The following is a 576,716-nucleotide window of genomic DNA, read 5'->3' as shown; positions in this document are numbered from 1 at the left end:
CACCTGTGGACAATTTAGAGTTATCAATTAATCGCAGCATGTTTTTGGACTGTGGGAGGAAGCCGGAAAACCTGGAGAAAACCCACGCATGCACAGAAAGAACATGCTAACTCCATGCAGAAAGATTCCAGGCCCAAGCCGGGACATGAACCATGAACCTTCTAGCTGTGAGGCGACAGTGCTAACCACCGATCCACTGTGCAATGCTTTAATTAACAGAATTATTTAATTACTTCTCATTCTTTCTGTTTCACGTCAGACTACAGAGATGTGGAGATTTTCTCTTTCATGTGAGCTGAAATATCAAAATGTTTACATTAAAAACATCAGCAGATAAAGTGAAAAACTCCAGTTTTCCAGTACCTGGAGTTTGGCTTCACAACCAGCAGGTTCCCAGAAGAAAACTCCTCCTGAGATAAAAAAATAAAAAAATCCTCGTCCTCTCCGACGATCTCAGTCAACTCACTGATCTGAAGGCAGACCTTCAGGGTGAGAAGGCATCAAACCTCAGCCTCTGCAAGGCTGAAATAACAAGTAGATAAAGTCAACATCACCAGACCCACAGAGGACCCAAAGATCCACATTTACTTCACATCATCACCCGGTTAAATGCAAATCTGTCGAGATTTTGCATCTATAAAGTGGAACATTAACTCTATTTTACCCTCCATCTTTACTGTTTGAGTTCTAAATTGTGTTTTACCAAGTTGCTTCTTTTTTTTATTGATGTTTAAAGTAAGTTAACAGACGCAAAACTTTAGTAAAAGTCATATTAATCCATCATAGAAGAGCTGTAAGGTGACAACCAACAATTATGTCCATTATTCAGGCAGTTTTCTTAAGAACACTTTGAACAAAGATGCCAAAATTCCTGCCAGCAGCATCTCACATCTGAAAATTTGGTTATTCTCTATGACAGAAAACTCATTATTGGAGGTTTTTGATTGTTGTTCAAATAAAAAATACATCAGAGTATGTTCACTTTGGCTTCAGGGGAGAATGACGAGCGCTTTATAGACTGACAATCTATTATTACAGGAAACACAAAAAAAATCAGATGTGTTGGTGATAAAAGTATCGGTTGGTTGCAGCCTCCCAGTTCCTCCACACAGTAAAAACAAAATTTAAAATTAACAGTATTTCTTTTAAAACTATTTACTATTAAATTTCAGATTTTCTCTGTTAATTAAATTACAGATAACAACTAGCAGAAGCATAAAGAAATAGCATTAACTTGAAAAAAACAACAACATGTAAATAATATCCATATCAAAAATTGTGCATTTTTACAAATTGGAAATTGATCTTTTACATTACAACAGTAAAATTTTAAATGTTATTATTTTACAGATATTTGCTTTTGTTTGGAAGAAAATATGTGCATAATAAGGATTAAAAATAGCATTTCTTTCTTAAATTACAGATAATTAAATTATAGTAAATAAAGCCGACATCAGAAATCAGTATTTTTATAAATGGTAATTTGTTCTTTATATCATTTGCCTGTAGAATTACTGTATTTTAACCAGCAAAATGTATTATTATTTTACACACTGTTATTTCAAAGAATAATTATGTATACTGAAGACTGAAAAAAGGTAAACACTTTTTAACAGTAATTTTACACATTTTCCATAATAAATAGTAAAATCACAGTTAAAAAGTATTAGTTAACATGTGAATTGTAATTTCTTTTTCTTTTACATAATCATGTCCACATCAAAAAGCAGTAAACTGTTTTGGTTCTGTGTTTGTTGCAATGTGTGACTTTAAAATGACAGTCTTTCTGCATTTAAATCTATTAATATGTAATTATTTGACAGATATTTACTGTTGTTTTCACAGTTTTTGAACACTACAGTAATCCATTATTTTCTGACATCCTTTCTGACAGATTTCTAATTCTTTTTTTCAGTGTGCAACATCGAGTTCATGTTCTGTTTTAGTTGTACAAATTTCCAACTAATTTACGATCAATTAAAGCACGTAGACCTAAATGATGTCTGGTGATTTAGTTCTTGTTCAGGCTCAGATCGGGTCTTTATGTCCGTCAGCCTTGCAGACGTTCAGCTCGTTGTATTTTGTCGACCATCTGTCAGCCTTCATGTGAGCTGACTCACATGCAGATTATGGAAATGCAGCTAATATTAGCTCTCCATATGAGCGTCCTCACAGCCACGATGCGACTCTTTAAAGGATTCTCCAGCATCTTTACGCTGTTTGTTCTGCAGCACGAAGGAAGATGAAACTGAATCCAACCGAGACCCTGAAGGATGAAACCAGAACCAGTCGGTCTGCAGCTCATCAGTCTGAGGAAGAAGTGAAAGTGGAGAAAAGACCAGAGGGCCGACTAATGTGCTGACAGTAAATCACCCACAAAAAACAAGAAACACAACAAAAAGTAAAACAAGACAATAAAGAAAGAAGAAACTAAATAATTGACAAAAACAAGACAAACTCGAAACAATACAAAATATAACAAAGAGCAGAACTAAAAATTAAACAAAAGCAGTAAAACCGAAACACAAAATCAAAAGACAAGATAAAAACAACAAACAAAAAAACAAAAAAAAAACAAAATAAAAAGACAACGGATAAAAAAAAATAAATACAGAAAAACAAAGCAATTAAATATTCAAGCAATAAACAAGACAGAATGAAGCAAAAAACAAACAAAAAACAAGAAAAACAGAAAAAAATAAAAACTACACACAGCAAGACAAACAAGTTGGAAAAAATACCAAAAACTAACACCTCTGAGAAATTAAAACAACACAATAAATACCCCCCACCAAAAAAACAAACAACCAAGAAAAACAGAATACAACAAAAAATATAACAACAAATAAACCAAAGAATAAAACAAAAACAATAAAACTCAAACATAAAACAAAAAACAACAAATAATAAAACACACCCAATACCAAACAAAAAACTCAACAAAAAACAGGTAAATTGGCAAAAAAATGCAACAAATAAAAAATAAAGACAGGAACACAAAACAAATAAATCTCCATGCAATAAACCAAGAAGACAAAATGAAGCAAAAAAAAAAAAACAAACAAAAAAAACAGGAAAAAACAAACAATAATAAGGAAAAACAGACAAAAAAACTACACACAGCAAGACAAAAAAGTTGAAAAAAAATACAAAAAATAACATTTCTAAGAAATTACAACAACACAATAAACACCCCCTTCAAAAAACAATCAAGAAAAACAGAACAATACAAAAATACAACAAAAAGTAAATCATAGAATAAAATAAAAACAATAAAACTCAAACACAAAATCAAAAGGCAAGAAAGAAAACAAATAATAAAAACAAACATCAAAACAAGTAAATTCGCAGAAAATACAACATAACAAATAAAAAAAAGATACAAAACAAAACATTACATCTCCAAGCAAGAAACAAACAAGATCAAATGAAGCAAAAAGTAAAGAAAAACTAACTAAAATTAAAAAAAAAATACATAAAGCAAGACAAAATTTAGGAAAAAAATAAAAAAATAACACCTCTAAGAAATTAAAATGACACAATCAACGCCCCTCGTAACCAAGAAAAACAGAACAAAAATATATATATAAACGGTAACATTAAAATACAAAGCAATAAAAAGCAAAAAAAATTTTTCAAAAAATCAACAAAAAGCAAAAAAAAATTTTTCAAAAAGACAAAAAAACTATAAATAATACAATGAATCTGAAATAATAAGCAAGAAAAAAACATCAATAAAAAATTGAAACAATAAAAACTACAAAAAAATTATAAAAACAAAAAACCCCCCAAACATCAAAACATGTAACAAAAAGCAAAACAAAAGCAATAAAATTCAAATATAAAATCAAAAAACAAAAGAGAAAACAACATTTAAAATAAAACCCAAAAAAAAGACAAACAAAAACAAAGACTACCACCTGTAACAATAGAAAAGTGAGGAAAACAACAACAAAATGAGAAAACCAGCAGAGAGAGACTCCGTTTTGGTCCAACAGTGAGTTTTATTTCTTTACAAAACAAGAGCACGGACTCGCAAAGGAGCTCAGACAGAAGGCAGCAAGAAAAATCTACACTTCAGTTTGGACACGACAACTTTCAACCACTAAGAAAATATAGAGGAGCTCTGATCACACAACAAACACACAACCTGCACGTCACCTGCACTGAGAAAAAACTGCAGATAAGAGCACAAAAATAAAAAAAAAAATCATTAAAAAAGAGTCACTGCGTTCCACAGCTTTGAGATAAAACATTTCAAAACCACTGAAATAATTTTTAGCCATTTCACGTTTTGAAATCACTTGCATTTTATTTCCAGTCTTGTTTTGAAATTAAATTTGCATTTCATTGTGCTGCAATGATGTGAAATTTTAGCTTTTGCTATTTATTTAGTTAGTTATTTTAACCCTTAGATGTATAAGTGGGTTGAAAAATGAGCCGGTGAGGTCATTTTCTTGCAATATCTTCGTAACGAAAAGATTTTATCATTTCACATTCCAGCTATTCCTAAAAAAACATGTTTTCAAAGCACAACATTAAAATGTTTAAGTTACCTTTACACTTAGAAAGAAATCGTAATTTTTATATCACTACTCCAAGTTCCTTATCACTGATAATATCCTACAAGAGGTGATGCACAAAATTAGAGAGACAGAGAGCAGCAACAGCTGGAGGAAAAGAGTGGAAAAATGTCAACAAAATGGATGCTGACATCCTTCTATTGCTGCTCTTTTCAATCATCAGAATGTTCAAAATCTGTTAGTGAAGTGAAAAATAAACATATTTCAAACATGAAATCATTTTTGTGTGGACAAAAATATAACACAAACAATGATGTAAATTATTATTCTTAACCAAAATGACAAAAATGACATAAAAACACATTGATTCTTATACAGGTCACTTAAGGAAGAGTGTAGGGTCCAATCACTTGTGCATCTAAGGGTTAAATAACTGTTTAATCAATAATGCTGAAGTTATTTATCTTTTGCCTACTTTTTCTGAATTCTAGCAGGTAATAATGTAACTTTTATCTTTTAAAAATTCATTTTAAAACATGCAAATAGTCTTTAGTGTTTGGAAATTAGATTTTTTTTGGTGCCAATATTTCTTCTTTTCTTTCTGTTTTGACTTCAGCTGTGTTTAAATTTCATTTGATTTTGAATTTATTTTCATTCTAGTTTTGTTTCTCTGGTTTGTTTTTGCAGGGAAAAGATGAAACAGTTCACGTGTCCACAAAGCGCCGACTCAGATTCTTTATCAAAACTAAAAACTTTGCATCGATAAAGTACAACATTAACATACAGACTGAGAAACACCACAGACCTCGTTTCCATCGTCTGCTTTGCATTTTTTACGTTTTTTTGTTGTTGTGTTGCGACTTGCAAAAGAATGTCACCAGATAAATGAAACACTGCAGAGAGAAAGACGCGCGATCCGTACGAAACTTGGAAAAAGCGCAGATTTACACCAGTTAATTTGTTTCTGTGACACTTTTTCAAAACGGCTCATTAATAAAAGAAAATGCTTTTAAAACAGGAGACTTCACAGTTTCATCTGGAGACACACAACTCCAACGCAACCCTGTCCTTAAAGGGAAAATCCACCTTAAAAAGGGGCAACAAGTCTCTCTGTTGTGTCTCACTCTAGTGATTTTGTGTTGCTTTGTGGTCATTTTGCGTCTGTTTGTTGTCAGTTTGTTTCTGTGATCGGTTTGTGTCTGTATTTGTAGTTTCTTTTGTCTATATGTAGCTCTTTTGTATCACACTATAGTTGTTGAGTGTCTCTGTAGTTCTGTTGCATCATACTAGAGTGACTGTGATAAAATTGTGTTTCTTTGTGGTCATTCTGTGTCCATTTGTGGTAGTTTTGTGTTTATTTGTGGTGGTATTGCGTCTTTTTGCAGTTGTTTTATGTGTCTTTATAGTCATTTTGTGTCTCTCTGTGGTCATTTTGTGATCATTTTGTGTCTCTTTGTGGTCATTTTTGGTCACTTTGTCGTCTTTTTGTGTCTCTTTGTGGTCATTTTGTGTCTCTTTGTGGTTTTGTGTCTTTTTGTAATCGTTTTTAGTCATTTTGTGATCATTTTTTGCCTATTTGTGGTCATTTTGTGTCTCTGTAGTCATTTTGAGTCACTTTGTGGTCATTTTTGGTCACTTTGTGGTCACTTTATTCTCTGTTGTTGTTTTGCATCACACTATAGTAGCTTAGTGTCTCTGTAGTAATTTGTGGTCATTTTATGTCTCCTTACGAACATTTTTAAAATCTCTTTGTAGTTAGAGTCTTTGTAGCAGCTTTGCATTAGACCAGAGTTGCTTTTGTGGTCATTTTGTGTCTTTTCAGCCTTTTTAGTCTCTTTGCTGTTGCTTTGCACTGCACTGTAGTTGTGTCTATAGTAATTCTGTGGGACTTTTGGGTCATTTGTGTCTCTTTGTGGTCATTTTCTGTCTCTTTATGGTATTTTGTTGTCTCTTTGTAGCCAGTTTGTCTCTTTTTGTTGCCGTGACACTACCATATAGCTGTTTTGAGTCTTTTTGTAATGCTTTTCTGTGTCTTTGTGGTTTGTTGCGTCTCTTTGTAGTCATTTAGTGTTTTGTCATTTTGTGTCTCCTTATGGCCATTTGTCTCTTAGTAGTTGGTCTCTTTGTAGTTGCTTTGAATCACAGTCTCTCTGTAGTGGTTTTGTGTCTCTTTACCGTCACTGTATTCTCTTTGTTGTGTTGCATCCCACTGTAGTTACGTTGTGTGTCTGTGTGGTATTTTTGGCCCCGGGGTCTCCTGGTGTCCGTTATTCTGACTGTGACTCAGGGTGGATTTTCCCTTTAAGTACAGAGCTTAGAAACAAAAAGTTTGTTGAAGCAGTAGCTGCAGGGCAGAGTTTGGCTCAGCGGCTGCAGCTACACAAACACACACACACACACACACACACACACACACACACACACACACACACACACACACACACACACACACACACACACACACACACACACACACACACACACACACACACACACACAACAGAAAAGAAAACACACACCAGAAAACACAAATCCAGTCCGACTCCCTTAAAGGGTAAAAACAGCAGCGTCGGAGCTGCTGGAGTTTCTAATCCTATGTAAACAGGCTTAGTATAAGGCAAGGAGGAAGAGGAGGACAAGCAGGGAGGGATGAAGGTGTGGGAGGAACACTGGGTGAGGAAGAGGAGGAAGAGGAGCAGGATGCACATGGCTGAAAGGCAGACTGCAGAATTAAAGGGCTCAGACACACTAACTTGTGCTGCACGCTGGAAACGTGAAGAAGAATATTATTTCCCTACCAGCTGCTGTTCCGTTCTGCAAACATCTCTGGGATCAGATCAGACCAAGAAATCAACCGAGGAGAAAAGTACGGAGGCCCAGAGACGACTTTATTTCTGTTGAAAAAAAAAAAGAAAGAAAAATCCTACATGGCCTTCTTTAATTCTGTTCCTCACCAGTTAATGATCTTTTAATGCTGCTTCACTCTGTCAGTTCTTTCTTTACCAGTTTTATTCATTTAAAACCCAGAGGTCACTTTGATATATTTGGTTGTTTTAATTGTATCTTGGTGAGTTTTACTCTCCATATTTATCATCCCGTTTATATCCGATTTTAAAGAAAGGTTCTGTATAAAAAAAGTTCTGCTGATTGTGTCTCTTTGTAGTTGTTTTGCTTCTTTCTAGTCACTTTTAGTCTCTTTGTTGTGATTTTGAGCCTATTTCTTGTCATTTGCTGTCACTGTAGTTTCTTTGTTGTGTCTTTTTGGTCATTTTGTGTTTCTTTGCATTCATTTAGAGTCTCTTTTGGTTATTTGTGTGTCTTTGTGGTCATTTCGTGTCTTTTTCTGGATTTTTTTTGTCTCTTTGTGGTCATTTTGCATTTCTGTAGTTCTTTTGTATGTCTTTATGCTGATTCTGTGCCTCTGTGTGGTCCTTTTTAGTGTCTTTGTTGTCATTTTGTTTTTCTTTGTGGTTGTTTTGCTTCTCTTAGTGGTTGTCTCATGATCATTTGCACTTCCATAATTATTTTATGTCTTTTTGTGCTCATACTGTAGTTATTTTCTGTGTCTTTGCAGCCATTTTGCATCTGTCTCTGGTCATTTTGTGTCTGTTTGTGGTCATTTTACATCCCTTTGTGGTCACTCTGTGTCTCTTTGTGGTTATTTTGTGTTATTTTGTTGTTGTTTTTTGTGTCTTTGTGTTTATTTGGCCTCTCCAAGTGGTGGTCTAGTGATAATTTGCATTTATATTAAGTCATATTGTGTGTCTTTGTATGAATTTTGTGTCTTTTTCTAGTTGATTTATGTCTCTGTGTTCATTTTGTTGCCATATTTTTGTCATTTTGTGTCGCTCTGCTGCCATTTTCTTCTTTTTGCAGTTGTTTTATGTGTCTTTATAGTCATTCTGTGTCTCTCTGTGCTCATTTTGTGATCATTTTGTGTCACTTTATGGTCATTTTATACCTCTTTCTGGTCATTTTCAGTCTCTGTGTGGTCATTTTGTTTCTCTTAGTGGTTGTTTTTTGTGTCTTTTGTAGTACCTTTGTGGTCATTTTGAGTCTCTGTGGTCATTTAACATCTCTTTGTAGTAATGCTGTGTTACTTTGTGTCAGTTTTTTTGTTTATTTAAGGTCAATTTATGTGTCTTTATGGTCATTTCAAAATAAAAGCCTCCATCTCATCACACAACTGTTTTCTCACATTCGATTAAGGCATCGTGTGCCACGTTTGTGTCTCTGCTTTGTCTGATTTGACAGCATTTGTATTGCTGTTTTGTCTCCAAACTGTGTTTTTCTTCCCTCTCAGGTGGGATAAATGAAAATGTCTCTGCGAGCTCTTTTGATATTGCTGCTGGATGCAGTTGGCCTGCAGCTCTGCCTGCTGTGTTTAGCCATGGAGGCTTAATTGATGTCTCGCCTTCTCTTTCCTCTCGCTGCTCTCTCATTCTTGTCTTGATGGGTTCGGCTAAATTCGCCGTCACATTTCCAAACAAAAGCAGACAAAGTGGGAAGTGGAAGGAGATGGATTCTCTCAGATTCTCTCTCCCCTGTTTGCTGTTTAAGCGGATAATAATTCAAGCCGTCACTGTCATCGTGCTCCATTAACACGCAGCTCAGTCATTTAGCTGAAGGGCTAATGGAGCCGTTAGAGCTACGCTGACTCATCTCCACCTGTTGATGAAAAGCTGCAGCCGAACATTCAGGAGACAAACGTTCATCAGGCCACAACTTCATCTGTCCAACAGCCAACACATTAAGTCCTTTAGACCGGCCCCGTGGTCTCTGTGTGTTTCCTTGTAGTTCTTTCATGCTTACATGTTGTTGTTTTGTGTCTCATTATGGCTGTTTTGTGTCTTATTTTTGTTGCTTTGTGTCAATTTTTGATTGTTTCGTGTTTCTTTGTTGTTGTTTTGTGTCTGTGTAATTATTTAGTGTTTCTGTGGTCATTTTGCAGCTATTAGTGTCTCTTTGTGGCTAGTTTGTGTCTTTGTGGTCATATTGTACCTCTTTGTAGTCATTTTGTGTCTTTAGTGGTCATTTAGCATCTTTCCTGGCTATTTTGTGTCTGTGGACATTTTATGTCTCATTGTGGCTATTTTGTGTCTTATTGTTCCTCTGATTCAATTTTTGGTTGTTTCATGTTTCTTTGTCATTGTTTTGTGTTGCTGTAATTATTTTGAGTGTTTCTGTGGTTTTCATGTTGCATCTTTGTGGCTGACTGTGTCTCTTTGGAGCTATTTTGTGTCTTTCTGTAGAAATTGTGTGGCTAGTTTGTGTGTCTTTGTGGTCATGTTGTTCCCCTTTGAAATCATTTTGTATCTTTGTGTCTTTCTGTAGTCATTTAGCATCTTTCCTGGCCATTTTGTGTCTCTTTGCGGATATTTTGTGTCTTGTAGTTACTATTTTGTGTCTTATCGTTGCTGCTCTGAATCAATTTTTGGTCATTTTGTTCTTTCTTATTGTTTTGTGTCTCTTTGTAATGATTTTGTGTGTTTCTGTGGTTTCCATTTTGCATCTTTGTGACTGATTGTGTCAGTCTTTCTGCTTTATCGTGTCTTTTTGCAGTCAATTTGCATTTTGTAGCTACTTTGTGTGTCTGTGTACTCATCTGGGTCTGCATCTTTTTAGCTATTTTGTGCTTCTTTGTGGATATTTTGTGTTTTTTGTGCATCTTTGGGGGTATTGTGTGTCTTTTTGTGGTCATTTAGCATCTTTCCTGGTCTTTTAGTATCTCTTTGTGCATATTTTGTCTTTTTGTAGTTATTTTGTGTCTTGTGTCTCATTTTTGTCGCTTTGTGTCAAATTTTTTGGTTGTTTCATGTTTCTTTGTCATTGTTTTGTGTTGCTGTAATTATTTTGAGTGTTTCTGTGGTTTTCATGTTGCATTTTTGTGGCTGACTGTGTCTCTTTGGAGCGATTTTGCGTCTTTTTGTAAACATTTTGTGGCTAGTTTGTGTGTCTTTGTGGTCATGTTGTTCCCCTTTGAAGTCATTTTGTGTCTTTCTGTGGTCATTTAGCATCTTTCCTGGCCATTTTGTGTCTCTGCGGATATTTTATGTCTTGTTGTGACTATTTTGTGTCTTATCATTGTCGTTCTGTTAAATGTTTTCTTGTTGTTTTGTGTCTCTGTAATTATTTTGAGTGTTTCTATGGTTTTCATTTTGCATCTTTGTGGTTAATTGTCTCTCTTTGGAGCAATTTTGTGTCTTTTTGCAGTCAATTTGCATTTTGTAGCTACTGTGTGTGTCTGTGTACTCATCTGGTGCATCTTTGTCGCAGTTTTGTGCCCCTTCGTGGGTTTTTTGTGTTTTTCTGTGTGTTCTTTTGTGCATCTTTGTGGCTATTTTGTGTCTTTTCGTAGTAATTGTGTGGCTATTAGTGTCTCTTTGTGCCTAGTGTGTGTCTTTGTGGTCATTTTGTTCCTCTTTGTAGTCATTTTGTGTCTCTGTGTACACATTTTGTGTCCCTGTGGTTATTTTGGGTCTTTTTGTAGTCATTTTGTGGCTATATGTGTCTTTGTACTCATTTAGTCTCTCTTAGTGGTTATTTTGTGCCTCTTCTTGTTTATTTTGAGCCTTTGTGGCTATTTAGTGCATTTTTGTAGTTATTTAGTGCATCTTTGTCACTATTTTCTGTCTCTTGTGGTTAATTTGTATATTTTTCCAGTCATTTTGTTTGTGGTTATTTGTGTCTCTCTGAAGTCATTTTCTGTCTATTTTTGGCTCTTTTATGTCATATTTGGTTGCTTTATGTCTGTTTAAGCTCAGACTGACTGATCTCCACCCATTTAAATCTCAGTGAAACTAAGCTTCGTCAGTTGATCCGTTTTTCATCCAGACTTTCGTTTAAGCCTCCAACACAAAGAATCCTTCAGACTGTCTCGGTCGTATGACTTTAAGAACAGATAAACAACCTGAAAACAAACATTTAACCCAAAAGACGGACCACAGAGGCAGGTATATTCACCTGTGTGTCCTCACAGTGCGACACCAAATATAAACACCTTTCCAAAGTGCTGCTAAAGTTCCCAGGACTTAAATAAAAGCCTGCACACAGATTGTCCCTCCTGCAGCAGCTGACAGCAGAGTAATGAGAGTTTTAGCTATTTCAGGGGGAGACGAGAGGGGGTGAGGAGATAAGACAGAGTGAGACGTCTTACTCACAGAGAGAGGTATTTTCTGCCTTTATCACTATTTTACTTCTTTATAAGCCTTAGCAACTGAAATGTATTTCACCTGTCGAGCCGAGATTAAAAACTGAACGAGAGGGAGGAGAGCGAGATGAAGTGGGCAAAGGGGGATGAGAGTCTGAGAGACAAACGGGGATGAAGGAGGGGAAAAGGAGGGTTTAGTTTGGCAGTGAGTCGCTGTGAGAGTGTTGGTGTGCAGATGAACAGGCAGCTGATCACTGCATCAGTACATGTGGTGTTCATAAGCGTGTGTGTGCTTTAAAGACGTGCACGTGAGGCGGAATCGACTGCATATCATACTGTATGTGTATGACTAACATCAAGTGTGTGTTTGCACTTGTGTCTTTGTGAGGACGAATCAGAGCGTCGCACATCTGCAGCGACGACGTTTTCTGATGTCAGAGCGTTTCTGTAAAGGATGGAAATGTTTGGACATTATGTTAAAGTAGAACAGAAACATAATTTAGAAATCAGTCATATTTGGCTAAAATTAAGACTTAAAGAATAGTGAAGACATTTTCTGTTTCAAAAAAGGAAAGCTAGAAAGTCTAAATCTAGTTTTAAAGTAGGACATTTTTTTGTATACGACACAAATCAGTACATCCCTGTGCAATATCACTAAACAGCCAAATAATTCATAACTTTATCACTTCACAATAGTTGAACAGGACAGTTTGCAATATCAGTCTCTATAAGTGACTTCTAACAAAAAACTTTTGATGCTCGTCAGCACCAAACTACAAAAACACCTTAACTAAAGAATGTAGAATGAAGCCTGACGAATGCTGGGAGCACATTCTTTGGTCAGATGAAGATAAATTTGTTCGGCTCAGTGAATGCATAGCTCTGACAGTGAAGCATGGAGGTGGGAGTGTGATGCTAATGGGCTACATGAATGCAAGAGAAGTTTGAGGAGATGATAGTTATAGATGTAACCATGAATATCTGTGGATAAACTAACATACTGGCTGACAAGATGAAATCCAGCCTGCAGAAACTTGGCAGAAGAAGAATATTGTAGCACGATTACGATCCAAACTATATTGCCAAAATCACAGAAGCATGTTGCTTGACTTGAATCCGATAGAACAACTTTGTGGTATTTTAAAGAGAACGGCAGAATTTTGTTGCACTGAGTTTAAACTATCCGTCATGTATTTTTAACTCAATAAAGCTAAACAGTTTTTAATTTGGCATCAGAGCAAACACCTCCTGTTCAACTTGAAATGTAGTTAGTGAGAGTCATAAAATGCTGAATTGTTTTCCATTTAAGTGATACTACACAGGGATGTACTCACTTCTGTAATGTGTTGTGTATCTGTCATGTCTTTGGGTTAAGACTAGTATTTTTTAAGTTTTAGGAAATGAAATATGCCCATAGTGAACCTCACAAGTACAGAAGTACAGAAGTGTGTCAGTGTTGACTTTACATTCTCAGTAAAAGATCGAAGGGTTTTCACTTCACCTCAGACATGCTGATGTGTGAGGAGGACTGAAGAGCTGCGTTCAAGAGCATGAAAATCCAGCTTCTGGAGAAAAAACCTGATGGCGTCTCATCAGCTCCATCCAGCCAATCTGAAAGGAGCTTTTATCCTCCTATGGAACACATCTTCATCTAGATTCAGAGCAAATAAAACCCTGCAAAAAAAGGACACAAATTCTGACAAATTAAAACAGTTTGGATGAAGCTGAAATGGAAAAACAAGTTGTGGGGTTTTCAGCGATTTAAACTTAAGACAAAAGAGAGAAAACATCAACTGCAGATTTTAAAGTAAATCAAAGCTGCTGTTGGGAAGATTTTATCATTTAAACTTGGACAAAAAAGAAAAAAAGCAGAACTTTTGTCCAAATTTAGATAAAAAACAAACAGTTTGGACAGAGCTGTGGTGAAAAGGAAATCGTTGACTGTTTTTTATTAAAAAATTACAGCAAAATATGCTGTAACTGGTTGAACCGCCGTAAAAATTTAGACATTACTTTTTTCATAACATCATGGTAAAATTTGGCTGCTATGTGGGAAAGGTTTGTGTCAGTCTATTTTTTTATCCAAATATTGACAAATTAAAATAAAGTTGAACCTATTTTGAGCTGTAATCAGCTGCTTTTGGGCAAATGTCAATATCCAAAGATAAAAATAACAGGTGTCAGATGAACATTTGGCTAATTTTTAAAATGTTTTTAGTGTTTGTTTTTTTGCTGACATTTTGATTTTGAAAGCAGCTGCTTTTGGGACAAAAGCAGCTGCTTTCAAAAACAAAAATAAGAATAAGCCCTGTTTTTTCCATTTAAAAAAACAAAACAAAACACAATTTAGTGATGTCTGAGGGGAGCCAGAGTGTTTATTTTCAACCACCGTTTTAGTAATTCTTATCAATTTTTATTTTTTTTCATTGAAAAAAGGAGAAATCAGAGCTGCAGGACGTCAAACTGCAAAATTTTAGTCCAACATTTAGGGCAGAAATTTGACTGAAGTTGAATTTAAGTTGGAGTTTGGGTAAAGAGGCTCCACTCAGACTGTAGCTACTGGACAAAGATGACAGCAGTTGTAAATGTGAGGTGAGTGTGACATGTGGCAGCATTTTAAATATGCTTTAGAGGGAAAACTAAACTAAACAAATCTAAAGCCATCTTTTACAAAGTCTATACAGAAATCATGAGCGTCTCTGAAGCGCAGCGGGTGACATAGAAATGACGGAAAGCCTCAAAGAAAGTCTGCAATTAGAGGCATTTGGAGGACGAGCGCGAAACCGGGCTGATTCTTCTCCTAAATGGATGGAACATCTTGGAAAGGAAACTCTTCAGTGATCTTCAGTTGTGTGCCGACGGTGTCCTACTGGGCAAAAAATCCAAACTGCTTTTTTATATTCCACCTGTGATGTCTGGGAGAGCCTCGCCTGGGATCAGACGGAGCCCCACATCTCATATAAGTTCCCAAAAAAATGAGGAAAGAAAAACTTTTAACAAAAATTTTTAAAAAATCCATCCAGAGTTTCAGTGGTGGAGGTTTCAGATCCACCTTCCACCTGATCCTGCTGCGATCAATCAACAGAGGATCAACGAGCAGGACGACAGTCGGCTTCAGAAAAACACAGAAATCCTCACTTCCTGTCGGTGTTTTCCCTTCAGGCAGAGGCTCGGTCGCCCTCCCGGCAGGAAGGACCCCTCCAGAGAGAAACTTTTACAGATTGAACAGGTTTGTAGAAGGGAGGAATGTCATTGGCTCAATCTGAGGGTTGGGATCCCTAGCAGAGCCGCTGTGTGACTCCAGAGCGGTCACGATTGGATTGTTGTCACCGGCTGTTTGTGGCGTCTCCATCCGCACAGGACGTGAGGCGTTCAAACCTCCCAACGGGAAGAAGCCCGGAGGGGAGCGGCCTTTCATCTCCACTGACTTCAAACCGCCGCTCGGCTCGGAGGTTTGACGGCAGCCCTCCGACCACGATGAAGCCCATCACAGCGGAGTCAGAGCAGGTCGCCTGAGGGGCTTCGCTGCTGCTGCTGCAGGAAAACACAACAAAAATACATCACTGCAGCTGCACTGTTCTTTAAACTCCCCTGAAACTGAAGGAAAAGGCTGCTCTGAAATATGTACCACTAAAGGTGAATTCACCACAAACTATTCACTTCCCTGGAAAACAGATAATCCAGAAAATGTTTTCTTCCAAGACGATTACATTTTAATTTTTGTTATGAAAGATAATGTTGTTGAGCATCAAGATCTGATTTGTCTCTGTGAGGATTTTAATCAATTCCTGAGCTCCAGCTGATGATAAATACTCAGATTGTGTGGCAATCCGATCTTTAACTCAAAATTCAGTTTATTCCTTATACGACGCTCTAATGACTTTTTAATGGTTTCAAGGTTGGATAATATTTTTGTAATGGATAGATTTTACACTACTCCCATGAAAAATAACATCAGTGGCAGATTTTGTTGCTTGAAGTCAGAGTTTTTCCTGCATAAAGGAATTCTGGTGCTCTCCCAAGCAGGTTTTATTTTGCCCACTGGCAAAATGACAAAATCTGAGAGTAAAAAAATTGATTTTTAACCAGTTTTTGTTCACTTTCCTTTAATAACATCACCAAGATGACACCATTTATCAGAGCCAGAAACTGTCAAGTCAGATCTTGCAATTTCTTACTGTCCTTATATGTATCATGTGTGATGTCCGCTTCCATCAAGAATATCAACCAAATCTAAGATTAAATTTGTGTTAATTACTACAAAAAATTGCTTAAAAGTGCAATAAGCCTAAAAACAAAAAAAAAAGGAAAATCGTTTTGGTTTGTTTCACATATATTTTAAAATACAGAAATTACATAGATGCATCCCTCAAGTTTGCAAAAATATGGCACAATATCCCTTGGTCTCGTTTATAAAGATTTTTTTATGTGTGCTATATTGTGTAACCCATCGCTGCAATGAAAAAGCGCTCTGAGACCTGGTGAATGTGTGAAATGTTAGTGTAACTCTCCAGATTTTATATGCAAAAAGAATGATTGATCCATCTTATCTGGTTTCAAATCTACCACCAATCAAAAATGAATATGCAATCGTAGCCTCCACGCTATGCTGGGCTCTATAGGGTTAAAAAATCCCCCAAAATTAGGCACTAGCAGTAGTAAGATTCCATAAAAAATCTAAAGTTCTAACTCTCCAGTGAATATGTGATTGACTCGGCTGCAGCCAACAGTCACAGGAAAAAAAAAATCTGACTTCTCGGCTGAACTGCAGGGTGTGTTTACACATAGAAGAGAGGAGACAAGCATGAAGAAATTTAAAATGAAAGTAGTGAAATATCTATAGTGTATAGAGCCACCCTGTGTTTCCAGTGCCAGTAACACCTGTGGGCACTTGTACATATATTCAGTTCAGGTTTTTAAATTTTTGTAAAACAAATAAAGTCATACTGCAAAAAAAGATATCCCAGAGTTCTCTCCTTCTAGCCATGTTTCCTCAGAGCTGCAGGGTTTTATATCACAGTGAAAAATGAGCCCACAGTGACTAAAAATATGACCAAAACAAACAAAACTGCTTGTTCTGAGGGTTCAAATCCTGCTCTGTGGTTTTAAGGAGGCTCAGATAAACTGGTGTTGTGATGACAAACCCACCTGTGGATGAGTAAACCAGTGTGACTCTCAGTTGCAGTCGCTTTTCAGCCCAACAAACAGCTGAAGCACAAATGTGGCGTTTGTGGTGGCTAATTGTTTAGCGTCTTCTGATCTGCTGGCTGCAGGCAGAGCTGAGCGCCCATCGGCTGTGTGGTGAGACGCCCGGCGATTCAGACATCAGCTGGCACTAAAAACACCAGTTACTAAGCAACGGCCAGGCTGGCAGGACAACGGAGAGTCGCTGGGAACCGACTCGTCTCGATTCAGCACAGCCTTCAGCTCTCCTGGGTCTCCTCCTCCTCCTCCTCCTCCTCCACAGAAATAACGCAGCATCTCCTCCATGAGCTTCACAAGCTGTCTGAACAAGTTCTTGAAGTCTCTTAACAAAAGTTTGCGTTGTCAGAAAAGGGAACGAAAAGTTTAAAAAAATAAATTAAAAAATCTTCTCCCGTGAGAGACAGCAACCCTAACGTGCTGCCCAGCAAGCAGTTTGACGAACATGGAAGTCGTAGAAATGCATCATGTTCTCGCTGCAGCGCTGCAGCTTCCTGCGGCGCTGCTGTCGGACAGCTGCAGAGCGCAGGGATTTCTACAACCTTCATGATCTGAGCAGAAACCACAGCTGCAGTATGGAGCTCAAACATTTCACAGTAGTGTGCTGCGTTCAGGTGCTCTCACTAAATGCTGCACTGATCAAAATTCTAAATACAAGAAGAGAATTTATCTGCAGCGTATGAAACACGCTGGCCAGTAACAGTAGGCTTTTCTTTGGGTGTTTTGTCATTTTTAACCAGCAAACGCTTGAAATTTCTTCATTAATTTGACACTTTTTCATTTAGACTGATTGTGTTTATGCAGCTGTTGTTTTTTGCCCAGATGTTCTCCCTGCCAGGCAGACTGAGGCGACATTCGGACTGGAAGCAGCAACACACCAAACGCACTTTTCCCTTATTTAGTTCTGAGGGGTTTGAAAACTTCACAAGCCACAATAATCTTAATAATATATATATAACATCAGGTTAAAGTGGCTGTGAAGGAATTCCAAACAACTTTCAATATGTTTCTTGTCTATTTTACAAGTTTTCTACAGATATTCTGATTTATGATCCCAAACTAAAGAGCAACTTTCACTTTCAGTATCTTCTAAGTCTCTTAGCTGTTACTTAGGTAGTCATGCTTGACAATTCCTAACATTTGCCCTTTAATTTTGTCAGATATGATCATATTTCTGGCTTTAACTAAGAATCAGTTCTTTCGTGTCACACATTGCAATGTCTGTGCTGTAACTTTCTCAGTAATTTACTAATTAAACCGTCCTGTGACCCATTATGGGACCTTGATACCAAGTTTGGGAAACACTGTGGCTAATTAACTCTCTGAACCCCAAAATTCACCAGTGTGTTTGAAAGGTGTGGTATCTTTTTTTTTTTTTTTTTTTTTTAAATCCACAAAATAGTGCCATTGCTCAGAAACTTTACAAACAGAAAGAATTTCTGGATTTTCATCTTTCCGACGGCCCTTGAACTAATCATATGTGAAGTTCCGTCAGCAAATTTTTGCTTATAATGGTGACATTTTATCAAAATCACTCAATTCTACATGTCTCATTAACAATTTGCCTAAAATAAATGGTTTGCTTAAACCATATTCTGTAAAAAAAAAAAGCAAAAAAAACTCTGCTCTTTGATGTAACCATCAAGACATTTAAAACAGTCAAAAATTCAGGAACTACTCGGCTGAACTGCAGTCAGTGTTTACACAGAGCAAAGAGTAGATACGTGTTAAAACTAATTAAAAATGTAAGCAGTAAAATATTTATAGCATGTAGAGTCACATTTATACCACTGCTGGACATCTGGAAAAATGTTGTACATGTTGATTCCAGGTTTTTCCACTTTTTGTAAATTAAATAATCCAAAAATCGTATCCTTTTGTTTTCACTTTTCTATGACTTATGGCAAATAACTTTGGTCTCCTGCACAAAAGATATTTCTGAGTTCTTTGTACTTCTATTCACGGCTGTTGTGTTTCAATAGAGGTTTAGGACTTTACATTACAGTGAAAAATGAGTCCACAGTGAGTAAAAATGGGAGTAAAAAACACCCAGAAACTACTTAGGGTTCAGAAGGTTAATGGGCAACTGTCTCGCTGCCTCCTAAAGGTGGAGGATGTTCTGTAAATATGAATTTTATTTGGCTGTTTTGGCCCAAAGCAGCCGGAGCTGACCAGCAATGCTTATCACTACTAGTAAATAAGATTACTGGAGCTTAAATCAGCAGCTGATACTCTGGGAGACAAACTTTAGGGGGATTTAGCAGGACCGCAGGGCTCAAATTATATTCAGAATTGAAAGCATTTCCTTGGTAAAGACTCCCCGTCCTGCTATCTGCTGTCTGCTTGATCTCAGAGGAAAACTTTAGGAGGGAAAGTGTGCGTTGGTGTTGCTGCTTTACTTTCTCAGCGCGATCGTCGCCTCAGTTTCACTTTTGGTTCGTCAGGGTTGCTGCCTCTCAGGCTGCCTGTCAGGAAATCCGGTAGTCGAAGGTGTCCTTCTCCATGTAGTCTGTCCAGGTGGAGGACGGCATGCTGCGGTACGGATCTAGCAGGATCCGGAAACAGCGAACGATCAGCAGGCCCAGGAAGATGAAGAGGATGAGGACGAAGACGAAGGCGGCCCTCTGCTCGAGCGTGAGGAAGGTGGCGGACGCCGAGGAGGAGGAGGACGAGGGGAAGTCCGATTCAGAGGCAGAGAAGGTGCTGCTGTATAGGTCGTCGGCCATGTTGGGATGAAGAATGATGGAGTGGTTCAGACGATGGTCTTCCTCCGTTTAGAGGAAAACATCATAGAAGAAGAAGGTCGGAGTCAGAGAGGAGACGCCTGCAGAGGAAAACAAAGACACTGTTAAAGCCACATATTTATAGATTAACTAATCAGGAGTAAATGATCCTGTGAAGCTTCGCACAGGGAGCAGCAAGTTTATCACAACAAAAAATGATAAATTATAGGACAGGCTGCAACTTTATTACTCTCATTATCACTTTATCTGCAGAATATTGTTTACAAATCTCTAAAATGTATGAAGACAACAAAAAACACCTAGAAAGGGAAGGAAAGCATGAAATTCTCAAATAAAGAGACTACAAACAGAAAATCTTTGGCTCTTTGTGATTGGAAAATTGTTCAAATAGATGTTTCTGTTGACTGAGTAACTAATTAATCAATTAATCACTGCAGCTGTTAAGTTCAATAAAATGATATAAATGTAATGTGTCAAAGAAGAGACGTATATTAAATTATAAATACTGAAATAAACATATATCTGCTTGTTTTTGTAAAACCTCCTGAAATCCAGACTTTTTCCTTGCATAAAAAACATCAATTTAACAAAGTATGAAGCTGCCAAGAGGCCAAAATATATGAAAAACAATACAGATGACTAAAAATCTTCACTCATAACTGTGCAAAATATTATGACGGAACAGAAAAAAATATTGTTTAGAAATTTATATTACAAATGCAATTGTAATTTACATGTAAAGTGATTTTATCCTGAATTGTTTTTGGGATTTCTCTTTTAAAGTGTATTTAATTGACATATAATTAAAAATGTATTTCTTCTGATCTACAGAATGTAAAATAATAAGTTTCTGTAAAAAAATAATGTTGTCTGACATATTCTACCTAGATTTGGTTTACATGTCGAAAGACTTACTTCACAACACAAACATTTATTTTTTTCTTTTTACATTTTTAGAGACTTTCTGAGTAAGACATATCAAAATTTTAAGCTTAGATTTGGTTAAATTTATGTCTTTGAACATATCATGTATGGTACATGGTATGCTCAAGGACAGTCTTAAAGTTGGAAATTTGACTATTCTTTCCAATTTTGTGGCTGATAAATGGTGTTATTTTGGTGATTTTTGTTTTGGAAATAAGATGCCTTTCCAACTTGCTGTCAGGTTATAGGATTCAGATGATTAAAGACAAACTTGAAGGGTTCATCCTCTGGAGACCAAGTGTGGTACCTGGATATTTCAAACCAATGTATGCTTTTTTTTTTTTTTTTTTTGCAACTATCTACTTTATTCCCACCCCCTCATCCCCACTCTTACCCAACCAGTCGAGGCAGAGCCTGGTTCTGTCGGAGGTTTTTTTCACCTCCCTATTCTAGGTTTTTCCTTCCCACCGTCACTCACAGGCCATCCAAAGGCAGCTTTGGATTGTGTGGTTTTCTTTTCTCTGTTTGTAATTCGTACTGTACCTTACTATACAAAGTGTTTTCAGATGACATATGTTGTGAATCTGCGCTAGATGAATAAAACTGAATTGAACTGAACTAGAACATGTTGGCTCCATGGTGGTTGCAGCCAAAAACCAACACTCTGCACATCCACGAATCCATCCATTTCTTTATTTTATCCAGAGTCAGGTCTTGGTGGCAGCAGGTCAATCCAAATGTCCCTCTATCCAGGAATGTTTTCCAGTTTCTTCCGGGGATTTAGAGGCGTTCCTAGGTCAGATGAGATATGCAATACCACCAGTGAGTTCTGGATCTACCTCAAGTCTCCTTCCAGCTGCTCTAAAAGCCTCCAAAGGACGGTGCCCTAATGAAATGCTCAAACCGACTCAACCTCAAAGCTCCTTTTCTGCCGTCATCTTTTATCGTCAGTGATGGACAGAAGTGTTTTGAAGAGTCCATTTTCCTCGTAAAGCCGAGCTGTTTCATAAGTAAATGTCTCTCCAACTTCAGAGTCTGCTGTCGTTCTCCTGCCAGCAGGCTGTGGGCGGCACTGTGGGTGTCGTTTGTTTTAAGCTCATCGTTCTGGAGAGAAGCTCTTCATTTGCTTCCCACATGTAGATTAAAGCCAAACTCAACTGTCTTCAAATGTTCTCTTCCCATGTCCAAAGGCTGAAGGTGAAAAACTGCAAGTTAAACTGTTCACATCCAGAAGAACCAAAGCTTGCGTCTTTCCGAAACTGCAGCAGAGGTTTCTGACTGCTGACTAGCAGCGAAGAAAGTCGTCCTCCAAACATCTGTTGCACTAGGAGGATATTCTGAGGTCTGACTCACCAACGAACCAAAATAACTATGACGAAATTAAAATTGCATGTACAATTAAGCCCAAAATATTCATACCCAAGCCAAAATTAGAATTTACAGTGATTTTTATTTGACTTAGAGGTTTTTATTTTAGCTGGAAATGGCACAGAGAAGTGACAAAACAGTAAGACATTGTATTAGAGATGATAATGTTGAACTTCCACTTGTTTTTTTTTTTTTTTTTTTAAAACATTTTTACAAAAAAAAAAGCAAAAAGTCCTAAATTATTCACACTATAGATGTCGGAATCTAAGCAATTTCTAACTGATTGGTATTGACATGAATCTAAGCCCAGTCCATTTTTTATGTCTGCTGTCACTCAGGTGTCGTAATTTTAAGCATTTTCTTAACAAATGCTGTATTATCATTCAATAATTCAGTAATTTATATTACAAACTGAACACACGGGACATTAGTGCTGATGCTGCTTTTTAAGCCACAGACACATGATATGGACCTCAAATGTGGCCGTCGCGTCTGCAAATTGGATATAAAAATGCAATTCTAATTGATTCCAGCTTGATTTAACACGTCTGCTGGTCGGAGGTCATAAAGCAACACAAAAGACTTCGTCATGGTGCCCGTTTACGAGCTAAATCCCACAATGTTCTCTGCAGGCCAACCCAAAACTGTCCACCTCCTCTGGTATCAAACAGAAAGAGGCACCACCTGGTGAGACAACCAGGTACTACAGCTAATCTACAATACTTGAACAACAAATACAGTTTAAGTGATGAATGTGAATGAAGCGTTATTTAACATTAAAAACAGATTGAATGCTATAAGTTGGCCAGGAAAGTAGTTTTAGCTTGCCGAAAGTGTGAGAAACAATCTATAATAGTCTGGTCTAGAGCATAGTAGGCACTACACACAATTAGTTTTTAGCTAATATTAGCTAGCTGAAAAAGACACTTATAAATTGTGTATTCCTTTAATGGAGCCATAGGGCAATTTTACCGAGCCTAATTCAGTGCTGACGATAATAAATGTTTGCCAGCACATAAAGTAACATCAAGACGATGATGAAACCTTGTTGAAATGATTAGTGCCTGTTAAACTAGCAGTAATCTTCAGCATGAATGCTTCTTGAATACTCACTGTTTGACTATTTTTACCATTATATAAATTTGCTGAATAAAGATGCTGGTCTGCTACTGCATAAATGCTGCATAAACACTGTTTTTCATTATTAACATGCTGCTGGTGCTTCATTTAATTCGCTGTCTGGATCCAGACGTGTATCAACACCTATAAAGCTGCTTAAACTACTTTATCTGCATTAGTTAACTCATTTACCTTTTCAAATATCTATTAAGTTCTACTGATTATAAAGACCACAGCATATCGATTCCATTGTTATTTGCTAATGACCTAATTATGCTAGTAACACAAATTGCCCAAAATGAAACTCTCAGCAACCAAGTTAAATTACAGAACAGAAAGCTGGATTCTGGGTGGAATAAACCCATTAAATCATAATTTCTGAGCCATAAAGTACTATTTTGGTGACATACATTACCACTCAAAAGTTTGGGGTTACTTAGAAATGTCCTTATTTTTGAAAGAAAAGCAATTTTTTCAATGGAGATGGCATTAAATGAATCAGAAATACAGTCTGGACACTGTTAATGTGGTAGTTGACTATTCTGTGATTTTAATGGAATATCTCCATAGGGGTACAGAGGAACATTTCCAGCAACCATCACTCCTGTGTTCTAATGCTACATTGTGTTAGCTAATGGTGTTGAAAGGCTAATTGATGATAAGAAAACCCTTGTGCAATTATGTTAGCACATGGATAAAAGTGTGAGTTTTCATGGAAAACATGAAATTGTCTGGGTGACCCCAAACTTTTGAAAGGAGTGTAAACCTTAAAAAAACAAAACTCATCAGTGAGAATGTCCTATTTGGGCGAAGAAAACCTTTAAAATTATAAGTTGCACACTTTAGCAATCTTCCTTTATGGTATGAATGTGTTCTCGGAGTGCGGTCATGAAACTGCAGCCTCCTCAGCTGCAGAAAGATAATATCGATCTCTGATGTCTTCCTACCAGCCCTTTGAGGTTTTTCACGGTGTGGAACTTCTTGTACTCTTTTTATTCTGCTTTGCACTGTTGCCTTGAAAACTCTCAGCCACGATACAATACGACTTCCAACTGATTCACTACCGACTACAGAACCATGTAGTGGGTTAGAATGCTCTATAACATGGTAGACATTTAGAATAGTGCATTTTCTCAGTCATTTGCAACAACTTCAAGGTTTATGATGTGAAAAGCGCAAACAGAAATATATATAAACAGTTGAAATTCATCATTAAAATCTCTTCTGTCTTATTTCCAGCCAGAAATTGGCCAAATAAAATGTGTATGAATAATCTGGGGCTTAACTGTACACTCTGTCCTGCTTTAATTTAGTTTTCCTTTAAGTAGGCTCCTCTCCCCAGGACTCCATGTGAAACCTTTCCACGACTGTGATCAGCTTTAATGAGACGAATGCAGGACGTCCGCTGGTGATTCGCTGAGTCTGCACTGTTAAAAGTCTCTCCTCCCACCGTCGTTAATATTTCACCTCTTCATTCTTATTCAGTTCAGATTCTGAACTTCTGCAGGAGACAAAAAACGGAAAAGAGTGTATAAAAGCAGCTCTATCACCTGGGGGAGGAACTGATCCCTTAAAGCTGATGTTTATCATGTGTGCGGTTGTTATTTACAGATTAATTTGCAGCCATTTTGAGTCGATTCACTGCTGCAGAGGTTGAACGCTGCAGCCTGATCTTCGTCTTTGTAATGCAGGAAATAAAGGCCCAGAGTCCCCGCGGGCTTCGGCTGCTGCCTCTGAAAAAACGCGTGAAAACCTAAAGAAAAGTAATGAGATTTGAAGGAACAAATCACGCTGACCTCGGAGGTGTCACTCCCACTATGAGCGGCCGACACAGCGAGCCTTTGAACAGACCATCTCCGGAAAATCAAAGAAATGTAAAAAGTTCTGGGAGAAGTTTTGAGCCCGGTGAAGGTCGGAGCTCCACTCTCCGACCGTGTAATGACGAGCCAGTCACGCTCGCAGCCATTTAAAGGGTCAATCTGCCCGACTTCACACTTCAAGGTCAGTTCATGCTCAGTTAGATTCAGAAAATCCTCTGAATCTTTAACAAATAAAATTATTTCAAGTGATAGACATTTAAAAGAGCAATTACAAACAGGTTATTTGACGAAAACCGAGAAAAACTGTCCTTACAAATTGTTTATAATCTTGAAGCTAGACGGTAAACGTACCATCTGAGTGTTTTAAATGGACACGAGTCTCAGTTCCAGTCACAACAAAATTAACTTGAATAATTCAAGACTGAATCGCCTCACAGTAATTGCATTACTTCTACAGCATTTAAGGTTTTGTCATTTGGTTTCGAGGACGGTGAAGTTTAAAGAAAGTCCGGACAATTTTGAGTTATTTTGGAAAAGTTTTGTTATTTGGACAGGTTTTAAGTCACTGTAGGCATTTTGAGTCATTTTTAGATCATTTTTCAGTCATTTTGGTCATGTTTTGAGTCTTTTTGGATAATTCTTTAGTCATATCTGAATAATTTTCAAGTTATTTAGACAATTATCAAATTATTTGGACAGGTTTGAAGTCATGCTGGACAGCATAAAGTCACTGTAGACAGACTGAGTCATTTTTGGAGCATTTGAAAGTCATTTTGGACACATTTTGAGTATTTTTGAATGCTTTTTTGACAAATTTTGAGTTATTTTTGGACAATTTTCAAGTTATTCTGACAAGTTCTAAGTCATGCTGCATAGTTTTGTCACTGTAGACACTGAGTCATTTTTAGACAATTTTTCACTTATTTTGGACAAGTTTTGAGCCTTTTTGGTGTTGTTGGACAGTTTTCCATTTTTTGGACAAATGTTGAATCCTTTTGGACAATTTTCAAGTTATTTCAGACTTTTGAGTTATTTTGGACCAGTCATGCTGGACAATATAAACTTCAACTTTCAAGGTATTTGGACGATTTTTGCAGTTATGTTTGTCAGTTTTAGACTCCTTTCTAAGTGATTTTGGATAAATTCTGAGTCTTTTTGGAGAATTTTTAGTGTTTTTGGACAAATGTTGAATCATTTTTGACAATTTCCAAGTTATTTTGGACTTTTGAGTTATTTTGCACAATATCCAAGTTATGTGGACACGTTTTAAGTCATGCTGGACAGTATGAAGTCATTGTAGACAGACTGAGTCATTTTTAGACCCATTTTAAGTTATTTTGGACAAATTCTGAGATTTTCTGGAAAATTTTCAGGGTTTTTTGGACAAATGTTGAGTCATTTTGGTCAATTTTCAAGTTATTTTGGATAGTTTTCAAATTATGTGCACAAGTTTTAGGTTATTGTAGACATTTTGAGTCACTTTTAGACATATTTTCTTTTTTTTTTGGACATGTTTTAAGTCATCCTGGACAGTTTTAAGTCACTTTGAATAGTTTTACACAATTGTTAAAAGTTGTTTTGGACACATTTTGCCGTAGTTTTAAGTAATTTTGGACAAACTTTAAACAATCCAGACAAGTTTAAATTCTCTTTGGACAATTAAAAATAATTTGACACATTTTGAGTCATTTTTGGTCATTTTAAGTGATTTTGGACACATTTTGAGTAATGTTGGACAAGTTTCAAGTCGTTTTGAAGAAATTTTGATTAATTCTAGTGGAATTTCAAATCACGTTGGAGAAGTTTCAAGAAATTTTGGACAATTTTTAATTCATTTTTAAGACATGCTGGACAAATCCTGAGTCCCACGTTGATGACAGCATCCCCTGGTGGCGGGAGGAGGAATTGCAGGAAGTGTTCACTGTCTCCTCAGTTATTTGGATTTTGTTGTCTTTCCCTTCTTAGTTCCTTTTTTATTTTATATCTGGACAGTTGTTTTGAGAGATGCTGCGAGTGGATGAGGTGCGGTGTCGCCATGGTGACGGCCACTAACTTCCATCGCCTAATCAGCGGCTGGGCCTCTGTAACCATGGCAACACAGCACGCACCGCGGTCACTCTGGTGTCAACGAGCACAGATGTTGGAGGGATGACGTTCGTCGGTTCGACTCCACATTAACACGACATGTTTCTGCCTGAACCCTGAACGCTGCTTTCTGTTGCGTAAGACGTTTGCTGCTGCTGCTGGAGGTGGAAACAAAGCGAAGCGTCCTGCTGTAAAATGTGAAATGTGTCGGTGTGGAGGCAGAGCGGAGGAGTGAGAGTGGGCGAGAGAGGAGGACGTCAATCTGTGTGGGAGAGAGAGAAGCTTCTGCAGAGCTCAGAGTTGATATTTAACACGTTTGTTGTTTTATTGATCAACTCTCGCAGGTGAAACCAAACTCGTGTTTAAACGAATATTCCACGTCTCCTTTAAAAATTTGCTAAAAATGGACAGTTTGCTCCGAACACATTTGGACAGATTTTTATTCATTCTGGGCAAGTTTCAAGTTATTTTGGATAAGTTTGAATTCATTTTGTACACATTTTGAGTAATTTTGATCAAATTTCAAGTTAATTTGCACAAAATTTAAATCTTTTTTGACAATTTTCCAGATTTTCGAACGAATCTAAATCAAATCTTACACATTTTTAAATGAATAAAATGGTATTTCAGTTGTAATGAAACATGATGTCCGTTACCTGAATCTGCACACTTTTTCACAAGCAGAGGGCTGAGGCAGCAGGAAGATGAAAACAACAGCCGTGAGCTCACAGGGATAACAACAATAATGTCAAAACTAAACTTTTTTCATTCAAATCAACAGATTTTTAACCCCCTGAACCCCAAAACCTGCTACTGGCATGGAAAGGCATGTTATCATTAAAGGAAAATCCAAAAATTTACCCCGTTTATCAGCCGGAAACTGTAAAAACAGAAAGAAGCGTCAAATTTTCAACTGTCCTTGAATGCATCTTTTAAGGGCCCACTGGGGAAAACCAACCAAAGTTAAATTTGAAATTGCGATTTCTCTTATTTAAAAAAAATAAAGAAGCCAAAATGACACCATTAATCAGAACCAGAACACTGTAAGAATGGAAGTAATCGTCCCATGGTCCTTGAACTAATCATTTGTGATGCATTTTCTTCATGAAACTAAATCTGAAGTTAACATCATATTTCATTAAAGTCACTTTTTTCCACTCGTCTGTTTTAAATATTTGCTCTGAATGGATTTGGACAGATTTTTATTCATTCTGGGCAAGTTTTAAGTTATTTTGGACAAGTTAAAATTCACTTTGTACACATTCAGAATGATTTTTTAACATCACATAAGTTATTTTAATAAATGTTGAGTAGTTTTGGATGATTTTCAAGTTATTTTGTACAAAGTTTAAGTCTTTTTGGACAATTTTCCAGATTCTTGGACAAATTTGGAGCAACAGCTAATAGCAACCAACAATCAACAGATATTTCTCGTTATTTTATTTGAAAGAAAAATTATGTATTTTAGGTTGAAAGAATGGTACATCAAGTTTTAAAATGTTATTTTAAAATTTTTCCCATTTTGTTGAATCATACCAAAAGTATTTTAGAAAAAAATCTACCAAACCCGTACCTACATTTTTACAAAAAAAATTGGTTCTTTTACAATGTATGAACACAAATTTACAGTTTTACTGTGTTTGTATCAGCTAAAAATTAAGCTACTTTATAGATATTTGCCGTTATTTACAAAGTTTTTACAGGTTTTTAGTGTTGCTGTTCTGGATCTGGATCAGCGACTTTTATTTTTTTTATTAACCCCTTTTCTGCTAGATTTTCACCATTTTCCTTTTCTTTTTTTAACGGAACTGTTTATTTACAGTGTAGGATTTAATTTAGGAAGCTGTATGCCAAGTTTCAGTGACCTAGCACTCATAGATTTTTGAGGTATTTATCATTTTTCATGATGTTTTCCTCCTCTAAGTGAATTTAAGGATAAGCTTTTAACATCGTTGCAGATAAATCCAAAGGTTGCTATTCCTTTGGATAGAACACAGCTGGGTTGTTGGTCTTCATCCGTCAGAAAGCAGCCGAGCAAAGTGAAACTGAGCGACGCATGTGAAGGAAATGAAAGCTGCAGACGATCAACAGTAACTGAACATAAAACCACCTCAGTAAAAACAGATGTCAGAGTCACGTCTCGTCTCCCACAACAACTGTTCATCACGTTTATCGTCTCTCTGCAGCTTCACACGTTTCACACGAAGCGTTTCTGTGAGAATCCAGAAAAAACTGATCACGGAGGAAAGTTTGGAGATAAACATGTTGCATCTGTTCTACAACCTTCAGCTTCCCTCACAGGGGGATTTTCACCCACAACCTCTGACAGCGTGGACGCCTGAATCGAAGCTCGACTCCATCCGCGGAGTTAAGAAACGTGGCGAGGCAGTTTAGCCTGAAGCGCTACTGGAGGCCGGTTTGGTTTGAGGATGTGAACCTGAGAAGCTGCTGTTTGCATGCGAATCAGGCAAAGCTCAGGAGACACAACAAAGCCGCTTTTTCGCCCAAAGACCTGAAAACTGGTCGATTCTGCTTTGCGTCGCCTCTGAAATTTACGCACTTGGAAGGACGAGATGAACGTCAATTTGGTAGCAGATGCTGCTCCCAGGACATAAATATTCAGCCATGTGAACATTCACTCTGCTGGGAGTGAATGTGTGAGTTTGTCTCATTTCATCCACTGACGGCAGGAGATAAACATCTACATGTTTCCTGTAAACTGAGAAAATTAATGGTGTTGTAGTGAAAAGAGACTCGACACAACACCGACCTGCAGCGAAGCATTAGCTGACATTAATATTTCATCTGGAGCATCCAGAGCAGCAGCAGCAGCTTAATGAAGAGCTTGTTCACATCTTTTATTTATCTAATAAATCACTTCTGACTGACTACAGCTTTATTTACTTGTCGATGCGATATCTTCTTCATTCTTCATAGGAACCACACTTGCGTTGCCTGGAGTCTCTTCTGCATATTGTTTGATATTGTCCATATTTCGCATCCATATCGCAAGACTGACCAGATGTAGCATCTGAGGATTCTTAGTTTTGTTGGCACACTGACGTGTGTAGTCATGAAGAAGGTGTTTTTCTTGTTAAAAGCATCTCTGGCTATAGCAATATGTCTCTTGATCTCCTGGTCTGATCTGCCATCTGATGTTAGCTTGCTGCTGAGGTAGTTGAAATACTCAGTCTGTTTGATATTGCCTCCTTTTGCTGTTATCTTACATTCGGGTGGCTCTGCTTTCTTACATACTGTCATAGTGAACGTTTTCTTTGTGTTCAGGGATAAACCCAGTCACCACCATCCTTCAGGTTTTAATAATACGTTTGATGGTTCTTAACCTGATTTTAGTAGTTTCAGAAATCTCCTTAGTTGTTTTCTTTGCTTGATGCAGGCCAATAATTGGACCCTTCTGAGACAGATTAACATCCTTTCCATGACCACAGGATATGTCTTCCAACATGGTTGTTTAAGAAATGAGAAACTCCTCACTGCACCAGCTAGAGTTAAATAAGTTGTTGCAGCTGAAACGTATTCATCACTGCACTAATTATCCAATGGAAGACTCTTCCCTACTTGCTTAGCTAAATCCAGGTGGCGCCTCTTTTTTGGTTAAGCAGTGTATTTCACTGTGCTGATTGTATCTTCCAACAGCTGCCGTGTCACTTGGCTCTACTTGCAGCTCTGTGGCAGTTTGGAAAACAGTTTAAAATCTGTTTTAAAAATCTCACTTCATTAGTTTTCGGTTCCATTTGGCAGGTTTCCACAAGAGACGTAAAGAAAACAATCGAATGTCATGTTTAGCTGATGGACTGAACCTGTGTGTGTGAGTGTGTGTGTGTGTGTGTGTGTGTGTGTGTGTGTGTGTGTGTGTGTGTGTGTGTGTGATGAGCTGATTGCATGAATAAAACACAGTCATCCGTCTGCTGTTAAATCCAAACTGGAGACTCTGTGAAACTACATCATCTCCTAATTGAATTCTGTCTTGCATGAAGGCAGGACACACACACACACACACACACACACACACACACACACACACACACACACACACACACACACACACACACACACACACACACACACACACACAGTGAAAACAGCAGAGCAGCAAATTGAAGCCATGAATAATCCAGCATTTTGTTCGTTGTTCTTCATCCTGCTGAGTTACGTCTCAGTTTCCCAAAATGAAAACAAACGAAGACAAAATCCTGACGGAAGGTTTGTTTAGATCCTAAAGTTAAGAAGATATTAAGTAAATATACAACTAAGGCTGAAACTAACAATTATCTCCATTGTTGATGGATCTGTCGGGTATTTTCTGGACTAACTGATTAGTTATCTCATCTATAAAAAGAAAACGGTGAAAAACATCGATTAGTGTTTTCCACAACCCAAAGTTATTCATTTTCCTGGAGCAAAGAAATGAGCAAATAATCCAGAAAATATCTCAGAATTTAGTCATTTTCTAAATATCGTTGTAAATTTATTTAAGGATTGACAACTCATCGATCAACTGTTGGCAGAAAATGGCAAAAAAAAAATGCCAATCAGTGTTTTCAGAATGCAAAGATATTCAGTTTACTGTCACAAAGGAGGAAAGAAACTGGAAATTATTCATGTTAGGAAGCTGCAATCTAAGAATTTTGATATTTTCTATTTTAAAAAATCACTCAAACCAATTAATCTTCTATCAAAATAGTTGGTGATTAATTTAATAACTAAATAATCAATTAATTATAGCAACTCTTGCAGAAAACATGAAACCTTGAAGGTACGTGAACTTTGTGGAGATTATTTACTAAAATCTAAGTACAGCTGAGGAACACAGGAGAAGCTGGTTATCAGCTAATAATCATCAACATGAACACTCAGGTTCTGTGTGAAACCTTGGCTTTTGGAATAACACTTTATTATCAACTAGCGAATTCAACTTTACCATGTTGGGAAAATTTTGAAAGAAAAATTTCAGCTTCAGAAAATGTGTGCAGCTTTGATACTTTCAGAATAAAAGCCCGCTGTGAAGAAGCCGCCGCAGTAAAAGCTCTGCAGGAATATTCAGACGATGGCTTGAGAGTTATAAAACAAGATTCTGTGTTAATATCGAGGACACACACTGTTCCTGGATCTGTCTGTGTGTGTACAATGTGTGTAAATGTGTGTGTCTGTGCCGCCTCTCTCAACACATCTGGATTTAGAAATATGTACATACATCCTGTCAGTGTGATGCTGCAGCTCTGAATGACAACAAGCCTCCGACTGTTGCTGCTGGAGGCTGAAACAAGAAAACCACTGCAACATCAGACACGCAACACACACACACACACACACACACACACACACACACACACACACACACACACACACACACACACACACACACACACACACTGCAGTCAGAGCTTGTGTGCTGTAGGACTGAAGGTGAACCTCCACAGAGTCTCAAAATACTAAACTGACTGAACACAAACAGACGAGATTCTACATCTGGATCGGAACCAGAACCATCCGTCTGTCAGAACCAGCTGTGTCTGTTTGTTAGAACCAGCTGTCTGTCTGTCTGTCGGAACCATCTGTCCATCTGTCAGAACCAGCTGTATGTCTGTCAACAGATTCTCCAAACAAATAGATTTTTTACAGAGTCCACAGTCACCCTCAATCATTACAGATAAATTAATGGGATCAGCCTGTATTGACGATAGACACTTTATCAGCAACAATTAGACAAATCATTCAATACTTTCACCTGTTTACTTTTTGTCATTCCTTGCTGTCTTTTGTTTTCCCTATCTATATTTCTCTAAAGCCCAATTGTTCTACAGGTCTCATATAAAAATCTGCCAAAAATTAACTGTTTGCTTGAACTAGATTCTGAAAAAAGTAAAAATTCTGCACATCTCCATGTAACCGTGACACCATTAGTTACTCAGCTGTTTCCAACAAGAAGATGAGAAAAATTCAGGGACTTTTTGGCAGAACGGCAGGCTGTGTTTACACAGAGCAGAGACGAAACAGGAATGGAAATCAATAAAATGTAAGTAGTAAAATATCTATAGTAGGTAGAGTTACCATTTTCCTCTATATTGCTAAAAGGTGGGAATTTTGAAAAATACTGCACATAATAATTCTGTTTTTTCATGTTTTAAACATAAGAAATCAATGAAAATCAATTTTATTTGTTTTCTTTTTCAATGAATTATTGGATTGTAACTATTTTTGCCACCCAGAAAACATTTTTGACTTCTTTCTGTATGTCGTCATGGTTGTTCTGTTTCCACAGAGGTGCAGGACTTTGTATTGCAGTGAAAAATGAGTCCACGATGACTTAAAATGTGACAGGAGCAAAGAAAAAGTCCAGAAAGTGCTTGGAATTCACAGAGTTAACAGACATACGTCCCCACAACATAAGTAAAATAGTACACACACATACACACACACACACACACACACACACACACACACACACACACTACAGATGCATGTGTGTAGTCACACTTTGTGCTAACACATACCCACATATTCACACTTTTTTCCAGTCAAACAGTATTATTGGCTGCTCACTGCTTCAAGACAAGCGATGATGTCACAGGTTAATTAGCATATCACACACAGAGATGTGCAGCATGTGTACATGTGTGTGTCTGTGTGTGTTTGTGTGTAACAATCACAGCTCTGTGGATTAGCTCTGATTTGTCTGCAGACTCTGTGGAAGTTGCCGCGTGAACTTTGTTCGTCTCCGTCGGGAAAAGTCGGATTTATCGCCGGCTGCTTCTGACAAACGAGCTGTAAACGCCATCGAGGTGTGTGTGCGTGTGTGTGTGTGTGTGTGCGTGTGTGTGTGTGTGTGTGTGTGTGTGTGTGAGTGTGCGTGTGTGTGTGTGTGTGTGTGTGTGTGTGTGTGAGAGTGTGAGTGTGTGTGAGTGAGTGAGTGTTGCTGACGTATTACTGCACCGAGTGGAGCTTCTTCGAGAAAAACATCACTTCTGTCGCGTCAGTCTGCCAAGTTAATTAAAGCTTGAGCTAATACTAATTACAATAATAATGTGGGGCTTTGTATGGAATTTACTGCAGTTTTCACCACCAGCAACTGCTGGCTTATTCAAAATATTTGCGTGAAACTGACTGATTCTTGAATTGAGTTTGGTGCGCATTCATATATCATTGGTGAGCAGAAAATGCATCAGTATTCATTATTATTGCTCCCATAGATGAAATCTAATGCTAAATTAAAGGATTTTTTAAGCGACTTTGCTGTGCATTCAGATTTGACTTGAATCAGGACATAAATCAGGGTTTGTCATCATTTTGCAACAACGTGAAATTTGTATTAAATGAGCAGATATCTGAATGGAGTCTGGTGTGAACTGAAATGAATTTATGATCAGAAAATACATCAATATTCAAATGCATTATTCATCATCATGGTTCAAATACATGCACACATAAAACAAGCAGGTATCTGAACAGAGTTTGGTGTGCATTCACTTTTCATTTGTGACCAAGAAAAGAATCAGAATTTGGTCATTTTTAATATGCAAACTTGTATTAAATTAGCAGATATCTGAATGGAGTTTGGTGTACATTCAGATTTGATTTGTCAACAGTAAATACATTAATATTCATCGCCACTGTTCACCTACATGCAAACCGCTATTGAACTGACTGACATTTAAATGGAGTTTGATGTGGATTCATATTTGATGAGGAAATACCTCAATATTCATCATCACTCTTCCTCCACATGCAAGTTAATATTAAATCATCAGATATTTGAGCGGTTTTTGGATTTTCGTGCCTTCTTATCTGATTTGTGACCAGGAAATACATCAGTACTGGTCCTCACTTATCTTCTCATGCAAACTGATCTCAAAATAGCAACTGTTTGAATGGAGTCTGGTGCAGACTGAATTTCGCGACTCTAATTTGAGATCCAAAAATACATTGATGGAAATCCATCGTTATTAATGATCATCGCTTGCCAATATGCAGATTTATTTATAATTAGCAGATGTCTGAATGGAGTTACCGTATTATTCCTTATCAATTTTAAAATATATGCAAACTGCTATTAAATTAGCAGATATTTGAATGGAGTTTGGTGTGACCTGAATTTAGTTACTCGGATTTAAGAAAAAAAAATACATTGAGAAAGGTAGCTAAAAATTAATTAGTACTGTTTGCCAATGGCCAAACTCATATATAATTAGCAGATATTTACTTGGAGTATGGTGTGCATTCATGTTTAATTTTTGATCAGGAAAACATCAAAATTCAATCATATTTGATATGCAAACTGCTAATAAATTAGCAGATATTTCATCTTTGAAACGTACATTCATATTTGATTTGTGACTAGCTAATACTCATATTCATCATCATTGTTTATCTACATGCAAACTGCCATTAAATTAACAGATATCGGAATGGAGTTTGGTGTGAAATGAAATTAGCTACTTTGACTTAAAATACATTTAAATCTTCATCAATGTTCAAATAAAGGCAACCCGCTATTAAATTAGATAATATGTGACAGGATTTTGGTGGGGACTGAATTTAGTGACTGGCTCATGATTAAAAAACAAACTGGAGCAAAGATTTCGACATTGATTATCGTTATTCATATTAAATTAGCAAATATTTGAAGTCATTTTTAACATGCAAACTGATCTCAGATGAGCAGATATGTGAATGGAGCTTGTTGTGCATTCAAATTAGCTGCTATAACTAATGAGAAAATACATCAGCATTAATCATCACTGTTCAAATACATGCAAACTGATATTAAATTTGCAGATATTTGAATGGAGTTTGGTGTAGAGTGAATTTAGCAAATCTGGTTTATGATCAGAAATTTCATCAATATTCATCACCACTGTGTTCCCACAGTACATGCAAACTGGTTTTAAATTAGCAGATATATGAATGGAGTTTGGTGTGCCTTAATATTTGATTTGTGATCAGGAAATACACATTATCACCAATGTGAATTTCCCTTGGCATGGGGAGAAATAAAGGACTATCTTATTATCAATAATCTAGAAATAATATTGAAACAACTGATATCTGAATGGAGTTTGGTGACAAGGAAGGAAATGCTTTAGATCCAGTATAAAAACTGTGCACAGGTTCTTCTTTGTTGGTATTTCAATAAAGAAAACAAATTACACACGCACACACACACGCACACACACACACACACACACACACACACACACACACACACACACACACACACACACACACACACACACACACAACACACACACACACACACACACACACACACACACACACCCAAAGGCAGTAATGGTTATTGATCTGTGGTCGTCTCTTCTGATCTCTGGTTGTAATTGATCAGCTACTGTCAGCCCGATGTGAGTCACCGGGCGCCAACTGGACGCCAACACACACACACAGAAACACACAAAGACACGCATACACAAAAACACAAAGACACACACACACAAAGACACGCACTGACTCTCTCTCACACACACACACACACACACACAGCTCCTCCCTCTCTGTAGGGAGGTGGATTAGCAGTGCTGAGCTACAATCTGTGTGACAGATGACTGTGTGTGTGTGTGTGTGTGTGTGTGTGCGTGTGTGTGTGTGTTAAAACGATGCTCCATCACCATCATCAGTGTCCACATTACACAACTATGGCTATTGACTGCCATTATCCGCCTGTTACTGTCAGACATAACTGTGTGTGTGTGTGTGTGTGTGTGTGTGTGGTGTGTGTGTGTGTGTGTGTGTGTGTGTGTGTGTGTCTGAGTGTGTCCTATTACAGATGTTGTGGGGACAAACAGCTGTCCGTGGTCACATTGTGGAGACCGTTTGTAGACAAAAACAGTCCTTGTAAGGTTGGTTTCAGGTACAGATAAGCTGAACTCTGTACAGTGAGTTCAGTGTCCGTTATTACTGTATTTAGTACTGCGACGCCTCGTATTTCTGTACTGTTCATGCTTGTACACATACTACATGCTGAACACACAGCACTGTGTACCGATACTGAATTCACATGTAGTTATAACATGACACAAAGAATAGCCTGTCAGAATTTTGTACTTTTTCTCACCTCCAATAATGACTTCAACAATGTGTCCGTGACTTTGACTAACAGGAGCACGGAGGCTGCAACCATGGCGACAGTAAAGACAGACCGACCTCTCAGTTTCACCCACGGAGAGGTCACCATTTTAAGATGCTTTAGACACATTTAAGATGACATGAGGCTCCAGACTGCAGCTTATTAGTGATTCTTTTTCAACACTTGAACTGTGTAATCTACTAAACAAACAGGTGTTTATGCATAATTTTAACAAGTGGCTTATTCCTCTTTTAACCCTCTGTACTCCAAAACCCAAGGAGAGTTTGAAAGGCATGTTTCCTTTAAAGAAATCTCTAAAATTACACCATTTATTGAGGCTATGAAATGTAAAAACAGAAAGGGTCAGAATACTTTTCTGCTGTTCTGTCAGGAAAATTAACCTAGTCTAAGCTGAAAATTTGTGACAATTAATCAAAATCACTACATTCCTTATTTAAAAATCTGCCCAAAATTAACCATTTACTCTGAACAGATTGTGCAAAAAAGAAAAAATTCTGCACTCCTTGGTACAACCACAAAGCCATTAGTGACTCAGTTGTGACCAACAGTCACGTCACAAAAATTCTGTGACTTTTGGGCTGAACTGCAAGCAGTCTTTATGTAGAGCAGAGAGGAGACAAGTATGGAAACAAATGAAAAATGTAAATAAAAATTTATAGTATATACAGCCTCAATCTATTTTTCAGTATTGATGACACCTGTGGACACTCGGAAAAAAGTTCCAAATGACGATTCCAGGATTTTTCACTTTTTGTAAAATAATGAAATAAAATCAACTTTCTTTCTTTTCTTATTATTATAATTTGTGGCATTATAACTGTGTAATGCTGCACAAAAGACAGTTCTAAGTTCTCTCTCCTTCCATGGAGGTGCAGGACTTTATATTGCAATGAAAAATTAGCCCACAGTAAGTAAAAATGTGACAGGAGCAAAGAAACACCCGGAAATTGTTTGGAGTTAAGAGGATTAATAAACTCAATGTCTATGTTTTCTTTTGCTTACAGTAACACTGGGTGGGTTAATTTTATTAGAAACAAAACATATTTTTACAAATTTTGAGTGTTTCTTATGTAAAAGAATCTGTTTTTTTTAAGTATTTTTAGATAAATGTGCTGCAATAAGTGAGTATAATATAGTGCAGGACTTTATATTGCAGTGGAAAATAAGCCTAAACTGAGTAAAAATTTAACAGGAGCAATAAAACACCCAGAAACTGCATGGAGTTAACAGGGTTAATAAACTCAGCCTCTAAGTTTTCTTGTGTTTACAGTAACATTTGGTAGATTATTTCATTACAACCAGCACATATTTAAAAGTATTTTGACCATTTCATATGTGAAAATCTGTTTTTTTTAAGTATTTTCAGAAAAATGTGCTGCAGTAAGTAAGTATAATATGGTGCAAGACTGTATTTTGCAGTAGAAAATGATCCCACAGTGAATAAAAATTTAACAGGAGCAATGAAACACCCAGAAACTGCTTGGAGTTAACAAGGTTAATAAACTCAATGTCTAAGTGATCTTGTTTTTACAGTAACACTGGGTGGGCTATTCTATTAGAAACGGAAAATATTTTTACTTATTTTGAGTGTTTCATATGTGAAAATCTGTATTTTTAAAGTGTTTTAAGATAAATATGCTGCAGGAAAATACTATGTTTGCCTTTGAATTGAAGTATAAAATGGTGCAGGACTTTATATTGCAGTGGAAAATGAACCCACAGAGAATAAAAATTTAACAGGAGCAAGAAAACACCCAGAAACTGCTGGGAGTTAACAGGGTTAATAAACTCAACGTGTGTTTACAGTAACATTTGGTGGGGTATTTTATTCCAAACAGAAGATATTTTTACGTATTTTGAGTGTTACATATGTGAAACCTGTATTTTTAGATAAATATACAGCAGTAAACTATGGATAAAATGGTGCAGGACTTTATATTGCAGTGGAAAATGGTCCACCGTGAGTAAAAATTTAACAGGAGCAAAGAAAACGCCCAGAAACTGCTTGGATCTGACAGAGTTTTTGGACATTTAAAGCAGGAGGAGAGTCTCAGTCCAGTGGACGTCTGGTGTGCCATTAACATCAGGTTAATCGCATGACAGTGAACACTGCGTCCTGACAGCGAGCTCATCGATCTCTGCGGCAGCCGACTGTCTGAGCAGCAGCAGCTTGACCGCTGGACGCGCTTCCTAACGAGGGAAAGTGATTGTTGCCACGGCGATGCCTGACAGCTCGTCAATAAGTCATCTCAGCAGGTAGACCAACGGGCGAGAGACTACCGCTGCCCATAGGGCTCGGTGAGAGAGAGAGAGAGAGAGAGACGGGAGGACATCAGGCTGAACATTCAAACACAATAAATAAAATAAAAACTCTCAATGTACTGACTTTAAGCTGCAGTGCTTGGACTCTGCTCCAGGATTTTCTTTCTATTTTATACTTTACTGCTCAGAGGACCACATTTATCTGACTTTAAAAATGAAGATTTTCATAATTAACACATGCGAAAGGCTTAAAAAAATGTGCCATTTGTAAGAAATTATCTGACTTTACTACACAGGCGAGAAGAGCTTTAGCAGTTCATCCACATATTTCTTCTCACGTGACGTTTCACTGCTTTTCCTTTGAATGAATCAAGTCCTATATGTGGTTCCGACTCAAAAATGAACCCAGTCCAAGCTTTCAACTGCAATAGTTCACCAAAATCACTTCATTCTACATGTATCATTTCAAAATTGTCCCAAAAACTGGATCAGATTCTGTAAATATCGAAAGAAAGGCTCAACTGTAACTGACACTCACAAGACAAAAAATCTTCAGTTGAACTGCAGGTAGTGTTTTCACAGAGCAGCGAGGAGAAGATAAAGGACACTGAGAGGAAAATAAAACATATCAATAAAATAAATGCAGCATGGCTCAAAAATGGTAAACCGAGGAGCAAATTGTCGGCAAGGATACATTCAGCATGGTCTTTATAGAGTTGATGTGTAGAGAGATGTGAAAATGTCATAAAATTCCAAGTACTCAAATATTTATTGTTTATTTTTTTCCCCCAGCACTTATAAGTCCCGAGGGCACTTGAGAAAATACTGCCCATGTTAATCCCAGGATTTGTCCATTTTTGTAAAAGAAATTATCAAAGAAATTCAGTTTTTTGGGGCATAACTGTGATTCTGCAGAGAAAAGTTGAAGTTTGGACAAGTTTCAATCCATTTTGTACACATTTTGGGTCATTTTAAAACAATATTTAAGTTAGTTAAGAGTCTTTTAGGATAATTTTCAAGACAATGACAATTTTATAGCAATTTTGTACAATTTATGAACTATTTTGTACAAAATGTGAGCCTTTCTGGACAATTTTCAAGATTTTTGAACATATTTTGAGTAATTTTGGACAATTTTCAAATTAGTTGGGACAAACATTAATTCTTCAGGTTTGAAGACAATTGAATAGAATAAATAAATAGTTGTAATAAGATTTGTAAAAAATAAAAAATATCTCCTCTCATTGGCACAACTGTGAAGCAATTAATGATTTGGCTACAACCCACAGTGGTGTCCTAATAAACAATTGATTAAATAAGAAATTCAACTTTTTAAAAATGATTTATGGTATTATAACTGTGTCATACTGCACAGTGGACATTGTTGTGGCCCAATGTGCTTGTTTTGTGGTCCTTTGCGGTTGTTTTGTGGTGCTTAGTACTTTTTTGTGGTCATTTGTACTTGTTTTGTGGTCCTTTGTGGTTGTTTTGTGGTTCTTTGTACATGATTTGTTGTGCTTTCTGGTTGTTTTGTGGTTCTTTGTACATGTTTTATGGTCCTTTGTGGTTGTTTTGTGGTTGTTTAGAGGTCCTTTGTAGTTGTTTTGGGTCTTCATGTATCTCTTTGTTGTTTTGTGTCTCTGTGGCCATTTTGCATCTATTGGTTGTCGTTTTGTGTCTCTTTGTGGTTGTTTATCACCTACTTTTATCTTGTCTTTATGGTCATTTTGTGTCTCTCGTGGCTGTTTTCTGTGTTGTTTTATGTCTCGGTGTACATCTCTGTGATGGTGTTGTGTCTCTTTGTGGTCATATTGTGTCTCTCCAGTACATCACTGGATTACTGTGGTACTAAAGAAAAGTTGGGGGTGAGGTTTCTCAGGCAGATTGCCTTTTTGGTTTAATGAAACAGTGTCCATCTGCAAAATTTGGACAGCTTCTCACATGTGACCATCTGATTCTATTGCTTTCAGTTACTTTAACACTTTAATACGTTTAATACATTTTTTGTCATGTTAGCGCACTTGTCACTATTTTCTGAAAATTAATTAAGAAAAGAAGAAGAAATAATCAGCAGATTGAGCCATAATTACAGTGGTATTGTAATTAGTAGACAGTATGCAGTGTTTGAGTACCTTATTATCTTATTTTATGTGTTTCTTTTGTTTTCTCTGCCTAAATGAAAACATTAATTGTTAAAGTTCAGTGGATCTGTGTATGTCACTAATAAGTTGATATAAATCTGGTCTTAAACTGGGTCTTTACAAAGTCCCGGCCTTCATGAATAAACCTTTAAACCTGCAGTTTGAAGCAGTTCTCTGTGGCTGATGTGTTTCTAATGACTGTGTTTGACTCGGCCTGATGTTTTCTCTCCCTCCACACTTGGTCTCACTTTATTTCAGCGCTGTAATTACTTTGTGTGCGTCTCATCTCCCTGTTGATGAAATGTGTCTCTCTGATAACACAAAGTGTTGCGCTGTCACTGCCTCTCCTTCCTCCTGCTTTGTGTCTTCCTCTCTTCTTCCTTTTGTTCTTTTTTCAGCTTGGTTGTGGTTCTTTGGGATTAAAATGTGTTTTTGGCTCCTGAACTGGTTCCATCTGTCGCCCAGTCTGCAGCTTCACCTTCGTCTATCTACACCCGCCTACACCCATCACCCCGTTTACACTCCGTCACCCCTTCAAACCTTTCAGCTCTGCATCCTAACACCTAAAACAATCTGCACCTTTAATGCTGTAGTCATTTTCTGTCTCTTTGTTGTCATTTTTGTGGTTGATTTTTTATCTATTTGTGTCTCTCTGAAGCTTTTTTTTTTGGCCTTTTGAGGTAATTTTATTCTTAATTCCTGCTTTGTTGTTATTTTATGTTATTTTGTTTTTCTCACCTATTTTTATCTCTTTGAGATCATTTCGCATGTATACGTTTCATTGTGGTTATTTCTGTCTCTTCTGGTTGTTTTGTCTCTGTGGTTCTTTTTATCATGTTTGTGGTGGTTGTTTTATGTCTCTGTGGTTGTGTATCATCCATTTATGTATCTTAGTGGCCGTGTTGTGTCTCTTTGAGGTCATTTTTAATCTGATTGTGTATCTTTACAGATGTTCTGTGTCACTTTGTGGTCATAATTGTGTGTCTTTGTGGTAAATTTTTATCTGTGTATCTTTGTAGTTCTGGTGTGTCTCTGTAGTCATTTTTGTCTGCAGTAGTTTTGCATCTATTTGCGTATCTCTGGTGTCATTTTGTGTCTCTTTATGGCCACACTTGCTGTAGCTGTTTTAATCTAGTTGTGTATCTTTGTGGTGTTGTTGTGTGTTGTCTGCGGTTGTTTTGTGGCTCTTATGGTTGTTTTGGCTTCTGTTGTATGTTTGTTTCTGTGGCTCTGTGGTCATTTTGTATCAATTTGTTGCCTTTTTATGTCTCTTTGTGGTTGGTAATCACCAATTTGTGTATCTTTGTGGTCATATTGTGTCCCTGTTTCAGTCTTTGACTATTTGTGGCAAATTGTCATTAATTTGTGTATTTTCATAGTTGTGCTGCATCTCTTCGTGGCCATTTTATACCTTGTGGTTGTTTTCCATCTCAATGTGTCTCTTTGTGGTCATTTTATATTCCTTTGTCGTTCTTTCGTGAGTCTTTGTGGTTATTTTGCATCTCTTTTTGTTTGTTTTTCTCATCTAATTCAGTCTCTTTGTGGTCATTTTGCATTGCTACTTTTTTTGTGGCTGTTTTTGTCGCCTTGTGGTTATATTGTGTCTCTTTTTGTTGGTGCTTTGTGGCTCTTTGTTGTGGTTATGGGTTGGGTTGTTGTGTGTGTGTTTTTGTTTAATATCTCTGTCGTCACTTTGTTTCTCTTTGTGGCCATTTTGCGTGTCTTTGCTGTTCTTCATCTTACCTAATTCTATCTCTTTGTGGACGTTTTTCATTTTTTTGTGGTTGTTTTGTGTCTCTTTGTACTTGCTTTGTGACTCTTTGTTTTTGTTGTGTCTGTCTTTGGTCATTTTACATATCCTTGTTATTTTGCGTCTTTTCTGGCCAGTATATGTCTATTTACAGTTGTTTATCATCTCTTTGTGTATCGTTGAGGTCATGTTGTGTCTCTGTCATTGTTCTCTGTCTTTGTAGGGGTTTTGTGTCTCTTTGTGGTTGGTTTTGTAATCCACTTGTATATATTTGTATTGGCATGTTTTGTCTTTTTGTAGTAATGCTTCATCTATTGGCAAATTTTGTGGTTGTGTTTTTTCTCTTTGTGTTTTATGTCTCATTATGGTTGTTTTTGTCTCAGTGGAAAATTTGCATTTCTTTATGTCTCTTTTTGATCATTATTTGTCTCTTTGTGATTGTTTTGGTTGTCTTTGTAGTCATTTTGTGTGTCTTTATGGTAATTTTGAGTCTCTTTGTGGTATTTTTGTATGTCTCTTTCTCTCTCTTTCTCTACTTGTACTTCAGTTACTTCTCTCTCTCACTGTCTGTCCCTGTCTTGTCCTCTTCTTCTTCTTCTCTCTATTTTAAGTGTCTGCTGCTCTGAGTCTATTTGTGTCTTTTTGTTCTTTCCCACCTGTCTGTCTCATCCTCTGTAATTAAATGTGGACACATTCTCAGATCATCACAAATCTAAATATAAATGCCGTTAAAACAGGTCTGTGTGGATATAAATACTCTGACAGCTCCTCTGTCTTTTCTTTTCTGTTCTTTCCTTCCTCTGCCGTCGCTCGGCAGCTCAGTCTCAGGTGCGTACTGAGCGTGTGCAGTCCGCCCTGGGACTGTTTTTTTGGATGTCGACAGATTTAGCGTCACGCCGGCTCGCCGCCTGTTTACACTCGGCAGGTTTTAACACAGTGGTTGGTGTGAAAACCTTTTCCATGCTGCCGTCTCTACAAACGTGTGACTGCAGAGGCTTCGCGAGCATCACATACACTCTGATCGTGTGAAGCTAATTTGACATGTTGACCATTAACCAGCCTCAGCTTCAGGATTTACAATCAAGACGATAAAAACAGCGAGCAGCTGGATCATCTGTTCTGTCTCAGCAAACACAGAGAAGAAACAGGATCTGCTGATGTGTTCTGAGTTTAAAGTAAAAAAAATTAAAAAAGCAGACGAAAAACATCTTGTCTTCTCCGTGTCATCACTGATGTTGTTTTACTTATTACAAAGTCTGGAGCTGCTGCTGTGTTGTTGGTATCATAACTGTGTTTACAGTCTTTAAAGCTGTATAATCAGACCAATATTCAAAATATGCAGAGAGGAGAGTTTTGAGTTATGGGGGTCAAGTTTAGGCCAAAACTAGCGTATAAACTAAAATAAAAAATGCTAATCGTTCCCCTCCTTTCCCATCGAAAACAAACTCTGTTTCTTTGCAGTCATTTTTTGTGTCTCTGTGTCTCTTTTTGGCTGTCTTTTCGTTACTTCTTTCTCATTCTAATTTTTTGGTTTTGTTGTGTCTCATTATGGTCATTTTTTAGTTTCTTTCTGTCTCTTTTTTGGTTATTTTTTGTGTCTCTTTTTGGTTACTTTTTTGTCTCTGTTTCTCATTGTCATTTAGTGTTACTTAGTGTCTCTGTTTATTTTTTCTTTGTTACTCATTGTCATATTTCTTTTTGACGTTTTTCTTTTGCTTCTTAGTATCTCTTTGTGGTCATTTTTTGTGTTGTTTCTTTGTGTCTTTTGTGGTTGTTTTTTTTTTTTGTTTTTTTACCTCTTCTTGGTCGTTTTGTGTCCTTGTGGTCAGTCTCCATCTCTAAAGTCATTTTTAATTTCTTTGTGTCTCTTTGTGATTGTTTTCCTTTTGTTTCTTTGTGTCTGGCCATTTTGTTGTTTGTTTGTGTCTTTTGTGGTTATTTTTTTTAATCTCTTTCTAGTTATTTTTGTGTCTTTGTGGTCAGTTTACATCTCTTTATAGCTGGCTTTTGGGTTCTTTGTGTATCTTTGTGGTCGTTTTTGTTTCTTTGTGTCTCTGTGCGGATGCTTTTTCTCTTTTTGGTAATTTTTTGCTTCTTTGTTTCTCATTGTCATTTTTTGTTTCTTATTATCTATTTGTGGCATTTTTGTGTGTTTGTGTATCTCTTTGTGGTCATTTTGTCTCTTTGTGGTCATTTTGCATCTCTTTGAAGTCATACTTCACTCTCTTAGTTTAGTTTGTTTTCTTTGTCTCTCTGGGGTTGTGTTTTAGTTTTTCTTTGTTCATCTTTGTGGGCATATTTTGTTTCTTGGTGTCTCTTTGAAGTAATTTTGTTTTTCATTGTTTGTTTTTGTTCTGATCGTTCTCTTCTATTTGTGTTTATTGTCTATACCCGTGTCTTCGTGGACTTTTTTGTGTCTTTGTGTCTCTTGACAGTCGTTTAGCATCTTTCCGTGTGTATTCATGGCTTTGTAGCTGTTGTTTTTTGTCCTTTTGTGGTCATTTTGCATCTTTGTAGTCATTTTGAGCCTTGAACAGGGCTTGGAATTCCATGAAGAAAAACTGACAAAAAATGTTGGTCTTTCTTCCACAACGCAAATAAGTAATATTTTTCTTTGTGTCTGTCTATGGTTGTTTGTGTCTCTTAGACCAAAATAAAATAAAAAGCATAATTTTAAAAAAATGAAGTGTGAAATCTATATTTTATATTAAAGTACAAAAAACAAATCACAATGTGATGAACGGACAAGTATATTTAGTTTTATTTTCTGTTGCTTCATCATAACGAAGGTTTTACACAAAGCATCACTCATACAGCATATATCATCATTATTAGCTGCGTGTTTAGCTCCATGTTTACTGTGTTCATTTGCAGGAAACGCTGTAGTGACTTTTCTTTTGTATCCAGAAAACAGTGTTCGTTGTTGGTACATTAACATTAAAGCGCAAACATGAGCTGCTCACTGAGAATTCAGCTGCTTTTGCTAAATTGCTTTGACTAAATTGAGGATAAAATGAGAGCCAACAGCAACCTGTAGCTGCATCACAACAGACATTAATGAGCTCAGTGGGTGCAGCTCTGCTCACAGTTGTAACAGCTCAGTGTGAAACGTCAGCCAGACTACTTGTTTTTGTATATTTTGTCTCTTTCTACAGTCAGTTTGTGGTCATTTTGGCTCTCTGTGTTTATTGTGGTCTGTTTTGTGTCTCTGTGGTAATTTGGGGTCATTTTGTGTCTATTTGTGTCCATCCGAGTCTCTTAGTTGTCATTTGTGGTCCTTTTATGTTTCTTTGTTGTCAATTTGTCCCTCTTTGTTGTCTTTTTGCATCCCTTTGTGGCCATCTGAGTCTCTTTGTTGTCATTTGTGGTCGTTTTGTGTCTCTTTGTGATCAGTTATAGTCATTTTCTGTCTCTTTCTGGTCATCATGTGTATCTTTGCGGCCCTTTTCTATCTTTTAGTGGTCATTTGTAGTTTTATACATCTTCATGATCGTTTTGCGTCTCTTTATGGTCACCGCACATCTCTTTGTGGTCATTTTTTGCCTCTTTGTGTCATTTGTGGTTGTTTTGTGTCTCTTGGTGGTTGTTTAGTGTGCCTTTCTAGTGATTTGTGGTTGTGGTGCATCTCTTTGTGGTAATTTGTGTATCTTTTAAATCATTTTGTGTCTCTGTGGTCTCTTTGTGTGTCTCTATGATTGTTTTGTATGTCTTTTTGGTCATTATTAGTCAAACTGCATCTCTTTATGGTCAATTTTGTGTCACTCTATGGTGACTGGACATTTCTTGTCGTCAATTGTGGTGACTATGCGTCTCCCTGTCATCATTTTTGGTCATTTTGTGTGCCTTCGTGGTTGTTTTGTTTTCTTTCTTGTGATTTGTGGTTGGTTTGTGTCTCTTTGTAGCCATTTTGTGGTAATTTGTGGTTGTTCTGCTTCTTTTGTGGTAATTTTATGTCTCTCTGTGGTTACTTTGTGTCTCTTTGGGGTCCTTTTGGGCCTCTTTGTGATCATTTGTTTTCATTTGGTGTCTCTTTTGCATAATTTTGTGGTTGTTTTGCGTCTCTGTGGGTTTTCTTTGTTTCTTTGCAGAGGAATGAATACAAATTAAATTTACGATGCGAGGACGAGGCTCCAGACAGGATTTAAATTGCAGGCTGTACTTTAAGAAGAAATTATCATTATTATTATTATTGTGGAGTGGATTAAAATGAAATGAGTGAACAGGGCAGGTTGTCTTCTTATTGATCAGATTTATATTTCAGGATCCTTCAGGGGGGGTTCCTGACCCTACAGCTCTGCTTCATCTATTGATTTAAATACTGCTTGCTGAATCTCTGCATTAATTTTAGTTTTAATGATACTAAATATAAAACCTATTGATTCACACACTAAAAAGCCAACATGTTGCATTCAGGTATTGCAGGGAAACGACACCTTCTGACATGAAATTTAACCAACATTAAAATGTGTTTCCGTGCAGAGATCAGAGCGACGTGAAACGGCCACAGTTTTCTCCATGTTTACCGGCTGGAGACGCCATCACACGCACGCCGAGGTCTCCGACACCGCTAGCCCTGCTGCACCGCCCTGAACCCTGCCGGACCCACCGGACGCCTGACAGGCAGAATTCAGGTAAAATCACAAATTAAAGGGAAGTTGAGACTCACCCTGCAGCGGCAGCGGCGACGGTCTCGGGGCTCGTTGGTCTCGGTCGTGGCGTCGGGGTCACCGCCTGCACTCCAACGCAGCCGAGCACTGAAGCAACACTTTCCTGGATGAACAAGTTGTCAGCATCCTCTCGCTGCCTCTCCGGAGGAGCCGGGGGGAGCAGGAATGAGGTGAATCCAGCCGTCTGATTGGATGTTTTCTTTTCTTCCTTTTTCTTCTTCTTTTTTTCTTTCTTTCTTACATGTTGGTTTTATTTTGGCGAGAGAAAAAGCATCTCCCTCCCTCTCTCTCTGCTGCTCTGCTCGCGCCGCGCCTTCTCTCTCCTCTGCCTGCCTTCGACAACAACTGCGAGGAGGATGTTGGCTGGCGCTGGCTGTGTCTCGTCGCCCGTGGCAACCAGTTGCTATAGCGATGGACCCGAGCTCATTGGGAGACGGAGGTGATGATGGAGACACCGGGAGACCTATGGAGGGACGGAGAGACGCCGGGTTTGTTTACATGAAGTTCACTGAAGAACAGATCAGAAGGAGGAAGTCAAAAGAAAAAGAGGAGGAGAAAAGGATAGAAGGAGGAGGTTAGAGGAGGAGGAAGTTTATGTGTCTTTGTAGTCATTATGTGTCTCTTTATGGTTGGCTTGTGACTCTTTGAGGTCGTTTTGTTTCCCTTTGTGGTCGTTTTGCATCTCTTTTTGGTAATTTCTGTCCCTTTTTAGTTGCTTTCTCCCTCTTTATAGTCATTTTGTGTCTCTTTGTGATCATCGTGGTTGTTTTGTCTCTCTTTGTGGTCATTTTACATCTGTTTGAGGTTGTTTTGTGGCTCTTTGTTGTCAATTGTTGTCCCTTTTTAATTGCTTTCTGTGTCTTTATACACTTTCCAGGTGTCTTTACAGTCGTTTTGTGGTCAATGTGTATCTCCTTATAGTCATCTTCTGTTTTTTTGTGGTTATTTTGTGTCTCAATGTGGTCATTTTGCATCTCTCTTTGGTAATTACTGTCCCTTTTTAGTTGCTTTCCGCGTCTGTATAATGTTTTTGCATTTCTTTGTGGTCATTTTGTGTCTCTTGTGGTCATTGTGGTTGTTTTGCTTCTCATTGTGGTCAATGTGTTAGCGGTTCTTTTTGTCTTTTTGTGGTCATTGTACATCTGTTTGTGGTTGTTTTGTGATTCTTTGTGGTTAATTTCTGTCTCTTTGTGGTAGCTTTGTGTCTCCGTATAGTCATTATCTGTCTCTTTGTGGTTGGTTTGTGATACTTTGTAGTTATTTTGTTTCCCTTTGTGATCAATGTGGATCTCCTAGTCTTGATTTTTTTTCTCTTTGTGGTCATTTTACATCTGTGGTTGTTTTGTGTCTCTTTGTGGTCGTTTTGTGTCACTTTTTGGCTGTTTTAGGGCTCTTTGTCATCAATTTTTGTCTGTGTCTTGTTATTGTCATTCTATGTCTCTTTATAGTTGTTTTGTGTCACTTTGTTGTCATTCTGGGTACATCCTGATAGTCTTCTGCTGTTTCTTTGTGGTTGTTTTACGTCTTTGGTCATTTCTCTTTGTTAACAGTACAGTAGTAATTTCATAGAGGTTCTGATTCCTTCTTCCCCACTAATACGTCTTACTAAAGCAAACGTTGGTTACAACAATCCAGTCAGATTTAATTTTAAATCCTAAAAATGTATAGAAACAAAGTTCTGCTAAGTTCTAGTAAAGAGATTTTTCAGTTCAGTGTGATTCCCTAACATTCTTAAAACATTTTCCTCTAAATATTGCAGTGAAAATGCAACTTTTAACCTTGTCTTAACATTATTAGACACAATAAACATCCTTAAAACATTCTTCCAACATTACATTAAAACTTTAAAACCTCATTAGAACTTGTAGGTAATGTAAGCCAATGTTGTGAGAACGTTCCCTGCTGGGGGTGAAGACTGTTCTACTGTAAATCAGTGCTGTAAATAAGTTGACTGCGGCTGGAATTTTTCACCTTTAACAGTTTAAAAGTGAGATCAGGACACGGTTGGTGTTGATTTTTTTTTCTTTTTCATCAAATCCTGTTCATGCTCCTCAGCTTCTCTGAGTCCATTGGTTCCTCCTGAAGACATAAATATTTAAAGACGCCTCACGAAGATATCGTTTGGTTCATAAAAGGTCAAGTAAGGTCCTGAAACAGCTGCTCACTGCCGACTTAATCACAACAATGGGAGGAGGGTGAACCTACTTTTTTAGCGAGTACAGATTAATGGCTAACTAATGAATCAGTCACCAGTGATTCTGATAACTGACTAATCAGTTAGATAGATAGATAGATTAAACCTTTATTGATCCCACAGCGGGGAAATTTACAAGTTAAAATCATTTTTTAAGAATGAAGTTTAAATATACTGACTGCAGTATATTATTATTATATTATTATCTTAAATGTGAATATTTTGCTATGTTTTACTCCTCTATGACAGTGAATATATCTTTGGATTGAGGACAAAACAAGACATTTATCATTTTGGGTTTTGGGAAACACTGATCGATATTTTTCACCAAACAACAAATCAATTTAATAAGACAATAATTTATGACACAAATAATTATTAGTGCTAGTAGTGAGTATATGGGGAAGCAGATACTCCGTATGGAACTCAGCAGAAGAAGATCTATCAGACACTCAAAATTAGATTGAGTTGAAACATGAGATTTGTTACAAGATTTATCCTAGAACTACAAGACGAAGCCTAACTGATATTGGATTTTGGGGAAGTATTAAAGAACACTTTAGTATCGATATATTGGTTAATACTCTTTGTACATATTTATCCATACGGTATGTCAGAGTTATTCTAACAAGGGAACCGATGAGGTCATTGTTTAGAAACTTTCCAGTGATGTATTTCAGAAAGAGTTAGCAACTTCCTGTGAAGACACCACTTGACTCTCTCCCACCATCTGCCCATCTGTGCTCTGCTACATGTGCTGCAGACAAAGCTGAGAGGACTGTAAACAATAGAGTCTGAGAGTGCCCCTTGCAGGACAAACTATGTAATGACAACATTTCTAAATTATCCCTAGTCTTTATTACTCTACCAAGGAATGCGGTGGAGCTATGTAACGATCTCTGTCTGTCTGTCTGTTAGCAACATTACTCAAAAACAGATTTGGATGAAATTTTCAGGGAAGGTCAGAAATGACACAAGGACAGAGTGATTAGACTTTGGCAGTGATGCAGCTTATAGTCTGGATCCATGGATTTACGATTTCTGCGATGTCGTGCCGCTATCATGCAAGATAGCAGCACGACATCACTGTAACTATGACAACAAGTGAACACTACGTCAGCTGCCTGCTGATGACTGCATGATTGCGATCCTACTACAAATCGACCACCATGGGCTGTTCGGGACTTATAGGTTGGAAATGATACAAGGAACAATTGATTAAATTGTGGGGGTGTTTCTGAGTCCCATCAATCCCTGACACCCGCTACATATTTAGGTTTCTGTATCCGTACATAACGTACACATGCATAACATGACTATGCTCACCACAAAGTAATTTTTTATTAAAGATTTCATCTGTCGGAACTGATACAATGACTGAACAGCCTCGGTGGAGTACTGTGCTTGGAGTGTTTTTCATGTTTACGTTATTTATTTATTTTTTTAATTCAACATTATTGCATATTGGGTAATATAGTCACCGATATATTCGCAATAAGTCTATTCTAGCTGTACTTAGAATAAAGTATTTTTGTCAATGAATGCCAATTAATGTTCTGGTTTGGGGATTCTTTCAACTTGAAATTACACTTTGTTTCTTTATTGGTATCATAGTTTCAGCAAAATGCAAAAAATGTTGTTTATTCCTTTAGCACTGTGTGAAATTCTAATCTCTTTTTGGATTAGGATTAGAGGGTACAGAAAAGGACAGAACAGTGGAAGTGTTATGACAAAATCCTGTTTTTTACATTTTAAATGTGGATAAAGCAAATACTTAAGTTGGAACAACTGCAAACTTTAAGACGACATTCCCTAAAATTAAGTTGCAGTAAATTAAACTGTCCATTTAAGAGGAATCAAAATTTGAGTACATCTAGCTTAAACCTGTGGCATTAATGCTCGTGTATTTAATTCATGTATGTACCTTAATCTAGATCAACTTGATTCAATTGTGTGTAACTAATTTAAGTAACAAATTTCAGTTAGTTCAACAACGCTGTTTGTGTTTTTGAGTGTCAGCTGTCGATACACAAAAAGATTAAAGATAAAATGCAGTTCTGGGATGTTTTAAAGTGAACTTGTGAGCGCTCTCTAGTGGACAAACTCTGCTTCTTACCAATAAACCTGACTGTATATCATAAGCGTCTGATCTTTGAACAACTGTTTGTGTTCTGATTGTGTTTCTTCTAAATACAAAGAGGCGACATGTGACTGTAATCAGCACAAACCTAAAATTATCACAAACACTGTTGTGTGTGTGTCGGCAGCTGCACTGACACACAGCTGTGTTATCGCAGGAAGTTAATGTAAATGCCTGCAGTGGTGTTTGATGGAGGCGTCAGCGCAGCAGCGCCAAGGAAAATCACAGCTCAGTGTGTGTTTGTTGTGTGTCTGTGTGTGTGTGTCTGTATGGTGTGTGTGTGTGCAGTAATTATCACCTCCGCTGGTGTGTGAACTTCAGGTTTACAGAAAACAAAGAGTAGCTCAAGGTTTGATGCTCCTGAGAGAAGCTTTTTTTTTTTTTTTTTTTTTAACAGTAAATTGAAAATAGTAAGTAAATAATAGGAAACCTTGAATGAGTCGGTTAACTCAGACTCCCAACTGGCTCCACATTCTGCCGATGAGCCGATCAATAACAGTAAGTATGAGCAGAAAAACATGACAGATGTGTAATTCTGAGGCAGTTTGTCCATCAGAGTTCATCTCTGCACTATAAAACACCTCCAACTTCACAGACTGACTCTCCATTCTTTAAAAAAAACACATGTATTAGGTCAGATTTCTACAAATATAAGTGCAGTTATTGTTACAGGATTAGTATCGATCAGTGAGATCCATCGGCTGGAACGAGCAGCGAGGCTCTCAGAGAACACACAAGACTGTGCAACAATAATTATTACAGAAGACAGAAGGTTAATGAACGCTCCCTTAATGCACCAATCACAGCTGAGCATCTTTAAAGGGCTTCTCACAGCAGCTGCCAAGAGCTGATACTTCACTGCAGACTCAGTCCAACAGAACAGCTGAGATTATAACCAGTCATGTTTTACTGGTTTTAGAGCTACACCTGGGGCTTGTTCTCCATGTTAACACTCTGAACCCCAACACAGCCAGCAGGTTTGGAAAACCATGTTATAAAAATCATCAAAATGACATAATTTATCAGAGCAAGAGGCTGTAACAAAGCTAGAAAAACAGAACGAGTCATCAGATTTTTAACTTTCCAATCGTCCTTGAAGTAATCCTGTGTGACGTGCAGTTCGGTCAGTAAAGTTTGCCCAAATCTGAGCATAAAATTGAGATATTTCATCAAAATAACTTTATCCTGCATGTCTCATTTGAAAAACTGCCAAAAATGAAACCAAATGCATGAACTAAATTCTGTTAAAAACCAAAATTGTGTATTCCGAAGTGCAACTGATAAGCCATTGGCGACTGAGCTGTGACCAACAACAATGTGACTACACACACAAAGCCGAGAGGAGGAGAGTTTAGAAACAAATTTAAAAAAAGCAAATAGTAAAAAATATCTAGGGGTGGTCTGAATAGCAATTTCTGGGCTCCCGTCATTCGGGCCCAATTAATGACGAATAGCCGAATATTCGGCTCGTCTTGAAAATGCCACGATGATCACATGATTGTGATCCTACTACAAATCCACCGTTGTGGACTTAATGGGACTTATCGGTCGGAAATCATACAAGGAACAATTGATTAAATTGTGGGGGTGTTTCTGAGTCCCATCAATTCCCGCCGCCCGCCACATATTTAGGTCCCACGATTCTGTATCCGTACATAATGTGCACATGAATAACACACACCTGTGCTCAGAGCAAGGTCATTTTGCTTGTGGGTACATCTATATTAAATGTCCACATTCTATGGTGCTGTGATTTCTGCCACGACTTTTTTCAATATTTCAGCCATCAGAAATCGTACACAGACTGCACGGCCTTGGTGGAGTACTGCGCTCTCTTAGTGCTTTTCTTGTTTGAGAGCGTGCGAGTTAAAATTTCAAGTGGTCGCATTGTGCTAGTGCACGATGATCACTAAGCTGTATTTGTGTTGCTGTACCCGACACAGACAGCTACTGCATTAACAACAGTGGTGGAAAGTAGTGCTTTTATAACTTTGGTGTACTGCAGTATTTATGCTTTAAAATGTGGTCTTCTGTGAAGCGTAGCTAAATGTGCTGTTTTTTCCGCTCATAGAAAAGAGCTCAAGTAGAAAAAAAATCACCGCGTCATCTGGGACTGACATTAGAACACCCTAGTTTAACTCTTTCAAAAATAATTTTTGGCTACCAAGCTGCAGCTACTGCAGACTGCAATGTGGGGCGTTTAGGGTACATCGGTAAATTGTAGTGTCTATCGATAAGAAAATGTTCAGCAAGTGATGCGTTTTGCTGTGACAAGGTGTGAGGTGCTACCAATGAAAAAGTTAGTACGAAGTCCTGCTATAGTATGTAGAACCAATATGTTTTGTGCTCTATAGGCAACACCTGCAGGCACAAATGTTGGACATATTGATTCCCTGTTATTTTATTCCAGTTTGTGTAAAATAAAAGATTTTTTTAAATGTTTTTTGGCATTACAACTGTGTCAAAATGCTCAGATGACATGTCTGAGTTCTCTCTCCTTAGTGGTTGTGCTGTTTCCATAGAGGTGCAAGACTTTATATTATAAACAATCATAATAATAATAAATAAAAATGAGCCTACAGATGCCTAAAAGCTGCTTGTGGTTCTGAGGGTTAAGATTCAGAGCAAGCAGCAGGACAATGAGAACCTGGAAAGAGGATAAAGAACAAAATTTTCTTCAGTTTTTTTCTACTAACCTGTTGTTTGATAGGCCACAGAGCAGCTAATGTGTCCTGTCCTTTCAAAGCAAATATGAAGAGGGCAAGGTGGAAAAACAGTGCAGGAAGACCAGCTGGGACAGACTTGACCTCCGCTGAAGAGCTGCCGTCCACCAACATGTTCATCTCCTGATTCTAGAGGGGAGAGGAGGGAGGAAATTTTCCTCAGCTGAATTCTGCTTTGTGTGTTGCATAACACAGGTGTAATTTCAGTATTTTGTTCATGACTGCTTGAAGGCGGTGACTAGAAAATAGTTCTGCCAGTGCCTGAGGAACACGACCACTTCAATGGCCTTCTGATCAATAGTGCACTGATCCCAACCGGCCAATCCCAAACCCAGAGACAATCAAGCAAGACATAAGGAGACGAGGCAGAGCAGTCAAATAAAACAATTAGTAAAAATGATAAGTTAAATGAATAATCAGCTAGATTAGCATGCATATCAAACAAAGGAACAAGGCCATTTAAAAAATGAAAAATAAGACTGAACATTAATGTTAGAAATTAAAAATAAAAAAAAATTAGAGATTATTTTAAGTCCATCATCTATGCATGTTTGCATTGAATAAACCTGCTCCAGAGTAGTTTTAATCTTACAGATGTGGTGTTGTGATGCTTTGACAGCCACTTCAACACTCCAAATCATCAACGACTTAATACAACTGAAATGTTAATGCACATACAGAGAACCGACTCCTGAGGGCTCCACTGCGAAGCCAGATTAGTGGGTTAGCAGGTATGTTGAGCTGAGTTTTTAGCATCACGAAGGTGGTTCTCTTTAAACCTGCTAGATCTCCATGGTAACATACGCTGCAAAGCTAACCTGGTTCAGGTTATATTCAGAGTTTCGGGTTTAAATCGGATATAAGAAGTGTCTCCCTTTAAACAATGCGTTTCCTCACGTTTATTTATGAGCGAAACAGATTCTCAGCTGAAGGAAAACGTTTTATCTGGAAACCTGTTGAGCTGTACGTTACTAAAACCACTGAAAGAAGCCACTACAGTATTGTACACTGTATGCATCCCGTTGCCATGGGAACCTATATGTATTTAGTTGGTGATGTGGAAATCGTATAAATATGTTTTAAGTTTAGTCCCTATTTGCTGTCGAGTCCGTTTCCATGCTGGTACAGCAGCTGACAGAACACAGATTAGAACATTGATTAGTTTATTATTACTTAGTACAGAGAATATTTAATCAGCAACATTAATTTGACATTGAATTGTCCAAAAATTACAGTAATTTCCTGCATTATGTGACAGTGTCAGCCCTAAATCCACTTCAATACAATATCGTGTTTACATAAATGAAGTCTGAAGTTGTCAATAATCGGCTGCACTAATATAAAACACACATTTGACAGTTTTCTAACAACATTTCTGTCTTGCATAATATCCAGTCACAGCTTTTTACCATCACATGTTACTATATTCCTCATAGTTCTTTAATAAAACAACCTGTTGACTGAAGTAGCTGCACACGATCATTTCATTTTGTGTGGAAGAAGAATCAAGTGACGCGTTTAACACCCACTTTCATGTGAACACACCCAGAGTTTGAAGCAGAAAGTCTGAGTTGACAAAGAAAGTTGATAACCACCTTTGTGATTCCGGTTAACTCTGACGGAGGTTTTAGTTTTTGTTGAGTCAACTTATGCAAAGAAAGCCTGGATTTGTTGAACTTGCTTCGTAGTTCAGCTCTGGTCACTGAGGTCTGGGTGGTAAAACACACAAACCAAAACAACAACAATAAAATAGTGAATTTTTTTTATTGCATTCACATATCTGAGACTGAGAGACTGATCCTGACCTGATCTAGAATAATCTTACCCAGATTCTTAGCCTTCAAGGTTTACTGGTTCTTGATGTGGAACTTTTTGTTGCTTTCATAAATAAAATATAAATCATTCTTTGTCTTTTGTTCTTTACTCGAAGGATGCACGTATCTGCTATTTTTTGCTACTCAACGTCTGAACCCCAAAATCAGCTGGCAGGTCTTTGAAAAGAAAATCTACAAAATGACACCATTTATCACAGACAGAAACTGCAAAACAGAGTCTCCTCATCTGTGACACGCCATTCTGTCAGGAAACTGGAGCAAATCTGAGCTCAAATATATGACAGATATTTCTTTAAAATCACTTTATTCTATTTATTTTCTCTAACAAGATTCAGTAAACAACTAAAAAATTCTGGACTCCTTGACCAAACTGGAAAGTCATGAGTGACATAAATATGACCAACAGTCATGTAATAAAAATTCAGGGACTATTCAACTGAACTGCAGGCAGTGTTTGCACAGAGCGAGACAAGCATGGAGTAGAGTTGTGGTTATTTTTTTTTTTTTGTGAAAAAATGTTGTACATATTGATTCTATGTTTTTCTTCATTTTTTGCAAAACAACTAATAATTCATTAGTTTTTTTTCTTTTGTTTTATGGTATTCTGTGTCAAATTCCACATAAGACATTTCTGAGTTTTCTCTACTTCTATTCATGGTTGTTTTATTCCCATAGAGGTGCTGGACTTGGTATTATCATGAAAAATTTGTGCAATGAATGAGGAAAAATGTGAAAGGAGGCAGAATTGCTGGGGGTTCAGAGTTAAAACAGGAATGAGTACATTTGTCCATTCAACACAGTGACCTTTAGCTCGTATTGGTCATAATTTTCTGCTTTTTATTTAGTTTTTTTTGTCATAGCTGTTGTTACTGAAGTTTCCACTAGTCCACCACTTTATCAGCTGATTATTGTGGTACTGATTAAAAGCAAGTTGTGAGGCTTCTCAGGCAGGTTTATGGAGGGTTACTTGTGTTTACTGCAGTGAAAAATGAGCCCACTATGAGTTAAAATGTGACAGGAGTCACAAACACCTAGAAACTTCCTGGAGTTATGAGGGTTACATCAACAAATGAAGTACATTTTCTGTTGAAGTGACCTTCGCAGCTGCAGAGTTAATTTTAATACATAGACACCGTGACGTTATATATTCCAGGTCAGCCAGCACCGGTTCGTAGAGCGTCTCTCGGCCGGATTTGTCTCTCCAAAATTAATTACTACCTGAATTTACCGTTTTTTAATCATGTGCTCAGCAGAGTGAGGATGAAGTCCAGCAGAGTGTGACTGAGAGCCACGGGACAGGATTAAAGTGCTGCAGTGGAGCAGCTCAGAGCCTTAAAGCTGAGGGACAGTCTGCACTTCATCCAACCTGACATTATTATTATTATCATTATTATTTATACTGTGTCTGTTGTTTGTTGCATGATGCTATACTCAACTCCACTCAAACTGCAAACTTCAGAATTTAAAGGGAAACTGTCTTTCATGACTGTGAGGAGTTGACTTTACTGTAGACTTCGACCTGCAGGTGGCGGTACAGAGGAAATAAGGGAAACACCAAAGTCAGTAGGAGTCATTCAAACATCTCAAATCATCTAATAATATAATAATAATAATAATAATGATAGTAACAATAATAATAATAGAATCACTTTGTTGTTGTCATGCATTAAATAAAGGTTTAACATGCCTGAAAGTGAAATTTGAAAGTATATTTAGCTTCTTGCTTCATGTAGCACTTTTATAACAAGGTTTATGTGAGCTGGTTTTGGATCTGGACCTGGTCTGATATGGTCTAGACCAAATCTGCTGGTTTTTGATGACAATTGGTCTGATGTGGTCTGGATTAAGAGAAAAGCAGTGAAATTGCCCTTTTTTTGTGTTTTTACACCAAGAATAAATAAATAAATAAATAAATTTTGCAGATCTGAAACTGTGTTTTACACAAAGTACAGGTTCTCTTTTCTGATTAAGCCCAGATTTCACTGGATTTTGGCCTGGACCTGGTCTGATGTGGTCTGGATGAATCAAAGAGCTGTGAAACCATCATTTTTAGTGGTGACAGATAACTGATAGTCAAAGTCCAAGTAAACTGCTTTTGGATATAGACCTGATCTGATGTGGTCTGGATTTGCTAATAATGAGTTAAATTGCCTTTTTGTTTGTCAAATAAACTTTTAATATGTATAATACTTTACTTTAAACAGACTTTAGCTTCTCACAGTAAACCCAGACCAAAGTGTTCCAGTCTGGTTCCAGTGGTCTGGGATTTAGACCTGGTCTGGAGTGGCCTAGGTGTGATATAAACAGTTTAGCTAACATTTAATTTGAATATCTAACAGGCTTTCACAACAACAGTAGATGAAAAATGTTCATCTGTGTTTAAACTTTCTTGAGTTTCTCTGTAAATGAAGCTACTTTAGGACTGTGACCTTTAAATAATTACTGTTTGCACTTTTATTAGCTTGATGCTACATGCTAATTACTTATGCTAATTGCTAACACACATTAAGTGTTTCCAGCACATACACGGATCCCAGACTCACCTGTGAATAGGGTTGCCACCTTTCAGAAATGAAAATAAAGGACGCCCACCACGGCTCCTCTGGGCCACAGTTCAGTAAAGTTGGAAAGATATTCACAGTTTCAGAATTCCAGCATCAATAACTCATTAGATATATGTTGTGAAAACATAAACGATGCCTCTTTTCCATCATTATAAGGTACACAATGTGCTACTTGATAAAACTGGGCTTGTAGCATATTGTGTACCTACAGAGAACAAGATTTAGGTTATTGAATATTTGTGTCTCTCTTTGCTGTTGCAGTGGTTTTGCAGACAGTTCCTGTTCATTCGTCACACAGCCGGCTGCATATAGACATCAATGTTATTTCTGCAGATTGAAAGACAGCTACTGTTGATTAAACTGGGCTTGTACCACATTGTCTACCTTACAAAGATGGGAAAGAGACATCAGTTATGTTTTGTGAACCTATATCTAATGACTTATTGATGCTGGAAGTCTGAATCTGTGAATATCTTTCCAACTTTACCGAACTCAGGGCCACTACCACCTAAGGAGTGATATATTTAATTTTGAAAAAAGCATTTAGTCATACCTAAAGCTTTAAGTGCTTTATTAACATGAAACTAAGAGTTTTGTATTGTTTTATGATCACAGGTTCTGCCTGAACAGAAGTGGCATCATTTTAAACAGTGAAATCAAACTAATAAAATGTAATGAGCAACCAGTGAGCAATACTGGATTCTGTAAAAACATAAACAACTGAATGCAGAATACTGGACAAAGAAATTCTCTACAGACATTTTTTTAACCTAAATGTAAATCTTATCTTAACACAGTTAATGTATTAACTTATTTATGTGTGTATGCATGTATTTGTTGTTTTATTTAGTGCTGTTAGCATATCAGAGTTCTGAGTTGTTCTTTAGATAGGCAAAGGCCATTTATTGATTACATATTGGCTATTATATAAATGTTTATTAAAAACTAAAAGGCATTAAAAAATACTAAACAACTTAAGCATTTATTGAGTCACTAAAATACTGTAGAGTCTAGGACCACATCAGCATGATTCTAAGCATCCTCTGGTAAATTCACAGCCATATACTGATGTTCCTTACCGTATGGACTTCAGGAGATGATTAGATGATGATAAACTGTGTCCTGCTGGTTGGGTTCTCTCTGTTCTCATGTTTCATACATGTTGATGCTGCTTTACTTCAGCCAGTCCATGAGCAACAAAAAACACAGTTTGCCTTGTTCTCATTGCCAGGGGTTCCACTCTTCCCACTCACGTCTGTACATTTGCAAACGTTTTTGCTTCTGTGGACGTGGTGGAGTTTCGGGTGTAAACATTTTTAAACACGCGGGAGCAGCGTGATCTGCTGGACCTGGCATCAGGTCCTCGCTACATGGGTCCTACGAAGTTTAAATTGGCTGCCCTTAATATTTCCTGTGTTTTATTTTGTTCATTATACAGTTTTGATGAGTGTGTGACAGACGTGTACGGGACATTTATGAAAATACTGAACAATTTCCGTCCCGTATTGATTCAACACGGGACGCAACAATTAATTGTCAAATAAAGGACGATTCCGTATTTTAAGGGACGGGTGGCAACCCTACCTGTGAACCCGGCTAACACCGTTAATGAGAGTCGAACAGACATTTTACGGGTGTTTATATCGTATTTTATCTTAATTTAACACTTTTCTTACCTGCATGAAACATATTTAGGGCCACAGCCAGCAGAGTGTCAGACATCAGCCCCGTCAGCCTCCACTGTGAGGCGGACATGTGTAATGTGTGAACGCCCTCTGCTGAGCCCTGGACCGTAAAACAGACACACACATCACATGAAGACAGAATAGCATTTTAATGTTTGTTTTTTTTTTTTTTAAGTATCATAGCAATCCAGTGATTTTTATCTGTAAAATAACAAACAATTTACATACAATTAGGCGTAGCTGTAATGGTTAGATTTAGCAAAAATACACAGTTTTAAGCTAAACAAAACAAAACATGCAAATATGGAAGTAATTTAGTCGTAGTTTTCTGTAAACCCAATGCTTTATTACAAACAGGAATTGCAATAGATAATTCGGCCTTTTATACAATGCATGAAATTCACCAGAAACACATCTATTGGTGAACAAAGTTGTTGAAGAACTTAACCCCAGAAAAAAAAATCCCTTTTTAGTGTATTTTTTTAGTACCATAGCAATCCAGTTATCTGTATTTGCAAATTAATGAACAATTTACATACAGAAAATATTAGTAGATATTTTTGGTGTGGTTTTAATGGTTAGAAATAGGAAAAATGTACAATCTTGAGCTAAAAACGGGATAAGAATAAAGAAAACTGTCATTTGAGTGGTCGCATTTTAAATTTTCTATAATTTGAAGGTAATTTAGGGATAGATTTCTGTAAATAAAATGCTTTATTAAAAAACAGAAATTGGCAATAGATAATTTGGCCTACTTATAAGTGGTTGAAATTCACCAGATAAACATCTATAGGCGCACAAAGTTGCTGTAGAGCCTCACTGTGAAAATCTAATTTTAGTGTATTTTTTAGCATCACAGCAATCCAGTTACCGATATCTGTATAATAATGGACACTTTACATACAGCAACTGCTAGCAGATAATTCGGCTTACTTTTAATAGTTAAAATTGGTCAAAATACCCAAATAGCAGCTCAAAACTTCACTAAAAAATGTCACATTTTAAATTTTCATCAGTTTAAAAGTAGTCCATTGATAGTTTTCTGTTAATTAAAGGCTCCAATATTAATAAAAATTGGCAGTAGACAATTCCGCATAGTTTAAAATGTTTAAAATTCAAAGGATAAACATTTATAAGCTAACAAACACGATGCAAAATTTGCTTTAGAATAGTCAGAATTTGGTTTTAAGTATCACTAGTCTGTATGTTTCACCGACTTGAAATGAATCAGATTATTTATTTTCTTCCGTTTTAACAACTGCAAGTATATTTCATATATTTTCTCGAATATTAAGACTAAAAGATGTTTTTTGTTTCTCCTGTAATGCTGGTCAGGTCGTTCTGAACATGGAGTGTAGTTTTGTCTTTATTCCAGCAGATGACAGTGTTGGATCAATGATTCTTCCAACAGAAACATACAATCTGCATTAAAGTGAATAAAACACATAATATACTGATTAAAGGAGCTTCTGTTCTGTTTCACACACTATCCTCCTGAAATGATGGCACAAAATGAGAAGTATAGACACTGAAAAGGTCTGAAGTTAATAGTTTAAACAAGGTTCCGTTTAGAATTAGCTCTAATTCAATATTTGCACAGAAGGAGCTGGAGATAGATGTGAACAAAATGCTGTTGTTAATAATATAATATAATATAATATAATATAATATAATATAATATAATATAATATAATATAATATAATATAATATAATAACATATATATATATATATATATATATATATATATATATATATATATATATATATATATATATATATATATATATATATATATATATATATATATATATATGTATATATATATATAACATATATATTATATATATATATAATATTGCCCCTGCCTTCGCCCGAGTCAGCTGGGATAGGCTCCAGCCCCCCCCCGCGACCCTAGTGAGGATTAAGCGGTGTATAGATAATGGATGGATGGATGGATATATAATATTGCCTGTAGGTGTGAATGTGAGAGTGATTGTTTGTCTGTATATGTAGCCCTGCAACAGACTGGTGACCTGTCTAGGGTGTCCCCTGCCTTCACCTGAGTCAGCTGGAATAGACTCCAGCCTCCAGCCCCCCCTGCAACCCTAATGAGGATTAAGCCTGTATAGATAATGGATGGATAATATAAGGTATATTTTCTATGCAAATAGCATGATATTGATAATATAGCAATGTAGAAATTTAAGTCTGAATATACCAAGATGACGCATTACAACAAGCAAATTAATCTATCTATCTATCTATCTATCTATCTATCTATCTATCTATCTATCTATCTATCTATCTATCTATCTATCTATCTATCTATCTATATATCTATCTATCTATCTATCTATCTATCTATCTATCTATCTATCTATCTATAGATATATATATATATATATATATATATATATATATATATATATATATATATATATATATATATATATATATATATATATATATATACACCTTATAAAACGAACATGAACCTGATCCGAATAACAGATTTCAGCATGTTTTGATCATGTGGAGGGATTTATTTGGCTCCTTTATTCATTTATTTGATCAGGACAGATACAATCTACACATAAAAACTGAACACTTCTATCCAGTGCAGGTGAATTAACAAACTAAGGGGTTAATTGGTGACATAAAGTGAAGTAAGTTGAATAAAACTGAGCAGGATACAAAAGGCCACACATGAAAATAGGTTTGTTGCTGATAACCAGGATTTAGTTAAAGCGCTGAAGTTTGTGGTTCAGAATGTCTTTGAATAGAAACTGAATAGTGGAAATGTCATGAATCTCTCACCTGTTCACTTGTGTTTTAAATGTCAGTGCTGCTGTTCACACTGCATTACAGGACTATTTCTGTAAGAGAAAGTATCAGCAGGGGGCGCTGTTCACCTTCCACAAAATAACTCCCAGGTCAGCAGCACTTTTTTACTCCGCCAAGGAACGGCGGAGTTATGTGACATCGGCGTACGTTCGTCTGTAAATCTGTGAATCTGTCTGTCTGTCTGTGTGAAACATAACTCAAAAACGGACCAACACATTTGGATGAAATTTTCAGAGAAGGTCAGAAATGACACAAGGACCAAGTGATTAGATTTTGGCAGTGATCCGGCTTATAGTCTGGATCTACAGCTTTGTTAAAGATTTCCATTGGGAGATATAGCAGCTGGTACAGCCTCGTTGTAACCACGATGTTAACACTGTGTCAGTTACCTGCTGACGATCACATGATTGCGATCCTACTACAAATTGACTGTGATTTATCAGTTGGAAATCATACAAGGAACAAATGATTAAACTGTGGGGAGTTTCTGAGTCCCATCAATTCCTGCTGCCCGCTACATATTTAGGTCACACAATGTAGCAAACCCCAGCCAGACATGTTAAGTTCAGCCGTCAGCCTTATTTTGAACACAAATTCACCTTTCTGTCCTTCACTCATTCCTTCACAGTAAGAGCTTGTCCCCATCCCAGCTAGGTGCTTCTAAGTTTACACACATCCTTTCCTAGACAGCAACAGCGTGTAACTGTTGTCTTTCATCTTTATTTGAATTTTCTGACTTTTCGGCAGCGCCTGATTTTCGCATATTTCCCAATTGGGGGGAGTCAGAGCGACGGGTCAGCCACGGTACAGCGTCCCTGGAGCAGGAAGGGTTAAGGGCCTTGCTCAAGGGCCCAACAGTGGCCACATGGGGGTTTCAACCTCTGACCTTCTGATCAGTAGTCCAGAGACTTAACCGTTGCTCCACCACTGCCCCAGAAAAGGGTCTGGTCTTGAACCAGCGACCTGCAGCTCCACAGGTAAACCCGAAGAACTGTAATTAAATAAGTCAGAATCTTAAGAAAATTTGTACTGACATTTTCATTTATTAATACATTAGTGTAGCATATGTGTTCTAAAATATTATAAAATGTTGCTATATATGAAAATATATAAGCAAGAAATTACAGTAATATGTAATCTAATAAGAATATATCATTTTACCAGAATAGAATAGAATAGAATAGAGTAGAATAGAATAGAATAGAATAGAATAGAATAAAGTGTGATCACTTATGTGGAAATAGACACTCAAAGACCGGAGTGGTCACGTGTGGAAACAGACACACAAAAAGTGGAGTGGTCACACGTGGATTATAAGAGAAACAGCTAAACATTGGACTGCTCTTTTGCTTTTTTAAATGTGCTGTGGATGTCACTGTCATTGTATTTATAAGCTCGGGAAGGACCAACAATTCGATGGGAGGGATTCACATGCACTTACAATACATTAATATGTACTAGCATGTAGGAACATGCATGCACAAAATCTTAGAACAGAGAAACCTGGATCTCAACACACAGGACGCCATGACTCCTCTAAGTCTGTACATAGCAGATATTGTCTGAGTCTTTATTAATGCTATATCTATGTTCGGAAACATAGTTGCACTAAATCTGAGGGGTTCATCCTCTGAGCAATGATATTAATCATACACAACTGTTCAATAGTTTGGGGTCACTTAGAAATGTCCTTATTTTTGAAAGAAAAGCAATTATTTTCAACGAAGACAACATTAAATGAATCAGAAATACAATCTATACATTATTAATGTGGTAAATGACTATTCTAGCTGGAAACAGCTGATTTTTAATGGAATATGTACATAGAGGTACAGAGGAACATTTCCAGCAACCATCACTCCTGTGTTCTAATGCTACATTGTGTTAGCTAATGGTGTTGAAAGGCTAACTGATGATTAGAAAACCCTTGTGAAATTATGTTAGCACATGGATAAAAGTGTGAGTTTTCATGGAGAACATGAAATTTCCTGGGTGACCCCAAACTTTTGAACGGTAGTGTATATATATATATATATATATATTTATAGATCTGTCCAGTTCGTACGTGCATCAGTTGTTCCATCAGGTTTAATCGGAGCAGATATTTCTGATCAGATCAGTGAGAATGTGAAAGCAGCAGCAGCAGGAGCCTCTGAGGCTTCACAGCTTTATTAGAAATCCTTCACACTGCCAAAAAAAACCCGATATAAAGTTGGTGAGAGGAGTTTCCAGACGTCACACACTGAAAATCATCTTCCCCCCTCGAGGACGACTGACAGCCGAGCGACGCCTCATACACAAACATATCCCTCCACTTCCTGTTTATTTACTGTCTCTCTCCATCTCCGCCAGCCTCAGTCTGTCAGTCAGAAGAACAACAACACCGAAACCATGTCTCATTCTGCAGAAAATACTCTCTCAGCAGGAAACTATAGGTCAGATTTAATCTGCTGTCTACAACCAGCGTCACTGCGGGACGCTGTGGACTCCTGGAAAGCAATCTGTGATCTGTTGATTAGCCAATAACTATCTTGATCATTTATTTAACCCTCCAACAAGAGTATCTGGGAGTTTGCTTTTTCCCAGTAACATTTTCACTGGCATCATTTTTCACTCCAAAATAAAGTCCCGGAACTCTGTGAAAACAGCACAGTGACGAAGAAGTAGAGAGAACTCAAATGTCTTCTGTACAGGGCGACACAGCATCAATGCCAAAAATCGATAAAAAATTAGAAAAAAAAGAAAAACAAGGCTTGACTTTGTTGTGTATAAATCAAACAAAAATTCAAGAACCTGCAATCAGCATGTACAGCATTTTTCCAAGCGACTGCAAAAAAGCTCAAATGACCGCAATTAGACCTAAGCTGATCAAAATGGGGCACAAAAATGAGCACAAATAGATAAAAATTACCACAAACAGACAAAAAAATCACCACAAATGTGCATAAAATAACTACAAAGAGATACAAAATGACCACAAGTAGACACAAAATGACCACAAGTAGACACAAAATGATCACAAATAGACACAAAATGACAACAAACATTTAAAAAATTATCACAAAGAGACACAAAAAGACCTCACATAGATAAAAATGACCACAAAGAGACTCAAAACGACCACAAACACAAAAAAGTTATCTCAAATAGACACAAAATGACCACAAATACATAAAAATGACAACAGAGAGACACAAAATGACCACAGATAGATAAAAATCACCACAAAGGTACATAAAAATAACTACGGAGCCACAAAATGACCACAAATGAATAAACAATGACAACAAACAAATACAAAATGACCACAAATAGACACAAAAAGCCACAAACAGGTAAAAATGACCACAAATAGATAAAAATGACCACAAAGACAGACAAAATGACCACAAATAGACATAAAATGACCACAAATAGATAAAAATGAACCACAAATAGACATTAAGAGACCACAAATACATAAATATTACCACAAAGACATTCGAAATGACCACTAACACAAAAAGTTATCTCAAATAGACACAAAATGACCACAAATACATAAAAATGACCACAAAGAGACACAAAATAGCCACAAATAGATTAAAACGACCTCAAAGAGACACAAAATGACCATAAACAGATAAAAATAACCACAGAGACAGAAAATGACCACAAAGAGATACAAAATAACAACAGAGACACAAAATGACTACAAAGAGACACAAAATGATCACAAATAGATAAAAATGACCACAAAAGGACACAAGATTACCACAAAGAGACACAAGATTACCACAAAAAGACACAAAATGACCACAAAGAGACACAAAGCTACTTTCTTTTAACTCTCCATTCCGTCAGTTTTACAGCTGGTATTTGTTTGATCAGAAGACATTCAAATTTCCATTTTTCTATTTAACTTCCCAGTAATTCAGTCATAAAAGCAAAAATTAAACAAAAACAGAACAAAAAAACTTTGCGGTCACTTTGCATTTCTTTGTAACTGTTTTGTGTCTTTTTGTGGTCATTTTGTGTTGTTTTGTGGTTCCTATTGCATCTCTTTGTAGTTGTTTTGGATCTTTCTGTGTTTTTTTTGTGCTTTTTGTGGTTATTTTATCTCTCTTTGTGGTCATTTTGGACCTTACTATGGTTGCTTTGTGATTTTAATCATGGGTTTGTGTCTGTTTGTAGTCACTTTGCATTTTGTTGTAGTTGTTTTGTATCTTCTTGTGGTTGTTCTTGATGAGTTTGTGTCGTTATGTCTCTGCATCATTTTGTGGTTGTTTTGTGTTTTTGTGGTTCGGTTGGGTTGTTTTATAGCATTTTTGTGTCTTAGTGTCGTTGTTCTGTGCCTTTTTGTGGTTGTTTTCTGTCTCTTTATCATCATTTTGTTTGTTTCCTGTCTGTATATTGTTGTTTTGCCACTCTGTAGTTATTTTGGATCTCTTTGTGGTCATTTTGCGGCTCTTTGTGGCTGTTTCTCTGGTTGCTTTGTGTCTGTGGTAATTTTGTGGCTCTTTATGATTGTTTAGGGTCTTTTTCTGATTGTTTTGTGTCTTTTTGTAGATTTTGTGGTTAACTCACATCTCTTTGTGGTCATTTTGCATTACTCTGTGGTCATATATTGGGCTTTTGTGGTTGTTTTGTTTCTCTGTGGTCACTTTGTGTCTCTTTGAAGTTGATTTGAGGTTCATTCCAGTCATTTTGTGTTGCTTTGTTTTCGTTTTGTGTCACTCCAAGTTAGCCAGTGTCCAAAAAGGCCAAGTCAAGTCAAAGTGCTCAATAACAGAACAAAAAAATTCCACTGAAAACGAAACAAATCATTTTTGTTTTTGTACAAATGGAAGAATTGAACTGTCTACGAGATAAATGTTGTTTTGATGTCAAACAGATCTAGTGTTACAGAAACTGGTGATTTGACAGAAAAATGTCTCACAAAGGTCTCTGAAGCTTCACGTTTTAAATTTTCAAGCTTCACAAAACGCAAACTTTGGCTTTAATGGAGCCAAATTAAATGTCCAAAGGTTTAAACAGGAGTTTTGTGCGTGAAGGTTTCTGTTTACGGCTGCTCATGAAAGCTGCTGTCAGAAGACAAACAGGAGGAGAAGTGATGTTTAAGCCCATAATTATAGCTATCGGAGCGAACAAACGAGGAGAAAAAGGTCAGAATGGAGAAAATGTCACTGATTGTGTCTTCAGCTGGTGTTTGTGTGGACGTCGAACCGTTTCACCAGCGGCTCTAAGGAGACGTTTGAGGACAAAAAGACGTCGGAGCTTCATTTGCGAGACGAGAGTCACTCAGACTTCAGAGTCCTTCTGTCCATCTGCACAAATAATCACCTTTAAATGGCAGCACACAGTCTGGGTGGTCGGGCTAATTGTGACATTTTGCCGTATTGACAGCAAACATTTATCCAGCATACAAATTATCTTTGAGGAAAAGAAATCGTTGGTCATTAGATGTTTACTGTCTCTTTGTGGTGGTTTTGTATCATTTTGCGGCTGTTTTATATCATTTTGTGGTTGTTTTGTATCATTTTGTGGCTGTTTTGTATCATTTAGTGGCTGTTTTGTATTATTTTGTGGTTGTTTTCTGTCTTTCTGTGGTTGTTTTCTCTCTGGTTGTTTAGGGACTTTTTGTGATGTTTATTGTCTTTTCGGGTCATTTTGTGTGTCTTTGCAGTTTTCCATGTCTCTTTGTGGTTTTGGTTAATTTCTGTGGCTGTTTCATGTTTTTTGATGGGTTTGTCTCTTTTTGTGATTGTTTTCTGCCTTTTTGTGGTCATTTTGTGTCTTTTTGTGGTTGCTTCGTGTTTTGTGATGGGTTTGTCTCTTTTTGTGGTTGTTTTGTATCATTTTGTGGTTGTTTTCTGGCTTTTTGTGGTTTTCTGTTTCTGTCGCTGTTTAAGGACTTTTTGTGATTTTTTTTGTCCTTCGGGGTCATTTTGTGTCTCTTGTTTTGGGCATTTCTGTGGCTGTTTCATGTTTTTTTGATGGGCTTGTCTCTTTTTGTGGTTTTCTGCCTTTTTGTGGGCATTTTGTGTCTCTGATTATTTTGTGATTGTTTTTGTCTCTTTATGGTTATTTTGGGCATTTCTGTGGTTGTTTCTTGTTTTGTTTTGATGGGTTTGCATCTTTTTGTGGTCACTTTGCATTTCTTTGTAGTTGTTTGGTGTCTCTTTACAGCTGTTGTGGATATTTTTGTGGTTGTTTTCTGCCTTTCTGTGGTCATTTTGTGTCTGTGGCCACTTTGTGCCTTTCTGTGGTTGCTTTGCGGTTGTAATCATGGGTTTGAATCTTTTTGTAGTTGTTTTGCATCTCTTAGTGGTCCTTTTGTGTCTTTTTGTGGTCATTTTGTGTTGTTTTGTGGTTCCTATTGCATCTCTTTGTAGTTTTGGATCTTTCTGTTTTTTTTGTGCTTTGTGGTTATTTTATCTCTCTTTGTGGTCATTTTGGACCTTACTATGGTTGCTTTGTGATTTTAATCATGGGTTTGTGTCTGTCGTCACTTTGCATTTCGTTGTAGTTGTTTTGTGTCTTCTTGTGGTTGTTTGTGTCTCTTGATGAGTTTATGTCGTTATGTCTCTGCATCATTTTGTGGTTGTTTTGTCTTTTTGTGGTTCCCTGTTTGGTTGTTTTATAGTGTTTTTCTGTTTTATTGTAGTTGTTCTGTGCCTTTTTGTAGTTGTTTGGTGTCTCTTTATCATCATTTTGTTTGTTTCTTGTCTGTATATTGTTGTTTTGCAACTCTCTGTAGTTATTTTGGATCTCTTTGTGGTCATTTTGCAACTCTTTGTGGACATTTCTCTGGTTGCTTTGTGTCTGTGGTAATTTTGTGGCTCTTTGTGGTTGTTTAGGGTCTTTTTCTGATTGTTTCTGATTGTTTTGTGTCTCTTTGTGGTCATTTTGCATCACTCTATGGTCATATATTGGGTTTTGTGGTTGTTTTGTTTCTCTGCGGTCACTTTGTGTCTCTATGAAGCTGATTTGTGGTTCATTCCAGTCATTTTGTGTTGCTTTGTTGTCGTTTTGTGTCACCCCAAGTTAGCCAGTGTCCAAAAAGGCCAAGTCAAGTCAAAGTGCTCAATATTTTTTTGTGTTTTTATTTTTTGTTGGAACCTCTTTTGTGAAAGTAATTAACATTGAGTTCATATGTGTGTTTTGGCACGTATGTACAAAGCAATAATAACACTTAGACTCAGTTATAGACCACGTTCTGTTGCTGTGGAGAAAAGTTAACTGTCTGTATCAGTCTAAATATTATTTACAGCTTCAGATCGTGTTGAACATTAAGAGTCATGATGAAAATAATGGGTCAATTTAATCTCCGGCTGCTTTTAAAGGAGAATATTAAAACCATAAATTGTAGCTGCCGTGAATTTATTGGGTTTAATATCAACAGAGTGAAACGATAAAACGAGCAGCAGCAAATTACTGCATCATAAAACAACAATCAGAGGGGTCACATTATTTTATGTTTGTGGGTTTAATCAGTTTGAACCTCTGACTGAGAGACTTTGGGCTCCTGGACACAGATGTGTGAAAGACTTCAGAGTGTTTTTGGCAGTTTAGAGCAGTAGTTTTTTTGTATTTGGTTGCTGTTTTCTGTCGCCGGATTCATTTTCTGTCCTTTTGTGGTATTTTGTGTGTCTTTGTATTGTTTTTGCCTCACTTAATTGGAGATTTTGTGTTTTTTTTGCTTTGCTTTAGGATCGTTTTGAGTCTCTGTGGCTGTTTTCAGACATTAAATGGCAGTTTTGCATCTTTGTAGTTGAGTGGTGAATGTTTTGTATTTGTGTGGTAGATTGAAGTCGCTTTGTGGTTGTTTTGTGTCTTTTCGTGATGATTGTGTATCTTTGCGGTCATTCTGTATCACTCTGGAGTCGTTTTATGTCTCTTTATGGTTGTTTTGCATCTGTTTGTGCTAATTTTCTGTCTCCTTGGGTTCATTTTGTGTCTCTTTGTGGTTGTTTTGCAACTACTGGTGGCCATTTTCGGTCTCTCTGTGGTTGTTTACTGTCTTTTTGCATCTCTTTGTGACCATGTTGTGTCTCTTTACAGTCATTCTGAGTTGCTTTGGGATCATTTTGTGTCTCATTGTGGTTGTTTTGCATCTATTTGGGGTACTTTTGAGTAGCTTTGTGGCTATTTTCTGTCTCTTTGTGGTCATTTTACATGTTTTGGTGAGAATTTTGTGTCTATTTGTGGTAGTTTTGCATCTCCTTGTGGTCATTTTGTGTCTCTTTTTTGTCAATTTCTGCTGCTGTGTATTTGTTTCGTGTCTCTTTGTGGTTGTTTTGCATCTATTTGTGGTAACTTTGTCTCTCTTAGTGTTAATTTTGTGTCTCTGTAGTTGTTTTACGTGTCTTGAGAATTTTGTGTCTGTCTGTGGTACTTTTATTTCACTTTGTGCTCATTTTGTGTCTCTTTGAGGTTGTTTTGTATCTACTTGTGGACAATTTGCATCTCTTTCTGGTAGTTTTGTGTGTCTGTGATCATTGTTGCTCTTCATGGTCAATTTGTGTTGCTATGTGGTCATTTAGTTGCTATTTATGGTCATTCTGTGTCTCTTTGTGATTGTTTTGTGGTGTCCTAGTGGTCACACTGAGTAGCTTTGGAGTCATTTTGCGTCCCTTTGTGGTTCTTTAGTCTTTAGTCTCTATTGTTGCAGGATTGACTCTCCAAGCTGAAATCTTAACAATCAGTTGGAGGTTGTGTTTACAAGACCTTTTCAGTGATGCATTCATGACATCAGCACACTAACTATGAAGAAGAAGGAACAATAAAACCATCAAAGCACAAACTATAAAGAGACAAAAAAGAAACTTCTTGAAAAACTAATTAGCAACATGTATTACATCTGAATATACCAGAAAATACATAATTATACTCACCATACACAGAAATGTAACTTTTTCCTCCACAATTTCTCTTTTTGTATAATTTAACATAAAAGAAATTTCATAAAAGTAATTGCGTCCTTAATATATTCTCAATATTTTTGTTTTCATGTGTTATTTCTGCATTATTGTCACTTCCTCACAGTTTTCCCCAAAGCTCAGACTGTTCTTTTCATATGCTTCTCTGTTTTCTCACTGTCCTGTCTTCTCACACTCTGCTATGGAAGTTTAAAGTGCTGCAACTTCATTGTAATTTTGTGTGTGTGCATGTGTGTGTGTGTGTGTGTTGTTGTGCTGCAGCGTTAATGAAGTCTGAATGTAATAAAGCTGTTTTTCCTTCGGGAGTGGACTGATATCACAGTAAATAATCTCCCCGTCCCCACAACAATAACACACAGGTCTGGTATATTACACTGAGCCTGAGCTGGGACCCTCCATGTTCCTGTGTGATGATAACAATAAAGTCTGATGTGGAGAATAGTTGTGGTTTCGCATATCACCAACATAGGAAGCTGAACAATCAGAGAGGCTTAAAATTAACATACAAAATCTTATTTAACACACGTTTCGTGATCATATCAGTACAATATCTATGTTTTTGCTCTCTTAGTGATTGATGATTTACTGATGATGTGAAATATTTGCTTCCTCAATGTGTAATTATGTTTTTTCTTGTCTCACGTAACAGTAAATTGAATCTTTGAGGATGTTCAGACAGTAAAACATGTACATGCAACCCAGATCAATAATCTGTAATCAGAAGCCTGAGCAAAAGCAGTTCTAGGCTTGAAATGACTTGTCAATAAATCAGTTTGTCGACTGACAGAAACATAATCTGCAGTCTTTTTAAGCTGATTAATGGAGTTCGTTTAAAAGCAAAAGTACTGAAGAAAAAAAAGGTTTACAAACATTCTTAGGTTCTAGCAGTGAAGCTGTTTGTGTCTGTTTATTTACGCCATGTTGGATCCAAGTTCTGCTGGTATTTTTTCACTATTTTCTGACATTTCATGAACAAAATGATTTATAGCTGCAGTCCTAACAACAGTGACTCCTAATAATTCCAATAATCAATCATTAAACATCACTTGGACCTGAATAAGTCACAGCAAATGGATGGTTGGATTAATCCATGAACACATTAAGGTTCAGAAATTATTACAATACATTTTTGTTAAAATAACAAAAATAAAAAATTTTAAACTAATGACCTCAAAACAAATCAAGATAACTTTGTGTATAAGAGGTGTTTTTCCTTTTTTTTGTGCTGTAATACCCATTAATGCCTCAAATGTATGTCTCTCTATGGCTAATTTCTTCACCTTTATTGTAGAGATTTAAGAAATCTTACCAGCTGACCTCATTAACAATATATTAATCTATGCACGTCATTTAAAATTAACCTGAATTATTCTTTAATCATCAGATGACACTCAGATTTATTTGGTGACCCTTTGAAGGGGCCTGACCCCTATTATGGGAGTCCGATAGTAAAGACATTAAAGAATCAGGATTATAGTCAAATCTCAATCACATGATAAGTTTTAATGTAGAGTGAAGAATTTTTAATTGGATGGTTTAAGTACATTTTGCTGATAAAAATCCAACACTTTGAATGCAGCTGGACCTTAATTTCTGAGGCAATTTAACCTCCTCTATATTGGTAGTTTTACTTAAATAGGGCAGCAATTCCCAACCTGAAGGTCAGGTACTCCTGGAGTATAATTGCAGTACACCTGGGGTACATGGAAACATTAACTCATCTGAAAAAACAGAAATTACAGTTTAATTGAAGAATTGAGAATATTTGAACAGATCTAAGCAGAAAAAATAACAGTTAACTTACATTAAATAGTAGAACAGACCACCAAAACAAATTCATAATAGATTCAAACATAGGTAAAGGTATAAATTAAGTGAATGGTTGAAACGGCCACCTAAATGTAGGATAAACAATAGAGAAGTATTAGCAAGCATTGTGGATAAACAATTGGAGACTAGTGCTAAAAGTATGACTAACAAGTACACTACGAGTCAAAAATTTGGACACACCTTCTCATTCAATGTTTATTTGTATTATTTTCTAGATTGTAAATTAATACTGAAGATTAACACTTTTTTGTTTACAACATAATTCCATATGACAAAATAATTAAATAAAAACCATTAAATGAGAAGGTGTGTCCAAACTTTTGACTGGTATGAGTAATAGTTGAGAATTACAGCATCTAAGCAAATAAAAAGATGTTAGCTAAACCGTTTGGACAAACATTTAAAAATTATTAGGTGTGGCTATTGGAATTGTTTCTCATTAGCTAAATACGAAAGCAGCCTACCTAAAACTACAGATAGACAATTAGAAACTGTTTGCAAAATGTGTGGCTAACAGTTAAAATTGTTAGTTAATGGCATGCAAAAACAAATGATTAAATTGTTATAGACATAAATGACAATTAGCTGATATAGCTAGCTAAGACTGGGAATAAACAGCTGAAAACTTTTTGCAAAAAGCATGGCTATTAAACTGGTTTGCTAATTGCTAAGAGTAGATAAACAGCTAAAATAACTAGCTAAAACTATGAATGAAGAATTAGAAAGTGTTAGCTAAAAGTGCAGCAAATATTTGAAATTGTTAATTGCTTAAAGTAGGACTGAAGAGATAAAACTCTTAGCAAAAGTTTTTGCTAACACATAGCTAATGGTATGCATGATCACATATTGAAACAGTTAACTGAATAGAATGGACAAACAGTTAAAATCCTTGACTAAATTTGGGGACGAACAATATTAAATTATTAGCTAAGAGTATGGCTATCAGTTGAAATTGTTTTGAAATTGCTAGCTAAACAGTGTAGACAAATAGCTAGCTAGAATTGAGAATAAACATTTGGAAATTAGTAGCTTAAAGTATAGCTGTCGTTAAAATTGTTTGCTAATGGTTGAAAGTGTTAGTTAAAAGTTTTGCGAACAGTTAGAAATGTTAACTAATGGTATACACAATCACATAACAACATAGTTAACTAAACAGAATGCACATAAAGTTTTTTATAGGCTGGCTGTAATTGGGACAAACAGGTGGAAATTATTAGCTAAGTCAATGTCTATTAAAATTGTTTGCCAATAGCTAAAAGTAAAAGCTAATAAAACAGTCTAAACCATGGATAACTATTAACAGCTAAAAGTGTGGTTAATAGTTAAAAGTGTTAGGTTAAATTATGACAAAACAGTTGAAACAGTTGACTAAAAGTAATGGTAACAGTTCCACATGTTAGCTAATGGTATGCATAATTAAATGAAACTGTTAACTAAACATAATGTACAAATAGTTGATATATGCCTAGCTAAAATTTGGAAGAAACAAAGTTAATAGCTGAAGGTATGGCTGTCGAAATCATTTAAAGTGGCTGATGAACAGCTAATATAGCTCATGAAAACTATGGCTAAACAATTAGAAATTATTACCCAACAGTGTAGAGAAAGAAAAAATGAAGTTCTTAGCTAAACATTATGGACAAATAGTCAAAATAATTAGCTAAAATTGGGAATAAGCAGATGTTTTTCGCTAAAAGCATAGCTATCTGTTGAAATTGTTTGCTAACAGTATGGATTAACAGTTCAAACTGTATGCTTAAAGTGGATAAACTGATCAAATATCTTGCTCAATCTATGGTTGAACAACTGAATATGGCTATCTTCTCAGATGAACACGTTTGATTATGAGAGGTGGTGTTGATGAAGGGTTTCTTGTCCACCTGACAGGCCTGTAGGGGGAACGTCAGATCAAACAGGTCAGGATCTGAGGGCTTCTTCGGCACTTTGGGGGAAAGTGTTGCATCTGAAGCAGTGAGCGTTTCATCATGGCCGATCCATGTCAGTGTGCTGGACGTGTTCTGTGGGAGCAGCAGAGTCTGGGGCTGCAGGTGTGTTTCTGTGTGCTGATGATGGAGGTCAGGTGAGGCGTTATGGCAGCAGATCTCAGCCCGAACGCTTCCTCTCTCCTCAGGATGGAGAGCTGCCACCTGATGACAGGTTGCCAGGTAACAGCCTCATCCTGGACCATTAAAGTTGTGTTGTGTGTGAAAGCCCTTCAGTCGATGCGTCTCTGTTGGTTTGTTTTAATGTGATTCCAGTTTTATACTTCAGCTCTTACTTTATGGGCTTAATTTAGCCTTTACTCTCCTTTTTATGTTTTAATCTCCTTTATTGCAAAGCACTTTTTATTGACTTTGTTCACCCAATTTAAGAAAAGTGCCAAATACAGTAAAAATGAAGCTGACCCAGACTGGACCAGAGCATTCCTCAACAACTGGTCAACTATATTTTTGTGATTGTGCTGTTGGCATAATGTTCAAACATATTCAGCAGCTGTATCTTTGTTGTGTATGGCTAACAATTGAAATTGTTAGCTAATAGTGTAAATAAACAGTTGAATTATTTGGTAAAAATGTTGATAAGTAGTTGGAAATTGTCAGCCAAAATACCTAATGGGATTAACAGCTCAAATAGCTAGCTAAAACTATATGGATGACCAACTTGAAATTATTAGCTAACAGCGTGAATAAACACTTGGGGTTAAAAGTATAACTTCCAATAAAACTGTTATCTTAAAGCATGACTAATACTTGAAACTGTTAGCTAACAGTATGGTGAAGACAAAAAGTTGATAAATGACTAAAATACCTAGCTAAAATGGTAGATAAAAAGAAATTCTTGGTTTAAACTATGGATAAAGAAATAATGAAATTGATAGCTAAAAACTTTTCACAAATAGTTAGCCAAAGTTGGGAATAAACTGAAAATATTATCGAAAAGCATAGCTATTGTGTAATTGCTAACAGTATGAATTAACAGTTGAACTATTAAAGTTGCTAAACAGCTAAAATACCTGTTTTTAGCTGTTTATCAAAAGCTAAAGGGTGGATAAACAAGTTACTAGTTAACACTACGGACAAAGAAATAATATAATATTTAGCTAAAATTGGGAATAAACAGAAAATATTATCTAAAAGTGTAGCTATTTTAAAATTGTTTGCTAACGGTATGAATTAACAACTGAGACTATTAGCTTGAAGCTGATAAACAGCTAAAATGCCTAGCTACAAGGATGGATAAACAGAAATTATTAGTTAACACTGGATAAAGAAATAATGAAGTAGTTCACTAAACATTGTAGACAAATAGTTCACTAGAATTGGGAGTAAACAGAAAATATTAGCTAAAAGTATACATATTATTAAATTGTTTGCTAAAACAGTGGATAAACAGAAATTCTTAGTTAAAACTATGGATAAAGAAATAATGAAGTGGTTAACTAAACAGTTAGCTAGGAATGGGAACAAACTGAAAATATGATCTAAAAGTATAGCTATTGTGAAATTGTTTGCTTAATTGTTTGATAAACAACTAAAATACCTGTTTTTAGCTGTTTATTAACAGCTAAAATGGTAAATAAACAAATTATTAGTTAACACTATGAATAAAGAAACAATACAGTATTTAACTAAACTTTGCAGACAAATAGTTTGCTAGATTTGGGAGTAAACAGAAAATATTATCTAAAAGTATAGCTATTGTAAAATTGGTTGCTAACAATATGAATTAACAGTTGAAACTATTAGCTTAAAATGGATAAATGGCTAAAATACCTAGCTTAAAAGGATGAAAAAATAATTAGAAATGACTAGGTAACAGTAGAATTACAATTACAGTTACCATTCTTAAACCGTTTAATCCCAAATTTTTCTCCGCAAAATGAGTGCATGTATTTTACTCCTTAGACCTCTCTAACCCATATTATGTCTACATTTTTTTTGTTTCATGTTGGTTTTGCTAGGGAAAATGTAGGTTTTATACTCGGCAACAATTGTTGCTGGTGGGAAACCGCATAGTCTAAATTTACACAAATCTTCAGTTTGACCTATTTACATATTTTTTAAAAAGTAAGAAAAATTAAAAGAAAAATGAGCAGCAACAATTGTTGTCAGTGGGATTAAACAGGTTAAGCTTTGGCTTCATTGGCTTAATTCAGCCTTTACTCTCCATTGTATGTTTTATTGTCCTTTACTGCAACGCAGCTTTTATTGACTGTGTTCACTCAATTTGAGAAAAGTGCCAAATACAATCAGTCATATCCAGCAGATCTATCTTTGGTGTCTTGACACCATTATTAATTTAATTTGAAGCTAAAACCCCACCCCTTTTTACATTTCTACAGCTGACCAATCAGTGTAGGCTACAGTTGTTGGGTTTTATCTTGGAAGCTGCAGGAGGATTATTAATGAAATATAAAACACAAAGAGGTAAAAATCAGGTAAAAGAAATGAGCCTATTGTAATTGGACTTCAATGAATTAGACTGAACATTGTTCACTAATGATGTATGAGGAACACACACTGACACACACACACACTGCCCAGTCTGATCAATACACACATATTAAGGAAGTATTGATCGAGGAAATTAAAGGTATAATTAATCAGTGAGCAGCTGCTCTGGGGTCTTTCGATTCTGAACCAGATTAATGCTCCTGATCAATACCACAGTGTTGCTGCTGCTAAATATTACAGCGGCTTTATGCTGCCGATCAATAACACAGTGATGCTGCTGTCTGCCAGTGTTCTGTGATCACAGTTAAACATAACACTAATAAGTGTAATATATTATAACTAGGAATGGTTATAAGTGTGTTCAAAATGTTATAAGATACATAAAGTTACCATGGCAACGCATCCTGAAGAGAACTAAAATTGACAACAATGCAATTACTGCAATTCACAGTCTCATAAAACAGTGAAATAACCATAGAGCTAAGAGTATTTGATCTTACAAAATAAGAACTGACCATAGTTTACTAAAATAAAATAAATTCACATTGTGGCGGGAGTTTAGATTGACTATTTACTGACCACTAACATAATGGCCAGGAGATGAGTGTACATAATGCTTTCATGCAATTAACAGCTGTTTTGTGTATGGAATCATCATCATCAGCCTTTACTCTCCATTGTATGTTTTATTGTCCTTTACTGCAACGCAGCTTTTATGACTGTGTTCACTCAATTTGAGAAAAGTGCCAAATACAATCAGTCATATCCAGCAGATCTATCTTTGGTGTCTTGACGCCATTATTAATATAATTTTAAGCTAAAACCCCACCCTTTTTTACATTTCTACAGCTGACCAATCAGTGTAGGCTACAGTTGTTGGGTTTTATCTTGGAAGCTGCGGGAGGATTATTAATGAAATATAAAACACAAAGAGGTGAAAATCAGGTAAAAGAAATGAGCCTATTGTAATTGGACTTCAATGAATTAGACTGAACATTGTTCACTAATGATGTATGAGGAACACACACTGACACACACACACACTGCCCAGTCTGATCAATACACACATATTAAGGAAGTATTGATCGAGGAAATTAAAGGTATAATTAATCAGTGAGCAGCTGCTCTGGGGTCTTTCGATTCTGAACCAGATTAATGCTCCTGATCAATACCACAGTGTTGCTGCTGCTAAATATACAGCGGCTTTATGCTGCCGATCAATAACACAGTGATGCTGCTGTCTGCCAGTGTTCTGTGATCACAGTTAAACACAAGAAGACTGCAAAGCTTTCACGTTAAATTACATCCAATAATACAACAATGACAGCCAAACATTAACGTCCCATTAATCAAATAATTACAATAAATGAAGTGTGAATATGCAGTGAATATAATATTAATGGGAGAAAGTTACACACAACAGTTCATTTGCATTTAATTAACTAAAAAATACAATAAACACATGAGCTCTTGGAATAATTACAATTAAATAATCCACTAGAATAAGCAAATGAGTCATGATTTAATACGGCTTATTTAATATTTCATTAAACTAATTAATTTATAAGAATTGTTACAAACAGCAGCAGCACTACTTTATTAAGTATAGCAATAGTTATTACACAGTTTAGCACACTAATGCACACAAAGCAGCAGGTTAAATATTTTCAGTGAACACACTTCATCGTAATTTATTTAAAATAAAAGATAAAGCCTATCCTAAAATATTTTTTAAATTGAATTTTTACTATGCTTTTGAAAAAAAATCCTAATTATTTGATCTGATTAATTTTACTGTTTTCCAATCCTCATGTCTTTTGGCTTTATTTTTTCTTTTACTGTATCTGCCTTTAAAAAATAAAATAAAAACAATTAAGCACTTAGTAATGTAACAAAGAAAAATGCTATTTACTTTACTTGTAAAAAAAAATAGAAAAAAATAGTAATTATTATTGTTATTATTACTATTGTTGCTGTTATCATTATCATTGTTCTTGTTATAATATGAACTTTTACTCATGTTAAAAGCTGAAATCACTTAATACATATATTTTCATGAAAATGTGCGACAATAAATACATACATTATTTTGAAAAGCATTTTTTTCATGTTATAGTGATCTTGTTGAAATAAAACTGAAATAAAATGAATCATAATGCTTTAACCCTTTGCATTCCAAACATTTTTTGCTCCCGTCAGATTTTTTGCTCACTGTGGGCTCATTTTTAGTCCTCTATGAAGCAGCACTACATCCTAGAGATATTTTATTTCAACACAACCCGCAGTTAAGCTGAAAAGTAGGTGAATTTTTTTCACGTCTGTTTGCTGCAGTTCAGTCACTAATGGCTTCATAGTAGCACCGAGGAGTGCAGAATTTTTTGTGCTTTTACAAACTCTGGTACGAGCGAAGAGTTTATTTTTGGCAAATTTTTAGATGAGGTATGTAGAATAAAAATGGTTTTGATTACATATTACAATTTTAAGATGAGATTTAATTCACTGTAACAACCGAACTGCACCCCAGACATAATTAGTTCAAAGACTGTTGGAAAATTGAACATCTCAGAGAATTCATGTCCTCACTGATACACTTAGCTGTGAGAAAAACTGCAGGGGAATTGAGAGATAATCTAATAATTCCAAGAGCTTCATATGCATGATACACATCACAGTTTGGGTTAATGAGCAACTTGTATACATTGAAACAATCTGTGGGGGACATCATCCTCACTGCAGGGGTTAAATTCTGACGGAACAACTGACCAAAAAACTCAAGTTGGTCCAACTGCCGATGAAACAAGAACTTACTTCAACTTTTATAAAATACCATCTACAATAAAGGGAACAGCTGCCTGCGTCTCTTCCACTGTTAGTTTTTATTGCCTTGCTGATCTTAGTCAGTTTTCATTATAATTCTGCCTGTTTAAAAACAATATCCAATATGCTTTACCTTGGTCATCCGGTTTATTTGGGTGTCTTAAATGCTGCTTATAAAGAATCTTTGGATTTGCTGAGCTTTCCGTGTATAATATTGTAGGTTCCTAATCTTAACATTTAAATTAGTCAGGTTGATTAAAAATCCTGTACAGTTTTAACTGTAATATTTAAATACCACCACAGCTGTTGAGATATGTTGCCAAAAGTGTGATTTGTTTACTTAAGTCACGTAAAGTGTATTCCCAGAACTACACTGCTGTTCAAAAGTTTGGGGTCATCCAGACAAATTCATGTTTTCCATGAAAACTCACACTTTTATTCATGTGCTAACAAAATTGCACAAGGGTTTTCTAATCATCAATGAGCCTTTCAACACCATTAGCTAACACAATGTAGCATTAGAACACAGGAGTGATGGTTGCTGGAAATGTTCCTCTGTACCTCTATGGAGATATTCCATTAAAAATCAGCTGTTTCCAGCTACAATAGTCATTTACCACATTAACAGTGTTGAGACTTGATTAATTTAATGTTATCTTCATTGAAAAAAACTACTTCTCTTTCAAAAATAAGGACATTTCTCAAGTGAAGTGAGTTGCATCTGATGGAATCAATGACGTGAATAAAGTTCTTCCTCCAGCTCCCTCTGTCCAACATTGCACTCTTTGCCTTCTAGACTAGTGGCTTCTAGCACCTTCCTTAATGTTGTGCTAGGCCTGCCAGCCCTTCTGATAGTATCAGGTTTTCATAACAGTGCTTGACCAGCTGCTTCGTTGTGTCTCACCACATGTCCAGCAAGGGCTAGTCTACGCTGCCTAATGATGGCTGACAAGCGTGGACATTTCTAAGTGACCCCAAACTTTTGAACAACAGTGTATATATTCATATACATAAATATATAATTCCTATAATAATTAAGATAACAACATAGAAAACTAGGCTACGCTATGTTTTGAAAAGTACAATTAATGCCCATATGAAGTTAAAGGACAGGCCCAAAGAAAACATGCAGGTGGACGCTCGCTTCAGGCCGTCCTACTAAAAATCACCTGCTGGTCCGGTCTCAGAGTTCTGCCGGTCCAGTCAGGAGGTCGGTGTTCTCGGCAGGAGCGTCTCCTGTCTCCAGAGCTCTCCGGACGTTATGCCAGAAGACTCCTGGGTGTTGTCCAGCCTGAGGCCAGCTCAGGTAAGTTCGTCTCTTCACCAGCTTCCTCATTCGGTAGTACGGAGACAGCTGCCAGGCCGGGATGTCCTCCAGAAACAGCAGAATCAACACGTCCTTCTTCTCGTCAAACAGCCGGAAGCTGCAGCAGGACAAAGAGACAGAAACACAAGGACAGAAAGGCAAAAAAAATCAGGACAGAAAGATGGAAACATCAGGACAGAAAGACAGTGTTTGTCACAGAGCTTAATGAAGGTTCAAATTTAAAAATAATGTCCTTAACTGACAGTCGGCCATGTTGACAATCAGTAATGCATTAATCATTGAAATAGGTGAAAGTCAGCTGCATTAATTCAGTGAAAACTAGAAGCTTCTCTTTACACAGCCTCTGATGTGAGGCGTTCAGGGAACATTGCTGAATTCTAGTGTCTATTGATGCATGTGAGACATTTCGAGAACATCGGTGTATTGTACAGTCTACTGGTGCGTGTGAAGTGCTTCGGGAACACTGGTAAATCCACTGAAGCATGTGAGGCATTTAGGGAACATCAGTGAATTCTACAGTCTACTGAAGTTGGCGTGCTCACAGTTTAGGGAACATTGGTAAAGTGCAAGGTCTACAGATGTATGTCAGGTCTTTAGAGAACATTGGGGAATTGCAGTGTCAATGGATATTATTATTATTGGTAAATTGTGAGGCGTTCATGGAACATCTCTGAATTGTACAATCAACTCACGTATGTAAGGTGATTAGGTGACATTAGTAAATTGTGAGGCGTTGAATGCATGTGAGGTGTTTAGGGACCATTTGTAAATTGCTGCTACTTCTACCAAAGTCTGCACGTGAATCATTTATGCAATGATATACTATAACGTCTTTTAATGCAAGTGAGGCAGTTTAGGTAACATCTGTAAATTGCAGGGTCGATCGATGCATGCGAATCATTCAGGGAATATTTGTAAATTTTGGTGTCAACAGATGTACATGAGGCATTTAGGGAACATCACAGAATTGCAGTTTCATCTGGTGCATGTGAGAAGTTCAGGGAACATCGGTAAACTGTAGAGTATGTGAGGCATTTAGGGAGCGACAGTGAATTCTACTGTCTACTGAAGTTGGCATGCAAACCATTTAGGGAACATTGGTAAATTGCAGCATCTACAGATGCATGCAAGATGTTTAGGGAGCATCGTGGAATTGTAGCTCTGATGGATGTATGCAAAGATTTTAAGAAACGCTGGGAAATTCTGGTGTCCACTGATGCATGTGAGCATTCAGGAACATCTGTAAATTGCAGTATTGACTAGTGCATGTGAAGTGTTTCGTGAATATTGCTAAATTGTAGGGTCTACCAATGCTTCTAAAGCCTTTAGGGCAGTGGTTCTCAACTGGTCTGGGCCTGGGACCCACCATAAAACTGAAATGACAAGTCGTGACCCAAACAATATTTCTCCAAAAATCAATAATTTATTGATTGAGCGTTCGAAGACAAAACTTTTGAACCTGAACTCAAGTACTTCACAACAACTCAAAATCAAGCAGCAATACTAATTCAAGTACTGAGGACTTTGAAACAAGTAGAACAATAGCCTCAAGTAGTTCTCAGGATATATAAAAGTGCATTTTTTTCTACAAAAAAAGTGCAATTCAACAAAACCAGTAGCTTCTCATAATACTGCACAAGTCTGCAACATTGCTGTTGTAGCTGGAGAAACTATGTATAGAAATATGTGCAAAAGAGTCCAAAACATGAAAACTGATGAAGTGCATTCAACAAATTATTAAAGTGAAGAAATGCTTAATGTTCTGATCAATCTCAAAATGTAAACACAATAAAACATTTTTCAAAGGGCTTAACTATATTTGAAAGCCAATATTTGGGGAAAAAATAGTGTGCAATATTGAAAGAAAAGTGTGTTTTTAAGCACTTACAAATAAACAAAAGTCACAAGTCACAATAAAAGTACTGCAGAACTACATGAAGTTCTAATGGCTTAGCTGAGGATGCTTTTTGGCCTTTACAAGAGTCTCAAAATCTGGCTGTATGCATGATAAAGCAACTCTGAGGTCATGCTCAATGTTCAGTTTATTTGGGTATTTTGTTTTCAGCTGAACAAGAGCTGAGAAGCCACATTCACAGAGGTATGTGGTGCTGAATGGTAGGAGGATTTTTACAGCTCGACTAGCAATGGAGGGATACTCTCTCATCACATCGTTGCACCAGAACTGGGAAAGGCTTACCTCTGTGAATTTCTTTCTGAGAGTGCGGTCACATGATAGCTCCACCAGCTGACATTCATCGCTGCTAGGCAACGTGATGCTTTCCATGTTTATTCCAAACGGGTCGCGCACCCAGTCGTCCTCGGGTTGTTTATCGGGAAAGTAGTCGCTAAACCGCTCGAAAAGTTTATTCAGATGCGTGCTTATTGTTTTCGTCATTGTCTTTTCCCCCGCCGCGTCCAGCTGTTGTTGCTCGTTTAGCCATGCTGCTGTTGCTATGAAAACATGCAGTTTCTTCTACAGTAATACGAGTGTCCTCACCGGTCGCTGCTGACACGACGACCCCCTGCGGGTGCGGAGGGGAACTACAATGACTCGCCACTAAATTGGATTATCTTTATTTTTCTCTCTTTTTAGAAAAAGGCTCGCGACCCACCAAAAACGGCCCCGCGACCCACTTTTGGGTCGCGACCCACCAGTTTGAGAAACACTGCTTTAGGGAACATTGGTAAATTCCAACGTCTGCCACAGCCAGTACAGGAAGCATTGAGGGAACATCAGTAAATCGTAGCATCACAATAGCTCACAATTCATGTGAGATGCACCTAAAAACACTGATTGCGCGTGGAAGAGTTTTGGTTGCACCTAAATGAAAACGTTAAACACTTAGTACAACCACTTTAAAAATGAGTCTGAGTTGGTGGAAGAGAGCGCCCCCACCTGGCCATCTGGATCTCTCTGGAGCACCATTCACTCTGCAGGTAGCGGCGGCTAATCACACAGATGGTCTTCCTGCTGCCGTAGATGGCGTCTGTGATGTTCTCAATGATGGGTTTACCTGTGGACGGACGGAATCGTTAGCTTTCTGACAATCCATGAAATAATCTCATACGATATGCTGTTTGGTTGGAAAAACTAAATTATTTATATTTATTCTACATGTCTAATCTAAATTAATAATTAAAACCATTTGCAGTACCGAAATTTTGTAAAAAAAAAACAAAAAAAACCATAAAAATCTGCACTCTGCAGTGCAACCATGAAACCATTAGTGACTCAGCTGTGACCAAAAGTCACATGACATAAATCCAGAGACTTTTCAGTTGAACTGCAGGACGTGTTAACACAGCAACAAATTAAAAATGTAAATAGTCAATTTGTATATATAATATGTGAAATCACCTTTTATTTTCCAGTATTGGTAACACCTCTGACACTTAGAAAATCTTGGACATGTTGATTCCCCATTTTTTAAATTTTTTGACAAGTAAATAACCAGAGTAATTAAATTTTTCATTTACTTTTACGATTTATGGCATTATAAGCATGTTATTTTGCACAGAAGACATATGAGCTCTGTGTGTAGGTGACATTTCTGAAGATTTTTCGATCCACTACCTCGCCCACATCAACTTTAAAAAAAAAAAAAAAAACAACTTTGTTCTTTCTTTCAAACAAAGAATGCCTCCTGTAGTAAACTGTTAACTCTGTCTGACTCTGCTGTCCACAGAAGCACCGGAAAGAGAAGTGCATCGATAGTTCATCACATTCTGCTTTGACACCACAGACCCATAACAGAACCAGAGCAGCGGGTTTGATGACGCGAACATCAGCAGATCTGAAACTGACGCCGGAGGCTCGGAGAGGAGAGGGGATGTGACACCCACCAGAAAATAAACCGACTGTCTGACAGGAAACAGATAACAATAAGAGGAACAGACACCATATCTGGTGAAACAATGAACCCAAGTACAGTTTAAAACCATCACAAAAAAGTGACCCTAAATCATCAGATCATTTCCAAAATGCTGCATTAACAGAATCAACATAAACAAAGAAAACCATCAACCATCAGCCCAAACCAACAACTTTAAGTCGACTTTGTGACTTTTTTACTTGGGTAAAAGTTACCGTGCGTCTATTTTAACAGGGGATTTCTGTCTGCAAGGAAAGGTTGATAGTTTTAATATCTGCTGTCCTTGTTGGAGATTTTAATGTGGTCATTTTTGATCCCCTCCTCAGGAATAATTACAGCTGAAATGACCTCCTGTAATTTAAACTACGTCTGCAGCCTCATTCTGGTACTCTAAACTGAATTTCTGGGTGTTTTCCCTCTCCTGCATTTAATCAGCTTGGGTTGAAATTCAATTTTTTTGTGAAAACTGAGGGAAATCTGAAGGAAACAACAACTTATAGGCTTGTTTGGTCTGATTTTCGTCTGCATTTGTTCATATTTAATCAAACTGACATCAAAAAAAGCAGCTGAGAGCAGCTAATCTTTGCAGGTTATTAAGGATGTACAGACAACTTTCACTGGGTTACTGTGATACTGAAGAATCTTAGAAACTTATTGATTTTCAGGCAAGTTTTGAACTATCTTTTCATTATTTCTAAGAAGATTTATTGCCATTTGCTGGAAAGACGGGATATTTTAAGCTTCACCTCCTCCTCGTTTGTGGATCCTGTTTCAATGTGGCAACAATCTTGTGCAAAAAAAATGCCAACAATGCCAATAATTGTCAACAATCTCAATCAAGTCCTTAAATGAAATGAAAGGCACATTATCTTTTTTTTAAATCACCAAAATCACACCATATATCTGAGCCAGAAACTGTAAAAACTGAAAAAAATCATCAAAAATCAACTGTGATGTATTACACCGTCACATACAGTTTATCAGAATTTAAATTAAAATTTCACTTTGCTTTTTTGAGGAAATTAATTTTGTACATTATTCAACTAATCAGTAAAATAGCTGTTAGATCAATCAATAGAAATATATTCAATATTGGCAGACCTAATGTCAATGGGATTATTTCTGTATGTACAAATATGTGACAAGCATCCTTGCAAAGCTATCGTTCCATTATTTTTATGATATGATACTAAAACATCTATGGATAGATACGTTCATGAGTGATTCAAACCAGAGTGTCTCAAATGCCTCGCTGACACTTTATTGCACATACCAACAACTACCATTGCTGAAAAGGTAAAGCACTGCACTTTCATTTGATATGTGTTAAACATCACTGCAATAAATACTTCGAAGCAGTTCAACTAAAAAGAAGTGCAATTTGTATGTTGGACTCTAAGGGTTAAAACAAGATGCCTGCATTTTGCACCTTTTTGTGTTTTTATAATCTAAAATGGTTACAAAGTTAAATACACGCACTGTTATTCTAATGTGTGGACTTCAAAGTGAGATGCCACCATAGAAATAATGGTTAGGTGTTTTTTTTAACCCCCTCTGTCAGTCCAATGCTTTGGATGATGTGATAAATGGAAGCAGGTAGAGGTAAAGACAGACAGAGTTTACCTGGTTGGAAGTCCCTGTGGTGCAGACAGAGTCTCCAGCCTTGCTCTCCTTCTAGCACTGGAAGCATCTCCTGGAAAACCCAGTCCTCGTTGTGGATGTTATAGGACACAAAAGCATCGTAGTGATGAGCAGCTCCCTTCTTCCTCTTCCTGTTGTCATACAGGAAGGCCAGGAAGAGGTGGACGGTGTAGACCAGCTGCCACCTCAAAAAGTGGTAGATGAAGGACATGAGGAGAGTCAGAAGAACCAGACAAGTGCTGGAGATAAAGCAGAGAAAGTTGATGTCCGTCCTGCAGGTCTGGATGTCAAAGTCCAGCAGCATGTTTCCTTGTTCGGCTACTGGGAAGGAGCACCTGTACTGATAGGCGTTCACCACCTGAGTTTGGTTGTTGCTCTTCACCCATTGGATGAAGCCAGCATTGGAGCAGTCACAGGTGAAAGGGTTGTCGTTCAGGTCCAAGTATGTGAGCGCAGGGAGGGACTGGAAGACCATCTCATTGATCACCATGATCTTGTTACCTCTCAGTTTCAGAGATCTGAGGGCGGGAAGGTTGGCCTGTGCCAGAAAGTCCAAAGATTTAAGGTTACTCTCAGAGAAATCCAGAGCCTGCAGTTTCGTGATTGGGTCAAACATTCCAGGGTCCAGATTGGACAAATCTGTCATACCCAACTTTAAACTCTTGAGTCGGGGGTTGTACCAGAAGGTTTCTGGATCTGGAGCAGAAATATAGACGTTGATAGCTGTAAAGTCCTCTAAGTGTCTCATCGTTTCAAGCATGTCGGTTGGTACGTCGAAGGGTAAGCCATAGTGGTCACCGCTGCAGACTACTTTGAAAACCTTCATAGATGTTAAATGGAAGAGGGTCTCATTATTCCAGGCTGGAGGGGGATTTTGGAAAGTGTCTCTAATTTTAAAGTAGATTGTAAGATTTTCCAAATGCCGCAATCCTTTGAAATTACTTTCATAGTAGAGTGGTAGAGACAGAAGAAGAGTTTCGAGGTTGTTCAGTCCATCAAATGTGTTATGCTTCACCCTTGAAATATAATCCGATGTCACATTCAGACGTTTTAGGGATCGTAAATCTTGAAAATCTCCTCTTTGGAGATTGGTTAGAAAATTTTTGCTCAAATCCAAGAACTCAAGCTTCTGAAGGCCTGTTTTGAAGGTTCCCCCAAATGTCCACAGCAAGTTATGGCTCAGGTCTAAAACCTTCAGATCACTGAGATGTTCAAAGACACACCCCTGCAGTTTGGCAATGCGATTGTCAATGAGGCAAAGGTTCATGAGGCGTGTTGTGTTGAGGAAGTCTTCGCAGCTTAAATCGGAGATAAGATTGCCTCTCAGATCCAGGATCTCCAGGGAGTAAAGGCTCCTAATGTCATCTGGCACCTTGGTGAGCCAGTTGGTCCCAACAATCAGGGAGGTCAGCCGCTTCATGGATTCAACTGAGCCTTTTGGTAGTTCAGTCAGGTAAGTGTTGGTCAGGTCTAGCTCAGAGAGCTGCGAACAAGCAATGAGGTTCACAGTAAAGTTGTGGAGATGGTTGTAACTCAGATCCAGCTTCCTGAGTTTTGGTATTTTGCAGATCATAGCTAACAGACCTTTCCGAATCCACCTGCTCACGTAATTCAGTTTGAGGTGCATCAGCGAGTCGAGACTCTGCAGGACTTTCTGGATCTCTACAAAGGACATCCCAGGAGAATTGAAATACAACTGAGTTATGCTCCTCACTAAAGTTTTGTCCGGTATGTCCCATTTCAAGTTGTTAGCACAACGGAAAAAATTTATAACCTGAATCTGAGGGAAGATTGGAGTAGTGATGCTGAACTTTTGCAAGTGTTTGGAGGAAACATCCAACATCTTCAGGCCAGAGGACATGTTCAACGGCAGGTCTTTGGTTTGAAAAGAGGAAAACAGGTTGTCGCCGATTGTTAGATTATGTAGGTGTGGCAGCAGCAGGACAGGGTGAATGTCAATGATCTGTCGGAGACTGTTGGAGTCTAGCAGCAGAGTCTGTAAGCTGCTCAGGAACCTGAAGGCCGAGGGATGCATAAACTCGATCTTGTTGCTTGTGAGTGAGAGAATAGTGAGGTTGGACAGTCCCTGGAAGATGCTAGCTGACAAGTTGGTGAGTTTGTTTTGGTCCATGTAAAGCTTTCTCAACACCACCAAATCGATAAAGGATCCATCATCCACGTGAGCAATGTGATTATCCGTCAAGTGTAAAACTCTCAGCTTTGACATGCGATTAAAATCTCCTCTGCTGATCTTCTCCAGGTGGTTGTTTGAGAGCAGCACTGAGACGGCAGCTCTGGGGATGTCAGCAGGAACTGTCACGAATTTACGGCTCAAACAGCTCACAAAAACATCAGCCAAGGGGTCATCAGAATAATCAATGCTGCAGTTCTTCAGAGAATAAGCCAGCGAAGGGTTAATAAGCTGCAGCAAAGACACAAGGAACACAATAAGACCTCCCATAGTGGGCATGCTTGTTGAGTCACTGTGAGGTTGTTGATCTGTAGAGGATACACAAACACAAAAACAAGTTTTTAGCCATTAAAAGAGAAGTTTTACAGACTTGACAACGTTGATGCCTCTCTTATGTCTGTACAGAAAATATAATGCTGTGAGGGCAGGGCCAGTGATTGGTAGTTCAATAACTGCAATATCTGGTTAAACAAATACAAAGAGAGACAAAGGACCACAGAAGGACACAAAAAGAACACAAAGACACAAAATGACTTCAAATGTCTACATTAGATCTAACAGTGAGTGTAATCAAGGTGATCTCCCAAAATGTTCTAATATCAAATAAAACTATGGACAGAATAACCAAAGACAGAAAGAAAAACACATAAAGACACAAAACACACATAAGGAGACATAAAATCACCACATACAAACTCAAAACCACAATAACACCACACAACACAAAGCAACCACAAAGAAATATAAAACAACTACATACACAAATGACCACAAAGGGACACGAAACAGTTACACAAAACAAAGAGACACAAAATGACTACAGACACAAAATGACTACAAAAGAGAAAGAAAACAACCATACAGCGTGCAAAACAACTAAAAAAGAGGCAACATGACCACAACAAAACACAGAAAACCTCCAGAGACAACATCACCACAAAGAGACACAAAATAACCACAAAAAGACAGGAAAAGAACACAGATACAAAAAACTATTACAGACACAAAACAATCACCAAAAGACACAAAACTACAAACTCAAATCACCACAGAGATACAAAATGGCAACAAAGGGACAAAACAACTACAAAGAGACAAAATTACCACAGAGAACACAACAAAGAGACACCAGACAATTATAAAGAGACATGAAATGACCAGAGACATAAAATAAAACTGTAGAAAGACAAAAAGTGACTGCAAAGAGACACAAAATCCCCACAAAAAGTAATAAAACAAAGAGACACAAAATAACCTCCAAAAGACTCTACAAAGAGAAATAACCACAGAGACACAGAACAACCAGAAAGAGACACAAAACAACTACAAAGAGGCAAAACGACCACAAATAGACAGAAAAAGCTATGAAGTGACACAAAGTGACCACAAAGACACAGAACAACCACCAAAGACAAAACTACAAACATGAATCACCACAAAGACAGGAGACAACAACCAAAGACACAGAAGTACAAACAAAAATCACCACAAGAGACACAAAACAACTACAAAGGAACACAAAGCAACTACAACTAGACACAAAACAACTACAAAGACACAAAACTACAAACATAAATCACCACAGAGACACAAAACAACCAAAGAGACATGAAACAATCACAAAGAGGCACAAAACAATCACAAAGAAACACAGAACAACTACAAAGGGACACAAAACAACTACAAAGACAACATATCTACAAGGAGAAACAAAACATCCACAGACACAAAACAACCACAGAGACACAAAACAACCATGAAGAGACGCAAAACAACCACAAAGAGACACAAAAAACTACAACGACACAAAACTACAAACATAAATCACCACAGAGATACAAAACAATGACCATAAAAAGAAATAAAACAAACAGAGAGACACAAAAACAGCCACATTTCTTCTCAAACATTCAGATGTGATATTTGGTTGCGTGTTAATGCAGGAATGACAGTTAAAAAGGACAGAAGAATAAAAGTTTGCAGTACTTACAGTCCATCATCAGACCTCAGCAGTGAACCTGAGAGGCATCGTTTCACTTCTCTAACATTTCCACGAAAGAGAACGTCTGACTGCATCGCCTGTTTTAATCTGCATAATTTCCTTAATTTTACAAAACGCATTGATGTGAAAATGTCACGCTTTTGCTTCTTCCTCTCAGACATGAAGAGAGTTGAATAAAACAATGTTTGAGTTCTTTTAAATACACATACATGTGGACAAAATTGTTGGTACCCCTCAGTTAATGAAAGAAAAACCCACAATGGTCACAGAAATCATTTGAATCTGACAAAAGTAATAATAAATAAAAATTCTATGAAAATTAACCAATGAAAATCAGACATTGCTTTCGAACCGTGGTTTAACTGAATTATTTTTAAAAATAAACTCATGAAACAGGCATGGACAAAAATGATGGTACCCCTAGAAAAGACTGAAAATAATGTGACCACAAGGTCATGTTCAATCAAGGTGTGTCCTCTAATTAGCATCACAGGTGTCTACAAACTTGTAATCAGTCAGTCGGCCTATTTATAGGGTTACAAGTAGTTACTGTGCTGTTTGGTGACATGGTGTGTATCACACTAAACATGGACCAGAGGAAGCCAAGGAGAGAGTTGTCTCAGGAGATTAGAAAGAAAATTATAGACAAGCATGTTAAAGGTAAAGGCTATAAGACCATCTCCAAGCAGCTTGATGTTCCTGTGACTACAGTTGCACATATTAATCAGAAATTTAAGATCCATGGGACTGTAGCCAACCTCCCTGGATGTGACCACAGGAGGAAAACTGATGACAAATGGAAGAGACGGATAATATGAATGGTAACAAAAGAGCCCAGAACAACCTGTAAAGACATTAAAGGTGAACTCCAAGGTCAAGGTACATCAGTGTCAGATCACACCATCCGTCGTTGTTTGAGCCAAAGTGGACTTCATGGGAGACGACCAAGGAGGACACCATTGTTGAAAACAAATCATAAAAAAGCCAGACTGGAATTTGCCAAACTGCATGTTGACAAGCCACAAAGCTTCTGGGAGAATGTCCTATGGACAGACGAGATAAAACTGGAACTTTTTGGCAAGACACATCAGCTCTATGTTCACAGACGCAACAATGAAGCATATGAAGAAAAGAACACTGTCCCTACTGTGAAACATTGAGGAGGTTCTGTTATGTTCTGGGGCTGCTTTGCTGCATCTGGTACAGGGTGTCTTGAATCTGTGCAGGTACAATGAAATGTCATGACTATCAAGGTATTCTAGAGAGAAATGTGCTGCCCAGTGTCAGAAAGCTTGGTCTCAGTCGCAGGTCATGGGTCTTGCAACAGGATAATGAGCCAAAACACACAACTAAAAACAGTCAAGAATGGGTAAGAGGAAAACATTGGACTATTCTGAAGTGGCCTCTATGAGCCCTGATCTAAATCCTATTGAACATCTGTGGAAGGAGCTGAAACATGCCGTCTGGAGAAGGAACCCTTCAAACCTGAGACAACTGGAGCAGTCTGCTCATGAGGAGTGGACCAGAATACCTGCTAAGAGGTGCAGAAGTCTCACTGACAGTTACAGAAATGGTTTGATTGCAGTGATTGCCTCAAAAGGTTGTGCAAGAAAATATTAAGTTGAGGGTACCATCATTTTTGTCCAGGTCTGTTTCATGAGTTTATTTTTAAAAATAATTCTGTTGAACCATGGTTCAAAAGCAATGTCTGATTTTCATTGGTTAATTTTCATAGAATTTTTATTTATTATTACTTTTGTCAGATTCAAATTATTTCTGTGACCATTGTGGGTTTTTTCTGTCATTAACAGAGAGGTACCAACAATTTTGTCCACATGTGTACTTTCTGAATATCAGTATAATATGGTACGAAGTGAATGGAGGTTAATTAAATCCTAACAGATTACAACTAGTTATGTCACCAACATGTCTGCCAACACACACAGAAAGTCATGTTTTCACAGCTTTTTAATTGTTGAAGGTTAACTTTGAATTGATGGGCTGAGGATGAATCAGTTTATTATCCTTATTTAAATTAAAGATCTAAAAATAATATAATGATACTACGGGAATAATTTTAATTCCCCCATAGTCATTTTGAGTCTTTTTAAGGTCTTTTTGTGTTAATTGTGTCTCTCTTTGAAATCATTTTGTGTCTATTTTCTGTCATTTTGTTGTTTACTTTTGTTCTCTGATTATTTTGAGTTTCTGTGCTTGATTTTTTTGTTAATGTTGTCTCTTTTGGTCATTTTGTGTCTCAATGTTTTCATTTTCTGTTGCTTTGTTTTATCGTTGAGACTTTTTTGTCAGTTGTGTCTCTCTTTGGAATCAGTTTGTCTCGTGGTGGTTTTGTGTCTCTTTGGGGTTATTTTGTGCTGTTTTGTTGCCTTTTTGTGTCTCTATGGTCATTTTGTGCCTGTATGTGGTTATTTTTTGTTAACCGTTTGTTGTCATTTCGTGATTCTTTTTGGCCATTTTCTGTCTGTTTTCTGTTTGTGTCTGTTTGATATCTTCTGGAGTCATTTTGTGTATCTTTTTGATGGTTTTGTGTCTCTTTTGGGTTATATTGTGTTGTGTTACCTTTTTGTGTCTCTGTGGTCATTTTGCATCTCTTTGTAATGGTTTTGTGTCTCTTTGGGGCTATTTTTTTGTCTCTTTAGGGTAATTTTTGTGTCTCATTGAGCTGTACTGTATTTCTTTGTTGCCATTTTGTCTTTCTTTGCAATTGTTTTTGTGCCTCTTGGATCTTTTTGCGTCTCAATATTTTCATTTTCTGTTGCCTTGTTTTTTGTCTCTTTGTGTTATCTTTGAGTCTTTTTGAGTTAGTTGTGTCTCTCTTTGAAATCCTTTGTGTATCGTTGTGGTAGTTTTGTATCTCTTTGTGGTTATTTTGTGTTGTTTTGTTACCTTTTTGTGTCTCTGTAGTCATTTTGTGCCTCTTTCCGGTTGTTTTTTGTGAAGTTGTGTTGTCATTTTGTGATTCTTTATTTGCCATTTTCTGTCTGTCTTTGTGTCTCTTTATTTTCGGTCACTTGTCCATTTTTCTTCTCTTTGTCAACTTTTGTGTTAATGTTGTCTCTTTTTTGAGTCATTTTGTGTATCTTTTCAATGGTTTTGTATCTCTTTGGGGTTATTTTGTGTTGTTTAGTTACCTTTTTGTGTCTCTGTGGTCATTTTGTGCCTCTTTGTGGTGTTTTTTGTCCCTTTGTGGTGGTTTTGTGTCTCGTTGGGGTATATTGTATTTCTCTGTGGTCATTTTGTCTGTCTGCAATCATTTTTGTCACTGCAATCATTTTGTGTCTTTTTGTGTTTTTTTGTGTCTCTCTCCAGAATTTTTGTGTCCTTTTGTAGTTGTTTTGTTCATTTCTGAGGTCATTTTGAGTCTTTTTGCATCTCTTTTGGGGAAATTTAATTTCACTTAGTTGTTGTTTTTGTGTCTGTATTGTGGTTTTGTGTCTCTTTTTTGGTTATTTTTAACATAGTGTATTTGAATGTAATATTTCTTTGAATTTTGGTCCATCATCATGACTACAGTCACTGTCGGTTGTAATTTTGACCAGAAGTCTCCAGTTTGCAATGACAAATAAAGTTGCGTTCATCTGTTTTCTTCAGATTACAGACTTGTCTAATGATGAATAATGATGTCAAAACACACACACACACACACACACACACACACACACACACACACACACACACACACACACACACACACACACACACACACACACACACACACACACACACACACACAGTCTCTGAGCTAAAGTCCACAACCCTCTTCTCCTCTTTGAGTCATTTCTTCTTCTTCATCTCCTTGTGAGCGCGGACACCACTGGCAGGTGATAATTACCACTTCCTGTCAGCCTTTCTTCTTCTGTGTCTCCGCCATTAAAGTGAGAGCTGATAATTAGCCCTCAGTCCTCCCACAGCTTTCATCCTCTTTGCTTCGTCTGAGTCGCTGAAGCCGCCGCTGCTGCTTGAGTCTAAGTTTGGACGTGTAAATGAGGCTTCCTGTCACGGCCACCCACGGGGGGCTTCTGGGTAACGCAGTTCAAAGAGACGAGGAGGTGACAGGAGTCGGAGCCGCCTGGGTGATGTCAAACACACAAATAAATAAACAAGTCAGCCATCAGTTTGACTTCAGTTTCATCTTCGTGAAGTTTCCTGAGTCGACTGCATCGTGACAAATATCCTGCAAATCACAACAGGAGGCAACTGTTACCATGGTGATGTGACACTTTATTAACCTAGCATGATTTGAAATTATATTGCTGAAAAATTTACTTTTGGCAGCACAAATTTTTTTTCGTTACAGTGATGAAATCATTATGTTGTAACCATGGTGACAAAAACCACAGTTACATAAAACTGCTAATTGCTTTGTAACTATGGTAATAAACGAAGAGACATTAAACAATATATTTTTGCTATATGGTGACATCACAACACATTATTTTTGATATGGTGATATCATAATGACAGTCAGCTGTTGCTATGGTATGTTACTGCACTGACTGAGCAGTTGCCATGGTGACACTACAATGGGAATTGTTTTATTACCATGGCAGTAAGTAAAGCAGAAATCTCATTTGTCTAGTAACTGTGACAACATAAATATGTTTTGTTACCGTGACAACATAAAAAATAAACTAACCGCTTAACCGATAAGAAATTGTTGATTGCACTGTTACCATGGTTACACCACAATACCAGTTGTGCTGTTACTGTGGTCACATAAAAATGCCTAATTCTTTATTTTTCGCTATTATGATGACATTACAGATTACTTGCATTGTTGCCATAATAATCTTGTGTTGTTAACTGCATTGTTACCATGGTAACATCACATTGTCATTCTAATGCCCACTGATGTGCTTACAGCCAAACACCGAGATGTGTGGTTGACTAAACCGACCATGAGTGAGAAGAATCGTCAGCTGTTTAATCACCTGACATCATCACTCACATGTTTATGGAAACAACAACAAAACAATCAGTTTGTTGCCATGACAACAGAATAACTTGTACATTTTGATGATGATGTGAAATAGATTGTTTTGTTGCCATGAAAACAGCATTTTGGCTGATGCGTTTTTTTTTTTTTTAAGATCCTCTCAGACCCAAGCTGACAGAAAGTCTGAGGAGGCCCCTCATTAATTATGTGCATATTCATGAGGTTCATATGCTAATGAGGTGCAGGCCGCCCACTCAGCAGGAGGTCACACTCTTGTTAAGATAACCGACTTCCCACAATCCTCCTGGGGGCCCATCTGCCCGTTAAACACACACTTCAGAGTGTGTATGTGTGTCTGCATATTACACAGGAAATGCAGAGAAGTCAGTGATGCCTCATCATCACTTCCACTAATGTAGCGGTTAGCAACATGCTAGTGGAAACCAATGAAAACTCTTGAGGGAAGCCAAACTCAGCTGCATCTGTGTGGACATATTTATGAAAACTTAACTTAATGAAAACTTACTTCAATTTCAGTCTATTCTATGTGACACAGTTTGTGTCACAGTATTATATGTGTTTTCTAATAGATTTTTGACTTACAAATTCATGAGATTATGGTAGAAAAATATAATTTAAAAAAGTTTGAAATTATATAATTTAACAGATTATAATCAGATATAATGTTTTTAATCTTTTAATGTCTGAATATTTACTTTTAAGTTACTGGTGCACTTATATATATATATATATATATATATATATATATATATATATATATATATATATGTATATATATATATATATATATATATATATATATATATAAATAAATATTTAATCTCTTAATAAAATGTGTCAGATCCTTTACTCTGTATTTAAACTGTTATTAATTAACAAGAGTTAATTATTTTAATTAATATGAAAACCTGCTAACTCGTTAGCCTTAAAACTTGTGGATATGTTAATAATATACACTGTTAGGTGATAACTTTCACCTGAAGCATACTGAAGAGCCTGCAGTTGAAGAGAATGTTTTGCTAGTATACATCTCTAAATAAAAATGTTTTACAGTAATTTATTTCTATTTATTGTCTATGAAAATGGGTGCATAGAATACAATTTCTGGTTGAACAGTGAAATTAGATCCTATTTGATTAACAGGGAAACACTTAATATTATTCTTCTTCTTAAAATTTTATTTAGAATTATAAAAATTCTTTGTTTTTCATGTCTGATTATGTTGGAAATTGCTGGTTTCATCTGGCTTTTTCACAAAGATTGCACCAAAAGAGTAAAGATGCACACATGAAATCAAAAGTTACACGAATTTAAAGACAAAAAACAGTCCTTCGAGAGGTCTTTATCCAAATAACATCATGTTGCCGTGGTTACCCAGTGATGCACGTGCAAACAAACAGCGTAAACAGATCTGACGTGGGGTTAATCTATGCACAGCTGACATCTACAAGCTGCTCGACATCATCCAAACCTCAAAGGAGTCACGGTGCGTTCAGGGCTTCCAGTCCCAGTGGGGAAAATGGACACCGCTATTATTCTCCAGATGTCGGTTCAGCGTCTCCTGAGAATAACCGACTAAACGTCACTCAACAATAACACAAATCAGAACAAATAACAAGATGCAGTGAGAAATAAGTTCTGCAATGAAACTGAATTTAAACTTTTAGTTTTATATCATGATTTAGGTAAAAATTTGAAAATCATAAGTTTGTAGAATCTAAGGTGTGTTCAGTTGTTTTACGTCACTTTTTTTAGTCATTTTACATCCTAATTTTAGTGATTTTGAGTCTTTGTTTCCTGTTTCTGTCATCATTTTCTTGCACTTTTTGTTTTACATCTTTTCAGCTAGTAAATTTTTAGTCATTCTGAGCACTTTTGTTTCTTGTTTTTTTGTCATTTTATGTATTTTTGTTGTCTTTAGACCTCATTAGTTGTTTTTTGTGGTTTTGAGCAACTTTCTAGTTTCTTAATGTATTTTATGTGGTCTTAGTTGCTCTATGTATATTTCTAGTAATTTTACCAATATTTTTTAATGATTTTGAGAGTCTCTGTTTTGTTTTGTTTTGTTTTGTTTTGTTTTGTTTTGTTAGTCATTTTATGCATATTTATTGTTTTTACACCTGTCTGGTAGCTTTAGTTATGTTTAGTGGTTTTGACTCTTTGTTTCTTCTAGTTTGAGTCATTTTATGTAGTTTTTTAAAAATTTATTTAAACATTTTTTAAGCCTTTGTCTCTTGTGAATTCAGTCATTCCATGCATTTTTAGTTGTATTATGTCTATTTTTAGTCATTTTATCTCTTCTTTTCAATGATTTTGACTTTGTTTCTAGTTTCTTTGGTTATTTTATATTTATTTTACTTGCTCTGTGTCTATTTCTAGTAAATTTACCCATATTTTTTGTGATTTTGGGAGTCTTTTTGTTTTGTCAGTCATAATAGTCATTTAGATTTTTTTTTTTTTTAGATTTTTAACATCTCTTTAGTTAAGATTTAAGTGATTTTGAGTATCTTTTTAGCTAGTTTCTTTGGCTATTTTATGTATTTTTAGTTGCTCTACATCTCTAGCACTTTACTTACATGAGTAAAATATGATTTTGAGGGTATTTGTTTCTTGTTTCTTTGTGTTACTTTGTGTATTTTTATTTGTTTTTCACCTCTTAAGTTACTGCATTTTTCTGAAATTTTATTTTAAGAGCCTTTGATTCTTGTTTGTTTTTAGTCATTTTGTTTTACATGTCTTTACTTGGTTTATGCACATTTTTTTTTAGTGATTTTGAGAGTTTTTGTTTCTAGTTTTATTAGTTTTTTGTTATTTTATGTATTTTTAGTTGCTCTGTGTCTCTTTTTAATTATTTTGCTCATTTTAGTATTTTATTTTGAGAGTTCTTATTTCTTTTTTGTTTAATCATTTAATGCATTGTGTCTCTTTTTAGTTAGTTTACCTATATTTTTATATTATGAGTCTGTTTCTTCTTTTTTTTAAGTCATTCTATGTTTTTTTTAAAATTTTTTTTAGTCATTTACTATTGTTGTGTGATTATGGGAGTCTATATTTCTTGTCATTTAGTTTTTTAGTTGTTTTAAGTGTCTTTGGAGTCATTTACGTAATTTTTTTGTGATTTTGTGATTTGTTGTCGTCTTTCAAAATATGCAATTTTTTGTCAATCCATGTTTTTCGTCAGTTGACTTACATTTTTTGTCATTTTGCGTTTTGCTCCATGTTTCTTTCATTATTTTATGTATTTTTAGTGGTTTTCCTGCCCTTTATAGATCAGCTTACCTTCATTTATATAGATTTATTGTTTTATTTTAGGTCTTTTTGTCTTTTTGGTTGTTTTACCTCTCATTGTAACTGATTTCCTTAAATGTTTTAGTGATTTTGTGTTTTGCATTTTACAAATTTTTATTTGCTTTACAGCTCACTTCACATTTAATTTTAGATTTGTTTAGGGGTCTCTCAATTGTGTTTCTTAATCACAAATTTGCAGTAATCACAAGCATCATCTTTAAGAGGTTTTTTAAACCCAAATTTTAACACCTAAAGTGACAATGACAAACATCAGAGAAGCTGCAACCCGAAAAGCTCAGAATTTTTGACTTTTTTGTTTGAAAACTGATTGAAATTATCATTTTTCTGTCAGCTGACTAATCACAGAGGGAAAAAACACTCTTCCTGTAATTGAGGAAAAGCTTTTAATGTGTCACCAACTTCTAAATGCCACATTTGTCCAAGAATATTCACAGTTATCAGCTCTGAGTTTATTTAAAGACTTGAACATGCTTTTTGCTATCTAATAATCCTTCATCTGGAAATGAAACCTTACGGAACACAAAAGAGGAGGAAATGAAACCTTACAGAACACAAAAGAGGATCTAAAGCAGACATTATTCAGCCCTGAAGCTGTTAACATGAAGCTTTTCACTTTGAATAAATAAAACGGTGGACTGTTTTTACACCGCTGAGGTCTCCATCAAGTGTCCTTGACTTGCTCATTTGTTATTAACTGCTCAAAAAAATGCTTGAAATGCAAAAATTCAGAGTCTCTGGAAGGCTTTTCTGATGTCTGGGTTTGTTTTCAGAAAATGCATTGAGGTCTGAAATGTGTCTGAATGACTCTTCATCGCATCACTTCAGACGTTTAAGTGCTGCTTGAAAACCAACAAAAGCTCTTTAGCTGGGCGAGGAAGTTTGCAGCGATGCTAAACGCTCCTGAAAGAGCAGCGAGAGGCCGTTTGTACTGTTTTAGATGCAGACGAGAAGCCAAAGCTGCTGACATCAAAACACACAGTCAGACTTGGAGATTTAAATTGCTTCAGTGTGGAATAAAAAAACAAATCTAAAAGATAGAAAGGAGAGGGTGGTTTTACTTCTCATCACTGGCCTCAAAACTTCAGGTGCTCTTTTGTTAGTTTTCTACATTTGTTGTTTTGAGCTGCATTTCTTGATTTTGTTGATGGGCAGTTCTGACTCTGAATAAACTTTGTTGATGCATTTATATGTGGATGGGGGACAGTGGTGACTTGTGGTATTGTAACTCGAGTTGTCACGAAATCACATTACTGCAACTAAGCATCTCATCATCAAGTCATTTTTTTTTTTTTACCCTGATCTAATCAGAGTTATTTCATATTTAGTACCTGCCTATTCTGACACCATTTTCCTAGTTAATACAGGCTTCAAACACATTAAAGCTATTAAAATCAGTTTAGTGTATCTTCTTGACAACTGAACAGAAAAAAATTGAAAGTGAAATCCCCATGAGCATCAAAAGACGGTACAAACCTGAATGTTCTACATGAATGTATTGTACATTAGTCGTAGTACCTGGTTGTTCCGCCAGGTGGTTTCCTACTGTAAAATGCTGTACAGGAAAAAGGAGACGTTAATTCGGACTACGGACAATTTATATTGGTAAGCAGAGAGTGTTGTAGGAAACTATCTAGCTTGGGTACCATGATAAAGTACTCTGTGGTGCTTAATGACTTCTGGCAAGATCTTCTATGTGTTAAATGACATTTAGGCTGTATTCCAGTATCCCCTGTACCATAATATAAAGGCAGGAACTAGTACGTGTTAAACAAAGTGCCCCAGTGCAACTTCTATTCTGTCATTCTGACATTGGTGACAGGATTTGTGATGCTAAAGAATCATGCTTAGATGAGAGATGATACAGATTTCTGCAGAAACTTTGTAAAAAAACAATAATTCTATAAATTGGTAATCTTTAACTTTTATTCTGTTCTTTGTTCTCTTTTTTCCACCAGATTTAGATGTTATCCATTATCCATTATTTATACACTGGGGGGGGGGCATATTTTTGGACTCCGACTGGAAGCCGGAGTACCCGGAGAAAACCCACACATGCACAGGGAGAACATGCAAACTCCATGCAGAAAGATCCTGGGAAAGCCGGGACGCGAACCAGGGATCTTCTCGCTGCAAGGTGAAAGTGCTAACCACTACACCACTGTGCAGCCCGATTTAGATGTTAACAACCCAAAAATGTCCGTTATAAACACACATCACCCCCTTACATACACCCACTCAGCCTTTTAGTGGTTCAACAGGTGTGTTATTAAACATTTCTGATCACTGATAAACAGAAACTAACAGCTACGACCTCTTGCAGTCATGTGAATGATAATTACATGTAGAGTCATCATCTAAAATGGAGTTCTGTCGCATAGAGGGTGTATTTTAACCCAAACTATGATCTTTTTCTAAACTCATCCAAGATTTGCTGATGTGTTACTTAAAAAAAAACATCAACAAACTAAAGATGAGACCTAAATTAAAACATAAAACCATCATTTTGATCTGAGACAAGACTCAAACTCAAGTCTACTGGCTGACAGTCTAAAGATTTACACTTCAAACCTGCAAATGTGCCCTTTAGTACCTCTTTGTGAGCGTAAAATCACAGCTGCACCTCTGTTAATTGAGGTGATAATGGAGCTTCATAGATGTATGATAATTAACATTTAATGGGCTAAAAACATCAGAAACAGTGCTCCCTGCTGTGTAAACAATAGCATCTACAGTTTGTTTCCATGTGAATGACTCCTAATAATGCAGCTCTGTGAAGTATCAGCTATTTAGAAGCTACAAATGTGAAAGTAGATGTTTTATAACAGCTGCCGTTGGTTTGTCAGTTATTAAAAGACAACGATCAGGCATAACATTATAACCAATGACAAAAATGATGAAGTGTAAATGTAGGTACAAATCCAGGCCAGAGTCTATGACTTGACCATGTTCAAATGTCTAAAAACTTTCTTTAAAGATCTTCAAAAATCACCAAGAGAAGTCAGCATTCGGAGGGCAGAAGGATTCATTTGTCGACAAAAAATCCAGGAATCATTCTTAGCAGTGATAACACCCCAAGAAGAACTGAAGATACGGAGCTGTGCACTGTTTTTTATGCTGTGAGCGTTGGTCATTTTTCCATGCCTACAGAGAGTATGATAGGAGTGGCAGTTTTGACACCGTTATACCTTTCTTAATCTGTTATCATATTTCACCCCTAGATCTCACTTTACAGAAGACATACATATTCAGTTATATTAAGCATACGGATTTTAGCAAATTGATAAGGGCTAAACTGTGATGGAGACAACTGGGTCAGAGTATCTCCAAAACTGCAGCTCTTGTGGGGTGTTCCTGGTCTCTAGTAGTCAGTATCTATCAAAAGTGGTCCAAGGAAGGAACAGTGGTGAACCAGTGACAGGGTCATGAGCGGCCAAGGCTCACTGATGTATGTGGGGACCAAGGCTGACCCATGTGGTCTGACCCAACAGACGAACTACTGTTGCTCAGATCGCTGAAGAAGTTAATTCTGGTTCTGATAGGAAGGTGTCAGAATACACAGTGCATCACAGTTTGTTGCCTATGGGGCTGCATAGCTGCAGACCAGTCAGAGCACCCATGCTGACCTCTGTGCACCACTGAAAGTTCCAACAATGGGAACGTGAGCATCAGAACTGGACCACAGAGCAATGGAAGAAGGTGGCCTGTTTTGATGAATCATGCTTTCTTTCACACCACATGGATGGGCAGGTGTGTGTGCGTCACTTACCTGGGGAACACATGGCACCAGGATGCAAGCTGGCGGAGGCAGTGTGATGCTTTTGGCAACATTCTGATGGGAAACCTTGGGTCCTGCCATCCATGTGGATGTTACTTTGACACGTAACACCTACCCAAGCTTTGTTACAGACCATGTACACCCTTTCATGGAAACGGTATTCCCTGATGGCTGTGGTCTCTTTCAGCAGGATAATGTGTCGTGCCACAAAGCAACAATGGTTCAGGAATGGTTTGAGGAGCACAACAACCAGAACAAAGTGTTGACTTGACCACCAAATTCCCCAGATCTCAATGCTATCCAGCATCTGTGGGATGTGCTGGATGAAATAGTCTGATCCATGGAGGCCCCACCTCACAACTTCCATGTCACAGCCAGCGTTTTTGACTCCTTTTGACCCACATCACTCCGCGGCCAGATCGCGCATGAGCAAATGTTTCTTCACTGTCATACTAAAATAAATCACTACATTCAGCCTCTAGTTAAAAAAAACTTATTTTGTGTGTTTTATACTCACTTTTTGTCTCTTCCACAACATTATTCCTCTTTCCTACAATGTTGATTACAATTACATGCAAACTGGAAATTATGCAAATTAAGCGATGATGTCATTCAGCGACTTCTAGCAACTTTCAGGACAGCCAGTAGCTACTTTCCTTACTGAGGAGTTGGCAACACTGACACAGACCAAGGTGCGACAATGAAGATGCCGGAGCAGCCTGCCTTTCCCCCCAGATGATCCTCCCAATAGAGGACCTGGGACCCCTCAAGAAAGCCTCCCGAGACAGGTCTTATAAGCCGTCCTCCAGACAGGGGACGTGGACCCCCGACTACTCAGGCTGACCTGGTCCCGCTCCCTAGGAGGACTCGACGTCTCCCCTGGCCGCCGCCGCTGTGCTCTCCACTGGATGCCGTGAGCACCGGCATGAGCCTCATCCGACTGCTGCCCCCCTTGAGCCTGACTTCCCCCCTCCCTCACATGTAGTGAGTTTTTGGCCTGAGGGGCATTATTCTTTTGTTAATAAACCAGTTTAATTGTGATCTGCTTGCCGACTGTGCTGTATGCTCTCACCTTGGGTTCAAATCCTCCCTGCACCGTGACATTACATTGAAGGATCTGCTGCTAACATTTTGGTTCCAGATACCACAGCACACCTTCAGGGGTCTAGAGGAGTCCATGCCTGGATGGGTCAGGGCTGTTTTGGCAGCATAATGGGGACCAACAAGATGTTAGGCTGGTAGTCATAATGTTATGCCTGATCGGTGTATAATCTTTCTGTTTTTACGGCTAATTTGTGCTTTATTTTGCATTTATTCACCCTGTATTTTCTGTATTTTCATGCAGATAAATGAATTAATTGACGTGTTTTAGAGTGTTTTCTTCAGTTGGAGTCAGTAATTCGTGGAGCTAAAAGAAATAAAGTTACTCTCTGCACCAGCTTCAAGACGTTGATTTTTCCTGATAAAACCACCTCAGCGATGTTTGTCTTTTAACTCTGTGCCTCGAGGCCTTCATCTGTCCTCTCCTCTCTGCAGCCTAACGACTAATAAATATTGGAAAACTCCAGAGTTGGCTTCAGCAACTTTGGTTTTTCACACTGCTGCAGCAAAACGTGCAGAAGAATGGAGGGATTACTGACGATTCAGAAGCCGGAGCGTAATCCACCGACGGGCCGCGACTCCATCGCTCCACTCGCACCGACAAAAGCCTCGGAAATCCCCCCGAAAAAAGAAAGAAGAAAACAAGTCGACTTCAAATAGCTGCTGTGAATGGCAGCGCAGAGCCTCCTTCTCCTGCAGCGGTGCTTCAAAACCGCTTAGAAATAAACTGGGACATCCTCTTCGGGTCTGCCGCCTCCGTTCGCTCGCAGATTTAATCGAGATGGAATATTAATGCAGATCTTTCAGGGCGAAGGCAGATAAAAACCTTCAGAGGCAGGTGAGCAGCGAACACTGACGACGGAGGTCCTCGCATCCCAGAAAAGATGATCTGAAAGGGAATAAAGGAGGCAGATTTCTTTTTATGTGCACACAGGTTTTTTTTTACTGTTTTGCCAGTTGCAGGAGGCTGATCACCCATTTTTATAGAAATGTGCAAAAACTGGGCGTCGTCGGTGTTTCTTCAGTCCTCTGAGGTCAAAACCAAACCAACGTTTGGATAAATAAGTTATTAGGTCAAATAGTAATGATCCTGGATGGATATATGATGGATTTAAGTGTTTAACTGTCTGAAAACAAAAAAATTATTCATGTAAAAAATCAGATTTTTGTCCCAATATGCACTGCAAAAAAGGCCAAAACATGAAAATTTAAAAATGCGAAGTCCATACTGTATGCATGAAATACCACTATTTTACAAATATTTGGTGAAATTTGAAAGAAGAACTATATATATTAAGGATTGAAAAATTTTTTTTTTTCCAAACATACTTTACAGATTTTCCCCATTTTATCAGATTGCTAGTAAAATGACAGAAAAAAAAAGCAGTCACAAATTCCCCCCAAATTTAAAAACGAACAAAAAAATACAACAAACAGGTTAAAAATGAAAAATCTGCTGTTTTTTTTGTTACAAATATTTGTCACAATGTTTCACTGTAAAATGATGAGTGCAAAATGTTTTTTTAAATTTATTTTACATATTTTCCCTGTTTTGTCAAATTACTAATAAAATCACAGAAAGAAGACATAGTTTACAAACAAAAACAGGCTAAAACTGTAAAATCTTTAGCTTTTTTGAAAACAAATATTTACACAATGTTTGACTGTAAAAAGACAGTTTTAAAAACTTTATTTAAATCAGCAAGAAAATAATTATTTTACAGACATTTGCTGTTATATAAGAGAAAAATGTATGCATATCAGCAGGCCGCTAACGCATCTTGCAACTTGGCAAATTTTCCTCTAAGTTTGTCTGAAAACGACAAAATGGTTCATGTAAAAATCTGATTTTTACCCCAACATACACTGCAAAGATTACATAATCTAAAATCTGTAATTTCATAAATGCTAATTCCATCATTTATGCATGAAATACTGTTTAATCTGACTTAAATACAATAAAAGTAATGTAATTTTAGTCACACATTGTTAAAGAACAAAAAATTTTAAATAAATAAATAAATACAAATAAGTGTGCATTATTTACAGTTTTGGACAGTCATTTTGGTTTTGTCTGTTAGTTTTTTCTGTGATTTTACAAGATAACTTACAAAAAAAAAGATAAATGCAATATAAAAATAATAAAAATTAATAATAAATTAATATAAATTTTTTGTTCAAATATTGGCAGATAACTGTAAAATACCTTTTTGTGGATTTAAATACAGTTTAAGCAGTGTAATTTTACTGCAAAACGTGAAAAAAAACAAATTACCACTTATGAAAATACAGTTTTTTGAATTGGACGTTCTTTAGAAAAGCATGTTGGATTAAAAACTACGAAGTGTCCAGATATCGTCGGACATCTTAGTATTTTTGACCCACCACAGTCAACATTATGTATTTTTTACATAGTAAGTCTTTTTAAGGCATATTATAATACTGTGACGTTGTGGATTTTGTAGTTTAACCTGAGTTTTCTCCTGCAGAACTTCTCCCAAAACACACCTAAATCTTCAAACGTAGAAAATATTTGATGCACTGCTGTTTATTTCAGTATTTTTCCTGGTTTGGCCACCAGATGTCACCAAATTAAAAAACCCGTCCGCAGAGTGACTTAAAGTTAAACACCAGATGAAGTATTTGTTTAAAAATGCAGCTCGGCTTCAACCGGCTTCCTCCAGTGTCTCATTTGTTTGAGTGGAGTTTCCATCAGAGGGCGGCCGAGCCAATCGGCTTAGTGCAAACAGAGAGATGAGATAAAACAGGAGCAGGAGGAGGTGAATTTAATTTACTCCTCTGATGCTCTGAGCACAGACCAATGAAAAGCTGCTGAGGTTTTTCACATTAAGATTACAGTGAGAATGAAGAGCTGCTGTCAGGAGAGTTCAGCTGCAGCTCCTTCATGAATCCAAACATCTGGTGAAAGGTCAGGCAGGAAATCACTTGTTTTTAGGGATTTAGACGACAACGGAACAATTTGTTGTAATTGGGACACAAACAAAAAGACGTAATCAGAAAAATCAGAAAAGAACTGTCACGTCTGTGTATTCTGTTGATGTTTTCTTTATTATATTTTAGATATTTTTTTAATTTCATTTCACTTTTATTTAGTCTAATCTAATTTAATCTAATCTATTTTACCTTCACTTTATACCATAATATTCTGTGTTGTTTTATTGTTTACCCCTTTATTGAATATCCACGCTGCAGTCACAACTTCATTTCCCTCTGGGGATTAATAGTCATCTAAGCCGAAGATTATCAGTACATTTATTTAAAATTAGGACGATTAAGATTATAATTTTAAAATCTATTTTAAAAGACACTTTAAAAAATTTATAATTTTCACTTTAACTGTAGATTTTTCAACAGTTTTGTATTATTTTGCAGATTTTTCTTGTTTGTGAAATTACAGATAACTTATGAAAATATAGGAGAAAATATGTTAATGGTGAGAAAAAGGACAAAACATTAACTAATCAAAAATCTGTATTATTAATTTAATCTTTTACAAATTACAGTTTGTGTTTAAAAAAAGAAATCAGCAAAAAAAAGTTATTTTACAGATATTTGACATTTTTTGAATTTTTTTTTTTTTTACATTAAGGATTGAAATATAGTAATTTTTTAAAAAAAATTCCTAACTCTTTTTTTTTTTTTTTTTTTACAGCTTTTGGCAGTGAAATTGTACTCTGAACTGCATTAAAATCAGCAGTTACTGTTATTTTACATATTTATTAATGAGAAATTACAATTATTGTTAAATTTTACCTGTTTTGTCAGATTACTGAAAAAAATCCAAATATAAATTCACAAATATTTCTTTTACTGTTGGACTGTAAAATTACACAGTTTCTATTGTGTTATATATATTATACTATCTGCTAAAAATATGATTGTTTTAGAGATATTTGCAGTGGCAGAGGACAAAATGATGTATGTCAAATATTGGAAAATTCTGAAGCATTTTAAAAACTTTTATTTCACAGATTTTACTTGTTTTGTTACATTAGAAGCAACATCTAGTAAAACCACAGAAAAAGTATTAATTTACATGTTGACTGTATGAAAATAAGCAAAAAAGTGCATTTTAAAAATCAGTATTTTAACAGAAAGTAATTCACTGTCAATTAGTGACCATAAGGTTACACGGTTTTACTGTCAATAAATCAGAAAAAAAATCATTATTTTACAGATATGTACTGTTATTTTTACTTTTTGTTATTTTTTAAAACAGTTTTTGGACATTACAGTATTCCATTACCCTTTTGATGTATTTTTTCCTGGTATTTTTGCTGCCAAGCTTTCAGTTTTCAAGGGTCATTTTTTGCAGTGTATACACAGAATACAGCAGTAAAGGTAACTAAAGGATGATGTAAGAGGCAGCAGAGCCTCGAGGCGCCGTCACCTGGACAGTTTAGGATCTAAACGGGGGCTCTAATGGTCAGATGGAGACTGCAGGGAACGATCAGCCTCCTTAGCCGGCTGGTGTTGGGCTGGTTCAGGTGTAGGTCAGCTGGTCGCTCAGGACCAGCAGCTCCGTCTGATGACTAATGCAGCTGAAAGCCTCCCTGCTGCTCCTCACGATGAGGAGGAGGTGAACTGAGTGCTCAGGTGGAGGAAACAGCAGCTCAGACTGACCTCCAGGACGCCGTCAGAGCTGCTGCTACAGATAGACGGATGTGAGGCTAAATTAGTATCACCAAGTCTCCTGAGCTCTGAGTGAAGAGACAAAAACACCAGATGCATCAGGATGTGAACCACCACATGATAAACAGACACAGTAAACAACATGAGTACAGCCTGTCAACATCACCTGTCATTAAATGCATCATTTCTAAAGTGACTGGATATATTTTTCTCTTATGAACAATCAAAAACAAACTATACTACAAACAGACAATATTGGATGCTGCCACCACCATGCTCCATACAGTGATAATGCCACCACCATGCTCCACATCATGATGCTGCCACCACCATGCTCTACCTTGTGATGCTGTCACCACTGTGCTCCACATCATGATGCCACCACCTAAATGCTTCACATCGTGATACTGCCCCCACCATGCTTTACACAATGATGCTGCCGACACCATGCTCCATACAGTGATAATGCCACCACCATGCTCCACATCATGATGCTGCCACCACCATGCTCTACCTTGTGATGCTGTCACCACTGTGCTCCACATCATGATGCCACCACCTAAATGCTTCACATCGTGATACTGCCCCCACCATGCTTTACACAATGATGCTGCCGACACCATGCTCCATATCATGATGCTGCCACCACCATGCCCCACATCGTGATGTTGCCACCACCATGCTCCACATCATGATGCTGCTACCACTATGCCGCACATCGTGATGTTGCCACCACCATGCTCCACATTGTGATGCTGTCACCACTCCGTGCTCCATATCATGATGCTGCCACCACCATGCTTCACATCATGATGCTGCCACCACCATGCTTCACATCATGATGCTGCCACCACCATGCTCTACCTTGTGATGCTGTCACCACTGTGCTCCACATCATGATGCCACCACCTAAATGCTTCACATCGTGATACTGCCTCCACCATGCTTTACACAATGATGCTGCCGACACCATGCTCCACATCATGATGCTACCACCACCATGTTTCACAGTGGGCATGGTGCATTTGTGATGATGAATAGCAAACATACCATCTATTCTGATGACCAAAAACCTAAATTTTGGTCTCATCCGACAAAGAAACCTGCTTCCAGTTGAATTTAAAGTCTCATACATGCCTTCTGGTGAACTCTAGTCAACGTTTAATGTGAGTTTTTTCAACAATATATTTCTCTTTACCACTTTCCCATATCCCATAAAGTTTTGACTGGTGAAGAACAGGCAACAGTTGTTGTACAAACAGTCTCTCCTGTATCAGCCTTTGAAGCTTGTAACTCATTTAGAGGAAGTCATAGTGTCTTGGTGGCCTCCCTCACTAATCTCTTTCTTGCTCGGTCATTCTGTGTTTGAGGATGACCTGTTTTAGGCAGATTTACACATTCCTTCTATTTCTTAATGACAGATTTCACTGTACTCCATGGGATATTTGGTAACTTGAAATGTTCTTGTATTCATCCCTGACTGATTCTTTGTAACAACCTTTTCACATAGTTGCTTGGAGTGATCTTCTATCTTCATGGTGTAGTTGTAACCAACACAACTGATTCACCAGTGATTTCCAGCTACAGGAGTTTTTATACTACAGTCACTCAGATTATCTCCATTTCACTAATTGCATTTCTTCTAGCACCAACTGACTGTAAATGTGTTGAATTGCCTGAGTCACTTAAAGCTGAGTGAATAGGGTGAATATTTTTCAAAGAAAATAGTCTTATCTAATCACCTTACTAGTCGAATGCTAAAGTAAGATTATGCAATAATTCAGTGTAATAATTTTTCACTGCATTTGAGCATATTTTCCCTCCATCGTGCAGAGCCAACAGTCTGAAAGTGTTGTCCTTGTCCGTGTATTTCTGGCCCTAACCGTACATGAACAGAAACAGCTGGTGCAGACGCCCACACTTTACACTCATCCTGCAGCCTAAAATCTGTCTTCACCGCAGACTGAATTTAATTGAACCTCCGGTGTATCAGTCCACCCAGCCAGACGGATATTCACTTCCATTTCAGTCCCCTTTGGCCTTAATCCCTCTCTGCTGCCCACTTTCTCTTGGCCTCAAACAGAAATGCACTCTGCTCTCTCTCTCCAGCTCTTTGTCATACAGTTGCGTGGTCTCTCGCCCCCTGTGTGCTCCTGGTTATCAGCTCCCATTGAGGAGCACATTTCAGCCTCCTCGTCCTGTCAGCAGTCTGCTGTTGGCCTGCTGACACTAATAAAATCATTTCTGTTAAATCCGTCTCACACTGTGAGCCCGTCAGGCTGCAGGAGAAAGCAGGAAGGAGACGTTTTCTGCTGCTGCTGCTGCTGCTGCTGCTGCTTCTGTGGGTTAAAGGTTTTTACTGAAGCATCCTTCACCTGCAGGAGGAGCTGTTATCATTCACATGCATGTCTCAGCTTAAATATCTTTGGGTGATCTGTCTAGGAACTTCTAATGAAATATTTCTACCATATACAATATTAGTTTATAATTTCTTTGTGATATTTTTGGAGGGAGACTGGACTAAAATGTCACCAATGATAACTGGGAAACAAGGCTAAACTTGGTCCCTATTTTTGTCCTTTTTGTCAAATTTAATGTAACTGAGGAAAATCAGGCTGAGAAAAAACTGGGCTAAAAAGTGACTGAAGTAACACTGAGGAAAACTAGAATATAATTTCTCAAAAGAAAACTGGACTACAACTTGACAGAAAAGGTAAAATGAAAACTGGACTAAAATTTCAGGAAAACTGAGATAAAACAAGATGAAACAAAACCTAAATCAAATCGCCCAGAAAAAACCTGGACTACAGCATGACACAAAGAGTAAAACATGATTGAAGAAAACTGGAATAAAATGTCTAAGGGGAAGCTGGACTAAAATATGACAACAAAATGGACTAAAATATGTCAGGAAAACCAATAGTAGTTTATGCTTTTTGGTGATATTTTTGTCATTTTTGTCAAATTTAAATGTGACTGAAGAAAACGGGGCTAAAACATCCCCGAGAAAAACTGGACTAAAATGTCACCAAGGAAAACATTGTTAAAAAGTGACTGAGGAAAGCTAGAATATAATTTCTCACAGGAAATTGGATGAAAATGAGATCAAGGAAACTACGCAAAAATGTCTGAGGGGAAATTCAGCTAAAAAATGACAACAAACTAGACTAAAATGGGATTGGAAAACTGAAATATTTTTGTCAAATAAATGTGACTGAGGAAAATTGGGCTAAAACATCTGTGAGAAAAACTGGACTAAAATGTCACGAAGGAATACTGGTCTACGAAGTGATTAGTATATGATTTCTCAGAGGAAAACTGGCCTACAACCTGACAGAAAAAGCATAATGTGACTGAAGAAAATTGGACTAAAATGGGACTGAAGAAAACTGCATAAAAATGTCTGAGGAACAACTGGGCTAAAATATGTCAACAAACTGAATAGGAGTAGGGAAAAACTGTGAAACAAGGCTAAACTGTGGCAGGAAAAGCAATATTAGTTGATATTTTCTTGATCATACTTTTGTCACATTTAAATATCCCTGAGGAAAATCAAGTTAAAAAATTCCTGAGGAAAAAATTAACTAAAATGTCACCAAAGAATACTAAACAAAAAATTACAACAAACTGGACTAAAATGTGAAATCTGCACCAAAATGTCACCAGAAATACTCGGCTTAAAAGTGACTGAAATAATACCAAAGAAAACTAGAACATAATTTCTCAGAAGGAAACTGGACAGGAACCCGACTGAAAAAGCAAAATGAGGCTGCAGAAAAATGGATAAAAATGTCCCAGGAAAACTGGGATGAGAAAAACCAGACTGAAATGTGTCAGAGGAAAACTGGACTACAACATGACGGAGAAAGTAAACTGTGACTGAAGAAAACTGGAATAAAATGGGACAGAGGAAAACTACACAAAAATGTGTAAGGGGAAACTTGGCTAAAATATGACAAAAAAGAAAAAAAAAACCTGCACCATAACCAAAAGTAGGTTCTACTTTCTTGGTCATATTTTTGTCGAGTTTAAATGTCATTGAGGAAAACTGGACAAAACATTCCTGAGAAAAACTAAGGAATCAGGACTAAAACCGGACTAAAAATGAAAACAAACTGGACTAAAAAGTGACAGGAAATCTGCAGCAAAATGTCCCGAAGGAAAACTGGGCTTAAAAGTGACTGAAATTATAATGAGGAAAACTAGAATATAATTTCTCAGAGGGAAACTGGACTGGAACCTGACAGAAAAAGCAAAATGTGACTGAACAAAACTGGATTAAAATGGGACTGAGGGTAAACTGGGCTAAAATGTGACAGAATAAGTGCACCAAACTATCTCTGATCAAAACTATAAAACAAGTGAAACAAGTGGCAGGAACACTAATACTAATTTATACTTTCTTGGTGATATTTTTGTCATTTACAGCTCATTTCAACTACATTATGAGGAAAGTTTCCACAAAATTATGTGACCTGCCACTGCCAGAACTTTCCCAGTCTGTTCCAGGTTTGTGTATTTGATCAGAAACTGCTGACTCCCTTTCTCCCTGTGTTTTCATGTGCTGACCGATTCATCTCTCGGCCTCTCCTTTTATTTCTTATTCATCCAGTTTCTGCCTTTGATTCTGGTCCTGTTTGGCTGCAGCCGTCTGCCAGCCGACCGGATGGAGGGGAAGATCAGAGAGACGGCGAGAGGAGAACGCTGGGCTTTAAAAAGAGACGAAAGAGTAAAAAACAAGAGTTTACTGTGGCACACTTGAAATCCATCAGAAGTAAAGGGTGATAAAAAAAGTCTCAGAGGAAAACTGAACTAACAAGTCATTGAGAAAAATTACAACTAAACTGGAATGTCACTAATAAAACTGGACTAAATTAAGACTAAGACAACTAGACCAAAATGTCAGTTATGAAAACTAGACTAAAATGACAGTTAGGAAAATCATTTAAAAATGTAGCACAAAAATTAAAATGTGACTAAGGAAAACTTGACTAAACTGTGGCAGCAATACTGGACTAAAGTGTCATTGATGAAAACGTAAGCAAAAATGCTATTGAGGAAACCTGGACTAAGATATGAGAGAGTAAAACTGGACTAAAAAGTCACTCCGGTAAACTAAACTAGAATGTTATTGTGTAAACTGGAGTAAAATGTGAGTGAGGAAAACTGCACTAAATGTGATAGAAAAATGTAAAAATAACAGAAAACTATACAAAAATGTCCCTGAGTAAATTTTTTTGACTACAATGTGACTAAAAAAATGGACTAAAATCTGTCTGACTAACATGGATTGTAATGTCCCTGAGAAAACCTAGAATAAAATGCCACTGAGGAAAACTAAACTAGAATGTTATTGTGTAAACAGGAAATAAATGTCACTGGTAAAATGGGATTAAAATGTCACTGAGGAAGACTACACAAAAACATGACTAGGAAAACTGGACTAAATTGTGAGATGAAACTGGACTAAATTAAAACTTAGAAAACCATAGACCAAAATGTCAATTAGGAAACCTGGACTAAAATGTCAGTAAGGAAAATAAATTAAAAATGTGGCACAAAAATTAAAACATGGCCAAGGAAAAGAGACCTAAAATGTTCCTGGGAAAAAAAACAAACTGGACTAAAATGTCACCGATGAAAACTTGACTAAACTGTGCCAGCAATACTGGACTAAAGTGTTGTTGATGAAAATGTAGGCAAAAATGGCACTGAATAAAATGTGAGTGAGTAAATCTAGACAAAAAAATCTGAGGAAAACTGTATTAAATGTGACAGAAAATGTAAAAATGACAGGAAAACTGTACAAAATGTCCCTGAGTACATTTTTTGACTACACTGCTACTGAAAAATGGACTAACATGGATCGCAATGTCTATGAGAAAAAAATGGAAGAACTATGGAAAACTGGGATAAAGTCTCAATGATGTAAACCGAACTAAAATGTTATAGCGGAATACTGAACAAACTGGACTAAACCGTGACACTAAAACTGGACTACAACTAGACAGAATATCTTGACTGAAATGTCACTGAAAAAAATGGACTACAGCATTATTGAGGAAAACCGAACTAAAATGTGAATAGGAAAATCTGGACTAAAACACCAAAATAAAATTGGGCTAAAATAAGAATAAGAAAAACTAGATTAAGTTCCATATTATTTATTCAGAGACTATCAGAAAGTCAAAAATCTGATGATTCTTCATGTGTTTCTGCCACTTGGACAATTTAAACAAAAAGAGCAGCATGTCTTTCAAACCCATGGATTATTTTTGGACTGAGAGCTTTAAGTAGGACTGCCCTTTGTGCTTCTTCTCTTTTTCTTAATCATCTGTAGACAGCCTTAGTCACATTAGCATGAAGTTTATTCTAAAGACTCATATTAACAAAGACAGACTTAACAGTTTGGGTCAGGTTTATTAGAGATCGATTAGTGCCACCAGCTCTGGTTTCATATGTTTACATTCCTTTTTGATGAATTTGTTGCTTTGTGTCCCTTCAGTCCACCTCCGCATTTTACTGCATTTTGTGTCTTTTTGAGTTTCCGACCTAATTTGTTTCATTTATCATCATAAATTCTGTGCACTGAGTTTTGGATTATTTCTTGTGTTTGAGCTACAGTAGATGTAAATGAGAGTAAATGGGAGTACTCGCTGCATTTTTCTCCTTAATGTTAGTGTGTATATTTGTCGTGCACATGTTTTCGTGTGTGCGTGTGCCCGGGAGCTCTGAATTCAAAAAACGCTTCCATTAGGAAGAGTCAGTCAGGCGGGATGCAGAGGAGAGATGGCTGCAGGGAGGAGGAGGAGGTGAAAGACAAACATCCTGCCAGGAGGAAAAAGAAACGCTCGAGAGGAGTGTAAGGAGACGAGTGGAGGGGAATAGTGATATCTTGCTTTTATCTGGGCCAGAAGACCCTCTTCTGTGTCTGCAGGCTGAAAGGCTACATCCCACAGATCTGCTGCTGCTGCTTCATATTCACTAGAAAACATGTCCCAAGGCCTGAAACATTTCCCTGTTTGCTTGACAATTATAGCTTATAATTAATGTAGAGTTCCCTGTCTGGTTTCTGATAATCAATGGCATATCGATTTCAGAAATCCGGATAAAGTTGTATCTGGGCTTTGAGACACCCAAATATGGCAGCAAGTGATGCTAGTACTGTGAAAGACAGCAGACTACTGCAAGGACTAATACACTCAACTAATCTACTTGTTTCTGTCATAACAATACATTAGTGAAGTTCAACATAAAGTTGTAAGCTGAGTTAGCTAGCTAACTTAGAGTTAACATCAGGGCCACTTAACCTCGGAGTAATATCTATACCCAGTGAGCTTACAAGTAGTTTTGAAGTTAGCTTGGAATTAGCTTCAGATTCACTTTGCTTAGTTTAGTAAATTGTTAGCTTCCATATCCTGTTAGCTTATAGTTAGTGTAGTTAGCTAAAGGTTAGCTTAAAGTTAGGTTCTAGGCCCAGTTAGCTTAGATCTGGCCTCTAGGTCCAGTTTCGATTTAGCTTCCAGATATAGTTAGCTTAGTGCTAGGTTTTCCAGCCAATGAACTCTGAGTTAGCCTCTACTTGTGGTTAACTTGGAGTCACTTTTTAAAAAATACAGTTATCTTCTCCTGTCTAGCTTCTATCTAGCTTGTTGGTCCAGTTTCAAGTTATCTTCTGTGTCTTATTAGCATAGGGATACCTTTTAGGTCTGATTATCCTAGACTTAGTTTCTAGGTGTAGCTGGCTTAGAGTTAGCTTCTTAATTCAGTTAGCTCAGATTTACTTTTTTAGTGCAGTTAGCAAGAGTTACTTTACAGTTGTTTTCTAAGTCCTGGTAATTTAGAACTAAGTTGAGTTAAATCTAAACTCACTGAAGTAAATTTTCTTGTCCAACAAACATAAAATAGCTCCCAGTGTGTTTAGCTTAGCCTCTATCACCGGCTACTAGAACTAGCTTCTAGTAGTAGTTAGCTTTGAACTGAGCTTCAGATCCACTTAACTGACTTAGTTTTACATCTAGTTACCTGGGAGGTAGTTTATTGCTTAGCTTAGAGTTATGCAAGCTATCTCAAGGTTAAATTGTTTTACCTTCTAAGTTTACATAATGTTACATTTAAATTCACTAGCTACAATTGAGTGAGCTTCTAGATCCAGAGTTACCTAAACTAACTTAAAGCTAACTGGACTTAGCTTTTATATCTAGCTCCAGCTAACTTAGAAATAGCTTCAAGTCTGATTAGCTTCAAGGTCAAGTTAGCTGTGACACTGCTGCAGGTCCAGTTAGCTTAAATTGTGGCATAGACACAAAATAATGCAAAATGACAATAAATAAACAAAAATTACTATAAAAAGCGGACACAGCAAACAGACAACAACAACTAGGCAGACTCACAAAACAGCAATAAAGACAAACCTGTGCAGTTTGTGTTGTTGTGTGTCTGCCTCAGGGTTTCCCACTCTGGTGGTCTGTTGGTTCATAATGAGAGTGCAGTTCAGATTTGAAGAATTGAGCTTCAAATCTGATCAAAATCATTTAGAACGAGTGTGCAGAATAAAACACATTACACCTGATTTTTAAAGTAATTTAAACGCAGTTAATCTTCCAGGATCCACATATTAAACAGAAAAGTAAATGACCCTGGAGGATGAAGCGAATGCCTGGAGCATGAACTGAGTGTTTTAGCCTGAGGTAATTGAGGACCGACGCTTCTGTTGTCTTGGATTTTACCTTTTAAAATGTCCCCGTCGACTCTGTGCTCACATTAACTCTGAGCTGCTATGACTTTAGCTGGTTTTCTGGTGGGAAACTTAATAAAAAATCTTTACTAACATCCCAAGCTCCTGTGTGGAGGATCGTCATGTTTAAATGTCAAATGTCTGTCAGAGGAGGAACGACAAAACAGAGCAGAGTGAATTTTAAATCCCTCAAATGCGTGGGTCATTTAGATTTTTCTGACAATATTACCAACTGTAAATGAACTCTAAGTCAGATGAAGCCACATTGTAAACAAATTTTTGTTATAACCTCTTCGGAGGGCAAAATAAACATTAACTCTGTTCTTTTATGTAACTGGATGAATATTTCTTAGTGCAGACTGATACATTTCATATCTGTCTCAACCTGAGATAATAATAATAAAACATAACATGTTTATATGAAGGAGTTTGCATCTCTATCAGCTAAAATGACATTTGGAATTCCTCAGGGATCAATTTTGAGGGCCCTTTAGTTTTTGTTTTACTGTTTGTACAGAAACATTTAAACACTATGTCATCTCTGTAACATAATGCAATAGTGTGAAATTAGATTAGATTTTTAACAAAAAGTTAGTGCAGTTGTTAGAATTGGTAACAATGATAAATGTTTAATAAATCATTTTTGGTATATTTGTAGCATCATGGTTGAGGTAGCCAAGGGAATTACATGAGATTCATCGCTATCCTGACTTCTCTTGCTACACTGAGAAGGTATATTTGTAATTTTAACTATCTTGTTCTGCATTTAAAGGAGAAATTGTGGTTTTAAAAGGCTAAAAAGTGAGTAAACAAACAAATGAGGGGAGTAACAAATGTACAGAAAACCGGGAAAAGAGGCAGGAGAACTGATCGTGTTGCAGACAAATTATTTACTTTACAAAAAGGAAACAAAAACCAAGACTCAATACAAGGCGAGCTTATTAACCCACAGCTGCTCCAAAATCAAAGTATCACCCTTTGATTCTAGCAGAACGCGAGACACCAACACATCTCATTATCCACTGATCTGTCCCGCTGGCAACGATGAGATCAGGTTGGCTTGGCTTTTAACCGTCTCTGATTGTGAGGTAGCTGCAGGTGTACCTGGCCGCTCCCACCAGGCGTAACCTGAGAAATAAAATATAAAAAAGAGGGGAGCGAAAAGGAACAAAAACACACCCGACCCCACCTGCACACAAACACACCAAGGAACGTAACAACCACTAATAATCACACATTAAACCAGTGGTTTTCAACCTTGCAGTCTTTTTACGAAAGCTGTGTGCAGTCAGCTCACATTTCAGATGTCTGGGAGTTGTTAATACCTCCACCAAATAGGGATTTTTCCCTCTAAACTTCTATATAAATGATAGAATGTTTAAATATTTCAGCAAAAATCACAGATTAGAATGTCAGTTTGTACAAAACTGAATATAAAGTAGTTGAAACTGGCTCCACCTGCAGCAGCTACATATAATAAAAACATGTCACATATGATAATTTATCAGTGACAGGGACCAAACCAAGACTTTACTTCAATGCTTTAACTACATTTTGCTGCTAGTGCTTTCACTGAAGTTGGATTTTTCATGCATGGCTTCTGCTCGTAATGTAGTATTTCTGCTTTCCTATATTTTCCTGAAGCAAAGCATTTGAATACTTTGTCCACTGCTGTTCTTTATATTAATATAGTAGAAAAACTTTGCTTTAATATTTTTTTACTGCAGAACATCCTTCACAGTTTGAGGAAAATTGAGGATATGAGTGTTTTACTGAGTGATTTATGGAGCTCTTTGCAGCCCTGCGTCACTAATGACCTGAAACTTGTATTTAAGGATTAATGAATCCTTTATGTTGAGTAATTAGTTGCCGTTTGAAGCTCCATACCCGTCTGTCCTGGACTCAGGTCGAAGGTCTTCTGCGGTCTGATTGAAGGCTGAACTTGAAGGTTTCTGGAAGGTTAAACGGAGTTAAAGTCTCGCTGAAGTCGGCATATTCAGTCTTTGATGTCCCTTCAATCATCCCAAATGATGCAGTCTGACATGCATCGTGTGCAGTCCTTCTAAAATATGAATCCTGGGAGGACAGGAGGAGAAAACAGTGCAAAGTGTTTTATTTAAGAACAAATCCACCAGCAGGGTGCTCACTGCTGCATGTGTCATGGTCTAACAAAGAACATAGAGAAGGTGTCACGTATAAATACACTGGTCCTGACTGGAAGATTGGAAACAGGTGTGTAGGTCAGGTGACAGGAAGCAGGAAGTGGGAATGTGGTGGATGGACGGGGTGAAAACAATCTCCAGAGACCTGCTGAGAGCTCTGTAGAAGTTTGGCTCATCTTCTGCACAATATTGACTAATTGCCCGCTGCCTACACTGTAAAAAATGAGTTTTTAAACCGTTTTTAATTGTAATTTCTTGAATAATTTGCTGTCATTTCTCAGATTTACCCTGCATGTCAAATTATAATAACCAGTAAAATTAAAGAATCTTTAAAAAAAAAAAAAAAAAAAACATTACCTAATAAAAACATACCAAAACTGTCAACTAATAATAATTCACTGTTTTATATTTGACCATAAAATTATACTATTTTATTTTACTTTTCACAGATATTTGCTGTTATTTGAAATGGAAAAAAAATCTTATTACAGGCTGAAAAATGCTACTACTATCATTTTAAAGAATTTCCCCGCTTCATTAAATTACAGCTAATAATTAATAAAATTACAGAACAAAATCTGAATTCAAATATTTACTGTTTAAAAAGCCAAAACTTTACTTAATGTCCACATAAAAATTTGTAATTTGTAATTTCACAATGTATGACTAAAATTATCCAATTTTACTGTATTCGTCATCTACAAAATAATATTATTTTACAAATATTTACTGTTATTTTCACTTTTTATGTTTTTTTTAAATTATTTTGCATCCTTTTTTATTAGATTTTTGGATTTTTTAAATCTTATTTTGAACATTTCAACGTGAAAAAAGGACAACAACAACAAAAGACACTGAATAACTCAAAAAGGAGAGAGAAGCTGAAACGTATCTAGTCCCACCACTTCTTCTTACACAAAATTCTTATTATTATTCAAAATGCTCTCAATAATAATAATAGTGAACATGACTGATAATAAATATACACCAATATGTCCATCTACATTTATACAAAAGGATAAAGACAAAAGGGCCTAACAATACTTTAGCAAAACACAGCAGAAAAAAGACCCAACTGATAACATACATAAATGAATCTAGAAAACGAATCAATAAAGAAATAAATGACTAATAACAGTAACCTGTGCATACCCAGTGACTGTCATACCCCTACTTCATCCCTGTATCATGTGAAAACATTACCTTTATTTTTGTTTTAAACTGTTTCATGTTTGGATAATGCCTGATCTCCTCACCCAAACTGTTCCAGTCTTATTTTATTTTAAGTTTGATGTCACAGTATTCTTCTTTTTTTAACATATTTTTCCAGCACTTTTACTGCCACTTTTTCCCTTTTTTCTTTTTAACAGGAACAAGTTCTTCTAATGGTGATCTCTGAGGAATATAAATAAGTACAAAGCGCTGTTATTACAAATAATACTGAGGAGGACTGCTGTTAGAAAACTGGTAATGATGTACCCTACCAGTCAAAAGTTTGGACACATCTTCTCATTCAGTGCTTTTTGTTTATTTGTATTATTTTCTACATTGTAGATTAATGCTGAAGATTAGCACGTTTTTGTTTACAACACAATTCCATATGTATTCTGTTAGTTTTGATGTCTTCAGTATTAACCTAAAATGTACACAATAATTAAACAAAAACCATTAAATGAGAAGGTGTGTCTAAACTTTTGACTGGTAGTGTACATTAATGTAAATTTATTTTTCCTTTCAGTCAACTGCATGTAGCTTCTTATTTCTAATATTCTCAACTTGAATCATTTACACTGAATACTGAAGAAGTGTATTCAAGTCTGACACTCTCATCTTGTGATGAGGGATTCTTGGAAAAAGCTTTAGTTTTTGTTCAAATCACCAGGCGACTCCAGCACGGACTTTTGCTCATCTACTAGACCTGATCAGGGAAAACACCTCAATACCTCTCCAACCTCCTCCACCCTTCCATAACAACTACCACCTGAGGTCCAGTGATCTCATAACACTCTCTATCCCCAAGGTTCACACTGTCTTTGGCTGGAATTCCTTTTGCTTTGCTGCAGCAATCGATTGGAATTCCCTCCAAAAATCTCTGAAACTGTCATCTCTTCCATCACTTTACATGTTTAAGAAGAAGCTGCAGCAGACCCTCGCTGGCCGCTGCACATGCTGACTTTTTCTCACTGAACTGCTAACATTAATCCAGGCTGTTTTTAATCTCTGTTTAAATGCCTGTGTGTCCTTTGTTGTACATGTATTGTTTATTTGCTATCTTTCTTCCTGCTGAGGCCTCTTGCCAGGTCATCATTGTAAATGAGAAATTGTTCTCAACTGATCTTACCTGGTAAAATAAAGAATTAAAAAAAAAGAAAAAAATCAAAGTGAAGCTAATGTTACTGAGCACTCTGATCAGTTCTCTGATCTGCATTTTATTAGCTGCAGCACCAGCAACGTAAAACAGACCAGAACCAAACATAAACATATACTTCTGCATTTTCTGCATGTATGTTCCCATGGCAACAAGAAGCATACGGTTTGCACTGCTGCACTTTTTATTTATCTTGAGCTTGTTTATTTTATCTTATCTTTTAACTTCCTTGCTGCTATATTGATGAATGACGGAACACTGAGCACTTTTTTGTCTTGTCACTCGATCGAGCACCTGTCTGTCAGGTTCAATGTGTGCTTTGTTATTGAATGCCAAATGCTATCATTTGTTTCTGCAAATCAGGTCTATCCACGGGTATTAATAAAATAACCTTGAACCATCTGGGCGTCGTCCTGCTGATCATCCACCACAACAACAACGACGTCTCCAACTGAGACACTGATGACGCTCCAGCTCACCTCTGCTGCAGTGAACAGGGATCTGTGAGGGTTAATCCAGAGGACAGAGTAGATCTGTGACGAAAATTAGTTTTAAGGTGTAAATGTCTGAATAATGGTTGAATATTTGCCAATGTGAGAACAAGAGAAGTCTAAAATTAGCAGCCTCAGTAAAGATGAAAGCCAAATCAGAAGCAACCTGCATACAGTTACACACAAACTACACACTGTGAGTTTGACGAAACAAAAGGTTCTGTCTTAAAGGAATAACTGGGAGAGTTGATTATATGTGCTTTTGCAGAGACTTGGATGAAAAGATCAATAACTAGCGAGAAATAACATATTAATTAAAGATCTTTAGAGAATCAGAATCACCTTTAATGGCCAAGAACGTACACAACATACAAGGAATTTGGTTTCGGCTGTTGGTGTCACCCTAGAAATAAGGAAAGAGAATAACAAGATAAAAATGAACTAAAAAAAATAACAGTAGTAATAAAAATAAATAAGAAAAAAATATAGATATTTGCACACCTAGAAAAGAATATATAAACACAGTAGTGCATAAATGATAATTGCTAGAGTGATAATACAGTGCAAAAAGCAGAGAATACTGTTCTTAGTGCAAAACTAATATACATATAAATTGGTATGTTGTACAGGTATGGAGGAATGGCTCAGCTGTTTATTAGGGTGATGTCAGTGGGGAAGAAGCTGTTCTTGTGTCTGATGGTTTTAGTGTACATGGCTCTGTAGCGCCTGCCGGAGGGGAAGTGGGAGGACAGAGGTGCAAGTGGATGGATTTTGTCCCAGTTAAAGTAAACCAGTCATCCAGCTGTTTGCCCTGTGTTTCCTGTCTATATGGCCTCCAAGCTAACCAGCTGCTGGCTGTAGCTTTATATTTACTGTACAGGCGTGATAGTGGCTCATGGATCAGTTTGAATATGTCTCACCACACTCTCTGTCTCCTGCCTGTTTCACTGCTTTGGACAGTTGAGGGATCTAGAGGCAGGAGTTAGTGCTCAGTGTGGCCCCTGAACGTGGCAGTGGTGGACAAAGTATTCAGATACTTGAGGAAAATACAGCAAAGTACTACTACATTATGAGCAGAAGCCAGGCATGAAAAATCCAACTTAAGTGAAAGCACTAGCAGGAAAACGTAGTTAAAGTATTGAATTAAAAGTCTTGGTTTGGTCCCTCTAGCTGATATATTATTATATGTGACATGATTTTATTATCTGTAGCTGCTGCAGGTGGAGCCAGTTTTAACTACTTTATACTCAGTTTTATACAAACTGACAGTGTAATCTTTGATTTTTGCTGAGATATTAAAACATTTGAACATATATATAGAAGTTTAGAGGGAAAAATCAGTATTTGGTGGAGGTATTAACAATTCCCAGACATCTGAAATGTGAGCTGACTGCACACAGCTTTTGTAAGAAGACTAAAAGGTTGGAAACCACTGGCGTAATGTGTGATTATTAGTGGTATTTTTAAGCTTCTTTTGTTATGCATTGTGTAAAATCTGCATCTGAACTAAAGCTGTCAGATAAGGAGAAACATCTTGAGATTTAGTGGAGTCTGAGGAGAAAGTAGCAGAACATGGGAACTAGAAATATGGGACAAAACCAGTTCAGCTGCAGCTCAGATGAAGCACTTTGTGTGTAGATTTATTGCTGATCTTTTGTCCAGGAAACCAAAAATACTGTCACTTTTGAGATGTGATTTGTGTCAAAAATTAGAATTTTGTCTTTCATCTCTTCCACTGTAACCAGTCAGTTAATTCGTCCATCTAATTAAATGATACTGATTTTGAAGATAAGTTAAATGTTTATCTTATTTTAAAAGATATCTTGCACTCTCACACACTGTTTGCACTACACATAAAACACATTGTACATCCTTTACATAGGACATTTTATTTTCTATGTTGTTCTTATTGCTTATTTTTGACCGACTGCACATTTTTACTTTTCTGTCTGTATTTCTGGTGATGGGAACTGTACTCTTTCTACTGTAGCAAACAAATTTTCCCTTCGGGATTAAAAAAATATTTCTGTTTTATTCTATAATGATTTAAATCCAAAATTCTGAACAGAAAATCTTCCAGAGCAGGTCAGCTGTGCAGCATCAGTTACCATGGTGATGTAGCAGGTTAGCTAGCTTTAGGCTCAATGTACCTACTAACCCATTAATCCTGACATTTTGTGTCTCTTCGTGGTCATTTTGTGGTTGTCTTGTCTGTTTGTGGTGATTTTGTGTCTCTGTGTTGTCATGTTATGTCTCCTTGTGGTTATTTTGTGTCCTTGTACTCATACTTTGCCTCTTTGCAGTCATTGTCCCATTGTGAATGTTTTGTGTCACTTCACACTTGTTCTGTGTCTGCTAATGGTTATTTTGTGTTTCTTTGTGGTCATTTTGTGTCTTTTTGTGGTCATGTTTGGTCTTCTTGTTGTCATTTTGTGCTTCTTTGTGGCCATTTTGTGTCAGTTTAAGGTCATGTTCTGTCTCTTTGTGGTGGTTTTGTGTCCATTTGTGGTTATTTTGTGTCTCTTTGTGGTCATTTTGTTTCTCTTGGTTGTTTTGTGTCTCTAGGCTTGACATACCTACTGACATGTTAATCCTGGTTTGTAGCACAGACCCCAGGAATTTAACTCAGACTTTAGGATGTCTACGGAGGGAGTAAGTGAGAAAATCATCTGCAGAAGGTGTTTTCGGATGTTTTCAGGAGGAAGACTGATGTTTCCAGCTTGTTTTAACACCTCATGTTGTTATTTTGTGCTGCGATTTATCTCAGTTCAGCCGACAGACTACAGGCTGGAAGAAAAATCTAAATAATTACTGGGCTAAAGCTGCTTTCTGTTTGAGCGTCTGAATTTTCCAGAGTTTCCAGTTAAATATTAAAGTGTCGCAGCGAAGCAGCTTGTTTCCGAATTCTGCCGCCGCTGGAATCAGTCAGAAACAATCTGTTCTAACCAGTGTGTCACACTAAATAAAGGCCTTTCATGCACCATGTTCCTCACACACTGCAGATTTAAAGCCATCAGTGCAGCGGGAGGTTCTCTGACAGTATAATTTGGCGGAATCAGCACAGACCCTGGTTTGCAGGTCTTCCTCCCAGCGTGAGCTCTGTCATGAATGGGCTGTGCCTGTGTTGGAGGTGACTGCTGCAGGGTTTGGCAGTGCAGCGTGGACTCAGTGCCAGTCTTCTGCAGAGCATTCACACACTAAATATGCTGCGTTTAGTGGGTTTGAGGGTTCAGCAGGAGAGAGTGGGTGAGCTGCTGCCAGAGCTGTTAGTCTGACAGGCCGACAGGAAGCAGCAGCAGGACGCGGCGCTGCTTTCTTTGCAGAGGAGAAAGGAAGAAACGGCGATAAACTTCCAGTCAAGACCCCCACAGCTGAATTATTGTGAACCGAAGGGAGACCCTGGACACGATAAAGCACCCCGAGCCTCCTACACTGGGGTTAAACTGGAATCTGTGAGGCCACAGACTGCACACAGCAGAAATACAGTATTTATAGAAAGTAGTTGTGTTCAGTAGATGTGGATCGTTCAGAGCAACAGCAGCTCTGTTTTAGGATAAATATGTTGCAGGTGGATTTTTTAAATGTCATTTTTTAAAAACTGAAATAATAAATTCCATTTATTTCTACTGTCAGAGTCACATGTCTACATTTAATCTTATCCTCCAAAGAAGTTTCAGGGAAGAGGTAATTTTTCTTTGTGGTTGTTTTGTGTCTTTTTGAACTTGTTACACGTCTCTTTGCAGTCATTTTATGTCTCTATGATCATTGTTTGTCTCTTTGTGTCAGTTTGTTGTTATTTTGTGACTATTTGTGGTTGTTTTGTGTCTCTTTGTGGTCATTTTGTGTCTGATTTTTGTGTGTTTTGTTGTGGTCATTTGTGTGTCTCTGTGTTCATTTTGTATGTGTTAGTAGTCATTTTTGTGTCTCTTTGTGGTTTTGTGTTTCTTTGTTGTCACTTTTGTGTATTTTTGTTGTTTTGTGTCTGTTGTTATTTTGTGTCTCCTTTTGTTCTTTTCAGGTTTCTTTGTTGTTACGTTGTGTGTTTTTGTGGTATTTTTATGTCTCTATGTGTTAATTTTGCATTTGCTTGTTATTTCTGTCTCTTTGTGTCATTTTGTTGTTGTTTTGTGTCTCTTTGTGTCATTTTGTTGTTGTTTTGTGTCTCTTTGTGGTTGTTTTGTGTCTCTTGGCGCTTGTTTTGTGTCTCTTTGTGTCATTTTGTTGTTGTTTTGTGTCTCTTTGTGGTTGTTTTGTGTCTCTTGGCGCTTGTTTTGTTTCTCTTGTTGGTCATTTTGTGCGTCTGTCTGGGATATTTTACAGGTGAAGATCAGGTGCTCCTAATCCTCACGTAATCTAATGAAACATAACCAACATCCATTTGTTTTTCTGTTTCCTGTCCAGCTTTTCTTGTTCTGTTGTGTTTGTAATAAATTTAGATAAAGAATATAATTTAGATATAGAGAAGAACACACTGAGCCTGGATGTGACTCCAATAGGAGCAGCAACAACAATCATTTGTGTCGCTTTGTTGTTATTTTGTGTCTTTGTGGTTTTTATATCTTGTTGTGGTTGTATCGTCTGTTTGCAGTCATTTTATGCCTCACTGTGAATGTTTTGTGTCCCTTCACACTCGTCTATTAATGGTAATATTGTGTCTGTTTGTGGCCACTTTGTGTGTCTTTCTGGGATATTTTACAGGTGAAGACCAGGTGCCCCTATTCTCGTATACTTGTTTACTGTCCAGCTTTTCTTGTTACACTGGTCTCTGTGGAAAATAGACCTGAATAAAGTGTTTGCAATAAATTCAGATAACGAATAAAAGTAAATATAATAAAGAGAAGAACACACTGAGCCTGGATGTGACTCCAGCAGGAGCAGCAGGAACAATCTTCCATATCTGACTGCTACCAAAGTGATTCTCACCAATTTGTCTCGATCTAAATGTCACCTGTTCTGTCTCTGCGGAGCCTCGAGGCCGACGGACACAAACTACCAGACTGACACTTCTCTCTGGCTAATTGCATCCTTACACTCAGGCGGAACAAAAGGAAAGTTTCAGAAAAATCTGTCATGAGGAGCTGCAGAGGCTAAATTTAAAACAGGTTTTACATTTTCAGTATAATATTCTAATAGGCACTTCATGTCCTGGCAAGGGCTGGTTACCTAGCAACAGCAGGACGCCCCGTACGCTTTTTAAATGTTTATTTACGACGGGTGTTAGTTCAGGTGTGTCAGGCTGCACCTTTTCATAGCAAACGCTGTTCCGCACACAGACGCAGGAGCTCTCATGAATAACGGTGACTCATGTTTTGTTCCCCGAGGCCGATCAATTTAATTCCGCTCTCCCGGTGGCTGCAGCAACATCCGTCTTTCTGAGGACATTCGAGTCTCTTCCTGGCTTTGGGACGGAGCTCCAGAGGACGTGGTTTTTAATGATCGGGTTGGATCCGGGTTTCGGTTCAGGGTCAGCAAACATCACGTCCTCGCAAACCCAGCAGCAGAACCGTGTGCGAGTGTGATTTGGTGGCCGTGGAAAAGCAGCTGTGAATCACTGCTGCTGGGATGTCGCTGCTCTGAAACTACAGCTGTAAAGAGACGACATAATTGAAGCCACAAAGCGGCCATAGCAGCAGCAGATCTCTGACTTTTACCCTCTGAAAGCTTTTCCGCAACAAGAAAAAAAAAAGTCCCATCATGAATTTTGGAAACGACACAAAAACCTTTCTTCCTCCAGACTCTTGAATTATTGATAAAAACATGAGTTTTCCAGCTGGGGGATTTTACAGTGTTTTCTGCTGCAACCGAAGCTCATTGCGCTTTTGTGGGATTTTTCCTCGTGTTGGTTCCAGTTATATAAAGTAACACTTGAGTGTGAAAATCCACTTTACTGCAGCAGTATCGACACATTTCCACAGCAGAGACTTCCTGCTGATTTGTCATCAGCTCTGCAGAAAATAGAAACATGTGAGATGAGATGAGAGAAAGGAAAAATCACAGAAAAGAAATGTATTCATTTACATGTTGACTGTACACAAACAAAATAAAACAAAAAAATAACTTGGAATGTTCTTTGGTGGGTATAAAACATTCCACAAAGCTGTATTTTTAGGAAAAGTAAGTCATTCTTTTACAATTTGTAACCACAACATTATGCTGTTTTACTGTATAAATCAGCTAAAAACACAATTATTTTCCAGATATTTTTGTGTTGTAAAGACTGAAGAATTGTTGTTTAAAAAGTACTCATTATTTGCCAGACTTTCACTGCTTAGTTGATTACATGAGATAACCAGTACATCACAGAAAAGAGGTACTAAATGGTATGTATGTAAAAGAAAAAGACAAAAATAAAATAAAATAAAACCACAAAGAGGTCAAGACTGTACACGTTTACGAATAATTAACTTGTTAATTTGTCACAATCAAATAACACTGTTTTACTGTATTTAAATCAACTAAAAACATAATATTTTGCAGATTACATTGTTATTTGGAATAGATATTTGCAACTGCTATTTTACAGTTCCCCCTGTTTTGTTAAATACATATAATAACTAATAAAATCACAGAAAAAAAACATTAATTTACAACTAGAATGTAGGTTTTTTTAAAAAAACAAGTTCTTTTGTGTGCATAGAACTGGCAATGTTCCATTATGACTTGGTGACATTGTGACATCATCAGTGATTCCTCTATAAGTAAATGTTTAGACCTGAGTCTGTCATACTTTTGACTGAGCATCTTTCTGTCAGCATTACAACTGAGACACAAGGCAACTTTGTTTTTTCACTCAGCACAGAAGACTTTCAACATATTTGACAAAGACAACTGACTTCTCCTGCATCATGGAGCATAAAGACAAGTTGAAAGCCTACCTTGTAGCTTCTTGGACTCCAAGACAAAGGGGTGATAAGAAGACTCTGCTGTCCAAGATCGACCAGAGGACAGATCAAAACCTTAATGAGAGCAGCTTCTGGTCCATAATGGATGATGAGGTCATGCATATGCACCTCAAGCAGGAAGCACACAACGTTGCTGATCTGATTACCAGAGAATGGAGCAATCAGAAGAAGCTCTACAACAAGGTTGACCAGCAGAAGCACAAATTGTTTGAAGAGAAAAGCTTCTGGTCAATTATGGATAATGAGGCCATGCATTTGCACCTCCAGCAGGAAGCCTGGAAAGCAGCTGATCTGATTACCAGAGAACAGAGCAATCAGAAGAAGCGCTACAGCAAGGTTGACCAGCAGAGGTGCAAATTATTTGATGAGAAGAACTTCTGGTCCATCGTGGATGATGAGGTCATGCATTTACATCTCAGGCAGGAAGCATACAAAGTGTCTGATCTGATTGCCAGAGAATGGGGCAATCAGAAGAAGCAAGAGTGCAAAGTTGACCAGCAGAGGTGCAAATTATTTGATGAGAAGAACTTCTGGTCCATCATGGATGATGAGGTCATGCATGCCCATCTCAAGGAGGAAGGCTGTAAAGTGGCTGATCTGATTACTAGAGAATTAGGTGGTAAAAGGACTTCTAAATACAAGAAGGATCACAAGATTCCTGAAGAAATTGTTTTGCAAAAATTCTGGAACTTGATGAATAAGGCCAGACAGGCCAGTCTGAGACAGGAGACCTCGAAGGTCTCTGAGATGATTGTCGGAGACTGTAGATCCATGTCGACCAGCTCTCACGACTCTCTCAGCAGTGTAGAAGCTGAAAGTCCACCATCTTTCCACTCCAGTCTTTCTACTTCTCCTGCCAAGTCCAAACCTTCTCAACCTTCCCAGGAAGCCTTAAAGGAGTCTGAGATGATGGTGCAACACTGTGGATCCACATCGACCAACTCAAAGGACTCCTACAGCAGAGCAGAGGCTGAAAGTCCACCATCTTTCCACTCCAGTCTTTCTACTTCTCCTGCCAAGTCCAAACCTTCTCAACCTTCCCAGGAAGCCTTAAAGGAGTCTGAGATGATGGTGCAATGCTGTGGGTCCACATCGACCAACTCAAAGGACTCCTACAGCAGAGCAGAGGCTGAAAGTCCACCATCTCCTACCACATCCAAAACTTCACAGCCCTCCCGAGTAAGACAACCTTCTCCAAAGACTGACGAAGACAAGAAGAAACTCCAGCCATCTTCCAGTCCAAAAAAAACCCTAGACCAAATCTTCAAACTCCTCAGCTCCAACGACTGGGAGAAAAAAATCCAGGGTTTGACATCTGTCCAGAAGCTGGCCAGAGATCATCCTGAGACACTGAAGCCGATACTTCGTAAGATCTGCCTGAGTGTCAGTGAGGAGGTAAAAAACCTGCGCTCCAAGGTGTCGTGCAGTGCTATGGTGACTCTCAGTGAGATGTATACGTACCTTCAAAGGTCCATGGACGTCATGGTGGAAGAAACAGGCCGTGCTCTGCTGCTCAAGGTGTCCGAGTCCAACATCTTCATCCAGCAGCAGGCAAATCTGGCCCTGAATGCCATGATGCAACACTGCAGTCCGGATCGCAGCGTGAACCTCCTGGTGAACGTTGGACTGAGTCACCGCAGCGCTGCAGTTAGAACCAGCGCCGCCCAGAACTTCAAACTGTTATCGGACATCCTCGGAGCACAACGGATCCTCACCGGCAGCAGATCGTTCACAAAGAGCTTCTTGGTGGCTGTTAGTAAAATATGTACGGACGCCGCCGCAGACGTGAGGCGCCACGGACACGACATTGTCAAAGACATCTCCAACCATGTTGGCTTCCAGAAACAGTGGACAGAAGCGATCTCAGAGAAGGGTCGACGCTCAGTGGACGCCATCATGAAGAAGATGAAAACAGTTAAACAGACCTGCAGCAAAAGTCTGTAAAATACTGTGTACACATACCTGTCTATAGATGTAGACATGTATAGATATAGATACAGTATATATGTATCTATATATATGAATAAAAGCATCGGCAAAACAAACAGGCAGGACTTTAGGTGATATCTTTAAGAAATTAAGGAGTTTGTATGTCTAGAATGTCACACATCAAATACATCAAAGTTAAACCTACATCTTGTATAAAAAGATGGAAATAGCTACAGTGACATTTTCAAGGCCTTGAGTTTGGAATTTGGCCAAAACCATCTTGATTCTAGTCTTAGTCAATAAAAACCAACAACAAATTTTGAGTCATTTCGGGCAACGACAAGTGATTCAGAGTAAGTTATTGTCATTTTGGATGAGTTTTAAAACATTTTTGGCAAGTTTTTGTTAGTTTTGACCCCTATTTTTTTTTATTTATGTAGACATGTCTTTGTCGTTTTGTACAGGTTTCAAGACATTTTTGACAATTTTTGAGTTATTCTGAATGACTTTCAAGTGATTTTGAACTTGCGTCAAGTAATTTTTTATAATTTTTAAAGGTTATGTACAAGTCATTTTGGACAATTTGAGTCATTTTGGACAATTTGAGTCATTTTAACAAGTTTTTTGTCATTATGGAACTCTTGTTATTCATTTTAGAATGGTTTTGTGTCATTTTGGACTATTTTTTGTAACTTTGGACAAGTTCCAAGTCATATGGACAATGTTCAGGAATCTTTTTATCATTTTCGAGTGACTTTTTTTGTTGAAATCGTTTTGAACAATTTAAGTCATTCTTATTTAATTAATTTTAAACATGTTTTTATCTTTTAGGCCATTTCATGAGCAATTTTAGAAAATTTTAGATTTTTTTTGCCTTTTAAAATAATATAGGGCAAGATTGAAGTCATTTTGGACATTCTTAAGTAATTTGAAAAAGTTTTTGCCATTCTAATTTTCAGATCACAAATATGCACAGTTCCTGCTTTTACCCAAAACTCGTTATTATTCTGATGGGACATACGGCGTATGTACTCGTGGTGCGTTCAGGGACACTCTGACACCTGAGCGGCTGAGCAGCAGCATGTAGAAATGTTTCTGTCGCGTGTTTTTGCTGTGTTTGTATGTTTTCTGTCAGCAAGGTGAGCGCTTGTCGCTTTGATAAGACACAGTTCACAGAAAACATCCAGACGGCTGCTTGTGAGCGAACACAGCCGCCGTTTGATGCTGCTGGAAACTCGACTCTTCGGCAGCTCTTAGGATGAAAAAGAAGAAACTCAGAAAGAGTCTGAGGATGATCAGAGAAAGCTGCTGCAGCTCCGACAGGACGAGGAAACAAAGGGCGTTGATGCAACTCCAGCTTTTTTGTTTTAATAACTGTGAAGCTGTGGAAGAATTGAGACAATTTCAAGTCAATTCTCAAGTCTTTAAAGACAAATATGAGTCATGTAGAATGACCCAGTAAAGTTCTTGAACACGTTTAACTCATTTTGGAAAAATTTTAAGTTATTTGAAACAAGTTTCAAATCATTTTAGGCAATTGTTGAGCCATTTTGGACAATTTGCTGCTCAATTTTAAAATCACTTTGAACAATTAATAACTAATTCTGGACAATATTTAAGTGAATCTGGACAATTATCAACTCCATGTACCACTTTTGAGAGAAGCTGGACACATTTCTGAGCCTTATTGGCCCATTTCAAATAACTGAATAAGATATTGTCATTATGGATACATTTTGAGTCATTCTCAAGTTTTGAAACATTTCTGGATAGGTTTTTGTCATTTTGGACTTCTTTCTATTACTTTTGGCCAGGTTTTGTCATTGAGAACAATTTTTGAGTCATTCTGGACATTTTTTTAGTTATTTTGGACAGTTTACTAGTAATTTTAGTATGAGGTTATTCTGTTTAATTTGAGACATTTTAGACGATTTAAAAACTCAATTTAGACATTTAGATGAAGTCTTTGGACAATGTTTAATTCATTTTGGACAATATTTGACTCATTTGGAACAAATTCTGAGTCATTTTGGACCTATTTTGAATGTTTTTTGACAATTCTCAAGTGTTTTTTGACATTTCAGGGCAGGTTTTTGTCATTTTTGGCAAATTTAGAGTTATTGTGGAAAGTTTCATATAATTTTAGTAAATTTTTTGTCATTTTGGACATTTTCTAAATATATTTAAACAGGCTGGTGCCATTTTTTGGTAGTTTGAATAAATTAGGACAAATTTCACTTCATTTCAGTCATTTCATGATTATCTTAAACATTTCTAATAATTTTGGACACATTCATTTCATTTTGGACATTTTTGAACATATTCTGAACAAGTTTTTTCCATCTTGGACGATTACCAAGTCATTTATGACACCTTTTGAGTCATTTTGGACAGCATTTGTGTTAGTTAGAGGGAGTTTTAGTGTTTGGACGTATTTAATGACGCAGTAAATCATGTTATAAAGAGTCACTGAGGCTTGTCTGGATCCTCTGAGGATGATCCACCTGCAGTGTTTCTACAGTTCGTCTGTCTGGCAGCAGCAGCTTCATCCCTCCGTCCTGCACAAATCAAACTGAAAGCTGACTCATCTTTGTTTGCAGAGAAACAATGAGTCGTGAAGGTCGTCTGAGCTCGTTACTAACAGACTCTCAGCTCATGCATGATTTATGTCTGATTCCTGCTTCTGTCTGTGCTGAAGGACGAAGCAGCTCCTCAGGTCTGATCATGAACACACTTCATCCTGATTATTCAGATTCAGTTTGGTGTTTGGTCAAAGAGTTTTGTTGGATGTTGGACTCAGAGAAAACCTTGAAGTGAAACTGGCTCAGCAGGATTCGAAACTCTGGAGCAGGAAGTCACTTTTCTTCTCCGAGTGTCTCCACCCAGACCGAATCGATGGACACGCCGGAGCAGAGGATGCTGGGAAAAACATGAGGAGGTACAGCAGGTTCCAGTCAGCTGATATTTCAATCAGAGCTGCAGGAGGTGAGACATGGAAACACATTAAATCCTGAAAATGGAATCAGAGAGGACTCATCTGGACTCTAACAGCCGAGTTACAGCTGTGAAATGTTCCATCCTGACCTTCCAAATGACTTTTTCGCTGTTGGGGCAGCTGAGAACACGAAGAGCTGAGCTGGTCGCTGGTTTTATTCCAGATGATGTTGGAGGTGAAACATCTTCAGAGCTGCAGAGTCATCAGTTGGAGATCCACAGCAGAGATTCTTCTTCTGCATCAACATGTGAAAGTTTTCTCAGTCTGACATCAACAGATTCCACTTTTAACAGCAGTTTTCCTCCTCAGTCAGCAGCAAGCACCAATGAATCACCTCTCATTTTATTCATTTGGGCTTATTTTGAGCAACGGTTGTTTTTGAACAAGTTTCTGTCATTTTAGATTAGTTTCAAGTTATTCTGTTCAAATTTGGTATTTTGAAAAATTCTTTACTCTTTTTAAACAAGTTAAAATTATTTTGGAAATGAGTGATTACTGACATGTTTTGTCATTTTGGACAATTTTGGAATTTATTTTGAACTTGTTAATTGGCAATTGTTTTATTTTTATTTTTTTGTAATTTTATAAAGGTTATAGCCATTTTGTACAATCTCTGTATCGCTTTGGGCAAATTTTGGGCCATTTTGGACCAATTTGAAGTAATTTTGTGTTAATTTTTAACAAAATTGTCAAAATGAAAGTGTAACTGGAACACAAAGGAGGATGAAGACGTTCAGTCCAGTAAGATGTGAAGGAATCTGTTTGGAAAAAAACTGTGAGTCGGTAAATGAAGTAAATATTGATTTTATGGGTGAAGATGTGAGTGGAGACCCTCAGCAGCTCCAGTGCTTCTTCATATCTCCTCTAAAGGTCTCAGCTCCTCCCTGCTACATACTAATCCTCCTCTTCCAGTCTCATCGCTCACGCTGGATTTTCAGAAGACGAATCGCTTCCTCGTCGTCACGCCGGTGACCTTTCAGTGATGTATGGGGTCATCAGATCTGCTGCTGCAGCGTCTCCCAGATTTATGAGGCTGTGAAGCGTCGTGACCTATGCAAGAAGCAGAGATACAACTTTGAGCCAACAGGTGGAATTCTGGACGAAAGCAGAAAGACAAAGACGAGTTTGAGGGAGGATTTAAACTGTGTTGATTCTGTTTCCTGTTTCGACAGAAATGTAAAGAGGTGGGGGGAAGGAAAGAGTTTCTGCATGTAATCAGGGACACAGGAAATCAAATGCAGCCAAAAGTAAGAATATTTGTCAAAACAACACATTGAAATGAAGAAAAATTTGCGTTTTAACAGCTAAAACACACCTCAGCTTCACTTTACCGTCTGTTTCTTGTTCACTGATTAATGCTTTGGACCATTTATGATTCATTTCAAAATATTTTTGAATCATTTTGAACAAATATGAGTCATTTTTGGATGACTTCACTTTATTTTTAATATATTTTAATTCATTTTGTACAAGATTCAGGTCATTTTGGATGATAAAAGTCGTTTTGGACAATTTTTAACCCATTTTTTGAAAATTTTTGACTAATTTCAAACTTTGGAGTCATTTTGAATTACCTTTGAGTCATTTTGAAATCATTTAAGTCACTTTTTCGAAACAAATTTGAGATAAATTTATGTCATTTTATACAATTTGAGTGATTTTTGACATGTTTCAAGTAATTTTGCCCAATTTTCAAACCATTTGATATATTTAGACTGTTTGTGGCAATTTTTGAGTATATACGGAACATTTTTGACCTTTTTGTTTGGAACCATATTAATTTTTCAACTATTTTTGAGTCATTTTGCACAATTTGATTGATTTTAAACATGTTTCAAATAATTTTGTAAAATTAAAGTTGCAAGTCACTGAGCAATGAGTCATTTTCAACAGTTTGAAACAAATTTTTTATAAGTTTTAAGTAATTTTGGACAATATCTAAATTAATTTTGAATTTTTTTTAATCATAAAAGACATTTTTTTAAAGCAATTTCAAAAAATGTTCAAGTTGTTTTGGACATTTGGGGATCCTTTTGGACAATCTTTGCGCTCTTTTGGACGGTTCTTGAGTGACTCTGGATAACCGTTGACTGATTTTAAACATGTTTAAACTCATTTTGAAATACGAGTCATTTTGGGAAATTTTAAACTCATTTTAGACAGTTTCTTTGTCATGTTGTACAATTTATGGAACATTTTGAACGATTATTTTGTCATTTTTAACAATTGATGATAAATTTTGCACTTTTTTCTTTTTTTTTTAGCAATTCTAGACAATTAGAATGATTTTGAACATGTTTTGAATCATTTTGCATAAGTTTCAATGAGATATATTGGATAGTCCTTAACTAATTTCTGACAAGTTTTAAGTCATTTTGGGCAACACTGAAATTAATTTTGAAGATGTTATTAGCATTTAAAACACTTTTTAAAGAAATTTTTGATCAGTCTGGAGTCATTTTGGTCAGATCAACAGGACAAGTCTTAATTAATTTAACTAATATAAAAGGTATGAATGAGAAAAGACTTTCTGTCAGTGAACAGAGAAGGACAAGAAGTAAAAATGCTGCCAAAAGTAGGAATCTTTAAGAAACCTACAGCCGTCAGTGTCCTCGATCCGGATTCCTGCAGGTTCATGAAAGCTGCAGATTGAAGGCTTAAGGCTGTTTTCTGCTCATCTGAACTCATCACAGGAGGAAATGTAATGACTGAAGCTGAAGTCACATGAGCAGAGAAACTGTCAAGAAAACTGCAGCAACATCTGTCAGTTCAGTTTACAGCTAAACATGTGTAAAGCTTAAGACATCTGCAGCGAATATTAATATGTTCTGATAAAATTTCAGGGAAATTAAATCATTTTTAGAAAAATTACGTTGTTTTTTTAATCTCAGTCTCACTTCCTACTTGTCACCTCTTTGTCAGGATCCTCAGCATCACATTGTAACATACTGGACTGTTTACTGTCTTTTATGATTGATCTATGAAGAGCTGTGAAAAAAAAGACGCAAAACAACCACAAAGTGGTATAAAACAGCCACAGAATATCACAAAAAGACAGAAAATAATCGTGAAGAGACAAAAAAAAGATTAAAAAAAAAACTCAAATCAGGCACAAGACAATTACAAGCAACCAAAACAACTCTAAAATGAACAACTGCAGACACACACGAAACAGCTACAGGGACACAAAACGACAACAAAGACGCATAAAACATAAAATGACCCAGAAGAGACACAAAATGACCACAAAAGACACAAAACAAACACAAAGAGACAAAAATGATCACAAAGAGATATAAAACAACTACAAATAGACACAAAATCATCACAAATAAAGAAAACTCATTCCTAAAGAGACACACAACAGCTACAGGGACACAACTGACCACAAAGACACACAAAACAAGTCCAAAGAGACACAAAAGGATCACTAAAAGATACAATGTAGCTCGAAAGAGACGCAAAACAAGCACAAAAAGAAAGTAAGTCTAAAGAGACATAAAACAACCACAAAAAGCCACAAAATGGCCACAAAGACACGCAAACGCATATAAAGAGACACAAAGCTACCACACTGAGAAGCAGAACGACCACTAAAAGACAGAAAGTAACTAAAGAGACACAAAATGGCCACAGAGACACACAAAACAAAACTCCAAGCAGACAGAAAACAAGCAGAAAGGTAAAAAATTACCACACAGAGATGCAAAACGACCACAAAGAAATGCAAAATAACTACAGACACAAAATGACAACAAAGAGACACAAAACAACCACAAAATGACACGAAACAACTGCAAAGACACACAAAATAGATCACAAATATAGAAAAAACATTCTAAGTAATCACAAAGCAACCACAAGGACAAAATATGAGCACAAAGACCCACAAAACAATACCAAAGAGACACGCAATGACAATAACAGGAAGCAAAACAACCTCTAAAAGACACATAACAACTCTAAAGAGACACAAAACAAGCACAAAAGGACAGAAAACGACTTGAAAGAGGCACAAAACAACTGACAATAGACACAAAATAACCACAACAGGAAGCAAAACAACCACTAACAGACACAAAATAACTTTAAAGATACATGAAACAACCACAGAGATGCAAAATGTCCACAAAGACACACAAAACAAAACTCCAAACAGACACAAAACAAACAGAAAGGTAAAAAATCACCACACAGAGATGCAAAACGACCACAAAGAAATGCAAAATAACTCTAAAGAGACATGAAACAACCATAGAGACACAAAATGTCCACAAGGACACACAAAACAACTCTAGACACAAAATAAGCAGAAAGGTAAAAAAAAAAATTCCCACACAAAGGCACAAAATGGCAACAAAGACTCACAAAACAACTTCAAACAGATACAAAATAAGCAGAAGGGTAAAGAAAAAAATCACCACACAGAGATAGAAAACGACCACAAAGAGACACAAAACAACCACAAAATGGCACAAACAACTTCAAAGAGACACAAAATGATCACAAATATAGAAAAAATAATTCTAAATAGGCACAAAACAACCACAGGAACACAATATGAGCACAAAGACACACAAAACAAGTCCAAAGAAACACACAATGACAATAACAGGAAGAAAAACGACCACGAGACGACAAAAAATAACTAAAGGGACGTGAAACAACCACAGAGACACAAAATGTCCACAAGGACAAACAAAACAACTCCAGACACAAAATAAGGAGAAAGGTAAAAAAAAAAAATCCCACACAAAGGCACAAAATGGCAACAAAAACACACAAAACAACTTCAAACAGACACAAAATAAGCAGAAGGGTAAAGAAAAAAATCACCACACAGAGATAGAAAACGACCACAAAGAGACACAAAACAACCACAAAATGGCACAAACAACTTCAAAGAGACACAAAATGATCACAAATATAGAAAAAATAATTCTAAATAGGCACAAAACAACCACAGGAACACAATATGAGCACAAAGACACACAAAACAAGTCCAAAGAAACACACAATGACAATAACAGGAAGAAAAACGACCACGAGACGACAAAAAATAACTAAAGGGACGTGAAACAACCACAGAGACACAAAATGTCCACAAGGACAAACAAAACAACTCCAGACACAAAATAAGGAGAAAGGTAAAAAAAAAAATCCCACACAAAGGCACAAAATGGCAACAAAAACACACAAAACAACTTCAAACAGACACAAAATAAGCAGAAGGGTAAAGAAAAAAAATCACCACACAGAGATAGAAAACGACCACAAAGAGACACAAAACAAGTCCAAAGAAACACACAATGACCGTAACAGAAAGAAAAACAACCACTAGACGACAAAAAATAACTCTAAAGAGGCCTGAAACAACCACGGAGACACAAAATGCCCACAAAGACACACAAAACAAAACTCCAAGCAGAAATTAATTACATTAAACAAGCAGAAAGGTTAAAAAAAAAAAAAAAAACACCACATGGAGATACAAAACGAGCACAAAGAAATGAAAAACAACAACAAACACACAACAAATGTTCAATGAGTTCAGATCAGCTGCTGATCTTCACCTACAGCTTCATCAGCATGAAGCAGCCGCTTTCTTCCTGTTCAGCTCATTTCCAGAGTTTTTCGGATTATTTGTTGCTGAGTAAAGTGAAAGGCTGCGAGAGTCTCAGCGTGACGGCGGCTGACAGCAGCAGCTCACCGGGTTTTTACTCAAAGACGAGCCTGAACCTGCTGCTGCTGAATAATCCAATAAAATCCACCAAAGAGGCTGAGAGCTGAAGGAGGAGCAAACTGGACTTTATTGATCTGCTGCAGCACAAAGGAGACGAGCAGCGAAGTGAAACTGAGCCTCCTTCAACTCTCATCAAAACAATAAACAGAAAAGAAAGAGGAAAGTCACCAACACAACACGGACAAAATGACTTCCTCTTATTGATCTGAAGGCTTCTGAAAAAGGGACAATGGAATTAAATGAAAGAAGAAGAAATAAACGAAGTCACACACACTGATGGAACACTTTAACATGTCAATTATTAAAGTCGTCTTTGTGGTTAAAACTGGCAAAAATGTTGTTTTAGTTTGTCAGATGTTAATATTTGTCAGAAGTAGATGCCAGTAAATGCAAAGAGACAAAAAAAAAAGGATCACAAGGAGACACGAAAAGACAGCAATCAAACAAAAGGTTAACACAAAGATACAAAACGACGACAAAGAGACAAATCATGACCATAAAAAGACTTAAAATAATGATAAGGTCACAAAATGAGCACAAAGAGATACAAAATTATGACAGAGACACAAAACGACCACGTAGAGACACAAAATGATCACAAAGAAACACAAGATGACCACAAAGAGACACAAAATGATCACAAAGAAACACAAGATGACCACAAAGAGACACAAAATGATCACAAAGATACAAAATGAACACGAAGAGACACAAAATGACCCCGAAGAGAGACACAAAATGACCACAAAGACACAAATTGAGCCAAAAAAATGCATAAAATGACAATAAAGAGACACAAAATGACCACGAAGAGACACAAAATGAACACAAAGAAATATAAAATGACTACAGAGAGACAGAAAATAACAACAGAGACACAAAATGACCACAAAGATACACAAAATGACGACAAAGAGACAAAGTGAACACAAAGAGATGGAAAATGACCCCAAAGAGACACAAGATCATCTAAAGAGAAACAAAATGACCACAAAGAGACACAAAATGATCGTAAAGAGACAAAATGACCAGACAAAGAGAAAAAAGAACCACAGACACAAAACGACGATAAAATGACCCCAACGAGACACAAAATGAACACAAAGAAACACAAAATGACCATATAGACACAAATTGAGCATAAAAATGCGTAAAATGATGTTGAATGTGTTCGTTTTTGAGACAGAAGACAAGCAACTTCTCTCAGTTAAAGCTGTTTATTCCACACTTCCAAGTAGATTGATATCAAGGACCATTACTGTTCAGAGGACTATAGTCAACAAAGGTGTTAATCTGTAGCCGTGTCCCCAGGAATGGATGATGTTTACAGGATACAGAGTCTTTTTATGGAATGTGCAACAATCTCATTGGTCAAAAACTGAGCAATGAGTTGGTGTGTTTGAGTGTAAGCTGCTTGCATGTTGCCCTCAGTTCTTTCCATCTTTGTATTTTCCTAATTCACATAGTGTGGGATAATGTTCGAGAGCCTCCCGTCTTACACAGGTTTACACAACTCTTCTTATGAGCACTTAAGCAAGGTGTAAATTGGTATTAAGCCAGCAGTATGTTTAATAGAAATAATAAAAAGAATAAATCCTAACAATGATGATTAAGAGACACAAAATTGCCGCAAGGAGACCCAATAAAACCAAAGGCACAAAATATTTGTAAAGAAACACAAACTTAACTGCAAAGAGGCAGAAAAACACAAAAACCATGCAAAAGGTGAACACAACGACACAAAACAACCACAAGAGACAACAAGGTGGCCTAAAAAAAGACATAAATTGAGCAAAAGTGGACAAAAGATGTAAATATTAATGATTTTTTTTCAAATTTTGTGTGACACTAAAGTTTTTGACTGTTGTTTTGACAAAAACGTCAATTTCAAATACCATTTTTAAAGGCACATGGCAGGGGGTACCTAAATAAAACAATATCCAGAATGGTGACAGTCACCCGGAACAAACTGAAGCAAGAAGTTAGAAATTCTCCAGGTATCTTGTGCTGTGTCCGAAACCAGAAGATGACAGCGAACACTAAGATCAAACAATGAACACTAAGATCAAACAATGGAAAGGTTGTGATTTTACACTCTTCAGAGGATACAGCAGCTGGTTACAGATTAAACTGTAGCACCAAATGTGATAATCCAGTGTTCACACATAGCACGGGATATCTGGAGAATTTAGAACGTGTTGCTCTGTTTGGGCTCGATGGACGGCATGTGCCAAAGTAATTTAAAACTCTTTTAAGGATGAGTTATAAAGGTGTGGATGATGGAGGATCCTCTTGTAGAAACCCTCCCCACACAATTACAGTCGGTGACAGAGGAAAGTGAACGCAGCCTTTATGTTTCTCATTGTCAGATGCAATAAATGCTCTGCTAGCTGTCAGCGGAGGTGTTGTGGATCTGATTGAATCTTCTATCAGCGAAGAAACAGACTGAGAACGGAGGTCAAACCTGCTCCGAAGGATTCATTCAGCCGTCTGCGATGTGAAGAGCAGCTCGTTCTCTGCTGTGTTCACGTCGAGGAGCGACTGCTATCAAAGAGTTCACGACGTGACCAAACCTTCAGCAAGAAGAATGAATAAATCCGGCTTCATTCAGGAGTCTGTGATGAATGCAGAGCTGGAGAAGAATGGATGGATGCATGGAAAAGAGCAGCACAGATGAAGGAATAGTCTTCTTGACCTCGATGGCTGCAGGGATTCCTCCTTTAACACCTGCAGGTTTGGTTGCCGGTGTGTTAACTTTGGGCGGTTTGTGGGTTTAATTGCCTTGATCGTTTACACCTGAATAGAAGTCTTGAATTTACATCAAACTGTTGCAGCTGCAGCTCACCCTTTTCTTAAGGCTGTTCATAACTTTGCACTTTATCCTCTACATCAGAGGAGTCAACCATGAGGCCTGCCAGAGGGTCCAATCCGTGTAAACATTACAGAGGAGACATTAACTGCAAATTATAAATTTGTAAAATTATAAATTTAAATAATTTTTAGACCATGACAAGTTGTTTTGATCATAAAGTAAAATACTAGATTGCTCATTGTTCTGTGATCATTCTGTGTCTCATTTTTCTAATACTTTGCCTTGTTTTTGCTCCTTTTTTGTCTTTTTATGTATGACTTTTGTCATTTTGTGTTTCCGTCTTGTCTTGCTTGTTTTTTTGTCTCATTGTTGTAATTTTGTGTTTTGTTTTATTTGCCGTTTTGTGCATCGTTTTTGTTGTTCTGTGTTTTTTTTGTCTTGCTTGCGTTGTCTATTTTTTTGCCATTTTGTTTCTCGCTTTTGTATTTTTTTGTCTCGTTTGAGTCATTTGTGTAAGTTTTTGCCTTGTTTTTGTCGTTTGCCCATTTTTTTGTCGCTTTGTAACTTTTTTTGTCAAAATTTTTTTAAGCTCTTTTGTTTTGTTTCATCTCATTTGTCTCATTTTTTGTCATTTTGTCTCTCATTTTTCCCAATTTTTGTCTTGTTTTTGCTGTTTTTTGTCTTTTTTTGTCTGACTTTAGTCGTTCAGTTCCAGATACATGTGACTAAATGTTTTGTGCTTTTGTGCATAAACTGTGATCTATAAATTGTAATGTGTAAATAAACTGAGGCATAATATTGTTGAAATTTAACTTGTTTTTCTTAGGAAATTTCAAGCTATTCATAATGTTTTGTAAAAACATATTCCATTAAATGTGAACTATTTTTGCACTAAAAGAAAAAAAATTGAAGTTGTAGTTATTTTTTGGTTAATATGCTCTGATTCTACTGTAGCGGCCCACTTGAGATCAAATCAGGCTGAATGCAGCCCCTGAACTAAAATGAGTTTGACTCTAAATATCTGCTCTAAATATTAAAGGTTCCATATGATGAAAATCCATTTTTATTGTGTTGTGTTGTTATAAACTTGGAGGTGTAATGCTAAAGTCGTTAGCCTCCCAGCTTTAAAAGCCAGTAAGAATTTAACTCAAGTGCTACTTAAATACTGTATATTCCCATTTAGTATCTCTATAGATATTAAAATCTGATTTTTTTTTTTGTTTTTAGCATTGTAGACCATGTCATTTAGAGTATATACTAACCTTTAATATTAATCTTGTTACTAAATTGCCTTTTTTGTTGTATGTAAGCTGATGAATACTTGAATTTCCGTTGGGATTAATTATCTATCAATCTATCTATCTATCTATCTATCTATCTATCTATCTATCTATCTATCTATCTATCTATCTATCTATCTATCTATCTATCTATCTATCTATCTAATCTCACACCTTAAATCAATATATGCAATGATAATGCCCCCTCCATGCTTTCAGGTGAGCCGTTCATAATTAGCAGCAGCCTGTCAGTCCACCAACTTTATCTACTTCCTACATCTGCTTCTGCTAGCTATAAAATATCTCAGCTATGAGCAAAACTCACCAAATGTTCTTCTGTTGGCTGTAAGAGTGAACACAGCAGTCTTCATGCACTCCCAGCATTTGAAGAACTGAAGTTCTAATGGATTAGTTTTATTTTGATGGCAAAGTCACCAAAACAATAGAAAAATCCTTAGTGTTGGCATGTTTTTTGTTGTTGTTGTTGTTGTTGTTGTTGTTGTTGTTTAGCTATTTCAGAACTTTAATCTGACACCAGTAAACCAGAACTGGGTGAGTTATTGTGTTTTAAAGTCACCTGCTGTGCTTCAGGTCAGCTTAAACACAGTCATTTTTACAATTGTTTTTCTTCTAATTTCACATTTCTGTAGCTAATAAGTAGAGCTGTGAAGGCTAATCAAGTAATTGTCGACTTTTAAATGAATCGGCAATTACTTTGATATTCAATTTGAGTCATTTTGTAAAGAAAAAAAAGCTAATTTCTCTGATTCCAGCCTCTTAAATGTGAATAGTTTCTAGTTTCTTTCCTTCTGTACAACACTAAACTGACTGTCTGCGGTTTGTTGGCAAAATGCGACATTTTTAGACCAAACAAGGAATCAAATAATCTAGAAAATAATCAACAGGTTAATCAGTAATGGGAGTAATTGTTATTTGTTGCCCCACAGTTTAACAGTTGTGCTTTAGATTGAGGTTAGATTTAATTATCACACACAAATAGAGAAACAGTGTGAATAAAAGCTGATGTAGAAATGTGTCATAATTTATTTATGTCCTTTTAAAATGACTAAAATGTAATATTACTTATTCATGTCTGCATTTCTTCACATATTTACTCATACTGAAGTTGTGTTTTTGATCCACAGATTGGTGGAACAAATGCAAATCAATTAAAACAACCAGTCAGAATAGTATTTATGTATTTACTCGTCAATTTATTTCTATAAACATAAGTCTTTTTCCCCTACATGCCCATCATGTATAGCTGAATGGAGGCCAGACGGTGCCGCTTTAATTAAGGCTCATTAAACAAATTAAGACCGTTAGGCAAAGCTGCAATTAATCAGTTGGCTGCCAACTATTAAACTAATCACCTTCTATTTCACTAAAAGATCCATCATTTTGACCAGTTTTTTAAGATAAAGACATCTAAATTCTCATCTCATTCTCTTAAATGTGAATATTTTCTGGTTATTTTCCTCTACTGTGACATAGTTTTTGGGTTTTGGGAAACATTGATGGATATTTTTCACCATTTTCTGACATTTTACAGCCCAAAAAACTAATGAACTACTCAAGAAAACAATCAACACATTAATCAACATTTAAAATAATCATTAGTTACAGCCCGAAACCTAATTAAAATTTAAAAACACAAATCCATGCATTTTATTTTACTTCTGTTTCATTTTCATCTGTGTTTTTTCTTCTTGATTTTGATTTTTTCCTAATTTTCCCTCCTTGTGGACTCTTTATTGTTATGTTTTCTCCTTTAGATATTCGTCTTTGCCTCTTTTCAGTGCTTAACTGGTTCTTTCTGAAACACAAATGTTTCTCCTTCATCACTTTATCTTTGCTTTCTTTTGCTTTGTTCATCGTTCTGTCTTTATTTCCTCTCCGTCCTCCTCTTCTCTGCAGTCGGGCAGCGTTTTCACATTCAAAGTCAAGGTCATGAAGCGACGGGGAGGCCGGAGACGAGCTGGAGGTTTGAACCTCCCAGAGAGAGGAGGAGGAGGAAGAAGAGGAGAAGGAGGAAGAGGAGAGATTCTGGAAAATCACATGTTGTGTCTGCGTCCTGTAGTTTATAGAGGAGGATGTTTAATGGCTTCGTTCAGCTTAGTCTGAGGTTTCCATCAGACTTTTGACCCTCCATCTTCACACAAAAGTCTATTTTCAGCTGCAATTATTTCTGGGGAGGTTCTGGACGATTACTGGATTTATAATATCAAACCTCCTCCCACCTCCACTACAGATTTAATCCAGTCTGAAAGGAGCTGTGGAGGTTTTAGCTTTAGAATATAAGATCTGTCCTGACATAGCTGCCTCAACTCTCTGAACCCTCAGCAGTATCCGAGTGTTTTTAGCTTCTGTCATGTTTTTCCTCATTGTGGCCTTATTTTTCACAGCAACCTGCACCTAAATGACTTAAATATTGTCCAAAAAAAGACAGAAAAAAAACTCACAGAGATCGTTCAAAATTATTCATTTTTTCACTATAATATAAAATCCTGTACCACTATTGAAACAGAACAGCAGTGGATAGAAGGAGAGAAAACTTTTCCAACATGATTCAAAATGTGTCAAAAAAATATCCAAATTACTTAAAACTTCATGTAGTGACTCATAAATTCTCTAAAATGACACAGAACTTCTAAAAAATATAGAAAAAAATGTACAAATATCCCAGAATGAATCCAAAATGACTCCAAACCTGTAACGTTTCACTACATTAGAAAGTCCTGCATGTCTATGGAACAGAGCAGCCATGACTAGAAGGAGAGAGAACTGTGAAAAAGAAAACCTGAGAAAGAAAACACAAAGATCACAAAGATGTCCACAGGTGATACCAACACCTGAAGAAGTAGTGACTCTACATGCTATAGATACTTTACTACACTTGAAACTTTCATATATGAAGCTTGTACATTTTCAGTTTTTGACACATTTTCCAAAAGATGACAAAAAAACCCTCTAATTGTTATTGAGGTGGTATAGGGCAGCGACGGTCTGCTTTATATTCATGCATATTAAAGACAAAATGTCAGGAACACTTTGAAATGCGGTCCAGTAGTGCATTACCACCAACCAACATGACCTCAGTAATAATTATAAAGAACAATTATCACTTTTATAGCAAGTCAACAAAAGATGAAAATGCAGAATCTCATAAAAGTAGAATTTATATCAGAGCTGTTGCATTACATTGCATTAGGATTTGAAAGTGTACTTAATGAAATTTTTGATTTGCTTCCTTACTTTCCATACACTCTGAGTAAACACAGACTGCAGTTCATATAAAAAGTCTGAATTTTTGTAGCAGGATTGTTGGTCACAGAAGAATCATTAATGGTTTTTCAGTTGTTTTTTTTTTTTTTTTTTACAGACTCTAGATAAAGCAAATGATTATTTTGGGGGGAATTTTTAAGCATAATGAAGGTATTGTGATGAAATGTCACATTTTTAAGCTTAGATTTGGTCAAACACCTCACAAATGAGTAGTTCAAAGACCATCAGAAACTTGAAAACTGGGCGATTCTGTCTGTTTAACATTTCCTGACTTTATTAAAGGGTGTAAATTTATAGATTTTATAATAAATCATGGCTTCTAAACCCGGCAGTGTTTTTTGGGGAGGGGTTCGGAGAGCTAAAGGTGATTGTGGTCAGTCCTGAGTCTGTTTCTATGAGCTGCTCTGAATCTAAGAGGCAGATGGAGGATGATGAAACCTCACAGCGTGGACGAAAACAAGAAATCTGCTCACTACAGTGGAATCGCAGCAATCTGTGATGACCCCTGGGAATCCGGAAGGTTTGCTGCAGAATGACGGAGGCTGAGGAGGACCAGAGCAGCTGGAGGTGAAGGAAACGTGGCTGAGCGATGATGGAGAAACAGGAGTTAAGAAGTGAAACTGATGAAGAGGAGCTGAAGAAGCTGCAGGCAGGAGGAGGAGAACATGAAGCACCAGGTTACTGAACTAACCTCATGTTGAGTTCAAACTATGAGAGCAAAGTTACCAAACAGGCATGTTCAGGTGATGCTCAAGCACTGATTTATGTTGTTAATGTCACTGAAAGATAAAGTTTGGGGTTAAACTGCTGTAAAATATGTCCACCGGTTTGCTAAATTACAGAAAATGTGCAGTAAAATCACAGAAGAAAAGGATTCCAGTTGTGAACAAAAGTTTACATACACCTGTAAAGACCAGGTATATCATGGCAGTCTTGGGTTTCCATTGACTCCTAGAACCCTTTTTTTTTCTGATATGCTCACTGAAACACATGCGCCTTGTCACAAAAAACAAACATGTTCTGTAATTCTTTCATAGATTCATTATAGGGCTTCTGGAAATATGACAAAATCTGCTGGGTCATGGATATATATACAGCAATGCTAATATTTGTTAAAGTTTTGGTTATTTTCACCTCAACTAGACACTTTAGGTTACAAGCTTCTGGTTAAATCTTTGATAAAATAGGTACAGTTGAACTAAATTTGTTGTCTTTTCTTCATCACAGACCACAGATTCTTGATGGTTTAAGTCAGGACTTTCAGAAGGCCATTCTAAAACCTAATTCTAGCCTGATTTAGTCACTTATTTCGCATTTTTGATGGCTTTCTTTTTTTTGGAGCCATTGTCTTGGTAGAACACTGCATCCAAGATCCAACATTCTCACTGATGGTTTCCAATTGTGGAGGTAATCCTCCGTCTTCATTGTTACTGTCAGGGCCGCCACCTCTGGCTCCAGCTAGTGGCAGGTTTCTCCCTTCTGCCTCCCTAATCTCTCTCCCCATAAGTGGGTTTGTGTGCGTGGACCTGGCAGGCAGGTGTTACCCATCCAATCATCTGGAACTAGTGAGTGAGCAGGTGGGAGCAATCAAGACAACTACCTCCTCTCCCATAAAGACAGACTCTGCACACTACTCAGTTCTGTGTTAACTCTGTATTATTTGCCTTTCGGCCTGGACTCCCTGCCTGCTCCGAACCTTTGTCTGTACTCTGGATCCACATGCACCCGAATACCTCGTCCGTCTGGATTCCCTTCCCCGTTGATTGAGATCCCATCCCCAGCACCTGCCTCCACCGCTAAGCCACCATTCCCCTGCCATGTCCTCACATACCCCCCTCTCTGCTCCTGTCACAGCTAAGTTACTTGCTTAATCTCTGAACAAGCCTTAGTGTTACTCGTCTGTTTCTGGTAAACGCTAGTCTTGCTAAATTCTTTAACCTTTTCGCTGTTCTGATCTATTTCACTAGTTTTCCCTGCCTAGGTCTTATCTTACTTTGGTGCGTTTATTTTCCATACATTTTGTATTCACTCTGGTTGCAGTTACTCCACTAACCCTCTAGAGATCTCTATTCCCTAGTCTGGTCTGTGCACTTAGGGCATTTCCTGTTGTAGTCTTTAGACTTCAGTTGTAGTTCTTGTGTATTCCTGCCTTTGTGTTGTCAATAAACATTGTATTTTGCCATACACCTGTTGCGTCTCTTACCTTTCATGTGAGTCTGTCAGTGGATTCGTAACAATTCCATTGATTTTGTATAATGCACCAGAGCATAATACTGCCACCACCATGCCTAATGGTAGGTCTGATGTTGCTGCAGTTAAAGGCCTCACCTTCTCTCCTCCAGATATATTTCTGCTCAGTTGTTCCATCTAACCACAGAACTTTCCTCCTGAAGGTCTTTTCTTTGTCCATGTGATCAACAGCAAACTTCAGTTTAGTTAAGGTTCTGCTTCTAGAGGAAGAAGGAAGTTCTTCCTCCTTCATGGAGCCTCTCAGCTCATGTTTATGTAAAACATTGGACACTGACAGTTCTTTTTTTTTTTTTTTTTTTTTTTCTTACCAGTTTCTAATTCACTGCAGATCTGCTTTTTGGTGATTGGAAGTTGACTATTGACCATTTTGACTTATCTCTCAGCAGCAGGTGACTGTTTCCTTCTTGATGGCGACAGTAACGCAACTGGACTATTTACTTTATACTTCAAACAGATTATTTTGGATCTAAAGCTGCTTTGAAATGGCTCCAAGTGACTTTCCTGACGTATGGAAGTCGATGATTTGCTTCTTCATATCATTGCTGAGCTCCTCAGACTTTTCCACTGTAGCATTTGTGTCTGAGTTTGAGTATATCAAATTGACCCTTTTTAAATTGGCTCAGGAGTCAGCAGCTGTAGTCAATCATAATCACTCATGATACGTTAAGAAACCATGAAACTAAGACAATTGGATTAACACAATTTTCTACATCCCCATGACTGATAAATCAAGTTGCTGTATATGTGTATATATATATTTTTTTACCCAGCAGGTTTCATCTTATTTCCAGATGACCTGTAATAAATCTACATTGCAGGATTGTTTTTTGTGTGTGTGTGACAAAAATGTGTGTCTCAGTGATTCAGTTGATAAAAAATTAATAGTTCCGGAAGTCATTGCAAACTCACGACTGCCATTATATACATTATCATTCAAAAGTTTGGGGTCACCCAGACAATCTCATGTTTTCCATGAAAACTCACACTTTTATCCATGTGCTAACATAACTGCACAAAGGTTTTCTAATCATCAGTGAGCCTTTCAACACCATTAGCTAACACAATGTAGCATTAGAACACAGGAGTGATGGTTGCTGGAAATGTTCCTCTGTACCCCTATGGAGATATTCCATTAAAAATCAGCTGTTTCCAGCTAGAATAGTCATTTACCACATTAACAATGTCTAGACTGTATTTCTGATTCATTTAATGTTATCTTCATTGGAAAAAAAACTGCTTTTCTTTCAAAAATAAGGACATTTCTAAGTGACCCCAAATTTCTGAATGGTAGTGTATGTGGTCTTACAAGTGTATATAAGCTTTAGGTTACAAATGTAATTTACATGCTGACCATTCTTAAACCTTTGTGATTATAATTAGAATAATGTTAATTTCTGATCATATTGAATGTAATGCATTTTTATCATAAAATTTTACATAAAAATCTTGATATATGTGAATGATTTTAATATTCAAAAAATAAGTCTATTAAATTAACATACTTTTCCTTGAAAAAATATAAAATCACTATCATTAAACTCTGATAATCATAAGAACACCATCATTTCTTCTGTAATATGACTTTTTACATGTCAGTTTTACAAAAACATTTTTGTATATTTAATGGATATTGTATTTGTTAATTTACAGCAAACATGTAATCTCAGTCTATTTTTGTAATTTTCTAGATGTTTTTTTGTATTTGATGAAAAAGATCAGTGAAACAAAAGCATAAAAATGGGTAAAATGTCAGATTTTTTCTTTTATTCTTTTCTTTTTTTGCTGTGTACACAATCAAATAAAGCATATTTCTAATATGAAATAAAATCCATGTCTTGTTGATGTGCAGCTGTTTCCTGTCCTGGGAATCAGCTCCTGTTTCTGTTTGTTCATCTGTCTACTCAAGCCCACTCAGGATGTTTACTTTCATATTTATAACTTGTTGTTTACTCTCCCGTCTCTGTCAGGGGTCGCCATGGAAACATCTAAAGCATTTCAGAGGTCGGAGGTGAGGTCCAGCAGAGACGTGGGAACCGAGACGCTGGTGTTCAGCTGCAGGAAATGAAAACTCATCTGTGTAACAAAAATCTGAAAAAAAAAAAAAAAAAACAGACTGAAAGCATCCAGATCAGAGGAACCTGAAGAAAATAAGAAGGACACAAACTGACCTGAAACAACCAACCAGAGCAACATTTAATAAACAACTTCATCTCCTTTTCTGAATCACTGAGCAGCACAGAAACTGTCCTTTAACACGTAGCAGCTTTGATTACACACCAGAATAAAAAATATATAATATATTTAAAAAAGAGAGACTGAAGCTTTAACCAGCAGCTCTGAACACACAAACAAAAGACCCTCGACTGGAACAAGTAGCGTCTGTTGTGTTTGTTGTTGTTGTTGCTGTCACACACACAAACACACAGAGCTGATATTCACAGAAACAGCAGCAATATCTGGAGGTGTCAACATAATTACAAAAACACATTTGTTTTCTATCCGTGTGATGAATCCTCGCTGACATTAACCACTGTAAAAAAAAGACAGAGAAATAAAAGAAAAAAGAAGTGATTTTATGGATTTTTTCTGTTTATTTTAAATATTTCCTTCCATATTTAAAGAAAACATGGAAATATCAAAAAAATTACAAAAATGACAGAATGTACACATCCACAGTAAATTCCATTAAAAACATTCAACTGTGTATAAATAATAAATACTAAAATTTTCATTTAATTTTAAAGGAAATAGTCTTGTAATATAAATAAACCTGAAAAAAATACATTTGCAAATGTATCCCAATTTTAAAAACATTTCCTTTTTAAGTCAATGACTTAAAAATCTGTTAAATTTAGGATTAAAGCTCTAAAGATATTCTGAAAATTAAAAAGGAAGTTTGATATTATTAAATCTTACCAAAAAAAAGAAGAAAGAAAAAGAAATGCTGGTTTTGTAATGTTAAAGATTTGTTTGTTAAATGAGAAATAGCTTGTATTACAGTTTTTCTCAATTGATACGACACTGTTCCTGAAAAATAGCACACATTTACCAACACACTGCACAGTTGGTGGCTGAGTGCAGTGAATGGAATTTAGTGTCTTATCAATTGAGAAAAACTGTAACAAACTTTTGTAACCATCTCATAATAATACAATAACTGTCTGCACAGTTAAAATGCACTAGTATTAATTTTACATTATGGTACATGTATAAATTTTTTATACAGTATTTATTGAAAAAACGTCTGTCATTTAAAAAAAAAAAAGTGAACATTAGGAAGCAGAACTGGGACACTGTTCCAACACTGCTGTCACTATTAAGACACAACAGGTCAAAACTGAAAACACTTTTGCCAATGAACTGCACACTATAAAACCTGCTGGGAAACTGCATTAGCTGTTCAGAATGTAATCTGTTGTTAAGGTCAGCAGATGGTAAGGATGGTGCATAAAGTAAATGGTTTCAGGTTTTTTGTGTTTTACTTTACATGTGTGTAAATGTTGTTTGTCACTTCAGTGACATGTTTATACTGGAACAATACAAGCAGTCAGAAATGTTCTGAGAATACTGTAAAAAATCTAATGTATAATTCTGGTTCACAAGTGCTGGTAAAATTACAGAAAGTGTTCATGACTGACTTTTTCTGTGTTTTGTGTGCATTTGTTCCAGAGAGTTTTTCAGTTGGATTCTAATGATACACATGAATACATCTGGGACAATGTTAGTTTCATAGAGGACTATTGATTAGGTAATAGTTCAATATGAACCTCAAGTTATTGTGGTTTTTCTGCCACCATATTCTCCCTTTCTGAATCCTATAGAAGAATTCTTGTCTACATGGAGGTGGAAGGTATATGAGCAGCAGCCATACTTTGGGAAAATCTCTATCAATCAGTGGTCTTGGCATGTGGTGATGTTTCTGTTGATGCATGTCAGGGTTGGATCAGACACACTAGGTCCTTCTTTCCAGAGAAAACATAGCTTGAGATGTTGATGAGGTCCTGTGGTCTGACCATGCTGAAAGAATTGATGCAGACATGGTGTAAATATCTGCAGACTGTACTGTGTACAATGCAGTGCTGTATTTATTGTCTAGCATTATTTTTATTTTATAATGTACAGTCAGGCACTGCAATGGCCTCTGATTCATTTATAGGATGCATTTGTGTTTAAGTTGTCATTTTTGAGGACTGTATCATTTTTTACACTTCATGTGAAAACACAGTGATAGAAGAGTGTTTTGTATTTAGCAGTGCAGTGTCCTACTTTTGCTTTGTGTGTCTTAAATTTGAAAACAAAGTTCAGATTTTGACAATAAAGTGCGCTTTTGACACAAGTGTGCAGTGCTTTGTGAATTGTGTTCAAATAAAAAAAATAGTGTGCAGTGTGTTGTTAAATGTGTGCTATTTTTCAGGAACAGTGTCTTATCGATTGAGAAAAACTGTAAATGAAAGATATCTGCAATAATTACAGAAGTTTTCACAACAGAAATGTTGAATCAATGAGTTTTTTTTCCATCTATAAGTGCTCGTAATTTGTCAAAGTACAGTTTTGTCACATATATTTATAATAGTTAATCTATTCAGTAAACAATAAAAATCTAATAAATACACATGATCTTGAGCTACAAAATTTAGAATCATTTTGTGTAAGTTTTAAGTTTTATGAGCGTTATTTGCCATTCTTTTACTATTTAGTCAGTTTTTTGGGTGCCTCACTTGCTGGAATATTACATATATTATAAAATGGACTGAATTTACCTGGGAAAAATAACGTTGAAAACTTGCAACTATGAATAAACCTTTTATTAAACTCTGAATTCCTTTTCAAATAAAATACATTTACAAATTGAACTGCAATTTCATAAATATTTTATTTAATTCATTAAGTTCAACACCCTAAATGTGTTTTTAAAACTAAATACAACTGATGATAGTTAACAGGAAAAGAGGTACTTTATTCAAAGAAAAGTGTTGTATTTTTTTTAAAGATAGATATCAAAGTTAGTGAAAAAATAATTACTCCAAACAATTACACAACAGAACTGTTTATTATGTGAAATATGAAAGCCAAGTGAAAACAAATTGCACAAACATTAAGGCTGGAAAATCTTTTTTAAATTATAGAAATGATTGTATTTTTATGAAATTACAGTCTTCATTAATTTTTTCATTTGTTGAGACTGATAAGAACAAACAAACAAACCCATAATTACATTGTATTGCTAAAAAAAATACAGTTTTTTCAGTAAAAGCTCCTTAAACACATGTAATATGTTCAGGCTATAACACCTACTAGTGGCTGAAGTGTTTATAACGTGCGGAAAGTAAAGAAATCAGGCGATAAACATTGGAAACTGAGATTAAAACAAGCAGCTCTTTACCCAGACTAACATCTGTATTTTCCTGTTATCAGCTCAATTCCCTGTCGAAGCTTAAATGTGACTCTTTGACAAACAAAAATCTCCAGTTATCCTTCACGAGAAACTGTGAGATCTTCTGGCTTCACAAACTGCACATTTGTCTCAGAAAACTCCTCGATATCACCTCGATTAAAGCTGTGTAAATCCTGCAAAATACCAACAGCAGCAGATTTGCAGAAAAAGAAAAGGTTATAAAAAGTGTCTGAGTTTCTTTTCTGGGTCACATTTAAACTCTAAACGCTGCTGCGACTTCCTGGATAGAAGTTTGTTAGTTTGGAGCCTCTGGTCGAGCGTCTCTCCGGGTTTTTCCTCCCACTGCTGCCTCAAAGCAGATTATAGCTGCTGTACGAACCCAGCGAGTGTGTGCGAATTCATTTGTCGCGCTGAATAAATTCTAATAATACGACGTGTACCTCTGCTCATCCCTGCAGGGCGTTTAATTCTCTTTTCAGAGCAGCGTTTCCCCGCGGATCTCGCCGCCAGCTCATCTGCAGGAAAAGAACTAAATTAGAGAAAAGAGTTGACACAGAAAAAAAAAACCAGCTCCGAACTGTACGAGAGCTGGTTGTCGACGAGCATTTCAGGAAATTCACTTTCCTTCATTGTTTCTATGAGCTATGAGAAGGTCAAAGGTCACGAAGCAGCGATGGTCAGAGAGGTGGTTTGATGATGGTGTGATGAAGGGTTAAAGACATTTTAAACTTCAAAATATAAAATGATTCTGTGTTTAGTTGTGGTTGCTACAGACGGACACACAGATTCACAGGAGGACACTGACAGGAGCTCCAGAGCACTCAGGGGGTCTTGCTCTGCTTTGAGCCCACTGAGCTGCTCCCTCCCTCGGGCAGAGCTCGGCAGGAGGCCCCCCTCTTCCACCCTGGAGCTCCAGAGCTGCTGGTTCCCAGGACCTGAGCAGCAGCTGGTGTGTGATCTATGGTTTCTATCATATCATTGTGAAAGCCGTGTTTAATGTTGGAAACATTCTGGGGAAGTAGGGACATTTTTCATTGGTGGAGACGTTTATAGAGAGAATATTTGACAATATAAGTGGGAAAATAAATGAAGAAAAAAAAAGGAAAGAGTTAAATATCTGGGAGCAAAAGTTCTCACACAGTTCCCATAAATTTATAGTAATTTACTTAATTCAACAATGAAACAGTAAAATTACATTTTCCTTTTAGTTTTTCTCTGTAACTTCATGGCTGTAATAAATATATTCAGAGTACACAATATAAATGTTGCTGTCTTTTAAATACAATTATAGTTATATTATTTCATACAGTATTTGATCAATCTAAAGTATAGCCCTGCTAATGTGCAGATTTGTATAAGAAACATGAAAGATAATTAAAATTAATGCTCACTTTACTGTCTTTTAAAGCTTCTATAGGTGAAGTTTTTATGCTTTGGTTGAAACTATTACCAACAACTGACTAGAGAAGATCTTCAGAAGATCTGGTACATACAGTATTGAGGCACATACAGGAAGTGGCTTTTTTAGTTGTTAAATGTTACTTTATTCTACCGTGGTAAGAGAAGCACAAGGCAACACAATACAACCATAGAAGGACAGAAAACAAATGCAAACCTCCTCCCCCCAAAAAACAAAACACCAAAGTCGAATGAGACAAATAAGAGACACAAAATGATCACGAGTCACAAAAAAGTGTAAAAAGAAAGTTAAAATAAAACCAAAAAACTCCCACAAAATCAGAAAGAGACACAAATTGACAGACATGAAAAAACCCACAAAATGACCACAAAGAGACACAAAAAAGGAAAAAAATTTACAAAATAATCACAAAGAAGACATAATAGGATCACAAAGAGGCAAAAAGTGACGACAAACATCCACAAAAGAACCACAAAGAAAAAAATGGCAAATAAACACAAAATAATTACAAAGAGACACAAAGTTATAACAAATCAACACAAAACCACAGCGACATGAAAAAACCTTCAAAACCCACAAAAATTATCACCAAGCGACACAAAATAACAAGTGGCCAAAAATAAACCCTAAGAAATATATAAAAACCCCATAAAGTCACAAAGAGACACAAAAAACCCCAACAAAAAAACAAAATGACCACAAAGAGACACAAAATAGCCAAAACTAAGTGGGAAACAATCACAAAGAGACACAAAAAAGAAAAAAAAAAAGCATACAGAATAATCACAGAGACAAAAAATGACAGCAAAGAGACAGAAAATCAGAACAGACACAAAATAACCACAATAACCACAAGGTGAAAAGCAACCACAAAAAGACACAAAATGACCACCGAGAGACAAACATCCAGAAAAGAATCACAGAGAAAAAACACAAAAAAGAAAACACAAAACAATCACAGAGACTCAAAGTTACAACAAACTGATGCAAAAGAACCAAAACAAGGTTAAAAATAATCACAAAAAGACATAAAATGACCACAAAGAGACATAAAATGACCACAAAGAGACAAAAAGTGACAACAAACAACCACAAAAGAACCGCTAAATAAAAACTGCAAATAAACACAAAATAGGCAATAGTCAGTCTCAAAGGTATAACAGACAGACACAAAACCACAGAGACACAAAAAAACCCTCAAAATACCAAGATTATTGCAAAGAGATTCAAAATAATAACAAAGACACAAAACAGCCAAAAAGAGACACAAAAAACTTATAAAAACCCCACAAAATCACAGACACGAAAAAACAGCAAAAACACAAAACAACCACAATGAGACACAAAAAAACCCTACAAAATAATCATAGAGACATGAAGTTACAACAGACACAAAATAACTACAACAAGATGAAAAAAAACACAAAAAACCACAAAACAACCACAAAGAGACACAAAAAGCACCACAAACAGACCAAAAAGGACCAAACAGCATCTCTTCCTGAGTTTCACTGTTTTCTCATAAAAGAGTTCAAACTGTCAGCGTTGAAACTTTTCAGACCTTCTGACGGTTAAATTTCTCCTCTGAGAGAAAACAAACAAGCAAAAGAGAAACGAGGCTTCGGCCGAATGCCAACAAACACATCAGCTTCCTGAGGAACAGTCCAGCAGCTGGATTCTTGGAGATTCTTGGAGATTCTTGGAGATTCATGGAGGTTGAAGGTCGCAGGGAGACGATGGAGGCAAACAGGAAACAGAAGAAAAACTCATGTAAGGGAAAAAAACACCATTCAGGCTGTTTCTGATCTTAAAACGAAAATAAACAAACGTTAGACTTCATTATTATTCTGTGTTTATTTGACAGGAGATGTTTTTCTGAAATAATTTACCTTCTTTTCTCTATTTAAAGCTAAACAATTCTTCATGGTAACACCACAGACTCATGATTTACATTTAAAATTAATTTATCTCCATTGAAATATAGGAAAATATGCATCACGTGTTGCTTTTTGAACTTTTTGTTGCTTCTGGAAGATTAAAGAAAATGTAATTAAATGATTAATCATTTTTCTTTAACATTTGATGTTTTTATATTTTATATTTGCACGTTTTTGACTAAACATCATCTGAATGTATACTGTGTCATAACAAAAAAGAAATTCCATTCAATTCTACTTTATTTTGTTTAAAAATTCTGTACAATTGCAGCTATTTCAATGAAACCATACAGGAAATCTGTGACTTTAAATGGACCAGCAGGGGAGCAGCTTTCATCTGTTTGTTTTTTTAAAAGAAAGTTTAATGATGCATTTTATGTGAAACTAAAAAAAAAAAAATCTCTGTTAAATATGTACAAATTCCTATATCCTAGATAAAATCACAAATGAAATACTGAGTTTTCTTTGAAATTAATAATTTGCAAGTATCTTTAAGGTTTTTACTAAAATGTCAATTATAAAACAATTTAAATTTCACAATTTGTGGTTCCCATTGGTTCCCAAAAATGGAAGGGAGATTGGAAAATATTTTCAATACAAAAAACAACAACACTATAAGTAATAAACCTCTGATTTTATATATTTGTAGCTTCAAATCTGGTATTAATTTGTTTACATGGAAACAAATTGCAGACTTTTCGGATATTATTTCTTTTAATTTGATTAAGACGTCTGTAAACGCAGGAGTTTTACTTGTAACAGTGGATTTTGCAGTGTGTTGTTACTTTAAACATTTGTTCCTATTCTGCTGAATCAGTTTGCTCAGAGATGAAAGCTAAAATATGAAAACGCTGAGACAGACAGATTTGAGGAAGTGAACGTTTGTCCTTCAGTGTCGATGTCTAAATGTCCCAGAATGCACCAGGAGGAAGGACGGAGAAATCCACCAGGGCGAAACACAAACATTTCAGTTTAACTGAGAGCAGCTGAATAATGTTCTGGATGCAACAACTTTCAGGGACGTGTGACGCACAAAATGACTGAAGAGACACAAAATGGTCCCAGACACAATGACATGCAGAATGATTGCGAGTAATTTCAGATAAACCCAAAATAACTGCAAAGAGACACAAAAGTATCACATACTGACACAAAATGGCTGCAGAGACACAAAATTAAAACCAAATGACAAACATTTAAAATAATTAAATAAGTTGGTTAAATCTGCACAATTCCTTGCACTGCTGGCATTTTCTGCACTTCCACATTCATTCCACAAGCCACTTTTTGCTGATGTCACTTGTTTGTAGTTAGTAATACTCTATTTATTCATTTCTCATCCTTCATTTTTGTATATATTGTATATATTATTGTTATTTTAATTATTATCTTTACTGTATATTGCTGCTGTAACATGGAAAATTTCCCCTGACATGGGGAGTAATAAAGGATTATCTTATCTTATCTTAATTACAAATAGACATAAAACAAGAGACACCAAGCAACCATGTAGATTCATAAAATGGTGACCAAGAGACACAAAAGCTGCATTTCCATAAGCACCTACTCGGCACGACACGGCTCGACTCGTCTCGGTTTGTGAGGTTTTCCATTAGGCCTAGCACCTGGTACCAGGTATTATTTTTAGTACCTACTCGGCTGAGGTTCCAAGCGAAACCAAACCCGGCCTTTTTAAACCTGGCAACAGCGACGGTACGTGGTAAACTCTCTGCTCTTTAGCCACTCGTTTTTATTTTTAGAGGTTGAATATGGCAACCAAACCCGTACCATGGTCTAACGAGGAGGTCCAGATGTTTCTGTCTTTGGTGGCAGACCAGAGCATTCAGAGGGACCTGGATGGTGCGACTCGGAATCAGAAGGTCTCCGAGTGGATGACCACCCTTGGATACAATAGGTCGATGAAACAGTGTCGGGAAAAATTGAAAAAGCTGAAAAGCGACTGTCGGTCCATCAAGGACCACAACGGCTGGAGTGGCTCAAACCGCCGGTGTTGGAAGTGGTTCGACTAAATGGATGCCATTTACGGACACCGACCGGCGAGCAGCGGGAGGGAGAGTGACCTAGACTCCACCGCTGGATTATTGGAGGAGGGAGAGTGCTTGGTGACTTCAAGAAACTTTTACATTATTTATCCCATCGGTGGTAAGCTCACTTTAAACAAACAAGTATATTTAGAAAGTAACGTCGCTGTCTCCTGTAGCAGACAATAAGCTAGCTAGTTAGCCATCAGCTAGCTAGTTAGCCATCAGCGCTAACTCCGTGCTCTACTGGTATTTTGTGCTTGCTGTGTCTTACGTTTAGCTCTCAGAAGCGAATACATCAGTCAGCATGTCAACATCGTAAGCTAGTGGTCTTACTGGTTTATTTTTTCACATGTTAAGATTTTGTGCTTTTTGTGTTTAAGGTGAGTGTTTCTTTCTGTTCAAGAATCTTTTTCCACGTGTGGGGTCTGCTCTGCCTCCACGGAGCCCCCAAGCTCCCCTCCCTCCTCTCCGGCATCAGCTCGGACACCGATACCATCTACATCAACCTCCAGCACGTCACAGCAACGTCCTGTCGCTGCTAAGAAACAGTAAACACAGACCATAGTCGATTTTCACATTATTATATTGCAGGTGTAAATGCCTGCAAGCGTGATCAGAACAGCGAGACCAATGACCAAGAATTCAGGTAGGTGTAAATGCAAACTGTGCTGCATGCCAGCTCAAGAATCAGCATCTGACAGCCGTTATTGCCAAGTGAGTACACACAAGGAATTTGACTTGGTGTATAGAGAGCAATGCCTAGCAACAACAACAGACAGTAAAAGAACAAATAAGCGGATCTAAATCTGTGTGCTACTACAGGGTTTCTGCGGGGCATTAATAAGTAATAATAGTCATTTAATTGATTTTGTGAAAATTAAGGCCTTAAATGGCATTAAAAATCATTAAATTTGATTCTCAGCGGCATTAAAAATTCTTTCTGCAGTTTTAAAAAAAAAAAAGATAACGATATAATATGTAATTATGGACTGTGATTCGTCAGATATGTGCAAGCATTGCAACAATTGTTCCGGCTGGTTGGGCACAATTGCCAAAAACTGCATGTTTGGAAAGTGGCCATCAGGCTGGACCAGGTGGAGGAGAGCTGGGAAATGGGGAAACACAAATTCCAGCAAAAATGGCTAAAAAACGTGGAATTCAGAGAATGACTGCAGCCCGTGGGCTTTTACAAAAAAGAAACCTGTGTAATTTGTTGAGTTCACGGCCGTGGCATTAAAATTTTTACAGTCTAGCATTAAAATAGCTTTAAAAAGCATTAAATTTGACTGGCTGGGAAAGGCGTACGGGAAAATCGCATCTAGTGGACACGCACCTTCAGTTTTATTCCCTCCTGGGTTTGTGAGTACGTTGTTTGTTGTCTTAGTTTAGAGTTTCTGTCAGCATTTTCCTAGTGTTCCTGTAGAGTGTAGTTAGTTTTTGTTGTCTTGCATATTTTTGTATTAGGTGTGGTTTAGTTTTTTCCCCTCCAGTTTTGTTTCCTGCTCTTCCTTGAGTTTAGTTTGTTTTTGTATTTGAATAAATTTCTTGGAAGTATCCGTTTGTCTCTGGTCAGTGTCTGCACCTGGGTTCTCCGATTCCCCCACCGTAACATAGAGCCACAAAGCGAACCGCAAAGCCACATAAACTTCTACAGAGATACACAAAGCAACCACAAAGACACACAAAGCAACCACAAGCAGCCATAAATTGACAACAGAGACACACAAATGTACCGCAAAGCAACATTAAAAAAATACAAGGTGACACAAAAAGAACCACAAATAGACCAAAAAGGACCATAAAGACACATTAAAGGACCACAGAGAGACAAAACAACCATGATGTGATGTTAAACAACCACAAAAGACCAAAAAATGACCACATGGAGACACAAAACAACCACAAAGCAACACCAAACAAATACAAAGACACACAAAACAACCACAAAGAGACATTTAACCACAAAAACACACAAAACAAACATAGAGACACAAAATGGCCACAGAGAGAAACAAAACAACCACAAAGACCCATGAAACAAATTAGAAGTTAATAAATGGCCACAAAGAGACCAAAAAGGATTACAAAGACACACAAAAGAAACACAAACAGACACTAAAAAAACCACACAAGACACACAGGGCATGAAACAACCACAAAGTGACATAAAACAACCACAAACAGACCAAAAGGAAACACAAAGAGGCATTGAAGAACTACAAAGAGACACAAAACCACCACAAAGACACATAAAACTGCTACAGAGATACACAAAACAAACACAAAGACAAAAAGAACCACAAAAAGATACAAAACACCCTCAAAGACACACAAAGGAACCACAAAGAGCCATAAATTGACAACAAAGGGACACAAAACAAACGCAAAGAGACACAAAACAAACCCTGAGTGATTTCCATCTGAATGAAGCCCTGTTAATGAGGACGACATTTTGGTCCTTTCACAATAAGAGCTCACAATCTGTTTTCCTCAGTACTCTTTTGTTTTCAGTTCAGAGATCAAACCAGAGACAAAAGGAAGAAGAAAGAACAGAAACAGCAGAAATGAGGCTTCAGTTTTAATTGAAATGATCATGTGGGTATTAATTTGTGTTCAGCTGTGCGAGTTGAAGGTTGTTTAATTCCCTCCTGCTGCCTTTTATTCTCTTTTCCGCAGAACAAAATAAAAACATCTCCATATCAAAGAGGTTCCTGCTGACCTGATTCTCTGATGAACAACGGAAACATCAAACTGTCCTTCAGTCGACGCAGCAGAGTTCAGGCCTCGTCTCAGGAGATCTGCAGCCTGAACCGCACAATATCTCAGCCGAGCATCCCAGCGGTGCTTTGGTGAACTTCCTGATGTAAAAAATCCAAACTGCAACCAAAATGATGCACAGCCAAAGAAAATAAACACCGGCAGGGACCCGTCTAACACCTGGAACACTGACTAGGTGACAGTTTAAGCACTGCTTCTACCACAAAAAGATGAACTTTCATTCACAAAATCACAATGACGAAGAAGAACCGGTTAAATTTACATTAAATATGCCAACAACAGCATGTGTCCGACGGTCCTAGAACGACTCATCTGTGATGGGATGTTTCATCAGAAAATATCACCAAACTTCAGCTAAAAATCATTGAATTTCATCAAAATCACGTTGTTCTATTTGTCTCATTCAAAAATTGGCCAAAAATAGTTTGTATTAACCATATACTATAAAAAGTAAAAAATTCTGTGTTCCTTGGTGCAACTGATTAGATATTAGTGACTCAGATGTGATTAACAATTTTGTCACAAAAATTCAGGGAGTTTTCCGCTGAACTGCAGGCAGTGTTAATACAAAGCAGACAGGAGACAAATATGGAAATAAATTAAAAAACAAAGTAGTAGTATAAATGAAAAAAAGAAATAATGAAAATAAAAATGTGACGGCAGCAAAAAATGATTAGAAAGAGGATTAAAGTCCGGCATTTAAAATCTTACTTGGATAAAAGTAAAGAAGTATATTGATTGAAATGTACTTGATTTACATAAAGTAAACCCAGCTAGAATTTATTTTGTTTTTAAAATGTTTTGGGAAACTTCTGTAAAGATTAGAGATTTTTTTTTTTTGTTGTCTTAGTTCCTAGAACGCTGTTCTCTAAAGACGTTCTGAAGACTGTTTACAAAATGTTTCCTTCTTTAACCTGCAACGTTGTGGAGGATATTTTCCATAAAAACATTCTTCTACTATAATATCCTCCCTCAGTAACATGTAAATGTTCTACCTTTGATAATAAATTAAACTACAGGATCTTCTAATAAAACAATGCTCCTTTGTCTTTTGAGGCCTCAATAACATGTTGAAAACATTTTTTGAATGTTGGTTTAGGAATGTTCTTCCTTTGTTCTCATGTATCATAAAGCGTCCTCTCAATGTTGCAGCGAGAACTTTATGTCTTTGTAACCACACAGGAACTTTATTTGACATGAAAAACATCCTTACAAAAGGTTCTTTTTCAGTATCATGTGTAATATTCAAATTTTAATGTACAATATGTCAATATAATGTTGAATATGTCAATTTTTAAGCACAATATTTAAACCTCATGTGCATAATTTATCATGTCTCATGTTATTTTACCACCTCAGAATCATTTCCAATATTACTTCTTACTTTTTCATTTTATTCTTATTATCGCTTCTTTTTTTCAGTAATATTTGTTTTGAGTATTGCTTTCCTATTAGGCTCTGCATTTACTGTCATGTTTTATAATATTTTTCTTTGCAATATCTGGCATAACTATTTCCTTTGAGATTAATAAAGGCTTATCTTATCGTGTTGTGGGAACATTCCCTACTAAGTGGAACAGCAATAAATGGAGTGAAATTTTCCTGGTTTGTGCATCAGTGTGGAAGAAGTACTTCACTGCTGCAGATAATAATCATTTTCTTGATTGACTGTTTGATTGCTGTTGTAATTGATTGCACAAATACCCCATCATATTCTAATTGTACCCTCAAAATGAATAACCGCACTTTAGCCTAGAAAATGTCCTCATTTTAATCACAAAATAACTTCACTTTAATGGTAAAATATTCTTATTTTACCTGCAAAATATCCCCACTTTAACACTGAAACAACTTTACTGTGCTCCTAAAATATCCTCACTTTACCCCCAAAAATGTCTTAATTTTCCCCCTCAGAATAGGAAAAAAGACCCCCCAATAAACTCATTTAACCCAGCAAAAATCCTAATCTTACTCCATTGTCTTGATTAATTGATTGATTGCTCTATTTTGTCTTCAAAAACTGCCAATCTCACTGCTCGCATAATTTTATTTGGACATTTTTCTGCACACAATTTTATAGTTCTCCTGCAGAAAGTGTTGTACTGTTCTTGAACCGCAGTTATTTTGACTATTTCGGATTTTTTCTGACCACGTGTTGCGGTTCTCCAGCGAATTCTGGCCTAAATCACGCAGTAATATTCCTGACCTTTGACCTCCTCTAGTGTAAACAGTCAGATTAGCATAATTCATCACATCTCCTCCTGTAAAAGTTGGGCGCCTGATTCTGTCAGTTCCCTCTTGTTGTTCTCCGGTTCTCCCTGCAGAGCGGCTCGCAGCGTTCTCCTCAGGGGGAAAAAAGCTCCACAGCCGAGGTGAAACTCCGCCGCTCGGAGCCTCCGAAAACGAGTTTGGGGGTAAAATAGATTAACTTTGATATTCTAATGAGGGGTTTTCACCGGGATCTAAAGCAGGTCAGGGCACTGGAGGATCAAAGACAAACAGTGCTGTATGCTAAACAGGGTTCTGGATCCACAGTCGCTGAGTTGTTTGTGCAGAATTAACTGTTGCCAGGCAGATTTGACAGCGCAGAATTCATTAGGAGAAAGTTTTACTTCCCAAACTGTTTCATGACCAGCTTGTAAACATGCTAAAACCCGTGCTAAAACGCTTCATTAGTGCTGTTTCTAGTGTTCAGACGTGCTGCCTGCAGGCTGTTTGCAGAAACATGCTAATGCTGCACAGAAACATGCTAATGCTGCACAGAAACATGCTAATGTCGCCTACTTTCTGTTACCACGGAAAACCGTGAATACATTCAAGCAGGAAGTGTTGAAGTTTGTGCCCTGTGACCCAGTTTTGTTATATGGATGTAAATTTTTTGCCCTAAAGGCCTGTGGTTTAAAAACATGCTAATAAAAAATGTATTTCATTGAGATTTTCCCTTCTACTTTTCACTCCTGCATTCTAGAAAAGTGAGTTGTTCCTGATTTTGTTAAAGCGGGAACCATACATGCTAACCACATAGCATGTATCGAAGCTAGGATGTTTTCTTTGTTAGTTTGAGTAAATTAAGACATTTTTTTGGTAAAGTGAAGACATTTTCAAGGCACAATTGGAGGAAAATATGGACATTTTATGATAGCAATGATGTTTTGTGGGAATTTTAAAGAGAAACTGCGCTGAAAGCTAAACACTGTGGGGAAAAGTTAAAAAAAAAAGATTGATATTGGAAGGTAAAATTAGAATATTTTACTTTAAAACAAATCTCAAATATCTTCATTTTACCTCCAAAATATATTAATTTTCCCCTCAAATTATTGTTACTTTACTTCCAAAATATCCTTACTTTAAACCTGAAAATGTCTTAATTTTACCCTCAAAAAAACTCACTTTACCACCAAGATGTTCTCATATTATCCTCTAAACATCCTCACTTAGCCTAAAAAAAACCCCTCATTTTACTCTTCACAAATTTTCATTTTACCCCCCTAAATAACCTCATTACAGTATCTCAAATATTGTCACTTTCCATCTACAATATCTTCAATTTACCCTTAAAACATCCTTACATTATCTTTTGTCTACCCTAAAATGGACTGCTCTGAATATGTCCCCACTTTAACCCCAATATATCCACTTTACGCCCCCAATACATCCTCATTTTAACCCCCAAATATCCTCATTTTACTCCCAAAACTTTGTCACTTTACCCCCCTTGAATAGCTTTATTTACCCCTCAAACATTCTTACTTTACGCTCAAGACATCTCACTGCTTTGGGGTAAACTGAAGTTGATTTTTAAAAGCCTTTAATTTGAAACATGAGGACTTTCCCTTCAGAGACCGATAAGCTTCTTTGGAAAGCAGCTACATTTCATTTTGTAACTAACAGAAGCAGCTAATTATTCTTCAGCTGACATCTTGGTGAATTGAGAAAATGTTGCCTTTTAGAGAGTTTCAAGGAGACACACCTGGTCAGCTCAAACATGTTAACCATGTTTGACTAATTACACTTTTTTGTCTTGAGGCTTCCTGGACATTAACTCAAACTGAGCAGAAAAAGCTCCTTTCTATCCATAATTACTGTCGTTATAGTGAGTTTTGTTTTGGAGTTGGACCAAATCCGTGTGTTAAAATTTAACATCCTTTAAGTTGCATTTACTTCCTCAAATCCTTTAAGACAACAGACTGAGGGCCAGTTTTGGTTCTGTGCGTTTCCTATAAAGAAATTGATTTAAAACTGTAAATTCATCAGAAGATTTGGGGAAAATACTCGTTGAGAAGTAAAATATCAGGATGCAAAAGTTGAAACTCAAAGGTAATTTAAGAAGCCTTTAAGGGTTTTTCAAGCAGCAGAAACACAGGATCTTTGAAGAAGTTGTTCACTGGAGGTTAATGAAGCTTTAAAATCCTTCAAAGGAATTTTAAATCTAGTGTTTTCCTGGCAGGCAGGCCTCAGGTGGCTTACTGTGGATCAGAGAAGGTGATTTCTACTGTTCCTGTTTGAAGATTCTCACACAAAATACTTTAATTAAAATAAGATGAAATTATTGTCTGATTATAGCCATTTAACTGATGCTTTGCTAAGCCCCGCCCCTCAACCACTCTGACCAATCGTGAGATAGTAACTGTCAATCATTCAGAAGGAGGTAAACTTAATGGAAGCTACAGTAGATTCTCTGAAGTTCAGAGGAAGTTTTTGTGTTTTTTTTAGTTTTCAGAAGCACGAAACCTCCAGAGGAGAGATGAAGGATGTTTATATAACCGTGTGGAAGAGCTCAGTCGCAAATGAATCCATCAGAAAGCAACAAAAACTCCTTCATCTGCTCTGAGGTAAGGTGCTAGCTAGCCTGCTTAGCACTCAGCTGTTAGCAAACACATGCAGCTGAATATTGATCAATAGTCATGAAGTGTGATATGAGATAAAATATTTGGATCAAACTCTTGATGTGGAGCAAGATGGTTAGGTTTAAGCTAATTTAATTTTGCTAGAGCCAGGGCAGATCTACTGGGGTGGCAGAACGTGGCAACTGCCACCCCTAAAAGATGCTTTGCTACCTCAGCTGCCACTCCAGTTCTGAACGATCTAATTCAAAAATGTGTATATAAAAATTTGTGGCCGGCCGTAAAGAGCGAAGGTCCAGGAAAGATGAATAACGAGTGAAACTCCGATGTCCGAGTGCTTTCGAATGCACCATGTAGACGTAACATCCTGTACAGTCTATGCTGCTACATATACGAGGCGACACGCCCCCCTGAGGGGGCTGCTCTTAGACCTCACTCATGGGGATGACAGCTGGACTTCGGTGTGGCAGTAAGACACTAGTTAGACTGGGTTAGACTACATGCTAATATAACTGTTCACAATGTATTGAACGCTAATAGTGTCTAAATTCACATAAAGTGTTTGCTTGCGAGACGAGTCACGGTTTCCAGTGAGCCTGGGCCTTGCTAGTTTTTACTTCTGTAGCTAGCTAATGTTAGAGAACAGCCACAGAAGGATGTGGGGGATCGTCTGTGGAAGTTTTTTTTCTTTTGGTAATTTCAACCTGTGGTTCTGAAAACAGACTGTAAGTCATAAAATTACACATTCACTCAGACTTCACATGACATTAAAGTGTAACCAAACCCCCAGTCACACCAGGTTTTCATGCACTGTTTGAAAACTACATCCTGCTTGTTCAGTGCTAGTTTTTATAAATTTGGTGTCAAGGTCATAACAACACCAACATTGATGTGTTTCATCATAGTACAGTCATATCATTTAGTTTACAGCTCCAAAAACGTTTGCATGTTAAATACCTCTATAAGCGTTAAGTTGTCCACATAAGGTTGTATCACAGTTAATAATAAAGACTATCAAAGGAAAAACATAGTTCAGTCAGTGTGATTCTTGTAGGAAACGGTAAAGAATGAAGAGGAAGGGAACCACCAGCAGCTTTTCCCAGCCTGAAAGAAGAGAGGAGGAAGAGCATTCCAGAGAGGAGATGGAGGAGGAAGAGTTCAGAGAGAGAGAAATAAATGACGGCATGCAGAGCTCAGACAGCGAAAGGTAAATCAGAGACTATCTCTGGTCCAGCTGGTCCACATGCTGTGAATATTGCTTCAGTATAATATATCTGAGTAAGAGGTACACCTGTCACAATAATTACCTTTTTGGACAAATTATTATCTGATGTAGTTCATCTTTTAATTTTAAGCTGATAAGTAGATCCTTAATTCTTAAAAATATCCAAATATTGGAATTATAGAATTATTGTAAGAAATGTCTCAAATAATGAGCATCACAGTATAAAACCACAAATCTAAGACAATAAATAAAATGATCTGGACTCTGACTCTGTTCTAGATGAACTGATAATGTAATCATTGTGGCAGGCTGAACATAAGCATAGATCTCACAAATACATGTTTCACAAAACTGCATAAGAGAGACATTGTCCAGTCTCAATCTAATTCGTTGCTAAATTTAAGTAACATTTTTTACATATCTAGCATTTGGTTTCTTCAAAGTGTATAAGGTTGACTTTAGTTCAGTTTAAATCTTTTCCTCTTTCAACTTGACATATCAAATCACATATTGTGAGAACAGCTCATGTTTAGGATTGCCTGACAAATACAAATGATATTTACTTATTTAACATAGTTATCTCAGCAGTATTTGCGTCAATTTATATTTATACATATATATATATATATATATATATATATATATATATATATATATATATATATATATATATATATATATATATATATATATATATATATATATATATATATATATATATATATATATATATATATATATATATATATATATATATATATATATATATATCAAATAAAACTGGTCCACCCCTTGAAATGGCAGCACTTTGTATGGTCTGATTGGCAGATCTGGTATAAAAGCCTGGTGCTTCCCTGGTTCCATCTTTTGCCTTGAAGCCACCCAGATAAACCGATCTGCAGAAGACTGGATACCCCAGCACTGGTAAAACAAAAGATTAGTACAACTTAAGCAATGCTGAACACACAACAGCTAACTAAATGCGCTCGCTACCAATCGAAGTTAAATACTTCAGACGAGCCTGAATAAATTATTAATGTGTTGCTTGAAATCAAATGGGGAATAAAATTAAACTCAATTTTTTTTTCTCATTATTTGGGAAGCAGAAACTATTAGAAGGTACTAGATAAATTAATAACCAGGCTAATTTCAAGGTTTTAGTTTTCTGTAGCTGCTCATGGATCAAATCTGAACACCTTGTACGTCTAAATTGCAGAAAGCAGATATTTTAATTTCTCTGACAGTTTATCGACTTGTGAGATGGTGAGAATGTAAAACACGGGACAGAACAATGAAGGCAAATCTGTTTGTGATTCTCCATCAGCCTCAGGATGAGTTCATGCATCGGACTGATCTGCAGGAATATTATGAATTCACAGATTCTGCTCACTGAGGTAGGAAACGGTTTTATTTCTCATTTCACATGATGAATAAAATATAAAGCTCACACAAATCCAATATCAGAACATGAACATGAGGCAGAATACAGAGGATTGGTTGGTTGAATCAGACGAGTGTCCTGATGCTCTTTCATGAACACAGTTTAACCCAAATAACTATTTTTACAAAACACTAAATCTCATGCAAATCTTTACAAATGAACAGCTGAATTTTAAATTCCTGTCTGCAGCAGCAGCAGCAGCTATTTCTGGCCTTTTTTTTGTTGCCTTATTTGCTTGTAAACATCAAACAACCATCACTGCGCTGCAGAATTTACTAAATCCATGCATCTACATGTACTGTAGGACATTAAATACACAATCTTCACTTGGTTTGATGGAATAATGATCAAGTAGTAAAATATCTGCAGTATGTAGAGCCACAAATTTTTTTTCAGCATTGCTTACGCCTGTGGGCAAAACTTGTACTTGTGATTCCTGTTTTTTTTTTTTTTTTTTCAATTTTTGCCAAAATAAAGAAATGCATCTTTCATTTTTTTTATAAATTACAACATGTTAAAGTGTCATACAGCACAGAAGACATTTCTGAGTTCTCTGTACTTCTGGCTATGGTTGTTGTGTTTCCATAGAAGGACTTTATATTGCAGGAAAAAAATGAGCTCACAGTGAGTAAAAATGTGACAGGAGCAAAAAACACCCAGAAGCCTCTTAGGGTTTAGAGGATTAAAAGTTTTTCAGGAGTTGTAAGAGCAGGTGTGTCGTACTGGATGCAGCTGAACTTTATGCCAACATGGAACAGCCAGCATAACCCTGCTGACCTTGGAGTAGCATTAGCATTAACCACAGATAGCTGCTGTCTCCACTGCAGCACGGTTGATCTGTCAGAAGCTAAAACCATGTTGACTGTGTTTATGCTGAGAGAAGCTACATGATTTGAGAACATGGCTTAGTCATATTGTTTTAGAAACTGATCCTAAACGGAACAATTTCTTGTGACAGCAACATTAAAGATGTCTGACTAAAAGTGAGGCTAATGAAGCTACATTGGCTTGTCTTTGTATGAACGTGAGCTGCTGCCTGAAGGTTTTCAGTTTGTCTCCATGTGCTGCTGTGAATATAAAATACTGTGAAAACAAAATGATATTAGCTCCCATTTCCTTGGTTGGGAGACAAGACACAGGTGAAACACAGGGCAATCAGAAGGAAGGAAGTAAAGACAACTGGAGACACACAAGGGCAGGGAATGTCAAAATAAAACAGGAAATAAACACAAGATAAACCCAAAACATTTAAGATAATATTTTATTGAAAGGTTTAGTATTAATTACAACTTCCTGAGAGATTAATCTGGTGGCTGTTCATTCCCTTTTTAAAATTATTGTTGCTGCAGATTAATTTCTTATAATCGTGACTTTCTAAAGAAACTGAACAGATGATATGTCTCCTTGCTGTGAACATGTCTTTAGTCTTAGTTGTTGACGTGTTTATTATCCCACCACTAACCTAAACCTGGTTCTAAACTAAACCTGGTTCTAACCGGAACCTTGACGACAACTGAAACATCCCTTTAAAAGGTTTATATCAAGTGAGGACCACACACTGACAGACTGACAGATATCCAGGATGAAGGGTGATTGGAGGTCAGGTGCTCTGCTGCCGTGGTTACCGTCTCTCAGGTAACCACATAATTGCACCGCCCTCCTCCCTCTTTCATCTTGTCCTCCTCTTTTGTCCTCATATTTCCTCTTTCTGCATTTCTTCTCATCCTCTTTCTGTATTTTCTTTCTTTTCCTTTAATCTCTTCTTTTTTGTCTTTGTCATTTTGCTCTTCTCTCCTGTTGTTCCTTTCTTTGTCCTGTTTACTCTTCATCTTTTCTCCTCCCTCCTTTGTTTCTTCCCCTGCTCATATTTTTCCATCTCTTTATGTCCTTGTCTTCTCTTTTTGTTTCCACCTTTCCTCTATGGTTTCCTTCTTTCCTCTCCTCCTTTCTGTTTTCTTGTTTTGTTTCCTTCTCGCCTGTCCTTTAGTCTTAATTCCTTCTCTTTTTCTTTTTCCTCCTCTTCTCTTTTTTCCTCTTCCTTTCACACTCCTTTGACTTTTTCCTCTCCTCCTCTCCTTTCCTACTTTGTTTGCTCTCCTCCTTTCCTTTTAATCACTGTTTACTTTTCTCATCTTTTGTTTACTTCTCACGTGACCTTTTCACCTCTCCTCTCTCATTTCCTCTCCTCCATCCTCTTTTGCTTCCGCCTTCCCTCTGCTTTTTCCTCTTTGTTTTTCATCCCTCATCTTTATTTCTTTCATTTCCTGTTTCCTCATCTCCCTTTTGTCTTCCTTTTCTTTCCTTTTCCACTCTGTTTATTTCTCTCCTCAGCTTTCTCCTCTGTTTCTTTCTTTCCTCTCCTCATATGGTTCTTTCTCATCTCCTCTTCCCTTTCCATTTCCTTGTTTTGTTTCCTTCTCACTCGTCCTGTACTCTTTTAATTCCTCCTTTTATTCATTGTTTACTTCTCTCCTCATTTGTTTCCTACACTTTTGTTGTTTTTCCTTCCCTTTCCTGTTTCCTCATCTTCCTCTCACTCTCCTTTCCTTCTACTTTTTCTCTCCTCTCCTTTCCTACTTTGTTACCTCTTCTCCTCTTTTGTTCTTTTTAACCATTGTTTACTTCACATTTTCTGTTTCCTCTGCTTCCTCTTCCTCTCATTTTCATTTTTTAATTGCTCTCGTCTCCTGTTTCCTCATCTCCTTTTCCCTCTCCACCTCCTTTTTTCCTGCTTGTTTACTTCTCACCTCAGTTTCCTCCTCTTTTGTTTCCTCCTTTGTTTTTGTTTCCTTTATTCCTCTGCTCACGTGGTTCCTACATCTCATCTCCTGTTTTCTCTTCTCCTTTTTTGTTTCTCTCATTGTCTCTTCTGCTCTCCTGTTTCCTCCTCCCTTCTCCATCCATCTCCTGTTTTCTCATCTCCTTTTCCCTCCTCTCCTAGTTTGTCACCTCTTTCCTTTTTCATTTTTTTGATTCTCAGCTCTTTTTCTTATTTTCCCATCTTTCCTCATCCATTTCCTCCCTATTTCCCCTTTTTGCTCTTTGTTTGCTTCTCTCCTGTTTTGTTTACTCCTCCTATTTCTTGTTTCCTCAATCCCTCCTTTGTTTTCTCCTCTAATTTTCCCTCCCCTCCCTTCCATGTTTGCCTCCTCTTCTTCTCTCGCCTGTTTTGTTACCTGTTTTGTGTTCCTTGTTCCTCTTTGTTTACTTCTGTCCTCTTTTGATTGCTTCTTTAATTTATTTTTTCCTCCCATCTTCTCTTGTCTCCCTCTTTTTGTTTATTTTTTATCTCTTACCCTCCTCTTTTGTTTCCTTTTCTCTTCTCATTTCATACTCCAGTTTTCTCTTCTCCCTTTTTCCCTCAGTCGTCTCTCCTATCTTGTTACCTTTCCTCCTGTCTTCCTTCCCCCTCCTCCATCCCGCTCCTCCCCTCATTTATTGCCTCCTTGTCTCTTCTGTCCTAATTCCTTTTTCCTTTCCTCCTTTCTTCGCCATCCCTCTCCTGTTTCCTCTTATACATTTACCTTTCCTTGCCACCTTGTCTCCTCTTTTATCATTTCTTTCCTTTTCATTCTCTGTATACTTCTTTCCTTACTTCCCCTTTCTTCTCCCTCCTTACCTCATCTCTCTTTCTTTTTCCTCCTCCCTCTATGTTAACGTTTCGATGACAGAAGGGGGGAGTTTGTGGGAGGAATCCAACATGGCGTCTGATTAGAATCAGTTAATTAGCAGAGATTGCAGCAGCAGCTGAGTGGAGGTTCATTAATTATCAGAGCTGATCTACATGCTGATACAAGTGTGAATCATTTCAGATGGATTATTATCTCTGTAATATGGAGATCATCTGTCTGTTGTTTCCATCAGCGTCACACAGACAACTCTCAAATGTACATTTAAACCAGCAAAAACCTCCCATCGGGCCTTTGTTTGCACTGACTTATTCTCAATATCAGATCCATAAAAGCTCCTTAAACCTCTCAATTATTTTTATATTGCAAAACAAAACACCTGCATGAACCATATTGAATGAACGTGAATCCATCAGTTCAGTTAGATTTGTATAAAATAACCAGATTTTAACAAAAATGGTACAAAAAATAAAAAAATAAAAAAATCAGTGATCCTAAAATGATGAATTCCTTCAAAAACATTTTGGTTCATATGAGACATAGAATAAAGGGATTTTGATGACACTTTAAATTTTCAAGCTTATAGTTGGTTAATTTTCCCAATGGAATGGCAGATGAGTAGTTCAAGAACCCTCAGAAAGTTGAAAACCCACAGATTGTTTCAATTTTTCACGTTTCTCGCTCTGGAAAATTGGGTCATTTTGTCAATTTTGTAAAGACAAAAAGTCTCAAATCCATCAGTGGGTTTCAGGGTTCAGAGGATTAACACATTGCCACATTTTAGAGAATGTAATTAACATTTTCCTTAATAATTAGACATTATTTAAGCCACCCACAGCCCTTCTGCTGTTGGGTAGAATGTTAATTCAACCCGGCTGATCCAAGGATTAACTGTGCAAATATCCCACCATAGTAAGATAGAAGTGTGTTCAAGTTCCAGTCTGCAGAGACTCGCTTATCAAGTCTGCAGCTTGAAATTATTAAAATACTCCAGGAAGTCTCATCGAGGCACCATCTTTCACTTGTAGTCGTTTGTCAGCAACCAGCAAAACTAGTTTCTGGTTCGTTTTTGGGTTAATCTCAAAGATGGAGTCTTGTTGTCATTGCAAACATAGAAATATATTTCTTGCAGATGCTGTGAACAAAACTGCAGTCCATTTTGTAATGGTAACGTATCTCCTCGCATCTCTTTCTCGCATCTTAACTTAAATGGAGAAACACAAGATGGCAAAATGAGGAGGAAAGAGTAGAAGCTGCAAAATGAGGAATTCTTTGCGCAGCTGTATCACCTGTCAAATCAAACTTACATCCATCCAAGTTCAGTGTTTATACCATTTGCCTCCTCAAAATTATGTTTCTATACAAATAAACCACTTTCCTAATTATGATTAGAGGACAAGCGTAGTTTTTGTTTCGAAATAAATAAATAATTAATTTGTGACCTTTCATGTTGAAAAAAAGAGCCAAAAAGTCTGTTTGGAGGCAAGTTGTATTTTCTGTTTACTTTCGCTTTTCATTTGCTTTCTGTTTTAGGTTTGGTTTTGCTTTGGTTTAGGAAAATATCACGCTTCGTTAGACACTTTACATGTTAGAAGCTTTAAGGTTGGACACCAAAATCAGTCGGTGAGGATTTGGTAAAATATCATGGGTTGTGTTAAAATATGACCTTTTTCGCTACATGTTTGAGGCTTCTCCATGTTTTGAGGTCACCAAGGGGAACAGTGGTGTTTGGTTTTGGTTGCTGGTTTAGCTTTGTTTTTGATTTTGTGTGTTTTTCTTTTCCATTTCTGCATTTCCTGGGCCTCTCTGTTTGTGTCTGTCTGTAAGCTGGTTTTACTTTTGGATTTTCATTGGATTGGTATTTTCATATCCACCTGGGCCTGAATTTGGAATTCAAAAATCTTGTTTGCTCCCCACTATTTACTTTACTAGAAATTTTTGTCAGGTTTTTTTGTTTTTGCCAACTTGCCTGCCATTTAGTGAAGCATCTGCACATGAGTCCTTACCAGAACAACAACTGACAATATGATTAGTTGGCTGAAAAGGAGTCACAGTAAAGCGACTAAATAAATGGCAAAGATATGTGATTAGAGAACGTGCTTGTAATACATTACAAACAAGTGCAATCCAGCAGAAAACACATTTTTCTCAAAACATTATTGAGAATACAGTTTAGTTGTATAGGAACATCATTTTGTTGACACTGTGTTGTCATTTGATGATGGCATTAGTGTAGGATACAGCTGTTTCCTCATTATGAGCTTCTCCTGATGCCTCCTCTCTCCTCGTTGAGATGCATTTAAACAGGAAGATCCTCCGTGATGCCAAACAAATTGAGATTAGAGAGGATGTGAGGGAGCATACAGCAACTTAATTTAAAGTAATGACAGGATGAAGTAGGATTGAACTGCATTCAGATCAGTTGATCGATTGATCCAATGATTGAACATTTTGGCTTAAAATTCAGATGATTGATGCTCCACGAACTGAGGAAGACTGTTATCTGTCATGTTCAAATGAAATGAAACTACTTAGTCTTAGGTTATATGAATCCTGATGCTAGTATGTGCTCAGAACACTGTTAGCAGCAGGTTTGGTTGTTTACATTATAGTAGACGCATTAGAAGCTGTAGTTTTGATATACTGTAGAAACATTACTGAAATAAATGGTATCTGTAAATGGTGCTTTTGTCGTCTCAGCTCATGAAGAGAAAGTGAGGCTGAGGATGTTGCATCCAAAAATAATGAAAAGCATTGATTTCTATCTAGAAATGTATAGCATTTCCATTCCATTTCATTAATGGCCTCGCAGTAACTAATAATTATTTCCGCTGCACTGGCTTCAATTTATTGAACACTTTATATACTTGTTCTTTCTGATCGCAGCTTCCTAAATGTTATTTGTAGTCCCTTATCAGATGTGTTGAATCCAGGGTTCATCCGTTTTTGCTCTGTGCTATTGGAAGCATATCAAATTTGCGTTATTCTTTCTTGATGCTTTTTTTTCACTTTTTACTTTGCTGTTTGTGCCAAACACGGTGGTTCAATAATCAAAAATAATGCATGGGTTGGAAATATATAAAACATTCTAAATTTGTCCTGTGGTCATTTTTAAGAGTTTGTTTTATTTGGTTTGACATAATGCATGACTAAAAAAATGTAGTAAAAGTAGGGCTGTGACTTTAATGCGTTAATTGTGATTAATTAATGACAGAAAAAATAACGTGTTAAAAAAATAACACATTTAATCACACCTTTCTCACCTTTCTGGCACACCGGTAACACTGATGAACACGCCAGCCCAGTGGGTGGCGGTAATGAACCTAAAGTCTGTTTGCAAGCCGTGAAAAAGATACACACTATCTGGCCACATGACAGCGCTTTAGCTTTAGCTCAGACCAACATGGCAGCTCGGCCGCAAACTTTCTGTTTTATCACACAAACACTTCATCAAAAAGTATTTCTGAAAGCATGTGAGGCAAGAAATGAGCTGTGCAGTTGCTGAATCTGTCCTTGTTTTACAGGGTTCCTGCAGGGCAGTAAAAAGCATTAATAGCCATTACATAGATTTTGCGAAAATTAAGGCCTTAAATGGCATTAAAAATTGTTAATTTTAATTCTCAGTGCCATTAAAAAATCTTTCTGTAGTTTTAAAGAAAAATATTGAATAATAATAATAATAATAATAATAATAATAATAATAATAATAATAATAATAATAATAATAATAATAATAATAAAATATGTAATTATAGACTGCGATTTGCCAGATATGTACATCCACATAAACATGCCAAACCATTGCAATAACTGTTTTGGTCGGGTACAATTGTCAAAAACTGGATGTTTGGGAAGTGGGTGGAGGACAGCTGGGAAATGGGAAAATGCAAATTCCAGCAAAAATGGCTAAAAAACGTGAAATTCAGAGAATGACTACAGCCTGTTGGTGGTCAAGACAGAGAAGGATTTTGCAGTGCTTGTAAAAAAAAAAAAAAAAGTAGCCTGGTACAATGGGTGTCAACACCATGAAATCTCACATGCAGTCCGACAGCCACAAATAGGCTGAGAGACAGACAACAATTAACTGTGGCTAGTTACTTTCCTGTGACCAACAGTGTAACTTCTTCAGCATCTTCGGGCATCTTTTGGGTCGAATGCGACGCTGCAGGCAGATGTGCTCTGGTGTCTGAACGCTGCTGTGCAGCACCACTCATATGCATCCAATGAAAGCATTTCTGAACTGTTCCAGGCAATGTTTCTGGATTCACAAATAGTAAAATGTAGGAACAGTTTTTGTATAAAAATCATCTTTTACGAAAAATAAACCTGTGTAATTTTTCTTGAGTTCACGGCCATTAAAATTTTTACAATATAGCATTAAAATGGCATTAAAAAGCATTAAATTTGACTGGCAGATTTCTGCAGAAACCCTGTTTTAGTTCAACAAGGGCTAGTTTAGATGTTTAACGGATATTTAACGACATGTCCACTGCACACACCAAATTTGCATAAAGTAGAAGTCATGTGATGTCTACTTTATGCAAATGAGCTCTGGGGCAATGTACCACAATGCAACCAGCATGCAACACGGTGCGTTAAACATAGACAATGAATGGGATGCGAGAAATCGACGATCTTGTGGACACATTAGCTATGACAGTCTTGGTACTGGCAAACCGTGTAGTCATCCCATAATAGATCACTTTTCAAGACACTGAAAGTGCTTGAGTTTACAAAAAGTCTTAAAGTGTTGAATAGAATCACTGTAATTGCACTTTGAGTTTGCAGTAATCTGTGAATGCATTAGACAGATGAAAAATGCAGATAAATATAAAGGAAAGAAACATTTTGTTGTTCACGTATATGTCTATTCATCAATTCAGTCGTCAGTCAAAATTTATTTGAATTGAAAAACTTTGCTTATTGTGTCAAAGATTGCTGTTTGGCAACAATACAATTAATCTGGATTAATTAACTACAACGCCTATAATTAATTCGATTTTTTTTTTAATCGTGTCGCACCACTAATTAAAATAGTATATATTTGCCCCTGTAGACAATTTTTAAATGCAGCTTCAACTTTTTTGTTGAAGTCAGTAAGAAAAAACAATACATGACAAAAAACAATATGAAAACCTCCTGTTAGACCCTGCAGAAAGTTTCTAAATACGGGTTCAAGTTTTGACTGGTCTAATTAAAGCAACTTTTGGCTTCAAAATGTATACAAACATTATAAACATGTTGCTGCAGACACTTTTAGATAAAGATTCTACTTTTAGTGGTTTTATTTCAATAATCAAAATAATTCCTGACTTAAACATGTATAAAAACGTGATACACTTGTCTCTGCAGACAATTTTCTGAGTCCCTCTGAGGTGTTTGTAGTATTTTTCCTCAGCAGCTCTTCCTCCTGAAACTTTTCCTTCCTGCCTGAGCAAAGCGACTGCAGCTCCATAAAGTGAAAATGAAAGACTGAGTAAACTCCACTTCTTCTCTTTAGCGCTCAGCAGCTCCACCATGGAGTGGAATATTTCCTCCCTCCCGTCAAACTGCTGCTTTTCCTGCCATTTTGAAGCGAAGCTGCGTCTCCAGCTTTCCCACTTCGTCCTGACAGTTGGGAGACCGACTGTCATCCCGCCTGTCAGCATCACAAACAAAGAAACGTGACAAACTGAGGCGGACACACAAACTCCCTCTGCTGCTCTGGGTTTGTGTTTCCTGATCACAACATATTGCAGCCATTTAGTCTCCATTGTGATACAAAACTAGATTGCAAACCTGCTTCTGCTGGGTTCATCTCTCAGCCCTGAGACACAGTGTGGGTCAAATCTGACTGTTGTTCCTGTTGTAGAAATACTTAAACTGCCTGAAAGCCGATAAACAGTGAAAAAGATGCAAAAAGAGTGAATTGTTTTATGTACACCAAGTGATTCTAAAGGCAGTCAGCAGGGACCAGTCAGGACAAAGATGCTGACATTTCTGAAACCTGTTTAATGTTCATGCTGATATTTATGATTTAACTACTTTATATCTGCTGGGTAGCTTGTAAATGTACCCTTATTTTTTATGTAAATGTACAATATCTAGGACTATTCCAATCAACCCCCAATCCTATCCGAGTTGTTTAATGTTTACAATCTGCTGATAGCTTATGGCATCTTCCTTGGTACAATTTTTCACAATTGCTGAAATACATTTCTTGAAACCTTCCACCTTTATTTTCAACACTGTAAACTCAGTTTTCATGCTACATTCAGGAAACCCGTGGCTCTAATTGTAAAATCACCTAGAAACAGGTTTATCCATGCTCATGACCAAATAATGCTTTCAGATTAAACATACAATCATTCAAAAATAAAATCACCTCTGACCATTTATCACACACTACATCAGAAAATGGAAAACACATCGTTCAGGGAGTATAGCTACAAAAAAAGTTTATATGTAATGCAGTAAATACAAAGAAACTATTCATAACTCAGTGGATTCAGCACTTACAGTGGAAATATACAAAACAATTAACATAGCAAAATGTGTAGTGAAAAGTACATTTATTTAGTATTCATTTAGCCAAAGTGGAAACTTGCATTATACCAAATTATTACATAACTGAGATCTACCTGCTCATAATCCTGCTGCTCACATCCAAACAAGACATCTTGAAAACCACCCAGAAATGTGAGAAGATGTTGGGTAGCCCTCTGCCTACATTGTATCTATTGTCAACCTTCAGCAACATATGCAATCTGAAGATGAAACCAATCTTCTATTGGTTTCATCATGCCATTAGACACCTGAGCTTTCATTGCGTTTAACCTGTAGTTACCAATATGCATCACAACTGCATCCCAGTGCATTTTATTTTATTTTTTGGAATTTAGTGAGTGTGGATGTGTTTAGCGTTATGATAAAACAATTTCATGAGATCTGTAAATCATGTCTGTTTTGGTGAAAATTGTTTATGGTTTTTTCCAAGAGAGATAGATTCAATAAAAGAGTTCAGGTTACCAGGAGTTTGAATGGGCTGAATATTCTCAAGTACTGCTGACTAACTGTAGTAGTAAACATTGTGGGGGTTTAGCTAGTAAATGGGCACCATGACAAAGTCTTCTGCCAGGCTTAATGACCTCCGACTAACACGTGTCACTTAGGAAATTGTTCTCTTATTCCAGTAGTAAATATAACCGCTGCCTTGGCTGCCATTTTTCCAACAATATTGCCAATTTCCCAATTTAAAATGTGCTGAATCTATATCAAATAATCATTTATTGATTGATATTACTGCACATATGAAGTAGGTTGTTAAAATCCTCAACAATTGTGTGACAGTGAATCAGGTTTATATTCTTGTTGATCAGTTAAAAATTGCCTTAATTGGCCATCACAGTGAATCATAATTTATTTGTTGATTATATGTGCAGAATAACTAAACTTGTCAAATGAATGCAGAGGAGTAAAAGCACAATATTTATTGAGCCTATAGGTTAGTGGAGACACTGCAGTGTGTTTTGAGTGTGGGTCATTAGGGGTGTTGCAGTATTTTTTTTAAGTTAATTTAAAATGCTGCTCCATCCAGATTACAAAAAGATCCAACAGAAAGTACAATAAGACAAACTGGGGAATCTTAGTGGCATCCCGCTATGAAGATTGATTTAATTTGACATCCATCCATCCATCCATCCGTCCATTATCTATACTCCGCTTAATCCTCATTGCGGTTGCAGGGGACTGGAGCCTATCCCAGCTGACTTAGAGTTTAGGCAGGGGACACCATTCTATCGCAGGGCTACATATACAGATAAACAATCACTCTTGCATTCACACCTACAGACAATTTAGAGTTACCAATTAACTGAAGGAGGAAGCTGAAGAACCCAGAGAAAACCCACGCATGCACAAGGAGAACATGCAAACTCCATGCAGATGCAAATCGGGGATCTTCTAGCTGCAAAGTGAAAGTGCTAACCACCAAGCCACTGTACAGCCCCTTTAATTTGGCATGTGGCTCAGAAATTTTACTAAAACTGTCGAGGTAAATGGAATTCGGTGCTTAGGCTTAAAAATTGAAATGTAGAAATTTTAACTGCAGAATCTACTGAGCACGATGTCTGGTTTTCTCCCACTACTACTAGAAGTAGTGTTTTTACCCTTTGTTGTCTGAAACCTTGACCTCACTGGAAAAGGACTCTCTTCTTCACAAATCACCATAAATCACCATTTAACACCTACAAACGTCATATATAATAGATATAACTTACGTAAAATAAATGTAAATATACACATGAAATTTTTTGCCTCTAAACGTGCTGCTGTATAACATTCCCATCATGTTTTATTGATGAGGTGATTTCTGTCACTGTTTCTTTCAACCACACATCATTATTAGTGTCTTTTTTAATTGTAATTCATGTGTAATTGGTTTTCGAGGCTAGGAGGTCTCGCATGTGTCTGATATCACCTGTTTCTGTTGATAGCGAGCCTGTCCCGGTGCATGCTGGGTGTATTTTACACAGACATTAAACTGCGCTCAGGTCTGCTGCCCGCCTGATAAACACATCAATCTCCGGTGTGGTAAATGAGTCGCTTCGGCCCCGCGAGGACGTTGACACCAACGGGAGTTTATCTCGGCGACACCGGAGCAAGATTTAATGTAATGCGGCCGACACGTAAATGCACCTGAGCCAGACGGCAGGAGCTCGTCGGATCGGTTAGATTGCAGCCGTCTGGGAGTCGGGTCGGAAACAAACCGGATTAAAATGGTTCACACCCGCAAACGCCCCAGAAAACCCAATCGAGAGGCAACCTTTCTGTTCTCAGAGCAGCTGTGGAAAATACTGAAGCATTTCCATTTCATGCCACTTTGGACTTTTTACTCCACCACTACTCAGAAGGAAGTATTTAAACTGACACCATGTTTATTTTGAAGTCCAGTTTAGTTGTATTAACAGAAGATATCATGATAACAGATTGAGATACTCTGCTGGACTGGACTCTGGGCTGGATTCGGGATTATGAGATCAGGACTACGTTCCAGTTTTCTGCAGATGATATGGTCACCAAGCTGCGACCTTCAGCGTGTTCTGTAGAGGTTTACAGCCAAGTATGAAGCACCTACAAACCTGTCAAAGGTGCCTCTTGCTTTTGGGGAGGTCAGATGTCTGGGAGTGTTGTTGAAGAAATTGACAGTTCGATTGGAGCTGCTTTTGTTTTGGCCTGTCATGGTGAAGAAGTAGAGAGATACAGGCGGTCTAAATGAGTTTCCAGTTGCTTCAGATGCCTCAGGATGCTACAGTAGAGCTTCACCTTCACAGTACAAGTCTCGGGGGTGAATTCATGCTGCACAGCCACATGAATGTTGAAGAAAACACCTAGCATGTTCCTGGTGTTCCTCGCCTGGACCAGCCAGAGGGTAAAACTGCCATGTCTCACAACAGTCTAATCCCAGCTCATCCCTGTTAGTGGGCGAACAATCCAATGCTTGGTGAATTCTGCTTCACAATGATGGGCAGACTCAACATCGATGGATCAAAAAGTGATGTCGCTATGAACATTTGGGTGCCACAAACCAGTTATCCTTGTGATAAACTTTCGGACACCTCCTGCTTGAAATCCAAAACGTCAAAGGGATCATGAGGCCCTGCTTTCAGTCTGTATTCAAATTGAAAATTAAGATCAAGCAAGCTTTTTGCCCTTCCGCTCCACGGGAGGTTTCTGTCCTCTCTGAGCTCTCCTTAGAACACCTGCTTTACAGTTTTATAGGTATACCGCCCCAGCTTTCTCCTGTTTTGAAAACTGCAGCTCTTCTACTGAGAAAATTGCTGTTTCTTCTCCTGATGGTAGCTGCAGACTCTCCTCTGGTCATCAATAATGATCCTCCACATGAAGGTTTCGTCATCCAGCTGCTGTCTGATGCAGAATATAATCTTTGTTCTCTGCTCCAGTTTGAGTTTCATGGAGAAATCGCAAATGGGCACCAACTAGTGGTCATAAAAACACCTGTAACACAGATATTGAAGTTGATAGTGAGGTGTCACATGACATCCTGACTCGAGACAGTTACTGCTGCCCACCACGGAGAGCATCAGACCTGTGAGATCATCCATTGTGACCTGGGAATGCCTCGGAATTACTCGAGGAATAACTCTGTCACATTTTAACCTCATTTTGGCCTCATGTTTCACTGCAATATAAAGTCCTGCAACCTCTATGGAAACAGTACAACTATGTGGAAGTAGCGACAATTCAGAAATGTTTTCTATGTATCAGGACACAGTTAGACTGATGGAAATCATAAAAAAATAAAAAACAAAAGTCCATTTTCTTTAATTTTTCAAAATTGAAAAAAACTGAAAGCAACACACATTTTTCCAAAGTACCTGTATGTGCTACCCACACTGGAAAAAATGGTGACTCTACATACTGTAAATATTTCACTGCTTACATTTTTCATTTGTTTCCATATTTGTCTCCTCTCTTCTGTGTAAACACTGTCTGCAATTCAGCCAAGAAGTCTCAGAATTTTTGTCTTGTGACTGTTGGTTGTTGGTAAGTTGTTCATAGCTTCACAGTTGCTCAGACAAGTACATAATTTTTTGTTTTTTTACGGAATCTAGTTTGAGCAAAATGTTTGGTTGTTTTTTGGCATTTTTAAAAATGAGACATGTAGAACAAAATGGTTTTGATGAAACATCTTGTGAATGATTGCTACCTGACTAAACGGCACATCACAGATGCGCATTTCACGTACTGCTGGGAATCTCAAAACCCTATGATTCTTTCTGCTACTGCAGTTTATGGCTCTGTAAAGATAAAATGCTTTTCAAGAACATGGACAGGTTTTGGGGTTTCAAGCCGTAAATCATGGAAACATATTCTACTACACCTCAGAAATAGCATTATGAACCTGTAAATGTGGGGAATATGGGCTCTTAAATGATTCTCATTGGTGTCATTGTCATTTTTCATGGAGATCTTTCTGAACGTTTGACATCCAAAACGGCCGCTTTTGTGAAAATGAATCCCTCAGAAAAACACTTTGTAAATCCTTGGTTTGGTAAACGTGTGCGTGTTGTGAATGCAGGATGTTTTTCTTAAAGCGAGTCTTCTTACTCTGCGGATCAGAGTGTTGGCTTAATATTTTAAATGTAAATGTAATTTGTGGCATTAAATTTTCATGCAGTCTATTTGCGTGTGGAGGGCTCATCCCCTCTTCCTCCTCCTCCTCCTCCTGCAGCTGCTCTCAGCTCTATCTTAATCTTGTTCGGCAGAGATGCCTTGAAAAGCGTCTTTAAAAACCCATTCTGACAGTGTTTACCCCCATTAGCGGAGCCAGTTGACAAACTTCATGCCTCCACCAAGAGTTTTCTTTTCAGAGAAACCCACCGCCCGCCCTCCCAAAACCAATTACCTCCCGCAGCTTTACACCCCGGCTCATAATCCCAGAGCTTCTCTCTCAGCTGCTCAGTGTTATTCAGGGAGGAAGAAGAAGATGAAGAAGACGAAGAAGAAGAAGAGGAAGAGCAGTGTCTGGGGGCGAGCGTGTCCAATGAGACTGGAGGACGAGGAAATGCAGCGATTCGATTAGAGAAGCGAAGACTCGGTCGGGGGTCAACGAGGCGGTGTGAGTCGGACACCGCAGACAAATCTGCGAGCTCACCGTTAATGGGTTTTCTATTTTGGAGCCGAATTATGCCATCTGTCTGCTTGGCCTCGTTCTGCCATTTTCTGAAGGGTTTAGACTCCCAAAATGCTTTGTGGGCTCTGATGAGTTTTTTTTTTTCCCACAGACAACACAAAAAAGGGGTTTTGTGTGACTCTTTTGCCCCCAAAACGTAAGATTAGAGCAGATTCATTATGAGACAGGAGGCAGTTCGTCGTGACCTTGCGGAGGACGAGTCGAAGTTCAAGACGCTCAAAGAGAAACCTGACAGACCCGTCATCCTGCTGTTAATTGGTTTGCAGTTTAAAATATCTACTCTATTATGTCCAAAGAAATTACGAAGAGGCAGAGCTGGAAAAGTTCAGGCTGTAAGCAGAAAACTGTCAATTAGAAGTAGAGTTACTTGGCAGAATTTAATCAAAATAATCATCAAATAATTACTGGAGAAGAAGAATAAAAGAATCTGAAGGGCCTTAAAATAACAAAAAAGCTTGTATAGCTTGTATAGGTGTAACTCAACTATGTGTGTGTGTGTGTGTACATATATATATATATATATATATATATATATATATATATATATATATATACTACCGTTCACAAGTTTGGGGTCATCCAGACAAATCCATATTTTCCATGAAAACTCACACTTTAACTCATGTGCTAACATAACTGCACAAGAGTTCTCTAATCATCAGTGAGCCTTTCAACACCATTAGCTAACACAATGTAGCATTAGAACACAGGAGTGATGATTGCTGGAAATGTTCCTCTGTACCCCTATGGAGATATTCCATTAAAAAATCAGCCGTTTCCAGCTAGAATAGTCATTTACAACAATAACAATGTCTTGATTGTATTTCTGATTCATTTACTCTTATCTTCATTGAAAAAATGCTTTTCTTTCAGGAATAAGGACATTTTTAAGTGACCCCAAACTTTTGAACAGCATATACTATATAAAGCTATTTGTAGCTTGTTAGCTGCTAATGATTCTGACACCTGGGGATGAATGATAGAGACTTGAATTTAGTGAGCAAGTTGTTTCATTTGAAAAAACTATAAATGGTTCACACCAGGAGAGATGAGGTAAATTTGACTCCAGAACACTACTTTAACCCTATGATCCCTAAAACCTGAGCCAGCAGTTTTCAAAAGCTTTTAGAAAAATCACCAAAATTACAAGATTTATCTGAAGAAGAAACAGTAAAAATAGGATAAATCATTGGAAGTTCATTGTTTGGACAATCCTTGTAAGGTGCTCTTCCATTGGAAAACTTAATCAACTGAAACTTCAAAAATAAATGGTTTGCATGTGAAGTAATGGCTGATTTTGAGTTTTTAGCTGAACTGCAGGCTGTGTATCCAGAGATAAGTCAAGCGCACAAACAAATGGAAACTCTTAGTAGTAAAATAGCTATAATTTGTTGAGTCAGTATTTTTGGAGCTTAGATGATTGTTTGGTTTAAAGAAATTGAAACAATCCAGCGGTTTATTTTTCCCTCCTACAGCAGAACGATAATGAGGTGCAGTCAGATCATTCCCCAGCACTGTCTGGATATGCAAAACTAGTAAAAGTCAATTTTCTGACCTGTTAAAGATGCTGTCTCCCGCTGGAGGCTGCAGCTTGCGTTAAGTGGTACACTGCTGATTAGTGTTAGTGCAACTAAACATGTGAACGTTGTCCTGAGGCTGGCGGAACGGTGGCGGTAATGTGGGCAAGAGAAACCATTACAGAAACAAGCGTAATTACCTTCATCCTCTGCAGTCAAATGAGTCTGGACAAAAACAGATGGGCTCCCCATGTTAAAAAACAAAAACTGAACTGGACCGAGGCCCTCTATTAAAACTACATTAGCAGACTCATGCAGTGATCCAGAGGAAGCTTCTGTTCCATGTTACAACTGCATCTCGACACGGCTGTGATGGTAAATATCACACAGGTCATGGAGACCCAGGCTCCGGCCTGTCGCCATGGTAACACTGCGAGCTGTCACCGGGAGCTGGGTCAATGTGTATCCTGCAACAACGCCGCCATGTAGTGCAAGAGACTTATTCTGATGAGATAATAAAGACTTTACCGAGTGTCATCTTGATCCTGTGAGGCTACAAACCTGAAAAAAGAAAACAACCTGTACTCAAACACCTCACAGGTCAAACTGGTAATTTAATGCTCAGAACACTTTCTAAAAGCCAAAATGAAGATATCATCTGTTCTTACTTCCATTCGGAGAAAAAACAGCTTAAACCTACAAGTTCCGCAGGTCACATTAGAGTCACGCTTATTGAGACCAAATAAAAATATGCATACAACATATTGTTTTGTCTATGCTCATTGCATTTATATAGTTGCCTTTGTTCTTCCTAGTCATATATAGTTTCCCTGTTCCCCACCCCTACTTCACTCATTTACTCTTTACATAGAATGAAACAAAAAGAGAAGCTTCTTTGTGCTGGGTGTGATATGAATCTGTTCTTTATCCTTATACCACTGATGACTTGCCATTTCCTCAAGAATAAGCTTTAAATTACAGTATTACATGTAAATCACCATATTTTACATGTCTCATTAAAAAAAAAAAAAAAAACACCAAAAATAGTCCATTTGCACCAGATTTTGGAAAGGAAAACATTTCTGAGCTGTTCAGCAAAACTTTGAAGCCACGTTCGAATCAACTGTGACGAACAGTGATGTGATAAAAAAGCTTTCAAATGAACTGCAGGCAGTGTTAACACGGAGTAAAGATGAGACGATGAGAAGCTGGGAGGAAAATAAAACTCACTGGATCAATAAAATAAATGCAACACGGCACAAAAAGAGTACACAGAGGAGTAAGTTGTTGGAAGATACATTCAGCATGGTGAAACATCTTTCTAGAGTCCTCAGAGAACATCTTTGAGGTACAGAGTAGTGTGAAAAACATTGAGTTTGTGGTTGGAAAAAATGTAAATAGTTAAATATCTATAGAATGTGGAGCCACCATGTTGCTTCCACTATTTGTAACACCTGTGTACACTTAGAAAAACGTTGTACACCATGTTTTTTCAGTTGCTTGCAACATAAATAATAAAGAAATTCCATTTCTGGCATTATAACTTTGTCATACTGTACAAATTTCAGAGTTCTCTCTACTTCTATTCATGGTTGTGCTGTTTCTATAGAGGTGCAGGACTTTGTATTGCTGTGAAAAATGTCCCACAGTGGCAGAAACTGCTTGGGGTAATATATATTTCATCCTTTTCAAATTTAACATACTAGTTAGATGTCCATTTTTTGGAGACGGAACCATTGTTCCTTCCATGGCCATGAGCAGCATTTGTTTTTGCTGTGATGAGGCAGAAAGAGAGGAAGTCTTCTGGATGCTTCACATACTCCGAGAATAATTAATAAAGCTTCTGGTTGTAGGGAAGTATTAATAATTTCTGAGGTGTTGCAGATGATGATAAACCAAACTTTGGGGGCAGCAGACAAAGCTATGAAAAAGAGTCGCCTATGAGGAACTTTATTACATATGAGCGATGTGTTTGGATAAACTGTGTATTAATGCCTTGGAGTAATGGAGTCTTGGTAGTATTTTAAATCGGATGACGTAAACAGCACTACTTCATGATAACAGGCTCCAGTAATTTCTTGTAAACATCTCAGAACCACAGGAGAGTGCTTCAGTTGAAGGAGATACTTGTAGAAGAAAATGTAGAAGCATAAATGATGAAAACAGAACTCTTGAGTTAAAAAAAATATTTTTTTTGGTTTTACAGAGAAACTGCTACATCTTGTTGGTTAGATCATGATGGAAAAATGTTCATGTAGTTTTTCTTTCACAAGATGCATTCAGCTGTAACAGAAACAGGAGGAGGTTTGGCAGGTGCAACAACAGATTATTTTCATTGTCTATTTTTTGGTCAGAAAATGCAGAAAAATGTCGATCAGTGTTTCCCAAAGCCCAAGTGACAAATGTCTAGTTTCACCCAAAAATATTCATTTTACTGTCACAAAGAAAGTAACCAGAGAATATTCACATTGAAGAAGCTTAATCGGAGAAATTATACTATTTTTTAAAATAAAATTACTCCAAAAATTAGTCAGAGATCAAAATAAATCTCGATGATTTGTTGCAGCTTTACAGGATGGTGTCTGGCAGTATTAAAACATCTGTATATGTGTTTGTTGCATATATCATCTGGTGTTTTCAATTTCTTTTTACCAGCTGGTTTTTCTTAGAAGACGGAGAAGTTATTGATAGTTGGGTGTCAAATAGGCAGAGGTGAAATTATCTTGATATGATAAAATTTTAAGACAATTGTCTCTTGTTGATTGTGTTTTAAATATAGATCCTATTACAGTGTTTCCTCTAGGATTTTTTTCAGCAGTGGCGGCAGGTTGTCCGGGGAACCGTGACGCATAAACAAATGACACTTGACTGCAGATTTTACTTGTATAACCTATTTATTGAATGGTCAGTTGAAAATGGCCTTTTAAAGGCTGAATGTAAAAAAAAAAAAAAAAAGAAAAAATCAAATCATTTGAACAAGCTCATCTGAAAACGCAGTCAGCAGTTACATCATGGAGTGTCAATATTAGCTTCATGCTATCAATAGTTTACTCATGTTAGAGACACTGAGTTGGTACCAGGCCCAATTAACCGAAGCTACTGATATTTTACCTAACATTAGCTGGCCATCAGTATATTGTGAATGTCTATTTAACTTGTAAGATCTATTATGAGTTATCTTAAGCTAATAACTTTTCTCCGGTAAGTCGCTGCACTATTTTCCAAGACGACACTCGTCTGACTTATTGTCTTGTTGCTTGACGTGACGTCACTTTCAAGGCCGCGCTCTCACGACATCAATGTCGTATTAACCTGACATATCAAAGAGTAGATACTGAGCAAGATAGTTATGTGTAGTTTACCTTAATACTCGAGTACCCGACCCAGTGCAGGACTCTGCTGTGAAGGTGGACACATGGCGGTGGTGTATTTGCGACAATAACAAAAAAAAAACCTAATTTGAAGGAGCGGCGGCTAGAATTTAGGACTGGCAGGCCACCGCTGCTTAATGAATGTAGAGGAAACATTTATTTTTATGTACTCTTTCAAAAATGGTATACAGAGGAACAAGTAGTAAGTTGTTGGAAGATACATTCAGCATGGTGAAACATCTTCCCCTTTTTTTTAAATATCTAAAAAAAAAAAAAAAAAAGTTACTGTTTGGGAGAGTTTTAAAAAAAAAAATTTTGCAGCTGTGCAAATTTGGCAAATGTAGCCAAATATATTGTTGCGGGGTGATCTGGAGAACCCAGGCCCAGACAGAGAAACTGCAGACAGGCGAGTAAAGAAAAGGATTTTATTTAACAAGACGAAATCTACAACACAAAAAGGGAAACTGGATTGTGGGGGAAACCAAGACCAAACTTTTTACAAAATTAACAACCAACAAAAAGGGGGAAACTAAACCAAAACCTACTCAGAACTGACTTAACAAACTGTCAGCTAAACAAACCACAAAACCCAATAGTGAACACTACAACTAACTAAGGCAAGACAAACAACTGGGCTGGCTAAACTGAGGTACTCACAAAAATGAGGAGAAAGGTTTGGGGAACAGAGTCTGAAAGTAACCGAGGAGACAGAAGACAGAGAACATGAACTGGCAAGGCTGGGTCCATGGGCAAAACAGAATCCAGGACGGGCTCAGAGTCTATGAAGGCATGTAAGTCAATGGTCTGGCAGAGAGTGAATGAAAGCACAGAGCTTAAATAGCTGGAGGTGAGGTAGAGAACAGGTGAATGGAGTGAACTAATTACTGCAGCTGATGTGCATTACTGCAGTCAGCAAAGTGCAGGCAGGTGAGTGAGACAAGGGAGACAGACAGACAGACAGACAGACAGACAGACGCAGAGACCAACAGACAACAGAGGGAGCTGGAGAGAGACAACAGGGAGAGAGATGACAGGATGAGTGAGAGAAGCAAGAGAGGCAGATGACAAAGACAGGAAGAAGGAGAGAAGGAGGAAGGTGGAAGGAGAAGAATAGGGCTAGAGCAGGGATCATAACATATATTGAGCTTTGGTGATTATTTAGAGCTGAAAATGTGTTCACATCATCAGGATCCTTCTTGAGTCTGGGCACCAGAGCCTGAAACTCTAAATACCAAGGCGAATCTTTGGATTTTCAACTTTTCAGCAGTCTTTTAACACATGCTGTTGCTTCCTGAAGAATAACAAAAAAATAGGCCTAAAATTGTGACATTTCATTTATTCTACATGTCTTATTTAATATTTATCTAAAATAAACAGTTTTGATATCGTATAAACCAAAAAAATTCTTAGCTCAGTGAAACTGAAAAGACATGGTAGACTGAGATGTGACCAACAATCCATGTGATGAAAATTTAGTTTTTGTCTGAATTGCATTCAGTGTTTCCTCAGAGCAGAGAGGAGACGACAAGAGAGTCTGAGAGGAATATAAAATATACTAGACCAATAAAATAAATGTGCCATGGCTTAAAAATGTTATACAGATGAGCAAGTGGTTGGAAGAAGCATTCAGCATGGTGAAACATCGTTGCTTGATGTGCACAATAATGTAAAAAAAATGTGAGTTTGTAAACTCTATGTTTCATGGTTTTTAAGACCTGAAAGTGTGTTCACCTCATTAGGATCCACCTCCATTTTGGGGGCCAAAACCCTAAAGCTATATACCAAGAAGAATCATTGGATTTTTAATTTTCCGTCGGTCCTTGAATGTATCTTGTATGACAAGCCATCCCATCCAAAAAATATTAACTAATTGACTTAAAATAAGCTCAAAATTGTGATATTTTGTCAAAACTGCTAAAATTTCTAACTGAAAATATGTCAGAAATAAACCGACTCTTTAAAAACATGTGACATGGCTCAGAGGGGGAAGTTGTCAGCTAGTTGTTCAAAGATACATTCATCATGGTGAAATATCCTTCATAAGCAATGTGAAAAATGCAGAGTTCATAATCTCCATTTCGCAAATATCTGAAAAAATTACTGTTTGAGAGACTAAATTTGTGTTTGTAGTTGTGCAAATGTGGCAAATGTAGCCACAATATGTTAATGTTTCATGATTATTTAGAGCTGAAGTGCTTTCACCTCATCAGGATTCACTTCTGTTGTGGTCACCAGAGCTCCACTAGTGTATAATTGTTACAAAAAGGCAAGTTCAGTTGTTCTGGTTCAAGTCAGGTTTAAGTGGAGGCTGGAGAATCGTCGCTGAAGAGTCCCCTCTAGGATAGAGAGAGACACATGCGTGTTGGTGCTCAGCCAAAATGACAGAAACGTCCCAGAAATGTCAAAAATAAACAGAGTTAAAACTTTCCAAAGCGCTCCCCGGCCTCTGCTGCCTCTCTGGAGGCTCCGACGCTGCAGCTGTGCGAGGCTTCATGTGTTGCGTTTGATTTCTACGTGGTTGTGAATATAAATCTGCCTGCGAGCGTCACTTCTTCCTCTGTCAGCGGGATGATCTCGTCTCGAGGCGTCGGCCGCACGCTCCCAGAATAAAAACCCACCTTCTGTGATTGGCAGCCCGGCGTACAGCTGAATCCCCACTCCCAGCATGCTCTGCTCCTCCCCGCTCCGCCGCCTCACACTGTGCAGGACTTTATGTTGGCTTGTGGTGTATGATGATCATGCCTTCTGCCTCCACGTGGGTTTGAGTCACAGCCGATCAGTGGCATCAACTCCACAATAAACAGCTGAAACATATTCATGAGATTTATTTGTAGCCATAAATAGACACATGTAATGAATATTTGTTAATCGATGAATTGCTGCTAATAGTTTGACCCCTTAAAACCTGCCAGGTGGTTAAAAATGCATTTTATCATTAAACTTACAGAATTCATCAGAGCCAAAAAGTGCAAACAAAAAGAAGAATTTTCAGCTTTCCTACAGTCCTTGAACTCACCACCCATGATGTGATGTGTACCATTGAGAAAATGATTCAAATCTTGGTATTTCATCAAAAAAAATTAGTGGTGAGACAAATAATTCATCGAATTAATTAGAGGCTTTGTAATGGATTAATTGCACTTTTGCCAGATAGTGATACAATAAGACACAATAAGCAAAGTTTTTCAATTCAAATAAATTTTGGTTAACGACTGATTCGATGAATAGACGTATAAGTGAACTTAAACAACAAAATCATTCTTCATTCATATTTATCTGCATTTTTCATCTGTCTACTACATTCACAGACTACTGCAAACTCAGAGTGGAATTATAGCGATTATACTCAACATTTTAAGTCTTTTTGTAAACTCAAGCACTATCAATGTCTTGAAAAGTGGTCTATTATGGGATGGCTACACCTTTGCCGGTACCAGAAGTGTCGTAGCTAATGTGGGATCGTCAATTTCTTGCATCCCATTCATTGTCTATGGGAAACTCATCACATTGCATGCTGGTTGCGTTGTAGCACGTTTCCAGCTGTGTTTCCGGTGCGTCTCTCTGGAACTCGTTTGCATAAAGTCGACTTGACTTCCTTTCTGCAAATTTGGTGCAGGCAGTGGAGGTCCAACGCATTATGAAATATTCGTTAAATGTATAAACTAGCCGTCGCCGTCAGAACTCCAGCGAAAATGTAAACAAAGCTGTTACATGAATCACGATATCGATCAGTTATTCGGAAAAGTCATGAATACCAATGACTTTCATGCATGTATGAGTCATTTTACAAGAAGATAACAGAATATGTTGCACTGTTTTTACAACTTGATCTTCTTAATCACACTTGGCAGCCATAATGAAGTACAAAAAGTGAGGGAATGTAGAACAATGCAGGGTGACGTACAACCGGAGAATGTAAACAAAGCCGTCTTATAGCGCCATGTGACAACGTATTCATTCGCTCCGCTCATTATCTAATTCCATGTAACCAGTTCCAACATAAGGACGAAATGTCGTAGGTCGAGGACGTGGTAAACCGAGGACCCTCTGTATTGGTAACACCTGGGTGCACTTGGAAAAATGTTGCACATTTTCATTCCTTTTTTTTTCTAAAATAGATAAAAAAAAAAGTTCAGCCTTCCCCTGTTCTGTGAGTCAGCATGAGTAGCAGTATAACTGAGTCAGACTACACCGAAGAAATCTCTGAGTTCTCTCTCCTCTTTATTGATTGGTTTGTTTGCATTGAGGTGCAGGACTTTACATTCCAGTGAAATATGAACCCACAGTGACTAAAAAAAAAAGCGAGTTCAGAAGGTTCATTGATTAAAAACACACTAACATTTAAGAGGAAAAAGGAAGAGGAGGAGAAATAAAGACTTACTTTAGAGTTAGTTTTTACTTTACACTCTGGAAGATCAGAACAAGTTTTTCTTTCATGTATTAAGCGGATTATTACAGGAGTTTGAGCTTTAAATGATCAGTTTTGCTGCTTTAATGCAACAATATTTGCAGAAGTAGTATTACTGGAAGCATAAACTGATCTGATTACTGAAGTAAGTGATTTTCTAAGTGTTTTTATCATTTAAAGTCTTCATTGTAACATTTTTTCAAAAAAATGAGAAAAAAGATATATTTAAGAAGAAGAAATGAGTCTCTAAGGAACCTCTGATCACAGCCATCACTACAGTCTACGACTAATAATCTTTATTATCAGTAATTAGTGTCAGCCTGCAGTGTGTGTGTGTGTGTGTGTGTTTGTGTGTGTGTTTGTGACTGTCCGTGGTGTGTGTGTGCAAATTTGTGTGTGTGTGTGTGTGTGTGTCTGATACTGCGTTATGTTTGCATGTGTGTCTGTCTGTCTCGTGTGTGCATTTGTCAGTCCCGTGTGTGTGTTTTGTGCGTTTTGTGTGCAGCTGTCAGTCTGAAGATGTGAGTTCATCCACAGATGAGTAAAAAAAATCCTGCGTTCCTTCTTCTTCTGTCAAAATCTGCTCCGTGTCACAGCTCCTGCATGTGTGAATATGCAGTGTGTATGTGTGTCTGTGTGTTTGTGTGGGTGTGTGTCTGAGGATGACGGTACATGCATAATGTGTGTGAGTGTGAGACGGTCCTGAGAAGGCAGCCAGGGGTTTCCAGGCATCAGGCTGTCAGAGCTCAGACGTGTTTGTACTCCTATTCTTGTGAGGACCGTTAATGCACTCTGAGCTTTGTCTGAAAGCCGACGTCCTCTTAAACCAGCCCTCGACCCTCACAGAGATGGCGATGCACGCCGACACACACACACACACACACACACACACAGAGTTGGTGTAGTGGAAGAACAATATGCAGAATGACAGAAAACACATCTGCTGGGAGACAGGCTTGTGTTTACACCTGCTCTCTGGAGAGTGTGTGTGAGTTGAAGCTGACATATGGTCCTGCAGATGGTGTTCGACTGTGTGCAGATCGGCGCCGCGTTTGTGTTATTCTTTCTATCTGCGTGTGCGTGGCTTGTGTCCGTTGGTGCATGTGGTGGAGGTTGGCAGGATCTGCAGCAGCTGAAGCCATCTCCCAATCTGTAAACTTCTTAGTTACTGCAGGCAACTTCCACACTGGAACAAGTGTTGGTGTGTGTCTGCAGGGGTACAAACACACACAGGTGGCTTTAGGTGGACACACCGCAGTGCTGTTACGGTCTTTAATGTCATCACACTTGTTTCCTTTAAATCCTTTGAACGTAAAGCAGTTTCTGAGTGTTTTTCTGCTCCTGTCACGTTTTTGCTCACTGTGGGTTCATTTTTCACTACAGTAAGAAGTCCAGCACCTCTATGGAAACAGCACAACCATGACTAGACCACAGTCAGAAGTAGAGTGAAATCAGAAATTTTTCAAAATGACTCAAATTATCCACAATGACAAAAACAAATATTGAAATGGCCAAAAAAAAGGATCCAATATGACTTTAAAAATTGTCCAGTATACTAATCCCAAATGAGTCAAAACCTGACAGTTTTCACTACAAGATAAAATCCTGTACCTTCAATGCCTATATAAAGTATTCACCCCCTTGGAGGTTTCACCCCTTTCTTGCTTTTTTTTTTAACATGAAATCATGGTCAATGTATTAAAAAAAAAGAAAAAATAAGCTCTTAATATGATAGTCAAAACAGTAGTTTATAAAATCATGTCAATTAATGAAAACTATATAAGGTATAAGGTAAAGTAACTGATTGCATAAACATTCTTCCCTTGTCTGTCATTTTGAAGAATTTGTGAGTCATTTTGTAAGGTTTTGAGTAATTTGGGGTCATTTTGGACAAGTTTTGAGTTGTTTTGAAAACTTTTTGAGTTCTCTCTACTTCTAGTCATAGTTATGCTCTTTCCATAGATATGCAGGACTTTATATTGCAGTAATTTATAATTGCTTTATAAGTAATAGTAATTTTGTCAGGTTTTGCCATATTGGATTGGATTATTGGATTAATTCTGTGACATTTTGGACAATTTGTAAAGGCATTTTGTTCTGAGTCACATGATCACATTGTGAGTCATCTTGGACAAGCTAAAAATAATTTGGACCAATTCTTGTCTTTTTTTAAAAAAAGAAAAATGTCATTTTGAAGAATTTGTGAGTCTTTTTGTAGAGTTTAATGTAATTTGTGCTAATTTTGGACACATTTTGGACAAGCTTTAAAGTCATTTTCGAACATTTCTGAGTTCTCTCTACTTCTAGTCATGGTTGTGCTGTTTCCATAGAGATGTAGGACTTTATATTGCAGTGAAAAGTGACAGGTTTTGAGTAATTTTGCAATGCTTCTGGGAGATTTTGGACAACATTTGAGTCAGTTTGGACACAATTTTGTCAGTTATACATTTTTTTTCCAGTCATTTTGGATAATTTGTGAGTTTTTTTTATATAGTTGTAGGTAATTTGGGGCAATTTTTGAGACATCTTGAATAATCTTAAAATCATTTCGACCAGTTCTTGTCTTTTTTAAAAAAAAAAAAAAATTTTGTCATTTTGGAGAATTTTTGAGTCATTTTGTAAAGTTTTAAAGTAATTTTAGACACATTTTGGACAATTTCTCTCTACTTCTAGTAATGGTTGTGCTGTTTCCACTGAGATGCAAGGCTTTATATTGCAGTGAACAATGAGCCCACAGTGAACACAAATGTAACAGGAGAATAAAGAAAAAAAATGCCCAGAAACTGCTTTAAAGAACCCACCAAAGCATCATTACACATCAGCGTCAACTTAAACTGATGTTAAATTCAGGCTGATAAATGAATCAGCTGAAGGAAAATTGATGTTTTAAAGTTTCTCAAGTTTGTTCCACTTCTCTCCTCCCTTCCCTTCGACATTTCCTTCCTTCCTTGCCTCTCAATCTGCTCCTCCCAGCATGCACCTCTCCCACAGATGGCTCTCCTCCTGGTCCTCCTCGGCTCTACGGGCGGACGAGGATGAGAGGAAATAGACCTCTGTTGGTGAGAACGAGGAGCAGGTTGAGGCCTGCTGTCTGACTTAGAGACCCGCTGATCTGCACAACATGTGGAGGAATCCTACATTTTCTGACAGTACAGGAGCTGTTACCTCAGACAGTGAACTAACCACAGACGTCTACACTTTAAATGGTCTCAGAACCTGTGCACATGAAAATTAGCTGAATGCAAAAGATTTGAGCACAGAATATCTTCATAAATATAACTATCTATGAATCCATATTTCCTACTTTCCTACTCCATCTTAAAATTTTGTGACAAACACTTTAATGCATTAGCAGTTATATGGGGTATACAGACTTGTGGACAGTTTTTTTTTTTTTTTTTTTTAAATCCATTCGGAGCAATTTTCTATCATTTTGGATGGTATTGGAGCAACTTGGAGTAATTTTTGAATAATTGTGGGCAAAATGTAAATAATTTTGAAAAATGTCCAGGTCATTTTAGACATTTTTTTTGCAATATTGGAGAATATTCTGTCAATTTTACCTTTACCAGCTGCAACACATTAATAACGATATGGAGCATTTGGGTGTATAGACAGTTTTTCTTTAATAAAAAAAAAATTGGAAAAGTACATGACTAATTTTAATAAATTTGTATTAATTTTAGAAAGTGTAAGTCATTTAGAAAATGTTTTAATTTATTCTTAATAATTTTGAGTAATTTTAGACAATTTTCTGTAATTTCAGACAAATTTTGAATAATTTTGGACATCATTTTTTCATTATTTTTGATAATATTTAGATGTTTAAATATTTCAGAATAATGTCCAAGTCTACTTAGACATTTTTTTTTGATAATATTGGAGAATATTCTGTCAGCTTCATCTTTATCGGCTGTAACCCATGTTAATAACTATGCACAGAATTTGGGCTTCTGGACAGTTTTTTGACCCATTCAGAAAAATATTCTGTTATTCTGAACAAAATCCTTCTTTTATTTTGGACAAATTGGTGACAATTTTGAGTAAATCTTTTGAGTCATTTTGGACAAAATTTTGTAATTTTTTAATAAAGTCCAACTCATTTTAGACTTTTCTTTTTTAGATCTAGGAAAGAATGAGTATTTTTTTTTTAAATTCATTTTGGAAAATTTAAGTAATTTTGAAAACGTTTTAATCTATTCTTAATCATTTTTAGCCTTTCTGGACAATTTTCTCTCACTTCGGACAAATGTTGTATATTTTTTGACATCATTTTGTCATTATTTTGGATAATATTATATGTTTAAATGTTTCAGAATAATGTCCAAGTCAGTTTAGACTTGTTCCTGTCAATCTGGACAAATCATTTTAAGTCATTTTGCACAAATTGTGGGTCTTTTTTATTTATTTATTTTTGACAATCTGTGTGTCTTTTTGAAGAGAGGATTGTGTCATTTTGGACAAGTTCAAAATAATGTTTGGAAGGTTTCTGTTATTTTTTGAATAATGTTGATTAAGTTTTGACTCATTTTGGACGAATTTAAAATAATTTGGACCCATTTTTTTTGTCATTTGGCACAAATTTTAAGAAAATTTGAATAACGTCTGAGTCATTGTAGACTATTTTTATATCATTCTTCTGTCATTTTGAAAAAAAAAACCTTAAGTAATTTTGAGACATTTGAATGGTTTGGGGTAAGTTCTTGTCATTTTGGATCATGTTTCAAGTCATTTTGGTCAGTTTTTGAGTCATTTTGGACACTTTTTTGCCAGACCAACCGTAACATTAAAGTGACGAACACATTAATAATTATAGTTTATATGAATCTGCAAAGTGAGAAATGTAACTTTTGGGACTGTATTCATTTTGAGACGCTTTTGTGCTTTTACCTGAAAACTTTTGGTTGTAACAGTATTTCTTTTACTTAAACTTGCTGCTGTCACCGAGGATCTTTTTTGCATTCATAAATCCTGTTTTCTGCTCCTGTATCGCATGTACGTGCTTCGTTTTTATGTGAAACTAGTTAAACTCCACACAGACTGTTATTATAATTAGTCCACTCGTTGTGCATATTGAATTCTACTAAACTACATGCATGTATTGATAAGTACAGATCGATGAACCAGTCAAGTCTGTCCTCGTCTGCTCTGCTTCTTGGCCTTTCTGGTTCTGGTGTTGGAGATGTTCCCTCCATATGTCTACGAATCTCTGCTTCTGTTTCCATCCTCTCGCCATCCTGCCGAAGCAGCACACGATCAGGGAGAAACCAGCTCACTGAGGAAGAGCAAACATGCTTTAGTTTAGGGCAGGGGTGTCAAACATGCGGCCTGTGGGCCAAAATCGGTCCACCACAGGGTCCAATCTGGCCCATGGGACGACTTTGGAAAAATTACAGAGAAGACTTTAACCGCAAATTGTAAAGTAGTCGAACTACAAATTTAAAATAATTTCATGACCATGACAAATTGTTTTGATCATAAAATAAAATATTATATTGTTCATTGTTCTTCTGTCATTTTGTGTCTCATTTTTGTAATATTTTGTCTTGTTTTTTGTCTGACTTTTGTCATTTGTCTTATGTTTTTGTCATTTTGTGTGTCCTTTTTGTCTTGCTTGTGTTTTTTGTCTTATTTTTGTCATTTTATGATTTGTTTTATTCATTGTTTTCTGTACCATTTTTGTCAATTTGCTTCATGTTTTGTCATTATTTGTCTCGTTTGTCATTCGTCAAATTTTTTGTCTCTTTTTTTTGTTTTGTTTTGTGTCGTTCGTGTCATTCATTGGTCATTTTGTTTCTCGCTTGTCGTTTTGTCTCATTTTTATCATTTTGTGTCTCATTTTTGTAATATTTTTCTTGATTTTGTTGTTTTTGTCTATCTTATAGTGTAATACTAAATCATTCAGCTCCAGATACCTGTGACTAAAGGTTTTGTGCCTTTATAGACACTCTGTGATGATCTCTAAGTTGTAATGTGGAAATCATAAACTGAGGCATAATATTGCTAAAATTGAAGTTATTTTTCTCAAGAAATTTGAGGTTGTTCTTCATAATGTTTTGTAAAAAGATAATTCCTTAAATGTGAACATTTTCAGAATGTACTTTTTGTTGCACTAGAACAAAGGGAAAAATTGGAGTTGTGGTTATTTATATCCCTGCTTTCGGGTAAAACATTCGTCCACAGCTGGATTCTTTCTGCCAGAGTTTTACATCCTCTCTGTTCCACTCGAAGGCGTCCAGATGGTTGAAGCTTCCTCTCTGACTCCGTCCCTCCATCTCTGTCTCCGTCTGACGGATGATACTAGTGGCTGATCGCGACAACTTGGTGCGCAGAGGCTCCAAAAATCAGCTGCAGCAAAGACACCTGCTTTATAATTCACTCATTCTGAGGCTGAAATAATCCAACAAACGTCCTCTGCACGGTTAAACAGAGCAGCGTCCCACAACATAAGAAAAACACCTTTCAGAGTGTCGCTGAACCTGACACCAGTAAGAGTGAGGTTCATTACATCCACAGAAACACTAGTTCCATTAACATGTTAACACTTTGCACTTTCCACCTCTGTTGGAAACAAAGAGTGACACAAAACAGTGAAACATCCTCAGATGGAGATCAGTAATACAGTTCACTAAATGATCCGTTCTATTCGGCTCGTTTCTGCGTTTTCTTTCACTCAGATTGAAATTAGTTTTACACGCGTCAAGAAATTCTGGAGAGATTTTGAGTCATTTTGTACTCATTTTGATAAATTTTGAAATATGTTGAAGCCATTTTGGACAAAGTTATATCATTTTGTGACTTATTTTAAATCGTTTTCTTTATTATTTTATTTAAAAAGTTAGTCATTTTGGACAACTGTTTCATCATTTTGCATAATGTGTCACGTGGACGATTTTCTGTCATTTTGGATGTTTTAATAATTTTTTAAATAAAAACTTATTTTCAGATTTTTTTTTAACCATTTTAGACTAAATTTAAGTGGTAGGTGGTTATGACTGATGTTCAGATCAATTTAGATCTTTCTTTTTTTGTCACTTTGCTAATTCATTCTGAACAATTCTTGAGTCATTCTGGACGGGCTCTGGTCATGTTGAACTAATTAGAAATAATTTTTAATCACATTTGAGATGTTTTGGACACATTTTGAGTAATTTGAGACGAATTTTTGACTAATTTGAATAATGAGTCATTTTGGACAGGTTTGTGTTATTTTTGACAACTTGTTTGTTATATTGGACAATTTTCTAATTATCTAAATCATTTTGACAGATTTTTGACTCATTTTGGATAAGATTTAAATAATTATTAACATGTTTCTGTGATATTTAACAAATGAGTAATTTTGAACACATTTTGTTTTGGACAAAATTTAAGTCATTTTTCATAATGTCCCACTCATTTTAGATATATTTTTTAGTCATTTTAGATAATAGTCTGTCATTTTTGACAAGTGCTGAACAATTTCAGTGTGATTTTGCATCATTTGATACATTTTTGTCATTTTAGAGAAATTGTAAGTCATTTCTTTTTAAATGTAGTCATTACTGACATTATTTTTCATTATGGACAGATTTTTCATGATTTTTGAGTAATTTTAAATCCTCCAAATAATTATGGGCAATTTTTCTGGAAGTAATTTTGGACACATTTTTTGATATTTTGGACAAAATATGTTGAATTTTGAATATTTGAGTCATTTTGGACAGTAGATAAATCCTGATATTCATTGTTTTGCACAACTCTTGTGTTTCTCTAAATGTTGACGACAGAGAGACAAAGTTAGCATTACTCATAAAGATGCAATTGAGTAATTTATTGGAATTAAAGCGGAATTATCCTTTAAGCTTTTCCTGCTGTAAAACAAGAACCAGCTTCAGGACTCAGAATGTGATGTGAATCAGTTTCATTTCTTTATACCTGATTCTGCAAATGAACTCTTCACCCGAAGCCTCACATATGTTAAAGTTCGGCTTTGATGTCATGTGACCAGGAAGTCCTTCCGCAGATCACAGAGTGGAACGGCATCAGCTGTTCGGAGCTAATTAACCACCTCCAACATGGCCGCCGAGGGAGGATCACACCACACAAAGACCCTCGTCCGTCCGTCTGTCCGTCCATCCGTCCGTCCATATATTCGTGCGTGTGTGTGATTAATGCTAGCAGGACGCGCTAACTGTTGGTGAAGATCTGCCAAATCCATCCATCTCCACCTCTCTGTGGTTTTATGTCTTTCTCGTCCATATGGCTGGGTCACAGGCTCCCTTTCCTCCATCCCTCCCTCCATCCGTCCGTCTGCAGAGAGGTTGGGTTTGTTAATAGCCCATATGGCCTCATCATATGCTGCCAGTGAATTCTAATGACAGGAGATTGGCAGTCGCTCCCTCGCCGGCCGCCAACCTGCCTTTAATAAAACCCCAACCTGCTGAAAGTCATCAGGCCGAGCTGCTCCCAGCTCGACGGCGAAAAGATAAAGTTATATCTAAAATAAACGTTTGATTAATTATTCAACCCCAAATTAGACTGTGGAAATCAAACATGGTTGAAACGAGGAGACACACGGAACAGAAAAGAATCCTACAATACAGAATACTAAATTAGTTGAGTCATTGTTTTTGTAATTTTGAACAGATTTTGAGTAATTTAAATCTTTTCAAATTAATTTTCAACACGTTCTAATTCATTTTGAATAATTTTTTGAAAGATTTTTGTCAATTCAGACACATTTTAATAAATTTTGAAAATTTTTTACTGACATTTTGAACAATTCTTAAGTAATTTTGACAAGTTTGAAGAGTTGTGGGTACATTTTTGTCATTTTGGACATGTTTCAAGTAATATGGGAAAGAATTTTTATTCATTTTGGAAAGGGTAAGTCATTTTGAAAACGGTTTAATCCATTCTTAATATTTTTGAGTCATTTTGGACAATTTTCTGCCATTTCAGGTATGTTTTGAATCGTTTTGAACCTATTTTCCATTATTTTTGGATAATATTAAGGTGTTTAAATGTGTCTGAATAATGTCCAAGTCAATTTAGACATGTTCTTGTCATTCTGGGCAAATTTAAGGTAATTTTAATTCTAAGTCATTTTGGTCAAATTCTAAGTCATTTTAAAATATTTTGAATTAGTTTTCGTCTTTTTGAATAATTTGGTGTCATGTTTGGACAGGATTCTGTCATTTTGGACAAGTTTAAAATAATATTGGGGAGGTTTTTGTTATTTTGGACATTTTTTTGAATAAATTTGATGAAGTTTTGTCTCCTTTTGGATCATTTTGGAGAAGTTTAAAATAATTTGGTCACATTTTTCTGTGATTGTGGACAAATTTTAAGAAAATTTAAATAATGTCTGTGTCATTGTAGACTATTTTTGAGTAATTTTGAAAAATTCTTAAGTAATTTTACAATTTGAAGAAGTTTGAATGATTCGGGGTAAGTCTTTGTCATGTTGGACACGATGCAAGTAATTTTGGGCAACTTTTGAATCATTTTGGATGCATTGTTTTTGACAGATTGTGAGATATTTTAAATATTTTCTTATTCATATCAAACAGTGTAAGTCATTATGGACACTTTCTAAATAATTTTTTTTTTACAAGTTTTGAATAATTTTGCACCTGGAGTATCTAAAAAAAAAAACTTTTGCATCACCAGCTGAGATTATTCAACCCTACCTATGCTGTAAACTGTAGATATGTAAAAGTGTAGGTGAGGTGTTGGCTGCTTTTGACCCCAGTTAACCTCAGTCAGAGTGCAGTGAACGTTCTCCACACCTTTCCTCTCGGTGTAAATGATCGCCTGCAGCGTCTGATGGCAGTGTTCTGCTTCTCTGAGGATCTCACTCTTTATTTATGAGCCCATTTCTGTAGCCGGCAGCTGTTTGTGCTGCAGCTCTCAGCTTCACTGTGTTGAGTTTAGCAGCTCTCCTCTGTGTTTGCTTTACACTCCTTTCATTATGTTTTCACATTTAATACAGTTTACGGTACATTGTTTGGATTCTGGCTCATCGCTGCCATTACCTGTGACATTCAGAAGGTCAGTGCCGCTGAAACAGGAGGTGAGATTGTGTTCATTTACACTTTTTTCTTTTTATTCATGGTCTTGCAGGATTCCTGAGAGGCGACAGCTGAGGTGTTTTCAACAGCTGTGCTAGTGAGTCTTTATTTCACATATTAAAATAAATGTAGTCTGGATTCACAATAACACAACTGCCTGAAGGAAAGTTAACACAGTAAATCCGATGTTACACACGGAAAGTACTCAGAGTAAAACACAGCAAACTCTTCTCAACTTTCACAGTGAACATAATATTTAGAATAATATACTAAATATATCATTGTCATAATGATATTCATCAACACCAACTTCATCAAACCATAAATATTAGCATTAAGCAACAAAGCTATTGTGCTAATCTAGGTTAAGTTAGAAATCCTAATCAGTTGGTTTATTTAGTTTAGCTGCCTCTTCCTTTAGCTGGTTTAGCTGATATAGTTACCATGTTTATTTTGTTTACTTCAATTAGCTCTTAGCTAATTTAGTTATCTCATGAAATTGGTTTAAGTAAATGTTGCTACACTGTTAGTTGAGTTAGCTTAACAGAGCTACTTCATTAAATTAGGTCAGCTAGCCTAATTTGGTTGCCTCATTTAGTTCTCTAGCCATTGCTAGCTTGTTAAGTTAGCTTAATTAGCTATCTAGTATTTAGTCGACTTTTAGCTACCTAATTCAGTTTGTTGGACAGCTTGTTAGCTACCTATTTCCGTGAATAATTTAGCTTTCACCCTAAGTCATTTAGCAGCAGTTAGCCCATTAACTGAGCTTAGCTTATTAGCTTCACATAGCTAAACCTAGTAAACTCATTAACTCAATCAATATCTGGCCAAAATATTCTATAACACTATATTATTTTGCTGCTGAAGCTTAAGTTCTACAATCTAAAAATCAAAATAAAATAATATTTAAAACTTCTCAGAGTAATTTTATTTGGGCGATCTGATCATTTAAATAGGCAATTGAAGAGATGCTGCGGTCTATTGGAAAGGTAAAGGTTCGCCCATAAAGTCACAAAATGCATAATATTATATATATAACTAACATTAATCAGCACGTCTGCTTGCTGTAGATGACATCTTTTTATCAGTTTATTTATTGTTTCGTAAATATTAAAAATTCATGTGTGATAATTTATCCAACTACAGCAACTTAACCCCTTGACGCCTATTGTCGTGAATTTGCAACATACTACTTTCATTCAGACTGCAGCCGAGATATCGTATCCATTCCCCCAATGCCAGTTTGTGCATATTCAATACGTACCTTGGAACCTTTTGCAAGCATTGGTTTCTTGTAGGACCGGTTGGAGTGGGACCTAATTATTATACATCTGTTATTATTTTTATTATATATCTGTGTATCTGTGTTCTATCTATAATAGATAAATTAACAATCTCCACTTATTTTGACATCAGCTGGAAAGCAAAAACACAAAAAAATGTTTTTTATTTAATTGTAAATAAATTCAGGCGTCAGGGGGTGAAGGTGCAGTCAAGTTTCATTGACCCTCGACTACACGTTGCCATATTTCGGTGGCAAATAACTAAACTTCAGCTCCAAATGGTCAACAAAAGATAAAAAGCTAAAAAGTTTAAACATGCATAAGAAAACAGTGTTCGATTTTGTGCTGATATAAAGCTTCAGCAGCAGATCCAGCCTGTCCCTGAACTCTGAAGTTTTTGTACTTTATCTCCGACTGTCTTTTTTATTTCTTTCTGTTTTCTGCTTTCAGATGTTTTTTTCTGCCCAGTTGATCTTAACCGGCTTTTGTTAAAGTGGCGATAAATCCAGTGCTTTCAGCCTCATTGACCAAACTGGCAGAGATACTGTAGATCTGCAGGGTCACCGGATCGATACCGTGACTCAGCGAATTACTGAGTCAGCTGCTAAGACTTGTCTTTCAAAAGTCACCTTCAGTCGTCATGTCAGAATCACGCCTAATTCACACAGCTGGGACTTGAACGCATCTTCATGTTGAGACTGAAATGTGTCACGTCTGAGCTGTGGATGATTCCCGTCTGAGATTTGCTGCAGCTCACAAATCCCCGATGGTTTTTCTTTAGACTGCAGCTCCTGCTTTTGGGAGGCAGAAACTCACATTCTCCATTATTTATGATCTACTGTGTGCTTTCTTAAAAAATGAGCTCCCAGCAGGCTCATGAATCCCTGAAAGTGCATCTCGCCGGCATTTAATCGCTCCAAACAGCAGCGCAGTGTGTTTGTAAGCGGAGAGTCTTCATCATGTTTCTATTGTTCCTCGTGGATTTATCGCTCAGCAGTAGAAGTTTTCAGACGGCGGCTGTTAATGAATGTGTAAAATACAGCTGAACTGCAGGGACTGAGGATGCATCAATGAAATTAAACAGGAAGAAAGCACTTAATGTTTATTACAAGGTCACTAGCACCTGCAGGAACATTTTAATGGATATTTTATTCTGGAAAAATAAACATAATGCATTTCATCAAGCTGCGCACACACACGCCGAAGGCCTCCAACATCAGAGCAACTATCCCAAACCGATGACTAATTTTATTTATAGTCTATTATTGTTATTCATTTAGAAAAATAAATTTAGAAATGGTAGCAGATTTGTAGTCATAACCAAGCAGGTAAATGTTTCCAGACAACATTTACATCATTTTTAAGGGTTTGGATCACGTCCTTGCTTATCATTTAGTAATTAAGTTTGTTGAAATGATTTTTGTTTTAGTTGTTATGAGGTTTGGTAGCTTGAAATCATAGGAGAAACCCATGCCATGGATCAGCAGTGGAAATATATGGGAGTAAAGGGCAAAAATGCTCCAAAAAACCATGACAGAGAGGCAAAGAATGGTCCCCAGTGTTTTGAAACAACTATCTATACAGTATAGGTAGGTATATATAGTCTATAGCCATAGGACATTTGGCTAAACTGTTAGCTTCAGCTCCTTCTCCAATATTAAGCTATCATTTATTGTAGTCTTTCATAGCCAGACCTCCTCATCTCCACACTCCTGGAGAAATACGAAAGATCCCAGAAAATCTGTTTTTATTGTGTTTTGTGGTTATAAATTGAGACATGTAAACTGAAAGCTGTTAAGATATGAAGATGTTTACTCCTGCCATTCCTCAATCCTCCATAAGCTAGATATCCTCCCAGCTTTACAAGCCAGTCAGAATTTTAGTGAACTGCTATGTACGTACTAGGTAACCAAAAATCACTGTGATCGAATTTGTAACTCAAATTTGTAAATCCTTACCCCCTGCTTTCTGCTTTCAAGTGAGGGAAAAAGAATTTGCAGCTTCCTCACTGTCCACCATGTTTATTTCCTAGAGCTAGAGTTAGCTTTAACCACCAGCAAAGCTCATCAAATGTTCAGCCGTTGGCTTCAAAAGTGAACAGAAGAGTCTTCATGCACTCCCAGCATCTGAAGAACTGAAGTTCCAGTGGATTATGTTGATTTTTGATGAGAACTACCCCATGACTATAGGAACATTCTTGGTGTTAGCATGTTGTGCAGCTCATGCCTAATGTTAGCATTAGCTTAGATCGTATGTCCACAGGTCAGTGCTCTCTGGAAACTGTAACAGTGACAGACATTCAAAGATGGTGGAAGCCTATTTAAAAAAAAACAAAAAAAAACAAGAATCAAGTGGGTTTCTGTGTTTTTAATATTGTCTGTTGTACTTCAGAGCAACTTAAACTCAGCCAGAATTTATATCTGTTAGCTTCTCTCCTGCTCTCTATGCTCACATATACTGTGTTTTATTACAGCTGAATTCACAATAAAGTTGTTCTCATTCACGTAGTTTTCTGAAACAAGTATGAAATAGTGACTGAAACATAATCTATTTCCAAGCTGCAGCTCCACAGAGATAAAATATGGGTTTTCTAACCACGATGTTGTCCGACAAACATGAGGTTTAAAAAACAGCAATGCAATAAATTTTGTGATATTTCCATGTAAAGGGAACGTTTAAAGTTAGACACTTATTCACATCTGTCAGCTGCTGTGGTCAATGTTCAGTTCTGCGCTGTCAATCACAAATGCAGAGAGAGTCTTCTTCCTGAATGGGGTGTGGTCAGCAGCAGTTCAGCTGCAACTAAAGCTACAGACACTGAAGCAGCCCATTTGAACAGAACTAGAACCAGGAGTTATACAGGCATGGTGAAATTAACCGTCTTGGTGCTTTTTGAGCTGAAAAATTGAAAGACATTCAGGGGACACGTGACACTTTCATTAATTTGCTGAAAAGAGACACAATGTGGGACTTTTACATTGTAAAATAAATGTTTAGCTGGGTCATTTAAATTTATTCCATCTCTCAAAAATATAGACAAGCGTGTCAGCTTATCTATAGTATGACCGTAAACACAAAACTGCTGTCCATTGGTTTGTTATAGTTCCAAATGGTTCAATGAGTTTAACCTAACGTTGGTTTATCATCTCATGTAAGAAACTCTGAGTCTACAACCCCTAAGGAGGGAGATGAGCTTCATCATTATGTAACTTCATTCCTCACAAAGCCTCATGTCTCTATTTCTGACCCTCGTTATGTAACAGACACATGATCCATCAGTGGTCGGCTTCACCTGACAACACCTCAGCATTTAGTTTCTCTGACAACAAGTAAATGTGTCAGTATCCAATCATGAACAGATCACTGATGTATAAATAAATGATAAACTAAGAGCTTACAATTGTTTTCGCAAGACGGGTATCGGCGTGTCGATCGGCTCAGATCGGACGCTAATTATTAATGACTCCTCCACGCTGCTAATGAGCAGATCGGAATCAGCCGCCATCTTGGATTCGTCAGCGGAGGGTTGAATCGTCGAGGTGACGAGGAGGAGGAGGGAAAGAAGAGGAAGATGAAGAGGAATGTCAGCAGAAGGGAAGAGTGATAAAAATTAATGAGACAAGAGAGAAGAGATGCAACTTGAAGAAATGACAAAAAAAGTAGAAATACAGTGAAAAAGAAGAGTGATGGAAGCAAGAAAGTAGGAAATGAACTTGTGGGGAGAAGAAGAGAAGGAAGACAGAAAGAGGAAGAGACAGTGATGCTGTTACCTGGGAGACGGTAACCACGGCAGCAAAGCTTTTGACCTCCAATCATCCTCCTCAGATGGTTTCCATCTGTTCTCATTACAGAGGAGGGAGACGGAGAGAGAGAGGAGGGGAGAGAGGAGGATCACTTCCACTAATCAACACTGTGCTTAAAATCACAACGTAATTAATGAGTAAAATGCTAATGCTAAGCTAACATGCAGGATAGGGATGTCAGCCATTAATCAATTATCCATTAATTGCTGTTCACTATTTAAAGATCCCCTCCAGGCGAGTTTGAAGATATAAAAGTGGCTCGGCTGATGAATGTGAAACTGCCGAGTCAAAGTCTGAACAGTAAAACATCTGAAGCCCTTTTCAGACACAAAATTACTGCTTCATCGGGTGACAGTGTCCTGTCACACAGCAAAGGTCACTTAAACATCAACCTTCTGAACCCCGAAACCTGCCAGCAAGGCATGTTATCTTTTGTAAAAATCACCAAAATTACACCATTTATTATCTAAAAACTGTAAAGAGAGAAAGAATTGTAGAATTTCTAAGTTTCTGATGATTCTTGCACTAGTTCCACTTGGATTTAGTTCTGGAAATTTAACCAAATCCATCCATCCATCCATTGTCTTCCGCTTATCCAGGTCGCGGAGGCAGCAGGCGAAGCAGGTCGTTCCTGACATCCCTCCGCCCAGCGACGCTTTCCAGCTCTTCCTGGGGGATCCCGAGACATTCCCAGGCCAGACGAGATAAATAATCCCTCAGTTCTGGGTCTGCCCCGGGGTCTGGCAAAAATTAATCAAATGTCAGCTTAAAATAGTGACATTACATCAAAGTAACGTAATTTTACATGAGAAAAAGCATTGCCAAAAATTGACCATTTGCACCAGATTCTGTAAAAACAAAAAAAGAAAAAAAAAACTAAGATTAAGACACATGATGTACAGAGTCATATGATACAAAGGCTGAGACAACTTAACCAGATCTAAGCAGAAATTAGTGATATTTCATCAAAATCACTTTATTCTACACACAATTACAAAATAAAAGCCAAAAATTTAACATTTGCACTGGGTCCTGTAAAAAAAAAAGTAACAAACAAAAAACAAAAAATTAAGTCACATGACAAGAACTCTAAGAAAACTTAACCAAATCTAATCTTAAAATAGTGATATTTCATCAAAAATCACTTTATTCTATATGAAAAAAAAATTGCCAATAATTCACCTTTGCACCAGATTCTGTAACAAAACCAAAAGATTAAGAAACATGACACATACGGTCACATGATAAAAACTCTAAGAAAACTGAAGCAAATCTTAGCTCAAAATACTGATACTTCATCAAAATCGTTTTATTCTACATAAAATTACAAAAAACTGTAAAAATTGAGCATTTGCCCTGGATCCTTTGAGAAAAAACTTTAAAAACCTGAAAAATTAAGTCACATGACAAAACTCTTAGAACACCCAATAAAATCGAGCTGAAAATAGTGATATTAAATCAAGATCACTTGATTCTACATGAAAAACAGCATCACCAAAAATTGACCATTTGCCCCAGATTCTGTAAAAAAACAACCAAAGATTAAGATGCATGATGTACACAGTCACATGATAAAAACATTAACCCGATCTTAGCTTAAAATAGTGATATTTCATCAAAACCACTTTATTCTACGTAAAAAAAAATTAAAATTGCCAAAAATTTTACATTTGCACCAGATCCCGTTAAAAAAAAAAAAAAAAAAAAGTCTAATTTACAAAAACTCTAAGACTTTTTGGTTGAACTGCAGGCAGTGTTTTCAAAGAGCAGATAGTAGACAAGTATGTAAACAAGTTAAAAATAAGTAGTATAGTATGTAGTCACCTTTTCCCCCCAGTATTGCTAACACATTTAGGCATAAAATTGTTGTCCGTGTTGATTCCAGGTTTTGTCAAATAAATAATCACAGAAATTCAACTTCTGTTTTTTCTTTTCTTTATGATTAATGGCATTATTACTTTGTCATATTTCACAGAAGACATTTCTGAGTTTTCTCTACTTCTAGTCATGGTTGTTCTGTTTCCATGGACGTACAGGACTTTATATTGCAGTGAAAAATGACTCCACAGTGAGTAAAAATATGACGGGAGCAAAATCACCCAGGAATTGCTTTGGATTCTGAGGGTTAACTCAATGAGAACTGAAGTTTATTCCACTCACTGACTGTGAAAAGCGCTCAGAAGCTATGCTTGTGTTATTTCTTCACAAAGCCAAAGTTTGGGCCCATTTCATCTGAGTGTTTTTCCACCGAATAACATTTAAAGTGAGATGAAAAGTTTGACCCCGTGATTTGTGTGATAAAATCCAGTTTTGAAGCAGAATCAGTGGAGTGTGCAGCGAAATTAATGACGTCTTCACAGTGAGAGCGTCCCGCCTGTCGGCCCCGAGCCGTTTATCCTCCTCGTCCTTCCTAACGACCTCATTAGTTCGTTTGGAGCTAATTAGTCTGAAACGAGCTGAATGTTTGTCTGGCTGGACGCCTGCTGGCCCGCTGAGTCGGCGTTTTGCACACAAAAAAACCCACCATTAAAACAAGAACACACTGACGGAGAACGTGCAGAAAACTCGGCCCGTTAACAACATGAATGAACACTCTGGAGCCCCGGCAGCGCCCCCTTCAGGCTGCACAGTTCACCACAGCCTCGGCTTCAGTCTAATTAGTTCATCCCTCCAAAACGCAACAGCTTTGCATTTGATCAAAGTTAAGACCAGAATCTGACTCTTTCACACCTCAGTTTCCCACAGAAATGATCTCAACAACAAAAGTTCCTTCGCTAAAGCTTCATTTTAAATGGGAAAAAAAACATGATGATGCTTGAAAACTTCAAGAATACCACAGGGCTCTAGACTAACTTTTTTTCCTGGGAGGACAGTGGCCCCTAACTTAAAATTTTAGGAGCGCGAGCAGAAAATTTAGGGGCGCACACCAAAATTGACTTGCAACATAAATATTCACATTTCCTCTCATATTCATTGTATTACTGGTAAATACTTGAAATATAAATGCAGAAACTATAATTTTTTCAATTCACATTTTATTGTGCAGCAGTTGACACAACCCAACTAGAAAGGCACTCAGAGAGTGCAGTCCTCCACCAAGGCTGCTCAGTTGATGTATAATTTCCAACGGATGAAATCTTGCGCTGAGCACAGGCGTGTGTTATGCATGTGCATGTTATGTATGGTTATAGAATTGCGTGTAAATTACTCTTATAACGGTCTGTTGATCAGTTCATCACTTTTGGAAAGCCTTTGTTTCGCTAGTGTTAAAATAACCATTCCCTCCATGCTTTTATTTTGAAGGCATATATTTTTTTTAATGGTACGGGCTTTTATTTTGTCACCATTCCAACTGCACAGGAAGTGTTTATCTAAGAAGCGGTTTCTTGACGTGACGAAGACGGTGCCGAAAAGTCCAAAAATTCACGTAAACATGAAAGAAAACGGTTCCATCTGTTGCTGTCTATCAAAGGATGTGTCTAAAGTTAGAAGCAGCTGGAATGGGAACAAGCTCTGAAGGTGTTTCCTGAAGAAAGGACGGAAGGACAGAAAGGTGAATTTGTGTTCAAAATAAGGCTGAGGCTGAATGTAAATTAAGGCTTTGTGAGACATCAGGAGCTTCACCGTCGTTCGCCCCCCGCTCTCACACACATTGGCCCGCCTTCTTCTTCTTTGGTGTTCATCTCCTGCTTCTTTTGGAGTCGGTTGGCAAACCAGCTCATTTGCGCATTACTGTCAACTGCTGGGCTGAAGTGTGGAGCAGAGTTTGTCAGCAACAAAAAAATATTCAATAATAATTTTTAAAAATCGACAAATTTACTGGTCGCACATGCACGAGTAAATGAAAAATTTACTCACACTGTCTCAAATTTTAGTCGCAAAGTGCGACCATTTAGTTGCAGTCTGGAGCCCTGTACCAAGTAAATAATGTATTAGCCAAATATTCAGGCATATTTGAGGGAAAAAGGAGCACCAGATTAAACATACAACTCCCAGCATTCATTGCTTTATGGTTGAAATTAACCTAAAATCAGCTTTTCTCATTTGGAAAAAGCAACCAGATGGAGGCTGTTATGTGTCTTTCTAACTGAACCAATAGAAACTCTTCACATATTTTGATTAAATGCAACTTTATTCGGGAGTCTGAACCACATATACACAATATTTGCTAATTAAATAATAATAAAATTGCTTATTTATTATGACATTGTGACTTTTTTCAGATTTTTTTCTAATTTTTGTAATGTGTTATTGTTGTTATACAGCTTCGACAACAGTCACTGCATTTCACTGGACATCTTGTATGAGCATGTGACAAATAAAAACTTATTTTTAAGCCACATGGACACATAATTGAGTAAAACTACACCTTTACTAATGTTGAAAACAATGTCACAAAGTTGTGAAAATCAATCAGCAAGGGTGCCATGTGGGAACTGTACATAAAAAACTATTAAAACACAGTTACTGCATGTGCCTCAAATACAGCATATACATGTTGTATATGTGGGACTTTCTGGAGCGGTCCTAAATTGGTTCAGGTCCTATTTAGAAGGCCAGAGTTATTTTGTTACGAATGGCAGCTATGAATCTGAGCGAGTGGCCATGACCTGTGGTGTCCCCCAGGGGTCACTTATTGGACCTCTTCTGTTCAACTTAAATATGCTCGCTTTGGGTCAAACAATACAGAAATTTAACATTAATTATCACAGTTATGCAGACGATACACAACTCTATGTGTCTCTGTTACCAGACGACTGCAGCCCAACAGACTTACTGTGCCAGTGTCTGGAGCAAATAAACACCTGGATGAGAGAGAATTTTCTACAATTAAATGAAGATAAAACTGAGATTATTCTGTTTGGGAGCAAAGAGAAGAGGGTCAGCATTCATAAACATCTTGAGACTCGGGCTCTTAAAAACCACCGACCAAATTCGTAACCTTGGAGTGTTAATAGACTCAGATTGGACTTTTAACAGCCGTATCAAAGCTGTCACCAAAACAGCTTTTTACCAACTCAAAAACATCAACAGAATTCAAAGTTTTGTTTCCCAGAAAGACCAAGAAAAACTCATCCATGCATTTAGCTCTAGTAGACTGGATTACTGTAATGGTATTTCAGCAGAACTTCCCAAAAAGAGCATTGAACAGCTTCAGCTCATCCAGAATGCTGCTGCTAGAGTTTTAAGCAGGACTAAGAGATCTGAACACGTCACACCACTTCTGAAATCTCTACACTGGCTTCCATTCAGTCACAGAATAGATTTTAAAACCCTACTGATCGTTTACAAATCCCAGAACGATTTAGGCCCAGAATACATCTGTGAAATGTTCTTATGTTTATAAGAAAAATATATTTTTTTAAAAAACAAAACAGCTAATTTTAAAAAATTACAGTTAAACGCGTTCTAAAACATTTCACAGTGCTACAAATGTTTAAACACATTTATTACTAAACAAGGCTTGCCAAAACAAGTGAATATGAAGAAAAATCTTAATTTTAAAATGAAAAGTGAAATAAAAATAAAGTTTTTTTTTATAACTTTCATAACCGATTGAACAGCTATGACGAGTTGGACCAGAAAAACAAAAATACTGGTAGATCGTCCAATTCAAGTAGTTCTTATGACTGTCTTCATATTAAAAAGTATATGCTTTATTTTGTATTAGTATGACATGCAAGGTGGGACTTTCCATGAAGTCTTACTTTTTTTTCATATTTTAACTTAACCATAATCAGATAGTTTGATCTATGTGTTCAATATTGCAGATTCTGAATCAGTGACATAATGAAAAACAAGAAAAGCACTCAGAGAGCGCAGTACTCCACCAAGACTGTTCATTCCCTGACCTTGTGCTGAACACAGGCGTGTGTTATGCATGTGTACATTTATGTACGGATACCGAATCATGTGACCTAAATATGTAGCAGCCTCCATTAATTGATGGGACTCGGAAACACCCCCACAATTTAATCAATTGTTCCTTGTATCATTTCCGATCGGAAGTTGGCAGTGGTCGATTTGTAGTAGGATCGTAGTCATGTGATTGTCAGCAAGCAACTGACAAAGCGTTCGCTTGTTGTCATAGTTACGGTGACGTCATGCCGGCCGCTATATCTCGCAATGGGAAATCTTTAACAAATCCGGGGATCCAGACTATAAGCCACATCACTGCCAGAATCTGATGAGGTGATCCTTGTGTCGTTTCTGACCTTTCTTGAAAATTTAAACCAAATCTGTTGGTCCGTTTTTGAGTAATGTTGCACACAGACAGATAGATTAACAGACAAACGTACACCGATCATCACATAACTCCGCCGCGTTCCTTGGCGGAGTAATAAGTGAAAAGTTCAGGCTTTTATCTTTAATAGTTCCTCAGATATTGTTGTTAAAATGGCCACAACTTTGTGTGAAAAAATCTACTAAAAAGTGGGGTTTTTAAAAATCTTTCTCTCAAGTAAAATTTTATATATCAATCTAAAATTTCACAGATATCTTTACAAATATTCATTTTTTTATGCTGGAAAATTTTCAGGAAGATCAGAGATATCCACAGAAATTGTTGTAAAAAGAAGTAAAATATCTGGATATTTGTTGAGGAAATTTATCTTAAAAACAGTGAAATCACATCAGTCAGTGCTTTGCAACTTGCTAGGCAGATATTTGAATTTCCTTCACCATAAAATTGTCTAGTGAAGCTTCAGATCCACATATATGTATAGGTGTAATAGTTAAAATAAAATGAAAATGTGATGCAGCTTTAAGACATGAAAAGCCATCAGAAGTGTGTTTGTCACACAAGCAAGACGACATGAATTTGTAAGACAACTGACACTCGGTTGCAAAATGTTTATCCTTGACTGCGACCTTTGTAATCTGCTAATTGCACAGTTTAGAATGATTTGTTCAGCTCTAGTTTTTTTTCCAGTGCATCTTTATAATCACCGTAATTCAGCAGCGTGTCCTCAAAGTGTAACATGGTGACAATAATAAAGAACCCGACACTGTAGCGTGACAACAAAAACAAAAGGCTGCTCTACGCTCGCTTTGTGTAACCTGATGGTGTCGCGTGTGAAGGTGAAGCTGGTTTTCTGCTGCACCTTAAACAACATCGTTCAAAGAGCTCTGCAGAAAACATGAAAACAGGTCGATTCACACAGAGGAGGAACCGAGAAGCTGCAGAAACAACCAGTATACATTAAAAAAAAACATTTTTTCCACTATAAATCCTGCAAGATTCAACACTAGAGCCTCTGAATAAAAGAATAACAATCTAGTCTAGTTTATTTCAGACTGAGCTGATGTAAATAAGGAGTTTTTTCAACTATAAATCATGCAAAGATTGAATAAAAGAATAAAAATGTAGTCCAGTTTCAGACTTCTGTGTCACAGGTTGGGCGACTGAGCTGATTGGAAGCTTTTGTTTCAACAAACTGCAGTTGGTTTAATATGAAGGATGAACTGAGATGCTGCTGAAAGAACCAGTATGACACAGAAAAAGGAGTTTTTTCAACCATAAATCATGCAAAGATTGAAAAAAAGATTTAAAATCGAATCTAGTTTAATTCAGACCATTAAAATGCAGGAAGCTTTTGTTTTGTTCTGTCACATCTCTTTTTTTTTGAGTTTCTAAAGTTATATCCTGCAGCTTTACCATGAGAACCCCCAAACAAGGGAATAAAAATCAAATTCTGTATAATTCAGACCATTAAAAGCAGGTTGTAGGACTCTTTTTCAACTATAAATCCTGCAATCATTCACCAGTAGAGGTACAAAATAGAGTTATTAAAATGTAGTCCAGTTTAATTCAGATCCCTTAAATGCAGGTCGGATGACTGAGCTTGTCTGAAGCTGCAGACATAAAAAAGGATTTTTTTCAATGATAAATCTTGCAATGATTGGGGAAAAAAAAAATCAATTAATTCAGACTATTAAAATGCAGCTACAGGGAAGTCTGAAGCTTTTATCTTGTCCTGTCACATCTTTTTTTTGAGTTTCTAAAGTTATATTCTGCATAGATTCACCATTGGAGTCTGCAAATAAAGGAATAAAAATCCACTTCAGTTTAATTCAAAGTTACTTTAAACTTGAAGTCAAGCAAACTTCAGCTTATTTTGAACAGAAGATGACCTGAGAAGCTGCAGAAAGAACCTGTATAATAGAAATCAGTTGTTTTTTCAACTATAAATCATGCAAAGATTCAAAGTTCCTGAATGAAAAGATAAAAATCTAATTAAGTTAAACCCTCATGTGCCCCTGAGGACATTTCACAATATTTAAAAAATGTTATATTGCATAAAAAAGTAATGATGCATCAGGATAAGTTGGTGTAAATCATTGGCATTTTCCAGACTGTAATTATCATAAAAAAGAAAAGAAACTTTGCTCCAACTAGATAGAAAATATTCATTTTTCCAGTTTTTTTCTTCATGAAAAACGACATAATATAAACAAACTGGCAGTGAAAGGGTTAAAATCCTGAAAATGAATGAATGTTTGGTAATTATGATCAGGACTGATTTAGATCAGAAGAGATAAGTTATTAAAAGTGAAAAATAAATGTTAATGTATCATGTATTTCTGGCATTGTTGTTGATGTGGACATTTCCGTCCTTAAGGAGCTCAGTGTAACTGATGCCTGACGGTTAAGTTTCCTTGAAAGCAGGTTGGGTTTTTGTTTTTTTGTTTTTTGTTTTCCAAGTTTCTAAGGTCTAAACTTGATTCAAACACACTGCATCTCGTTTTAGACAGAAGATGAACTAAGAAGCTGCAGAGGGATGTGTATAATATAAACAAGTTGTTTTTTCAACTAGGAAACATGCAAAGATTTGCCAGGAGAACCCCCAAATACAGGTATAAAAATCTAACTCCGTTTAAATCAGACTCCTTAAATGCAGGTTAGAGGACTGAGCTTGTTTGAAGCTTTGGTTTTGGCATTTTTTAAAGTTTCTGAAGTTACTTTGAACTTGATTCAGACAAACTGCAGCTTGTTTCTACAGAGAATGAACTGAGAAGTTGCAGAGAGAACCAGTATGACAGAAATAAGTTGTTTTTTCAACTGTAAATCATGCAGAGATTCACCAAAAAAAACCTAATCCAGTTCTATTCAGGCTCTGAAAATGTAGCTTGAGGGGCGTCTGAAGCTTTTACTTGTCCTTTCACATCTTTTTTGAGTTTCTAAAGTTACTTTAAACTTGATTCAAACAAACTGCAGCTTGTTTATACAGATAATGAACTGAGAAGCTGCAGAGAGATCCAGTATGACAAATGTTTTTTCAACTCAACTGTACAAAATGCTGTCTCATTTGTTTCTTTTCTATTTTTTGTGTCTTGCTGCCATTTTGTGACTGTGTTTTTGGGAGGGTTGTCTTGTGTGTCCTTTTGTTTCTCTTTAGTCATTTTCTGTCTCGTTTCCCTTGTCACTTATTGCTTCTTACCTGTGTGGTTGTTTTTGTGGTCATTTTGTGTCTCTGGTTGTTTTGTCTATTTTTGTTTGTTCTGCTTGTCTTGGTTATTTTGTCATTTTTGTGGCCATTTGTGGTCATTGTGACTCTGCAGTTTTGTTTCTTTTGCAATTATTTTGTGTCTTTTTGTGACCATTTCATACTTGTGGTTATTTTTGTGGTCATTTTGTGTCCTTGTGGTTGTTTTGCTTCTCTTTGTGGTCATTTTGTGTCTTTTTGGGTGTCCATTTGGTTGTTTTGTGTTACAGTGGGTGTCAGGCTCAGATGCAGGAAGCAGAGATCATAGGCAAAATGGTTTTATTACACTTTTATTTACAACAGTATAATACAGGTTACAACAGGAAACTGGAACTAAACTACAACAGGAAACAGGAACTCCTTTTCCCGACTACAACAGGAAACTAAAGTATACAGGAACCGGAACCAACTCCACTCGACTACAACTAAAACCCAGAACCACTTAGCCACTCACCACGGCCAGAACTAGATTCCCTCTGCGGGATAGAAGAACTAATTACACCAACAATCCAATATCAAAAGGTAACCCCAGCTTGGTAACACCAAGAGAGGAATACAACAAAATCCCCAAACAGAAACTAACCCCGAATTAAACCCAAACAAACAGAATCCCCAAATCCCAGTGGTGCACAAAAACACAGCTAAAGACGTAGCGCCCGTATGAAACCTTAGATGGAATTAGCAACTGACCGTAAATAGTAATAAACGATGAAAGAACATTAGTTCAGCGAACACAACTATCATCTGGTAGTGGTTAAGTGCCGGGGACTTGGCTTACTGAGCGACGGGAACAGAGTTCATGATGGGGACTGGCTCAAACCATTCCAGTGTAGTGGCCACCCAACAGGTGTAGGCTGTGGGGCTGCAGTGGAGAGGCAGGTGTAGGACTGGGAGGGTTAGGTGAGCTGGGGGTCTAACGGCTCCTGGTGTGAGGAGGCTAGAGGCAGGTGCTGGCTTCGGAGGCAGGAATGGAGAGCAGACTGGCAGAAGCATGGAACCCAGAAATCCAGCAGGTGAGTTTCTCTCCAACGAACAGGACAAAGCAAACAGCAGATCCAGGAGGCACAGATAGGTGAAGAACTACATAAAGAAACACAGAATTACTGAAAGCAGATGGCAAGAACTGAACAGTGCACAGCTCTAACAGATGTAGGTTCACAGTCCCGCTCAAAGTGAAGAATGACGTCTGGTTTTATGGAGAAGTTGTGAAGATGATGATCAGGAACACCTGGCCACGCTCTGTCTCTGCTGATTACTAAGCACCTGCACCTGTCAGAGCCTCTGTGTCAGAACACACCTAGGAGAAAGACAAACCTGGACTGGAGGAGGGAAGGCACTGTCAGTTTTGTGTCTCTTTGTGCTCATTTTGTTTCTTTTTATAGAAAAGATGAACTAGGAAGCTGCAAAAACAAACCCAGCATGAATAAAAATGTGTTTTTTCAACTATAAATAAACTGAGAAGAATAGAAATCTAATTCAGTTGAACCAGTGTGACATAAATAAGGAGTTTTTTTCAACTATAAATCATGCTGAGATTCACCAGAAGATCTTATCCAGATAATTCAGGCTCTAAAATGCAGCTACTAGACGTCGAGGCTTTCATTTTGACACGTCACGTCTTTTTTGAAGTTTGCAAACTTTCTTTAAACTTGAGAGAAACTAATGGCGGCTTGTTTTTCGTGCCATGACAGCAGGAAACACACATGTACACACACCCAGCGGTCTGAGGCAGCTGCTCCACTGCAGACCGACAATACGCTGCTGAATTATTGAGTGTTTTGTGAAGGTGGAAAACATCAGGACTCGCCAGGACCTGCCCAACACGAAGGACTGAAGAGCTGCAGCAGCAACAGGTGAATTTATTAATAGAGCAGCTTCTCAAACAACACATCCTGAGCGACTGTTCAGACACGTTAAAGCAGAATAAGTAGAAACAAAAGATTGAACATTACACAGAAAATACAGACGGGCCGGTGGAGAAACTGGAGAAATATGGAGGAGAAGCAGAAATAACTGAAAATATGTCAGATTTTAAGACCATTTTTCACCCAGAATCGAACTTAAATGAAATTATTGACGTGCAGTGTAGAGATGGGTTGTTGTGTAGCAGCCCAGTGCATGACATTTAATAGAATGTTATGGTCTGGCTGCAGCTCGCTATCGTTCTGCTATACTGACAAATAAAGCTCTGCCTTGTTTTCTGTTACTTTAAACCAATCAATAACTCTGTGACTGTTTCTCTGTAGAATAGTGGCAATGGAAACTTGTTATGGAACAATTTAATGTCCAGAGATGTAAATTTTATCACTATAAAGATTGATTCCCTGCAAAGAAAACACCACAAATACCGATAAAAGATCACGGTCAACTTTGTAATAAGATTTTCACTCAATAAAGAGACAAAATATTGATAATGACGCATTTTTAGCATAATAAATTGCAACATTACTTCATATTTCATTTCTTCGGTGCAATATTTTAGTTTTGGGTGAAATATTTCTTCATCATGTGCAACATTTTGATTACAGTATTTCACTTTCATGCTCTCTGGCCATTTTGGGACTCTTTGCAGCTACTGTTTATGTCTTATTTCTTGTTTCGCGTCTTTTTGTGTTCATTTTGTGTCTCTTTGTTTTGCGTCCTTTTGTGATTTCTTTTTGTATCTCATTGTCATTGTTTTCTACCTGTGTGGTTGTTTGTCATTTTATGTCTCTTGGGGTCACCTTTTGTCTCTTTGTGGTTGCTTTGTGTCTATTTTTGCTTGTTTTGCTCCTCTTTGTGGTTATTCTCTGTCTCATCTTTTGCTTCTTTTATGTTTTTTGTGGCTGTTTTGTGTGTTTTTGTCTGCATTTTTTGCTGCCATTTTGTGTCTCTTTGTGGTCATTTTGTGGCTCTTTGCAGTTTCTGTACGTGTCTTATTTTTTGTTCTACGTCTTTTTGTGTCCAGGTGAGGTAAAACGTATTTCCTGAATGGGACATGTTTAATTAAACCTTAACATTCTGCTAGAATTTGCCCTATAGCTTGTTCTTATTGACAGAACTGTGTCATTTCCCCAACAAAACATAATCAGATACAGCAATAATCTGCTATTTCTGCTCTGTAATGCTCTCAGGTTCATGAGAGGATTATAATTCAGTTATTTCTATTTCATCTTTGTGTTTTTTGGTCCCTTAGCAATCGTTTCATTGTCTGCTGATAACAAGCTGCTGCAGTTTGAGGGCTGATGCTCCTCTCAGATGTTTACGTTCAGATGTAAAATGTAGGACAACTAAATTATTCATTCAGTCTAAAGATAAATAAGAAACAACAACAGCAGCTTTATGACGCCGATTTGGAGAACACATCTGATTTTTTCTTCTTCTCCCTCACGCTGCAGGAATCTTTAATAAGCTACTTCAAACATCGGTGCAGACCCTCGGCAGCAGAGGTGTGTTTTTTATTTTTCCCAGGATGCACTGGAAATGCTATTTGCGTTCCAGGACGAGCGCGGCGCTGCTCACCGGCAAACACCTCGATCACCGTGAATCATACATGAGTCACTTTTCATTGTGTCTCGGCGGAGAGACGGAAATAGAACCGGGGAAAAAGCAGAGTTTGGTTCTGAGTCACTGCAGGAACAGAATGAGATTCGGGGTCTTTTTCTCTTTCAGCAGAAAAAAGTTGCTGACAGTGAAGCGACAGAATGCAGAAGAGAGACGATGAACAAGGGACACTGTGGAGAACAGGTGGGACGCGGGAATGTAAAAAAAAAGGCAACTTAAATCTGCACAGAAAAATGTAATTCATAAATTCAGGAGGCAAAAAACGACTAAAATGCAAGATGAAAAAGCACAAGTAGTTTCTGACTGTCAGAATGAAAGAAAAACCAAATCGCAATTTAATCTAATTTTAAGTTTTACAAATCTGGACAAAAACACAAAGAAATAAATTTTACAAAGTCAAAACTGACGGGAAAAAGAAGGGCACAGTTGTGTTGTGTCTGTTTTGTTTGCCTTTGGGGTTGTTTTGATAGTGTGTGAGTTGTTTTGCATCTTCTTGTGGTCATTTTGTGTCTCTTTTTGTTCATTTTGTGTCTCTTTTGTACCATTTTGTGTATCTTTGTGATTGTTTTGTGTCCCCGTGTTTGTAGCAGTTTTGTGTCTATTTTTGTCTGTATTTTTTGCTGCCATTCTGTGTCTATGTTTTTTGGGGTCTCTTTGTGTTCGTTTTTTGCTCATTTTGTGTGTCTTTGTGATTGTTTTGTCTCTTTATACTCCTTTTATTCTTCTTTGGGATTATTTTGATCGTGTTTCTGTTTGGCCTATTTTCATAGTCAGTTTGAGTCTCGTTTAGGACTTTTGTGTCTATTTGCTTTGTGTATCTGTGGTCAGTCTGTGTCTCTTTGTGGTTGCTCTGTGTAGGTGTGTGTCCACTAGATCCACTTTTCCTGCATGTAAACGCGCCACATCTGAAAACTGCAATGCATGGTGGGCGGTCAGAACGTTCCACAACATTGTCACATGACAGCGCTCGAGCTTCAGCGGTTTGGCCTCAAACTTTCCCTTTTATTTCGAAAACAGTTCAGTGAAAAGTATTTCTGAAAGCCTTTGAGGGGAGAAATACGCTGTGCAGCAGCTGAATCTGTCCTGGTTTAGACGTTTGAGGAAAGTTTCATGATGCATCGGATCTCCGCATCGAATTTGCACAAAGTAGAAGTCGAGTCTACTTTATGCAAATGAGCGGCGGCCTGCTCCAGGTAAACACACCAGATCACAGCTGGAAACGCACCACAGCCAGACCAGCATGTAGCATACGGTGCATTTCCAGCTGTGATTCGATGTGTTTACCCGGAGCGGGCCGCAGCTCAATGTTAACATGAGTTAAAGGGCAAATCGCCAACACTATTCTTTACAACATCAGAATGTCCTTTTTTGCAATATCAAATATCAAGCAAATCAGTGTTCACCAGACAAAGTTTCCCAATTATGTGGCATCGCATCATACTATTATTTAAATTATACAACGTTATGTTATATGCCACAATGCCACACAATTCATTGACTTGATAATTAACTTGAACGGTGGTTTGCAAAGTTCAACATCTTGCCGTACCTGTTTCATCGTCCTCATTTGTCGTTTCAAACCGCGAGCTTGGTTTAGTGAAAAAGTTGCCAGTTTCAGCACCTTTGTCTGCATCTATTTCCAGAGCTTTCCTCTTGTTAATTCTTGTCTTCTCTGCGCCACCGTTGCTCTTCCTATTTTCCATCTTTCAAACACCACTGACCATGTGCACAGATGTGTTATGTCAGGATGCGTCTACAAAAAAAAAGAAAAAAAGAGCTGCCAGTGGAGGTGGAGGCGGCCCAGGGACAGCAGTAGCAGCATCTGTGCCATGACTGAACACCAGCTCAAAAAAAAAAAAAAAAAGAAAAAGTGAACACTGTCCCTCACGGCCCAAACATCAGACCAGCCCACCAGGAACTGTCCTCCCGATTAGCCACTCCGGGCCTGACTGTAACTATGGCAAGCAGTGAACACTACACCTGCTGGCTGCCTACTACAGATCCACCACTGAGGACTTATCAGGACTTATCCATCCAAAAGATACGAGGAACAATTGATTAAATTGTGGGGGTGTTTCTGAGTCCCATCAATTCCTGCCGCCTGTTACATATTTAGGTCACGTGATTCGGTATCCGTACATAACGTCCACATGCATAGCAAAGGCCTGTGCTCAGTGCAAGGTCATTTTGTTTGTGGCTACATCTATAATAAATGACCACATTCTATGGTGCTTCTGATTTCTGCCATGGATTTTTTTTAAAGATTTCATCTGCCGGAAATGATACAACTGAGCAGCCTTGGCGGAGTACTGCGCTCTCCGAGTGCTTTCTTGTTTGTTTTCCATCTATTTTGGTCATTCTGTGTGTCTGTGTTTTGCTTGTTTTCTGTCTCTTTGTGGTCATTTTGTGTCTCTCTTTGTTTGTTTTAGGTCATCTTGTGTCTCCTTTGTTTTGTGGTTTACTTGAACACATTTTAGCTCTAAATTCATTTCTTGCATTGAAACATTTTAATCATTTGTAGTGTCTTGAACTCCGACCTGCATCGTGTGCTACTGTGATATAAAATCCTTCCCTTCAGTGCACTTCAGCTCCTTTTAGTGCTGATTTTAAACGACTGAACACACAGAAGAACATCTGGCTCAGAGGAAACTGCAGAAACATCTGCTGCGGCTGCGATCAATGTGTTTCTATACAGCCCTACAGTCAGCAGCTGCAGTGTGTTTCTGCTCTGCTGAGACTCTTCAGGGCTTCATTTTTACACAAACGTCCCACCAAACGATCACTGCAGCAGCTTTAAAACCCGACGGCCACCTGCTCTGTTCAGGACGATCCTTAATCCAGCCAGAGTCGTAGGGAAAGCTCACCAAAGGAGTTTTAAACTTTAAAAACTTATTTTTCTTGTGCCCCTTTGTAGTCATTTTGTGTCTTTTGTTTGTTTAGTGTCTCTTTGTGGTCATTTTGTGTCTCTAGGGGTCATCTTTTGTCTGGTTTTTGGGTCTGTTTGTGTCTCTTTGGTTGTTTTGTTTCTGTTTTTGGTCATTCGTGTGTCTTTGTTTTGCATCTCTTTTTCATTTTTTTTCTTGTGTCTTGTCGTTTTGTTTGTTTTGCCTCTCCTTGTTATCATTTGGCATCTCTTTGTGGTCATTTTATGTCGTTATGGTTGTTTTGTGTCTATTTCTGTTTATTTTGCATCCCTTTCTGATCATTTGTGTATCTTTGTTTTGCATCTCTGTGGTCATTTTGTGTCTCTTTCTCATCATGTTGTGCTCCTTTGTAGTTTTGATTTTTCTCTTTTGTTTGTTTTGTGTTTCTTGTTGGTCATTTTGCACATTTCGCTGTTTGTCTACTTGATATATTGTCATTGTGTTGTGCCTCTGGGCTAATTTTGTGCGTATTTGTGATTGTTTTGTAGGTCTTTTTGTTTGTTTTGCATTTCCTTGTGGTCATTTTTGTCTCTTTTTTGTGTCTTTGTTGTTGTTTTGTGGTTGTGTTGTGTTTCTGTAGGTCTTTTTGTTTTTCATTGTTTTGGGTCATTTTGTATCTATCTGGTCATTTTGCATCTCTTTGCCTCTTTGTGTCTCTTTGTTTTGTGTCTTTGTTGCTATGCATCACTCAGTGTTCATTTTGCATCTGTTTATAGTCTTTGTCTCTGTGGTCCTTTTGAGCCTCTTTGTTTTGTCTCTTTGTTGCTTTGCGTTTCTTTGTGGCCATTTTTGTCTCTACTGTTTGCCTTTTTGTGGTCATTTTGCATCTCTGTGTGTTTGTGATAATTTTCTGTCTCTTTGTGGCCAGTTTGCATACCTATCTGGTCATTTCGCCTCTCTTTTTGTTTCATTTTGTGTCTCTTTGTAGTTTAACATCATTTTCTGGTCATTTTGTGTCTCTTTGTGGTCATTTTGTGTCTCTTTGTGGTTATTTTGTATCTCTGGTCATTTAGCATTTCTTGGTTTTGTCTCTGCTTCACTTTCTGATCATTTTGCATCTCTTTATGGTCTTTTTATGGTCTCTTTCAGGTCATTTTGCATCTCTGTTTTTGTCTCTGGTCATTTTGCGTCTCTTTGTTTGTCTCTGCTGCTTTGCTTCGCTTTCTGGTCATTTTGCATCTCTTTATGGTGTTTTTTGATCTCTTTCAGGTCATTTTGCATCTGTCTCTTTGTGGTCATTTTTCATCTTTTTGTGCTCATTTTGCATCTCTTTGTCTCTTTGTGCTCATTTTGCATCTCTTTGTGGTCATTTTGCGTCTCTCTGTGGTCTGTTGTGTCTCTTTGTTTTGTCTCTTTGTTGCTTTGCTTCACTTTCTGATCATTTTGCCCCTCTTCATGGTCTTTTTTTGGTCTCTTTCAGGTCATTTCTCTTTGTCTCTTGATGGTCATTTTGCATCTCATTGCGTTTTTTTTGCTTCTCTTTGTGATCATTTTGCGTCCCTTGGTTTTGTCTCTGTTGCTTTGCTTCACTTTCTGGTCATTTTGCAGCTCTTTATGGTCTTTTTTTGGTCTCTTTCAGGTCATTTTGCATCTCTTGCTTTTTCTCTGTGATCATTTTGCATCTCTTTGTCTCTTTGTGCTCATTTTGCATCTGTTTGTCTCTTTGTGCTCATTTTGTATCTCTTTGTCTCTTTATGGTCATTTTGCATCTCTTTGTCTCTTTGTGGTCATGTTGCATCTCTTTGTGGTCATTTTGCGTCTCTTTGTGGTCATGTTGCATCTCTTTGTGGTCATTTTGCATCTCTTTGTGGTCATGTTGCATCTCTTTGTGGTGATGTTGCATCTCTTTGTGGTCATTTTGCGTCTCTTTGTAGTCATGTTGCATCTCTTTGTGGTGATGTTGCATCTCTTTGTGGTCATTTTGCATCTCTTTGTGGTCATGTTGCATCTCTTTGTGGTCATTTTGCATCTCTTTGTGGTCATGTTGCATCTCTTTGTGGTCATTTTGCATCTCTTTGTGGTCATGTTGCATCTCTTTGTGGTCATTTTGCATCTCTTTGTGGTTATTTTGCATCTTTTCGTGGTCATGTTGCATCTCTTCGTGGTCATGTTGCATCTCTTTGTGGTCATTTTGCATCTCTTTGTGGTTATTTTGCATCTTTTCGTGGTCATTTTGCGTCTCTGTGCTCATTTTGTATCTCTTTGTCTCTTTATGGTCATTTTGCATCTCTTTGTCTCTTTATGGTCATTTTGCATCTCTTTGTCTCTTTGTGGTCATGTTGCATCTCTTTGTGGTCATGTTGCATCTCTTTGTGGTCATGTTGCATCTCTTTGTGGTCATGTTGCATCTCTTTGTGGTCATTTTGCATCTCTTTGTGGTTATTTTGCATCTTTTCGTGGTCATTTTGCCTCTCTTTGTGCTCATTTTGTATCTCTTTGTCTCTTTATGGTCATTTTGCATCTCTTTGTCTCTTTATGGTCATTTTGCATCTCTTTGTCTCTTTGTGGTCATGTTGCATCTCTTTGTGGTCATGTTGCATCTCTTTGTGGTCATGTTGCGTCTCTTTGTGGTCATGTTGGATCTCTTTGTGCTCATTTTGTATCTCTTTGTCTCTTTATGGTCATTTTGCATCTCTTTGTCTCTTTATGGTCATTTTGCATCTCTTTGTCTCTTTGTGGACATGTTGCATCTCTTTGTGGTCATTTTGCGTCTCTTTGTGCTCATTTTGTATCTCTTTGTCTCTTTATGGTCATTTTGCATCTCTTTGTCTCTTTATGGTCATTTTGCATCTCTTTGTCTCTTTGTGGTCATGTTGCATCTCTTTGTGGTCATGTTGCATCTCTTTGTGGTCATGTTGCGTCTCTTTGTGGTCATGTTGCATCTCTTTGTGCTCATTTTGTATCTCTTTGTCTCTTTATGGTCATTTTGCATCTCTTTGTCTCTTTATGGTCATTTTGCATCTCTTTGTCTCTTTGTGGTCATGTTGCATCTCTTTGTGGTCATTTTGCGTCTCTTTGTGGTCATGTTGCATCTCTTTGCTTAGTTGGACCGTCAGAGCAGCAGTAGTAGGTAGAAACAGTTAAAAGGTGAGGTGCAGCAGGAGGTGAATGAAATAATACAGTTTGATGTGACGGCGGAGACGAAGCGACGCCGGGGGAGTCGTGTTAACCAGAATGCCAATTAGCAGCGTGAGTCAGGCTGAAAAGAGCTCCGACAATCAGCGCTTTGATTTGAATATTCATCGTCAGGAAGCCGACGCAGATTAAACGCAGGTCAGAGAGGAAACAGCAGGAATGTCGCTGCTGCTGAGCTTCACTGTGTGTCTGGAAACAGCACAAAGAGGAAACGTTGTCCTCCCTGAAGGCACTGGAGACTTTAGGTGATGTTTCATTAACACACAGAGAATAATCCCACTGTCAGTGATGAGACAACAAACTGCTGGAGCTGACAGGGAAAAGACAGTCACAGTTGTTTTGTGTTGCTTTACCTTCACTTTGTGGTCATTTTGTGTCTCTTTGGGGTTTTGAGTGTCATTTTTAGTTGTTTCTATGGTTGTGTTGTGTCTCTGTGGTCTTTTTGTGTGTCTTTGGGGTTGTCTTGAGTGTCATTTTAGTTTTTTTGTGGTTGTGTCATGTGTCCATGATCATTTTGTGTCTTTTTGAGGTTGTTTTGTGTGTCATTCTTAATTGTTTTGTGGTCATGTTGTGTCTTCATAGTTGTTTTGTGTCTCTATAGGGCTGTTTTGAGTGTCATTTTTAGTTGTTTTGTGTCTCCATGGTCATTTTGTGTCTCTTTGGGGTGGTTTTGAATGTTTTTTGTTTATGTTTTTATGGTTGTTTACTGTATTTAGGTCTCATTTTGTTTTTTTGCCTTTTGTTTTTTGTGTGTTTTTGTGGTTCTTTTGTGTCTGCTTATGGTCCTTTTGTGTTTCTTTGAGGTCATTTTTTGTCTTGTTCTTATTGTTTTGTATTCTCCTCCTCATTGTTTTGTATGTTTCTTTGTTTTGTGTCACTTTGTTTTGCGTATTTGGGGTCATTTTGTGCCTCTTTGTGATTATGATTTGTTTCTGTGGTTGTTTTGTGTCTGTAGTAATATTTAAAATCTTTTTGTGTTTGTTTTGTGTCTTTTGTGGTTGTCTTTGGTGTCTGTTTTTGTGTCCCTTTTTGTGACAGTTTTTGTTTGATTTGCTTCTTTTTGTAGTCAATTAATGTCTCTTTTCATGTGTTTTCTGTCTTTTTCCCATGATTTTGTGTCTAATTACAAATGTTTTGTGTCTCTTTGTGGTAATTTTCTCCCTCTTGCGGTCATCTTTTCCCTCTGATTGTATTGTCATCATCTTTTTGGTTGTGTCATGTACCTCTCGTAATTTTGTGATTCTTTTTGGTCATTTTGTGTTTCTTTGCAGTTGTTTCGTGCGTCATTTTGTTTGATTTGTGTCTTTTTATGGCTCATTTGTGTCCCAGTGGGGTAGTTTGGTGTCTTTGTGGTCGTTTTGTGTCGCTTTTGCATCATATTGTGTGATTTTTTTTGTGCCTTGTTGTTGTCTCTTTCTCTGTCTTTTTGATCGTTCTGTTTCTTTGTGGTCATTTTGCATCTTTGCGTCACGTTGTTGAGATGAATCCCCGACCAGCGGAATGCAGAATACTTTCTTTTACCTGCTGGTTGTTTGAATCCTTGCTGTATAAACCGGACAAAGAATAAAATATGACTTTGTTTTCCGGCAGCTGACGAACAAAGACCAAGTGTGTTTGTATTATTCATCAGAGGGGTTAATAATTAACTTGTTTACTTCACACATCAGCCTCTGTGGACCAATCACACGGTGACAGACACACAATTGTCACGTCGCAGGTTTCCTGGAAAACTCACCTCATTAGATTTTCTTTTTCACAGCATGATTCAGGTGTTTCTCTTTCACTGAGAAAAGGCAGCGAGGTGACATTTGTTTGTTGGTAATTTTAAGTCGGTGTTACATTTGTGTGGAAAACTGCTTCATGCGTGTAGTGAAGTGTTGCATGCACACACAGTAAAAGCCTTCTGCGGTGCATTCAAGTGTGCATTCCTTCTTCCTTTATTGATTCAGGCTGTAGCCCACAGTTAGCGTGTAATGAGTGATATAACCGAGGCAGAGCGGAGCACAAACACACTCGCTGTGGATCCTCCGACGGTTTCAAACAGCGGGGTCAGGGCCGAGACACGCACAAATACAAACACACTCGCGTTTATTTTTATTCACAGAAGTGGAATGAAGAAGCTACGCGAGTCGAACCGCTGTGGTTTCTTCATTTTAAATGCAGCAGCAGCATGAGGAAGATCAGAAAAAAACACAAAGCACAAGACAAAAAGAAAATGACAATCAAGTGAAACCATGAGATTTCCATCTGCCAGCTGCTGTGAGCTCAATAACGGTTTGAAGTGCGGAGATATGAGAGAGTGGAGACGTCGGGAGATATCTGAGCGTCCTCATCAGCTCTGGTACAAACTTACAGAGAGATGTTTTCAGTTCGGCCATCAGGACGAAGCTCTTATCTGCCTTTATTGAAACATCTCAGAGTGTGCAGCAGCTTCTCACAGATTCATTTAACCCGACAGATTTATCAGATCTGGACACTTTTAGGTTTATTTATGCTGGAATAAGTCACTGTCCTCTGATCAGTGTGACTGAGACTGATGGCTTTACTAAAGTGCGCTGTTAAAAAAAAAGAGACACATAACAAACAAAACAAAAAGAGACAAAATTACCGCAAAGAGACAAAAAAAAAAAACATTAAGAGAAGTAAAACAAATAGGGATGCAACGATACCGGTATCAATCCGATACGAGGCATAAGTACTCGTACTGGTACTCATAAAATGGTCACTGATACCACGACACCGACACACTGGGCTGCAAGGCGGGCAGCGACTATCTTTATATACAGTCTATGGCAGCGACGAGTCATGTCAGCAGTGTGGAACTATTTTCAGGTGAATGACAGCGACAAAAACAAAGCAGAATGCAAATTATGTCCAGCAAAAGTCTCCAGAGGAGGAACTAAATCTACCACTTACAACACAAGCAACTTAATTAAACATTTGAAATCCAAACACGACGCAGAATATAAGGAGTTCATTCGCGACACCAACAAGAGACAACCAACTTTGCAGCAGACGCTGGCTAAGCGGGAGAAAACGTCCAGAGACAAGCCACGTGTGGTCAAAATCACAGATGCTCTTGCCGAGTATATTGCCCTGGATGACCAGCCACTGTCTGTGGTTGATAATTTGGGATTCTGGCGTCTTCTCTGCATACTGGAGCCGAGGTATGAGGTTCCTAGCTGTACCCATATCACAGACATGGTGATACCGAAGCTGCACGACTTCGTGAAAAAACACATCCACAACCTGTTGCCTGATGTTAAAACTTTAAGCTTCACCACAGACATTTGGAGCAGCAGCGTCAGCCCAATGTCTCTCATCAGCCTGACTGCACAGTGGATCGACTATGATTTTAAGCTGCAGAAGGCCAGACTGCATGCAAAACAGTTCAGAGGTTCGCACACTGGCCAAGCCATTGCAGATGAGTTTGATGTTATGCTTCAGACGTGGGGCCTTAATAGAAGTGCAGTCCATGTTGTGCTATGAGATAATGCGAAGAACATGGTGAAAGCTATGAGTGATGCGGAGCTTCCGAGCCTCCCGTGTGTCGCACACACCCTTCAGCTGGCTGTAAACGAGGGGCTGCTGGCTCAGAGAAGTGTAGCTGACGCAGTGGCAGTGGGACGAAACATCGTGGGACATTTTAAACACTCCGCTTTAGCCTACTCTCAACTGGAGGACATACAAGTGCAACTCAACCAGCCCGTTAAAAGACTCCAGCAGGATGTCCCGACCCACTGGAACAGCACTTATTACACGCTTCAGTCTCTCATTGAGCAGAAGAGGACCCTCAGAATATTCGGATCAGAGTACGAGCTTCCTGCTCATCAGTGGTCACTTTTTAAGAAAACTTTGTCTGCGCTTCTCCGTTTGAGGAACTAACCCGAAAAATGAGCTCAGGTGATGCACTTGCATCCGATGTCATTCCTACTGTGACCGTGCTTATGAGGCTTCTGACCACTGAAACGGACGAGGACCATGGCATTAAAGCCATGAAGAAGACTTTGGCTGCAGCTGTCAAGAGGCGCCTCAGTGACGGGGAAACAAACCCAATGTACTGCATCGCAACTCTTCTCGATCCAAGGTAAAGTGTGTGTGTGTGTGTGTGTCTGTCTGTCTGTGTCTGTCTGTCTGCCTGCCTGTCTTTGTGTGTCTCTTTTAACCAGCTAAAATATTATTACTGCTTTTTTAGGTACGAAGATCGCTTTTTCTCAAACACTGACACTGCTACAGAGGCCAAGGAGATGCTGATGCTGGAGCTGTGGAGGATGTCCACAGGAGAGGCAGACAAGCAGGAGGATCTTGGGGAGCCACCTGTCAGGAAGCTTCGTAAGGTGCAAGCCAGCAGCAGTCTGGACTGTTTGTTTGATGAGATAGCAGGTGAGCGGGAATCAACATCACCAGGCTTTGCACCAGTGGGAGGTGCCATTCAGTTAGAGACATATCTTGGAGAGACCACAACTGCTCAAGAGGAAAACCCTCTACAATACTGAGGGGCTCACAGAGTGCGATTTCCAATTCTGGCTCAAATGTCAAAGAGATACCTATCAGCCCCATGCAGCAGCGTGACAGTGAACAGCTGTTCAACTCAGTGTCCCACATTGTTGATGAAAAACGCAACAGACTCACAGCTGAAAATGCAGAGAAGCTTCTTTTTATCAAAAAGAACCTGCCCCTCACTTACACAAAATAAGTTTAATCATCACAGACAGATGTTTTGATGACATGTTGATCACTTGAGATACTCAGCCACAGTTTTATGTTGGTTCTTGAATAAATATTTTGAGTAAGTTTTCAAGTTAAATATGTGGCAAAGCTGTTAAAAACACAGACACAGAAAGTGACAATTTTGTACTCAGGTTTTTTGGTGATATGTGTGGCAGTGCCATGTTTCTAAAAGCACTAATGTTCAATGTCAGTATATGACAATTTTGTTTAATTTTGTTCGTACTGCAGTGAAACTTGTGACAGTCACCCATGTACAAGAAAAACGTGCTGAGGAATGTTGTTCAAATAACAGACGATATCTGTGGAAACATAAAAAAATCCAAGTAACTTTATGTGTGTAATGGCGTAAGTACTCAGTATCGGTGAGTACTCAAATGCAAGTACTTGTACACTACTTGTTTTGGAAAATAGTGGTATCGGTGCATCCCTAAAAACAAACAAACAAAAAAAACACAAAATGACCATCAAGAGCAACAAAATAGCCAAACAGAAGTCGAGTGATAGTTAAAAGGTTTAGAAGCATAGGCTGAAATGCAAGAAAGCAACATACACTAAAGAAAAGGATGTTCTCCAAACAGTCTTTATTGTAATGTTATTTTACATGTTTTCACTCTTTTGTTAAATTACAGATAATTAGTAAAATGACACAAACTATTAATTTGACATGTTATTCCCCAAAAAATACAGACCCAAACTGTCAAAAGGCCCACATCAAAAATCTGTGTTTTGACACACAATTTGTTCTTGTACAACATTTGACTTTACACAGAGCAGAGAGGATAAGTATAGAAACACATTTAAAATATTAATAGTGAAATATCTATAGTATATAGAGACAGTTTTTTGTTGTATTGTTGACACCTGTGGGAACTTAAAAATACATTACATACAGGGGGTACGGAAAGTATTCAGACCCCTTTAAATTTTTCACTCTTTGTTTCATTGCAGCCATTTGCTAAAATCAAAAAAGTTCATTTTATTTCTCATTAATGTACACTCAGCACCCTATCTTGACAGAAAAAAACAGAAATGTAGAAATTTTTGCAAATTTATTAAAAAAGAAAAACTGAAATATCACACGGTCATAAGTATTCAGACCCTTTACTGTGACACTCATATTTAACTCACCTGCGGTCCATTTCTTCTGATCCTCCTTGAGATGGTTCTACATCTTCATTGGAGTCCAGCTGTGTTTAATTAAACTGATTGGACTTGATTAGGAAAGGCACACACCTGTCTATATAAGACCTTACAGCTCACAGTGCATGTCAGAGCAAATGAGAATCATGAGGTGGAAGGAACTGCCCAAGGAGCTCAGAGACAGAATTGTGGCAAGGCACAGATCTGGCCAAGGTTACAAAAGAATTTCTGCAGCACTCAAGGTTCCTAAGAGCACATTGGCCTCCATAATCCTTAAATGGAAGAAGTTTGGGACGACCAGAACTCTTCCTAGACCTGGCCGTCCAGCCAAACTGAGCAATCGTGGGAGAAGAGCCTTGGTGAGAGAGGTAAAGAAGAACCCAAAGATCACCGTGGCTGAGCTCCAGAGATGCAGCAGGGAGATGGGAGAAAGTTCCACAAAGTCAACTATCACTGCAGCCCTCCACCAGTCGGGCCTTTATGGCAGAGTGGCCTGACGGAAGCCTCTCCTCAGTGCAAGACATATGAAAGCCTGCATAGAGTTTGCCAAAAAACACATGAAGGACTGCCAGACTATGAGAAATAAGATTCTCTGGTGTGATGAGACCAAGATTGAACTTTTTGGCATTAATTCTAAGCGGTATGTGTGGAGAAAACCAGGCACTGCTCATCACCTGCCCAATACCATCCCAACAGTGAAACATGGTGGTGGCAGCATCATGCTATGGGGGTGTTTTTCAGCTGCAGGGACAGGATGACTGGTTGCAACTGAAGGAAAGATGAATGCGGTCAAGTACAGAGATATCCTGGAAGAAAACCTCTTCCAGAGTGCTCTGGACCTCAGACTGGGCCGAAGGTTCACCTTCCAACAAGACAATGACCCTAAGCACACAGCTAAAATAACAAAGGAGTGGCTTCGGAACAACTCTGTGACCATTCTTGACTGGCCCAGCCAGAGCCCTGACCTAAACCCAATTGAGCATCTTTGGAGAGATCTGAAAATTGCTGTCCACCAACGTTCACCATCCAACCTGACAGAACTGGAGAGGATCTCCAAGGAAGAATGGCAGAGGATCCCCAAATCCAGGTATGAAAAACTTGTTGCATCATTCCCAAGAAGACTCATGGCTGTACTAGCTCAAAAGGGTGCTTCTACTCAATACTGAGCAAAAGGTCTGAATACTTATGACCGTGTGATATTTCAGTTTTTCTTTTTTAATAAATATGCAAAAATTTCTACATTTCTGTTTCTTTCTGTCAAGATAGGGTGCTGAGTGTACATTAATGAGAAATAAAATGAACCTTTTTGATTTTAGCAAATGGCTGCAATGAAACAGAGAGTGAAAAATTTAAAGGGGTCTGAATACTTTCCGTACCCACTGTATGTTTTTAATAATTTCTGTAAAAATAATTTTAAAAATTCAGCTTTCACTTCTTCTTTTTAGTGTCATACTGCATAGAAGATATTCCTGAGTTCTCTCTACTTTTAGTCATGTTTAGTTAGTTTCCATAGAGGTGCAGGAATTTATATTGCAGTGAAAAATTACCCACAGTGAGGAAAAAATTGTCAGGAGTGAAGAAGCATCCCTAAATGAAATCTGGTGCAAATTTGAAAGGAGCCATGCAGAATAAAATTTCTTTTGATAAAATTTCATGATTTTAAGCTTTGATTTGGTTAAAGATTTTGATGGAACAGCACATCACAGATGAGTAGTTCAAGAACCATTGAAAAGTTGAAAGTCCAATGATTCTTTATGTTTTTACAGCTTCTGACTGATAAATGGTGTCATTTTAGGGATTTAATATAACCCCTTAATGCCAGTCATCGCAAATTCTCATCATACCACTTGCATTCAGACTGCAGTGGATGCATTCCCATATGCCAGTTTGTGCATATTCAGTACGTACCTAGGAAGCTTTTGCATGCACTGGTTTCTCGTAGGACTGGTCAGAGTGGGACCTATTTTATATCTGCATTATATTATCATATATCTGTATATAATTTTATATTATAATCTTTTCGATGTGCTATAGGCAAATTAACAATCCCCACTTAATTTAGCATCAGCTTCAAAGCAAAAACACAAGTCATTCTTTTGTATAATTGTAAATAAATTCAGGCATCAACGGGATAAAGACAAAATGCCTTTCAAGCCCGCTGATGGGTTTTGGGGTTCAGAGGGTTAAATCCAGTCAGGATGTTTCCACTCGTCACTCACTGAGGCCTGCTGGGAGTCAGAGCTGCCATCATAAAAAGAGCTGCTGTCTCTGCAGAAGAAGATTCTCCGATGGTCTTAATGACTGGAGGAATCTTGAAGGTCGCAACCTTTAGCTGCTCTCTTTCTGTTCCACCGTCAGTCATGCAGGATGACTTTGACTACACAAAAAGGCAGCAGAGTGTGTTGCTGCGCGTTGCATACAGTAGAGTGACGTGTTGAGCAGAGCTGCAGTCGGTAGCAGAGCTGATTAAATGCCACTCACATGACTGGAGCTTTGCAACCAAACTTGTGTTTCTGTGCTCTTGTTGTGTTCTTGAGCCGTGCGACATAATTACAGTTCATAATTCCTGATACTGCAGGGAGTTCAGGCTGAACGTGATTAGCACATTTGGAAATCCAAATGAGAAACAACCGTGTGCAGGGCTTTAAACATCCCTTTAATCAATGCTGCGAAAGAACCTGAAGTGATCCAGTGTCTGTAATCGATCACAGCACCATCAAACAACAAAGCGCAGATTGTGTCTTCTTCATCTGTCGCTTTTAGTTCCATCGCAACTTTTTATAAAAGAGCCAGCGCTGAAATGCAGTTTATTGTTTGTGTCGTCAGATGCTTGTTTTGATGGGAGAGACGCTCCCCTTCGGCACGTTAATGACAAACGTAATTGAAGCTTTTCATTGTGAGTCTGCAGCTCCAGAACAAACTGCAGTAATTAGATTTCTGTCAGCAACTCTCCTCAAGGCTTTCGGCTTTCTTTTCTGCCTCCTACTGTTCTTCCATCTGCTTATGTTTGTCATCACGTCCCTCTATGAAAGCCTATATCTATCCATCCATCTATTTACAGTGCCTAAAAAAATATTCACACCCCTTTGGAAGTTTCACCTTATTTTTTGCCTTTAAACATCAAATCGTGGTCTATTTAATTTAGCTTTTTTTTGACAAGAAATTGCAAAAAGTCTTTCATGTCAAAGTGAAAATAGATTTTTACAAATCAATGCCAATTAACTGTAAATATGCTGAGTTGTGCTGGAGGTCACACACTTGGTGAAATGGAGATAATCTGAGTGCAGCAAATGTGTCACAGTAGTTGTTGTATAAAGGCACGTATCTGGAAGGTCTGGTCATTGGTGAATCTGCTACAACATGAAGACAAAAGAACACTCCAAGCAACTCTGTGAAAAGTTTACTGAAAAGCATAAATCGGGATGATACACGAAAATTTCCAAATCACTGAGTATCCCAAGAAGTTCAGTTAAATCCATTGTACAGAAAAAATACTTTACGTTTAAATCTGCCTCAAGCATGATGGAGAGTGACTGTGCAAGAAAGAGACTAGTGAGGGAGGCCACCAAGACACCCATGACTCTACTGAAGGAGTTAAAAGAAAGAGACGATTAAGCGAGGACACCCAGATGTCTATGACTCCCCTAAAGAAGGTACAGGAATGAGACTAGTGAGGCAGACCACCAAAACACCAATGACTCTTTTGAAGGAGTTAAAAGAAAGAGACTAGTGTGAGAGGCCTCCAAGATTCCTATGACTCCACTGAAAGAGTTAAAAGAAAGAGACTAATGAGGGAGGCCACCAAAACATCTATGACTCCTCTGAAGAAATAGCAACAAAGAGACTAGTGAGGGAGGCCACCAAGACTCCTATGACTCCTCTGAAGAAGTTACATAAAAGAAGACACCTATGACCCCTCTGAAAGAGTAGCAAGAAAGAGATAAGTGAGGGAGGCCACCAAGACACCTGTGACTCTTCTGAAGGAATCAAAAGAAAGAGATGAGTGAGGGAGGCCACCAAGACAGCCATGACTCCTCTGAAGTACTTACAAGCTTCAGCGGCTGACATGGGAGAGACTGTGCAGAAAAGAACTGTTGCCTTCACAAGTGATCCCTTCACTTGTTCAGTAAAATCCTGTTGTTACCATGGAGAACATGAAGACGTTCATAATGACTAATCTGTGAGCTGAGTTTGGAGGTAGGAAGGAGTGGATGAAGGTATAAACCAGAGACTAGACTTTTACCCAAAAAAACAAGATTTGTGTTTTGTGATGGACAAGACATCAGTTTCCTAGGTTTTGGTTCATTGTCTGCTTCGGTTTAGGTACCAAAAGTAAGAAGTTAGGTCTACAAAAATATTACACTTTGTAATCTAATATATGATTGGTTTCTGGAAAAGAAGTGACAGTAAAATAGCTTAAAAAATAATGGCAAAGATAGGTTGGTATGTGGCACACAATGTAATGTAATGTAACTGAGAATGTTGTTTAGTTGTATAGATAGTACACAACTGGTAGTTTATACTGTCTGTATACTTTTCAGTGAGAGTAATATGAAATGTTGGAGTTGCTACTAAAACTGTTTGGTTGCATGTGGTTGAATTTGGGGGTGGTTGTGCTGTTAAAACACATCCAAGTGGGAACTGAGGCTGTAGAGAAATGGTTCTTCAGAAAGGTTCTGCCAGTAAAACAGTAGCTGCTGGATGCTTTAACATAGCGGTGCCCAACCACCGGGCCATGGACTGGTACCGGGCCGTGGTTCCTTTGGTACCGGGCCACACAGAAAGAATAAAAACGTCCTTTTTTAAAATTTCAGTTCCTGTGGAGTCCACAGTGTTTTATTTTGAAAAATAACTAGATCGTCTTACCATCATTTCTGTCTGTACTTGTTTCCTGCACTTGACTGTCAGTTTTCATGCCTGGCAGTTAAATGAAGCCATCAGTCTAAGCTCTGCAAAATTTAATAAAAAACAAACATCTCTGGAGAGCTTCTTTGAAAAGAAGAGACTAAGACAGAAGTTAGTAAGAAGTAAATACATATTTATCATTACTTTTTTTTTGGATTAGGACTCTTTTAAAAATTTAAAACAAACAAAAACAATTATTGTTTGTTTTGTGCACAATGACCGGTCCACAGAAAATTGTTTTGCTTGAAATTGGTCCATGGTGTAAAACGGTTGCAGACCGCTGCTTTAACCAGCTGCACTTTCAGCTCTAAGTGACCAGACTTTACTCAATATCGGCCATGTTTCTCCCTTGGCTCCGCCCCCGTAGGTTCATGAACTTAGTGTTTCTTCGATGGTGGAAATGCCTGAAGAACGGGTTCATAACACACTGGTGTGATTCCCGCAGCAGAATATGGGCCACAGCTGGTGTCCACATGTGTCAAGTGTTGGCCCACAAACGCTAATTAGCCCTGTTGGCCAAGTGTGGCTCATTTAGACAAACAATGGTTTGTTAAATCATATTTGACAGCAGAGTGTTGTTAAAGACAAACAGTCTGAGGAGCACCAGAAGCTCAGTGCTTCATTAGAACTGTAACAAATTACACTTGGTGTTATTGACCTGAGATGTTTACTGAAGTTTTCTCATGAGGGTGAAGAAGAAGCAGCATCTTAAGTTAAAAGCAGCCATAACTGGATGAAAAATTCAACAAAGACAGCAGAGAGAATGAGCACAGGGGGCATCTGGGTCGGACCGTCTGTAATGAAACACCAGTCGAGCTCCGAGCTGCTTCAGATCTGTTCGTCAGATATTGATCAAACCGTCTGAGACCAAACACCGAAGCACTGCCCATAAATGTCACCGTGTTGTTTAGTGCAGTTTGTCCCTTTCAGAGGAGGCTGAGGGAAGCCCTGCAGTATCGATCAGACACCTGAGCTCCCGCCAGGGTTAAAGGGAGAGTCCACCTTCATGCAGCCATCGTGTAATTCAAGACTCGACCTCCACGAAGGACGTCTGCCTCCTCCACTCTGACTTTTAGAGGGTTTTTGTTGAGAATCTTAAAGGAGAAACTGTGAACAGATTCAAACAGTTCTGTGGTTCACTGGAACACTTCATCATCTAAAACTAACAGAAGAGAAGAATCCAAACAGATGTGCTGCATCTGTCCAAAGACTAATCTGTCTAAAAATGTATACATACCAACAACGATCCATATGTTAAACATGTGACGCTCTAATAGCTGTAATTTCAGTCTCTCATTCCAGTCTTTCCACCACATGTTGAAGCCACTAAAGGATTTATTTTTGAACGATTTTGCAAACCCTGAACTGTGTTTCATTGTTTTAACATCTAGTTGCAACATGTTTTACTGATTTTTGTCCAAAGCGTCTTCCACATCAAGCATCTGTGATAGAGGAAAGACTGTAGCTATGGCAAATAAATTAAGGTTATAATCTGGAAACGCCTAGTTACAGTTTGGATTCTAGTCTTGAAGCATTTGAATCAACTGCATTTTTACTTGTGGATTTTATTTTAATACTCAAAATGCAAGACATCCCTAAACTGCAGTGTCTGATTTATCATTTTAGATGTAAAACTTCCGTCTTCGAATGCAACCAATGACTTTAAACATGTATAATTGGAAATTTGTAGACTGTTGACAGACTCTAAGAAAGTGAAAGTAGATTAAAGCAGAAGAAGAATGTTGTGACTGTCTGGGAGAAGATGCATCCAAACGCATTGTAGTAAAAATTTTACTACCTAAACCGCAAAGAATTCCTCACTAAACAGCATCCAACAGAAAACCGACACCAAATTCTGCAGTGCAACGCTTTCTGAGACGACTGCAATCAGGCCATACTGTTAAGCTAATTGTAAGCAGCACTTGCAAAGCTGAGTAGGTAATGCTAACTCTTAGAAAACTCTTTAAGTACTCTTTAGAACTTATATACGGTACCTTTAAAAAGCATCCACCCTCCTTGGACAACATTGAATTATGATCCATTTAAATTTTGCTTTTTTGACAAGAATTTACCAAAAAAAAAAGACTCTTTCATGTGAAAGTGACAACAGATTCAAACAAGGAAATGCCAAATAATTAAAGATATTACAGGTAAAATATTGATTTTAAGTCATTATTTAGTAGAAATGCCTTTGGCTTCAGTTACAGCATTGATTCTGTGTTGATATCTCTTTTAAAAAATGTCAAAAAACCTACACAAACAAGGAAATTGAGGAGTTTTTTAAAATAATGTTGCTTCTGTTTAACATATTCCGATGTGATACTTTGACATACACATAAAAATATGTTGAAGAAATACAGCTAATGAGGTTTTTGGTCTGTTTTTCAGCTTCAGCTAAAGTTTTACGTCCAAAAAATGATGTAAATAAATCAGGTTTAATGACATTTAACAGGTGTGGCCTTGAGATAAAGTCCTTGTCGATTGGAGTGCTCTAAGACTAGCTCCAGCTAAAAAACATGTTGACTGTGTGAGAATCCAGTTTTAAATGTCTTTAACTCGAATCTCTGTCAGTTCATTACTTATATGAAGCTCCACAGGATGAAATCTGAGACTTTTTATTCGTTTTAAGGTTTATAAGGGTGCGATTTTTTATGTTTAAAGGAAAATTATAAAGTAAATTTAATTCCTGCAGTGACAGATTGAAATTTGCAGCGTCAGGACTTTTTGGTTTTGCTTCTAGCAATAATCAGAAGTTTTTGCAGTGTAATATCTTCATTTGAAAAATGACCAGTGTCTCCAGCTGTCAGATAAATGTGAGGCAGTAAAAAGTTCTATCTTCGATGAGCTGGAGTAGAAGCAGGAAAGGACATAAAATGGAAATACTGGGCTGTTTGAGTTCTTCTGCAAACTGGAAAAATCATTTCTTTATGGACAGAAACAGTGAAGGTTTTAAAATAGAACCAAACATTAGAATTAAAACCCATCTCACTGTGACTAAAGGTCCAAACCAGAAGAAAAGTGGCGTCTGCAGACTTTAGCTTAAACTCTGCAGACTTTATTTTCAGAGTAAATGTAGCGTTTACTTGCTAATGCGGGGAGAAAAGACTCAGTAGGATGGAGATGAACTGACAGTGAGGAGGAAATGCAGAAAAAAAAACTAAAAGGAGACGCAGGGGTTTTACGGCCAGCCGTAAATCTCTCCATTACATCGCCCTTTAACGGCTGATAAAATTTATAGGAGACGAATGCAGGAGGCGAAGAGCTGCAGGCGACTGAGAGATGCCTGGAACAATAAATATTGGCCTAATCGTTACTCAATATTTATTTATTTTAATGTCTTTTGTGCTTCAATATAACTCATTGGTTTGCTTCGTTGCTATGCAAGAGGAGACAATAACGGCACATTAAGGGCTCATTTCCACCATCCACGTTTAGTTTTAGATGCCTTTACGTCACATTTTAATGCTCTGAGTAGCTTTAGTGTCATTTTCCGATGAGCAGGGTAGTTTCATAGACTAGTAAAACTTCCTGAATGTCAGAAATAGACACTATGAGTCTAAATGTTCTCCACTGGTGTCGTTACTGTTGCAGCTTTTCAGGACAAACAAAAAGTTTGCCCTGTTGTAAAAGGGTGTGTTTTAACCAAACAGTGAGTACAAATAAGGCTTAAGTCTCAAAATAAAACAAAGCTATGTGAAAAAATAAAACAACCTGACTGAAGCTTCTTTCACTTATGCTGCCTTCACCCCAGCAGCCTGCTTGAAAGATTGTTTTAAACCTGAAAAAATCCTCATCCAGCTACTGGTGTGAAGCAGAAAACCATATTAGAGACCCTGGAAATGCTTTGGTTGTTTCATATTTGCATCTTCTCTTCAGTTTCTGTCCAAATATGAGTTTTAACTTTGTAATCTCCAAGAAGTTTCTGGATGTTTTTGCCTTCTGTCACATTTTTACTCACTGTGGGCTCATTTTTCATAGCAATATAAAATCCTGCACCTCTGTGGAAACAGAACAACTATGGATAGAAGTGGAGGGAAGTCTGCAATAAATGTCATGAATCATAGAGAAACGAAAAATTTAAAGTTGAATTTGTTCGATTAATCAATAAGTAGAACTTCCCAAATGCCCACTGGTGTTGGCAATCTTGGAAAAAAAGAACTGGTGACTCCACTAGGAAGAGATATTTTACTGTTTAATTTGTTTTTTGTTTGTTTCCATACTTGTCTGCTGCATGCTTTGTGTTAACACTGTCTGCAGTTTAGCTGAAAAATCTCAAAATTTTCATTATCTGACTGTTGGTCACAGCTGAAATACAAATTCAGTTTTTTGTTACAGGATCTGTTTTATTTTTTGAAATTATAATTGAAACATGCAGAATGAAGTGATTTTGGTAAAATGTCACCATAGTATGTTTTTTGATGGGTAATGTGATGACATGTCACGCAACGGTATTCCAAGAAGTGATGTGTTAGGATTAGGGATGTCCGATAATATCGACCCACAGATATTATTGGCTCGATATTGGCATAAAAATGCATTATCGGTCAATATCGCTACCGTTTTTTGGGTTTTTTTGCCTATCATGAAAACTGATAAAACGATGCCTGGATTTCACCGGCATTTACCAGCACACGAATGATTACATCATCAAACTGCGTCTTGAAGCCGTGTCAGATTTCCGGTGTGCTGCGCTGGCGTTTGGCTCAAAAAAAAAAAAAAAAGATAGGACTACATTGTCAGTCGAGTTCGTCTACCAATGGAATGAGGGGAACGTAGCTTTTGCTCTCAACCAAACTAATATCACTAGCCAATGGGAAGTAGAGTGGGGGCGGGTCTTAGAAAGACGTTGAGATCCAGCTGCAGATGAGTCCATTGTTGTCATGGTTATAATGACGCAGTGATACAGAAATCTTCAACAAATCCATGGATCCAGACTATAAGCTGCATCACTGCCAAAATCTAATCACTTGGTCCTTGTGTCATTTCTGACCTTCCCTCAAAATTTCATCCAAATCTGTTATTCCGCTTTTTTGAGTAATGTTGTGCACAGACAAATAGATGGAAAGTAAAATGTACACGGATCGTCACATAACTCTGTCGCGTTCCTTGGCAGAGTAAATAAAAATAAATGGTTGGAAGAGTTAAACAGAGATGCCAAACCCTTTGGTTGCTGGTGCAAAAAAAAATGAAGGAGTCTGGTGCTTGCTTCTGTACCGTGTCCTCAAAAAACTCATGTATGCAACTAGCGGCAAAAAATGCAGCCACGTGAAGAGTCAGACCCACAGAGCTGCTGTCCTCTGAAACTCACAACTCATTTACCAGGAGCAACATCCACCGCTGAGGTACAGACATCGGACTAACCGGGTTTGTGATTTAAAAACACGCGTGTGCTCGTTCATTGCAGAACACAGCTTGTTGTTCACCAGATCTCAGCCACTCGTTAATCTGCGTAAAAAAACTGAAGATAAAAATGCTTTGTCAAAACTGTCAGATCAGCATGTTGGTTCCATAAATACACGACATAGCACCAGCTTTTAAGAAATGAGCACTTTAATGTTTTTGTTATTATTTGAACTGAAGTATAGGTTGCTGTTATAAACTATATTTTTATTCATTTATTTTTTGCACTGTAACTGTTTGCATAGTTGTATTTCAGAATAAGTAGTGCACATATTGTTAAAAGGTGAATCAATGTCCTTTTCCATGTCTTTTACTGATTAGTTGCTAAATAATATATTTGCACCATGTTGTAGTCAGATGGAATACCTACGACCACCTACTGATCTTTTTAGTATCACTATAATCTGCATTCTGAATTTGTGAAGGCAGATTTCTTAATTTCTTACTAATCTAGATTGCAACCCAACCCCCACCCAAAAGGAAAAAAAGTTCAGGTTTAGGAATATTCTTTAGTTTAAGCCCTGCAAGTGTGGCTGCAGTAACAAGCTTGCTGTGCCTGACTAACAATATGTCTGTGGTTTAGAAGTAATTCCAAGCCCACATATATCGGTATTGGTAACGGTTGATACCGGAATCGGAAATTGAGAGTTGGACAATATCCACATACCGGTTTTTGGCAAAAAAGCCAATATCAGACATCTCTAGTTGGGATTTATTTCCTTAACGTACTTCTAGCTGAACACTGAAATTGATATTACATATGGATGTTATAATATTGATAATAATAACCATTTAATGTGCAATGAATGCATGAGTTGTGCTTGACCTTTAAAAGGGAAGAGATGGAACTAGGCACTAATTCCAAACTCTGATGGATACAGACAGGTCAAGCTGGAAAGTTACAGACGCTTAGAAAAATTGTTTCTTCTTCTATACATGCACACAGTAACAAAGATAGAAAGTTTAGCTTTAATACACAGCACATTCCTATTTCCTTATAATGTAACAACTAATTTTACTGAAACTGCTAAGTCAAGGTTGTTTTAGGGAGAAAACCATAATAATCCTCAGTAAGGGGCACCTGTATCCTCCCTATGAAATACCACTGATGGTGCATCACATCTCAGCTAACAATGGAATAATACTAACTGATAGAAAGCGGGAAGAAGTTTGCAGGAGGTTCTTTTCACAGAGTGAGGCTCCTGGGGATTGGATGAATCGTGTGCTAAAAGATATGAACATATCTGTGCACCAACTAATGGAAGAACTAAGTCTAAACCACGGTTTATCCTCACCTTTAGCCAGTCACATTTCAATATCTTAATTATATGTTTGTGTTTTATAACCAACCACATTTCACCATATTGTATAAAACGTTCTGTTCATATCAGACTTCATCCTTTTCTAGGAGGCTGTTTCAAACAGAAAAGGTCCTTGTACAAGATTGTTTTGAGACACTGATATTTACAAAATAAACAGCTTAATTGGAGAGAAGAAGTTTGTCTTCTGTCTCAAAAAATGGACACGCTCAACAGATGTAAAGTCGAATATCTGACAGTTCCTTGCTCAGATAAATGGTATCAGTTTGGTGATTTAAAAAACGTTTCTTTGAAACCCACAGTAAGTTTTGCAATTCAAAGGTTTATAGCTGCAGACATTGTGTGATTCTGGTACAATATATTTGTACCAGAATCACACAATGTCTGCATTTAATCAACCTTTCTGCAGCTCAAATTTGTAGCTTCTGCTCACACAGTTTGACTCAATCAGCACTGATTGGCTACTCAATATAATTCCTTCATCAATTATAATGACCAAGAAACTGTTAAAAGTAAAGGGACACTTTTTTTTGATTAGCAATTCTTTTTATCTGACAAAGTTAGTAAGGGTGATCGTTTTAGCTTGCTGACATGTTTCGACTACGTCTGCAGTCTTCCTCAGAGTGTCATCCGACATGTGATGATCCGACCTTTTATATCAGGTGATGGATCTGTCAGACCAGCCATGCCCCCCACTGTCCAATGATCTCTGGAGGATGGAGTCCCAGGTGTGTGAGAGGGTGTTGGCCCCTTCATCCTGTTTCATGGAATTGTTGCTCTGATTTCTATGGCCTCTTTTATCCACCTCTTGTGCTTGTTAGCCTCCGATGTTAAAACCCTCCCCTTGTCCCAGTCCATAATGTGGTTATTTCTTTTGCAGCGATCCACGATGGCTGATTTGTTTTCTTCATTGGCTTTTCTTTTTGTGATCTTGTGAGTCGTCCTGCGGTCTCTTTTTCACATTCCGTCTGGTGTTCCTTTTTTCCTGCACTGAAAGCTCTTCCTGTTTCTCCTATGTATGTCTTCTTGCATGATTTACACGGACTTTCAAAAAATGATGTTACATTTGTTGTCTTGTTCTATTTTGTCTCTTGGGTGAACTAATAACTGTCAGAGTTTTACTGCTGTGTTTATGTTGTGTTTTTCATTGTCCGTTGAATGGGTTCTGTTATTCCTGGGATATATGGACAACCATGCTAGAAGACAGGAACACATACAAAATACTGAAAACACTGAATGACAATAAAAAAAACAACATTAACACAGCAGTAAAACCACACACCAAACTCTGACAGTTACAAGATGCACCACATAAGGCTAAAGAAGCTGTTAAATGTAAAGGCAGGGCTCATGGGGTTAATATACTCCCTTTATTTTTCTCCACAGTCCTCATGATTTTCTTTCTTGGCTATTTCTGCCTTTCATCTTCATCATCTTTCCTTCCTTCTCTCTTCCTCCACTCGTCTTTCTGTCTCTCCGTCCGGCACTTAATTGACATTCAGGTTGTGTTCCGGCTAAATTGAATGTCTCTGTCCATTACACTGAGTGTCAAGCAGCGACTTGACGAGGCGACAAACCAATTACAGGCTGCAGACGAGCCGCGAGACGTCCGTCCGTCTGTCCCGCTGTCTGTCTCTTTATTTACACTTTCCACAAAATGATCCCCGTTCAGTTTTAATTTGAAACACCAAGGCGACAAAGGACAAGCTCTGATGATAAAAAAAAAAAAAGTCTTCATCTGAAGTTTGTCTCAGAAACCAGGCGGGAGTTTGAGGGTTAAACCGTGTTTGTTCCCGACAGACAACTTGGGATTTGTTGACAAGAAGAGCAACAGAGAGCAGAACAGAGATCTCACTGTTTTTTCTTTCCTTTTCTCAGTTTTCAGCCAAACAAAGAAGCAGACGTGTCGCGGCAGCAGACTCAGTAGAAACAAAATAAATCAGAGCGACAGAGGATGAAAAGATAAAGAGGGAGAGAGAGTCAGGGAGGGAAATAAAAATAATAACAGTGAAACAACAAAGAGCGAAGGCAATAAAAGAGAGAAGATTTTACAGAGTGACAACAGAAGCAATCAGAGAAATGGAGAGAACACAGGAGGAGGGAAATAAATAAATGAGGAGAAAGAAGAAGAGACAAGAAGGAGGAGGTCAAAGGAAAAAGAGCAGAAGAAGAGGATCAATCACTCGTCCTCATTTATCATTACATCATTAACATGGCCGACCTCGACGGTGGCATTTAACCAGCCTGACTTTCACTTGACTTTCTGACTCCTTGAATCCATCCTCACTCTCTGACAATATTTCATTGTGTAAAATCAGCAGATGCAGACATTTAAAAATTAGAATTTCCAAACATGAGAATATTGTAAAAGAACGTTTCAGGGAAACACATTTAAAAGGTTATTTGATCATTTTTAGACATGCTTTAGTTGAACGCAGTATTCAGAACACATAACCTTCATTTAACTTGAATGTGAATGAAACTTTTCCAATAGAACATAATTGCACAAGGGTTTTCTAATCATCAATGAGCTTTTCAACACCATTAGCTAACACAATGTAGCATTAGAACACAGGAGTGATGGTTGCTGGAAATGTTCCTCTGTACCTCTATGGAGATATTCCATTAAAAATCAGCCGTTTCCAGCTAGAACAGTCATTTACCACATTAACAATGTCTACACTGGATTTTTTGTATGTTATCTTCATTAAAAAAAAAGCTTTTCTTTAAGTGAACCCAAACTTTTGTAGAGTAAATATAATTTACACATTTTTCTGGCAGTACATTTAGAATTGATAAGACAAATATTTAAATATGTTCATAAATCGGATTTCAATGAACACATCAAGAAAAGTTTCTGTCATAACGTGAAAAGTTTACAAACTTGTTTATAACGTGAAACTGATCCCTTTTTTTCTAGTACACTTCCATACATGTTTCATCACTATTCTCAGAATTTAGTTAGATTTTCACTCTTTGGTTTGATTAAGACGAAGCAGCTGAAAAAATTATTGAAGAAGCAGAAACTGCAGTTCCTCGCATGTCCACTAGAGGCTGTTTCTAAAAGCAGGTCAAACCTTATGTTAAAATGTGCAACTTTACAGCAGAAATAAACATGTTTACAGCCTTGTACAGAAGACCGTTCTGGTCTCTACAGCTGCTTTCCTATGTCATGACATCTGTACAAGGGGTTAATTTTAATTAAGCACAATTAACAGTGTGGCCACTTAAATGATGATTTTGCTTTTGTTTTAAGGAAAATTACTCATTTACATCAGAGGTGTCAAACTCATCTTAGTTCAGGGGCCACACACAGCCCAAGTTAATCTCAAGTGGGTCGGACCAGTTAAATCATAGCATAATAACCTATAAATAATAACAATTCCAAATATTTCCCTTTGTTTTACTGTAAAAAAGTACAAGAAAAATAAGTGCAATTTCAACAATATTATGACCCTCAGTTTATCATTTACACATTGCAACATGTGGATCAAAGTGTATCTACAAAGGCACAAAGCATTTAGTTGCATCTGGAACTGAACAAGAATATAGTATTATACTTTATGATCGAAACAACTTGTCAAGGTCTAGAAATTATTCTAAATTTACATTCATTTCCACGTCTGTGTAGTAATCCTGACCACCTGAACTGACACAACATACAAACTAAATGGGAACTATTAAGAAAGAAGCTAAATTTATCCCCCTGGCTTGTAAATGTGTAAAATTTATACATAAAAAATACATAAAAGTTGTGACAGGATTCCACCAAACCAAACTCTGATATACTGAAGCTGCTGACTGACATTATATTGCACAACGGTCAGTGTCTAACTATTTTCACAGGAAGTGTTCATTTCCACCTTTGTAATTTTTACACTTTGCAAAGTTATCATGCGGGTCGTATGTTTGACACCCCTGGTTCATCTCTGAGGTGAGGACATGGGGGTGTCTGACGTTGGGACATTGACTGTTGATTGAGATCTGAGGAGTTTGAAGGCTAATTAAAACCTCTTAGCTCTTGATCTTGTTCCTCGAATCGCTTCTGAGCAGTTTTTGTTTTGTGCTTTTCTTTGGCGGTTGTGCAGTTTTTCTCTCTCTGATGTTGAATCCCACCTCAGTTGATCTGAAACCGCTCATTGTGCTGACACATTGTGCATTAGCCTCACACAGATCAGTCTATTATCAGTACATGTTCCCTCTTTTGTGTCTTTTTGTGCGATACAACATCTTCTTCAGCCTTGTTAACAAAGTGATGCCTGCAGCTCAGTCGTCCTTTATGTTCAGAACAACCTAAAACTTGGATTCTCTGTTGAGTTTTGTGCTAAAAGCTTCAGATTTAATGAAGCTCATCAGATAAAATGTGGGTGGATTTATACTTTTATGGAGGTGACATCGACCCCCAAATAAGGAGTAGTAATGAAAGTTATTACTAAATACATTTCGCTGATAGTGACCTCGGCCTCCGCTGACACAATGAGGAATCTTCCACACAGTCCACGCTGTCTGATAAATGTGCTAATGGTGTAATTTTTTCTGAAATATTCTTAATCGTCCTTCAGCTACAAAGCTGACATTGCTCCGTCTTTTTTTTCTCCTCCCATCCTCCTGAGCCCTGACACCACTCGGCAGTCTTTCATGTCCTCAATAATATCTCTTTTTCATCGCTCTTTTATATTTGATGGGGGAGTGAAAAGGCAGCGCTGACTGTGAATGAGGAGCTCCGTTTTCAATCTTCTTCAGCTCACTCTGAAGTGCTCTTTAGCCTTTTCAAAAGAAGGCAAAGTGAGAATGAAAGCAGGGTGTTTTTCATAAAAAAATATATATATGGAGGTGAAATGAACAAAGTGCCTGACAGATGATAAAGGCGGATTTTGGGAGGTTTATTGACAAGATGAAGGGGGTCTAAACGATTTTATTTGCGCATGAAGTGATGATGAGACGTAGACAGAATGGAGCAAAAAGCTAAAATATTTAGTGACATTTTTACATTTATGGCTCCTTTAAATACAGATGTGACTTCTTCAGGGTGCTCAATAAAACAGGTGCAACTAACGGCTATTTTGACAGTTAAATAATCAATTGATTATTGAATTTGACTGTTTGGATTACAAGTCGCACAATCACTAAAGAGCTCTTCAGATTTAGCTTGAGGTTGTTTTATGCACATGCTAATCAACAATAAAGACAAGTGAGAAGCTTGTTGTGTACATTTGTAAAATAGCTGAGATGTATTTCTGTGATTTATGTGAATTGTTGCAACAGCAGCGCAGTTTCTGATATTTAGGTTGATTACATAATGTCGAGGCAGCGTTAAGGTGTGCCCACCCTGAAAAACCTAAAGGAACAAGAATGAATGGAACCCATTTCCAAGATTTGATCCAATAGAGTCTGATTAGTTTGGAGGCAGTCCTGCACATCGTTCTGTACAATTAAGGAAAGATGTTCACAACATGCTGTTATAGTACATATTTTAGTTCACCTCACATTTTTATTTTGTAGCCATACTTGTTTCCTCTCTGGTTACAGTTTGGATTCTAGTCTTGGAGCATTTGAATCAACCACATTTTTACATGTAGATTTTATTTTAAGACCCCAAATGCAAGATATCCCTAAATTGCTATGTCTGATTAATTTGCTCGCATAGTTTTAGATGTAAAATGTCTGTTTTTGAATACAACAAGTAACTTAAAACATGTCTAATTTGAAATTATTTGAAGAGTGTAAACACTGCTTGCATTTCAACCCAATTCAGCTGAAAAGTCCCTGAAGTTTTTGTCATGTGACTGCTGGTCATGAAGAGTGTCTTGGTTGAAGCAAGGAGCATAGAATTAATGCAAATGGGTCATTTTTAAACAAGACATGTAGAATAACGTGATTTTGATGAAGAATCATCAAAATTTTAGGTTCAAATTTAGGTCACTTTTCTTATTTAAATGTCTCTCACACAACGAATAGAATAGAATAGAATAGAATAGATATACTTTATTAATCCCTGAGGGGAAATGTGTTTGCTACAGTAGAAAGAGTGCAGTTCCCACCACCATAAGAACAGATAAATAGGTAAAAATGTGCAGTAAATAAAAATTAACAACTAGAAAAGCATTTAGAGAGCGCAGTACTCCACCAAGGCTGCTCAGTTGTGTCATTTCAGACAGTTGAAATCTTGACTTAAAAAATGACCTCATAGCGAGCACAGGCGTGTGTAATGCATAAGTATGTTCTGTACGGATACCGAATCACGTGACCTAAATATGTAGTGGGCAGCAGGAATTGATGGGACTCAGAAACACCCCCAACCACAATTTAGTCCCATGAGTAATTTCCGACAGATAAGTCCTGATAAGTCCGTAGCGGTGAATTTGTAATAGGATCACAATAATGTGATCGTCAGCAGGCAGCTGGTTCCCTTGTTGCCATAGTTACAGTGACACCGTGCCGCTATCTCGCAATGATACAGAAATCTTTAACAGATCCGTGGATCCAGATTATAACCCACATCACTGTCAAAATCTAATGAGGTCATCCTTGTGTCTTTTCCGACCTCCCCTGAAAATTTCATCCAAATTTGTTAATCCGTTTTAGAGTAATGTTGCACACAGACAGACAAACAGACGGACAAATGTACGCCAATGGTCACATCACTCCGCTGTGTTCCGTGGCGGAGTAAATATACACAAATCAATCCCATACAGACATAAAATGACCACAGAGACACAGAAAAAGCAGAAGATACACAATAAAACCACGAAGAGATGTAAAATGATGATAAGGAGAAGCAAAACAAACAAAAAAAGACACAACATGACCACAAAAAGACACAAAACAAACCAAAGGACACACACAAACCACAAAAGAAAGACACAATATGTTCTCAAAAAGACATAACCACAAAAACACACAGACACGGATACACAAAACAATCACAATGAAACAAAATACCCAGAAAGAGACATGAGCTGACAATAGAGACACAAAAACTAGACACAAAATGAAAAAAAGACACAAAACCAAGAAATACACACAGAATCACCAAGACACAAAACAAATGAAATGAAACAAAATGACCACAAAAGACACAATGTTAACAAAATCTCAATCAAAACAACCCCAAAGAAAAATAAAATAATTACAGACACAAAACAATCACAAAGATACACAAAACGACACAAAAGAGACACAAAAAAAAATCCCAAAACTCCAAGAAATTTTTAAGTAATGTTGCACACAGAGATACAAACAGACAGACAAACGTACGCCAGTCGTCACATTATTCCACCAGGTTCCTTGGCGGCGTAATAACAATAATATAAAAAGCAAAGTGTCCCATGTTTAAGATGTACAAATATTAAAGTGTTTTTTAGTGCAAATACTGTCCAAGAGTATAAAAACCAATATCGAAAATATGTTGATTTCTGTTGGTAGGATTTGTGTTTTTACAGTTTCTGGCTGATAAATGGTGGAATTTTGTTGTTTTTTTTTTTCTCGAGACAACATGGCTGTTAAACCCACTGGTAGCTTTTGAGGCCAAAGGGTTAAACAAATCTTCGAACACACATCTTCTGTTTCCAGAATGATCTCTGTGCTGCGAACCCCATCACCCTCGAGGTCGAAACTTCTGTCTGGTCCCCACAGAGATAGAAAGCTACATGCTCTGCTAACAAGATGTTTTTTTGTGTGCATCTCAGCACCAGTTTCACTCGCTTTGTGCTGATGCTGCACACATCACTAACGTTTCATATCTAACAGCTGCCTCCCATGTGTCACATTCTCCTTCAGATTCTGTGCATGTGGTACATAGTTTGCGTGTTTTTTCTGTGCATGTGTGTTCATGAGTAATTAACAGTGGGAAAGTGTTGATTTTTCACACATCTGACGGCCGTGTGCGCACACACACAGCCGGGTTTCCATCACTTCTGAGGACATCTCATTGACTTCCATTCACTCCCTGCATATTAGCATTCAACCCTTCCAGCTACTGACTGAACTTGTGCGGATTTTTTTTGTTGTTGCCCAAAGGAAAGTCAAGTCTGCACAATAACTGTGAGTGTGTGAACAGATTTACACACACACATATATTCAGTATGTTGAGTTCGGCACTTCGCTGGTCCACAGTGGATTCACACTCTCAGAACTTCATGTTCCAACAGAAGAGAATCATGAGCTGTAACGTGAATCAGAAAAAACACAGAAATTACACGGAATAAAGATCGCACACTTGAAACATATTTTTGATGGATTTAATTTGTGTTATTTAATTGAGTGGAAATGTGCATGAATATTTTAACCCTCGGAACAGCATTTTACGATCATTATTTCCTTTAATTTTACAGAATAACACCATTTATTAGAGTGCAAAACTGGGAAGGATCATCAGATTTTCAGCCTTCCTCTTTTGTCGTGGCATTCTGTTGCCCAAAATGTATTTGTTTCACATTTATCATTTAAAAAATTGCCAAAACTAAGCCTTTTAAGAAAACCACATTCCATAAAAAAGAAGAAATTCTGCGCTCCTCTGTGCAACTGTGAAGCCTGTAATGACTCAGCTGAGATCAACAGTCGCATGACAAAAATTCATAGATTTTTCAGCTGAACTGCATTCAGTGTTTAACCAGAGCAGAGAGGAGACAAACATAGAAATTAATTTAAAGTGTAAATAGTAAAATATGTATAGTGTGTGGAGCCCCCATTTCCCCCCCAGTATTGGTAACTGTGCTAGCTGTGGACATTTGAAAATATCATGTACTTTAATTATAATTTTGAGTTTCCTCTACTTCTAGTCATATTTCTGCTGTTTCCATAGAGGTGCAGTGAAAAATGAGCCCAGAGTCAGTAGAAAACGTGACATGAGCAAATAAATGCCCAGAAACAGTTCAGAGTTTAGAAGTTAAACCAACTCACGCTCAGTTAAAATTGATCCTGATATCCTGATATTTGTTCATATATGACCCACAGCAGAATATGCTGGCTCTAACAGGGAGTCTAATAAAGAACTAAAGATTATCTTTGTACAACTGAAGTTTATTGGAATAAGAAGATTATTAGAGCTGCAGGAGCTTTGAAATCAATAATCCTCCAAAATTTGCCTTTTATTTGTTTTATAACATCACATGGACAATAATGATATGCAGCCAAAAACCAGCCAACAGTTTTAAAAGACATGTTGCTTTCTAAAAAGTTTCTAAAATAGCACCATTTATCAGAGCCAAAAATGATAAAAACAGAAAGACTACTCATTCATGACATGCTGTTCCATCAGGAAACATATCCAAATCTTAGCTTAAAATTGTGATATTTTAGCAGAATCACTTCAACATGCCTCATTTGGAAATTTGCCATAAATAAACCTGCACTAGATCCTTTAAAGAACAAAAAAAATCTGTGCTTCTCAGGCAACCAGGAAGCCATTAGTGGCTCAACCTCCGTAAGTTTTTGCAATTTTGTAGAATAAATAATCAATGAAAACTAGATTCAGCTGAACTGCAGGCAGTGTTTCACAGAGCAAAGAGAAGATGAGTATGGAACCAAAATAAAAATGCAAGGCGTAAAATGTAGAGAATGTAGAGTGATGATTCTTTTACAGAACTGTTTGTGAAGTCAAAATTACTCTTTCCCCTTTCTAAGTTATTTGCTCACAGCTGTTAGCTTACATCATCCTAAATTATCTTCAGACAGGCAGACGGTGTAGGAGGAAGATATGCCAGGACTCTCTGCACTGGTCGAGGTTAGAGTTTGTCTATTCTGACGTGACTAAACATACTAGTTGTCTCCATTTTGGTCTGTAAAGTAAATCTGACCTTCTCCCAGCTAGAAGACATACCCAAAGATCAGAGAGGATCCTCAGAGCTGATGCTGGCTTTGCTTGACTTTTTCTACCTCTTTCCCGGTTGAATTATGGGGGCTGCGTTGGAAATTATTGATGGCATTTTATGAGCAAATGCAGGAGTAGACCAAGACACAACAGACCTATGGACCATTCGCAGAAACAGCAACATGAAATCAACAAGAAGAAGGAAATTTTGGAGGATACTGAGATGGATGACATGCGTAGCAGCATGCGATAAGTACATCTTTCAACAGGCTTAATACAAACGCCCTGACGGCCCGTTATCCCGACAACGCTGCCCGCTGTTCTCAAGCCACGTTCCTGCTTTGACATATTTACTGTTGCCATGACGACTACATACCATGATAAAAGTGATCATTTTAACCCAAACCACAAGCTTTCCATAAACCTAACCAAGTGGTTTTTGTGCCCAAACCTAGCGAGACCCTAACAATAGCGTTGTTACAACATAGGCTTTTAATGTGTTTAATGTTTATTCGTGCGACCAGCATCTGGTTTTGTTGCGTGTAGCTGCAGGCTACTTTGCACATGGACATGACAACAGCAGATGTTGTGACGTGCACAGATTTGACATCATATCCAGGCTGTAATGTCAGTAAATTCGAGTACAATGCAGACTTTGCTCATCCCATGTGAAGGCACTGCAAGAAACACAGATGTGGGGGGGGTCATTCACAAATTACCAGAGATCCTCAGGTAATACTAATCCCATGCGAATAGTATATTTGTCTGCCTCCTCATACATTCTCGACCTCAGTGAACTTCCACAACATTGTTAACACCTGTGGGCACTTGGAAAAATGTTGTACGTAATAATCCTGTTAAAAAATAATAATAATTTAACAAATAATCAAAGAAATGAAAATTTTTTTAAGGTGTATGGCATTGTAAAAAGACGTTACATTGGAGTAAAAAAATAGACAAAGTGTAATATGTGCCAAAAAAAGCTCTAGAAACTGAGTTTACAGGGATAAAAACATCCAAAAATTGAAGATGTAGCAGGACTGTAAGTACATTTCATATGTAACACTGTGTTTCACCTGTCCAAGTGTGTGTTGGTGTGTGTTTGTAAAAAGACCCTGAGTGACCTCTGACGGACAGTTATAGATGAACGCTATCAGCGCTGTAGAAAGTTGGTGATTTACTTCTTTGTTTATCTGCTCGGCTTAACCTGCTCTGACAAATGACATCATTAGATTTCAGCGCACACCTGCAGTGATTTTTCTTTGTGCGTCCGCTTCGTCCACATCCTTCAACTCAGCATCGATTGAAAGATTACAATTTGCACGTCCTGCAGGTTTCCGCTCCTAAAAACACGACAATATGTGGTTTGTTATCTGCACAAATAACCGAGTTTGGGCCGTCGGCGCGGTATTTCATGTCTCCCTTTCATTTAAATGTAAAGCAGGCAGATTGAAAAACAAAGGAGTGAGCAAATGAATAAAAGACGCTGCATCATCATCATCATCATCTTTATCTTTCAAAAAATAAAGCAAAATGGAATCGCTGGTGGCATGTCGAGGCAGATTTGTGCTAATGTGTTAAAAACCAACAAGAAAAAGCTTGAAGGACAGAAAAAACATGAATAACTACAGAAGTTTGGAATGAGCTGAGAGACGATAAGAGGCAGGAAGATTTATCTTCCATTTTTCAAATTCCACAGGGAAGCTTTAACTGTCCAAAGCTGCATTTTTTCATATCTGCACAAGTTATGAAGATTTGTTGATTTATTGAGGAAGCAGAGGCTGGATTTTTGGCTCACTGTTCCTTCGAGCTCTCATTGATCGACCCTCGAAATTCAGTGGATTTTGCTGGAGTCTATCTTACTTTTATGTCTCAGGTTGATGTGTGACGATGATGAAGAGGCCTGACCCTGTAACTGCAGCTTCACCGTGAGATTAGCTGATGTCAGAGAGATATTGACTCGTCCGAAGTCAGTTTTAAAGCCGCCTGCTGGTGATGAATTCCTGCAGCCAGATGGAGGACAGAGATCTTCAGACAGACCGACTCCTGCAGCTTTCAGTTAAATAATACACAGCAGATGAATCACAAAGTGAATGCAGGATGACACCATGGGTAAAACGACTATGAAGTAATCCAGGAGGACCTCCCAGGATGCACTGCAGCGCCATATGAAGCGCCGCCACGCTCCGATGGGCATCCATATTAGATCCAAGCTACGGCGGCGGCGGGGGCTCAATAAAACATGCAGCATGTTGAAGATAATCCAGCTGAGTGAGATCTGAATAACCTGCAGGAAGGCAGGCAGAGTGGAGGGTTCAATTCCCCGCTCAGCTGCACAGAGGAGTTGAAAGTTAAAGGAACCATATTGTGCCTTTTTTTCAGCAAATTAATGAAAATCCCACATGTTCCTAGAATGTGTCTTTCAAATTTTCTGCTTAAAATACTACAAAGGCGGTTAATTTCGCCAGTTCTTCAGTTCTGTTCGAAAATGGCTTTCGGTGTCTGTAGCTTTAAATGCAGATGAGCTGTTGCTGACCACGCCCCCTTCAGGAAGGAAACTCTCTCTGTATGACAGAAACATGACTAAATGTGTGAGACATGCCTTTCTATCAATTCTGTTTTTCTCTGAGTGATCATTTCACATGGAAATATTCAAAGCACAGCTGTTCTTTTTAGCTCAGGTGTTTGGTGAGTTTGTCAGATGATGCTGTGGTTATAAAATCAGTAGTTTAGTGGTGAAGAGCAGCACAACGGAAACAGCTATGACATGACCACTGGTTAACCTGTGGTGTTAATGGGGGGGGCAGTAATGGAATAGAAATATAAAAATGTGTAAATGAAAACAGCTTTGTTGAGAATTCAGCTGTTTTAAAATGCAGTATGTGTGAGCACAGAGAGCAGGAGAGAAGCTAACAGATGTAAACAGGCTGAGTTTAGTTTGAACTGAAGCACAACAGGCCACATGAAAACAACAGTAACCCACACAGCCCTTGTTTATTGGTTTCAAATGAAAGTTTCCACCATCTCTGAATGTCCCTTAGCGTTATAGATTCCACAGAGCTCTGACCTGTGGGCATATGATCTAGGCTAATGCTAGCATTTACTACATTAGCTGCGCAACATGCTAACACTGAAACTTTTCCTATTGTTGTAAGACATTGGCATCAAAATTAAAAGTAACTCACTGGATCTCCAGTTCCTCAGAAGCTGGGAGTGCATGAAGACTCTTGTGTTCACTCTTGCGGTCAACATGCAAAACATTTGGTGAGTTTTTCTCATGACTGAGACATTTTAGAGTTAACTGTAGAAGCTATAGAACATAATTAAACCTGGCTTGCACCTGTTAGTTCCTCATTTTCTACGTAGAAACTGAATAAAATTCTGAAAAGCTGAATCTATCTAGTTGAGATGGCCAAGAGGAGCATTAGACATAAACATTTTATTTCTCTCACAGCAAAGTTTGTTTTGTTTTTTGTTTTTTTTGCTTGTTTTGTCATATGACTGTTGGTGCAGCTGAATCCCTAATGGCAGCCTGGTTGTGCTGAAGAGCTCAGATGTTTTAGTTTTCCACAGAATTGGGCTGGACCAGATGGTTTTGGAGAAGTTTTAAACGATACATGACACATTAACAGATTGTTGGAAAGATTTTTTTCAGTTTTGACAGATTGTGGCTCTGATAAATAGAATAATTTTGGCATTTTTTTTTTGAAGAAAACATGTCTTTCAAACTTTCCAGCAGATTTTAGGGTTCAGATGGTTAAATCACTGTTAAACGAGTATTAGACAAGTACTTTGTGAAGAAATCTGCTGTAAAAGTAAAAGCAACATTCATTTACAATATTTTTTAACAGATTTATTATTATTATTAATAATAATAATAATAATAATAATAATAATAATAATAATAATAATAATAATAATAATAATAATAACAATACATTTCATTTATAGGCACCTTTCAGAACACTCAAGGTCACAGTAGAGAGGAAACACAGATAAAACATTCAAATATACAGTATAAAACGTAGGAATTTTTTTAAAATTTTATTTGACATGTAATTATTTTTCAGATAACTACTTACTGATAAAATTTTTGGCCTTTTTTTTTAAACAGTTTTGGAACCATTTTAATTATTTTTCTGAGATTTTTGGCTATCTTGACATTTATTGTTTTGCTGTGGTTTTAGTATTTATTACATAGCAGCGAGTGATCTATGATCACATCAATCTTTGAATTTAAAACCGCAACATGCAAATAATGAAAGTTTTTCATTTAAATCACAAGAATAAAAAAGTCACAAACCAAATTCTAAATAAATGTAATGAGTGCATGAAAAAATTGCTAAAATCTGAATCGAACCGTTGTTGAAACATAAGGACAAAACAACACAATACAAAAATGGACAAATTTACAGATTTTAAAGCCTAGAAGAGAAGACTTGTTGCTTTTCTTCATCATGTAAATTTGTAAATTGAATATTGGTGACTTTTTGGACTTGTGATTGAACAAAACACCTTCAGTTCAGCAAATATCTGAGAATTTTTGTCATTTTAAGAGTCATTATAAGTAAGCATCTAAAATAAATATGAAGCAAATGATTTGTTAATTAAAAGCTACAGTTAATTAAATTTTACAGTTGAATAAGCAGCAAACAGCAGAGTTTTAGCTTCAAGTACAATTTATCACAGCTTTCAGATAAATTTAACCATCTCTGTCATAATTATGACTTGGATGTTGACTTCAATATCACCTGAAAGTGGGAAACTACAATATTTCAAATGTGTCTTGAACGCTGCATTAACACTGAGGTTGTGAAAAAGCATGCTGGGAAATGGAGGACACCTCCCGCAGAGACTGCTTAAGACCAAATGTTTATTCGTATAATTAAAAAGTTGCAGTCGCAGCACCTCATCTCTTCATGTAGTGTCACAGATTAATGAGAACCAAGAGGAAGAAGAGCTGAGGAGAAAAATCTCGTCACAGCTGACAGAGCACAATAGATTTTATTCACATTTATGTGAACGCTGCAGATAAATAAAGCGAGTCTCACATCGCCGGCATTTGGAAGGACGATAAATCTGCCTTGTTAATACTCAGTAATTTGTGACATTCATCCTGCTTGTTAAATGCAGATTTGTGAAACCAAGAAATTAATCAGCGCTGACCACAGTCCCCTTTAAAATCTGGACAAATTGTCTGTGGAGTACAAGCAGCTTACCCAGCGCTGTTAGCTGCACAGGAAGGAGTGTGTGTTAGTGTCATCATGATAAAAAAAATACACACTGATCCTGTGTCTGTTACAGCAGCTGTAATTTAAATAATGTGTTTACTTGTGTGTTGTCCAGCCTCTTACAGACTGGAGAGTAATTAAGAAGGATGGAAACAGGGTCACCTCCACCTCTTTATCCCTCTTATTCTTTCTCTTCTTCAACAAAAGGAACACTGCAGACAAACAAGAAAAAGAATCAATATTTTAACATTAACATTGTGAACAGAGCCATGATTAGCAGACTGACGGAATACAAGCCAGAAGCAATTTTGAAAATCTAATAATTGTAGTCACTTTCTAAGCAAAAACAAACAAACAAAAAAAAAAAAAAAAAAAAAAGTTGCTAGTTGGGTCAGTTTGACTCTTGTTTATTTTAGAGTTCAGGACTGTTGGTTGGACAAAACAGTTTGAGCCACAAGAATTTTTATTATTCGACATTTTTTTCACATCTTATCGAAAAACACGTAATTGATCAGTTAATAAATAATTGGCAGAGGGAAAGAAAATTAAAGTAATTGATATTTGGGAAATGTGATAAAGACACTGCACTGATTTTGAATCAAAATCAAGATGGCAGGCCATTGGTTTACATCAGCTAACTTTAGCTAGCTTGAGCTAGTGTCAGCTAACATAAGGTAAAAGCAGCTAATGTCAGCTAATGTCTACTAATGCCCTCATGTCCTCTAATATCAGCCTATGTTAGCTAATGAGCTAATCAGCTAACACCAGAAAAGCCTCAGTTAATGACAGCAGCTAATATCAGTTAATAGTCCACTAATATCAGCTAACATCCACTAACACCAGCTAATGTTGGCTTACATCAGTTAAGGTCAGTTTACATCAGCTATCTTCAGCTAATGTCAAGTAGACAGCTTATCAATCAATCAATCAATCAATCAATCAATCAATCAATCAATCAATCAATCAATCAATCAAGATTTATTTATAGAGCACTTTACAACACTCAAAGGTGACCAAAGTGCTTTCCAGTTAAAATCAAACAATAAAATTAGAATAAAAGCAAATTAAAAGAAAGGAACAACAGAACACGTCAACAAATAAAATCCAATAAAATAATACCACATTACTTAGTATTAAAAGCCAGTCTGAAAAGATATGTTTTGAACCGGGCTTTGAAATGGCCAAAGTCGGTGATGGTGCGCATGTCAAGGGGCAGTTTGTTCCAAAGTCTGGGCCCAGTATGGAAGCAAATCAGACTCATCAGATTCTGAATTTTAAAAGCTGCTGAATTTCTTACTTTGATTTTTTTTGCATCAAAATTTCGTATGTGAGTTTTTTATGCCTGAATTTAGCTCATCAAAATTCTAAAAACCAGTTAAAAATTCAACGTCTTCAAAATTCACCATCAAAAAATTCAATGTTCGAAATTCGCCATCAAAAAATTCAATGTTCAAAATTCGCTGTCAAAAAATTCGCTGTTCACATCCGGGGGACTCAGGCGTAAACAATCGATCCTGGCCAAAATCGAACCAACGCCCAGCCAATCACGTGGCGCTCCTCCGGTCATGTGACGCAGACGGTTCACCTCACAAGACCGGGGTCAACCACAGCGACCAGCATGAACGACTGCGCTTCAGTGAGTGTATTAATCCTTTTTGTCCTGTATGTGGTTTGTTTTTGTGAGAGTCAGTAAGCTGTAATGCATGCCGTTAGCTGCGCTAGCACAGCGTTAGCAGCGCTAATACAGCGCTAGCGACGCTAATACAGCGCTAGCACAGCGTTAGCCGCGCTAATACAGCGCTAGCCACGCTAGCACAGTAATAAGGTCATACAGACAGCACGTTCTGCAGCTGGGTAGTTGAGTAACAATTTTATAAACGCACAAATGGGTGGAAGTGTGATTTATGCACCCAAAAATGCAGGTCACAGAGCAGTGTAAAGAAACTGGTCACCTAGCAAACTGAATTAGTCTTGGTAACCCTTTGTTTATTATGTGTGTTTTCTGCTCAAGTTAATGTCCTGGTTTGATTCATTTTAAATTACTCCTGATCTTGAAAGGTTTTAAACTGTGCAGTCAAAGTAGTTACAACTGTGAGCAAATAGCTTGAAATGAACTGCCCTAGACTCCTCTGTTCATAGCCCACCATTCTTTCACAGCTGTATCAAGAGTTATTGTGCAATGATAGATAAATGCAGCCCATTTTTTCAACAGTTTCCTGTTTAGTATGCGTACCCTAGATTGTTTTTGATCATTTGTTGTAGCCATTTATTTAATCAATTTTAATCCACTCCATAGCAACACCGTCTGAACTGACCAGTCTGGTGAAATTCTGGACTGGATGGGAGACTCTACCAAGAACTCTCTCCTCAGAAGTAGTGAATGGCAGATACCTGACAGCCTCCACCTGCTATGAGACCTTACATTCCCAGGACATTACAAGGACCACACATCATTTAAGACTGACATCCTGGCCTGTATTTGCACTTGCCAGTCAAGATATGTTAGGTGTTGTTCTCTAGTTAGTTTTACTTGACTGACAAAACTAAGTGCACTTTTGGATTCCCTCCCCTACCTGTTCTCCCAACTCACCTGACAGGTTATCTGGCTCAAGTATGCGTGTTTCTGCCATACATTTAAAGTATCTGAAGTTAAGAATATTTCTGGTGAACAATACATGCAATCACAGCATTAAAGCAGGAGTTAAAAATGAACTGGACTGTACTGACTTTATTTTCTCACTGGTGAATGGGATGAAAATCCGTTGCAATATTACAAAACAGCAGCCTATATATATATATATATATATATATATATATATATATATATATATATATATATATATATATTTATTATAGGCTTTATTTATAGGCTGACAGTATATATATATATATATATATATATATATATATATATATATATATATATATATATATATATATATATATATATATATGTATGCCAAATACTGTCAGAGCAAAAAATATTTTTAAATTGCTGTCACTGTCAACCTACTTCAACAGGCATTTTTTTGCACATTGAAATTTGAGGTTGTTTGAATTACACTATCTCAGAACAATGATGAAGAATCTATAATACTGAACAAGTAGATCAATAATCTCAGATTATGGGTGAGTTGAAATATGAAAAAAATGAAGTGGTCTATGAAAAGTCCAGTCTTCGAAACCTGACATGTTGTTTTGTGTAATTTCTTTGTAAATTAGCCCTGCATCCAGTCATTACCATGACATTGGCATAATGGAACCATGACCACATATATCGTTCTGGAGATAGTGGCATTTTTCCAATGGCAAATTTTCATGCTTTGACAGATACAGTGGTGGAAAAAAGTTTTCAGGCACCTTGAAAATTTTCCACAATCTCAAATATTATCGTGAAATATTTGTTGGAAAGTCTTTTGTGTTTCAAAAGGTGTGACTGCATTAGACAGACACAAATGATGCTTTTTTTGTTTATTGTTTACATGACTAACAAAACTAAATTCTACCAAAATGACCCAATACTCAAAATTTCTTATTTTTAAGGAACCAATGAATTTCAAGTTTTTATTGACTTTTTTAGGATTTGTTTCGTATTATGGCTGTGACTGAACTAATAGAAATTGCATTTGAAGACCTCAGAGGGATTCTTAATGCAATATTTCACAAATGTATGAGGTGTCCAAAAACTTTTTTCCACCGCTGTATTTAATAGCAATCTGATATGCTTATGTTAGCAAGACAAATAAATGAAAATTTCAGGCTTTTATCTTGAATTATTCTTGAGATATTATATATAATATATATAGCCTCAAATTTGAATGTGAGAAAAAAAAATACTGAAACTAGGTCTACGGTCCACTTAAAAAAATCTAAAAGTATTTGACATACTCAGCTAATATTTCACAGATACCATTATCTATACATGGGACAGACATATTAAGTTCCAGTAAGTTGTACAAGGTGCTCTGGGGATGTGACCATTCTTTGTCGCCCAGCTGCTCCTCTCTCTGAGTGCACAGTTGCAATGTACTGATTCCTGTTTTCTTTTTCTGAGCTGATAAGATGGTGTAGCTGTGTCAGTGCATTTAAAATAGCTGGGCAAACTTCTACTTGGTTGGATAAAGCATTTAAAAACACAAGTTCTTGTGTGCAAGTGAACTCTAAGAAGTCCAGATCCAGAGGCATGCGTCCGAGAATATGCTCCAAACGAGAACAAAGTCTCACATAAAGATGATTTAACAATAGTTCCTAGAACAGAGAAAAACAAAGCTTATAATGCAAACCACCAATGGGAAAAATGACTTAACCTGACTGAAAGACTAGACTGCCTCATTAGACATTTCTTTTAGAACAAATTAAGAGGAGGTTACACATACTAAACAGGAAACGGTTGAAAAATGGGCTGCATTTATCTATCATTGCACAATAACTCTTGATATAGCTGTGAAAGAATGGTGGCTATGAACAGAGCAGTCTAGGGCAGTTCATTTCAAGCTATTCGCTCACAGTTGTAACTACTTTGACTGCACAGTTTAAAACCTTTCAAGATCAGGAGTAATTTAAAATGAATCAAACCAGGACATTAACTTGAGCAGAAAACACACATAATAAACAAAGTGTTACCTAGACTAATTCAGTTTGCTAGGTGACCAGTTTCTTTACACTGCTCTGTAGGGTTGCCACCCGTCCCTTAAAATACGGAAACGTCCTTTATTTGACAATTAATTGTTGCGTCCCGTATTGAATCAATACGGGACGCAAGTTGTTCCGTATTTTCATAAATGCCCCGTACACGTCTGTCACACACTCATCAAAACTGCATAATGAATAAAATAAAACACAGGAAATATTAAGGGCAGCCAATTTCATCTTCGTAGGACCTTTGTAGCGAGGACCCGATGCCAGGTCCAGTGGACAGACTTCAGACGTCTCTGTGTGTCCGGTCCTGTCTCTGGTTGCCAGGTTACAGACGCTGCTGCACCCGCACGTTTAAAAATGTCTACACCTGAAACTCCACCACGTCTAAAGAAGCAAAAACGTTTGCAAATGTACAGACTGGAGTGGGAAGAGTGGAACCCCTGGCAATGGATACAAGGCAAACTGTGTTTTCTGTTGCTCATGGACTGGCTGAAGTAAGGCAGCATCAGGAGACAAACATGGAGGAAATATGAGAACAGAGAGAACCCAACCAGCAGGTCACAGTTTATCATCATCTAATCATCTCCTGAAGTCCATATGGTAAGTGGACATCATGATGAGATCAGCTAGATTTCCTACAGTATATGGCTGTGAATTTACCAGAGGATGCTTATAATAATGCTGATGTGGCCGTAGACTCTACACTATTTTAGTGACTCAGTAAATGCCTAAGTTGGTTATTATTTTTTAATGCTTTTTAGTTTTTAATAAACATTTATTTAATAGCCTATATGTAATCAAACATGGCCTTTGCCTAAAAAGAATAATATTTCATTGCACAAGTAAAAGTATAGTAATTTTTAAAACTGTTCAAATTATATGTTGCTAAAAAACAAAAAAACACATCATAGTAATATGTCAATTAAAAAAGCCTATAGTATAGCATGTTGCCCAACAAATGTCATAGTATTGCCTTTGGTCCAGAAAATGTCCATAGTATAGCATGTCATCCAACAAACGTCATAGTATAGCATGTCGCTCTAAAATTGTCATAGTTTAGCATGTTGCTCTTAAAACGTCATAGTATAGCATGTCGTCCAACAAACGTCATAGTATAAAATGTCACTCAAAAAATGTCAGAGTGTAGCCTTTGGTCTAAAAACCTCATAGTATAGCATGTCGCTCTAAAAACGTCATAGAAAAGCCTTTAGTCCACAAAACGTTATGTCCCGGCTGTCTGAAGTAGGGGAGGATTAACACAAAAACAGTACAAATGCTGGTTTCCAGAGGGTTTGACAAGTATTTATTTGAAAGAGGAAGTTTACAACAACACAACATGTGAGGGGGATAAAAACAAATGGGTGTTAGTAAAATAAAAATAAATAAACAGAACTAAAAGTGAACTTCATGTTGACATTGTTGGGCATTCCAACCAGGAACAAAGTAAAAGATAATCAATATGAAAAAAAACCTCTTCCTGTTCACCTCTTAAAACCCAAAAACACACCACAGTAGCACCCTAAACTAAAACTACCAATGGGTTCCCTGTTTTCCTTTCTGAACAATTCAAAGGTCCCTCTCTATCTCCCCACACATCCACCAACCACTGGAACACATCTCCAAAGTTCTGCTGGACCAGCTCAGCTTCCCCTCAGAAGAAGTGCTGCCACCTGCCAGATGAAGGAGCCTTTTGAGAGGCAGCTGGCATCGTGATTGGACTGTACTTTGGTCTGTTCCAATCCAGCTTCAGCTCCAGAGACGGCAGGCGGGACGAGTCAACGGAGGCCTGGTGGACGAAGGCATGCAGCTGAGTACAATCCAGAAAACAACAGAGGAGGAGTGCAGCAGCCCAGAGCCAGAACAAACAGAGTAGCATCGTATGTCTCTTAGAAAACATCATAGTATAGCCTTTGGTATGAAAAAACGCCATCATATACATCGTATATTGTACAAATAACAAGTCAAAGGAAAGAGACATACATTGTAGAATTGTAGTAATTGTGGGCTGACTGATTTACTGATTATCAGTATTTTATTTTTTACTGATTTACGGTAATAAATACATTTAAAAATGGCTACTTTGGCTCTGAACCTTTATCTACCTGTGGTCGCTCTGTCTTCTGGAGTGATTTGATTGGTTATACTCACGAATAAAACTCCTTTAACTTAACATCTGTAAACAAAACAAAAACGTATCAACAAAGTTTTCTGTTAGAGTTTGTGTTCTTCTAAGTTTAACTCCAAGATTTTAAATACTTTCATTTACTGCAAATGAATATCTACTCCAAATGTCTCACTAATAATCATTATCAGCCTTAAAAACCCACAAAACACCCCTCTATACTCGACCACACTTAGTACAGTCCGGTTCCCCCTTCTATAAATCTGCTTGGAATCTTCCACTTCCTGTTTGTCAAAGTGGCCTTCTACCTGGACAGGTTTTGTTGGAGCTCATGCAACAAACATTTTGGGTAACTGCACTTTAATATGGATGGATGACACTGAATTAGAGTCTGTTTTAATGAGACTGAGTTAAGATGTGTAGCTCTGTCATTAAATAGGAAATTATTTCTCAGAATTCACAGAGAAAAGTCTGAAATGTTTGCTAGGTTAGCGTCCCACATGTTCTTTGGCTCAGCTAAAGCTAACTCTCTCCAACTTCTGGATCTCTTGAGTTGCTTGTTGTTAAAATATCTTGCTAGAGGTGCTGAAGCTCAGAAAGTCTGAGATGTTTGTTCAAAATAAGCTCATTCTCAAGTCTTATCTGAACTGTCCTCTTTTGTTTGAACTTTCCCTAAACTTAGGAGTTAATGACAGAGCAGCACATCCAGACTCAGTCTCATTTATGTAGAGATTAAACTTCAGTGTCATTCATTGATGTTAAAGTGCAGTTTTTCAAATGTTTGTTGCACATGCTCCCGACCAAACCAGTCCAGGTGGAAGACGATGTGAAGAGAAAGCTCCAGAGGATGAATATCACACATTTACGTTGGAAATAAATGTCCTTTAATTAGACATTGTCATGCAAAAGTTGGATTTCCCTTTAATGATGTTCAAATCTTTGTTGAGTGTTTTGTTGATGTTGGTTTCTAAATGTTTTTTGACACTCGGCCCCAAAGATTAAAACCTTCTACGGCTCACAAGCTGCAACAATTCACACATTATCAACTATCTTTCTGACTAAACTAAGATAAAAAGTGAAAAACTGCCTGATTCCTGCATCATGAATGTAAATCTTTTTGGTTTTTATGACAGTAAACTGAATATATTTGGGTTTGACATTTTATAAACCAAAACAAGAAATGAATTACTGGAGAAAACAATCAACAGATTAATGGACAAAGAAAATGTGTTTTCCAACATATATGGCTGAATTACTCCAACATTACAAGATACATACAATTTTAATTTTTTTTTTATTTTATATCCCAATTACAGGTAAATTGTCTCAAGACACTTTATTTTTCCATTTTCTGTCACATTTAAAATATGACAAAGTAAGAAATTTAAGCCGCTTGACTAATCCAATTTATTATTTGGTTTTTAAGAGACTAATCGACAACTAAAATAACTTTCTCCACTAAAACTAATAAACATGAGGTCAAATAGAAGGAACAGTTTTAAATACTGCAGTCCCACGATGACAAGAATAAAGTTTCTCAACAAAAACTAAATCTGCTGGTGGATTCCATTAAAGTCCTAATAAATGATAAAGTGTGATACTAAAGGTTTGTGGTGCTAAAAATGTCAAAGTAAAGATATGAAGTTGAACATCTGGATGGAGGTTGATAAAAAATTGACCTCCCTTCATTTCTCTGGAGCGACTCCATGGATTTTCTGGATGGTGGTTAAAGACCTGCTCTTCTCGTGGTCTTCCTTCTAGTCGCTGTAAAAAGTCAGTCCATCCTGGCCGACATCAACACCTCTTCATGACAACTTGTTCTGCCTCCGACCTGGTGGAAACTCCAGAAACTCGGGAAAACCCATGGAGACTCGAAGAACTCGTGGAGACTCGAAGAACTCGTGGAGACTCGAAGAACTCGTCGGGCGGGGGAAGGTGTGGTGGGTGGTGGGGGGAGGTGGGGGAGTAGAGGGGGGAGGCCGCCACCCACCTCCCCGCCTACTCTCCACCCAGACTCCACCCAGACTCCGCCTTGGCTCCACCCATGTGGTCACTTCGGAAACTACGATGCCAAAGGGACGACGAATTTATTTCTTTTCATCTGATCTGTAGCTCAGTGAGTTAAGGATTTGCCTATGGAGCTGCAGGTCGCTGGTTCAAGACCAGACACTTCTTAAATTTTTATCAAATCCTGACAAAGACAAACAAAGAAAATTGCCAGTGGTGGGTCTCGAACCTGCGACCTTCCACTTGGTAGTCCTCTTCTTATCCCCCTGAGCTACTCGCTCAGATACTAATTCTTCTTTTTTTTGCGCATTTATCATCTATTTTTTGTCGTGTTCGAGTTTTTTTTTAACTCGTGTCTCGACTCGACCGTTTTTCTCAGGAGGTTGGACTTCAACCTTTGTGCTGGAGGGTGGAACCCTCAGTTCCAAGACTTTCCAAAGCCTCCACACCTCCCGAGTCCTCAGGACCTGAGCTTTCACACAGTCTGAGGGCTGAAATTTTCTAAGTCCCACAGTAGTTCTCTGTTAGATTTGACTTTCAGACAGTCCAAGGACTGATATCTTCTAAGTCCCACAGTAGTTCTGTTAGATTTGATTTCAGACAGTCCAAGGACTGATATCTTCTAAGTTCCTGAGTAGTTCTCTGTTAGTTTGAACCTTTAGACAGTCTGAGGGCTGAAATTTTAAAAGTTTCTCAGTACTTCTCTGTGAGTTTGAACTTTATGGTTAACAGAAGCCTTAAAACTTGTGACCATGAGTCTTGATTTCACATTTAGATCATCCATCTGAGTTCTTCTCAGACCTTCACCTGTGGGTTTTTTTTAGAAATCCTCAACAAACTTTGATTCTCTTCACTGAACAGTAAAGTTTGTGGAGATCAGAAGGTAACATTAGTTTGATAAATGCCTTCAACTACTAGTAGACTTTATCTGGAAAGCAGTTTTCTGAAATGAGTTCTTAGTAAATCTGTCCACAATCAAACCAAGAACATAGAAAGAGGAAATGTTTGAAGAAACAACTTGATGTTTTCATTTCAGACTAGAAAACACTTTAAGATCTTTATCTGTTTTTGCTCTTTTTGATCGTTTTATTGTCTCTTCTGTTTAATTTGATCTTCTAAAGTTTAACTGGTGTCTTTTCAAATGTTTTGTCTTTAGTTTGATTCTTCTTAAATGTTTAGTTTTGCTCTTTTCTCACCTTTTATTCTTTTCTAATGTCTGTTTTGATTTCCAAATGTTTTGTCTTTTTAATGTTTAATTGTTTTTTCAAATGTTTTATCGGCTTGTTTGAAAAATTTCCTTTTCTTTCCCCGTGTTTAATTTTTCGATTAAATCTTTAAGGTTTTTCTTTTTAAATGTTTTACCACCTTTTAATGTTTAATTTTATTTTTAAATGCTTCATTGTATTTTCAGTTTAATTCCTATTTAAAGTTTTATTGTCTTTAAGATTTAATTTTCCAATTAAACATTCAATTTTTAATTCAATGTTTTGATTTTTAAAGGTTTAATAATCTAATTTAATGTTTTGTATTTTTAAAAAATGTGTAATATTCTTGTTTGATTTTATTTTTTAAATGTTTAATTATCTAAAATATTTAATCTTCAATGTTTCATATTTTTGTTTAATAAATTTTGTTTAATTTCATAATTACGTTTTGTATCTTCTGTTTATTTAATCTGTTTAATATAATTTAATTGTATTTAATGTTTAACTTTCTTTTTAAAAGTTTTGTTGTATTAAATGTTTTTTCCTTTAATTGCTTTTTTAAAATGTAGTTTATTTCTTTAATCTTTTTTTTCTGTCAAGATTTTAACCTCAACCTTAGAAATGAAACAAACCCTTAAATCACAATGAAAATACTTCTGTTGTCACAATCATGAGTTAGTCAATTATTCAGTTTATCAATTGAGCTTTATTTGTTCAGCACCTTTTACACAGATGACAAAACTGTGAAAAAAGAGAAAAACTATGCTAAAACTATGATTAAAACAAAAAACATATTTAAAAAAAAAAGATTTCACATCGTAATAAAATCTGTTGTGTCCAGGGGATGGAGGGACTTTATTAAAGTCTTCTTGGGCTCACATGGCAAATCATTTAAAATATAAACTTTATATTCAGTCTAAGGAAACTGCAGAGTGACAGAAGAACCAACAATATCTCCTGTTTTCTCCTTTAATGAGTCAATTCTTGTGCTTTCAGACTAAAGAACTACACACTCTTCACAACCTGCTCAAACTCTTGGTACAGGACCTCACCACACGGGTCAAGAAGGTTTCCATCTCATTTCTACTCTGAAGCTCACCTTCTCCTGCTCAAACTGCTGACAAATGTTTCTGCTGCTCTAAAGTCTGCTCTCCAGAACTTCCTAAAAACTCTCAAAGTCTCTTCTGCTGCAGGTTGCTTTTTAGAACTGTTGCAGAAAACCTCACTAAACCACATGGAGGGGCCTCAAGACAGTCGTCCAAATGAAACCGTACAAAAACCAAACTAACACAACTCAAATGCTAAAGTCTCCTGCAGCCTACCAGAGAACCTCTGAGAACAGAGAATCAGGACAGGAACTCTTACCTTCTGGACAACCAACGTTGGTTCTCAAACAAGAATACAGAATGTGTCTGACCAAAAACCTCTAAAGAATCACTACAGCCAAGATAAAGACACAACTCAGCTGCATCAAATCCACTAATCACTGCACACATTAGCACCATGTGCTAACTGTGGCTAAAGAACCACATTTACCAAGACAACTATCCAGTACAAAGCCCTAAAACACACCAAGAAACACATTAAAGATGATTTTACTGCTGGAAGCTGCAAGTCAACACCTAAAGAACAGACTAAAGCAACGGAGCCAAACCAGGTTCAGTGGTGGAGAGGAACAGAAGAAATGTTTGTCTGCAGCCACATAAAGCAGGAAGACACTGAGCTGCTCAGGTGTTCCTGATAACACCAAGCAGCCACCTGGACAGCCAATAGGAACACAGCTTCCTGGAAGTCCAGAGGGTTGGGTTAGTGAAGGAAATTTAATTTAAAGTTGAGGCAGAAAGTTAACAAAGAAAGTTGAAAACCACCTTCTGATAAGTTTTCACACAAAGAACGCCTGAACATGTCAAACCGGTTCCATAGTAGAACCATCATTGTAAAAACGTCATAGTATGGTGTGTTGCTCAAAAAACATTACGACCCGGCTGTCTAGGGTCGCCGAGGAGCAACACAAAAACAGGTGGTATATTCCACCCAACATCCTTGAACATGAACTTAAAAAGTTCATTCAAAGGAATATTCCACCCAAAATCCTTCAATGTAGACCAAAAAATCTTGGTGTAAAGGAGTATTCCACATTAAATGTAGAGCTAAAGGATGGTTTGGAGTAATATTCTACTCTAAAATCTTCCAATGTAGACCTAAAAGGTTTATCTGATGGTATATTCTACCCAACATCCTGGAACATTTACCTAAAAGGTTGGTTTAATGGTATATTCCCAGAAGAACCCTTGAACATTGGGCTTAATGGTATATTCCACCCAAAATACTTGTACATATACCAAGAAGTCAGTGTAAAGGAAATGTAGACCTAAAAGGATTGTTGAAAGGAATTGTAAATTGTAAATAAAATAAACACGTAACAATTCATTCTGTGCTATTTTTCAGTGTGAGTCAGTGAGTGACCGGTGACTGGCTGCTGCAGCCAATGATGCGATTCACATACATATTTACCATAGACTGTATATAATAATAATAATAATAAATAAACTCCAGAAACTCGGGAAAACCTGTCGAGACTCGAGGAACTCACCGAGACTCGAAGAACTCGTCGGGCGGGGGAAGGTGTGGTGGGTGGTGGGGGGAGGTGGGGGAGTAGAGGGGGGAGGTCGCCACCCACCTCCCCGCCTACTCTCCGCCCTGACTCCACCCAGACTCCGCCTTGGCTCCACCCATGTGGTCACTTGAGGAACTACGATGCCAAAGGGACGACGAATTTATTTCTTTTCATCTGATCTGTAGCTCAGTGAGTTAAGGATTTGCCTATGGAGCTGCAGGTCGCTGGTTCAAGACCAGACCCTTCTTAAGTTTTATCAAAATCCTGACAAAGACAAACAAAGAAAAAGGCCGGTGGTGGGTCTCGAACCTGCGACCCTCCGCTTGGGAGTCTCTCTTCTTATCCCCTGAGCTATCTGCTCAGATACTAATTCTTCTTTTTTTTGCGCATTTATCATCTATTTTTTGTCGTTTTCGAGTTTTTTTTTTGACTTGGGTCTCGACTCGACCGTTTTTCTCAGGAGGCTGGACTTCAGCCTTTGTGCTGGAGGGTGGAACCCTCAGTTCCAAGACTTTCCAAGCCTCCACACCTCCCGAGTCCTCAGGACCTGAGCTTTCACACAGTCTGAGGGCTGAAATTTTCTAAGTCCCACAGTAGTTCTCTGTTAGATTTAACTTTCAGACAGTCCAAGGACTGATATCTTCTAAGTCCCACAGTAGTTCTCTGTTAGATTTAACTTTCAGACAGTCCAAGGACTGATATCTTCTCAGTTCCTGAGTAGTTCTCTGTTAGTTTGAACCTTCAGACAGTCTGAGGACTGAAATCTTAAAGGTTTCTCAGTACTTCTCTGTTAGTTTGAACCTTCAGACAGTCTGAGGGCTGAAATTTTAAAAGTTTCTCAGTACTTCTCTGTTAGTTTGAACTTTCTGGTTAACAGAAGCCTTAAAACTTGTGACCATGAGTCTTGATTTCACATTTAGAGCATCAATCTGAGTTCTTCTTAGACCTTCACCTGCGGGTTTTTTAGAAATCCTCAACAAACTTTGATTCTCTTCACTGAACAGTAAAGTTTGTGGAGATTAGAAGGTAACATTAGTTTGATAAATGCCTTCAACTACTAGCAGACTTTATCTGGAAAGCAGTTTTCTGAAAAAAGTTCTGAGTAAATCTGTCCACAATCAAACCAAGAACATAGAAAGAGGAAATGTTTGAAGAAACAACTTGATGTTTTCATTTCAGACTAGAAAACGCTTTAAGACCTTTACGTTTTTGCTCTTTTTGATCGTTTTATTGTCTTTTCTGTTTAATTTGATCTTCTAAAGTCTAACTGGTGTCTTTTGAAATGTTTCGTCTTTAGTTTGATTCTTCTTAAACGTTTAGTTTTGCTCTTTTCTCACCTTTTATTCTTTTCTAATGTCTGATTTGATTTCCAAATGTTTTGTCTTTTTAATGTTTAATTGTTTTTTTAAATGCTTTATCGGCTTGTTTGAGTTGCTTTTTCTTTCCCAATATTTAATGTTTCGATTAAATCTTTAAGGTTTTTCTTTTTAAATGTTTTACCACCTTTTCTTTTTAAATGCTTCATTGTATTTTCTGTGTAATTCCTATTTGAAGTTTTATTGTCTTTAAGATGTAATTTTCTAATTAAACATTTAATTTTTTAATTAAATGTTTTGTCTTTTTTTGAGGGGGGGGGCTTTTTTTTTTAGCTTTTTATTGGATAGGCGTAGTGAGAGACAAACAGGAAACAGAGCCAGGGGGAAGACATGCAGCAAAAGGTCGAGAGCAGGATTCGAACCCGAGCCGCTGCATCAGAGATCAGTCCCCTGTACACGAGTCACCTGCTTAACTCGTTGAGCTATACAAGTACCCATGTCATGTCTTTTTAAAGGTTTAATGATCCGATTAAATGTTTTGCATTTTTTAAAATGTTTAACATTCTTCTTGTTTAATTGTATTTTTTAAATGTTTAATTCTGGAAAATATTTTATCTGTAATTTTGAATATTTGTATTTTTAACATTTTGTTTCATTTCATAATGACATGTATTGTATATTGCTGAATTATCTCATTCAATATTTTGTCTGTTTAATAGAGTTAAACATTAATTACATTAAATGATATTAAACAGACAAAATATTGAATGAGATAATTCAGCAATATACAATACATGTCATTATGAAATGAAACAAAATTTTTAAAATACAAATATTCAAAATTACAGATAAAATATTTTCCAGAATTAAACATTTAAAAAATTCAATTAAACAAGAAGAATATTAAACATTTTAAAAAATGCAAAACATTTAATTGGATCATTAAACCTTTAAAAAGACAAAACATTTAATTAGATTATTAAACCTTTAAAAAGACAAAATATTTAATTACAAAAGTAAATGTTTAATTAGAAAATTACATCTTAAAGACAATAAAACTTCAAATAGGAATTAAACAGAAAATACAATGAAGCATTTAAAAAGAAAACTAAACATTAAAAGGTGGTATATGTATATATAATTCAATTGTATTTAATGTTTAACTCGATTAAACAGACAAAATATTGAATTAGATAATTCAACAAGATACAATACATGTCATTATGAAATTAAACAAAATTTTTAAAATACAAATATTCAAAATTACAGATAAAATATTTTCCAGAATTAAACATTTAAAAAATTCAATTAAACAAGAAGAATGTTAAACATTTTAAAAAATGCAAAACATTTAACTGGATCATTAAACCTTTAAAAAGACAAAACATTTAATTAGATTATTAAACCTTTAAAAAGACAAAATATTTAATTACAAAAGTAAATGTTTAATTAGAAAATTACATCTTAAAGACAATAAAACTTCAAATAGGAATTAAACAGAAAATACAATGAAGCATTTAAAAAGAAAACTAAACATTAAAAGGTGGTATATGTATATATAATTCAATTGTATTTAATGTTTAACTCGATTAAACAGACAAAATATTGAATTAGATAATTCAACAAGATACAATACATGTCATTATGAAATTAAACAAAATTTTTAAAATACAAATATTCAAAATTACAGATAAAATATTTTCCAGAATTAAACATTTAAAAAATTCAATTAAACAAGAAGAATGTTAAACATTTTAAAAAATGCAAAACATTTAATTGGATCATTAAACCTTTAAAAAGACAAAACATTTAATTAGATTATTAAACCTTTAAAAAGACAAAATATTTAATTACAAAAGTAAATGTTTAATTAGAAAATTACATCTTAAAGACAATAAAACTTCAAATAGGAATTAAACAGAAAATACAATGAAGCATTTAAAAAGAAAACTAAACATTAAAAGGTGGTATATGTATATATAATTCAATTGTATTTAATGTTTAACTCGATTAAACAGACAAAATATTGAATTAGATAATTCAACAAGATACAATACATGTCATTATGAAATTAAACAAAATTTTTAAAATACAAATATTCAAAATTACAGATAAAATATTTTCCAGAATTAAACATTTAAAAAATTCAATTAAACAAGAAGAATGTTAAACATTTTAAAAAATGCAAAACATTTAATTGGATCATTAAACCTTTAAAAAGACAAAACATTTAATTAGATTATTAAACCTTTAAAAAGACAAAATATTTAATTACAAAAGTAAATGTTTAATTAGAAAATTACATCTTAAAGACAATAAAACTTCAAATAGGAATTAAACAGAAAATACAATGAAGCATTTAAAAAGAAAACTAAACATTAAAAGGTGGTATATGTATATATAATTCAATTGTATTTAATGTTTAACTCGATTAAACAGACAAAATATTGAATTAGATAATTCAACAAGATACAATACATGTCATTATGAAATTAAACAAAATTTTTAAAATACAAATATTCAAAATTACAGATAAAATATTTTCCAGAATTAAACATTTAAAAAATTCAATTAAACAAGAAGAATGTTAAACATTTTAAAAAATGCAAAACATTTAATTGGATCATTAAACCTTTAAAAAGACAAAACATTTAATTAGATTATTAAACCTTTAAAAAGACAAAATATTTAATTACAAAAGTAAATGTTTAATTAGAAAATTACATCTTAAAGACAATAAAACTTCAAATAGGAATTAAACAGAAAATACAATGAAGCATTTAAAAAGAAAACTAAACATTAAAAGGTGGTATATGTATATATAATTCAATTGTATTTAATGTTTAACTCGATTAAACAGACAAAATATTGAATTAGATAATTCAACAAGATACAATACATGTCATTATGAAATTAAACAAAATTTTTAAAATACAAATATTCAAAATTACAGATAAAATATTTTCCAGAATTAAACATTTAAAAAATTCAATTAAACAAGAAGAATATTAAACATTTTTAAAAATGCAAAACATTTAATTGGATCATGAAACCTTTAAAAAGACAAAACATTTAATTAAAAAATTAAATGTTTAATTAGAAATTACATCTTAAATTTCTTAAATCTTTTTAATAATAAAACTTTTTAAAAGTTCTACTGTATTAATTTTTTTCCTTTGATTTAATTGCTTTTTGTTATGAAGTTTATTTTTTTAATCTTCTTTTTCTGTCAAGATTTTAACCCCAACCTTAAAAATGAAATAAACCCTTAAATCACAATGAAAATACTTCTGTTGTCACAATCATGAGTTAGTCAGTTATTCAGTTTATCAATTCAACTTTATTTGTTTAGCACCTTTTACACAGATGACAAAACTAAACAAGCAAAGAGAAAAAACTATGATTAAAACTCAAAAACATTTCAGAAAAAAGATTTAACATGGTAATAAAATATGTTGTGTCCAGGGGATGGAGGGAGTTTATTGAAGTCTTCTTGGGCTCACATGGGAAATCATTTAATATATAAACTTGATATTCAGTCTAAGGAAACTGCAGAGAGACAGAAGAACCAACAATATCTCCTGTTTTCTCCTTTAATGAGTCGACTCTTCTTGTGCTTTCAGACCAAAGAACTACAGACTCTTCACAACCTGCTCAAACTCTTGGTACAGGACCTCACCACACGGGTCAAGAAGGTTTCTGTCTCATTTCTACTCTGAAGCTCACCTTCTCCTGCTCAAACTGCTGACAAATGTTTCTGCTGCTCTAAAGTCTGGTCTCCAGAACTTCCTAAAAACTCTCAAAGTCTCTTCTGCTGCAGGTTGCTTTTTAGAACTGTTGCAGAAAACCTCACTAAACCACATGGAGGAGCCTCAAGATATTCGTCCAAATGAAACCATACAAAAACCAAACTAGCACAACCCAAACGCTAAAGTCTCCTGCAGCCTACCAGAGAATCTCTGAGAACAGAGAATCAGGACAGGAACTCTTACCTTCTGGACAACCAACCTTGGTTCACAAACAAGAATACACAATGTGTCTGACCAAAAACCTCTACAGACTCACTACAGCCAAGACAAAGACACAACTCAGCTGCATCAAATCCACTAATCACTGCACACATTAGCACCATGTGCTAACTGTGGCTAAAGAACCACATTTACCAAGACAACTATCCAGTACAAAGCCCTCAAACACACCAAGAAACACATTAAAGATGATTTTACTGCTGGAAGCTGCAAGTCAACACCTAAAGAACAGACTAAAGCAACGGAGCCAAACCAGGTTCAGTGGTGGAGAGGAACAGAGGAAATGTTTGTCTGCAGCTAAATAAAGCAGGAAGACACTGAGCTGCTCAGGTGTTCCTGATAACACCAAGCTGCTCAGGTGTTCCTGATAACACCAAGCAGCCACCTGGACAGCCAATAGGAACACAGCTTCCTGGACAGCCAATAGGAACACAGCTTACTGGAAGTCCAGAGGGCTGGGTTAGTCAAGGAAATTTAGTTTAAAGTTGAAGCAGAAAGTTAACAAAGAAAGTTGAAAACCACCTTCTGATCCCTGAAATCTCTGAGTTTTCACACAAAGAACACCTGAACATGTCAAACTGGTTTCATAGTAGAACCATCATTGTAAAAACATCATAGTATGGTGTGTTGCTCAAAAAACATTAGGACCCGGCTGTCAGGGGACAAACATGTAAGAAACATGAGAACAGAGAGAACCCAACCAGTAGGTCACAGTTTATCATCCCCCAGTCATCTCCTGAAGTCCATATGGTGAGAGACATCAGTATCTGGTTGTTCATTTACCAGAGGATGCTTATAATCATGCTGATGTGGTCCGTACTCTACAGTATTTTAGTGACTCAATAAATGCCTAAGTTGTTTTTTTTTTTTTTTTTTTAAATGCTTTTTAGTTTTTAATCAACATTTAACAGCCTATATGTAATCAATAAATGGCCTTTGCCTATCTTAAGAAAAATTCACTCAGAACTCTGATATGTTAACAGTACTAAATAAATCAATAAATACATGCATACACACAAAAATAAGTTAATACATTAACTGTGTTAAGATAAGATTTAGATTTTTAAAAAAGTTGTTTATGTTTTTGCAGAATCCAGTATTGCTCACTGGTTGGTCATTACATTTTGTTAGTTTGATTTCACTGTTTAAAATGATGCCACCTCTTTTCAGACAGAACCTGTGATAATAAAACAATACAAAATTTTTAGTTCTGTGTTAATAAAGCACTTAAAGCTTTAAGTATGGCTAAATGCTTTTTTCAAAATTAAATATATCACTCCTTAGGTGGTAGTGGCCCCAAGTTCAGTAAAGTTGGAAAGATATTCACAGATTCGGGCTTCCAGCATCAATAACTCATTAGATATAGGTTGTCAAAACATAAACGGTGCCTCTTTCCCATTGTTGCAAGGCAGACAATGTGCTACAAGCCCAGTTTTATCAAAAGTAGCTGTCTTTCAAGCTACAGGAATAACATTGGTGTCTATGGAGTGAACAGGGTCCGTCTGCAATTTGCAAAACCGCTGCAACAGTAAAGAGAGACAAATATTCAATAACTTCACTCTTATACATCGTAGTGTCACTAAAATCACTGCAGCCTTCAACTGGCTCCTGTTGACAAAGTGTTTTAACAGAAATGTAAATGCTGTAATTTGATTCTTTTAATAAACCATGTAACTTGAATGGATGTGATGCTGGTGTGACCACAGTGCACACGTCTGATGTTGCTCACAGTGGTCCAAGGAACGCTCAGGGAGTTTGTGTGTTTGCTCAGACTCAGGAAGAATTACAGGGAACATTGCTCTCCAGCATTGAGAGTGTTTTAGGAATTCATTCATTGTGTTGTGAACCTTGAAGGAGCAGAAACTTTACAGCTGCCAAAGATATGAGCTCCAATTCTGGATGTTTTAGGAAATGAAGTTCATCAAATGAACACTTGATTATTGCTGATAACTCTCATTAAATTACTGAAGAAATCTCACATAAAAACCTGTAAACTCTCAGGCAGCTTTTGTTAAAGTTTGTCTATAATTCTCTCATCATGTTCTGGAACCAGGACTCTGCAGAAGTTCCTTCAATCAGATACTGGAGTGTTTCTATTTAAGGCCTCAGGTTTGAACGTACAGCAGAGGATTAGAAAGGAGTGATTTGAATGTTTAAATCAGTCCAGTCAATGTTTGGAATAAAAATGATTAAAATTTTGATTTAGATAGATTTGTGTCAAAGAATATTGTAGAGTCTCACTTAAATATATCCAAATGAGTTCAGTGTATTTACATTTTATAGAATATTTGACTTCTTAATCTTAATTCTGTAGAGTCTGACCCTAAATATTATAATAATGATGTAAATCTAAATAATAAATAATATTGTAGTGCAGTCATAAACTTTAATCAGTTAAACTTACATAATAAATATCACTGTACAATCTTAACCTGAACATTCATATTAGTGAGGTAAATTTACATAAATCATGATATTCTAGTCTTAACTGGAATATGTCTAACATGAATCTTTTTGTATTGTGCTGATAAAAAACAATAACCCGACTTTCAGATAATATTTATTCACTGTGTATTGGGTAGTACAGAAGTATTAGTACAGAATATTATTTCTTGTTTTATGTGTGATAACTGGCAGTAAACATTCTAAGAAGTGGAAATTGTCAGGGTTGTAATAGTGCTGTTCTTGCACAATATTTGTCACTTAATTGCCCTCAGGATGCTGTCGTTGAGCTACCAGTTTTACAGAACAGGCAGATGTTGCAGCTAATGATGTTGTAATTCACATAAACAAGGAAACAAGTCCATCATAATTTGAATGTTAACAGTCCAAAATGAAAAGGTCATATACAGCTTTCCTATTGGGTTAAAGAGCCAAAAAAAAAAACATGAAAAAAAACTTTGTAAAAGCGAGAGGTCGGTAGCAGCTTTAAAACTTACAACCCCCCCCCAAAATATCTGTTGTACCCCCCTGTGCCCCCCGCCCCCCACTAAAATTAATCTGGATCCGCCCCTGTCTGACATGAAAGCTGGGATCGTTCTGCAGTTACTGTCCTCAACAAGCAGCAGGTGGCGCTGTGAGCTCCTCCCCTTCCCAAAGCACAGGCGGTCAGTCTAGTGACCTGCAGCATCCCACTGTCTGATTAGAGGAGACCCACATCACTCCATGTCCAGACGGCAGATGAATCAAAGTCTCTGCAGATCTCGTCCTGCTTACAGGGCGGGATGGAAATGAAAATGTTTCTTCACTGTCACACTAAAATAAATCACTGCATTTAGCCTCTAGTTCAGAAACATATTTTGGGTATTTTAAACTCACTTTTTGTCTCTCCCACAATGTTGATTACAATTACATGCAAACGGAAATTATGCAAATTAGGCGATGACATCATTTAGCGACTTCTAGTGACTTTTAGGACAGCCAATAGCTACTTTCCTTACTGAGGAGTTAGCAACACTGGTCAAAACATAAACGATGCCTCTTTCCCACCGTTGTAAAGTAGACAATGTGCTACAAGCCCAGTTTTATCAACAGTAGCTGTCTTTCAAGCTGCATGAATAACATTGATGTCTATGGAGTAAACAGGGACCGTGTGCAAATTGCAAAACTGCTGCAACAGCAAAAAGAGACACAACTATTCAATAGCTTCTCTCTGATACACTGTAGTGTCACCAAAATCACTGCAGCCTTCAACTGGCTCCTGTTGACACCAATGTTATTTCTGCAGCTTGAAAGACAGCTACTGTTGATAAAACTAGGCTTGTAGCATATTGTATACCTTACAACGATGGAAAAGAGGCATCGTTTATAATGAGTTATTGATGGTGGAATTCTGAATCTGTGAATATCTTTCCGATTTTACTGAACTGTGGCCCCAAGGAGCTGTGGTGGGCGTCCTTTATTTTCATTTCTGAAAGGTGGCAACCCTACTGCTCTGTGACTTAACTGCATTTTTGGGCGCATAAATCACACTTCCACCCATTTGTGCGTTTATAAAATTGTTACTCAACTACCCAGCTGCAGAACGTGCTGTCTGTATGACCTCATTACTGTGCTAGCGCGGCTAACACTGTATTAGCGCGGCTAGCGCTGTATTAGCGCGGCTAGCGCGGCTAGCGCTGTGATAGCGCTGTGCTAGCGTTGTATTAGCGCGGCTAACGCTGTGCTAGCGCTGTATTAGCGCGGCTAACGTTGTGCTAGCGCAGCTAACGGCATGCATTACAGCTAACTGACTCCCACAAAAACAAACCACATACAGGACAAAAAAGGATTAATACACTCACTGAAGCGCCGTCGTTCATGCTGGTAGCCGTGGTTGACCCCGGTCTTGTGAGGTGAACCGTCTACGTCACATGACCAGAGGAGCGCCACGTGATTGGCTGGGCGTTGGTTCGATTTTGGCCAGGATCGATTGTTTACGCCTGAGTCCCCCAGATGTGAACAGCGAATTTTTTGACAGCGAATTTTTTAACATTGAATTTTTTGATGGCGAATTTTGAACATTTAATTTTTTGATGGTGAATTTTGAACACATCGAATTTTTTGATGGCGAATTTTGAAGACATTGAATTTTTAACTGGTTTTTAGAATTTTGATGAGCTAAATTCAGGCATAAAAAATTCACATACGAAATTTTGATGCAAAAAAATTCAAAGTAAGAAATTCAGCAGCTTTTAAAATTCAGAATCTGATGAGTCTGATTTGCTTCCATAGCCCAGCGACTGAAAAGGCTCGATCACCCCAGTGTTTGTACCTGGCCCTAGGGACTTCCAGAAACAGCTGTTTAGAGGACCTTAACGCCCTGTTAGGGTTATGTCTTATGTGCTTATATCTACTCATATCAGCTAACAGTCGCTATTGTCAGCAAACGTTAGCTAACATAAGTCAAAAGGTTCAAAATCTTGAAGTCTTTGAGGATTGTGTGATTTCCTTCAGGACATCTGACTTTCAGAAAGATCTCTTATGATATGTTAAGTAGCTGAAGCTAGCTACTGGCATGCTAGCTGTTGGCCTTGGAATGGAGCTACTGTAAACAACAGCAGCTATGAAAAGAGTTTCTTTACACAGCTGCTCTTCTAGTTTTGGCATTAAAAACAACAAAACCTTCCAGACTTTGTACAGCAGATACACAGAATGAAGCTTTAATGTTACTGCTGAGAATTAGAAACAGCAGCTGATGATTACAGGATAATAGTGAGTCTTTAAAGATGCAGTTTCTGTGGCTCTTTAATGCAGTGGTTGTTGTTTTACAGTAGTTGTTTGGTTCTGGTCCTGGAGGACACACTGATCTGCTTCTGATTTCCCTTCTGTCTCAGATGCGAACCTCAGCAGGGATTCATTTCATCGTGTGCACATTAAAAATCTGCATCCTGCTAATTATTATCACTCTGCTGCTCACATTGAATGAATCGCTGTGAGGAGTCAGAGGGATGTTCCCATCTTCACTGAGGCATCAACACTGCCAGCTTTATCCTGTGAACATCACATATCACCATATTTTTGTGAGTTCATAAGGAGTTTGTGTTTTGTCCACCAATATTAAAACATTTACCGGCTGAAATGTGAATTATCAGCTCACGCAAGCACTGTATCTGTTGTGGAAAATGTAATTAAGTCCATATATTCCATTATATTTTGAATTATGTCTTTTCCTTTACATAAACAAGACATATCAGCCATAAATTCCTGCCTAGAAATGACCCAAAATGCAGGAAATCAAGCGTTTGATGCTCAATATTCAAGTGTAACCTGCACCCATTATTGCAGGAGCGACCAGGAAGTGGGTTTTGAATACTTTTGCAGACGTTCATATGTCTGCTTGTCTGTCTGTGGACACATTTTGTCATTTCTGATAGAGTCGCAATGGCTCAAAAAGCAGACACAAAACCTTACAGATGTGTAGTTGAGATCAAAATGAAGGCTGAGTTCTAATATGATTATGGTCCAAGAACCCACTGAGTACTTTGGGATTGGAAGGTCACCATAGTGACAGGTGATACAGATGGTGGACCACAAGATTAACCTTCAGAACCCCGAACACACAGTGGGCTTGAAAGGCAGGACATCTTTTTAAAAATGCTAAAATTACATTGTATATCAGAGCCAGAAACTGTGAAAACAGAATGAATCATCAGGCTTTCAACTTTTTAACGGTCTGTTATGTACGATTCAATTGGATAATGAACCAAGTCTATGCTTAACATTGTAATTTTTCATCAAAATCATTTTATTCTACATATCTTGTTTAAAACTTTGCCAAATACAAACAATTTGCTCTAATCAGTTTCTGCATTAAAGAAAAAATGAAGTGCACCTGGATGCAAGGATGAAATTATTTGTGACTCAGCCTCGGCCAACAGCTACATGATGTAAAATTCTAGGACTTTTTGGCGAAACTGCATGCTGCTTTAAGTCAGAAAATACCTATTTTGTGTAGAGTTGCCTTTTTTCCCAGTATTGGTAACACATGTTGGCACTTTAAAAACATTTTTTACATGATGATTCAATTTTTTAAAGTTTTGTAATCAATGAAAACTCATTTCGGCTGAACTGCAGGCAGTGTTCCCAACAAACAGAGAGGAGAAAAGTATAGAAACACATACAAATTTAAGCAACAAAAAATGTGTAGTGTGTATCTTTTTTCCAGGATTGGTAACATATATCTCCAAATACCTGATCTGGGTTTTTTAAAAAATGTATTTGCAGCTCAGCAGGTTAAATGGCTTAAATACATGGAGCAATAGTTCTATTACTCTATTACCTTTGGCACATTAATTTGCTTTTCCACCAAATTTAAACCTGCAGTGTGGAACTTTTGTCACCAATTATACAAACATTATTGATCTTTGTCACTACACTACCAGTACACTATTCCTACACTCCTACACTTTAAATCATGAGCCGCTTAACGTGAAGGAAAAATGTCTGACGTTTCATATCACAAACGACATTATGCTGTGATTCTTGGTACCATAATAGTGAATGGATTTTTGGAGATGAACCAAAAATGTTTAATGAGTTTCTAAATGGCTATAAATGTTCTTTAATGTCCACATGATGCACTCAGCTGTAATTACAATAGTAACAGGGGGTTGGAAGATAGTGTGATTAATTACAAAACAACAGCAGCTCTTACAAACTTCTCGTTTCACATATTTTTAGCTCATACGCTGCCAATAATTCTGAGAGCTGCATTTGTATGTATGCTGCACAGAGGCATTAATTACTACTTTTTATAACATTTTGGTTGCGCTTTTCTTTTATTAAAAATACAAAACCGCACTGCTCTAAAATGCAGATAACAGCAGATAATGTGTAAGTCAGTCCTCTTTAATTATGTTTCCCAAATTGTTGCACTAAGCTAAAATCTACTCGTCCTTTCATAAGGCTGTCAATGTTTTCAGGGTTATTTAGAACCTAATGTGGCTTATTTAGCTGCTGCAGATGGTTGTTTTTATTAATTTATTTCATCTAGATAGTTATTTAGGGATCTTAAGCCAACTTAAAGCAGTAATATTTTATGTAACAGTGAAAATTTCACTTCCAAGAACAGTGAAAGATACTAAAAGAGCATCAGAAAACACAGATTGAAACTCCCGTCAGTCTGTTGTCAGACAGACTCCAGAGAAGAGAACATGTTCTGCTTTCTCAGAAACATCTGATTATCACATGTGCTAACACTCACGCTTTCTCTTTCAGTAGCTGCGTGTTATAAAATTATTAGTCCAACTTTCAAGGTCTCTTCCTGTCATCTTTGCTGCTTCTGTCCACCATCATCATGTAAAATTATGTGAAAAAATACACCAGCCGGAGCTCATTAAAAGACTCTGTCCCCTGTCACTGTAATGAAAGCTGTCTGAAAGTTTATTATATGCCATCTCAGGCATTAATGCATGTAAATGTCATCACGCCTCCAGTCTCACGCCGTGGTGTGATTGGAGCTCAGAGCCTCGTTACATTCAGGTCTGCAGTCATTAAGCCAGGCATCATTTTCTCACCGGGAGGAGGAAGCGAATCACACGCGCTCATCTTGATTGTTGGTTTTAAGCAGTTTTTTAATGATCTCAGAATCAGGCTCATCAGAACGCTTTGTTCTGAACCCCTGCAGTAGCTGTGGCTGCTTGGTTTTACTGCCTCTGTTTACAGGCTTTAGGGCAACAGGCCGCAACCCGACATGACTTCACGCTGCATAACTTTCTTCAGGTTTATAGCTCACATCGAACAATGTGAAAATAGCTGAGAACACATTTCTTTGAAAGGAGTGATACTGCGAAACGTGACATGACATGACTGTATGCGACAATATGATGCTATGAAAATGCTGTGTGGCTTGTAAGAGTACTCGTGATGCTACATGACGCCACGTGACACGACATGATGCTATGTGAAGCTACATGACACTATGTGACCCAATGTAATGCTACTATTCACTATGGGATGGTAAATCAAATCAAATCAAAATTTATTTCTATAGCCCTTTACAACAGCCCAAAGGGTGACCAAAGTGCTTCACAGTGAAAAAAAGACAATAACTTAATACAGTAACTTAAAACAGCACAAACAATTACACTCGCACACAAACCTATGGGCAAATTTAGAATAATCAATTAACTTCAGTGACTCTACATAGCCCATTGTTATGTGATGCTACATGAAACTACGTCATGATGAATGACACTATGATGCAACCCGATGCTACATGATTCTACATATCCCTTTTTTAATGCGATAATACATGGCATTGTGTGTTCCTGCATATCCATTAGCAATGTGATGCTACATGATGTTATGTGATGCTACATGATCCTGTATATCCCTTTGTAATATGATGCAACACAACATGAAGTCATGTTACATGACACTATGTAATAGTATGTATCCCTCTGTAATGTGATGCTACATGACACTATGTGATGTTACATGACGCTACATGATGCTACATGACACTATGTGATGTTACATGACGCTACATGATGCTACATGACACTATGTGATGTTACATGACGCTACATGATGCTACATGATGCTATGTAAAGTTACATGACGCTAGGTGATGCTGCATGATGCTATGTGATGCTACACATCTTTTTGTAATGTGATGCTACATGATGCTGCATAATGCTACATGACAATACATGATGCTACTTGATGCTATGTAAAGCTACATGACGCTAGGTGAGGCTGCATGATGCTATGTGATGCTACACATCTCTTTGTAATGTGATGCTACATGACGCTACGTAATGCTACATGACAATACATGATGCTACATGATACTGCTTGACGCTGCTTGATGCTACATGATTATACAAATACCTTTGTAATGTGATGCTGCATGATGCTACGGGATGCTACAAGACAGTACATGATGCTACATGACCCTATGTGACGTGAAGTGATGCTGCATGATGCTACGGGATGCTACAAGACAGTACATGATGCTACATGACCCTATGTGACGTGAAGTGATGCTGCATGGAACTACATGATACTACGCATCCCTTAGTAATGTGATGCTACCTGACCCTACATTTTAGTCTGTGACACAATATGATGCTACATGACACTATGTCATTCTAAATATCACTTTGTTATGTGATGCTACATGATGCATTGTGGTGCTACATATCTCTTAGTAATGTGATGCTATGTGTCTCTATATGATTACTTTCATTTTAGTCCAGAACAAACTCAAACTGCAGGTCCAGGAATGTGTGATTGTGTCTGTCGGAGCATTTTTCTCTAATGTTTGCAGTGATGCCCTGTGAAGAATCTGACTAATCATCTGAGCTTTAACGGTGATAGATGTACATGCAGATGGATGGATGAACAGATGGATGGATGGATGAACAGATGGATGGACGTGGAGACAGACAGTGAGTCAGCGCTGGAGATGGATGGAGATGAATCCGCTTGGTGACATTTGAAAAACTCTTTTTTTGACGGATCGCTCTTGAACTTGTCCCAGTGATTTATCTCCTCGTTCATCCATCCATCTCTCCTCCTGCCTCTGTGTTTCTTCAAGCATTCATTCGTCCATCCATCCATCGATCTCCTGACCTATCTGTCCATCTATCGATCTCTGTCCTGATCATTTTCCCATCCTCGCAGCCCTTCAACCATGCTCTCTCTGCTTCTCTGTTCCCATTTATCTGCATTTGCCTCATTTCCATTTTCTCCTCCTCTGCTCTTCCTATTTTTCTTCATTTCTTTAACATCCCTCCATTTCATATTTCCATATTTTTCTGCTCCTCTGCCACAATTATTTCTCTTTTACCTTTCAGCTTTCGTCTTGACCTTTTAAAATCGTAACTCTGTGGCTTGTTTTGCCCTTTTTCGAGCAGATTTGACACTTTTTCCCCTCTTGTGTCTTGTTTTATTGTTTGTGCTGCTCACTTCTCGTCCTCTTCTTAATTCCCTCCATCCTTCTGTCCATCCCCTGAGTGCAGCTCAAAGCTTAAAGACTCAAATCTTTTGTCATAAGCCTTTAAAAACCCGTCGTTAAAGTGGGGCTTCCATCTGTGATGAGCAGCCACAGCTAATGAGACAGTCTCTCATTTATTCAGCAGTGTCAGATAAACAACACAACAACAACACACACATCATCGCAGGCAGACCGTGTTTGGAAATGAACAACACAAAGGTTTGTTTTAACATCTAATAAAAGGTTAATCTGCTGTTTACTGTTTATTTCCTGGAGCAGCGACACATTAAAATGCAGGAAGCAACCAGATTCAGTAGTTTAAAGGTGTTTTTATGGAGTTTCTGTTTGGGAAGCTTCTTATTAATATGACTTCATATATAATTATCACTGAAATGTTGCCCTTTTTAAATACAAAGAGTCACAAAGATGTTCACATGAAAGCAATTTTTTTGTTTTTTATGTCTTTTACATCTCTTAATTTTTATGTTTTTTATGGTAAATTACTTTTTAAATGTAAAATACTAGGTGCATTATCTTACAATTTTGACTTTTTAGGTCATAGCTTAGATTTCTTTATCTCATAATTTTGACTTTTTAACATACTTATGACTATCTAGCTCATAAGTTAGATTTTTTTAAATCATATAAATGTTTCAAAAATGTGATAAATAGGATTTTTGAAATCGCAGTTTTGATTGTATTAATTCATAATTTTTAGTTATCTCATATTTGAATATTTTTTCTCATTCAATTTTAACTTAATAATATTGACTTTTTAACTAGTTATTTTGATGTTCTAAATTAAAAAATTTCCCTTTTTTATTAACATAATTGAAAACTCTTGATCTAATAAATAGATAGTTGACACAATAAATTTGACTTTTGAAGTCATAATTTTGTCTTTTTGTTTCATAGTTTTGACTTTGTCTCTCCTAATTTTGACATTTTAAATCAGAACTTTGACTTTTTAAGTTACAATTTTGACTTTTTATCTCTTAATTTTGACTTTTAGCTCATCATTTTGAATAAATAATTCAAGCTTTTGACTTGCTGTGCTATTCTTTTGGTAGATTTTTTGTTTATTCTATCATAGGCTTCCATGCAGTGTAATATGATGATATGGAATGACCCCTGGTATATTCATTCTCTGGATATATGTTAGGTCAATGGGACCAGAGCATCCACGACACAAGTTCACGTGATTCATCACAGAAAATCAATGTCGTGTGACTCTTATAGACAAAAAGACACATTCTCTGTTTCCATCTCCTCAGATCTGTCAGTTTCTTTAACCCTTTTAGCACTATAATACTCATTTCCTCATTTCCACTCATTTCCTCCCTCTCCCCACACGGCACTCAGTCATTAGCACCAGAAAGCCCCGTTTCACAGCTTTCAGAGGCAGTTTGAATGATTAAAATTGCAGGAAGTAGCGAGGAGTTACAGTAATTTGAAACACGGTGTCACCGGTGATCCCTGTGGTTTTAAAAGGGTTAACATTAATGACAGCAAATGAAATTCCTTCGATTATTTTGACAATTTTCGGGCATTTTTATGAACCAAATGATGAAATGTTTAGTCAGAGACATGAACGATTAATCAGTAGTTACAGTAATTGTAAGTGGCAGCCTGAGTAGAGATGTTTTTCCTGGCTGTGGTTGAAGCATCAACATTCTGTTTGTGCTTGTTGGATCTTAATCTCACCTGTCAGTCAAATGAATTGGGCGGGATTTGTTCTTTTCTCCACTAATTCTAATTTTTTGGTAAATCCCAACAAAATGGAAGCATATGATGAAACGCACACCGCCCTGTCTGCCAGAAAAAACTAAAACAGACACAAAATGTTCAGACGAGCAAATGGAAAAGCTTTCATGAGCTGTAGATGATGTATTAAAGCAGTCGGAGTGGACAGAGACTTACTCTGATTTGAACTTTAATAAGCCTGAGTGCTGGTGCTGTTCATAAAACCTCTCTGACATTTACAGTAAAAAGGCAGAGAAACGGCAGAAAGAGATGGATCCTCTGAGTTTAAAGTGTGAAAAGAGGTTTTGAAACAACGGCAGATTGAAGAAGGAACACCTGAGGAGGGAGATGAATCGATAAACCAGAGAGAAAGATAAGGGAAGAATGTTCGACAGGGGGCAGAGATAAGAGGACACAGAGTCCATTTATGCTAATTGAAGAAGGGGTAAATATTTGGAAAGCGAGCTGTCGTTAAGTCTTTGGCTCCAGGCAGCTTAGCGACGTCTTAAAGCCTGTGAAGTCCTTTTACTAGCCCCCTAACCCCCGACTGAACCTCGCTGCAGAGAGGATCCATATGGCTCTGATGGTGCGTTGACAAGCTGACAGGATGAGGACAGTCGGAGTCACAAGGATTATCCAAATACTGCTCAGCTGTCAAATGGTTGTCTGGACTGAGCAGCTATTCGTCCCCAAACTGTCTTCATCATAATCCAAATAGTCCAGATTAAACTGAGACAAAACATCCTAGAAATGTGGAATCCCACTGACCAGTAGCACATTTCTTCAACAGCAACATGTCACCTCATTTAGCTTAAATTTCCTTCATGTGGTTAAAAAAAAAAAACACAAACTTGAATACGACGGTGCTTCAAAAAGTTTTTGGCCTCACCTGGAAACAAGAAGCATAACTCCCATTTCAGGGTAAAATTGTACATGATAAAGCTTTATATCACTGCCCACAAAAACTCAAATGTTTCAAGTAATCAAAGAAAAAAGGAGGGGAAAGCTTTATGTTGCAGAGATGTGACAGTAACCAAGATACTCCCAAAAGCCAAACATGATGCAAATTTAAAAATTTCATGATTTTAAGCTGATAGTTGGTTAGTTTTTCTGATAGAATGACACATCACAGATGGGTACTTCAAGGACTGTCGGAAACCCTACACAAAACCACCACAAAGGGACACAAAAGAACGTAGTGGTGCAGAAAATGACTCAAAGTATGCACACAACAATGGCAAGAAGATGCCAGACACAAAACAACCAAAATATGACCCTAAGGTACCACAAAGAGATGCAAAACAACCAACATTAGATGCAAAACATCATAAAATTGGGCACAAAACCACAGTGCAGCGCAAAAGGACCACAGTTTGACACAAAACAACACAACACAACTACAAAACGGCATAAAAAACTAAAATTTGGTAGAAAAAAATCACTGACATCTAAATCAGCCAAATTTATATACAAAACATGCAAAATCAGGCACAAAGGCACAAAAAAGGACACAAAATTAAATACAAAACCACTATAAAAGTTCCAGATTTTGCAATTTTACAGAAAGCCGTCCAGATCCACATTGAAATTTAATGAGTTATTCCTTTGCACATGCACCACCTCTTTTCCAAGTTACACATTATTCAGCCTGCTGGTTTTTGTGTAATCCTGTTGACAAACAGGCCACCAGTAACCCAGAAGTTCATGGTAAATTACGAGTTAAAAGGTTAATGGTTATTATTAGGCAGCTGTATTCTCATTTTCACTCTCTTTGACCTGCCACGGATCTCTGCCACCTCCATTATTTTAGCCTTCGGGGAAACGTCCGACCCCTCTGCACCCCAGAAACCTCGCAGGGCTTCAGTCTCACAGCAGAAATGTTAACCGGCCTTAAGTGTCTCTCGGAGGGACAGCGAGCGTTAACCTTTGGATATCTCTGGAGGATGTGTGGCCTTCGGGTGTTGCCGGCCGGAGCAGAGGTCTCTCCGGTTGGACCGGCGTCTGACAGCCGGAGGTCGAAGGTTCAGATCGGTGTGAATCTCCCTCGCTCAGCCGGACCGCCGCCCCCCACACCACCACCGCCACCGCTAATAGGTGTCAACTGTTAAATCACACGGCTGTAGATGAGTCAGCAAAAGCCTCGCGGTGCATTTTAAAGGAAGACAAATGAGACTGTAAAAGGAGATTTAATGTCAGATTTATTACCGCCAAGCCGCGAGCAGCGAGAGGCAAACTCGGGTCAGTCAGAGCAGCGGAATAAAACTTCACAGAGAACATCACTTTTTCACATGTGATCTATTTTATTGAGCAGTTTATGATTAATAGAAGGACGTCAAAGTCCTGTTATTGCCACAATTTAACTTTTAACCTCAGAGGAAGTTAGGAACAGCTGCAGGACATGTTCTGCTTCTTCCTGCTTCTACTCCACAGCCATAGTCAGTGTTTACTTTCTGATTTCACGTTTTGCTTGAACATGTAAAATCCGATACAAACCCCTCATGAAACTCAGCGTGTAGTGGTGTCTTGTCAGATCTTTATCAGCTATATTGCTCCTCATTAACTGTCAGAGTTTAAAAGAGGTAAAACTCAAGATTTTTCAGGAACGAGCCCAAAATATTAACATGTTCTTGTGTATCAGACTGTGTTTTTTTCTACTCAAAACAACCTCCTCTAATTGATTTGTTTGACTCTTTGGAGGGGTTGAATCCTAGCTTTGGAAACTAACGGATGAAATTAAGTTACAAATAATTCATAAAGTGCAAAGATGCTTTTACAAACTGTCCACCCCAGTTGTAATGGTATCCTTGTGCAGTGATGCTCTGCTCCCAGTGCTCCTGCAGCACTTGTAATGCTCCCTGGCAGTCCTGTTAGCACGTCAGATATCATCTGTGTCAAAATAATGATCCTTCGACTTGAATTTCACTTTCAGAAAGATGACTTTGAACTTTTTGATCACACTTCATATAAAATGTCTTCACCTGCAGCAGCTCCAACAGAAGCTTTAATGCGATAGGAATAACTGTCACATAATATCAAGGGACAAATACTTCCACTTGTTATACTTTTAGGATATTTTGGTAATGTATTTTTAATAAAGTACACTTCAAATGCAAAATTTTACTCTTGTAATGGAGGATTGTTAAATTATCACACTGGTGCTTTTAATTACTTAAATGTTTTGAGCAATTTTTCCACCACTGTCAGCAACAAAGGTGAGATTTTTTCAGTACCATTAGCAAAACCACCACAAGCAACGCAGAATTATCAAAATAGATATGAAACCAACCAAACTAACACAAAATCACCAAAATTAGACCCAATTCCACCAGAAAAACACAAAACAACTGAAAATGACTAAAGTGGAACAAACCAACCACAGAAACAAAGAAAAAGCACCCCAAACAGGCACAAAACCACCAAAATTAGACGTAAAAAACACCAGAAAGATTTGGAAAACTATCACAAAGACACACACGTCAACTAAAAGTTGACACAAAACGACCAAAGAGAAACAAAACAACCAAATTTATATGTAAAATTGCAGACACATGACCATACAAAGGGACACAAATTCATCAAAATTAAACACAAAATCACCAGAAAAAGACACAAAACCACTACAAGTAGACCCAAACTGGCCAAAGTGAAATAAAAACACCAGAGACAAAGAAAAAAACACCACAAAGACACAAATCAACCATTACTAGACACAAAATGCTCCAAAAGAGAAAGAATACAAGCGTGGACACACACAAAACAACTAAAAACAGTCACAAAATGACAAAAGAGACACAAAACCACCACAAATACGACCAAAACAGCCTACATTAGTTGCCAAACCAAAAGACAGAGATGTAAAATCACACAAAAAGACACAAAATTACCAGAAAGGGACACCAAACAATCAATATTAGATGCAATACCATCAGAAAGAGATACAAAAATACCACAAAGAGACACAAAACAACTCAAATTTGATGTAAAATCAGCAAAAAGAGATGAAACCAAAACATAGCTCTGTTCTAGTGTTAGGTCTGATGCTGATGCACTAAAAATTGTGTTCCTGCTGGATACTGACATCAGATAAACACACAATTTTCTATTTTTTCTTAAAGTTCACACACCTTGAGCCGGTGCTTAGTAACAGCAGCAAATAACACTTAACTGTGTTCCCTTTATAACTTGTACAGTGTGTGTAGAGCTTATCACACCTGTCATTTATAGCTAAAGAGCAGCTGAAAGTGTCTGGAAAAAGCCTGCGTTGCTGCACGTGCTCAAAGACACCAACATACTAACTTTGCCTTACAACTTGTCTCAGACACAAACAGCCTGTTAAGATGCTGCTGTTGGCTGCAGACTCTCGGTGCTGTTGAAAGAGGATTCAGAGAGTAGATTAGCGGTCTGAGTCTTCAATGGTCGACCCACAGAGGACAGGTTTCAGTCAATCAGCTCTCAACATAATTAGGTGGCCTGTAGCACACGGAGCTAAGATAAAAACACTCTTGTTATTAGGAGGCTCTGATCACCACAGCTCATTACCGGAGTCACAGACGGACAACTGAACAGGCAAAACCCAGGAGAAAAACATCTGTAAGAGACGCAAAACAACCACTGAGATACACAAAACAACCACAAAGAGATACATAACTATAAAACTGTTCACAAAACAATCAATATTAGGCACTAAACCACCAGAAATAGATACAACATCAACATTTTGTACAACACAACCAAAAGTAAACACAGAACACCTCAAAGAGACACAAAGCAAGAACACAGTGCTGCAGAAAACAGCCCAAAGTATGCACACAACAATGGCAAGGAGATGCCAGACACTGAACAACCAAAATATGACCCTAAGGTACCACAAAGAGATGCAAAACAACCAACACTAGATGCAAAACATTGTAAATTAGGCACAAACCATAGAAAGAACAAAAGGACCACAGTTAGACACAAAACAACTAAAATTAGGGAGAAAACAATCACAAAGAGATCTAAACCAACCAAATTTATATACAAAATTAGACACAAAGGCACAAAAAAGGACACAAAATTAGATACAAAACCATTATAAAAAGACACAAAACAGCCACAGTGCCACAAAACAACTTAAATTAGGCGGAAATCAACGTATAGTAGACACAAAACTAATACAAAGTGACAGAAAATAACCACGGAGGCACAAAACATTTAATAAGAGACACAAAACCACCAAAAATTAAGAATAAAACCTCCACAAAGAGATGAAAAACAACCAAAGTTCAGCTCATCACAATTACAAGCAGATGCCAACAAACCAACTAAAAAGAGACACATAAAAAGCAGATGTTAAACCTTCAAAAAGACATGCAAAACTACCAAAATTAAGAGCAAATCTACCACAAGGAGATGCAAAACAATCATAAAGTGACACCAAATGACCACAAAGATGAAAAATGAGACACAAAAGGACACAAAACAAGACATCTGAAGATGTCATGTTTAGCTAAACTGAAAAATTAGCATTTATCACTACTTATAGACTAATTAATGAAATTGCGGCATAAAGTCACAGCAAAAATTGATTAATAATTGAAATAATTGTCACATGCTGAGTCACTGTGACCCTGAGAGCAGGAAGAGCGAGTCAGCAGGTTTAATGCGACAGCAGAGAGGCCGTGCTGCTGCGTGTCGCATTATATTTGCAAATCGTTGTGTGTATACGTGGTTTATTGATTTGAGTGTGTGTGATCTTGGCTTACTCTGTTTGTGGGGACGCACTGTAAGGACGATATGTCTTCTGGAGACCAAGAAGGATAAGCTAATTGATTTTAAATCGATAAATATTCGTCATGTTATCATGTCCATGTCTGAAAAATCCCAGACCGTAAAGTTTGATCGATTTCAAGGTGTGAAAGCCTGACGTGTTCGGCCTCCAGCATTCAGGTGAAGGAAGAGTTCGGTTAGTAATATTGACAGACTCATCCCTTTTCATTACAGACTTACTGGGATTATTATTTCATTTCTTGCACGACGCTGTATTTTTTATTCTACTAATGCCTTTAAGACATGGAAATAACAGCTTAAGTCATAGAAACACCACTGGTCCTCAAAAGGACAAATATCTATCTATATATATATATATATATATATATATATATATATATATATATATATATATATATATATATATATATATATAAATAAAATGAGAGACACAACACAGCCAAAAATAGATACACAACAACCAATATTAGACTGAAAACCATCACAGTAAGAGAGAGGAAACTATGACAGACACAATTCAACACAAAATAACCACAAAGAGGTACATAACACACAATATTAGAAACAAAACAACCAGACACAAAATTATCACAGAGACACAAACCACTCAGAAAGAGACACAAAACTGTCAACAAGAGACAGAAAATGGCCAAATCGAGACATACAAGCAACCAAAATAAGACAACACAAATAGATACAAAACAACCAAATATTAGATTAAAAAAACAACCTAAACTTGACATATACAACTGCAAAGACACAAAAACAACCAACATTAGATGCAAAACAACCTAAACTTGACTTTAACAACCACAAATAGACACAAAAAACTAAATTTGACACAAAACAACCCCAAATAGACATATAACAACCATCAGATACAAAACAATCTAAATTTCGCATACAACCAAAAAAAAAAGAAACAAAACAAGATTAGATACAAAATATCCAAAATTAGGCACTAAACAAGCGTGAAATACATACAAAACAACCACCATTCGATACATAACAATCACAAAGAGACACAAACCAACTGAAATTGTACACTAAACAACCACAACTAGACACAAAACAGCCAAACTTAGGGACTAAAAAAGCACAAATACACACAAAACAACCAACATTAGATACAAAACAACCACAAAGAGACACAAAACAATCAAAACCTGATACAAAACAACTAACATCAGATACAAAACTACCTAAACTTGACACAAAACAATCAAGATTATATTCAAAACAACCAAAATGAATGCCAAAAAACTAAAAGGGACACAAAACAATCACAAATATACACAAAACAACCACAAAGAGACACAAAATGACATAAATTTGACATAAAACGACCAACATCAGATACAAAACAACCTAAACTTGACATGAACAACCACAAGGAAACAGAAACAACCAAGATTAGATTCAAAAACCAAAATTAATCACCAAACAAACAAAAATAGACACAAAACAACTAGACAGGAAACAACCAGCAACACAAAACAACCTATATTATGCAGTAAACAACCACAAATAGACACAAAACAACCAACATCAGATTCAAAACAACTTAAACTTCACGCAAAACAACCAGAAGGAAATGAAAACAACCAAGATTAGATTCAAAACAACCAAAATGAATACCAGACAACCAAAAAGAGACACAAAACGACCACAAATATACTCAGAACAACCACAAAGAGATACAAAATGACCTAAATTTGACACTAGACAACCAACATCAGATACAAAACAACCTAAACTTGACACAAAACACCCACAAAGAAACAAAAACAACTGAGATTAGATTCAAAACAATCAAAATTAATCATAAAAAAAACAAAATTTGACCAAAAAAAAAGCAAGTGAATGTGATGCAAGGTCAGACTGACCTGGGGATGTTTGACATTTGTGTTCATGACTAGATATTTCTCTCTTGCCTTCAGTGCACCTGTGTGGAAACATTTGCATTCACTCATTTGTTTGGGTTTTTCCATTAATCTATCACCTCTCTCATTCACTCTTTGTATCTGTGTATTTTTTTAGTATTATTTTTTCAATTTATTCGTCTTTTTCCCCTTTGAATTGTATATATACTTACTTTTACATTGAATTGAGTTGTAAACAAACCACCTGTGCACTCACTTTAGTGTTTACATCCTTTTCTACTTCTGCCTACTTTTGTTTTCGGCACAGAACAAAACATTATCTGAGTCTTTGTCTACTTTTTCCCCTGAGAGGCTGGTGATTGCTGCAGCCGACACCTTCGTGGTCGCAGGTTTCTGTCCTCCACATCCTCAGCTCAAGGTGACTCCTCAATAAAAGCACACACAGACCGACACACACTCGCCTGCCTCCCGCTGCAAACACAAAGGTTTGTAATCTGATGTGAATTAAGATAGTGACGCACACACCCTCTCCACACCTCAGCTACAAACACACGCAACAATCTGAATCTGAAATATGACTTGAATGATGATGTGTCTCTGTTTTTTTTCTCCTTATACTCGCTGCAGCCTGGAATTGATTTACATCAGGAAAATAACACACACACTCGTAAAAGATGAGAATTAAGATAAAGAATGACTCTTATTCAGACACAAAAGATTAAATTATAAGCAGAGGTATGATAAAATTATTGTGCATTGTGTTCCCGTAGCGTCGACGGTGTGTTATTAAAATGAAATCCGGAGCTGCTGCACATGAGGCGGAAGAGGAGGAAGGTGATAAAGGAGGAGGAGGAGGAGGAGATGGGGAGTGATGGAGGGATGGAGGAGGAGAAAACAAAGCGGGAAAGAGGAGGATTAAGGGAATAAAGGAGCGGCGACAGGAGGTCTGATGAGATTCGTCGGCTGAATATTTGATGAGCTCTTCGGCAGGACTGTGGCAGGATCGATGCTGCTCCGTCAGCAACAATCAACAAACACAATCCAAATGAAAAACATGAGGCATGTGGCTCAAATGTGAATTATTACTGCAGCTTATTATTGCACTGCAGCGGGGCAGACGTCCAGCACCTTACTTACGCTTAAATGCAACTTTGAGATGCTTCTTTAAGTTCCTTTCATCAATTCACGTCAAAACAAAAGAAACAAAACAACTACAAAAGTACAAAAATACAAAAAGTAGACATAAAATCACCACAAAACGGTGCAAAACCACCAAAAAGAGGCACAAAACAATCACAAAGAGACAAAATGACAACAGAGACACAAAACAACAAAAAACAGATGCAAACTGACCACAAAAAGACATAAAACCTTAAAAAGTAAACCTAAAACAACCAACACACCACAAAGAGATCTACAACAACCACAAAGATGTACAAAACAACCATGAAGAGATACAAAACAACCAAAAGTAGACACCAAATACCACAAAAACAACACCAAAAGATGCAAAAGGACCATGAGAGACAGAAAATGACCACAAAAAAAATGCAAAATTACCACAAGGAGACACAAAACACCATATAACAACCAAACGAAACAAAAACACTACAAGGAAATGCGAAAGGACCATGAAAAGACAGGAAATGACCACAGATGGACAAAATATGACCACAGAGACACAAAATGATGACAAAGACAAGCAAAGGGACCACAAAGATGCACAAAACAACCACAAAGAGACAAAAAAATTATCTCAGAGACAAAGCAACCAGAAGTAGACATTAAACAACAAAAACACCACACAGACACAAAACAACCATAAGTAAACACAAAGCAACGAGTATGAATGCAAAAAAATAACAAAAGCATGACAAAGAAATGCAAAATTACCACAAAGAGATGCAAAACAATCAAAAGCAGAGACAAAAACATTAAAAGGAACACAAAAGGACCACAAAACAATCCAAAGTAGACAATAAACAACCACAAAGAAACAAAAACTGATCACAAAGAGGCACAAAGCAACCAAAAGTAAACAACAACACCAAAACACCACAAAATGACACAGAACAACTAAAAGTAGATACAGAAATACCACACAGAAAAACAGAACAACCCAAAGAAGACACACAATAACTGAAACACTACAAAGAGACAGAAAACGACCACAAAGAGACATAAAAAAGCCACACAAAACACAAAACAACCAAGACACTTAAGGGTCATTCCAGAATTGGAATGAAAATTAACCTTCTCCTTTATGATTTTCTGCTCCTTATTCATCAATAATAGGTAATAAAGTATCAAAGGCTTGAGTAGCTCAGCTTACACATCAATGGTAGCAGTTTTATTCCATGTTTTATTTGTTGTTTGCTAACCCTACTCTAATCACAGTAACAGGGTTGCTAATCCATGCTAATGTTAGCTTTTTCTCTTCAGTAGAAGCTAGATATTTAGCTGCTGTTACTGCTGACCAGGAGTGTGAGACGTTCAATAAAGGCTGACAGTGTTATGAAACTATGAAACATAGAAGAGAGGACATAGTTTTTGCTCTACATTCTTTTGGAAAACTGTTTGGTGATGTCAGTTCCAGTGTATCATGTGTGTGTTATGCTAACAGGGCTGGGTGCATGTTGTGGGACACACATTCCATGCATAATTAAAATATTATGTGGATTAAATTTTTTCCCCCACTATTACAAGAGACATCAATGAAAAAAATAATACCAACAAAAAAGGAGATGCAACTTTTATTTTAACTGTTTTATTTGAGATTCAATGTGGTCATCATTAGGGTGGGACAAGAGAAAAATAGCATTTTAGGGGGAACTCCAGACTTATTTGGTATTTTTAAAATATTTTCAAACATTCTTTTCTCACCTTTTTTTTTTTTTTTTTTAAGATTTGATCTCAGGACAAGTAAATTTACACAACAACTGCATGTTTTAGTATTTTGTACATGGATTATTTAAAATTTGATGGGTGGGACATAAAATGTCCTCCAATTCTGAAATGACCCTTAAATACTAAAACATCACAAAGAGACAGAAACAACACAAAGTGGAGAGAAAAACACCACAAAGGAATGGAAAAGGATCTCAAAGAGACCAAAAATGACCACAAACAGACACAAAACACGCAAATCATATGAGAGGGGTTCATTTGGAACAAGCTGGAAAAGTCTTCTCTGAGCAGGTTCTTGAAGTTCAGTCAACATTTGGTTTTGAAAGACTTGAAACCTGTTGCAAAAGTAGTGGATTACTGAGGTGCCGTTGGTGGTGTGGAGTTTGAGGACTCTTCGACATCTCAAAAGCTCTATTTACATAAAATGCAACGATCACTGTTAAATCACATCTTCAAGGGCCATCTGAAGGTGACTTTAACTACCTTACAACAACTTTAAAGGGAATTTTTTTTATGTAGAAGCAGGTAAATAAATCCTGTGTTCTGTATGAACTGTACCTACATCTACTCTGTGTACAGCTGCTGTCATGCCAATAGAGACGTCCAACATCCTGCAGCTACAGCAACAATCAGCCTCGTGTTAGTTCCTATAAACTGCAGCAGTCAAGCAGCTGCTGTCTTCTGCAGCCGGATCACTTCCTATTTGCCTGTAATCCATCAGAGCTCAGCGAAGCTTCACTTAACTCACCTGATCTGGATGTCTGCAGGGAGCAAACACTTCATTCATGAGGCTAAACATTATGAACGTCTGCCTAATGAGCTGTGAGGCCTTCAGGTTCCACTGAAGTAGCTCAGGTTGGTATCAGGCACCAGGAGGTTAGAGGCAGATCTTTTAAGTCCTTTAAGTCCTGCCGACCCAGAGCTCCATTACTGACCCAGTCTGCTGCCAGTAACAATATAGTCCTCTAAAGATCTTCAGGTCTTTACACTGGAGAAAAAGTCCCACATCCAACTCACTCAATGTCTTCATAAATGTAAATTAAAACAGCTTTTTAATGGAAACTGACTAAAAAAAATAATGGATTTTTTAAAAAATTACATTTTGAACTGGGCCACATCATAAAAAAGACATAAAATTTGCCCCAATAAAATGAACTTTGTGAGTTTTTTGGAAGAAATTGTATCAATTGAATGAATCAACTAATATGTAAAATAGCTGATAGATTAAGTGGAAAATGAATGGATTTGTTGGATAATTTCTGTCACAGCTACACTCCAGTGGGTCATGTCAAAGGTTAAAGACCAACCACATATAGGGTCTTTTAGGTTGGGAGGTTTGTTGTTTTTTCCGAAATGTCCAATACTTTGTGACCAGATACTTACAGAACTGATGGCATTACCTTTTTTTTATTTGCTATTTAGCAACACTAAAGATGATGAGCATGGGGAACATTACAGCTGTTATTATTATTTTGTTTTAACTGTTATCAAAAAAAATCTCTCTTTGCATCTATCTTAACAAATGAAACACAACAACAACAACCTTGATAATACCACGTAATAACTTAATCCAGTAATAACAGTCCTGACATAGAAATTAGCAGATAACAAAATGGAACCAAATCAACATGAACCAAAAACTGCATCTCACTAGTTAGGACCACACCATTGATTTGTAGCTTGATTGTTTTTTGGATGCTAAGGATCATTATGTTGGTGATGAGTGAGATGAGTTGGTACAGTGTGGGGGAAAGCGTAGTCGGACATCAGCAGCAGCTCCTGGGCAGGCGGACCCCCAAAACCTCCCATAAGAAAGAAAAGAAGAGTGGGCGTAACGTAGGTCTCGAGGGTTGGAGCAGATGAAAAACGGACAGACTTGAGGCCCATGCCTTGACTAGGTGGCCTAGAACCCCTTGGCTGGAAGAAGCGTCACTACGGAGAGAGTGGCCAGAGAACATGCAAGGACTTGCTCAAAGTGGAAGAGGAATCGGGATCAGATTGTATCTTAACTGGTCTCTGTGGCAAACTGAGGGTCGGAAGGTAAAGCATCCTGCAATTTTCCTGGTTTGTACATGGTCTACTAGAGATTTGTGAGGGCTTAGGCATGAATCTACTTTGAGATAAATGATGGGCATGGACTACACGTTTGATTGGTTTGGCTTTGGTTGAATGAATGGACCAGGTGGTCTTTGGAGATGTAAGAAGGTCAAGACAAGATGTGCACTTCAAATGAAGGTGTGGCTTCAACTTGAAACCCCCAAAAACTGGCAGGAGGAGCATGATTGAAGAACTGACTGTTGCTTGGGATTTTGTTCATGAGTGACAAAAGAATGGAGCATGAGATGGGCAGGCGGTTGGAGCAGCATCAGCACCTATTGAACTATTGAATTCACCGTTCAATCTACATTCCGGCCCTAACCTATGGTTATGAGCTCTAGATGGTGATGGAAGAGTGAAATGGTGTGGACAAGCGGCCTAAATGACTTTCCTCTGCAGGTTGGCTGGGCACGGCCTCCGGAGGGAACCTACTGTAGAATCGTTACTCCTTTGTGTCAAAAGGAGCCAGTTGAGGCGATTCAGACGCCTGAATTGAGTACAGGTTAAACGAACAAGTGGGAAGGGCAGAGTGGCATATATAGGCGTATGACAGGAAGTGGGGTGAATGAGGTATGGTCCTGCTCCTGAACCTCAGCTAAAAAAATGTTAAATCCATTTAATCTTAATTTGACAGTGACTTAAGCTGTCCCTGTCACTATATTGCACTACTGCCAGTTGATAGGTTGATTTTTATATATCTGATTTATTTCACTTTATTTTATTTATATTGTATTTTGATCCTTATTTAAATGTATGTGTGAGAGAAACGTCTTTTTGGATTTTCTGTATGTCCTAGATATATAGAGAAATTGACAATAAAAATCTTCTATTCTATTCTATTCTATTTCTATTCTATTCTATTCTATTCTATTCTATTCTATTCTATTCTATTCTATTCTATTCAAAATCAAAAGTTAAAGAACGCAAAAGAAAACAAAGGACTTAAAATGCATATTTAGAAGTTAAAAGTTCTTTTCTATCCTCAGTCCCAACAAAATTAGCTTTCTCAGGAAACACTGTCTGAAAATCATTTATATGAAGCTAACCAGCCTGTCAATATTGACACTGTGAGTGTGTTAGCATTTAGCTGTAGCTGCTAGCATAACTTCTGATCGCACTCCAGGATGAACCTGATGAAACATACATCTCTCAGTCCCTCTGAATGCAGAATCCATGAACAGACACCAGTTTTCAGCTGTACAAGGTCGCAGAGAGGTGGAGCTACGTCGGCCTGCATGACATCAAAACCTCCAAGTTACTGTGAATACACCACTTCAGAGGGTTTTTATACAGATTTACCTACTGAAGGCTCGTTTTCACGACAGCCTGGCAGCTGTTCTCTGACTCTGTGTGTGTGTTTTATATGAAAACATAAATTTTGATGAAGTACCATATGGGCCGTATTTCCTGCTTTTCCTCACAAGTAGACACATTTCACCTCTCGGCCTCATAAGCTGCTCTGATCTCGTCCCGCATACATTACAGCAGCACGGCGAGTAAACAGAAGCGCTGATCCATTTCTTCCATCATTAACTCGCCAATGGGAGCGGCTTCCCTTCATGAAACTCATTCGAAAGTGTGTGTTTTATGACATACATTGATGTGATTCAGTGTCTGCCGTTAAAGTTTCGGCCCCGGGGGTCGAATCCGTCTGATTTATTGTTTCTATAGCGATGAGAGCAGCGACTTAAGGCTGCACAAGCCTGAAATGCCTGAAATGGAAACGCTCATACATTTATTTATTTCATGCATTTGATTCTTTTCGGTGTCAGCGAGGCTGCTCCTGTTGCTCTTTAATATGTGAGCTGTATATATGTGCTGTTATCTGCTGTTTACATCTGATCAGAGTGCAGATGGATGCTGCTGCTGCTTTTTTCTCCATAAAGTCACTGTTTGACTTTACAGAAGAGCTGTAACTGGAGGATCGTGGGTGGGAATGTGTTTAGAATAAATGTGCAAAATAGATTTGCAAGTCAGTTAAAGAGTCCATATTCTGCTTTTTGGTTCCTTCCTTTGTTCAGTGTGTTATACAGCTGTGATTTTTGTACATATTAAAGTTTTACAAACTTGCAAAGTAACAGAAAACTCTGATCATCTTGATGGAAGTCCAGACTTTCCTTTGGTTAGAGGCTCAGGTGGTAGAGCAGGTTGTCTAATAATTGTAAAGTTCTCTGATTCTGTTGGTGATTTTGCATCTCTATCTCAAATGAGTACATATTTAAAATATTTATAGCATGAAATATTGAAATTTATACACCGATCAGGCATAACATTATGACCACTGACAGATGAAGTGAATATCACTGATTATCTCTTCATCATAGCACCTGTTACTGGGTTGGGTAAATTAGGCAGCAAGTGAACATTTTGTCCCCAAAGTTAATGTTAGAAGCAGGAAAAACGTTCAAGCGTAAAGATTTGAGTGAGTTTGACAAGGTCCAATTTGTGATATCTAGATCACTGGGTCAGAGCATCTCCAAAACTGCAGCTCTTGTTGGGTGTCCCTGGTCTGCAGTGGTCAGTATCTATCAAAAGTGGTCCAAGGAAGGAACAGTGGTGAACCAGCGACAGGGTCATGGGCGGCCAAGGTTCACTGATGCATTGGGGGAACGAAGACTGGTCCGTGTGCTCTGATCCAACAGGTGAGTTACTGTTGCTCAGATTGCTGAAGAAGTTAATGCTGGTTTTGATAGGAAGGTGTCAGAATACACAGTGCATCACAGTTTTCTGCGTATGGGGCTGCATAGCTGCAGACCAGTCAGAGCACCCATGCTGACCTCTGTGCACCACTGAAAGACCAACAGTGGACATGTGAGCATCAGAACTGGACTATGGAGCAATGGAAGAAGGTGGCCTGGTCTGATGAATCACATTTTCTCTTACATCACGTGGGTGGCCGCCGGGTGCGTCGCTTACCTGGGGAACACATGGCACCAGGATGCACAATGGGAAGAAGCCAAGCCGGCGGAGGCAGTGTGATGCTTTGAGCAATGTTCTGCTGGGTACCTTGGGTCCTGCCATCCATGTGGTTGTTACTTTGACATGCACCACCTACCTAAGCTTTGTTGAAGACCATGTACAAGACGACTAAAGGTGAGTGAGATGCAGTGGAAAAATACCATATGCCTGATTTAACCGCCGATGTTCCACATGTGTTAGGTGCTTTCTCACTATCTGGATGGCAAGATGGTGGATTTATTTTCGGGGCTTCTTCCCCTGGATCCGCCATGTTCTGTGAAGGTAGCAGTGGCGCCATGAGTAGGACACATGGCCGGTCTTCACCATGGAGAAACTAGTGTGGTCAGCTCCAGAGTGACCATAAATTGCACTTCACAAGGTGCTGGAATAGGGGAAACCAGTCTAGGACACCTTTTATGGCCACTAGGAAAGGTACTACTCCTCCAGTGTTCCTTTACCCCTTAGGAGACGACATGAAGTAAAACAGCAAACAGACATGTTGATCGAAAAGTTCCAAGACTGTCCTCAACGAGCGTGCAACACGTACTGTCACTCTACACTGAAGATCAGAACCTGTGCAACAGATGATTTTATCCCCCAGAGTTGGACTGTCAAAGCAATGTTCTACTGAAGAGCCTGATTGAGAATATTCAGAGAAAACAACCTGAACTGTGGTGTGATGGCATGTTAATGCAGCAATTAAACATGGATTATATTTGCCATAAAACCACTATTCTAGCTCTTATCTTGTCCTACTACTAACCCGCTTCCTATGACTTCTTCTCCCAGATGGTGCTTGACATGTTTATGCTACAAGACTTCCAGGAAACATTCGAGCAGAGTATCGTTACACAGGAAAATACTTTGAGGTGACCAAATTTAAGTCAAGTGCGTTCCTGATTTTTAGAAATGCAGTCCTTGCACTTTATGATTACACCTTGAATTCAATTAAGTCCATCCAGTGGTTTCCAGTAAAAGTTGTCGGGCTCCTCCAAATGGTCACTCTTGATCGACTCTTGTACTCTAGTCGATCCCAAAAATAAAGAAACAAACCTGTACATGAGCAGAATATGGTTCTTTAAAGTCATCCACGCAGTGTGTCGTGTTAGACTGAACATTAAAAACTAAGAGCTTCTCTTCCAGCAGCCTCAAAAACTGGTTCAGGGGTTAATGATCAGGTTGTTTCTCGCCGCTTCCTCAGTAAATTTTCACATTTTTCACACTCTGTTGTAAAAGATGACAGAGAAAACGCAACAAGCTCGCAAACTCCAACATTCTTGCAGCTGTTTGATTTTTTCACCTGAAGACGACTGACTGTCTTCACACTGTTAATCTGGAAATAAAACTCTGTGCAGACTGTAGTTCTGAGACCGGACAGAGTTTTGAATGTGTTGGACTTCCTGCTGCTGCAGCTGCATCTCCTCGGTGCGTCGGTGTAAACATGGACGATGCTGTGCAGAGACGAAGATGCAGACATCACAGTTTAATCAGGCACGCAGGAACGCTAACTCAAGCACAATCAAAAGCTTATTTCCCCAGACATCAGCAGCCCTCATATCCTGTAATTTGTTGTTTTTCATAAGCAGCGAGATGAGCAGGAGGAGGCGGCCTGACGGCGGACCAACAGACATGAAGACAGACAGATGGACGGACGGAGATGCTGCAGAAGGGATTCGATTTCTAATCCCAGCGCTGCTCGTGCAGCGTCTTCCTCCCTTTACTTTTTGCACTTGGCTCTAATTATCCTGCAGAGAAACAAACTCAATTTGTCAGACGGAAATTTAATTGAAGTTTCGGCGTGGAAATCATTTTACAGCCGTGAAGAGCGCTCTGGAGACGACAGCCTCCTTATTATTAGTAATAGTACTTTTAGCAGTTTCACTTCCAGGAACTGCTGCACAGATTCAACAAACCACCTTTACCCAGTAGCTGGACGGCGCGCCACAGTTCCATCTTTTCACAGCTCCGTGAAAACATTTTGGGTTTGCTTTTCAAGATCTTCCTGGATCCGTTTCAGCTGCATCATGAAATATCTCGACAGCTCTGATGAAGGCAGAATTTATGTTGAAACTGGTGATTTACTGAAGATCTCAAGTGTGTTTCTGGTATTTTTTCAGTTTCTGCTGAAGCTTTGTGTCAATGTTTTGCAGAGAATCATGTGATCAGTAATGAAACTCCTGGTTTCTTATGAAGTCAGCCGGCTAAAAACTGAATGTTTTCTACTTTCTGAAACCAAAAATCTATGTAAAACGTTCATATGGTAAAATGTGATGTGAAACTACTTTCAAATTACATGAATTCATCAAAATCGAAGTTTTATTTATGACCCCTCCAAAGCTGCCACAAATAAAAACAACTTATCTCGATCAGTTGGTGCTACAGTCTATGTAAATTGTCAATCTCAGTTACATTTTGTGTTCACCGTTAATTAGCAGACGTTAGTGTGTTAGCATGCTAATCTAGGACAGTGACAGTCTACCAGCATTTAAGCATGTTTGGATGCTAATGTTAGCATTTAGCTTACAATCTGACACGTTTTTATTGGCCGGACAGATTAAAATGGATTTGTGTCAAGTTGTTTTTTTTGTACAATTTGTATTGTTTCTGCCTGAGGCTGGAATCTGGGCCGGCTTCTATTACTAAAGTGTCTGTCTCGATAAAATGTCAGTCTATATTGATAATTAGATTCTAAATAAAAGTCAGGAGAAAAAACTGCCACACAGTGGTGATGTTGAGGTTTGACCTGCAGCAGGTGTCACTGGATGGAGATCCTGCTCCATACACAACTGCATCAATATGCTGATCTTAACAACAGAAAGATTGGTGAAAAAGTTTATTTTTTTAGAACTATACATTTTTTTTAATTCATCCATTTATGAGTTTTAGATTTTTTTAGATTTCATTTTTAATCATTGTAACAAATTGCAGTGAAGATAAATTAATAAACTGATCTCAGGATTAATCATCAATCTTTTTTTTGTTTTTTTTTGTTGTTGCCAGTAGCACATTCTCAGCAAACTGCATAATTTATCCAGAATAATGAGAGCAGACAACAAATGAAGACAACAGAATTAAAAACATTTTATTGTAATTATTACAATTATCTTTATCATTAGTCTATCATTAATCTATCATATATATATATATATATATATATATATATATATATATATATATATATATATATATATTAGTTATATAATATATATATATATATAATATATATATAATATAATAGTTTTGTTTTAGTAATTATTAAAATGATCTTCAGCTTTATCAACAGTCTCAAATCAAATTACTTTAATTAATGATGATTTCTTTTAAATGTATACCCATATAAAATCGTTTACAAAAAATGATTTTTACATCACTTCAGTATCAGTTCATTGTCAGTCCTTTCTTAACTTTGACAGAAAACTGGTTAATTCTCTACAGTTACTTTAAATTAAAAATGGTCGGGGTCACACTCTGCCTCGTCGCCCTCTGATTGGCGGCCGGCGTCCTATTATGATAATGAGGAGGGCGTGTCCCGGGGCCGGAGCCGCTGCCTGCTCTGAGCCGCCTCATTGTGTCGTTTGGACCCGGACTGGACGCACCGCAGCCCCGCCTGCACGCCTGTGAGCGGCCGCTGTGTCTCGGTGGATTTATTCCCGGAGCTGTGGGAGGATTTTGCTGCCGGTTTGTTGGAACTAAGCAGAGCGGTGCTTTGGATTAATGTGACGGGCTGGAGACGGAGCGGAGTCCGGCTGCCGGTGCTCCGCTGCTCCCGGAGATGTACAGGAAGGAAGGTGAGTTAGTTCCCCCGCTGCTTCTTGTTCTACTGCAGGAAACCGGGTGTGTGTGTGCGCGTGCGTGCGTGCGTGCGTGCGTGTGTGTGTGTGTGTGTGTGTGTGTGTGTGTGTGCGTGCGTGCGTGCGTGCATGTGTTTGCATCAGGACGCACAGGTCAGTTTGTATGTGTGTTTTGTGCGCGCCACAAGCTCTTGCATTTTGGAGCGCGTGCATGTCTGGCAGGTTTTAATTGGCGTCTGTCAATCATCCGTCACGCGCAGCAGAAGGTCCGCCGAGCGGCAGCGGAGACGCACGAACGTGTCCGAGCTTCATTAAGTCCAGTCACCCTCCTCCTGCCGTCAGGCTTCAACTTCAGCTCCGCAGCATCGACAGTGTGTGTGTGTGTGTGTGTGTGTGTGTGTGTGTGTGTGTGTGTGTGTGTGTGTGTGTGTGTGTGTGCGCGCGCGCGCGCGCGCACTTTCCAGCTGCGCGCAGTTAAACCTTCCCGTTTCCAAATGTAACGTTTGCGCACCCGGAGCGGATGTTTGGGTGGGTGTCTTTGTATTGTGCTCGCTTTAAGGGGTTAATGTGAAAGATACAGTGTGTGTGTGTGTGTGTGTGTGTGTGTGTGTGTGTGTGTGTGTGTGTGTGTGTGTGTGTGTGTGTGTGTGTGTGTGTGTGTGTGGGTTGGGGGGGGGATGATGATTCTGACTCTGATCCAGAATTCCTCTTGTTCTGGTTCCAGTTCGGTAACAGCGCGCAGCAGGGAGCCGCATTATACCCATGAATGATTCATGTTCAGGTGACTTTGTCCAAACAGCATCAGAGGCTGTCAGCTGCTGATTGGCTCCGTAGGTTCTGATTGTTGTGGGTTTTTGCTGTTGTGATTCTGAGGACTGATGCTGTGTTTGGTTGTGACTGTAAACCCTCTGAGGATGATACTGGAACAACATCCACTAGACTTTTTCTGATTTTTCTTCACGAACTGAGAATTTTGGGGTTTAACTCCATCAGAAACAGAATTTTGAGGACTTATTCTGCAGATCAGTAGGTGATTAAAAAGCGATGAGAAGCCTTAAAAGGTCCCAGAGTTTCTGTCTGTGCTTCTTATTTTGTCGACCAACAGCTCAAAACCTGCAAATTTTCATGTTTGACAGAGAAAAGCATCAATCCTTCACATTTCAGAAGCTTCAAACAGCAAATATTTGTCATTTTTACTTAAAAAATGACTATTGATGGTCAAACTAGGTCCCAGCTGACTGATTGTTTCATTCTTTGCTTCTTTATTATTAAAATATCAATAAAATCAGTTTGATTTTTCTTTGTGTCATCTCACTATAAACTGAATATTTTGGGGGGTTTGGTCAAAAAGAAACAGACGTCTGCAGATTTCACCTCATTAGCGCTGCAAAAATGTACCTTTTATAGCTGACATTTTATTGACAACCATTAATCAGCACATCAATAGGTTATAAAAAGTGATTAAAACAGTAAAAGGCCCTACGGCTCCTGTCTGTGCATCTTAACAGCTCTGAACCTGCAGATTCTCACATTTGATAGAGAAAAGCATAAAGTCTTCACATTTCAGAAGCTTCAAACAGCAAATATGTGACATTTTTGCTTAAAAATGGTAAATAAAACAATAATCAGTGATCAAACTAACTGCTAGTGGACTGATTATTTCAGCTTTTACTTTTTAAATCTTTATTATTAATGAATTAAGAAAATTCACTGGACTTTTTGACAGAAAAAGCAACAAATCTTGACATTTTAGAAGCTTTAAACAGCAAATATTTGACAGTTTTGCCTTAAAATGAATAATAAATGATCAAACTCTTTGCCAATCGACTGGTTGATGCAGCGTTTACTTTAGTAATCTTCAGTATTGATATAGAAATCTAATTCGCTTCAGTTTTCTTTGTCTCATCTCACTGTAAACTGAATATTTTGGGGTTTTGGAAAAAAAGAAACCAACTTTTGCAGATTTCACCTCATCAGCTCTGCAATAATATCTCTAGATTTTCTGACATTTCACAGACAGAACCAATAATCAGTTACTCTACAGATCAATAGGTGATGAAAAGCAATTAAAAACAGTTAAAGGTCTCGTCTGTGCTTCTTATTTTGTCAACCAACAGCTCAAAACTGCCAAATTCTCATATTTGGCAGAGAAAAGCACCAAATCTTCACATTTCAGAGGCTACAAACAGCAAATATTTGTCATTTTTACTAAAAAAAAAAAATGACAAAAATAAAAATAATCAGTGATCGAACTAGCGGCTAATCGCCTGATTGTTTCAGCTTTTATTTTGTTAATCTTCAGTATTGATATAGAAGTCAAAATTACTTGACTTTTCTTTGTCTTACCTCACTGTAAACTGAATATTTTGGAGTTTTGGTCAAAAAGAAACTGACTTCTGCAATAATTTCTCTAAATTTTCTGACATTTCACAGACAGAACCAATAATTAGTTACTCTGCAGATCAATAAGTGATGAAAAGCGATTAGAAACAGTAAAAGGTCCCACAGCTTCCATCTGTGCTTTTATTTTGTTGACCAACAGCTCAAAATCTGCAGATTCTCATATTTGACAGAGAAAAGCATCAAATGGTTACATTTCAGAAGTTTCAAACGGCAAATATTTGACATTTTAGCTTAAAATATGACAAAATTAAACAATAATCAGTGATCAAACTAGCTGCCAGTCGACTGATTGTTTCAGCTTTTGTGTCTTTATTGACGCTTCAGTAAAATTCATGTCACTTTTCTTTGTCTCCTCTTGCTGCAAACTGAATATTTTAGGGTTTTGGTGGAACAGAAAAAGATTTCTGCAGACTTTACCATCATCAGTTCTGCAGAAACGTGCCTCTCTTTTTTGGCAATTTGTGGGCGACAAGATGAATCAGCTGCGGATCAATAAATCAATTAAAAACAGTGAAAAATGTTCAGCCGAGCTCCCATCAGAATTACAGAAAATCTTCACATTTCAGAAGCTGCAATCATTTGACATTTTTGTCTCAAAAAAACAGAAAGACAAACAAAAGAGGAGCAGTAATTAATGATCAAACCAGCTGCAGATGTCTGGATTTGACTGAAACTCAGTTTGATGTTGATCAGCAAAGAAAAACTCACATCTGAGATGCTACAAATGGCAAATATTTTGCTTAGTACACAATAATTAATGATCAAATTAGAGCTTTTGCTGCTTTAATCTTTCATTTTAATAAGTTGGTAAATTTCACTTGACTTTTCTTCATCACATCTTGCTGTAAACTTAATGTTTTGGAATTTTACTCCAACTGAAAAGACTCCTGAGGACTTTAGCTCATCATTCTGATTATTGACTCTTTATTTTGATATTTAATAGACAAAACAATGAATCAATCACTCTGCAGATCAATACGTGATTAAAAGCAACATCGGTAACAGTTCAAAACCTACTGATTTTCACATTATTGTTATCTGTGAAGAAGAAAAGCACAAACATTCACATTTAGTCAGTATTGATACATGTTTACTGATCATTTTCATATTGATTGACTAGTAAATTACTCAATTTTTCAATGAAATCACAGCAAATAGTGAAAAATATTGTTTGTAAGTTGACGTCTGCAGATGTTTTGATTCGACTGAAACCCAAATAGTTTCAGTTTAGTGCCATTTGACAAAGAAAAACATCAAATCTTCAAATTTCAGAAGCTTCAGATGGCAAATATTTCACAATTTTACTTTCAAAAAGCAATAATTGATGGTCAAACTAGCTGTAGATCGATTGATTGGTTCGTATTTTGCTTAAATCTGTTTTTTAAAAGGTCTCAGTGGGGAATTTCTGTCTCCAGAATCGGCAGGATTTTTAGCCGCACGTTCCAGTTAACTGGTAATTATTGGCTGATAATTGACTTCCATTAATCAATCAATCAGTGTCATTCAGTGGCTGATCACCTCATTCATAAAGTCTGTATTTTCATCAAATCATCATTAAAATGAGCTTAAAGTGTAGCATTTCTGTCTTTTTTTACACTAGAAATGTACATGCGCAGCCACTTTAACAAACAATTGCTTGCTTTAGTCATTTTTTTTAAAGTAAAATTCCATAAAAATATGCTTTTTATATATTATCATTAGTTGTTTTTTGGTCATAAATGACAGCAAACTGAATCGCTTTGTGCCTTTTAATGCTAATTTAGACAGAAGAGGCGACATTTTGGTTAAATCGGTTGAAATCATAATCAATAATGAAACTAATGAAATGAATTTTGTCTGTTTCGGCTCCGGAAAACCTAGTTTTTTGTGTATTTAATTAGAATTTCTTTTGACTGATGATGCCATTTGTCTCTCATTGCATTGCTTCTGTGCAGCTGAAGCTTAAATAAACACGTAGGCTTCCTAACAGACGGCATAATAGCAACTGTCAGACCACTCTGACAGGTTTCTGCTGTAAATCCTCCTCTGGGTAAAAACCACCTCTGAGGAGATAAGACCCTCTGATCAGCCTCCGATCGGGGATTTAAGGGTAAAATCTCAGCGTAAACAAACCCAAATTGGCCTTGATTGGCGTCTATTGGCCTCTCATTAAGCCGACCGGGATGCAGATTGATGAGTTTGAACGGTTAATTCGGAGGAGAGCGAAGCTGAAGGTCGTCGTTCTGCTGCTGCTTCGTCTCCTTTATCACCGGTCCCAGATGAAAAACGCAGCCGTCGGTTCAGGAAGGACGAAGTTCTACCAATTAATCACCAATTAGGAGCAGGATATTGAATTATTAACGTCGGGAAATGATGCTTTTTGGCAGCAACGTGAAGCTGCAGGTCTGTCAGCGGATACAAGCATGTTAATACATGCAGGGAGGGATGGAATCGCTTTTAGCTGGTGGAAAATAATTTTTATTGTCTGTATTATGTGGTTTTAACAGCCGGATGTAAATGTTTATGAGCTGATGGGAGCTTAAAACATTATAATCTCACATAGAGAGGTTATAAAAGGCTCTAATGCACAGAGATAGCAGCTAAAAATGACCTTAATTAATGTCCCGTTTAGTCTCAGAGCTTGATCAGTTTTACAGCTCATCTCTGAATGTTGTGTTTCGTTGATAAAACCTGAATTTATTTATGCTATTGTGACAGAAAACAATAGATTCTTCCACTAGAACCAGGTGACTATGGGAGGTTTGGTTGATAAATGGCTTAAACAATTAGTTCCTTAATTTTGTTTTCTGTTGATGGACTAATCCATTAACTCTCTGAACCTTAGAGGCAGTTTCTGGGTGTTTTTTTCACTTCTGTCACATTTTTCTTCACTGTTTGGCTCATTTTTCACTGTAATATGAAGTCCTGCACCTCTGTGGAAGCAGCAGTATTAGTAGTATTTAGAAGTAATCGGTCAAGTTTGAGCAGTTTTTAAAGATGAAATGTCTTAAATATTCAGATTCAAGCTTCTTAAATGTGAATGTTTTCTGGTTTTGTTCCTCCTCCAGTACAGGAAACTATCTTTGAGTTGTGAACAAAACAAGACATTTCATGATGCCATCTTGGACTTTGAGAAAAAACTGATCGACATTTTCCTGACATTTAAAAGTCTAAACAACTTATCAATTAACGGAGAAAGCAATCGAAATTTGTAATATGTGTTGCAGCTGTACCATTTTGAAACATTTTCTTGGTAAAACAATCAATCGTGAAAATCAACCAGCAGATTAAAAATAAGTGTTTCGAATCAAAATGATTGTTTTTTGCTTTCTACAAGCGACTTTGGACTGTTTGAACTGCTGATAAACTCTCGATTTTGTTATTGAACGAGCACAATATGGCCAAAATTATGTGGACACCCCTGATTTTTGTTTCAGTTGCTGACTTTTAATGCAGGTTTAACCAGCAGTTCTCACTGTAACCACTATGATGAAGGTTTCCTAGTGAGTAGTGGCTTCTGTGGATCAAATACGGATTTAAAAGATGATGAAGAGCAGTGAGTTCTGACGTTTTGTTGAGGGGATTGGTTTAACAGTGAAATGGTTCTTGCCACTAGCATGGAAGAACTTTCTGTTTAGCATCTCCTGAAATACAGACCTTGTCAGCCATAAAATAAGCGCAACAGGTGTGGTTGGTTCCCTCTGTAGATGTAGCTGTTGTAGCCCTGGTTGTAGGTCCTGGATCATCCTAAATACATTAGTTCTGGTCAGAATCCATAAAGCATCACAGAAGACTTTGTCATGGTGCTCACTGCTAGCTACACCCCCAAAATGCTCCCTGCTTTTCAACATGTAGCTGGCATGAATAGTCCAAGTGACCGTCTGCTTGGTCCCAGTATTAAACAAGATTAAACAGGAAGAGGCTCCACCTGGTGGCACAACTGAGTACTACAGCTAATCTACAATACATTTTCTGACACGTGTCCTTCATCTGCCTTATCGATTAATGTGTTTTATTGAGTTAAATTTGTAATGGAAATTAATCTTACTGACTGGTTAGCTAGCCATACAGACTGATATTCTTCTGTTGCTATAGTAACACCTAGTGACATCTGCTGACCAAAACAGGGGAAATGGCAGATACTTGTAGAACAGTGATTTTTTTTTTAGCAGATTTAACTACAGTAAAACTGTAATTTTATACCCACTCATTGTAACAAAAAATTAATGATTTTGTGTAAAAATACTGATTTCGCCTGTTTATTACAGTCAACAAAAAACTATACTTTTCTTGTAAAAATACAGATTTTAATGTGGACTTCATTGACAGTTTTGGCATGTTTTTGCATGGTTAATGTGTAAATTAAAATTTTTTGATTACCTCTAATGAAGCAAAAAAAACCCCCTAAAATCTGTATCATAACAGTTCAAAATTGCTAACCATTTTTCAGTCCTTCATGTACATAATTTTTCTTTGAAATAACAACAAATATCTGTCAAATAATTATATATTTTGCTTGTTCAAATACAGTAAAAATAGCACTTTTTTTTTTTCAATGGATTCCTATTTGTAACAATATAGATTTTTGATGTGAACATTACTGTTATTTACAGTTATGGCTGTTTATTTTTATTTTAATTTTTTTGCAGACAGCATATTAATTAATACTTTTATCCTTTAATTTTACTCAATATTATCTGTAATTAAACAAAACATAGAACGTCTGTAAAATAACAGGAAATTTTTCAAAAATGACATGTAAAAAAACAAAATTTTTTACAGTGTGTTTCTGCTCGTCTTCTCACATCTGTTTGTTTTTGTGTCTGATTGTCACTTTGAGATCAGAGTTCATCGTTTTCTTTGTTAAACACGACATAAACCAGGATTAACACCAATACCTCAGTTTTCCAGCGGCCCCTCCTCTTTCACCACCAGTCTGGACTTGCCGCTCTATTTAGTTTGAAGGTGTTGTGATCTAGAGTCTGTTGGTTTGAACCTGCGACCTCCTGCAGGTCTGTCAGCAGAACGTCCGGCCGCCGCTGGTCGTCTATTGTGAGCGTTTAACTGCGGTGTTCGGCGGGACACAATAACCTGCCAGTCCCCGGCGGGCGGCGGAGAGAATGTTATTCCAGCACAGGAAGATTAGCTGCGTCGCTGTGAAAGCCTCCAAACTGACGCATGTCATCAGCTATTATGTTTGCCGTGCAAATCTGTGCCACGGGACTCGCCTTTTGTTCTAATCCTCGGTGTGTGTGGAGGCAGCCGTCTGTGACTGCAGCAGAGTGTGGAAATTAAAGGCCGCCATCACCACGGACAAATAATCAGCCTTTGTTGGGAAGCATCTCTGCTGATGCTCATTTCCTCTGTGTGGCTCCCAGCAGGAAGCATATCGGAAGTAAAGGAAAGAGCTCAGCAAACAGTAACCTTCTGGGAACCTACAGGGAATGTTCGCTGAAAGTTCAAGGTTCTGAAACAGGAAAAAAAATACCCAGCAATTAGTAATCTTCAGGGAACCTACAGGGAACGTTCGCTGAAAGTTCAAGGTTCTGAAACAGGAAAGAGCCTAGCAAACAGTAACCTTCAGAGGATGTTTTCTGGATGTTCTCTGAAGGTTCAGTGCACATAACTAAAAAAGGAAAGAACACAGCAAGCAGTTATCTTCAGGATACATTCTCTGGACATTCATTAAACAATATGCTCATTAAGAGTATTCGGAAGGTTCCTAAGTAGGAAAGAGACCAGCAACCAGCAACCTTCAGCGAACGTACAGGAAACGTTTGCTGAAAGTTCAAAGTTCCGAAACAGGGAAAAGCCCAGCAAACAGTAACCTTAAAGGAACATTCTATGGATTTTACTGAAAGTTCAATGTTCTAAAACAGTAAAGAGCCTAAAAAGAGAACCTTTGGGGAACATTCCCCGAACGTCTTCTGAAAGTTCAGCGAACAATAACTTGAAGGTTCCCAAACAAGAAAGAACTCCGCACACAGCACACTGAGGATTACTGTTTTCTGGGATCTTTCCTGTTTGGTAACCTTCAGAGAACGTCCAGAAAACATTTTCTGAAGGTTTCTCTTTGAGGGACTCTTTCCTGTTTGGGAACCTTCAAATTATTGTTCACTGAACCTTCAGAGAACATCCAGAAAACATTCTCTGAAGATTCAGTGAATGTAACTTGAACGCTTCTAAAAAAGGAAAGAACACAGCAAGCAGTTATCTTCAGGAAACGTTCTCTAGATGTTCTCTCTACGTTTGTTGAACAGCAATAAGAAGGTTCCTAAGTAGGAAAGAGACCAGCATACAGTACCCCTCAGAGAACGTTTTCTGGATGTTCTCTGAAGGTTCCACCAGACTAACTCTGTTTCTGGCAGACTTTGGTCCCTAGCTCTGCAGGTTGGAACCTGTTATTCAGATCTTGGAGAAAATTTACATCTGTGTCCAGTTTCATGGAATGAAAGTGTGTGGTTTGACTATCAAACACTCCAGAAATGTTTGTCTCGTGAATCATTTTGGATTCACGGCAGCTTGTCGGAGAATTACGGCCCTGAAAGTAAAAACGGCTGTTTGAATTTCAAGCAACGCCTCCAAATGTTTGGTTTTGTCTTGAAAGACGCTGCTTTTGAAACCCAAGATTTTTACATCAAGGAAGTTGCAATAAGTGAAATAAAATCACAGCTGAACCAAGCAGTTTTTGGGCAATTTTTACTCACTGTAAGCTTGGTTTTCACTGCAATATGAAGTCCTGCACCTCTGTGGAAATAGAACAACCATGACTAGAAGTAGAGAGAACTCAAACATGTCTTCTCTGTCTTCAAATCCTAAAAAGAAGAAATAATGAAACTGGAATTTATTTGATTTATTTTGCAAAAAGTGAAAATTAAACTGTAACTAATGTGCAATTTTTTTCCACATGGCCACAGATGTAACCAATACTGGGAAATGAGCAGTTCCTGTATATACTCTAGATATTTTACCACTGACGTACATCTTTAACTTTTTGTAAACACAACCTGCAGTTCAACCTAAAAAAATTGAATTTTTGTCATGAGACTGTTAGTTGTAGCTGAGTCACTAATGGCTTCACATTTGTTCCAAATAGCCCAATTCTTTTTGTTTTTTTATAAAATTTTGTGAGCATACAAAATTTAATTTTAACACATTTTCAAATTAAACATGTAGCACAAAATGATTTTGATGAAGTATCACGAGTTAAAGCTTGGATTTGGTCAAGTTTCCCAATAGATGAGAGCTGCATTCGAAAAACGAGGTCCTCTTGTCTTACAACAACAAAAAAAAAAATCTCAAAACAACCCCAGAAAAATAAGTGACCCAAAAGATCTAAAAAGACCTAGCAGCCTCTTTTTTGAGAAGTATCATGGGTTTAAGGTTAAATTTGGTGAAGTTTCTCAACTGATGATGCGTTCAAGGGCTGCCTCAACGTTGAAAATCAGATGAATCTTCCTGTTTTTGTAGGTTCCTGCTCTGATAAAAATTGTCATTTTGTTGAATCTTTAAAGATAACATGTCTTTAAAGTGTAAATAGTGAATCGGTTCTTAGAAATGTTGCAGATTAATCTTCTGTTCATCGATAACTTAAATGTTTCATGGATTTGAACTCGGATCTTGTTGTGGTCCACGTGTCCACTGTTTTCTGTGTCCACTGTGTTACAAATGGCATCTTTATAGTTCCCAGGTTTCGTTCGTGGCAGCATCTCTAAGCGGTTTGATGTTGAAGCGTTGAAAAGACTGCAGGCTGTGGAGTTTGAGCGTCAGGTTTTGGGCGGGTTATCCCTTTAAATGACCTCCCTGGACGTGTGATTGGAGTCTGGCTGGTTAACAGGTGTTTTAAAGGCGTCCTCAGAGGCGGTTTGATGATCCGTGTTGCTGCAGCAGGCAGCCTGGCCTCGCTCGGTCCAGAGAATCAGGCGTGAAGGCCAAATCACCGCTATAATCAGCCTGAAAATACGACTCCTGTCCCGAGGCCTGAGCTTTACTGCCAGGCCTCCCCCCTGCCTCCCCCCTGCCTCCCCACCATGATATCAGGCTGTAATTGTATTTGACGGAGGCTCTGACAGATAAAGTGCCTCTGTTATAGCAGCCTCAGGTGCTGCCTTTGTGTTTTTGCTGCAAAACTGCTTTGTTCCTGCTCGACTCCATCGTCTGGGTTTTACCTCTCTTCTGAGCATCATGTTGGATTATTGTGTGAGATCTGCTGCTTTCAGAGACCCGAAGGAGAAACTGGTGACTGGTCAGGAACGGAGCGACGACAAACTGTAGCTGTGAGCTGATCGATCACTGAGCAAATTAACTTAATGTAAATGGTCTGATTATCTCTGATAACACTTAATTATTAATTTACTGCTGTTAATAGTTTATAGATTAAAATTATATGAACGGAAATTGCAGGAGACGAGGGACGTGCAGTGTAATAGTCAGAAATATATTGCAGTGCCTGCTCGGGCCACTAGGTGAGGCTAATTACTACCGCATCACATGGAGTTACAGGTGTGTGTGCATCAAGTGCTCCTGCCTTGCTCTGTGGAATGCAAATTCATGAACTCTGCAGCGTAAAATTGTGAAAATTCCTCTTTGTTCTCATCTGTCTGGGTTTATAGCTAGCTGCATGACACTTATGCTAATGCTAAAATAGCATGTTAACTGGGGATGCTAATAATTATTACCATTCCTAACTGATGTTAATTATTATATTGAAAAATGTATTAACAAATATGGCAGAAGGTGAGAGACGTGTACAGGGAAATATATTGTAGAGTAGCTGTAGTACCTGGTTGCCCCACCAGGTGATGCTCGTAACTGTTTAATGATGGAGTTACAACTGTTTAGTGGTAAAACAAGCGCTCTTGATTGGCTTTGAGGAAGGCAAAATGATGAACTCAGCATAACATTGTGAAAATCTTTCTTGTTCTCTGTCCAGTTTAGCTAGCTATCTGAGGCTCATGCTATTGTAGAACTACCATGTTAACATAATAATTATTAACATCTCCAATAATTTAGTTGATTAAAAATATTTTAACTGATAATGCAGAATACAATGGACATGCATGGCAGAAAATGTTCTTGTAGCTTACCTGTAGTACCTGGTAGTACCTCACTGTTTAATGAGATGGAGTTACAGGTGTGTTTGCTGACTCACCAAGTGTTAAAACAAGCACTTCTGTCTGGCTTTGAGGAAGGTGTGTTGGTGAACTCTGCAAAATAAAGTTGTGAAAATTCCTGTTTGTTGTCATAGGTCTGGTTTTAGGTAGCTGTCTGAGGCTCATGCAAATGCTAAACTAGCATGCTAAGCAAAGGATAGTAATGATTCTTACCATCCCTAATTGACATTAATAATTTAATAGATTTATGATATATTACCAGATAAAGCAGAAGAGATGTGCATGGAAGAAAATGCCTTGTAGATCAGCTGTAGTACCTGGTTGTTCCACCAGGTGGAGTCTCTTAGTGCTGTGTAGGTGTGTTTGCTGACTGGCTGTAAAAGAAGTGCACATCCCTGCTGTCTAAATGCTAACTGTGGTTGTCGTGTTGACGAACTCTGCAGCATCAAGTTGTAAGATAGTGTAAAACGGCGGCTGTCCAGTTTAGCCAGCAACCCGAGGCTCGTGCTAATGTTAATGTAGCATTTTTAGATGCTAATATGAGAATCTGTGTTCAGGAGGAAGTTGTTCAAATGCATCTGTATGGGAACAACAACTTTGGAAAAATGATTCCACAGAAAACTTCTGCCAGCAAATAAACAGTTATGAGTCCTAATATCTTATGGCAACAGGACGAAGCTTTCAGTGAAGTCTTTCCTTTGTTTTTTGATCAGTTCTGTGAGTTCTGATGTGCTCTAAAGCTGACAGTAGTTAAAAAATGATTGTATTAGCTGGTGGATAGATGTCCACTGTATTTCATTCACTTACCGCCGCTATTATTGAGCGCTGTCATGGCTGTTTATGAGTCCAGATATAGAACGAGTGATGAGACTAACATTTTATTAATAGAAAGCTGTCTGAGGGCTTTAGGGAACCATTAATTAGTTCAAGTTTCTCCAGGAATGGCTTTTGTAGCCTGTGCATTTTTAATAAGGAGGAAAGGTTTGGTAGGAAACAATAGAATGCTTTGTTAATTCTAGACCCTGAGCTCCAGTGGAAATTTCTTTGTCATTTTGGCAATTTTCGAGTCATTTTGGTGAGACTTCTGAGTCATTTCAGACAATATATTAGTCATTTTGGACAATTTTTGAGTCATTTTTGACAGTTTTAAAATTTATCTCGGACAAGTTTAAAGCCTCTACCTCCAGCCGTAGTTGTACTGTTTCTATAAAGGTGCTAAACTTTATATTGCTGAAAAAAGGCTGGTTTTAAGTCATTTAGCATGACTTCTGAAATATTTTGGACTGTTTCTAAAATCTTTTTGGATTATGTCTGAGCCATTCTGGACCTTTTTGTTTTGTCATTTTGGTAATTTTCGACTCATTTTGGAGAGGTTTCTGAAGTTTCAAGTAATTTTGTACAATATTTTTCTCATTTTGGATCATTTTTGTGTCATTTTTGACAGTTTTAAAAGCTTTTTTTCCAATCTCTACCTCTAGTCATGGTTGTGTTGCTTCCACAGAGGTGCAGGACTTCATATTGCAGTAAAAAAAAAATGTCAGGTTTTGCATAATTTTGGAAGACTTCTGAGATATTTTGGAGCGTTTTTAAAGTGATTTTGGGTCATTTGGAGTCGTATGGGATTAATTCTGAGTCATTATGGACATTTTTGTTGTTTTGGCTCCTTTTGAGTCATTTTGATGAGGTTTCTGAGTCACTTTTGACATTTTTAAATAATGATGTTGAACACATTTTACACTCTGCTTTCAGTAATGGTTGTCCCGTTTCCATAGAAGTGCAAAACTTTATATAGCAGTGAAAAATGACAGTTCTGGAGTAATTTTGGCATTTTGTTTGTAATTTTGGTAAGGTTTCTGAGTTATATTGGCAAATTTCATGCCATTTTTGACAATATTCGAGTTACTTTGAGCAACTTTTGAGTCTCTTCTTCTAGCAATGGTTGTGCTGTTTCCATAGAGATGCAGAATTTTATATTGTCGTGAAAAATGACAAGTTTTGAACATTTTGAATGAATTCTTGACCTTTTGTCTCATGTTGACATAAAAGTTTCAATTTGACAAGTTTCAAACCTTTTTTGGACAATATTTGAAATGTTTTACACAAGTTTTGAGAAATTTTGCACAAGCTTTGTGCCATTTTGGACAAATTTTAGGTCTCTACTTCTAGCTGTGGTTGTGCTGTTTCCATCGAGGTGCAGAACTTTATATTGCAGTGAAAAATGAGCCCACATCAAGTGAAAAATGTGGCAGGAGCTGCTTAGAGATCAGAGGGGTAATAGGGATTAACGAGGAGCATCAGATCACAGAAAAGTTGGAGTCTTTCTCTCCGTCCTCCTTTAGCCTCATTAGACTGGAAGAGTCATTCTGCTGCCATTAGAAACTCCAGAAAGTTGCATCAGCTGAAAACCCACACTTACAGACACACAAAAACACACACACACACACACAGCGGTGAGGTCATGTCGGGAAACCAGGGCATCCTGATGTCCACAGTTTTTTTCCTCTGTGTGATGTTTTTGTTGCGCTCAGCGATACAAAACGGGGGAATCAGGAAGACAGGAAGTTCTCAGACCGTTAATCTGTGTGTGTTTGATTTCCGCTCCCTCTCCTCCCTGATCTCCACCCGTCTGGCTGCAGGCGGCTGTTGTGTGATGAATCAGCTGTACCTTCCTCCTCCTATTCCTCCTGTTAATTCCCTTCTCTTCCCTCCATCTTCTCTTGTCTCGGCGCTTTCTCGGCAAATTGCAGTGAAACTGTGACGCAACGCGGTGAAAACTGTAGACGCTGCACGATGAGCCAGAGGGGAGATTTGAATGGTGTTGGAAAGATGTAAGAGTAGACTTTAGGGTTTAATTTTTTAAAAAGCACAGAGTTTCCTGGTGCTTATTAGAAAACCTGTAAATGTTGGAAACAGCAGCAGACTCAAGATCCACTTGCTGGCTTGATGAGCAGCTTTTGACTGTGAATGCAAATTGTGAACTAGTTTCTTAATTGATAGTTGACAGCGCGATCTATCAAAAATTAGCTGATAGTCGCAGACATTATTCCACATCAGAATCAGCTTCATTGGCCAAAAATGCACATTCATACAAGGTGTTTGACTCTGGCATTTACTTAGCTCTTTGACTGCTTAAAATAAAACACCTACGCATTTAATCAAGGGCAACGGGTTTTGGAAGGAAATTTTTACTGTGTACATTTACAAATATGTGTAAAAGTGCATTTTTAAAATGAACTGGAGTTTTGGTGGAAATTTATGTGATAATGTAGCTGTTTTTGGCCATATTCATGAGATTTGAGTTGCTAAAATGTCTTAGTTGTGTACATCATTGGGCTATAGAAGCTCTGTTCGAACAGAGTTGAGCTCATGTAGAATTTTTGAGCTCTGTCTGGTACCTATTGAGCACCACAGAAGTCTTTGTCATGGTGGCCTCTTGCTAGCTAAACCTCTATGATGCTCTCTACATGCCAACATGGCGTTTCTTAACCAATAGTCAATCGGTACAGTGGATATTGTTGCTGATGTTGCTTTTGTAGCCAACGGACACATTACAGCATTGGTGTATAAGTCTGGTATTGTCTGATTGATTATTCAGTTCAGATTGACTGTCACTGATGACTGGTTGAATCCTCATGCCACTATTTTTTTTTGACTATTTTATTTTTCAATTTTTTCAATTTAACAAAACTTACACAAAGTACAGAATACAGAACCCCACCCCACCCTCAATACACATACAAACTAAAAGAGTACCTAAACCAAAAATAGTAGGTAATAGTCAAAAATAAACAAATAAATAGAACGTAAAGTAAGAGGTGGTGTAAATAGTTTGGGCTTATACAGGTAACTCGTGGTGTATCAATTTGGTATCTTTTTTATAATAAGTTTGATAAAGGTGTTGGTAAAGACTCAATGTAGGTAAGTAGGGCTGTCAAATCTTCAGAAAGGTGTTGTATTCGTTCCTGAGAGTATATGTGATCTTTTTGAGTAGGAAGCAGCTGTTTATTTCCATGAACCATCTAGCTATGGAGAGATGGGAGTCAGACTTCCATGTCACTGCTATACACTTCCTGGCAGTGCACTAAGCTGTTTTAACAAAATCTCGACTGAGAGTTCTTAAATTGTAAAGTTCCCTGGTAGGCAAATTTGTGCGTCCAGTGGGAAGGCAAATACTGCCAGTTTATCACGCCACTATTTTAAGTGAACACCAAAGGTGCTTCCTTTATTTAGCTCCGCCCACGATGACTGTGATTGATTTATAGAAACACAAACAAGCATGAGTGTTTCTTTCTTGTATTGCTGAATGAGTGAGTTGCCGCCAGACCATTATGTTCTACAGAATGAGCTGGCAAAACGACACTAAAGGCAGAAAAAACAGCCGTTAAACCAGGAGCAGAAGCAACATTTCTGCTTGGCATATTCAGCATGTTTGCTTTCAGTTCTGGTCGTTTGTGTCTGAGGCTAATGGAGGTTTAACTCTGGTGTTCCAGCTGCTTTCTTCTCACTGTTTGCTGATCTTTTCATCTGGCAGATCAGTTGGGATGCTGGTCTTCTGAGCGCCTGAATGAATTATTTTCACCTCTGGTTATCGCGCTGTGTGTTTGTAACATCTGAATGTTGCATGAATACTAAACAACTCCTGCATAATATATCACACACACTCGCTCACATGCATATTTTACTATAGAGCAGCGGTCCAATGTGTTGTTTCTCTCTGGAGTCGCATGTTTCGGACGGATATCGCTTTCATCTGAGTGTCCGGTGCAGAAATACCGTGAGCAGTTAGTCTTTCATCAGGGTGTTTGAAATGTGCAGTGGTTTATTAGTTTGTTGGACTTCAGCAGAATGTGTTGGTATTTTGACCTATTTTATGTTCTAGCTCTGTGAATATAGTGAAAAATACTGCTCAAAATAACCAGATTGAGCTTTATTTAAATGCGTTGGAGTTTTAGTTGACAAGATATTTAAACTGTAGCTGGTTTAATGCGTAACAGATACAAGCATATGAGACAGCTGTGGTTAAAAGACCTTCCTCTAACATTAAGACATAGTTTAGGTCAGGAAACTGTCCAATTAGTCATATTGGTGCTATTAACAGCAGCTGAACTATCTGTTAGCATCTCCTGTTTGTAATGAAGCCATGAATGTACAGAATGCATCAGTGGATTAATGTGATGATGAAGAAAATGTAAAATCAGAGAGGTTCTCAGCCAGGTTCTGAATGACTATTTTTCTCATATCTACGCAAAAATTAGTCTAAAGTGATTAGCTAGCATAATCAATGATGTTAATGATAATAGTGCATCAACGCCATTGTCTCTAAACAATGTATTCTATTGTTTCTGGTCCAAAATTCATTAAAGCTGACTTTTTTCTTCAGTATCACTCTCTAATTGTTGGATTATTATTGTATTGTCTTGAACTCCAGTTATTGGTCGACTACACTCTGCGCTACAGTTTTAGAAAATGGCGGCAAACTGGTTTTAGGGTTCAAATATCCAAAGAAACCAAGACTTTTATTTTAAGTAGTGCTTGTAGATGGTTTGTACATTGTTTTTTTTTAGCATGTCTCAGTTTACTTCTCTCCTGCTCTCTGTGCTCACTTATACTGCATTTTAATCGAGCAAAATTTACAATAAAGCTGTTTTCAAATGTGTTTTTTCTTTTTCTGTTGTCAGACAACAGATCAAGTATGAAATGGTATCTGAAAAGAGCCTCTTTAAGACTATACTTGAACCAAGATGTTGCTCCATTTATTCAGTCACATTAATGAACTAATCTGTAAAATAGCTGATCGAAAAATAGTCAGCCCTAGTTTGAATGTCTGGATAAATTAGAGGAAGTAAAGGGAATAATGTTTATTTATTTAAAGGGTCGTCAGGTTTAAAACTAAATAAAATGTGAAAACTCAGTGAATACAAGAGGAGAAACAGGATAAAGCCTCGACTGCTGTGTTTGCAGCATCAACGAGTTAACTGTCGACTCATCTTCTCCTCTCGGCTCCAGCTGACACCTTCAGCATGGCCGCCGTCCAAGCACACACACACACACAGACACACACGCACACACACGCACACACAATAAACACACACACAAGCATGCACACCTGAAGGCGGTGTGTGTGTGTTTGTGCTTGGGTTGCTGATCAATAAAGCAGGAAGAGGAGATTCATAGACACACAGAGGTCACCTGAGTGTGTGTCTTTTTGTGTGGGTGTGTTTAACATCAGTGTGTGTGTGTGTGTGTTTGTGCGTCTCTGAGTATGTGTGTTTAATGTGTCTGTGTGTGTGTGAGAGAGAGACTGCATCTGTAATGTGTATGTGTGTGAAATGTGTCTTTCTTTGAGTCTCTGTGTGTGTATGTTATTCAGAGTGTGTGTTAAATGTGTGAGTGTATCTGTGTGTGTGTTGTGTGTGTTGAATGTGTGTGTGTCTCTCTATGTGTGTATGTTAAGTGTGTGTGTTTAATGTGTATTTGTTTAGTGCGTGTCTTGATGCTGCAGTGCTGCCAGTGGGCTCTTAGCACACACACACATGCACACTCACACACACACACACACACACACACACACACACACACACACACACACACACACACACACACACACACACACACACACACACACACGCACACGCACACACACACGCACACACACAGGCGTCCTGCAGAGAACAGGTCAATATTGAAGTGAAGATGTTTTGTGCTGATTTGATCCTGTTAACTTCAAACACTTTATTCATTAGATTGTTACAGCAGAAGCTTCAGGATTCCAAGATAAAAAAAAATATCAAAAATATCAGCAATCTGCTGCTGAAGAACATGAAAAAAACCCCCACTGAAGCCGATCGATACTTTCCTCGCCATTCATGTGCAGTAGATCAGAGTTTCAACATCTGAAGGGTCTGAAATCTTCAGATATTTAGGAGAAATAAATAACAAGTAGAGAGAAAACTGTTCTTCTGGAGGCTTTTCATCCTTCTGCTGCTTCTGTACACTATTATAAGAAAAATACAGTTAACCCTTTAGGTGCCACAGTTTTTTCAATAAAATATTCAGTTTTGATACCACTTTTTTAAAAGGTTGTAACTTGAAAATGATTAGAGATAAAGGCATCCTGTAAATGAGTAAAATCATCAGTATGATCCAAAGTTTGTGATGGGAGTAAGTTCACTCATCTAATTTGCATATTATGACGTCACCAGGCGGCGGACATATGGATTACATAACTTTTACAGATGTTTATCGATCAAGATGGCATTGCTTGGCTCAAAATTTGTCAGAGTCCTGTCTCCACGATACTCAACAGGCTCATCTAAATGTCTGATCCACTTGTGATACTGTTCCTCATCTCTCAAGCAAACCCAGCCATCATCATCGTCATTTACGGTGGGGCCGTGAACGCCACTGCAGCCTCCACCGCTATTATCAGTACATTTTCTCCCGCGTCTGCCGCTATTTCCACGGTTTTTTTGCATCCCCGCTACCCACCTCACTATTAGCGGTGTTTTGACCACCCCTGCTACACCCACCACGCCCCCTCCTGCCTCCCCTGCTACACCCACCACGTCCCCTCCTGCCTCCCCTGCTACACCCACCACGTCCCCTCCTGCCTCCCCTGCTACACCCACCACGTCCCCTCCTGCCTCCCCTGCTACACCCACCACGTCCCCTCCTGCCACCCCTGCTACACCCACCACGTCCCCTCCTGCCTCCCCTGCTACACCCACCACGTCCCCTCCTGCCTCCCCTGCTACACCCACCACGCCCCCTCCTGCCTCCCCTGCTACACCCACCACGCCCCCTCCTGCCACCCCTGCTACACCCACCATGTCCCCTCCTGCCTCCCCTGCTACACCCACCATGTCCCCTCCTGCCTCCCCTGCTACACCCACCACGTCCCCTCCTGCCACCCCTGCTACACCCACCACGTCCCCTCCTGCCTCCCCTGCTACACCCACCACGTCCCCTCCTGCCACCCCTGCTACACCCACCACGTCCCCTCCTGCCACCCCTGCTACACCCACCACGCCCCCTCCTGCCTCCCCTGCTACACCCACCACGTCCCCTCCTGCCACCCCTGCTACACCCACCACGCCCCCTCCTGCCACCCCGGACACGGTGAAGCAAAGCATCGGCTCCAGTATGTGCTGCTTGTGGACTGTCATGTTGCACTGACTGCTGCCGTTATGCACAGACGCAGCGTCACTTTCTGTCTCACTGGACGACTGAACATCTTCATCAGAGGGTGAATATTCCTCTTCAGAATCTGAGTCAGCCATTACTTGATGAAGTACTTTGTCAACAGTGAACAAACCTCTCAGCATGGTGACTTTTCTCTCGCTGTCTTGCGCTCTGCTGCGCTCCGATTGCGACCCTCGTCTCCTTGACCGGGAGGCGGTTTTCAAACTCTATAAACTCCAAAACTTTGAATGAAAACACGCCCACAAACGATGCTCAGATTGAAGTTCCAGATGTCGGCCATCTCCTGGTGTAAAGTAGTAACCATATGAGGCACCATATTTGCAGCTATGGCTTGTTATGTTCAGCAATGTTGCTTGTCGCAATATTGTGACTTTGGCGCTTAAAGGCTTAAGAGGTCAAAAGTCACAGTTATTATTCAAGCAAAATATCCAAATTGAAATTCCAAGTTTAAAAGTAAAAATCCTGATTAAAGAAATAAATATTGTGAGATAAAAAAGTCGAAATTAAGTTAAAAAAGTACAAAATTCGAGCAAAGGTAAAATCATGAGATGAAACGTCAAAACAGCGCAAAAAGAAGTTTAAAATATAGGGTTAAAAAAACAAAATCATGACAGAAAAAGTAAAAATTCTGAGATAAAGTCTAAACTATGAGAAAAGTTAAAAATCTATGAAAAAAGTTTCAATTATTTGATAGAGTCACAATTGTGAGCTAAAAGATGAGAAAAGAAGTAAAATTTTTTGATAAAATTGTTAAATTTAAATTGTAAGGGAAGAAGTTGAAATTCTGTGTAGAAAAATATTTGTTTGAAAAGTTAAAAAGTCAAAAATCTGAAAATGGTTAAAATTATGAATTGCATTATGAAAAAAGAGGTTATGAAGATACATTTTGAGAAATGTTAAAATTAGGAGTTAAACAGGGAAAAATTTTGAAAAAACAAATATGAGATAAAAAGTCAAGCTAAGTTAAAATCACAAGAGAGAACTATACAATAAGAAGTTAAAAAGTCAAAATTATGACAGAAGGGAAAGATTTTGAGTAAAAAAAAGTCAGAAATTAAAAGAAATAAAGTTACACTTATGAAAGAAAAAGTGTAATCTTTGAGAAAAATTATAATTGTGAGTGAAAATGTTTTTAATGTATGAGTAAAGAAAAAAGAAAGTAAAATTTTCACAAGTTAAAAAGCCCAATGATGGTTTAAAATATCCAAATTAAATTAAAATAAAATGATGAGATCACAGTTGTGGTTGTAAAACAATAAGTACATAAAAAGTCAAGGTTACAAAATACAAGCAGTGTTTCCTCTACATTCATTTAGGAGCGGCAGGCCGCCATTCCTGAATCCCAGCTGCTGCTCCTTCAAATTTCTTCCTTTTTGTCTTTTTAATTGTAGCAAATACACCAGCGCTGCATGTCTCCACCTTCACAGCAGAGTCCTGCACTGTGTCGGGTACTCGCGAGTACTAAGGTAAACTACAGATAACTATCTTGCTTAGTATCTACTCTTTGACATGTCGGGTTAATACGACTGTAATTACTCGCGAGAGCGCAGACTTGAAAGTGACGTCACATCAAGCACTCAGGCACCAGTAGTGATGTGCGATACTGCAAGATTTTGGTATACCAAGGAAATACAGGGCCAGTATCGCCGATATCAATACAGATACCGATACTCCAGAGTATTTTTTTCAGTAGTAGAGATTTAAGGAGGAGGACCTCTGACAGCCAGGTCGCCTGTTTGTTGAAGCCACATCAGTGCAGACATACAGGACAGAAACTGAAACTGAAGTATCGATATCGTTGCACTGGTATCATTCAGTATCAATGCCAACGCTAGTATCGATATTATCGATATTAGGATCGATCCGCCCACCTCTAGGCTCCAGGTCAGAGAGTCAGAGGAGTGACAGGGGGCAGCGACTTACCGGAGAAAAGTTATTAGCTTAAGATAACTCACAATAGATTTTACAAGTTAAATAGACGTTCGCAAAATATTGGTGTTCAGCTAGCGCTATGTAGCATATCAGTAGCTTAAGTTAATTGGGCCCGGTGCCAACTCGGTGTCGCTAGCGCGAGTAAACTAATTGATAGCATGAAGCTAATATCTACACGCCATGATGTAACTGCTGACTGCATCTTCAGATGAGCTTGTTCAAGTACCTGTTTTTAAAATTTTAAACAGCCTTTAAAAAGCCATTTTCAACTGGCCATTCACTCAATAGGTTGTACAAGTAAAATCTGCAGTCAAGTGCCATTTTTTCCCCGGAGAGCCTGCCGCTGCTGCTGAAAAAAATCCTAGATGAAACACTGACAAGGTAAAAATATAGAGAAAATAATTATGATAATTATGTGAAAATAAGTTATAATTTGGACTTTTTAACTTATAATTTTCTCACATTTTTTTAAACTAAAACTGTAATTTTGGATTTTTTTTTTTGATTTGTGTATTTTACTTCTTCAGTCCAAATTTTGAAAAGTTGGAAATATTTTTGAACGAAACAAACATGTCTTTTTGAGAGGAGGAGGGCAGAAATAGACTTCCATCCCTCTATGTTACGATTACAAACCTAAAAAACTGTGACTGAATTTCCTCTGAGCTCTTCATCACTGGTTACCATGGCAACCCCTCAGTTTACCTGTTGGTGTAGGTGTGATTATCAGAAGTGGGCGGAGCCTCTGAGGTGATTCTGTGTTGTTTTCACCTCTTTTGTTGGTCTGAAGCTGATTTTCTGGATCCAGGAGTGAATCGGATGAACTCGGTCTTTGGTTCTTTCACCATCTGAGGTTGTTCACAGGCGGCAGGAAGTAGGTAAAACACTTCAAGAACCAAATAAACGGCAGCCCGTCTGGACCAATCTGCCTCTGATGGTGATAGAACTGGATTTGGATCATTTGTGGCTCTGATAACTACGGCTTTTCAGCATCTACGTTTGATTGGTTCGAGGCTTTAATGACTGAAAACCTTCCTGCTGCTTTCTTTGTTTCACACAATTAAAGAATGAAAACGTCCACTGAGGGCTGAATGTGAGGCTGAAATGTGGTTTTAAAGCTTTTAAAACATAGATTCACCGTTTGACTGAAACAGACAGAAAGTAAACTGCAGTCCAGCTGTGTTTATCCAACATCTGGGTACAACTCAGGACTAACTTCCTTCTCACTCGACACTGTTCATATTCTGGCTGCTGGTTTACAGAGAGCCTTCATAGCTTCTTATTTTTATTGACAGTATTTATCACTGCAGCTTTTTTCAGTTCAGGTTGAGGAAAGAAGCAGCGTCAGCATCTTTCTGCTGCAGCGACACTGTAATTTAATTTACTGGCTTAATTAACAGGGACAAACATAACAAAGCCTTTGGGACTCAGATAGCAATATAGTGAATTTACATACATTGTCAATAAAAAGTATTCACCCCCCTCTGGATGTTTTCCTCCTTTATTGCTTTGCAACACTGAATTATGATCAATTTAATTTGATTTTTTTGATGACAATTTACACAAATAAAGACTCTTTCATGTCAAAGTGAAAACAAATTTCTATAAAGTAATTAAAAACATAAAACAAGTGATTGAATAAGTGTTCTCCCCCCTAGTAGATGCACCTTTAGCCACAATTATTTCACCACAAATTCTCACTTGGATTCAGGTCTAGGCTCTGAGTTCAGAACATTCATCCTGCTGTCTTTATACCATTTCTGTGTCACTTTGGCCGTTTGCTTCTTACTGCAACACTAATCTTCTTGCAGCTCTCTTGGAGACTGCATCAAGTTGTCCTTCAGGATTTCTCTAGACTTTGCTGCATTTATTACATCCTCTACCTTTGCAAGCCTTCCAGTGCCTGCTACTGAAAAAACATCCCCACATGACGATGCTGCCACCACCGTGCTTCACATCATGATGCTGCCACCACCGTGCTTCAAATCATGATACTGCCACCACCGTGCTTCCCAACATGATGCTGCCACCACCGTGCTTCACATCATGATGCTGCCACCACCGTGCTTCACATCATGATGCCGCCACCACCGTGCTTCACATCATGATGCCGCCACCACCGTGCTTCACATCATGATGCTGCCACCACCATGCTTCACATCATGATGCTGCCACCACCGTGCTTCACATCATGATGCTGCCACCACCATGCTTCACATCATGATGCCATTACACCAAATTACCTTCTTCCAGTTGATTTCAGAGTCTCTCACTTGCCCTCGGGTGCACTTTAGTCAGTTAAAAATTCTGATTTAATAATTTTTTTTTTAGAAGAAATAGAATTAAAAAGTTGAAACTCTGGTTTAGAAGTTAAAATTGTAAGTTAAAAGGCTAAATTCATGAGTTAAAAAGTTTGTTAAAAGATTGTTACTTGAAAACCGAAAATTTTGACACAAAAAGGATAAATTACAAGTTTAAAAGTTCAACCTCTGAGTTAAAAAGTTAAAATTATGATTTTTAAAGGTAAAATTAGGACAACATTACAATTATGATGTAAATGGTTTAACCAAAAAGTTGCAATTTTGAGTTTTAATGTTAAAATTCTATGGTATAATTTAGAATTATGACAGACAAAGTCAAAATTATGACCGAATGTAAGAATTATAGGATAAAAAGTGACAATTATGAGTTGGACCTACCTAAAATTTTGCTGTAAAAAGTAAAATTTCCAAATTTAAAAGTTAAAATTCTGACATAAAAACTTAAGATACCATGTTTAAAAGTGAAAATGATGACAAAAAAGTTAAAATTACAAGCCTGAAATGTATAAAAATTTTGAGATGAAAACCTAAAATTTTTAATTGTAAATTTTAAAACCATGTGTCCAAAAGTAAAAATTATGGCAAAACAATATATTTGATTGAAAAAAGTTAAACTGACAAGTTACAAAAGTTAAAAGACAGAAAATAATGGCATTAAAATCTAAACTAAGAGTTAAAAGTCAAGCTAAAAATTTAGGAGCTACAGTTGTGAGTATAATGGTAAAATTTTGAATAAAAAGTTACAATGATTAAATAAAAAGTTAAAGTCATCAGCTAGAAATATTTTTATCACAATTAACTTTTAATTCTAATAACAGTAATCAGCCTCTGTATATTTTCCATTAAAATATGTTACAAAAACCAAAGAGGCCAAGTGAGATGAATTACTATAAAACTGAAATCTGTAAATCCTACTCACTTGCCTCCAGAAGAACCAGCACAGATGCTGTTTGTGCTTTTTGAATATTTAAAATCGCAAATAAAACCTTCACCTCCATCATTACTGATCTTTCATCTCCAGCAGAAAGCAGTTTTTTACATCAGCTGGACGCTGAATTATTCCATTGAAAAACCTGCTGAAGGGAAGAAAACTCCTCATTTGCATGTAATGTTTCTGCAGCCGGTGAGCAGTTTTTTGTGTAAACGTGTCCTTCACTGTCGAAAAAGGTGATTCTCTGAATAAACTGGAGGAAATCGGGCAGTAGAGACGAGAAAATGAGGACGTTGGTTTCAGTCTTCTTCTGTGAATTTGAAGGTCAAAGAATCCATCCGGGTTTCGTCTGTGATTCTTCAGGATGAGCCTTAAACCTCCAGAAAACATGTGAGTCGACAGTAAAACCATATTTGCATCTGAGCGAGGACAGCTGGTCAGTGTCCTGCTGGGAAAATGTTGAAAACTTCTCTGTTTTCTTGCAGCGATGCAAAGACTGTGGGAGGTGTTTGGATGTTAGCAGCTGAGGTGTTAAAGCGGAAAGTTCAGAGACAATAGTTAGATTTTTTACTTCCGTTTTCCTCCACATGGTCGTCCTTCGTTTGATAAATCAGTTTGTAGACGGAGACAAAAGGCCGATGAGACATGAAATCGGCTCTGACATGAAGGATTTGTTGTATTTTGTTGTGTTTTATTGTGTTATTGTTGGATAAAATGGCACCTGAGGAGGATCTTCATTGATGTTGATGTTCAGATATTATTATATTCTAGTTTTTGTCTCATGTCAAAAGAAGATTATCAATTACAGCTGTAGTATTTTACATTTTATCAGGAACTGATTCGACACCAAATATTGAATATAAACACTTTTATTCAGTAATTAAGATACTAAACAGTCTATTTTTGACATGAAAACAAAAATCTAGGGACTAGAAACTCGCTATTATGAGATAGGGAGACAATGTTTTGACTCTGAGTCAAAATGATGCAATAAAGTTGATAAAATCTTTAAAAAATCATGAAAAACTAAACATAAGAGTTTTACTTTGTAAATATAAAAAAATAAAAAGTCTAATTTGTAATAAAAAATTTAAAATTTAAGAGGGAAAAAGTCATTTTCAAAATAAAAAGACACGTAAATATGCTAGTAAATAAAACAAAGTAAATAAACCTTGTCAAGGTTTGTCACACAGTTAATGAGAACTTTCATTTAAAAAGGAAAAATGAAGACACTAAAATTCAGATCTTTAACTAAAAATCATCAATAATACGAGATTTTAAAATACACATTCATGGTAAGAGTCCAAATGATTAAGAAAAACTTTTTTTTCCAAGTAAAAATCGTATACATCAAAATCTTAGTATAAAAATCTTCAAACACAGGATGCGTTCAGGTCCAGTACAGAGTGTAAGACATCTGTGTTTTAGTTGCACACATCAGGACAAACAGTCGGCAGCACTGAAGAAATAAAACGGAAGAAAGGTTTTTCTTCTAACGGAAAAAAAAACAAAGGAAAACAGGTTTTATTAACACATAGGCAGATTTTGTTATTTACTGTTTTGTTGGAAATAAAATCGACTGAATGTGAATCGCGGCCGCCTCCAGCTTTACTCCTCTTTCACTCTTATTCTTCTCTGCTGGGTAGATTTTCCTCAGTTTCTCCATTTGGTCTTTTTATTTTTTTTTTACTATAAATTGCCCTAATTTTCCAGGAAATTTCAGCCAGAATTGCAGAATGATTGCAGGTCTTTATGGAGCCGTCTAAATGCATATGGAGTCATTATTCTGCAGCCGCTACATTATGCAGCCGACGTTTACCTCATAATGGAAAGTAAAAAAAAGCGGTGTCGGTGTCCACTTCAACCCTTTGAATCTCAAGCAGATTCTTGTTTTTTTTGTCGTATTTTTACTCACTATAGGCTAATTTTTCTCTATAATATGAAGTCTTGCACCTCCATGGAAACAGAACAACCATGACTAGAAGTAGAAACAACTCAGAAATATCTAACCCTATAAACTTAAAAGTGACTCGTGATGAGTTCAAGGACTGAGGAAAAAGTTGATAATCTGACTTTTTTTCCCTGTTTTTACAGTTTTCGGTGCTGATAAATGGTGTAGTTTTGATGACTTTTTAAAGACAGCAAGCCTTTCAAACTAGCAGCTAAGTTTTGGGGTTCAGAGCAACGAATAAAAACAAGCATCCTGATTTACAATCTTCTCAAATATCACAATTTTATGCCTTAATGTAAACTGTTTTTGCTTAATTTTATTGATGAAACGACATGCCATAGATGAGCAGACCGAGGACTGTAGGAAAGTTGAAAATCTGCCGTTTTTTTCTGTTTTTACAGTTTCTAGCTCTGATAAATGGTGTCATTTTGATGATTTTTCACAAAACTTTCAAACTCCATTGAAAATTCATGAAATTCAAGTAGAGCAAACACGTTAAATACAGTAGACTCAGTAAATAATGTTCATGGACAGACTCCCTCCCTCCCTCCTTCCTCTCTCCTTCCTCCCTCCATCTATCCTCCTTCCTCTCTCCTTCCTTCCTCCATCTTCCCTCCTCCCTCCAGCTCCCCTCCTTCCTCCCTCCATCCATCCTCCCTCCATCTTCCCTTTTTTCTCCCTCATCCTCCCTCTATCCTCCCTCCTTTCTCCCTCAATCTTCCCTCCTTTCTCCCTCAATCTTCCCTCCTGCCTCCCTCTTTACTCCCTCCTTACTCTCTCGTTACTCCATCCATCCTTTCCTCCATCCATCCTCCAACCATCCTCCCTTCATCTTCCCTCCTTCCTCCCTCCATTCTCTCCTTCCATCCTCCTTCCTTCCTCCATCCATCCTCCCTTCATCTTCTCTTAATCCTCCATCTTCCATTTTCCTCCCTCTCTCTCCCCTCTTTCCCCCGACTGATTGCCACCAAGGTTTCTGTAAATTGACACTCTGAGATGAAGACAGATGAAATTTCTTTGAAGCGAGCCGGCGGAGGACCTCGCACGTGTCCCGCGGCTCTGAGTGATTTCATTTGTCTGGCCTTTAACGTGCGACGAAGGAAACGCTGAGAAGGATTTAAAGTAGTGAGGAGGCCTCAGACAGGTTGGGTTTCCTCTGGATGCTGAAGATTTGGCTGTGAATCAGGGAAATTCCAAGGAGACTGCAGAAACACAGCTTTAGGTTCACGTATTTGCTGCTCTCAGTTGCAAAAAAAATGTTGGTTATGTGTGACTTTGTGGTAATTTTCTATCTTTTTATAGTAATTTTACGCAACCTTATGTTTTATATCATTATGTGTGTTTTTAGTCATTTTAAGTCTCTTCTGTTTTGTTAAAAGGCTTGATGTTTTACAATTTCCCTCCTTACCTCTGAATCTCTTGGAACAGATCCGATCGTAGCGATGTTGTGTTGAAGTAAGTGCAGGTGTCCACATACTTCTGGAAGTCATCAGCGTTTCACTTTCAAAGCGTTTCCTCGCTGGTGTTTCTCCGTCATATCCGATGCAACCAATCAGAGCGGCTCGCATTAATTAATCAGCTGTCCAGAACGTCCAATCAGAACCTGCGGCTCCTCTGAAGTGTTTCCAGCTGCTGATAAAATAAAACCAGAAACCTGTGTGAGATAAAAATGTGGAGGTACAACAGTTTTTCTCTTGACGTGGAGGAATGTGAAGCATTTTAGATTCGCTCTGCTCTTCGTCAGCGTCGCCGCCTGTATTTGTTTGGACACGTTGTCTTGGCTCAGAGTAGCAGGAATGTAGGAGGCTCTGAACATCACATTCAGCTGACCTGTGTGTGTGTGTGTGTGTGTGTGTGTGTGTGTGTGTGTGTGTGTGTGTGTGTGTTGGCTCACCTCCAGCATCCACTCGCTGCCAAACATGTGCAGGATGGCTGCAGTGTGTTTTCTCTCTCCAGCTGTGTGTGTTTCTTCCTCTTTTGTTTGCGTCGGTTCATCCTGCCGGTTTTCGTCGTATCTTTTTATCCGTTTAATTTGTCACGTGACTTTTAATATTCACTCACACACACACACACTTCTACGCACACACACACACACGCACACACTTCTATCTTTGTGAGGATCCTGACTGATAAAATCTGCTGTTCCTTTGTGCCTCTCTTTGTGGTTATTTTGCATCTCTTTGTGGTCAGTCTGCCTCTTTTTTGTGGTTATTTTGTGTATCTTAAAGATCGTTTTGTGTCCATTTGTGGTCTTTTTGCCCTTATTTGTGGTTCTTTTGTATGTTTATAAAGTTCTTTTGCTTCTTTCTGTAGTCGTTTTGTGTCTTTTTGTCGTTTTGTGTGCCTTTGGTCATTGCACATCAGTCATTTTGTCTCTCTTTGTGGCTGTTTTGTCACTTTTTGTGCTTGTTTTGGGTCTCTTGGTCGTTTTATATGTCTTTATGTTTATTTTGTCTCTCTTTGTGAGCCTTTTGTGTTTTTTTGTGGTCATTTGTCTCTGGTTATGATTATTTTTGTCATCTTTCTTTTTGCTGTCTTTGTGGTTGATTCCAGACTTTTTTGGGGTCCATTTGCGTCTTTTTGTGGTTGAGTTTTGTGTCTTCAGCAGGGTTATTTTGCATCTCTCTGTAGGTGGTTTGTATCTCTTTGTGGTGATTTTGTGTTGCTTTTTTTGTTTTGAGACTTTACTCAAAGATATTCAGTTTACTGTCACAGAGGACAAACAAAAAACCAACAAAAAATTGCATTTATGAAGCTGCAATAAGAGAATTTTCCCTGTTTTTTTCTTTTTCAAACTGATTAATTGATTATTAACATAGTTGGTGATTAATTTAACAGCTGATCATGAACTAATCAATCACTGCAGCTCTGATGTTCCACAGTCTGAACCTCAAACCTTTTTGAATCTCTGTATTAAAGTGAGGACCAACAAAATGTCCTCACAAGCCGTAAAACTCAAACACACACTCTGAACAAAGAGTGGATTAGTCCATTTACTGTTAATCTGCTGCGTGTTAATAAGCAGATTTACCTGTTTTTACTGCAGGGAACAGAAAGGCATTTGTTCACAGTTAATGAAGTATTCAGTGCAAACAAACCTGTTTGCTGTTTTATTAAACTCAATACAAAGAATAACCAGGTTTTAAGGAACATTCAATGCGAGGACAAGATAAAAAAGAACATTAAATTTATTCTTAATGAGCTTTTCAGTCATTTTCAGTTGATGAATATTTTGTATAACCTGTTTTAAAATAAAATCCAAAGTGAAATCAGTGTCGACCTTTAAATGACTTTACAGTGTTTAAAATGTGTCCAGCTGATGATCATCAAACTGTTTGACTTCACGTACAAAAATGTTTTTTTTTTAATCTCACATTCTAATTTGATGAGTGAACAACAACTTGTAGTTGTGTTGCATCTTTTTACAGCCATGTTGTTTGTGTGTGTAGTTATTTTGCATCTTTTAATTGTAATTTTGCATGACTTTGTGGTCACTTTGCAGCCTTTTATGCTCATTTTGCATCTCTTTGAAGTCATTTTGCAAAATCTTACGGCTATTCTGCATGTATTTGGTGAACATTTTGTATCTTTTTATGATCGTTTTGCGTGTCTTTGTATTTACATTGCAGAGTCTCATGGTAATTCCATGTGTGTTTCTGGTCGTTTTGCATCTCTCTGAGGTAATTTTGCATCATTTATTGGTCATGCTGTATATCTTTGGTCATTTTGAGTCTGTTGTGGTCACTGTGCATTTTTAAAGGTCTTTTTATACATCTTTGCAGTTGTATTTTTGGTACCTTTGAAGTCATTTTGTGTCTTTTCCTTGTAATTTATTGTGAATTTGGTCATTCTGTGTGTCTTTGAAGCAATTTAACATCATTTTATGTTCATTCTGCATGTCTGTTGGTGGTTATTTAGCATATTTTTAAAGTCATTTTGTGTCTTTGTGGTTGTATTTTTGGTCACTACAGTAATTTTGTATCTTTTTATGAGAATTCTGTGTATTTAGCATCTTTAATCCTAAGTTTCTGTCTGGTGTAGTCTTTTTGCATCTGTTTGTGGTCATTTTATATCTTTGTATGGACATTTGTGTGTTTTTGGTCATTCCATGCCTCTTTTTGGTCATATTGGTTCTTTATATAGTAATGTTGTGAGTTTTTGGTAATTTCACATCTTTTTATGGTCATTTTGAGGTTTTTTGGTAATTTTATGTCTCTTTGTAGTTGTTTTGCATCTTTTTATGGTTAGTTTTTTAGTCTCTTTGTAGTTGTTTTGCATCTTTTTATGGTTAGTTTTTTAGTCTCTTTGCAGTAATTTTGCATCTTTTTATGGTCATTTTGCGTGTATTTGTGGTCATCTTGTGTCTCTTTGTAGTCAGTGGATCAGGCAATCCTGCGTGACAGTAAAAGCATATTTTAAATTGCATTAAACTCCTGTTACCTGCAGTGGTTGTGTGTTGGGATAGGCGCCAGCAGGTAGTTGAGGGTGACTGACTGTGATTAAAGTCGAGACTCGATGTCAAACTGAGTCACAGAAACCTGGAAGCGACACTGATCCACCTGATCATTCTGAGGACTCACTGAGGGAATCTACAGACACAACAAGCTGCTTTAGACGACGTTTATTCACAACTATTTCAGTGTAGGAAAGTTTTGTTTTCCTCAGTCTGGAGGCCTGTTTGGAGAAGATATATTTCTCATGAATTTCTCTCTTGTGTTGTTGAGTTCTCCCATGTTCACAGCAGGTTCACGTGACGTTTCTCATTCGGCTCCTCCACGCAGAGATTCATAACAAGCGTTTCTGAGCGGAAGCATGTGATGTATGCCGAAGGTGAGCGGTCAGATGCAAAAAGCTGCGGCATGTGGGACGCGTTGTGAGCGTGTGCAGAGCGCGTTAACCCGCCAAGGGTTTAACGCCGGTGCGGTAAATCTGCATGAGGTGACAGATCTGACAGTTCCCCCTGCAGGAAGCGGCAGCAGATTTACACTTATTAACCCGCCGAGGCTGCGGTGAGCGAGCGAGCGAGCGTGAAGCAGGACCGAGTGTAGCTCTGCTGGATCCCCACAGCTTTTCACGCTCCGGATTAGACTCAGGCTGCGTGTGGAGTTTGGCATGTTGCATTTCATTTAACAGGCAGCTTCGGTGTCAGCACTGCCAGTATTTCCTGGAGTCAACAAAAGGAGGAACTTTGGTGTTTTTAATATCTTTAGAACATTTAAAGGGTTTATACTGTAACAGACTGTTCTGGCTTTATGGTGTGTTTCTGTATGGGAGGAGATGGGTGGCCTCAGGGCTGCTGGGAGGCAGCAAATAAAGAAGATGCTGCTGCTGCTGGACACGATAATTCAATTCAGTTCAGTTTTATTTATATAGAGCCAATTCACAACACAGGTCATCTGAGGGCGCTTCACATAGCATCTGAGCAAATCCAAAGGCTCCCTTTAAGCAACTCTTTGGCAACAGTGGGAAGAAGAACAGCTCACCTTTAACGGAAAGAAAATGTTCAGCAGAGTCAGGCTCAGGGAGGGGAGATGTCTACCTCAACTGGTTGGAGTAGGGGAGAAAGCATAGCATTTTAAAAACAAGAAAAGCACCCAGAGAGAGCAGTACTCTGCCAAGGCTGCTCAGTCATTGTATTATTTCCAGTGGATAAGTCCTGATTAGTCTGCAGCGGTGGATTTGTAGTAGGATTGCAATCATGTGATCGCCAGCAGGCAGCTGACGTAGCGTTCACTTGTTGTCATAGTTACAGTGATGCTGTGCCGCTATCTGGCAATGATACAGAAATCTTTAACAAGTCCGTGGATCCAGACTATAAGCCACAAAATCTAATAATTTTGTCCTTGTGTCATTTCTGACCTGAAAATTTCATCCAAATCCGTTATTTCGTTTTTTAGTAATGTTGCTAACAGAAAGACAGACAAACAGACCAACGTACGCTGATTGTCACATAACCCCACCGCGTTCCTTGGTGTAGAAATAATGTAGTAATCCTCGTTTTCTACCCTGTTCAGTTATTCCTAATTTTGTTTATGTTGCTCAAAAAGTACTATAGAAAAAGCTTACTATTAGGGATATCCCAGGCCTGACTGAACAATTAGGATGGTCCCAATTATGAGTATCGGCGCAAAGTTATATCCAATTCTTAGTTTACACCTGTTGTCATACAGGAAGGTAAGAAACAGCTCAAAATAGCATTAAGATGTTCCACTGGGATGTAGGACTACTGTGCTAGTTTGTCCCAGCTTATTCTGACCCTCATTTCCTGGTCAGAAGTCATTACAGCTCCCAGAAGACTTCATCATGGTGTCCGTTGACTAGCTAAAGTCCCATAATGCTCTCTCCTTGCCAGCATTGAACTGCCCACCTGCTCTGATCTCTATAGTATTAAATAGTAAGCGCTACTCCAGCTAATGTAGAATACTTGAAGTGTGGACGAGAAAAATAGGGTATCGACAGATATGAAATGCTAAATGATTAGGTTCTGATCTAGAGCAAATAAAAACCAAAACTTCTTCGGGACTTTGCTATTTTTTACTATCATATTTGCTGATATTGAATAATAATTAGCTCATTATGTACACAGGTTTATTGCTGCTTGTTTTTGTATCTTGGCTGCTTGTTAATTGGTCATAATTAATAGGTTGACCATGGTGCTCGAGATACAGCTTTTATTGCAACATATGAAATATTTGCTCACACCATCACCAGGGATACAAATTTTAAACAGTCTTCGTAACTGATAGTCGGCAGCATTATAAATTGATTATTTGTAAATATAAATGAAGTACTGTGTACAGTATTTGCATTTTTTGGCTTTTGTGACAAAAACGGTCATTCTGCAGTAAAGATGTTGCCCTAGTAAACTCCTATCTTTGTCTTGAGAACTTGATCTGTTGGTGGAAGTCATTAACCGCCCCAGACATTTTTGTCATGGTGGCCTGTTGCTAGCTAAATCCCTACAGTGCTCACGTTTGCTGCATTGTGGACAACAATTGTGATTACTTTAAGGAGATACAAACATGGCAGAGCTTTTATTCCCCTCCTCTAGAAAAAGTATTAAAGACTGATCTGACTACCCAAAACTGAGAATTTTTTCATTGTGGCACTGAGTGTAAAATAAATACTCAGCATCTCGTCTCGCTTTATACCAAAAATATAACATGCAACTCTTCTACTGAAAGCAATTGAAAAACTAATGTGGTTTCAAGAAAGAGCGCCTCTAAACAACCTGATGTTTTGAAGCCGGTTTTAAACTCTCCATATCTGTGAGTAAGTGAGGATGTATTGGGGTTCTGTAATGTATAGGTAATCATTTTTCTGATTGTGGAAGTCCTTGCAGACCCTTTCATGAACATCTGCATGCAGCGCAACATTTGTGTCCATGTGGCCAACTACACTACGAGACCAGTCGTGTTTATACTGCATGTCCTTGACTAGAAAGTTGTATAATAACAACTACACTGGAGTACAATCAAGGTATTTAAGGTTGAGTTCGGTGCCGTTTAATGAAAAATACCTATTTCTGAGGGCTATGTAGCTTTTTCTCAAGTTCAGGAGCTTTGTTTTTTCTGACTAAAGTCATTTGATATTTGAATAATCATGTTTTAATCAGACCTCTGCCTTCTCCTGCCCACAGTTTAATTCTTTTGGACAGGTTATTTTTTTGTGACTGTGATTAACAGCCAGCAGGGTGTTTCTCTGTAAGTCTCGACCAGAACAAAGTCTGAGGTTGAGGAGAGTCGAGCCCTGGGAGTGTTTTTTTTGTGATCCGGTGATTTCCTCTGCGGCACGCTGGCAATCAAATCACAATCAAATGTGGCTTGACGGCAGCATTTGCATGAAGCAGGGTTTGACTGAGAGCTCCCCATGGGTGAACATCGCCTCACGCTGCAGCATCGCTTTTATTTTCTGCTGTCGTTCCCTCATTTGTCTGTGTTTTTTAATTTTCTCCCTCGCTGCCCGGCTTCCCAGCTCTCGATCTGAACAAGTCGTTTTCGCCTCATTTGCTCAAACCTGCCGGCCGTCGTCGCCCACAACTCAGTCCAGAAGCTCCACTCAAGCTTTATTTCAACGCTACAGACCTGCATGTTGTACAACCGATTCCTGCCGTCTGTGCTCGAACCTCTAGACGCCATCCAGGCCTGGAAACATGTTGAAAACCGAGAGGGACTGCAGATAGATATTACTGTCGCTTCATTTGCACACTTAACGATGGCGGCGCTTCATTCTGCTCTGATGAGGCTCTTTATTGCTTCATCAAGCCGCTCGCTGCCGGCGTTTTGGTGATGTAGAGTTCAGCTTCTCTGCAGACTCTCAGTTCTTCATTAATTTTGAGGAAACCATCGTTTAGTTCATTGATCAGCAGGAAGCAGAAGGAATCTGATGATTCAAGAAGTTTTCAGCTTCCAGTGTCTGTAGTTTGCTGGTTTTCTTCATCACCTTTTGACACCACATTTAGTTTTACTTTATTTTATCTCTTCAGGACCATGTTCAGGATCAAATACAAACGCTACCATTTGCAGTTTTATCCCACAGTTTGCTTAAAGCTCATTTGTATCTGCAGTATCTTGGCAGATTGCCATTAAAACCTATTTCTATGCAATTGTAGCTCCAATTTTAACATAATTTCATTAGAATCAGCAAACAACAAAGTAAATTCTGCACATATTCATCTACTATTTATATGCAAATATTATCAGTTAGTTTGTTTAGCTAATTCTCCACTTAGTACCAAAAAATCATCATGAAAAGAGCTCCAGTTTAACCTTGAAAAGAACATAGAAATCATGACTGTGTTACATTTCTGTTTCTTTCATTGGGTCCTGTTCATCTGGGGCATCAGAGCTGCTGCAGTTAATCAACTAGTAGTCAACTATGAAATAAACTGAAAAGAATTCTGATAAAAAAAATTAACTGTTTGGAACAATGTTTTTTTTTGGACAAAAAGCTTAAATTCTCAGATTTCAGCATCTAGAATGTGATTTTTTTTTAGTTTTGTTTCTTCTTTGTTGCACTAAACTGAATATTTTTGCAATGTAGAATCTCTGAATGTCATTTTTAAAAACAATCATCAGACATTTCAAACGTTAAATTATGAACAAACAGATTAATCAACAGTAAAAACATTTTTTGCAGCCTTTCAGTGCATTAAACTTCTTCTCTGGGCAGAAATGATTCAAAAACATAAATATACCCCAGTGTTCTCTTCAGGGCTTTTAGGTTATTTTTAAATGGACAACAGTATTGTCAGAGTCACTATTTAATGAATTTCTTGGTCTCCTAACGTCCAGAAGCAGCTTCTTTTTATGTCCTCATGCAACCAACAGTTCAAAACCCAAAGATGTTCAGTTTACTGTGATGTGAATCAGAAAAAGGCGGAAAATCCTCAGAGGAGAAGAAGCCAAAAAAGATGATCAATATTTTTGTTTTATAGATGAAGATTAAGTGATCATCTGGAACCAACATGAGCAAACAATCTGACTGCTGCTCTTGGAATCCTGACAGTGAAGGTTGTGGTTTTAGAAATCAAACCTGGAATGTAAAGCCTTGTTTGTTCTGCACCGAATAATTCCTTCTCTAATATAATTGCATTTCAGCATTAGAGTGGAGCCCACAGTTTCTCCTCTGCTGGGCAGTTTTTTTCTGCTCCAGGTTTGATTTGCAGCCAGCAGGGAGAAACAATTAAAACCTCAAATGTGCCATAAAAATGTAAAACATGTCGCTGCAGACTTCAGACCTCATAGAGCTTCGACTGCAGCAGAAAAATAATCCGCAGCTATTTCCTCAATTGGTTCCAGTAATATTTCAAGCAAAACAGGAGAAACTGTGTCGAATTCTCTCTGATTCCTGCCTTTCTTTAAGTGGATTTACTTCTGATCCGAGTGTCTTTGATTTTTTGGGGGGTTGTTGATTGAAGAAAACAACACATCTGAAGACTTTGATTCTGCAAAGTTGTGACAGATGTTTAATCACGAACCATAATCTGCAGTTTGCTTCCATTCACCATTTATTCTGTGCTTATTCAATTCACGCATAAACAATTAAACAGAAACCCTTAGAAGAAATAAAAACATCTCATCTGGATGAATTTGACTGGCAGCACTGGGCAGCATTTCCTCTTCTTCCTCCTAATAGCAGGAATGTTGGTTATGAAGTGTTTTCTGTGCATCTTTTGTTGATCTGAACTTAAATTAGTTATCATGTCATTAATTCATTAACCCTTTGAATTCTGTTTTCCATTGCTCCTGTCACATTTTTTCTTCACCGTGGGTTCATTTTTCACTACAGTATAAAGTCCTGCACCTCTATGGAAACAGAACAACCATGAACAGAAGCAAAGAGAACTCACATATCTTTTGTGCAGCATGACATCGTTAGAATGTTGTAAATCGTGAAAAAATTTACCAATTCACAAGATGTTTTACCATGCAGAGTGTATCTCCCAATAACAGGCCGCTCTGTTTGCTGTTTTTGAGCCATGTTGCGTTTATTTTCTTGATCCAGTTAACTTTGTCCTCCTCTGTCTCTCTTTTCGTCTCCTCTTTGCTCTGTGGAAACACTGGCTGCAGTTCAACCTAAAACTATGAATTTTTGACTGTTGGTCACAGATGGTTTCTCAGTTGTGCTGATTTTTATCAGGTTCTGGTGCAAACTTGTTTCTTTTTGGGGAATGTCTGAATATAGAATAAAGTGATTTGGTGAAATTTCCTCATCTGAAGCTGAGATTTGATTCATTTTCCAGACAAAATTGAACGTCACTCATCAATCAATCAATCAATCAATCAATCAATCAATCAATCAATCAATCAATCAATCAATCAATCAATCAATCAATCAATCAATCAATCAATCAATCAATCAATCAATCAATCAAGATTTATTGATAGAGCACTTTACAACACTCAAGGTGACCAAAGTGTTTTCCAGTTAAAATCAAACAATAAAATTCGAATAAAAGCAAATTAAAGAAAGCAACAATAGAACACGTCAAGAAAATAAAATCAAATAAAATAAGATAAAGTGTCACCATATTACTGAATATTAAAAGCCGGTCTGATAAAATACGTTTTGAGCCGGGCTTTGAAAAGGCCAAAGTCAGTGATGGTGCACATGTCAAGGGGCAGTTTGTTCCAAAGTCTGGGCCCAGCGACTGAAAAGGCTCGATCACCCCAGTGTTTGTACCTGGCCCTAGGGGCTTCCAGAAACAGCTGATTCATGGACCTTAACGCCCTGTTGGGTTTTCGGACAGAAACTCATGACACAGTTGAAAAGCCAGCTGTTTCTGGCTTGAATAAATATTGTAATATTTATCTATTCATTTATATTTTTCAAAGAAAACAAGCCGTTCAAACCCTGGTTCTGAAGTTCAGAGGGTTAAAGTTGGAATATGTGATTCTGATCCAACACACTCGTTTGTCCGATTTAGTGACTATGTCCTCACGTTTTGCAAGTTTTACATTCTGACAGACATGTTCTGAGTTTGTGCAGCCCGGCACTGTGAATGGGAAACAATGAAAGTTACTTGAACTGCTGCATTCATCTTTATTCTGGCATGTTCTGTGCACGATTTTAAGCTGAGATTTGGTTATTTTTCCTGATGGAACGACACATCACAGATGATTCATTTCAGTGGTGTTGGAGAGGTGAAATTCGGATGATTTCTTTAGTGTTTTTGCCAGTTCTTAACCGATGAATTATGTTATTTTGGTGGTTCTTCATTTCCTTTTTTAACTCACTGGCAGGTTTTTGGGTTCAGAAGATGAATTCAATCAATCATGTATCTTCTGCCAGTTATCTATAATAATTAATAACTCCAATCCATATGCTGTCAGACTTTATGACTGTTATGACATCATGATTGAATGATGATCGAATGAAATTTCGTTGTATATGAAAATGTGCAATGACCAATAAAGATTGATTGATTGATTGATTGATTGTTGAATGGGTGTTAAATTGCTTTTTATTTGGTTTTCAAAGCTCTTTAATTTACCTTGAAGAATTGAAGAAACCTGATTAATCAATCATTTTACTAAAACAGTCTCTGGTTCAGCCTTCAAAATGTAAAATTTCTCTACTTTTGATCACTGTAAAGTGAATATTTTTGGCCCTTGAGAATGAGTATTTCTTGACATTTGATCATCAGCTGCAGACGTCCTTCACCTTTTTCCTGCAGCAGATAATCTGAGATTTCTGAATCAGAGAGAAACAAATACAGTCTTAGTGTGAAGAAAGTCAACAGGAAACTGTGTGTCTGTGTGTGTGGATGGTCGTACCAGATGTTAATAAAGACAAATCGTCTCATCTGTTGTGAATTTCGGTGTGAAACCTCGAAGCAGGTTTGAGGTCGGGTCTGCGGAGCCGCTAATGATCTGACCCGGGTTCCTCTGTGAGCTCCAGTGTTGGAGCGCCGCTGCAGGGGCTGCTGGGTAATGACGTGTAGACGCTCTGTGATTTAAATGGGAATCTGAGGACGAGTCGAGATGGTGGAGACTAATGGAGCGTCAGCAGCTCACCGGTGTGGTCTGCTGTTTTATTTACTGCTGCTGCAGTTCGTCTCCGAGCTGCAACAAAGTTCATTAAAGACAAACGATGACAGAGTGAATCAGTGGAGTGAACAGAAGCAGGTTTACAGGAACAGAGAAGAAGCCGCTGATGTGTCTGAAGCTGATGCTGAAGTTTTGAGACGGATTCATAAATACAATCCATTATTTTTGGTGGTTACCTCTGAGCATCCCTGTGTTTCACAACTTGGAACTCGCCCAACTTAAAGGAGACCTGTAGATCTAACATGTAGTCAGAGTTGCCCCAAATCTCATTGACAACAATTCTAACAGAGACAGAACAACAGCAAGGAAACCCAAAATTACAAAAACTACAGTTACCAAAAGCCAAAAAATGGCAACAAAGGAACAGAAAAAGACCAGAAAGAGATGCAAATTAACCACATAGTCCAAAATAACTGACACCATGTCAAAGTATTCATCATGTGACTGCATTTTCTTCAAACTGCTGTCCAAAAAGTCGAGTGTAAACTTTGCAAACAGCAGTTTATAACTCCCCAACTAACATGACAGATCATCTAAAACCAGCAGCTAACTTGTCTGTTTTATTCCTCAATAGTTCTTTTGCTGAGATCACCAGTTGATATAGTTCTATTTTCAGAAATCCTATGAATATGGGCAGGTGGTACATTAGCATTTCAGCTGATAATAATCGGGTACAAATGATTTAATATTCTACAAACACAAGCTTTTAATGTTGATTTAAAAGTCATTTAGAGTAATAAGGCTCACAGGCAGAGTGCATTCAGTTCAATGGAGAACGTTTAGGTTTATTTCACTGCTACCAATCATCAGGTTGAAGAGTAGGTGGGGTGGAGACCAAAAATGGAGCTAAAAGAGAGAGAATATTGGACTCAGTTGGACGCAAACGTTGAAAATGAATGATAATGTTGCTCTGTAGCTGCTGGATATGGACGCTGGCAGCTGTATAGTAACAACTAACAGCCTCTTAGGGTAAACAATAAGATTTTGTGGGTGGTGGAATATCAGAATGGAAAAAAAAGACGTTTTGACCAAATTTGCACCATCATATAACTGGATGGTATTGTTCTATCAATGCAGGGTTGGTCCATTGAAAATCACACGTACATATCAATAAGGATGCAGAATTTCAGGATTCTAGCTACATTATTTGTCAAGTTATGGCACTTTTAACATTGTTCCACCGATTGGTGTGAAGAAAATGACGTTAAAATCGACACGACTCAACTTCTTTATGTAACTGAAAAATGTTAAGTTTTACTTGATAACAAGCACAGAACATGAATGAGACAAATATGAGATGGTCAGACGTGAACTGACCCATTTGTTAAATGTCTCCAGCACCTAGAAAAATGAGTCTTTCGACTTTTGGGCTGCAGAACTCAGAAGCAAACCTACTAGTCAAAAAACCTTTCTCCAAGTGAGCGAGTGTTGTGTTTTCTATCCAGCATCCACTTCACCTTCTGGTATTCTTACGTAGTTTTAGCCAGCCACTGGTTTTCATACTGCCGGCTACCTGCCAGACTGTCCACATACAGATCCAGATTTCAGATGGACTCCCAGGATGTCCAGCTTCCAGTCAGGAAATCTAACTGCTGGCTGCTCGTTCAGCTGTTTGTGAATTCAGCTGAGGACTGCGGGGGTTGTTGTGGTAAATTTGTGATACTTTTGGTATCTGTGGGTCATGCACAGTTAAGTTCCATGTATGTGAGGTAGAAAAAACAAATGAAAAAACTTTCTCAGACTTGACTCTGTCTGGCTGTCTGGTTCAAACTGCTACAAGCTGCAGCAGAAACAAACAGGGAGTCTTAATTCTCCAATTAAGCAGCTAATTAGAGCCGAGATCCACAACAGACGTCTGGTTCGTGGCAACAAAACATCGTGAAATCTAGTGCAAGTGATGTGAAATGTGTGAAACATCTAAAAATAAATAAATAAATAAATAAAACAAACAAAATACACACAAATGAGGTGATTATGAAGGAAGTCAGACACACGCTGTGTTTCCTACAGCTCCTCTTCTTCTTCTTAAACTCCCAAATCCAACATTAGCAGCTGCAAATTGAGCTGCTGTGTTTTTGCTTCCCACACTGGGACGGTTTGATGTCTGTTCCCTCTGAGTTATAATCCAGTTCTCTCTCTGTGTCGCTGCTTTCTGAGCTCACTTCAGGTTTACGGCTTTTTAACAGCAGCAAACCTCACATTGTTTGTCATTCAGAGAGTCGAGTAAACGGCGACCGAAACACAGAGAGCCGAGTGAAAGTGAGCTGCAGGCCTGATTCCTGAGCGGCGCTGCTGTTGGATTCCTCACTGGACTGGATGAATTTTCTGCTCCTCTGTATGTTCTACACTTCAAAGTGTTCTTCTGAGGAGCACCGGCTGTGCAGCTGGAATACATAAAAACCATCAACACAGTCGTCTGTCCATTTCACAGTGAGTCTTGTGAGGAAAAATGATTTCTGAGTGGCAGCAATGAAGGAGTCCAGCTACCGTCAGATGCACAGCTGCAGTTGATCCTCTCGGACTCCATTTCTTAGAACTGTTTTCTTAGAAGAGGTCACGTCTGTGTTTGTTGGTGCTGTGAGGATTCAGATCTGCGTCTCCATGATAAATCCTGATGTCAGGTCTGCACAGGCAGGAAGATAAAAGATGGAAAATCCAGTTAGTCTGCCACTTTTGTGATTTGGATTTGATTTATTTTTTGCCTGAACATGTTTTAAACAGCTTCACCTTTAGTTTGTCCTGGTTTCCAACATCCTCTCGTGAACAGAATAATAACTTATTCAAACAAAATAGTTTGTGTGGAGAAGATTAAAGCTTGTCTGAATACAGTAACTCGAAAAAAAATATAATAACATGAATACGAGCAGAGACAAGGGAACAAACAAGATGAAAACATGCAAAGACAATGTGAACAAGTTACTCATGCAAACAAATAGTAACTGGTACAAACAGATAATTTGTGCAAACATGCTAATGACTTGTGTAAACATGCTAATAACTTGTACGAACCTATTAGTAACTTCTGTAGAGATGCTAGTAAGTTGTGCGAAAATGCTAATAACTTCTGGTGATATGCCAGTAACTTTGTAAACATGCCAACAACCTGAAAACATGATTATAGCTTGTACAAACATGCTAGTAATTTTTTGCAGGCATTTTAGTAACTTGTGTGAACATCCTTGTAACTTATGCAGACGTGCTAGTAGCTTTTGCAGACATGTTAATAATTTTTAAACATGCTGTTACCTTGTACAAACATGCTACTATCTAGTGCAGACATGCTAGTAATTTTTGCAGATGTGCTAATAACGTACAAACATGCTAATAACTTGTACAAACGTGTGCAACTTGTGCAGACATGCTAGTAACTTTTGTGGACATGCTAATAACTTGCAAACATACTGATAGCTTGTGCGAACATGCTAGTAACTTGTGTAAACATGTTGCTTTCACAAACATACTAGGGACTAGGAACTTGTGCAAACAAGCAAAGAACTTGTGCAAACATGCTAATAACTTGTGCAAGCATGTTAATGACTGGTGTAAACATACTTATCACGAGCGTAAACATTCACTAACTTGTTCAAACATGCTAATAACGTGTGCAAACATGCTAGTGACTTATTCAAACATGCTAGTAACCTGTGTAAACATACTTATCACTAGTGTAAATATTCTGTAACATGTGTAAACATGCTAGTGACTTGTGCAAATATGCTGAGAACTTGTGTAAACATGCTAATAACATGTGTAAACATGCTAGTGACTTGTGCAAATATGCTGAGAACTTGTGTAAACATGCTAATAATTTATGGAAATGCAGCGACGATTTCACTGGTCGAGCATTGTGACGGTTGGTGTCTTTGTGGCTGTTTGACACAAATCTGAGAGCAGAACTTTTGCAGATGCACAGCAGAATGTGAGGACATGAACTGAAACTGAAGGAAGCAGCAGTTTATCTGAATGCAGACAGTTTTGCAGAGCAGGTTTGCACCTGTTTGAAAAAGAGGGCAGGGTTTGGAGGGAAGCATTACAAAAGCTGAATGCAAAAAAGGAGGAAAAATGTTGACAACTTGAAAAACGGCACTCTTGATAAAAGATAGGAGAGTAACTCCACAGATGTCTGATATTTGGCTCTACATGGACCCGCCCAACTCCTCATCCTCTGTGTGTGTTCACATGTCAACCTGATCTTCCAGTCTGCTGTAGTCTGATCTCTCCGTGTCCCAGTTCTCAGGAAAACCTGCTCACATACCACAATGCATCTGGATGAAGATGAAAGCAGCGACTAACCCCCCTGACTCTATCTCCTCTTCTCTCCCGGCAGATTTATAAACAAGAATTAATCAGGGCTGGAACCGACAGCTGGAGTCTGGACTTCTTCTTCTTCCTCTACCTGGATTTGGACATTTCTGCCTCACTGATTGGCTCTGCTGTGATGCTGGTTGTGATTGGACAGTCCTGAATTCAAGGTAAGGACTCATTTTATCTGCTTTTGACTGGACGTTTAAATGTCTTTATATGGTCTGTAACTGTCTACATTTTTTGCTGTGCATCTACTTCTGTCTTTTCCATTTACACTGTGAAAATTTAACACTTTTCCTTTAGTTTTTACACTTAGAATACCCTTAAAAGTGCAGAAAAGCCCTTAATCTATTTTAGTTCATCTATTTGCACATTACCTAACACCAAATTTAGAGAGAAACCTTCTGTAATTTAAAAATTAAGATCTTCAAATGTACAAATGAAGGGTCACCTGCACTTATTGTTCACATTTTAATCAGTTTTGATTGCTTATGAAGTATTTATTAAAATATTACATGATCCCTTAATGTTACCTAAATGTTTTGTTGTGTTTGTGCACACACAAACATGTCAAGATAATAATTAGCATATTAGTCAAACTTCCAAATTATTATGTAAATGTAGGGATTTCTTGGATGCCATGTCTAAAAAAATGTTGATTTATGTAGATGAGTGTTTAAAAGCCTAAAACCAATCATTCTAAAAGGTTATTTTAGGGGATCGATGGTACATTAAGTTTGCTGAATTGTTGTCTTTGAAGGTTTTATCAGGAAATCGGTTCCTGAACTCAGTTTTCGAGGCTGCGAGCTCCATAGAGAGATCAAGCATCAGTGAAGCATCAGAAACAAACTGTGCAATGCGGAGAGCATAAATAAACAGAATCAGAGAGCAATAACGACAAAAAAACAAGATTTAATTGAAAACAAAGCCAGCACAGCAAAACCAAAGACATTTGTTCCTCTTCTTTGTATTTGCTCTGACAGTGTGATAAATGTCCTCAACCGACTGTGTTCAGGTTTGAACCATTCGTACTGGTTCGAACTGAGACTGTCAATGGCAGCAAATACAGGAAATGTATTATTTATAGTGTAATAAAAGTGCCATCAGAAGGAAACTAAAAGGCTCAGAATCACTCAGAAAACAATCATTTATTTCTCTTCTTCCACACAGAACAGCTGGTCTTTGACCCATGAACAGAAAATGCTGAATTTCTGTGGAAAGATTTGCATAATCAGAGTCGAAAACAGGCGTGTTGGATCTGCGAGACAAGTCCAAACTTTTCTTGATTCTGTGCTGAAACATGCAGAGTTTGTGTACGTGAAGCCGACATGACAGACTGCAGTAGAAATGATCGAGTAAACAGCGGAGGATGAGGTCTGTGTGTGCAGTTGGAGTTTTCCCAGTTTGCCTCGGGGCGATGCACACATCCCACGGGAAAACTGGAGGTTAAAGACCTGCTTGAACTTGAAAACACACAGATGTGATACAATTCTGGATCAGAGATAAGAGCTCCTGCATGCCGAAAATAGTAAAAACCCACTCACGGACCACAGTTAATATTCTGTATGCAGAATGTGGGAGGAAAAACTGACGCTTTCAGGGGCTTTGCACCACTAATCAACAGCAAGGTGTCCGAAATTAAACAGCATACTGGCCCAAATACAAGACAGATGAGAGAAGAAAGGCCAGTCCGAAACTATTTATTCATTATTCAGTAAATAAAATGTTGAAATATTTTGAAAAATGGTTTCATTTCTTCTGAATTAGTGAGAAATTTGGCGATGTTAAAAAAGTCAATATGTAAATTAGTACATTTGTAGAAATTGTTGTAGAAATTAAGCAGCATATTGGCCCAAATATAAGACAGATGATGGAAGAAAAGTGAGAAGATTTAAAAATGAGAATTCATATTAAGTCATATTAAAGCAATCGATTGATTATCTAGTAAATTAAATGTAAAAAATATTGTGAACATTTCTTTTTTTCCTTCCTGAATCTGTGAAATGTGAGGAAACTTTAAAAATATTGATATGGAAATGAGGACATCTGTATTAACTGATGTAAAAATTAAGCAGCATATTGGCCCAAAAACAAGACAGATGAGAGAAGAAATCTCAATTTGAAACAATTTATTCTTCATTTATTTAATAAAATGTCAGAAAATAGTGAAACATTTATTATTTTTCACACATTTATGAAATGTAAGTAGACTGTAAAAAGTCAGTATGGAAATGAGCACATTTGTAGAAATTTTTGACAGCAGTTAAACAGCATATTGGCCAAAATACAAGACCGATGATAGAAAAAACGCAGTTTGGAACAATTTATTAATTATTCAGTAAATAATATTTCAAAATATTGTGAAAAATAGATTTATTTCTTCTGAAATAGCGAAAATTATAAGACTTTTAAAACGTTCATTAGGAAATAAGGACATCTGTATAAATTGTAGTAAAAATGAAGCACATAGCAGCATATTCAGTCAAATGTAAGACTGATTAGAGAAGAAATGTCATTTTAAAGCAATCAATTGATTATCTAGCAGATAAAATATCAGGAATTTGTGAAAAATATTTAGTTTTTTCTCCTGAATTTGTGAAAAGGTAGGGTACTTTAAACAAAAAATCTGTATGGAATTTAGGATGTCTGTATAAATTGTAGTTAAGTTAAGCACCATATTGTACCAAATCCAAGACTGATGACAGAAAAAATGTCAATTTGAAAAAGTTTATTCATTATACAGTAAATAAAATGTCAGAAAATTGTGAAAAAAGATGATTTTCCTCCCATAATTTGTGAAAAGATAAAAGGCTTTAAAAAAGTCAGTATGGACATGAGGACATTCGCAGAAATTACAGTAGAAAACAAATAAGCGCAATATTGTGCCTAATGCAAGACAGATGATAGAAGAAATGTCAGTTTGTCAGTTTATTGCTTTTTCTAATAAACTAAATATCAGAAAATTGTTAAAAATATATTTTTTTTCTCCTGAATTTGTGAAAAATCAGAAGACTTAAAAAAAGTTTAAAAAAAATCTGTATGGAAATTAGGACAATTGTTAAAAAAAAAAAAAAAAATAGTAGAAACTAAGCAGCATATTGGCCAAATACAAGACAGGTGTAAGAAGAAATGTCAGTTTGAAACAATCGATCAATAATCTAGTAAATAAAATTTCTGAAAATTGTTTAAAAAAAATCTAAATTTGTGAAAAATCAAGAGATTTAAAAAAAAATCTGTGTTGAAAGGGCGATATTTGTACAAATTGTAAGAATATCGGAAATGCTAGTTGCCCAACTGAGGTTTAATTATTACAGAGCCTCATTTCCAGGTTTATAATTGTATTTTTGTGGTCTACTAGAGTATACAATATGTGCAAATGTGTTACATAGTGATGTAGAGAAATATTGTAAGAACTCCTGAAAGTCATGAAATATTTGTGCTGATATCCGATGCAATTTTACTTCGTAAAATACACTTTAAGTATCGTAGATTTGCTCTAGTACCTGCTTGCAACACCAGGTGGAGCCTGTTCAAAGGAACCAGAAGAGGTGGTCAGTTCCTCGTTGGCAAACAGAGAGCATTATGGGGGTTTCGCTAGTAAAGGGGCACCATGACAGAGTCTTCCGTGGGGCTTAATGACCTCCGGACAGAGCACAAGTGTTAAATCAATCTGGGCTAGACTAGGAAAGCATTTTTTTAATCCCAGTAGCACATGAAACGGTAGTTTTTATGGCTTGTTTCACGTGTTTGTAGGCTAACGGATCTACATAAAGAATCAGGTTTAGTTTCCTGCTGATACTAATCAATTAGAATTGGTCTTAGTATCCCTCTAACTGCCCTCATGATGTTGTAAACTGCTAATGACATCCAAAACCAACGTGGTTTGGCAGCATTTTGAAGAAATTTAAAATATAAACCAACATAAAATAACTCGACCAGATCAGTTTTTGTTCACAGGCATGTGGACGTTAACCTGCAGGGTGTTTTTAATGTTGTTTGTTAACTTCTATTTAGTTATTCGTTTTTGTTTAGTTGGTGAATATGCAATATTTATATGCAAGGTGCGCATTGTCATGTTTGCTGCATTTAAAATGCATCCTTCAAAATAAAGATTTTGAAGGATGTTATTAATGGTTTCAAATGGCATAATTTGAAACTAATTGTTACATTTTGCTAATTTGAGGCTGTTTTCTGGGTGTTTTCTTACATCTAGAATAGTCAACTCATCTACATTTAAAGTTTTGTTTAGTCAACAGGGTACTTACTCATGAAGAGCAACTCTAGTGGAAAGTTTGGATCTTTGTGTAAAGTGGACCACTGCTTTAATCACAGTGAATCTGTGATATTTTACTTTGAAATACCAAGCCAAAGGGACCAATGATGTGTCGTCCGAGTGAAAAATTGTCCACATTGTGTCGAGTTTCTACTGATTTATGCACCACTTCACATCTTGACGCTGCTGCCTCTGAAGTTGTCGGGTTTGAGTGTTGCTGCATGAATCTGCATGTTAACAAGGAAAAAAACTGGACTGAATAAAGCAAAAACAGTGAAGATGTTCGGTTGTCCTGATCAGCAGTGACGGCTCGGGAGGGGACGGTCCTGCTCAGATGGAAACATTCGCTAATCACAGCATTAATGAACTCATTTAACGAGCTCATTAGCATAACAGGCTGCGTGTGATTCACCATCAGGTGCTGCAGCTTTCAGTGTTTCCTGTAAACACAGAAAAAAGGACAATTTCTGTGTTTTACAAGTGATCTGAGTCACCTGAGACTTTGTGTTTAGTCCGTTGTTTTTATGCTAGTACCTGCAAAGAGAGAGGAATACTAAGAAAGTGTGGACAATTATGGACGGTTCGGACATTTGTGAAAAATTTGGACGTATTTTGGAGAATCAGGACGTTTTTATAGGTGGTTGTTGAAAATCTGAACATTCATGGAAACTAAGGACATTTGTAGAAAGCAAGGATGTTTTTGAGAAGTGAGGACATTCTTGAGATGTGGGTGCATTTATAGAAAGTGACAACAATTGTGGAAATTGTGAACATTTTTTGAAATTGAGGACGCTTTTGAGACATGGGAGCGTTCATAAAAAATGAGGACATTCATGATAATTTGGCAATTTAAGACTTATAAAGACAGTTGTTCAAAGTAGAAAATTTTTTAGAAATTTAAGATATTTGTAGAATGTGGAACATTTGTGATGTCAAGACATTTTTGTAGTATGTAGGGACATTTTCTGAGACATTTATGGAAAATAAGGACATTTATGAAAGTGAGGACATTTTTGAGACATAGAGACGGACAGAAATTGTGAACATTTTTTGAAAGTTGAAGATATTTTTGAAAAGTGTGGGCTTCTGTGAGGGCACTGTTGAGACGTAGGGACATCTATTAAAAGTAAAGTCATTCATAAAAAGAGGACATTTTTGAGAGATGTGGACATCTGTAGAGAATGAGGATGTTTATGATAATCTGACTATTTTTGAGACAGAAGGACAGTTGTTGAAAGTGAGGACGTTTTGTAGAAATGGTAAGTGTGCACATTTGCAACAATTAGGACATTTTTTTGACATGGGAACATTTATGGACAATAAGGGCATTTTGTGAAAGTGAGGGCATTTTTGAGACTCACAGATCTTTTGGAAATCGAGGATATTTTCGAAAGTGTGGACATTCTAGAGTAGTAGGTGAATTTATAAAAATTGGGAACATTTGTAAAAAGGAGGATGTTTTGAAAAGGGTGGACATTTTTAGAATGCAACGACGTGGTGTGGAGATTGTGGGCATTTTTGGAAAGACGGGATATTCTGGAGAAGTTTGGGCATCTGTGGAAAGTGACGTCATTCATAAAAAGTAAGATAATTTTAGTAAGTCTGGACATTTCTAGAATATTATGACATATTTTGAGAAAGCATGGACATTTAGGGTAAGTGTGGACATTTTGAAGAAGTGTGGATGTTTGTGGAAAGTCAGGACATTTATGGAAATTGTGCAAGGTTTTTGTAAATGTAAGAAATTTTTGAAAGAGACGACATCTGAAAAGTGTGGATATTTCTTCGGAAAGTGGGAACAGTTTTTAGTGAGGACATTTGTGTGAAGTGTGAACCTTCATGTAAAGTCTGGACATTTGTAGGGCAGCTTTTCAAGAGTGAGGACACATCTTGAGTTTTTGTTTCTTTTTGAGGATTTATTGCTGATGTTCAGGTTAAAGTTTCAGAGTGTCAGTAAACGTCCTCTGTTGGACATTCAGCTGTTGTGTTTTTCTGCTTGATGTTTTTGCTTGTCTGCGTTTTGCCTGCTGGAATCTTTTCATCTCTTCGTCCTGTCAGTCGGTTCTGTCCTCATGTCTCTCAGCTTCACTGCAGCTCCTTTATGCATCAGAAAAACTGCAACCACAAACTTTAGGGTGGCGTCAGGTCATTTTCAGGTGAGAGGCGTCCTGCAGCTGCTGCACAGTTGGACTGATTCAGCAGATTGTGTTCTGTGACGCTGCATCAGGAGTTTATGTGATGCTTTCACCACCTTCCACATAAATGTTAGTTAAGTCTGCTGAGATGTTAAAATAAAGATATTCTGTGTTTTGACAAGTGGAGCCTACAGTGACGTCCCCTTGCTGAATAAAGATCCATGTCCTGCCCTGTCGTGATGCTGCTGAGGCGTTTCCTCGCAGGGCGACTGGAAGCAGAGTCGATAATGAAACCGGAGGATGAATTTGGTGGAGCAGTGACTCTTCGTCTTGACCGGCCTCCTGGTGTAGTTTGGGCTGAGAGCAGCTCTGATATTCAACTTCCAGCTCCGGAGATGTTGCCTTCATGTGTTCGTCGCTCCGGTTTGTCCTCATTGATCAAAACGACGGCACAGATATGATGCTAAATACGCTTCTTTTTTATTCATTTATAGGTCCAGAGAGCAGAAATAACATTCAGGTTGTTTCTTTTTGAAGAGATTTGCTTGTAGATTCAAAAACTGCTTGTTTCTTCTCCGTAGTGTGGTGCCGAGTCGATCCAAACATGTAAAACAAAGTAAAAGTGAAACATTACAATGAGAGATTTAACAGAGACAGCTGAAGAAAACCTTCACATTTGAATGATTTAAATAAAAACAAGGTGAGGTTATTTGCTAAGAATATTTAATGCACAAAGGCAATTCAAAGTGCTTTACATTGTGCTTTAAATTGAATTCCAATCAGTTTCTGGGTGTATTTCTTTACTCTTCTCACATTTTTACTCACTGTGGACTTATATTTCACTATAATATAAAGTCCTGCACCTCTATGGAAACAAGAACCATGAAGAACAACTCAAAAATGTCTTCTGAACAGTTTGGCATGATTAAAATGCCATAAATCATAAAAAAGAGAAAGAAGCTAAAGTTAAGTTTCTTTATTTTGCATAATTTGGAAAAATCTGGAATCAACATGTAGAGCATTTTTCCAACTTTAGGGCTGCAAGTGTTACCAACACTGGAAAAAACTATTGATTCTACATACTACAGATATTTAATTAAATATTCATTTGTTTCTAAACTTGTCTCTTCTCTGCTTGGTGTAAACACAGCCTGCAGTTCAATCGAAATAATTCAGAATTTTTGTCCTAATGGCTTCTTGATTGTTTGCAAAGATGTTTTTCTCTTTTTTTCCTTGTCTTTTAAACTAAACGAATAAGCAAACGATTTGAAGATGAAGTCAAAAATGCATCAAAATACCGTAGAGATTTATTTTAACTATTCAAAATCAGATGGTTTCAGTTTCAAGTAGTTTAAAGTAGTGTGTGTTTTTCTGCATTCAAGCAAAATCTGAGATTCAAAATGTATAGTTTCAGTGTTTCTTTTGGAAGTAGTTTGACAAAACAAAATACTGCATGTCCACTCATGTTAAAAAGGCTAGCAGTTCATCTACAGGTAATCTGTAGATTTATTTATTTTTCCCTGTGACCAGTCGAGTGGTAGAAGAGTTGGTACAATGGTACAATCTCAGTTAGCCAACAAATTTTTGTGTGTTTTTTTTTCCGCTTTGAGTGTTGCATCAATGTTCACATCTTGGCCAAGTGTGAGAAGTTCTCTGCAAAATTTTGAGATTGTTTCTTAGCGTTCGTCTTTCTACTTCTGGGTTTTTCCGCTCAAGTGGAAACTATGATTGCAAACTCAGTTCTTGTGTCTTTTGTCATAAATGACGACTCCATGTGTCCGGTGATCTGATTGGTCAGATGTGTTTGGCAAACACAACTTACACACAGATTGCAGATAGTTTGAGCTTCCCACTTCAGTGTCACTCACAAGTTGCAGACAAATTCGAGAGTCTTCTCCAGTGTCGGTGCATGATTTGGAAGTCGTTTTTCTTTTAATTGGTTAAAACATGATCTGATTTTGAAAAAATGCTCTTTTAATTTGTTCCTGCACTCATTTCACTCCAAACCTCAATCTCTAAATTTTTGTCTTTGCTGTAGGAGCGTGAACGTTCCAGATGTGCTGTGTGTTTGTTTTAACCCCAGAGAGCTATTAGAAATATTGACGTTTCTGACAGTTCTGAGCAGATGATAATTAGCTGCAGAGAGTCGTTTCTTCATTGTCGAACTGTGTCTGGAAGCTTCTTTTTAACTTTCCATTTTACATCTGACCCTCTTGGCTCAAACATCGGCGACATGAAATCGTCTCCTGCCAGATTTTGGTTTTAATGACAGCTTTAAATCTCACTTTCCACGCTGCCAAATAAAAACACTCCTCTGCAACCAAAACACCAAATGCTGCCTCGGCTTCTTCCTCCTCCTCCTCCTCCTGTCCTGCTTCGGTACGACGGAGGAACCGAAGCCAAGCAGCACCTTCGTCTGAGGGGTCGGGAGTCACTAAACGCCCCGGAAACCACGAATGAAATCCTTTTCACACCAACTCCTACGAGCCTGTTTGAGACGCTTGTTAGTTCTGACAAATATTAGCATTAGTTTTTGATGTCCAGCCTGAAAAAATGGATTGAAGGAGAAGAAGATCAAGATTTAATGAATGTTTCTGGTGAGAAAAAAATAGCTCGCAGGTTGTTTTTAATTTTGCTTATATTAAATCTAACCACTGCAGCCACTTTTTTTTTTTTTTAAACTCCTAAAAGCTGATTTACAAACTTCTCAGTGGTCAGTCTTCTTAACGTGGAAGGACTGGACGTGGCTAATTCTTGGACACGGCCATCCAGAGACTAATACCCTCCTCACTGGCTAACAGTTGCACAAATGTTTTCAACTTTGGCCCCAATTAGATCCCCAGTCTGATCTGATCATCTTGGAGGTGATAAGTGACTGTGACACAGTGCAGAATTAACCAATCACTGCTCAGCATGCTGCCACGACTCATCTGAACCAACCAATCCCAAACAACATATGGCTGTTTTCTTCATGTAGCAGCAGGGTTCTCAGAGCTGTGCATTTATTTAGCATTTTATTGGTCTATTTTGATCTACTGTTGATCCTATCATAGCTGTATTTACCCATGTTTTTGACTGTAGTAGTAGTTTTAGTAATGCTGAGACACATTCCCTTTACTTCATATTTTGTTATAGTGGCAGAAGCCTGATTTTGTAACTGTCTTAACAGTCTGGAACCAAAACCTGCTTCAAGGGCATTAAATGCATCTTTTCTTTTAGAAAAATCATCAAATTGGGTTCCCAGATAGTTCAGCTGGCTGAGCAGGCGACCCATTAACAGCGGCTATAGTCTGCAGTGCAGGAGTCATGGGTTAAAAATCCCACCCATGGCCATTTACTGCATGTCATTCCCTCAACGTTTCCTGTCTCTCTCTCTACTGCCCTATATAATAAAGGCAAAATGGCCAATAAAAAACCCAACCAATTCACCAAATTGACACTATTTATCAGAGCCAGAGACGACAAAAAAGTTCCTTGATTTCCAATCTTCTGATAGTTCTTCAGGGTATCATATGTGAGTTCTCCGTCTGAAAAAATTAAGAACTTTAAGCTTAACAATGTGTATTTTTTTCTTTAATATCACTTTACCAAGAATTAACTGTTTCCATCAGATTCTGTACTAAACTAAAAAAACTGAGAAACCATGTTTGATTCATGTGACAAAAATTCAGAGAATTTTCAATGTTTTCACAGAGTAGAGAGGAGACGACACAAGAGGCTGAATCAATACAATAAACGTGTCATGGCTCTAAAATGGTAAACAAAGGAGCGAGTTGTTGGAAGATACATTCAGCATGGTGAAACATCTTTGTAGAATCTATGTGCAGAGTAGTGTGGAAAATATTTAGTTTTTAGAGGGTGTAAAAATGTGAATAGTTAAATATCTATAGTATGTAAAGTCAGAATTTGTTTCCAGCATTAGTAACACTTGTGGAAATCTGTTGTACATGTTGATTTCGGGTTTTTTCAGTATTTGTAAAATTCTGCTTTTTATCTTTCTTTGTGATTTCTAAGCACTCTAACACTCTGTGTCATATGAAACAGAAGACATTTCAGAGTTCTCTCTACTTATATTCATGGTCGAGCTGTTTCCATAGAGAAGCAGGTCTTTATATTGCAGTGAAAAATGAGCCCACAGTGAGTAAAAACATGCACTGCTTAGAGTTTAGAGGCGTAAACTGTTGTGTGTGCGGTTTTACAAATGAATACCGTTCTTCTTTTCATGGACGTCATGTTTTCGTCTGTAATGCAAAAAATGTAGAGTGTCTGGGAAGAGAGCATGTTCCGTCTTGATGATTAATTGTCATATACTTGTGTTTGGAGCTTCAGTATTCAGTATTCATAGCTCACTGTTCTTTCAAACCCTGCAGACAGATTCGCTCCACCCCAAACCTCTGACAGATAACAGGGTCCCCTCTGCTCCTCTCTCTGGTCATGGATTAAGGCCAGCAGGGATTATCTGATCTCTGGCCTGCTGAAGGCTGAGACGCCCCACGAACACAATAACACCCAGAGCAGCGTCTCAAAGTCAAACTGCAGGACGCAGCTTCTTCACCTTGTAGATGCAGGCTTCGATCCAGAGCTCGGCACTGTGGAAGTAACTTTGCTGAATATAAATGTTGAGGGAATACAGCCACTAAGCAGCTCAGTATAAAACCAGATTCTGAATCAGTGCATGGATCAGTGCGTTACGCTGCAGTTAAACTACCTTTTTCTGTTAGTTTGGTGGGTCTTCAACCAAAACAAACCATATTATACAACTCTGTCAGAATTATAGGTCACAAATGTCAGCAGTACATTGACTAGTTCATCAACAGAAAATTTATCAGCATTCACTTTGATCGCTGATCATTATTTCACTATTTTTTAAGAGAAAACTTGCTCTAATATCATGATTTGACACACTTCTTTGTTTCCTGGCTCCTTAATTTAAATGAAAATAAACACATTAATCAGTAATGACGATAGTAAACATTTAGAGCTCAATGTTGCAGACATTTGTTCATCTATTTGTTTAATTTTCTGAAAAATTAGAAATTCAGTAAATTGAATGTTTTGATAAAGACGAACTCTAACATCCATCCATCCATCCATCTTCTACCGCTGATCCGGGTCGGGTCGCGGGGGCAGCAGCTTTAGGAGGGAAGCCCAGACCTCCCTCTCCCCGGCCACATCATCTAGCTCCTCCCGGGGGACCCCAAGGCGTTCCCAGGCCAGCTGGGAGACATAGTCTCTCCAGCGTGTCCTGGGTCTTCCCCGGGGCCTCTTCCCAGTGGGACGTGCCCTAAACACCTCACCAGGGAGGCGTCCAGGAGGCATCCTAATTAGATGCCCGAGCCACCTCATCTGGCTCCTCTCTACGCGGAGGAGCAGCGGCTCTACTCTGAGATCCTCCCGGATGGCCGAGCTTCTCACCCTATCTCTAAGGGAGAGCCCAGCCACCCTGCGGAGGAAACTCATTTCAGCCGCTTGTACCCGCGATCTCTAACATTGACTACCAAATAAAATACAGATAAAACATTTGTTAGTTGCTATTCTGCATCAATTAAAACATAAATTCACATAAGTATAATGGAAAACATTATATTTAACAAGAAAAGTTTCCTCATAACTATAACTTGGGTTGGGATCAGGGCCAAATAAGGCCATGTTTAAACCTAATTCTTGCTTCCAATGTCACATATGCTAATCAATAATTGATAAATTGAGGACGAAATAAATTCAGCACACTTTCTATTTGGTCATGCACTGATATTGCTGCCAAAGCTGTAGATATATGATACAAGCTACTAGGATATTGGACAAAACTCCCAATATGTCCCAACTTTGTCATTAACGTCATTAAATAACACAGAAGACTTTGTCATGGTGCCCATTTACCAGCTAAACCCCATAATGCTCTCTGCTTGCCAACGCAGAATTGCCCTCCTCTTCTGATCACTGCAATATTAAACTTTACGAGTACTACAGCTAATCTAAGAGGTGTGCCGGAAAAAATATTATTGGGCATCGGTAGATACTAAATGTTTAATTATTTGTATTGGAGCTCCCCAAAAAACTTGATCAGGACATCACTATTTAACAGTGAATATTTTAAATAATTTTTCTATTATTAGTTCTTTACTTGCTGCTCCTTTAAAGCAGCCTGTTTAATAGAGGCCAAATAATGACATATTTCGGGGCACAATGTTAATTAAAGTTGAAAGTTGGGTATTTTTTTTTTGCTTCGAAAATGGCACATTTCAGATTTTTGCCAAGATGAACCTGATGAACTGAATGTGATACCTTAAAAAGGGCTTGATGACAATATAAAGCTATTTTTCATTAATTGAACTTTTTTATTTCTGCAGATATTTTACATTTCACTTTTAAACTTTTCATTTATTTATTTTAGAATTCATGCTATCACTCCTTAACTTACTGTTCTTCAACCAGCCTGTTTAAATAGAGGTCACTTCAGTGCAGCTTTTTGTCCAAAATACTTGTTTAAATTTGTCCCATTTTTTTTTTAAGGTTTTCATCACGAGTTCGTGTTTTTAGGGATTCACAGTGTCAGTCCAGGATATAAATATTCTGATGTCAAGTCACTGTTGGAAAAAAATAGCGGAAAATCTCAATGCATTTGGCCAAAACCGCCAAGGTGACATTGCAGTTATGATTTAGTTTTAATGAGCCGAGTCTCCTACAGTTCGTTTGTTCTTCAGCAGGTGAAGGAAGAAGGTCGGGCTGATTGTGTGGCAGGTTTGAAGCTTCGGATCGCGCAGCCATGAAACAATCGTGGCCTCGTTTCGGAGACGTTAAATGGCTGAAGGGGTTAATCTGCTCGTCTGAGTGTGTCCTTGAGCAGTTGGTTGGGGGGAAGGTGGGGCTGCACGTCTGTCTTTGGATTAAATGTGATAAGATCCGACCTCCTCCTCCCTGATTCCCTCCTGTCTTTATCCCCTCGGCTGGAAAATGCCCTAAAACCTCCTACCCTCCCCCTGATGTATGACTGCATCGGTGATAAAATGCTTCCCCCTGTCTTCCCTCTGCGACTCAACACTTGTCTGCTGGCTTGTGAAGGTATTTTGCCAAAGCCAGCGTGAAGCCTTTCAAAGACACACAGAGGCTGGTAGTTTGTTGCTGCAAAGATGGAGCATCTGTAATTTAAAAATAATGAGCTGCGAGTGAACCCTTCGACTCCCAGGACTCCAGAGACGGAGCCGAATCTCCGTCTGTTAAAGCGGCGGCGGTTTCGAGTGCCTGAATGAGCGACCTGATCGCGGGTCAGACCTCGTTACATTTCTGTACCGCAACATTTTAGTCACAAATGCAAAATGCTCAGCGTGAAACTGCAAATATTTGCTGTGAAAATGGACCGAAAGCTCATCTGCCAAATGACGTAAATGCCAAAAATCCAAAAGCCAAAACAACAATTGAGATCCTTAAAAATAAAACCTTTTAGTGCCATTAAAACGCCTCCACTTTGTCAGTCTTTTCGCTGTAGTTGTTTGTTTTGTGTTTTATGTGTTTTTTATTACTCTCTCACTCTCTGCACTTTAGTGAAGTATTTTTTTAACAGGACCTTATCAAATGAAAGCAACCACATCAAAGGAAGATGTTTTTACAGTATAGTGCAGTGTATTACGGGTGATAATCAAGATTAGTTTGATCCAATATTGGGATCATTCATCAGAATTACTCAATGATTTTATCACATTTAAATAAACAGAGTGCTGCTTCCACTTCCATTTTGTGCTATGTTCCTGCTAAATGTACAAATTTGCATCAAAATAAGACTTGATCTAACCTTCACCTGGATTCAAAGCATCTCCAACAGGCAAAATATACATACAGTAAATTGGCTAAATGTCGCTCATTTGATTCAGTTCAATTCAATTTCATTTATATAGCGCCAATTACAGGTCAGATTGTCTTAAGATGCTTTACAGAACTCATATGCCTGAACCGGCAGGGCAAGCCCAAAGGCAACAGTGGCAAGAAAAACACCCCATAACTGACAGATGCTACCATTTACAGATGTTCCCTAAACACCTCACATGCAGGGTACAGTAGATGCTGGCTGGACGGCTGTGCACAGAGAAACTTCCAGTCTCCGTTAAGTTACTAGGCCAAAAATTGCAAAAAAAAAAAAAAAAAAAAAAAAAGTTTAAATATCAGATTCACCCAAATTAGAGTCAAGTGATTCATTTACGTGGACTGTTTCTCTGAACAGAGAGTTTTTGCAATATATTTCTCAGTCGATCGTGTTCATTTTACTGTGGAAAGCCAAGTCATCATCATGAATAATGTTGAGCTAATTGTGCAGCTCTACAATGTCCTACTGTTCACAACACATGAGAAAACAAAGCTGATAAAGCTGTGAACTAATGTCTGTCATCATGAGTAGTAGTGTAATGAGCCACAGTTAATTCGTACGGATCCCCAACCACAGTTGAACACACGTGAACCATGGATTAGTCGTAGTTTAACTATCATTAAGTGGAAGAATGGTTTACTGAACCCCAAAATCTGTTGGTGGTTTTGACAGGTAGGCTTTAAAAAAAAAAAAAACACATTTAAATTACATTATTTGTCAGCCATAAACTGTAAAAGCAGAAAGAATACATGGATGTGTAGCTTTCCGACATTGCTTTAATGTATCATGGGTGACATACAATTCCATCAGGAAAAATAGGCAAACATAAACTCAAAATCTTTATATTCTACATGTCTTATTCAAAAATTAAGCAGAACTATCGTGCTTGCACTAATTACGTTCCGTAAAAAAAAACAAAAAATTCTGCTCACATCATCACAACTAGAAAGCCATGACTGATTCATCAGTGAGCAACGATCACATGACAAAAATTCAGAGAGTTTCAAGGTGAATTGCACTTTGTGTTTAAACAGAGCAGAGAGGAGATGACAAGAGAGACTGAGCAGAAAATAAATCATGCAAGATCAATGAAATAAATGCGGCATGGCTCAAAAATAGTATACAGAGGAGCAAGTTGTTGAAGATACATTCAGCATGGTGAAACGTCTTTGTAGAGTTGGTGTGCAGAGTAGAGTGAACAATTTTGAGTTTGTAGAGGTTGGAAAAATGTAGTTAAATATCTATAGTATGTATTACCACAAGCTTTTTTACCCAACATGTTGGCACTTGGGAAAATGTTGAGCGTTTCAGGTTACTTCAGTTTTTGTAATTATTAATGAAATATACTGTTTCCTTTTTCTATGATTTGTGGCTTCATTACTGTGTCATACTGCAAGATATTTTATCATATTCCGTTATCTTGGGTAATTTACGAGTCATTTTGTAAAATTTCAAATAATTTTGGGAAATTTTTGACACTTTCTGATTTCCTTTCACTTCTAGATGTGGTTGTGCTGTTTCTATAGATGTACACAACTTTGTGTTGCAGTGAAAATGAGCCCATAGTGAGTCAAAAGTTAAGTGGCTCTGTTCATTTGGTTTTTTGTTTGTTTGTTTTGCATAAACTTGCTAACAAGCAAACAGTTTTCTGTTCCTGATCCTGAAAACTTATCTGTTCGATCACTCAAAAGCTGTGATACTGTCATAGAGGAGGAAAGAAAACTGACAATATTCACATGTAGGAAGCTACGATCGGAGAAAATAACTCACGCCAGTTAATCAGTTGATGTTGATTGAGTTAATACATGACAAATATGTGATTAATCCTTGCAGCTCGACTGAGATGTGAAGCTTTTCTGCCCTATGACGCTTGGAAAAGCTTTGTTTTGTGTTTGTGTTTATTGGTGCAATGTGAAAATGCTTCTTGTCTCATTCTGCCTCGTTTTTGTCCAACCTTGGTTTTTTTTTTCACCCTGAAAATTTAAATCTCCGCCTCAGTCTTTGACCTGGTTTCCTGAGCAGCTCAAAAACAAAAAATGTCCGTCACACGTCTGCTGCTTCTCTGCATGACGGAGTGGAAATGAAGGAAACCGAAGCAGACCTGCTTCTATTGGTCACTCGGTCTTGGAGGTGGCCCACTTTGAGCAGGTATTATTCTTTTTTTTTTTTAAACTGTGGCCCAAATTTTGAGCAGGCCAAAGTTTCCTGTCTGACCCAGAAAACTGCAGCTGAAGAGAAACTCCTGACTCTGAATGTTAGACATGAGGGAGTAAAAAAACACAGAGATCATTACCTGAAGGTCATCTTTGTGAAGTCTGGAGGGCCCGGTCGGTTTGAGTGCTCTCATTTTGTCAAGCGAGGCTCAATCGGGGCTCCAGACTCGTCCTCATGGAGAGTCGTCGCTGCTCGTTACGGCCGGTTTCTTGCAGTGTGAGTTAAATTTGTGAAGGACTTCTAGGGGTCTGCTCTGTTGAATTGCAAATCGATCGATAGTTGGGGAGGAGGTGGTGTTTCTGGCCCAATCGGTCAGCAGAGACGGGTGCATTCGAGTCGAAACTGAAGCCGTGGCTTTTTGGAGCATTTTTGTCATTTCTGGCTTTAGTAAAGGAACACAAAGTCCTTTTCTGGGATAGTACTTTAAAGAAGCTCCTAAATATAGTTGACATTTAATTGACAAAGGGCTCTGCTGTAACCACATATCTGTAGGATAAATGTGGATGGTATTTAAAGAGTCTTTTCTTGTTGGTGTATTTGTCGAAGGGGATTTACAGTAATAAAACTATTGTGACCCTATAAAAACAGCTACAAAACATCTGTTGTAACAACTTAAGTTAAATGCTTTAATTAGTAGCATATGTTTAAATTATTTTTATCCAGATTAGTTTAACAAGTCATATTAATGCCACTAGTATAAGTTAGATTTATTTAAATCATTTGATTCCTCTCAGGTTTGCATTGCTGCATCTTAATTTAAAAATAAAATATGGAAAATATTTTTTCTCTTAATTTTAAGGTAAGTCAACTTGAAGTTTCCAATTTTCCTTCAATTTTTTTTAAGTATTTGCTTCACTCAAATGTAAAATGTGATTTCATCATTAGATTTCATGTTCTGTCTTTTTCTTTGCTCTGTAATGCAACTTCAAGGAAATGGTGGTTTAGTTGCAGCAGAAAATGTGAAAAACATCAACATTATGACATAACGTTGCTAAAGGTGCAGTAAACCTGACTTTTTGTGCCATTTTCATAATTAAATTACCATTAAAGTGACAAAGCATAATTCAAAGTTGATAAAATTCACAGAACTGCCATCACCAAAGCAGAAATTAAAGGAATTTGAACAGTAGTTTAACTACATCAAACAGCTCAAATACACTTTACGGTCTATTGTGACCATCTACTTTAAAATAATTAAAGTGTCACTTGTTACCAGGATGTCAAATTTTCAGCTCAAAATACAGCAGAGATGCTTCATTTCACCACAACTGTATAATTCCTGGTTTTAGTCCTGTTCCAATTAGGTTATTTCAGTGTGTGTAGCTTTAAATGCAGCTGCAGGCCACACCCCTTCAGGAAGAAGACTCTCTCTGTGGCTGTGATTGGCTGCACAGAACAAAACAGTTTATCAGGGCAGCTGGCACAGATGTGAATATGTATGTAAGATCCAGACTTTTAATCCCTTCTAGCTTTCTCTCAGTGATTATGAAAGTGAAAGTTTTTTGAATGACTTTATGGTTATAAAATCGGTATTTTAGCAGTGGTAGTTCAGTTGGTGTATTCGTGTCCCCTTTGCAGGGCCGTGCAGAGACCTTTGGAGGGGCAGGTGCTCAAAGTTAAAAGGGGGCACATGGAGCACAAATTTGAAACCCCATTCGGAAACATACCTTACAATATAACTGGTTGAATTGTAGCGACCCATGTTCATGAAGAGTGTAACATGGAATCATGACATACCATATCATTGTTCACACCTCATATCTTTGTTAGGGTGCCGTCTATGTTTGACCTGATGGGGTACATTGAACAGCTTCTGTTGAGGGGGTTGGTGACGAGGCTGCTGCTGATATCGCTGGAGGTGGGCTGTATTGATGTGAGAGTATAGACATTAAAAAGAGCACGAGAGAGATAGTAGCTGATTAAACAAGTGTTATGTGATCATGACAAGGTGCAAAGATAGCTAACACTGAAAATGGCTGACTGGGACCTGCCATCCGGCTGATTGTTTGTAGGAGACTCCTGCCGAGAGGCTGCAGCCAGGCTGACTGTTGGAACTAAACAGAACTAGTTGCTCATTCATAAACTGAAGGGGAAACATTAATGGGGGGACCAGAATAAAGAAGGGGAGGAGGTACAGCCTATATCCACAAAGCCATAATTCAAGCTGTGCATTCATTTAGGACATTGGAAGATGATGTATGAGGGAGCAGCAGTGGCGCAAAGGTTAAGTCTCAGGACCACTGATCAGAAGGTCAGTGGTTCAAACCCCGATGCCGGCCACTGTTGGGCCCTTGAGCAACACCCTTAACCATTCCTGCTAAACAGGGGCGCTGTACTATGGCTGACCCTGCACTCTGACCCCGATTGGGATTAGCAAAAAGCAACATTTCACAGTGCTGTAATGTATTTGTGACAAATTATAATTTTGAAGCTGAATTTAGATCACCATTAGACACTGGACTGTTTAACTGTGGCTGCTCTTCCTGGAGTCCTTGCTTTTAAATGTCATACCTTTTCAAGACATATACTGCATAGCCACAGATTTACCCCATGATGCTGATTCATAATCTGCCCCTTATTATTTGTAGTGCTAATAATAAAGTAAAAAAAAAGTTAAATGATATAGAAATCATGTATTTAAATGTATTTGTGCTTTTATTCAGTTTGACTATCCACTTTGTGCAAGACAGCAGTTATAAAAGTTCTATATTTTATATTTATGCATATTATATTTAATTTGTCTATATATACAAATGTTATAAACAAGTACCGATACCTTTAAATGAGAGGTTGAGAAAATCACAATTCAAATTCTTCTAATTATTAGTGTTATTGTATTTATACTGCAATAGTCCAAAATTATGTGAAAATGCACGTACATAGTTTTAGTGAAATAGCATAACCTCATTGCCTCTAGAAACACAGGAAACACACTGCAACTCACTGACAGTAAAATAATACATTTCTCTGATGCACTTTGCCCCCCCCCCCCCCCCCCCCCCCCCCCCCCCCGGCACATGTCTGCCACTTTGAGTCAAGTTTTCCACAGTTGTAGCTCTGTTTTTGGTCTCCACCAGCAGCAAAGTGAAATCTGTGGCTCTTTAGCTGCTAAATTCTCCACTATGTTCACCGGATTTTCTCTGACTGAGTGTGTTTCCTGCTGAAAGGATTTTAGAGCTTTTTTTCTGAAAACAGCTGGCTGCCACAGCTACATTTTACGTTATGAAACACCGACAACGAACCACAACAGCAAATTTATTGCCGGACAGATAAACAATAAGCTGAAAGTCACTGTAAAGCTCCACATTAGGCTACAGATTCATCACTACATCTGACATCTGTAGCACTATCACGCTGTGATTTCACATTTTATACATTTTCCTTCCAAAAATATGCATTATAGTGGATTAGGACTGACTTAACATTATGTCCACATGTGTGCCTTTTAATAATCAGCTTTTACTGTAGATAATGGAAGGGAAAATGAGAGGAGGGCAGGGGGACTGACACGCAAACAAGGTCGTCTTTTAGTGTAATCCAGAGATGTTATGTATGATATAATGTAGGTCTGAACCACTTCATCCACCAGATGACGTTACTGCAGAGAAATCAAGTAATCCTGCTTTATTGTTTAAGAAGCTAAACAAATTAAGTCTGGTACACTGCAAAAAAAATTCAAAAACTAATATTCCATTAGCTCAGGTGCCAAAGCGATACTGTAAAATAACAGAAAATAGCTCTCATAAAAATATAGTAGTTTTATATACACACACTGATGAACTAGAGTAATTCAACATATTTTTGTTTAAAAAAATTCTTGAATTATAACGAAATACCGAATACATCTACATGAAATAAGAATAAATATATATATTTTTAAGTGTCACTATTTTACATCAGATTTAGCAGATATAGTTACAGCATTAGGTTTGAATGTAGTTGTTTCATATGATAAAGAGGAAAGATTTTTAACAATTACAATAAAGTTACAAATTTAACAGTTGTTTGGTGAAAACAAAACTATTTTCTAAACAAATGGATTTTTTCTTATTTTTTTCATTAGTCAAAGAGACAAGAGGTTAAAGCAATTTTAGTGATATTTTACTGTACTTCAAAAATCTGGAAAATACAAAGGAAATTTTCTATAAAATTGCTGTTTTTTTTTTTTGTTGTTGTTGTTGTTGCACTGAATTCCACAACAGTAAAGCTAAGAAGTTGCCTTCGAGCAGTGTGGAGAGTTTGTAGATAGATTTAGAGTTGAAATAGTGATCCTAACATCATTTACAGTGTTAATTAATAATACACCGTGAGCCATAATCCATCAATAACCCTAAAAAATCGAATTAATTTACGTATTTTGTCTATAAAACCAAACTCTCTTCCTTGTGTTGCTTTACAGGGCCAGAGAAATGCTGAAAACATGCAAAACGACACGAAACGATTAAATTTTGGGTTTATTGCAGCGTATCATATATTTTACACACTTTGGGATTCTTTGAGACTAAAACCTCCAGGAAAACAAAACCTGGATTCTTCCTCATGTTCGGAAGCAGTGGATTGTGGGTAGTTAAAACCCTGCGTCCTCCCAGTAGGGATGTGCAATGACAGAAACAGCTCAGAGACACAGAGAGAAGCTGTTTGATCACATTCAGATATCAGTCAGGCTCAGATTCCTCACAGAGGGGACGAATATTTAAATCACATGGAAATTAACCCGAAAATCTGCTGCAAGCTCAAATCTGCTGCGGTTTAATCTCACGCCGAGCCTGCAGCCTCGTCTGAAAGTGCAAATAAAGACTAAACATGTGGCGTGTTTCTGGTGAGGCAGTCTGAGGTCCATTTTTGGGGAAGACTTTGTGGAGCTCTAATCTAGCAGAATGAATGTGATTATAATTTCCATAAGCGTATCATAGCGAGGCTTACAGACCGCCTGCAGAGCGCCGATCGGCAGCCAGACGGCTCCTCAACTTGGCTTGATGCAACATGCGATCAGAAGCCAAAGCAGCAGAAATGACTGGACTGAACACGCAGCATGAAAAGCAAGTGTTTGGAGAATCACATGTGTGAGTTTGAATCTGTTTGTGTCCAGCAACTTAATATTTACCCAATACAGTAATGATACAGATAAATGACGCACTGCAATTCAAAATCAGTTTAATTCAGTTGAGCCTCAAGAGGAAAGATTCAGACTGAAGATGAATCTATTATTTATGACAACACAACTTTGCAAAGGCTCCTAAAGAACTTTTAATAAAAATTCCAAGAGGCTTTTTTGTGTCCAGAAATGCTGGAGATGCTTCACAGGGGTGTAAGTCACAGATTTCCTCACAATATTATATTGATTCTTTGAACAACGATGCGATATTTCACAAAGTCTGCCAAGATATGATTCATGTGCCTGCGATCAACACATGCCTCCATCAGTGGCCTTTATATTTTCAACCCACCAAAAGCAACCAAAGTTTGGTTTCACTACATTTATTTAAAAAAAAAAAAAAAAAAACAGGTTAAAAAATGTTAGCTCAAAATGTTAGCATATAATAAAATGAAAAGCAATCACTTATTTAAAAAAATCATTAAATAAACCTCCTTTTCACTGTAAAATACCACTTTTTATGTTTAAGAATATTTTTTAGCGGTTAAAGGGCCTTTTATTATGAAATATAATATATAATAGGACAGAAAACTTTCCCATTAAAGCAGAATACATTGTTTCTTCACTCATATTCAGTGATTAAACAATATATTTTAACAAAAATAATTTCTCATCCAATCTTGGCTGTCATTCATCCATTGGTTGCTTCATAAATGATTATTATAAATGAACATGTACAACAAAAATAGGAGCAATAACTTTTGAGCGCCATGTGATGGTACAATACTCCTTTTTACTGTTTAAGATTGATCCATTGAGATCAACAGTGTCTTCTGCAGTTATATCCTCCGCTCTTGTCTGATTTCCTAATCTGTTTTTGTTCTATTTTATTGCCTACCTAAGCCTATAGTTTAAAGCATATTACAGTTTCAGGCTAATCTGTGGCTGTCCTAGCTTAGCCGCTAGCCGTTAGCAAAGCCGTTAACATAGCCTTAGCCATTGTGGAAGCAGCTAATATCCTGATTTGTGGAGATGACTGCTTTTTTTTCTCCAGTTTTGCAAGTTGTGTCTCTACTAGAGTTGTTAAAGTTAATCTTACTTAAGAAAGATGTTACAGCACTCTAGTTAGCGCTAGCTGCATGCTAAGAGACACAGCAAACATCTTTGTGATAACCTTAGCTTAGCACCATCTGCAAAGTAAATATTGGTTGTACCATCTACCAACTAGTGAACTAGTTATTCTGACATTTTTGGTGTAACAGGGAAACTATGAATGTTTGTGGAAGGTTGAGGTGTTTATGACATTTGAAATGTAGCTATGCTAACTCTGCTAATGTGCTAATCTGTCCCTGTCTGTAAACAGCAGCTTTGAGTGTTGATTGGCTGTTACTCGTGATGTGTAACCAATCAGATGGAGCTGCTGGTGGAACTTAGCTTGAGATTACTCTAACTGGAGGCATCTGGGGCTAAAATAGCGCATTTATTTATTTTATAGGTAATCGGTTTGTAAAAATAACGATACTGCTAATCGGACAAAAATAAATATCAGCCTGATAATCCCTACAGCAAACCATTCAGTGGCTACATCTGTATTTTGCTTATAACTGCAAACATGTGACTGTGATTAGTGATCAGTGTGCTGACTAATTTGGGTATGGTTGGTTGATTCAATTAGAGTTTTGTGCGGTTTTGATGTTAACAATCCATTTTGTGAAGGTTACCAGCAACATCGTGTTAATACATAACCTATATCTTCTACACACAGACATTTAAGGGTTAAATAAGTCGAATCGACGACATCAGGGACTGACTCTGCTCTCGTTTCACTTTCACCTGGAAACAGAATCCACCAGTGAATCACCTGCTCGGCTCTTTGTGCAGCGTTTCCTCCCTCGTTTCCTCAGCATCACCCCCGACTCTCCCTCTCCTCCCTCCTGTCATCCCCCTCTCTCTCTGCCTACGGTTGTAGTTTGAGCTCTGCTCTAATTCAATCAGTGTGTTTTGTAGCCTCAGAGTGAGAGATTGCGTGTTCATTAAAAAAATCCTGATTAGTCCAGAAGACTGATTACTCTTTGTAGCCATTAGTGTGTGTGTGTTGCTGCCCATTAGTCTTCCACTTGAAGCCTCCCTCCTGCCCTCTCATTTGTCTAATGGATGAAGACTTAAGCCCCCTTAAAACACAACGTGCACGCTCGCCGAACATGCACGACAATCCATTAATTAGCTTAAGTGGACCCTCAGGCTTCCTCCTCCCCCTCCTCCCCTCCGTTCTCCTCTCTTTCCTCCTTCACCCTCTTTGTTTTCCAGCCTCCTTCCTGGAAAACAACAGCTCCGACCGTCAATCCCTCCCTCCTGTTGATGTGTTTTCTCCCGCGGTCATAAAGTCTCATTAAAAATCAAGTGATTTATTTCTCCGTGTGGCGCTCGCGCCGACTCCCCCAGATAAAGTTTATGCCTCAGCGTCAGTCCTGCCTGAAAAGTTTCCAGGCAGGTTTCCATCTCTTCCTGCCTAATTCCTCACTTTTATCCCTCAAAGTGGGGAGCGAGTGGGGATTTAGCCGAGCATCAGGAATCCCAGCCTCCTTCTCCTCTTCTTCTTCTTCTTCTTCTCTGTGTGTGTTCGCCGCTCGGCTAATGATTGGCAGCCGCTTCATTTCAGGGAGAACTCAATAGCGGCAGCCGCGAGAGATTTGGCCTTGGGGGGAAATTTCCTTTATCTCAGCTTGAGAGGACGACGGCGAGGCGATTATTAGTCAGTCGGAATGTGTTACGGTGCTCAACATGAGGCTCAGACGTGGACGTGGGGGTCGCTGAGGAGAATGAGGTGGTCTGCATGAAAAATTTACAAATTCAAAGATACAAGGAAATAAAGGTGCCACCCGGAGCAGTCATGGGGTGTATTTTTTATTTGCTTCTGTCACACTTTTAGTCACTGTGGGCTCGTTTTTCACTGTAATCCTACATGCCTATGAAAACAGAACAGCCATGAAGAAGTAGAGAGAACCTAAAAATTGTCCAAAAGTATTAAAAAAAAAAAAAAAGTCCAAAATGACATTAATTTGTCAATAATGACTTGAAATTTGTAAGAAGCAATATAAATTGAGCATGACTAGAAGTAGAGAGAACTCAAATATTGTCCAAGATGTCTCAAATGGTACAAAATTACAAAATATGTGTCCAAACCTTGAAATTTATTTGATTGACTTAGAAACTTCTACAAAATGACAAAAACCCCCAAATAATTAGAAAATAATCTAGAATTACTCAAAAATTGTCCAGAATATCTCATAAATTATCCAGAATGACTTGAAACCTGTCTTTTTCACTACAACACAAACTCCTGCACCTCTATGGAAACAGAACAACCATGAAGAAGTAGAGAGAACTCAAAAATTGTTCAGAATTATTTTAAAAAGTAGTAATTTCAAAACTACTTGAAATTAGTAAAAAATGAAACCTCTATAATGGCTTGAAAAATGTCGAATTGACAAAAATATGTCCAAAATGATTAGACAATAAACTATTAAAACTCAAAATGTGTCCAAATTTTCTCAGAAATTATCTAAAATGACTCAAAACCTGCCATTTTTCACTGCAATATGAAGTCCTGCACCTCTACAGAAACAGCATAACCATGACTAGAAGTCGAGAGAACTCAAAAATTGTCCAAAATTACAAAAAAGTATCCAAAGTTACTCAGATTTGTCCAAAAGTACTTGAGATTTGTTAAAAAAGACTCAGAAAACGTCCCAGAATTACTCAAAAAATGTCAGCATGACAACAAATAATATCCTCGCTGCCAGATTTTTAAAATCTTTTGTTAAGACAGGGTTGACATAAGACGCCAACGCAAAGCGAAACACCAAAAAGCAGAATATGGTGTCTTTAGTGTCGCCTCAGAGCTAGAAGCGTGTTGGACAGTCAGAGTTAACCACGGTGCATTGTGGGTAAAGTCAGTATTTGTGTCACGGAGGCCGAGACTCTGAGGTTTTACTGAGTGTGTGAAAGTGCAGCGGTCATCACTGAGGAATGCTGGGAAACTGGAGGACGCAGGAACAAAGTTTATCAAAGAAAGCGAGCGACAACATTCCTGAATGTTATCACTGCTTCCTACCACACATACACACACACACACACACATACTTGTATTTCTTTCCCCGTGAGACCCCCGACCAGGACCCTCCTCATGGGATCCACCCTTTCTGAATGGTCTAGAGACACCATTTTAACTCCTAAATTTTTTAAAAATTCCTGTGAGGTTGAAAATCACTTGAAACTTCAAACACTCTCACAAAAATTTTAGACCTGAAATTTTGTCCCCTCTGGGGTCCAGTCACCTCAGTCAGATTTGTAGCCCCCCATGGGGACTAGTAACTCCACCACCACCACTCAGTCATGTTACGTCTGTTAGCCTCACAGAAGCAGAGAGAAGCAGTTCTTCAGGTCTCCACTGATGGAACCAGAGAGAACAGCATCTCCTGTGACCATTAGAAGGATCATTCTTCTCTGTAAGGAAGTGTTACTGAACAAAAGACAGGCTTCTGAAATCAATCTGCTATGATTTTATTTTGTCCCCCATGTTACTCATAAGTAACCATGGTGATAAGTCAGCCATTTCACAACAACAGCTGAACTGAAAGGTACTTTAACAACACTAGATGGTTTAAGTACTATATATGTCCATACAGAGCTTTACAGTACTGTAACAACATCTCTTCAGTCCTCAACATGTCAACCAAACATGCACAATCAGTGCATACAGAGCTACACAGAACTGTAGAGAGGAGAGAGGACAGACAGTGGAGAGGTGAGACAGTGGAGAGGACAGACAGCAGAAACAGCAGGGAGGAGAGACAGAGAAGAGAGACAGGAGAGGAGAGACAGAGAAGAGAAACAGAGGAGAAGAGAGACAGAGAAAAGAGGAGAGACAGCAGAGAGGAGAGACAGCAGAGAGTAAAGACAGAGGAGAAGAGACAGCAGAGGAGAGACAGAGGAGGAGACAGCAGAGAGACAGAGGAGAAGAGGAGAGACAGCAGAGAGGAGAGACAGCGGAAAGGACAGACAGCAGAGAGGAGAAACAGCAGAGAGGAGAGAGGACAGACAGCGGAGAGGTGAGAGCGGAGAGCACAGATAGCAGAGAGGACAGACAGTAGAGAGGACAGACAGTAGAAAGAGTAGAGAGGAGAGACAGCAGAGAGAAGAGACAGTAGAGAGGAGAGACAGCAGAAAGGAGAGACAGAGAAGAGACAGATGAGAGGAGAGACAACAGAGAGGAGAGACAGAGAAGAGGAGAGACAGCAGAGAGGTGAGACAACAGGGATATCGGAGAAGAGAGACAGCAGAGAGTAAAGACAGAGGAGAAGGAGAGAAAGAGGAGAGAGAGGAGAAGAGGAGAGACGTAGAGAGGAGAGACAGAGGAGAAGAGGAGAGACGGCAGAGAGGAGAGACAGCAGAGAGGAGAGACAGGAGGAGAGAGGGAGAGACAGGAGAAAAAAGGAGAGACAGTAGAGAGGAGAGACAGGAGAAAAAAGGAGAGACAGTAGAGAGGAGAGACAGGAGAAGAGGAAAGAGGAGAGACAGAGGAGAAGAGGAGAGACAGCAGAGAGGAGAGACAGCAGAGAGGAGAGACAGAGAAGAGAGACAGAGGAGAGGAAAGAACAGAAAGGAGAGAGAGGAGAGACAGCAGAGAGGACAGACAGCGGAGAGGAGAGACAGCGGAGAGGACAGACAGCAGAGAGAAGAGGCAGCAGAGAGGAGAGACAGCAGAGAGGAGAGACAGTGGAGAGGTGAGACAGTGGAGAGGACAGACAGCAGAAACAGCAGGGAGGAGAGACAGAGAAGAGAGACAGGAGAGGAGAGACAGAGAAGAGAAACAGAGGAGAGGAGAGAGAAGAGAGAGAGAGAGGGGAGACAGCAGAGAGGAGAGACAGCAGAGACAGCAGAGAGGACAGAGAGGAGAGAGGACAGACAGCGGAGAGGTGAGACAGCGGAGAGGACAGACAGCAGAGAGGACAGACAGCAGAGAGAGTAGAGAGAAGAGACAGCAGAGACAGCAGAGAGGAGAGATAGTAGAGAGGAGAAACAGCAGAAAGTAGAGACAAAGAAGAGAGACAGATGAGAGGAGAGACAACAGAGAGGAGAGACAGAGAAAAGGAGAGACAGCAGAGAGGAGAGACAGAGGAGAAGAGGAGAGACAGCAAAGAGGAGAGACAGCGGAGAGGACAGACAGCAGACAGAAGAGACAGCAGAGAGGAGAGACAGCAGAGAGGAGAGAGGACAGACAGCGGAGAGGACAGATAGCAGAGAGGACAGACAGCAGAGAGGACAGACAGTAGAGAGAGTAGAGAGGAGAGACAGCAGAGAGGAGAGACAGTAGAGAGGAGAGACAGCAGAAAGGAGAGACAGAGAAGAGACAGATGAGAGGAGAGACAACAGAGAGGAGAGACAGAGAAGAGGAGAGACAGCAGAGAGGTGAGACAACAGGGACAGCGGAGAGGAGAGACAGCAGAGAGTAAAGACAGAGAAGAGACAGCAGAGAGGAGAGACAGGAGGAGACAGCAGAGAGGAGAGACAGAGGAGGAGGAGAGAAAGAGGAGAGAGAGGAGAAGAGGAGAGACGTAGAGAGGAGAGACAGAGGAGAAGAGGAGAGACGGCAGAGAGGAGAGACAGCAGAGAGGAGAGACAGAGGTTTAGAGGAGAGACAGCAGAGAGGAGAGACAGGAGAAGAGGAGAGACAGCAGAGAGGAGAGAGGGAGAGACAGGAGAAAAAAGGAGAGACAGTAGAGAGGAGAGACAGGAGAGAGGAGAGAGGACAGACAGCAGAGAGGAGAGAGGACAGACAGTGGAGAGGAGTGAGGCCAGACAGCGGAGAGGTGAGACAGTGGAGAGGACAGACAGCAGAGAGGACAGACAGCAGAGAGAGTAGAGAGGAGAGACAGCAGAGACAGCAGAGAGGAGAGACAGTAGAGAGGAGAGAGGACAGACAGCAGAGAGGAGAGAGGGACAGACAGTGGAGAGGTGAGACAGTGGAGAGGACAGACAGCAGAGAGTAGAGAGGAGAGACAGCAGAGACAGCAGAGAGGAGAGACAGTAGAGAGGAGAGACAGCAGAAAGTAGAGACAGAGAAGAGAGACAGATGAGAGGAGAGACAAACAGAGAGGAGAGACAGAGAAAAGGAGAGACAGCAGAGAGGTGAGACAGCGGAAAGGACAGAGGAGAGACAGCAGAGAGAACAGACCGCAGAGAGGCGAGACAGTAGAGAGGAGAGACGACAGGGACAGTGGAGAGGAGAGACAGAGAAGAGGAGAGACAGCAGAGAGGAGAGACAGAGAAGAGAGACAGATGAGAGGAGAGACAGAGAAGAGGAGAGACAGCAGAGAGAAGAGACAACAGGGACAGCGGAGAGGAGAGACAGCAGAGAGGTGAGACAGCGGAAAGGACAGAGAGGAGAGGACAGCAGAGGAGGAGAGACAGCAGAGCGGAGAGACAGCAGAGCGGAGTTGATGTCTGAGTGGATGCTGGTACACACTTCCTGACTTTTTGCGGCACCGAGTCAGAGGTAAGGGAGAAACACACACCTATAGCGGGCCCCATGCCGACTATGGGGGATGGGCAATGGTCGGCGTGGGGCCCGCTATAGGTGTGTGTTTCTCCCTTACCTCTGACTTGGTGCTGGTACACACCTTTACTGTCTAGTGGTCCCCATGGTGACTATATCATCCTCCACTCAGTAATGACATGGCAAAGCTGTGTTAAGTTGCTGTTAAGGAAAACTTAACATTTCCTGTTGGTATTCCTTCACAATAAAAGTGATCCATCAGGGAACAAGTGGGATACTTCAGTTATGAAGAAAGCAACAGGAAATGTGATGTTTATGACACTAACTTAGCAAAGCTTCATTACTGGTGCTTTACTTACGTTAAAATGGGTCTAGTTATGTAGTTTTTGGCCATTTTCTGTTGTTTAATCTGCAGATCAAGTTAAATATTGCAGGAGATCATAGTGCAGTGGGGATGAGCTGTTAGATGAAGAGATGCATTAAGCAGATTCACACAGAACGTGACCAGTATTTTCAACGCGTCAAAACAGGACTATTAAATGGCCATACATGGAGTGGAAAACGAACAACTGGCCAAAAAGGCAGTACACAAAGCACCCTCATTGTTTAAACATTGCAAGAGGAAGGATTAATGCAAACATTTTCTGAAATATGAGTGGAGATATACTTCAGCACAGAAGCTATACTTCTCCAGTTGTGCAAGACAGTCAAAGGTTAAAAAACCATAGCCATAACTTCAAAGTTAATGTGGCTTTTCATGTCAGTAAATGCATGATGTATGACTTGGTGTGGATGAAATTTATTAAACAGTCAATCTTTTTACCATGTCTGAATGCCCCTTCTGCCAGTGGCATGTCAGGGACTCTCTTGTTTACATGATATTCATCTTGACTTACAGTGTAAACTGTTAAAGCTGGCCTATTGAAAATATAAACCTCTTGAGGTTCTTCTTCACCACACCATCACTTTGTTTCATAATCCCCCAAATTAACAACAATACACTGCCATTCCCAGAAATGATTGTTCTGTTTGTCTTTTGATTGAAGACCTGCTAACTATTGTGCAAACCTAATTTTCTGGTTGCTTCATTTAAATCTCGCAATCAAAATGGAGTACAACCAGTACACTGCTTATTGTCTCTTTGGTAAAGGACATGTTCTGCTATTTGCCATTTTCATATTTGTGGTTGGAGAAAAGATTTCTTACTTCTATAACCTTCATCAATATGCCCAGCTTGTGTGTCCATTTGTATTTTTAATAGACTAGTTGACTGCGTACTTGTTTTTAGTAAGTGTTTGATATGAAAGTGTCATTCTCCATTAGCGTAACCATTTCAATTCACTTCAATTCAGTTTTATTCATATAGCGCAAATTACAGGTCAAATTGTATCAAGACGCTTTACAGAAACATATGCCTGAACCCCCAGAGCAGTCCTAATGGGGCAGTGACAAGAAAAAACTCCCTTTTAACAGGGAAAAAAACCTTGAGCAGAACCCGGCTCTTTATGTGGGGGGACCCATCTGTTGCTGGCCGGACGGGTTGAGGGGGACAGAAGAGGTAGAGGAAGCGAGGTAGAGGGGTAGAGGGAGAGAGGGAGAGGTAGATGTAGAGAGGTAGATGTAGAGAGGTAGAGAGGTAGAGGGGGTAGCGGTAGAGAGGGAGAGGTAGAGGTAGAGAGAGAGAGGTAGAGGTGGAGAGGTAGAGGTAGAGGAAGAGAGGCAGAGAGGGAGAGGAAAGGGGAGAAGGGGGGGAGGGGAACAAGGAACATATAACATACAGTTGGATACATGTATGAATAGCTAGATGATACATACAAGGTACAAGCTAGCATTGAAATTGATTCATAGTTTACTGTTATGATGTATGACTTTGGCATTAATATACAACGTATATAGCTGGTAAATAAAATTCAAGCAGTGCATATGTGTGTGAGCATATAATTTCAACTTCCATAACAAACCCACATTTGTGTTTAAGGAGCCTTTTTGAGAGGTCTGTAGTTGGTCATGTACTCTAGCTGTAATCAAGGTTAATTTTTACCAGAGCATTGTATTCAAAATCTGAAATGCTCTTCTTCCTGGTTGTCCTAATTGTCTGACATGCTCATACCCATAACATTATGACCCACACTCCTGTTTGAACAGCTAGGCCCTGTCCTTGTGGAGTTTGCTTCTGCTCAAGCTAAAGTAGCACATCTTGCCATTTCAAATAGATTTCTTCAGTTTGGCTCAGCATCCCAATCTAATGGAGTGAGTAAGATGCAGAGGTCCCACCACTATGTTCCATAATTAGACAATATTTTATAGGAACCAAAGACTTCACACCAGATTTCGGTAAACATTAGCAAAGTTACCATTGCAACCACAGCTGGCAGATGAAGGCTATGCTAGGTTGGTAGCAAAATCCAGAAACAACTCAAAAAATGTTCATGCTTCAGGGTTCCTTGCATAACGCTTACTGCACAGGAAAGGACAGGTAAATGCTACATGCAATTGAGGTTGGTAGCTGACTTGAAGTGAGCCAGAAGACCCTCATGCTAATGGTTAGAAATGTGATGCCCTCAAGTCCCTCCACTGCTGAAACAGCACACTGAAACACTGTTAGTTACTGATATCCTGGCATGGTTAATCAGATGATGATCAGCTGTGACAGAAATGAAGGATGGGACTGAGTCTGAGTCAGTCTGCAAACATATAGGAAATATGTGGGAAACAGGGCATAACTATGGCCTCCAACATCACATCAGACTAAGAAATTGGTCAAAAGGCAACAGAATCATTGCTGTTGTTCAGACAGTTACAAGTGTGACTCAAGCAGAGCCCTGTTAAAGTGGTACAGTTAATGAATCAGTGTAAAAGTTTAAAAATAAGTAAAGGAAAAGGCCAGGATATATCCAATTGCTTTTTTAAATCTCCCAGCTTAGTTTTTTGAGTGATTCACCTTTTCCTTTGACGTACTTTGATATACACTGTAGGTGACTATTGTTGACAGACAAGCAGTGACATTGTACAAATACTGAATACTCAGTCAGGGAGGAGAAGGGCACAGAGGGCAGATTTTCTGTTTACTGCGAATTCAGTTTGTAGATATTGATATTATGTATTCCCAAAGGAGACACAGAGATGGATGCAGGTTTAGAGTTAATTACAAAAACCAAAAACTATAACTGAGGGAAAGCAGAGCTTAGTAGGAGATGGGGCAGTGGGCAAAATCCAGGGAGGAAAACTGGGTCTAATGAAGGTAGCTTCATTACCTATATGGAATTCACATTCAAGATACAATAAGACACAAAACAATGACTGTGTCTTATGGATTTAATGAGTGTGGGTTTGAGGCTGGCATGTGCTGCCATGTGCAGCCATGTGCTGTTTGGTGGCTTCTCCTTGCAACATTGGGTGAAAACCCTGCTGAGGCCTACAAGGCAGAAAGCAACAGTTTGAGTACAAGGATTAATTGATTGGACTTCATTTATAACTGAATGCCTGTAGAAGTGGGTGTGGGGCATTGTTTTGATAATGCATAAATTGAAAAGTGTGACATGACTCACCTGTCTTTTGTCACTGCAGGTGTTCCAGCCAAAGAGTCCCCATGGGCTGGAACATCTTTTTAAAGGTTCCGGGAGGAACCAAGTGTAGGTGAGGAGAGGGTGAGAAGAAATCTCTTCAGGTGATAAAATAAATGTATTGCTTGATGAGGATGTTGGTAGTCGTTTTTCGGAAATGGATATCCAGTTTTAATGTTTGTTATTATAGTTAAAATTAAAGACATTGCGTTTTTGGGAAATTCTTGTGTTTGATTATTTTGGTTAACCCTTATGTTGGTAGGCCTGAGGGGCTGATTAGGGGGATGCCTATAAAAGACTGGCAGTTGAGTGAGAGCGAGGAGAGAGGAAAGGAGCGACACAACACACCAGTTAACCACCTTTGCTATTTGTGTTCTTTTAATGTGAATGTTGGTGAACAAATGCCAGGTTGACCTGCATCTTATCTCGCCTCAAGCCTCCTGTTTTATCCAACTGTAAAACAGTCATCCTAACACTGGGGTGTGATGGGGAAGCAGTCTGAGTGAGGATTTACAGAACTGGAGGTAATAGCAGGGCTACAAGCAGAAAGAAACACACGAGGAAAAGAAACTGAACAGATAGCATGAGTGAATTTACAATAAACTGGTGGAGAGCGGAGGGAGAGATTGGTCTTTAAACTGCAGGTGTTGGGAGTGGCAGTTAGTGAGGATGAGCTGCAGGTGTGTCAGGAGCATGTTAGCAGGCACTGTCAGCTGAAGATCAGGCATTAGACAGGAGAACAGGCTTAGAAATAGACATCACTCATGTCAACTGATATAGGAACATGAGAGATGTTGGCCATAAACTGACATAAATAGCATTTTTGTGAGACAGTGTTCTGTTGTTGACCTTTAATCTTTCAGACATTTGTGTGTTTTGTCATCATTAACAAATTAATTTGACGTGATCTCATAAAACAAAGCCAAAAACATGTTTTGTTAGGTCACAGTGACCTTGACCTTTGACCATCAAAATCTACTCAGTTCATCCTTGAGTCTATGTCAACATTTATGCCAAATTTGAAAGAATTCTCTCAAGCCTTTCTTGAAATATCTGACTATTAGGAATGAGCCTGACCTTTGACCTTCAGTGTTATACCTTGGATACATGTCATCACTTAATAATTTTATCTCAGTTGGTTTTGTTTGACGCTTTGTCATAATTAATGTGAATTCTTGAGTCATAGACAAAAACATGTTTTGACATCATTTGACCTTTGACCTTCAAAATCGAATCAGTTAATGTCCAAGTCTAAGTGGATGTTTAAATTCTTGAGGTGTGGCATAAATGTGAAGAAATTCCCTCAGGACTTTCTTGAGGTATGACATTCACAGTTTGCCTTTAACTAGTACATTCATTATATTTGTAAAAAGGATTCATTGCAGTTCTTGTGAGCCAGGTTGCATCCTCTCTCCCATGTGAGTGACATGCTCACCCCTCATGTCACCTCAGCCAACAGCCAATAGGATGTTACGGCTATTGGTAGTGTATCTGACTGTAGTGGAGAGGAGACTGAAGCTGTGGGAGATACAGAGCTGCACAGAATATGCATGGAATGTGTTATATGTGAGGCAGTGCTCAATAAAGACGTCAAACTACAGTGGCATCTCCTCGTGTTTCTGACCGAACACATTGCAGTGGAACAGCATAACAACCATCCTAACATTGGATAGTGAGAAGATCCTAAAATCACTATGACAATATTTATATGAAAATATGTATTTATATTTACATATACATACTGCAAATAAAACGAATTGACTGCTTTGACAGGATGCTATAGTGATTAAATTGATTCCTGAATTGATTTTAGGCAAAGTAATTCAATAACATTCGAGTTTAATCACTTGAAAATGCATAAATCTGTATGAAATATGAATTTTTTTGTCACACACACTTACACACACTCTCCGTTAATGGACCCCACGGATGCAAATTTACACACTGCAGTACCCACCAATGACCACTGGGGACGCTGTCCGACACACACTTTGTGTGAAGTCAGACTCCATGGGGTCCATTTTTTTTTTTCAAGAAAATCGCACCAGGCATGTCAGGAGGCCATTTTCTATTGATTGCAATGCTTGTGCCTGTGGGGCCCCGGTTTTGGGCCCCACGGGAAAAATTGGACCCCACGGCGTGAGTGATTTGTCAGGTTGTGGACCCCATCGAGATATAAATACAAACGCACACACACACACACACACACACACACACACACACACACACACACACACACACACACGCACACACACACACACACTGGAGGCTTTTATTTTGAAGGACCGTGCTCGGCATCGATCCAAACCAGGCAGCGATGACTTCGGTCTAAACTGTTGGTGACCTTTAACTTCTTTCTGCTGAACCTTCTGGTCGAACTGAAGTCAAACACAGAAACATCTCAGGAGATATTTGAACCATCATCCTCATCCTCATGATGAGGGTAACTCATCACATCTTCATCCGTCACTTCTTCCTCGTTTCCTTTCTTCTTCTTTCCTTATTTGGTCCTTCTTTCTTTCTTGTTTGTTTGTCAGTTGATTGTTTATTTTCCCTTTTGATTTAGTTTTTCTTTCATTCTTGTTTGTTTCTGTCTGTCTTGTTTATTTTCCCTGTTCTTTCTTTCTTTCTTTCTATTTTATTTTCATTTGCCTTCGTTTGTCTTTCTTGACTGCGTCTTTCCTTCTTTTTATTTCCTTCCCTCTCCACTTGTTAGTTCTTTCTTTCTTGCTTGTCCTCTACTTCCTCTTTCCATCTTTTACCTCCATCACTCCGTCTCCTCCTCACTTTCCTCTTTTCTTCTCCTTCTTCCTATTCTTTTTCCTTCATTCCTTTTCCTTGCCTTCCCTCCTCCTTCTTCCTCCTCTTCCCTCCCTCCTCGTCTCTGTGTTTTCACTCTCTCCCCTTCCTCGTCTCTTGTTGCTTCTGGTTGCCGGGCGATTCTCTCCGGTTGCTATGGTGTTGCCAGGTGGTTGCTAGGTGGTGTGGGTCACATGACTCAGTGTTTTCCTGTTGGTACGTTTGTGCTCAGTCACTGTTTTGTGTCATTAAGCTGCATCAGAGTCTCTGATGCTGTGATTCAGGAGGTGAGGAAGTCCAGCGCAGGGATCTCCACGGTCCAGTCAACAATATCAACAACAACAGCAACAAGAACAACAACAACAACAGGGTCAACAGCAACAGAAATGAAAAAAAACAACAGTAGTACAATCGACAGTAACACAAACAACAATATGATCAACAACAGCAACACAACTAACAACAACAGCAACACAAACAAGACAGTAAACAGCAACACAGTCAGCGGCAACACAAACAGCAACGCAAACAACTCACTCAAAAACGCAGCCAACAACAGCAACACAACCAACAGCAACAACAGAACAACAACATAAACACCAACACAAACCACTGCACAATCAACACCACACACAACAAGAACAACAGCAATGTAATTAACGCAGCTAACACAAACATCAACACCAGCCAGCATATTCAACAACACAAACAACAGATCAAAAATCTTCCTTCCTTCCTTCCTTCCTTCCTTCCTTCCTTCCTTCCTTCCTTCCTTCCTTCGCTGTAATTTTTAAAATGTTTTTTTCCTCATTTGGAAACTTTCATCTTACCTTTGCCCCCCTTTTATCCTTCTTCCCTCCTTTTTTTAATCATCTTATATCTTGATTTTTTCTTGTCTTCATCTATTCCTTCCTTCCTTCCTTCCTTCCTTCCTTCCATCTTTCATTTCTCTCTCTCTCTTGTTTCTTTCCCTCTTTCTTTTGACTCTCATTTCCTTTGACTCAGCTCAGTTCTGATACTTCATTTGTCCCTTGGGGGCATCTTCATGGCAAACAAACACACAAACGCCTCCACGTGTCGAAACAACCCACAAACACAAGCTTAGATTTGACACAGAGAGTTGAGATTCTCTGGCGTCTGTCAACATCAGAAACACGGATTACATTAAAGGAAAACAGACGTCAGATTTCCACTGCATGCATCGTATTTGACCTGCGAATCAAGTAAAAAATCATGAATGAAGCACAGCAGCTCATGCAGCTTTTATTAGCGTTAGCTGCTAGTGGTTAGCATCCTGTGATGTAGCGCCCGGGGCAGCAGCTGTGATGGAGCTGAGCTAACAGGGTCGACGCTGCAGCTCCATTATTGTATTATTTATGGGGAATCACCGCCGGGCTTCAGATCAATAATTTATACATGCCTTCCTCACAGGTGTGTGTGTGTGTGTGTGTGTGTGTGTGTGTGTGTGTGTGTGTGTGTGTGTGTGTGTGTATATATGTGTATAATCTTACAATAGTTGAAGTTTCCTCAATATTTCTGTTCTCTGATTTCAAATGCAGCTGCGACGGTTAATCAATCAACTATTAGAATATTTTGATCAGTTCAGTAATTTTAAAGCAAAAAGTCTAAACTCTCTGATTGCAGCTTCACAAATGTGAATATTTTCATTTTTTTTTCCTCTCTTCTTTGACAGTAAACTGAATCTGTTTGGGTGGAAATAAATCTGCATCTGATTATTCAGACATACCAGATACACCAGATTTAGTATGTATATATATATATATATATATATATATATATATATATATATATATATATATATATATATATATATATATATATATATATAAAATAAATAATTAATTAATTAATTAATTAATTAATTAATTTATTAATTAATTAATTAATTAATTAATTAATTAATTAATTAATTTATTTATTTATTTATTTATTTATTTATTAATTTATTTATTTTTTAAATGGACACTGATTACTAATAATCAAAGAAATTAATAACCAGTATTTGGAACTAATACATACAGAAAATAAAATTTTGGTGTCAAACTTAGAATCACACAAACTTCTTTACAAAACCCTGTTGAAATACATATTTTTATTGAGGTTTTGCATATTTAAATAAAACAAAAGTCTTCAGCATTTAACCCTCAGTGTTGATTGGCCGTTTCTGGTGATGTGAAACAGAGCTGCAGTTACTAATCCGTTAGTTCACATTCATTACATGAATTGCCAACTATTTCAATAAATTTGAATCATTTTTCCAAGACAAAACAAGTCTAAATTCTCTCATTTCAGCTTCAAAAATGTTAATATTTTCTGGTTTCTTTCCTGCTCTGTGACAATTAACTGAATGTCCCAACAATAAGAATTGAGTCATTTTCAACTCAAGGAAACAAATCAACTTTTTTCATTATTTCAATTTTTTTAAACAAAGAAAGGAACAACTAATCAAACAACTCATCAAGAAAACTATCAACATTTAGAATAATAATTCCTTGCAGCCTTATTCCCAGGCAGGGGCTATTATTCTGCATGAGATTTACGCTTTTGTTGTTAGATTTTCTGAGTTTAATGAAAGTACAGTTGAGCACACAGTTTAGAGTTTAAGCTTCTGTTTTGGAGCCTCATAAACAATCTGCCGCTCTCTTCTGCTTCCATTTAAAGTCATTTAATACTAAAAAGTAAACATCCTGCTCCTGCCCACATCAGCCTGCTGTCCCAGAAAGACCTGAGAGTGAAGTTGTTGTTCTTTTTCGACCTGACAGGCAGCTGAACATCACCTCAGACGGAAAATCATTGTGACATTTACAGCAAACTGGAACGGTCCAGAGGAAGCAGAGAGTGACAGCGTGAAGAGGCTGTTGTCACCATTTAAACACAACTACAGCTCAGCGCTTCTGCAAAACCCTTAACAGTTTATTCCTTTATTCAGGAGCAGCAACGTGTGCATCAGTGTTTGACTTTCCCTTTTATTTGGATTAATTAGGGGAACTGCTGTCATGTGTTCTGGTCCTCAAAATGTTGTCTTTATGCAGCTGCAGCCAGAAGGAAATGTGTAAAAACACTGTAAAACAATTCAGTTTCTCCAGCTTTTGAGTAAATACTTAAAAGTTTCATTCATACTAAAGGACCAAAAGAAATTCAGTAAAGTCAGCAAAAAACAACTAGTAACAAAACAACTGCAAAGAGACACAACATGACCACAAAGAGACAAAAAAAGTAATTAGATAACAATAAACCACAAAAATGCACAAAATCACAACAAAGAGACAAACATTGACCAAAAAGAGACATAAATTGAACGCAAATAGACACAAAATAACTACAGAGACACATATCAGTCACAAATACACGCTAAACAACCAGAAAGAGATGTAAAGAGACTTCAGATAGGCACAAAGCAGCCACAAAAACACATACACTGACCACAAATAGACACAAAATAACCACAAAGACACACACAATGATCACAAATAGACACAAAACTACCACAAAAAGAGACAAAATGATAGCAAATGACCTCAAAACAACTACACAGAGACACATAATTACCACAAAGAGACAGAAAAGAGTCATAAATAGACACAAAACGACAACAGACACAAAATAACCACAAGGAGACAAACATCAGTTATAAATACTTAAAGAACAACCACAAAGACATTCAAAAATACTTCAAAACAACCACAGAGACACAAATAATGACCACAGAGACACAAAACTTACATAAAAAGTAGCAAAAATGATCACAAATAGACACAAAACAACAACAAATAGATATAAATAAACCACAATACACAAAATCACAACAGAGACTAACACAAATTGACACAAAATGACCACAAAGAAACAAAAAACTACCAAAAATAGACACAAAACAATCATAGATACAAACTGACCAAAAACAAACAGAAATTGAACATAAATAGACACAAAATAACCACAAGACAAATCAGTCACAAACACACTGAACAACCATAAAGAGATACAAAAAGACTTTAAAGAGACACAAAACAACCAAAAATAGGCACAAAACTATCACGAGACACAAAACTACACCTAAAAGAGACAAAGTGATCACAAATGACCTCAAACCAACAACAGAGACAAAAAAATTACCATATAGACCATTTATAAACAGACACTAAAAAAAACCACACAGAGATACAAAAATACTTCAAAAAGACTCAAAACAACCACAAACAGACACACAATGACAACAGATGCAAATCATAACAAAGAGACAAAACAAAAAGCAGACACAAAATTACCACAAAGAGACAAAGATCAGTCATACACAATGAACAATCACAAAGACACAGATAATGATCACAAAGAGACACAAAACAACCACAACTGGACACAGAAATGCCATAAAAAGAGAAAAAACAATAGAGACATAAAACAACCAAAAAAATCTATATAAATAAACCATAGCAAAACACAAAATCATAATAAAGAGACAAATTAACACAAACTGACACAGAATGACCACAAAGAGGCAGAAAAATGACCACAAATGGACAAAAACCACCACAGAGACACAAAACAACAACCAATAGACACAAATTGACAAAGAAGAAACAGAAAACAACCAGTCATAGACTCAAAACAACCACAAAGTGACACAAAATGATCACAAATAGACACAAAATGACCGCAAATGGATACAAAATAATAACAGAGACAACATGAATAAAAGCAGACACAAAACGACCACGAAGACGCACAAAAGGCCATTAAAAGTCATAAACCAACAACCAGAAACATGTAAACTGGTTCCACAGAGACAGATGATCACTCTCACTAAAATAAGGCACAAAATGACCTCTGACACATGAAACAACTGAACAAAAACACAAAATGACCACAAAGGGATGCAAAACTCCATGTGTGGAATCTCGCAGATGTGATGTCTTTACAAACAAACTCACAAACTGATTCAGTTCCAGAACTCTGAACACACATTTCCAGATTTAGTCATACTGTAACACTGACTGCAGTGAAAGTAACACAAAATCGGACTGTGAGTGTCGATATTTTCAGATCTATAATGTTTTATTTAGAAAATATTGCTTCATAAATGACAGTGTGTCAAAATAAAGGCATAAAAGAGCAAGAAATCTGTTAAATCAGTGGATAAAAGCTGCAGTTAAAATGATGTTTGATAGGATTTAACTATCTGAATTACATTAACGTTTGAGCTTTTTGATATAATTTCTCATGTAGTCTGTGAGGTGCTCGTAAAAACAAAAATAAAAACTGTTCTTTTAAGCATCAGAGCTCCATTTCTAAGAGAGTCTGATGCATTTTTTCTGTTTTTTGTTTTTTTTTTTTTTTTTTTTAACACAAAGATCCTAATGGCTTAATTCTCTGAAGTATTTTACATTCAGTGGAGGTAAAACACAAAAACCTCCTTGCGTTTTCTAATCAGCCTTTATTTCCTCCTGCTCTGTTCCGTCTGCAGCCAAAGATAAAAGCAGGAATCGTTCCACTTTGACTGAATTAAAACAGGAGAAACATGCAGGTTTTTAGGATTTAAGGAGGAATAAAGCTCCGATCCCCCCAGCTCCTGCATTTAAATTTCAACAGATAAAGTATAACATATAATAAAAAAACAGCTCGTGTTTAGTTCCGTGTCCTCGGGCTGCTCAGAGCTTCGTTTAATAAACCAGATTTTTTTTTAAAAAAGAGTTTTGGAGTCAATAAGACTTGCTGTTGAATAAAAGTTCAACTTTGCACATAATCTTGTGAGTCTAAGTGAGTTAGTGTTGAGTCTTTGGTTTAAAAAGACTCACAGAGAGAAAACAAGCTGCTGCACTGAGACTAAAACCAACTGTTTTTATGTTTCATCCCCAAAATATGACAATTTACCCGTGTAACACTGAATCCAACCAAATGTCTGCAGGAAAACACACAAGAATTTACAAAAAAACTCAACAACTCTTTTGTGTCAAAGTGAAGACAGATTTCAACACAATAATGTTAATTAATATACAATAAAAGGTCAAATTAGTAATTACACAAGTGTTTGCCCCGTTTAAACCAGTCTGTGGTTGATCCGTCCAAATTAGGTCATTCCTCATTGAAATGAATAAAAAGATAAATTGTCCAGAGATGATTTAAATGTTGTCTAAAATGTCAGAAAATTCATTCAGAATGAATCAAAACTGCTCAAATATGACAAAAGCTGTTCAAAGAGGCTGAAACTTTCTCCAAACTGACTCAAAAATTGTCAAAAATGACTAAAACTTGTTCATAATGACTTAAATATTCTCCAGAATGACTTGAAACTTCTCAAAATAATTCACCAACTCTTCTAAGGACTCCAAACATTTGTCCAAAGTTAATCAAAAATGATCCAAAATGAATAGATAATTTAATTCCTTCTAAATGAAATTGTAGAATTGTAGAAATAGATAAATAAATAAATTGAACGCTGCACTTTCTCACACCAAGTTTGATAGTGATCGGATGAACGGCTATTGAGAAACTGAAGAACACACACAAACACACACTGGAAGATTCTAGAACTCTGCTGCAGAACAATAATCAATAATCAATAATCAAACCAACTGTGGCCATTTTTCTGGACCCCCCTTGGTCATGCTTTAGATCATGCTAAAATCATGTCTAAAACCTTCTAGTGAAGTTTTATTATTGTTGCTAAGTGTGTGTGTGTATGTGAGTGTGTGTATCTATTTATCAGAGGTGGGTAGAGTAGCCAAAAATTGTACTCAAGTAAGAGTAAAGTTACTTCAGAATAATATCACTCAAGTAGAAGTAAAAAGTAGTCATCCAAAAAAATTACTCGAGTAAAAAAGTATTTGGTGAAAAGACGACTCAAGTACTGAGTAACTGTTTGATTGTAATGTCAGATTTATTTTTTAGAAATGATGTGATCAGAGAGACAAAAATATAAAATAATGTGCAAATTCTTGTATTTCCAAATAATAAACAACATCTTTACAAAATGACAAGTTAAAGCACAAGAAACACAAACTTCCAAATCTCAGTTTTTCACAACATAAAGCTTTTGAAACAAATACCTGTAGTAAGGTGATATTTTTATGTTTGAACAGTGCAAACTACTTCCATTAACAAGATATGCTGTATTTCACTTCCCTCCAAATGGCACAAACTCAGTAGATAGAAAATAACATTATAACTAGGGCTGGACGTGAACATCCGAATATTCGGTGGTTGTGTCCCCGCCCCCTCCACCCCCCACTGTATCACCTACCAAGTCTGACATCACGCTTCACTTCGCCCATGTTAGTAGGAGATATCCATGGGGGTGCCCGTATAGCTCAACGGGTTAAGCAGGTGGCCCATGTACAGGGGCTGGTCCCCGATGCAGTGGCCCGGGTTCGATTCCCGCTCACGGCCCTTTGCTGCATGTCTTCCCCCACTCTTGTCCCCTATTTCCTGTCTGTCTCTGACTGCGCCTGTCACAATAAAGCCAAGCAAAGGCCAAAAAAAAAAAAAAGGAGATATCCACGCTAATGCTATGCTAATGTTGTCGGACTCCGAAGGAAGATTAAATTCCTCAAAAACGCCCGTTTTTTTTGTTCTGTCTGCTATGTGTGAAGACTTTTTGCCGCCACAGTTCGTATGTGGTCATGTGACCGCAGGGCGACGTCTGGTGAAACACAGTTACGTGATTATTTTTGCTTCATCTGATTGGTGAAACACAGTCATGTGGTAGATCCACTGGGGGCATTTCTCTGGCAAAATAAAGCAGCTCTAATGTGGTAAATAAAAAAGTAACGAGTGGAGTGTAGCCCAGTGTAACGGAGTAAGAGTTTCTTCTTCATAAATCTACTCAAGTAAAAGTAAAATGTATGGCAGAGTAAAACTACTCGTACATTTTTTTCGAAAAGTTACTCAAGTAACTAACGGAGTAAATGTGACTCGTTACTACCCACCTCTGCTATCTATCTATGTGTGTGTGTGTCGTTCACTTTCCCAGCATTCATTGGGTGCAGCCAGGAGGATTGTGGGTAGAGCTGATCGCTGGTTATCTCATTTGGCGGCAGGAAGAGGAGGGATTAATTTGGCCAGAAACACACACAAATAAGCACACAAATACACACTCAATCACACACAAACACACGCACACACACACTGGTTAAACATTTCCCAAAGTCCCAAACTCATTCATCTGTTTCCCTGTTTTAAAGGAAAACGTTCCCTGTTGTCTTCTTTAGAGGAAAGCATGAATTTATTCTCATAAATGTGATTCTATGTAAATCCCAGTGAAGCTTTTAAAGTCCAGATCTGTTGATTATCTCTGATGGTGTTCAACTTAAAAGTCTTTACTGGCATCACAGCTTCCAGAAACAACACTGCCAAAGCATTAAAACTGTATCCAGAACACAATTACACTAAAATCAACTTTAACACTTTTAAACTGCTTCTGATTGTATAAAACGTCATCAAAATTGCAACATTTATTAAAGCCAGAAACTGTCCAAACAGGAAGAATTCTCAAATTTTTATGAATTTATTGTGAAAATCGACCACATCTGTGCTTAGAATCGTGATATTTCATCAAGATCATTTTATTTTGAATGTCTAAATGCTATAAAGTCACTCAAAATTAATAGTTTGTACAAAACACATTATGTCAAAAACTAAAACATCGTGTGTAATCCTAACCCTAACCCACTGTGAAGCCACGCCGCTTCTACCAAAGCAATCATTTGACCAAAAGTCAGGCTTTGAAAAGTTCAATTTTTGGTGATCTTGGACAATATTTAGAATAGATTAGAATAGAATAGAATAGGATAGAATAGAATTTATTGCCGTTTGCACAGGTACATCACAGTACAGGTACATTGGAATTCTTGTACGTGACTGCCAGTTAAAATAAGAATAATTTAGCAACAATTAAAAAAAAAAAGAAACAAGAACCCTGAACTAAATCACACTAAAGCTTAAATGAATTTAAATTAACTACATATATTAGCATAAATAGATACAAAGATAAAAAAGATACATTAAAAAAAACACACCAATCAATCAAATGCTTCTTGCACATTTAAGAGAACTGCACATTTGTGTGATGTGGTGATATTTTGATGCTCTGCTGTGTTGTAGCACCTCCCCTCTCTGATGTCCGATGCCACTTGTCTGATGGTGGCTGGATAAAAGCTGTTATGGAAACGAGCTGTGCGGCTCTGATGCTCACTGGTCTGCTGCATCTCTCATCTCCACCGAAACAGGCCATGAGCTGGATGGTGTTTGTCCTTCAGAATGTTCTGCGCTTTCCTCCGGCACCGATGTGTATATATGGTGTCCATAGACAGGAGGCCAGAGCCAGCAGCTTTCTCTGCAGTTCTGATGCCATGCTGGAGTGATTTCTGCTCAGCCACAGTGGTGTTGCTGTACCACGCTGTGATGGTGCAGGTGAGGACGCTCTCCACCAAACCTTTGTAGGCTTGGGTGAGATGCTGGCATCCTAGTCCGGCCTCCTTCAGCAGCCTAATGAAGTGCAGCCTCTGCTGAGCTTTCTTCACTGTGATCGCAGTGTGTTTGGCCCAGATGAGGCTCTCTGAGATGTTTAGGCTCAGGAACCTGTAGCTGTCAGTTCGTTCCACCGTGGTGGTTTTGATGGGGAGCGGTTGCAGAGGTTTGGCTCGTCTCCTAAAATCTATGATGAGTTCTTTTGTTTGGATAATGGATGACATTTATCGTCTTTTTGGACAAGTCTTGAGTCATTGTGAACAAGTTTTAGTCATGTTGGAAGGTTTTTGAATAATTTTTAATTGATTTTTAATTGTTTTGGACAGGTTTTGAGTCAACTGAATGAATTTGAAGTCATTTTGAGAATTTTGGGATTATTTTGAAAAGTTTCAAGTCATTTTAGACAATATTTGAATTGTTTTTTTGTCAATTTTGACAAGTTTTTTGTCGTACTCGACAAAGAGTTGAGAGTCATTTTAAAAGAAGTTTGTGTTTTAGACAATATTTGAGTCATTGCAGACATTTTTTTGTCATTTTGGACAGGTTTTAATTTTGGACAGATGTTTGTCATTTTGGACAGCTTTAGAGTCCCTTTGAAGAGTTTTTTGGTTATTTTGGTAAGTTTCAAGTCATTTTGGACAACATTTGAGTCATTATGAACAAATTTATGTCATTTTTTGGCAATTTTTGAGGTGGTTTGGATAAAATTTTAGTCATTTTGAACAGCTTTTTATCATATTTGACTGTTTTTGACTAATTTTGAATTTATTTTTGCCATTTTAAACAATATTTAAACTATCTCTGGCATTTTTCTGGCATTTTGGACATCTTTTAAATCAGTTTGGATCATTAATGAGTTATTTTTGACAGTTTTTGGGACAGGTTTTTGTCATTTATGAAAATATTCAAGTCAGTTTGAACAATATTTGACTTACTGCTGTCATTTTGGACATCTTTTAAATCATTTTTGGATAATTTTTTAGTTATTTTGAGAAATTTCCAATCATTTTGGACAATATTTGACTTGTTATGAACAAGTTTTAGTTATTTTGAACAGCTTTCTATCATATTTGACCAGTTTTGGCTAATTTTGAATTCATTTTTTTAGTGTTTTAGACAATATTTAAATAATCTCTGTCATTTTTTCTTATTTTTGGACATCTTTTAAGTCAGTTTGGGCCATTATTGAGTCATTTTAAAAGTTTTGTGTCATTGCTGGCATCACTTTGGAGATTTTGGAGTTATTTTGAGTTATTTTTGAAAGTTCCAAGTCATCTTAGACATTATTCAAGTCGTCATGGGCAGGTTTTTGTACTTTTTGATCAAATTAAGGTAATTTTTGATACTTTTTTTGTCAATTTTTTTGACAGGTTTTATGTATTTATTTATTTATTTTACAGATTCTGGAGTCATTTTGGACATGTTTAAAGTCGTTTTTGGGTAATTTAGGAGTTCTTTTGAAAAGTTTGAAGTCATTCTGGACAAGTTTTTAATTTTTTTATTGTTTTTTACAATTTTTATTTCATTTTGGACAAGTTTTAAGTCATTTTCAAGTCAGGGAACTTGAGATTTTGTTCCTCATAGATGAAGTTTTGTGCGACTACTCATTTAATTGCTGTAGACACAGTAACGGGTTAAAATAAACTGGAATTATCTTTTAAAACAAGGTAATTCTTTAGTTTCTGTGACTTGTGAATGGCCTGTATGTGAAATATCTGGGTCAATAATTTTTTTTCTGGAAAACTGTTAGGTGGATTAATAATGTTTTTGCTTTGAAGCTTCAGTTTCTTCGCCTTCTGGTGAATCTGCATCTTGTAAAATCCACTTTCTTGTGTGCACTGCAGCCATAGACAAACCACTGAAGTAGATCCTGAGAGGAAAACGCTGCGTAACGCTCCTTTAATTGTCTGACTCGATCTGCTGCCGCTGCCTCCATCTGATCCTCGTCACTGTGTCTAATCCTGGTTTTATTTTTAGTTTGTATTTTCTAATTAACAGCCGCTCTGTCTCTCACTGTGACTCCATCAGTGTTAATTGTCTGTTTATCTGAAATGAGGCAGCAAAAACCAGACGACACACACGCACGCACGCACACACACACACACGCACGCACGCACGCACGCACGCACGCACGCACGCACGCACGCACGCACGCACGCACGCACGCACGCACGCACGCACGCACACGCACACACACACACACACACACACACACACACACACACGCACACACAGAGTCCAGATTGCAACTACCAGTGACAGATGTGTGTGTTCAGTTCACCTCAATGTAAATCAAACTTTTTATAGCGTTTTATCAAATCTGAATCCTTCTTAGTCTCTTCTAGAATCAGCCATTTGTGTCATAAATAATCGATCAGCTGTTGCTGGAGAGACGCTGCAGTTTACTCTGAAGCGACATTAATGAAGCCGATCGATGGCGAGGACCTGCCTGCGGCATCAGAAACGTTGATTATTGATTGAAATAACAGCTGGAGGAGCCTCGGCTGCATCTGAGGCTCCCTGCCGGGTCCAAAGGTGTTAAACGTTCATTTAAAAATGATGTTTTCAGTGCGCCTGGAAAAGACTATTTACATCAAAACCTCTGCCTGACCTGATCACCTGCAGCTAAATGTGATGGTGGATCAACTCCTGTTTAAAGTGAGTTAACAGTCATAGGAATTTATTTCTAATTGTTCCAAAATGACTCAAAATTCATCCAAAATATTGCAGTTGTTGACTGAATCTTGTCTTCCGTGTGATAAATGCGTTAATGCTTCATCTGTGGCCTCTGTTCCCAATAAATGTGGGAAAACTTCAACTCATTTTTGGGAAATTTTTAGTTATTTTGGACATGTTTTTGTTATTTTGGATATATTTTCTATTATTTTGAACAATTCTGGAGTCATTTAAAATCATTTTTGAGTAATTTTGAACATCTCTTAATTCAATTTAGACAGGTTTTTGATTGATTTTGACAAATTTCAAGTCATTTTGGACAATATTAAATCATTTTTGGAAAACTTTTCTGTAGTTTTAAAGAATTTCTTCTGCATTTTGGTTATGCTTTGAGTAATTTTAACAGGCTTTTGTCATTTTTGGTCAATTTTGAGAGTTTTTGGACTTTTATTCTGGTAATTTTTCACAAATTTCTTTGTCATTTTGGACGATTTGTGTGTAATTTGGGAGAATTTTTGTAATTTTTAAAAAAAATTTAGGTCATTTGGAGACTTTTTATCTGATTTTGGGCAGTTTTTTAAATCATTCTGGACAATTTTTGAGGAATTTTGGGCAGATTCCTGAGTCATCTCGACAACTTTTGAGTCATTTAGGACTTTATTTTTTTGTTTTTACATTTTCAATATTTTTAAGTCATTTTAAAAAGTCATTTTTCACTGTATTTGAGTCCATTTGGTTAAGTTTTTGTGGTTTTGAAATTTGCTATTGCCTTTAGGAGAATTTCTGACTTGTTTTGGTCAAGCTTCAACTTATTTTGGGTAATTATTTGAGATGGAAATTAGCCGTATGGCTACAATCTCTCATATTTACGTGGAAATGTACATTAATATGAACTGTCCCATTCTTAAAATAAATAAAATAAAAATAATAATAATTTTTTTGTCATTTTGGACAAGTTTTTCTAATTTGGGATACATTTTCTGTTATTTTGGACAATTCTAAAGTAATTTAGAATCATTTTTTAATCATTTTGAAAATCTTTGAATTCAATTCAGACTCTCAGTTTCTGATTCATTTCTAACCATATTTGGGCCTTTTTAAAAATCATTTTAGATTTTAAAAAGACCCTTTTTTCTTCTGCATGTTGGATATGCTTTGAGTAACTAGGATAGACTTTTGTCATTTTGGGTAAATTTTGAGTCAGTTTAGACGGATTGCTGTCCAGTCAGTTTTGTCATTTTTTGCAAGTTTTAAACATTTTGGGCAAATTTTCTGTCTTTTGGTAGTTTTTAAACAGTTTTGAGTCACTGTGGAACAGTTTTGGATTGTAATTTTTGAACAGGTTTTTATCATTCTGGACAATTTATGAGGAATTTGGACAGATTCATGAATCATCTTCACAAATTTCATGTCATTCTGGATTCAGTTTTGACAATGTTTGAGTCATTTAGGACATTCGTGTATTTATTTTATGTTTTCAACATGTTTTGAGTCATTTTAAAAAGTAATTTTTCACTGTATTTGAGTCACTTTGTTGACATGTTTGTCATTTACTTTTGCATTTGGGAGAATTTGTGACTTATTTTGGACAAGTTTCAAGTGTTTTCTAAGGTAAGGAGCTCAAACTTTGGTTTGTTGATCGATTTCTCATTACATCACATTAGACACAATAATGGGTGAAAATAAACTGAAATTACCCTTTGAAATGAGAGTTGCACATGTAGTTATGGTTTTGTTATTGACCTGTAGCTGTAATATTTCGGTCAATAAAACCCAAGATAATTCTTAAACTATGCCGTTTACTGGCTCCTGTGAGTCTTAACTTGTTTCCTGTGTCATAAAAACACAGAGATAATGACTGTTTCTGGCTTTTTTACGACTTTATTAATCACCTCTAACTTTCATTATTCAGCTTCTGGAGCTTGTTCTGCTGTTTGACTACAGTTCAAATCAGAAATGCAAATTGGATTTAGTTGTTTGGAGGAAAATAAGGCGAACATCTGCTCGGAGGAAATGAGAGCATGAAATCCTCTTCCTCAGCCGATGAGAGGAGTCGCAGCTCGTTCTGTTGCCGAGATTTTCATTGTTGGCAGTGATGGAGCAGAAAATGGGAAAATGGCTGTAAAAAGCCGACTGCCAGCTCCTGTTCGCCATCAGTGGAGCGACGCCGGCCGTCGGCTCGTATTGACACCGAGACGCTTTGGATGAAGAACGTCCTTCAGATATAAAAGAGTTGGACAGAAACCAGGCGGCCGAGAAATCCTCACAAACTGACCGCGGCACAGAAACGACTCATTTCACTTTATTTTATTGACAACTCGCCGAAACGGTCGATGATGTGTGTATTTTATAAAGAGACGGACTGACACAGGTGCAGCTGTAAAACCCGACACAGCTGCTCAGCCTTTATCTCAGCCTTTTAAAGGATGATAATCCTCATTTTGTTTAATTTATTACTGCATTACTCAAGCTGTTTTCAAAGCCGACAGTTTTGCACTGTGACAAGCAAGAATAAATGTATGGCTTTGTTATTATGTTTTTATTTTTAATTTTACATTTTTACAAACTTATTTGTATTATTTCTCATGTTGATTTAATTATATGACTTTTTATTTACTTACTTCTTGTGGTATCTATTAAGAGGAGATGCTGCTGCCAATTGCTTTGAAGAAAAATACATTTATACCCACTGAACTTCAGGCTGTTTCTCGACATTTTTTACTCCTGTTACTCTCAAAAACTATCCATGATGAATCAAAAAGTGTCCAGAATGACTCGCAACTTGTCCAGAATTACTTGAAACCTGTTAAAATGACTCAAACAATGTCAAAAAAGACAAAACAATGTCCAAAAATGATTAAAAAGTAATCCACAAATACTCCAAAATTAACCAAAATTACATTAAAATGGTCCAAAAATATCCCAGAATTAATCCAAAAATAACTCAGTCTGTAATTTTCACTGTAATATGAAACTTTAACTTTAATTACTTAATTTTTTTTTAAAAATGACGCGCTTATGGTCCATAATGACTTGAAATGTGTTAAAATGATTTTAAAAAATTGAAATGACAACAAATTTTCCAAAATCTTCCAAATGAATCGACTTAAAAAAGCAACTAAAATTACCTTAAAATTGTCCAAAATGCCTCACAATTAATCTGAAATGGCCCAATACTGACATTTTTCACTGCATTATCCACTGTAGTTAAAAAAAACTAAACAAAAAAAACAAAAAAAAAAAAAAAAAATGCTTTGGGAAGCAAATTTAACTTTTTTTGAGCAAGACTTTATAACAAAACACTGTTTTTATTTTGGTCAAAGATGCATTAATTACCAACTCTTACAATTGTCAGTTAATTAGTTTTGATGCTGAACTAGCGAAATCCAAACAGATGCATTCTGGGAGATGTAGTTAACCTTCGCATTTCCAGGTTTCCGACACTTGAGCGCTCTCCGTCTGTCAGAGTCGGTGGCGGCTGCTGTATCCAAGTGTTTCAGCGTTGTAGCTGTCAGAGAGACATTCAGCTCTGAAACTCCAGCTGCATACACTTAAACCTGATGTGTGTGTTAAGACGGATAAAACACACACACACACACACACACTGTGCACATCCGTCCTCCCTGTTTGGAAAAACCTTCCAAACTCCTTGCAGACTCGGAGCTGTCAGTCAGAGCTGATGTGGTTTTGTGTCTGGGCTCTGTTTGAATGTACTGTGACAGTTTGAGCTCAGCACCTCGCTGTATTCACACTTTAGCTGACCCGCTTCTGTATAAATAGCAGTTTGAGTTGGTTTGAGGCCGCCGGTGCTGCTGCTGCTCAGGTGTTTAGAGCCTAAACTGCTTCCTGATAGTTCGTCCCACGAGTTTAGACTTCTGCTGTCCCACAGTTAAAATCTCTGACCTGATTTTAAAGCTACGCCAGCCGCCTCGAGAGGCTGCGCTCCTCGTTGCACTCCAGAAATAGGATGGACTTGTGAAAAAAGTACAAGAAACACTTCTATTCTTAGTATATTACCACTAATGAGGCAGAAAATGTAAAGTTTACCCTGAGACTGGCACTAAATATCAGGTTTTCCTGCTGAATTATGTCCGAAAAGTCCCCTTTGTGCTCTCTGTCAGTTCATTTTTATATATAATTAGTTACATTACAGTTTTTTTGATCATTTTAGAATAGAATAGAATAGCCACTTTTATTGTCAAACGGAACACTAGCTGACGCAAATTATGAACGAAATTTCATTGCAAAACTTGCTATTGGACTGGTAAGAAACGAAAACAAATTATTTGAAATAGAGTGTACAAAATATTTACAATATATATGTACATGTAAGACTATATAAGACTATATTTATAATATGTATTTTTTGTTATATACATTTTTATTGATATGTATTGTAATAAATATACTCATTGCTGTGTAGATGCTTGTATCATATTTTAATAGATTTCACTTTAAAATGATGATTTAAAACACTTTTTTTCATTTTTTAGCCTTGATAAAAAAAAAGTAATATAACAGCAAATATCTGCAAAATACCAATCAATTAGGGGCACTTAGTTATTATAAAGTTCTGTACATATAATATATACAATTCTGTGTTAGAATATAGATGTTTTGTGTGCATACAATTCAAGTTTTATCATTTTTTTATACATGGAACACAATTTAACAAAGTGTTTAACATAATGTTTTTAGTGACTTGCGAAAAGAGAAAAAAATCTGTAAAATATCACTAGCTCCTTAAAACTTACAGTCAAAAAACACTTTTACTGCCAAGTTGCGAATCGGTAACTTAAGGTGTGCCCCCAGGGACACGTCCTGGGGCCTTTATCCTTTTCATTATACAAGGTTTGACTATAAAACAGACTCATGGTGTGATTCAATTTTATTACAGTTATTAAATTAATATATTATTACTATATTATTAGAAATTATTGTTATATAATAATAATAATAATAATAATAATAATAATAATAATAATAATAATAATAATAATAATAAAAGATTATTATCTTAAGGTGCCTTCTTTAATGCATTTTCACTGCTCCTCACACATTTTTCTTTTTTTTCTGTTAGCTTTTATTGATTAACCCGGAAGTTTTATTTTTTAATTCCTCATATCAGTCTGATCCTTGACTCTTTTTTTCTTCTGCCATTTAAAAAAAATAAAAAAGCTTTGCATCTAGAAGTCAACTTTGTAGCAGGGATCTCAAACAAACCACAGAAATTGGTGAATTTGACACCATAAAATCTTTTTTATTGCAGTAAATTAGGGCTGTAACCAGCGGTCCGCGCTGTATGGTGCATATACTGTATATGACCATACAGCGTGGATGTCGCTCCGTGTTCAGCGCTCCACCCGGACGTTGATTTCTGTTGCTTGCACATTCACTTCTGCTTTTGATGACGTATCGTGCTCAGACGATTCATTAATTGCAGCCCTACAGTAAATGCCTTCATGTTTTTCTTTAACTAAGGAATCCTTTAAGGGATTCTGTAAATATGTCCTTCAGCTATGAAATAATTAAGTTTCATACTCATGGTGTTTTGTGCGACACACTAGGATGTTTTATATCATAATTTATTCTCTTGTTTTTGACTTGGTGCAGCTCTGTTCTTTTTTGTTCAAGTTGTTTTTGATTTGTGCTGCTATTTAACTACATGCTCTCTCAAAAAAGGCAGTTTTTCCATTTTTTCTGTCTTCTAACTTCAAATGTTTGAGCTGTTCGTGAACTAATGTGTCTCTTTTTCTTTTTTTTTCATGCTCATGTTCTTGACCGTTCTTCCTCAACAGGTAAGTTCAACTCCAAAAAACATCTTTTCATCTCTTTCATGCTATTGAGCTGCTGTTTGACCTGCGAGTCGCTGCTCATGAAACCTTTAACACTGTTCATGCAGCGTTTTCATTCAGTGCTGTAATCAAACTCTTCTGTGGCATTTGAACTGTGGATGAGATGAGTTGTAGCTTTGATTCTGCTCTGGTAGAGATCAGATAGACTAAAGATGAGCTTGGTTCTGGTAGTTCTGGCAGATTTTCCTCCGTTGTTTCACAGCATCTTGTTAATGTATTACGTTTGGTTGTTGCACAGTGGAAAAAGCTAAATCTTATTTATGGTTTTTCTCTGATTTCATCACATTTAACCCAGTTTGGATCAGTATTGGTAGCTGTTGCTATACAAAGGCAGTGTTAGCTTTAGCAGGGTTTTTCCTGCATGGAACAGTTGTTTTTGCCCATTTTAAAGAATTTTTAGGGTGGGCGAAATGAAAAGAATTGAGAATAAAATACTTAATATTAAAAACATCATTAGTTTGTCAATTTGGGTTTTATTTAATCAAGCATTTTAGTTCATCAAATGGTCAGAAATCATGAAATATCACAAATTTAAGATTAGATTTCATTTTGTCTACTCTTGAATAACGTCACAGGTGATTAGTTCAAGGAACATTGGAAAATCTAATGATTCTTTAAGTTGTCACACTTTCTGATAAATGTTAAGTTACTTAGATAAAGTCTTTTTAACATTAATGATGTTGTGAATCAACATTAAAGCTAGCTTATGTAGGTAACCTTGTCGCTTCTGTTGGGAAAAAATGCAGATTGATAGTGTAAAAGCTACATTTTGTCACAGAATTTTATAAAATTGGCATGAGATCCAGCAAAGACACATGACATGTTTTCAAAGAATAATAGTGAACTGAACAGGAATAATAATATCAGCTAATATTGTACTACTAATACATCGCCATTGCTCACATACAAACCGTAAAATATGTTCACCTCCCGAGGATGTTTTCTCCTTTTATTGCTTTTTGACATTGAATCAGGTCAATTTAATTTTACTTTTTTGACACAAAAAATTGCAAAAAAGACTCTTTAATGTCAAAGTGAATGCAGATTTCTACACAGTAATTGAAATAATCTTAAATATAAAATGTATTCACCCACTTTACAGTGACTGAATCTGTGGAAATCATAATGTGTGCAGCTTTAAACTAACCAAAATCTCACTCTTTGAAAAAACAACTTTGGGGAATGAATGGAACTTTCTTGACAAAAAAGACTCTTTAAAACTTTTTCTACACAGTAATGTCAAATAATTTAAAATGTTTTCACTCACTTTAAGGGGATTTTTTGACAAGAATTTTTGACAACATTTTTTTAAATTAAAGACTCTTTCATGTCAGTGAAAACAGATTTTGACACAATAATGTCAGATAATTTAACATGTAGATTAAAAACAAACTCTTTAACATCAAAGTGAGAACACATTTTTACACAGTAATTTAAATTAATTTAAAATATAAAATGCATTCACCCACTTTAAGGTGACTATATCAATGGAAATCATAATGTGTGCAGGTTTAAACCAACCCAAAACTCTCCATGAAAAACCAACTTTGGGAAGCGAATTAAAAACTTCTCCGTCTTCGTCCTCGCTCCTCCAAAACATTAAGTCTGACAGCGGCGAGGCTGCCAGCGCTGCTTAACTTCACTTCACTGAGTTTTAACAGCTAATCTGCCAGATGGAGAGCTGCACCGGAGCCGAGATGGAGGAATTCCCAGGTTAACTTGTCTGAACACGGCCCAAGTCGGCGAGCCAGCAGACAGCACACACAGGTGGGAGGCTTTACTGCGTCCTCGCCTCAGACGCTGCCGACACAAAGCAGCCAAAAACCTCTTTGTTTCCTGGTTAAACAGTAAGAAATGATCAACTGCTCCCCCAAACCTGCCTCCTCTGCCCTCATTTACAGTCTCAGGTATCTCCGCCCGTCTGCTTTACAGCCTCTAAAAGCCCTCGCCAGGCTGTAGGTGTGATTTTCTCCTTTTTTAAATAATCGAATGATCCTGACAGGATTAGATTTTTTTTCTTAAACTCCACTCTAAGCTTCGTGTGCTCTGAAAGGATTCCACTTTTTTTTTTCCATCCAGGGAGAAGCGCTCAGATATCGATCTGCTCAGTTCAAATGAAGGATTTACAGTGAAAGCTTTTGCATTTTATCAGAGGAGACCTGCGGCATTCGACCTCATTGATCTGCTGTGTGTCAGTTTGTGTTTGTAATTGTTTCGGCCACAGAGCTGATGGTTTGTCCTTCAGGTTTCTGACAGGCACCGATCTGCAGAGGCTGAGCGCTTTTGTAAAATATAATAGATGTGTTTTCATCTCCTGTTCAGCTGAGGGGCTGCCATGACCTTTAAGAAACAGTTTGCTCTGCTTCCTTGTGTTCTCCAGATGTTTTCCAGGTGTGTTTAGCGTAGCTTAGCATCAGGCAAACTCAGAGCTGAGACGCAGTTTTCATGAATCTGGAGCCACACATTAATAATTTCCACATAATCCAATGTTTATACTGAGCAGCTTCATTTGTAAGCTGCAGGTTACATTTTTGTAGGTCACCACTAATAATTAAAGGATATCAGACAAAAGATGGAACAAACAAGAGCAGCAAAGTAACTAGATAATTTTTAAAATACATTCTTCGCATTAAAGGAGTTTTTAAAACAATTTATGCACCACGGTTTAACCCTCTGACCGACTGGTGAATTTAAAAAACATAAAAAAAATTGCTAAAATGGCAGAAAATGTAAAAAAAAAAAAAAAAAAAAAAAATTGTGGGATTGTCAGGTTCCTGACTGTCCTTGAACTACTCATCTCTGATGTGCCATCGCTTAACATTGGAAAGTCTAATTTTGAAAAATTCACCAAAAATTTAATGTTTGCTGCAACCCGATTCTGTAAAAAACTAAAAAATACTGCACTTCTCCTCATAGCATTGAAGCCATTATTGACTCAGTTACAGCCCACAGTCGCGTGGCAAAATTCAGAGACTTGTCGACTGAATTGCAGACAATGTTTACACAGAGCAGTAAGGAGACAGTAATTCCACTTTAATTTATTTCTCGTTTTATGCTTTATGGCATTATAACCATGTCATACACACATGCTTTTAGTCATGCTTATTCTGTTAAACAAGTAATTTTATTTAATCTTTTCCAGAGAACATGGCCTTTTTCCATACATCTGCTCTGTGTAAACACTGCCTGCAGTTCAGACGAAAACTCAGATTGCTTTTGTTTTTCTACAGGATGAGGTGCTAACTATTTATTTTTGGCAACTTTTAAGTAAGATATGTTAAGTGAAGTGATATTGATGAAATGCAATGATTTAACTCTTGGATTAAGTTACATTTTTCGCAGAAGATTAGTTCAAGGGCTGTCGGAAAGTCAAAACTGGATGATCCTGTCTGTTTTTACAGTTTCTGACTCTGAAAAATGGTGTAATTTTGGCATTAAAAAAAGCTAATTAGCCTTTTGAACCGCTCTGTGGATTTTGGAATTGAGTCGTAAGGGGAAAAAAAAATTGTTTAACCCCAGAAGGTTAGAACCAAAATGTGCCAAAAACAACTAAATCCATGACGTTAATGTCGATACATGATTATTTTAATGCAGTCGTTTGAATATTAGGAATTCAGTACCTCAAGATAAACCATCAAACAGCAGTGATCTCAATCATTTTCTATTGGTTTCATCTATTTGTTTTTAATTAAGATCAAAGAAAATGATTTTTCCAGTTATGCAAAAACGATGATGATCTGCTAAAATATTTAGGCATTCAGGTGAACGTGTAATAGTAATGCACAGGTGTTGCAACTCTCTGCTTTCGTTGTTGTAGTGTTTGAGCAAACTGCAGGCTAATGATTGGAAATAAATGACTGAGGCTTCATTAATAGTCTCTATCTGATAAGTGTTGATGGAAGTGATCTGTTCAGGGGCTCCTGGCGACGCTCTAATCCCAGCGAGGAGAGGCCGAGAGTGGATTAAGCAACGGCAGAGAGCCCCTCTGTGGGTCCCGCTGCGTCGTCAGATCTCTGCAAATCTGATTTCCTGCAGGTTTAGACTGAGCGTCGCCGTCTCATCCGTCTCATCCCTTCATCCTTTATCCCTCTTTCCTTCTACACACCCTTCTCTCCTTCCCCCTTCTACTCCCACTTCCCTCCTTCCATCTTCTTCCTACTTCCTGCCTTTTTTAATAGAAAAAACCCATAAAACATTATTTTTTTATCATATAATAAGTGCTAAAGGGAAGTTCTTGTTTGATTTCCACAGTCTGGTGGAATTAATCAGTGATTAGCAACAACACTGATTCTGATGCATTATCGTTTTTTGTGTAGTGTCAGATTAAAGTGAAGAATCTGCCCTGTTAAAGGTTGACTTTGAATACATTATATCAGTGATGGTCCTCGCAAACATAGAAACCCAAACATGTGTGTAGAGACAGTTTGGCAGGCGGCTGATTATTCCTACACAACTGCCTGCTCATGTGTGGCCTTTATCACACTGGTGTGTAGATAGACAACAATACACACCACACACACACACACACACACACACACACACACACACACACACACACAGAGTGATCATTTAAGAGCCGCTGGTGGTGACGTTATTGGAAGGACAAATTAATGGAGCTCCGATCTGATGTGTTCTTCGCTCAGCTGCTCTGGACTGCAGTCAATTTAACTGGGAGGTTTGTTGTGTGTGTGTGTGTGTGTGTGTGTGTGTGTGTGTGTGTGTGTGTGTGTGGGAGGTATACTGTCAATTTGTGCAGATAAACAAAGCATCTCCAGAGTCCTTCCAGCTATGTAAGCAGGTACAGAGCCAGGGTTAGTGTTCATGATGCTGAAGTGAGTAACGTGATCTCTGCTCTGTTTTCTGCATCTTCTTCTGATCAGCAGCAGCCACTAAAAATCAATTTACAGCCACAGCAGCAGTGCACCTGAATATGAAATATGGCATGAAGGTAGCTTCGGTACAGTTTTCTGTAAACTGCAGGTGATATTATGCCAATTCCTCGAGTAAATCGGTCTTACCCTGGAGGTCCTTGAAACTGTGTTTGTTCTACCTGAATGTGAGTCAGGTTAGGCTGATATATTTCTAGTGTGTTATGTTGCACACAGCTGCTGTAAAGTCGCTCAGAGTGACACCTACCAAACCCAGATCAGCACGGTACAAAAATCACTATTCATGATAACGTTCTTGGTGCAAAAAGCTGCACTGTTGTGAAGCTTGTTGAGTCTGTGGACACATGAGGTGCATCCAGGGTTTGTTTTTAAGTAGTTCTGATTCTGGACAAACTAAAGACTTCAAGAGCTTCCATCAGCTTTAAGAAGTCGTGGTTCTTCTTTCCTTTTTTGAAGCTGAAAGTCAATGTTTTGTTGGAGAGTTTGTGAGATCTTTTCGCATCACAAGCTGCTAATTTATTCTGGAAAACTGGTTGTGTGTTTATGGTAGCAGTGTTGAGGAACCTAAGGGAGGCTAACTAGATGGATTTTTTTGTCAATGTCATGCTGATTTTCCAGGATTTTCCAGGAGGGTTTGTGAGATATTCTGGCTTCAGAAGCTGCAAATTTCTCCTAGAAAGCAACTTGTGTGTTCATAGCTGCAGTTTTCAGGCAGCTGAGGGACCTTAAGGCAACAGATTTTACAGCTTTTGTGCTCTGGTTCTGCTTTTGCACCATTTTCTCAGGTTTGTTTTAATGCTGTTCAGCAGTAAACCTCAAATACTTAGGTGTTGCACAATAATGTCACTGTGTATTACAGATTGGTTTTCAGCAAATACTAAGTATCACTAGATATCCAGTTCACTTTTTTTGTCGACATAAACATAAATAAAAACAATGCTTTTCCGATTTTTTGGTAGTTTAACACCATAGCATTGCTCTGGATGGGTTGAATGATATAACTCCATAATAGAAAAACAGCTAGACATGCATAATTTTTATTTTGCTGGAAAATTATTTATACAATTAACTAAGAATCATCCAGGAAAACATTTCCAGTATGTTGTTCTGCAGCCGTCAGTATGGAAGTCACATAAACATCACACCTCATGCGTAGCTGTTAAGGGTATGAAATAAGAGTGGAGGATTTGAAGGTAAAACTAGCGGTTTTCCAAACTGAAGTAAAACACAGCGGATCATCTCAGGCGTTTCCTCTGAACTGAGCCCGGTTGTATCCTATCATCTTAAATAACGACCTGACAGCAGCTCTGGGTGATTTTCACAGCGATGAAGTGGCCAATTTTCCTCCCGTCGACCGTCGACTGCAGCTCCCAGACGGGCCTCGTCGGTCTGGAACACACCGGAGCGAAGCTGCAGAAAAGCTACAAAGCTGCCCTGTCAGACGTACTGCAGCCCCGAGATTCGACTCTCTGCTGCATCTGTCGACACACGCGAACTTAAAACTGATGAGGAGGAAGCTGTTGGTCTGGATTCACAGGACTGTCAGGAAAAATGCTTCAAATGGTTCTAAAATGGAGGATAAAAATACTCCAATCATTGCCTATATCACCACGTCTGTATTCTTCAACACTCAAAAGAAGATTCTGAAACACTGGAAGCAATAAATGTAGGAAAAATATCTCACTCTCTCTCTCGCTATATAAAAATGACAATCTACTTCGCTTTTACCACAACTTTATTCATTTGTTTAGACAGATAGACGCTGATCCACCTGCACTGTCAGTAAAACTAAAACATCTGGATCTCCTAAACCTTACATCAAAACTAAATCCAGTTTAAGCTTGATAGATTAGTCCATTAACATGCTAAACCCCTGCCTAAGTCATAAATGTGAGCTAAACTGACTAAATTGAGCCTTAAGCCACAACAAAACTAGGAAAAATGTATCAAATCCACCATTGACTAGGAGGAAGCTGTGACAAATTTAGTCTAAACCTAGGCAAAAACAATGAGCAGCGCAGACTGAATCTGGGACAAACCAAGAAAACATGAACTAAACCCAGTTTCTACCAAGATTAACCCAGTGTTAGCTAAAAAACAAAAACAAACACCATAGGACAGACCCATGTTAAACTTGTGTACAAACAAGGTGCAATAAACTTGTTGAAATTGTCTTCATAAAGAAGATAACGCCAGTCTAAGCGAGGAATTAACAGTCCACACCCAGTTCAGAACTGAAGCTAAACTTAACACAAGGTAAACCAGACTAACCCTGGGTAAAACAGCGAAATGCAGCTGCAGTAAAACAAACCAGGAAAAAGGATTGAACAGGGCAAAGGTTAAAAAAAAACACAGCTGAGACTAAACGCAGCATAAACAAACCCAGGCTGAACCTACAGAAAAACTAAAGAGCCTAAGCTTAGGCTACAGTCAAGATAAACTTAGGCACAAGAAATTGGAGCAAGAATAAGTATACCAGACGAAGTGCAGCCTAAACAAACCAAGAAAAAAATTAGAATAATGATAAAAAAACTTAAAATCAAAACAGCTAAACCTAAGTGAAAACAACTTATTTTATTTTATTGATACACCAGCTCAGAAAGTACCTCAAAAGCTCAAAACTTCAATCAAAACCTGAGATAAACCCCAACAAGAAGGAGAAAAGATCCAGTCAAAAGTCATTATAAAGCTACAGCTAAACTGAGGCAATAACTAAATAGTCCCTGTTTAAACTACAGTGAAATGTGCCACAATAGCAAGCTAACCCAAACTAAGCCCAGGCTAAACCCAATCAAGAAACCAAATAAGCCTAGTCTGAACCTAGATTCAAGATAAGCCTGGGAAAATCTAGTAATGAAACAAAACACAAATCAAACCAAACCTTTTTATTGTGTCATGGCTTTTATTTTTTGATCAAAACTGTACGATTCAATGACAATAACACACACAACACAGTTGTGATGTAAATACCTTTGCTCTGTAATTTTATTAGTCATTATCTGTAATTTAACAAAACAAGGAAATAAACAGTAACATAACTGTAAAATGTTAAAAAAAAATTACAAGTTCAAACTACTAAAAAGATATATTTTTACAGTATAAATGGAACTTCAATGCACTATAAAAAGCACTGGGGTTCGACAGCAGTTACACTGATGCTATCCTTGTTAGATGGGTAGATTTTTAGCTAATTTTACTGTTTTCGCATGTTTTTAACAGTTTAAAACAAAATGCAGAAATTCTGTTTTTCAGTGTTTTTTTTTTTTTTTAGCATTTCAGTATTTAATTTTTTTCTGTTTTTCCTCCCTTCACTGCTATTTCACCAGCATTCCAGCGCCATCATGCTTAGCAACTGCTATAAACACAGTTTTACACAATAAATTTACAGGTTGTAAAGCCAGACGATCACAAATTCTCCTGGGGAAAAAAACAACTTTCAGCTGCGTAAAACCAGCACGTAGCCATGGTTTCAATAAGCTGATGGAGGCTTTAGTTTGTCCTTTTGTTTTCCTGATGTTTTACCATCCTGCCTGAATCCTTAAAAATGGCTGCTGTGTGCCCTCTGTGGGGTTTAAATAAAGTGTAATGGAATCAAAAAAGAAATGTAGAATAAAGTAAAAACAGGTAAAATAATTTGTTATCAGCAAAAAGTCCATCTTGCGGAGTCTTACTCTAACCGTCAGCCAACATTAACCCAAGTCCTCGTACGTATATGTAGTCTTTTCCGTGACGTTTTCGTCCCTTGAAGGAAGCCGAATCTCCACAATGTGGCTGCATAACCGTCTGTATGTCCTCGCATCATAAGTAAAACCGGCACACACACACACACACACACACACACACACACACACACACACACACACACACACACACACACACACACACACACACACACACACATTTACATCCTCCTGGTTCTTGCTGCCGCACTTCATACTTGTAGACAATTTTTTTCATGTATTTCATTTTTTTCTCCACATTGGCAGCAGCAGCATGTTTGAAACGTGCACACAAGCACACACACACACACACACACATACATATAGACACACAAATGCAGACACACACCCTCCTGCTGGGCGACATCTCTCAGACTAACAAGCTGATCCTCCGGCTCTGAACAGCAGCGCTAACAAAGACAGATCGCCTGATGACAGCACTGAATGTCACTGAGTGTGTGCATGTGTTTGTATGTGTGTGCGAACGTTGACCACACACAGCGTGACTCACTGAGCTGTTGGGAGAAAATGACTTTTTTGCTCATTTTGCGGAGATTCATTGTGTTTTCAGAAGCCTCCCTGAGTGTTGCTCAGACATTCGACTCGCAGCCTTTTCATCAACATGAAAACTGAGCCGCCGTCGGTCATTGCACTCCGTCTTCTTCTTCTTCTCTCTTCTTTTGCTTTTTCTATGCACCAATTTAGTCCTTTCACAAGTGGCTTCAAATAGTCGCTCATCACAAGGCTAAGAAACTCATCATTGAGCGCAATCATCCAATAAAATAGATGGTTGGTACATAATTATGCTGTGGAACTGCAGACTCGCAAAAAGGAAAAGAAATCTCATGATTAAACTCATATTTCTTATGATGTTTGATGAATCCTTGCAACGCTAACTGTGGAATATCTTTAATAATAAGACAGAGAAAAATGCTCCTTTAAAGGAATTAAAACACTATTTTATTATCGTAATTGTTAAGTTAACATATGCTTTCAGGAGATGCAGAGATGAAATTAGTTTCTTCACTCCAATGAAAAGTGCTGATTCCCACTTTCATTGCCTCTCTCTTTCATATTACAACAGGGAAGGATAACATTGACTGTGTGGACACTTATAGTGGATCTGTCATTATATAGAGATGCTCTGACCCACTTTTTCAGTTCTGATTCTCAAGCACAGTTTTGTTTGTTTTTTTACCGCGAAGTGCACATGTTCCATGGCCTTGTCTTTTTTCCTCACAAGCAAAAATCCAACCTTCTAACCAACATCTGCACAATGGTTTTATTGTCTATTCTGTAATATATATCAGTTTTAAATGTAAATCTAGCTTTATAAGTTACTGTGTGGGTAAATCTTTGGTAATAGTTGATACGTGCATATTTTTTTTTTGCATAAAATTTCAATTTAACTGTTAGATTCAGGAGTTTTAGCATCTCAAATTTAAAGATTTCCCTCTTTTCATCATGTAATGTGAGAACAAAAAAGCAGCTTTAATGTATGCAATGCAATTAAGCTCCATAATATTCCTCAAACTATTGGTTGTCAACAGTGTTTTCTTCTCAAAATGTCAAAATTTGTGCAAATAAATAAATAAAAGTTTTCTAGGACATCTTTACAGTTGCTACAGACCTGAATTATGTAATGTGCTATAGTTTTTCCACACAATAATGGACGTTAGCGCAAGCAGATGATGCTTTTTTCCAGTTTCACCTCATGATAGCACTGTTTTATTAGTGTTAACATGGATAAATACAAAAACTAAAACAAATTAAGCCTTTTTATTGGCTTATTGTTACTGTAACATGATGCTGCAGCACTTGGGTGACAGGTTCAGTGCAGAACAGCATTTTCATTGATTTTGACTCTTTTAAAAGCACCAAAAAATCTAATGAAAACAAGTTTTTTTTGAACAGCACTTGTTACAATACAGTAAACAAGAAAAATATATGTAATGAAATAAGATAGAAAACTGGATAAAAGATGCATAATATATGCAGTATCAGTGTTTTCTTATGTCTGCATTTCCACTCGTGGAAGAATCTGTGCAATACAGTTGTTTTTCAATACATAGATATGTGCAAATCAATACTTATGTATACTTTTATGCTAAATTTTTATTTCCAACTGATGTTCCCTACTTGATTGCACAGTCCCCCTTTTGCTGTTGTGACACTGCAAATTTCCCCACTGTGGGATTAATAAAGTCTTATCTTAAAGTAAATATAACTCTAAAGAACAAACACACAGAAGATCAAATTCTAAAATGAAATAAATAAATATGTAACACAAAAATATTAGAACCGCTACGAACAATCAAAAGCCATCGAAAATCTGTCTGTCTTGAGATTTTTCTTTAAAATAACAGAGGAACATTTGGCACACATTTAGGCACTTCCTAAGCTTGTGAGCTGCTGCTACAAAATTAGATCTCATTTCCTCACCAGTCTGGATGGTTAAACAGCAGCTGTTCTAAGAATTTAAGAGGCTTGGAGTTGGAAAATGGAGCTTAAGAGGAGCAGATACATAAGAAATAAAATGGGACCTGAGATGGATCCCTGAGGAGCTCCACAAGTGATTGAAAGAGATATAAAACTAGGAGCAACTTCTAATTTGAACAGAAAATAACCTGTCTGCTAAGAAGGCAAAGCAAATTAGTACATGGATATTTTGAATGATGATGTTATTGTATATGTTGAATAGAAGCTGCTATTAAACCATTTTCTGGACAGAAATAGAAATTATTTAGATGGAATATGTCAAGTTTTTGCTTTTTAATGAGAGGCCTGACTAAACATGTCCAGCTAGCATCCAAGAGAAGTTCAGAGCAACAAAAAATGTCCAATAAACTGCTATAGACACAGTTTTCCACAATGAATTTACAGACAAAACATCTTTTAGCTGCAGAAAACTAGCATGTAGCCACAGTTTCAAACAGTTGATGAAGGTTTTAGTTTGTCCAGAATCAGAACATAATTTTTGTGCATTTGTTATTGTTAAAACTAAGCTCTGTAAAGGCTACAGCAGCATGATTTGTAATGTGTGGCTTCATCTGAGGTTTTTTTTAATGGTTAGAAAAGAACAATCTGTGCATCTGCAGCTTAAACATCACATTTATGTCTGTTTATGTCCATCTACAACCTGCAGCACAAACATACACAAACGCACACATGGGATTGAAACCTGAAAGTGTGCAGTCATACACATAATCCTGCAGACACACACACACACACACACACACACACACACACACACACACACATACACACACACACAGTCGTATTAAAATATGAACAGAGGTTAAAGCAGCAACAGATTTAAAGTCACATTCCCAGAAAAACACGTCATGTTTGTATGTGTACATACTGCCAATTCTGAGATTTTATAAATCCCTACACACACACACACACACACACACACACACACCTACACACACACACACACACACACACAGAGTAGATAATCTGGCGTGTATGAAACCAGTTTAATCCTGTCGTCTCTGATCTGTTTCCTTTGCTGCTCAGAGATCAGATTAACCATTTACAGCCCAGTTAGCGCCCCCTACAGGTGAATCTACAGGTGCACTGTGGCTGCTTCTTCTTCTGTGGTGTTGCCATGTTCACAGTGGGCATTTGAGAAAGTAGCTGAACTCTAAGTTTTGTTTATACTTGCGCCTGTAACTGATGTCAGTGTGTACTGGACACCTGAGAATTTCAGTTGTGTTATTTCCATTATTGATTAATCTGCAGATTATTGTTGTTTTTTTTCATCCTAAAACTCAGTTGAATCCAACAAGTCTCATTTTGTCTGACGAACATTTCAAACAACAAAGATATGCAGGAAATAATCGCACCTGATGAAGAAAACCAGCAAATTCTCACTACCAAGAGGCTGAAATTGTATAATCTTTGCCTTTTTAATTAAAATGTGACCATAATGGCTATAATTCAGAGCTTCCAGCTTCTTAAGAGTAATAACGTGCTCCTTTTTCCATCTCATGTGATATTAAACCCAAGAAAAGGACCAAAGCCTAGAATTCAATAGGGAGGATCTGACCTTAACCCTCTCAAGTGTGAGACTTTGCTGCTAAACTGAAGAAAAACGCCAAATTCAAGATCTCTCTCTCTCTCTCTTTTTTTAAGCATTTTGCTTACAATGTAGCTTAAATGAATGACTTTACTGCTTTAGTGTATCACAAAATATGAAGAAAAGTGATAAATACTCACAATTACAAAGTCTGCAACCAGTGAATTTTCACTTTCAGTGTGATTTTAATGTTTAGATTCAGGAATTGCAGTTTCTTAAGTGTGGATATTTCCTGCTTTTCTTTTCAATACAGTGAAGAAAACTCTCAAATTGAGCAGATCTTTTTTAGCATTTTTGCTTAAAATGTAACTTAAATGAATGATTTTGCTGCTTTTCTTCAGTTTACTGTCACAAAATACAAAGAAAAGCAACAATTACAAACCCTGCAAACAGAATTTTTGCTTTAAATGTGACTTTAATGGTTAGATTCAGGAATTTCAGCTTCTTAAGTGTGAATATTTCCTGCTTTTCTTTTAAATTAACAATACTGCAAAGAACAACACAAAGTCTGACAGAATTTCGTTGCATCTTTGCAGAAAGTTTGACTTTAATGCTGTATTTTGGTGGTGGCATGCCAACGGTGCTGCTCAGGTGCTGCCGTCTCCACGGTAACGGCGTGTCAGCTGAAGGATGGGTGACAGATGGAGGCGGCGCTCGGCTGCAACAGTCGGTCCTCCTGGAAACGGATCAGATCGGGGGGTTTAACGGAGATTTGAAAGCCGCTGCAGGCCGAGCTGTTCCGTTCGTCACTGTTATTATTTAGCAGCAGACTGAGCTCGGAGCTGCAGGTTTCAACACAAACACTGAGGGAACGTTTGAGGTTTCAGGGTTACAAAGAGGAGGCGACACCATGAAGCTAGACATAACACTGGAGATAAATGAGCTACTGAAGTAAAATCACGCTGATCTTGCACTGAAAGAGTCAAAAATGAAATTATTTGTCTTAGGGGACAAATAATTTGTCCCCTAAGGACACACAGTTGTGTGTCTTTGTCCTTGTTTTGTCTGTTTGTGGCCATTTTGTGTGTTTTTTTCAGCTTGCTTACATGTTTCAGTAGGTATTTTCGCCCCTCTGTGTTTTTCTTTTGTTGTTGTGTGGTTGTTTTGCTATTCAGTGACATTCTGTGCTATTTTTAGTAGTTTTTCTTCTTTTTCTTGTTTTTTGTGTCACTTTGTTGTCTTTCTTTTGTGTCTGTTTTTCTTTTGCATCTCTATTTGATCTATGTCTCTTTGTGGTCATTTCTTTGTGACACTTTTACATGTTTAGTTGTTTTGTGTCTCTTGTGTGGATTTTTTGTGTCTTTTTGTTGTTGTTTTGCGTGTTTGTATTGTTGTTTTGTATTTCTTTGTGGTCATTTTGTCTACTTTCTTAGTTGTTTTGCATCATTTCTGGTTGTTTTGTGTCTCTCCAAGGGCCATTTGCATCTGTTGGTCATTTTGTGCCGCTTTGTGATATTTGTATGCCTCTTTGTAGTTGTTTTGTCTTTTTACAGTCACTTTATATAGTATTTTTTCCTGTCTTTGTTGTTGTTTTGCGTACTTCCTCAGTTGTTTTGTGTCCTCTTTCAGTTGTTTTATGTCCTTTTATGGTCATTTTGTGTCTGTTGTGTTTTGCATGTCTTTGTTGTCTTTCCATGTGTCTTTGTTGCCCTGTTTTGCATCCTTTCATGTCTGTTTTTGAGTGTCTTTGTACTGTCTTGTCTGTGTTTTTGGTCATTTTGTGTGTGTTTTTTTTAATTGTTGTACGGTTGTTTTTCTAGTTGATGACATCCTGTGCTATTTTTAGTTGTTTTCTTCATTTTTTGCTGTTGTTTCATGTCTCTTTGCGGTCGTCTCATGTTTCTGTTGCATCTGACTGAGGTTGCTATGTGTCTTTGTTATCGCTTGATTAAACTCTGATGATCCTCAGGGCTAGAAATAGTTTCCTGCTTTTGGCAAAAATACAGTTTTAGGATCCAATGTTTTGGACGGAACCTTGTTGCCTATGAACCTATCCCTAAGACAAATAGTTGAACAAATCTGATATAAATGAATTCTTAAACCGAGTCATCGATGTGACTGGAAGTAAATTTTTGATCTTTATATTCGAACAAAGAGGAATAATTCTGACGCAAACTACTGGATTCCTCTGATCACACTTATTTATAGGTGTCCTGTGATATTAGTCTCCCAGCATGCATCACTCTCCAGCTGTTTTGTGTGCTTGTTTTGTGTCTTTTGCTTAGGTTTGTGTTAATATCAGTCATTTAGTGTCTTTTTATTTGTTGTTTTGTGTCACTTTGTTGTCTTTTTTGTGTTTCTTTGTTTCCCTTTTACATCCCTTTGGTCATTTTTGTCTCACCGTTTTTTTCCTTTTTGTTGTTTTCCACCTTTTTGTGGTCATTTTGTGTCTTTTTGCTGTTGTTTTGCACGCTTTTATAGTTATTTTGTATTTATCAGTGGCCATTTTGTGTACCTTCTCACTTGTGTGTCCTTTCTGGTTGTTTTGTGTCCCTTCAAGGGCCATTTGCATCTGTCTGGTCATTTTGTGTGTCTTTGTAGTAATTATATACCACTTTGTAGTTGTTTCATGTCTTATTGCGGTCAGTTTATATGGTGTTTTTGGTGTCTTTGTGGTTGTTTTGCGTATTTGTTCAGTTGTTTTGTGTCCTCTTTTGGTTGTTTTGTGCCTTTTTATTGTCATTTTGTGTTTGAGTGTTTTACATCTCTTTGTTTTCTTTCCATGTGTCTTTGTTGCCATTTTTTGGGGGGCGTTTCATGTCTATTTTTGTCTTTAGTTGTGTGTCTTTGTCCTTGTTTTGTCTGTTTGTGGCCATTTTGTGTGTTTTTTTCAGCTTGCTTACATGTTTCAGTAGGTATTTTCGCCCCTCTGTGTTTTTCTTTTGTTGTTGTGTGGTTGTTTTGCTATTCAGTGACATTCTGTGCTATTTTTAGTAGTTTTTCTTCTTTTTCTTGTTTTTTGTGTCACTTTGTTGTCTTTCTTTTGTGTCTGTTTTTCTTTTGCATCTCTATTTGATCTATGTCTCTTTGTGGTCATTTCTTTGTGACACTTTTACATGTTTAGTTGTTTTGTGTCTCTTGTGTGGATTTTTTGTGTCTTTTTGTTGTTGTTTTGCGTGTTTGTATTGTTGTTTTGTATTTCTTTGTGGTCATTTTGTCTACTTTCTTAGTTGTTTTGCATCATTTCTGGTTGTTTTGTGTCTCTCCAAGGGCCATTTGCATCTGTTGGTCATTTTGTGCCGCTTTGTGATATTTGTATGCCTCTTTGTAGTTGTTTTGTCTTTTTACAGTCACTTTATATAGTATTTTTTCCTGTCTTTGTTGTTGTTTTGCGTACTTCCTCAGTTGTTTTGTGTCCTCTTTCAGTTGTTTTATGTCCTTTTATGGTCATTTTGTGTCTGTTGTGTTTTGCATGTCTTTGTTGTCTTTCCATGTGTCTTTGTTGCCCTGTTTTGCATCCTTTCATGTCTGTTTTTGAGTGTCTTTGTACTGTCTTGTCTGTGTTTTTGGTCATTTTGTGTGTGTTTTTTTTAATTGTTGTACGGTTGTTTTTCTAGTTGATGACATCCTGTGCTATTTTTAGTTGTTTTCTTCATTTTTTGCTGTTGTTTCATGTCTCTTTGCGGTCGTCTCATGTTTCTGTTGCATCTGACTGAGGTTGCTATGTGTCTTTGTTATCGCTTGATTAAACTCTGATGATCCTCAGGGCTAGAAATAGTTTCCTGCTTTTGGCAAAAATACAGTTTTAGGATCCAATGTTTTGGATGGAACCTTGTTGCCTATGAACCTATAGTGTGAATTTTGGTTAAATTTGGAAGTCAAGTTGATATTTAAAGTTATAAACTGCTTTTGCGGCTTCTGAACTTTATTTACAGCATCTATAGTTCAATTTAAAAATCATTTATTGTTTTTTAGTGTTTCAGGTTTTTTTTCAGTTAATAGATTGATCACTGAGTCTAAACGGTCTGAAAATACTGAACGTTTACTGTAATTTCCGGTCCAAACCCTGAAGATTCTGTGTGTTTGTGCCTCCCGACCCTCCGTCTGTCGCTATGAACTAATGATGTGTTGAAGGACGAGAGGTCAGGCCGAGTCTCGTCCCCTTTACCCCTGTCCTCCAATAAGACCACTTTAATCCCCCTGCCTGTCCACCAATCAGGAGGCCGGCTGGGTTCCCTCTCCACCTCCACCTCAGACGGCAGTAAAAGCTGCAGCTCTGGGAATCACCTGGTCTGTTTGACCCTGAAGCTCGACCCCACGCAGCAGCGGCAGAACCGGCCTGGTCTCGGTCTGGTTGTTGTCGGTGTGTTTTTGAGTCGGATCCGACCTCCGACCTCTCGGCCCCTGGAGGACGCTCCAATTAAGTTGATGTTGTATGTTGTTGGCAACACTTTCCTCCGTCTGTGACCTCTGACACGCTTTTTCTGACTTTTTCTTCTTCTAGATTTGTCTGTGGTGTAGCTTAAACTGTGCTCTAAAAAAAATTGGTTGTTTTGCAGGCACTAAAATCTTCCTTTGCAATAATAATAAAAGAATCACAGACGTCACTAGTATGTGCGGGGAACATCGTGACGGCAACACATATTTATAACCCTCAGAAAGAGTTATTTATATTTATATTTTGTGTTTTGTCTCTTGGCTTACACTTAGTTATAGTAGATGAATATATGTGTGGAATTTCATGAAGAGGAGCTTGTTTATTTACATCCGAGTCGAGCAGCTCCTCAGCCTCGTCTGTTGGCTGCTGATACCTGCTCTGCCGCTTTGTTTGCATGTTTTATTGTTATCGTCATTCGAAGCCACATCCTCAGGCTCAGTGTGGATTCTGTTCTTGGCGTCGGAGCGCTTCTCTCCGCTCAGAGCTTTATGATTACACGTTTACATTTCAGCAGAGAAGCTACTCCACGATAGTCGAGTGATTCAGCCTGTGTGCTCAGATCTGTAGTCTGGACTGAAAATGGTTGTTTTTCATCCCTTTGTGGTCATTTTGTGCCTCTTTGTGCTCTCAAGGAACCCAAATTCAAGGCACCTCGCTTGCTTGGAGGGGGGGTGGGGGGTTCCTTTTGGATCAAAAGAGCTGGAGGGATTTGTTTTTCGTAGAGTTAGGTGGACACTCTTAGAAGTTAAAGATCCTTCAGCAACCTTTTTGGGTTCCTCACCATTGCCACTGTGGAAGAAGCACCCAAAAGGTTCTTCACAGAGCTGTTTTGGGGTTAGGGGTTCCACTTTGAACTTTTAATTATTATTATTATTATTATTATTATTATTATTATTATTATTATTATTATTATTATTACAGTGTTTGGTAATATTTAAATATTCCTCAATAAATTGGAGATTTTCCTTTCTTTTTTACACTGTCAACAGAAAGACCAATTTACACAAAAATACAAAACCTGTCTCTAAAACAATAACCTACATTGTTCAAAAATAACAATAAAACAAACAATAAAAATTAAGAGTTCAAAATGAAAACACCACAAATAGTTCTTTAAAGAACCATTGAAGGAACCATTTTGAACTCAGGAGGCTCTTCCACATTGGCAACAGTAAGAAACCCCAAAAGGTTTCTTGAAGATGAAGAGTTGTTGTTTAATGCCGTTGTCGTCACTTGATGGCACAGCAGTCGCTGCCCCACTTCAAGCAGTGATCGAGTTTTAAAGTCCAATATCTTGTTCGGGCAGATTAGATGATCTCTTCTGTATCTCTTACTGTCCATTTTGACACTTTCTTCAGTTTTCTGGGGATACAGCTAACATGTATGTTTATTATTAGTTAATCCTCTAATTATGAGGTGTGATAAAAAAGTTCCAGGCCTGTGTGTATAAAAATAAATTAAACCATATCAAAACTAGATGTGATTTGAATTTGGACACCGTCCTTTTCTAAATGCTCTCCATGTGCAATGATTATCTGCTCCCAGTGCTCCTGCAACACTTGATGAACACTCTATGATGCCTTCAGGGCCTCCAAAAGTGTCATTTAACCTGTTTGAGGTTCATCTGAATGTCTGAACATAGTGTGATATGACTAATAGATTGGTTGGGGGTGAAGTGAGGTCAAGCAGTCAATAGTGATCGCAGCGTGAAGATAAAAATGATAAAATATATATGTTAGTGTGGCAGAAACTGATTGTGTGTGGTTCAAAGATGTGGAGGTTGTTTCTTTTATTTCCGAGCCGATGATTCTGCTGTGATTATAAAGCTCCTGCTGTCTGATAAAGATGCTCTGATGCCAAGAAATCAAGAGGCTGTCGCAGCTTTTTTTTTAGTTTTTTGCTCCCAAACAACGGTGAGGCAGAGAGGAATCAAGGAGGGAAAAAGTGATGAAGCAGCTCACATGGAAACAGAAGCAGGAGGATCTAAAAATACCTGAAGAAATCTTTGACAGACGCAGCGGGTTTGATAGTGATACTGATTTTCTGATATCCAGAGAGGAGAGTCAGCACCTTGGAGTCTGAGGCTGCTTTGTGCTCAAAAGAAAAAGTGCTTCATTCCACCCAAAGTGAGGAAACTGAGGCATTCTGATGATTGAATTGTGGAAAAGATAGACCGAGACTGACAGGCAGATTGGCACAAAAAGCTTCATTGATTGCATCTAAAACTCGACTTATCTTAGAGTCTGACTGTAGATCTTTCACATCTTTCTCTGGTGATGGAGTTTGTCTGAATGACAAGAAATCACTGATGCTGAATTTTCTATTTTGACAGCTACAAATGAAAGAAGACAGTAAATATTTAGGGTTTCAGTCAAACAAAGTTGCAGTGGTCGGACAATCTTGTTAACACATTTGAAATGGTCCAAACTTATGGAGACTTGTGCAGATTAAACTTAAAAATAGCTCCAACAGAATGACAAAAAAACCTCAAAGATGCACAACAAGACCAGAAAGAGACACAAATTGACCACAGATGGACGGAACCAAACAAAAACAGATGTAAAATAAACACAAGCAGATGCCGGTTCAGTGCAGAGTTTAAACCACATAAAAGCACCACTACCGAGTGCAGAATGGCAGAAAAGAGTTGCAAAATAACCACAAATATACCAAAACCAACAATAAACAAATGCCAGATAAATGCATAAGATTACAAAGACATAAAATTACCAGATTGAGATTGAAACTGACTAATAGAGACGTAAAATTTACACAAAGAAATGCAAAACCAACAGTGATATTCTCCAAGTTTCAACAACTGTAAAACTGTGAAAATATCTTTAAATTATGATATTTTACCTGATTTAGGTACAATAAAATAGTGAGAACATTAGAAAAGAGTGAATCACTATTTTTTTTTTTTTTTTAATGCATTCTTAATATGGACATTATTTACAGTTTGGTTTTTTTTGTTTGTTTCATCATTCAATGTTCAAATTAATAGTTTTTCAGTGATTTATCTTTTGTTATATTATTCTACATTACTGTTATGTATTTTTTGTATTATATGGACTTTAACAAAGCAAATGTTTATTTTTTTGAAGAAAAAGTCAGTTTTTAATATATATACATTTTCTTTCAAATAATGACAAATACAATTTTTTTTCTTTCTGATTAAAAGTGCAGTAAAAAAACAATAGGTTTGCAGTCAAACACTGTAAAAGAGCATTTATAAAATTACTGAGTTTTGATGTAAACATTACTTACAGTTTTGGCTTGTTTTTTAGGATCAATAAGTAAATTAATAATTTATTTCTGTGATTTTATCAATAATTGTCTGTAATTTAACAAAACAGGGAAAAACTGTAAAATGTCAGAAAAAAATAATAGATTTTAATTTATTATATTTTATTTACAGTGTGAAGTCCTGTCCCGAGCAGCTAATGAATAATAATACAATAAAAGAAGAAGAAGAAGAAAAAAAATGTTTAGAAAAGGGAGATTCGAGATGAGATTTTGTTTCAGTAAATGTTCAATTTTTTTTAAATTCTCTAATTTTTGGATTTTTATATTCTAACTTTTAACCTTCAGTCTTATTCCTTAATTTTATAGCTGCCTAGTTAATTTGTTTGATACGCGTGCTAATCTAGCTAATTATTCATTTTTACTATTTATTTTAATTGACTGCTCTGCCTTGTCTACTTATATCTTGCTTGATTGTCCGTGTTTGCTGGTTTTGACTATCAAAGCACCTTGTGAATGCTGTTCTTAAGGTTGCTATAAAAATAAAGTAATGGTTATTATTAATTTCAATAAGAAGAAATAAAGCAAACAAAAGGAAGAGCCATCGATTAGGGATGACTCAGAGACGGACAGATTCAGGACGTGTGAGCAGAATGTCAAAATGAGAACAGATGGAGGAGATGAAGTGAGTTCCAGTTCGTCCATTAGAGCAGACAGAACGATGGAGGGAGGAGACCAGCTGAAGATCCATCACAGTTTAAGTAATGAGTTTAGAGGGAACATTGAATTCATAAATTCATCAGGATGAAGGAACTGGGAGTAAACAGGAAGAGAGGCTTGACTGGATGAGCCGGTTGGAGGGATGAGGAAATGTTTGGATGCATTTCTCTGCTTCCTGAAACTCCCCTTTTTTCTATTAGTTTTCTGCTCGTTCATGTATGTCAGACATTTACTCCATGAGATTCTCTGAACTCCAAGTAGTTTCTACAGGATTTTTTTCTCCACTCCTGACACATTTTGTACTCACTGTGGCTTCATTTTTCACTACAGGATAAAGTCCTGCACATATATGGAAAGAAAACAACCATGACTAGAAGTAGAGAGAACTCAAAAGTTGTCTTCTGTGTAGAATGTCACAGATATAATACAATAAAGCATAAAAAAAGCAAAAAAGGAGAGTAGAATTTCTTTGATTATTTAATGTCCAGATTTAAAACAAAAAATAACAAAAAACTGAAATCAGCACGTACATTAAGAGACCACGTGTTACTGGGAAAACAATGTGGCCCTGCATACTATAGATTTTTCTTTTTTGCTGCTTATGTTATTGTATTTAATATCTGCTTTGTGTAGACACTGCCTGCAGTTCATTCAAACAGCTCCAGATTTACTGTAACACGACTGGTGGTTGCAACCAAGTCCCTAGTAGCTCCTCTGTTGTGCTAAAATATTCTATTCTTGTATTCTAAATCATCTGGTTCTAGCAAACTGTTTGTTGTTGGCAAGTTTTTAAATACGACGTGGATTTTGTTAAGATGTTTGGGATTTTACACATAAATTTACTAAAGTTTTGATTGGTTCAAGGGGCATCAGAAATATGAAAATCCAATCATTTTTTTATTCTTTTTTTTTTAGATGGCAGCACGTGTGCATGCAGTGGCTTGAAGCTCCCGGCTTTTTATAGCTGGGAGTCACCAATCGTAATTTTGCTGTGTGGAAACACAATGACAATAAAGATTCTTGATTGATTGATTTTCAGTTTGCAATTTTTTGAAAAACAAAACATGCCAATCAAACCTGCTGATATGTTTCAGGGTTCAGAAGGTTAAAAAGAGAGATATATTATTTCTTAACGAAAAATATATTTTGGAGAGATTTTGTGGCTGCAGAAAAGCTGTTCATTGTGTTGTAAAACCTCAGTACTTTCATATATTCATTTGGAATGTAGTGCATTTGTGAAGAAAAAAGGCGGAAAGCAAGAAATGTCAGTTTTGAAAAATGTTATGAGTCAGATTTCTGCAGAAAAAAACCCAATGTTCACTGTCCTTGCTATTTTTGAAGGGTTATAAATTCATCAATTTGTATTTGCACATCTTAGGAGAGAAGTGTCCTCCTCGGTTGAAGTCATAAATCCTGGAACTGTGATGGTCACATGAGAAGTTATTAAGTCTTTTAAAGAGGCTTGTACACTTTGAATAAAAGGCCCAAAACTGCTGCTGCAGGGAGAAAAGGGAAATAATTAAAAGGACAACGTTAAAAACAGGAGAAGAGGATCAGTGCTGGAAAATAAAGTGGAGGAAGAGAGGTGTGCTGGAAGATGAGTGTGAGGTTTATTAGAATAGTGAAGAGGCTGCGGTCGACTTTTCATTAACGCCCGAGGAGAAGAATCGACGGGAGAAACAGGATGAAAATCAAAATGAGCGCCGGCAGCTTCAGCATTTTCCATTAAAAAACAAAGGAGAGAAATCAAACAGACAGAAGAAGAAGAAGAGGAGGAGGAGGAGAGGATCCGATGATTCATGACCTAACGAGGATCCAGCTCGTTAACTCTCCTTGACGTTGCCACGGGAACTGGACAGCTAGTGGTCAGAGGGGTAATGACCTTTACTGAGATCAGGCACGCAGAGGCCCAGAGACAGTGATGACTTCATATTTCTGTCAGAGTCACAACTACAACATACACAAAATGACCCCAAAGAGACACTAAAAGAATCCAATGACTCAATAAATGACAACAGACACTCAACAGCAACAATAAAGTGCAACATAACAATAAAGTGACCAAAATGTCACACAAAACAACTACAAAGACATAGAACAACCTTGAAATAGACAAAATGTTCCGAAAACACATACAAAACGACATCAAAGACACAAAACAGCAATAAATTGACAAAAAAATGACACATAAAACAACTCCAAAGACATAGAGCAACCTGGAAATAGACAAAATGTTCACAAAAACATACAAAACAACACCAAAGACACAATAAATGACCCTGAAGGCACACAAAACAAGCTTCTAAGAAATGCAAGAAACCCTAACAAAACAAAAACTGACCAAGAAAAACGCAATGAACCCACAAAGACACAAAAAGACACTCCATAGACACAGAAAATGATTCAAAAGATCATGTAACAACCTCAAAAAGACAAGCGACCATAAAGACACAAAAAAATATCCAAAAACGGCAAAACAGCCTTAATAAAACAAAGCTGACAGACAATGACGCTAAAGAGACACAAAATGACACCAAGGACACAGAAAATGACCTGAAAAGTCACATAACAACCTCAAAAACACTAAATGTCCACAAAATGCATGAAAAGACCTCAGAGACACAAAGCACTTAAACACACACAAAACTAGTAGAGGTACTCACCAAACAACCAAGACGAAACAAAAAACAACCACACAGACACAACAAATGTCTCCAAAAACACAAAATTACCCCAAAACACCTCAAAGACACACTAAATGACAACAAAGACACTAGACAACTGCTAAGAGGTGCAAAACAACAATGAAAATACTAAAAATGACATACAAAATGACTCCAAAGACACACAAAATGAGTACAGAGACGTGCAAAGCAGCCACAAACAAACAAAATGCCTTTAATGTCACACAAGATGACTGTGCAGGAACAAAAAAAATGGCCACATAGACTCAACTGGAAGTCTCCAAAATCACAAATCCACCTTAAAGACACAGTAAATGACCACAAAGTCACTGAACCGCTCCAAAGAAGTGCAAAATAACCTTAAAGAGACCAAATATGATGCACAAAATGACCCTAAAGACACAAAAAATTACTCACAACGTCATATAACAACCTCTAAATGCACACAAAACCACCACAGAGAAACAGAAAGTGACCACAGAGACACTCAAAATGTCTGAAAAAGACACAACACAATCTCTGAGACAGCTGAAGAACACAGAGACAGAAAAAAGCACCCCTAGCATCAACAGAACAAGTAAAAAGAAACACAAAATCAGCCAAAAAGACTCAACCCAACCTTAGTAAGATTCTGAACAACCCCAGACACGAACAATGACTGAAGAAGATGCATACAAAACAAGACTCACAAAATGACCACAAAGAATCCTACATGAACTCAACAGACACACGTGATCCAAAAAGACACAAAACGATTACAAAGTATCACAAAATGCCAAAAAAAAGGAAAAAAAACCAACCCGACATATGAACACAAAGTGGCTTATAGGTGATAACAACCACATAGAGACAAACTGAACACAAAAAAATGACTCAGAGTCACACAACAACCGAGGAAAACACAAAATTCCCTCACAATCACACAAAATTACTCCCGAGAGACAATAAAAGCACACATTTATGGTTTTACCTCATTGGGGAGCTTGTTGTCGCACCATCTGACTTAAATATCTTTTGATCGACTGATCTGATGCTGATTGATCATTTATTGATGCTGTATGAACGGAAGCGTTGAGAAAGCTGGAAAGTTGGAGTTGGTTTGCTTTTTTTTTTCATTTTGAATCTTCATCAACTGAATATTTTGAGGTTTTGGAACAATGATCCGACACATCAAATCAGGACACACAGATGAAACAGTGGATTATATTAACATATTGGCCGTTTTGACCTCACGAATGTTACGTTTAAGCAGAAAAATGATGGACGAATATGCATTCAGTGCCATAAATCCAGCTGCAGAGTCTAAACAACGTGAAGAACTCTTTGACTTGAGAGCTGCTGCAACACTGTTTACTCCACATACTGTTTAGTAATTATTATTTGTCACTTATCGTGTTCTCGTGAGAGTTCTGGCAGCTCAGACCTGCTGCTGCTGCCAATAAAGCTTTTAGACTGCTGGGATTTTCAGAGATTACGTAAAGTCACGAAGCTGGAACCGAGACAGAAAAAGTCCATGGAGATGAGGAGGGTCGAAGGAAGGAGGTGGAGGGTTGAAGAAGATGCATGGAGAGGTGAAGTAGATGTCAAGGCGGTGATAAAATAAATCCATACAGGCAGAGTGATGGAGGATTAACCTTGGAAAGTGATCACATGTGGGATTAGTTCAGGACAGACAGATGACAAACCGACTGTGTGTGATGGATGATAAAGATCAGATCAGGTTGTTGAGAGTTGTAATATGCTGAATGACTGAAAGTGGAACAAAGGAATCAACATGAAAACAAGCCTCAGAGGAAAATGGCATGAAGCATCGTGATGGCAACCATGGAAACCAATGACCGGGTGTTACAACCCGACTGTCTAGGGTAGTCAGGTGGTAAACAAAAGGAAAAAAAAAAAAGAGGAAAGAACCAACAGGAAACCGAATTATAGAGTGACGGGCCGTGATTTATTTTGAAAAGCAAAAGGTGTACATGAAGGTATCAAACAATGAGGGAGTTAAATGCAAAAGAGAAAAAAAAGCAGGTGCTACAGAACTAAAAGAACCAAACATAACCGAAAGCGAACTGTCCTGACAGTTGTTGAACAAAATAAAAGGAAAAAGTATAACGGGGAACTAATGTACACAACTCACATAACCCAAAAATACAAATGCTGCAGCACCCCTATCTAAACTAACAAGGAGCATGTGACTGGACCTGCTAACTGCTAGCATTTAGCTCCCCCATGGACACTAGGTTCACCAAAATCACCAATTAGCGGCTCTGTCAGTTGATTATTGATCAATTTGATCTGTAAAATGTCAATCAACAATCCAAACCCTCAAAATGTTCAGTTCTGAGACATTAGAGAGAGAAAATCAGAAGGTTCTTGCAGTGACTAAGCAGGAATCGGCACATTTTTGGCTTTTTCACTTCATAAATTACACTTCCCGTCAAAAAAATAAATCACACACTAGTATTTTGTTGGACCACCTTTAGCTTTGAGAACGACACACATTCTCCGTGGCATCATTTAGATAAGCTTCTGCAATGTTACAGCATTTATTTCTGTCCACAGTTGCATTAATTTTTCACCAAGGTCTTATATTGATGATGGGAGAGTCAGACCACTGCACAAAGTCTTCTCCAGCACATCCCAAAGATTCTCAGTAGGGCTGAGGTCTGGACTCTGTGGAGACCAATCCATGTGTGAAAATGAAGTCTCATGCTCCCTGAACCTTTCATTCACAATATGAGCCCCATGAATCCTGGCATCGTCATCTTGGAACATTCCCATGCCATCAGGGAAGAAAAACTCCACTGATAGAAAGACCTGGTCATTCAGTATATTCAGGTAGTCAGCTGACCTCATTCTTTGGGAACATAATGTTGCTGAACCTGACCAACCCCAGATCATAACTCTAACCCCCACAGGTTAGTAGACACTAGCCATGATGAGAGCATCACTTCATCTGCCTCTCTTCTTACCCTGATATACCCATCATTTTGGAACAGGGTAAATCTGGATGTTCCTCAAAGACGATGGTTCTCCACCATCCTTCAGGTTTTAATAATGCGTTGGACGATTCTTAACCTGATTTCAGTAGTTTTAGCAAACTCCTTAGTCGTTTTCTTTGCTTGATGCAGGCCAGTAATTGGACCCTTCTGAGACAGATTAACATCCTTTCCATGACCACAGGATATGTCTTCCAACATGGTTGTTTAAGAAATGAGAAGCTCCTCACTGCATCAGCTAGAGTTAAATAAGTTGTTGCAGCTGAAACATATTCATCACTGCACTAATTATCCAATGGAAGGTTCTTACCTATTTGCTTAATTAAACCCAGGAGGTGACTTTTTTTTTGGCCAGGCATTATATGTACATATGTGTATAAAACGGACTGAAAAGGTAACCCTTACATTGTGTTATCCATGGTAAAAAAATAAAAAATAAACTTTGAGTGCACTGAAATAGTGAAGTTAGTGTGAAGCCCAGCATTTGGTAGAGATTCAATGACTGAAAGGACATAAAGGTTATGTGTTTTATTGGATGTATCATTATGTGAATACAGTGAATTAGTTCTGAGTAATGAATGTTTTTCAGATTTTTTTGGTCCACATCAGACTTTGAGAGATTCTCATCAGCTCCACGTTCATTCCACAAACACACCAAGTTGGTTTTAACTGAACCAAGCAGAACAAATTGGAAAACAGACTAAAACTTGCAGCTTTCAGTCGGTGTTAAATGTCCGTGTTGATCATCCTTCAGTGTGTCACCGGCAGAATCCGCTGCTCTGCTTTCTCCCATGATCCCCCGCTGCGTGACCTCGTTAGGGAGGTCGGCTGTAATTGGACACCGCTCGTCTTAATGGCTCCCATTAGCTCGTTAGGAAAGGTTAGCTTATGCAAAACTCGCTGCCGCCGCCTCGCTAACAAGCCAGTCTTTGCTTCATTATTGGGAGGACAGACTCAGACGCGTGAAAACTGAAAATAAGCTCAGTCTCTTTAAAATCTTTACACACCAACCGACCATCCAGAGAAGGAAGGAAACTTCTCTGACATCCTCCTTCTTTCTGCATGTTCATCGTGTTTGTCGTGTCTCGACACTCGTGAACGAACTCGGTTGGACAGGTCGGTTTCGGGCCAAACAGCTGATTAGATTTTCTTCGATCTGGACTCCTGCCAACAGACGAGATCTAAATCCTCCAGAGACTCGATCTCCCAACTTCAGGATGAATAAATCCAATTAGGTCCAGAAGCTCGCTAAGAAAAAGCTTCTCTTTGTTTTACACGTGCGACTTAATCTCATCAGTGCATCCTGATGCTGTTAGGAGAAAGTTGCCTTGAAATTTGCTCAATGAACCAAGTGGAATGTTAAAAACATACATTTCTGATTTCTGATAATTCTTTGTATCATTTCAGACACATTTCTCAGAATTCAGATGGGAATATTTTGAATATTCAAGATCTCTGCCAGACTTGGAATAAAATTCACGAGATTTGAGCTAAAATTTGGACCAAAAACATTACAAAAATGTTAGATTTTATGACAATTTTCAAAAAGACTGATCGCATAGTTGTTGCTTTTTTTTCTTTTCATGAGAATTACACCAAGTCACTCAGGTATTCCTCGCATATCCTAGCACGGAGGCAGCTTTAGGTATTTCTTTGCTTGTGTTACGTTTGTATTCACTGTGGGCTCATTTTTAACTGTAATATAAAGTCTTGAACCTCTATGAAAACAGAACAACCATGAGTAGAAGTAGAGGGAACTTACAAAAATGTCTTGTCAATGCCATAAATCATTAAAAAGAAAAAACAATTGGCATTGAATTTCTTTATTTATTTTACAAAATTCAAAAGAACTTCAATCAACATGTACAACATCTTTTCAGCTGCCTACATATGTTAATAATACAGGAAATAAAGATGACTATACATCTTATTGCTAATTCACTACTACAAACTTTACCTTTTTTACACTATTCTGCATGCAAACTTCCATGAAGATGTTTCACCATGCTCAGCGCATCTTCCAATGACTTGTTCTGTTTACCATTTTGGAGCCGTGACACATTTATTTTACTGATCCAGTTTGTTTTATTTTCCTCTCAGTCTCTGTGAAAACACTTCTTGCAGTTCATCTGAATGCTCTGAATTTTGTGACTGTTGGTCCTGTCTGATGCAAGTGGTTTTGTTTTTAGTGAAACTCAGAATGAAACATGTAGAATAACGCAGTTTTGATGAAATATCACAGAAATAAGTTTAAGTTTGGTTTATTTCCCGACAGAAACACACACAATGTGTTCAAAGATTGTCAGAAAGTAGAAAAACCTGACTAATCGTTGTCTTTTTGCAATTTCTGGCAGAAATTTTTTTTTTATTTTGGTAATTTTCCAGACATAATAAGCCTTTCAAACATGCTGGCAGATTTTGGCCCTGAGAGGGTACCGAAGTGTTGAAAGTTGGCATTCAAGAATTGGTGAAAAGATTTCATGGTTAAAAAAATAACTTTTAGACTGTATTCAGCTTCAGGAATGGGATGGAATAGTTGCTCGTGTCTCAACAAGATTTGAGAAGTTTTATTAAAGTAAAAAAAAAAAAAGTGTCTGTACTCGTTAAAGGAGAGAATGTTTCAAATAAAACTCGGTATCATATTTTCACTACTGTTGGAAAACATAGCACTAATAATAATACTAATAGTGATGACAATATGAATACCACATAACTCTGCTCAGACCACCTTTAAAAACCGAAACCATAAAACAAACTGAGACATTTATTGAAACTGAAAAATGGCTTTAAATGTGTTTGAATCAAGTACAAAAAGGTGTATAATTTCTCTCTTTTAGCCCTTTCATGTGGTCCAGTGTGTATAATCATGCTTCCAAATGACACCAACCCATTTAAACTGTTTGGACAACAAAAAGGTGGACAACTTCCACGGTTTCCTTTATGCATACGATCAAAAGTGCATAACATGACAAAAAAAACCCCCAAAAACTGCAGTTTTAAACCTTTCATTGTGTTGTTTGTGTTGCAGGACGTCTGAGGGGGTCCACCCCCGCCTCCCTACTCTGAACTTCACCGCTGTCAGCTGACCGGCTGGAGGCTCCACCTGCAGATTCTCTCCCTGTAAGTGTGTTGCTTTACTTATACAGACAATTTTACCATGAAATAATGCAGAAAAGGAACAAAATTATGGGGGAAAAAAAACTCACCTGAGTGTACAAAATGAAGTGTTTGATGCTAAAATGTTCCTGGATGTCTCCCAGTTTCACCCCACAAGTAAACTACGGGAAGTACACAACCTGAGTGTTTCCTTGTCATTCCACTTTATGCTTGTTCCTGTCACATTTTTACTCACTGTTGGCTCATTTCTCACTGCAATATGAAGTCCTGCACCACTATGGAAACAACAAAACTATGACTAGGAATAAATCTGTTAAATAGAAAAATAAAAAATGCAATTTATGTAGTTACTTATTTTGCAAAAAACTGAGAAAACCTGGAATCATGTACAAAATCTTTCCAAGACCCCACAAGTGTTGCCATACTAGGAAACAATGGTGACTCTACATACTGTAATTGGTTTACTATGTATATTTTTAACATGTTTCCATTCTTGTCTCTTGTCTGCTCGGTGTAAACACTGCCTGCAGTTCATCCAAAAACTCTTTGAATTTTTGTCACGTGACTGTTGGCTGCAGCTGAGACATTAATGGCTTCACGGTTGTGCTGAAAAACTCAGAATTATCTGGTTTGAGTAGATGGTTCATTTTTGGTGAATTTTTAAATAAAATGTGAAATTTTGTTGTTTTCCATCACGATTAGTTTGAGGGCCGTTGGAATGTTGAAAATCTGATGATTTGTTCAGTTTTTACAGTTTGTGGCTGATAAATGGTATAATATTTGCAGTTTTTTGAGAGATAACATCATGATTTTAAGCTTGGATGTGATTAATTTTACCAATGTAATGCCACATCACAAATGAGTAGTTTGAGGAGCATTTGAAAGTTGAAAATGTGATGATTTTGTGTAGTTTTTACAGTATGTAGCTGATGAATGGTGTAATATTTGCAATTTTTCAAATAATAGATCAAGGGTTAAAGCTTACGTGTGGTTAATTTTACCAATGTAATGCTGCGTCACAGATGAGTAGTTCAAGGAGCATTGGAAAATTGACAATCCAATGATTTTATCTGTTTTTGGCTGATATATGGTGTCATTTTGTCGATGTTCTCTAAGATAACATGACTTCTGGGGTGTAATAGTGAAATATAGCCGTAATAAGCTGCTTCACAAACAACCTGTGGGGTCATTTTTCTAGTTTCCTGCTTCTGTAAATGGAGTTTCGACCCAAACCGAACACTGTAACCTTCACCGGGATGAGGATTTATTCTGGGTTTGCTCAGTTTTAGCTCCTTTGACAGCAGATGTTTCTCACAGAAGATGGAGGCTGTGAAGTTGCTGCTTCTCATCACTTGTGTTGATGCTGCTGTCAGACAGTCGCCCTCGAATGCATCATCTGAAATGTCTTGTTTGAAACTCGCCGTGTTGCTGTGTGTGACGTTAAGACTGACAGACCGAGATGGTGCAAACATCAGTGAAGGCATCGCGGCATCTCTCAGTCTAACTGATGTGAACATGAGCTGATTCAGAGAACATAAGCTGCTTTCCAGTAAACATCTGCTCCATTTCTCTGATTCTATATTTTTGCTCTGAGCTCTGACTTAATAGATTATTATTTCCTCTGTTATTTGGTTTATTATTGGTATTTTTCCTGCACTTGGTGGTTTCCTACATTTCCCAGAAGGCCTCTGTGGAGAAGCTGTAAATTAACATGCAGCGTTTGTGTTTTCCATAGTGGAATTGTGACTTTAACATTTAGCAGTTTGTGTCTCAGCCTGTCGGGGAGGTGAGATCGTGTCTGATTGTGTTTGTCGAGTCTGTGCTGCTGCTCAGATGGACTTTAGATAAACTCTGAAATGTCGAGTCCACATCAAGTTCATCAGGAGATGCAGGTTCAAACTGCTCACTTTAATCTGATGATGAGAACACAGACAGCGTTACAGACAAATCCTGGATCTGATGGTGCGCAAAGGCAGATAAACAGCTACGAATACACTGGAAAAAAGAACAAAAAATATGTAAATAAACAGTGAAACTCTTTCTGCAAAGGTGCCAGGAAAAAAATGTTTAAATATATCTAAAAAAGTAACTTTACACATCTGTAAAATAATATGTTTTGGCTGATTTAAATACAGTAAATTGCAAAACAATGAATTACATTTTGAGTAGTTTGGGGCTTTTTTTAACAGTCAACATGTACATTTTTACCGTTTTTCTTTTTTACTAGATATTATCTGTATTTAACAAATTGAGGAAAAGCTGTAAAACAACAGTTGAAAGATTATTTTATTAAAAAACAACATATAATATCTATAAAATAATGATTTTTAGTAGATTTAAATGCAATGAACACACGTATTCACACAATGTAAAATAACAAATAACTATTTTTAAAACTGTTAGTCAGCATTATTTACATTTTTCACCTCTTTTGTTTACAATCAACATAATTTAATATTTTATTTCTATAGTATTTTTTTTTTTTAGATATTATCTGTAATTTAACAAAGCAGGGAACTCTTTCAAATAATGACAAATATCTGTAAAATAGTAATATAGTGTAATTGAATGACCACACATTGTAAAGAACACTTGTTTTTTTGACTTATTAATGTAGACATTATATAGAGTTGTGGCCTTTTTTTTGTTATTACTTTTTCCCATGATTTCATTCAATATTATCTGTGATTTAACAAAACAGGGAACATCTGTAAAATAATAAGATAAAAAATTATTTATTATGCTTAAAAAATAATAACAGCAAATATCTGTAAAACGTATTTTTTGCTGATTTAAATACAGCAAAAGCTGTGTAATTGTACAATCAAATAAAAAGAATGAATTAGTCTGTGAAAACACAGAGTTTTGATCGAAACATTAACAGTTTTGGCCTGTTTTTTTAAGGCAAACATGTAAGTTAATACTTTTTTATGTGATTTTGCTAATGATTATCTAATTAATACAAAATAACAAGAAATTGTTCAAGAAATTATAGTTAAAAGTTGTTAAAATGTAAATTTTTACAGTATGCAGTGTTTTTTTTTTTAAAACATGCAGTTTTACCTTTCTGTGTTTTTCATATGAAGTGATTATATCTGTCAAACACATGAACAACGGCTTTTTCTTAAACAAATCTGCTGTAAAACTGCAGTAAATGTAACTTGAAATTACAAGAATTCCTCATTTTCTAATATTAATATACATTTTTAAAACAGTTTTGAATCTTAATGTCATAAAACAAAACACAGACTAAAAATAACAATAAAACACATTAAAATATGATAGAATGCTGTTTTTTTTGTTTGTTTGTTTGTTTTGTTTTTGTTTTTTTTGCTACCAGATGACTGGTTTAATAAACTGAAGGAAGCAATTAGTAAAAACAAATTGCAAAACAGTTTCATTTTCTAATTGCACAGTTAAAATGTGAAGACATCCGAACCAAAGTGACTTTTTACTTGCTGTAGATTTATTCTGCCATTGTCTTTTTAGCTCTGTTTTTCTGTCTTGTTCAGCTAAAACTCCCCACGGCTCACCTTCAACTGAAGAGGATGTTTTTCCTGCTTCAGCTGAGTTTTTTTTTTTTTTTTTTTCTGCAAATAACAGAGTGAAGTGAGTTTATTCCAGCAGGGATCTTAGACAGTAGAAGAGACAGAAAGGAACAAATAAAAGACTAAAGAGGGAATAAATGGCAGATGAGAGGAGGAGGATGTAAAATACATCCCTCCGTCATCCATCTGTCGCTCTGTTCAGGCCTCAATCTGCTTTCTACACTTTCGCTCTTTGTTTTATTCTCTTCTTTTATCCAAATCTGTCATTTCTTTTGCTTCTTTCAGCTGCACTTCTTTTCATCCACTCGTCTCTTCCTGCTTTTCTTCTTTTCCAGCTGTCTTTTATCATTCTTTCTGTTTCTTCCTTATTATTTGACTCCTTTATCTCATTCTTTCGTCGATATTTCTCTGAAATCGCTGTGATTTTGCTCTCATTTGTGTCTTTTCTCCATCATCCGCTCTCATTAACCTCCATTGATTCCTGCTCTCAGTTTGATTTAGTTTTTTTTTCTCACTCATTCTCATTTGAAATCTTTTATCCTCTTTCACGATGACCCACAGTTTCCTGTACTGACTTTGGTGTCTGTTTCCATTGACATCCATTACTTTCACACATTGCGTTTAAGCGTTTCTGCTTTGTTCAGATGGAAAAAGCTGACACTCGAACAGTGTAGAAGTATTATAAGTCAAAGTTTGGCCGTGAAAACCTCTGTACGAGAGAAAAAAGGCGAGGAAACTAAAAGACCATTGTCACTTTTGTGTAAATATGTTTTCGCATTGTGCTCAGCTGGATGCAGGCAGTTTTGCAGCTTATGCCACAACCAGAAGTTTTTGGCAAACCAGTGACAGCCTATGATAGGAACATTTCTCATACATGTTGTTTTACCCATTAACTTTAGAATTTTTTACCTGAAATGAAATGATACACACCTCACCTGTTCGTAGGGCTCAGTGATGTAGCTGAAAAATGATGTCAAACAGAGATTAAAGAAACACAAAATCCCTTGAAGTTGATACCAAGAACCAAAATGCAGCAACAAAAAGAAGCAAATAACTGCAAAAATGCACACAAAGGCCTGAAATAGACTCAAAATGACAACAGTGAAAACAAAGATGCAAATAAAGATGCAAAATGAACACAAATAATTGCAAACTTAACTCAGATAAAACCAACACTTAGACACATAAAATGAACCACTACTAGGTGCAAAACATGGTTGCAAAAAGATGCAAAATGCCCACTAACAGAGACAAACCAAGAAAAAAACACGCAAAATGAACACAAGCAAAAGCAAAATTGCAGCAGCGATGCACAAAATGACCAGGAAGAGATTGAAAGTGACATGGAGAGATGAAAAATTAACACAGACAAATGCAAAACCAACGTAAACTGATACAAAGCAACCACAAAGACAGAACATGAAGTCCATCAGACCCAAACTACAAAAAGATGCTGTAAAAGAAAAAGAATATTTATATATTCAAAAACTGTGAAAACTATGAAATGAACATAAACATAACAGAGATGATTTAATACAATTAGTTATTCATTATTCAAAAAATTTAATAACAAACCTAAAATTATTTTATTTCTAATTTAATTTTTAATATTATTTAACAAAGCTGGGAAAATCTGTAGAGCTGTAAATATTGATATATTTAGCTGGTTTGACTAAAATAAAATAACTTTAATTCTATGGTCATGTCTAAAAATACAGAGATTATTTACAATTTTAAGCCCTGTTCGCCCAGGATTAGTATTACCTCGGGGCTAATGGTGATTTGCATTAATTGCGGAGGATGTCTGTGATCTTAATCCCATGCAAATGCCCCATGTCTCTCATTTCCACTGCAAATTACCTACGTACCATGTTCCACCAAACACCAGCGTCCTGTGATAATACTAGTCCCGTGCGAATCTGGATGTCAGTGACTGGGGGGTATTTTAGTCGCTGTTTTTTTTTTATTGCGCACCTTTTTCTACCTCTAATTACGGAGGCTGCAGTGGAAATTATTGACAGCATTTTAGGTGCGAATGCAGGAGTAGGCCTCTATACACAACAGGCCTATGGACCATTCGCAGAAACGGCAAAATCAGATCAACAAGAAGAGGGAAATTTGGGAGGATATTGAGATGGATGGCATAGCAGCATGCGGTAAGAAACATTTTCCTAGGCCTATCTTTCAACAGGCTTAATCCAAACGCCCTGACGGCCCGTTATCCCGACAGCGCTGCCCACTGTTCTCAAGCCACGTTGCTGCTTTAACATATTTACTGTTGCCGCGACGACTGCATACCACGTTGCGACGTGCACAGATTTGACATCATATCGCAGCTTTGATGTCCGTAAATTTGTGTAAAATACAGACTTCACTTATCCCGTACGAATGCACTGCAAGAAACACAGACGTGGGGGGGTTAATTCACAAATTACCAGATAATCCCCAGGTAATACTAATCCTGTGCGAATAGTACGTTAGGCTGTTTTCTATGATTAACCTTTAAATAGTGTTTTTTGTTGTTGTTGTTTTTATATTTGAAATAATGTAAATGATTTTTTGAAAATACAGCTAAAAATGATGATTTTTACAGTGTATAGGTGGCTCTTGGTTAATGTGAGGAAGTTAAAGGGACGACTAGCTCTGCTGTTAAAGTTTTAGGACGTTTCTCTGTCGACCGTTATTATTTTGGGATGTTGGGACGTTTGAAGCTGCACAAGTGGAAGGATAAACCTGTCAAAGCAGCAAAGGAACATAAACCACCGTGCAGGTCTGGTGTTAAAGTTGTGCAGGAGCAAATTTGAGCCTTTAACTCGTTCAGAAAGCAAACAAAGCCAGAATGCTGCATGTAATCTGAGTGTGCAGCATGTGAGAGTCGTGTCTGCAGATTTAAACCGACACTTTGGCTTCCGGAACTCACAGTTTTGCCAGATTTTTAAAAACAGGAGATTGAATTTTTAATTTTTAATTTTAATTTTTTTTTTTTTGGTCACACATCCTTAAGACTTTCACTGCAAAAACCAGGAGGATGCAGATCTGTCGTGGAGCCAGGCGGCGTTTTGGCGAGCGTCCGCCACCTCGTGATCCCGCCAACACAATGAGCTGGTTTCAGGCTGCATGAAAATCAGGATTTCACACGGCTTAAAAATGTGTCGCTGCGCCTCCCAAAAGCTGACGCCTGCAGATCGATTACGGCTTGGATTACTTTTCGTGCCGTAGTTTAGTCGTTAATACAGAAAAACTTCAGGAGGGAACGGACCAAGGAAGAAGCAGGCGGCCATTTTTAAAGTTTATTTCCTCGCTTCATTGTCTCATTTTCATTGTTTGGTGGTCGCTCAGTCGCTGTGTCTCCTGTAAAGTCTTTTTTTAAGAATTTGTCCTTCAGCTTGACACACACATATACACACACACACACACACACACACACACACACACACACACACACACACACACACACACACACAGTGGGAGAAGCTGGTGGATTGCCTGTCAGGATGAAAACTGATTCCACTTTCTCAGTCTGGCACTCGGGGCGCCCATTCAAGGCCAGCAGACACACAATAACACACACACACACACACACAGCTACCCCACACACACACTTAAAGACACACACACTGCGGAGGCTCAGTTCAGTCTGACGCACACCGAGGTGATGCACTCGAACAATAAGCGGTGCAAAAAATGGATCTGTGTTTTAATGCGAAGCTGAAGACGCCGCAGAGGTGACGCACATGTTTCAAATACTGACGCACAACATACAAAGAACACACAGCTGCTGATGGAAGAATCCTCCTGAGCTCTGGACGAGCTACTGAAGCGTCCCATCAGGGAGCAGGAGCCCTTCAACACTTCCTGTTGGAAAGTCACACAGCTCAGTGAAAAGATGCAGAACAGCCACAAAAACACGTGAAATGACCACTAAATGATAGAAAACCCAATGACATGTAAAATGACCCAAAAGAGACACAAAATCAATGTAAAAATGCCCCAAACAATCAAAAAAAGACACAAAATAATGGCCATAAAACAACTGATACGTTCTCAGAGGGACTTCAAATGAACGCACATAAAACACCACAAAACACACAAAATTACCCTAAAGAGACACAAGATTACCCCACAAAGAAACACAGTGAGCCAAGAAAGATGCAAAATGACATCAAGAGACACAAAATGATTCCAAAGAGACACAAAATGACACTGAACAGATATAAAATGATCACAAAGTACAACAAAATGACCGCACAGAAACATATGTTGACCCAAAACAGACACAAAATGACAGTAAAGAAACAAAACAACCCCTAAGAGACATAAAATGGTTCCAAAGAAACACAATATGATTGTAAAGAGACACAAATTGTCTACAAAGAGACACACAATTACCACAAATAGATACAAAATGATCCCAACGGCACACATTGACCCAAAATAGACACAAAATGATTCCAAGGAGAAACATAAGTAACACAAAGTGCAACACAATGACCCCACAGAGACACAAAATTATCATAAAGAGACAGAAAATCATCCCACAAAGACACACAATGACCTTATAGAGACACAAAGTGATTGGAAAGAGACAGAAAATGACACTGAAGACAAAAGATGATTCTAAAGAGACACAAAATGACCCCAAAGAGACACAAAATGATATCACGAAGACATACATTGACCTGAACGAGACACAAAATGTCTTCAAAGAGACACACAATGACTACAAAGAGACACACAATTACCACAAAGCGCAATAAAATGACCCTATAGAAACACCAAATTGTCATAAAGAGACAAAAAATTATCCCACGAAGACACACAATGACCTTACCTTGTGTGTGTGTGTGTGTGTGTGTGTGTGTGTGTGTGTGTGTGTGTGTGTATGTATGATTTCTTAATTGAATTGCCTAACAGTTCATAAGAGTACAGCTGAAACAATTAGTTTAATCAACTGACAGAACATTTATTTATTCAGCTGAAAGCATTTCATGATTCCAGCTTCATAAATGTGGAGATGTGCTGCTTTTCCTGTTAATTAGATGAATAAGTTTCATCTATTCTTCAGTCATTCAGAGATTTGGCCGCTGCTGGCATTTAATTTTTGTTTTTTTGTTTTTTTTAACTGAGAAAATAATCTGCAGCTTAATCCACAATGAAAATAATAATTAGCTGCAATTAATAGTTCAGGCTGAGCTTCACCTCAACCAGCTACACCAGTAAAATTCTGATTTTACATTCACCCATGAGTAATAATGATTTAATAATATGGTATATTACAGTTTAACAGTCACTGGAGAATTGTTCTGCATTAAGCACTTTTATTTGTAATGCCTTCAGTACATTTCCCTGCACCTACATACATACTTTAACTTAGATAACATTTCACATTCACAGTTATTTCTTTGAACACAGTATTTTCCCTGCAGTGTCGTATCAGTGCTTTACTTGACTAAATGATCTAAATTCTTCCCACGGCTGACTGAAGGCTCCTTGATTAAAGACTTTGCTCGATGGCAGCTCTTATTAATCCATCTGGTCACCGGCTAATCTGAGCAGAATCATCTGAGCATTTATCTGGCTACAGGTCGGATGTGTGACCCACTTAAACTCTCAATAAATGTTCTACTGTAAACTATGCCAGAGTTACAAGGTTCCAAAGATGGTTGTTTGGCCGTTGTCTGGCTAACTGTCTGGGATTTTAAAAGCAGGTTTTTACAAATTCCATAAACTGTATGACTAATCACTACCAAAAGACAGAGCCCATAAATCCTGATCGAGCTGCATGTTTTGATATACAATTTATTTGGATTTTTTAAAAACTGCACGACCAGTTAGATGCCCAAAATGATGTTGGAAGAATCTATAATAAGAACAAGCCTGAGGAAAAGCAGTAAGTGAGCTTAATGATAATAATGTCCAGTGTAAAATAAAGATTCATTACAATGTGGTGGGTTAAAGGAGGACACTTTAGAACTGGGTTAGTTCTGTGAAACTTGTATACTTGATATCAGCATGTGTTATCAAGAATGACCTGCAATCAACACTTTTAATGTTTCAGGCCTAAATTCTAAGCTGCCACTATTTTTTGACCTCCTTTTAACTCTCTGAACCCCTGAACTTGCTGCGATGTTTGAAATCCAAGTTACTTTTTAAAAATTTCAGGAATACACTTTTATTAATAATCAGAAGCCATAAAAACAGGAAGAATTTAACTTTATGGAGGTCCTCAAATTAATTATATGTGGCTTTCAGTTTTGTTGGGAAAACAGCCAAGTCTAAGCTGCAAACCAGGACATTCCATACGGATTCTGTAAATAGCAAAAAATTCTGATTTCCTTGATGCAACTGAAAAGCCATGACGGATGCAGATGCAACCAGCAGTCATATCTCAAAAATTCAGGGAGTTTTCGGTTCAACTGCAGGCTGTGTCTATACAGAGCAAAGAGGACAAAAGTATCAGAATCGATTAGTCAAAAATGGATGTAGCAAAATATCTATAGTATGTAGAGTCACCATTTTTCTACAATATTGGTAACGCTTGTGGACACTTGGAGAAACATTGTACATGTTGAGTCCAGGTCTTTCTCATTTTAGCAAACAATCTAGTTTATTCATAAAGCACCTTTCACAGATACAGAATGACAAAGTGCTCTACAGTAATAATAAAAGTAAAATAATAATAATATGATAAAACAGGGGAGTAACGGCTAAAGTAAAGTGCAGTAAAACAACCGTCAACAATAACAATAAATAAAATAGAGCAGCTCCCGGTCAGCCGGAGTAAAAATGTTTTCAGCTGCATCATAAAAGGAGCCCATCGATCTCAGCTGTAGAGGAAGAGCATTCCACACCTTTGGTGCAAGAGCATGGAAAGCACAGTCACAACGGGTTTTGTACTCGGATTGTGGGACAACAAGTCATTTTTGTTGACTTAACCTGAGAGTTCTATTAAGGAGGTCGGCAACATACTGGGGTGTCTGTCCACGAAAAGCCTTAAAAGTTGCAGAATGTTGTTCCAGTGGCCCAAGAGACATTTTTCTTCTAGATATGGTCGTGTTTTTTCCATAGAGGTGCAGGACTTCATATAGTAGTTTAAAATGAGCCCATTGTGAGTAAGCTCAGATACTCCCTGTATATGACATATTCATAGTTGCGTATCTTATTGTTGTCTATTAAAGTGGTGAACAGTGCTGGTTAGCTGCATGTTGGGCAGCAAAGGGTTAAATGTGTTGGGCTGACGTCCTACCTCCCACAGAAAGCAGTGTAGTATTGATTAATCCTGCAGTAAATGCGTAATCGATCACTCTCCGTCAGATGGGAAGACGACACGTCAGATTTACGATCAAATCCGAATATCGAGCTTTTATATAAATCAGCGTAAACCTCCGCAGAGACCCGAGCTGCTGCCGGAGCCCCGTGTGATGGATTAGTCTCGCCGTATAAATGACAGATTGTCCCCGCCGGCAGGAAGATCATGTTCAGGTGGCAGGAAACACGCAACCACGAGAAGGAGAACAAGATGTTTCAATTATCTAAATGAGTCCGGGCTGAGTGACGGGGATCGCATCGAGCTCCAGTCACAATCTGCTCTGAGGAAGGAACATCCACATTGTTTTTGAGCCTTTTTTTCTGCACATAAAATGTAAAATAAATCACAAGTATGTGGGTGAGAACCGAGAAACCCTGAGAGACTTTTCTTTTTTTTTAAAAGAAAACCACCTGAGAGGCGATATAAAGACGATAGAGTGAGAGGCTCGGATTTGACAGACAGAGGTGAAATGAGAAACCAGGCGGCTCCAGGACTCAACACAGAGGACAAAAACAAGGAAAAAGACAAAAATAACCGAGAGAGAGAGAGAGAGGAGCCAAGGAAGGAAACTAAATGTAAAACGTCTCATTAGAGTCAAGAGCAGGGGAGAAAATAAAGGTCTCTTTTCACCATAAAAAGGTTAAAAATCTTAATTATGCCCTTTGGTTTTCAGAGAGTTTTGTAGTTGCTTTGGAAACTGAAGCAGCAGAATCTGATTTCCTCGAACAAAAGAACAGAAGAACAAGCGAGAAGCGGCGGTTTGTAATCCTAAAATCAAATCAGATCCATCAGCGTGGCATTTAGTCCTTCTGCAGTCCGAGCAGAGTCAATTAGTCTCCCCATAAAGACTCCTATTAGGTGGAATCGACGTTTGTTTGAGGCGATAAACAGCCTTCAGTCGGAGGTGACGCACACAGCCAGTAGAAACTGAAATAAAACCATGAAATCAGCTTAAGTTTATGCTCCTGTTTGTTGTTTTTTCCTCACATTTGCTCACTTTTATCCAGCATCTGCATCCAAAGCAGGTCCGATGTCACATTCAGCCTCCTTCAATATGATTTAATGCAAAGTCAAACCAACGCTTTTAATATTTTATGAATTATTTGGTGGCAGCAGCTAAACCAGCCACCTGCTGGAAACCAGACTTTATATTTGCATAATAACTGGAGTTAATTTCAGTTAAATGTCTCCAACAAACTTCATACACTCTGTAAAGTAGAGCTGTGGTGAATTAAAGACAGTGCTGGAGGCTTGAAAATCTACTTTTTAATCAATCGATGAGTCGCAGGGAAACAAATAATCTGCTTCGACGAACTAAATGTTCCACGGTGAGCTGAGTGCTCTCCACCTGCTCGTCTTATTAGCCCCAGTTAATTCTAAATTAATATAAAAAGCTGGTATCTGCAGCTTATTAAATCAATTGAACCTAGTTGTTTTATCTTGAAATGATAACAAGAAGTAGGTGCTGAAGTTTAGATGAAGAGGCAAACTTTGTGTGGAGACTTTGCAAGGATTTTGCTGCTGTTGTCTCCAGGATTTACTTTTGTGTCTGTAGACGTGGAGGCTGTTCAACTTTGAATTCCTCAAACATTTCTCAACATCCACATCCTTCCATCTCTATTTATTTGGACAAACACTGTAGACTGAATTTTTCCAGCTGCAGTTTGAGGTACCTAAGATTTTCCATGATGCACTCATCATTCAGATTTCAACTGATAGTGCAGTATAACAAGTATAATATCCATCCGAAGCCACATTTTAGACAAATTCCTCATGAATGTATCAGAAATATGTAGGTTTTTGCCCAACCTAGAAATAATATGGACTTGATTTTAGTGGAATTTATACATAAAGTTTGTGATAATTTCTCAAAATGACTACCTTTTAGAGAAGGTGGAAGTGACTGTTTCATTGTTGCTTTTGGGTTATTCATGAGATTCGATGACTCTTGAGGAAAACTATAGAACAATCACCAAGATTATCATTTAACCCTCTGAACTCAGCAGTTTTTCTGGTCCCATTTTTGCTCACTGTGTGCTCATGTTTCACTGCAATGTATTTTCTTGTAACTCATGCACCTTCAGTAAGACAGATTCTGTGATGTTCTCACAACTTTGAATCTCGTACTTGATTACAAGGAAGCAATGAAATCCCATAGTAACCACTTTATCGTTATTTTTTAATTTATGTTTTTGCTCCTGCTATATTTTTGCTCACTGTTGGTTCAGTTTTCACTGCAATATAAAGTCCTACACCTCTATGGAAACAGCATAACCATGACTGGAAGGAGAGAGAACTCAGAAATGTTTTCTGTTCAGTATCCCACAGTTTTATTGTCAAAAATCATTAAAAATCTGAATTTCATTCAAGCATTTTTACATACTTATCTCCTATCTGCTCCATGTGAACATTTCCTGCAGTTCATCTGAAAAGTCACAGAATTTTTCTTACTTGACTGTGAGTCACAGACAAGTCACTAAAGGCTTGAGTGTTGTGCAAAGGAGCACAGAATTTTTTGTTTTTCACGGAATCTGATTGGAGCAAACAGTTTATTTTTGGTGATTTTTTCAATCAGACATGATTTGGAAGATTTATTGCAATTTCAGGCTTAGATTTGGTTAATTTCAAGCGTTGTTGGAACAAATCTTGCCGTTTTTACAGTTTCTAGCTCTGATCAATAGTGCAATTCATGCAGTTTTTTATGCCTTTAAAATCCACCTGTAGGCTTTGGAGTTCAGAGGTTTTAAAGAAAAGGTTGCCATGTTTGCTCCTGCTCCCCCCTGTAGGACAGGATCTGGCATCCAGCTGCCTTCCTGCTGCGCCAGTTTGAAGCCTCACATGTTCTATTCTGCCTGCTGTCACATTCTGACGTCCAGCCGATCTGAAGCTCTGCTACTTGTGGCTTCTCCACCGCGGTGCTTCTTCTCTCAGCTGGGGCTTGGAGGATGGAATTTATCAGATCTAGAGGCTGAAGTCCCGAGTCTTTGGTGGCTCGCTGATTCTGCTGGTGTCGATGTAGAACCACGTTTTTTCGCATCATGTGCAGCTCGATATAATTATTTATATTTCAAATATTACATGTTGATGAGTACTTTAACCCTTTGATGCACAGCATGGGTGTCAAAAGTGACCCATATTCGGTGGAAAATAGGTATCTCTTGACCCATGCTGCGCATCAAAGGGTTAAATAAAAAGAAAGTAAGGAAAAAAATTCTGCTGATTTCAGCTACGAAGCAAACAGGCTAATTTGTGTTTGGTTGGAAACGGAAACGGAATGAAACCACACCTGAACACACACCTGAACACACACACACTTACCTGCATATTGTAATGTGTCAGCTGCTTCCAGGGTTTACACATCCAGGTGTAAATTACATTCGGGGAAATGGGACACGGCTTCTAACAAAATGTCTCAAACGAGGCCTAAATAAAGCCACCTTCTCTCCAAGTGTGTATGTGTGTGTTTCTGTGTGTATCTGTCTGTGTGTGTGTGTGTGTATGTTTGTGTGTGTGTGTTCTATGTGTGTGTGTGTGTTCTATGTGTGTGTGTGTTTCTATGTGTGTGCGACTACTCGTTCATTAAGTCCAGCCAGTTCGCCTCAGTCTTGTCTCGCTGAATGAGAATTGACATCAGGGCTGCAAGCAGCAAATTAATGATTTAAAGTAGTAAAACACACACACACACACACACACACACACACACACACACACACACACACACACACACACACACACACACACACACACACACACACACACACACACACACACATTGAAGAGGCGTGACTCATCTCAGAAGTTTGTCCATTTTTCCGTGTTTTTGTTATTTCCTGGTTGAATGCGTGACAGGAATCATCCAGGTTATTCTCATTTATTAACGCTGCACCTGTGTGCGTTTCCTTCTACACAAATGTTGTCGCGTTTCCATCGTTGCATTGACTTACATTCATTACCTTCCCCCTAAGAGCACTCTAAACCCACCGAGACGCTTCCTTGTTCTCCCCATTAAGGAGCCGAGTCATGCAGATTTAGGTCCTTGCAACGTGAGTTAGTCCTACAACCGCACACAGTCACACACTTTGTCGAAGCTAATGAGAGGAAATGTGGTTAATTTTCTGAATTCTGAGCATAATCAAGCCACAGAGTTCTGTCATTCCAGCCAGTTACGTACTGAACCTTGTACCATCCTCTAATTAAATCCAGTTATTGTGTAGTAACAGTATTCTGGAGATACGTAGCCTTTGTGTCACATGGAGCCTCACGTTGGTCGAGTAGAAAAATGGAGGAGGACAAATAATAATATTTTGAACCACAGGCAGTTTTTTTTTTTGTTTTTTTGTTCCTGGCACATTTTTCCTCACTGCGGGTTTTTTTCACTGCAGTTCTGGAGAAGTGTGTCTAAAATGTGGCTTCAAAGGGCTGATGCTTATTAATACCATGTTCTCACCAACCACACTTTAACCCTCACCAGTATAAAAAGACAACATATACTTTTATGCTTTTATTATATGTATATAAGTTGTCTTTTTTTATTTAGAAGTTGGATTTTTCAGTCCCTTTAGGTAGTAATCACCCACATAGTTGCCATCACATAAACCAAAGCTTATTTGATTCCAACCAGGTTAGTGGTGTATATATAAAAAAAATCATTTGGGGTCCATGTAGACCCCAACCAGACCCCAGCCGGACTGTGCATCTTTTATTTATGTATGTTTGTGTTAAGTTGCTCTTGTGACGACTGCTTCAGTTGCAGTGTTTCATTTCAGTTCAGGAGTTCCTACACTAATATTGTAAGCAATACACGTTTGTAATCATCAGTCTTAATCTCATTATTTCATTCTTATTTGTATCTATTGACGACACACATTTTAGGAAAATATACCCTGAGAGGATATGGACAGGCACAGAAATATGAAACAGATGAAAGACTAGCTGGACCCCAAGTGTACGGATGAAGCAGGTTTTGCCACAGGTACTGATGGGGGTTAACCTTGTTGTGTTTTTATGATAGAATGACTGCTCTATTATTAAAATACCTGATAAGTAGACATTCAAACTTGAACTTGGTGTAAAAAAAAAAAAAACTTGATGTATCTCTACTGACTGTTGTGGAAGTTCAGCGAGGTCGAGAGAGGATGAGGAGGCAGACACAAAGAGACACACTGGAGACTCAGACTTTGGTTGCAAGTAAGGTTTACTGATATCAAGAGAAGTGACACCGACAGAGCAGCAGTACATGCAAGCAATGCCAGCAACACAACTAGTCTGCTTTGTCACGTCAGAATAGACAATATCTAATCTTGACCAGAGCAGAGAGTCCTGGCAGATCTTCCTCCTACAGTGTCTGCCTGTCTGAAGGCCATTATGAGCTAAGAAAGGGGGAAGAGTCATTTTTCCTTCACGCTGACCAGTTAAATCCACTTTTTTAAAGCATTCTTTGTGTGTAAATTTTGCTAAAATCAGGTAGATATTATGTCTAGGCTGGGCAAAAACCTAAATATTTCAGATATTACTATCTATATTCTGGAGAAATGTGCCTAAAATGTAGCTTCGGAGGGCTAATACTTGTTATACCGCATTCTCACCAACCACACATTAACCTTGCTGTGTTTTTATGATAGAATGACGGCTTAGATGTTCAAACTTGTAATTTGCATGAAAAAACTTCTCTACTGGCCAGTAAACTCCACAGACTGGACAAAATCCAACTTTTTTCAGCATTTTTTTAATATAGCTTTTAGTAAAATCAGGTAAATATTATATCTAGGTTATGGAAGACCTAAATATTTCAGATATTAATATCTATATTTTGGAGAAATATGTGGCTTCAGAGAGCTAATACTTGTTACACAGCATTCTCACCAACCACACTTTAACCTTGTCATGCTTTTATTGTAGAATAACTTCTTAATTATTCAAATACTTAATAAGCAGACATTCAGACTTGTGCTTGGTGTGGAAAAACTTGCATTGATTCATCTCTGCTGACCACAGACTGGAGGTTCTGTGTTTTCTGCGTTAGCTTGGAGCTCTTAGCGCTCATGTAGCTCCACTCACACCTCAGTAACGGAGGAGAAGACGAGTTAGCGAACACGACTTCGAGCTGCTTCCTTCACGACGATGACGACGATCAAAACGGAGACTCTGGAGAGCGACACCTCCTCCTTTTTGTAGTTCCAAACCAGAGAAGAAGAGGAAGAGGAAGAGGAGAGGTAGAGCTTGTCACCTCTGGGACCACCTCTCTCTTTTTCATTTGTCACTTCAGATGACAGGACGAGGCAGCCGAGGTGATGAAAGAGGAGATGAGAGGGGAGGCGTCACCTTCATGCTCACCTCTTTTCTGCTTTGTCACCACGCGACATAACGGAAAGAAAATGAAGGAGGAACACGAAGAAACTGTCACGACCGAAAGTATCGGAAAGAAAGGGAGCGAGGATAAAGTGAAGCAGTGGAAACCCCAACTATACCCCAAAAATTAGAATATCAGAAAAAAGTAAATTTTGTTCACGATTACATTTGAAAAGGTGAACAATTTCTGTTTTTCTATGAATATAGAATATATGGAAGTTTACATTTTTTAATTAAACTACCAAAAACGCAAATATGCACCTGTAAATATTAGTTTTACCTAGATGACTACACCGAGTTGATTAACAAAAATGCATTTCCAGCTACAAATGTTCTTCCCAACACTGAATATTGGCTGTTTCTCAGTTTCCTTTGAGACTAAACTAAACATATATGATACTGAAGGATAGTTGAATATCTAAATTTGGACTTTAGAGAATAACATCTCACAGTTAATGCATTAAACTCAGTCAACTATTGAACCATCTGAACGCCGAAATTTCCAAAAATGCATCATTTATCACAGAAAGAAGCGGAAACAAATGTTGAATATTCAACTTTCTGACGGGGAAAAAGATCAAACTGTAAGCTTGAAATTGTGATATTTCATCAAAATTAGAATGTAAGGGGGAAAAAGATAATTTTTTCATGATTTAATTCAGAAAGGTGAAGGACCTCTGTTTTTCTATGGATATAGAACATATGAAAGTTTACCTTTTTGAATTAAATGACTTTCCAGCTGCACCTGTAAATATTTCTTTTATCTAGAGGACTCTACTACCAGTTGATTAATAAAAAAGGCATTTCAGCTACAAATTCTCTTCTCAACAGTAAATTTCTGCTGTTTCTTAGTTTTCTTTGAGACTAAATTAAACATATTTGACACTGAAGGACAATTGAATATCTCAGTTTGGGCTTTATAGAATAACATCTCACATTTTATGCATTGAATTCAGTCAAATATTGAACCATCTGAACTCCAAAACTCGCTGGCATGTTTGAAACTTGTGTTATCTTCTTGTAAAATTTCCAAAAATATGTCATTTATCATGCAAAGAAGCAGAAAGAAATGTTGACTATTCAACATTCTGATGGTCCATCTGGGAAAAAGATCTAATTTTAAGCTTGAAATTGTAATATTTCATCAAAATCTCCAATAATTGGAATATTGTGAAAAAAGTTCCTTTTGTTCACCCACTCCTCACACTGTTGTTTTGCTCCTGATGTGTTTGATGTGAAACTTTTCCATTAGCAGGATTTCCTTCAGGCAGTTTTTCGTGCACAGATTAGAGTTTTTTTCTAAACGACAATTGTCAGAATTAGACGACGAATGAGGTTCTCATCAGCTACGTCTGTGAGTCCCTGGCAAAGAAAAAAATAAATGAATAAATGGAAGAAAAAACATCAAGGAAATAATAAAATCAGAAAAACTGAAAAAAAAAAACTAAAATATCTCTGAACAATGATGAATAAAGCAAAATTAAAACTGAAAAAAATACAAAAGAAAAGATGTTTTAATTTTTTGTTCTGAAAAAACTGTTAATTGCTGTTTGGAGCGTCACAGTTCTTCTGTGAAACTGAATAAAAGGATCCTGCCTGGGGTTCACTGAGTGTTAATTACTAAAGAGAAAATCAAAGCCCACAACAAATGAGCTGAACAGAAACAAAAAAAGAACCAATATTTTGCCCATTTACTGGTTCATACTTGTGTTTTTTGGGGTCTATTAGAATACATTGACATGCTTTAATGTTCAAACACATTCTTCTTCTCAGACTCTGCATTACTGCAGCACCTCTTCTCTTTCTTTAGATTATTGCAATTTTACAGCGCTAATATTGATTGTGCGTGTGTGTGTGAGAGAGAGAATTTAAGCAATCAACATTTAAGCTAATCCTTATACTGTAATTGATTGCTAAATGCTAATCCTGCATAATTTATGTAACTGGACAGAGAGAGAGAATGACTGCTTATCTTTTATATTGATTAATTTATTGACTATTTCACTGATTAATCGACAGTCTAAAAGGTTAATTTACCACAAACAAAGCCAAATGACCATTTAATTGAAGTCATTTTATTGTGACAAACTGCACATTGTTGTTTAATGCAGCACATTATAGAGGGGAAACAAAGGTTTATATATTGAAGCGCTAATAAAAACTTCAACATGATGAACATAAATAAGAAGAGGGTTTATTATTATAAATCAGCCATGTCATTTAGAAAAAAAAATCAAGTTTCTAACCTTCTTAAAGTGAAAAAAAAAATTGCTCTATATGTTAAACAAAGTGGACACTGTGGATATTTTACAAGCATTAGCCACTAAAGCAACTTCTTGTCTCCTCATTGTGTATTTGTTCTCTGACTTTGGTGGTAGTTTCAGTTTCTTTGAAAATACAATTGAATGACATCACAACTGTCGTCTTTAACTCATGTATATGGTGAATTTGTTAGACGATGCTATAGAATCAGGATGTTAGCGATGCAAAGCAGCAGCTTGGAACTGATGTCTGGCTAACATGTTGTTTTAATAAGCTCCATTTCGTCACTTTGTCACCCTGGTTCCATCGTCTGATGACAGAAACAGAAAAATATGTAAATAAGAGCAGCTTTATTGTGAATTTGAATGCATTAAAACACAGTATAAGTGAGCACAGGGACAGGAGAGAAGTAAACAGATGTAAAGTGTCACTTAGGTGTTTGATCTGATATTCAAACTCTGCCCACCTTTTTGTTCTGTGATCATTTGAAATACTTGAAATACAAACCCAGCCTTTGAAAAACTTTGAAGCAAATCTGACTTGGCTGTCATTATCTGAAACCGTATTACCGACTACAGTTGACCATTAACTGGAGCAAAAAACAACTGAATGAATATGCATTAATACTGAAGAAAATCACTTGTTTCAATGAACTGAAGCAAAAAAAACAACAAAAAAAACTCTGGTAAAAATATCGGCATTGATGCATTTTTAACATCAATGCCTAACCCTCCTGTCTTTTTCTTACAGTTAACGTCCATCATGACTTGCTGACATCACCTCCGGCTGCCCCCCCCTCTTCCCCTCTCTTTCCACCAAAAATGGCCTCGACCACCCGGCTGTTGCCGTTGCGACTGCCGCCACCATCACCATCGCTGCTGCTGCTCTTCACGCTCGCTTGCTGCTCCTTGTCCGAGTCGGCCTCGACCACGTCCTTCCCCAAAGACCTGCAGCCGATCAGCGTGGTCAGCTGGGAGCGTGAGTGCAACAGAGTTCAGCTTCTATTTCTAGCTTCACTCTGAGGTCGTTCCACCTCAACTCCCCGAATGCCAGACAGATTTTTATTTAAACTGGTGAATAATGATTAAGGTGACCATGAGTAAAAATGGTTCCACAGGTAACATTAGTTTTTGGGTTAAAAATGCTTTTGGAAGGTGGGATCAGGTAAATTTTTGCAGAGCATGGTATTATCACTGAAGTGTCATAACTTGAGAAATAATGTAGCTAGAGTCCTGAAATTCTACAGGTTTATTGATATGTACATAGAATCTTGAATGGTACAACCCTGCTTTAACAGAATAATACAAACCAGTTATATGATGGTGTCAATTTGATCAAAAAATGGTCAGTGTTTCTATCTCTTTTGGTATTCACCAACCATAAAACCTATATTTTTCACCTGAAGAGGCTGATTTTTTACTCCACCAAGGAACGCAGTGGAGTTATGTGATGATCGGCGTACATTTGTCTGTCTGTTTGTCCGTTAGCAACATTACTCAAAAACGGATTTGGATGAAATTTTCAGGGAAGGTGAGAAATGACACAAGGACCACCTGATGAGATTTTGGCAGTGATGCAACTTATAGTCTGGATCCATGAATTTGTTAAAGATTTCTGTATCATTGCGAGATAGCGGCACAGTGTCACAGTAACTATGACAACAAGTGAATGCTACATCTGCTGCCTGCTGACGATCACATGATTGCGATCCTACTACAAATCGACCGCTGTGGACTTATCCATTGGAAATTATACAACGACTGAGCAGCCTTGGCGGAGTACTGCGCTGAGTGATTTTCTTGTTTATTCCTGTGATTGGTGCAATTCCTATTTGTACCAATCACAGGAAAAAGTCTAATTCTTGGGGTGAAAGTTTTACGGTTTTATGGTTGGTGGAAGGTGTTTTATGGTCGACAGACTGTTTCACCAAATCTACACCATCATATAACTGGTTTGTATTATTCCATTAACCCTTTGATGCGCAGTGTGGTTCAGGAAATACCCATTTCCGCCTGGATATGAGTCACTTTTGACCCATGTTGTGCATCAAAGGGTTAAAGCAGGGTTGTACCATTGAAGACCCTATGTACACATCAATGAACCTGCAGAATTTCAGAACTCTAGCTACAATATTTCTCAAGTTACGGCAATTCAGACATTGCTCCACAGACTGGTGGAAGAAAATTATGCAAAAATTTACCTTCTTTACAAATTTTTAATTCAAAAAGTTACTGAAACACATGTTACCAAAAATTGTACACATTTTACTTAACAACATACATTGCCGTTCAAAAGTTTGGGGTCACCCGGACATTTTCATGTTTTCCATGAAAACTCACTTGAATTCATGTGTTAACATAATTGCACAAAGGTTTTCTAATCATCAATTAGCCTTTCAACACCATTAGCTAACACAATGTAGCATTAGAACACAGGAATGATGGTTGCTGGAAATGTTCCTCTGTACCCCTATGGAGATATTCCATTAAAAATCAGTTGTTTCCAGCTACAATAGTCATTTACCACATTAACAATGTCTAGACTGAATTTATGATTAATTTCGATGTTATCTTCACTTCAAAAAAACCCTTTTTCTTTCAAACATAAGGACATTTTTAAGTGACCCCAAACTTTTGAATGGTAGCATGGGTATGCACAAAAATAAACCTGACAAACATGAGGGTTATTTGTGGGGTTTTTTTGTTGTTTTTTTTTTCCATTTGGTGAGTCGAGGTGGAATGACCCACTGCTTTCAAATGAAGACACGTTTCAAGTCGTGATAACAAAACCTTCTTTTTTCTGATTCGACAAAGACAAATATGCCACAGTTATCTTCACAACATCTGTAAACGCACACATTTAAACTGTGTCGTCTCACTTTTGCAGAGTCGTATCAGTATCCTGGTTTCCATGGTTTGCTTCAGGACAACGACACGCTGCGTCTGGGTTTGGACTTTCAGAGGATGTTACGGATCAATCACATGTTGTACATCGCAGCCAGGTCAGCAAACACAAGCAAATGTAAATTCCTGCACATATATTTGTAGTAACAAATTGAAATTGGAGGTTTAGCTAGTAAAAATTACACAGGAGAAATCCATTATAGAGGGGCAACCACACTGACAGTTAATTAGTTGTTTTGCATTTGCAGCTGTTTTGATAATCACAGATAATTTTAGGCATTTTATAACAAAAAATGACAAACGTGAGAAGATTTGATTGCATAGTGTTATGCTACAAATTGAAGAATGAAGCTGTTTTGTATTTCAGTAATGTTTTTGGTCATTTTGGCCTCTTAAATATTCAATTAAATTGTATTTATAAAGCTCCAGTTCAGAATATGTCATCTTAGGGCACTTCACATAGTAAAATGAAGTCCTTAGAATATTATAGTATACAGAAAAATCCAACAAATGCAACAAATTCAAAAATAACAAGACATTTAGGGATGTGACATTCAGCTGTTGGAACTTTCACTTTCGCTGATTTTTAAGTCTGGAGTCAGTGGTTGTATTATACAGAACAGAAATTTTAAAAAAGTTTTTGTAATCCACTAATTGTTTTAGTAATCTTTACTACTCAAAAGTTTAGTTCAGTTAGATTTTTATCGTCATTTATGATAGTTTTGTATAATAGGGTCGAGATCTTATATTATATAGAGAAACCCAACAAATCTAATGTTTCCTATTTGAGCAGCTCTTTACTGACATTGGGAAAGAAAAAAACACACCTTTAACAGTATGAAACCTTTAGGAGAGCCAGGCTTTGAGAGGGCAGACATCTGCCTCGACTGGTTGAGGTGAGGGTAAAAACGAGAGAGAAAAACTAATGTTATGATGCTTTTCTTTTTGTATATTAGGCTGTTGGAGATTTGAAGACTTGTTTTTCACTGTTTTCTGACATTTCTTGGACAAAATAATTTAAATGATTGTTCAAGAAGATGAGAGTAAATGTTAGTTGCAGCTGTACCTCTGTTATAAGAGTTTCGGTTTAACTAGAACATGTAGAGCAACGTTTTGAAAGTTTAAAAGCTGCTTTTTATGCCTTCATGCTGGCAGAAGTTTCAGGTTGCTTGTGAATCCGTCCAGTTCTTGTGACCGTGATATCTCTTCAATACTTGGAGGGAATTTCTTTAAATTTGGCACAAATGTTCACTTAGACTAAAAAAACAAACTGATTAAGTTTTGTTGCTCAAAAGTCAAGGAGGTCAGTAGCTGTGTTTCCATTTAGCTGTCAAATGAATGCGAAGCAAACTTTTCAAATGCTGCCTAACAAAGCAAATTAGATTTGTTTCCACTGACTTCTTTGGAGTGAATGAACTCGGCTGCATAGAGTCGTAAGAAGGTGTCGCTGTAGGCTGCATGACTGGAATCAACAGAGTAGAAATAGGTGGGACAAAGACCTCAAAGAAAAGGAAGCAAACAAAACATTATCCATCTATGAGAGAAAAATGAAGTTCTTGTGTATTTGCAAATAAAATTCCGTTCATATCAGCTGTTATTGGTCATATTTTATGCTGTCTAGAGTGTCTTGAAGCAGAAACAGCTGATTAATCATGAATTAAATGTTTACTACATCAAAACCTATTCTGTAAAGGATTTTACACATCCAATGAAGCTCAGTAAATCTTTTTTAAAAAGTCAGGAACCCCCTCACAAGTGAGCCCTTATCGAAAAAATTTGGACTCAAAAAAATATACTTTTTCATAGTGCGATATGTGAAAATACATGGTAGTGACCTCACAAAAAAACAATTCATACGCTCATTATGACAAACTTTTCCACTAATGTGTAATGAAATGATAAAATGAAGACATTTAATATCCAAAAAGTCAGCTTCACGGACATCTTAATGTTCTTCAAAACATACTTTTCTGGACATTTTTCAACACCACAAATCAGGACCAAAAAGAGATTCTGTGATGATATTTCACTACGTAGTTTATATCTGAATTTCTTGAAAGAAGACCTCTTTGAAATGTGGAATCTCATTTTTAAGAGAGTCCTAAAAACACATGCAAACACAGCTTTAATTTAACCAGCAGAAAGACTAGAAAGTGTTACGCATCACTAGTTAATGTGCAGACTACAGAAAAAAGGATCGCATTTTCTGTAACATTGAAAAACAACCAGCAGCAGCTTTTTAATAGAATGCTTAAGTTGAAACCATGAATTAATCAGTACATCCTAAATATCCATACAATAACCGTTTTTATTATCTCTTTTGCTCAAAATAAACTTTAGTGATTGTCAAATCTTGTAGCGCTTAAAAAAATATACATGAATTTTAATTGTGAATGTTTTATTTTCTTACTTGGAGGCAAGAATGGCATCGTTCCAGTGCATAAAAACCAAAAAAAAAATAGAAGGCAGAACACAAAACCAGCTTCTTTTCACAGTAAGAATAAAACACAACAAGCGCCAGAACAGCATTAGAGTTTAAATATGCAGAAAAGAGGCCTTGAAGAAGAAGAACACACACAGACATGACGGGATGTTTAATGCTGGATTTGACATGGCTGTGGAGCGCCACGTTCATCATAATCCTTTAAAGAGGAGCGAGCACTGACTCTGTGCTTTGAACTCCTCAGGGATCACGTGTTCGCTGTGAATCTGACGACGGCTTCAGACGACTTCGTCCCGCAGCTGGTGAGTAAATTTATATGATGAACAGTTTATTTTTGGATCTGTTGCTCCTGTCTGCACTGAGATTTTCAGGATGTCAGTGTGATGTTCTGTCCCAGAGCCGCTGTTGGCTTCCCTTTCACCTCAGAGCTTTTCGTGGATCAGGTGCATGAAAAAAGATTATTATAACAGGAATCAGTGAGAAGACTAAAGGTCAAAAGTGACAGAAATCGCAGCTTTTTAGTTTACATTATTTAAAACTCTTCTTTTCGTCCTTAATTCAGATCAGCAACACACACATTGAGCTCCGGGAATCGATAACTGAGATCTGGGAACACAGTTAAAAGAAGCTTTTTTTTAAAAATGAGATTAAAGGTGTTTGGCAAAAAAAATAAATAAAAAAATCCTCTTTCAAGAGTTTTGGCACAGCTAAGCTCAGCATCTGTTCCAAGTCAGTGTCACTTACACAAGTTGTTCTGAGTTTTATGAAGGCTTGAGGACAGTTTGTTCCTTTTAAAAGCAGCAGAGGACCTAAAACAGGGTTGAATGCACACAAGGAACATCCAGGGTTCACTAGCTGCTGGATTCTATTCTGAAGTTGCAAGATTTATCCATCTTATCCCTAAAACACCCTCCAAAGGATGCTGAAAGGCATGTTCTCTTCTTAAAAAATCGCCAAAATTAATCCAATTATCAGAGCCTGAAACTGTTAAAACAGGAAGAATAAATCAGATTTCCAACTTTTCTTTTTCCCTTGAACCACTCGTCTGTCAAGTGCTGTTCGGTCTGGAAATTTAACCAGATCTAAGCTTAGATGCATCATTTAAAAATTTGCCAATAAAAAGCATTTGTTCTAACCAGATTCTGTAAAAGACTCAAAATTCTGCACTTATTTATTTATTTATTTTTTCATCACATGGCTTCTGATTGCAGCACAGTCATTCAAAATGCAATTAAAGGTGCAATTAAATGCAATTAAACAATGCAAACATTGTCACCCCAACATCACATTTTAAATGAAGGACTCAAAAGCACGGTCACCAAGGAAATGCTATGATAAATAACATGTACAATAAGGAAGCAAAAGATGAGATGAAATAAAATAAAATATATATTGTTTACATAGAGTTTAGATAGGTGAAGGGCAACATTGAAATCAAAAGTCATAAAAAAATTAAGTAATTAACTGTACATTAAATAGACAAACACATAAATAAGTTGATAAAAAGAGAAACCAGTAAATAAAATTAGTTCTAAGAAGAGTAATAAATAAATAAACTCCATCAAATCAGTCAAAAGTCTCACTAAAAAGACATTTGTCAACTAAAATATCTCAATTTAGAGTTTAAATCTGCTATTTTTTTTCTGACTGAATTGCATGTCGTAGATGAGTAAGTGAGAAAAACTAAAAAACTCAAAAAGATCAAGTAATAAACTGTACATTGAGTAGACTAAAATATGTGAATAAGTTGATAGAGAAATCAATAAATACAATTATTTCAAAGAAGAGTAATGAATAATTAAAATACATCAAATCAATCAAAAGTCTGACTAAAAAGATATTAGTCACAAAAATATCCCAATTTAGAGCTTAAATTTGCTCAATATTTCCAATTGAATTGCACATCATAGATTACAAAAATATATGAATAAGTGAATAAATTGAGAAATCAATTCATAAAATACTTCTAAGAAGATTAATAAATAAATAAAATGTATCAAATCAATAAAAATCTTTCAAAAGTCTGACTGAAAAGGTATTAGTCACTAAAAGATCACAACTTAGAGCTTAAATTTGCTTAATTTTTCCGACTGAATTGCACGTCACAGATCAGTAGGTGAGGAGCCATCACTAAGATAAAATAAGAAAGTAAAAGATTAAGTAATAAACTGTGCATTGAAAAGACTAAAGCATGTAAATAAATGAACAAATAGAGAAAATAAAATGAATGAATAAAATTAGTTCTAAGAGTAATAAAGATATAAAATCCTTCAAATGATCAAGGTCTGACTAAAAAGATATTTGTCACTAAATACCAGAATTTAGAGCTTAAATTTGCTTCATTTTTCCGACTGAATTGCACATAATAGATTACTAAAATATAAATATTGTAATATTTGAATAAGTGAATAAATAGAGAAGTCAATACATAAAAATTCTTCTATGAAGAGTAATAAATAAATAAATAAAATCCACCAGATCAATAAAGATCTCTCAAAAGTCTGACTGAAAAGGTATTAGTCACTAAAATGTCACAATTTAGAGCTTAAATTTGCTTAATTTTTCCAACTGAATTGTGCGTCATAGATGAGTAGCTGAAGGGCCAAGTTGAAAATCTGACATTTTTTCAGTTTTTACAGTTATCTGTTTACAGTTTTACAGTAAATGGTGCAATTTTGGCAAATTTTTGAAAATTATTTATTGTTTGTTTTTGCTTTGCAAACCTAGTGGGGTTTAGAAGGTTAAAGAGTAACTACACCACACACTCAGCTCATCCTTTGTATTTCCTGCAGACAACACAACTCTCCTAATTACATTTTGTGCGTAGTTGTCCTTTATTGAATGTGTTGAATAAGCTTGATGTCTTCGGCGCAGCTTCACTCTGTGATTTAGTCTTACATCAGAATCTTCCCCTCAGAGCTCAGCATCCGTCCTGACGTCTGACAGCTCAGCTGCACAAGCTTTTTTACTTTCTGCACAATAGACGCAGTAAATATCAGGGCGGCGGAACAAAACTGTAGCAGATCGTAATGCGCGAGGCAGCACGGAGGACACGTTTCCTTTGATCCGCACACCTCCTCCTCATCAAAGAGAAGAGGTTACCGGGTGGCTCCTGACAGTAATGGGCCTCCCGGTGCATTGTGGGATGTTGGGCTGCGGAGGTGCTTTGATGTACGCTGTTACTCTCGTTATCTATCAGCGATCCGACCTCAGCAGCTCGGCCGACGACCACATAGCATCCCGCTCCGTATCTCTGTCCACATGCTGTGTACATTTTACTTCAAAGTTTGTACTGTGTGCTGATATTTTACCAGAACATCCAAACCAAGGCTGCCACAGATTCAGTTTTCTTCTGGAAAAACATACTGTCGAGTTGGGATATAAGCAAAACTAATTCAGCTGCCGGTGCTCTGTGGATTTCACTCGACAAGTCAGACTGCCATTACAGTGCATCAAATCTTGAAATAAGATCAAAAAGGCTCATTTCAAGCAATCTACTTAATGCACTAAGCAGACTATAGACAGACATGTCCCTCGCATTCAATAAAAAAGAGTCCAAATGAAGCCAATGTTGCTTATCAGGACAAGAAAACTGACATTTATGTGAATTAAGTTGAAACATTTTACTTAGAAACAGGAAGAAAATGGTTAGATAATCCATTTATACTAAAAACAAGATTCTAAATGTAAATACAAGATGATTACAGCTGTAGTTTTTGCACTGTTTGTCTCAGATGGAACTAATAAGGTATATTTTTCTTGCAATAGTTGATGTTTTCATGTTCACTTAATGTGGGATGGATGGTGGAAAAGGCAAATATTTCCAGTCTAGGTGGTTGTATGATTGCAGAGTTAGTCAAAACCTGTCAATGTTTAATACTATATCTATTCAAATTATGACTTTGGTTGTTGGGTAGCATCCATGTTTGACTGTTGTTTTGTTTTTGTTTTTTTGACCTAGTTTTTTAATATTCTGCCAGTTATGAGGATGAATTAGGGATGCATGATGATCACTGCATGCCATCAGTAGGGATTATTAACTACAAATTGGTTAATTGCCATTCACAATTTAACCGATTCAAAATATGTTAACCTATAAGGTAGAACACAAAGGACATGCATGTCCAAAAATGTGTTGTAGATTAGCTGTAGTAACTGGTTGTGCCACCAGATGGAGCATTTTACTGTTTCATAGTGACCTGAGGTGATGGTCACTTGGACTACTAGCAGCTTTAGGTTGGCAAGCAGAGAGCATTGTGGGTGTTAAGCTCATAAATGGCCACTATGAGAAAGTCTTATGTGGTGCTTAATGCCAACCATGCAGGGTATTCACAGAATATCACTAAGACAGCATCACTGTAGCCCAGTGGCTGATTGGCAGATAATGTAAGTCAACAGTTTGGTTTTCAAATCATCTACGTAAATAAATTTGACATGTTACATTTGTAAGATGTAAGAAGTAGGCTTCTTATTTTGCCCTGTGAATGTGTACATAATATGTTAATTCCGCTAAAGGAGAGGCCTGATTTTCTCAAAATATATATCAACAATCACCAAATAAGAGTTGAAAAATATGTGTAAAAACCCAATATTTTTCATGCTTAGATCCAATAGTATTTTTCAAATGAGTTCCACATCCTCTATCGGATGTGAATCTTTTCTCATCCTCATTTAAATATTCAGGAGTTTGGTGTAAAACTGTCAAATCAAGTCACTGCTTTTTTTACACCACATTCCAAACAACAGCAGTTTAAATGTTGGAGTGAATTGATCCCGTAGTGTTTTTATGAGTTTAACTGAGTAGTTTACATATTAGGGATTAAAACTCAACAAAGCTTACTAAATAACTAGCCTACTAATGAATTATGAAACTTAACCTAACTAATGTATATTTTAAGGCTCTACAGCATTAGTGCTTATGAAGATTAACATTACTAATTTACAAAGTTTTGACCCTGTAAACATTTTAAAAGATAGCTCAAGAATCTAACTCATTTTAATCATATTAATAACAGAGTTGGTCATTTAGAATGTGGTTTAGGGCTGATTTTTGTTTCAATTGAAGGCCAATGTCATACTTTCTACATCTGTGAGGACTTAAAGGTCCGCTGGCATCAATGTGACTTGATTTTTATCATCTCTAGTATTTGTTTTTCCATCCAGACAGCAGATTTTCGTTGTAATTTTCCTCCACGTATCTGAGCTGAAGCCTCAGTAAACTGCTCCCTGATTGACTGAAGTGTTTCTGCAATCAGATGTGACTCACCGTCCTCCTTACCTGTGTGTCTAATCAACCAACCACGATGAGAAAATAACCCTCTGTGTGTGCTGTTCGTGTGTTTCAGAAGCTGACATGGAAATCCAAAGACGTCAGCAAGTGTACGGTCCGAGGGAAGAACAGCGTGAGTTAAACCTCCATGTTTCACATTTTCTTCTTCTGTTTCTAGGTCTTTTACTTCCGCTATTACCGCCAACATTTAACCCCCTTTCTTCTGTCTTATTTAAACAGTTCAGTATAGTCTCAGCAGTGTTTTATGGTGGTTTTTTTTATATGACAAGCAGCATTTTGGAGAAACGTTTCAGAGCTTTTCATTTTTGTAAAGATGATATTTATACATGTTTGTTGTGTGCTTGTGTTGCAGGACGAATGCTACAACTATGTTAAAGTCCTGGTGCCCCGAAATGACGAAACTCTGTTTGCTTGCGGCACAAACGCTTTCAACCCAACCTGCCGAAACTACAAGGTAACAAACACTCATTGCAGGAGTCCACATTTGGGGATGATAATGTAGATTTGTCACCTTTAATACTGAGATATTTTGTTATCCTGTTGTTTTAAACTGCTTTAACATCACTAATAGGCATTTTGATGTCTCCTGAGAGGGGTGCTTCTTTATTCTTCTGCACATATTCCAAAAACCATGAATATGAATTTGAAACTCAGAGAACCACTGAACCTTTTATGGAATTAGATCCATATATATTCCATTATTTCTTGATTTGTCACCTGCCGCCTGAATTTAATGGTTTCCTCAACTTTGACAAACATTTCTGCCTTAAATTGATGCAGAAAAAGGAACAAATTGGTACATAAAGATTCACCAGAATTCAGGAAATGGTGTTTGACACTCAAAACTCGCCGCTTCATGCTTCTCTTAATATTTAAATGAAACCTCATGTGTGTTTAGTGCTGCAGTCCAGGTCCTTGGAGTGTTTTTGTCCCAGAAAAGGGTTGTTTAAAGAACGAGCCAAGTGGTTTTTTATGCATATTGATACTTTCTAGGCTGCAGCGGAGGGAAATAACTGCAGGATATCTACAGGTTTTAAGAATCGGTTGCATAGACAGTCGTCTTAATTAGTCTTTACTTTATTTTCTGCTGCTTCTCTGGCTCTAGGCGGGTTATGAGACGATGGGCTCTTTGGTATAAACGAGTAGAAACTACATAGGAATCCCCAGGCTGAAAAATCCTCTTCATTTTTCTTGTAGATTTTCCACTGAGCTCTGTGATGTTCACACTAGAAATGTGAACAGAGGGGTCAGTAATCCATACCTGGCTCTGAGTTGGGTTTAATTGATTACAGCTGAGAAGTCCTGATGAAAATGAGATGTTCCTGTCAATACATCTGCCCAGCTGCAGTGGTAAATAAGTGAAGAGCTTGTTGTTTACCGTCATTCTTCGACCAGTTTGGCAATGAGAAAGGTTTTAAATTTCTTCTAATGTACTTTAAGAGCATCATACTTGAATGCCTCTTTATTACGGTACATTGAGAAAAGCTTTGATTTACGTTAACCCATCTACATAATGTGTTTCAACTACTGTCATCAAATGCAGCTACAGTTCTGTTAATTGCATTTGAATCCTGTTTTGCGACAAATAGCATCAAATAAGATGTTCAATGTGAGTCTTTGCAATTGGGAGAATGTGTTCCATCGAATATTTGCAAACAGTCAAGTCTTTTTTTGCAAATGAAAAGGATTCTGTATGTTTAGTTTTGTATTATTGTGACAACAAGATTCAAGAATCTAGATCCTTCCAATCTATAATGATATTATTTAGTCTACTATAGTATAATATAATAACAGAGTTGGTAGTCAAATGCGACTTGAAATTAACCAAAAGAAAACAAGCTGATATTTGGTTTTGAGGTATTTTTCTGCTTAGTTGTTGCACAACTTTAAAACAGTTAATTAATTTCACCCCTGAATTGCTAAATTGCTTTTAAGCAGTAGTTGCTATTATTGACTTTGGTGAAAATACCAACATAAAGTCGCTGCGGCTTAAATATAACCTTCCTGACGTGTGTGTTTGTACATTTTCTAACCTGCTCCTTCCCCTCCGTGCTGCCGAGTTTGAGAACCTCCGTCACTAATGTCGAGTTAATGAGCAGGTAAAGTGACATCTGTCCTGACGGCGTTTCTCAGCTCCTAATTGAAAGTGTCAGAGCAAACGACACACCTTCACAAAAGCCACAATTTCAGGTGTCAATCCAGAGTCGCGCTTCCCTTTATCACACCGCCGTTGCACTTCAAGTTTGACTGACAACCGATGACCCCGTTTAGCAGAAGCTTCCTGAGCTTTGAAACATCCGGCGGCGGGAAAAACAACCTGAAGACGAGCAGCGATTCTTTATTTTTTGAAGAGTTTGGATCTGAGAGTAGACACATAGCGTTCGGAAAAATGGAGATGCCTGCTGTCATTTCATGATTAATGAAGCAAAATAAAAATCAGCTTGTTGTTTTTAAAGAACATGAAGTACTTTTAAAAGGCTTTTTATCCTGCAGATTTAATCACAGTGAAAAGGTGCTTTGGTCAAACTGCTGCGACATGTTATTTGTGAGGACACCAGCTCACGTCAGCCTCTGAACACTGATTCAGATGGAAGCTTTAGCTGACGTGAACATGTAAGAGGCAGAATATTCCGCTGTCATAATGGATTTTCTCCAATTAAAACTTCACGTTTATGGCTTGTTTTAGTGTGGCGGCGGATAAATGCAGCAGTGGAATGAGAATCTATGTAAGGAACCTCCACGTGTTTCTATTTCCTGTGAGTTATTGGGTCACACATAAACAGCACTGAGCTCCTAACCTAACTAGAATAAGCTGCAATTTTATTTAGTTCAGTCAGTAAAGAAGAAGAAGTCTTTAAGGGACTTGTTCAAACGTATCTTGGCAGCACCAGGTCTTGAACCCACTAAGTTTTCATCCAGTGTTTCAACCAACAAATGCCCTACAAAGTCATTTTATTGAAATGAAGTTTCAACAAAATGACCTAAAAACCTACTGATTTCTGACTTTCAGCTCTGGTGAAAGTATGTCTTTTACTTTCAGTAATGTTAAATGATGTTTTAATACCATGCTGGGGTTACATTATCAAATACGTTCGGGTCAGTAAACTCCAATGTGATCAGTTGTGCTATCGGCACTTGAGAAACGAAGAAAATAGATTCCCAATTAATTGCGCATTTTCTCTCCAGCTCCTAATTCATCTAAGGTGGTTTTTCAACATTGTTAAAGAGAAGAAAATGTTCAAAAGTGAGATTCCACTTCACTAAAATCGATCCAGCGAGTCTTTTTCAACATAACAGCTGAAACACAATCAATTTGTGGAAACATTCAGCACAAGTTCATCATGTACAGGTGAAAAATTGCACTGCTGAGCTTGTAGTTTACCTTTGGTTGCCCCAGGCAGGTATGTTACACAATCTGTCAGCCTGAAGCCCTCACACAGAGTTCACTAAACCACATGAACATGCACTAATGATCAGAAGTCACCCTTAGCCAGATGATTGTTGACTTCTGGATGCGTTCATAAATTCAGTCTGAAATGGTCAAAACATCGCCTGAACTGCTGCTCAGAAATTCAGCCGCTCAGAGAAGCTGAGGGATTTGGTGATTTGGGAACTGCAGACAAACTCTGTCTACCTTTATTTTCACCAATTCTCTTACTGAATGTTGGTGCTGGCAGCTGTAGAAGAAACACTCTGTTTTCTTGACAAAAAAACCATTGGTAAAGTACTGTTAAAGTACCCGATCAATAAGAAGTATTGGTAGGAGTAATAGTACCATCAAAATCTTAGTAATATCCATCCATAATGATGTTTTTAGGAATTAAACTGAGTGCAGAACCCCTAGTCACAGCTTTTTAAACAACAAAATTTAGTGGAGAAGTCAGTTCATTGCATTGGAATCATTGCAGAGTTAAAGAAAACTGTACAAACTGACGTTGAAGCTGAACTGAAGCTGTTGAATCTAATGACCCAAGTGCCACGTTCTCTTTACTAAAGGAAAAGAAGCACAGTTCTGAGGAAAGTAAGAATACTTGATCTGTGTTTCCATGTAATTGTCAAGAGAATTTGAAGCAAACTAATGCCAAAACCTAAAAGAGAAGACAATAAAAAGAAAAGCTCTAGATTCGCCTGTAGGTTGATGTTCCAACTCTCATCTATGGTCATGGGCTCTTGGTAGTGACTGAACAATGAGATACAAACAACCAGAGTGAGTTTTTTTTAAGAGATGGGGTAAGGAACTCTGAATAGAGTCACTTCTTAATAGCATCAAAAGTGTCCTTTGGAATTTTCCAAGCAATTGAGGAGGCCCCAAGGTAGAACCAGAACTCTATGGAGGGACAGTACATCTCATCTGACCTGGGAACATCTAGGTTCCTTCTTAACCAAGACTCAACGCTGAATACATAGGAGGAAATGGATGAATCAATACAGTTTTAAGACTGAAAAGTTACAACACAGTGGGAGATGAAGTCTAAGTGTCAGGCTCTACTTGAATTGAACCGAGAAGAGTTGGTTTTCTAAAGTCTGAGCAGTTCTTAGATGAAAACTGTTGCAGATATATTAAGATGCCACTCAAAGGGTCACTCACCTCTTCAACATCCAAGAACATCTGGTTCCTCAGTACCCTAAGTGGTACCAACGTGTTTTCAGGAGTTTAGCATCAATTCCCATGACATTCCGATGCTGAACTTAAAGATTTGAGAGGTTTTGTGGTCATTCATTAGGAAGAAAATGTTAACGTTCTTCTGAGAATTTGAGAATCAGCGCCCCAACAAAACTTTCATAGTCCCTTAAGAGTCCTTGACCCTGAAAAGTTGCTGTTTCTGTGACATTAGAGAGATCTAACATCTTTCTCTACCTTTTACTTCACTTTAAGGATCATAATGCTGACTGTAAACCACAATTAGACAGCTTCTTTTTGGCTTCAAGCTTTATCATTCATTCACCGGGCAGCAGTTCATCATGGATGCTCTGTTGTCCAGGTCAAGTTAGGGTGTCAAGCTCTTTTATTCAAGCTAAGGAGTCTTCATTAACAGCTTTTCTAAAGTCTGAGCAGTTGTTACATGAAAACTGTTGCAGATACAAGAAGAAGCCACTAGAAGTTTTAATCACCTTCGTGAACATCCAAGAATATCTGATTCCTTCATGCCCTAACTGGGACTGACTTGTTTTCAGAAGATTAGAATCAACGTGGCATCAGTTCTCATGACATCCTGATGATAAATTTAATGGTTTGAGAATTTTCATGGTCATCCACAAGAGAGAAAATGCTTAAAATTATTCCACCAAAATAGTCCCTTAAGACTCCTTAATCCTAAAGAGTTACCTTTTTGGTTGTCTTTTCTAACATTTTTTTCTACTTGACGCTATATAGCATAAAGATCATAATGACGCCTGTGAACCACCATTAGGCAGCTGCTTTCAGGCTTCATCATTCATTCACTGGGGCAGCAGCTCATCATGAACGCTCTGTTGTCTCTGAGTAAAGACATGTCTCGTCCTGCTGAGGGTTTTAATTGATCGTGTCTGAGCAGCTCCGAACAGCAGCAGACGATCCTGGTGGAAATGAAGGTCAACTGGCACTGTACGTGACGGCTGAGCTGACACCGACAGAGATAATTAAAGTGTGCCACTGGATGTTTGATTTAATTTGAGGAGGATTCAGCCGACCTCGGTGTGTCCTGCTGAGTTGTCCGGTTGGGATAGAAAGTGGAGTAATGGATCGAGGTCAAGCGAGGTAGACGAGGAATTAAAATCAGAGAGCGAGGCCGACTGGAAGGTCTCTGAGGGTGAAAGCGGCAGACAGGTGTATTTATGGGGCCTTTTGGGAGCCTCCGATAGCGATTCAGCTAACGTAGCTGCAGCGTTATTGACGCAGCTGACAGGGAAATATTATCAGACTGCTATCCACTCAGCTACAACATTATCGGCAGTATAATTAACTGAGATACGCCGCCATGAAAAACGCTGTAAACACATTGTGAAAACTGGTTGTCAGGCTTTCAGCCTCCCTCATGAGCCTCAGGTAGAACTTTCTGATCAAAGTGTTTGTTTCTGAGACTATGAGAAGTTACTGAATCAGAACAAAAACAGGAGAAATTGTGAGTTTATTATATCAGAGCTGAGCCCATCTGTACCGCCAGCAGCATCTTCAGTGCTTTATTAACAGATCGTGCAGCAGATATGAGTGTATTATTAGCTCAGATACAGTAACAGGCTGACTGACACCAGCTGATCAGCAGCATTATCATCCTCTCTGCTGTGTTAGCATTAGCAAATATCTAATGATCAAGTTTGAACTCAGTGACTCTATGGAAAGTCTGCGACACCAAATCTTTGGTACCTTTTTATCTGTCTGTCTATCTAACTTTTCACATAGTTTTTATATTTAGAAGCTCCCTAAGACTTCAAATTAAAGTGTAACTGTTTCCCCTATGACTTCTTGGAGATGATCTCGGTTTACTGTGGTGGTAACAAATGAAAAAAGAACAGCACTGTGTAAAAAGCTGCTTTCCTGCAAGAGAACAGGACAAAAGGATTGAGAATGTGCATAGACATCCATGGGTAGAAAAGTCACCTGACGCATGATTTTGGTTTTAGCATCAATTTTTTAGCATCCATTATTCAACCACCCAACCCCAACCTGCCACCCCCACTGTAGCACACCTTAACTGTAGCTTTTTCTAACTGTGTATGAAAATAATAAATAAATAAACCTAAATGTTTTGAGGAACTGTGTCTTGGTGTTTGAGAAGGTGGACTAATAACCGCTGCTTTTTGCGCACAAAAGACTTACTTATTGACCCTACCCAACTGAACCTGTTATGTTTTCCATAAGCTCACCAGTAGAAAACTGTCTTGGCACATGCATTAAAGACAACTCACAAATGTGATTATGTTTTCTTCATAGTGACTTGTACTTTATTTTTTGTTTCCCAAACATAAAAATATTTTGTCTCCTCCTGTCAGATGACGTCCTTGGAGCAGGTCGGTGAGGAAGTGGTTGGTCAAGCTCGATGTCCCTTCGAGTCCGGTCAGTCCAACGTCGGACTGTTTGCCGGTGAGTCGACTTTAACTCCTGGAACAAAAACATAGGTGCTGTTCATTTGGGAGAGCTGAACGATTTGGGGAAAGATCTAATTGCAATGTAATTTTTTAAAGCGTCACTAAAAGATTTGAAGCATATGATGGAACATTTCCACCTGAGATACTAAAAAAGACACTAATAAATCTGCATTTTAATGTAAAAATGAGACCTTAAAGACACGAACTGCTTCCAACATGTATTTCTTACATCTTTTTAATCGATAGAGAACATAAACTGTGTTTCTGGCTCATTTTTTTTGAACCACAAATGTTACTTTTTCCTTAGGTTTTTCCTAATTGTGGATGACATATTACACAAGGAGAGCTACATAAATTTATGAAGCCACTGATACAACGGCTAAATCTCTGGATCAGACACACTGCATATCATATGTCCTAAATAGCAGTGTTTGATCGTATTGTTTGACAAGGGTGTTAATGTTCTTGACTTAACCTTTAAATGTAGCACCATACAAACTGTGTAGAAAGATTTATCACATTCATGCAGCGATATTCTTATGCTTACAAGGAAAGACAAGACATTTAGCAAGCAAAGATACGTTTTTGAGCCGTTAAACCCAAACAACACCAGTGACTTGTATATACAGAGTTTTTTTTTTCCTGTGTAGAGGAGTTTTGGGCATTCCCCACTGAAGTTTTAGCCAGCACCAAAGGGGAATTACCAGTGCCAAAAAGCTAAATATTGAGAAATATTGAGAATAATAGTGTTATATACTCAACATTATAAACATTTTGGTTTTCTCAAATGGTCTGAAACAACAGGAAAATGCACAGATTTCTGCCAAAAAAAGATTTTATCTATCTATCGATCTATCTCTCTCTCTCTCTTAATAAAACTTAATAAATGTTTATTTTTTTCTAAGTGGTTCCTTAAATTTAGCATATTTGAGCACATGTTGGTGTTTCTTCAGGTGGAGATTTCTACTCAGCTACCATGACGGACTTTCTGGCGAGTGATGCCGTCATCTACAGAAGCCTGGGAGACGGTCGACCCGTCCTCAGGACCGTCAAATACGACTCCAAGTGGCTTCGAGGTACGTCAGACACACTACATGTTAGAATTATGTGTACCACCACTAACTCTGAATGTCACATTCACAGTCTAGATTGTAATTATTTCGACATTTATGCATTTTTGTTATTCAGTCTCTGAGCTTCAGCACAGACCATTTGAAATAAATAATGGATACTGCATCACAATTTTTAAATTTGAGTAAATTTCTATCACAATAGAAACAACTGTGTGGAGGATTCAGTCTTTTAACACGTGATTTTAAGGGCTTAAAAGTAATTGGACACCTGGATATGAACTCTGACAAAGTCACCCCTTAATCAAACTTGTCAGTTTATAATTTTATGATAAAACTGTTTGCCGTTTGTAACTGAAATATTCCTATACAACTGATTGTGATCAAATCTTCGTTTCCTGTGTTTCTCTCCTGTTCTTGACTTGTTTCACTGAGCACTATATGCAAAACAACTCTGTATCTTTCAAATGAAGTTAAAGAAAACTCAGTGTAACTAAGAACCATTGACTTGGACTAAGTAATGTTCTGTGAGTCAGACTTCTCTTCTTGATTATTCAGGGTAAAATGAGAACTTGGCTAATTTACTTTTTGTATCAAGTAGAAAAATAGCAAAATAATTGAATTTGCCCGGCTTAAGAATCACAGTGTCGATGCTGAAACAAAATATATCTTGCAGTCCTATTTTAAAGGCAGTGGTTGTCTTCAGATGATTTGTTTCGTCCTTTGTGACGTTCTCCTCTCGCAGACCTTTACTGTAGATGCTATGATGTAAACCTGCTGAAATCCAAACTGAGACTTTGGTGTAGTATCCATAACTTTATTTCCAGTTAAATGTGCAGAAACACTGCTGAACTTGAAGAACAAATGGCTGTCCAAATACCTTATTATCTACATATGTTGATTGTTGATCTTCAAAGGGCGCAGGTTGGAAAATATCTAGTTGAAAGAAAACATTTTGAAGATTGTCTTAGTTCTCCACAATAAGAAGTCTCAGTTGAATTTTATGTGGACTTTGTGTGAATAAGTGCTTTTTCCACAATAAATAATGAGCCTTCAAGCTTTGCTGGACAACTAAACCAGTGGTTGATGAATTAATTCGGGTAATTTTGACAATTAGTCTTCAGGATTGCAATGCTGTCTTTACAAAATCACCACAAGTATACAATTTATGATAGCCAGAAATTGGGAGAAAAGAAAAAATAATGGGATATTGGACTTACTTTCTTTCTTCTTTAGGCTAATCCTGTGCAATCTGTGAATATGTAAAGAACTACAACCAAATCTGCACTTAAAATGGTAATATCTCATTAAAGATTTGGCAAAAATAGACCTTTTCCACAAACAAGACTGTAAAAACTGTGACCAAAATTCAGATTTGTTAGCTGAATTGCAGGCTGTGTTTTGACAAGACAAGTATAGAAATGAATTGTAAATGTGAGGAGTAAAATGTAGTTGTATAGTATGTAAAGCTACCATTTTTAATTAATTAATGTATTTATTACGGGAGCAAAAAGTCGGCCAGAAACTACTCAGGGTTTCGAGGGTTCAGTAACAGTTTTAGCTTCAAGTACCTTCATTAGCTTGACTTCACATTGATTTTCATTCCTTCTTCATAGATTCCCATGAGAAATCTTCTAGGGGCACCTGATTATGTTTGAAATTATATAGATTAAATGATTAAAACTCAAGTGGCCAATTTACAATGTGCAGAACACCTTATAATTAATCTTAGCATCCAGCGGCCTGCAGGATTGAAATACATTTACAGCTATGTTTGAATCCTGATGGCCGTCACGTAAATATTCCTCACAGGCTACAGATTAATGAAGCTCACAGGACATAAAAAACTTATTCTCTGCAGGGTTCCAAAAAAGGCATTTTGGGGAAGTTAAGAAGTCAGTAACCGCAAACTGAAAGTGGGCGAAGCTACGTTTTATCACCCAATAACTGCAGGGTTATGTTGAGCAGCGCAGACTGAAGGTTACGATGAGGGAAGATATGAGCAGAGCCTGAAAGTGGAGAAAACTGATAATCCTATCCACCTCTGTCTGCAGAGCCTCACTTTCAGCATGCCATTGACTACGGTAACTACGTCTACTTCTTCCTGAGTGAAATCGCAGTGGAGTACACCGCCCTGGGCAAGGTACCTGTGTGTGAATGTTAGCCTCTAATAGTAAAGAAGATGTAAAAAACTTTCTCAATTCTGGTGCTTGTATGAAACTGAAACAGGCTTTACTCGCTGTTTTCATCCCTCCTGGTCACAACGGCAGTGAAAGATCAATTTCTAATATGTTTTCAATGAAAGTGAGGGGCAGCAGAAATCTTCTCCTAGTTGTTGGAGGAGGAAATGTCGTGATTAAATGGTCATGATTGGAAATTTGAAATTACATTTAGTCTATAGTGTCCACATCGATGGGTCGATTGACTGGTTGATGTGCCCTCATCTGAACAAATTCTCAATATTCTGACAACCACTGGTGTTGCTTTCATGAGGAGAAAAGCTCTACATCAACAGCCTTCTAGGATTAATCCATTGCTTTTAGCAGCAGGAGGAACAGAATACTTGTGAACACCCTCAAATTTTTACAACATTGAAGTGGTCCAACCTAACAGAGGTCGGAGTTATTTAACATTTACTGAACATTACTGTCAATAATTTTAGTATGACTAACACCATATCAAATGGATATAAAACTATAGAGAGACACAAAATTTCTCAAAGCAAATACCAAGAGCCAAAAAACTGCCACAATTACACACAAAACCACTACAAAGATACACTAAAAGACCAGAAAGAAATGCAAAATGACCACAACAAGGTACAAAACATCCCCAAAGACACACAAAACCACCACAAATATACACAAAAAGACCAGGAAGAGATGCAAATTGACCACACAAGTCTTTCCGGTCTCTCCCAATATGCTCTACAGATACAATTTTGATCATCCATGCTATTTTCATTGTGCTTATATTTTGTATTTGATACTTTTTGTCTTTTGTACATTAAAGGATTTTGTGTGTACTGCACATGTAGAGATACTGGCAATGAAGTTCACTTCAACTTTGACTAAAAACGGTTAAAAAATGAACACAAGTAGATGCTAATTCAGTGCAAAAATGACTTGAAATGCTTGCAAAATTAACAGAAATAAATGCAAAACCAATGCAGACAGAGACCAAATTACCATCAAAATGTGCAAGATTACTCAAGACAAATACCAAGAGCCACACAACAGCAACATAAATACACAAAAAGACCAGAAAGAGAAGCAAACTGACCACTGAGAGTCCAAATTACCTGACACCATGTCAAAGAAGTCGCTAATGTGGCCGCATTTTTCTCAAACGGATGGACAAAAGTAACACTTTACTAACAGTAGCTAGTATATTAAAGCTCAACAAGTAGAGTAGTGTTAAAGAGTAGATATAAATTCAGTCCATCAAGACTTTCTCTGGTTCTCTGGTCTACATTATATTGATTTATTGCAGATCCAGGACATCGTCAGGACCCACACTGTGCAATAGTTGTTGATAACAAACAGCTTAACCTCCTGACATCTTAGTAACATCTCCAAATAATGTCTCCAGGTGGTGTTTTCTCGAGTTGCCCGGGTTTGTAAGAACGACAACGGAGGATCTCCAAGAGTCCTGGAGAGATACTGGACGTCCTTCCTAAAGGTGACGTCACACTTTTGTTTGAATGAAACAAAAGTCTTCAGGCCACAGTGTCTTCTGTTCTGTCTTTATTAATATATCATCAACTCTCTGTGTTCTTTCCAGGCTCGGTTGAACTGTTCGGTTCCTGGAGATTCCTTCTTCTACTTCGATGTTCTTCAGTCTCTCACCAACGTTCTGCAGATCAACCAGAGACCTGCAGTGGTCGGAGTCTTCACCACTCAGGCCAACAGGTACTTGCCTCCCAGAGCTCTGAGAGGCCTTTAAGTTAGTGTTTTTGAAGATCAATCTGCACTATGAGATAAGGGAAGGAGATTTTCCATTTAAAAGGGCTTCATTAGAACGTTAGGGCGTGTTGTAGAAAATATTAAAGTTTTGGTTGTTGCAATGTTTTTTGGAAAGTAAAGATGTTTAGAAATGATGGACATAGTCAAGATTTGTTTTGGAACATAGGGCCAGGAAAAGGGTGAACTTTTTAAAATGAAGGCGTCTTTGGAAAGTCAGAACATTTTTGAGAAATGAGGACATTTTTAGGAAGGTTGAACATAGTGAAATTGTGATTTGGAAATGCATCTTGGCACATGAAAGCTGTGTTTTTTTTTTTTTTAATGCAAACTTCTTTGGTGAGTAAGAACATTTTTAGAAAGTCCAGACATTGTTAGAATGTGAAGACAATTTTAATGGGTTGGAATATTTTTTGAAATTGTGTGGTGAGATTTTTTGCAAAGTTTGTTTTTGCAACTGAAACATTTATGAAAACTGTTCATATTTTTGTAGAGATGAGACATTTTTAGAGAGTTAATTTTTGTGGGGGACAAACGTGACAACATTTCTGGAAGGTTGAGAATTTTTTTAGAAAAGGTTGAGAAGTGTTTTGCAACATGAGGTTGGTTGTCCTGGAAAAAGAAGACTTTTTTTGATGAATGCATCTTTGGAAAGTGAAGACATTCTTAGAATGGGTGAAAATATTCAGTAAGTGTGGTCATGTGGTGACTTTAATGGGGATATAAAGATGTTTTTGAACAGGCAGTACCTCCTCTGGATGTGAAGAGCATCCTTGAAAATGTGGACATTATTAGAAAATGAGCATATTTTCTAAATGTGGGGAGTTTATTTTTTAAAATGCAGCATTTTGAACAGTGGAAATGTTTTTTTTGCAAATGAGGACCTTTTTCAAAAGTCAGGAGTCAACCATTATGTTTTTATTTTTTTTTCCCTGTGGCATTAAATACCAGAGCCCAGCAGTGGATATTTGAAACTGATATATTTGTAGTAGGAATGAAAATCTTAATGTAAAAATTCAGAATAACAGAAATGCCATGAGAGGCAGCTGCATCAGAGCCAAAGTTGTGGATTTTTAAATCAATTCATTTTGCAGGTGATCAGCTAAAGAATAATAAAAAATAATTGGAAAAATGCTGAATATTGGACCTGTTAATCAGCCAGGCTAATTATCAGTCAACCCCTAGATGATTAGTCCAGTTCTTACTCCAATAAATGTCTTCTTACAAGTTAAAGATTAAAGATTTAGATTAGGCTCAGTGATCATATGTGAGTGAGCATCTTCACAGTTTTAGATCTACAAATCTTTTTTCTGGTAGAAATGCTTCTTCTTTGGCTTCACTCTCCTCCTTCTTGTATTCCCCTCTTTGCGTTGTCTTCCCATCTTTCTTCAAAGCCGTCGTAATACTCCAGGAGTCTGTCCTCATTAGCTGCTGCTCAGTATGTGTTGATGACAGTCAGCAGCTCAGAGCTCCGTCCTCTCTCCATGTGTCTCCAGTGAACTCACTTTATTTGTTTGCACTCAGTCTGGATTATATAAAGTTTGATTTGCTGTGTGGATTCTGCTGAGAGTCACAAGCTTGGCAGAGCGCTCTGTGACCCGATGTTTGCCGTATTTTAGTTTTTTTTTTAAGTCTCGGGACGGAGTTTGTCGACTTTAGTTTCAGTTTAGATCTGAAAGTTGTTCTTACATTACTGAAAGTTATCTGAGCTTCCTTGAACCCTCTGAACCTCAAACCCCCAAAAGGCATGTTGTCCTTAGAAAACCTCCAAAATTAAACAATGTATTGGATACAGCAACTTGAAAAGCAGAAAGGATCAAGGGATTTTCAACTTGCCGATGGTCCTTGAACTATTATATCCATCCATTATCTATACACCGCTTAATCCTCATTAGGGTCGCGGGGGGCTGGAGTCTATCCCAGCTGACTCAGGTGAAGGCAGGGGACACCCTAGACAGGTCGCCAGTCTATCACAGGGCTACATACACAGACAAACAAGCACTCACACATTCACACCTACGGGCAATTTAGAATGATCAATTAACCTCAGCATATTTTTGGACTGTGGGAGGAAGCTGGAGTACCCGGAGAAAACCCACGCATGCACAGGGAGAACATGCAAACTCCATGCAGAAAGATCCCGGGAAAGCCGGGACGTGAACCAGGGATCTTCTAGATGCAAGGCGAAAGTGCTAACCACTACACCACTGTGCAGCCTGGTCCTTGAACTACTCATGTGTAAATCATCAGGAAACGTAATCAGTCTAAGCTTATAATCATGAAAGTTAATCAAAATCACAACATTGTACATGTTTCATTAAAACAATAACAAAAAAATAAATAAAAAATCATTTCCACCAGATTCTATAAAAAGCAAACACCAAAAATTCAGGACCTCTTAAACTGAACTAGGATGAACTGCAGGCTGTTTACACAGAGCAGACAGGTGAAAAGCATGGACATAACTACAATTTGTAGAGTCATTTTTTAGAGTCTTTTTCCAATATTGGTAATACTTGTGGGCATTTGGAAAAGTGTTAAAAATGTTGATTCCTGTTTCGTATTTTTGTTAATTCTATTTCTTTAAAATGAAAGACTAAAGAAATAAAACATACTGGATCAATTTTTAAAAATGCAGCATAGCTCCAAAATGGTAAACAGAGGAGCAAATTGGTGGAAAATACATTCAGCATGGTGAAACATCTTAGCAGTAGCATGAAAAATGTTGAATTTTTAAAACGTAAGAATTTAAATATCTATACTGTGTCAAGACCCATAGTTTTTCAGTATTGGTAACATCTGTGGGAACTTGGAAAGGTGTTCTACATGTTCATTCTAGGTGTTTCCCATTTTTGCACTACAAGTAATCAAATAAATTCAATTTGTTTTTGTCCTTTTTATGATTTGTGGCTTTAGAAATGTGTCATATTGCAGAACAGACATTTACCTACTCCTTGTCATGGTTGTGCTGTTTCCGTAGAGGTGCAAGACTTTATATTACAGTAAAAAATGAGCCCACAGTGAGTACAAATGTGACAGAAGCAACAAAAAAAAAAACAACACCCAGTTGTGTAGTCTCAAAAAGAATGTTGTTCTGGTAGAAGTTTTCTGACTCTCTCTGTCTTTCTGCAGTATCCCCGGCTCAGCAGTTTGTGCCTTCTACATGGATGACATCGAGAAAGTCTTCAACGGGAAGTTCAAGGAGCAGAGGACCAGCGACTCGTCCTGGACTCCGGTACCCGATGAACAGGTTCCCCGACCGAGGTGAGGTAGCAGACGGAGTTTACAAGCTGTTACACTCTGACACAACCAGAAAAGAGATCTAATATTCTGTTTTGTTCTAATACCTCCAGGCCTGGTACTTGTGCAGGTGACGGTCCGGCGTCAGACTACAAGTCGTCGGTTCAGTTTCCCGACGAGACGCTGACCTTCATCAAGTCGTATCCTCTGATGGACGAAGCTGTTCCCTCCGTCAACGACCGACCCTGTTTCACCAGAACATCCAGCAGGTATTATGCTCTCTTAGAATAAGAAGAACCTTAAGGAACTCTCGGGATATTTAAGGAACCCTGTTTGTTTGGGGAGTTCCTTGAAGAAGACGTTTCTGGAGGAACTTTTAACAACCTCAAAGGGGGTTCCCAGAGGATTTTTTTTTTTTTGTAGTTATGTATAGGCCTAACTGACATTTAACACCTACACTTTGTTTAATTAATTCTATTTTTAAGGCTTTATTCTTCATGCCACATAGACTTTTTGAAGCTTCATTGTAATTGTGTACACTGCAAAACACAATGGAGAAGTTATTATTTGAAGTGTATCACAGGTCAGGAGGTTTTTTATTCATCATTTATAATTAAAAAACTAATTATTTTAGGTCATGATCTTTTGCGAATGAATTATGGAGCTCTTTTGAACAACATTGGAGATTTTAATGCTGAGACTGATTTTGTACATTTTTACAAAAAAAGGAATCTTGTCTGATTTTCTGCATTTTTTTCTCTACAATAATGCGAAGATTGCCATTTTATATGCAAACATCTGCAGTATTGTTTATTGTTCTTTTTTATGTTTAGAGGTAAAGAAAAAAAAACTAAAGTTCCACAGTAATAATGATAATAGTAAGTTTAAAATGGAACCCCAAACCCACGAGTAACCCTAAATCCTATGGGGAAAGAACTTCTTGTTTATCCCAACGGGAACCCCAAACATTACAAATGTTTCTACCATTTTGTAAGGTTTGGGGTTATTCAAGGGGTTCTGGGTTCCAGTTGGAAAAACCTAAAAAGTTCCTTGAGGCTTCCTTGGAGAGTGTACAGAAAACCAACATCCAAATGGGAATAAATATGAATCTTGGGATGTTTTAAATCCCAAAACTGACTCAAAGTAAGCAGGGAAAGAAGCTGACTGATGAACTCAACAGAACCAACAGATGAAGGACAACATTGTCCAATGTCCTGACATTTTTATTTGATGCCCAACTTCACGGCCCACTGAGCAGAAATGTTTCCAGCTTTATTTCCAGTTAACAGTATAGTAACCATCTGCTTTCCTCACTGACCGCAGGATGTTTACATGCACAATTTACTGATATTTTGTGGAATCCATTCTTCCTACTTTCTGTTCAGTGTTTCCTGCCAATGGCTGCCACCCAACCCCAAAGCAAAGAATACCTCCACCCCTATACTTAACCCAAAGCAAGCTGTTCTTTTCTTCAAATACTGCTCCTTTTTCATCTTAAACCTGCTTTTGGTGTCCAAAGACCTTCGTTTGAATCTTGTTTCCAAAAATCTCTCTGGCTCATCCAGATGTTTCAGATGTTGACTTTAGTGATGAAGTGACATGAGAGGTTTCAGTGTGATAACTCCTCTGTGCACTGTTCTCTTTGTGAATCTTTGCACATATATGTAGCTTCACTTTGCCTCTCTGCTTGGCAAAAGTTTTCTTCCAGATCTATTCTTGACTCCCACAGTTCTTAATGAAATCTCAGACAGAGGAAACTGCAGGCTGGAAGCACTTTGATTTCTTTATATAGCCTTCAGCTGCTTTGCAGGCATCAGTTGGCTCAGATTCTCAGTCAGTTGCTTAGTGGAGCTTATTGTTGTTGAGTTTTACTACAAGGTCGTATTTATCATCTGACCTGCCATAAAATCCCCAATGAGCCATTTAACCCTCTGAACTCCAAGTAGTTTCTAGGCAATTTTGGCTCCTAACACATTTTTACTCACTGTGGACTCTTTTTTCTATAAAATCTAAAGTTCTATACCTTTGTGGAAACATCACAACCGTGACTAGAAGTAGAAAACAGTTACAGGTTTGACAGATGTTCACAAGAATCATTCACAAAATCAGAAGTCATAGGACATCAACATTTGAAGAAAGGATCGTTCTTTCATAGAGGGTACCCAAAACTTGTGCAGTGATGAGATTTACTTGTCTCGTAGTCAATTAGGACAGATGACATTTTCCTCCTCTCTGCACTGCTGCTCTGTGACGGATCACTACATCTGCATTTTGTGTCACATACGACTCTGCAACACTGTGATTTACAAGATGCAACAGCCTCACGAACAGCGTCAAATGTCAGATCCACTGAACTGTGGAGTCATCACCACCAGCTCCCCGACTGCGATGAGGAGTTTTAGCACATTTCTGCCTTTACTTGTGGAAGTGTATCCAAAATTATTGTCAAATTAAGCTGTAAAGTAACTTTAACAGCAGAATAAAAACCCTTCTGGCAGTCTGTAGTAGTTATAAAGACAGAAATACGAGAGTGGAGAATGTGATGTTTACCCAGAAGAATTACTTTAAATTTCCCTAGACATGGTTTACGGATTGAAGAATTGACTGTTACTTGATTTTTCTTGACTTAGGCTTGTTCTAAAAGATTTAAGGCTTGACTTTGACTTGCCCTCACATACTTGAAACCTTAGACTTGTCTTAAATCATGAGAAACTGGATTTTTACCCACTTTCAAAGACTCCACCTAAGGCTGTAGACTTAGATAATGAACTGGACATCAACTAGGAGAGTTGACTGATCTGAAGGACCTAATTGTGTTTGTCGTGTGACTAGAATTTATCATCAAGGCTTAGAACTTGACGTAAATAACATTCAAAGTGGACTCGACGTTCGGGACTTCAGATATAACTTGAACTTTCTCAAATACTTCAGGCATAGAGTTGTCATCAACTATTTGAGAAGTGATCGATGATGAACTTGAGAATTCCCATGAAGGACTGACTTGAAGCTTGTCTTGAATGACTTTCAGATGGACTTGAAATCACCATCTGCACTTTGTGTCACTTCGACACTGATTTACAAGATGCAGTGGTCTCATGAACGGCATCAAATGTCAGATCCACTCCAGTATATCCAAAATGATTGTCAAATTAAGCTGTAAAATGAGTTTAACAGCAGAATAAAACCCTCCTGTGAGCCTGTAATAATAATAAAGACAGGAATCCGAGAGGTCAGAATGGAGAATGTGAAGTATACCCAGAAGAATGACTTTCAAATTGGCCTTGACTTGGTTTACGGATTGAAGAATTGTCTGGTACTTGATTTTACTTGGCTCAGGCTTGTTATAAAAGACTTGAAATTGACTTTGACTTTCCCTCACGAACTTGGAATTTTTGATTCTTGTCGTAAATAACAAGAGACTAGATTTTTACCTACTCCCAAAGATTTTGTACATGACCTAAGATTTAAATAACCAACTGGGCATCAACTAGGAGACTTGACTCTCCTTAAGGACTGGGATATTTTAGACACTTGACTTGAATTCATAATCAAGGCTTGAGACTTGACACAAATAATATTTAAGGGACTTGAGGCAAGACTTGGACTTTCTCAGAGTATTCAGGAATGTTGTTGCCATCAAGGATCTGAGACTTGACTTGGATTTTTCCAATGAAGAATGTTGTCATATGTCAGATCCTGACCAGCCTGACTGTAGTGAGGATTTTTTTTCAAATTAAGCTGTAAAGTGAGTTTATTATCAGAATAAAACCTTCCTGCAACCCTGTAATAATAATGACAGAAATGTGAGTGGTCAAGAGCAAGTTTACCCACAAGAATGATTTTTGAATTGGCTTTGACTTAGTTTACAGATTGAAACTTAAAAAAACAACAACAACAACAACAACAAAAAGAGACTGGACTTCTACCTCATCTCAAACACTTGACCTAAGCCTTATGTAATGAACTGGATGACAACTAGAAGGCTTGAATGCCCTGAAGGATTGGAAATTTTTGACAACTTGAATTCATAATCAAGGCCTGAGACTAGACACAAATAATGTTCAGGCGACTTGAGATTTGGCTTTGACTTTTTCAAAGTCTTCAGACAAGTTGTTGCTTTACTTGGATTCCAATAAAGGACTCACAATTGGCTCAAAACTTGTGTCAAATAGCTTCTACCTTGACTTGGCCTCACTTTATGATGTACAAGATGCAACAGCTTCACAAATGGCATCAAATATTTTATCAACTGAACCACCAGCTCCCTGACACAAACGAGGAGTTTTAACACATTTTGGCCTCCATATATGGAAGCGTATCCAAAATTATTGTTGAACTTAGCTGTAAAGTGAGTTTAATCTTCACGGTGAGCAGCCACCAGCAGTAAGTTTCTGCTTTAGATAGCAGTGGAGTAAAACCCTCCTGGGAGCCAGTAATAATAAAGACAGAAATCCGAGAGGTCAAGAGCAAAGTGGAGAAGTGTGAAGCGTACCCAGAAGAGATGAGCTTGGAAATTACAGCTGCTCCGAGAGGCAGCGAAGCCACCATCCCGACCTGAAGCTGCGAGGATAATCATCGGTATCAGCCTTGATTAGTCGCCGGCTCACAGGAAGTTCTTGCTCTGTCTCCGTCTGCCTCGGCGGCTCTGAAAATCTTTGACCTTTTTAATCTGCGTCTGCAGGTTTCAAATGAGTTTCTGATGGATTCTAATTACCAGACTGGAATGGGAATGAGACTCTTAATTCCGCGTACGAATTAGCCTCCGCTCCGTAAAGGCCCGAGCTGTCCCGGATAATGATGATGCAGATGTCCAAAGGGCAGTGCAGATCTGCTCGCTCTGTTATGTAACATCAGTCTGGGGCAGTCGGGGCACTCAGAGGTGATCCTTCATCCAGAGCTAGAAATGAACTTTGTGGGATGAAACACATCTACCTCAGTTATTGTTCTCCTGCATTTACAAAACATGACTTAGAGTTTGTTTTCAGTTTAATGGGACTTTTCTGTGCAAAGACGGAAAATATTAGAGGAAAGAATCCATCACAAGTTTTTCTTTTCTGTCTTAGCATTTGAATCGATTAGCATAGAGATTAGTTCACATATTTACCTTTCTGAACCTCAAACAGTTTGAAGATGTTTTCTTTGCTCCGGTCACCTTTTTCGCCTCACTGTGGGCTCATTTTGCACTGCAATATAAAGTCCTAAACCATGGATAGAAGTAGAGGGAACTCAGAAATGCCTCCTGTGCAGTTTGACCGAGTTATAAGGCCCTACATCAAAAAACAGAGAAAAACAAAAGTTGAATTTAATTGATTATTTAGTGTACAAAAATTGAAAAAAAGCAAAATGTACAACATTTGCTCACAGGTGTAACCAATACTGGAAGAAAATCGTGACACCACTTAAAATAGATATTATACTTCTCACATTTTGTTTTTATACTTGTCTTCTCTCTTCTGTGTAAACACTATACGCGGTTTAGTCGAAAAGTTCCTGAATTTTTGTCACATGACTGCTGGTCACAACTGAGTCACTGATAGCTTCCTGGTTTGCTTTTTCAATTTTGTTCAAGCAGTTATTTTCGTGTAGAATTTAGAAAAAGGTGATTTTTTTTCATCATGTTTCATACATGATGATTTTAGCTATGATTTGGTTACACATATTTAGTTTAAGAATCCTCGGAAAATTGAACCTCCATCAGTTCTTTATTTCTGCTTTTAAAATTTCTGGATCTGTAAAGCTTTGAGGTCCAGAAGTTAACGATAACATTCAGTAAAAGTAGAAATTTAAAAAAAAAGAAAAAGTTAGAGCTTTCCTAATAATAATTAAAAAAGATTAAAGACCAACATTTTCAAGTGCACACAATACTGGGAAGAATAGTGACTATATTGTACAGAATTTTTACTACTTCCTTTTCTGCTTTGTTTCCCCACTTAGTCTTTGTGTAAACATTGCCTGTAGTTCAAGTAAACAATCCCTGAAGTTCTATCACATCCCTGTTAGTCACGCAAGTCTTTTTAGCTTCTCAGTTCCATTAATGAGCTCAGAACATTTCGTTTTTTTTAATAAAATTTGGTTAGTGCAAAAGGTTTAGCTTTGGCAAACATTTGAAAGAAGTGATTTTGATGAAATATTGCAATTAAGCTTAGATTTGTAATATTTTTCACGCAAAACAATACATCACAGATACAGAGTTCAAATGCTACTGGAAAGTTAACAAGCCTTCCTGTTTTTACTGTTTCTGGTTCTGATAAATTCAGTCATTTTGTTTTTTGTTTTGTTTTTTTTTTAAAGACAACGTGCCTTTCAAACCTGCCAGTAAATTTTGAAGTTCAGAAGGTAACATCCTCAGAGGATTTATCTTAACTGTAAACTTTCTGACTTTTCATCAAGTTCTATCATCAGGTCAAATTCCTTGTCAAGTGAAGTTAGTCTGGACCAGTCAGAAGGTTGAAAGAGTAATAAACTTCACAAAGGATCCATGCAATTGAAATACAGATTCTTTTACACCGTATCACTTTCTTTCAACAACACGACCAAATAACAAAAACCTAATTACAAATAATCTCATCCACACCAGCACTTCAGTTATGAGAGGTAACATTTCAGCCGAGGGACAGTAAATAAACCAAAATTCTTTACAAATCAGTCCAGTTCCATATGACCAAAAAGCAATAACTTCACTTCAGGTTTCTCAGTTCATTTCAAGTCAGTTCATCCAACAACAAACAAAACGCAATTTTGGGTTTCCACATTTATCAAATAAGACAATATCGAGAACTATTCTCATCTTCAGTTTAGTTTTCTTTTCTCACAAAAATAAGCATCTACAAACCAACAAATCTTCAGCTAAGGAAAAGTAATAAAAAGTCAATGCAGTTTCGCAAAATCGTATTTCTGATATTTGCAGACAATCTCCCCTACACAATTATAAAAAAGATATGTCTACATTCTGCATTTTATGCTGAAATACATGTAAAAACATAATTTCATAATGCATTTTTCCTTGAAATAAAGGGAAATGTAAGAAAATCTGCGAGTATTATTCAATAAATGGTGGAAGGTCTGTCTAGCCTAGAATTTTCTGAAGAAAACAAGATGTAGCATGTGTGGCTAGTCCTTATAGCATCCAGGAAAACAGCTTTAAAGTAAAGGGAGTGAAAATACCCAAAAAATAGATGACAGCTTAGCATTAGGAAAGTCATTTTGCAACTACAGTCATAATGTTACTCCGGTTTACAAACATATAAAAAGGAACAGTAAGAAAAAGAGAGAAACTTTCTATGCTGACTGATTGGTAATCAAAAAGTTGGAGAAGTTGATGGATGCAGCTGCAGTTGCAACATCGGAAAGTTGGTTGTTTACGCAGTTATTTAAAGCTTTTTTACACCTTTGTGCTTGTCAGTCCTGTAAAATGAGCCATTCTATTAAAAAATTAATTCATTTTTCTTGTACTTTTCCACTTAGAGAACATTTTTCCTGAGAGAAGTGGGAGTTAAACCGCAAATTATTGCCAATAGCTAAGATGACTGTTGCAGTTTTCTTTGAGGCTGCGTTGAAATTGCACATGCATCCGAAATGTCTCGGCAAAGATAAATATTCATGATTTTCAAGCAAGCACGTAACTTTCTCCTCTACCTCCCAGGTCCAAATTGACCCAGATTGTGGTGGACGTCTCGGCGGGACCCTACAAGGACCGGACTGTGATGTTCCTGGGCTCAGACGACGGACGAGTCCTGAAGGTTTTGGCGAGCACGCATCCAAATGACAGCTTGGGATCCAAACTGCTGGAGGACATCGACGTCTATAACCCATCCAAGTAGGAATCCTGCTGTCTCTATGCTAACTGCTGCTGCTTCAGCATTTTCTATCCATTTTCATGTGATAATATTCTGTTCTGTGTCCAGGTGTAACGTTCAGGGTCAGGAGGACAGGAGGGTTCTGGGTTTGGAGCTGGATAAGGACCATCACGCCTTGTTCGTAGCCTTCAGCAGCTGCGTGATCCGAGTGCCACTCAGCCGCTGCACTCAACACGGAGTCTGTAAAAAGTAAGAAAACCCAGCTCCTGTGAGGAAAACCGCTCCTTTTTGTTTCACATTTTTCCTGCAATCACTCTGATATTCTCGGTACATTCAGATACAGCAGCTATTTTCAGCTCGGATTTCCTGAATTCCGACTAAACACCCCAATTTTGTGAATTCTGGAAAACATCCAAAAAACTAGGAACGGGGGGAATCTTTTTAAACATTAAAATATGGAGCTTAATTTGGCAACATAATCAATATTGTAGGAGCGAGTGTGTACCCGGGGAAATGTGGGTGCCGGGCCTGAATAGTTAAATATGAACAAAAAAAGAAGCATATTTATAGACGTCATTAGACTGAGCTCACCGCCCAAATTAGAGCACATTCATCACTCGAGAGGCATCCACACACACACACACACACACACACACACACACACACACACACACACACACACACACACACGGTCGCTAATCAGGCTCATTTTAATTACTGAGTAGGATGAATGAATGCCAGCCAGAGTGATGTGGTAACACAGCTGCAGCCGTACAGAGAGGATTCCACCAGCTGTGTCTGCATCAAACAAAGACGTTAACAAAGATGTTCGACTGGGAAGACGTGTCGCTTTGTTGGTCTTAAACTGGGAGCAGAGACTTTTAAAAATGGGCTCAAGTTGGACTTAAAATGAAGGATTCAGGCAGGACTTGACTGTTGTGTACACTGACTTGTGAACAAAAGTTTAAGCACACTTGCTTAGACTGTGTATATCGTGGCAGTCTTGAGTTTCCAATGATTCCTGCAGCTCTTAATTTTCTATGATGGAATGATTGATACACGTGCCTTTGTCACCAAAAACACATCATTTGTTTTGGGTTCTTTCATAGATTTATTATAGATCGTCTGGAAATATGACAAGATCTGTTTAGTCAAAAATATACATACAGCAGCGCTAATAATAGGTTAAATGTTCTTTGGCCTTTTTCACCTCAGTTAGGTACTTTTGGTTGCCTTCTACAAGTTTCTGGTTGTACCTCTGACTGTCCTCTTGACAGAATTGTTGCAGTTCAACTGAATTTCTTACCTTTCTGACAGACTTTTTCCTTCATCACACTTCACAAATTTTTGATGGGGTTTAAGTCGGGAATTCGGGTAAACCAGCCTGATTTTGTCATTTCTTTACCATGTTTGATGTGTGTTTGAGGTCCTTGTTTTGTTGAAACACCAAACTGCATCCAAGACTCAACCTTCTGACTAATGAGTTTAAGGTTTCCTGAAGAATATGGAGGTAATTTACCTTCCTCATTATTCAATTTACTCAGTGTGAAGCAGCAGTTCAAACTAGCAACAAAACAACCCCAGAGCATAATACTGCCACCACCATGCTTGACAGTAGGGTTGTTGTTCTTGGCATTAAAGGACTCACCTTTTCTCCTTCAAACACATTTCTGATCATTGTGGACAAATAGCTCAATTTATGTTCCATCTGAAAACAGAACTTTCCTCCAGAAAGACTTTTCTTTGTTCATGTGATCAGCAGCAAACTTTGGTCAAGCTTTAAGGTGCTGCATCAGAAAAAGAGCCTCCTTTTTACACAGCAGCCTCTCAGCTCATATTGATGTAAAACACTGTGGACACTGACAGCTGTGTTCCAGTAGCTTCTACTTCATAGCAGACCTGTGTTTTGGTGATTCTTGGTTGACTTCTGACCATCCTGACCTCCAGACTTATAGAAGCTGTTGGAAACTCAAGACCACCATGATATACATGGTCTTTCAATGTATTTAAACTTTTGTTCGCATACATTTGATCTGACTCCCTAAAGACTTGAGAAGCAAAGCATGTTTTGAAATGGCTTGGTCTAAGCTATAAAAAAATAGCCTCTATATCCACATACTATAGATGTTTAACTACTTACATTGTTAATCTATGTCCATACTTGTCTCCTGTCTGCTCAGTGTAAACACAGCCTGCAGTTCAACCAAACAGTGTCATAATTTTGGTCATTCCACTGCTGGTTAAAGCTGAGTCAATAGTTTACCGATTGTGCTAAGGAGAGCAGAATTTCTTTGTTTTTTGCAAAATACAGTTAAAGCAAATTGTTAATTTTTGGCAAATTTTTAAATGACATGCGGAATAAAGTGGTTTTGATGAAATATGGTGATTTTATGCTTAGATTTAGTTAAGTTTTATACACGTTACTGTTCAGAATGGCGCCATTTTAGGAATTTTATAAAGACAGGAAGCCCTTTCCTGCCTGCCAGCAAGGTTTTAAGGTTCAGAAGGTTGACTTAACTTGACTCCACAACCTGTTTTGTTCTACTAATCGATAAAGGTCAAGCCCTTGTTGACAAAATGCATCCCCAGGACTGCTACCCTACTTCTGATAGCCACAAAGAAACACCTAAATCTGAATCTGACCTAATCTGAACCGTCCAACTGGCATATAAAGAAATGCCTGAACACACACTGACCTGCATTAAATCCCTGTAGACTCACCTTAACCTGACCTAATGATTTACAATACAGAGGCTTGCTTTTTGTCCACATTGTGACTGTGTGGCACTGTACACACACGCAGGCACGCACACACACACACACACACTCACTGGTTTTGGCTGGCCTGAGTGTGAACTGTGTGTTTGGCATCATGTGAATTGTGCGACTGGCAGAGTGTGAATAAAACCGAGCCGGTAATGGATGAGCATGTTCGTCTGAGGTGGCAGCCATTGTTTCCGTCGCTGCAGCTTTTCTTCCATCTGCAGCAGCTACCTGAGGACAGCTGAGCCGACAGGTGTGTGTGTCTGTGTGTTAGACACCCAGAGAGAAACTGGGTTTGTGTGACAGCAGTGCAGATGTCAGGTTATGGATGACCGCTTTTTCTTTGTGATGACGGCTCTGTGTGTGTCTATGAACATGGCTTTCTATGTTTGCAAAGGGCTGTTTGAGGTAGAGATGCACAATACTGGATAAAACCCACACTGCAGTACTAGTTTTTTGCAATACATACAGCAAAATTTGAAAAAAAAAATACAGGAATTTTCATCAGATAGCTTGAATAACTGTATTTGGAAAGAAGTAATTATTCTTGAATGCTTGGAGTGATACTGCAGAGGAGTTGAAAATTAAAAAAAGAAAATCTTTTAAAAGCTTTAAAAAAAAAAAAAAAAGGTCTTTGGAACCTTTCTCATATGGTGTAACACCAGCAAAAGCAGCAGAAATAGCTTCTGATTTTGGATGTCAATCAAAACTTTTGAGATTTTATATGTAAAGTGCATTATAAATTAAAGGCATTATTATTATTATTATTATTATTATTATTATTATTATTATTATTATTATTATTATTATTATTATTATTATTATTATTATTATTATTATTATTATTAGATCTGACTTTGAACTCGTCATAGGAGCTGTGTGGTGCTAGTTTAACTAATTAGTTGTGTTGCCTCGTTTGCTGACAACAAAATGCAAGACAAAGTACCTTTTTTTGGTCAACAGCATCTTTTCTGCAGCTGAAATATTTCCATCTGAATATCTTCCTTTTTATAGTGTTTTATATAGTGTCTCCGGATTCTTGCTGATTTTGCTGTGTGCATATGGAAGCTTATAGGTCAATAAATTATGTCTTTTCAATAAAAAAAAAATTAAATTAAAACCTCAATGGTGCAGAAAATATGACAAAAACTCACTTCATAGTCCTCTTAAGGAAACTGAGCTTTGTAAGACGGTAATGTTTTTAAATAACTGAAGGCTTTATTCTGCCTTTCTTTTGTAATGTCATTTTTTTTTCATCTATTCTTTAAACCAAGACTGATTTATGATTTTTTTTTTAAAAAGTAGATATTGTTTTAGATAAAGGCGGTAAGTTTAAAAAAAAAAAAGTGTACAAATTCGGAAATTACAAACTCAAATATTCAGATATTCAGATAAAGGTGGTAAATTAACAAGCAAAATCTCAGTTATTCTCGAATATTAAAGTAATAACTTTAAAAGAAAAAAATACTTTCATTATAAAGTGGTGAATTTATGAGAGACACTTACAATCCTGCAATAAAAGGGTTAGATATTCTCTAAAATAAAAATGGTAAATTTGTGAGAAAAAAGTCAGTCTCTTACATTAAAGTGGTACATTTATGAGAAAAGAACCTTGATACTCTCAGAGGTGAAATTGGTAAATACACAAGAAGACCTGCAAACTTATGCCATATAGATGTTGTCTGAGGTTTTAGTGATAATTTTAAAGACAAAAATCATAAATTTACAAGACAAAAACTTAATATTCTCTAATATTATGTTAGAAAAAAACAACCTCAGATATTCCCTGACATTAAATGAGTAAATCTCAAAAAGAAAAAAATAAAGCTGATATCGTCTGATATTAAGGTGGTAAATTTACAATAAAGTGTAAATATCCTGCAAGATTAAAATGGTAAATTTACAATAAAAAATTATTCTCTTGGGATTATAGTGATAATTTTAACACGACAAGGAAAAAAGTCACATATTTAGAAGAAAAAAACAAAAACCGTCTTTATTTGTTGTTGCAGAATGCTTCAAACATAACTGTGACATTTCTATTTCTACATTTCCACTCTATCCAGGCTTCCTTACTTTCTTTACTTTCTATATAAATCAGAATATTACAGAACCATAAAATGCTGTTTTAATCTACGACGGTTGCATTATACGGTTCTATGTTTGTGACCTTTTAAATTATTGCATTTGATTTCGACACCCTTTTCTTCCAGTTCCGTTCCAGACGAACAAACTGCAGTATTATCATGTTAATGCAAAGTGCTGACTTTTAAGCTGAAATATCTGAATGACGGTGGCGCAATGTTGACGGAACAAACAGAAAAATAGTCGATTTGAAAGAGATAAAGAGAACAGTCATGATGTTAAACAGAGCGGTTACTGTGACATTATAGTTTCATTTGATAATTATTTGAGGGCTTCTGATCCGCAATGAAAAGCAGATAATTGTAAATAAGCATTAATAATCCTCCCTCCTCTGTCCCTGCAGAGCCTGCCTGGCCTCCCGTGACCCATACTGCATCTGGCTTCGCACCGGGAGTTGTGCCAACATGGCACCGGGTTTCAAGTAGGTGTCATTTCCTCTTTCTGTCTCTTTCTCTGCCTCTCGTTCATTTCTCTTTTTTTCCCTCCGTCCTCTCAGCCATCATCAATCCGACAGCTAATAAAGCTCTGACGGCTCAGCTCGTATATCTGCCGTGGCGGCTGAAGGGTCGTATATCTGAGAGATGTAAATCCATGATGCCTTTCACGCTCGCAGCCAAAAGCGATGGATGGGGAAACATAATGGGAACAAATGTTAAAATGGATGTCAGTGAGAATGTACTGTGTGCTCTTTGGTGGCATAAATCTCTTTTGGTAAAACTTTGTTGATTCCCAATCAAACTCTGTTTGTTCTCTGTGTGCAGTAAACATCCTGCGGTTTGGATTTTCCACTTTAATCTGCACTTATTTAGCTAAACAAACAGCGGTGTAGGATTAAAGAAAATACAATAGTAGGAGATACAAAATGAAATATAAAAACATTCTCTATATATGAGAGACTGCAGTGATTCTTCCATGTCTGAGCTGAATTTTATGCCACATTGTTGACTCAAGATGTCTTATGCATCTTTGTATTATCAGTGAATCTGTTGATTATTCTTGGAGTGTCACCGTAAAAAACACGGGTGTCAGGACTATACTTAGAGGCAAGCAAGCACACTCACAGTCAGACCTACAGACAATTTAGAATCAACAGTTAATATCAGCATGTTTTTGGACTATGGGAGGAAGCCAGAGAACCTGGAGAAAACCCACACAAACTCCATGCAGACCTGGAAACAAACCAGGTATCTTCTAGCTGCAAGCGACAGCGCTAACCACCAACTCACTGTGCGCAGTTTTCCCTTTGTTTTAGTGCAAAATGGTACATTATAAAAATATTCACATATCTTTATACAAGACAATTTCTTAAGAATAATAAATGCAATTTCAACAATATTATATATCAGTTTAGCGTTTACACATGTGCATGACAGCTGACAGATCACAGAGTATCTGCAAAGGCCGGACAGATTTAAAATACCAATTATGTTTATTGAAAAATTGTATTTTTATGCTTTGCAAAGTCATCCTGGGGGCTGAATTGGACCCTCTGGTGGGGTGGTTTTGGCCCATGGGCTGTATGTTTGACACCCTTGATATAAAACATCAAAACATGTAGTTAAACTGAAGATCGTGTCTTTAAATAGCGTGTTTTGTTCAACTAAACCCCCTAAATCGTCACTTTACAACGAAAAACTGCACAAAAAAGGAGCACATCTTCTCTTTTAAGACTCTTAAACCTGCCGCAATTTGCCCTTTTTCACCATTTTGGCTTGAAGATTGACTGAAGAGTTACAATTTTACCCACATTATTCTCACATGTTGCTGGAAAACTTTTGGATTTCCAGATCTCCAATTTGAACATAATTCTGGACCACTAACAAGTCCACGATTCCTCATTCTTGGTGCCAAACCACCAAAATACCAAGAACTGGAATCGCACTGCTTCATTTGGGTGAAACTTCCACCGGTTTGCATCATTCATGCCACACGGTACATTGACAGTGATCTCTTATTCACATTCTGCCTCAGAATTCATGTGCACCAGTTAGTATTGATGCAAGAATGCTCAGCAAAGTTACAACCACTCGTGAAGAAAAACTATTACTGTGCTGCAAATAGCTGAATTGATATTTGAAGCAAGTTCAGTATCTTTCACCAAGTCAACTAAGTCCATTCATCCTTCAGTTTTCATCAGCTAATCAAGAGTTATAATATTGGCAAAATAACTGACATTGTGACATTTTGTTTTTCTGCAATATCAAAAAGCTTTGTAAATCCAACATGTGTATAACTCACCAACTACAGGATGCAGTCTATGTCTAAACCATCATCATCTTCACCAGCTCATTTGTTGTAATACAGACCGGACATTTCTTATCGAGACCCCAAATAGCTTCTGTCAACCCAGTTGCCATGTTCTCACTTTATGATCATCACTTTTCAGTTGTTAATCGTCATTAATAAAGTAGATTATGTAGCACACTGTTCTCCAGCTGAAACACAGATTGACTGTAGCTGCATAATATTCCACTGACAGCTCGCTTTCAACTTGAACCTTACATTTTTCATGCAGTTCTGATAGAGACACTTGAGAAAAATATTACCTTATTAAGTGACTGGATTATGTTTTTAAAACCTTCTTTGTATAAGCCACTATCGTGTCTTTGGCGGTGAAAAGTTCAGTAAATCTTGGTGCCACTCTGACAAAGACATCCAAGACAGTTTTTATCTCTGGATGACATTTAGATTTGGCTTCGCTCTCGTCATAGTGATCTTTGTGGTGCTGATTCCAATCAGCAAGACACTTTCACACCAAAATCATCCTTTCTGTAGCTGAAATATTTCTGTGATTGATTGATTTTTGCAACCAAATCTTCTTTCAGTGTTTCTTTCCTGTTCTTTGCTGATTTCACTGTGCACATGTGGAGGCTGTAGGTGAACAAACTAGCTGACAGCTGGAGTGTATGATGATCTATCAGACAATCTTCTCATGTGGGTTAGTCAGCGTAAACGAGAACCATGTAAGGATTTGTCTTTGTATTAAGCAGCAGAAGAAGTTGTAGCTTGATTTGTTGGAGTTAATTTGCCTCGTTGCACATCATAGTGTTGATGCTGAATAGATGTATATTGTAGCCTTGGTATAAACTCTGGTCTTGATGGCCCCCTTTCCTCAGTAATGTTTTCCAGGTCCTCTTTTTGGATCCTGAGGTGTTCCCAGGCCAGATGAGATATGTGATCCCTCCAAAGAGTTTTAGGGTTTACCTCAGGCTCTCTTCACAGATTGAGGTGTCTGAAAATCTCCAAACAACCTCAGCTGGATCCTTATAAAGAAGCACTGACTCTCTGGATGTCTGAACTTCTCACCCTACCGCTTGAGCCCAGCCACCCTACAGAGGAAACCCATTTTGTTTGCTTGTATCTTGTTCTTTCAGTCTCTGCCTAGAGCTTATGACAACAGGTGAGCATTACATCAACTGTTAAATCAAGAGTTTCCCCTTCCAGCTCTGCTCCCTCTTCACCACAACAGTCCGGTACAACACCTGCATTCCTGCTGACGCTGCTCCGATCCACCTTCCATTTCACGCTCCATTTTCACATCTCTCGTCAACAAGGGTATCGTCCACGCTGGAGGTTTCAAGACAAAGATCAGATAAGATTAAACCGACTCGCTTCCCTCCAGAGACTCCAACAGAAGGCCGAGGGTTCGTGCTCGGCTGGTTTCCGATCACTGATCTGTGCTGCTGATCTGCAGATTGAGCAGCCGACATCCCTGCGGTGTCGCTTTGGGTGACTCGCTTCGTTTCAGAGTCGGCGACAGATGCTGCAGCAGCCGAACTGGGATGTTTGGGGAAAGTTTCTGCACTCTGGAGGAACTTCAGCACGGTGATGCATTAAAAACTCAAGGACAGGCGTCCATCCTGCTGCTTTAAGGTGTCTTCAGGGTCAGTTCTAGTGTAACACTTTTAATAATAAATGCCCAAACATTGGTTTCCAGCTTTCAGTTTTTCATTGACATAAATTAAACATTTACACTGAAAAATCTGTGAATGAAATTCTTTCGCTATTTTAAAACATTTCATTCACTACATCATCCAGAAAATGCTCTTCAAGGTTGTTAGTCACGGCCTTGGTTGTAATATGCAACTATGAAATTAATGACATGATTAAAGAGCATTGAACAGGATGCTGTGAAAGATCTCCGTAAACTGAAGAGCAGCTCTAATCTCTGAGGCGGTGTGTAATGCACAGACCTCTTGCATCTTTTTCTAGCTCTTGTAGTCCTGTTTTACAGTTTTAGCGATGTTTCATCTTAAATACTCTCAAGTCGCAGCAGCATCCTCTGATCCTCCTCGTCTTTTCATCTGCACTCGCCGCTTGTTTCGGCCTCATTATAAGTCACTCTGGCAGAAACCCAGACAGAATATCTGCACAAAAACACGCCATCACAAGGACGTGATTCTCTGCCACAACAAGAGAGAGAAAAGCGACTCGGTGTGGCCGTCAACCTGCCGCGGTTTATAACTGATGGTATTTACAGACGAGGAGGAGACAAATATGAAAATAATATCACTTCGATTTGCGGGGGGAGCTCAGGAGCGCCGGAATATCCAACGCCACGGCCACAGATCGATTATCATGAAGTGTTGTGGAGTGGGCGCGAGCTGCCTGACACTTGGGAGTTATTGATTGGAAGGTGGCGCGAGGGAACACATTGGATTTTCACGAGCTACCAGCTGCTGCAGTGTTTGCGTATTTATGTGTGTGTGTGTGTTTCGAAAAAGCTTCATCCTGCCTATCCTGCATATTGATGGACTTGAGCGCAGAAGCACGGGGGATTTCATCTTCAGGCTCGACTCCCATGTCTTGATTTTCGAGTCAAAACTAAAAGCTTTCAGGAGTTTAAAGAAGCACTTAGAGGCAAGTCTCTGCAGGTTTCTACCTGTTAACTACAAACCACCTACATTTAGAATCAGGGGTGTCACGGCTGAATCTGTTCCTCCGTTTTGGGGGCGAAGTTTGCGAGATTTTTTGGCACAGCAGGAAAAACAAAAGGAATAGATTAGATGATGAATTATCAGTGCGAGCTTGTTGTTTGCAGATGCATGTCAGATAATATTCAGTGCATTACTTGCTCTGGCAGCAGCGATGCATAATAATCAGGCGGCTCGACAGCTTCAGCTCAGAAAGAATAAAGTGCAACACACTCCGACTGTATCTGCTTTTCTGCAGATTTGACAGGAGGGTTTGTAGACGAGCTGAGGTCATCCTCAGACCTGCTGTTGTTCAGGTTTACACTGAGAATAAACTCCAGTGAATGTTTCCTCCAGACAGGATGGATCCAAACCAGAATTTAACCAGAAAAACTATCTTTCTCTAACCTTAGCAAAGGTGCTGTAGTTGATAAACTGAATGCCAAATTCAGAATATAAAGTCGAGTCTGAGCACAACATGACAGCAAATTCCTTTCAAAACCTTTTAGCAGTTACAAAATGCATCAATGTCTTTGAGAAATTCTGTTAATGTGCAACTAGTTTCTACATTTGAAGGAGCTTCAACTGGAAATGTTGTCTTTTTCTTTTGTCAGTTTGCAGATAAATTAATCCTGGACATGTTTATCAGTCATATGTTGACAGACAACATGTCTTTTCATCACATTTGATCTATTCTGTTCAGATTCATCTTTAAGAACTGTTGCCTTTGATCCCAAAATCACAGTGATAATTAAAATAACTAAATTGTTAAGCTTATAAAAATCTAAAAACAAATATCTACCACTTGATTCCAATTTATTTTGTATTTAGATGCACCAAAATTACTCTGAATAAATTCTATTCTCCTTTTGACCTTTTAATGAAATGCTAATTTTGCCAATTGCACCTTGTTAAAATGGGACGTTACTGTTTGTCATTTCAATTTGATGGGAAAACAAATGTTTTTGAAAATCGCAGAATACATGCAGTCCTACAAAAAGTCATATTTCTAAATGTGATCAAATATAATTTCTAACATGTTATCAGACAAGCTGCTGTAACAAAGCTAAGAAGAGCTAGCATAGCCATGTTTTCACCTTCTAAAAAAGAATTACCAGTTATATAATAATTTAAATTAATATTAAATGTATGACTACTTGAACATGAATGAATAAGTTGGCCTATGTTGTTGCCTTGGTCAGAGTGATTTTTAAAGCGCTGTTAAATTAAAAGTAATTTAAAAAATGAAATGAAGTACAACAAAAATGCTGAAAACTTTGTAATGATTCACATAACTGTTTCCATGTTGTTGGTATATTTTCTTTGTATCTGTAGTTATTTGGAGATATTATGATGTAAATCTTAAGTGTTTTGTGTATAACAATATATCTGGTGTCCCATTTTGACTATGGTGGGGTCCCATTTGAGCTAGTGTCTGTATAAGAAGTGTTTTCAGGACATATTGAGTTTTGTGTTTGATTATTCTTTGTTTTTGATTCTGTATGCTGTAGTAAGAGGTTTAATGTTCATAGAATTGTATTTAGTTGGGAGCTGAGACACTGTAATGACTCCCTAGTCAGAATTACAATTACAATTTCTCATAAAGTGTCCTATTTTAATAATACTGATCATATAAAGTGAATTCGTAAGAGATATACTTCTCTATGTTTCCTATATGTTTCCCTGTGAAGCACAGTGGTGGCAGCATCATGATGTGAAACACGGTGATTGTAGCATCGTGATGTGGGGATGTTTCTCAGTAGCAGGTCCTAGAAGGATTGTAAAGGTAGATGGTAAAGAATATGAAGTAAAGTATAGAAAAAATACTTAACTTGCCCCCAGTCAGACTGAACACCCTTATGAGACTGTGGGGTGTTCAACTGTGTATTTATGATTATTATAAGAATCCCTTCTGTCTTTAAGTTTCTAACACGACTCTGAGAATTTGAATCTCAGTTCCTGGTAATTTTGTGAGCTGTTAGTACCTTTCTGTTCCAATAACAGCTAAACTTTGATTTGCACAGATGGCTGCATGAATGCTGATTGTAGTTATTTTGCTCCTGAAATATGGAGTTTTATTCTCTTCTAGTGGAGTCGCTTGATAAGGCTTTTTTGACTCTGCCTTTGAATCTCTTGTCATTGTAGAAACATTACCTGGTGATTTAACTTACTACTACTTTCTCCATTTCAACTTTTTTTTAAGATATGATTCAGCATCTTTGAGTATTATGTTTAGAAGCTGTTGTGGAGCCACCCAGTGAGCAGAAAAGCAGATCCACTGAGTATAAAAAGTGTTCACCCCCAGGCCAGTCACTGAATTTATATACTTGGCTAAAACTACACTATGAAGACAAGCAAATTCTCAAGGCCAAAGTTTGTTGAAAGCAGAAATCAAGGAATGGATACAAGAAAATTCACATTTGGAATACAGTTAAATCCGTCATTAAGAAATATTGCATTGTGGTGGCAGCATTATGATGTGAAGCATGGTGGTGGCAGCATCATGATGTGAAGCACAGTGGTGGCAGCATCATGATGTGAAGCATGGTGGAGGCAGCATCATGATGTGAAGCATGGTGGTGGCAGCATCATGTTGGGAAGCATGGTGGCAGCATCATGATGTGAAGCACGGTGGTGGCAGCATCATGATGTGAAGCACAGTGGTGGCAGCATCAGGATGTGAAGCACGGTGGTGTCAGCATCATGATATGAAGCACGGTGGTGTCAGCATCATGATATGAAGCATGGTGGTGGCAGCATCATGATGTGAAGCATGGTGGTGGCAGCATCATGATGTGAAGCATGGTGGTGGCAGCATCATGATGTGAAGCATGGTGGTGGCAGCATCATAATGGAAAGCATGGTGGTGGCAGCATCATGTTGAGAAGCATGGTGGTGGCAGCATCATGATGTGGAGCATGGTGGTGGCAGCATCATGATATGAAGTATGGTGGTGGCAGCATCATGATGTGAAGCACGGTGGTGGCAGCATCATAATGGAAAGCATGGTGGTGGCATCATCATGATGGAAAGCATGGTGGTGGCAGCATCATGTTGAGAAGCATGGTGGTGGCAGCATCATAATGGAAAGCATGGTGGTGGCATCATCATGATGGAAAGCATGGTGGTGGCAGCATCATGATGTGAAGCATGGTGGTGGCAGCATCATTATATGAAGCATGGTTGTGGCAGCATCATGATGTGAAGCATGGTGGTGGCAGCATCATGATGTGAAGCACGGTGGTGGCAGCATCATGGTGTGGGAATATGTCTCAACAGCAGGTAATAGAAGGCTTGTAAAAGTAAAGGATAAAGAATATGGAACAAAGTATCGAAAAAAAAATTCAAAGACAGTCTGATGCAGTCCACAGGAGAAGTGTGACTTCAGAGATTTGTTTTCCAGCAGAATAATGACCTGACACAGACAGCCAAAGCTACGCAGAAGTAGTTTAACTAGGACAGTTTGAATGTTATGGAGTTTCTGATTTAGAGCCGAGACCTCAAGCTGATGAATAATCAAAAACCTCAATTAAACTGACCCTGATTAAATGTTGAAAAGCATTTAAGGTGGGGGGAACCTCAAAGGGGCTGAATGCTTTTTGTAGATACTGAATGAAATATACATGCAGTGCAGACACAAGTTTTCTTGTAGAAGAAAGAAGTGAAATTTAAGAATTAACATCCAGTCACTTTAAGTCTGTTTGTATCACATCAAATCAGCAGCAGTCCTCAGATTTCAGCTCTTGTTTTTTAAATCGAGTCTGTCTCCGAGCTGCAGGACTTCCATCAAACGTGAACCCAATCAATGTCAAACACAAATATTCCAGCAGGCATACATAATCCCTCTATTGATCTCCACTCAGACTGAATGTGCTGTTCTGCTCAGCTGACAGCTCTTAATATTTGCCCGTCTCCTCTTGATCTGTCTCTTCACGTGGATCGATGCTCGCCGGGAGGTCGGCTGTCTCTTCACAGACCGCTGGCCAGAGGAGGAGGCAAGTTCATCTGGTTGTTAAAGTCAGAGCTGGTTAACAGCCAGACAGTTGGTTCTTCTTTTTACTCTGAAAACTTTGGAAACCTGGTGGCAGAGAAGCAGCTCTCACCTTGAGGAAAATGCCGTATTGGGCACATTTTCTATTTCATACACCTCCTTTAATGCGGCTGTCCGCTCTGCTGAGGAAGGTGCAGCGTCTCCTCGCTATTATGGATTTCTTTGCCCTAACAAAAAGAATATTTAATAAGTATGAATGTCTACAACCTTCAGGGATTTGTCGCAGTACTGCAGTCGGAGGGCTTATTTTCTGGGACTCCGAAACAGTGTTTATGAGAAGAAAGACTTACAGTGCAGAAGTTCATCACCCCGAGACCAAAACACAGCAGCTTATTTGCAGACGGTCCTCCAGCAGACGTGTTCGCTCCGAGTTTATTTCTGCTATTCTGTTTGGAGTGAAGAAGTATCTGCTGATAACTTTTTACTTGCACTCTAAGTTTTGATAATGTTGCCACCGATAATATATGTTTCTTCATGTTTTATTCTCAATCTGTTGTCCACGTATAGACCTTTTATTTTTAGTTTGTGCTGCAGTCTTGTGCCATGCTAGCAATAACTTTTTGAATAACATGAATTTAATTATGTTGCAAAAAGATGGCAGAACTACATTTTATACAAACTTCTCATAATAATTTTTCTCATATATACTAAGGAATTTACCAGAACAAAAATCCATTACTCCGCCAAGGCAGCAGGGCCTTCGCAGAGTTATATGACGATAGGCGTACGTTTGTTTGTTACTCAAAAACAGAATAACACATTTGGATGAAATTTTCATGAGAAATGACACAAGGACCAACGATTAGATTTTGGCAGTGATGTGGCTTATGGTCTGGATCTACGGATTTGTTAAAGATTTCTGTATCATTGCAAGATCACGTGATTGCGATCCTACTACAAATCCACCGCTGTGGACTTATCGTGGCTTATCCTTCGGACATGATACAAGGAACAGCTGATTAAATTGTGGGGATGTTTCCGAGTCCCATCAATTTGGCCTTGGCAGAATACTGCGCTCTCTGATTGCTTTTCATTGTTATTGCTCAAAAGAGGACAACAAAATTTTTTTGGATTCACGGCTTGGAGAAACTGGCTTCAAAAGTGATAATTCTGAATGCTAAGTATTTTCTGGGTGTTTTTTGTATTCAACTCAATGTGGATTCATTTTTCACCTCAGTCTAAAGTCCTGCACCTCTGTGGAAACAGCACAACCATGACTAAAAGTCGAAAGAACTTAGACATGTCTTTTGTGCAGTATAGCAAAGTTTTAAAGAAATAAGCCATAAAAAAGAAGAACTGAAAGTTGAATTTCTATCATTATTTATTCTACAAAAGGTTGAAAATCCTGGAATCAACATGTATAACACAGCTGTTACCAATACTTGAACAAAATGTCACTCCACATCCTGTGTATATTTTACTAATTACATTTATACAGCGTTTTCAAGCTCGTTGTTTTTCACATGACTCTCCCTATCAACTCTAAAAAGATGTTTCACGGTGCTGAACGTATCTTCCAACTTGCTCCTTAGTTTGCCATTTTTGAATTATAATGCATTTATTTTTTATTGGTCCAGTATGTTTTATTTTCATCTCAGTCTCTCTTTTCGTGTCCTCTCTGCTCTGTGGAAACACTGCCTGCTGTTCAGCTTGTTTTACAGTTTGTTTATGGTGATTTTTAAAAAAATATACATGTAAAATAGAGTGATTTTGATGAAAAATCTAAGTTTGAAGGTAAGATTTGCTTGTTTTTCCTATAACTTTAGAGGCAGTAGTGGTGTGAGTGAAGCTAAATGAGAAACACCTTGTGAAGCACATCGAGTTGAGGCTGGAAAGGTAGAAAAACACTATATAAGTGCAGAAGATTTACCATTTACAAATTACACATTACAAATGATATGTTCAAGGACTGTGGAAAATTTGGGATTCTCACTATTCTTTCTGGATTTACAGTGTCTGGCTTTGATAAATGGTGTAATTTTGGCAATTTTACATTATGTACGTATAAACTGCCTGCAGTTCACCTAAAAACTGAAAAAACTATTGTATCATTACTGTCGGTCATGTCTGAGTCTGTCATGGCTTCTCAGTTGTGTGAAGAAGCACAGAGTTTTTTAGGTTTTTACTTCTAGAGCCCAATTCTTGGCAAATTTTTAAAGTAAAATAAACTGATTTTGATGAAACATCACAATTTTAAGGTTAGATTTGGTTGGATTTATTCGGTTGAAATCCAACGATTCTTTATGTTTTCAGAAATGATTTTGATTTAGGCAACATATTTTTAAAATCTGCCTCTTGGTTGTGCCGATAAGTGCACAACTTTTTTTTTTTTTTTCAAAATCTGGTTCAAAATGTTTATTTTTTGTGATTTTTACCTGTAGAATAAAGGGATTTTGACATAATACCATCATTTTAAGCATAAATTTGGTTAATTGCTTGACAATGTGATGATTTGTTTGTGTTTTTACAGTTTCTGGCTCTGATAAATGGTTTAATTTTGTCAATTTTTAAAAAAATATAAGATGCCTTTCAAATCTGTTGGTGTGTTTGTTCTGGTTCAGAGGGTTAAAGATGATCAGTAGCACTGCTGCTGGGAAAACCTGAACTGAACGAATAAGTGTTCCTTTATTAAATGCTGCTAAACCTTAAGAAAGCATCTAGAATATTTATTGGATTAGCTGGAATACAGATGAAGTTGGGTTTTTGTGTGGCAGCGATGATGAGCAGCAGGTTTCATGATTTTAAAGACGCCAGATGTTTGCCTGCAGGAGACAAATTTCACGTCGACTCATGATCCTCCTGCACCGTCCTCCTCACCTTCAGGTTTGATGGAGTTCTGCGCTGATGGAGGAGCAGACGGACAGTTTTGTTCCGGTCCACTTCGTTCACTCTTGAACCGAGACGTCTCAGTTCAGCCGGAAAACTGCAAGAAGATGAAGCCGGATCGCTGTTTTTATTTTTGGTTTTTCTCCCCAAACTTCAGAGAATCACACACACACACATAGAGAGGAAACAATGATATCTACAGCGGCAGCAACAAAACACTCACAACAGGCATTTTTAATACAAACGGCCGCGCTGACGGAGCCGAGAGGAGGCGCCGCGGGAAGATTAAAACGGACAGGATGAGCCGGTGGAGATGAAAAGAAGCGCAAAGGAAGGAAATGGAGAGGGAGGCGAAGCTGTGATGCAAGAGCTGGAAAGGAAGAAGAAGGAGAGCGAAGATGAGAGACGAAGAATTACAAATAAAAAGAGAGATATGTGTGTCGGAGAGTTAAAGCGGGAGGAAGTGAAACAAGTAGGAGTCAGACAGATGAAGAAAGTCAGCTCATTCTCCTGCAGAGGTTCTGATTCTGCTTTTCTGTCTCCTCCATTGGTGTTGAAGTGATTTAGAGTTCAATTCGGTGTCGGCCAGCTCTGGCTTTGATAAAGTGGCTTTGACTCAGTGCCTCGGTGCATCCAGCATCTTTAAAGTGAGCAGATTTACTGCTTTATAGCTTTTACTGTCTTCTGTCAGAGCATTTGTACTCGTCTCTCTCTCTCAGCGATTGTAACTTCAACCTCGATTCCTGCAGAAACACAATCATGTAACGCTAATATAACTATGCAAACGGATGTGATTGAGAGGAAACAAACTGCAGCACAGGAATCGGAGAGCATCGTCAATTCCCCGGGTTTCAAATAGATTAGAAAAGGTTTCTGTAGGTTAGATGAGTTTATACAGAATTAAACGGGACAATTAATTTGTCTTTTGTAGAATTTTATAAGATAGGATAAACTTTATTGATTCCTCACCAGGGAAATTTATGTTACAGCAGCTGGATCCAGATTAGGAAGAACGAAGCATCAGAATTACAAAAAGTACAACAGGGCTAAAAAATACAGATATATTATTAAAAAACAATGTTATTTTGGGCAATTTCTAGACATTTTGAAAATATTTTCTTTAGTAATTTTTCATGCATTTTCAGTCAATTTTGTGATTTTTAAAAAAAATTTGACAAATTTTTGTTCATTTGGATAATTTAATGTTATATTGGGCAGTTTTAAGTCCCTTTTTTATTATTTTTGACTACATTTTCAGTTGGTTTGGATATTTTTTGTCATTTTTCAATGTGTTTTGTACTTTTAGAATATATTTCAGTTATTTTGGATTGACTTGTCAATTTGGACAATTTTATGTATTTTATGTATTATCTGGGCAGTTTCAAGTCATCCTGAATATCTTTTTAGACTTTTTGAGTATATTTCAAGCCATATGGAGTCATTGTGGACATGTTTTTCGCAGTTTAGATTATCTTTTAATCATTTTGACATGTTTTTGTCTCTTTTTTGACAGTTTATGAGTAATTTTAGACAAGTTTATATATATTGCAATTTTGTTATTGCAAAATTCTTGGTTGTTTGGGAGTTTTCAGCCATTTTGGACAAGATGGTGTCATTTTAGACAATATTTGAGTAATTCTGGACAGGAGTCCAGAGTAATTCTAGACTGTATTATGTCACTTTGGCCAATTGTGCAGTCATGATTTTGTCATCTTGGACAATTTTTGAGTCATTTTCAGTAGGATTATGTTATTTAGGAAAATATCTGAGTATTTAAGGCAGGTTTATGTATTTTGGACAGTGTGTGAGTTATTTTGGCCAGGCTTATGTCTTTTGGACAATTTTTGAGCCAGTTTAGACCAATTTTGCAGTCATTTCAGACATTTTTTTTTTTTGTCATTTTGTATAGACATTTTGTTCTTTCTGACCATGTTTTCTCAGTTTGACAAACTGATCCAGTGTTGCATTCAGCTGCGGAGTTTCCAGTCACAAATGAAAGAAGTAGCAGTAGGTCAATATGCAATGATGAAGTCAGACAGCAAGTTTTCCCAGACAGAGAAACCTGATGCATTTAGAAAAAATATCTATTTCAAGTGGTAAATTTGTTTCATTTAAGTCGGGCTGAAAACAACAAATGATTCTTTCTAAAAATCTGATTTTTTTAAAAAGCTGCAAAGGACACAAGAGCTATAGAGATGCAACAGACACATTAATGGGAAATGCAGCAGGTTGGAATAAACCAGAATTCTCTTTTAGGGGCAAACTGTCATTTATCGTGATCTTGACACAATAGACTAAGACACTCAATTTATTCAGCAAAATTTTCTAGCATTTGTTGAGTACAGTGTCTAATAAAATGATTAATAAACAGTTGAAATAACAGAAATAATTGAGATGAGTCAAAATCAGTTTTGCTTTTGCATAAAACTAATGACCTCCTTGGTTCACTAGATGGCCTAATGACTACAAAGAGATGTTAGTTTTTTCCTGAACAAGCTGCTGCTGTGGTGTTTTGTCTGAAAAAGCGTTACAACCCACAGTTATGGTATTTTAAATAAAAAATGTCCAAAAAAGTCTGAACAATAGCATTAGAGCTTAGTAGCTTGTGATTTAAATGGTTAAATGACCACGAGTGTCAGTTTGGTCATGAGAAACTTGTGAATCTTAACACATTTAGCGGAACAAAATTCATTTCCGAGATGTCCAACCTTGAAATCGTCCTGACAACGTTGAGGCCAAGGGTCAGAGCCACAGAGTAATGACAGTAACATCCACAAAGCCATCGAATGAAGACGAAACCTGGAAAGAGGCTGAAAAGATAGATAGTAGAGCAGAAAGACTTGAAAGAAGAAGAACAAGTGGTGTGAATGACATAACTGAAGAGATTTTTAGTAAAAAAGAAGTGAAACTAGAGATCCAACAGAGTTCCATGTAATTCCCCATCAGCGATTGTTGCCTGTAATAAGCATCATAATGTCCGTTTGGTCCCAGAGGCTGATGGGAGAGGACTCGTTGTTTGTCCTGTGTATTCTGCTCTCCACTACAGCGCTGGAAAGTTGGAACAAGTTTGGCGATTATCGTCTATTAGTGTCAGAGAGGATTACATCACGCGTCTTATCGGTTGCTCGTCCTGCGTCTGCTCAGCCTCTGTTATCATCAAACCCTCAGACACAAAACAGTCCAGCCACAAGTCTTCGTCCTGCACGTGCAGCATCCTCAGCAGTGGAGGAAAGATCTTTAAAATAGCGGGACTCGTGCAAGAATGTTGTCAGATTCACATGCTAAACTGCTCCTATTCATTTCTGAGACTATAGTTCTTATAAACGCCCCAAATCAGATGCACCGACCTCTCCTACTTCACAAACCCGTTTTAGATTTATAATTTAAGGCTTATTAATGTCGCTTGTTTATGATGAGGTGAGTTTTCATTATTAGCTCAATCTTCATTCCTAAGATTTCTGTTGAGGGCAACTTGTTCTTTTTGTAGGAATGTTTCAGTAAAGCCTTGTTCTTGCAGGTCTACAAGAGTTTTAAAGGCTCTGAATTAAGTTCTCTCAATAGAAGATTTTAGAAGTTATTTAAAAGTCTTACAAAAACGGTGTTTTGAAATGGTTTGGAGTCTTAATATGATTATTTTGAGTCTCTTTTTTAGGGGGTAATTTTTGGTTTCTAGTCTTGTTGTGGTCAGTGAGCTTTAAGTTGTGGGTGTTTTGATTTTGTCTCTTTGTGGTCATTTTGTGTGTCCATAGTTGCATTGAGCTTCTTTGTGATTGTTTTGGATTTCTTTGTGATCATTTTGTATATCTTTGATTCTATTCAGATTCTTTTTTTGAGTCTATTTGTGGTTGTTTTCAGGGTTTTTATGGTCATTTTGAGTCTCCTTTTTTGCATTTTAGATGTCTTTGTGGTTGTTTTGAGTATTTTTGTGGTCAGTGAGTTTCCAGTTGTGGGTGTTTTGAGCCTCTTTTTGGTCATTTTGACTCTGTGGTCATTTTGTGTGCCTATGGTTGTATTGAGCTTCTTTTTTGGTAACTTTAAATCTCTTTGTGCTTGTTTTGCATCTCTTTTTGGTTGTTTTGGGTCTCTTTGTGGTCATTTTGTATGTCTCTGGTTCTTGTAAGCTTCTTTTTTGGTCCTTTTTGAGTGTATTTGTGATTGTTCTCAGTTTTTTTGGTCATTTCAAGTCTCTTTTTTGGTAATTTTGAGTCTCTTTATAGTTGTCTTAAATCTCTTTGTGATCATTTTGTGTGTTTATTGAGCTTCTTTTTGGTCATTTTAAATCTATTTGTGATTGTTTTGAATCTCTTTTTGGTCGTTTTGGGTCTCTGTGGTCATTTTGTATATCTTTGGTTCTATTAAACATCTTTTTTGGTCCTTTTTGAGTCTATTCATGGTTGTATTCATGGTTTTTTTGTCATTGTGAGACTCTTTTTTGGTCATTTTTGTGCTCTTTATAGCTGTCTTAAGTCTCTGTGATCATTTTTTTGCATTATTATTATGTGTTACGCTACCTGTCTTTCTGGTTGCTTTTTGTCTCTTTGCCTTGATCTTCTCTGTTGTCCTTTAGCATTTATTTGTAATCATTATGTTCTTATTGTGGTCCTTATGAGTCACTTTGTGGTTGATTGACTGTCTTTGTAGACATTTGGAATTTCTTTGTGGTCACTGGATTCTTGTTGTAGTCATTTTCTGTGTCTTTGCAGTTGATCTTAGTTTCTTTGCAGGTTTTTTGGTCTCTCAGTCACCAGTTCGAGTCTCTTTGGGGTTGTTTTGAGGCGTGGTACATTCTGACAGACAGAAATGTGTCAGTATAGTGGCATAGGATTTGCTTTGGAGAAACATTTAGTGGATACACCAGAAATAGAGCCATCTACCTCCAGTGAGAGACTTCAGTTTGTAAAGTGAAAGTCTTATAAGAGCTGCCTACCTTCATTCATTTCAGTCACGACCACTGTTGCACTCTCATTTATATTCTTATTTTTATTTTTACCCAGGTATTAAAGTTTCAGCCAGTTTTTCTGTTTCAACTAATAATATTCCACAACAGAGATGCACTTTTTCGGCAGAGAGACATTGTTTTTGTCTTCTATTAATGTGTCATTACAGTGTTGTTATTGTATTATATTTTTAGTATTTATTCAAGGAGTAAAGGAGAAAAAAAATGTGGATGATGAGCCGAAGTCATTTCATGATCTTGTTTTTTTCTTGTAGTTTTCAGTTACAGAACTGTGTTGGTGATAAAAGTTTTAACATAACCTACCAAGGATCTACAGAATTCTTAACTCCTCTGAAACCCAACCAGACATTTTGGTGGGTTTTTATTGACCTCTAGAAATCAAACTTGCTGTAGAAAAACCACCACAGCCTGACCTCAGTCCAGCTGATCGAAGCATAAAAACAAAAGAGATATTTTTTCAGAGCTTCACTCAACTGAAAATCTGCGAGCTGAAGTGAGTTTAGCTTCTCAAACTTTTGCTGATAAGTGAAACATTTCCTCCAGGGAAGGAGACAGGGATAGAGAGCCGGAGAGTGAAAGAAAAATGGAAAGAGTTGGAGAAGGAAGTTTAACAGCTTACATAACTTGAGCTGAAGACAGAAAAAGGTAGAAAAGTAGCTGCAGAATATTAAAAAAAAAACAAAACTGAGACAGAAGAGGAAGATTCAGGTAGAGGTGACTCTGAATAGTATAAAATTTAAGCTTTTCCCAAAATGAATGAATAGATTTTTATATACTCTTCTCTTTTAGTAGTATCAGCAATAAACCTGTCAGATTTTTGCAATAAAGTCAAGATGGAGTGCACCATTTGTCAGACAACAGGGATTTAGACACCGCCAGATAAACTTTAACACTCGAGGCTTTGAACTACAGCCACGATCAGCAATAAGAAGCCGTGGCATATCAATAGATCGACCCCTCTGCTAAACACATTACTTACCCCAGAGCTGTAGTCTTTGTGATGTATAATTTCCTGGTGAAAGCCTAAAATCGCTCCCTCTCTTTAGATAAATTTCTCTTTATTTTCTTTAATAAGTAATAGATTTTTTCAGTGTGTAAAATGTCAGAAAATAGTGGGAAAACTCCCATTATTACTCCCTGAAACCCAAGTTAACCTATTGAAATGTGTGTTTTGCCTGAGCTGCAGTCAATAACACAAAGATACTGAGTTTAGTATCGGAAAACAGCAAATATCCACATTTAAAACGCTGGTGCAAGGAATTTTTTGGCATTGACTTTACCCCAAGAACCCACTTTGGATTCAAATTCACATCCCTTCATTTCAGTTGAATGCCAGCAGCTTGACTGTGCCACAAACTGTCACTGAGAAAAGTATGTTTGAACATGCAAACATTTGCATGGTTTGCTTCTAGGCTACTGAATATGTGACTAAAACAGTGGCATTTTTGACCACGCAAATTTCTAAATCATACAGTTTTCCATCGTCATGGTTCTGATGTTACCTGATACAAAATTAGGAAAAGATATTTCTGCTTGCAGTATTTTATGGTTGGATACATATGCACCATTTCATATGTTTTTTGTTTTTTGCCTTGATGTAAAAGCTACTAAGAAAACTGTGAAATACGATCATATGTAGTTAATTCAGACAGCATGAAAAAAAGAATACAAAACATCATGCTTGGCTAGGCCTTGCACTTTGTTTCTACATAGTTTTGTATCATGCTTGAAAAGTTGTATATTACACAGACTATGCCCCCTGGTGTTCAATGCAAAGGAATGCAGAGAGAAGCTAATCAGAGGCTAACAATTTTACCGTCCAGCTTTAAAGGAATAAATAAAATATGACCAATAATACAAATGAGAGACCTAAAATGACTTTTAAAAAAAAGAGGATCAATATAACAACAGAGACCCAAAACAACTACAAATAGACTCAAAAATGACCAAATAGAAGCTCATTACAGCCACAGATACATAAAATGACCACAGGCTCAAAACGACTACAAATAGACTCAAAAATGACCGAATAGAAGCTCGGTACAGCCATGGATACATAAAATGACAACAGAAAGACTCGAAACAAACACAAAGAGTCAAAACAATCACTAAGAGACTCAATAATGAACAAAAAAGCAGCTCAATACAATCACAAATATACAAAATGACCATAAAGAGAGTCAACATGATCATAAAGAGACTTAAAACAACCATAAAGACTCAAAACAACTGCAAATAGATCCAGAACAACCACAAATAGACTCAACAGTGGCCAAAAAGAAGTTTAATACAGCTACAAATATATAAAATGATCACAAAGTGACTTAAAATTACCAAAAAGAGACTTAAAACAGCCACTAAGAACACAAAGCTATGTGGAAACAAGGCATATTAGTGACCAAGATAAGAACTAGTAAAGCAGAGAAAAGGTGGTGAAATTACCTTGAAAATAGCCTCATTACCATTTTCAGATAACTAATCATTTCAGCTCTGTTTTGCGTGTAGGTTTGTGAGTGTTTGGGTAAATAAAATGAAGCTGCCTTTCACATGTAGGCGTTGTGTGGACGCCGGCGTCTACAGTTTGTTTACATGTGAAATAAGTTGCTTGGTAACTCAAAACAAAGTCTGTATCACCTTCAAACTGTTGTTTTCTACAGCACATAGTTCTACTTACTTTCCATCCCAGTGTTCAGCCGACATCTTCAGACACACACGCTTGCACAGCCATTCAAATTAACAATCTGCTCCACTCTCAGTCTCATTATAACGGCTATTATTCCTCCATCATCTTCACACAGGCCAAAGCAGCGTCTTGCCTCCATACCTTTAATAACTCCACCAAAGCTTCCCTGCGTGGGCGTTAAGCATCTGCTGCTGTCTTATTGGGCCTTCGGGGTTGAATTTACAGCTGTTACCTGGTGCAGGACTATCGCCACCGTCAGGTTTAAACTCATGTAACGGCTGTCTGGTGCCTCCAGAGCCGGCTTTCGCTGAGAACGAAGGGAAATGAGGCGCTTCGGTCATCGGCACCTCGCCGCTGTAAGACTTCATCACAGCGAGCTCACAGTCATTTATACTAATTAAGTCTGCTGTTTCTCAGCAAGGTTGAATTTATGGAAATAATTAAAAGTTAGTTTCTGCAGACTCATTTTAGCTTTGGCTTTAATCCCATCGCCTGCAGCGTCACTGGCAGTCTTAGCTCATGTCTTAAGTCTTTTAAGACACGTCCAAATCAAGTCCAGAGTCATTAAATAAGTTTTAAATCTTTAGATTCAAGTCGTAAATCATCTGGAACAGGTTAGTTCTCGAGTCATTTTGAATAAATCTTGATAAAGTGTCAAGTCATTTGAGACCAGTCAGATTCATGTCCTGAGTCTTTTGATTCAAGTCTTGAGTCATTCTTTCTCTCAAGAAGTAAAGTTTTGAGTAATAAGATATGTCTTAACTCAGTAATGACATGTTTCCAGACATTGAATGTACGTCTTAGTTAATTAAAGACAAACTTTGAGTCATTAGATTTAAGTCGTAATTCATTAAAAACAAGTTTCAGATCATTAGATTTAAGTCTCACATCATTAAAGACAGGGTTTGAGTCATTAGAGTTTAATCTTTTATCATTTCAGACAAGTTTAGGGTAATTACATTTGTTTTATGTCATTAAAGAAAAAATTTTGAGTCATTAAATTTAAGTCTTCCATCATCAAAACCAACTTTTGAGTCATTAGATTTATATGTTACGTCATTGAACAGAAATTTCAGGTCATATAATTTAAGTTGTACATCGTTAAAGACAATATTTGAGTCATTTGATGAAAATCTCATTTTATTATAGAGAAATATTGAGTCATAAAATATGTCTTATGTCATTAGAAACAAATTTCAGGTCATGAAAAGCTTTAATAACAAGTTTTAAGTCATTACAGTTGAGTTTCCCATCATTAAAGACAAGTTTTGAATTGTTAGACTCCAGTCTCAGATAATTACATCCAAGTTCAACATAAATTTGAAGACTTAAGTTATCAGATTCAACTTTGAAGTCATTTCAGATGAGTTCACTTCATCTCAAGTCATTTAGGATAAATCTAAATGAAGTTTCGAGTCCCAGGTCATTTGATTCAAGTTTCAAATGAGTTTTAAATTATTTTTTATACCATTTGTCCAGATTAATTTGAAATAGCCCAAAAGAAGTCCAAACTAAGTCCCAAGTCATTCGGTTTCAGCCATGTCCAAGTCATTTGAGACAAAACCACTTCAAATCTCAGGACATTTTGGATACATCTAGTCCCAGATCGCTTTTTCAAGTGTTGTTTTGCAAGCCAAGTCTCAAGTCATTCAAGCCAAATGAACATCCTTATTCATGTCATACAAATCCAAGTCAAGTCTCAAGCAATTTGCAGCAACTTCAAATCACATCACATCAAGTCAAGTTTCAAGTTCTAGGTCATTTGATTTGAATGTCGAGGGCATCTTGTGTGAAGTCTTAAGTCATTTGGGTCTCAAGCTTAGTCTCCAGTCTCATTTGAATTAAGTTTCGAGTAATTTGAGACTGAGCCAAACGAAGTCACAAGTCAGTAAGACACATTTCAAGACAAGTCCACATCAAATCTCAAGTCATTTTGTTTAGATATCTTTCTATGTTGCAGGTCGATTCAAGTTTCAGGTAGGCCTCGTCTAATCTTAAGCATTTAAGCACAAGTTGAGTGTGTGTTGATTGAGGTCAGGTCTTCAGTTCTGCAAGTCTTAAGGCTTTTAATAGATTCAATGCAAGTCTGTAAAGCCTCAAGTCATTCAGAATGGGTTCGAGTCATGCATCTTCTGAACCTAGAGGACTTCAGAGAGTTTGCTGCTACACTGATTTGTATACTGACCTGTTTCTAGTCCTTTGAGGAAAGTCCAAGTCAAGTGAAGGACTCCTCAGAACTGTACAGATGAAAGCAAATCATTCTGTGAAACTTCCCTGAAACAAAGGCTGTATGTCATCAGTATGAATTCATGGTGGGGAAGCACAGAAGCTGTGAATGGTCTCTTTGAACGTACAGCTCCTGCAGCCATTTATGCATTGTAATTACATTTCACAGCCTTTCAGACCTGTTCACGCCTCCACTGTGGATCGAACATGGAAATACAATTCAGCAACAGCGGCGTCTGATAACTTGGCTGTATTTTATAACCGACTGAATGAGTCTATTTCCGTCCCCTCCTCCGAGTCGCTTCCCCGCCGCATGAAACGAGGCGTTCAGGTGCCCGAGAGCGTTTGGGATTTATAGCGGCTCACCGTCGCAGCGACCTCCTCCTGTTCTCTCCTCACTTACAGCTCAACCCACGCTGGTGGAAAAAAAATTGCAGCTCCAGAGATGGAGTGAAGATGGCGATGGAGGGAGAGAAAATGAGTGATAAGAGAGATAAATATTGAGTGACTGAGGGGGTGGAGGAGTTAGCAAATACGTGAGGTGGAGAGAGGTAAATATAGAGTGAGCAAGGACAGGAAAACAGAATGATTTCATCATAAATCCGAGCATGTAGAGTTTGTTTAATGTGCTCTAAATGTTCTGCAGCTCCTTTTCTCTTGTGTAACTCATTTACCTTTCTCTGGTTTACGTGGTGTGTATTTATACAGCCTTGTAAATACAGAATACATATGAGAGAAAGTAGAAAGAAGAGAAAATCTGAAAGAAAAATGTGCAGAATGTGACCAAAACTATGTGAAAAGTCCCAAATGAGATACCAGGATCATTGAAGTGCTCATTTAATAGCCTCTACTCAGAAGACAACAAAGTATAACATTAAGTCTCAAGTCACTTGTGTCTCATTTAAGTTATTCAAGACAAGTCTTAGATCAGGTCTAAAGTCTCAAGTCAAGTCTGAACAAGTCTGATTCAGGTCAAGTCTTAAAGATTTGCAGAGTGAGTTCTTTGTGTCTTTCTAAGTTTGAGTAAACTGAATCAAATCTGAAGTTGTTTAATTTTGGTTTTGAGTGACTTTTACTAATTTTACACATTCAAGTATCAAGACAAATCTCACTTAACTCAGGTCAAAGTCTTATATCTTGTACGATTCAAGTCATTTTAAGACAGGTTGAAATGAAGTCCCTAGTCATCTCAGGTAATTCTAAATAAAGTTTCAAGTCCTAAGTTATCCAATTCCAGAGTCAAGTAACTTTTAAGTGGCTTTAAGGCGGAGGTCAGGTTTCAAGTCATTCGAGACAAGTCTTAGATCTTCAGTTGTTTAGGACTCAAGTAATTCCAATCAAGTATTAACTCATTAAAGTCTCAGGTCAAGTCATTTAAAGGCTCAGGTTAGATGTAACATAATTTAAGCTAAGTCTTAAGTCAATTCTTAAACGGTTTAAGTCTCAATTCATTTTAAGTATTGAGTCTAAATCTCAAATCAAGTCTCAACACAATTGCATAGATCAAGTCTTGTGACATTTACCTTCCAAGCCATTTGAGATGAGTTGAACTTCCGTCCCAAGGCATCTCAGGTAATTCTAGATAAAGTTTCAGTTTCTAAGTTACTTAATTCAAGAGACAAGTAAGTTTTAAGTCGCTTTAAGGCTCAGGTGAGGTCTCAATCATTTCGGTTAGTCTTAGGTCAGGTCTTAAACATTTCAATTGAGTGTTAAGTCATTGAAGTCTCAAGTCAAGTCTAAATGTATTTAAATCAGATCAAGCTTTAAGTCTTATGAGATTAAAGTCTTCTGAGACTGGACAAAATCAACTTTCAAGTCATTATAGATAGCTTTAAATGCTGTTTAAAGTCTGAGGGGAAATCTCAAGTCTTTTGGTACAAGTCTTCAGTCATTTAGGATTAAAATCAAATCACAAGTCATGTGATCCGTCTTAGACCAGGTCTTAAACTATTTAAGTCTCAAATCAGTTCAATTAAGTCATGTAAGTCTCAAGTCAACTCTCACTGCATTTAGTTCAGATAAAATTGTACATATGATTCTTGTGTCCCATGACTTGATTTGAGATGACAAGTCCCAAGTCACCTCAGGTAATTCTAAATGAAGTTGTAAGTCATTTAATTCAATAGTCAATTAGGTTTCAAGTTGCTTTAAGCCATTTGAGTCAAGTCTCAGATCAGGTCATCATTTGGGACTCAAGTTAGGTCTCAAGTCATTTCAATTAGGTATCAAGTCATTAGTTTCAAGTCAAGTCTCAACACATTTAACTCAGGTCACGTCTTATATTTAAGTTCTTTGAGACAAGTCGACATCATATCTGAAATCATCTTAGAAAAATCTAAATAAAATCTGAAGTCCCACACTTCAAGTCTCACGCCAAGTCTTTAGCTATTCAAAGCAAGTCATAGGTCAGGTCCTGAGTCATTTGACTCAAGAAATAAATAATTTCTCGAATAAAGTCTCGAGTCAAGTGTCAAAACGTTTGGCTCGGGTCAACTTTTGAATTTTGAGTCATTCAGCGAGTCCAAAAGTATCCTTCAGCGTTTGGTCTTTTGTATTGAATTTTACTGTTTGTGTAAACAGTGTTTCCCTTCTGAGTCAAGGTGAAGGAATAATAATACCAGCATGCTGTATGTACTCCAGATTTACTCCGAGCTGTGCGCTCTGCTCTTTTTAACGCTACATTTTGTGTGTGCATGGGCGGATGTGTTCATCCAAGTTTGCCAGCCAGTGTGGTCTGCACAGTCATGATTGTAGCATCACAGCACTTCATCTGTCAAGGAGCAAAACAAAGGCAAAGGGAGAAGAACTGAGTTGTGACTGAGAGCTATTAGTGCAGATAGATGGAGGAAAAGGCATTTTCAGAAATAAGAGCAACAGAAGTAAAAACAGGCAGCAAATAAATTAATGGAGAAGAGAAAGCATTTCATTTAGAGATGGCAAAGTGAATCTGTAATTAACAGATAAAAGACCAAAAGAAATTGAGTCTATGAGTAAAACTGATTAACATTGAATCAGAGAAGGTCAGTAGAAGATGAACAGGTGAAATTATTTTTCAGTTTTATTAAACAAGAACAGAAACTCTTAAATAAACGGGCTTTTTTAACTTAATCATTCAGGTGGAAAATGTTTTTGCCAATACATGCAGGACAGAACATGATAAAAAGAGCTGGAAACACTGTGCCAGATAAATAGGGATGTGGGCTCAGCGTGATCAGGCTGATGAATGGTTCTGTCACAGATCACAGCAGTTTGAAAAACAAAGCACCTTTTCATTTTCTGAAATGTTTCTGGGAAAATATTTGGCCACCTCCAGGAAAATCACGCCAGCTCCAACTTCCTGGTGACGGTTTGTGAGTCTACGTTGCTTCACTGGAGCATCGCCAAAAGTTCCATCTTTTGTTTTTTTGATGGAAAAATGAGTCACGAACAGCTCTGGCTGACACTGAAAAAATAAGAAGGTGCCAGAACAACTCAAAATAACTTCTGAAAGACTTCTAATTTTGCTTGTGGGTGTTTTTGTCCTCGAGAACAGTGATGTTGGTCCATCTGTCCATCAATTCCTTTAAAAGCAAAAAGTGAAGAAATACTGCTAAGATGCACATTTAAATTATTTGCTTTTAAATCACATCACGACCGAGACCAAAGTAGATAGAGACCAAGATTTTCAAAGTCAAGACAGGACAAGACTGAATCACGACCAGTGTGAGTCCTATATGGTTGACACATAATGACTGCAATGCACTACTCAGACTATCACCCTGAAACATACTTTATATACATAGATTCCTAATACAAGGTGCAATCTAAACAATCTAAATCTTTAGAGACTGGGGCCATTAACTGAAGAAACTAGAGATGTCTCTAGACTGATCCTAAGAATAGGACTGGGGACAATTATGCAAAAAAAATTGAAGTAATTGGTGCAAAGCAGTACCCAATACTTGCAAAACATGAAAAAAACAGCTGCAAAAAGCCTCTGTCAGATGTTCTACTGGGGTGTAGAGCCACTGTCCTGCTGCTAGTGCATCTCAAACAATTAGAAAATCATGAAAGAGTTCTCTTTTTTGTAAATTTAATTCAAAAAGTTAATCTTTGACATGTTCTACATGCATTACATGTGGAGTGAAATAGTTCAAGCCTTTTGTATTATTAGATTTCATCATCGTGGGCTTATAGCGCATGCAAAAAAGAATACCACTATCTCAAATCATTGGAGTATTTCTTTAGATTTCCTCACAATGAAATGCCGTAATATTTCGAGATATGTTTTTGAAACATTTTACTGGAAAATATTTAACTTTTTCACAAAATTCTAATTGTTTGAGATGAACTTGTTTGCTGCCATGAAGTCAATAAGTCTCACTGAAGTCTCTATCACGGTGTTCCTTTCCTAGCTAAACTCTTAGAATGCTCTGTTCTTGCAAACGGAAATGCCTGCCTCCTTTGGCTGCTACAGTATTAAACCGTACCTGCTGATCTAAACAGGTACCACAGCTAGTATACAATAGTAGTATGCAATACTTAAAATGTGTATTGTCTAAGAAAATGGTAAATGTATTAGCCGACACTAAATATCAAATAACTCACAGGGGGAAATCCTCTATCTATAACTGATCATTTAAGTTTTGCCTTTAAATAAGTAATTTTGTGTAAGTAATTTTCACTGCTCCAAGTGCTCCTGCAACACTTGTACTGTTCCCTGGAAGTCCTGTAATGCACACAAGTCAAGCCTCATCAGTAATGTGCACTGAAATTCCTGCCATTCCCGACTCAGCACCTCCTGCTATCCCCACCACCCTCATCCCCACTCTCACCCAACCGTATAAATACAATAAAATTAAATTGAATTGAAACTGCTAAACGGTTGTGTTGTTGTGTCCAGAAAATCCATGTCATGCCTATCTCATGACATGTTCTTTAGCAGCACTGTCAGAACAAGCATTAACTTTAAACATCAGTGCAACTCAGTATGTCCTGGAAATTTTTGACATCAAAATAGCACTGCAGCTGTCACTTACTTCTCCATTATTTGATCAGTCTTTTGGTCTTTAAAATGTCAGAAAATGGTGAAAATTGTTAATCACTGTTACCTAAAGCCCAAAATAAAGTTCTCACAGCAGTAAGAATCCATTTCCAGCCCCTCGGCTTACCCTAGACTGTTTTAGTGCAGTCATTTTGTGCAGCGTGGTGGTGAAATCCTGATTTGTTGCCCCTTTAAACATTGATTTGAAGGTCAGATGGGTGGCGACAGAGGCAGAGACAGTAAACAGCAGGGACACAAACCCAGAGGAAAGTAAATGACTTTGTTTACTGCAGCAGGATGTGCAGCGCCTCGGTGTGTCTAAGTGTGTGTTTCACGGTCGCCTCTCATCGCCGTCTGTCTCCTGATTGGACAAGCGTCACCCTTCTTTCTCTTAATTGAGAGCCAAACAATGCTGAACACACTGGCTGCTTCTCCTCAGTCAACCTCTGAAAATCGCCTGGCCTTCAGACTAAATGATGAGCTGGAGATGAACTATGTGACAAAATCTAATTAAGCGTTGTCGCAGCTCATTATCTGGTCACCGTGGATATTCATCACTGATTAAACTCCCAGGCAACGGTAACCCACGGCAACCGACATGCTACTGCATCTGGGTTTGTTTTGCAATTGATGTTTTATTCTTTTCTTTTGTTTAAATTCCTCCCCGTCATTCCTTTTCTGTCCATCTCTCTGCAGGGCGGGGTTTGAGCAAGATATCGAGGGCGACCACTCGTTTCACTCCGACAGCTGCCACGGTAAGATAAACCCGACATTTTACAGCCACAATAATGATGATAACAGGTGTAATATGAGGTCTGAACAGTGTAAAAGTCAGTAGACTGTAAAACTGCAGCACCAGGTGTGGTTCCATGGACAGGCTTATCCCGATTTGGATCAAATCTGAGGAGGGAAATCTGGTTCTGATTAACCTAGTTGCTGATTATTGCATGAAAAAACACCGGAATCGTGTTCTTCCATCTAAATGTCATTATCGTGTCATTCTCTGGAACCATGTTGTGGCCTGAGCACAGTGTCCTGATCCCTTGATAATTCCTGCAGCTCTTTCCAGGGAATCCTGAGGCATTACCAGCCCAGAAAGGATCTAATATCCATCCAGCATTGTCTGGGTCGAGCTGAAGATTTGCTTCCAGTTAATACGCACTTAAAGAGCCCATATTCTGCACATTTACAGATCCATATTTCTCCACTGAGAAGTACCGGTTCAACTCTTTCTTCTTCGACAAAGCCATATTTAAACTGTGGAGGTAAAACAATTATAATTAATGAGATTTTCAGTGTGTCCAGACTTTAAGGGCACTGCAGAAGTAGAAATAACTCAAAAATATCTTGTTTTCAGTGTGGCACAGTTATAAGATAAGATGAACTTTTTTGATCCATCAATGGTGAAATTCACTTGTTCAGCAGCTGGATGCAGATGTGGCATGAAAGAAGCAAGACACAGAATTGCAAAGGTTCAATAAGGCTAAGAAATAAAGATATAACAACAACAGCAACAATAATAATAATAATAAAAGTCTCATCAAGAGAGTATACCAGGCATTATGAATCTACATGTGGATTTGTACATATATGACTTAATGAATTTACTTATGTGCAGGTTTGACATAGAGGATAATGTACTCACAATTGTGTTATTGCAGTAAAAGAATATGTTACTGGGTGAAATACCAGTGTTAAGTAATCCCATAAATCATAAAACCAGGAAAATGGGTTTTTTTTTTTTGTTTTCATTATTTGTTTTACCTACATTGGATAAAACTTGAATCATCATGCCCAGCGTTTTTTCAAGTCCCCACAGGTGTTACTGAGGAATAATTGTGGCAACACATACTACAGATATTTAACTACTTACATTTTGACCACCTCTACAAACTCAACTCTCCAACTCTAGAAAGATGTTTCACCATGCTGAATCTATCCTCCAATAATCTTTCCCTCTGTATACTGTTTTTTAACCATGCTGCATATATTCTTTTGATCCAGTGTTTTATTTTTCTCTTATTCTCACTTGTCGTTTCTTCTGCATAAACACTGCCTGCAGTTCACCTGAAAACCTTCTTCATTTCTATTATGTGACTATTGGCCACATCAGAGTCAATCACGAGCCACAACAGAATTTTAATTTTTTCGGCAGAATCCGGTGCAAATTTTGAATGAGACATGGAATAAAGTGATAAAGTGACAGTTTTAAAGCTGTGATTTGCTTGTTTATCCTGAAACTTTACTTTAGTCATGTTCAGGAACCATTGGAAAGTTGGAAATCTTACAGTTCTTTCTGTTTTCTTGTACTGTACTTCACCACAGCACCTCTGCCTGCAGTGCTTCATTTCAGCTCCAGATCTCCGAGTTTAGACTGAGAGATGGAGCTCTAATGAGGGGATAATGGTGGACTAAGAAGTAGCTGCTTGTTCTTTGTTGTTGTTGTTTTCTGTGGGAGAGAATAGCACTTTTTGGGGAGTTGTCAAACCTTTTAAATGCACAAAAAAGCAGCTATATCGAGTAAAACATGGAAGAAAAAGAGAAACACAAAAAGTAGAACATGGGCTCCTTAACTCTTTCATTGCTGCAAGACTAAATTTCCTTCATGCGTGGCTCTAGAAGTCTTTTTCTGGCCCTACTGTTTGTCTTGGTGCTTTAAAGTAACCTTGGAGAAAATGGATTCATGCATCCCAGTTTCCAGAGTTGTGTTGGTGGGTATCTGCCGGTGTCTGTGCAGGTGATTTGCTGTATACTGATGTATAAACAGCCACAGATGCTGCAGGTATCAGTGAACACCTTGCAGAGTTGATGCTGATGCAGTTTTTCATCTAATCTGTTGTGTTTAGTGCACACAAACGCCTCCTGCCAGGCAGCTTAAGTGTCCTGCTACAACATCTCCAAGTCTGGGGAGATTTGTCGCCTTAAGGACAAACTCAGGGAACAAATGTGCCTTTTGTTGTTGGTAGATAACCAGATACAAAAGTGAAACCAGCACGAAACTCTAACAACAAAACCAAACTACCTGCCAGCAGCGGTGGTGATGATCGCTGCGAGTTGGAGGAAGGCAGCGTTAGATAACCATGTGTTGATAAATCAAGGAGGACGTATTCAGATTCAGAAAGTAGCACCGCTGCAATATAAAAATACTCCGCTGCAAGTTAAAGGTTATTACTACTGATGGATTAATGTGGGGGCAGCAGCGAAGCCGCAGAATACTTACTGAGACACACTGCTGTCGGCTTCTTTCACTGAACTACCGCTTATTTTTCAGAACCTGTCAATGTAAAGTGGATCCCTTAGGTCCACTGGGTTCCTGGGTGGGGCTTCTATGGAGTGGGCTTGTACCAGGGAAAACTGTGTTGGTCTAAAAATATGATCTACTCCAGATTTAATCTAAGCATAGAAGTTTTTGATCTAGACCTGAAGTGGTCCAGATGCAAAAAAACTGACTAAAATCTCAATTTTTACATTTTGACGCAGAAAGTGATGGTTTCCCATATCAAAAATTATGTTTTATGGAGTCTTTAGCCTTTGTACGACAATCTGTCACAGAATTGATCCACCTAAGCTCACTGGCTTTTAATCTGGACCTTGTCTAAACAGGTCCAGATGCAAAAAACACACTAAAATATCATTTTTTTTACATTCTAACACAAAAAAACAATGGGTTTCCAAATCAAAAATTATATTTTATAGAATGTTTAGCCTTGGTACAACAATCTATTCAAGATTTGACCCACTTAAGCTCACTAGCTTTTGATCTGGACCTGGTTCAATGTGGTATGGATTAAAACAAAACAAAACAAAACAGAACAACAAATAGGATAACAGTTTTACAAATCAGGAACTTTTACCTATCAGTGGTTTTAATGTTGTGGCCGATTGGTGTACATTTTGAGTAGCAAAATGTAATTTTAGTTTTGCTTTCTTTCTTGCAGCTGACGTGTTGGCGACGACAAGGAACCAGGAGTCTGCAGCCGATTCGGCGTACGGTAAGAAACTCTTCACTCTCAGCTGGAGCAGCAGAGAATCATGGGAAAGAGAGAGAGACCATGAGAGAGGTGATTGGACAGGTGAGGTGTTTCCAGGACAAGACAGGCAAAAACACATCCTTATGAGCAGGATTTTTGAAAAGCTGGACTCAGATGGTAGATTGTGATCTTCAAATGTTGTTGTGAACTCAAAAAGCAGTAAAACCCTCGTTGAGGATTCCTTATTTCTGCAGACTGCACCTGGTTTTCTTGCAGTGAATCTACAAACATTCCTTTCTTTCTGAAAAGAACATGAGGGAAGTTTGCTGCACTGGCTCAGTTAGAGATGGCCTTTGTTGTGTTTCTTGCTTTTGGTTTTAGATTTGTATTCATTTATGCTGACATTTTGAATTCATGCAACGCTTTTTTTCTTCTTGTTTTGACTTTACCTTAGCTTTGTTTGGCCTTACTGTCCTGCTTCCTGTTGCTGTGTTGTCTTTTGGGTCCTCTCCTTTTGATTTGTGTTTCAGCACACTGTTTTAACCCTAAGCAGTGTTTTATCATATTCTATCATATTCTTACTCGCTGTGAGCTCAAAATCTGCACCTCAGTGAAAACAACACAACCACGAGTAGAAGCAGAGGAAACTCAAACATGCCTTCTGTGCAGTATGACACAGTTAAAACGCCATAAATCATTTTTTAAAAAGTTGAATTTGTTTGATTTTTGATTTTACAAAGATTGGAAAAAAAATGTGGACTCAACAGCATTTTCTAGTGTTGACTCTACATGCTTTAGATATTTTTGTATTGATATTTTTAATTTCTTTCCATCCCTTTCTTCTATCTGCTCTGCAGAAACACAGCCTGCAGTTCAGCCGAAAAGCCTCCAGAAAGTATTGCAGAATGTTTGTTTTTTACAGAATCTGTTGGAAACTCTTAACTTTTAGTAAATCAGAATAAATACATTTTTTGATTAAATATTTCAAATTTAAGCTAAGATTTGGTGAAGTTTCCTGATTGAAGTGCACGTCATAGATAAGTAATTCAACAAGTTCAACAGGACTTTCTGATTCTGATAAATGGCATAAATTTGGCAAATTTGTAAGTATAGTGTGCCTTATCAAATGCTGTAACAGAGCAAATTACCATTTGTAAAAATATGTATAGATTTTTGATGTGGACATTATTTACAGTTTTGGCCTTTTCATATCTGCAATTTAATAACACAGGGAAAATCTGTTAAATATATATATTTTTTTATTTAAATTGCGCTTTCCTTCCTTAATATATATTTTGTTTTGTTCATGTAATTGATATCTGTGTTGTTTTTTTGTTTGCTTATTTAAATCCAATAAAATAATAATAATTTTTTTTAAAGGAATATAATTTTACATTCAAAATATTGTCAAAGACAAAATTACCATTTATGAAAATCCAGGCATTTGATATGGATATTATGTACAGTTTGGGTCTGTTTTTTTTTTTTTTTTATTGTTTAATATGTAATTTTTTTTCCTGTGATTTTACTAGATATTATCTGCAATTGAACAAAACAGGGAAAATTTCTAAAATAAATCAGCTGTGCAAAGAATGACAACTAAAAATGTCCTTCTTTGCTGGAGTGGATGAGTGGCTTCGTAGGGTACATGTGTGTTGTATCGTAGTCACTTCTCTACACAACCTTGTTCTTATCTGTTAGCTCCAGTCTGTTAGATTCATATTCATACAGTCTCTGGCAGATGAAAGTGCAGCAGATTTATCAAAAACCGACAAATGATAAATTTCCCTGAAGATGCAAATAAAATCAGAGGTGAGGGCAGAAACACAGGCTCCGACTCAGCAGGAAAGAGGCCATCCTGACTCAACCCCTGGGCTAATCAGCTGAGACTCCACCGGAAGAAATCCCGTTATTAGCGCTCGATTGACTCGTGCTGACGTACAGTAGCTCCTCGCTCGGCTTGACATCATTGCCCTCCACTAGATTACCATTCAGCAGATCAAAGCGGTGCCTCGCTGAGCTGCCTGCTCTGTATTCACGGCCGCCGCTCGCCTGCTACCTGGCTGTCAGGAATCCTGCTTGTAAACCGGCCGAGGTATTGCCATTCACAGAGCGGCGGCAGACCCACGCACTGAATCCCATTAAGGCTCCGTAAGCTGCATTACTGTGATTAAAGCCGGAGAGGGGCGACAGACGTTTCTGATATGTGGGCTACTTGACACGAGCCGAGTTCGTCTTTCAGGAACACTTGAAGCGAGCTGAAGAGGCAGCAGCACGTCAGCAGTTACAAGCAGTGATGAAGAGGAGGAAGGTGAACAGATCAGCGTCACCTCGCCAAGGAATGAATCAGATAAATGCTCCGTTGTTCTTTTTCAGCCACACATTGTTACAGAGTTAATCCAGCTCTGAGTGATGTCCTTGATCAGCCTTTTCAAAGTCGATCGTTGCCTCTGTTTGACTGTTTTTTTTTTTTGTTCCGCTCTGCTGGGAACTTGTTGCAGGTTTCTAGCCGAGCAGCTCTGATGCTATCAGAGGCTGCAGCTCCTAAACTAAACACTCCGAAGTCCACGGGAGCTTTTTTAAAGAGCAGTGAATGTCAGAGCCGGAGTCCTCGGAGCTTAGAGGGGCTCGTTTTGTATTCTGCCACTTACCTTACTTGCATACACCTGGCATCGAAATGAGGCCCCCGTTTACTGACTAGAATGAGAAGTAGCTGCTTAAGAAAGAAGACAGGAGTGCAGCTCTGAGAGCCAAAGAGCACAAAAACTGGATTTTAGTGAAAACTGGGGAACTGCTGGGTCCACTGCATTTATATTTGGGTTGGAACTGAAAAAAATAAAGAAATGAGGATCAAAAATCTCCAAAATCATATGAGTCAAATCATGACTCTCAGTAAATTAATCTCCCACAGAGCCAGTTTATGGGTATTTTTTTTGCACTTGTCACATTTTAACTCACTTTGAGATCGATGATTACTGAGATCACGAATATTTATTGATATTAGGAGCAAATTACTTTAATCACATTTTGATATTTAACTCAACAGCTAAGCTACATTCCTGCTAATTGTACAAATCTGCACCTGGATAACTTAAAAAAAAAATCTTCACCTGAATCCAGAGCATCTCCTACAGGCTAAATGTAAAATAAATTCTCACTAAAATGCCTCATCTGCTCATTGACAGATGCTGCAATTCGCAGATGTTCCCTAAACGCCTCACATGCAGGATACAGTAGGTGCTAGCTGTTCACAGAGAAGCTTCTAGTCTCCATTCAGTTACTGCAGCAGCCGTGAGACCAAAAGTGAGTTTAAAAAGAGTGAAATTAGGCGTTCTGATGTCAGACTTACCCAAATTGAAAGCAAATAATTTGATCTTTTATTGTGTTTCCTAAAATATCACAGTTGATCGTGTTTATTTAATTTTGAGAAGCCACAATCACAGCTAATATTCTGTTAACTGTGCAGCTTTCCTTTTTAGTGATTCTTTCCTGTTTCTTGCTTATTTTGGAGCCTGCATGTCAACAAACTTTTTTACAAAACAAACATTTATCCAAAAATCTGTATAGCCAAGGAGCCTTGAATCAGAATTAAACATCAATGGACTTATCCTGTAGATAAGTGATGGAAAATAAGTTTTCTTTTTCTCTCGAGCAGCAGAAACAGTTGTAATGTTCTAAATTAATTTGCCCTACTGCACATAAAAAGTCATCCACCAATACTGTATCTAAATAAACTGTCTTAACGCGACCCACTTTGAAGCTGAAATAGTTTGAAATCTGTCCCTGAGGAAGCAGAGAGGATGTTGGGAGTCGCCCTGATGAGCAACATCTGGAGCTGCACCAGTAAAAGCCAGTAAAATACTCACTGATTGCACCTTTAATGTGTTTTTTTAGATTGCACTTATCCCACTGTAGTGTTCACTTTGCTTTCCGAAATTTGCACATTCAAACACTCAGCCAGAGGACCGGAGGAATATTAGCACGCTCCCACACAAACTGAGCTCAGGTGTGTTCGTAGCGACGCCGCAGCTTCACCTCGACCTCTAATTTGCCTCCTTAATCACTGGAACAGCAGCAGGATGTGGCAGCCTGCAGTCGCTCACACACCGGGTTATAAAACAATGACTTCCAGCCTGAATTTTGCCTTTTATAAATACGCCTTCGCCGGCTGAGCTGCTCCTCGCTGTGCGGTGATTAGCCTCGACTGACTGACATGATTACAGGCATGGCAGATGTAAAGCAGCGGGGAGACCCGAGCGATGCAGGCGGATTAATTTTTAGACTTTTACGGGATTCATCTCTCGACTCGCGCTAATTGTGTCGTGATTAACCGTGTCATTTAAGTTTTAGATTTTATTGACGCCCATGGGGATTACCCAGGGAGTTAATGGCACCGTGGCACAATAAAAAAGCGGCTTCGGCACACAGTCGGTACCGCCGCTCATTCTTCACGCTTTCATTGTGAAACTCCGCTTCAACCACGCAGCGATTAAGACGCCGCCGAATGCTGCTGCTGTTATACAGTAGGACTGACAGCAGGCACTTCCTTCGTAATGGCGTCGGAGGTATTAACGTCATGGTGTTGGGTAGCGGGGCATGAAGGACTCGGAACACAATGAATGACTGATGTTTTAGCCCGTGTGCTCCCGTATTCATCCGCCCCGCTACGCTAGAGTGGCTGTCGTTACTGTAATGACATCGTTTGGCGGGGAGCTATTCCCGTAATGACGTTTTCGCTGCAAATTGGTTATTTAATGTACTGCGAGGGAGGCCCCTGCGGGTTTAGTTTTGGCTCTGAATGGACATAAATTGGCCATTATGCTGCAGTGTGCTATTACAGGGTAGTTTTTTATTAGATGAGAGTTGACATTGTGCAGAATAAGTTCTGCAAATGCAAATTATGATGGTTCTTGGATGACATGAGCGCTGTCTGCATGCTGTCTGTCTGTGACCTTTGCATTACTTACTGTAATGCTGCTGATCCAGGACATGGAGTTTATTCTGCTGCCGAGCTCCCGAGTGTCTGGTTTAATAATGAACAATTAAAACGGGCTTTGTGTCCTTAAAGTCGACTTCTCGGGAAGTTGAGACCGACAGACGGAGTTTGCAGGGTTTTCACAGATCTGTTTCCAGAAATTTAAGGCCTTTTCGTTTGTTCGCTGGTGCTACAAGGCCAAAAGTGTCTGGACACCCTCTGAGTTCCAAGCAGTTACTGTTTTTCTCCCGTCACAGTTTTACTCACCGTGGGCTCATTTTTCGCTGCAATGTAAAATCCTGCTCCTCTATGGACAGAGAACAACTATGACTAGGAGTAGAGGAAACACAGAAATGACTTTTGTGCAGTATGACACAGTTACAATGCTGTAAATCACAAAATAACGTATAACAAAAGTAGTTTATTTTTACCAAAACTGAAATAAATCTTGAATCAACACATGGAACATTTTTCCAAGTGCCCATAAGTGTTACCAATACTGAATACAAAGTCCTGCACCTGTATGGAAACAGCACAACTATGACTAGAAGTAGAGAGAACTCAGAAATGACTTAAACTAACTATAATGCTATAAATCGTGCCCCTAAACAAGTACTAAATGCTGAATTTTTGTGGATATTTAAATTGAAAAAAATTTATAATCAAAAATTCATTTCAAAAATGGCGGCTTTACATACAATAAATATTCATATATAAATATTTTCCTAGTTGAATGTATAATTATTTCTATACTTGTCTTTTCTATATGTAAACACTGCCTGCAGTTCAGTCAAAGTTTTAAATAGTTTTTGTATAGAGGATCTGGTGAATAAAAATGGTTAAGCAAGATTTAAGCAATAAAATATCTGCTTATACAATATCTGAAATACATAGTTTTAATCCTAGATTTGGTTAAGATTTCCAACAGAACGGCACGGACAGTTCAAAAACCGTCGTAAAGTTGAAAATCTGATCATTCTTTCCATGTTTACAGTTTCTGCTTTTGATGAATATTGTTGACTGTTGTTAGCTGATGGCTTCATAGTTTTTTACAGAAACTGGTTCGTACGCAATTTTTTTAAAAATATTTTTTTTAAATGATACATGTAGACTAAGGTCATATCCTTTAAATATCACCATTTTAAGCCTAGATTTGGTTAATTTTAACTAAGAGAACCAGAAGTTGCACGGGATTAGTTCAAAGACCATCAGAAAGTTTGATATCTGATGATTATTTCTATTTTCACTTGCAATTCAGCCACAGGTAACTTCAGATTTTTTAAAAGTATTGTAAATTTTTGGCCAATTTTTAATGGTATACGCAGAAGGTGGCAGGTGACATATCAACTTCCAGCACTATATGGTACCAAAGTGTTGACTCAGCCTCCAAATTCACCAAATCTCAGTCTGACCGAGCATCTCTAGGATGTTCTAAGAAACCAAGTCCAATCTGCTGAGGCTCCGATTCACAACTACGTGAACTTAAAGAATTTCCTGCTGAAGTCATGGTCCTTGATACGACCTTCAGAAGGCTGTTGAGTCACTAGAGGGACGTACTCGTATTAAGCAGCTGGTTTTAATGTTCGGAATGATAGTGTATGTTGCACTTTTCGGTGTATCCAAAAGAATTTCCAAGAAACAGTGATAATCAAACAATCTTACCTTACAGACTCACTTGTTTTATGCGGATAGGTTTGATTTTTGGTGTTCTTTAAAAGCAACAAAACCTTGCGATCATTTGACGTCACGCTCTGTTTAAATTATTATTCATGGAGCAGGAATAAAACAGCATGATAATCATTTGTGTGCACACCTCGATTTCTTTTTCCTCCCTGATACCTGCCGAGCTGTTTACTGTAAACCTCCCATATTCCCTGCAGCTCCATCAAGGACACCAGCATCCTCTGCTGCTCCGAGAACAGCAGCGTCTACATCTACAATAGCGTCGGCTATTAGGAGAGGCAGCTTTTGGTTATCCAGCGACGTTTAATGAGCCTGTAAGAGGCTGTAAAAAAAAAAAAAAAAAAAACAACACAGTGAACCTGCGGAGGAGCCTGTAATCCTTCAACCTGTTTAAAACCATGAAAAAAAAGCCGCAGAGTGATGCGTCAAAGATCCGAGTTTCACATCAAACGCTCCCTGTGAACTTCTCAGTTTGCTGCTCTTTAATGCGAGTTCGTCCCACTGACAGAATCACATTTTAAACACTTTGCAGACGTTTGCAGCAGTTTAACTTGAAGGAAACTCCTCGTGAGCGTGAAGGGCGAAGTCGAAGCGCTTTTCTGATTAACCTTTTCTCGTTTTCCGTCTGTTTCTCGGCTGCCGTCCGACGCTGAGCTGCTCCTCTGCAGCAGTTTGGAGGATTTCAGTCGCCTCAGGGGAGACGATGGCGTGACTCACATCACGTTCAACACAACAGCTTCCTCTGTTTTTAATGACATGAAAGTGAGGTGCTGACATTTAAAGGATGCTTAAGAGCTCAAATGCTGCTTAATTGAAGCGTTAAGAGTCTTATCAGTCAACAGCAACAGTCAGCGTGACATTTATTTCAAGGTTCCTACACGATGTCTCATAATAACTTCTGTGATCCTCTGACTTTTCATCCAGTGCCATCTTCAGGTCAACATTTTACAGCATCTTTACATGCACAACCGATGATATGTTGAACTCTGGGAGTGAAGATGATAAACATAATACCTGCGTGTTAGCATTTAGCTCACCACCTTTTTTTTTTGTTTGTTTGTTTGCTTGTTTTTTTTAGTGTTCTAAACTCCAAGCAGTTTCTGGCCACTTTTACGTTTTGTGGACTCAATTTTCACTGAAACATAAAATCCTGCCTCTTCCATGGAAACAGCAAATCCATGACTAGGAGTAGAAAGAAATAAAAAATGTATCTTTCATTCAGTTAAAAGTGCAATAAAAAATGAACAAAAATTTAATTTCTTTGGAAATTTGTTTACCAAAAATTGAAAAACCAGCACTGCAAAAAAAAAAAAATGGTGGCAATTTAATATAGATATTTAATATTTACATTTTTACAGTTTTTCTAGAAAGATATTTCACCATGCTGAATGTATCTTCCAACAACTTGCTCCTCTGTTTATCATTTTTGAGCCATGCTGCATTTATTTTATTGATCCAGTTTCCTCTCAGTCTGTCTTGTCATCCACACTGCCTGCAGTTCACTCAAAAACTCTTGTAATTTTTGTCATATGACTGTTGATCACAGCTGAGTCAGTCAGTCACGGCTTCTTGGTAGTGTTAGGGAGCACATTTTGTTATTTTATCGCATCTGGTTCTTGCAAAATGGAAAATTTTTAAACTAGACATGTAGAATAAAGTAATTTTGATAAAATATCACATTTTAAACCTCAGATTTGGATCATTTTCCCAACAAAAATCGAATTGTTCCTTTAGTTTTTATAGTTTTTGGCTACTTTCCTCTATGAATTGTGTAAACACTGCCTGCAGTTCACCTGAAAATTCTGAATTTTTATCACATGACTTTTGGTCACAGCTGAGTCAAATGTTAAATATTTTAGTTTATATCACTAATAAATGGTGCCATTTAGTAATTGCTTTTAAAAATAACTTGCCTTTTAAACATGCCAGAGGCTCAGAGGGTTAAATTGAAAACTGTATGAGAGCAGACACAGATCATCACTTTGTTTCGTCTGCACCGATCTCAAAAGTTAAAGTTTTTTATTATTATTAGTCACTTTTCCCTCTAAACTTCATTTAGATCCACACACTCATTGTCTCATCTCGTAGTGGGTAATAGTAAGTTAGTCCGTAATTTCTGACGCAGTGGACTCAAGAGAGATTCAAGATTCAAGAGTTTTAATTTGTCATGACTGATTTGTGTAGTGAAATACAAAATATGTATTCTACAAGCTCATTCAATAAGAACAAGGCATGATACAAAAGATTCCTTATAAACAGAAGAAAAATTTGGGAAAAATTAAACGATTGTGAAACGAGAGTGCTGTGTACATTGTAAAACAGCTGTAGCCATGCACAGCCATGTGTGTGTGTGTATGTATATATATATATATATATATATATATATATATATATATATATATATATATATATATATATATATATATATATATATATAGATATATATATATATATATATAAATATATATATAGATATAGATAGATAGATAGATAGATAGATAGATAGATAGATAGATAGACAGACAGACAGACAGACAGACAGACAGACAGACAGATAGATAGATAGATAGATAGATAGATAGATAGATAGATAGATAGATAGATAGACAGACAGACAGACAGACAGATAGATAGATAGATAGATAGATAGATAGATAGAGATATATATATATGTGGACAAAATTTTTGGTACCCCTCGGTTAATGAAAGAAAATGAGTTTATTATTTAAAATAATTCTGTTAAACCATGGTTCAAAAGCAATTTCTGATTTTCATTGGTTAATTTTCATAGAATTTTTATTTATTGTTACTTTTGTCAGATTCAAATTATTTCTGTGACCATTTTGGGTTTTTCTTTCATTAACCGAGGGGTACCAACAATTTTGTCCACGTGTGTGTGTATATATATATATATATATATATATATATATATATATATATATATATATATATATATATATATATATATATATATATATATATACCCACTACCTAGTCAAAGTTCAGACATATTTTCTTATTTAATGTTTTTCCTTTGTTTTCATGACAATTTACATTGTAGATTCTCACTGAAGGCATCAAAACTGAATGAACACATATGGAGTTATGTGATAAACAAGAAGATATTTCTATTGCATTCCATCCTATATGATATACATATTTACCGTATGCGCTGTTTGCTGCTGCTGTTTTTGAGATGAGATGCTCTGGTTTGTGTTTCTTCCCTGTCCTGAGGTCATATTCGCATCCTATTAGCGATCACTCCCAGCATGCCCAGCTCACACAGCCTCCATCAGTCCTGCAGCTCAGCGGGAAGTTGTTCTCCTGAACACACACACTTTTCTCATAAAAACACAGCCGCTGCTGTGCACGCACATATACACACATTTACACCTACACACTCACTGTAAAGCTGCATTTCCTGCCCGAGACCTTGAGATCCAGAGTTGATGACGCAACAGAAATGTCAGCTCTGAGGCATCGTGTGTGTGTGTGTGTGTGTGTGTGTGTGTGTGTGTGTGTGTGTGTGTGTGTGTGTGTGTGTGTGTGTGTGTGTGTGTGTGTGTGTGTGTGTGTGTGTGTGTGTGTGTGTGTGTGTGTGTATGTGTGTGTGTGTGTATGTGTGAGAATAGAGGCAGCAGTTCTGTGAAGGAGGTCAGGACGTCTCCATTAGATCCTCTTCTCTGCTGGAGGAAAGAAGAAAACCAAAAGAAGGTGAATGTCCTTTTCACCTGGCTCGCTCCTAAAGAGCTGAATCCCAAAATGCCACATCTCCATTTTAAAAAGGGGGCTACGTGTTAAGAGCAGTGCCGCATCAAAGCTCACCGTCTCAGTCCAGACTTTTTAGTGCTTTTCCTTTGATGCAACTTCGCTCACTTGATTTAATATCATTCCTGTGTAAGTTCTCATTTCACTGTCTCCATCAAGACACGAACCCTGATCATTTTTTTTCACTTTGTTATGTTAAAGTGCATTAACCCCCTGAACCCCCAAACCTCTTGACAGATTTGAAAAACATGTTCTTTTTTTTAAATTATCAAAATTACAGCATCAATCAGAGCCACAAACTGTAAAAACACTGTAGATCCATCAGATTTTCAACTTTCCAACAGCTTTGAAATGCTCGTCAGTGACATTCTGTTCCACTGAACAGTGTAACAAAATTTAAGTTTAAAATGAATATATTTCAGATGTTATATAAGCAGATATATCATCAATTAAATCTTAGGCCACTTTTTTCTGAATGTTTCATTTACAAATTTTCCATAAATGCACCATATTCATTATCCAGATTCTATATATAAAAAGACAGAAATTAATTGACGAAAATTCAAAGACCATTCGGTTGAACTGCAGGCAGTGTTTACACAAAACTGATAGGAGACGAGTCTGGAAAACAAATACAAATTTAAATAGTAAAATAACTATAGTATGTACAGCCACCATTTTTTTTCTCGCATCTGTAACATCTGTACACATTTTGAGTCCAGGTATTAATTAAATACACAATAGAAGATGTTCAGCTTTAATTTTTTTCAAGGATTTATGGTATTCTGTGTCATACTGCTTAAAAGGCTTTACTGAGTTCTCTCTACTTCTAGTTGTGGTTGTTCTGTTTCCATAGCAGTGCCAGACTTTATATTGCAGTGAAAAATGAGCCCACTGTGATTAAAAATGTGACTGGAGCAAAAAACGCCCAGAAACTGCTTGGATTTCAGAAATTTGACATAAGTTTGATGCTGTGCCTTTAGTATTATCTGCAGGCTGTGTACAACCTCCACCTACCACAGCAGCACTGGCTGCAAGTCATTAAGAAAATCAACCTTTCCCTTATTAAAATCAAATATTTTTCAACCAAGCAGTATATATAATTAACAAAATCACAGTCCTCTTTTGACAGTCAGCACCAGAATGAACTTTTGAACCTCTAATAACACAGACTGCGCTGTACATGGAGTCCAATCAACTATTCCGTGTCATTATCTTGTCTTTAAATTAACAAACTTCTGCTTTACAGTCCTCCGTGCTCACTTTAATCAAAAATTCTGACCTGCATTAGGAGGCAAACTTCATTGTGTTGTCGCAGCGCAGGAAGGCGTTAACTAATGCGCTCTTTATCTCCATGGTGGAAATCAACAGGCTCGCTCTCGCTCTCAGCTCTCCATATGAGACGATATCCTAATTACAGTGTGTGTGTAACAAAGAGACAAAGAGTGTGATTATTCCGTACGAGTGTTTCTGATGTGCTTCCGCGTGCGATGGAGAGAACAAGAGTGTGTGTGCGTCAAGTGCGTGTGATCATGTGTTTGTCAATTGCTGTGTGTGTGTTGTGTGTGTCTGTGTGTGTGTGTGTTGTGTGTGTGTGTGTGTGTGAGCAGGCAAAAGAGCCATCATAGCGTATTAAAGTGCTTTTTAATGAGCTGGAGCTCTTACAAATGGACTGAGTGTGTTGTGCGGCTCATGCCGAACAGGCGGGGATGAGAGGTGTTAGGAAGCAGCCAAAAGCGGTTGTATTGACGCTAATTGTCTTCATCCTCTCCCGGTGCCAAGCAAAATGAGGCAAAGACTAAAAGCAGCCTCGCTGGATGGATTTCAGCCGGCCGTTTCTTGCTAACGAGCATCCAGCCTGCATCCAGTGATGACAGGGAGATTTCAGTTATAAATAACGGAACAGACTGTAGACATATTTTACAGTATGTGTGTATTTTTACAAGGAAGTCACGTGTTCTACCAGTTTTTGCAGCTCCACCTAGAGGTGTGTACACCACCACTCAAAAGTTTGGGGTCACTTAAAAATGTCCATGTTTTTGAACGAAAAGCATTTTTTTCAATGAAGATAACATTAACTTAATCAGGAATACAGTGTAGACATTGTCAATCTGGTAAATGACTTCTAGCTGGAACGAGTTGTACCAGTGATGCTTTAAAGACTTCTAACAATTCATATCTTCTCCTAGTGGTTTGAAAGTTGGACCAGTTGTTAGAATAGAATAGAATAGAATAGAATAGAATAGAATAGAATAGAATAGAATAGAATAGAAATACTTTATTAATCCTTGAGGCAAAATTTGGTTGTTATAGCAGAAAAAGTACAGTTCCCAGTGAAATAAATACAAACAAATACGCAAAAGTGTGCAGTAAATAAAATAAACAATAAGAAAAATATAAAATGCAAAATATCCTATGTAAAGAATATATAAATGTTAAAGTACTAAAGTGTTTTGTATGTTGCTACGGTATGAAATCGTGCCTTTTACTGAACGTCATCTTCTACAGTTAACAGTAGTTTACGTTTGCTGTGTGTAGGGTTGAACAATCTGTTCAGATCAAATGATCTAATCTTTTCAAGCAGAATCCATGAGCTGTGATTTGATTACACTGAACTCTCCAAACAGATTTAGTTGAACTCTTGTGATCACATGATTAGTTGTTCGTGTTGTCTGGTTACAAAGCATGTCATGTCAACTCAATGCTAAAAATCCAAATTGCCTTATAGTTCTGACTTAACTTGACAGGAATTAGTCATTCATATCTCAGTCCAGAAGCTGCTGACCAGTGTCCTGGTCAGTCTTATGTTTCCATTTAGGTGTAGGACTTTATATTGCAGTGACAAATGAGCCCACAATGACTGCAAAACCCACCCGGCCAGCAGGCAGATGGTTCCCCCACATTAGAGCCGGGTTCTGCTCGAGGTTTTTTCCCTGTTAAAAGGGTGTTTTACTTGCCACTGTCACCTTTTGGCTTGCTCTGGGGGTCAGGCATATGGGTTCTGTAAAGCGTCTCGAGACAATTTGACTGTAATTGGCGCTATATAAATAGAATTGAATTGAATTGAATTGAATTGATTTAAACAAACAAAACATCCCAGAAACTGCTTGGAGTTCAGATGGTTAGTGTCACAATCTGTGCACCATTCTGTCTTCAAATGTGTGTTCCTAACACTAAGTTTAAATAATGTTAGCTGGTGGGCTAAATTGTTAGCTTATCTGGTTTGGCTGAACCACATTGTCATTGTACTACACATGGGTAAAAATGTTCTAGTTTGTTTGCCTTTCTTTAAACCAATCACAGTCATTTTGGACGGTGTTGAGCCCAGGATGCAGCAACTGTGCCCCTTCAAAATAGTGTCAGGGGAATTATTTTAGTGAAACACCTTGCACACAGCGAAGTGAATGCTGCCGTTAAAATAATTCACAGAAAAGACCGATCACAATCCAAATCTTCAGCAAAATTTTGCATTTTTAGTGTGTATGTTTCTGCTTGAAGGTTGTTGTTTTCTGGGCTCAAGGGGATTTTGAAATTATTGAACCTCATTTAATTTAATGTAATTTAGTAGTAATTCATTGTTTATTTTAAATTTAACCAATGAATCTATGCACCATTTCTTTAAACCAATCACAGTCATTTTGGAAGGTGTTAAGCCCAGGATGCAGTAACTGTGTCCCTTCAAAATGCTGTCAGTGGATTAGTTTAGCAAAGCACCTTGCACACAGGGAAGCGAATGTCGTCATTAAAATGGATAATTCACTGAAAGAACCAAGCTTGTCTTTTGTGCTATCCAAATCTTTGGCAAAATTCACCATTTTCAGCATGTAGGTTTCTGCTTGGAGGTTGTTGGTTCCTGGTTTAAAGGGGGTGTTTCAGACTGGTAGCAGCAGACTTATACCCACAGCCCACATCCAGACAGTCAGACCTGTGAGTGAAATAACAATGTTTGGGAACATCATTGACAAGTGCTCTTGTGCCATAATGGTGATGGCAGTCATCAGGCATTCCACCAGTAAACACATTGTTCAGTTAATCAGCGCTTGTGTGTGCAACTGTCTGATAGTTTTCCTTAATGTTAGCTGAATGTTTTCCTTCCCTGCTGCTGTGATGGCAGCTGATGTAACTGAAGCGCACACACACACACACACACACACACACACACACACACACACACTTTGAGCTGATTTGTGTCTGGCCTGCCTGATTGCTTTTCTTGTTGTTTGTGTACATGTGGTTGGATGAGTGGCCACTTGTGTGTATAGTTTTATTAGTCATGTTGTGCAGACATAAATGAGTTTACATAACCGATTACCAGGACTTTACCATCCCTCTTATGATTAGGGTTTTAGAAGTACCCTGTTTTAGTTGTATGCATGTAAACATTGTATCCCAAGTTCACAAACCTGGATAAGCCTGCAGACAGATGATGCTACCTGGATTACTTTGGTAGGTTTACGTCTTGTCCTGGTTTCTGACTGATGCCGACCATCTGCAGAGGCAATGATTTAGGCAACTTGAAAATAGAAACACAATCCAAGCTCATTGGTAACGGAACTGGTCTTAAAAGTGGTTCGACTGTGTCAGTAGCTGGCCATAGGGATCCACCAGTCATGGGAAAATATTCCTTCTATTCAAGATCACTGAACTTTATCTTGAAAATCCTATTCCACCTGAGTATTCTGTCCTTCATGGTGGCACTGACAATCTAAAATGATTCAAAATGAAGGATATGGTAAATATTTTCCGTCTCCCTCCTCTCCTGTTGTTGGCAACAAGGTGGATAAGTCAAATATGCTGCAAAATGTGGCACATTTAAGTAGCTTCAGTCAAATCCCATATTTTGCCCCTTTTTCAGAAATTATTTAAAGTCTCACGTCCCCAGAATGTATCTTTTCAGCTCAAAATACCACAAGGTGATTTATTTCACAATCACGGTTTAACTCCTGGTTTTAGTCCTCTTCTCATTAGGTTCTTTCAGTGTTAACGTCTCACATGTCCCCAGAATATGTCTTCTCAGCTCAAAATACTACAAAGATTTCACTATAACTGTACAGCTCCTGGTTTTAGTCTTGTTCTAAACAGGTTATTTCAATGTCTGCAGCTGTAAATGCAGACAAGTGGCTACGTTTCCCTTCAGGAAGAAAACTCTCTGCATCTGTGATTGACAGTGCGGCAGCTGACACAGACATAAATGAATTTGTGAGACCAGGACTTTCTATGACTTCCAACGTTCTAAGTGATTTACATGGAAATATCACTGAATTGTCAGCACTGCCTCTGTTGTGAGTTTGTCAGACAACACTGCAGTTATGAAATCTGTATTTTAATGGTGCAGAGCAGCAGCTTGGAAATGGCTCTAAAGGAACTGCTGGTTCAAGTTGTAGTCTTAGTGAGTCATTCTTTCATACTCTTGACAACAGAAACTGAAAACAAATGAATCAGAGCAGCTTTATTGTGAATTCAGCTGTTTTAAAATACAGTATGTGCGAGCACAGAGAGCAGGAGAGAAGTAAGCACATGTAAACACCACAGCAGAAACATGAAAACACAGGTAAAGACTTAGGTCCAGCTGAAGTTTAGTTAGCTCGCTCCAGAAAGTACACTGAAGTCAGTGTAATGTCCTCAAAAAACAATGAAAACATCTCTTTAAGTGTGTATGTGTCTCTTTTATGTTTGTGTGGACAAACTTTAGTTCAAAACCATCCAATTGAGGACAGTTTGTCTGTTCCCCACAACTTTAACAGGCGTTTTGAAGGTTGAGACTTGTTTTTGTGGTTCAAATTTAGGCCATAGTTCGGTTCCCTGGGACTTCATTAGTCTGCAAGCGTCCTTAAAAAGGTGCAACCACCTGTGGGAGGTGGAGTGTGAACATTTTCTCTGCTGTCTCTTTGCTGACCTTCCCTCATCAGTCTTGATTGACTCAACTAATCAAGAGACCGCATTGCCTTTGACTCACGTGCGCACACACATACACACACACACACCCACACACACACACACACACACACACACACACACACACACACACACACACACACACACACACACACACACACACACACACACACACACACACACACAGCGAGATGCCCACATTGATTGACCCGGTCGATAAAAACACAACATGGTGCTCGGTGGGAATCAATCAACAACAAGGAAGCACACAGTTGGAGGCGTTTCACACTATCAGATGTCTGTGTGTGTGTGTGGCTCTGACAGAAAGAGCGGATTATTGTCTTTATACATAATACATACATGAATAAGCGAGCAGTGTTTGTTGTGAAGCACAAGCAGTAGCTCTAATGACTGAACCCGAAACTTGCCTCGCACATTATATATAGCTGGTTTCCGTCCAGATGTCAGAGAATCCAGGACAAAGAAACTGATGAGTTATCAGGGTGATGCAGTGACTCTGCGCAGCTTCTTCAACTCTCCACTGAGGTTGCCAGGAGACGCTGCACAGGAGGACTGAGCGAATGGATATGCTGCTGTTTCAATACGAAATAGTTCCAGCACGTAATTCCACAAATACAGTTGTTACATTTCTGTTTCTATCCAGGTTAAAGAAATGGGTTACAACCCAATTATCTGCAAGCTTTAGCAGTGTTTCTCCAAAGTCAGGCTGGTTATGTATGGGTCATTCCACCTCAGTTTACCAAATTAAACGATCTCATATTTGCCCCTCACTGATTCCTTGCTCATGGAGCAATAACTTTGGATTGTTGGTTTCTCTGTACTTTGTTTAAAGTCCAAAAGGTCTTTTTCTTACTATGTGAAGTGCTATAAGATGACATATGTTGCGAATTAGCACCATATAAATAAAACTGAATTGAATTGAATGAGTATTTAATTAAGTAAAACATGTAAAATCTAGTGTCATGGGTAACACTAACTAGCCTAGCTTGGCATAGAGAATGGAAAAAGAGGGAAGGGTCTTAATTCACTAAATGGTGCCTGGCTTTTTTCAATTTGACAGTTTGTTTGTTTTTTTAATTAAGTGGTGAATGTTGATGAGTTGACAGTTTGTAAAATTGGGTTTCATAGTTGGGTAAGTTTTTGGGTTAAAAATTCTCAAAGAGGGGAGGGTCATGTCAATTTTTGTATTGTTTTCCTTTTACCAATCTATAGAACAATGTTTGAAGTGTCATAACTTGAGAAATCACCATCATATAACTGGTTTGTATTGTTCTACCAATGCATGGTTGTATATTTGAAGCTCATATGTACATATCAGTGAGCCTGAAAAATTTCAGGACTACAGCTACATTATTTCCCAAGTTATGGCACTTCAAACATTGATCCACAGATGCAAAACTCAACATGACCCCAGTTTCTTTAAGACTTTTTAACTCAAAAATGTACCACAAGTTTTACACATGGTCAGCTCAATTAATATTCACCACTTTTTATTTCAAAAATCTGTCAAGTTGAAGATGGTCAGGCATGGGGCATTCTGTGAATTGACCCTTCTCTCATCCACTATGCTAAGCTAGGCAAACCATGCCCTAAATGCAGCTCTGTGCGAGGTGAGATCAAAAAGTTCAGAGACTATACCTATAAAAATCAAATCCCAAACCTGATTTAAAATTGGCCACCATTGAAGTAGTCTCTGTGTGCAGTAATACACAGTTCCCAGTGCTCCTGCAATGCTTTTAACAGGTGAAACACCATCTGTGATGAATCTCCTAAACTGTCAAAATGTCACCTTTTCAAACTGAATTTGATTTTGCGGTGAAGGAAGAGCCAAATATGATAAATATTATTATTCTTGTGGGCAAAAAACCCATGTAGCACAGAACTTGCTGTGGACTACGCTGATATTTTAAAGATACTGGATGGAGCAGTGCATTAGTATACATATTCATCCGTATGTTTTCATAACATTTGCAATGGAAATCAGCTAATGAATGGTAAAAAAACACCCTTTTATTTTATTGCATGAGGTTAGCTGCGTGTGCACCAGTGTTTAGGTGCTAAATGTAATTTGGAGATAAATGGGCCGAAAATGGCGTAGTTAAAAAGTTCACTTCATTCTCGTCAGTGATAAAAAAAAAAAAAAAACTTTTGTAGTGCTTCCTTGAACAACCGCTGCATTTCTTAAATTACCAAGCTAAAGCCCGAAGAGGACATTTTACATATACTTAAACACTCACTCTTTCTGAAGAGCCAGAACAAAACCATTATGAAGTTAAGTGAATTTCCACCTCTGAGTGGGTTTAATGCTTTTTCCCTCAGCTCCCATTATGTGCGTCTGGATAATGCAGACACTAAATGGCAGCTTTTAAAACCAAACTAAAAGTCTGTGGCAGGCGTATAGGGGAATTCACACATACACTAGCAGAAAAGTGTGTGTTTAAGCTATGTTCATGTGATCAGAATTATAATAGAAAGAATATGGGATTAAATGTCCCAATGGAGATGCTGTTAAATGCTATTGGGGCCCCACAGTTGGAACTCAATGCAACAAAAGTCAGTACAGCTTTCATTATTTAAATCTTTTTTTTTTCTCTCAATGCTTCATACATCTACCTTTATTTTTTTTATGTCAGGCTCAATCCTCCTCGGCAAGGAGGATAGAGTGTTCAGAGAAATTTCAGTCATTCTTCAGAAGCAATTTCTTTTAGCTACTCTCTTACCCTACTCTCTTTGCTGCAGGGTTTGTTTTACTCTACCTTTTTCTTTAAAGGACACCAGAAGTCTTCAGTTGGACTTATGTCAGTCCACATACCTGGCCAGGTCATGGTTTTCACTTTCATCTTCTATAGAAAATTCTTTTGTGATTTTGCCAGTGTTTGTTGAATCTGTATCGTTCTTAAAAATTCCTTTTTTGCCAAACATCTGCAAACTGGAAGTCAATTTGTCATCCAGTATTTTGATTATTGATTATTCCACAGGCGTGCAGGGTGTCATCTATAAATGTCATCTCTCTAACAGCTTTTGCACTCCTGCAGCACCATGTCATAACACTCCCACCTCCGTGCTTCACTGTCAGGACAATGCATTCATTGTGGTAATGATGTGATCAGACAGATCAGACAAATGTAAAATAATGTGCAAATTATGGTATTTCCAAATAATAAAATCTAAAATAGCAAAAATAAATCACATCTTTACAAAATCACAAGTTAAGGCACAAGAAACACAAATTTCCAAATTTCTTTTTTTTTTTTTACAAGATAAAGCTTTTGAAACAAATACCTGAAGTAAGGTAACGTTTGTATGCTTGAGCAGTGCAAACTACTTCCAGTGACAAGATATACTGTATTTCACTTCCCTCCAAATGGCACAGGCTCAGTAGATAGAAAATAACATTACAACTCGGGCTGGACCCCAATATCCAAATATATGGTGGTTGTGTCCCCTCCACCCCCCACTGTATCACCTACCAGCCTGACGTCACGCTTCACGTCGCCCATGTTAGTAGGAGATATCCACGCTAATGCTATGCCAGTGTTGTCGGACTCCGAAGCAGGATCAAATTTCTCAAAAACGCCCCTGGATTTTCATTCTCTGTCTGCTACGTGTGAAGAATTAGTGCCGCTATGCTGCCACAGTTCGTATGTAGTCTGGTGAAACACAGACACGATTATTGTTGCTTCGTCTGATTGGTGAAACACAGTCATGTGGTAGATCCACTGGGGGCATCTCTCTGGCAAAATAAAGCAGCTCTAATGTGGTAAATAAAAAAGTAACGAGTCGAGTGTAGCCCAGTGTAACGGAGTAAGAGTAGCGTTTCTTCTTCACAGATCTACTCAAGTAATAGTAAAAAGCAGGGCAGAGTAAAACTACTCTCAGAAGTACATTTTTTTTGAAAAGTTACTCAAGTAAATGTAATGGAGTAAATGTAACTTGTTACTACCCACCTCTGATTACAGGTCAGATTGTCTCAAGATGCTTTACAGAACCCATATGCCTGAACCCCCAGAGCAAGTCAAAAGGCAACAGTGGCAAGGAAAACACCCTTTTAACAGGGAAGAAACCTTGAGCAGAACCCGGCTCTAATGTGGGGGGACCCATCTGCCTGCTGGCCGGGCAGGTTGAGAGGGACAGAAGAAGTAGAGAGGTAGAGATGTAAAGAGTTACACTTCTGGTGTATTCTGTAAGTTTAGCGTGAACTATTTGAACACAAAGGAACCCTACTTTACGTTTGAAAGTTATACAGGTTTCTCAGTAGATATTGCCTCTTGCATCGACCTGAGTGTCACCCAGCCTTCGTAAAGTCATGTGGGATTTTATGATTGACAAAAAGGCAGCAAGCAATAAAATTCAGGTGTCAAAATAGTTTTTTTATGCAGGAAGTTTACTGTGAGTTTTTGCTCCCTAAGTTTCTTCTGCTGTAGATTTGGGAGCTCGAGCTGTTCATTTGGAGAGCTTTGCTAACTTTAACTCCAAAACTCTCCACCTAAGCGGATCAGACTGTGATGCAGCTCACTGTGAAATCAGAGAACAAAGTGCACATCTGCAAATATGCAAGTGACACAGAGAATACCGCCATTATAAGGTTGAGTTAACAGCCCATTAATGCCACCGAGGGAACATTTAGTGGTACTTCCCACCCCATCACCATTACAATCATCATCATCATCACTGCCACCACATCAGGACCTAATGTGGAGCTTAATCGTATGGACTGAATAAGTGGAGTGACACAAAATTTCTTCTGTTGGGAACAGAGAGTTCCCAGTAAGTGTAACAGGTTGCAGTGAGGTTTGCTCTCAACTTTCAAACACCTCAAAACCACCATCAACTTGTTCTTGGTCCTCCAGTCAGGATATTTGTCCTTCTCAATGCTTTGTCTCCTTTAGACACTGTTATCTTGATCTTGTCTTTTTTTCATGTGTTGTTTCATAATGTAACTTCAGTGAAATGAGACTGTCTTTTCAAAACAGCTTATTCCAATCCACATCTAGTAAAGGTGGCAATTATCAATAATAATAATTATGGCAATGATCAGCGTAAGTTGTTGTACAGCCACAACCTCTGCATTTGGAGTAGGTCAGGGTGGATGGATGGGTAGACAAATGAGTACAATTTGTTTATTGAGCCAATACTAGACATATTTTCTTCCCACAACATGACCTGTGATAAAAAATAAACATCTAATATTTTAAAATATATTAATTCCAATCTAGCTTCACCATACTTTTGCAGGACTTGAAGTTGGGGTCTACTATCAGGCTTGGATCCCAGAAAATCCTACATTTGTAGCAATTTGGGCCTGAACTTAAATGTGTCCTGTGGAGTTTTATGTTTGCATTCGAAACTAGTGTCCTCCCAGGAAAAAAAAAACCTGTCTTGTCAGCAAGTTCGTGTTCGATGCTTGGTCAATACGCTCTAGTCCGACTGAATTCTCATTGATCATACAATCACTGCTGTTACTTAGGATATAACCTCTGTTACTTAGGATATATCCTCTGCATGGGCAGCCTTCTAGGATGAATCCATTATTTTTGGTGGTGGGAGGAACAGACTCCCTGTGAACACTCCCACATTTTTACAATCTGGAGACTGCTAGGTCTAACTAATTTAACATTTACTAAACAAATAGAAACTTTGCAAACAGCAGTTTGTATATCACAGTTCAACAACCAACGTGACAAATCATCAGTTTTTCAATAGATCTTGTGCCACTACAAGTATGTTGTCATTTCAGTATTTAAAAAAAAGGTTTACATTTTGTGAAAGTACTAGCTTTGTAAGTCAATTTAAACTTTAGAGAGCATTCATTGTGCTGTGGAACATTTAGTACATCTACAGATAGATTTTTTTTCTCCCTTCAACTGATCGATTGGTTTAACAGTCGGTCCACCGAGAGTTTCTCTGGTTGAATGTAACCCTGTTAATTAACTCCTTAATTCTTCTTCATTCTTTTGATAGAAAACAAGAGTCGCTTTTAGATCAGGCCAGTTCAAGGTTGTAAAAATGAGGGGATGTTAACAGGTAGTCTGTTTCTCCCTCCAGCAAAAATAATGGATTAATCCAGTGGTTCTCAAACTTTTTCTATCAGGCCACCCTTCGGAAGACAAACCCCTCCCCATAACTCTGTAATGGCGGTGGGGATTTCTTTCTCTGAAAGAAGTCAAGTGGCACCTTGACGTGACTTGGATGTAATGTCTCTATGTGTCTTCTTAAGTTGTCTGGTCTCATACTGTCCACTGCAAGATTTTTCTGACATAATACACAGGGGTCTGTCCTCACCTCCTACAACATTCACAGTGAAGCCTTGTCATATTTTCTTGCCGTTTTTTTTTTTTTTTTTTTTTTTTTCAGGAGGTTGTGTCTTGTTTGTCTCCTGCTCTATTTTCATTTTCATCCTGGTCAAATATTTCGTCACTCTCTGCAACTATTGCTAATCACCGTGGGCGGAGCAGGATGAATTTGGGGACAGTTACCATGACAGCGCAGTTTTGAGTATTGTTGTGCACCACGAAAAACAGGTCAACATTAAAACAGTAGTTCGGCTATTTAGTTCTGCCTAGACGGACCTTTTCCTTCCAGTCGCTCGCATCCTCCCTGTCATGCCTCTGCAACCCCAGGAGGACGCGCCCCACACTTTGAGAAACACTGGATTAATCCAACGAGGCTGTTGATGAAGTGCTTTTCTCTTTATGCACCTGTGATTGTCTGACCAATTAGAATTTGCTTGTATGAGTGCGTGTCAACCAACCAATTAACAAGTCCACCTGGACACTACAGCCGTACTAATTAACATATTTGACAAGCCACAAACACACAATGTGATTGCAGCTGATTGCATCAGTAAATTGTTTTTGTTCATCAAAATGCAGCACGGTATCCACAAGCAGTAACTCCGGGTTTATTAAACGGCTTTATGGTTCTGTTTCGGCGCTGCACACAGCGCAGAAAGGAGTCTGGTGCGAGCGCTTTTATTTACCCTCCATCCACCCCGACCACCTCCTGCTGCGAGACTAACACAGCTCATAAATGTGTCTCGTCATTCATTCAAAAAATAAATTACAATGTAAGCACTGACGAAGGAGGTGAAGAGCAGCAATTTCCACGCTGCTGCACAGAAACAGCTTCATTCTTATTCAACACACACACACACACCTGACACACAGCTGCAGGTGTGTGTCAGGTGTGTGTGTGTGTGTGTCAGGTGTGAATTGTCTGACCTTTAAAGTGAGAAGGATTGTGTGTGTTACCAGCATTTTCAGTGCCGAAGCGAAAAAGTCAAACTTGACAAGGTCTCTCTTTCTTCCTCGCTCGCTCTTCACACACTCTCCCTCCATCTCTCTCTCTTTCATTTTGATTTCTAACACTCTCTCTCTCTCCCTTAATCCACGTCTGTCATTTTTCTCTCTCTCCCTCCTTCATCTCGTTGTCATTTCCCTCATCTCTCGCCCTCCTCGTTGCCGCCTCCCTCTCCTCGTACAGACTCTGTCAGTGGCGTGGGGCTTCATGTGAATACCAATGGATTTTGTGGGGAATGTGTGGGTGAGAGAGCAGCGGTAGAGAGAGAGAGCATGCTAATAGGGTAGAAGTTTCTGGAGCTTGACTTCGGTGTTTGGAGCGTCCGCCTCGGCCTTAAAGCCACAGTTCAGTTTTAAAATGGCACACACAGCACTGTTCTGAGTATTCTGCACTAAATCCGTCACTTTATCTCATGGTCGTGTTTACATTTCACTCAGCTCTGCTTTTCTTAGTTCTTAGTTGTTGCTCGGCTCTAGTTTTGCTTCCTTTGTTCTTTTTTTGCCCTTTTATATCTTATTTTCTAAGTGTTTATTTAATGTCTACTGTTGCACGAAGAGAGAGTAATGTAATTTCGATTCTTGGTATGTCATGTACATATTGAAGAATTGACAATAAAGCTGACTTTGACAGGTTCTGATTTAGCTTAAATCTGAGCTCAGTCGCTCAGAGTGTTTTATGCATGTGCAGTAAAGCAGAGAGATGTGCGAAACGTGACACAGAGTCAGTGATTCTGCTTGCTGCTGCTGCTTTCTTTACATATTGTCTTCACCAGAGGAGAAAAAAAAGCTTCTGTTAGTGTTTCAGATGTCTTGTGATTGTTCCACACATATTTGGATGTTATCATCATTAAGAATCATTATTTTACAATTTAACCAGTAGGCCTACTCAGCCCACCTTATAGGGGACAATGTAACTGCAATTTTGCACTTAAAAAGTGCAAGAAAACTCCACATTTGTAGGTTTAAGGAATTTCAGTCAGTAGTCTTGAGCTTGAAGACCATCTTGGACCAAAATTGTAAATTGTTTAATTTTTTCTCTTCTGTCTTGTTTTGATTTTCAGTTTTCCTCAATGCTTTGCATTTGAAATGTATTTGTTTACACACCAAAACTACTCGGTTAAGTTTATGCACCAAAGCTACTTGGTTAGGTTTAGGCACTGCAAGTCCTTGGTTAAGTTCATGCACCAAAACTACTTAAGTAAGTTTATGCAAACAAACTAGTCTGTTATGTCTAGACACCAACACTACTTGGTTTAGTTAATGGTACCAAAACTACTTTGACAAATTAAGGCACCAAAGCTACTTGTTCAGGTTTAAATTCCTGTGTTAAGTTTCTGCACCAAAACTACTGGAAGAATTTTAGGCATCAGAACTACTTGGTTAAGTTTAGTCACCAAAACTACTAGGTTAAGATTTAGGGAACAAAACTACTGGGTTATGTTTAGGGACTGGAACTTCCTGGTTAAGTTTACACACCAAAACATCTTTGTTTCATAGAGGCACCAAAAATGATTGAGTTAAGTTTAGGCACTGAGAGTTTTTGGCTGAGTTTAGGCCCCAAATCTACTTGGTTAGATATCAAAACTACTTGGTTTAGTTCATGCTTTCAACACTACTTTGTTAAATCAAGGCACCGAAGCTACTTGTTGAGGTTTAAACTCCTATGATAAGCTTCTGCACTAAAACTACTGGAAAACCACTTGATTAAGCTTAGATGTCGATACTACTTAAATAAGTTTATGCTCAGAAACTACTTGGTTACAGCTAGACACCAAAACTATTTGATTAAGTTTACACAGCAGAAGTACTTTGTCAAGTTTCAGCATCAAACTACTTGGTTGCATTTAGGCACCGAAGATTCTCGATAAGATTAAGAAAATGATCATGGTTTGGGTTAAATTATACTCTTTATGTTGCAAAGCTCCGCTTGGTTGCTTCTAGAGTGACAAGTTCACTGGTGGTTTTACATGCACTTATTCAAAACCACAAGAGGTCACAATGTTAGCTGCGTTACTCTCTGTTTATTAATGGTCACAAAAGATGATAATTCAATTCAATTCAATTCGATTTTATTTATATAGCGCCAATTACAGTCAAATTGTCTCAAGATGCTTTACAGAACCCATAATGAACCTAGTGAGCCTATTTGAAGTGGAGGAGGTCCATACGCAAATGTAGACAGCACAGGTAGTGGACAAAATGTGTGTTGTTTCTGGAAATTAGCAGTAGCTTGTGATGAATCTGGTGTTCTGGTGGTTTGTTGTGTTGACCACAAATTTCTGTTCAGGCTGAACAGTTGATTCTGATTCTGCCACATATGCTACCTTGTACTAGTTAATTTCATGTTGCACAGCTCTCGCCATGGATACACAGATATTTTCTTTACCTTACAGTATTTATCTTAATTCAGCCTACAGTATTTCCCGATCATGTGCCTATTGTTTCTCTACGGGACATGCTAACCTTGCATTCTTCATCTGCTTTTAAAACACCAGATTTTTGCATGACTCGTGGACATGTTGTGTAGTTGAGGATTTGTTGTTCTGTAACAGACAGTTTGGGACATTCTCACTATTCCTGATAATCTTTTTAGGATTTTGTTCACAAATCTGGACAATATTATTCCTGTGTTATCTTAGATTTGATTTGACTCCTGTTTTTTTATGTCTTTATCTTGTCTTCATGCCTTCACGTCTCATTGCCTTGCTGCAATCTGCTGTACATTTATCACATCTCGCCTTACTAAAGCATTTTTTTATCACCTCTCTGGCGTCTCGCTGAATTTCTTTGATTGATTTAATTCGATTTTCCCGGACAGAGAGAACTTCTGTATTGATTTGTGTCAAAAAAGCGAGAGGAGAGCAGAGAGGAGGAAAAATAAAGAGCCAGGAAGAGAGAGAGAGAGAGAGACTGAGGAAAGTAAATGTGAGTCTGACAGATGAAAGGAGGAAGAAGATGTAGGCCGAGAAAGCAGTGAAGTTAAGAATACTGTAAGTTTTAGACTGACAGAAAACAGAAAACAGTGACAGAGAAAGCAAAAGGCAAAGACTTCACCCAGAAGATTTCACCCCCGATGCCACAAACTTTTTACAATTCAGGCTGACAGCAGAGAAAGAGAAACTTTCAAACTGACAGAGGAGTGAGAAAGAAACAAAGAGAGGGCAGAGAAAGAAACATTTCCATGTCGGGCTGTAATTAGCATAATATTTTTCTCTGTGTGTCTCCATCATCCTATTTATAACTGTCAGAGTGAAGGACGGAGATGAAAGAGTGGAAATAACGAACATGAAATCGTCTCTGTTAAACACAGGGGGATGTGTGTGTATGTGTGTGTGTGTGTGTGTGTGTGTGTGTGTGTGTGTGTGTGTACACGTGTGTGTTAATCCTGAGTGGACTTGTAATGACTGCCTGCTCTATTTCAACAGCATTTTGCATAAAAGACAAATTTGTTGCGTGGTGTCTTGTATCAAAGCGAAGCCTCTGAGGCCTCAGGGCTCTGCTGGCTTTGAGGTTAGAGATGGTTGCCAGTTCGAGTCCCGCACCGACAGGGGAAGCGGGAAATAAACCCCCCGAACGGCCAGCAGCAGCGCAAGGCATGAAATTAGCTTTGTGTTTCTGGGGGTATTTTTGGGCCCTTTGATCAGTTTTTCAGGGACATGCAGCTCCGTCTGAGCAATTTAACTGAGCTATGAAATAATAAATCACCGAGTCAGCAGCTCCTTAGAGTGACTCTCTACCTAAACATGTTTCATTTCACAACAAAAACTCACTCAAAGCCTGAAAAGTGGCAGCAGAAAGTTAGATATTTGGAGACCAGCATTCTGTTTTCTTTCATAATCGCAAATTTGTTCTATATTCTTCATTTCTGACGTAGAATAATAACTTGGACAGTATCTTAAATGTATTTGTTATAAAGTTTCTTCTATAATGGTGATTTTTTTTTTTTACAGTTTCAAATATTTAATACACAGAAAACCTTCAGCAAAGGTCGTATTAATCCATCACAAAACAACTGCAAGGCTGCACACAAGTTATATTTTCCTCTAAGTACACCATACAGTTGCTTTCAATAACTTTCTGCACCATTTGTGGGTGTGTATTTTTAAATTCCTGTTGCAGTTTTACTCACTGTTAGGCTGCAATATAGTCCTGCACCTTTGTGGAAACTGCAAAACCACGACTAAAAGCACAGGAGCCCAGATTTTTTTGTTCTTGTATAAAGTCTGACTGGTTTAAATGGTTTGTTTTGGGCGAATCTTTAGATGATACGTGCAGAATAAAGTGATTTGGGTAAAATATTACACTTTTAAGCTTAGAATTTGATGAATTTTCTGATACAGTGGTGCTTCACCGTTCAAAGACTGTGAGAAAGTTTATGTTTTTACAGTTTCTTTCTCTGATAAGTGGTGTAATTTTCATGATTTTTTTAATTTAAAAAAAAAAACCCAGCATGACTTCTGAACTAAGCAGTGGGTTTGAGGATTAAAGTAGGTTAAGAACTTGCATCAGTCACAGATGACTAAGTATTTCTGTGAATGTCCTTACCCACTGACTAATCATGCTCATAGTAAAATATTTGCACCAAATACACTGAAAACATACCTACAAGAGATTAAATAGATTTCTATATGTTGCCCATAGATGGATGGATGGATGGATGGATGGATGGATGGATGGATGGATGGATGGATAGATAGATAGATAGATAGATAGATAGATAGATAGATAGATAGATAGATAGATAGATAGATAGATAGATAGATAGATAGATAGAATACATGCACAGATATAAAACATAAAGATAATCTCAACTACTAAAAATAAAACACACAAGCATAAAATATTCTACAAAATACACTGTTCATGTTATGTTAATTTATTTGCAGCATTTGCAGTGGCTTTCAAATACACAAAATATTCTATTAAGATCGCAGTCTCCTTGTTAATGAGGGCTATAAATATAGCAGCTTTTCATATGTCCCTAGAATGGAAATTAAGGTTGTCATCCCAACACACGTTATCCATTAGCCCCCTTAGGTTTGTTTTATAGAAATAATCATCAACGTCTAATGAGGATGGTGTCTTTAGCTTCAGATGCCGAAGTCAAGGTTGAAGTGGAAGCGTATAAAATCATCCCAGACTGTTGGAAGCGTTTCCCTCCACCTGTCAGCAGCCTGAAACAAGCTCGGAGTAAAATGTGTAGACTGCACTGAGTGTCAGCGAGCTAAATCAACCTGTCAGTCTTGGGACTGGGCGGCTGCCAGGTGAAAGTGTGTCGCTGTGAATGTGAAGCAGGACGACCGTAATGAAAAAACGCTGCTCAATCAGGCCTCCGGGATAAAACAGAGGTTAAGACAAACAAAAGCGACCTGAAAGTCACAGTTTTCATCTGTTAAAGTGGCTGAATTGCGCCGCGGTGGCTCAACGCTGACGCAGCCCAACACTGATTTCAGCCAACAACAAAAACAATAGAAACACAACAAGAGGAGTTGCAGTTTTAGAGTTTAGGCTGCACTAAAACAAAACAGGCAACACGAAAACACCGTAAACCACACGGTTCTTGTTTATTTGAGTTTCAAAACAATGTTTAGTAACATTAGCCACATTAGCCACACAACATGTCGCCTTAGGGCTTGCTCTGGGGGTCAGGCATATGGGTTCTGTAAAGCGTCTTGAGACAATTTGACCTGTAACTGGCACTATATAAATAAAATTGAATTGAATTGCTAACACTAAGGATTTTCCATTTTTTGTATCAATAATAAAAGCAATCTACTGGATCTTTCAGTTCCTCGGATGCTGGGAATGCATGGAGACTCTTGTGTTCACTCTTGCAGCAGAACATTTGGTGGGCTTTGTTCATAGCTTGAGCATCTTAGAACTCTAAGATGAAGCAGCTTCAGAAGGTAAATAAACCTGGTGGACTGTGAGGCAGCTGCTTATTCTGTTCGTTCCTCAGTTTTTATGTAGAAATGAATTAAAATTCTTATCGGCTTGTAAAATCGGGAGGGCAGAAGTGAACCTCTTCATATCGTAGCAGCTTCTACTTTACACTTTCAGGTTTATAGCCACAAAACACAATAAAAATGGATTCTTTTCACCTTATGGGACCTTTAACTAGTCTACATGTTTCAACCTCTATGCAGTATTTAATCATCTGGGTTAAGAGAAGCTGAAGATCTTAAACATTGTGGACGATATGATCAGCATTTTTGCAGTATCTGTGAAGTATCGATCGCCGCAGTATTGATCGTCCCGTCTATCCTGAGCTGCGTGTGTGTGTGTGTGTGTGTGTGTGTGTGTGTGTGTGTGTGTGTGTGTGTGATTGTGTGTTTGTATCGCTGCTGGACACACTGATGAGTCATTGTATCTGAGAGGCTTTGATGTTGTTTCTGGACCTGACGAGGCGAACGCTGCCAAACAATAAACTCTTTCTCTTTCATCTCGTCTCTCCTTCATCTCACCCCTCCTCTCCTCTCTCCTGTCCTCATTTCTCTCCCCTCCTCATCCCTCCATCCTTTTGTCATCCTCCAATCCAATCAACCCCCCTCCTTCTTCCCTCCCTCAGATCTCACCTCCTCTACGTTCGTCTTCTTTCCCTCTTTTCTCACCTGTGAACCACCTCTTTCTCATTAAGTCCAATCCTCGTCTCTGTCTCTCACCCTCTTTTTTTCTTCCTCCCCTTCACCTTGCTCTCACCTCTCCCCCATCTGCTCTTCTTCCTCCTCAACTTCTTTTCAGCAAAGTGTTTGCTCATCCAGCAAGGAAGTTGCTTCAAGTTCTGCATTTAACCTCTTGTTCTCACACTGTACACAAACACTGGATACTGTATAAACTCTGTATGTATGATGTTTGTTTTATATTCTTGTGGCACATTCAGTTTTTTTGTTGTTGTTGTTGTTGTTATTGCTGCATGTCAATGGATTCAGTTTACAAAAAAGCACCAAAAAGACAGTCTCCTCTGCTTTAACTGGTTCATTGTTTCATTTTCGTACAGATTTTAACCCTTTTTTCTGTCTTTTTCCAGGAGTCCGTCGCCTCCCGGAGCTGGACCAGCGAGCTGGTGCTAACGTCCACTACACGCTGCTGATCGCCTGCGTGCTGGTGGCCTTCTTCCTGGGTGCCATCTTGTCGGGTTTCCTGGTGTCGTGCTACTGCAGCCGGAGCGCCGCCCACCGGGCCAGGAGGCTGGGGAAGGACCCCGAGGCATCGCTGCCTCACGCCCTGTCGCTGAGGTCGCTGGCCAAGCTCAACGGGCTGCTGGACGGGCAGCCGAAGGTGGGTGGAGGGTTGAGAAACACTCAGAAACTCACACATATATGTGAATATTCATATACTCACACTTATATTCATTTGGGATGAAAAATAGTTTCAGAAGAAAAGAATTTATCAGACACTCTTTCTGTCATAGATACGAATCCTGATTTGATTTAAATTATTTATATATATATATATATATATTTTTTTTTTTTTTTTTTTCTTAATTCTTTATTTTTCAGTTTCATCAGATTTTTTGTGACAGGTACAATTCACATGCACCAGCATGTGCACAATATTATCATTTTTCTTTTTTCAGAAGACAATTTCCCATCCTGAAAGTAATATGAAATACAATAAAATAAAATAAACGGAAACATGAACATCTTCATGAACTTTAGGGAGTGACCATTGTCTTTAAATTTTTTGACTCAAAATTAAATTGACCTTTTTATTTTTTATATACGGAACCCATTTTTCCCAGCATGCTACAAACCAGTCTTGTTTTTGATTTACAAACGCTGTCATCTCTTCCATTTTATAAATATCCAGTGTTATATCCCACCATGTCAGCATGGTGGGAATATCCTGCGATAGCCATTTCTTAGTTATCGATTTCTTACTTGCAACCAACAAAACACTCATTAGATATTTATCCTTATTTCTCCAGTCCTCTGGTAAACATCCGAAATAAACAGCTTTTATTCCAGATGGAATTCCACATTTAAAAATGTCATGCAGTGCTCCATGAACATCTTTCCAATACTGTCTAATAAGTGGGCAGTCCCATAGGATGTGAAAATGGTTTGCATGTTGGTCTCCACACTTTCTCCAGCAGATAGGAGGACATCCATCATAATGTGTTTTTTGACATGGAGTGATGAAGTATCTTATCATGGTTTTCCATCCATATTCCTTCCATCTCTGTGAGTTTGTACATTTCCACTGGAGTTTCCATATTGCAGTCCATTCCTCCTCTGATATAGTCATCCCTCCTTCTTTCTCCCACATTGTCTTTACATGTTCAGTGGAATGACACAATTCATCAGACATTTATACAGAATTGAAACTGGCTTCTTCTTCGTTTTCCCATCATATGAATTTCTAAACAATTTCAGTAAGTCCATGTTGCTCTCTGAAATTATATCTGCTTTTGTTTCTATATAATGACGTATTTGTAGATATCGGTAAAAGTCTTGTTTTTCCAGTGTATATTTATGTTAAAGTGTATCGCAGCTGATAACTTCACCATCCTTAATCAACTTGCTAAAAGTTGTTATCCCTTTAGAGGTCAACATTAATTAGTCAACATTTTTTATGACGTACTATGACATTTTGACATTTTTTTTTTGATGTACTATACTATGATATTTTTGACATTTTTTATGACATACTATACTATGCTGTTTTTGACAGTATTTTTTCTGACATACAACACTATAGTGTTTTTAACAGTATTTTATGACATACTTTACTATGGCATTTTTGATGGTATTTTTTATGATATACTACACTATGGCGTTTTAACAGTATATTTATATATTTTTTTATGTCATGCTATACTATGACATTTTTGACTTTTATGACATACTACATTATGAATTTTGACAGTGATTTTATTGACATACTATACTATGGCGTTTTTGACAGTATTTTTATGACATACTACACTTTCGTTTTTGACAGTATTTTTATGACATTCTATACGTATGGCATTTTTGATGGTAGTTTTTAATAAATACTATATTATGACTTTTTTGTCAATGTTTTTTTATGACATACAATTCTATGGCATTTTTGATAGTATTTTAATAACATATTATACTGCATGCTATACTATGACGTTCTAGATTTCAGTTAATTTTAGCTGCTGTGAAGAAACAACTTTATGAAGGTAATCTGCAAACAGGTCACACCGACCTCATAGTAAGTGAGGCAGGTGAAAAACCAAAAAGTGCAAACCAACAAACAAACTTACCTGTTCCAAGTATACACACAGACTCTACAATGATTGTTTCAAGTTCTAATTCAGTTCAGCAGATAAAAGTCTACATACTTCATAAACAAAGTGGTTTCATAGTTCATAATTAAAGCAGATACAGAGAACATGATATATTTTTTAAAACCTTCAGATTCATAAAAAATGATTCACATCAGGTGACACAGAAACATTGCTGCTTATTATTTATGGGTACATTTACCTGACAAAGACACTTTAATCATCAAATGTTAATATGAGCAGATGAAAACAAAGTTATGCAGTCAGACAGATATAGTTTAACAAAATCAACATTTGTAGAGTACCAGTACCTAAAAACAAAGTGCATTATTTCTGGAAAGATCTCTAAAAATGTGATAGGATATTTTTTGGTGCTGAATATTTTGGAAATTTATATTTTTCTTTTTACTGTTTACATTTAAGCTTTTTACTTTTTTTAACTTTATGCATCTGCTGAGCCAGATAACACAAGCAATAATCTTCAAACTTAATATATGGAAATGTTACGCTAATGCTGATGAACAGATCAGTTTAAGTCCTGTGGATGATGTTTGGTGGGGAAAAGAGTCTGTAGGTGAATGAACACATAAGTGCTGCTACATTTTACATGCATTTGCAGCAGAATCTGTCAGGTTTTGTTGTCAAGGAACAAGCGGAGAGGCAGCAACATACCCAGCTGAATTTTGAGCAGCAATGTTAATATTCATCCTTTCCTCCCACCTCCTTCTCACCCTGGGGGGAGACATAATAAGCTTCACTTCAGCCTTTTATTCAGTCATTACAATCGACTGTTTCATTATGAACTCTATCCCTTTTCCGAGTGTCCTTGAGCAATAAACTGGATCTCTGAGCTGCTGCCGACCTCTGACCTCCCTGCTGAAATGTATATTTATATAAGTTCCTCATTACTAAGTGTGGAATAATTGAAAATCACCCTGAAACACCCACTGAGGATGATTTTCCTCACAGTTCACCTCATTTTTTGCTTTAAAGTTTAAAAATTGCAAATCCTGTTGTTTTGTATTCTTACATTCACTCAGATTTTTTTAATCCACAGAAAGTCAAACTGATCAAAGCTGTCATTCCTGTTCTCTGTCTTCTGCATTTGTCTTCTTCCAGGAGGACAAACTGGACGTTTCTACACCGAAGATGTACAGTTCCTTCATCCCCAACGGCCGGGCTGAGCCTCACCTCCACACCCCCGGACACCAGGGCCTGCCGCTGGGAGACCCCGACCTCAGCCTGTCCCAGGTAGGACACAGTCTGGTTCAGCAGGAAACCTGAGGGTTACAGCAAAAGATAGGCATTTTGGAAAAACATGTCTCATCTCATGTCTGTGTTTTAAGAACCGAGCTTGAATTAGAACATGGTTAGCTTAGCTTAGCATAAAGACTGGAAACAAGGGAACCTGTTAGCCTAGTTCCACCAAAAGCACCAGACTCCACAGCCATGCTAACAGCTGTGTGAATGTGCACTAATGTTACAAACAACATAGAAAGATGAAATGTCCAAGTTCCTAGGAGATAAAGTCGATGTCTGATAGAGAAACTTGGACCAATTGGATGAACTTTGACATGTTTGAGGTGCAGATGCTCGACTGTCAATGTAATTCAATTTAATTTCTATTCAGTCTTATTTATAAAGCACCAACATATGTCATCATCTAATAGCTCTTCACATAGTAAGACCTTACAAATTTTAAACAGAGAAACCCAACAAATTCAAAGTTTGTTTTGATTCTCTGAGCAAGTGCTTGGTGAAGGTGAGAAGGAACAAAAACACTCTCTTTTACATGGTATTATCCACAGAACATTACTAAACCTACCTTATTTCAAATATGTAATGTTAATAATGGTAGACCAGCTATAATGTCTAATATTGTCACAGAATTAATGTGGAATATTACATGTGGCAGCCTTTTATGCCTGCCGTTTACCCAGTTAAGTAGGGCTGCCCGATACTGGAATAAACTGACATTGTGATATTTAGTTGTTCTATGGTATATAGTGCAATAAGAAAAAGTACACTGATTTTCTACAGATGACTTGATTAACTCTATTTGAAAATCATTATTTATTCTATAATGATTGGAGTGATTTTGTAAGGTAATACATCTGCATCAAAAATAAAAATTTGTTTTTAAAAAAAAGCCGTTTGGCACCTTTCTCGTAGGGTCTAACACAGGGAGAGACATCCAAAATGTTTTTGGTTTTGGATAATATTCAGATCTGACTTTACACTCGTCATAGAGAGCTTTGTGCTGCTTATTAAAATGCTCAGACTAATTAGTTTTTTTTTTTGCATTATGCAATGGCAACAACATTATCCTTTCTATTTTCTTCCATACATTAATGTTGCATTACTTTTTGCAACCAAATCTTCCTGTCCAGTGTTTTTCTCCCGTTTCTCGCTTACTTTGCTGTTCAGATCTGGAGCCTGCATGGCAACAAAATCTATGTCTCTTAAAAAAAATATATATATATATATATATATAAGAAAAAAACTGAGTGTATCCAAGAACCCTTAAATCAGAGTAAATTATGTTCTCTCAGACAGCCTTCTCGTGGAGATTAGTCATGGAAAATGAGAACTGTGAATGTTCTCTTTTTGTATCAAGCAGCAAAAAAGTTGGAGTATGCTGTGTTTGAGTTAATTTGCCTCACTTTACATTGTGATGCCGATGCTGAAATGATATATCGTCCTCCTGTTTCCACTCTTTATGCTCTGCTAAGCTTAGCACAGACTGATTCCAGCTCTGTACCGAACACACTGGTATGAGACTGGTAAAAAAGAGGTTTGGTGTGAGGGCTGTAGCTCCAGATTCCCGTTTTGTTTTGTACTTGTTACTTAGACAGCTGCAAGCAAAATGCTAAACATTTGAGAAATAGGACTGTAGCAGTGCTTTGGACAGACAATGAAGCTAATTAAACATCGTGTGTATGCATACTGGCACTAGACGACACTACAAAATGAATGTAACGTGAGCTAATGAAAGTGAAAAACAACATGTATCCTTTACCTTCAGTGCTGTAATCTTTAGTTGGAATATTGATTTAGTGTGCCAGTTATTTTGACTATAAATAAATGCTTCAAGGTAACTCGATTTCTTTTTGGTTCTTAAAGACGTTTCATTAAAGGAACTTATTAAGTTCTAACTGACTGGGAGGAAGTCACAAGTATTTAATTAGGCACATGTATTTCATTAGTGACATGACTCAAGTTGTGGACAGTAGTACTGCCTAGGAGGGGTTGTCAATACTGCATTATAAGTACCTGATAAGTAGTATGTCTCCCTGGAGGTGGTGGGTTTGTTTCCCTTGGTCTGTGTACTCCTCGCTGTATTGGACTGCATATATAATGCTGCTCAGCTTGGGTTTGACTGTTCTACCCTCAGGGTGAACCAGCTGTAATCTGAGAGTGTTGCTAAGTCTTAAGTGCACCAGGATTTTCTGTTTCTGTGACACTCCAGCCACATACAGGATGACAGTGTTGTTCCTACTGTTCTTCTTCCCTTCCCTGCTTAATGTTGTACTGGAACTCTTGGTTTATAAATTGAAGGCCCCGTTGAGATAGTCTCTGGTTTCAAGTGCTTCCTAGTATTCATCTGTTCCTTGTCTTTTACTTCTGTCTTGGTAGGGACATTATTAGCTGCAGGTATACATGTGAAAAGTGAGGTGCATCGAATGATGATTTCATCTGGGGCCAGTTTAAGTTTCTGAACCTTGATGGCAAACTCATTGGAGTTTTGGATGTGAGTTGAAGCATTTTCAACCAGAGATGCTAAGATGATGGCAGGGTTTTGCAGTCTTACAAGTGATTGATATTGCTGATTATGGATGTAAGTGGTTCTCCCCCTCGTTGTGTGTCTTCAGAACAGAGAACCCAACAACCCAAAGTTGCCTTTGGATTCCCTATGACCCAGCAGTGTGGCTTTTCTACTGTAAAGATGGTAATAATGTTGCCGGTCGATGGCTTTCTTCTTTTCCAACTTTTGCAGTCGATCTGTGGCCTTCTTGTAACTGCTTCTGGGCCTTGACCTTGAGCAGTGTAGTTATATTAGTGTGGTAACTTGCAGTGATGAGTACCACCTCCCCCTACCTGCTGGCAGGATGCTGATACTCCCGTTTTTACTTAGTGTTCTTACTGCCTCCTTTTACAAAGTTGTAAGAATGAAAGAAGGTATTTTTGGACTAGAAAGCACCACTGAAACCCCATCCTGAGTTGTTCTGCTTCTGCCTCTGTAAGGCTGTAGTTCCTTTTAGCTGAGTTTGTGGCTGCAATGAAGTCCAGCACTGGTAACTGTTGTAGAAATACGACACAGTTAAGCCCTTTGGCTAAGACATTGTTGTCCAGTTGGGCAAGGTCTGTATCTAATAGATCATTCACCCACTTGTCCTGAATGTCTACTAGTGTAGTGTAGTCAATTTGTTTCTGTCTGGCAGGTTCAGTTGTTCGTCTGGAGTTATTTGCTTATACTGTGGCTTCACTGTCAAAGGCCATAGAGCAGAACAGATACTATTGATGGCACAGTCATAGAGGAAGTTTTCGGATTTGCTGAAAAGCCACGTTTAATAAAACATAAAAAGGGCATGGACTGACACACAATGAAAATCCAAACACTACAGTCAAGAGCAAATAATGACAACTTCTAAGCCAACCAGACAGAAACAAGTTGGTTTTACACTAGAAGATATTCAGGACAAGTAGGTTAAAAAAAAAAAAACTTACCCAACTGGAGAAGGATGTTTTAGCTAAAAGACCTAACTCTGCCTTACAAAATAATCCCACAAGTAGTTATGAGAAGACTCCACCCAGGAGAAACAACACCATATATCATACCAATACACAAGAATGTGCACATTCTGGAAAGAGAGGAGTGAAGGAAGCCATCTATCTAAACAGTGGAGGTGGTCTATAAAACTGCTTATCAGGTACCTATAAGGTCCTGAAATCCCTCCCTAGGCAGTGTCACAATCATTCACATCTTGATTCATTTTGAGTTTTTGGTGATAATAAATATTATGAACTCACCACTTATAGTACAGTACTGTGGAACCCTCTGTAATAAAAGGTGAAAACGTGTCCTAGAACCAAAAAGAAGTCCAGTTGTACTTAAGTACATAGGATGACCACAACCTGGATGACTCCCAATCTATGCATATGAATTATCTAATGATTTAGTGACTTTAACATTATTTGTCTGCTTTTGGAAGACAGGTTGTGTGAGGTACTTACCCATAGTCAGTGTATTTGATGGTTGTTTAAGGGGACTAGTATGGAAGCTACACAGGGTACTTTTGTAAATGGGTTCAGCGTGTAAACATATTGCAGCCACCTAAAACACAGAACATTTAGAACATTTTCAACACTGCCAGACAGCCCATTACAATGAGGAACCAAAGCCACTAAACTCCCTTGACAAACATGGGAGCTGCTGGTCTGTCATTGTGTGACTTTGATGTTTTACCATGTTGGTTTGATTCCAAACTAACATGCCAAATAATCCAATTCATACAACAGCAACAAACAACCCAGTTGCTCAGGGCAGTGGCAACCAGCAGCTCATGTGTTCTGTGAAGTGAAATCATCAATGGAGTCTGAAGGCTTTGGAGTTCATACTTCTGTCAAGCTTTTATACTCTAATCTGTTAAAAATGTTGCCTATGTTTGAACACTATGGGTCTAACCTCTGTTTAGTCTCTCTCTCAGGCAGATGGAGAGCTCTCCGGCCTTCCTACACCTGACTCCACCCCGGAGCTCCCCATCAAGAACATGAAGGCCCTGCGGCACCATCAGTATGAGAAGAACCAGAACTGCAACAACGCCAAGGACAACAACCCAAAGTCGGGGCCAAGCTGCTCTGGATCCAGTCTGGGTTTCATGGCCGTCGTTGGGAACTCTTTGACCCAGCAGGTGTATCCCTTCTCTCATCACCACGGTAATAGTTTGAGCAACGGCTCAGCCCTCGGAGCTGGCGCCTCCTCGACTTCTCTTCACCTCCCCGAGGAGAGGAAGATCTCAAATGATGAGCGAGCAGCAGCAGCAGCAGCAGCAGCAGGAGGAGGTGGTGGAGGAGTCCCACATCACCACCAATCCCAGCAGTCCCTCCCCCAGACGGTGGTGGATGTGTCTGCACTAGACGAGCTGCTCAAACACATTCACGAGGTCAGCGCGTCGGGAACCGGAGGCATCAAGGTTCTCACCTCCACATCCTCCTCCTCCCTGTTCCCTGGACCGTCCTCCTCTGCCTCCACCTCCGGAGGGCATCACCATAATCATCACCACCACCATCATCACAGTCATCACAGTCAGACCCGTACACACCACTACAACCACAGCCATCACCATAGCAACCATCACAACAATAACAGCAGCAGCAGTCACCATCACCAGCAGCAGATCCCTGAGACGGAGTCGGCTCCGTATTACAGCACCTCCACCCTGCCGAGAGATGGCCTCCCCAAACGCCTGGACGCCCCTCCTCAAAACTCCACTTCATCGTCTGCCATCTCTTCATCTTCATCCTCCTCTTCCTCCAACAACCCCACGTCCTCCACCTCCATCCCTTCTTCCTCCTCTTCCTCCTCGTCCACTCCACTCCAGCAGCAGGTGATTCCAGAAAGACCTGGAGGAGGAGGCGGCGGCGGCGGTGGTGTATCTGTGGCTCGCCACCACTCTCAGCGCCACTCCCTTATTAAGATGGGCAGCGGAGGCGGCGCTGTACCCCGTCACCACAGCTTCAACCAACGGGGGACACATGCGCACTTTCTAGCCAGGATGAACACCAACAGCAGCTGCAACGTCCCCCCGGCCTCTGGTGCGGCAGCTAACGCAAACATCAGCACCAACGGCGAGAGCCAGCGGGCGTCGATCGCAAGCACCTGCCTCACGCGGCAGCACAGTTACAGCGGAGGGCCACACGTGCAACGAGCAGCCATCGTCAGGAGAACAGCATCGCTTAAACCCCAAGTCCCTCCAAAACCGCTTTTCCTGCCAAATACAGCAACTTCGCCCGTAGCAGAGGCAGGAAAGTACCACTACTGAGACTGTACGGGGAAGTGGCGCCACTCCAACATGGTCGCTGCAGTCCTCGTCGAGAAAAGCTCTTCAAAACGCCTGCTGGGCCTATAAGAAATGACAAAATGAGAACACTGATGGGCCAGAAACAAACAAAAGACACTTGTCCCCATCACTCCTCATTACGACCCGTCAGTTGTGGTTATTTTCCTGCCACTGAGGGGATGCCGTCTGTCGCCTCTCTGAGTCACGAACGCCGCCTCACAGCCACAAAGACAGACACTCTGTGGATAGCCAAATAAACAACATCTCTGACTCATTTCTTCAGAGGTCGAGACTCACAAACTGCAGATCAAAACCAGCTCAGACGAGAAACATTCCAAAAGCAGGCCGAAAGACGTTAAAGATTCAAAAGGAGTCCCCAAGGCTCGAGGTGGCCTGAAAAATTCTGGATTAATGCAGTTTTCTTATGAGCGCTTTGATCTAATGTCCCCGGTTGTTGCACCTTGGCACGTGGCCCAGATTTCATTTGCAAAGATTTAAAAAGCAGGGAATTGGACTGCTGCAGACCTGACATGAACTGAATCTGGGAGCGCTGTATTGCTGCGAGTCCAACGATGGCATTTCCTTTCCACAGGTGATGTCACACTAAAATCATATTCAAAAAAACCCAGTGGATAATTCCTACCTTTGCTTTGTTTGTTTCTGAGTCTGCTCTGGAAAATTGAAATCGACAGGAAAGCTTCACTCTGTGGAAGGAAGAAAAAAACAAACGAGTTGAAAGGAGGAGACGAAACTGCAGCTTTTGTTGTCGTGTACTTAAAGAGATGGAGATTTTTGCAGACCAACACTTCAGCTACACTCAGAGGGAAAAGACACTAATGCTGCCTGAGCTATGGGATCACATATAAGTGTCAAAACCTGGCAGCCGATACCCTGACAGTGCACAAACACCAGATGAATGCTCCTTTTTATACCATATTGGTATCTAAACAACAAAAAGCAACCCAGCAGGTGATTGTGGAGGATTTCTGATAAATGCTTCTCTTAAATTACTAATTCATGCTTTCAATACACTTAATGATCCCACAGTTTAATAATTTGCAATTACCTAATTGATCCTCTTGAATTAATAATGGCCCTCAAATTATTTAATTTGCCTCCTGCCTATGTCTCTACCAGGGAACATCTGCGGGATCTATAATGTGCTTAATGTGGTATCGAATTAAGCTGTATTAAATGCTCTGCTGTTTGTCAGAAATCTTTTCTCATCACCGACTGAGCGCCGCAGTTTTTGACAGGATGAAATGTATTGGAAAGTTTGGTTCACCCAAATTACAGCAAGCAACGTTTTCTCACTCACGTTGTTGTGCAGCGGTTTCCAGAGTGGCTGTTGAGAGACGGATTGAGGGCAGTGCAGGGGTCGCTCGGGTCTGTTGTTTCATTAATTGCAGTTTTATCTTCAGACATGTCAGAAAGAAAAAACCATGCATCAAAGATATTGTAGTAGCAAGACTAAGGCCAGTGTTAAGACTTGATCATACTCCCTTGTGGATATGCACACGGTTTGCTTGGAGCAGTCTAATCCGTACGTTACCCCACACAGTCATGGATTTGGGAAGATCATTTAATTTACGTCATGTGGATGCAGAAAATATTGCACTAGCTTTATGGTTTGCGTCCACAGGGGCGTTTTTGGAAGCAGGGGGTTGTACTGTTTCCCAGCATTGTACGCTAAATTGGCGTTCGACTAAGCAGTGCTACAACAGATGTTAACAGCTTTTCACCAATACTAGCTACACGCTCCAACAGCAAACATTGTTTTTTACTTTCTCTTAAACTACATAACACTTCACTGATTGTGTTTCTGGAAACATCTTGAGAAACAAGCTGTTTAGCTGCTACATCTGTCTTTTATTTTACATCAACAACAGTTAGTTTAGGAGTTTAGGAGGTGGTGAGTTGAAGCTGGACGCCGCTTATTTGCATAAAGTAGCCAAGATCTTAAATTTATGCAAATGAAGAACATCCAACTTGAAGCTCCATCTTTCAAAACGCAACATGCTGCTTCCAGAATGTAGCTTTGTACACAGACAACAAATGGAAAATCTGGAAAGACGGATCTTGCTGATGCAAACTGTTATGCTAATCTGTAAGTACGTGAGGGTCCGCATGACATAAATTTTGTCATCTTCCCAAGTCCATTAGAGTATATGAAGCCCCAAATTTGCGTCCTATGTCTGGCTTTAACTTTAAAATTGCAATACAAATCTGGATTGGCCATAGGCATGAGTATGATTGTGCCCTACAAGACTTTCTTCACGATAAAGCAGGTGTTGGTAATGGTTGGATGAAAATTGCAATGTCCATTAAAAAAAAAAACTGAATCAAATATTTCCCCCAAACTGTTCAGCCCTTTTATTGGTTAATAGAAAAATTTAAACTACAGGAAAAGCCTGTGGATCAGTAGATTATTAACATTTATCCTCACTGAGACATAAGTGAGACATAAAATTCTGCACCAAATATGTCCATTAATCCAACAGCTGTTGAGAAACTGACCTGCATGACAACCTGCATACATTTAAACATCAGTGTTGTTCGTTCAAATTCAGTCTAGTCACTTGTGTTCAAGTGTCACTACGTGTTACTGAAGTCTCTGTAGGTTTAAACCACTTTGTGAACCGCTGCTCTCGTGGTGTCCAGCTGTGCAGATCGACCGGGTTTGAGATTTGTGTGTCAGACTCAGTGCAGGTGGATGCAATACTGTGTAATCCACAAAACACACTGGACACAGCTGTTAGAGGGAGTAATTCTTCAGTAGTACTAGTTTTTATACCGAGTCAGTGTCACTGTGAACAAGTAAACCCAAATTCTCTGTGTAGCTGGACAGCACAAGGGGCGAGTGAGAATATATCGGATTATTTTGGTGGTAATTTGGGTGAACGCGTTGTTGTCGAGCCATTTTATTTCCTTCACTTTGACAGAGTTTCCAGTACGACCACAGTCTGCTGCCGACTACAGTCTGTGGGGGTGTTTCTTTGCTGATGCTCTAAAAATACCCGACTGTGAAGCGAATCTGCTGTTTCCTGGTTTACTTTTACCTCCCAGTGTTTCAAGAACTCTTTCTATTCTGTGGCTGCTTGTTCTGCCTGTGCTCTCGGCCTGCAGCGGTCGAAGGTTAACACGACAACACGCAGGCAACATCTTCAGGCAACGGAGACGAGCGATACTCCCAGCAGCAGCAATAAACGTTGGCGACTGGATTGGAGCAAATATCTCTGTAAATCAAGGAAAAAGCTCCGTGAAGCTGAAGTACAGATGGTGGATCCAAAGAGCTGCGAGTTGGCTCTCTGTGTTGCCTCAACATGTTGCTGCGCAGGTTTGGTAAAGATTGAAAAATGAATGTGGTTATTTTAAGATGTGGAAAGATTAGAGAAACAGAACCGATCCTAATGCCTGAAGGTAGGCGGATTTCTGAAGAACTGGCTGCTCTGCATGTTTTAACCTGTTAGCTGCATAAGTGATGCTATATTACTGGTCAAAAGAGACAATTTTGGTTCAATTCTGGTTTCTGACTTTTGCAATAAACAACAGAAACTATGAGAAAACACCTGAGCTGCACCACATGGAAGGTTAAAACTGTGGGACGATTTAAAGGTACAAAAACAAGTTGCAGTGATTAAAGAAAGAAAAGGTGCTGACTTTTTCTTTTATGCTTCTGCAAACCCTGTGATGGTGCATTTAGGGAGGCTTGGAAATCTGAGAATTCTGCAAAAATAACAACAAAAAACAATTAATGAGACATGAGTCAAAACACCAGCAATAAACAAACATCCTTTTAATGTACACATAATAAAATTCTAATTTTTAGAAGCTTGGGGATGATTTAAGATTTTTAATAATGCTACATCAATTATTAATGATATTTGTAATTACAGTTTTAGACATAAAGAAAGCAAACTAAAGATGATTACGGATTATTTTAATGCTCTAGTTGAAAATAGTGTTTTTGTGCATGTTGTAATGGAGCTGCATGAGGAGTTGAATGAATTTGAGCATTTGCTTATGCATGTTTATGGAGTCACTACAACCTGCACAAAAAGCTTATTTTCATGAAAAAAGTAACAGTCGACATCTGTTTTGAAGCCTAAAAATATTTTTTTGTGTTGGTGTGTGCGTGTTCTTGCAATTTGCAAAGTAATAGCAACCAATTAAAACCGTTAATTGTTGTTCACACCTGTGTTGCTAGAAATTGATTTCCAAGATGCATTTTTACATCCTCCTAAAACAACAACAAAGTAAAGTCATTTAATCTAATTTAATAAAAACAAGTAACTTACTGTTCTCTGTGACTGATCATCTTGGATTAACTGAAACCAAGTCTGGAAGGCAGGAAATCCCTCTAAAAATGGATGCACAGAATAATGTGATTGGATGACATAAAATTTTCACTCAAGGTCCACTTACTGAGCTTTCTGCTTCATGTTTGCGAACAGTTATGCACTATGAATAGTTGTGAACCACTTCTCTGTAATCATAATCTTCAAAAATTTGCCCACCGTTATGTTAGCTGAATCAGTTTGGGAAGACAGTGAGGTGTGTTTTTAAAGTCCTGGACAAAGCTAGTAAGCAGACCCAGAGTTAACACGACTAAATTTCCACGTTGAAGAGCGCCAATTTTCTTATTTTGTGCAAAACATCAGCAGGAAAATCAGATTTCTTAGGAGAAAAAAGGCAGATCAGTAACAACAAACAAACTTTTTTCAGTTCACTTTGAAGCGTCTGTTTGGTTCCCGGCAGCCGGTGAGACAGATAAACATCCGGCAGCCAGTTTTGGTTTTATCTGGCTCGCTCAGCCGGCCGGACACATACTCCCGGAGCAGATTAAGCAATAACGAAGCGGCGGTGATGCTGCAGGAGACTGGTTGTGAAGTCAGCTCCAGACGGGTCGAGATGCCTCTGCACCAAATGATGCAACTTTGATGCCGCCAGCCATCGAGGGCGGAGGTGCTGAAATCTGGGATGCTGTAAAAGTCACGGTGCATCAGACGCTTCCAAACCAGACTCAGTAGTTTTGTTCAGGTTTAATAAAAGAGGACAAGGCAGAAGTTTATTGATTCCTACTTACTGTAAAGGGGAGATTCATGTCAGGGCCTCAGTTTGAGGAGGTTACATCATCCTCTTTCATCTCCGACCCCAAATCTCTCGTCTGACTGGAACTGCCGTTTGATGTAGTGTTGTTCTGGTTGCTGGAAGGCGGCTGCCTGCAGGAATCAAAGTCTAAATTAATGGGTCGTGTTCACTAAATCTGCACTACAACCCTCAGCGGCTGATTCTGTAGTTTCTACGGCAGAACAAACAACATTTTAAAGAGGGTGGATCATAATGAGAGGGCTGGTTCTGTGCCACAAAAGAGGTTATAAGTCTGCTCTGCGAGATTTGAATCACTTACCCCACTTAATGCGGATTGCGAAACCACTGCTGAGCAATTTTTCAAGGCAAAGTACTTTCTAGATTCTCTCCTTCGTGCAGTGATGCAAAACATTTCCATAAAACATATTTCTGTAGGAAGCAGTGACCGGTTTGTCCTTTATGGGTGCATTCCAGGACAATTTGATACCCCAGAAATCTCAGTCTGCTGGTAAAATACACTGCTGGATATTTAAAACACGGACAGACAATTAAACGTGGATGTCAGAAAAACAATCATTGTTTGCTGAAAATAATAAAGGTTTTGTTCAGACATTTGAAGCTGAAGTCTCTGATGTCAGACTGCCCTTGAACACTCCAACACAGAGAGTTTTCGGTCTTTGATGATTAAAACTATAAATACAAAAGTGCTCATTGTCTGCACATTGATTTTCCATAAAGTAGAACCAACCAACAAAAGAAAACGCCTCCCCTGTGGCTGTGAGATGAAGGTGAAAGCTCATAAAGAAGGACCAAAACATTGTTGAATCAGAATAAAAATGAGAAATTTCCACTGTTTCTTGCTTCTCCAGAATAATGATCTGCTGCTGTTCTCTTCTCAATGTATACTGAATACCTTAAAGAATGGACTAAATATTGGGATATGTAACTAACATTTTACATAATTAGCTCTCTAATTGAAGACAAAATCACCATATTCATGGAAAATAAAAAATGCTAATTCAGTAATTATTTAGTACCAACCAAAGAGTCTAAAATTGTCAGATAACAAAAACTGGGATTGATTTTCTTGTAATATTTGTAATTTCGATGCATTTTTCTTCAGGTGTTTCCTGATTTACACAAAAAAAAATTTGCATCTTAAGTTTGAAACCTTTGCGGAAAGACTTGTCCCATTTCTCAGATCTGTACAGAAGCACAGAGACAGTCTGGTACTAGAAACTAAAGAACAGCCAAAAGTACCTGAATGGTCCTTTAAATGGCCCTACAGAGCCTCTCCATGTTATAGTTACTTTTGCACCAAACAGGACACACATGCAGACAACCAGCCTGGTTTCCAAGAAGCTACAATAAAAGTAAACAGAAATATGAGGTCAGAAATTTCACCTACAGAGCAGACGTCATCATTTCTAAATGCTTTTACTTTGAAATCCAACTGTGACCTGCTCAAAAATGTGATTGAAGAAAGAAAACTAAGTGATCTGCAGTCATAGAGAGCCAAAAAGACAAACCGAGGAACAGGACTCTTAGATTGTCAGAAGGATACTGAAGCTTAATTAAAAGGAGACGCTGACGTTCACTTGTGTTCTGACTGATTAGGAATGTTTTCTCTGGGTGCTACTGCGGGGACGCTGGCTCATTTTATAAAAGGGTTTTTGTATGAGGATGCACTTGTAACCTTGAAAATAAATTTGTTTATTCATTTCGTGGTTCTCGTCCTCTAAACGTGCTCTCTGTGATTCAGCTGGAGAGGCGGAGGGGGAACAGAGACGCTGTGACGCGACTGAACATGGACTCACAGCGCCACCTGGTGGGCCATACCAGAATGACAATGTAATAATGTCAAACACTATTATGTTTACCTTACTGCTATTAATTAACAATGTGGATGATGGTGTAAATAAAGGCTACTGTGGAATATTAATGGGAGTTGAGTGATTCTTATTTCTGCGAGTTTTATACTGAAGTTATGAGCGACAAAGAAACAGCTGCAACAAGCAATTGCAAAGAAAGGCATACTCACAGAAACCTGGAGTCTCTGAAGGCTTCGAAAGTTCTTGAGGGTTGAGATGTACCGTGGTATGTCAGGAGCTGTCGGATCCAGAAGACCTTGAGGAAGTTCTTGGATCCCTAGATGCATTGGAGGAGTATGTAAAGAGGAACTAGAA

General features: G+C 37.7%; 2 protein-coding genes and 2 long non-coding RNA genes across 6 annotated transcripts; 2 read left to right on the top strand and 2 right to left on the bottom strand.

Moving 5' to 3' along the window:
- Positions 1-3,980: 3,980 nt before the first annotated feature.
- Positions 3,981-19,347, bottom strand: LOC129350676 (uncharacterized). Its single transcript, XR_008604153.1, has 2 exons — positions 16,822-19,347; positions 3,981-15,207 (listed from the first exon to the last, which is right to left on the bottom strand). It is a non-coding gene; the product is annotated as an uncharacterized LOC129350676 (long non-coding RNA).
- Positions 19,348-80,473: 61,126 nt separating this feature from the next.
- LOC111562686 (toll-like receptor 13) lies at positions 80,474-101,631 on the bottom strand. 2 transcript variants are annotated; one of them, XM_055018209.1, is made up of 5 exons: positions 99,367-101,631; positions 96,771-97,007; positions 88,707-91,223; positions 86,108-86,225; positions 80,474-83,308 (listed from the first exon to the last, which is right to left on the bottom strand). In XM_055018209.1, the coding sequence occupies exons 3-5, from the start codon at positions 91,192-91,194 to the stop codon at positions 83,068-83,070; spliced, it is 2,847 nt and encodes a 948-aa protein (XP_054874184.1). In that variant the 5' UTR covers positions 91,195-91,223; positions 96,771-97,007; positions 99,367-101,631; the 3' UTR covers positions 80,474-83,067. The 2 variants fall into 2 exon arrangements, with proteins under 2 accessions (XP_054874184.1, XP_054874185.1); XM_055018210.1 differs by having other exon boundaries at positions 88,707-91,146.
- A 167,010-nt stretch (positions 101,632-268,641) lies between these two features.
- On the top strand, positions 268,642-270,871 carry LOC129350607 (uncharacterized). Its single transcript, XR_008604066.1, has 2 exons — positions 268,642-269,395; positions 270,368-270,871. It is a non-coding gene; the product is annotated as an uncharacterized LOC129350607 (long non-coding RNA).
- Positions 270,872-313,429: 42,558 nt separating this feature from the next.
- Positions 313,430-576,472, top strand: LOC111570492 (semaphorin-6D-like). 2 transcript variants are annotated; one of them, XM_055018212.1, is made up of 23 exons: positions 313,430-313,658; positions 357,369-357,513; positions 440,600-440,691; positions 460,906-461,133; positions 463,042-463,156; positions 465,746-465,803; positions 470,847-470,903; positions 471,144-471,245; positions 477,761-477,851; positions 478,810-478,932; positions 480,981-481,069; positions 482,518-482,607; positions 482,710-482,837; positions 486,021-486,152; positions 486,242-486,397; positions 493,771-493,944; positions 494,033-494,173; positions 499,176-499,253; positions 526,208-526,266; positions 529,450-529,503; positions 560,150-560,400; positions 563,498-563,629; positions 568,087-576,472. In XM_055018212.1, the coding sequence occupies exons 4-23, from the start codon at positions 460,977-460,979 to the stop codon at positions 569,419-569,421; spliced, it is 3,522 nt and encodes a 1,173-aa protein (XP_054874187.1). In that variant the 5' UTR covers positions 313,430-313,658; positions 357,369-357,513; positions 440,600-440,691; positions 460,906-460,976; the 3' UTR covers positions 569,422-576,472. The 2 variants fall into 2 exon arrangements, with proteins under 2 accessions (XP_054874187.1, XP_054874186.1); XM_055018211.1 differs by having other exon boundaries at positions 568,075-576,472.
- The last annotated feature ends 244 nt before the right edge of the window (positions 576,473-576,716 follow it).

This window comes from Amphiprion ocellaris, chromosome 15 (assembly GCF_022539595.1).
Source record: "Amphiprion ocellaris isolate individual 3 ecotype Okinawa chromosome 15, ASM2253959v1, whole genome shotgun sequence".
NCBI classification, from domain to species: Eukaryota; Metazoa; Chordata; class Actinopteri; family Pomacentridae; genus Amphiprion; species Amphiprion ocellaris.
The sequence above is the reverse complement of the archived record's forward strand: the minus strand, read 5'-3'. Positions and strand labels throughout refer to the sequence as shown.

Excerpts from the sequence above, each read along its gene's own strand:
- LOC111562686 (XM_055018209.1), bottom strand. The coding sequence starts at position 91,194 with ATGCCCACTATGGGAGGTCTTATTGTGTTCCTTGTGTCTTTGCTGCAG. Across the intron at positions 86,226-88,706 it reads CCACAGGGACTTCCAACCAG|GTAAACCCATCATTGAGAAC; the intron begins GTAAACTCTGTC and ends GTCCGTCCACAG. Across the intron at positions 83,309-86,107 it reads AGAGAGATCCAGATGGCCAG|CTTCCGGCTGTTTGACGAGA; the intron begins GTGGGGGCGCTC and ends GTCCTGCTGCAG.
- LOC111570492 (XM_055018211.1), top strand. The coding sequence starts at position 460,977 with ATGGCCTCGACCACCCGGCTGTTGCCGTTGCGACTGCCGCCACCATCA. Across the intron at positions 477,852-478,809 it reads CAACGTCGGACTGTTTGCCG|GTGGAGATTTCTACTCAGCT; the intron begins GTGAGTCGACTT and ends GTGTTTCTTCAG. Across the intron at positions 499,254-526,207 it reads AACATGGCACCGGGTTTCAA|GGCGGGGTTTGAGCAAGATA; the intron begins GTAGGTGTCATT and ends ATCTCTCTGCAG.